This window comes from Diabrotica virgifera, chromosome 7 (assembly GCF_917563875.1).
Source record: "Diabrotica virgifera virgifera chromosome 7, PGI_DIABVI_V3a".
In the NCBI taxonomy this organism is placed as follows: Eukaryota; Metazoa; Arthropoda; class Insecta; order Coleoptera; family Chrysomelidae; genus Diabrotica; species Diabrotica virgifera.
In genome coordinates this window covers 207,545,625-208,122,340 of record NC_065449.1, presented here as the reverse complement: position 1 = coordinate 208,122,340, position 576,716 = coordinate 207,545,625, and the positions used below count along the sequence as shown (strand labels likewise).

The following is a 576,716-nucleotide window of genomic DNA, read 5'->3' as shown; positions in this document are numbered from 1 at the left end:
CGTGCGCTTTCTATTGTTCTACGGCACGCATCGTGCACGCCCCGACCTAACATAAATCAGCCTTTATTGAATATTACAACTATACTCCGTTTGAAAATTATTGATAGCACAGTTTTTACCACGAAAGTCATTTGTATTGTATGTTGCATTGTATTCGAAGTTTATGGCACTTAAAGAAGAAGACTCTTCTAGTATATTTTAGTCCTATCTCACAATGTCCTTTAGAACAATATTTAATTAAATTCTCGACATAATTACTTATTTACTATCTTCTCAATAATGTTTAAAACACATTCCTGTAACTGGTGATTCTGTAACGACAGTTCTGTCAAGTCTGCTTGCTGACAACCATTGAATATTTTTTATTCTCACCAAGAATGTTAATGGATGCTTCTAATCACATGTATTAGCTTTTCAATGATGTAAATCGTTGGCGGAATGTGATTTTACCATTTCTCAGTAACAAACTTCGTTTTACGGTCAATGTCTAACTGATCATTGTTTATTGTGAATTGAAGGTACAATATATGTACAAAAACTCACCGGTTCTTTTCATATTTAGTGTAAAACCGTGTAAAACCATGAGAACCGAATGCGTTAAGCTTTTTATTTTATATCGTTTCCTTATACAGGGTAGCGAAAAAGTATGGAAACACGGTAATTTCTCGGAAACTGCTAAAACGATTTTTATGGATTTTGGTGGGTAAGGGTCTTTTAATGCGGTCGATATTATAGTGGCAATTACATTGTTGTCAAATCTTCCGTTTTTCTGGAAATCTAATGAACTTTCTTATTTTAAATGGAACACTGTATATTTTTTACGTTTTGAAGTCCTTAAGAAATACTGACCATTTTTTATGTTATATTCCCTATACCTTAATGCCGTAATTTCAGAGTTATTGCTACATTTATTAAAAAAAAAAAGTTTTGAACAAATTATAAAAATAAATTTTTTTGGCCCGGGTAGACATTATTTTAAATTCTTTGGATCGTTGGAGGTCTTTTGTAATTTTCTTGAAAAGTCAGTTGTTTCCGAGTTATAAACAATTTAAAACTGAAAAAACTCGAAAAAATTACGATTTTCAAGGTTCAAAAACACAAGAAAACAAATAATTTTTAAAAATACGAAGTACCTAAATTAAAGTTCAATCTTTCTTCTATCATCTTCATATAAGAATTTTTGGCATGTTTTATTCTAAAACATTGTTTTTTTAATTGTTAATGAAGCGCATATGAGAGGACGGGCGATCGGGCGCATTAACAACTAAAAAACAATGTTTTAAAATGAAATAAGACCAAATCACTTATCGGTATCTGATACAATAAGGTTTGTATGTACTTGAATTTAGGCACTTCGTAGTTTCAAAAATAATATTTTTTAGTCAGTGCCGATTTATCCAATGGGCGCATGGGGCGGGCGCCCATGGGCCCGGGCCCCGGAGGGGCCCAAAAGGGCCCGTTCCTTTTAATTATAAAAAATAAAGTCGCTAAATAATCTACATATTTTCCGAAAATAATCTCATTCGCAGATACGTCAATACACTGCAAAAGCCTACGTGCTATTGTTACATCTCTTTACCCCTATACACAGTGGCGTAGCCTAGCCCCACAGGGGCCCCGTGTCAATGTTTGTGGCTCGGCCCTTTTCCAAAAACTACAGAAAGTTGTCAGAAAGATGTCTCGAATCGTAGTGAATTTGAATGTGAATCCAGCTTGGAAGCAACTAGTTATTTCAGAACTGCTCAAAGTAACGTCTTTTTCGGCTTCTCCTCAAAGGTGGAATTTACTGAAAGAAAACGACAAATGTTGTGTAAAAAGATTAATTGAAACTAGATGGCCCACCCGAGTTGAAGCGCTGTAAATGCATTATTTAGAAACTACGGATCCATCAAACATATTTTTTCAAGTTAAGCAGTTAGAGATGAAAAATCAGCAGATAGAAGTGAAACTAAGGCACTGTACAATACAATGGATACCTTTGAGATAGCTCTATTGACACTGATTTGGGCAAGAATTTTGGAACGAGTGAATGGAACAAGCAAAACGTTAGAAACTGCGGACTTAAACGTAGAACGTGTCAATTGGGGTAGAATTAATGGCATCTCTTTTGAGCTTTTTTGGAGACGTAAGAAATAAGTTTAGCACATTGAACAAGAAGCGAAAACTTTCTTTTGGGAAGGCGAGGATATCTCAAACAAGCAGGTGAAAGTCAAAATCATTTTAAAGGGGCAAGAGATATTCAGAATTGAAGTATTTAATGTTATAAGATGAGACAATATTACTCAAGATCTTTTAAAAAGTAAATTGAATGCTACAAGGATGTAACATCATCTTTTAGATTTTCTTTTACGCTAGATAAAGAAGAAGTCAAGACGTCAATTAATACTTTATGCGAGAAATATAAAAAAGATGTTGATGAAACCAAAGAGAACTTGCATAATGAAATTACCCATTTTGTAACGTTATGCCAAAATTTAAATAAACGTATCGCTATTATATATAAAGAATGACGAACTGGAGTAACTGAATTGTGATAATATTATATGGCAGTTTGCGAATGCCAAGTCAAGAAAAAAAGTGATCTAATTTTTGTATTTATGTATCTTTTAGAATATGTTTTTTGTTTGTCATGTGTTGTTTTGTGAACCTTTCTGTTTTAATTTATGTTTCTAAATGTATTTTTTGGATTATTTCTCCCGTTTTACACCGCTGACGCGGCTTTGGGATTATAGCAGGATAGTCTGCTATATCTAGGGCCTACGGTACACAAGAAGGGTAACAGGGCCAGTGCTACGCTTCAACCGCCTATTGTTACCCCTGGTTTTACCCAAGGTACTCATTTTATTTAAGGCTGAGTCGACCTGGGGCCTATAGACATTTTAAAAATGTCTAGTTGTTCTAGCTGACGCTGGGATTTGAACCCCGACGTACCAGCACGCGAGTCAAGCATACTACCGCCTGAGCTACGCCGACCCGGGATTATTTTTTACGTTTGCTATTCTTCCTGCTTGTTTAAAAAATTATTTTATGGGTTTTACAATAAACCTTTATAGTTAATACATATGTTTTCTTGTTAAAAAACTGACAACGAATATCAATGAATGGGGCCCCTAAACCTCAGCGCCCAGGGCCCGAAGTTAGGTTAAACCGGCACTGTTTTTAGTTGTGTTTTTGAACCTAGAAAATCGTCATTTTTCGATTTTTTTTTTCAGTTTTAAATTGTTTATAACTTGGAAACGATTAACTTTACAAGAAAATTGCGAAATACCTTTTTTGTTCCCAATGATCCAAAGAACCTAAAATAATGTCTACTCGGGCCGAAACAATTAATTTTTGTAATTTGTTTAAATTTGTTTTTCTTAATAAATGTAGCAATAACTCCGAAACTACGGCATTTAGGTATAGGGAATATAACATAAAAAATAATCAATATTTCTTAAGGACTTCAAAACGTAAAAATATACAGGGTGTTCTATTTAAAATAAGAAAGTTCATTAGATTTCCAGAAAAACGGAAGATTTGACAACAATGTAATTACCACTATAATATCGGCCGCATTGAAAGACCCTTACCCACCAAAATCCATAAAAATCGTTGTAGCAGTTTCCGAGAAATTACCGTGTTTCCATACTTTCTCGCTACCCTGTATTGTTCTTTGTTAGTCTGGGCTGATTATCGGAGAATAGGCCATTTTTGGGAAAAGTTATTTACCAGCAATTTTATTGCTGGAATCGAAGCTTATGATTATATATATATTAATAATATAGGTATGCAAAGTCCGCAGATAGTGTGCTACTTTTTTTATTAACAAAATGGCGCCCCCAAATCGTGTTTTTTTCAATTTTTGCTCCATAACTCCGAACATTTTAACTCTACACCAAAAACACCCTAATAAAAATTCACCGAAATTAAATTCTGCATATAGACATGTTTTTCCCGATCTACTCCGACGAAAATTTTCCTCAGAAAATGCGGGTTTTCCCAACAAAATCTTTAAATTTCAAATAAAGTTTTAGATAAGAAATTATCTACCAATAGTTAAATAACTCGGTGACATAAAAGTTTTCTTGCTTTAGATTATAGTTTCAGAAACCGGTGAAAATTAAATGAATATTTTAGCAACAATTCAATTGTTAATTAATAATTTACGGTCGCAATAATAACCAAAATAACTATGATATACTGATCAAACTTTGAAATCTTATAAATATAAGATGCCTATTTAATATTTTGTCAACAAAATATAAATTTTTAATTTTTTTGAATAATCTTTAAATGTTTAAAAAAAATAGTTATAAACAAATTAACGTTTCTCAGAAAGTTTTTATTATATTCTAATTTTAAAAAATAGGTAAAACGCGTATTTTAAGGATCTTGAAAATGAATGATTTAATACTTTTTTGCAACCATTTTCAAAAAAGTTATGAAATAGCAAAGTAAACATACGATTACTATGTTGTTTATAATTTTTTTTTAATTCTTTCAAAGCGTAAAAGTTAGTTTAAAACACAAGCTAATTACTTACAAAAAATATCGATTATTAGTTTAATGGTTACATTTTAATTAAAGATTATAAATATTGTAGCAAAACAATGAGTCACCAGCCGCAAGGCGTAAGCCGAGAAAAGTCTAGATCGAAGCACGCTATACGTGGAACCGATGCGCGGTTGTTGGAAGGTCACACGATAGTCGGAGAGCTGGCTTAGCCCGGAATGATCGAGAATAACGACTAGGATATATAAGGCATAATTTTTGTGAATAGAGTTTAGTCTTAAGCTAAAGTTTGTAAAGTAAACTTGTATAAATAAATAATAAAGTCGTATATAAATACACGAACCGCTAGTTTTATTGTAATTATAAGTAATTACAATAGTCTCGTTACAGTTGGTGTCGGTGTTCGGTTAACTTAGTGCGATATAAATAAGTGAATTACAGAGAGACTTTAAAAGACTTTTGAACTTTATTCGTCGGGAATAACCGGAGTGCGTTAATTGTTCGGTATTCGGAAAGACTTTAAAATACTTTTGGACTTTATTCGTCGGGAATAGTTAAAGTGCGTTGATTGTTCGGTATTCGGAAAGACTGTTAAAAGACATTTTGGAAAGTACGTGTGTGCCGACCAAAGATGTTGCTACAAGAACTTACAGTAAAACAGCTCCGTGAACAGCTAGAGGAACGGGATCTGGACAGCAGTGGGCTCAAGATAGTCCTACAAGCACGACTCGAGGATGTCCTCACGAAGAACGGAGAAGACCCAAAGACGTTCCACTTCCAGTCAGCAGAACAAGCAATCTTATCGAAATTAAAAACTGTTTCTGAAACGATCGATGAAACTTCTAGAAAGAACAACGAAAAACTTGAAGAACTTAGTAGACAGAACAACGAGAAACTTGAGGAAGTTAGTAGACAGAACAACGAGAAACTTGAGGAAGTTAGTAGACAGAACAACGAGAAATTTGAAAGTGTTTCTCAAAAGATCGATGAAACTTCTAGAAAAAGCGACGAGAAATTTGAAAGTGTTTCTCAAGTAATTAAAGACGTTTGTAGACAGAATGACGAGAAATTTGAAGAAGTTTCTAGAACATTCGATAAGATGCAGAAAAGTGTAGAGACCGTAGAAGAAAAGATCAAACAACTAGAGAGCATGATAACCGATACAAAAGTACAACCATCAGTTAATGCAGCAGCGTTAGATCCTGTAGTGAAAGATGAACTACCGAGAGACGAAACGTCGCATAATATGAGATTCAAATTACCACCATTCGATGGAAAGTCCTCTTGGTCCATATATCTTAGACAATTTGAAGCTATTGCGACCGCCAATCATTGGACCGAACAGGAAAAGGCTGTTTCCTTGACTGCTGCTTTGCGAGGTGATGCTGCAGATATATTAAGATCAATTCCTAAGGGTCAAGAAAATTGTTACCAGACCTTGTTCACTCGTCTAGAAAAACGCTATGGAGATGCCCATCTACAACAAGTATACAAAGCACAACTGCGAAGTAGAAGTCAACGAGCAAGTGAGAATCTGCAAGAATTTGAAGCAGATGTGGCTCGTGTGGTGCGGTTGGCTTATCCAGAGGTGCCAGACAGCGTTTTAGAAGAAATTGCAGTAGATACCTTCGTCAATGGGCTGAAAGATAATGAACTACAGAAAGCTTTACGACTAGCAAGGCCGAAAGTTTTAGATGAAGCACTTGCTATTGCATTGGAACATGAAACGGCTAGTCAAACTTCACGAGGCCATAGAGTAAGAACCATTGAAGAAAGTGACGAACACAACGATGAACGTCTGGAGGAAATGATACGGAGAGTATTAAGTAATCAGATGCCAAAGAGACGCGAGCCTAGATGTTGGAATTGTGGAGACGTAGGCCACATTCGTCGTAATTGTAAGAAGATCGTACAGCCGTCGGAAAACTAGAGCGGGTCGACACCAAGGGGCAACTGCCGACCTCGAGAACTAGAGCCCCCATAGTAACTGTCAACCTCACGTCCTCCGGTGGAATCCACAACTTATACATCGAAGGTCGTATCAGTAATAGATGTAGATCATTTTTGGTGGATACAGGTGCAACGAGAACTATCGCACGTCCAGATGTAGTACGAGACCATAATAAATTATCACCTGCAACAGTAAAGCTTAGAACAGCGACTGGTGAGCTAATTAATACATATGGCGAGGCTAATATGTCAGTATCCATTGGCCAGACCACAGTTGAACATCAAGTATTAATTGCCGAGATCTCCGACGAATTCATATTGGGGATGGACGTACTAAGGAAAGTGGGGGCAATATTGGATGTTCAAAATGGAGTTCTCAAGATCAATGGTGAAGAGTTGCCCTTTCACGACGACAAAGAAGATGTCATCCGCTTACTTACTACATGCGACGTAACCATACCCGGTAATAGTGAGAAAATTCTGATGACCATGCTTGATGGACACTGCCGAGAGGGAAGTTTAAGGATGGTCGAAGATGTGGATAATGTCGAGTTCCTAACGGCGAAAACTTTGGTAAAAGTTCGAGATGTGATCCCTGTAAGAGTTATGAATTTAAGGGAAACTGCTATCAAGTTAAGTAGAGGAGCTTTGATCGGGCAGTGTGTTCCCGTGGCTTCAATTTGCTCTGTGAATACCAATGAGAAATCATCGAAGGCGAAGTATCCAAAGGAGCTTGTTGAGATGATCATTGAAAGATGCCAAGATCTTGATCATGAACGAACGGAAAAAGTGACGTCTATGCTGATAGAGTATCAAGATGTTTTTGCTATTGACACGAAGGATAAGGGAAAAACAAGCATAGTGACGCATAAAATAAATACCGGAGACGCTCAGCCAATCAGACAACGGCCTAGACGACTTCCATTTGCGAAAAGAGATGAAGCCGAAGAGATTATCAAGGATATGGACAAACAAGGGGTAATTGAACCATCGAACAGTCCATGGACATCACCAGTAGTTCTGGTAAAGAAGAAAGATGGTTCAACGCGTTTTTGTATCGACTACCGCCAGCTCAATGCGGTAACAAAAAAAGATAGTTATCCTTTGCCCAGAATAGACGATACACTGGATACTCTCTCCGGTTCTCGTTGGTTTTCCACACTCGATTTAAAAAGTGGATATTGGCAAGTAGACATGGAGCCAGCCGATCGGGAGAAAACCGCATTTTCGATAGGATCAGGGCTTTGGCAGTTTACGGCTATGCCGTTTGGTTTATGTAATGCCCCTGCCACATTTGAAAGATTAATGGAGGCAGTTTTAAGAGGTCTAACATGGAAAACATGCCTGGTTTACTTGGATGATGTAATTGTGGTTGGAAGGTCCTTTGATGAACATGCCAAGAATCTAATAGAAGTCTTTCAACGATTGAGGGCAGCGAACTTGAAGTTAAGTCCGAAGAAATGTCACATGTTTCGACGAGAAGTTAAGTATTTGGGACATATTGTATCGAGTAATGGTGTAACAGCTGATCCTGAAAAGATTGAAGCAATTAAAGAGTGGCCAGTACCAAAAGATAAACATGAAATTAGAAGTTTCCTTGGCCTATGTACATATTACCGACGATTTGTCAAAGGTTTTGCCAATATCTCCAAGCCCCTAACAAAGTTGACGGAGGAGGGCAAAGAATATACATGGAGTGAGGAGTGTCAAAAAGCTTTCGAACAACTACAAAGGGCTCTGATCAGTGCACCGATATTAAGCTACCCGGGACAGGCAGGAAAATTTGTTTTGGATACCGATGCTAGCAACAGTGCCATAGGAGCTGTTCTCTCACAAATCCAGAATGGACAGGAAAAAGTCATCGCTTATTTCAGCAAAGTCCTGTCGAAACCAGAAAGAAACTATTGCGTTACCAGAAGAGAACTGCTGGGTGTAGTGAAGGCTTGCGAACATTTCCATAAATACTTGTACGGCAGAAAGTTCCTTCTTCGAACAGATCACGCTGCTCTAAAATGGCTCATACAATTCCGTAATCCAGAGGGCCAGATGGCAAGATGGTTAGAACGACTGCAAGAATATGATTATGAGATAGAACACAGGGCCGGAAGAGTTCATTCAAATGCTGATGCCATTTCGAGACGACCATGCAGTGCAAATTGTAATCACTGTGCCAAATTAGAGGAACGATTTTGCCCCGTGAGACGAACCACCGTAGTTAATGAGCAATGGCAGCCCCAACAGTTACAAAACGCCCAAGAAGATGATCCATGTATAAAAAGAGTATTGGATTGGATGCGGCAAGGTGAAAGACCTAGTTGGCAGAACATTAGTGCATGTAGTCCAGAAGTCAAGGCCTACTGGAGCCAATGGAATTGCCTGGTACTAAAAGATGATCTTCTGTACAGAACCTTTGAGAACGATGATGGTACAGAATCTAAGCTGCAGTTGATTGTACCTAAAAGTAAAGTGTCAGAAGTATTGCGTCAGTTGCATGACGGTACATCAGGTGGACACTTTGGTATTACGAAGACTCTGCAAAAGGTTCGAGAACGGTTCTATTGGGTGAACTGTAAAGATGATGTAAGAAGATGGTGCCGGAAATGTGAACTGTGTGCATCCGGTAATGGTCCAGTTGGTAAAAAGAGAGCACCCATGAGACAGTACAATGTTGGAAGTCCTATGGAAAGAGTAGCAATCGACATTGCAGGTCCATTTCCAGAAACCGATGCTGGAAATAAATACATTCTGGTAGCCATGGACTATTTTACGAAATGGACCGAGGCCTATGCATTACCGAATCAAGAAGCTGCTACCGTTGCAGAGGTACTTGTTAAAGAATTCTTCAGCCGATTTGGTGTTCCCTTGGAGATCCACTCCGACCAAGGGCGAAACTTTGAGTCAGCTCTTTTCCAAAACGTTTGTAAATTGATTGGTGCCAATAAGACCAGAACAACACCCCTGCATCCTCAATCAGATGGAATGGTCGAGAGGATGAACCGAACGATGGGTAAACACTTGTCCAAAGTTGTATCTGAACATCAGCGAGATTGGGACCAACACATTCATTTATTCCTGATGGCCTACCGCTCGGCCGGGAATGAAACTACAGGTCAAACACCAACCTGCCTGATGTTGGGTCGTGAAAATCGTTTGCCCTGCGACCTAGAGTTTGGCTGCAGACCTTCCGAGGAATATGTTGCAGGCGAAGAATACGTAGACCGCCTGAAGTTACGAATGAACAACATTCATGAACTTGCCCGACAACACATCCAGATAGCCAGTGACAGAATGAAAGATCAATATGATTCTCGCTGTAAGAATGAAAGCTTCGAAGTAGGTGATCTTGTCTGGCTTTATAATCCACAACGTCGTCGAGGCCTGTGTCCTAAACTGCAAAGACAATGGGAAGGTCCGTATGAAGTTAAGAAGAAAATAAATGACGTAATATACAGAATTAAGAAGTTGCCAAACGGTAAACCAAAAGTTATTCACATAAATCGTCTCGCACCATATGCTGGCTCAAATGAAACAGAGGAAGCCCGAGTCCTCCAACAGGAGATGAAAGATGTACCACAGCCAAGTTTTAAGGAATTTATGTCAAATTACGCAGAAAGAAAGAGTGCTAGATTCGGCGTGACCACAGAAGTTCAGCAAGATCTGTTTGGTGTTCCAGAAAACGTCTCTCTAGCCCACTGTGTTGCCCAAGACCTCGAGATGACTAAAGGAATCTCGTCCGTATTCAATAGAAAGTTCGGCCGCCTGGACGAGTTAAGAAATCAGCAGCCTAAAATTGGAAGAGTACTGCGATTGGAAGATGGTCCTCGATCTTTGCTGTATATGGTGACCAGGAAGTCTTATACGGACACGCCAAGCTATGAGAACATATGGCGTGCTCTAAGTAATTTGAAGAAAATCGTGTGTAATTATGACATCAAAGATTTGGCTTTACCAAAAATAGGCCATGCAGTAGAAAATCTGGATTGGAAGATTGTGAGAAGCATGCTTGAAGTGGTCTTCAGAGAAACTGGCGTACGAATTACTGTGTGTTGCATGAACCCGAAGATGTCGGATCCTTCAAAGACAGTAGACTGCTATTTCTTCTTGAAGGGTGTATGCAAAGCTGGAGAGTCGTGTAGATTCCGCCATCCTGGGCCTTCATCTAGAGTTGCTGATCGGGACGCTCAGATCTTAAGAGGGGAGCAATGTAGCAAAACAATGAGTCACCAGCCGCAAGGCGTAAGCCGAGAAAAGTCTAGATCGAAGCACGCTATACGTGGAACCGATGCGCGGTTGTTGGAAGGTCACACGATAGTCGGAGAGCTGGCTTAGCCCGGAATGATCGAGAATAACGACTAGGATATATAAGGCATAATTTTTGTGAATAGAGTTTAGTCTTAAGCTAAAGTTTGTAAAGTAAACTTGTATAAATAAATAATAAAGTCGTATATAAATACACGAACCGCTAGTTTTATTGTAATTATAAGTAATTACAATAGTCTCGTTACAATATTTTTTTTTTGTAATTTACACACGCGAAAGCAGACTAATACAGTACTGTAGCTAATAACATTTTCACTCGAAGCGACAACCGCCCGCGACGTACAGTAGTTAGTTAATAAATAAAATTAAGCTTCGGCTCTGTATCAAGCCTATTTTTGCGCTAAAAATTACAAAAATAAACATTTTTAATCTTTGATTAATATATAACCATTGAACTAATGTTTGATATTTTTTGAGAGTAGTTAGTTTGTACCTTAAACTCATTTTTAAGCTTTGAAACAATTAAAACAAATTATAAAAAACGGAGTAATCGTATGTTTACTTTGCTGTTTCATAACTTTTTTGCAAATGGTTGGAAAAAAATATTAAAGCATTCGTTTTCAAGACCTTTGAAATACGCATTTTAAGCATTTTTTTTAAATTATAATATAATAAACAATTTCTGAGAAATGTTAATTTGTTTATAACTATTTTTGTTAAACATTTAAAGATTATGCAAAAAAATGAAAAATTTATATTTTGTCGACCAAATATTAAATAGGCATCACATATTTATAATCTTTCTAAGTTTAATCAATGTTTCATGATTATTTTAGTTGTTATTGCGACTGTAAATTGTTAATTAACAATTGAATTGTTGCTAACATATTTGTTTAATTTTCACTGGCTTTTGCAGTTATAATCTATACCAAGAAAGCTTTTATTTCACCAAGTTATTTAATTATTGATACATAATTACTTGCCCAAAAAATTTGTTTAAAAATTCGAGATTTTGTTAGGAAACCCCACATTTTCCGAGGAAAATTTTCGTCGGAGCAAATCGGGAAAAACATGCCTCTATGTAGAATTAGATTGGGGTGAATTTTTATTTTAGTGCCTTTGGTGTAAAGTTAAAATCTTCGGAGTTATAGACCAATAATTGAAAACAACACGATTTGGGGGCGCCATTTTGTTAATAAAAAAAGTAGCACACTATCTGCGGACTTTGCATAGCTATATTATTAATATATAGGATCATAATATTCGATTCCAGCAATAAAATTACTGGTAAATAACCTTTCTTTGTACTTTACTAATTAGACCAGCGTATTATAACTATTTTTTTTCAAAATTTAAAGATTATGCAAAAAAACGAAAAATTTATATTTTGTCGATAAAATATTAAATAAGCATCTCATCTTTATAATCTTTATAAGTTTGATCAATGTATCATGATTATTTTGGTTATTATTGCGATCGTAAATTGTTAATTAACAATTGAATTGTTGCTAAAATATTCGTTTAATTTTCACCGGCTTCTGGAATTACAATCTATACCAAGAAAGCTTTGATCTCACTAAGCTATTTAATTATTGATTAATAATTACTTACCTAAAACTTTATTTGAAAATTAGAGATTTTGTTGGGAAAACCCGCATTTTCCGAGGAAAATTTTCTTCGGAGCAAATCGGGAAAAACATATCTCTATGCAGAATTTAATTGCGGTGAATTTTTATTTGAGTGTTTTTGGTGTAAAGTTAAAATCTTTGGAGTTATAGAGCAAAAATTGAAAAAAACACGATTTTCGGGCGCCATTTTGTTTATAAAAAAAGTAGCACACTATCTGCGGACTTTGCATACCTATATTATTAATATATAGGATCTTATAATTCGATTCCAGCAATAAAATTGCTGGTAAATAACTTTTCCATGAATTTTGCTAATTAGCCCAGAGTATGTAGCTTGTTTTCAAGGATTCAAAATGAAAATATTTTTTATTTTTCGTAATTAAAAGTTCTTATTTCTCCTAGTTCTATTCTACATCATGATTTTTAGTTCGAAGTAGCGAACTGATGATATGAAGTTCCTAGGTTAAGAGAGAAAGAAGACAAAAATGTGCACCTACGCATACACTTCAGTTACGGTAAAGTCAACACTTGATAGTGAAAAAAAAAACAAAGAATTTGCAGTTAAAACATGTCAATACAGGTGAGATCATAATAACTGATCCGCATATAACTGATGAACTTTTGTTCTCCATAACCCGAGAGGTGTGGGAAACAAAGGAATGAAAAAGGTAACATTATTAAGCTTCCAAAAAAAGGCAATCTCACACCGTGCAAAAATTGGGGAGAAATATCATTGCTTACTGCCCTAATTAAAATTTTCACGACTATTTTTTTTTTCTTCTTTTATGGCCTTCGGGAACTGTGCCCATTTAGCCAGCAACATTTCTTAAAATCAACGCCTAACTAAACCTACTATACACCACGACTATTACGAATCTAATCGAACAATCGAGGAAAGGGAAGGGAAAAAACTTTCCGTGCCCAGGGGTCGTTCAGGTCACACGATAATCATACTAACAACGGGTCCATGGACCCCCCTATTGTATTTAGTCTATTATAAGTATTTTTTTATTGTTTATTATTTTTTTCTGTTAACTCCAAACTTTAAGCCATTAGTACAACACTAAATTACACGACAACCGCTTCCAAAGAATTGAAAGAAGCCATAAAATCTAATAAAACACCCTTCTCTGAAAAAAAATCTACAGGCGCATTTGTTTGGGTACCGGTGGAACCACAAACAACTGAAATATTTTTCTCCATTCAAATAATAACAAAAATTATATTTTAAAATGCAAATAAATTACACTGGGTATAAACCTTATCTCATGAAAAGTCACGTTTCAAATTTGCGATACAATAAAGATATAAAAATTTGTATTTTACTAGATAATACATACCTACCCATTGATGGTAGAAAGGTTAATATTTACGGTAAAGAACGACCAGTGAGATTAATAGTCGTTAATTGTCTATCAATCCTTTTGATAAGGTAGGTATCTGGGATTATATAGTGTATTTTATCCTTAGAGTAAGTGTGAGTCGTATATGGCTAAATCTGGAAAATATAATATTTGAAGTCTGCCCCCGGCAGGCAGTTGAGGTAAGTCGAAACTTATTAGTCTCTCATCAGGAGGCACATATGCTGCTCTCTCTGATCCAAATCCAACCAAAACAAACACCGGCGTGCAGTCACGGATTGCAACGAACGAAATGGCATAGATGCCCTAGCGGCAACTGCTATCAAAAAACTAAGTTTTCAATCTTATAGCACATAAAACAACATCCAAAAATGTTATTCCACATCCTACCAGACTGAAAACAATGGGAACCTGCTCTGGTAACACCTCCGAGGCTTCTACAATTTGCAAGCCATAACGGATGCTGAGACTAACGAAGATGAGGGAATTTTACAATTTATAATTCACGTCCCATCTGCCCATCTTTCGAAACCGATAGAGGTGCTAGCTGCACTCTCTGATTGAACTGGAATAATGATGCGGCTGTAGTTTTGTGTTGCAACGAAATTGAAAATGGTTATCCATTTTTGATTTACATGTTTACTCTGACTGGAGTACGAAGGGAACCATTCTCGTTGGAACTTTACCGCGCTGAGCAGATGGGACCTGAATTATAAATTGTAAAATTCCCTCATCTTTCTTAGTCTCAGCATCCGTTATGGCTGATTCCATTGTTAGGTTCCCATTGTTTTCATTCTGGTAGGATGTAGAGTAACATTTTTGGATGTTGTTTTATATGCTATTAGATTGAAAACTTAGTTTTTTTATACTAGGTATTTACTATTAACAATATGCAAATTGAAAATATGGAAACTTTTATGTATATTAAAGTGTCATAACAGGAAGCAGAGATACAGACGAAGATAATATTTGTATGAGGATACGAAAGCTCAACATCCGAATATTTCAGTCAAAAAAGAGACAAAAACCCTTACAGACAAACTGCAGGTCTTTGTTAATAAATGTAGAAGATCTGTATGAAGATCTGCTACACTTGATCGAATAAAAGAGGGTAGAAGGTGAAATAAAGTCTAGATAGTGGGGTTGGATCGGTTACATACTACAAAAAAATAGCTCTAGTATTGAAAAGACTGCACTAGAGTGGAGTCCCCAAGGAAAACGAAAAATAGGTCGCCCAGCACAAACTTGGAAAAGATCCATTATGGTCAAGATAAGAGATCAAGGAAAGTCTTAAAATAAGTTGAAGGCCGTCACGCAAAATAGAACTCGATGGCGAGTTTTCACTGAAGCTCTATGCTCCAATTAGGAGTTCAATAACCAAGAATCTTAATGGATCCTTCTAATCACATGAATTAGCTTTTCAATGATGAAAATCGTTGGCGGAATGTGATTTTACCATTTCTCAGTAACAAACTTCGTTTTACGGTCAATGTCTAACTGCTCATTGTTTATTGTGAATTGAAGGTACAATATATTATTATGTAGGTACAAAAACTTACCGGTTCTTTTTATATTTAGCGTAAAACCGTGTAAAACCATGAGAACCGAATGCGTCATAGTTCTTGGGCCCACATATAAAATTATTATTTATGACCACACCGTCGAAACTTTTTGTACTTGTTATTTGGGTGGAGTCGGACAAATTTGGAGCTTGGCGCATTATGGTAGTGGGGCCGATTATAGAATAGAATAGAATAGAAATATGCTTTATTGCCACTGAAATTTTTTACAATTTTATGGACAAAGCTTACATACGACATACAGTCAAAAGAAAAACATAATATAAATAACAAATAGCAACTACAATTTACTAAAATTAGATAAATCGTCAATAATGTACAGTATAAAATATAAAAGCCAAGACAAAAACAATTTATTGCAAAATTTATATAAATTGCAAATTTAACATACAACAAATAAAATAAAATAGGTACAACATAAGGAACTGACAAATTTATGCTACTGCGTATGAAACCCAATTTTCTTAGTTATTCATTGAGAAATTCTTCTATTGAATAATATGGTCTTTTGGATAAATAGGCTTTTGTCATTTTACGGAACTTAGGGAAAGATGTTGCAGATTTAAGTTGTAACGGAAGATGATTGATTGTACAGTTTCTTTGCGGAATATAATATAGATTTCTTTACTAACTCAGTGGATGGAATCGGTAAATAAATATCAAAGATTGAATTTCTGGTGGAGTAAAGATGATTGGGCCTTGATGGAAAGACATGAAGGTGTTTACGAATTAAACAAACCGTTTCTAGAATATATAAAGATGGAAGTGTTAAAATTTCGTGATCTCCGAAGTAACTTCTGCAATGTGTAGATCTTCTGAGGCCAAAGAGATATCTTATTGCCCTTTTTTGCAATCTAAAAATGACATCAAATTGAGCAGCTGTACTAGAACCCCAAAAAGGAAGACCATATCGAAGATGAGACTCGAACAACGAAAAATATGTTATTTTAGAAGATGCTAAATTGAGTTCCCTTGAGACAGATCTTATTGCATAGCAAGCTGAGGCGAGTTTCTTACTTAACGAATCGATATGAAGGGACCATTTGAGGTTGCTGTCTAAAAAAATACCAAGAAATTTTACAGAATCAACGGTACTGATCTGGCTGTTATTAAGAGGCAAAGGTTGAAGAGCTCCTTTATAGGATAATGCTACTGTTTTATTTACGATTGTCTTTCAAACTGTCACGAAGTTGTCAATTGGTCATTTTATTTCAATCAATGGTTTTTATCATATAAACAGCGAAAACAATTTTGTCGGACAAAAATATTGGGCCATATGGCGCGTCGGACACGCTAAGTATGTAAAATTTATGAAAATAATATATTTATTACCACATGGCTAATTTTAACAGAATCTACCACAAAACCTTTTTACAATAATGTGGTAACCTTGTCGGACAATTTTCACGGGGCATATGCGCAGTCGGATGCGCCGAGGATGTCAATTTCCTTGATTTTTTTATTTACTACCACAGATGTCATTTTTATTTTGTACTGTTTTTTTACATGTGTAATGCATATTGGATCACCTGTCGGACAAAAATAATGGGTCGAAAATTTTCAAACAAATTTTTAAATTGCGCATTGCGCACCATTAGCCGGCAAGGTATATAAAGGCATTTTTGACGTTTTGTGACTGCGTCATAAAACGTAAACAAGCGTTAAACAACCGTCAAAGTAGAGAAAGGGGCAAAGAGAAAACCACGAAATTGAAAAAGGTACAAAAAGGAAAAATTTTTAACACAACAGCTCCGAAGTTATTTCAGAAAGTGAACTGTGCCATGATGATGAGTTGGACGATCTCATGTCAGATCAAAATGACTTCTGTGTATTGTGGTGATGGTAGCAAAACAGACGAGGTATGGTGCAAGTGTTCGATATATTATCAATGGTCTCACGCCATGTGTATACGACAGGATAGTCCAGAAGGATATATTTGTGACTTTTGCAATACTTAGATTTTTTTAAAAATATCTGTAACTTGGTTTCTTATCTTTTTCCGTATATTTGTTTGTTCATTTTTAAGTTCTATTATTGCGCACAGTTGTCCGACATATGCGCACCATTAGTCGAATAGGTCGGGCAATTGTGCGCATTACACTAATTGGAAATTTCGCCTCTCACTCTTCTACTGTTCAACCATTTATAAAATGCGGTCCCTACCAATATACCTATTCCTTTGAAATATATCTTCAAAAAATTTGGAAACTGAAATGTTTCAAGTTTGTGAAATATCCTGAATTTGCCTTAGGTGCGCACCAAAAGCCGACTCTCCCCTACGTAAGGGCGTTTATGGCGCTCTGAAAGAACTGAAATATAAGACGTCTCTTAAGGTCGTTTAACAGCGAATTAATTTCTATAATTATTGTTATCCTTGTTTCAAATGTTTCACACAAGTCAACATTGAGTTTTATAATACTATTTATCCAAGTAGTAAAGAAATAGCTAATTAAGTCATCCTCTTCAAAAAGCATGTTCAGACATGCCATAAAATAGTGAACTCAACTCATAGCTTAATGGCGGCCATACACGATGCAATTAGTTGTAAAAGTGTTTAAGGTAAAAGACATACAACGTATTTACGACTTGTTGCATAGTCAGGTTTTACAGCGGTAGTAGGAAGATATTACCTGAACGGTGAACTGCAAAATTGTGCATCATTAAACAATAGTTATTTTCCTAACAAGTGCGGAAAGTCATACTTTTCCGCACGCGATTGCAGTTTGCCGAACGACGTGAAGCGGAGTTCGGCAAGCAGTCAAGTGCGGAAAAGAGACTTTCAGCAATAGTTAGGAACAATATTTTTTCTAAGAGCGTTTAAAAAATGACCAAATCTTAATCCATTAATTGAATTAATATGAAAATACATACACAAATTAATTCTTTGACAAGGTTGTCAAAACCATACTTTCAATATAATTGGTTAGCATGACGACGATCTTGGTTTCCATGACGACGATTCAAAACAACTGTTTAGTGTCTACTGATTTGACTTTCGAATATATGTATGTCAAAATAATTTTATTTCATCGAATTGTCGCGTTAATTTCATTAAAACATGAACACAATAAGATACATTTGAAATAAATTAGTAAATAATATCTAAATATTAGTTTATTGCATGTATTATAATTATTTTAAGGCATATTAAAATATCTAAATTCAGTGCGGAAAAGTAATGAGGAAAAGTAAAACATTCCAAACTAAAACACGTGCGGAAAAGTAACCTTTTTAGTACGCTCGTAGAAAAACAATGTTATGCCAATTTTTGTATGTAAATGGCTACATGTTATTCTTCCGGTCAACTATATTACATTACCAATACAAAAAGGGCAACAGGTCCTTATCAGGTACCAGTAGGGATAATTAAATTAATTGATAATACACAATACAATGTACAGTGCATAAGTTATTCGCTGAACACGAATATTGCATCGAAGATGCTGTGCGAGGTACTTGGTGCCCGGTACCTACGTCATCTGCTGGAGTTTTTTGAAAATGCATTATGAAAATCGTTGAAATCTTTTATTCCGAGGGTTTTGAGGTCGCTGAAAACGAATACTGCTTTGATGATGTTCTGCGAAGTAACTGGTAAGTGGTAATTTTCAAAAAAATCCAGTAAATGACGTAGATACCGAGCACCAAGTACCTCGCACAGCTTCTTCGATACAATACTCGAGTTCAACAACCTCAAAAGCCCCCATATAATAAAGGTAAACTATTGTCATAACTAGTAGAAATATAAGATAATAAAAGGTACAAATAAAAGTAAACTATTTTTATTTTAACCGAACCGTATTATTACAATAATATACAAACAAAGACATTAAGATGTTTCCTTTACAAAATATTCTAACAGACTGAAAATTAAACACATAACTAAAATACAGTTCTCGCATTCACATGCCTTGTAACATGATACTTTTATGCAATCTTAAGTAAGAGGGTATCGGCCTAATGGTTCTAAGAAGTGGCCCTTCCATGAAGAAAGACTCCACGTGTTTATTCTAACACTTGACAAAAATAATATATAGTTGAGTAATAAGTAAATTCCAACATCCCCTCGCAACTAAAATTATTTTAGAATTAGTCAAACAGACCCACTTTACTACTTAAGTACTCTAACTTAACCCTATTCAGCGGCTTAGGCAACATATCAGCTATCATATCTTCGGTGGGACAATACTTAAAATTAACAACGCCTTTTTCATGCATTTCCTTTACGAAATGGTACTTTGTATCGATATGTTTTGTCCGATTACTGAATTTGTGATTTGCTAAAAGTTTTAGACAACTTTGATTGTCTTCGTATATAACTAATTCCGGCTCTAAACCCACAAATTCCTTTATAACCTGTTTTAACCAAATTGTATCCTGACATCCTTCAGCCAATGCTATGTACTCTGCTTCAGTTGATGATAGAGACACGCAATTCTGTTTTCTACATCCCCAATTTATAGGCGAACCCCGTAATAAAAATATATACCCGCTATTTGATTTTCTGTTCCCCTTGTCTTCTACCCAGTCAGCGTCTGCATAGCCGTATAATGCACTATCTGTTCCTTGTTGTCCTAAAATAAGCTTTTTATATTTAGTTTTCTTTAAATATATTAACACTCCCTTTGCTTCGTTCCAATCTACTTCTTTTGGATTTTTATTCTGTTGACTTAGTATGGCGACGCTTGCCAAAATATCCGGTCTAGTATTTACCGCAGTATATAATAAACCACCAATCAGTTGTTGATATATTTCACTGTTTTTCATCGGCTTTCTCTGCTAAGCTTATAGTATCCAACATCCAGCGGTATAATGTACCTACTCTTTTGCATCTTTAATCATAAACTTGTTCAGCAATTTGTCAATACACTTGGCTTGATTTAAACTATATATCCCTTGATCGCACCTTTCAATCTTCATACCTAGATAATTTTGTAATAATCCCAAATTCGTTATTTCAAAATTACATTTTAGATTCTCTTCAAATGTATCAATTACCTGTGTATCCTTTGCTGCTATTAAAATGTCTTCCACGTATATAAGTACGTAAACCCTTTCATTATTTATTACCTTGATATATTATGTATCAATATTGTTTTACAAAAAATTTTCCTTAATGACGTGATTTCCTCTTCCATAGCTTGCTTCCGTTTTTCACTATCACTTCTTTTAAGCGCTTCTTTAAAGTTTATTGGTTCTACTTCTTGGAGTTCTGTCAATTTTGCTATGTAGCGCTCAGGTGGAACACCTTTATTTACTCTGCTAGATCTACGATCACCTGAATTCTCTATATCGAGGTCTGTATCTAATTGATAGTTAGAATCACCGGCATCGTCATGGGATTGTTTCCAACTTAAGCTCTCATACGTGCTAGGTGTGTCCGTAGAATTTTCTATTTCCTCCGTGTTTTCAAAATTTGCAACCTTCTACTTCGTTTGACCCTATTTTCTCCTGTTCCATCATGGACCCAATAGATATTTCCTCACTTTTTGCCTTCTTTTTCTCGACGCATATATTTCTCTTGGAAAACACCACACTACGGCTAATTGTAATACGTCCTGTATCTACATTTAACAATTTATATGCTTTCGATTTATCAGAATAACCTAAAAGTACCAGTGACTCACCTTTTGGATCGAATTTATCCTTCATTTTTTCTTTGGGAATGTGACTATAAACCTTAGACCCAAATATTTGCAAATTCGACACATTCGGTGTTACTTTATGCCACAATACATAGGGCGTTTTTTCTTTCGACTTAAGGTAATCGATTTTGCAAATCGTTGGCTGTCACTATTGCTTCCCCCTAAAATTTCTTTGCTAAACCCGCATCGATTAGCATGCACCTAGCCATTTCAACTAGAGACCTATTTTTCCTCTCTGCAACCCCGTTTGTCCTGGAGAGTACCCTGCTGTATATTGAATTTTTATACCTTTACCCTTTAAAAATTCCCTTAAATTATTATTTACGTACTCGCCACCCCAATCTGACCTAATTACTTTTGGAACCCTACCTAACTGATTACTCATAAATTCTATAACTCTCTTATAAATTTTACCGTTTCATTTTTATGATTTAATAAATATATAGTTGTATATCTAGAAAAATCATCAAAAAACTCTTACGTGAAATTTCACCTTTCATACAGCATTCACAAGCTTCCCTAATCCTACAGTCAGATCCAGATTGCCATTAATTTTATTTTCCATTAAGTGTTTGACTGCATCCATGTCCCTGTATCCAAACCGTCTATGCCATGTATGTTGACAGTTGCTGGAGTGCTCCAAAACACTCAGTCCATGGTCCACAGTTGAAAGCTTGTATAAGTCGGGTGAAGGCACCGCACTCGCGACCACTTTTCCGCGTAAAACGATTTTACACTCGTTTTTATCGAAATGTACATTATGTCCCGCACTTGTTAGCTTTTTCACCGAAAGCAGATTTGAGTCTAATCCCGGCACATACAACACATTGTCGATTTTTAAATTTTCCACTCCCGATCCAGTCACACACTCAATAAGTCCAGTCACTATACCCTGAACCTCGGAGTATTGTCTTTTCTCCTCCAAACTTATAACACCATTTCTGCTACCGTCAAATTGGGTATAGAATCCTTTGTAATTAACCATATGGCTAGAAGCTCCTGAGTCCACATACCACGAAGCAGAATCCCCTTTTTCCGCCTCTTGAGCTATAATTGACCATAAAACATGCATCATCAGTACCTTCAGTGACTTTATTGGCCTTTTCCTTTTTAAACGCTTTGTACTTAAAGCAATCTCGTTTAAAATGGCCCTTCCGGTTACAAAAATAACACTGCTTTGCTTTTACGCTTGCAGTACCATTATTTTTGTTGCCCTTGTATACTGATGTCATCACCGACTCCTCCTGATTTCTTCCCAAAGCTCCCTGACGTCTCCCGTACTCATCGATTAATTTACTCGTGACAAATTTTAGAGTAAATTCACTCGATGGCCTACTTTCCAGCGCTGTAATCAAAAATCTGAACGAGTCTGGAAGACTTCCCAGCAAAATTCCTGCTGCGAATCTGTCCTTAAGAGCAAACAGTAGCGATCAACAGGTAGCAACAAGCGCGCTACAAGATTGCGGCTCGAATTTTGAATATTTTGTCGAGATATTTGGCACACATATTCGTAATATAATAAAGAATGGCGGTACAGAGCCCAATTTCAGAAATATGTGAGTATGTGGAAATTACTCTATAACTAAATAAAATATTGAAAAAAGGAGCCTGTACCGCCATTAAGAAAGACAAAAAAATACACTTTCTTCAAATAAACTTTTTTATCCCGTGCCTAGATTTTGTATCACATTGGAACTACTAAAAATCGATTTTTTTATAACAAGACATCGAACGTCACTGACTTGGCAACATTTCGCGCCTATATGTATAAAAATTATTGTTTTGATAGTATAAACATCACTGTCAGTGTCGAATTACCGACGTACTGTTGCCTCACTTCTGAAAGTTCGCAGAACTTTCGCAATTTTGGACCGCGTTTGTTGCTACCTGTTGATCGCTACTGTGTGCTCTTAATTTCCTCCCCTATGGCGGCCAATTTATTCAACGATTCTAAGAATAAACTAATGTGTGCTTCCATATCACCATTCTCCTCTAGCGATAGCCTACAGATTTTCTTTAACAAAAACACCATACTAGACAAACTTGATTTCTGATGATACTCCTTTCAACTTTTCGACGTTATATTTCGCACTTTCCGCCATTATTTCGGTTAACACGAACACTTCGCGACTGTACACTTTTAATTATTATCTTAATACAGGTGAGCTAATACGTGATTGGGCCCGTAACCTATTAGAAATATAAGATAATAAAAGGTACAAATAAAAGTAAACTATTTTTATTTTAACCGAACCGTATTATTAGAATAATATACAAACAAAGAAATTAAGATGTCTCCTTTACAAAATATTCTAACAGACTGAAAATTAAACACAGAACTAAAATACAGTTCTCGCATTCACATGCCTTGTAACATGATACTTTTATGCAATCTTACTTAAGAGGATATCGGCATAATGGTTCTAAGAAGTGGCCCTCCCATGAAGAAAGACTCCACGTGTTTATTCTAACACTTGACAAAAATAACATATAGTTGAGTATTAAGTAAATTCCAACAATAACGAATTTTCAAAAAACTCCAGCAGATGACGTAGATATCGGTCACCAGGTACCCCGTACAGCATCTTCGTTGCAATATTCGTGTCCAGCGAGATAATAAATTTCATCTATATTCGTAATGAATTTTTATAAAACTGATCGCAGATCTGATATTCGTGTTCAGCGGTCTCAAAAACCCCTTGAGTATAAAAATTGAACTCATTTTCATGATTAGATTCCAAGTTGTGAATTTTTATTTTTTGAACACGCTTTGAGATGCACTTTGGAAAATGTGTATTCCGCCTACAACAATGCAATTTTCATTTGTCCCTCATGCCAATAGGTCAACTTTTTTCCTGAAGCTCTCCCGAATCGAATGCAAAAGGTTTCATAACGATCCGTCTTACGTTAAAAAAGTTAGAGGTTTAGGCGATTTTAGTGCTTTATATCCTCGCCTATAAATGGGCGTACTTATCTACTTTATGTACTTATTACAGCTCCGGGAGCTGTAAGTCAATGAATAGCCTCAATTAAGCGAAAAATAATTTTCTTATTTAAAATAAATAAAAAACCATAAGGGTATGTTTTTAATAAAATGTTAATACAAATGTCATATTAATTGATATGGGAAATTATAACAGCACGTGGATTACGATTTGTTTATTACGGTAATCTTCATAAATTGCAAATTCCAGTGGTGGGCCAACTGATATAGGAAGGGGCTCTTACACCTAGTCCTTGTAATATATAGTCATTGCAATCAATGTACCGGGTGTCCCAATAAGAATGGCTCTCGGCCATATCTCAGGAACCGTTTGTAGTACAGCTTTGAGAAAAAAATATTTATTACAAAAGTTGCCTCGCGAAATGCCTGGAAATTATTTTCATAATTGTAGGTCCACCGCTAGAGGGCTTAATTGAATATCAAAAATTAAAAAATCAGAATTTTACAAAATTTAACTAATGAAAGGGAACTAGAAATCCAATCATCGTATTCTTCATAAAATTCTGCACATATTTGATTTTACAAGTTTAAGTCTAGCTTTGCAAATAAGAGGTGGGGGTGAGTGGGAACTTTTTTATGAAAAAATTGCTGTAAGTCCGGTTCTGCTAAATCGAATTTTGCATACTTGGTCTTGTTGAAAACAGTTCTTTTTCATCAATGTAAGTGTCTTAATTTCGAAATAGAATAGTAAGTAATATGCAAGCTAGGAGGCGTTATTTAATTATTTTCATAAATCTGGTTTTCTTTGGAAAATATTAAATACAAGTATGGATTTTTCATCCTCTATTACAAAATTAGACCAAATTAGCAACATAATACCGAAAATGGCATGTCGATACCTTTTTTCTATCTCGAGATATCTTAAGAAATGTGTAAATTTTAAACATAACCGTCACTGTCACCGGTAAACGAGGTTAAGGAAAAGTAGTGTGCTATGGAAAAAACAAATAAACATTTTCCAGATGTAAACTTATATAATTAATTAAAACAACAATAAGATAAACAACACTATAAAATATAACAAAAAAATAAAAGCAACTACTTACTTAGTCTTAGTGACTGCCTAAATGTTCAAATTGTTGCCCATCATTTTTGATACAAGCATTTACTCTTTCAAGAGTAGATTGAATAGCAACAGATTTAACTGTTTTAGACTTTTATTTATGAGGACGGATTAAAGACCTTGTTTTTGCCGCTAGGCCCACTACTCGAGAAAACATGATCTAGACTCTAGAGAATACGAAACGCCATTCAAAACATTGCGAAAGCAGAAGTTGAGACTGCTGTTCAATCTACTCTTGAAAGAGTAAAAGTTTGCATCGAAAATGATGGGCAACAATTTGAACATTTAGATTGTCACTAAGTAAGTAGTTGCTTTTATTTCTTTGTTATATTTTATAGTGTTGTTTGTCTTATTGTTGTTTTAATTAATTATATACGTTTACATCTGGAAAATGTGTCTTTGTTTTCTTCATAGCACACTACTTTTCCTTAACTTCGTTTACCGGTGACATTAACAGTTGTTTAAAATTTACACGTTTTTAAGATATCTCGAGATAAAAAAAAGAATGTGTGTGTACTTTGTACGCACGTAAGAAGTTATACTTCTACTACATACCTATGTGATTTTTAAGACTATACCAAAAATTTAAAAAAATAAAAGAATAAAACGCACACAAACACATTGAAAAATGCCACAAAGAAAAAATGATTTCTGGACGATAATAATTGTTGGCAAAAATTTTAAATACGCATTTGCTGAAAAAAAAAATTATATAACAAATATACTTACAATCATAATATGCATAAAAAAATAAAAAAAATAAAACTTGCATCGGGAATTGAACCCTTGAATTTCGTGCCGCTTTGACTCGTAATCGAAGCGTAGACTCACTCGTCCAATCGCACATTATTTATCATGTGGAAAAATACGGTAACTGAACGTTTTACTGTTTGACACTTGTTTTGAAAATTATGTAGTTTAAATTTTGTGGAAGAAAATATAAAAATATAACAAAACAGTAAGAAAACAATATATTAGATGAAGATTGGTAGAACTTTTGTTGGTAATCAAATTAAGTATGTAAATCAAAGCATTACATACCTACTAGATAAATAAATCTACGCCAAAAAATCATAATTTAAAAATAAAAATCGAACCTAATTTGGGATTTCTCTCTAAAATCCGCATTCTTGAGAAAATAAATGTATGTATTTCAACCTAATCCAAATGTATAATTACAATATGATTATAATAAAAACTAGGTACTTACAGTGGCGGCTCGTACCACTTTAAGAAGGTAGTGCCACAACTCTGGCAGCCGCCAAAATTTTTAGTGACGGATTCACGATATTGTCAAAAAAAGGTATACTGACAACAAAAACTAAAACAAAATATGCGCGGATACTTTTATCTTATGTACATATCTTAAGTTTATTGATCTGAGGTACCAAGCAATTGTCCAACATTGATCAATACAGTTCCGTAAATTAATTAATAATAAAAACCTCTTAACCTACCACCAGTATTTACTGCTGATAGTGTTTGAAAATTGTTATTAAGTACGATTTAGTCTCTATTTACCAATTTATAAAAATTATACTATTTCATTATTCACACACATGCACAAATTTTTGTAATGTCACTTTTAAAGTTTACGATATATGAAGTTCATTCTTCTATTTTTTGGTTGCAAAGTTTTCAATGACTTTATAATTAAAATTATCAATTCAATTTACAAAATGCTTTTCTGCAGATAGCATACCTAAAGCGCTAGGTTTCGATGTAAACATCGAAAAACAGCTTTCTGCTTCAGATGTTGATATAGGAATGGTAACTAAAATACTTAAAAGTTTAATAGTTTCTTCAAATGTGCTTTTTAAACCTTCCCTCTACAATAAAACCGATAGCGAAACAGCCCCAGAGGTAGTACTTAATTCATCTCGCTAATACAGTACCTACTTCTAATTCAGTTTTAAACCGAGTTTTGCTTAAAAATTAAAATTGTCTCCATGTTTCATTAAGAAATGATTCGGAGAACTGATGCGTATAAGCAGAAATCTTCTCCGACATAAATAAATTAGAAGCTACTAAATGTCCGGAGAAGGTAGGCCATTGAAAGATCTGGTACTTTGAATAATATGAACCTTTAAGTCGTTGTCTAATTCGGCGCTAAAATTGACCAGGTCCTTAAATATGCCTCTATTTTCTGAATTTTCTTTTTCGTCGTGACCTCTTAAAGCTAACTCGAAAGCTCCACAACACCTTATAACATTTGTAGTTCTTTTTCTAGCGAAAAACCACCAAAAAATTTTTAAAATACTAATCTTTATTGTCAATTAATAAATTAAACTTAAGAAATAATCAAAATATTATCAAAATACCCACGATCATGATGCACTAAAAGTTTAATTATAAATACAAAAACTTTTTAACGGAAAATATACATAATAAAAGCGACAAACCAGCACGTAAAGTAACTCAAAATAAATAGACCTGGCTTCATACCGTCGTGCCTGGCACAGAGATTCTAATGTTAAGGTATACTAATAGTCCAATATAGCTCTTTCTCTGTCACTTACATAGAATGCTCGTAAAATCTTTCTCTCTTTAGTCGTGCCAGTACTGACTTCGGCGCGAAGGAGATTCTCCTGTCGAATACTCTCCGCTGTCGGCAGGGATTGTATTGCGCCCATAGTTGCCATATTTTATATAATTTATGAAGATCAAAAGAAATACACACAAAAAAATTAACAGGAATTAAAAAGTTTTGAAGATAAAAAATATGTTTATGGATAGTTAGCAAGGTAGTGCCATGGCTCTATGGCACTACCTCACGGGCCGCCACTGGGTACTTACCAAATTAGAATGAGTTTTCCTTGTCCAAAATAGTCCAAAAGTCCAAAAATATAGGTATATGAAAACTATTTAAAAAAGCAGTATAACTATTAACTAACTTTTGTTTGTTGTTTCTTTTCACACAAATTTTAAAACGCAACAACCATAAATAATCTAACTACAGCTGTGCCACAGCCACCATATTGAATAATTTTTGACATGTCATTTGAACATCCAATCAGAACAAAGTTATAATGCGCATGCGCCCGGTCGCTAGGTCTTCCCATATAAAAATTTACCCTCTATCGCCGGTAAAGAAGTATAACTTCAAAAAGGTATCGGCATGCGGTTTTCGGTATTATGTTGCTAATTTGGTCTAATTTGGTAGTACATGATTAAAAATGCATACTTGTATTTAATATTCTCCAAAGAATACTAGGTTTCCAAAAATAATTAAATAACGCCTACTAGCTGGCATATTACTTATTAGGCTATTTCTAAAATATTACTCTAATTGATGAAAAAGAGCTGTTTTCAACAAGACCAAGTATGCAAAATTCGATTTAGCAGAACCGGACTTACAGCCATTTTTTCATAAGAAGGTTCCCACTCACCCCCACCTCTTATTTGCAAAGGTAGACTTAAACTTGTGAAATCAAATATGCGCAGAATTTTATGAAGATTACGATGATTGGATTTCCAGTGCCCTTTTATTAGGTAATTTTTGTAAAATTTTGATTTTTTAATTTTTGATATTCAATTACGCCCTCTAGCGGTGGACCTACAATTATGAAAATAATTTCCAGGCTTTTCCAGAGGCAACTTTTGTTATAAATATTTTTTTCTCAAAGCTGTACTATAAACGGTTCCTGAGATATGGCCGAGAGCCATTCTTATTGGGACACCCGGTACATTAATTTATTTAAAAATTATACAAAGTATTAGACCTGGATCCCGCATACCAAAAAAAAGTTGATTAATAGCAAGTTGAAAATTTGTTAATAGCTTTACGGTGTCTAGTCGGACAAACTTTGATGCATGGGAACACCGGAACAGGGAAGTTTTAATTGTGGAACACGTTAAAAATTTGGAACGTGAGACTCGAGAACGAAAACGTTCCATGTATTTTGTCGGACAGAACTTTCAATTGAATTGTTACCATTTTATTAAACTCTCATGCAAAAATCAGACTGGTGTTTATCGCCAACTGGGCATTTTAATGAGTGGAACACGAAGAACATGTCAAATGACAGGAATCATGTTGGTTAGTAATAATAGCAGTCTGATTTTTGCATGAGAGTTTAATGAAAGGGTAACAAATCAATTGGATGTTCTGTCGGACAAAATACATGGGACGTTCTCGTAATCTGACGTTCCAAATTTTTAAACTGTTCCACAATTAAAACTTCCCCTGTTCCAGTGTTCCAGTACGTCAAAGTTTGTCCGACTAGACACCGTTAAGCTATTAACAAATTTTCAGCTTGCTATTAATCAACTTTTTTTGGTACGCGGGATCCAGGCCTATATAATTCATAATTCATAAACTCATAAACTCTTAATAAATTTTCCTCAGTCCCGGCCGTTCAAGAGAATTAAATATCAGTTGTAAATATTTTGCACATTGTAAATATTTCAATAGAGAATATATAATCCAGTATTCATGGAACCTCTGTTACCTTACTATGTCCTTTCATTGTAATGTACATTCATTCCTTTTTTGTTTGAATAAACGTAACACTGCAGGTGCACTACGAAGGTAATACAGAGGTTTCTCGGAGGTAATATATTCTGTAGAACAATGGTATGTTTCTTTGAAAGTATTAGTAGTAGCCGAACAGTTGACAAATTTTAGCACAAAATGAAATGTAGAAGGATATAATGCGGATTTTAAAAGATTAATATTATTATTGAAATCCTTTTAGCAGGAAGAAATTAAGAAATGCCCAAGTGAGACCACAATTTTTTAAATTTTTGCGTGTAATTTTCAAGCTCTTATAAGAAGAGTTATTTTTATTATAAATAATATTTGTTGAATATAATAATGAAATCACGGGGTAGCTAGGTGAAGGGTTTTGGAGGTTTAAAACTCCCGAAATGTTAAAATAATAACATTCATAAAATTAAAATAAGGACAGGTTCCTTATAAAGGCCCAAAAAAATACAAAATACTCTCACCCCCAGAATTAAATATGTTCTGTTCTCTACGGTAGATGTGATTAAAAATAAGATTCAGCGCAATATTAGCAAGCCAACTCCCCCACCCACAAATAATTCAACAAAAACATCACTTTTCTCACCAATTTCTTCCAGTAACTTTTTTTCTGTAAATATTTTTTACATCTTTAATATTTTTCTTATGAATATAAGGGTCATTTTATGTACATTTACTCGTTTTATTTATTTAAACTAGCCGCCACCAGGATACTAAAACCTGCCTAATAGGTCTGGATCCCGCGTATGAAAAAAAAGTTGATTAATAGCAAGCTGAAAATTTGTTAATAGCTTAAGGGTGTCTAGTCAGACAAACTTTGATATATGGGAACACTGGAACAGGGGCAGTTTTAATTGTGGAACAGGTTAAAAATTTGGAACGGTCAGACCACGAAAACGGCACATTTATTTTGTCCGACAGAACAGACTTAAACTCACCGAACAGAGATTAAACTCTCATGCAAAAATCAGACTGCTATTTATCACCTGTCATAATTCCTGTCATTTGACATATTCTACATGTTCCACTCATTAAAACGCCCATTTGGTGGTAAATAGCAGTCTGATTTTTGCATGTGAGTTTAATCTCTGTTCGGAGAGTTCAAGTCTGTTCTGTCGGACAAAATAAATGTGCCGTTTTCGGGGTCTTCTTCTTCTTCTTGACTGGCTTTACAACTCGGGGTGAGTCTTCGCCGCATCCACTATGGCCCTCCATCGTCTGCGATCTTGCGCTTCGATTTGCCATTGTTGTACCCCAATCCTAGATAGATCGGTTTCAACATCATCCTTCCATCTTTTTCTGGGACGGCCCACTGATCTTCTACCGTCTGGTCTCTCGAAGAACACTGTCTTTAGCACTCTGTCTTCCTCTGATCTTACTACATGACCTGCCCATCTTATCCGATTAGCTTTTATATGTCTGACGATGTTTTCAGTACCATATAGTCACCAATTCAGCATTGCGGCGCCTTCTCCACTCTCCTGTCAATTCATCTCTTTGAGGACCAAATATCATTCTGAGGACTTTCCTTTCAAATATCAGCAATTTATTTATTTCTCGCTGATGTAGAGTCCATGTTTCACTCCCATATGTAACAACTGGGCGAATAATTGATATGTACAGTCTTAATTTAGATTGTCTTTTCAGCAGCTTAGATCTTAATAATGATGATAGGGAGTATAATGCTCTATTTCCCGCAGCTATTCTTGCTGAGACCTCTTTTTCTATGTGATTGTCCTCTGTGATTACTGCTCCCAGATATTTAAACTCTTTTACTACTTCAAAGTTGTGGTCATTAATAGTTACGTTCTGCCTAACTCTTGGTCTTGGATTTTTGGTCACCAGCATATATTTCGTCTTCTCTTCATTTATTCGAAGGCCCAGGTTACCTGTTTCCTCCTCGAGCTGTGAAAACACCTCCCTTACGTCTCTTGTAGAATGTGCGACTGCATCTAGATCATCGGCAAAGGCCAACAATAGTTTTGATCCTCGATTTGCGAATCCCCCTGTTAGTTCAGACGATATTTTACTTATTGCGTATTCTAAAGCCAAATTGAATAGCAATGGTGATAAAGGGTCTCCTTGTCTAAGCCCTGATGTTATACTAAATGGCATCGATGTTCTGTTTCCTATCTTTACCTGTGCATATGAGTCTGCCACGCACATTTGAGTGAGCTGCACTAATTTTCTTGGTATTCCCATTTCTAGCATTGCTAGTCATAGTCTGCTTCTTTTTATCGAGTCATATGCTTGCTGGAAATCTACGAAGATTTGGTGTACATCTCGGTTGAATTCCCAGTTTTTTTCTAATATTTGTCGGATGGTAAATATTTGATCTATTCTTGACCTTCCACTTCGAAAGCCGCATTGGTAGTCGCCTAGAATATCTTCCGAATACGGAGTGAGTCTCTTTAGTAAGATAATTGATAGAATCTTATACGCTGTACTAATAAGCGATATGCCTCTGTAGTTTCGGAATTGCTCTTTATTTCCCTTCTTATGTATGGGTATTATAACGCTTCCATTCCATTCTCTAGGCATTTTCTGCTGTTGCCATACTCTGAGAATAATGTCATACAATTTTTGATGTAAAACGTTTCCTCCTTTTTTTATCAATTCTCCATTTATACCATCATTTCCTGGTGCTTTGTGACCTTTAAGAGATGCTATTGCATTCTTTACTTCTTGGAGTGTTGGTGATGGTATTTCCACATCTGCAGAATGAAATGTAGTCTCTGATTCCTCCATCTCACTTTCAATATTTAGTAAATTCCGAAAGTATTCCTTCCATCGCTCTACGATTTCTGTTTCCATCATTATCAGTTCACCTGCTTCATTTCTCATAGCTTGTGTTACTCCAACATTTCCACCTTGTCTGACTGTCTTCACTTCCCTAAAGAATTTTCTTATTTGATTCCTCTCGCCACTTATTTCCATTACTCGTATTTGCTGTTCTATGTAGCTTCTCTTTTTAGTTCTGAGTAGTTGCCTTGTCTGTGCCCTCGTTCTGTGAAAATCTGCTTTGTTCTCATCTGTAGGGTTTTGTAGCATTTTCATTCTTTTGTGAGTTTTTGTTTCCAGCATTTCTTCGCATTGTTTGTCAAACCATTTCTGTTTTGGGCGAGTCCTCTTTTTCCCAATGGTTTCTTTCGCTGCTTGTTCTATCACTGATGCCATTCGCTGCCATGCATCTCCTAGGTCTACATTTTGGTCTTCCTCTCCCAGCAATTGAAATCTGTTGCTTATGGCTACTTGGTACTCCAGTTCTTTATTTGGTGTTTGAAGAGCTTCTATGTCCCATCTTTCTCTTTGTTCTTGTTGCTCCATCTTCTGTACTGATATTCGTGTTCTCAACTTTGATTTTACAAGAAAATGATCACTATCACTGTCAGCTCCTCTCATACTTCGTGTATTAATAATGCTACTAGAGTGTCTTGCATCAATGAGGACATGATCTATTTGGTTACGTGTTCTTTCATCATTTGACACCCATGTGACCTTGTAAATGTCCTTTCTTTCAAATTGGGTGGATTTAATAATCATGTTATTAGATATTGCGAATTGTGTTAGCCGGTGTCCATTATCATTTGTTGTATCGTGTAGGCTATATTTACCAATTACTTCTCTTAAATAGTCTTCCTTACCTAGTTTAGCATTACAGTCCCCCATTACTATTTTGATGTCATGTTTTGGCGCTGCTTTATACTGTTGGTCTAGTAATTCGTAAAATTCGTCCTTCCTATCTTCTTCGGCATCTTCTGTTGGGGCATAAATTGAGAATATAGTGAGATTGAACCACTTACCTTTGAGTCTAATATAGCAGATACGTTCGTTTATTGGCTTGAAATCTATCACTGCCGTTTTTAATCTTTTTGCAATTACGAATCCACATCCGTATTCATGTCTGTTCTCACTACCCGACCAAAAGACTATAACATCTTCCATTTCTAAATTTCCCGTTGCTGTCCATCTTATTTCCTGTATTGCTGTTATATCCATGTTATATTCTTGCAGTTGTCTAATGGCTCTTGTCGCTATTCCAGGTCTGTACCAACTTAACACATTCCACGTACCTATGCAAATATCCTTATTCCGTTGCGTGTGTCGTTTATATCGAGTATCCGTCTTGTTCCGAGGCAATAGTTTCTGTTTCGTGGCTTCAAAATTTTCATATGTACGGGACGCCGGCCCATAGTACAACCCCCTTTTCGGAGGACCATTTCACCCGCTCTCGTCCGTTCCCGACCCCACTTTCCACCCGGGTTTGATACCGGATCTCCGGCGGGGTTGCTCGGTTTAACAGGAGGTACCAGCGTGAAGGTGAGAGTCGGATTTGAGTAGAAGAGGCTAAGTGGAGTAAACTGGAATCAACTCCATATATTCGCATTCTACCCCTTTACCCCCCGTTTTCGGGGTCTGTCCGTTCCAAATTTTTAACCTGTTCCACAATTAAAACTGCCCCTGTTCCAGTGTTCCCATATATCAAAGTTTGTCTGACTAGACACCCTTAAGCTATTAACAAATTTTCAGCTTGCTATTAATCAACTTTTTTTATACGCGGGATCCAGACCTATAAGCCCGTAAATAAGATGCATCTGCTATTCCAATAAAATATATAAAAGATAATGTAAAAAAGACAATTAGTAAAAAAATCCAGGAAGCTGGAAATGTAGGTAATAAACAACGAGAAACTGAAAGGCTCATAGTTAAGAAACCTAGTGAAAAGACTAAGGTAAACTGCCCAAATACCGTCCCCCTAAGCAAAATCTTAAATTCTGAAATTTGATTTAGAGTAAAAATAATGGAAATAACTTACTTAAGCAACTCAACTCTGTACCTAAGAGTTTTGCTCGTAGGATTTGAATAAATAAATTTTCTCTAACCAAAAATAAATAAATAATCAAAATAAGGCAAATTTAGATTATTTAAAAATGGTATCCCAATTCCGTCCCTCACCCATTCCCAGATAACATATAATATGATTTGTTTTCGTAAAACATGATTTAAACAGTATTAATACTTATTTTATTAAATTTATTGAGATATGAACATGTTTATACATTTTATACATAATCATAATCATTTAAACATAAACTATATCTATTTACACATCCAGACATAAATCATAATCAAAATTTTTGACTATGGTTGAAGAAGAACCCATCTCAGTACACCACGAACACCTGATCCATTTTTCTCTCCACTTTTCTTGTCAAAAACGTTTTCCACAGCACATGCTGCATCTTCAACACTAGAACTATCCTCATTATCGGTTGACACCAGTGGATGTTAAAGGGGAGGAATTTAGGAATTTCGTAATATAAAACATGGCTGCTGCTCGTGACGAAACGAGTAGAACTACATGGCTGTAACAACACAAATATAATATTCAAAGAGCATTCTACTATTATCAATCGCTAAATAAGTCCAAACTTACCTTGCAGAGTCAATATACGTATTTAAAATTTAGTACACACTGTAGCAAGCTACTACAAAAACTATTTCTGAAAAATTAAAGAGTAAATGAACAGAACAAAGAATCTACGCCAGTGTCACTAGTAAACTGAATCGTTTTGAAGAGTTTCCTTACTCTCTCGCAAGGTTGCAGTACTGTCAGTAAAAGTTACAGTTGGGGACGAATTTAGGACAGCGGACGGATTTTGGGCACTTTACCTTAAGCTTTCGATCTAATAGCACATAAAATAATACCAAAGATATATATTACTCTACATCCCACCAGATCGAAAACAATGGGAACCTTCTCTGGTTACACCTCCGAGGCTTCTACAATTTGTAAGCCATAACGGATGCGGGTTTGTCCTGGTTGGGTCAGAGAGAGCAGCATATGTGCCTACTGATGAGAGACTAATAAGTTTCGAAACCGGTAGAGGTGCTTGCTGCACTCTCTGATTGAACTAGAATATAATGCGGCTGTAGTTTCGTGTTGCAACGAAATTGAAAATTGTTATTCATTTTTGAACCTAGTGAAGTTAAAGTATTAGGACATTTTGGATAACAAATTCCATTCATTATAATGCGTGAATTTATAGTGAGGATAATAATTATGACCAACGTTTACGCGAGCAGTGACCGATCCACAATTTTGCTTGAATATTTATTTATCCAATCAATGCACTTTTTTCATAAATGAAACTGTAAGTTGCTGTTATTGGTATGAATAAAACCCAAGGATCTTCCACGAGGTACATACACAGCAACCAGCAAGTAAATGTATGGGCTGGTATTCTAGGATTCTAGGTGATCGACTGGTGGGATCACTTCTTTTTTCCTGGCAATTTGACTGGCGAAATGTATTTGCAATTACTGGAAGACGTGATGCCTTGACTGATATTGAAAATGATCAACAATATGAAGATCATTTGACTTGTCAACAGGACGGTGCTCCTCTACAATATGCTTTACTTGTTCGTCAATATTTAGCCCATAATTTTTCGCGGGATTGAATTGGGAGAAGAGGCAGCAGCATCGAATGGCCTCCTTAGTTACCGGATTTGTCTCCCACGGATTTTTGAAAGAAGTGAGAAATCAAGTACAAAAAGCAAATAGATTGGCAGGATGCCTTAATAACACTATATGGCGAAACCGACATATTAACACTGAGATGAAGTCAAGAATTTATAAAGCCAGTGTAAGACCAATAATGACATATGCATCAGAAACAAGACCCGATACAGCCACAACACAAAGACTACTGGAAACGGCAGAGATGAGAGTACTGAGAAGAATTACAGGAAATACACTGAGAGATCGAAAGAGGAACGAAGATATTAGAAGACAATGTAACGTACAGTGTATAAACGAATGGACACTAAATAGAAAAAAAGAATGGAACAACCATATAACCAGAATGGGGGAGACACGTGTGGTCAAAATAGCACGAGATAAATCACCAATCGGCAGAAGAAGTATCGGCCGACCGCGCAAAAGATGGAGCGACAACCTTCCATAGAGGTATCAATCCGCCAATGAACAAGCAGAATTGCTTATAAAGAGGAAGAAGAAGAAGAAGAAGAAGGATTTTTGTAAGGACACCTAAAAGGTAAAATTTATGGAATACCACCCGTATCTTTAGAAGATCAAAGTCAACGAATTGCCAATGAATGCCTACGAATCACTCCTTAAATGCTGAGGAATGTGGAAGAACGTTTCGGGGACCATTTATCATTGTATGGACGCCAATTTCATCACTTTCGCCATTTGGTGATCTAAAAAAGAAGTAACCAGCTAAAAGTATTGATTTTAAAATGGATTGGTTTTTTTTTTAATAAATCAAATAAGTATTGGACCGAATTTAAAAATTCGGTCTAATACTTTTCCAATTGCTTTTAAAAAGTGTTGGGATGATTATTACCCAGAATTGTGAAAGTAAAATAGTCGAAAATACCGGAAAATGTCCTCCTTTCTTAAAAAATGGACCTGTCACTGGGATTTTCAAAAATGTTGTAGTAGTTCCTGATAATGTTTGTGTTTCGTTTTTGTCCGTCCATCCTGTATATAACAGAAAGTTATTTTTTTATATAGCCTATACTGCCCCACTGCTCGAAAAAAAAATAACTCCCCCCAATTCCTTCCAGCAGCATTTCTTGTATCTATTTGTAATATCTTTAATATTTTTCTTATGAATATGAGGATTATTTTATGTACATTTAGCCCTTTTATTTTCTTAAACCCCCCTCCGATACTATACATATATATATATATTCGTATGAACTTTACACATTGCAGTTTTTACATAAAAAAAATAATGACAATAACAATAATAAATAAATAAAAACACACAAACATAGAACATATAAAATTAAAATTATTAAATTAAAATCGAATCCTCGAAGCCAATCTCTTGCCTTGGGAGTGAGTTGGTGGATTTCTTGAAGACTGCGAAAGAACTTGGTGGCTGGACACTCGAAGACGATGTGGTCAGTAGCAGTTCTATTGGGTGGATATCTGGATTTCAGTCTTAACTGTCTTTGGTGTAGTTCAGCGATGTCTGTATTTATCGGTACTTCTGGGTTTTGTTGGCATTTTTGAACTAGGGTGTTGAGTGCGGCTAGTCGTCTTGTTGCTGGTGGAGCGATGTTGCTTAAAACTGGAAGCCATTGGGTTGGTGTGGGCTTTATAGTTCCCGTTATGTGCCTCATTGTTTGGTTTAACTGGGTATCTATTATCTATGACTTTTGTGTGATGACTGTTTAGCCAGACAGGAGCGCCATATTCTGCAGTAGGATATACTAAGGACATCGCGCTCGTTCTGATTAACTCTGCACTAGACCCCCATGATGTATTTGCTAACTTATGGATAATGTTATTGGGGGTCTTAATTTTTGCTGAAGTGTTTTCCAAATGCTGTTTGAATGTTAGGGTACGATCTAGAGTTGCACCGAGGTATTTTGGGTTAGAACTGTGCTTTAGAATGGTTCCATCGCATTCTATATTTAGTCTGTAATTTGCCTTGTGGTTGTTAAGATGGAAGGCTGTTACTTCAGTCTTCGATGGGTTTGGTTGTAGGCTCCATTTCTTAAAGTGTCTGTTAACAGTGTTTAGATCTGCTTCTATGGTGGTTTCTGCGATTGTTATGTCTTCTTCTTGGGCACCCAGAGCCATGTCATCGGCATAAATAAATTTGCGCGAGGTGGCAGTTGGTACATCTGACGTATAAATATTAAAAAGAAGAGGAGACATAACTGGCCCTTGTGGTAAGCCATTTTGCAGGTTTCTGAAATTACTATTTTTCCCATTTAGGTGTACTTGGAAAAGTCTGTCACTTATCATTTGGTTTATCAACCTGTTGAACGAACAGCACGGTACCATCTGGTATATTTTAAATAAAAGACCCTCCTTCCACATTGTGTCGTAGGCGCAGGTCAAGTCTATGAAAGCTGCTACTGTTTTAAGTTTCTTTTGGAATCCGTTCTCAATAAATGTTGTTAAGGAGAGGACTTGGTCGTCACAGCTTCTTCCCGGCATGAATCCAGCTTGTACTCGAGGAATATTTGACTTTGGAAAGTAAAATAGTCTCGTTTGGATTATCCGATCGAATAAACCTCCGATACTAAAACCAGGCTACGCCAAGAATTTTGTACATTAGCACAGTAAATGAACGGGAAATTTGGCGATACCGTGTAATTTTCAGGGGTAACTCCGAATTGCATGAAAATTTGGATTTAGGTTCTACTTACCCTCCACTTCAAAGGTGAAATTGTGCCGTTGGTTGCATTTACTTGGGGGGACAGTCACCCCTTCTCGGGGGTGAAAAAACATACGTTCAAGATAAGACCGGAAATGGATAAATTGACTGATTTTAAAAAACTTTTGTTCTATAGAGTTTTTTACTTACGTCAATACTTTTCGAGTTATTTGCTATTGAAAATGTTGATTTTTCGACAAAAAAACTACGTTTTCAGAAGGTTTTTCGCAAATACATAACTCAAAAAGTAAATATTTTATCGAAAAAAATATCCTTATCAAAAGTGTAGCTTATAAAAAATCCAAAAAATGGTGTATCAGTAAAGTCTATCAATCAAATAAAAACAAAGTTGTAGCTCATGAAAAATACGTTCTTATTCGTCTAATTCCAAATCAAATATTTCAAGGCGAAATCACCAAAAAATTAAGCACTTTTCGGGAAAAACCCATTTAAACTTTTTTAGAGTGTTTATAAAAAGCTTTGTCTTAATTGTTAACAAAAGTTTTAGCATTAAAAATAAGCAAGTTACGCTCAAAATAAAGTTGGCCCTCTTTTTTTTTATAAAAAATCATGAAAATCTCGCCGTTTTTAGCTCCCCAAATTAAATTAATCGCTACAGCTTTATGGTAGGGGAGCCCAAGCGGGGATTTTTGCAGTTACTCGAGCGCGTCAGATTAGCATATGGGAGAGACCTGGTACCCTGCAGATGTACCTTTACCATATATTGGCTCTTAACACAGGGGAGTTCGTTAAGGGTGCCCCGAAAAAAAAATCTATCCTTAAAAAAACTCGAAATTGTCAAATTAAGATAAGGTAAGTTAAGTACATGCGAAAGAGTGTATATTTCAAAAATCTGACGATTTGAGCCACGCGTAAGGAAATGGGTGAGTCCCAAAGTTTCACAAGAAAAAAGCGAATATTTTGCGAAATGAATGACAGATCGAAAAACTAAAAAATATATGCTCAATATTTTTTAAAAATCTATCGAATGATACCAAACACGACTTCCCACGGAGAGAGGTGGGGGTAAATTTAATATTTTAAATACGAATTCCGCAATATTTCGTTAAATGAACATCAGATCAAAAACTGTAAAATACACTTATTCAATATTTTTGAAAAATCTATAGAATGGCACCAAGCACGACCCCCCACGGAGGTGGGGTGAGGGTTACTCTAAAATCTTAAATAGGAGCCCCATTTTGTATTATAGATTTGGATTCCTTACGTAAAAATAAGTAACTTTTATTCGAAACATTTTTTCGAATTATGGATAGATGGCGTTATAATCGGAAAAAACGATTGTTGGAAATGGAAAATTGATTTAAAAAATGGCAACCCACTAAAATGGAAAACTTTACTTAACTTTTTTTGGTTTTAGAACCTACTCTTCACAACTCAATAGGTCTCCCTAACGCTCGAGTGACTGCACATTTAGCATACTTTGCCCCCCTACTATTACAAAGAATTGACTTACCTATCTATTTTTTATATGATCTGTCAGTCTCACCGGTTTAAAGTGTTTATTTTTGAAAGCGTTATAATTGAGAAAGCTTGAATGGGTCACTAATCACGCGTGTATGCAAATTTTGAACAGCCATATCTTAACCAATTTTTGTCTTACGGAGAGACAAAATGAAACTATCATATTTATAATAGCAAAACCTACATTTTTTTACTCTAAGATTTTTCTTATCACTAATACTTTTTAAGTTATTTTGACAAAATGAAATTTTTCAAAAATTTTTAGAAAATTTTTTTTTTACTTTAAACCAAATGATTTTAAAAATAAGCACTTCAAGCCAATCAAACTTACAGATCATATAAACAATACACATACAGTTAAAATAGACGATAAAGCCAAACGATTAATTTCATTTAGGGTGCTAAATAGAGGGAGGTTTTCACGATTTTTTTTTTTACCAAAAAAAGGGGACAACTTTTTTTTCAGTGTAACTCGTTTATTTTTGATGCTGTAAACTTTTGTAAAAAACAAATAATAAGCTTTTTTTCGATAATTTAAAAATTTTCCCGAAAAACGCTTCTTTCTTTGGTGATTTCGCGTTGAATTATTCGATTTGGAATTAGACGAATAAGAACGTATTTTTCATGAGCTACAACTTTGCTTCTACTCAATTTGTAGACTTTACTGGTACACCATTTTTTCGTTTTTTATAGGCTACATCTTTTGCTAAAAATATTTTTTCCATAAAATATTTACTTTTTTATTTATTTGGGAAAAACGGTCTGAAAACGTAGTTTTTTTGTCGAAAAATCAACATATTAAATCGCGAATAACTCGAAAAGTATTGACTTACGTAAAAAACTTTATAGAACGAAAGGTGATTAAAATAAGTAATTTTATCCATTTCCGGCCTTATTTTAAACACGCCTTTTTCACCCCCCGAGAAGGGGTAAATGTCACCCCCCAAGTAAAAGCAACCAACGGCACAAATTCAACTTTGAAGTGGTGGGTAAGTAGAACCTAAATCCAAATTTTCATGCAATTCGGAGTTGCCCCTGGAAATTACACTCCCAAACGGTCATTTATTGGGCTACATGTCCTTTCAATAAAATATAAGTAAAATGTAAACTAAAACAATATTCCTAGTGTTTTATAAGAAACATTTTCATTTTACTCCTTAAACATACTATAATTATATCATTATACTAGAAAACTTTTCACCCTTTACCTTGAACATAGCCGTTTACCTAAACGACCAAAAATAGAATTTCGTATAATTCGAATTAACTTAGATTGATTCTGGGAATCACCACTCCTTCTCAGAACAAACTAATCGACTAAAAGGTTTCGAGTCATGTCATATCCCAGAAATCAAAAATTATTTATGGCTTCAAATCGTGTGTATAAAATGTTATGACGCAAATACTTTCAATTTAATATGCAGGGAGAGCATTTCAAGAGTAAATACAAAATGAAATTATTTCATTTTGAAGAATTATTCTTCCTGAAACTGTTTTTTAAATAGACAAACAAATCCATATTTTTTAATCATTCAACATCATTCGGGAAATCGGATTAACGTTTTTCCGGATTATATATTAACACAAAAAACATTTGTAAAGAGTAATACACACAGGAACGTTCCGACCCGGGGGCAAGAGGTGCTGTGCTCCTGGATGGCAAATCAAGGGGGCGGAGCGAGCCACCCTAAAAATAATAAAATCCCTAAGAATACGGAAAAATGATTTTAATTTAAAAACATTTTAATATTGAACATGCTGTCATGTATAATTACTGCAATCATAGCAAACTTGGAAAAATTATGTTACATACATTTTGATTTGTGGTTAGAGAGACAGAAGAAATTAGAGCATAAGTATATAGTTTCATTCTACTTTGCTTTTGATCGATAAAATAAAATTATATAATTTTTTCTTACTTTCTACAATGTGGTGGCTAATTCTTAATTTAGATAATAATAATAGTAATAATAGAACATCTGTGACCTTTTTAAAGCATCATATAATGGCGGAGTGGAAGACAAAAATTCACCTTCAAATACCTGGTGAAAACAATATCGAAACTGAAGATATCCCAATTAACCGGGGCAGTCCCGGATTAAGAATCTCGTGGCCCCTAGGTAACCCAAACTAGGAGGCCGCCCCTTAACAAACTTTTGTCTTTTCTAAATTTTTGTTTAATTTTGTAAAACGTGTTGCTTGAAGAAATAAAACAAAGAAATAGTCAAGAAACTGTTTATTGATATCATTTTGCTTAAATTAAAACAAAAATTATTCCCAGATATTTTAAATTTTAAAGCATTAATAAATTATTTTAGTTCTTTTTGTGATTCATATATCAGATTCGTTCAAATATTATAATAATTATTGTGAATTTAATGGTAGAATCATATAATTTGGGCCACATATACTACACATAGCAAAGTTCAAATTTAGATATAAGGCCATCTCAGATTTTACCTTTTACAAAAATGGCGGGCATTCAAAATGGCGACTATACATATGTGACTAATAGCACGATAACTTTTGAACGAAAAGTGTAATTTCAACCAAATTTGGTATATAGGTTCTTCTTTTGATGTGTAATACCAAGGTCTTGAACAGAAAGAATTGATTGACCAGAAGTTGTGTTTTTCCTAATTTTTATGTAAAAACATGTTGTTTTTTTACTGATTCTTTCACCCTGTATATATTAATTTTTCAAAAAGATAATACCGGCGTTGAGAAGGGCGTAAAAATATTTTTTAGCAAATATTTTGAACTCTTTAGTTATGTTAATTACCAATTAATAAATGCATAACGTATCTTCACATGTACCTATGAACATATGTGCGGCAGATTCGTGCGAATAATATAATGCTAAAAGCATATAATTTGGACCACATACACTACACATACAGAGATTCAAATTTAGATATGAGGCCATCTCAGATTTTTTTTTACAAAAATGGCGGGCATTCGAAATGAATATGCCGCACATAGATAGCTACATGTGAAGATACGTTATGCATTTATTAAAAGGTAATTAACATAACTAAAAAGTTCAAAATATTTCCTAAAAAATATTTTTACACTCTTTTCAATGGCGGTATTACCTTAACAACATACTTTTACATAAAAAACAGTAAAAACACAACTTCTGGTAAACCGATTCTTCCGGTTCAAAACCTAGATCTTACTCATCAAAAAAAGAACCTTGGTGCCTTGGCTGAAATCGGACTTTTCGTTCAAAAGTTATCGTGCTATTAGTCACATATCTACAGCCGCCATTTTGAATGTTCGCCATTTTTGTAAAAGGCAAAATCTGAGATGGCCTCATATCTAAATTTAAACTTTTGTATGTGTAGTATATGTGGTCCAAATTATATGCTTCTACCATTAAATTCACAATAATTCTTATAATATTTGCACGAATTTACCACACATAGGTACATGTGAAGATACGTTATGTTTTTATTAAATGGTAATTAACATAACTAAAAAGTTCAAAATATTTCCTAAAACATATTCTTACTCTCTTTTCAATGGTGGTATTACCATTGTGAAAAATTAATATATACACGGTGAAAAAATTGAAAATAAATTATTTACATAATATAAAATAGTTTTACATAAGAAACAAGATAAAACATAACTTCTGGTAAACCGATTCTTCCAGTTCACGATATCGATCTTGTAAGTCACAAATCACAAAAGGAACCTATGTAGCAAATTTGGTTGAGATCGGACTTTTCATTCAAAAGATATCGTGCTATTAGTCACATATGTATAGTCGCCCATTTTGAACTACCGCCATTTTTGTAAAATGCAAAATCTGAGATGGCCTCATATCTAAATTTGTACATTTATATGTGCAGTATATGTGGACCAAATTATATACTTGCATCATTAAATGTGCAATTCTTATAATATTTGCACGAATCTGCCGCACTATAATAGATATATCTGGTAATCGATTAGCTATAGTCTTTTTTATTGACACCATTTTGAAAAGTTCTAAGTAGATATATTTTTTTGTTAAATATATTTCCAAATCCCAATAGGTATATTTCGACGTGTATTCCTAGTATATTGGCTTTTCTGCGTATACATTCCTTTATATCTTCATAATGTTCATTATTAAAATCTCAATTTATAACCCAAATTCGATTTGCATAATATAATTATCAGCGGGTCTTCGAGCAAAAAATCTGGACTGTCTAAATGTCCGAAACGTCAATTTTATGTACCAACCGACCCTCCTTTTTCTAATAAATCGTCTGGAGCTGTTGATACCCTCAAATTAATCCAACACAAATCAACGGAACTGTAAGAGGAGATATATAATTACCGTTTAATAAAAATATGCAGGTATTTCGTCTCCAATCTGGTAACTTGAAAGAGTCAGTGGCTTAATACCTGAACCTTGATCTTATTACATCGATTGAAATTATTCGACTGAAATATTTCTATCTTTAAAACTTAGGTCTAACTAACACAAATAAATAAAGACTTTGTAATAATTTGATGAATTCGACCGTTCCTTGATGGAAATTCAGTTTATCTTAAAATAAAACACTGAAAAACTTTTGCTTTCCATACTTCCACAAAATTTATATAAGATAATGTCACTACAGCTACAGCTGTTTCGGCTGAGTGCCTTTCTCAAGTGATGAATTTTACTATGTGTCTGCACTTTAAAGTTTCTAAGTTGATAGGTTGAGGAGTGGGCAGTGCCGGATTTAGGGTACTTGCGGCCCTAGGCCAAATTACCCCGAGCGGCCCCCGATAACTTCACGATTATGTAATTAAAGCACAAAGACTTAATAATAATAGTAATAATTGTCCTTCACATTACATTTCGAACATTTGTACTAATGGTAGTGGCATTTTCTGACCGCTGATCACAGTTTAAAGAAGAAGAATAAGAAAAAAGAAGATATTAGGCTTCTTGACACGTGACGTGCGCACATCACTGTTTTTTTCTGTGCGCGGCTGATCACACGTGTGTTCGAAATAATTATATAAAAATTGTTAAAAAGCATTTAAAATGCCAAAAAGGTCATCAAAGAGTGATTGTTTATCCCGAAAGCGGCGGAAATATGAAGAGTTGCAACAGAAATTGGTAAAGTTGAGAGAGGAAATGGATGAAAAAGACTCAGGTATTTATATGATATTTTTTTGATTTTCTTATGGTAGTTAAATTAAATTTAGCGTGAATAAATAGAGCTATATTTATTAGTTATTTACAAAGTGACAATTTTAATCAAATTCAAATATGGAGTCTTTTATTTTGTTGTTATCAATATATTTTTCTGTTGCCATAGTACCTGTTTTTTCGCCATCTTCCTGTTCGAATATAAAACAGGCACTATGTTGCCGGACTGCACTGGTTTTCCTATTAATGTTTATTTCGTAGAAAATGGGTTAACATAAATGACATGCAAAAACGTCAAATTTTTCAAAGAAAAATTATATTATTTGTCTCAGTAAGGATGCCTTAAGGTAGCCCAAAGTAATACAGACTAAATAATTAAGGATATAACAATAAATCAGAGGGTACTTTTAAGTTGTTCAGAAAATCTTTATGATTATTTGACCTGCTTCTATTTCTCAGAGGCATTTTATAGTAGCCCAGAAGTATAGAATGGAATATATTTTTATTTAACTAATTTTACACATTTTACTTCGAATTTACATCACAAGTATAGCAAGTTACTTACACAAAATTTGTGTTTGGCTTGTCTTCAAACAATAATACTAAGGGAGCGGGTATTTTTAATAGCCCAGAAAATCTTTATGATTTATTTAAGATGCTCGTATTTCTCAGAGGTATTTTATAGTAGCCCAGAAATTTAAAATAGAATACATAATATTTATTTAAATATTTTTTTGTACATTTTACCTTGATTTCACTTTTCAAGCGTAGCAAGATTACTTACACTAAATTTTTGTTTGGTTTTGTCAAAATATTAAAAATAATATTACAGAAACCATTGTGGAGGTGCATAGCCCGTCAGTTTCACTAAATAATACAGAAAATGAGATCCAGTGCAATTTGAGCATAATTGAAGGTTTTGGGGCAAGTGAAGATCTACAACCAGCAGTACTTATTGAGGAGTCGTAACAACAGACAGAAGATTTTTTCATTGGAGAGGTACCTACACAAAAAGAATCTATTTCTCTAAATATGATTAACTTAATTGGGGAAGACCCATTAAAAACTAACCTTAATGCTTCTGAAATATTGCCAGATGTAGCAAAAAGGCTAAACTATTCTCTTTCCAAAGGCTTAGACAAAAGTATTGTGGCTAAACTTACAGAAAAATTCTTACCTGCTACAAACTGCGAAAGACTTTGCCCACTTCAGCTGAATTCCGAGATTTTATCTGCCATAAAAGATAAAAATAAAATTAGGAAAGATAAATACTTGCAAACAATTGCCAATTCCATAAACTTCAATATAGAAGTGTTTTATAAGATGTCCTTGCACAGAAGATTTTTGCTCAGTTCTTCATTAAATTTAAAATTTAAAAAATTATTAGACGAGCAACCTATAGATAAATATTTATTTGGGGAGAATTTGATTGAAATGTTGAAAGAAAGCAAAGATAAAAGATCAACAGCTTTTCAAGTCAGCTCTATAATGAAGCCACAAAAAGCCACTTTTTATCCGAAGACCGCGCCACAACGCCAAGCTGTTTTTTCCACTCAGCATCCAACAAGAGTTCTTCCAGAATCTAACAACTTCAATCAGCAGAGTTTAAACTTCAATCCAGCCTCGAACAGACCAAAATTTCGACAAAGCCAGTACCCAAATCATCCTCAACCAACATCGAGATACAAACAGTCGAGCAGACAACAGCACCAAAACCCAACCAGAACAACTAGGAGGTCATACTAAAGGTAAATAAAAAATCACCAGGAAATGTGGCTTATTATTTTAAAAACCGGAAAAAGATTACTTCAGACAACAAAGTTTTAAGTAGGGTCCAAGGTTTTAATATTTTATTTAAAACAACACCGTCTCAAGAGAGAGCACCAAAAGTTTTTCATAGACCCAAATGAGTCATATGATTTAGCTATAAAGCAATTACTTGATAAGGGAGCTATTTCTCCTTCTTCACATACAAGAGAGCAATTCCTTTCTTCATATTTTCTAGTGCCCAAAAAGAAAGGAAGTCATAGATTTGTTTTAAATTTAAAACAGTTAAATTGCTTTATAGAAGCCACACATTTTGAGTTGGAAGACTATAGGTCAGTCCTCAAGCTCATTTTCAAGGGTTGTTTTATGGCAAAAGTAGATTTACAAGATGCCTATTTTGCTATTCCTCCATGAAAATTAAAAAAAATATATATTTAAAATTTGAGTACAAAAATATTCTATATATCATTTCAACTGCTTACCATTTGGTTTGAATATCTCGCCTTTTATATTTACGAAAATCTTAAAACCAGCCTTAAACAATCTAAGAACAAGAGGCTTTACTTCTGTCATTTTTTTAAATGACACTTTACTGATTTTAAAATCATATTTAGAATTTAAAGAAAATATTGTTGAAACTTGTTCTATGTTTTCCCGCTTGGGATTTACTATAAATAAAGAAAAAAGTATACTTTCACCCACACAAATTATAACTTTTCTTGGTTTTACGTTTGATTCTAATACAATGGTATATATTGTGCACTTGCTGACAAAAAAGAAAAAATAATTAATAGTATTCAGACCATCAAAAATAAAAGTACATGTATGATAATATCATTTGCAGCTTTAATCGGTCAGTTGGTAGCAGTTTGTCCTTCAGTTAAATATGGAAAATTATACTTAAAAAATTTAGAAAAATAAAAGTGGCTTGCTCTTTCTAAAACTAATAGTTTTAACACAAAAATGACCATACCTAAATACTTGTAAAACGGTTTCAATTGGTGGTTACATAACATACCAATTAGTGAACAAAATATAGAAGAATCTAATTATGTACTTGAAATATTTTGTGATGCATCTCTCTTAGCATGGGGAGCATGCTGTAATGATAATACAACTCATGGCTTTTGGAGTTATGAACAGCGAGAACTACATATAAATATACTTGAGTTATTGGCAGCATATAATGACTTGAAATCCTTTTCCAAGGAATATAGGAATTGTAATATTTTGCTAAGAATAGATAACACAACAGCTGTATCTTGTATTAACCAGATGGGGAGTGTGCAATACTCTAATCTTAACAACATTTGCAGAGAAATTTGGTAATACTGTGAAAATAGAAATTTAAAAATAATTGCATCTTATATCAGTACAAAAGAAAATATTATTGCTGATTCAGAGTCAAGATCTTTGAAAATAGGAACAGAATATTCTTTAAGTGATAATTGTGTTAATATAATTTTTAAGCAGCTTCATATTCCAGAAATCGATTTGTTTGCCACATATCTTAACAAAAAATGTGCAAGGTATGTATCTTGGAAACCTGACCCCGAATCGGAGAAAGTTGATGCCTTCACTCTAAATTGGCATGGATTAAAATTTTATGCTTTTCCACTCCACCTTTTGCTATTATTCCAAAGTTTTAGAAAAAATTATATGTGACAAAGCAGTAGGAATTGTGGTAGTAGCAGAATGGCCAAATCAGCCTTGGTAACCAACCTTTAATAAACTGATATCAGGCAAAAAGATAATTTTAGGACCTGAAAAAATTTAATTTTGAACCCTTTTAGGCTTCCATATCCGGGACACCAAGATCTTACCCTGACTATCGCATGTTTTTCAGGCAAGCTTTTTTAAGAAAAGGTATTCCTGAGCATTCCATCGCAATTATGATTGCATCTATTACAACAAAAACACTAAATTTATATGATACAGTTTTCAAGATATGGTGGAGGTATAGTTTAGAAAAAATATGGACCCTTTTGCTTATGAATTATCAAATATTATTAATTTTATTAAATATATCGTAGATCAGGATTATACATATAGCTCTATAAACATTCATAGAGCTGCATTGGCATTGATAATAGATATACCAGAAAATCATAAAAACATGCTTAAAAAATTTTACAAAGGTATATATAATCTCAAACCTTCATTGCCCAAATATCAATTTACTTGGGACCCTCAACCAGTATTATTCTATTTAGAAACATTATTTCCTCTCACAGGTCTTTCCTTGAAAGAACTTACTTACAAACTTGTAATGTTGATTGCTTTGACTACAGCTCACAGGTTGCAAACCCTATCCATAATAAAAATTCAAAATATTTTTATGGATCAAGATAAAATTGCGATTTTAAAGGGTATAGTGTTAGACAAGCATCTACGTCAGCAAGAGCTAGGGCTGGATTAAATATAGAAACTATTAGAGAGACGGCGGGATGGACAGAAAATTCTCAAGTATTTAATATTTTTTATAATAAACCTCTAGCAAAAGATTACGGACTCTTTGCAAAAACTATATTGTCTGTTTAGTCCATGAATGCTTCTGCGTTTGTTTATTGTTTGTTATACGTTTGTAATTATATGTTTATGTTATTATTATTACATAAGAATATTAATTTTCTTATTATTTACAAACATTACTCTTAATTGTTCTAATATATTCTCTCTTTTTTTGTAAAGTTCCTAATAAAAAAAAATGTAAAGTATCGATTTTTGGATTGCAATGTAGTTTTGTTTAATTATCGCACAATATTGCTTAATCTTTCAACAGCCTACCATTAGTACAAATGTTCGAAATGTAATGTGAAGGACAATTAATTGATTGGTTGACTTACCTGTTAAGGAAGGACAATCATAATTGTCCTATCTTACATTTCGAACATTTGTACGCTCCCTCCCTTTGATTCTTTGGAACCCACCCGTTTTTGTGCAATCAGAATAAAAAAAAAACAGTGATGTGCGCACGTCACGTGTCAAAAAGCCTAATATCTTCTTTTTTCTTATTCTTCTTCTTTAAACTGTGATCAGCGGCCAGAAAATGCCACTACCATTAGTACAAATGTTCGAAATGTAAGATGGGACAATTATGATTGTCCTTCCTTAACAGGTAAGTCAACCAATCAATTAATTAAATCTTTTATTTTAATTTTACTTTTTAAATTTCGTAATACAAAGTATAACATAAATGAATAGAAACGCCTCTAATGTTCTATTTGAATACGGACATAAATAGGTTGAAATGTATTCACTAATTAAATAATCTTGGTTTGCAAATTTGGCTAAAACCCCAAAACAGCTCTAACAACAATTTCTATATTTATAGAAATTTCGAAAAAGAAAATTTATAGAAAGAATTCTATATTTATAGAAGCCTTTGAGATGTTGGTTTTTCGAAGGATGCTGAAGATCTCTTGGACAGATCACGTGACCAACAACGAGGTGCTGAGAAGAATGGAGACTGAGAGAGCTCCTAAATATTGTAAAAAACCGAAAAACGAGTTAGGGTCGATTCTCACTATACCTCCCATTTACTTTTCATACCCATGGCATTCCGTTTCCATAACATATTATTAAATCATATAGTATATGCTCACTTTCCGTTACGTTTACCTACCATTCCCGAAGCTTTGCGTTCAATATCGGCCACGTATTTTTCAGCGACATCTCGGATACCCTATGGATAATGTGAATATTGCTATTACCTCGCGGTTCAGTCACGTATTTTTTTCTACGACAAGGTGTGACTTGTCGGGTAGAGTATGGATTGGGGGAATACATAGCGGTTATGGATAGGAGGAATACATGTTGAGAAAAATTTGGACAATAAAAAATTTATAGAACTTGTCTGACATGACTTTTTAATTTTGAAAATAAAAAATACAGTGATAATACATTTAAAGACGGCAATATTTTGGCCGGCTGTTGCCAAGGAATTAAAATATTTTCTTCATCCAATATCTTCTTATTCCTCTTTATAAGCAATTCCGCTGGTTCATCGGCGGATTGATAATTTCTACGGAATATTGTCACTCCATCTTTTGCTTGATCGGCCGATACTTCTATCGATTGGTGATTTATTTCTTGCTATTTTGACCACACGTGTCTCTCTATTCTGCTATGTGGTTGTTCCATTCTTTTTTCTTCTATTTAGTGTCCATTCGTTTACACATCCTGGGATATATAGTCCTGAACATTTCAAGGACTACCTTCTTCGCTTTCCGGTGACACAATTATAATAGGCCTGCTTCTTCCAACTGCGTCGCTTCACTAGAAACAAAGTTACAGAACTATAGGTTCTTCCAAGTTGTGCGTTACCTTTTTCGCTTTCTGGTGACACAATAATTATAATATATCTGCTTGTTCCAACTCCATTGCTTCACCAGAAACGAAGTTAGAAAACTATAGGTTCTTCTAAGTTCTGCGTTACCTTTTTTGCTTCCCGGTGACACAATTATAATACATCTGCTTGTTCCAACTCCGTTGCTTCACCAGAAGTGAAGTTAGAAAACTATAGGCTCTTCCAAGTTGTGCGTTACCTTTTTTGCTTTCCAGTGACACAATTACAATATATCTGCTTGTTTAAACTGCGTTTTCACCAGAAACGAAGTTAGAAAACTATAACTTTTTCCAAGTTGTGCGTTACCTTTTTCGCTTCCCGGTGACCTAATTATAATATATTTGCTTGTTCCAACTCCGTTGTTTCACCACAAGTGAAGTTAGAAAACTATAGACTCTTCCAAGTTGTGCGTTACCTTTTTCTGTTTCCGGTGACACAATTATAATATATCTGCTTGTTCAAACTCCGTTGCTTCACCACAAGCGAAGTTAGAAAACTATAGGCTCTTCCAAGTTGTGCGTTACCTTTTTCTCTTTCCGGTGACACAATTATAATATATCTGCTTGTTCAAACTCCGTTGCTTCACCAGAAGTGAAGTTAGAAAACTATAGGCTCCTCCAAGTTGTGCGTTACCTGTTTCGCTTTCTGGTGACCCAATTATAATATATCTGCTTGTTCAAACTCCGTTGCTTCACCACAAGCGAAGTTAGAAAACTATAGGCTCTTCCAAGTTGTGCGTTACCTTTTTCTCTTTCCGGTGACACAATTATAATATATCTGCTTGTTCAAACTCCGTTGCTTCACCACAAGCGAAGTTAAAAACTATAGGCTCTTCCAAGTTGTGCGTTACCTTTTTCTCTTTCCGGTGACACAATTATAATATATCTGCTTGTTCAAACTCCGTTGCTTCACCACAAGCGAAGTTAGAAAACTATAGGCTCCTCGAAGTTGTGCGTTACAGTGGCGGCTCATCAGAGGAGGCAAGGGAGGCTCAGCCTCCCCATAAATTTTTTACACACTATATTGTTTTGTTTATCATGAATCGCGAAAACAACAATTACTCTCACTATTATACAACGTGTAAATTCCATATTATCACTAATTATCCATACGTACGGAGCATTAGCATTAGAACGCATGATCGCGTCTCAGTTTTATTACATATTATTGTAGGCAGGACCCTGGGTTATCCCGAGATGCACGAACGGAGCCGAGAAGCCCAGCATTCTCCGTTGCTAATGCTCCGTGCAGCGCAGCAGGCGTTTAAGGAGACCCGGTCTCCTAACAGTGGCATCTACGGCGCCATCACACGCTGCCCGGAGATATACCAAGGGAGGCAGTGTAGCTTCTCAGCTCCGTTGGGTGGTTGGGTGCGTCTCGGGACAACGAATTTTAGGGTCCTGACTAAAAATAATGAAAAATCTAAAAGTGCGAATTTTGTTATGAAATTTGGTATGTGGGGTTATAATAATATTTGGAATAACTTGCTCAAATAACTTTTTCCGATATCTCTAACTCAAAGCAAAATATCGGTAATTTATCGTGTTTTTGAATTCGCAGTAGGCCGCGTTTAGAATTAAAAAAATTCAGTTGAGTATCTTAAAAAATTTGAAGCTTCATTATGTATGGACTGCAAAACTTCAAATCTGTATTTATTTTGATATGCATAGGTATCTATTTACAAATAGATGGAATTGTTAACAAATAAACGACACAAACTTTGGTATTAAACTTTTACTATTAGATAACTACATATTTTTAAAATGATGATATCATGAAATTATGAATTGGGATGATATTATGAAAAGATGGGGCCTTAAATTACATTTTTTGGCGCATTTTTTTGCTAGTGCAAATTTGTCTAGATATTTTACAGTTAGGTATAGCCTCCCCTATTGTAAAAATCACGAGCCGCCACTGGTGCGTTACCTTTTTCGCTTTCTGGTGACCCAATTATAATATATCTATCTGCTTGTTCCAACTCCGTTGCGTCACCACAAGCGAAGTTAGAAAACTATGGGCTCCTCCAAGTTGTGCGTTACTGTTTTCGCTTTCTGGTGACCCAATTATAATATATCTGCTTGTTACAACTGCGTTGCTTCACCAGAAACGAAGGTAGAAATCTTTAGGTTCTTCCAAGTGGTGCGTTATCTTTTTCGCTTTCCGGTGACACAATTATAATATATTATCTGCTTGCTACAACTGCGTTGCTTCACCAGAAACAAAGTTAAATTTTTAATTTATGAATGTTTTTCATATTGATAACGATTTCCGAAGTGAAAGTCAAAACGTCAAGTAAACTTGATTTCAAACTCGAATTGTGGCTTATGCCCAAATAGAATAGTAAATCTTATTTTGTATTTCTCACGCCGCGGCGCGCCGGTAAGAACACAAATGTGAAATAACCTTTTTTTACATTGGTCCGCATGTATTTTTGACATTTCTATTATTTTTTCTTCAGACCACATTTCATCAAGCCGGAAAAAACACGTGTATTAGAGTCAAAAATTTAGGGTAAAATGTTACCAAACCGGTACAAAATTTGTGGAATATTAAATGGGGAAAGTAAACGCGACGTCTAGTGAGAATGGTGGTTAAATTAATGGGAGGTGTATGGAACGGGTATGGGAAGTAAACGGAACGTATAGTGAGAATATAATTTTAATGGAAGATGTATGGAATGGTTATGGAAAGTAAACGGGAGGTATAGTGAGAATCGACCCTTATCTAGACATAATTCACAGAGGAGAAAGATACAACTTTTTACGACTCATAATGGAAGGGATCGTGGAAGGAAGAAGAGGTTCAGGAAGAAGAAAATGCTCCTGGCTGAATGACACACATTCCATACTAAGAACCTTTCAAGATAGAGAGCAATTATTTGCTGTAGTTATAGCCAACCTTCAGTAATGGAGAAGGCACCTTAAGAAGAAGATATAAAATATATAATTCAAAATGTTAGCAAACAACAGTTATTTGTAAAATTGTTAATATTGCTAAAATTATTATACTATTAATTAGTATTGTAGTTAGTTGTTAATATTAAATACCATTTATTTCATTCCGAGGGAAAAGTACAGATGACAACAAAAGACTAAAAAAGCCGAGTTGAAAAGACATTATACATAAAATAACAAGCAAAATAATATGAACTGTACTAGTAATGTTACGGTACTGAAAAATAAAAATATTAATGCCTGGTTGCACCAACAAATTTTAAGATCCAGCTTAACCCAGCTCAGCTTATAGATAGGGCCGATTTTAAGTGTCACATACGTTGCACCATAATTTTGAATTCTTATCAATGCAATCCACATGACAATCCATTGTAGCAAGCTGAAAATTGATCTATAGTATTTTTACTACAAAAACGTTATTACGTAGGTCAAAATTTTTGACGTAAGAGAACTGTCAAAACATTAGAATGTGACTTTTCATTATTGCTATGTTTATTATAAACACGACAATAATGAAAAGTCACATTCTAATGTTTTGACAGTTCTCTTATGTCAAAAATTTTGACCTACGTAATAACGTTTTTGTAGTAAAAATACTATAAAGTTGGATTTATAGTTTGACGTAGCGTAGACGTAGACGTAAGAAACGGACTGGAGACGGAAGAAAATATTATGTCAATTTATAGATCGACGTAGCGGAATTTTTGCGCATGAGTAGAAAGAGTAAACAATGACTTAATTCTAATTCAGCAACATAGCCTATAAATTATACGAACAGTAAACAAACTTTGTGTTTATTTATTTATACTTATACTATTATTTATTATAATATTTATCTGTTTTGTGTGTTACATGGATTAGGAAATAAACGAAAGTATGCTCTTTGGTGCCGCATGCCGTGGGATTTCCAACTATTTTGTTTCATTTCCTGGTCTTTAAATGTTTATTGGATTTACCTATCGTATAATATGTGTGGATAACCACGAATTAGGCTAATAAACAACTAATATTTATCTGAAATATTGAAATGACTATGATATATTTTTATTAAATTAATAACTTAACATCCATTGTATTAACAAATAATTAACAAAATTCGAATATGTTGACAATCAACTTTTTACACAACACAAGGAATGAGGGGGCGGGGCGGGTCCACTTTGAGTGACAGAACAAAATTCTGCCTTATGATTGGCCAGACGGAAGAAACGCACTGTAAAAGATGAAAGTTGGTCATCTCTTATGTTACGTTACGTTTCTCTTACGTTCCGTCAGGCGCTTGCGTTCATCTATAAACACGAGTACACAAAATTCGGTGTTGATCTTTTCCAGTGCGTCTCCGTTGCGTCTACGTCTACGCTACGTCAAACTATAAATCCAACTTAAGACTCAATGGTGCAACGCATATGTTTCTTTAATGTACGCCTTAAGCTTAAGATCTGTTGGTGCAACCAGGCATAAGAATACAACAAATAAACCTCTATATCGTTCAATTCATTATTATTCATTATTCTCTTATACTAAAAACGTCAATGTCACGTTCTTAAATTCTTAATTTGTATAAAGTTGGATTAGTGATTAACATTGACACTCACTCCACTCCATACTCATAATAAATACCTATCATATCTAAACTCTAAATACTCACTTTTCTAGCTTTTTTTGGCTGCAAAATCTTTGACCGAATTTTGAAAGTCTAAGGCTTGAAAAAACTCAGCATTTGAAACAAAACTAACCTGACTAGACAGTCTAGAATCTTCGTCAGAAGTCGAGTTCCTCAAGTAGTTTTTGATTCTTTTCAACACGCTGAATGATCTTTCTCCAGATGCATTAGATGTCATCACGCATAGTAGAATGCGCAAAGCCGTGTCCATATTCGGAAATAATGTTGTTAACTGTTTTTCATGAATGAGTTTCAGATACTTCAAAAGTGTAGGTATTCCTCGGAGGCTTGGTAATCTTTTCGTCATGAGGTTCTCTTTCTTCATCAAATATACTATCAACAAAGCCTTTGAACTGTACCGGGTGTCCCAATAAGAAGGGCTCTCGGCCATATCTCAGGAACGGTTTATAGTAAAGCTTTGAAATAAAACATTTTATAACAAAAGTTGCCTCAGGAAAAGCCTGGAAATTATTTTCATAATTGTGGGTCCACCGCTAGAGGGCGTAATTGAATATCAAAAATAAAAAAATCTAAATTTTACAAAATTTTCCTAATGAAGGGGCACTGGCAATCCGATTATTGTATTCTTCATCAAATTCTGCGCATATTTGATTTAACAAGTTTAATCTACCTTTGCAAATAAGAGGTGGGGGTGAGTGGGAACCTTGTTATGAAAAAATGGCTGTAAGTCCGGTTCTGATACATCAAATTTTGAAAACTGGATCTTGTTGAAGACAGATCTTTTTCTTCAATGTAAACGTGATAATTTTGAACCATCCTAATAAGTAATAAGCCAGCTGGGAGGCGTTATTTAATTTTTTTCAGAAATCTAGTTTTCTTTGGAAAATATTAAATACAAGTATGCATTTTTAATCATACTTTATAAAATTAGATTAAATTAGCAATAGAATAGCGAAAACCGCATGTCGATACCTTTTGTCTATCTCAAGATATCTCGAGAAACGTGTAAATTTTATACATAACTGTTACTATCACCGGTAAACTAAGTTAATGAAAAGTAGTGTGCTGTGGAAAAAAAACAAAATAACATTTTCCAGATGTCAACGTATAAAAACATAATTAATTAAAACAACAATATAAAGAGAAACAATACTATTAAAATTAAATATAACACAGAACAAAAAGAACTACTTAGTGACGACCTAAATATTCAAATTGTTGCCCATTATACGCTACTCTAGAATACATTATCCAGAGAATACTAAACGCCATTCAAAGCATATCGAGAGCAGAAATTGAGACTGCTGTTCAATCTACTCTTGAAAGAGTAAATGTTTGCAACGAAAATGATGGGCAAAAACTTGAACGTTTATGTCATCACTAAATAGTTGTTTTTATTTCTTTGTAATAGGGCTTTTCAACGCTTCTCATTTGTTTCGAGCCTCTGTCATATGCCGTATAATCCGTGTATAATATTAATATACGAGATATGAACGAGGCTCGAAACAAATGAGAAGAGTTGAAAAGACCTAATATACGTTGACAGCTGGAAAATGTTTCTTTGTTGTTTCCATAGCACACTACTTTTAATGAATTATTTCGTTTACCGGTGACAGTAACAGTTATGTTTTTAAATTTACACGTTTTGTAAGATATCTCGAGATAGAAAAAAGGTATTAACATGTGGTTTTCGCTATTCTGTTGCTAATTTTGTCTAATTTTGTAATATGGTATTAAAAATGCATGTTTGTATTTAATATTTTCCAAGGAACATTAGATTTCTGAAAAAATTAAATAACGCCTCCTAGCTGGCATCTTACTCAGTAAGTTGGTTCGAAATTATAACTTTTACATTGACGAAAAAGATCTGTCATCAACAAGACCAAGTTTGCAAAATTTGATTAAGCAGAACCGGACTCACAGCCAGTTTTTCATAACAAGGTTCCCACTCACCCCCACCTCTTATTTCCAAAGGTAGACCTAAACTTGTCAAATCAAATATGCGTAGAATTTTATGAAGAATACGACGATCGGATTTCCAGTGCCCCTTCATTAGGAAAATTTTGTAAAATTTAGATTTTTTAATTTTTTATATTCAATTACGCCCTCTAGCGGTGGTCCCACAATTATGAAAATAATTTCCAGGCTTTTCCTGAGGCAACTTTTGTTATAAAATTTTTTATTTCAAAGCTCTACTATAAACGGTTCCTGAGATATGGCCGAGAGCCATTCTTATTGGGACACCCGGTACACACTCTTCTCCAAAGTCACCATCTATGTATGTCGATTCGATACTTTGTAGTCAAAATAGAAACTTTTACCCTAATTTCTTCATTGGAAATTGACGATAAGTTGTTTAAAAATCCAAATTTTTCATTAAGACTGAACTAAACTTCGGACCTTTCATTCAATTCTGAATAAAGCGTGTCAATTACAACATTGAATGTATTAATCTTTAAGTCTTCTTTGCCATTAAAGTGGGGTTCAGTGGATTCATCTTCTTTGTCTTAGCCAAGGAGACCTTTTCTTTTCGGGCGTCTTTTTATTTCAAGAATATAGGTTTCATTTTTAGACAACTCTTTTCCTCTTTTTCATAGGAATCAAAGTTGTCTCTCAGACTCAATGCGTACTCCTTTAGAGATTTGTATGTTGCAAGTCACATTCAAATCTCTAGCAGTTTTTGCAATGTTTTGCTACTCTTGTCAAAACATTGTAAAATATCGTACCACGTCTTTAGTAGAATAGCCATTCTCTTATTTGAAAAGTTGTTTACTAATTTCAATTCAATTAGTAAAAATTTGTTTACCAAAAAGTTTTCTTTACAAAACGCTGCGGCCCCCTTTTGCTTGCGGCCCTAGGCCGCGGCCTAGTCGGCCTAGTGGTAAATCCGGCACTGGAAGTGGGGAGTTGTTTGTCTCAAGTTGTACATTCAGAATTATATCTGAATTTTTTAATTTATTAATTTCCATAAATTCTAATAAAGATAGCTTAAGACTTACGACCTTTATTTTGAATATGAAGAATTTGAAACTGTTTATTAATAACTGTTCATTAAAAGAATGATTATGATCCAGAAGGTAAAGTGATTACGTAGAATCTGTTTCTCTATTGTTGAAAGCCCTTTTGTGCCATTCTATACGTTTATCAAAAGTTCTGCCAGTTTAACCGATGTAAGTTTTTGAACAGTCACCATGAATGAAAACTGCAGAAAATATGAAAACTAACTTGAGAAAACAATTGATTTTAAAATAATATCGTTCCACAAGCTATGCGCAAAATCGCTTACCTTAAAATTGGTGTTCTTTAGGATTTGGTAAACTTGCAGACCCAAGGGTGACTACTTAATTCATCACCGGTCCTTTTTAATGGACTCCTTCCATGGAATTCACGATGCACGTGGGACGGTACCGTCAAAAATCACGAAAGGTTCGGAATTCGGAGTTGTTTCACAGTTGAAGCCCGGAAGCGAAGTCGTAGAGTCGTATCTTCTGTCCTAAAGATACTCAACGGAGCATGTCCATTTGTATATATGCGCAAAGCGAATTTTGTGCTTGTGGATGAGTAAAAATTGATATTGAGCATTTATGTAAATTAGAAGACACACAAGGTTATTCTGCATCATTTTTAAAGAGGGCAGAGAACAGCCACTAAATATAATTATTAAATTATCTAAAACTTATTCTACCCGAAATAAATAAATATTAGAATGGTAGTCAATATAAAATAAAGAAATAAGGATTCCCGAACACACCATATGTTAACGAAGTACAAAAACTCAAAGAAGTACCACAAAATGTATATATTAAAAGGTCATACAAGGACGCGCTTCGGCTCTTCACGAGCCATCATCAGCTTAAAAAAATATAGGAACAAAGACAAAGGACTGACCTACAACGAAATATAAGAATTATAAGCATATGGTGACACGCCCACCTCAGTTAAGGAACTTACCAGACCAGGAAGTAGAAAGAATCCACTAGTTTACATTATCTATGGTTCTATAGACTTCATTATTATATCTTTTATAAGTTATATTGACAATATTTGTAATTTGAATATAAAAATTTTAAGAAATTCTTGTAAGACTTTCACGTTGGGAGGAACCATCTTGCGAACAGATCAGGTGTAAGGAACTTTCCGGTGAAATGTCAAGTTACTGTCAGTGATGACCGATGACATGTAGTACTCTAGGATAAATTTGTCATTAAGGTGGTAAACTTTGTAACTAGAAGACCACACAGACTAGGAAAAAGAAAAAAGAAGAAGATTAAACGTCAAATTAAATTTGTAAGATGATTGAACTGAGAAAAGATAAATATGAGACTAATAAAGTGCGAAGGGGATTAAAATGACGAGGAAATGTCTAAAGGTGGGCGTGTCACCATATGCTTATAATTCTCATATTTCGTTGTAGGTCAGTCCTTTGTCTTTGTTCCTGTATTTTTTTAAGCTGATGATGGCTAGTGAAGTGAAGAGCCGAAACGCTTCCTTGTATGACCTTTTAATATATACATTTTGTGGTACTTCTTTGAGTTTTCGTACTTCGTTTCCTCGAGACCACATTTGAGAATGGATACTTCTCTTCATGTTTTTTACACCATATGTTAGTTTTTATACACCCCTCTGTAATTGCTTTTTATTTTGGCTTTAATTGTTCTTCATGTATTTTTTTAAGTTGTTGTTTGCAGCAAATCCATTGTTGATCCCATTAGAATAATTGTAAAAGATTACTTATGTTGGTTTGTTTTTTAAACTTGATTGGTGGTATTTCAATATAAATGTAGACAGTAGTTGTAAAAATTAAAAAACATCCAGGACAGCACAAGGGACTTTCATAAAGACACGTTAAAATTATTTTGATCATGGTAAGGCTGGAAAACCTACCATCTGAACCGGCAAAATGAAGGCAGAATGAAGAATGAACTGATGCCGACTGAAACAGGATATTTTTGCTCTCTTAAATGCTTCTTCTTTTGCACAATAAGCGATAGTTGACATGTGTCATATACAGGAAATTATTCTTCTTCTTCAGCCTTAAGTAATCCAACTTTAAACTTAGGCCTCCTTCAATTCAATCCAGTGTTTTCTACTTTGCGCCACTTGTTTCCAGTTGTAGGTATCTTCCAATCTTCTTAATGTGATCAGCCCATCTCATTTGTTGCCTTACTCTGCTTCTCTTTCCTAACCACGGTTTCCATTGTTGTATTTCGTGATTATATTTTTTATCCTTCAGTCGGTCATTTTAATTAGAATTAAAATACAAGAAATTAAAATATTTAAATGGTCAACATTTGATAAAAATTGAAATTCAAAAATAAGAAAATTATCGAAGACTGTATGAAACTTTTGTACATTTTCCATCAAGTAATATGTAGGTATAAATTTAATCCGCTTAACTAACAATATGATAACTTTACCATCCAGTCTTCTTGTCTTGTCCTTTACAATGGACAGCCTAAATCTGACGTCACAAATGTCACAAAATTGGGAGGAGCTTATATTGACTCCAAACAATTTTGTTTGTAACGTTAAATGGTCATAAAGAATTTTTCGTTTATGTGCTTTGTGTGGCAAAATAAGACTTCATTTAGGTATTTCGTTAAAGAAACGTGTTAATTAAGAGATTTTTATTCGTTTTTGCTCAGGTGGTTTTTATTCCTTAGTGGTTGAAAATAAACATAACCTCAAAACTGTTTACCTTCTAATCATTGCATTAAATTAACTCACCTGGGCAAAAACGAATAAAAATCTCTTAATTGACACGTTTCTTTAACTAAATACCTAAATGAAGAGTCTTATTTTGTCACACAAACCACGTAAACAATAAATTAAAAATTCCTTATGAGTGTTTAACATTATAAACAAAATTGTTTGGAGTCAAATATAAGCTCCTCCCAATTTTGTGACGTCAAGACTTAGGTTGTCCATTAAAAAGAATCGGATTTTGTTTTTGGGGGTAACTTGTCAATTGAATTATTGTGGACCTTCAGTAACTTTTCATCATGTATTTAATTTTTTAATTTTTAAAAAACAAGATTTATGTAACTTAATTGCGATAGTCTTCGACAATTTTCTTATGTTTGAATTTCAATATTTTAATTTCCTGTAGGTATATGACATATGCCAACTGTCACTTATTCTGAAAAAAAAAGAAGCATTTAAGAGAGCACATATCCTGGGCCCTGGACATACCCTGGTTTCAGTCGGCAATCAGTTCATTCTTCATTGTGCCGGTTCAGAGTAGATCTTTCAACCTTACCATGATCAAAATCATTTTAACGTGTTTTGTGAAAGTCCTTTGTGCTGTCCTAAATGTCCATAATTTTTAAAGTATTATAAATAATTTAGCAGATGGTAATAATAGTGACTGACCTCACACATTAATATTTTTGTATAGTTGTATTATAATTTTGTAAATAAATATTTAATAAATATTTTTTATGCTTTATTTATTCAATTTAGTATGTTCATGAGCCTAACTTTTTTTTATGAAAATTGGTAATGATTTTATAACTCTAATTTTCTATGTGAATCGGAATATCTCATATAAAATTCGTACGTTCGTTTACCACTTATACCACAATTATGCATAAGTCTAGGAACTTTAATTGTGAACCTGATATACATATTATGCCAATTCACAAAATGATAAACATACGACACATCGAAATCTAGTTATCATATTTTTTATGTTTTTGGATCTTAATTTCGTTTTTATTATATAATTGCATAATTCTTATCTATAATTAATTGATTAAAATTTTCACAACAAATATTAACATATCAGTATTATTGGTTATTTAGTAAAAATATTACTTTTATTTTTATAAAATTATCGACTGACTGGCCTAGACTTTGTGATCTCTTTTACGAATTTGTTAGTTAGTTAGTTTAATTTCTCAATAGACCGGGCAGTATCGTCGCCCCCGCTAGCGAAATTATTCCGATTCGATTTTTTTGCACAAACTTACTCAAAAAGAGGTCCTTATAACATATCCACAGGGTGCCGGGCGGTGACGTGGTCGAAAAATTGTTTAAACAATTTTTTTTAAACAAATTCACAAAAACAATTTTTTTATTTCGAACAACTTTTTTTTTAGATAATTTTGGTCATTATGAGCAAAATAGGTCTCTTGTCATTTTTCTCTAAAATTGACTGTTGTCGAGTTATATGCGATTAAGAATTTGAAAAATGCGAAAATGGCTATTTTCAAGGCTTAATAACTCGATTAAAAATTATTATTATGAAATTCAAAAAGTGGCAAAATCAATTTTCAAACCCCTTCTTCAAAGTCCGGAAGAGATTTTTGTCATTATTTTATTACAAAGCTGTTATTTTTAATTATTAACAATTAGCGCTATAGTCCAGGATGTATCGTCGCCCCCGTTAGTGAAATTATTCCGATTCGTTTTTTTTGCACAAACTTACTCAAAAAGAGGTACTTATAACATATCCACAGGGTGCCGTGGTCGAAAAATTGTTTAAACAATTTTTTTTAAACAAAGTCATAAAAATAATTTGTTCACTTCGAGAAATTTTTTTTAGATAGTTTGGGACATTCTGAGCAAAAAAGATATCTTGTGATATTTCTCTAAAATTGATTGTTGTCGAGTTATACGCGATTTAAAATTTAAAAAATGCGAAAATGGCCATATAACTCGACAACAATCAATTTTAGAGAAAAATCACAAGAGGCCTTTTTTGCTCAGAATAACCCAAATTATCTAAAAAAAATCGTTCGCAATGAAAAAATTATTTTTGTGAATTTGTTTAAAAAAAAATTGTTAAAACAATTTTTGGACCACGGCACCGCCCGGCACCCTGTGGATGTGTTATAAGGACCTCTTTTTGAGTAAGTTTGTGCAAAAAAATCTAATCGAAATAGTTTCGCTAACTGGGGCTACGATACAGTTGGACTATAGCGCTATTTGTTAATAATTAAAAATAGCAGTTTTGTAATAAAATAATGACAAAAATCTCTTCAGGACCTTGAAGAAGGGGTTTGAGACTTGATTTGGTCACATTTTGAATTTCAAAATAATAATTTTTAATCTAGTTATAAAACCTTTAAAATAGCCATTTTCGCATTTTTCAAATTTTTAATCGCATATAACTCGACAACAATCAATTTTAGAGAAAAATGACAGGAGACCTTTTTTGCTCAGAATGACCCAAATTATTTAAAAAAAATTGTTCGAAATAAAAAAATTATTTTTGTGAATTTGGTTAAAAAAAATGGTTCAAACAACTTTTCGACCACGGCACCGCCCGGCACCCTGTGGATATGTTATAAGGACCTCTTTTTGAGTAAGTTTGTGCAAAAAAATCGAATCGGAATAATTTCGCTAGCGCAGCGGGGACGACGATACTGTCCGGGCTACAATGTTTACAGGTGATTACTGTGTTATACACAAAACAAACTGTAGTAGACCGGTCTAGTTAGACTCAAAAATGGGAGTGAGGCTACAATAATTACCAGCAAGCTGAAAATTGGCAGGATTGTTCAAAATACCATCGTAAATGAAATCTAAAAAGTCCTCATAAATCCGACCCCTGCTAAAAAATTCACGCGGGGTCAAAGGTCACCAAATACGGTTTTTAGCGATTTTCAGCGAAACGGTAAATTTTATCATAAAATTAGTTCTAACAAAAAATGTAGATTAGATAATTATCTATAAAAAATATCTTAATAGCTTTTTTCCTCAGAGGCACTGTTTTTGAGATACAACGATTCAAAGAGTTGAAAGACTTCTAATCGTCATAATATATGTATTAGTACACCAGGTATATACATCACTGAAGCTGTAATACAAGTAAAGACATAATATTCTACGGTCAACTTAACTTATATTACACACAATAATATAAGATTATAAATATGATAATGTTTCTATTATACAGCTTGCGGTCTACCGAGGGATGCAATCCATAAGCTGGATTATATTACGGTGCCAACAAAAAAATCTTTACAAAGTGAATGTAATGCGAAAATAATAAGAATTATTTGAATTTTACGGCTTAATCCCAACAAAAATACACAACAAAATACAACAAATGACAAAGTATTAACTTATAATAATTCTTTTTATTTATGCGCCTTAGTTCAATTTGCAAAGATAGGTTTTGTCGGAATAAACACGTTCGTCAGCTAATCTAATCACCCTACCTATTCTCTTCTCAGAAGGGTTTGAACATAATAATGAAAGACAACTTTCTAGGCAAAATGTTTATTGCTAAGTATTAATAAATACTTATGCAAATTACACCGTAATTTGCCTGGGTGGCGAAATCCTTCAGGTAGATGACACCCTCGAGGTATTAATTAGTCTTGATTACTACTCCGGAGTGAAAATACGTGTTAAACCTATATTTTTTTATCGTGTATTTCGTGTTATTTTCATTGTTATAACAAAAATGTCAGAATATTGTTTTATTTGCGCTAAAATTTTAACTGAAGGTGAAATTGTTACCGTTGAACGTGGTATAAAAACATTAATCAATGCAAGTACTGAAAGAGCTGAAGTATTTTTAGAATTTCTTAAACAGCAGAAATCTGTGACCATACATGTGGAGTGTCGTAAAAGTTATACTCGAAAGTGTTCTATTGCTGCAGCTATTAAAAGACAATATGAAAAACAAGAAGCCAGTACATCGACCAAAAGTCCTTCTCTTACTAGAGCACGTGTAAGTGAACCAGCTTTTTATTTTAAAAAACAATGCTTATTTTGCGGCCAGGAATGTAATGAAGAGCGTGAAAAAAAATGGCCATCTCTTCTCTCTCTATGTATGCAGCGCCTAAGAAAACTACGTGATTAGATAAGTTTCGATATGCATGTTTTTTTAAAAGTACTCGAAACAAAAAACAAGAGCAGTTATCTTGTCTTCCTCCAACCACAGCGGCTGCTTATCAACATCTTTTTCGGGTATATTACCAAGTTCAAGTGTGGCTTGGTTATCAGCTAGATCCAAAAGACTGGGGATCGAAATTAGTCGACAGTTCATTAGAACCAATTCAAACTTTACTCCCCCCTGCGCCGGAAAAACTCCTGAACACAATTTTTTGCAACTGTAAAAAGGGATGTAGCGCTAAATGTGGTTGCAAAAAAGTTGGACTGTTTTGTTCGGTAGCATGCACTAATTGTCAAAACCGGTCGTGATCCAATGTTGAATCACCAACAATTGAGGATTCATTTGATTCTATCGAGGAGCCATGCGATGTGTCATTATTGGGACAATTCACTTGCACCCAGGATGAACAACAAGAAGAAGAAGAAGAACAAGAAGAAGAAGAAGAACTAGCAGATGAAGAAGAGGAAGAAGAACAATGAGAAGAACAACAAGGGAAGCAGAAGTATTAGAAAATTATGAACCAGTTTGATAAATTTCCCTTTTTTTTTAATTTATACCGCTTTATATAAAGTTTAATCATTTTTAACCCTTGCCAGTATCAATTATTAAATAGCTTTAAATTAAACAGAATCATAACAGTTCCGTAGAATAGGCCTACTGGGGAAACCACGTTAAAAAAACGCGCCAAGTACACTACCTCAAAGGTGGTGTGGAAACGTGTGCGCATATTATGACGATTACCACTTTTTGAATCATTATATTTTAAAAACGGTGGCTCCCAGGAAAAAAGGTAATAAGGCATGTTTTATAGATAATTATCTAATCTACCTTTTTTGTTAGTACTAATTTTACCATAAAACTTACCGTTTCGCTGAAAATCGCTAAAAACCATATTTGGTGACCTTTGACCCCGCGTAAAATTTTTAGCAGGGGTCGGATTTATGAGGACTTTTTAGATTTCATTTATGATGGTATTTTTAACAATCCTGCCAATTTTCAGCTTGATGGTAATTTTTGTAGCCTCGGATGCGTAAGTTGACCGGAGTAGTAGGTACATATTACCTTTTATTTTTCGTATTGTACTTTCTTGGCCATGTTTTCGGATGTCTCGATGTAAGTTCACAGAGTCACACAGCCATTTGCCGATTATTTCTCAACTTTTTTGTGATTCTGGCGGCGGGCAAACCAGCCATTCTCGATCGATCCTTGTGTTTTGTTTTTCGTTTGTTTCGTTTTCAACGTACGGTACGTGATACCTTTTTGGTAGTACCAGTACCAATAATACTTTTAGTACGTACTCACCACACACGAATTAGTTTTTTCCCAGAGAAGAGTGCGTTCAGATATGCGATTATGGCCGTCTACAAGAACTCTGTTACCTCGAGAACAATTAAAGATATTTTCTAATTAAGTACATAAAAGCTGAAAGGTAAAGTTGTGAACTAATACGACGTCACGTTTCTATCGGTAATTATATGCTTATTGAATAATGCGTTAAAAAACAATTCGAGTAAGTAGACTTTTTTAAACACCTTGTGTTCATCGGTTCCAAAAACGACAAGGTTCAGCGTTAATTATGAAGATAATTGATTATACTCGTGTATGATAGAAACGAGGAGAAACCTATAATTACTTTTTTTAAAGACAAAAAGCTTTTAATGATTGTATGATTAGTTACATCAAACAGTATGGCTCGAAAAAGCAGTACATAACTAAAAACTCTTTAGTAGACCAACCATAGTTTTTCAAATATACAAAAACATAAACTTATCTTTTTTAAATGAACACTCTATATCTATTCACATTTTTGGACTCCTTTTAAGGTTATCATTTCTGTAATATAAGGTTTTGCAATGGTATACAAGGTAGTTTAAAAGATAATTACGTTTTTGAAGTTATACTTCTTTAGGCGCGATTGAGAGAGAGTTTTTATTATTCTGGGCGCATGCGCACATAGGCAGTATGCAGTTCGTTGCAAATCTTTCAAGTTATGTATGTATCAGCGCAAATAAGGTATGAAAAGAATATATTAGTGTTTTAGTAAATATATTATAATTTTTGTGTCTTTGGATTTGTAAAAACAAAACCCTGATGGGTTATTGGTAGAGCATTCGACTACATAACGCGAATGTCCCTGGTTCAAATCCTGACACGGACGATTGTTATCCTCTTTTTTTATTTTTGGTGTTGCTTTAATAAAAAAATTTTGAAAGTGGTAATATCAAAAGTAGTTTATTAATTAAATAAAATACAAATAAACTTTTAAGTATATTTATTTCGTTGAAATCATATAATAGAAGTATAACTTCTTACGTGCGTACAAAGTACACACACTTTCTTTTTTTATTAATATCGTAGAGACATTGTACAATGATTAAGCATTTGATAGTGTGCAACACTGGCCAGTAAAGAATTCCCTACAAAACAGCAGAATAAACTACAGATATACTAACTTTATTACAAATATATATAATAAGGCAACAACAACTATTAAGCTACTGAAACAAACGGAGCCTATTAAAATAAATCGAGGAGTAACACAAGGAGCACCATCTCGCCCAAGCTATTCAACCAAGCGCTAGAAGATGTGTTAAAACAACTACACTGGGATGGCTTGGGTATAAACATAAACGGGCAATATCTGAATCACTTACGATATGCTGATAATATTGTATTAATAACAGAAAGAAGTGAAGAATTACAAAGAATGATGGAAGAACTAGATAGAGAATCGACAAAGATAGGACTGAAGATGATTTACAGTAAAACAAGAACCATGCATTCTCAGAAGAAATATTCAAAAATGCATTAGAAGATGAAGTAGCAGGCATAAAAATAAATGGCCTACCCATATGTGAAATTAGATACGCCGATGACACAATACTAATAGCAGAAACTATTACAGATCTACAAAGAATTTTAAATAAGGTTGTAGCAACAAGTGAAGAATTTGGTCTGTCACTAAACATAAAGAAAACGAAATTCATGGTTATATCAAAGAAAAAACGTAAATAATAAGATGATAGAACGAGTTCAGAATTATAACTATTTAGGGACGAACATTAGTGAAACAAACGATTATACCAAAGAAATCCGAATTAGAATAGAAAAGGCTAGAAGTGCATTCACTAATATGAAACAAATATTGTGTAGTAGAGACCTCAGCCTAAATCTTAGGAAGCGAGTACTAAAATGTTATGTATTTTCTGTTTTTTGTATGGTGTGGAGACATGGACTCTCAATAAACAATGCCTCAATTGATTGGAAGCATTTGAGATGTGGACGTATCGAAGAATGCTGAGAATCTCCTGGACAGACAGAATAACCAATGAGGAAGTACTAAGGAGAATACAGAACAGCAGGGAGATACTGGATTCCATCAAAATAAGAAAACTTCAATACTTGGGTCATATAATACGTGGTGACAGATATGAACTCCTAAAATTAATTATGCAGGGAAAGATTCAAGGAAGGCGCAGCATCGGTAAGAGAAAAATGTCCTGGCTGAGGAATCTCAGAGAAGGGTTTGGATGCAGCTCAACTGAACTCTTTCAGGCTGTAGTGTTGAAAGTGAGAATAGCAATGATGATTCCCAACCTTCGTCGCGGGACATGGCACGTAAAGAAGAAGAAAAACCATGACCAATCAACAAGAAGAACTAATAATTACAGTGGCACAAACAAACATAGAACAAGTAAAAGAGTATATATATCTAGGACAAATCACTAGGATAAAGAAAATCAGACCGAAGATATAAAGAGAAGAATAAGACTGGCCTGGGCATGATTCGAAAAACTGTCTTATATTCTAAAGAACAGAAAATACACGCAATACCTAAAACAAGACCTCAGACATGGACGTTTACAAAAGAAAATATGGAAAAAATAGCAAAGACAGGAAGATCCATGGAAAGACAAATGCTGAACATTAAACTATCAGACAGGAAAAGAAACGAATGGGTCCGTAACAAAACAAAAGTGAAAGATGTCTCAACCCAAGTAGCAAAGCTCAAATGGAAGTTCGCCGGACACACACTGCGGCAGAAGTGTGGAACCACAAACGAGAAAGGGGAAGGCCACAGATGCGATGGTCAGATGACCTGAAGAAACACACTGGGTCAAAATGGATGCAAATTGTCCAAGATAGAGAGGCATGGAAGAAGGAAGAGGAGTCCTATATCCAAGGATAGATGTTTAGGGCTGATTAGATAGATAGATAGACAATGATTAAGACATTGTCACAAAACAATTGTGACCAATTGGATAGCAAAGGCGCAGAACAGAAGAAGATGGAAATATCTGAAAGAGGCCTACGTTCAACAATGGACAAATCAGGGCTGATTAATGAATGATGATGATGAAGACATTGTAGAATCGTAGAAATATGACATTAAGCAAATCATTGACAGAGGAAGAGCAACACAAGGCTAATTCAGCAATTTTGTTGGTTAATTTTTATCTGAACTGCGTAACCTAGATGCCTGTACTTCAATTGTTTGGTTCTCTTTATTAGCTTTGATTATTTGACCCAGGTATATATATTCGTCAACAACCTCAATATTGACATTATTTAAATTTTTATTTATATTTAGGGCCGGTTGTTCGAACGCTAATCAACAATGATCACTATCAAATAGTTAATTACTGTCACAACTGTCAATGTCAACTTTGATTGGGTTGCTGAAAACATAATTATTGATTACAATTTATGATATTAGTTAATCAATTATGTTAATAATTGATATGTTAATTGATTAACTAATCTCATAATTATAATCAATTATGTTTTCAGCAACCCAACCAAAGTTGACCTTGCAGTTGTGACAGTAATTAAATATTTGATAGTGATCAGTGTTGATTAGCGTTCGAACAACCGGCCCTTATTCTGTCATTTGTATTTGTCACAGTGTTGCCAACCGCATTTCTCTAGATTATCCGATGATCGCTCTAAAAAGATCCGATTTGTCACGAAAAGATACGCTCATAGGCGTAACCAGGGGGGAGGGTTGGGAAGTTTTTTTTGCCTATTCTCAAACTAATGTTAGTAATATCTATAAGTTTAAAGAAAAAAACCATATATTTTTAATTAACACAAACAAATTTTTATAATGTAATTTGGAAAAAACTGAATAACTAAATATAACAGAAATTGTCTCTTCTTATAAAATATATAAAAATATATTTATATTATATAAAAAATGTATACCTGATATCGTGAAAATAAATACATCTACAATAACATCTCCATAAATACATCTCTCTGGGATTAATTATCACCACCCATACAAAAAACAAATGGTTGAATGGCATTTTTCTTTGTTTTCAAAAATCTAATATGATCTTCGACTTCTTGCTGGGTCTTCCCGATGTAAGAATAATTACTGGAAATCTCTGATGGTATATTTTATTAGTTCGTATAAAATTACGATGTAGAACCCAAAGAATAACTGCATGTTAGCCATCTACAATTTATATTAATAATTATTATAAAAAAAATAAATCTAAATAGTGAACATAGTTGTATTTTTGGGTATCACTTTTTTTATATAAAATATTTACAAATGTTTTAATTTATCCTGAAAAAAATTGCTAGATGTTGAGATGTTTATTTTTACTTTGATAGATACTACCGACTGCAAGGGTTAATAATATTTTTCAATTATTTACGGTTTAATCACCTAAAGATTTAATTTACTAATCTTTAATAAGATTATACCATTTAGAAATATTTTCAAATGGTTCATATTTTCTTTTACCTATGTGTCGAATTAGCTTTTGAAAAAATTTACAGAGAACAAAAATTAATTAATACTAAATATGCCGGATTGAATAATGAAATAGGTACTTACATTCCGTAATGTCTTCATGGGTATCTTTTAGTATCTTTGAGTATCTTTTCAAATAAAAATTTATTTGTTTTATTCTTGATATGACTTTCACACCGAAGAAAGGAGATAATTCTTTCGAAATTATTGCTGTCCCATCCATCAATAAGTCCATTTCCATTTCCAAATGCCACTCTAAAGTCCATATCAATCTGCAAAAGTGGAAATAGAAGTACAACTTATTTTTGTAGAAATCCAACAAAATAATTTATAAATATGTAGTTAAAAATATATGTAAATACACACCTTAGAAAAATCAACCAAATCACTAGTGCCAAACACCGCTCCTCGAGTCTGCAGGGTGACTGTCTGAGTGTCTGCTAGGAGGTTGCAACTGTTGTCACGTGATTTTTTTACACCAATAAAAACACTTATAGAGTTTTAAGAAATATATCGGTTTATGTACAAAATCATTGCTACAATGAATTGATTATTGATTCATGTATATTACATTAATACAATGATTGCGTTACATCAAAACAATGTATCAAGTTATTAATCAAAGTCGAAAACATTGATTTGATGTTACGAAAACATTGATTCAATAAGCGAGTTCGTAATTTAAAGAACACTGTACATTAGTGCAACGTTTTATATTCATTAATTTAACCGCATAATCCTGATGTATAATTTCATATATACAATGAACAAATTATTAGTATTATGAAAAAAGTCATTGGATAGATAAAAAGATTCATTGGAATAATGATTCTATTCATTATTTTTTAATGAATAGAATTACATTGTAATAATGAATGTGGTCGTTACTTAATGACTACATATTTATAGTATTAACGAAATTTTCATTGAATCAATGTAAAAAAAGTCAATGATTGGCGTTCATTGGTACTATGTACAATATTTTTTTCAGTGTAGGAAAACATTCCACTTTGCGGTTCAGAGAACCCGTATGAAACGAGTCTGTGTACTCTATACAGAGTATGGCATTAGTAAAATAAGAAAATCTACGGTTTCGTTTTGATTAAAATCTGTCTTCCTTCATACCCCGATATTACTATTTCTAGGTCTACCTGTTGTCAAGGAGGCTCTGATGAAGACAGATTTTTACCATCACGACCGTAGATTCTCGATATAAATTAAAACAATTTATATAGCAGTATGGTTACAACGCCCTCTTACGGCGAATAAGCGAAATCAATTTCTTCTCGATTCAAGTTCATGGTTATACCTGCGTAAACAGAGAACTTGAATCGAGTCGAAATTCATTTCGCTTATTCCCCGTTAGAGGACGTTCTAACCATACTGCTATATAAATTGTTTTAATTTATATCGAGAATCTACGGTCGTGATGGTAAAAATCTGTCTTCCTCAGAGCCTTCTTGACAACAGGTAGACCTAGAAATAGTACTATCGGGGATGGAGGAAGACAGATTTTAATCAAAACGAAACCGTAGATTTTCTTATTTTGAATATATTTTAGCTTCATTTTTCAATGTTACCATTTATCCATTATAAAAAAGTATTTCACAAACCAAAAATTATTTCAGCAGACGTTTACTTCATAAAATAAAATAAAACTAAATCGTGCAGTACCAAAAAGGGCCGCTTAACAAGACCATCCGACCAAATCCGCCAGCCTGACTGTCAATTACTCATTTTTGTCGTGTGACAAGCCTCATCATGTTCCAAGTTAAACAGTCAGACTCAACGTTGTCATGTCAGCCCCAAGTGTCAGGTGGTTTTGTCAGGGCATGTGTAGACGTTATTAGTGATATTTTTTATCAGTAGTATCAATATCTGTCTCTTTCATGTTTCTGCTTTCGGTAATTACTTTTTACAAAACTATCTGTAATAAATATTTTCAAAACGAATCATGTCTTAATGATAAATACGGTTGGATAACTCTACATTGTATATTACAAAATATAGTTGTTGTCTCGTTGTGTTGTATACAGTACATAATAGGTAATATGCTTTAAAATTAATTTAAAATTGGTTATAAATTCCTTATAATCTTATCAGTAGATGTAAAATTAATAACAATCCCATACAAAAGGCGCCACCATTATTTGTTCCCACAAAGATAAAGGACGGATACTAACGATCGGAAACATCAAGAACCCGACCAGCCAACCGGTCGCTTATCAATTACCTTCCCAAATGTTTTCTACATGTGTCACGAACACCATTAGATTATTATCCGAATGTAAGTTGGTCGCAGGACCACGCGGTTTTTTAATGGACCGCCTTCGACAGACCAACGCAACGTCATCTGCCGATAACATCCATGTCTACACGAGTTCTTTGGTTTGCGCGGCACGTTGGCCACCCAAAGAAACATAAAAAACAGTTCTTGTCGTGTCTTCGAATGACTACATTCTCATTCACATTATTTTAAGGAGCCCAAGGGTATAAAATTTGAGAAAATGATAGGATCATTATGTAATTGTATCATTAGGATTTTATTATTAGAAAAGGGTGAAAATTGGGATCAAGGAATAGTTACAATAATCGTACGGTATTTAAATTATAATACAACTTCTTCCCATGTAGATCAACTAAACACGATATAGTAACGTGGAACAAAGTATAGAAACTAATAATATAGTTTAAAGGCAACAAAAAAAAATTCAAAAAAAAACACTTATTAAAATAATCATTATAGAAGTTCTCAAGGACTTCAGACCCTGGAAAATAGGTACTGTAATATTTTATTCTATGAATTTACAATTGGAAGGAGCGCTGTAAGGACCGGAAAGAATGGAGGAAAATTGTAGACAGGGCCAAGTCACACACGCTGCTATAATAATAAAAGACAACAGCGGATTGATTCTCCGCAATAAATGAATCAAAAAGCCCAAAAGGGCGGCAAACACTCCGCCAGGAGTGAATAAGCCATGATGATGATGATGAATATTTTATTCTGCGTTTAAATTTTTCAAAAATATTAATTAGTTTTCTCATGATTCGAAAAAAATAATACGATAATAGACACACGAAAACACGAAAACTTCCTTCCAGTAGGGACTACACTTGGAAACGAAATGAAATTATTCGGAACTTCGGCAGAGGTAACAGCATTGTTTAACAAAGAACGATAAGGAAAAGCCGTTACATTTCAAATGGTCAAGTAAAACATTTATTGTTTCAACAACTTCGTTTATTGTTACCATGAACACATTGATTGTGGTTATTAAACGCAGTAGTAAATTGATTAATGCATTCGTTGTCACAACAATCAGTTTACATCTATGGAATAATCAAATATTACTCTATATTAACAACATTTGTACATTGTTTTAATGAAATCTGTAAGGTCTCATGATAAACCAAGGTAATTGCTTATCATCTACGAAATCAAGAAAGTGCTTTGCTGCCAGGATTACCATTATTTATTAAATATACGAAACTAACTTATTGGCTGAATAAATTGAGTGTTATTGATTAATGTATTCTAGTTATTTTCACAATTATTATTCAATCATTGTGACAATAACCAAATACATTGATCAATGTCTAAAAGTTCGTTGAAACAAAAAATTAAATTGTTGTTACAACGAAATACTATTCAATAATCACTGTTAATCAATATTACGAACTAAATTTTTTTGAGTGTAGCTGAAATAAATTGATATTCAAGTCCAAATGCTTACTGCTGGTAAGCATATACTTGACATTGTTTTAAGTTTCATATAAAGTATACCAACGGTGTATATCCACAAAACACAAATAATTACCATTACCGACCATGAAAGATGAAACCCAACAGATCAGTCAATGGGCCGTGATAGTCGTGACGTCAAATCAATGTTGGCTATTCTGGAATGGTTTCCAAACAAAACAAAAATCTGTCAAAAATTCACACGTGGTGTTTATTTTCGTTTTTATAATTGGAATATATTGCTTGTGGATGTTTAATTTTTACAAAATGGTAATGTGCTGGGTACCTGCGATTGTAATCAATGCTCATAGCATATTTCCTACCATATTTCCAAATAGGACAAGTTAAGAACCTAAAGAAACGCAGTAAGTGCTATGTAGTGTGTAAATCCTTGATTTTGCGTAGGGACATTTATAAAATTAAAAGCAATATGATTGATATGACTAACAAGGATTGTGTCTTAAGAAAAAACGTGCAGATGATTGTTAAAACAAAATAAAATTAAAAATGATTACACAAATCACTTGTATAATCAATTGACAGACGTCAAAAGTTGCTTTGCTTGGAAACTTTTTTGACATTTTGACGTCACACTGTCATGGTCCATTGTTAACTTGAAAGGATAAATGAACCCAACACGGACAAAGAGTGAATTTAGGTGGTAATGAGCTGGTCGTAACATGAGAACAATACCAAGACCAAGACCTTGTTATTCATTCTAGGGAGATTCATTGGGGTGGACACGAATATGAATTACTGAAAGATAAAGGTTGAGCGCTAATAAATCTTAACCACAAATTATCTCGCTCAAATCGTCAGATTCTTGAAATATACAGTGTTTTTCAAGTACTTAACTTACCTTATCTTAATCTGAGGCTCGAATTTTTCTAAGGATATATTTTTTGTACGGATTGCCCCCAACGCACGCCCCTGTATTAATAGTCCACATATGGTAGGGGCGTAAGGGTACATTTACAGGGTACAAGGTTTCACCATTAAGTGTTTTTGAAAAAGTAGTTAGTATTTTTGTAAAATTCAAACGCAGATTAAAAGATTACATTATTACCGAGGGTCGAAAGTCCCTGAAAACCTCTATAATGTTTATTTTAATAGTTATAAAACTGAAAAAAGACAAAATTGGGTGTGTTTTTTAATTTCAAATATCTCATTTAAAAGAACCTTTTTGTTTATTCTAAGGGACTTTGGACCCTCGGTAACAATGTAATAGTAGGGGAGGAAAGTATGCTAAATTTAGTCGATCTAAGTTGTCTTACTGTCTTACTGTACTCACTGTACTTGTCCTAAAACCAAAAAAGAACTTAAGTAAAGATTTCCATTTAAGTGGGGACTTTTTTTTTTTAATTGAATTTTCCATTTCCAACAATCGTTTTTTTCGATTATAGCACCATCTATCCATAATTCAAAAAACTAGCTCGAATAAAAGTTGCTTATTTTGATGCAAGGAATCCAAATCTGCAATAAAAAATGGTGGCTCCTATTTAAGATTTTAAAGTAACCCCCCACCCCAACACCAGAACTCCGTGGGGCATCATGTATAGTGTTATTCGATAGATTTTTCAAAAATATAGAATGCGTGTATTTTGCAGTTTTTCGATCTGATGTTTATTTCGCGAAATATCGAGGGATTTCTATTTAAATTTTTAAATTTATCCCCCACCCCTCTCCGTGGGGGGGCGTGTTTGGTATCTTTCGATAGATTTTTAAAAAATGTTGAACACATATTTTTTAGTTTTTCGATCTGACGTTTATTTCTTGAAATATTCGCTTTTTTCTTGTGAAATTTTGTAACTCGCCCATTTTCTTACGCCCCTCTCAAACCGTCAGATTTTTATAATGTACACTGCTTTGACGATTTCGAGTTATTCTAAGGATAGATTTTTTTCGCAGCCCCCTTAACGAACTCCCCTGTATTAAGATCAAATATATGGCAAGGGTACATTTACAGGGTACAAGGTTTCTCCCCATATGATAATCTGACGCGCTCGAGTAACTGCAAAAATCTCCGATTGGGCTCCTCTGCCATAATCTTTCATGCATTTAAATTATTCAAAAATATTTATTAGATAGTTTTTTCAGGATTCGAAAAAATGAATGCTTTTAGTGTGAATGCTTACAAAGCATTGGCCCTAAATTTTACGCCTACGCTCTTTACACAAACACACTCTTTGAAATTAAAATCAGTACTAAATCATGTCAAACTGACAGTAGATCCTTTTTTTTAATAATTATTAGAGCAATTTACTTTCGTACTTTTTTTTGTTGCACAGTAAAATATTCATTATCGCGTTATCGTCTAAGAGCTGGGAGCGGATTTTGTGCGTGATAAGTAATATGGAAAACTATATGGGATGTGTTGAATTAGTTGTGTACATCACTTTCCCCAACGGCCGGAGACCAGAGTGGGGGACGAGGGTAGTTATAGGGGGTCAAAGTCGCGGTTTTTATTATTTTTTTTTTGTGACACTCATGATCGAGATAGTGCACCAAAATTTGGGAATAAGTAGATCATGACATTACTAAGTAAAATCTCCAGGGGCGGAATGCAGCGTTGGGGACAAATGTTGTGCTGCGTCATAAAAAAAAAATAATACAAACTGCGACTTTGACCCCTTAAAACTACCCTCATCCCCAACTCTGGTTTCTGCCCCTGGAGGTTTTGCGTAGTTACTTCATGATCTACTTACTCCCAAATTTTGGTTCCCTATCTCGATCACGAACGTCACAAAAAATTCCTTATAAATTTTATATTCACCCCTGCCCCCACCCCTTTGTCGGCCGGGCAGCCTTCCGCCTCTGGAGATTTAACTTAGTTACGTCATGACCTACGTATTCCCAAATTTTGGTGCACCATCTCCATCTCGATAATGAGCGTCACAAAAAAAATAATAAAAGCCGTTACTTTGACCCCTTATAACTACCCTCGTCCCCCACTCTGGTATCCGCCTCTGGGTATTTTACTTAGTTATGTCATGGTCTACTTATTCCCAAATTTTGGTGCACTATCTCAAACACGAACGTCGCAAAAAACCCCTTATATTTTTTATATTCACCCTGCCCCACCCCTTTGTCGGCCACGCAGCGTTCCACCCTTGGAGATTTTACTTAGTTACGTCATGACCTACTTATTCCCAAATTTTGGTGCACTATCTCAATCACGAACGTCGCAAATGACGCCTTATATTTTTAATTTTCACTCCTACCCCCACCCCTTTGTCGGCCACGCAGCGTTCCGCCCCTAGAGATTTTACTTAGTTAGGTCATGATAACCTACTTATTCCCAAATTTTGGTGCACTATCTCGATCATGAGCGTCACAAAAAAAAATAATAAAAACCGCGACTTTGACCCCTTATAACTACCCTCGTCCTTCACTCTGGTTTCCGGCCGTTGGAGAAAGTCATGGTTGGGGTACACAACTAATTCAACCTATCCCCGTATAGTTTTTCCATATTACTTATCACGCACAAAATCCGCTTCTATCTCTCCGAGTATTAATCCAAATGTAATAAACTGTACAACATTTTTATTTGGCTTGTGTAGACATCTGAAATACTAAAATTATTTTGCTTTTTGATAAAACTTGATGAAACTTGTTTGCATCACAATGCACATTTTGAATATAAATCAGTTGTAGAAAGATTGATCATTAAGTACTATAACCAGCAAAGCAGCGTTGTTTTTGTTTATTTCGGCGAATACTGAACATTTGAATAATTAATATTTAGATAATGCAAAACAATCAAAAAACACTCCTAATTTTGGATTTGTGTAGGAATCTATGTGTTGCGTAACATTATCGCTATTTTATATCGTTATAAATATCAAATTTACAATGCAATTCAGTGGAACCCCGATAAGTCTGCCCCGATAACCCGGAAGTTCGGCTAACCCGGACTGATTTTCATAAGACAAAACAAACATTTTTTCAGTTTGACTGAGTTTTTTACCAAGAACTGAACAATACTGTATACAACTGTACCTAATTTAGATGTATTGTGCATAATATGTATTTCATGTTTTTGGAATTTTAGAGTTTATCTGTAAGTACACCGTATTTTATTAATTTGTACCATATTCTCCGAGTAACCCGGATTTTCGATAGCCCGGATCGGCCGCGGTCCCGATTAATCCGACCTATCGAGGTTACACTGTAATATTATGTCGTATTAAAAATAAAATCACAGATCCTTACTGTGCCAATGTTTCATTTGATGTTCATGTCTATTTTGTTATAGTTTTTATTGAGGTTCTTCTTCTTCTTTCCCTTTATAAGCAATTCTACTTGTTCATTGGCGGATTGATGCCTCTATGGAAGGTTGTCACTCCATCTTTTGCGCGGTCGGCCGATAATGCTTTTACCGATTGGTGATTTATCTCTTGCTATTTTGACCACACGTGTCTCCCCCATTTTGCTTATGTGGTTATTCCATTCGTTTTTTCTGTTCAGTGTACATTCGTGTATACAGTGTACGTCTTCTAATGTCTTTACTCCTCTTTCGATCTCTCAGCGTATTTCCTGTAATTCTTCTCAGTACTCTCATCTCTTCCGTTTCCAGTAGTCTTTGTATTGTAGCTGTATCTAGCTTTATAAATGCTTGACTTCATCTAAGTGTTAATATGTCGGTTTCGCCATCATCATCATTCTCTTTGCCTTATCCCTATGCGGGGTCGGCTTCCCTAATTGCATTTCTCCACACAATTCTATCTTGGGTCATATCAATGTTAATCCCCTTTACCAACATGTCCTGCCTTATCGTGTCCCCCCAGGTCTTCTTTGGTCTTCCTCTCCTGCTCCTTCCAGGACTCTGCACATCAGCTATTCTTCTTATTGGGTGATTAACGTCTCGACGTTGAACATGACCAAATCATCTTAACCTATACTCTCTCATTTTGGCATCAATTGGTGCCACACCTAGACTTCCCCTAATATACTCATTTCTAATTTTATCCTTCTTTGTCACTCCACTCATCCATCTAAGCATTCTCATTTCTGCCACATGTATTCTTTGTTCCTCTTTCTTTTTCACTGCCCAACATTCAGTTCCGTACATCATAGCCGGTCTTATGGCTGTTTTATAGAATTTTCCCTTCAGCTTCATTGGAATTTTTCTGTCACACAACACACCACTCGCTTCTTTCCATTTCATCCATCCAGCCCTAATTCTACTGCATGCATCTCCATCTATTTCTCCATTACTCTGTAATACCGATCCTAGGTACTTAAAACTATTGCTTTTCACAATCATTTCACTATCCAAAGATACCATTTTATTTGTAGTGACTCCATCTTTAAATGAACATTCCAAATACTCTGCTTTTGTTCTACTAAGTTTTAAACTTTTTTCCTCCAGAGCTTGTCTCCACTGTTCCAGTTTTTGTTCTAAGTCTCTTTCACTATTTTCTATTAACACTACATCATCAGCATACATTAGGCACCATGGAATGCGACCCTGTAGTTTCGCTGTTATCTGGTCCAAAACTAATGAGAATAAATAAGGACTAAGCACCGAGCCTTGGTGCAATCCTTTTTTCTCCTGAAATTTATCAGTCTCTGCCACACCTGTCCTAACGCTAGTCGTTACTCCCTCATACATATCTCTCACAACCTTTACATATTCGCCAGGGACTCATTTCTTATTGAGTGCCCACCACAGAATCTCTCGAGGAACTCTATCATATGCTTTCTCAAGATCAATGAATACCATATGAGCGTTGGTCTCTTTATTCCTGTATTTTTTTATTAGTTTCCTTACAATGAAAATTGCATCTGTTGTTGATCTGCCCTGCATAAAGCCAAATTGATTATCGGATATTTCGGTTTCTTCACGTATCCGTCTATCAATTACTCTCTCCCAATATTTTCATGGTGTGGCTAAGTAGTTTTATAGCCCTGCAGTTTGTAAATTGTTGTATGTCTCCCTTGTTTTTGTAGTCAGGTACTAATATACTGCTTCTAAATTAGTCTGGCATTTGTCCAACTTCCATAATTCTATTAAATAGACCTACTAGCCAACTTATTCCTGTCTCTCCCAATGCTCTCCATATTGTCTCGGTTTCGCCATATTGTATTAAATTAAGACATCCTGCCAGTCTATTTGCTTTTTGTACTTGATTTCTCACTTATTTGTCCAGGTCTCCGTAACTTGACAATGTAATTCCAAGATATTTTACTTCCATTACTTGTTCAATACTGATCAAGTATTGAATACCATCAATTTCTATTTTAAATCTAATTGGTTCTTTACTGATTACAATTTTTTAGTTTTCTTGGATGAATTATTGATGATTATTAGGGTTCGTATAATTAATTATGCTTTTCCATTCTTGCATATGCATTTGCATATTTGCACAACTTTCATGGATAGTGGACAATAATCTACTTCAAGTTTATAGATCACTTCTGGAGTTATATTATGAATTTCCAATATTATATTTTTTAAGTTTTGAAAATTTTGGTCGATTGATGTAAACTTTTGATTTTCAGTAACTCGATACGAAAAAATCAATTGGTGTAAGATCTGGAGATCTTGGGTACGGGAGTATCCAATATGTACAATTTTGCTGATTTACTGTTCCGTGTAAACAGAAATTTGCTTTATCAGAAAAAAAATTTGGAGAGTGAAGTGTGGATTTTGATTACATAAAATTTGTATTATTTCGCAAAACATTCGGCCATCTGGATCATCCTCATTGATGATCTGGATGTTATAAATTTTATATGAACGATATTCCTTTTATTTAATACACGTAAATCAGCCCTTTTGTAAATGTTTTTATCAGCTGCAACTTGTCTTAAATTAATTTTCGGATTTTCTGACACACTTAGGTAATATACATTTACCATTTATTGGTACATGACCTGTATTTGCAAACATGTTTCACATGTCCAGTTTGTCAAGGATTATATTACCATTTATTGGTGCACTACCAGTATTTGCAACATGTTTCACGTATCAAGCTTGTCTAAATAATTTCTTCTCAATTTTACCAATAAATGGCTGCGCGATAGACGTATTAGGATATTTTTTATTAAATAATTGCAGAGTGCAAATGCAGAGTGGCTGAGGCACTCTGCATCTGAAAATACTTGAATAAGGGATAGCTTTAATATAATAAAAGCGTTTTGGTAAAATTGTGGGTTGTGGATTTAGGCCACTTTTGCTCTGAGCGCCTCAATTATGTACTCCGTGTTGTGTTTTGGATTTGTCGTCATCATATCCACATACCGCCATATTATACTATAATTTAATGCTTCGATACTTTGTGTTTTCGTTAATGGGGCCATTATTTATTTATTTCATGCAATAAACTAGTCTTTGTTTAAAAATTTGTTTGTCTTTGTTTAATATTAAAAAATGCAAAGAAGTGATTTAAATCTGATCCAAGCCAACTAGATTTTTAAAAACTACACTGGGGTGCAAAATTAACCGGACACCTTAAAAATGGGTCATTTTTGATGTCCCGAACTTCCTAAACCTGTTGTCCGATTTAAGTGATTTTTTAATATATTACTTATAGCCTTATTCTTTAACAATATCGCTGTAATAGTATTTATTGTTATTTACTAAACAGTTAAATTTTTATTGTATACCGGGTGTACCAAACAAACTGTATTTTTTTCTCAAAGTTCCCATCACCCTGTGGAATATTCTAGCCTTTATAAAATACTGAAATTAAAACCCAACTATAGCCTCATGTTTTCTCAACCTTTTGTTTTTTGATTCATTCGCTTACATTAGGCCATAAAAAGGTAGGTACTTTAACAACTAGCCATGTTTTTACGGGTCATATTACCCGTATGTACGCCAATGGTGAATATTAAATTATTCTTACTTTTATGTCAAAAAATGTATAATACATACACCTTAAAACCCTCTAAATTTCATATCCATATCTCAACCGGTTTTAAAGCAATAAATAAATCGTCAGTTTGTAAGAAAAATTTCAACACCCTTTATCTCAGAAACTAAGCATTTGCGTATATAGGTTTATAAAGTCATTATTTTTTTTACTTATTTAAAAAACACCCTGTATTGATGAAAAACGTTTACCTAACTTTTTATGGTCCAACATAAGCGAATGAATCAAAAAGCAGGATGTTGAGAAAATATCAGGCTATAGTTGCGTTTCAATTTGAGTATTTTATAAATCCACAGTGTGATGCGAAGTTTGAGAAAAAACACACTTTCATTGGTACACCCGGTATACAATGAAAATTTACATGTTTAGCAACTATATTATTACAGCGATATTAATAGAGAACAATGCTATAACCTATTAAAAAATCACTTAAATCGGACAACAAGTTTAGGAAATTCTAGACATCAAAAATGACCCATTTTTAAGGTGTCCGGTTAATTTTACATCCCAGTGTATTTTATGAAACTTATGATTAGACTTAGGCACATATGCAAATAAAAAAGTATGAAATATGCGCATAAATATGCAGTATTTTACCCAAAAATATGCATGTTAATATAGAAAATATGCATGTAATTAAGTCAGTACATATTTAAAAAATTTTCTTTATTTACAAAAATGTTTAAAATATCTTCACACGTTTTATTAATTAACATGTACCTATATATTTTACAAACCAAGCTTACGTAATTAAATAATATTAAAGTAATATTTAACTATTTTAACAAATAAATGATATAAACTCGGTTCGCTAAACTCAGACACAACTGGCTAGTGATTTTAGTAAGTAATTTTGCCAATTTGGTAAAATTGGTAAAAAATAATTACTAAATAGTTAATAATTTTGCCAATTTTGGCAAAATTGGCAAAAACAAAAGTTACCTACTAAAATCACTAGCCAGTTGTGTGTGAGTTTAGCGAACCGATTTCGAATTGTGGTAACAATAAATTATCAAAAGCTGTTCAAAACTTTCAATTTTTTTTTTCAAAATTACAATAAAAGATGGTTGTAAATTAAGTGGTTCGGAAAATGTCCTAGCTAGTACTTGAACCTTTTCAGAAAAAACCTGGTAACCACTGTTTATTTCCATGGTTCCTTTAAATTTTTGGAAAATTTCCTTCCCAATATGTATTACTTTAATGTTTTGAAACAATGATTCAAATTCTTTTATTAAAAATGTACTGTTTAACAATGATAATTTGGAAGATTCTAACTGGGTAATAGTTTTCTGAACAAAACTATAGTTTGATTTTATGAATTACACTGAACTGCATATTTTCGGCATTTTCAAAGTACAATAATTATTTACAATTACAAAGACACTGCATATTTTACAACAAAAGTGAAATGGACCGTCAAAATACAAATTTTTACCTAGAGATATAAACTGGCAGATTTTGGAACCCTTGTATCAAGAAAAAAACGTAATAAAATGTATAAGCCGGTATCTTTTATTAGTTGGTACATTGCAATACCAAAAATTTGAATCCCTAGATATTATAAAACAAAATAAAATATTGAGATTTCCAAGCTATTTGTTACCTGAATATAAAGAGATATGTGTAGTTACAATTAAAATTTCAAATTATATGCATTTTATGCACACTTATAAAAAAATATGCAAAATTGTAAATTTTTGCATGTTTTATGCATAATATGCAAAATAAGCAAGTTGCATATTTGCCTAAGTATACTTATGATTCTTTAATAATTTATGTGCGTAACATCAGAATTTATTTTTGTTTTTCATACTACTCATTATTTTCATTACTTTCATTACCTACTAAACATTTATTAATAAACTTCTTTAAGTGTTTTAATAATAGAATAAATTAGGAACTAATTGACTTCCCACTTATTTTAATACATTTTAAGAAATCTATGAGGATGACCTAAACCGCCGATAGACCACAAAATTTACAAAAATAGAATTACACTGTAAATTCGTAATAGTACTCCAGAAATTATCCACTATTCAAGAAGATTGTTGTCATCGTCTCCATTACTGCAAAGAGGCAGGTGGGTGGGAGTCTAAACAAGAGAAAAGTAATGTTTACTTGTCAAATTATATTTTCAATTAAATAAGTTACATACATACTTCTTGTAGTATAGTATAGTGTCACATATTTTCTTTTGCCACCGTCTATAATAATTATTATTACATTATTACATAATTATTACTTAACATTATTATAATAATTATGTTAAGGCCGTTCCTCGCGATTCTGGGCATAGGTAAATTTCAATGTTAAAGTTTAAATAAAATAACGCAAAAACTATGTAGTGGAGTCACTGAAGGTGGATATGAGCTATTACCTCCGATTTCGTTGAACCTCCATCGATTTGCATGAAAATTGGTGAGTGGTTAGAGGATACCTCAAAGAACAAAGGTGACATGGTGCCAACTTGCGCTTTTACCCTGGGGGTGGATGCCACCGCTTCTCGGGGGTGATAATTATTTTATTAAAAATAACCCCATAATTCAATAGAGGGACAAATTTCAAGCCAAATTTCAAGCAAGATTATTAAAATAAATCAAAACTTTTTGACTTATTAAAGATCAAAGATTTTAATTTTTCTTGAGAAAAATGCATGTTTTTAACCAATTGTTCATCAATAACTCAAAAAGTGTAAGTTTTTGCAAAAAACTTATAAGTAACAAAATTGAAGCTAATAAAAAATGAAATAAACTCCTTACTAGAAAAACCTTTTAATGTACTAAAAGTGAGTTCTAGCTAATTGAATGTACATTTTTTTCGGCGAGTAAAAAACTCGAAGAATTCAAGATGAAATAACGGGAAATTGATGCATTTTATAACATAAACTTATTTAAAATTTGTCAAAGTACTTAAAAATATCTATTAAATAAGCCCCCGAACATGTTGATAGCGTTAAAATTTATGCTCCAATTTTTTTTCAAAATTTATCTTTTGAAAATTTTTTCAAAAAATGTTATTGTTTTTTTTTAATAACTCCGTTCGTGTTTACGATATCAGGTTCATCTAAAAACTGTTTCAAAGTTAATTCCAAGTACTATTTAAGCACGTTGACCGTAATATTTTAGACCCCTTACTTTTTTAAAAATAAAAGGTTAAATGACCCCAGTTGCATTGTTCCCACAGCAAAATTTAAGATTTAAACGTTTCTATCTCGGCTATTTTTTACCCTATAGAAACAGTAAAACAGACAAAATATTTGGCAAAGAAAAAACTAAAATTTTGTAATATATAATTTTTTACGCATATTAAGTAGTTTTCGAGTTATTATTAAAAGAATATGAGAATTACAATAATTTTAAAATTTATGATTTTTTAAATTTTATCTTTTTTTCAAAAATATGCATTCTAAACCGGTCAAAATTATCGAAAACATTACTTATGCTAATATAAAGAAGTTCTTGTAAGGACTAATATAAATTTTAATTTTTGTGGAAATGGCGTATGTTTTATTTTTCATTTTTTCCTAAAAAATTCGAAACGGTTCTTTTATTTTCATTATAACTTGCTTAATTTTGACGCTATTACCTTGTTCTGAAGCTCATTGGATAGGTATTCCGAAGTACTTTGACAAATGTTTAGCAGTAATATTTTATACATTGCATCGTTTTCCCGTTATTTAAGCTTGAATACTTAGATTTGAGTACTCGTCGAAAAAAATACACATTCAATTGCCAATAACTCACTTTGAACTAATTAGTTTAGTTCTTTATGTAAGAAATGTATTCAATTTTTTATTACCTTCAGTAATAATAACTTTTTTGTAAAAGCTTATAGTTTTTGATTTATACGGAAAAAACCGATTTAAATCATGCATTTTTTTACGAAAAAATAAAATCTTTGGTCTTTAATAACTCAAAAAGTGTTGATTTATTTTAATAACTTTATATAACAAATTTTGCTTATAATTTGTCCCTCTATCGACTTATTGTATTATTCTTAATAAAATAATTTTCACCCCCGAGAAGGGGTGGCCTCCACCCCCAAGGGTAAAAGCGCAGGTTGACATCATGTCACCTTTGTTCCTTGAGGTATCCTCTAATTACTCACCAATTTTCATGAAAATCGATGAAGGTTCAACGAAATCAGAGGTGAAAACCTTCAGTGACTGCACTAATGGCATATATTGAGATATTTTTTTATATTAAAGGAATTTAAAATTATAAATTAAAAATTATTAAATTGTTTAAACAAATAAATTTTTTTGTGCTCTTTCCGGGCTCCATTAAAATGCGAGCCCGACGCACGGGCCTAGTGGTAACATAGGCCCTGCACATTCTTCATTACAAATAAGCGATAGAATATACCGACCTAAAATAAATTAATGTCTTATAGTTGATTGATAAATAGGTATACCTCTGTATATTTATCAATCAACGGTCTTATTAAGATTAATAACAACAAACACTGACCTCATTTTAAGGTATGTGTATGAATTATGATTTGCCTTCAGTATGCGAAAGCTTCAGTGACTGAACTATAATGAAAATACTTTTACTCTCTTACTCATAGTCGTTTCATTCAAAATACCACAAATGATGATATCAGCAATGAAACTGTTTTAACTGGAATTTAGAAAGTGTTGCGGTACAGTTATAACAGTTATTTAATAAGTGAATATATTATTTCAAATTAAAGCTCGTTCTCAGAATATCAGAAAAAAGGTTTAAGAGTAAAATATCAACAGAAGATATCAGTCAAAACTAAGGGTACGGCCAGGCTTGCGAGCGATTTTTCTTGAGAGATAAATCGTGAACGACTGAACTACAAAAAAATATTTCAAACCCAATTAATATTATTACAGTGACCATACCTAAAAAATCGCTTAGCGAAATATCGCTCAGCGGCTAAGCGTGTCGCTCTGTTTCCAATTTGGTTTGATTTCTAAGCGACTTTGACTTTAGTTACATTTTGTCTTCAAAATAAACAACACGATGTCTTGTTCCAAAGAAATTTTAATTTCCGAAGTGCAAAGTAGTCCCATTTTATGGCAGGATGCACACAAACATTTCAAAAACAAAATTGTGATAGACAAATAATTATGGACAGAAATCTCTGTGAGTATTTTCGTAACTGTATAAGTGATGAAATTCCCCGTATGCTTTCCTAATCTATTAATGGGATGTACACCATACTTCCTTTTGCATTTTAACAAACACTCTATGAATGGATCATCTTCTAAAAGAAGGGCAATTCGACGCCTTCGTGTGAGACGCATGACGAAAACTGATAGAGTCGAACCCGCTTAATAAAATACCTATTATAGGAATATCCCGCTGTAAAGAATAGAAATTCGAGGTCCCGAAACGTTTCTACTAGCCACCAATGATCGGTTATTAGAATATCCCGGTTATAAGAATACTTTTGCTTGGCACGAAGGCTATTTCAATAAGCGGGTTCTACTGAATTTGAATCGCTTTTCGGTGGACAGCTTCTCGCTTGTCGCCTGCTACATTGTCGTGAACGATTTATCTCGCACGATAAGTCGCTCGCAAGCCTGGCCGAACCCTTAGACTTATGTACCTAGTTTAAAAGGGGCAATAAATTTAATTTTTTAAAATAAAGACAAAAATAATTTTATTCCACAAGTGGTTTCCACCTTGTACTTATAATTATCCCAGAGAACGGCAGTTCTCGCCAGTGGCGCACAACCCCCGTACAAGCGACACTGTATATACACGAAATTTTCGATTATTTTAGTTCTGACTGAATTAAAAATTGGGCCAAATTCTATCTTAAAGTATAGGAAAAGACTCGCACATCCATATAGCAACCATCCATTTTGGTCGAAGGGTGTGGATTTTACGGCCCTTTCCATTTAGGGTTTGTTTTTCGTTCTCGTTCCCAAAACTCCCAAAAATTTCGAAAATTTAAGTCCGACCTTTGCGGCCTCTGATAGTACTGATCATTACCTTTCCAACGCATGTTTAATTTTAAAAATCGGTTATACCACTCACAAGTTACCGAGCTCAGAAATTATATTCAATTTCTATTTAAAAAGGGGAATGTTTGTATGTATGTATGTATGTGTGTATGTTGTAGAAATGTTAAACCGACCTGAATTTTTTTCTGTGTTTCAAGAGGGGGTCAGGGCCGATTCCGAACCGGTGTAGTTTGTGAGTTTCGACCACCCATATGCCAGCTATAGGATCGGCTAGGTACAAAACGGCATATTTTTGAGGGGTATATATCTTAGGTTCAAGGAGAAACAGGAAAACCGCAAATACACCAAATTATTAGAGTTCAGTTAAACTTTCAAATGGTGCCTAAGTGGTTAGGATCAGACATACACACGGCTAAGTATAGCCAAACTGAAAAACTAAACTTTGAAAATTTTGGTTTTTTGACAATTACTCAAAATTTCAGCCTAGGAATTGAGCCAATAACTGAGCGTTTGTAGGAGGACTCTAGACCGTCTAGACGCGTTTAACGGTGTATACCTTATATCTGTGAAAATTCGAATTTTTAAGTTATAGGCTTCATAACTGTGCTAAAATCCATTTCCTATGGGAAAAACGGGTTTTCAAGCTCAATGATTCCTGTAATCCATCCAGTTATCATACTTGACCTTGGATTCATCAGATACTACTTTTCGAGACGTTACAAACTCATGTTTATTGATTAAAATCGGTTAAGCCGTTTCGAAATTATCAAGCTCCAAAATGTAATCCATTTGACCATTATCGCCTAAATGGTTTATGTAGTTGTACTGATTACGACGCTAAATATGATCTGGCAACGGGCAATCCGAGTTTATTTACGGGCCATCCCAATATTTTTTTTCAATATATTTCGTATAGAAAAAAATCTGTATACATTCGATAGACACTAGATCATTTGAGAGATTATGCTAGAAATGCGACCATTTATAACGCTTAACGTGGAATGGAGAAACATTACATTCAACTTCATACATTTAATTTATTTGAAAAACTCCTGATACAAGAATAAAAAACCGCTAAACGCCGTAAAAATGAGTGGCGCATACAATATTCCAGCTACAAAAGAGCTGATATGATTATTACGTGGCGCGAAAATGTATTTTCATTTTGATGGAAAATAAAATTCTAGTTTTATTTTAAAAGATGTTTCCATAATATTTGCTAAATTTGAAGTAACACGCTCCACAAAAGAGCTTCAAAATATAAACTCTATTAAAGTTACTCTTTTGTGGCGCGTTTTACTTAAAATTTAGCAAATATTATGGTAACATGTTTTAAAATAAAACTTTTCCCATCAAAATGAAAATCCATTTTCGCGCCACGTAATATTCATATCAGCCCTTTTGTAGCTTTTTTTTGGGGGGGGGGGTGAGAATCTTCAAATGACCGTCTGGGAAGGTGTCCCAGGTGTGTCGGATTCAGTCCGGCACGCTTCACCACGCGCCGAGGCCGCCTACCGACTAAACTCACCCCCTCTTTCTCCAGCCGACGAGTCTGGAACCGCACTTAGCGTGCATGTCTGACCCGCCGACCTTACTCTTAACTCCCCTCCGGCACTCTCCGCGTGCCACGGGTTGGGCGGCCATCCAGCCGTCCCCACCCGCACGAGCATTTCACCAGACCGGTCGGTGAAGCGACCGTCCGGCGCAACCCATGCGCGGGTGAGACGACCGGGGTGCCCCCCCCCCCCCACGATGGAACTAGCAAAACAGAACCAGTTGGTAATTACGAGTAACGCCAATCATTTCTACTCTCATCAATTCATACACACTCTCGTATCCACTTAGTTTTAGTTAAGAAAAAGAAAAGAAAGAAAAAAAAGGAAAAAAGGGGCAGTTAGCAAGATTGGATGTAAAAAGTCCTCCCCCGCCAACTACACCAAGACGTAGCGAACAAAGTATTTACAAAAGAAACACGAATATAACATAACGGAGACAATACACAAAGCACATGGTCTCCTACTGATTATGTCCTAAGAGTGCACCACATTTAATACATAAAATTTGTGTAAAAAAACGATAGACTTGGAAAATAAAATTAAATAAATTATAATAATAATTAATTAAATTAATTAATTAATTAAATAATTAATAAGTACGCGATAAATTATAAAAATAAATAAAAATAATTTAAATTAAAATAAAATAAAAAATAAAATAAAATAAAAATAAAAAGGCAGTCAGCGTGGTTTGGGTGTAAAAGGTCCTCCCCTCGCTGACTGCCTACCACAGCCGAAACATAAATAAATAAAATAAATAAATAAATCAGAGACGGTCATCCCGCTTGCAGCCGCCTCTCCTTTTCCTCCTTATGCTTTATTGTTTTGGTGACAAAAGCAATGATCAGATCGAAGTCTCGCTTGCTGTCGATAGCTCTGTCGATTAGCTCGCGAGGTTCGCCCAGAGGAGCTCCCAGACCCAGCTGCAGCTCGGTACGCCCCGCGTGGTATGCGGGGCATACGAACACGACATGCCGCGCGTCATCCACAACCCCACACTCGGGACATAGATCGTCCTCGGATTTACCAATACGGTGAGTATATTTCCTGAACGATCCATGCTCCGTCAAGAACTGTGTGAAATAGTAATTGACGCGCCAATGCCGACACCCGTACCACCTCACTACATCCGGAATCAGGGATCTCGTCCAGGCCGCCTTTCCGACTTCGGCTGCCCATTCCCTCTGCCACATCTCTAGACTTCTGACTCTTTCCTGTGGTCCTGAACCTATTGCTCCGTTGCCCCTATTTTACATCCGGACCCTTTCCCCGGCCAGGATGTGCACCGGTACAGAACCAGCCACCACCTGTAAGGCAATGGTAGATACAGTTCTGTAGGCACTGCACACCCTGATCAGGGGTTTTCTTTGAGCCCTAAGAAGCATGTCCTTATACTTCTTCATCCGGAGGACCTCATACCACACTGGGGCCCCGTATAATAGAATGGATATTATAGATTGTAGCATAACTGCCCTCTTTTGCGATCCGGGCCCCCCGATATTTGGCATCAGCTTATTTAGTGTTGAGGTCCTCCCCTCCGCCTTCCGACATGCTTCTTGTATGTGTTGCCCGAAGCTAAGTCTATTGTCAAAGGTAATTCCTAGGTACCTGACTGTCCTTTGGGGTCTTATTTCGGAGCCTTGATATTCGAATACTATGTCTTCTCTTTTTCTTGGTCCCCTCAAGATAATTATTTCTGTCTTCTCTACTGCTAATTTTAAATCATTTTTCTCAATCCACGCCGCGGTCGTCCTGATTGCTCTATTTACTCTATCTTTTATACCCCAGTTCATATCATCTTCGACCAGTAAGGCTAGATCGTCCGCGTATGTAATCGCTCTCACTCCTCTGTTCTTGTGAATTTCTAGTACCCCGTTGTATAATATATTCCAAAGTAAGGGTCCCAGGACTGACCCTTGAGGTACTCCCGCGGTCATTTCTTTCTTTTTCTTCTTCGATATGCATACGGATCTTTCGGATAAGTAGTCCTTTATTATGTTGGACATGTATTCTGGAGCCCCAAATTCGACGATTCGGTCTATTATGAGGCCCCAATTTGCTGAGTTGAAAGCATTTTTATGTCCAACAAAACAAGGACCACCCATCTTTTCTTACTTGCCTTAGCCGCGTCCCTTATCCAGGTTGCGGCATCGACAGTCGATCTACCTTTTCTAAACCCGTATTGTTGATTTGACAGAACTGTCTCATCTTCCAAAATGCCTTCCAGTCTCCTCTTGATAAGTCTCTCATAAAACTTACCAAGGCAGTCCAGGAGGCATATTGGCCGATAAGAAGTTGGGGAATCTGGGGGTTTCCCAGGCTTTAGGAGTAGAACCAAGTTCGCTTCCTTTAAGTCCCTGGGAAACTCTTGCCTGTGCAGTAGATCATTACATATTCTTCTGATCAAACCTGGTTTCTCTGTCGCTATAATCTTTATCGCCTCTGGTGGCAGCCCGTCAGGGCCGGGAGCTTTCCCTGTCTTCATTTCCTGACCAGCGGTTTTTATTTCTTCTTCTGTGAACTCCTCGACCATCGTTGGAAATATCTTGGTGAAATTTTGCATTTCCTTGGTGGGGGGGGGGGGGATTAGGAGTTCAGCTGATTTCATCCGCTGGTCTTCATCCAGTCTATATGGGGCGAGTATCTTCAACGCCTTCATTGTGATCTTATACGCATCGCCCCATATATCTTCATCTAGTGCTTTTATATATAAGGGTCTGCCACTTTTCTTTTTTCTCTTGTTTTATTTTCTTATTCAGTGTTCTCTTCAAACCTTTGTATATTTCTTTGAGCTCGAGGTTGCCCTGGCTTCTGGTGTAATTCCTTCGAGCTCTGAGGCATCTCTCCTGGAGACCTTCTATCTCATCCGTCCACCAGTAGGGGGATTTTTTATTATTTTTCTTCTATTCTTCTGATTTGTTTCCTAAAAAAATATATATTTCGAGAATAGTCTAAGAGCTGGGAGCGGATTTTGTGCGTGATAAGTAATATGGAAAAACTATACGGGGATATGTTGAATTAGTTGTGTACATGACTTTCCCCAACGGCCGGAAACCATAGTGGGGAACGAAGGTAGTTCCTCAATAAAAACAGCGATTTTGACCCCTTATAACTACCCTCAGCTCCCACTCTGGTTTCCGGCTCTGGGGATTTTACTTAGTTATGTCATGGTCTACTTATTCCCAAATTTTGGTGGACTATCTCAATCACGAACGTCGCAAAAAACCCCTTATATTTTTTATATTCACCACTGCCCCACCCCTTTGTCGGCCACGCAGCGTGCCACCCCTGGAGCTTTTACTTAGTTACGTTATGACCTACTTATTCCCAAATTTTGGTGCACTATCTCGATCATGAGCGTCACAACAAAAATAATCAATACCGTGAATTTTACCCCTTATAACTACCCTCGTCCCCCACTCTGGTTTCCGGCTCTAGGGATTTTACTTAGTTATGTAATGGTCTACTTATTCCCAAATTTTGGTGCACTATCTCAATCACGAACGTCGCAAAAAATCCTTTACATTTTTTATATTCACCCCTACCCCCACCCCCTTGCCGACTACGCAGTGTTCCGCCCCTAGAGATTTTACTTAGTTACGTCATGACCTACTTATTCCCAAATTTTGGTGCACTATCTCGATCATGAGCGTCACAAAAAAAAATAATAAAAACCGCGACTTTGACCCCTTATAACTACCCTCGTCCCCCACTCTGGTTTCCGGCCGTTGGGGAAAGTCATGTACACAACTAATTCAACATACCCCCGTATAGTTTTTCCATATTACTTATCACGCACAAAATCCGCTTCTATCTCTCCGACTAGAACTATAATTTCTCGAAATTTTTCCGATCTGACTTTTTACTTTTATAATACGATAATTTTTATAAAATGATCTCTTATTCCGACACTGATATTATGGTCCGAGAGCTGTTAGAGATTTTTGAGTAGATATTTTAGGCAATCTGAAAAACTTTCAGGTAACTCGTCCATGATAGCCTAATACAAAGATTCCGGCCTGGCTGGAGAGTAGCGGTTATTTTCCCCAAAAATCCCCCCAAAGTCAAAAAAAGGGAAAAAAATTTTATTACAAAAAATATCTTTGAGGTGACTTTCAAGTAAATTTAAATCTTCAAATATAAAGAAAATGCCAGGTGATTTGAGAGGGATTTTAACTCTGCAAGATGGTTGCATGGGCACCCCAGGATTATTTTCAGGGGGTGCATCTGAACTTCAGGAGCTTGCATCTGAATCTATACATACTATTAACCAGTATAAAATATACAACTGTGTATACATGTATAGCTATATACATACTTTCTTTCTGGTCAGGGGGGTGCAATTGCTATTTTCACAGGGTATTTTTTAATATTAAAAATAAATATTCTAAAAAAGACAGGTTTTTTTGGTGACATTTTTTAAGGTTCAGTGTGAAAAAGAGCGTATTGTAGATAGCTCTTTGCGTCCTCGTTCGCAGCGATTCCATTCGCTCAAGCAGAATCACGTGACCTGACGATATCCATGTTGTTGTGCCTCAAAATGTTACCTAGGGGTACCTATTTATTATGCATTTTAGATTTCTCAGATATCTTTTTAATAATTAAAAGAAGATAACAAATACTATAAAATAAATTTTGCAAATATGATAAAAAAAGATAAATTTATTATTATAAATACCTATATATAGTCTGTTCGCTAAACTGAGACGCAACTCTCTAGATATTTTAGTCGGTAATTTTGCCAATTTTAGTAAAATTGGCAAAAAATAATTACTAAATAGTTAATAATCACTAAATAGTTAGTAATTTTGCCAATTTTTGCAAAACTGGCAAAAAACAAAAAAATTATCGACTTAAATATCTAGCCAGTTGCGTCTCAGTTTAGCGAACCGACTATACCTAAGTAAAAAAGTATAAAAATATAAATTAAATTAATTCTGTGTCCGAATATTGTAGTTCTTTAAACTCTTTATCCTAGCTAAAATTTTCATTTTCTTCTTCTTCTTCATCGGACTCCCTCGAGACGCCCGAATAGACAACAGAGGAAAACTTTTTAATAAATCATCCCAAATTTTGGAATATGAAGATGACGTGAACCTAGATAGTTCTTTTATAGTTGCCCGCGCAACACGCAAGCTAGAAGAAATGTATACCACCTTCTCAAATTCCTCAAAAAATATGGGCCTGTAAGTAAACGATGAGAAAACTAATATTATGACATCAACACCCAACAATAGAGCCAGAAACATCGGTCACCAATTATTCACGGTTGATAACTATACCTTTGAAGTGGTGGACAAATTCACATACTTAAGCTCCCTGATCACCAAGGAAAACGTCATGGCGGAAGAAATCAAGCGAAGGATAATCCTAGCAAACAAATGCTATTTTGGGCTGAGTAGACGTATTAGAAGCAGAAACTTAAGCCAAAAAAATAGAATGTGTGTACTTTGTACGCACGTAAGAAGTTATACTTCTATTATATGATTTCAACGAAATCAATATACTTTAAACAGTTTCTCTACTACTTTCCAAAAATTTTTATTAAAACAATACCAAAAATTAAAAAAATAAAAGAATAAAACACACACAAACACATTGAAAAATGCCACAAATGATTTCTGAACAATAATTGTTGCCAAAAATTTTAATTAAATACGTATTTTCTGAAAAAAATTATATAATAATATACTTACAATCATAAAATCTATAAAAAAATAAAAAAAATGATATAACTTGCATTGGGCTTGATCCTACTTCCCGTGTATCCCGCCGTACGAGAGTCGAAGCGATTTCCAACTACACCACCTTCGCGTATACGTCATGTGGGAATATACACAAACTGAACAACTTTTTGACATTTTGTTTATATGAATTTTTATTAAAATATTGAGTGGGTTGCATATGTGAGTCCATATTAAATATAGTAATGAAACACAGACATACTCACAATCATTTAATTATACTTTGACGACCGGTTTCGATCTCTACAATATACAGATCATCTTCAGGTCGGCGTTACAAGTAGTTAAATGCTACAATAAGAGAAAACCTGTGTTAGAACAGTGTCTGATTGAAGAGATGTTAATAGAAAGCCAAATTTAAAAAAATTTTAAAAAATTTTATAAAAATTTTTTTAGAAATAAAGGTTTGCAACTGTTGACATTTCAGAATATTGTTATATACAAAGGCACACCTATGAGTAAAAATGCTTGGTATGTACAAATGGGTGCATACAGTTTGTGAATTTGTTGAGATTAAAATTTTTTAACCATTAAAAAACAAAATAAACATAAGCTGACTTAAATATGCTTCCAAATTCAAAGTAGTAATAATAAAAGAGATAGTAATATTGTTCTAATCTACTTACATGCCGTTACAAGGATTGCGTTGCAACTTAGTTGTTGTCATATTAGTACGTCCAAATTATGCTAATTGGTTTGTTAGGATAGTGATAGGGTAAACAGACATGTTACGTAGGTTAAAACACAGTAAGATTTCGAATTTGGAATGGATCCTGAAGGAAGATGCGTATGTGAAACGGGTGATGTTTTGTTCGAATGGAGAAAGACAATGCTCCAGGGGTTGCGTATTAATTGTAGCAAAGTATGAAATGTTATTCTAGACTCTTGTACAAATGTGATGGTCTTAGCTCGTAGATGTTATACGATGCGGGCAGAGGTCAAAGCATAGGACATGACACATAGGAAATTGTTGAAATAAATTAATCTAATTTAAGATGTGTTGTTCTCAGTAACTTAACTGAGGGATGTCATAAGTATAATAATAACATTATAATATTATGAAGTAGTAAGTGCCATACACTGTGAAACACTGTATTTTTCACAGTGTATGGCACTTACTACTTCATAATATTATAATGTTATTATTATACTTATGACATCCCTCAGTTAAGTTACTGAGAACAACACATCTTAAATTAGATTAATTTATTTCAACAATTTCCTATGTGTCATCTCCTATGCTTTGACCTCTGCCCGCATCGTATAACATCTACGAGCTAAGACCATCACATTTGTACAAGAGTCTAGAATAACATTTCATACTTTGCTACAATTAATACGCAACCCCTGGAGCATTGTCTTTCTCCATTCGAACAAAACATCACCCGTTTCACATACGCATCTTCCTTCAGGATCCATTCCAAATTCGAAATCTTACTGTGTTTTAACCTACGTAACATGTCTGTTTACCCTATCACTATCCTAACAAACCAATTAGCATAATTTGGACGTACTAATATGACAACAACTAAGTTGCAACGCAATCCTTGTAACGGCATGTAAGTAGATTAGAACAATATTACTATCTCTTTTATTATTACTACTTTGAATTTGGAAGCATATTTAAGTCAGCTTATGTTTATTTTGTTTTTTAATGGTTAAAAAATTTTAATCTCAACAAATTCACAAACTGTATGCACCCATTTGTACATACCAAGCATTTTTACTCATAGGTGTGCCTTTGTATATAACAATATTCTGAAATGTCAACAGTTGCAAACCTTTATTTCTAAAAAAATTTTTATAAAATTTTTTAAAATTTTTTTAAATTTGGCTTTCTATTAACATCTCTTCAATCAGACACTGTTCTAACACAGGTTTTCTCTTATTGTAGCATTTAACTACTTGTAACGCCGACCTGAAGATGATCTGTATATTGTAGAGATCGAAACCGGTCGTCAAAGTATAATTAAATGATTGTGAGTATGTCTGTGTTTCATTACTATATTTGAATTTTTATTAGTTTGATTTTTGTCGAATTAAAATACAACAATATATAGAGTAAGAAAACGATACATTAGATGAAAATTTGTAGAAAGTTTGTTCGTAATCAGATTATGTAAATTAAAGCATTGCCTACTAGGGGTATAGAATAGCAAGTACTAGGTAAGTACATTATTTTTTTTACATTTTCCAAATAAGTATGAAGATAATTTTTTATTGGAATATAACTGAAACATTTAGAATTACGTAACTGTGGCTTTTCAAAACTATTTAAAAAGTCACTATAACTATAAATTTGATTTTATTTCTGTCCTCACAACAATAAAGACTAATATATTATACAATATTTTTGTTTACCGATAACCTCCATATTGAACAATTATTGACAGATCATTTCAACACCCAATCAGAGCCCATATAAAGACTAATACCAAACTGTCGGTGTGCGCATGCGCGCAGATCAATATAAATTCACCCTCAATCTCAATCGCGCCTAAAGAAGTATAACTTCAAAAACAAAAATAACCATACGCCAGACCGTTATATGGTGCTTCTCAGAGGCTTTTTTCAGTGCGACACAAGTGATAGAAAAAAAGATACGTCCGTGATACATACACATTTATAACATTTATTCCGGTTGTTGATAGATGGCGCTATAATCGGAAAAATATTTAGGTATTTACCCATTATTTACCTATTACATATCTATACGACTATAATTTAAAGTTCTCAGTCTTTCAGTGCTTTATTAATGACGTAATATATGATTTTGAGAATCTAGAGAATCATAGCATGACATTGTAGTTAAATCTGACAGTTGTCAGAATCGTAATCGCAATTTGGTATAAAAACAAATCAATTGTGTTTATTTCACTTATAAAAAGGTATGTTCTTTGATTTTTATAGTCTTATAAATTATACAGATTATAGTCGTATAGATAATAGGATAAATCATTTTTTGTTCGATTATAGCGCCATTTATCAACAACTTGAATAAATGTTATAAATGACTTTAATCGCGGGCTTACCTTTTTTTGTCACTTCCAACATAATGCGTTAGAAAGAAATCGAAAAACTGTGACGCACTGAAAGATGCCTCTGAGAAGGAGTATACAAACAGTGTTGACATATGGATCGGAGACATGGACCATCTCCAAGGCAGATGAAAACCTTCTGCTTATATTTGAACGAAGGGTCTTGAGAGAAATATTGGGTGGCATCTGTGAAAATGGTGTTTGGAAGGGGAGGTACAACTACGAGGTATACCACAGATATAAACATATATTTGGTGGTAAAGACGTAGTATCTCTTATAAGAATAGGACGACTAAGATGGGCAGGACATCTAGCACGATCACAGCAGAACAACCCCCCTAGAAGAATCCTTATGTCACAACCTGTGGGAAGTAGAAATAGGAGTAGGCCAAAACTCCGATGAAAGGATGGTGTAGATGAGGATAGGAGAAAAATAGGCGCAGCAAACTGGCAACGGTTGGTAATTGATAGGACTGTCTGGCGTAATAGACTTGGGAAGGTCGAGGCTCTTTCATAGGGCTGTAGCACCATTGATGATGATGATAAATCGCCTGGCTTGTTTATTTTCGTCGTATTTGAATATTTTAATTTATTTTAAAGTCACCTCAAAGATATTTTTTGTAATAACAATTTATACCTTCTTTTTTATTTGGAGGGATTTTTGGGAGAAATGACAGCTACCCTCCAGCGAAACCGGCTGGATGGAAGAGTATTACGCTAGGATGGAAGAGTTACCTGAAAATTTTTCAAATTGTCTAAAATACCTACTCAAAAATGTCTAACAGCTCTCGTGCTATTAGTATCGATGTCACTGCGCTCTGTCCCCACCCCCCAATTAGAGATCCGCATTAAAAGCGGCATGAAACAATACAAATTCATTTAAGTTCCGAGAATTCAGAGGAAATTGATAATTACATTGTTGTTTGGTTTAATTCCAACTAAGTGTATATCGTATATTTCTGGGAAATACCTTAATAATTAATTCAGTGTCAAGGTTGAGCAAGTATTGGGCTTTTAATAGATTGTACTTTTTATTTTGCTACCGATAATTTGATAATGATGTAAGACTGCCGATTTATACATAAATTTTTGATTATTTTCTAATTTGTGGGGTTTTCTAGAACGTATAATCATTTTTATTTGTACGTTATTTATTGATAATACCCAAAATATTATTCTGTTTGGGATTTTTGCGTAAATATCTCTGCAAATTTAAAACAAAAATTAAAGAGCGGAAAGAAATTACACGTAATTATCTGCCTAATATACAACTTTTACAAAAATCGTACTTTTTATTTTCTTATTATTATTAGCTTAAGAGTTTTTAATTTCTTGGGGTCAAAAGTATATGTATTATAACTAAACAAATTAATGCATAACTCATAAAAAAAACTTTATTGGTTTCAACAATTAGGTCTGGATCCCGCGTATGAAAAAAAAGTTGATTAATAGCAAGCTGAAAATTTGTTAATAGCTTAAGGGTGTCTAGTCGAATAAATTTTGATATATGGGAACACTGGAACAGGGGCAGTTTTAATTGTGGAACAGGTTAAAAATTTGGAATGGTCAGACCACGAAAACGGCACATTTATTTTGTCCGACAGAACAGACTTAAACTCTCCGTACAGAGATTAACCTCTCATGCAAAAATCAGACTGCTATTTTTTATCACCTGTCATAATTCCTGTCATTTGACATATTCTACATGTTCCACTCATTAAAACGCCCATTTGGTGATAAATAGCAGTCTGATTTTTGCATGAGAGTTTAAGCTCTGTTAAATACATGTGCCGTTTTCGTGGTCTGACCGTTCCAAATGTTTAACCTGTTCCACAATTAAAACTTCCCCTGTTCCAGTGTTCCCATATATCAAAGTATGTCCGACTAGACACCCTTAAGCTATTAACAAATTTTCAGCTTGCTATTAATCCACTTTTTTTCATACGCGGGATCCAGACCTAAATTACATACATTCGTACGAAAATGGTTTATGACCTTGACGATAACTTTTTAATAATCGACCTCTCGATATACTGAATACCTGGCAAATGTATACAACAATTTTGTTCAATGGCCACAGAACTCAAAAGCCACCATTATAGGGCTTTTCATTCACAGTCATTTGTTTCGAGCTTCTGTCATGTGTCACATAATATTAATATATCTACGACATACGTTATTGGTATATACAATAATACAAACCAAAGACGTATGACATAGATATATTAATATTATGTGACACATGACAGAAGCTCGAAACAAATGACAATCGATGAAAAGCCCTATTGGAAGATTATTTAGTTGGTCAAGTATTTTGAAAGTTGAGATTGTATTATACAAGCTATCAAACTATTAAAAAGGAATAAAGCCTCAGGACCAGATGATATGTATGCAGAAACAATCAAGTTACTTAATTAAGGAAACGTAGACATCATTGTGAACCTCTCCAACGATATCTATGATACGGGAAAAATTACAAAAGATTGGTCTCGCCAATCTAGGACAAGTAACACTACGATTAAAGAAGAAGACTTAAAGTAGATGAGAAAAGTTTCACAACTGAACAGACCACATCTAATACCATTTCTCAGAGATGTCAGATAGCAATAATCACACAGATATTCAACAACATATACAACTCTGGAGAAATACCAACAGAATGGCGAATGGCTGAAGTTTGACTTTATTGCACTTCCAAAAAAGACAGGAGCCCAAAAATGCGAAGAATACCGTACGATAAGCCTGATGAGTCATATCCTAAAATTGTTCCTAAAGGTAATCCATACGAGAATTTACAAGCTATGTGAAAGTCAAATTTCGCCCAACCAGTTCGGGTTTATAAATGCTGTTGGTACGAGACAGGCTTTGTTTTCAATACAAGTCTTATTCCAGAGATGCAGAGACGTCAATTGCGACGTATACGCATGTCTGGTTGATTACGAGAAAGCGTTTGATAGAGAACAACACGCCAAGATGATGCAAATACTAAAAGAAGCAGGAATTAACAATCAACATCTGAAAATAATTAGAAACCTTTACTGGAATCAGACTGCAAACCTTAGAGTTGACGGTGAACACACCGAATATGTGAAAATCATGCGTGGAGTGAGGCAAGGCTGCATTTTGTCCCCCCTAATTTTCAATCTTTACTCTGAAAGAATATTTATCGAAGCTTTGCACGAAACTGAAAAAGGTTTTCTACTAAACGGGTACCGGCTAAATAACATCAGGTATGCAGATGACACCATAGTATTTGCGGACAACCTTGAAGACATTCAAGTCCTCATGAACAAAATCACGTATTACAGTCAACAATATGGACTCAATATAAACGTAAAGGAGACAAAGCTCATGATCGTGAGCAAGAAAAAGATAACAGAAGATCAACTCTACATCAACTAAACCCCTGTAGAAAGAGTGAGGCACTACAACTCCCTCGGCACCATAATAAATGAAGAATGGACCAACAACCAAGAGATAAGAGCGCGCATCGGAAAAGCTAGGTCAACCTTCAACCGTATGGGGGCCTTTTGAGAACCACAACCTTTCTCTTGGTATAAAAGTAAAAATGCTGAGATGCTACGTCTTCTCTGTCCGTTTTTATGGTGTTGAATCATGGACCTTGAACGAAGATCTGTGCCGAAAATTGGAAGCCTTTGAGATGTGGCTATATCGGAGAATTCTTAAAATCCCATGGACTGATCGGGTCACAAATGAGGAGGTTCTTAGAAGAATGGGGAAGAACCGAGAAGTACTAACCACGATCAAATCTCGAAAGTTGGAATACCTTGGACACATTATGCGAAATGAATCCAGATATGCCCTATTATGTATAGCCATCCTGCAAGGAAAAATATTTGGAAAGCGAGGTCCAGGAAGAAGAAGGAAGAAGAAGAAAATCCTGGTTAAAGAACCTCAGAACCTGGTTCAACACAACGTCTGTGCAGTTTTTCCACGCTGCTGCAGATAAAGTGAAAATTGCCAACATTCGTCACCGATAGGCAGATCAAGAAGAAGAAGAGATATCAGAACTGAAATGATTATCATTTGGGTCGGGTTAATTATTCTATAATCTGACATACGATTAAAATACGTTCCAAATTGGTGATGCATTTTGAGTAAAGTTTCTCTTTAGAGAAGAAATGCTCGGCCATACGCAGAATGTTGTGTAACGGACTTTTTAATAAGCTGGAATTCCAACCATTAATTGGCCATCACTTTCCCAGAACTTGAAACCGATTCAACATCTTGGAACGTGCTAGAGAGATGACTAAAATTAAAATTTATAACTGTAAAAATACAAAGAAGTTGCAATACTGTGTCTATTAGTATTATTCAGGAAGTAGTCAACATACCTGCGGGCGTCAAAGCTACTCTGGATGAATGGATGCTATATTCCGGCGTAATGAAATTCGTCAGGTTCATTTTATGACACCATGAAATTGGTCCGGATTTATTTTAGCTCTCAAAAGTAACCATGAAACTCGTCCAAATCCACCATGAAATTCGTCCGATTTTGATTTTGTTCATTTTAACCAAATATCTATTATCGGTATTTATAATATAATGCAGAGTGGGCTAAAGAAAAGAGTCCACCTCGATTTATTAGATTTTAAGAAAATAAAAAAACAGGTCAATTTTTATCTAAGGGGGACACATTTTTACGGTAGAAACATCTGTCATTTGTCAACTCCATCCCTTCCACTTCCCCCATCCCTTATTTTTAAATAGGAAATAAGGGTCGGGTGATAGCTCATTTGAAAGGTTATTCAATTCTCTATTCAGTACTATCAAGATAGCAACTTATACAGGGTGTCCAAGAAAAATTATTTTGAATTCAATTAATTGACACAAAAAGAAGAATGTATGTAATTTGTTTAATTCAAAATACGTTCTACTGCTGTCACAAAACAGAAAAAAGTTTTTTGATAAATAGGCACTGCTTTTCGCTTAATTTCAATATTCAAGCTTCCACCCATCTGCCTCTTGGTAGGTTGAGTATTGAATTTAAGCAACAAACAATGTTAATTTATCAAATAAACATTTTTTATGTTCTTTGTCAGCAGTAGAATGTATTTTGAGTTGAATAAATTATATACATTCTTCTTTTTGTGTCAATTAATTTTAATCAAAATAATTTTTCTTGGACACCCTGTGTAAGTGTTTATGTCAATGTTGATATTACTGAATAGAGAATTGAATAACCTTTCAAATGAGCTATCACATGACCCCTACTCCCTATTTAAAAATAAGGGGGGAGTGGAAGGTAGGGAGTTGACAAATGATAGATGTATGTACCGTAAAAATGTGTCCCCCTTAGATCAAACATTGACCTGTTTTTTTATTTTCTTAAAATCTAAAAAATACTGCCAAATATCGAGGTGGACCCTTTTGTTTGGCCCACTCTGTATACCATCATGTCATAGAAATGAATGCATTAAAAAATCAGTAGAAAACCCGAGGTTTTGTTTAAATTTTATTGTTTACTTTGGCCAGGTAAAATTAATCTTCATTGTTCTTTGTATGTAATCTTCATTGTTAATATGCATGGCGCTAGTTGTCGCAAATTACTTTTAAGTATTAATTTTGTTGTTTTGAACTATTCTTGTTTTGATGGGGGTCAGGGCCGCCGCTACCATGTGTGCAATGTGTGCATCGCACACGGGTGGACGATTATAGGGGCGGCCAAAAGCAGGCCACTCTGATGATAATACTTTTTTAAAACGAAAATAAATTCAATAAATTAAATAGTAATGATTCAGATATTTCTATAAACTCTAATATTCCAAACAATCTAAACACAAATGCCAGAAAATGTTATTTATTATATAAACTGCCCTTTTGCAGCTGTAGTCATAAATTAGTTACGGGAATGCTTTTGAATTCAAAGTGGCTGGCGGCTTTCGGACTAAGATATTTTTATCTACTTGGTCCATATGCGATTTTTTCAAATTCTGAAAATTTTATGATTTGTTAAGGGAGTAGGATACGACAATATGATACTTTACGAGAATTTAGATAACTGCTTGTTAAGTTGCTCTCATTAAGTAATAAAAAAGTCTTTTTTATTACTCGGTGGTTTAAAAAAATCTTTTTTATTACTCGAGTTTGTTCCTTTATGCTTATGTATGGTTATATAGTTCAGTATAGTTGAGAATTATTTGATGATTTTAGATACGCTTTTGATAGACGATTTTGTTTGTAATTAGTAGTGTGACCATTTCTTTTTCACACTATGTACTGTATTTCAAATAGGCGTGGATCCCGCGTACCAAAAAAGTTGATAAATAGCAAGCTGAAAATTTGTTAATAGCTTAACGATGTCTAGTCGGGCAAACTTTGATATACGCGAACACTGAAACAGGGGAAGTTTTAATTGTGGAACAGTTTAAAAATTTTGAACGTCAGATTACGAAAACGTCCCATGTATTTTGTCGGACAGAACATCCAATTGATTTGTTACCCTTTCATTAAACTCTCATGCAAAAAACAGACTGCTATTACTAAGCAAGATGATTCCTGTCATTTAACATGTTCTTCGTGTTCCACTCATTAAAATGCTCAGTTGGTGATAAACACCAGTCTGATTTTTGGATGAGAGTTAATGAAATGGTAAAAAATCATTGGAAGTTATATCCGACAAAATACATGAAACGTTTTCGTACTCTGATGTTCCAAATTTTTAACCTGTTCCAGAATTAAAACTTCCCCTGTTTCAGTGTTCCCATACATCAAAGTTTGTCCGACTAACCGTTGTGCTATTAACAAATTTTCAGCTTGCTATTAATCAACTTTTTTTTGGCACGCGGGATCCAGGCCTATATATTTAAATATATTAGTAAACAATTAAGCAAGCCAAATGTTGTAAGTACCTAGTCTTGTAAACAAAACTTACACATGTAGTTAATTAGTTCAAGATTGCATTGCTATATATTATTATTGACATAATAATAACTTTTTTTAGGAAAGCAGGATCCAGGTAAAAAAGTTACGTCAAAATCAGAGCAATTATTATTAATCATATACGCGTTACGGTCTCCTGTACATTTGTTTAATTACTAGTACTTATGTTGAAACGACTAAAGTATTGGAAGGGGGCGGCAAATATTAAGTTGCACACGGGCGGCCAACATTTTAGCGGCGGCCCTGATGGGGGTAGTAAACAGGTAATAAATTGAAGTGAATAAAATGCCGAATTTTCCTAAGAGAAATGCCTAATATTTCTATGTTTATAACATATTATGTGTGTTCAATAAAATGTTCATATTTTTTATAATGTGTGTACTACTTATTCCATGAAATTTGTCCTAATTTATACTATTTTATATTAAAAAAAAAAACAAAGTTTTCAATTTAATAGCACATAAAACAACATCCAAAAATGTTATTCCACATCCTACCAGACTGAAAACAATGGGAACCTTATCTGGTAACACCTCCGAGGCTTCTACAATTTTCAAGCCATAACGGATGCTGAGACTAAGGAAGATGAGGGAATTTTACAATTTATAATTCACGCCCCATCTGCTCAGCGCGGTAAAGTTCCAACGAGAATGGTTCCCTTCGTACTCCAATCAGAGTAAACATGTAAATCAAAAATAAATAACCATTTTCAATTTCGTTGCAACACGAAACTACAGCCACATCATCATTCCAGTTCAAACAGAGAGTGCAGCAAGTACCTCTACCGGTTTCGAAACTTATTAGTCTCTCATCAGGAGGCACATATGCTGCGGGGTTTGTCCTAGTTGGGTCAGAGAGAGCAGCATATGTGCCTCCTAATGAAAGACTAATAAGTTTCAAAACCGGTAGAGGTGCTTGCTGCACTCTCTGATTGAACTGGAACTCTGATGATGTGGCTGTAGTTTCGTGTTGCAACGAAATTGAAAATGGTTATTCATTTTTGATTTACATGTTTACTCTGATTGGAGTACGAAGGGAACCATTATCGTTGGAACTTTACCGCGCTGAGCAGATGCGACATGAATTGTAAAATTCCGTCATCTTCCTTAGTCTCAGCATCCATTATAGCTTGCAAATTGTAGAAGCCTCGGAGGTGTTACCAGAGAAGGTTCCCGTTGTTTTCAGTCTGGTAGGATGTGGAATAACATTTTTGGATGTTGTTTTATGTGCTATTAGATTGAAAACTTAGTTTTTTGCTAGCAGTTGCAGCTAGGGCATCCCTGCCATTTCGTTCGTTGCAATCCGTGACTGCACGCCGGGGTTTGTCCTAGTTGGATCAGAGAGAGCAGCATATGTGCCTCCTGATGAGAAACTAATAAGTTGAATGATGATGTGGCTGAAGTATTCATTTTTGATTTACATGTTTACTCTGATTGGAGTACTAAGGGAACCATTCTCGTTGGATCTTTAACGCGCTGAGCAGATGGGACGTGAATTATAAATTGTAAAATTCCCTAATCTTCCTTAGTCTCAGCATCCGTTATGGCTTGCAAATTGTAGAAGCTTCGGAGGTGTTACCAGGGAAGGTTCCCATTGTTTTTAGTCTGGTAGGATGTGGAATAACATTTTTGGATATTGTTTTATGTGCTATTAGATTGAAAACTTAGTTTTTTGCTAGCAGTTGCCGCTAGGGCATCTCTGCCATTGTATTCGTTGCAATCCGTGACTGCATACCGGGGTTTGTCCTAGTTGGGTCAGAGAGAGCAGCATATGTGCCTCCTGATGAGAGACTAATAAGTTTCGAAACCGGTAGAGGCGCTTGCTGCACTCTCTGATTGAACTGGAATGATGATGTGGCTGTAGTTTCGTGTTGCAACGAAATTGAAAATGGTTATTCATTTTTTATTTTATATTATTTCGGACGAATTTTATTACAACGTGTTAACAATAGGCGGACGAGTTTCATGGTCATCAAATGAAGAATTATTTACCTGACCCGAAGGTTTAACTCAGCCGGACGAATTTCATTGCAACCGGACCAATTTCATTGCGCCCCTATATTATTCTACTAACTACGCTGATTTCAGCATAAACTGTTGTATAAAAAAAAACAAAAAAAAAAGGTAAAATGAAAGTAATGAATGGGAACTGTCTTTTTAATTATAAGAAAATTTGTCTGGTTAAGTCTGATTGAGATTTTTTACAAAAATCTATTCCTTTTGTCACAACTTCAAAATAATCTAAAGCACGAGTTCTAAATCTGTGGTACATATCATTATTTAGAGTGGTAGGTACATATCATTATTTGGGGTAGTACACAAAACACAAAAACACAACAGAAGTCAAAATCCAGCACATTTGTAGTTGGCTGGATTACCTAGCCCAATAGGTATTTCAATTAGGTGGTACAAACCCAAGAATAATTTCAAAAGAATTTTGTGGTACGTGACTCAAAATCATTGAAAACCACTGAACTAAAGTTTTCTTCCTGTTTTTACTGCACTCAATTTTGTTTCTTGAACGGTATCTTGGTATCTAATACTTATATCTTTCTTTCTTGGTCAGTTTTGCTCAGTAATTTCCTCTTTGCTTTATGTCAACTTTATTTTTGGTTCTAGGGCGCTGATTAGTTCTTGTTTTACGGTTAGTCCAGGCTGAATGTTCGCCCCCGTTAGGTAAATTATTCTGGTTCGTTTTTTTTTTTTTGCACAAACTTACTCAAAAAGAAGTTCTTATAACAAATCCACAGGGTTCCAGGAGGTACCGCTATCGGAAAATTGTTTGAACAATTTTTTAAATCAAATTCAAAAAATCAATTTTTTCACTTCAGACAATTTTTTTTAGGTCCCTTGGGTCATTCTGAGCAAAAAAGTTCTCTTGTGATTTGTCTTTAAAATTGATTGTTGTCGAGTTATATGCGATTTAAAATTTGAAAATCGCGAAAATGGCCATTTTCAAGCTTAAAAACTCGGTTAAAAGTTATTATTATGAAAGTCAGAAAGTGACCAAATCAAAGTCAGTCTACAATATCCTGAAGAAATTTTTGTCAGTATTTTATTACTGTATATATAAGCTGTTATTTTTAATTAATAACAATGAGCGCTAAGAGCGTATTGAGGCGGCCATCAATGTGAGTGCGAGTGAGATTCACCATTGGACGGCCGGAATGGTGCAACTCTTCCGCACTCACCATTGACGGCCGCCTAATACGCGCTTAGCGCTCATTTTTAATAGCTAAAAACAACAGCTTAGTAATAAAATAATGACAAAAATTTCTTTGGGATCTTGTAGGGAGTGGCTTTAAACTTTTGATATAGGAGGTAGTCATAATTAGTAACAATTTGATAAGAATTTGATAACGTCCAACAGATTAATGTTAACTGGGTAGCGACAAATAATAATAATTAATAACAATAATATTTCCAATAGCCTGTGGGGCGTCATCTGTCCATCATCTGCCCATCGATGGAAAGACGATGTTAAAAGGGTCGCGGGAATTGGCTGCAAGAAGACCGACAGAATTGGAAGAAATTAGGAGACAGGAGACGCCTTTATTCAATTTTGGATACAGAAGGCTGGATTATGATGATGATGAACTTGTGGAAGTTTCTATCTGTTCCTTTACCACTGCGAACGAGAAACCCTTTCTGGGTATTCCTAGCACCGATACCCCGAGAATAGCATGGAACAAAAACTGATGCCTAGCAGTAGGTATAAAATGGTTCACGCGCATGAAAATGGTGAATAATAATTTATGATTACTATGATTAGGGTCGCTGCCTGGGAATCGCCAGGGTACGTCTAGAATCTAGAATATATGAGGCCATGAGAGCCAGAGTGGCCTAACTGGAAAGAACATTACTTTACATAATCAAAGAAAATGGTCAGTAGCTGCCAATGGATAATTGTTTTAGTAATTGTATGTTGACCATTAATGATTATTGGTCAACAATAAAAAAAGAATGTGTGTACTTTGTACACACGTAAGAAGTTATACTTCTATTATATGATTTCAACGAAATCAATATACTTTAAACAGTTTCTCTACTACTTTCCAAAAATTTTTATTAAAACAATACCAAAAATTAAAAAAATAAAAGAATAAAACACACACAAACACATTGAAAAATGCCACAAATCATTTCTGAACAATAATTGTTGCCAAAAATTTTAATTAAATACGTATTTTCTGAAAAAATTATATAATAATATACTAACAATCATAAAATTTATAAAAAAAAAATAAAACAATGATATAACTTGCATTGGGCTTGAACCTACTTCCCGTGTATCCCGCCGTACGAGAGTCGAAGCGATTTCAAACTGCACCACCTTCGCGTATACGTCATGTGGGAATATACACAAATGAACAACTTTTTGACATTTTGTTTATATGAATTTATATTAGTTTGATTTTTGTCGAATTAAAATACAACAATATATAGACTAAGAAAACGATACATTAGATGAAAATTTGTAGAAAGTTTGTTCGTAATCAGATTATGTAAATTAAAGCATTGCCTACTAGGGGTATAGCATAGCAAGTACTAGGTAAGTACATTATTTTGTTACATTTTCCAAATAGGTAGGAAGATAATTTTTTATTGGAATACAACTGAAACATTTAGAATTACGTACATGTGGCTTTTCAAAACTATTTAAAAAGTCACTATAATTATAAATTTGATTTTATTTCTGTCCTCACAACAATAAAAACTAATATATTATACATTTTTGTTTACCGATAACCTCCATATTGAACAATTATTGACAGATCATTTCAACACCCAATCAGAGCCCGTATAAAGACTAATACCAAACTGTCGGTGTGCGCATGCGCGCAGATCAATATAAATTCACCCTCAATCTCAATCGCGCCTAAAGAAGTATAACTTCAATAATTAAAACAATCGGGCATTGTTAGCTTCTGATCATTTTTTTCTTTGATTATGTAAAGTTCTTCTCAGTTAGGCCACTCTGGCTGCCATGGCCTCATATGTTCCTTGACATGGGCAATTGGGCAGTATTTGTGAGATTAGAAACAGTATTTACATCAAAATTACTCTTTATCCATCTGTTTGTGGACTATGTTGTTGTTAAAAGCTCATCTTTCAGTTTCATATGTCGGAACCGCCAATTAGTCCAGAGCGCATCTGTTTTGAGATGGACGTTGAGAGGTGACTCAAATTTTTTTGCAGAAATTGCTTGAAAATAACTCAAATAATAATATTTGAGTTATCCTCTCACTCAAAATGGTCCGGAACATTGTTTAAATAATCAAAATATCAAAATATGAAGGAAAAATTCAATTTTTTTATTGGTTTTTTGATTAAAACTTTAAAACTATTCATTTCTGATAAAAGTTGTACTGACATAAAAGTTGCGTAATTAAATTACCTACAATGCAGAATTGGTTAAAAATTTAAAAAATAGTCACCTTTGTTACAAAATAGCAATAATTTCGAAAAAAAAACATACAAAAACAAGTATTCGCATTTTACGTTTTTCATCCATTTACGCTACACTTAGGACCTTCATATTTTACCCAGAAAAACTTTATGATATAGTAAAACCATACTGTAAATTTCATTAAGATCGGTTTAATAGATTTTGCAAAATAAATTTTGCAATCCAGCTTTCGCAAAAAAAATCATTTTTTTTAATGTTGCAGGACTGAAAATAAAGCAGATAGCAAATTGAATTTTTTTTTGCTTATATAAGTGTACTGTACCTTTCATTTGCAATTTGAAAAATTAAAATCGATTAATTACCACGGCGTCAGGAAATTTTTTAAATAAACATTAATTTTTGGTGCTACGCGCAGGACAGCGGTGTTCGATTCACACAAATTGATTTCCACCAAAATTTCTTCCTATCTTTATCTAATATATTATTTTCTTAATCTATATTTTGTTGTATTTTAATATTTTAATTCCACAAAAATTAAACTAATTTTATTATTGTTTGGGAAATATTGTTTAAACAATGGCATATGTTTAAAAATTATAAACTTTTATTCTCTAAGTTAAAATATATAAACAAAGAAAGTTTTTGCTAAAAAAAGTGTTATTTCAAAAGATATAGTATGTGCTTTTATTTTGAAATAAACAAATTTATTTATTTATATCGAAATGTAATAAAAACTAAAATGTATCAATCATTATCAAAGATCATTGGAATGCCCAATCAGAGCAAACTATCCGCTGTCCTGCGCATAGCACCAATAATTCATGTTTATTTAAAAAAAATCCTGACGCCGTGGTAGTTAATCGATTTTAATTTTGCAAATGGCAAATGAAAGGTACAGTACACTTCTATACGTAAAAAAAAATCAACTTGCTATTTGCTTTATTTTCAGTTCTGTAACATTTTGAAAAAATGAATTTTTTTTGCGAAAGCTGGATTGCAAAATTTATTCTGCAAACTCTATTGAACCGATTTTAATGAAATTTACAGTACTATTTTACTGTATCATAAAGTTTTTTTGAGTGAAATATGAAGGTCTTAAGTTTAGCATAAATGGTTAAAAAACGTAAAATGCGAATACTTGTTTTTGTATGGTTTTGTCGCAATTATTGCAATTTTGCAACAAGGTTGACTATTTTTTAAATTTTTAGCCAATTCTATACTGTAGGAAATTTAATTACGCAACTTTTATGTCACTACAACTTTTCTCGTAAATGAATATTTTTAAAGTTATAATCAAAAAACGAAGAAAAAAAATCGAATTTTTCCTTCATTTTTTGACATTTTGATTATTTAAACAATGTTCCGAACTTTTTTGAGAGGGAGGATAACTCAAATATTATTATTTGAGCTATTTTCAAACAATTTCTGCAAAAAAATTTGAGTCACCTCTCAACGTCCAAATGTACTAATATTTTTACAGATGCGCCCTGGTCTAAATACGTAGATACTAATAATTGTTTTTGCCGTTAAGTACCGGGTGTCCCAATAAGAATGGCTCTCGGTCATATCTCAAGAACCGTTTATAGTACAGCTTTGAGAAAAAAATATTTATGACAAAAGTTGCCTCGGGAAAAGCCTGGAAATTATTTTCATAATTGTAGGTCCACCGCTAGAAGGCGTAATTGAATATCAAAAATGAAAAAACAAAATTTTACAAAATTTACCTAATGAAAGGGCACTGGAAATCCAATCATCGTATTCTTCATAAAGTTATGCGCATATTGATTTCACAAGTTTAAGTCTACCTTTGCAAATAACCTGTTGAGCCTTTGCAAATAACCAATAACCTGATGAGTGGGAACCTTCTTATGAAAAAATGGCTGTAAGTCCGGTTCTGCTAAATCGAATTTTGCATACTTAGTCTTGTTGAAAACAGCTCTTTTTCGTCAATGTAAGTGTCTTATTTTTGAAATAGACTAATAAGTAATATGCAAGCTAGGAGGCGTTATTTAATTATTTTCAGAAATCTAGTTTTCTTTGGAAAATATTAAATACAAGTATGCATTTTTAATCCTGTATTACAAAATTAGACCAAATTAGCAATATAATACCGAAAACCGCATGTCGATACCTTTTTCTATCTCGAGATAGAAAATTCTATCTCGAGAATAGAATTTTCTATCTTCAACTACTTAGTCTTAGTGACTGCCTAAATGTTCAAATTGTTGCCCATCATTTTCGATGCAAGCATTTACTGTTTCAAGAGTAGATTGAATAGCAACAGATTTAACTGTTTTAGACTTTTATTTATGGGGACACATTAAATACTTTGTTTTTGCCGCTAGTCCCACTACTCGAGAAAACATGATCTAGAATCTAGAGAATACGAAACGCCTTTCAAAGCATTGCGAAAGCAGAAATTGAGACTGCTGTTCAATCTACTCTTGAAAGTGTAAATGCTTGCATTAAAGATGATGGGCAACAATTTGAATATTTAGGCAGTCACTAAGACCCTAAGACTAAGTAAGTAGTTGCTTTTATTTCTTTGTTATATTTTATAGTGTTGTTTGTCTTATTGTTGTTTTAATTAATTATATAGGTTTACATCTGGAAAATGTTTCTTTGTTTTTTCCATAGCACACCACTTTTCCTTAACCTCGTTCACCGCTGACAGTAACAGTTATGTTTAAAATTTACACATTTCTTAAGATATCTCGAGATAAAAAAAAAGGTATCGACATGCGGTTTTCGGTAGTATATTGCTAATTTTGTAATACAGGATTAAAAATGCATACTTGTATTTAATATTTTCCAAAGAAAACTAGATTTTTGAAAATAATGAAATAACGCCTCCTAGCTTGCATATTACTTATTAGGCTATTTCGAAAATAAGACTCTTACATTGACGAAAAAGAGCTGTTTTCAACAAGACCAAGTATGCAAAATTCGATATAGCAGAACCGGACTTACAGCCATTTTTTCATAAGAAGGTTCCCACTCACCCCCACCTCTTATTTGCAAAGGTAGACTTAAACTTGTGAAATCAAATATGCGCAAAATTTTATGACGAATACTATTATTGGATTTCCAGTGTCCTTTCATTAGGTAAATTTTGTAAAATTTTGATTTCTTAATTTTTGATATTCAATTACGCCCTCTAGCGGTGGACCTACAATTATGAAAATAATTTTCAGGCTTTTCCCGAGGCAACTTTTGTTATACAGTAGAACCCCGCAAATCCGAACTAATTGGGGGGACACCCTGTTCGGATTCCGAAAAGTTCGGATTATCCGAAAGTTAGCCTAACCAAGCATAACTAGTAATAAATAATAAATTCAAAGCTTTCGTTGTCGTTGATTTTTAGTCGCAAAACGATCTCGCAATAGCGTGAATAATATTTTTGGACTTAAGTTGACTGCAAGGGAACCGAAGTAAGTTTATAATATTTAACCTTTATAAGTACTACGTATAAAGTACATATTCGTTTTGAAGAAATTTTAAATGTCAAAGTCCTATTAATCCTACATTGTTCAATTTTCTGGTTTTACTCTGTATGATAAACATGTTTTCAAGTTTTTGTCGTGAATTTTTCAATTTTTTTCTCTTTCTGTTGGTTCGGATTTGCCGAACGTTCGGATTAGCGGGGTTCGGATTTGCGGGGTTCTACTGTAAATATTTTTTTCTCAAAGTTGTACTATAAACGGTTCTTGAGATATGACCGAGAGCCATTCTTATTGGGACACCCGGTACTTAAAGGCAAAAACAATTATTAGTATCTACGTATTGGCAGTTCCGACATATGAAACTGAAAGATGAGCTTTTAACAACAACATAGTCCACAAACAGATGGACAAAGAAGATTTTAGAGTGGCGGCCAAGGGCAGACAAGCGAAGTCGTGGAAGACCACCTACCAGATGGACCGATGATATTAAGAAAATAACGACAAACTGGATTGCAGCTGCCCAGGACAGAGCAGTGTGGAGACATCTTGAGGATGCCTATGTCCGACAGTGGACAAATTTGGCTGTGTGATGATGATGATAATGATGATGGTGATAGTCTATAAACTTCAAGTGACTCAAAGAGTTATGGAACGGAGAATGCTCAACCGTAATTTCAGTGATCGCAAATTCAATAAAGAATTAAGGAGATCAAAAGTAACAGATGTAATCCAAAAATTGTCATGTAAAAATGAAACTCGGCAGGACACATAGGAAGAATGCAAGGTAAACGTTGGACGTAGCGAATTGTTCATTGGCCACCAAAAGAAAATAAGATAAGTAGAGGCAGGCCTCAAATCAGATGAACTGATGACATCAAGCGGATAGCTGGTCACGATTGGATGCAAAAAAACAACAGAAAAGAATAGGGGCACCTAAGAGAGGCTTACATCTGACGATGGATGGAATAGCTCTTGAAGATGATGAGTCCATATTTGCACCTTCTATACTTTGACTTTTGTTACTTTAATTTTGCTTCTTCTTAACGTGCCCTATCAAGTCCTCTTGACGTTGGCGATTAAGATGGCGAAACTGTCTCTGTCTCGAGCTATTCTAAATAGGTGTTCTGCTTTCTTTATTCCTGTCCACTCCCGGATATTCTTCAACCAAGAGGCCTGCTTTCTACCAATTCCTCTGCGTTCTTCGATTTTACCCATCATAATAAGTTGAAGAATATTATACCGGTCTCCCCTTACTACGTGTCCAAAATAGCAAAATTAATTTTGCTACTAAATACAAAATACATAATTTGCTACAAAAAAACGCCCTATTTAAATAAGATAACAAATAACAAACACATCAAATTGAGTAGATATTAGGGACACGCATATTACCTGTATGGTAAAAACATTCGACGCGATACTGCATACATATCACAAAAAGTTATCGGAAGTTAGATAATGTAGTTCGCTTTGTGGAAAAAATTCATTAAATTTGTTCCGAGAACTTTCGTATTATCGCCTGTCGTGACCAACAACTCCAGGAAACCGCATAAAGTTTTTTAATAGAGTTCCAGGGAATTTAATAATATCGTCGTGTTGTCCTTGTGGAGAATAAGACGTTTGAATACATTACGGCGAAACCGCTAGCGCTAGAGGCATTCCGGAAATTGCACGAAAGTCTTTCCTATCTAGTTTAATTTTAAAATTTGAGGACTATTTACTCTCTTTTAAAAAGATTATTAAAGATAATAATATGCCCACAAAAGATTTACTATCATCTCTTGTCGGGATAATACAATATACACGGTAAAAAGTTTTTTTAGAAAACTACCAAAATAATTTATATTACAGAATCGTTATATCGCGATGGTGCACTTTTAGAACAATAGTATATTGTGCAACAAGTGCAGAAAGACACTAATTTCTCACGAGTTTGAAAAGTTGCGGTACGAGCGCAAGCGAGTGCCGCAATTCAAACGAGTGAGAAATTATCTTTCTGCACGTGTTTCGCACTATACTTTTTCTACAAGCACAGTTTTTCCTAAAAATAAAAATCACAATTTCCAAACGACGATTAATTATAATAGGTACCTATGTGATAAATTTTAAACTGTATTTAATTAATACCTACTAATCAATTTAAATTCCTTATACCTAAATAAATTACACAGAAATCAGTTAAAAAATTAATGCACTGCCTTAATTTGTTTAAATTTAAACAATTATTACACATTATTGACATTATATTTATGCAGTCACGGATTTACACAAAACCTACTTCATTCGACGTCTCTTGCACAGGTTGCTAAATCCTTATTGGTTATTTGATAATTATAAAATGTTTAATAAGAATAAAATTGTAAAATAAAACAGTTGTAACATCCATAATTTAGTTTCTATGCTATAGTTAAATATAATAATTGTCTTATAGGTTATATATTTGTCTAAAGTTTAACCACGGATGTAAACAGAATATAACGTTACTCAGAATGGGGCAGTCCACGGATGTAAACAGAATATAACGTTACTCAGAATGAGGTAGTCAACTGTGCAGAAAAGAACTTTGCGGCACAGAAACGTCACTTTGCGGCACAGAAACGTCACTTTTCTGCACACTAATGTCAAATATCTTATACTGTGAGAAAATATCAAGTTTGCTAACATAAAACCGTGCAGAAAAGTGCACTTTGAATAGTGGTTGTAGAAAAAAATTTATTTTACACATTATATTAATACACTAAACCAGTGTTTCCCAACGTGGGGCCCACGCCCCACACGGCGGCAATTTGATTGTTAAGGGGGGCAATTCGAAAATGGACTCGACACGAGTTTAACCCTTTCGCTACTGGTCATTTAAATTCAATGCTAGGTTTCGGCACCAAATTTAATGAAAAAAACAAATTCTTAAATAATTGCGGTAAATAATTGTTAGGTATTTCGCTAGACCAAAATATCAACCGGATGTTTTTGGCGTCAAGTCAAACTTAAAATTTTGAAAAGAGATCAACATTCTTACTGCTCTTACTTCAACTAATAATCGTGTTCTTGAGGCTAATTATTAAATTTCTTTATTACTCGCTTAAACAGGACAAAATCGTACTATAGGGGAGAATTTAATAACATCATGAATTCAGCTTATCAACGGTTCTTGAAAAATATGACAAATATGTAAAAGCTTTGCAATTCAGTAACAATACTGTTAGCAGAAGAATAGACAAAATGAATGAAGATACTGAAAAACAACTTTTTGAAAAGCTGAAAATAAGAAATTTATCAGTGAAAATGTATGAATCAACTTTGAGAGACAGTATTGATACTTTGCGGTAAGCTAAAGTGTAGTTTGTTGAAAAATTGTTGTTCTGTAAATGACTAGAAAGCACCACTACCTAATGATATACCAATAAAAAATATAAAATCTTGTGATGCAGGTGGTGCTCACAATATGATGAGCAATAAAAATGACTGTTTAATTAAGAGGAAAAGAACATTTTGACGCCTGTCAAAATTTTCAATGTAGTTTAAATGTAATCATTTTTTTTCGAATCCTGAGAAAATTAATAAGTATTTTTGAAAAATTTAAACGCAGAATGAAAGATTACTTTATTACCGAGGGCCGAAAGTCCCTTACAATGAATAAAAAGTTTCTTTTGAATGAGATATTTGAAATTAAAAATCACACTACATTTTCTCTTAGTTTTTCACCCCTGTAATTTATTAAAATAAACATTATAGAAGTTTTAAGGAACTTTTGACCCTCAATAAGAACGTAATCATTCATTCTGCGTTTAAATTTTTCAAAAATACCTATTAGTTTTCTCAGGATTCGAAAAAAATGAATCCCCATTTGAATAGCATTGCAGCCGAAAATACGTACCCATCCCCTTAAAGAAATGATTATTGTGCATTGTGTTATCCATAGGGAAAACTTGGTAGCTAAAAACATCTTGTCTGTTTTAAATGAAGTACTGCATTCAGTAATAAAATGTGGTAATGCTACTAAAACTAATAATACCAAATGTGAGCGTCTCTTCAAGCTATTTTGTGAAGAACAAAATAAGACCCCATGAGACTTTTACTTCATACTTCATACTGAAGTAAGGTGGCTACCTAAGATGCTTGAAAAGATTTATGGAGTTGTTTGATACCCTTTGAAAAAGTTTGAACAGTTTCATTGACTCCAAAAATGTGAAGTAACTGATACCGCTTTACTAAAAGAAAGATTTTCTGATTTAAAACAAATTCATTTTGAACATGGATGGTGCAGCCAATGTTAGAGGATTTGTCTGATATATCAAATGTGCAGTATCAAGAACTCGCAGAATTACAAAATAATGAGTCAGGTAAAAATTGATTTAATAAAAAAGGAACGATGGCACGGCTTTGCGAGGAAACAGAACTCAAATGACCGAATCCAACCAAATGTGCAAGAAAACTTCATATTTCCATCTTCATATTTAGCTGAATGTGAATTCAGTGCTGTAAATGATTTTCTGGTAAATAAAAGAAAAGAGCTGGATATAACACAACGTAAAGACTTGAGACTGAAGCTAACCAAATTTGAACCTAATATAAAATATCTCTGCACAAAGCATCAAGTATGTACAAGAATCTCACCAAAGTAAAATAATAAATTAATGAAGAAAAATATTTGAACAATACAATTTTTAAACGCTTTTCTTTACTTCAATAGTTTGTGCATCAAATCTTTAGACGTTAATTTGACTGACTTTTTTCAATGCAAATGAATGAAAATTTGCAGACATATGCATTCGCGGGAACAATACACGAATAGTCGATAAAAAGTTTTTTTATGTTTATTAATTGTTTCAATAAAAAAACCATTTTAATGGAAAATGCTTAAATTCTCTTGTTTTTTACAATGTAGAAACTTGAAACTTTTACAGATTGTAGCTAATGATATGAACTATACATAATTTCACTTCTTACGTTAATTGTTTAAGTTATGCTTCATAATTAACAATAAAGTTTCAAATTTTGAACGCTCATATATTTGTTTATATATAAATCGGCGTTTATTCGTGTCAAATTTCAATAGGATACGAAACAAAACTTCAACCAAAACTCGAATTAAAAAAATTCGTGTTTTTATCGTAGTCTTAGAAAAACCACCGGTAGAGACGTTTTGTGCTCCAATTAACACTAGAATTCGTTTTGTCGTATTAATTAATTATTAAACGCTTTTCTTTAGTTCAATCGTTTGGGTCAAATCTTTGGACGTTAATTTGACTGCCTTTTCTTCAATGCAAATGACTAAAAATTTGCAGACATATGCATTTGCGGGAACAATACACGAATAGTCAATAAAAATTTTTTTTGTTTATTAACTGTTTAAATAAAAAACGATTTTAACGGAAAATGCTTAAGGTCTCTTGTTTTTACAACGAAGAAACTTGAAACTTTCAGAGATTGTAGCTAATTATATGAACTATACAACATAATTTCATTTTTTACGTTAATTGCTTACGCTATGCTTCATAAATAAACAATAAAGTTTCCAATTTTTTGCCGATTCCGACTACTTTTCATGCTTGTACATTATATGATTTATACATATTTTAATAAACCTGACGATATATTTTAATGTTTGAAAAGTGTAAGACTAAAAAGTAAAAAATAAAAAAATATGAAAAAAATATTTATAAGAAACGCTTTTCTTTCACGCTGGAAAGCCTGGAAAGTCCTGGAACTGGTCTTTTTGTGTATCCTCCACTTTCTCTATACCTTCTTAAAGCTCTTGAAATGCTGAATTGGTGGATTCCCATAACTTCAGGAAGATATTGCTGCGATCGGTTATCTCCAATTAAACCTACAATTTGGGCTGCTTGTTTTGACGTTCTATTACTCATTTTTTGTAAGAACTCACCTCTTCATTGAAAACTCAAGCAGACAGAGTGCACAGATCAAATTCTCGAACACCAATGTCCAACATAAATATTCTGCTTTAACAACGTTTTGTTTCTTGTCTCTTTTTCGGAAAAAACGCGCTTCAACTTAAAATGTTATGGGTTTGTAGCCACCGAAATAAAACCCACGCAGCTCAAACATTTGCCCTTCCAAACCCTGAAAATTTAAACGAATACTTCATTAACGTGAGTAAAAATATAACATCAACTATTCAGTCTCAACAAGATCCCATTTCCTATCTCCCCAATTCAGAAATTGTCTCGAATTCATTCTTTATAAGACCAATCTATAAATCTGAATTGATCCAAACGATCACTAGTATCAAAAGCAAATCATCTTGTAGTACTGATGGACTATCCATAAAAATCTTCTCAAATCTCACAGATAATGTGTTAGAACTCCTCGTGTCACTAATTAATGATTCCTTTGAAAATGGTAAATTTCCAGAGTGCCTAAAGACAGCCATTATTATTCCTCTTCATAAAGGTGCCGAAAAATCTAATGCCTGCAACTATAGACCTATTGCCCTACTACCGGTACTCTCCAAAATTATTGAGAGGCTCATAAAAACCCGACTTATGTCCTTTCTCTTTGATAACAATATTTTATCACAAAATCAGTTCGCCTTCTTAACTAATAAATGTACAACTGATGCCAGGTTTTCTGTACTTCACGAGGTTTACCAAGCACTAAACAATAATCTTTATACTGCCACTGTTTTCTGTGACTATACGCTCTGAGCTTCGCTGGTGTCGCTCCTAGCGGTTACTAATTCAACTTTTACCGGTAATTTTTAAATTTATTATTTAATTGTTATCGCTTAATATTTACAACGCAAAAAATTAATTAAATTGTAATCGATTTTTTTAAGATTTTGCTAATCATTTTGACGTTCTATTGATAAAATATGAATTTCTTACTTTGGAAACTTTCACAATTATCGTGTAGATGGCGTTAAGATTGATTGATTAATTTATAATTACATATTAAGGAACATTAAAAAACTTAAATTCAGTATTTAAAACGTAAGTATATTTAAGTTAAAAATATATACCACAGCTTTGACCAACCAATATTTTTTATAATTAATCTTTTTAATTTTAATTTTAAATTAATCACTTTGACATTTATGTCAAATTTCCGGTAAAGGTTTACAGACTTGTCACTACTGGCGCTCGCGAATTTGTAAATATCCCCTCTAGGTACGAGCTCACAGCGTATAGGCTCTGAGCTTCGCTGGTGTCGCTCCTAGCGGTTACTAATTCAACTTTTACTGGTAATTTTTAAATTTATTATTTAATTGTTATCGCTTACTATTAACAACGCTAAAAAGTAATTAAATTGTAATAGATTTTTTTAAGATTTTGCTAATCATTTTGACGTTCTATTGATGAAATATTAATTTCTTACTTCGGATACTTTCACAATTATCATGTAGATGGCGCCAAGATTAATTTATAATTACATATTACAGAACATTCAAAAACGCAAATTCAGTATTTAAAACGTAAGTATATTTAAGGTAAAAATATAAACCACAGCTTTGATCAACAAATATTTTTTATAATTAATGTTTTTAATTTTAATTTAAAATTAATCACTTTGACATTTATGTCAAATTTCCGGTAAACGTTTACAGACTTGTCACTACTGGCGCTCACGAATTTATAAATATCCCCTCTACGTACGAGCTCACAGCTTTTGATTGTGTAAATCACGACATTTTGATTAAAAAACTAAATTTCTATGGAATTCGAGGTATTTCTTTGAATTGGTTCAAATCTTACTTAGATAATAGGAAACAACTGGTCAGAGCAAATGATACTGACTCTAGTCTCAAAAACATTGTATGTGGAGTACCACAAGGTTCAGCATTGGGTCCTCTACTTTTTCTTATCTTTATAAATGACATCACTAATTTAAAAATCGATGGAAAAATTTATCTTTTTGCTAATGATACCAGTATCACTTGGAGCAACTCAACTATTGCAACTCTTCATGCAACTATAACTTCTGATCTTCTTACGATAAAAACCTGGTCTGACTCTAATTTACTCTCTAACGTGGATAAAACGATAGCATTATCAATAAAGGTGCTCTTCAACCCCTGCTTGTGAATAGCAGCCAGATCTCTACCGTTGATTCTGTAAAATTTCTTGGTATTCTTTTAGACAGCAACCTTAAATGGTCCCTTGATCGATTTGTTAAGTAAGAAACTCGCCTCAGCCTGCTATGCCATAAGATCTGTTTCGAAGGAACTCAATTTAGCATCTTTTAAAATAACATATTTTTCTTTGTTCGAGTCTCATCTTCGATATGGTCTTCCTTTTTGGGGGTCTAGTACAGCTGCCCAATTTGATGTTATTTTCAAATTACAATAAAAAAATATAAAAAAAAATTTTTAGGAAACGCTTTTCTTTAGTTACGAGTGACTAAAATTAAAAATATAAAAAAATCAACTAAAAAGCAAAAAATAAAAAAAATTCAAACACATTCGTTAAAGAAAAGCGTGGGGCGCATAGAAAAGCGTTTCCTAAAATTTTTTTTTATATTTTTTTATTTTTTACTTTTTAGTCTTACAGTTTTCAAACATTAAAATATATCATCATGTTTATTAAAATATATGTATAAAACATAACATGATTAACAAACATGAAAATTAGTCGGAATCGGCAAAAAAATTTAATCTGTATTGTTTATTTATGAAGCATAATGTAAACAATTAACGTAAAAAGGGAAACTATGTATAGTTCATATAACTAGCTACAATCTCTAAAACTTTCAAGTTTCTTCATTGTAAAAAATAAGGGAATTTAAGCATTATTCATTAAAATCGTGTTGTTTTATTTAAACAATTAATAAACATAAAAAAAATTTTATTGGCTATTCGTGTATTGTTCCTGCGAATGCATATGTCTGCAAATTTTCATTCATTTTCATTGAAGAAAAGGCAGTCAAATTAACGTCTAAATATTTGACACAAACGATTGAACCAAAGAAAAGTGTTTAATAATAAATTACATACATTCTTCTTTTTTGTCAAATAATTTAATAAAAAAATTATTTCTGGACACCCTGTACAAATAATTATATAAATTTTTATATTACTGAATAAAGAATTGAATGACCTTTCAAATGAGCTATCGCGTGTCCCCTATTCTCATTTAAAAAAATCATCGATTACGTCATCGCACCCAGATGGATGACGTCACTAGTATGACATAGATGTCAAAATATCGTAATCTAAAAATAAAATTTCGACCTCTTTCGGAATTTTTCCTTAAAGTCGCCTTTTTACGAAATAACGAATTTATTCCTTTCATTTGCATCATACTGTATAAACAAACAAGAATAAAAAACCGCTAAACGCCGTAAAAATGAGTGGCGCATAAAATATTCCAGCTACAAAAGATCTGATATGAATGTTACGTGGCGCGAAAATGGATTTTCATTTGATGCAAAACAAAATTCTAGTTTTATTTTAAAAGATTTTTCCATAATATTTGCTAAATTTGAAGTAAACGCGCCACAAAAGAGTAACTTTGATACAGTTTGAATTTTGAAACTCTTTTGTGGCGAGTTTTCTTCAAATTTAGCAAATATTATGGAAAAATCTTTTAAAATAAAACTAGAATTTTGTTTTGCATCAAATGAAAATCCATTTTCGCGCCACGTAACATTCATATCAGATCTTTTGTAGCTGGAATATTTTATGCGCCACTCATTTTTACGGCGTTTAGCGGTTTTTTATTCTTGTATCAGGAGTTTTTCAAAGTTATTTATAAATTAAATGTATGAAGTTGAATGCAATGTTCCTCTATTACACGTCAAGCTTTATAAATGGTCACCTTTGTTGCATTATCTCCCAAATCATCTAGTGTCCATCGAATGTACACTAGATTTTTTACTATTCGAAATAGATTGAAAAAAAAATATATTGAGATGGCCGGTAAATGAAGTCGGATTGCCCGTTGCCAGATCAAATTTAGCGTCGTAACCACTACAACTCATAAACCATTTGGGGAATAATCGTTAATTGGATTATACTTTTGTATCTTAATAATTTCTCTAAACGGCTTTACCGATTTTGATCAGTAAACATGAGTTTGAAACGTATTGACCAGTAGTATCTGATGGATCTAAGGTCAAGTATGATAACTGAAGCTATTAGGTACAGGAATTATTTAGCTTTCGAAACCGTTTTCCCCACAGAAAATAGATTTTATCATATTTATGAAGCCTATAACCTAAAAATTTGAATTTTCCCGGATATGAGGTATACATCGTTAGATTCGTCTTGAGTCCTTATACAAACGCTAAGTTATTGGCACAATTCGTACGTTGAAATGTTGAGTAATTGTCGAAAAACCAAAATTTTCAAAGTTTAGTTTTTCAGTTTTTCGGCTATACTGAGCCGTGTGTATGTCTGATCCTGACGGCTTAGACACCATTTGAAAGCTTAAGTCAACACTATTGATTTGATATATTTGCGTTTCTCATGCCTCTTCTTGATCCGAATATATATACCCCCAAAAAATATGCCGTTTTGTACCTACAAAGTCCTATAGCTGGCTTATGGGTGGTCAAAAGTCACAAACTACACCGGTTCTAAATCGGGCCTGACCCCCTCTTTAAATACAGAGAAAAAATATCAAATCGGTTTAACTTTCAAACACACATACATACATATCCACAAACATTTTCCCTTTTTTAAATAAAAATTGAGTCACATTTCTAAGCTCTATAACTTTTGAATGGTATAACCGATTTTCAAAATTAGACATGCGTTGGAAAGGTAATGATCAGTTCTATTAGAAACCGCAAAGGTTGGACTTAAATTTTCGAAGTTTTTGGGAATTTTGGGGACCAGAACGAAAAACAGACCCTAAATAGGAAGGGCCGTAAAATCGACACCCTTGGACCAAAATGGATGGTTGACATATGAATGGGTGAGTCTTTTTCTGAACTTGAAGATGGGAGTTGGCACAATTTTCAATTCAGTCAGATTTAGAAAATTGAAAATTTCGTGTATATAATAGTGTCGCGTGTAGGGGGTGTATTTCTGCGCCACTGGCGAGAACTGCCGTTATCTGGTAATCTTTCCGATATAAAACTAACAGCTTCGATAACTAATAAATCGAAAACTATTAATTTTATCAAAAAAATGTATAATGAACATTTTTTGTTTATAAATAATATTTTTACCAGCATTTGCGGTCAAAATATAAAAAAAAAATTCCACCCTCGAGATAAGGTGGCAACTACCCCCTTGGTAAAAGCGTCTTTCGGCATCATATAGATTTTGATCCTTGGACTATCCACTACTTATTGTCAAATTTTTAAACAAATCTATCCATTCTGTAAAAATTGCGAAGTGAAAAATTTCAGTTCCTGGACTAATTATACCTTTGGAGCTCTATAATTTCTGAACGGCTTACCTGATGTTGATCACTAAACATGAATTTGAAACGTATTGACAAGTAGTATCTGATGCATCCAAGATCAAGTATGATAACTGAACGTATTACAGGAATTATTGAGCTTGAAAAACCGTTTTTCCCATAAGAAATAGATTTGATCATATTTATGAACCCTATAACTTAAAAATTCGAATTTTTCCAGATATAAGGTATACACCGTTAGACGCGTCCTGAGTCCTTCTACAAACGCTCAGTTATTGGCGCAATTCGTAGGTTGAAATTTTGAGTAATTGTCGAAAAACCAAAATTTTCAAAGTTTAATTTTTCAGTTTTTTGGCTATGGTGAGCAGTGCGTATATCTCAGCTTGATCGCTTAAGGGCCATTTGAAAGCTTAACTCAACCCTATTAATTTGGTGTATTTGCGGTTTTCCTGTCTTTTCTTGAACCTAAGATATATACGCCCAAAAATATGCTACTTTGTATCCACTTAGTCCTCTAGCTAACTTACGGGTAGTCAGAAGTCAAAAATTAGACCGGTTCTGAATCGGCCCTCACACCCTCTTGAAACACAGAAAAAGAAATTCAGATCGGTTTAACTTTTCCACATACATACATACAAACATACATATCCACATTTTCCATTTTTTAAATAAAAATTGAGTCATATTTCTGAGCTCGATAACTTTTGGATGGTACAACCGATTTTCAAAATTAAACATTCGTTGGAAAGGTAATGATCTATGCTATCAGAAGCCGCAAAGGTCGGGCTTAAATTTTTGAAATTTTTGGGAGTTTTGGGGACGAGAACGAAAAACAGGCTTTAAATGGGAAGGGCCATAAATTCCACACCCTTGGACCAAAATGGAGAAGTAACATATGGATGGACGAGTCTTTTCGTAAACTTTAAGATGGGATGTGACCCAATTTTCCATTCAGTCAGGTTTAAAAAATCGAAAATTTCGTGTATATATAGTGTCGCTTGTAGGGGTGTTGTGCGCCACTGGTGAGAACTGCCGTTCTCTGTTCTCTGTGGATATATGAGTGTTCAAAATTTAAAACTTTATTGTTTATTTATGACGCATAACGTAAACAATTAACGTAATCAATTAAAGTGAAATTATGTATAGGTTATATCATTAGCTACAATCCGTAAAAGTTTCAAGTTTCTACATTGTAAAAAACAAGTGAATTTAGGCCTTTTTCCATTAAAATCGTTTTTTTTTTTATTTAAACAATTAATAAACATAAACAAACATTTTTTGTTGTCTATTCGTGTATTGTCACCTCGAATGCATATGTCTGCAAATTTTCATTCATTTGCATGGAAGAAAAGGTAGTCAAATTAAGATCCAAAGATTTGACGCAATCTATTGAACTAAATAAAAGCGTTTAAAAAAGAGCAATAAGATATCTGTTTGGCCTTAGAAAAACAACCCATTGCAGAAGTTGCTTTAAAGATTACGAAATTTTAACCCTTCCATCTTTGTATATTTTAGAAACTGTTTGCTTAATTCGTAAACACATGCATGTCTTTCCAGCAAGGCCTCATCATGACTACTCCACCAGAAATTCAACTTTTGATGTCTATTTACCGATCCCGTCTTCTGAGTTAGTAAAGAAATCTATACTATATTCCGCAAGAAAACTATACAACCATCTCCCTTTACAACTTAAATCTGCAACATCCTTTTTCAAGTTCCGTAAAATGACAAAAGCTCATTTATCTAAAAGACCGTATTATTCAGTAGAAGAGTTTCTGAATGACTAACTAAGAAATCACAGTAATGTACAAGTAACTAAAGTGTATTTATCTATATTTGGGTGTCACATACAGCAGCTTAAACTTATTAGTTCCTTTGTTTGTGTTTTATTATATGTTGTATGTTCAATTTTGCAATTTATAGTAATTTTGCAATATATTGGTTTTGTTTTTTACTTCACTTTTTTAACTTGTTTATATTTTTTTATTGACAGTTTATCTAATTTCATAAAATTGAAAATTTTCAGTGACAATAAAGTATATTTCTATTCTATTCTATTCTATTCTATAAAGAAGACGATAGACGGGTATTATAACATTCTGCCAAAAATTAAAAATAATTTTTAAACTTTTTTTCGTTATCAAAAATTATGCGAAACTTTTTGCATTCAGTGTTGTAGGGGAGGGAAGTATGCTAAATTTGCAGTTCCTCGAGCATTATGGGGACATATTGAGTTGTGAAGAGTAGGTCTTAAAACCAAAAAAAATTAACTTAAGTTTTCCACAAAGTGGGGGACTTTCCATTTTTTACTTTAATTTTCCATTTCCAACAATCTTTTTTTACGATTATGTCGCCATCTATACATAATCCGAAAAAATGTCTGGTATAAGTTGCTTATTTTTACGTAAAGAATCCAAATCTCCAATAAAAATTGGGGACTCCTATTTAATATTTTAAAGCAACCCCCACCCACCTTTGTGGAGAGTCGTGTTTGGTGCCATTCGATCGGTTTTTCAAAAATATTGAATTCCTCGCTGCTCTCACTGGAAACGTAGTGTTCTATGTCTGAGTGCCTACTAAAATTATGTCTCATTGTACCCCAATGTATCTGTCTCATTGTGGCTCAATGTATAGTGTTTTACTCTTTTTTTATTATAACCGATTTAAACATAGAAACTCAAAATGTAAATATCATGAAATTCAACTATATAAACATGTGTTATATGATATGTTAGTCATAAAAAGTAACAGAATATCTGCTTAACTGGGTAATATTTTGCGATGAAATAGAGTGATGAAAAAACTTCTGTGAAAAAGTACGAAAGTCAAACAATCTGTAATAGAGTGATAGCAGCCATTGGTAATGTAGGTTATGGGTAAAGCGGAAATTCATAAAACTGCTCATATAGTGCAGCACCTGTCAAGCCCGGCTACATTTAAATACTTTAATTGTCTCATTGTGGCCCACTCTGCCCTACGTGTATTTTGCAGTTTTTCGATCTGATGTTCATTTCGCGAAATATTCGCTTTTTTGTGAAACTTTGTGACTCACTCATTTATTCAGATTTTTTTAATCTCTATAGATTTTTTTTCAGGCCCCCCTTAACGAACTCCCCTGTGTTTAGAGCCAATATATGGTCGAGGTACATCTACAGGGTATCAGGTTTCTCCCCATATGCTAATCTGATGCGCTCGAGTAACTGCAAAAATCCCCGCTTGGGCTACCCTACCATATTAGTCGAGGCGGCACCTGTCGAAAGCAGACCATAATGGACATTTTCCATAGGGGGCTACTTTTTGCTGGAATCACCTTAGGATATATCTCGTATCAATAATCACGATATGTGCCAGTCGCAAACCTTGCTCTTAATTTATTATGTAACAAAATCTGAAAAGAATCAAAACTTTTTGCGCCCATATTTTCCTTAAATATGTTTCACAACGATCTAGGATGTAAGCCGTAAGCAGTTCAAGCAAGGCCTCAGGGTAGCATTTTATCACCGATACTATAATATTTTTGTTTCAGATCTTCCCATAGATATTAGAACAAACGCAGCCCTATATGCAAACAATGGGCAGCCCTATATGCAAACAATACACCAAGCAAGCGAGCAATTTGATTCAACCCGACCCGTGAGACTTGTTCACCCCTAAGGAAGTACGTTCGGGTGTAACAATTCATTGGAGCGAGGTGTATTAACCCGAGTCTAAGACAGGAGTCACTCCACCGCGCTCCAATGCTCCACACCATCTCTTTCCCCCTTATAGCACGCTGATGCGCGATAGGGGCACAACTATCAGCCAAATGCTCTTCACGTGGGAATCCTGGGTAGTATAATTCCAACGTGGTGCCCTAATCGATTTGCAAATCAGGCCAGCGTGAAGCGCTATATGCCTGTTATCTTCTTCTGACTTGTCCGCGGTACTAAAATTGCTTGCTTGGGCCCCAGGCCTCTGAACCGAGTTAAGCTCGGTTCAGAGACCTGGTGCTCAAGGGTTGGGCCCTATTTGCCCGGGTTTCTGTGTTTTTGTTTTGTTAGAAAAAAATTTTTTTGTTGGCTTGCGACGGTATTAGTAATTTTTTTGACGGTGCCGATTATTTTGGGTTTTTTATATATTTTTTTGTAGGATGTCCTGAAAATATAATCTTAATTAGTAAAAATTAGCGAGTATGCACACTAATTGCCTTTGTGGAGGCAATTATTGTCGTTGTTGATGGAGCCACGTATGGTCCACTTTTATTTTATTTCTTATTTTATATCTTATTTACTGTCATTTTATTTATTTTTTTTATCTCTGATGTTTATTTTCTTTAATCCACTATTTGTTGTTTTGGACGTTTGTGCTTCCATCGGTGAAAGGCGTCGTATCGCATTATCTCTCGCAGTATGGGACTCGGATGATTTTCCAGTTCTGGGAATTTTGTCCTGGCTCTTTCCGTCATTATGTCGGTCACTCTGATTTGTTGGAGCTCTCTGAATAGGTGTCTTTCCGCCACGTATCTTGGGACGTTCGCTGCTTCCCTTAGGCTGCTGTTGTGTACCGCTTGGACCTTCTTTTTTGTTGTTTTGCATACGTGTCCCCACGCCCACGCGAGAGATGTATATGTCCAAATTGGTATTATTATGCTATTTATTAATCTTATCTTCGTTTTAGTTCTAAATTTACTTTTTCTACCTGCGAGTCCTCTTAGTGATGCTTTGGCCATATTGGCTTTTCTATGTGTGGCTTCTACGTGTTTTTGAAATGTTAAGCCTTTGTCCATTATTTATAGGTCCACTAGGTATTTCGCGTCATCTTTCCACTCGATGGGGTTGTTTTGCACCGTCAGTTGTTCTTCTGGGCTTTGTCTTCTCTTTTTGAATAGCACCGCTTGTGTTTTTTCTAAGTGTATGGCTATTTTCCATTTAATACACCATTCTTCAATGTCGCCTAGCGCTGTTTGTAGGTTGTTCACTGCTACATCTATGTCTCGGTGTTTGGCCGCCATCGCTGTGTCATCGGCATAAAGGCTTAATAGTGTTCCGGGTGTTCCTGGAACGTCGGCGGTGTATATTGAGTACAGTAGTGGCGACAGGACCGCTCCCTGTGGTACTCTAGCTTCCGGAGTCCCGAGCCCGGACAGGACTTGTCCTATGCGAACTTTAAAACTCCGGCCCCTTAAGTACGAAGAGATTAGTCTTGTCATTGCCACTCTGTATCCATAGCCTCTCATTTTGTATATTAGTCCTTTATGCCAGACTCTGTCGAAGGCTTTGTTCACATCCAGAAAGGCTGCGCCGGTATATTGTTTGTCATTAAATCCTACTGCCACGTATTATGTTAGTCTGAGTACTTGTAGCTCACTGGATTGTTCTGCTCTAAAATCAAACTGGGCTTCGGGGATTATTTCTAGTCTGTCTCAGCTTGTAGTCGGCTTAGAATGACTCTTTCTGCTATTTTGCTTATTGCTGGAAGTAAGCTTATTGGCCTGTAATTTTGCGGAAAAATCCTATTTTGGCCGGGTTTTGGTATCATAACGACATGGGCCTCTTTCCATCGATTCGGGAGTTTTCTGTATCTTAGTATTCCATTTATTAGGTTGGTTAGGAATACTATGGCTCTTGCCGGTAGGAATTTTAGGGCTCTGTTTGTTATCTGGTCTGGCCCTGGGGCTTTTTTGGGTGAGCTATTTTTAATAAGTTCGTTGGTCACCTATGGTGATGTTGGGGGGATGTTCTCATCTGGGTTTTCAGGCCTTTCTCTTTGTTCTTCGACTTCTTCTATGAAGTCTATGTCTTCGTCCGGATGATAGTTTAGTAAACTCTCTCTCTCTCTAGTGTGGACATCATCACTTCTGCCTTTTCCTCAACTGTGTGGACTATGCCGTTCTCTCCGTGTAGAAGTGGGATGGGTTTTCTGTCGCTTCTGAGTATCCTTTGTAGCTTCCAGATGTTCTGCATATTTGGACCTTGTTCTTCCATGTCTTGGACATAGCCGTTCCAGCTTTCACTACGGTGTTGTTGTAGTGCTGCTTTGACTTCTCTATGTAGTCGATTTGTCCTGTTTTTGTCGGCCTGATTTCTTGTTCTTCTGGCTATCTGTTTTGCTCTGTTCTTTTCCCGAATCATGTCTTTTATCTCTTGTGTAATGTTTCTAAACCTACCCTTGTTTATTTCTACTTTCTCTTCTGTAGTGCTATTCCTGAGTGCTTCTTGCATAATGTTTTCTAACTCTAGGACTCTAACTACTATTTCTTGTGCGTTGTTTATCACTGGGACGTTGTTTATCCCTTGACTTACTAATCTCTTAAAGTTGGAATATTTCGTCTTCTTCTTAGTCTGTTTTGTGGCGATTTCTTCTTCCCATGTTCCTAGTTCCAGTAGTATTAGATTGTGGTCCGTGGTTCCTTCGTTCAAGGTTTTTAATTCGGTTTGGAGTCCTAAGTTTTTAGCAACTACGATGTCTCTGTGGGTTGGAAGTCCGATACTTTGATAATGGGTTGATTCTTCTGTGCCCATTGCCACTGTGTCTTCGTTGTTTTCTAAGTAGTGGTTAAGTAATCTTCCATTTCTATTCGTGGCTCTATCGTTCCAGTTGGGGCATCTTGCATTTAGGTCTCCTATGATGGTTGATGGTTCGATTATGTTTAGGAACGCGTTCAGATCGCCTTCTATTAGTGGACCCTGTGGCCTTACATAAGCGGAGGTGATTCTGAATTCTCCTTGCCTCATTTGAATTCTCACTGTTGTGGCTTCCATGTTGTTTAGTTGTGGTGTTGTTATTCGGACGTGTCTGATGCCTTTTTTATTAGGATTGCTGTGCCTCCTGAGCTTGCTGTTTTGTCGTTCCTATAGGTATGTATCGTAGCCGGCAATCTACACCGTAAGATAATAGGATTATCTTTGAGACTAAAAGGAGATAGTTTAAAAAAACTAAAAGGAATTCACCTCAATAGAAGATTGACACAAAACACATCCGGGAAGTCAAGAAAAAGGCATTAGTGGCAAAGAGAGTGAAATGCATAAAACTTAGTACCTGCCCATTCTACAAGTATGTACTATATTTTTGAAGATTTTACTACACTTACACAGCATTACTACGCTTACAAATGCTTTGTAAAGTGTTTTACTACACTTTTTTACTACACATTTAATGCTTTTTAAGTGTAGTTTTACTACACTTATAAAGCATTTAATGCTTTTTAAGTGTAGTAGAATCTTCAAAAATGTAGTACATACTTGAAGCATTAGCAGGTACTACGTTTTATGCATTCCACCCAATGAATGAACTCTACATATAACCGGACCAGTCCTCTATTGTAGACCAAGAAGATTCAGTTATAGCTGCAACAAACATAAGTTTGGGAGTGTGACGTATTGTTCCGCGCAGACAGACGGGTTGTTTCTACCAGTAGCGGAAGGAAATTTAAAATAATTTTTAATACATATATTCAATTAGTGAATAATTACCAAACGGACAGTTTCCATGGTAACACTAGTAAACAGGAACCAATGCCCATCGTCGAGTTATGAACCATTTTCCCAAACTTAAGTTTGTTGCAGCTACCAGGTCTACGTTAGATCGGTAATGTGATCTGCAATTCCAGTATGGATTTCAATAGCGGAGACCAACTAGAAGAAACTTGTAAGAACAGAAACGGTATACTACAGGTTAATAGATGGATCGTCGTGGCAAGACAGAGTTTTCTCTGCAGATGACTCGAAAGACGTCGTTTACTTGAGGCTGATGATATACTAAAATAAAATGTTTGGATATATTATACTTAATGGAACTGCTTCAGGTGCCGAGACCGCTTGTCGATCGTTGGCTCTCATGTTGCCCAGCATATTAACAATCATTGTTTCATTTACAGCCGCACGAAATAGTTCAGTGCTAGTTTTTCCAAACCATTGGAGTAGGTTTTTAAGCCAAGAAGTTGTACGGCAGCCCACACTTCTCTTTCCCATTATTTTACCTTGCATGTCAAGGTGAAGTATGTCATATTTTTCTGGGTGACGCATTATATGACCAAAGTATTCCAAAAATGAATAACCATTTTCAATTTCGTTGCAACACGAAACTACAGCCGCATCACTACTCCAGTTCAATCAAAGAGTGCAGCAAGCACCTCTACTGGATTCGAAACTTATTAGTCTCTCATCAGGAGGCACATATGCTGCTCTCTCTGATCCAACTAGGACAAACCCCGGCGTGCAGTCACGGATTGCAACGAACGAAATGGCAGGGATGCCCTAGCGGCAACTGCTAGCATAAAAACTAAGTTTTCAATCTAATAACATATAAAACAACATCCAAAAATGTTTTTCTACATCCAAACAATGGGAACCTTCTCTGGTGACACCTCTGAGGCTTCTACAATTTGCAAGCCATAACGGATGCTGAGACTAAGGAAGATGAGGGAATTTCACAATTTATAATTCACGTCCCATCTGCTCAGCGCGGTAAAGTTCCAACGAGAATGGTTCCCTTCGTACTCCAATCAGAGTAAACATATAAATCAAAAATGAATAACCATTTTCAATTTCGTTGCAACACGAAACTACAGCCGCATCACTATTCCAGTTCAATCAGAGAGTTCAGCGAGCACCTCTACCGGTTTCGAAACTTATTGGAGGCACAATGCATATTGGAGCATACTTATCAGGAGGCACATATGCTGCTCTCTCTGACCCAACTGGGACAAACCCCGGCTTTTTTTCAATGTATTTGAATTTACGCCTTTTAACCTTGTACACTATTTCACAACTTTTATTCAAACGCTGCAAAATCCGCTTTCGTTTGTGACTCTTTCTACCCAACTGATCTTCAGAATACGGCGGTAGACCCACATCTCAAATGATTCTAGGTTTTTTAAAAGATATTCTGTCAGGGTCCATGCTTCAACCCTGTAAAGTAGTACTGGAAATATATAACATCGAACCATTCTTATGCGAAGTTCCAAATTGAGGTCATGACTGCACAGGATTTTCTTAATTTCATAAAACTTGTTCTTGTTCAGGGAAGTGAAAAACGGTACCAAAAAATACCTACAGAAACAGACGTTCAAATGCTTAACAAAATAGGCAATCAGGTACCAGAAGAAAGTCACAAAGTAGATACTTCCACCTCCACAGATAAGTTTTCTTCTTTGAAATACTTGTAAAGGCACGTGTATGTGCACGTTTTACAATCAGTAACAATCTTGCCGTGTTATCTATTATTTTCAATAATCAATTATGAATATTGGTTTAATAAAACTACCAGATTTTAAACGAATTTTCAATTACTTGTTATAATATCAAACGTTATCAATTAACTTCAATAAATAAATAGACCAATATTTTTAAAAAATAACTTTTGCTTAAATAAGGTCACAGAAGGCTTATTTGTGTACAGTAGATTTAACGATATCCTACTTTTTTATCTCGGAATTTTCATTTTAATTTTTTGATAATTAATTATGTAAGAATAATTTAGATATAATTAATTTATATAGAATAGTTTAGATACCATTGGATTTTAAATTATACATTTAATGTTATTACTTTAGATATTTTTGTAATTATTTTATTTGGTTTAATACACAGTGAGTACGTAAAGGTTGGAATAAATTCATTTTTTCGGGAATGGGCAATTTTGGAAATAAATCCCGGAATAGGTAGATTTTTATTTCTATATTATGATTTTTTGGCATATATATTATACTAGTGACGTCATCCATCTGTGCGTGATGGCGTTATCGATGATTTTATTTTACTAAAATGAGAATAGAGGTCGTCTGATAGCTCATTTGAAAGCTTATTAAATTGTCTATTTAGTAATATAAACATTAATATAAATATTTATACACTGTGTCCAAAATTTTTTTTTAATTTAATATTAATTGATATAATAAGAGGAATGTATGTAATTTATTTAAGTCCGAATACATTTTACTGCTGTCAATAAACGGGAAAAATGTTCAATTGACAAATAAATACTGTTCTACTCTTAAATTCAGTGTTAAGCTGCCACCCACCTGCCTCTTGGCAGATTGAACATTTAATCGACACAATCGAAACATTTTAAGCGAAAAGCAATGTTTATTATTCAAATAATCATTTTTTCCTGTTTTCTGACAGCAGTAAAATGGTATTTTGAATAAAATAAATTACATACATTCTTCTTTTTCTCAATTAATATTTAATTCAATTTTTTTAACACCCTATATAAATGTTATGTTAATGTTTATATTACTGAATAGAGAATTGAATAACCTTTCAAATGAGCTATCACACGACCCCTATTATCATTTAAAAAAATCATCGATTACGTCATCACGTCCAGATGGTTGACCTCACTAGTATGATATAAATATATGCCAATAAATCGTAACTTAAAAATAAAAATCGACTCGTTTCCGGATTTATTTACAAAATCCCCCATTAATAAAAAAATTAATTTATTCCAACCTTTACGTGCACACTCCACACCTCCTTTTACCACATCATTAACAGATCGATAGAAAAATGTAAATATGACTTCTCTCCTTGTTTTAATATTGAAGAAAAACGAAATGGCAATAGTGACCTCCTGGGAAATTTAGTGAAATGAATAATACTTACGCGTAAACGATATAAAAAGCAAATCCACCTAGGTAGTCCTGTCGCCAGGGGGGGGGGTACAACGGCCTCCTTAATTCAGATGGACTTACCCAAGTTTTTTTTATATATTTTGACCCGCAGAATACGAATTTTTTGGGTAACAGTTGATCCGGATGTCGATAAGATTGTTATAGACAAAGAACTTGAGGAATTACATAACAGCGATTTCTCGCAAAACAAAACATCTTTTTGTATTTTTTGGGTCATTTCAAGCAAAAAATATGCCTACAAGTTTTTTCGTAGAATGCATAGTTTTCGAGATAACCGCGGTTGAAATTTCAAAAAATCGAAAAATTGTAATTTTTGAACCAGAATAACTTTTGATTAAAAAATAAAGTAGCACTTCTGCTTACCGCATTTGAAAGTTTAAGTCAAATTTTATCGGTTTTGATTATTTGTATTGCTAAAAATTTATTATTTTATTGTTAAACAAAGCTATAAACACCTAGTATGTGAGTGATGTTTTCAATGATTTCTCATGTCAAATCGAACGAGTAGGTAGAGTAGCTACAAGTGCAAGCGAGGCAATTTCTACGTAGCATGCGTTAAAACGGATGTATTAGGCACGGGAAACACTATGTGTTTATAGATTAGTTTAACAATAAAAAAATTAATTTTTAGCATTGCAAATAATCAAAACCGGTATAATTTGACTTAAACTTTCAAATGCGGTAAGCAGGCCTACTTTATTACCCGTGTTGAGCTGGCCCCCCCCACTTGCAAAAATTAAAAAACAAATAGCCCTGATTTATGAGCTATTTATGAGCTCTCATATTCCGCAAACTAAAAATTTTGAGCTCGTTCCACTGAGCAGGAATTTAATACCCTAGTGGGGGGGGGCTGAGTCAGCCCCCCCCACTACTTAAAAATAGGAATATTGAATCGGTTTTTGCGGCAGAATTACGAGCTATTTATGAGCTCTTGAAATTATATAGTTACGATTTTTGAGCTCATCCCCTTCACCCCCAAACAACCCTTTAATTGATTTAACTTAAGAGAAAGATGCTGAGAAAACTTAAAATATATCGTATTGCGGATATAATTCATATAGCTTATATACTCTAAGAATAAACTATTAAATCAAGAGCATTTCGATTATTGAGCTACAACCCCTTCGCAAGAAAACCACCCTATCTTCCCGGCTTAAGAGAAAGTTGTACTTAAAATGCATTAAACTAATTATTTGGCGACTACATATCATTTAATAATTTATAAGCTTCCAAATTACGCGCATTTAGATCAGTAGATTGCAATTTATTTTGTATAGTGCAGTCACTGAAGGTAAAAATCAACGATTACCTTCAATTTCGGTGAACCTTCATCGATTTTCACGAAAATTGGTCAGTAGTTAGAGGATACGTCAAGAAACAAAGGTGACATGGTACCACCTTGCGCCTTTACCCTGAGGGTGGATACCGCCCCTTCACGGTGGTGAAAATTATTTTATAAAAAATAAATGCACAAATCAATAAAAGAACAAATTAAAAGCAAAATTTATTATATAAAGTTAATAAAATAAGTCAATACTTTTTAAGTTATTAAAGATCAAAGATTTTAATTATTTGTGAAAAAAATGCATGTTTTGAAAAGGTTTTTTGTAAATCACTGAAAAACTTTAAGTTTTTACAAAAAAGTTAATAGTAGTTTAATTCGTATAGCTTATATTCTAAGAATAAACTCTTAAATCACGCGTCTTTCGATTATAGAGCTACAACCCCTTCGCAAGAAAACGACCCCATATTCCCGGCTTAAGAGAGAGTTGTTCTTAAAATAATTTAAATTAATTATTTGGCGACTACATATCGTTTAATAATTTATGAGCTTGCAAAATATACGCATCTCAATTATTGAATTGCCATTTTCTTTCTATAGTGCAGTCACTGAAGGTAAAAATCAACTAGTACCTTCGATTTCGGTAAATCTCCATTCATTTTCACGAAAATTGGTGAGCGGATTTTGATACTATCAACTTTTTCTGCATCTTATTTTTCATAGGTATTTCTAAGTACTTTGACAAGTATTTAGTACCTAAGTGTTATAAAATGCATCTATTTCCCGTTATTTAAGCTTGAACCCTTAGATTTTAACAGTCGCGGAAAAAATATACATTTAATTACCAATAACTTACTTTAAATTAACATTAAAGGGTTTTTCAAGTAAGCAATTTATTATATTTTTTATTAGCTTCAATTTTAGTGATGAAAACTTTTTTGTAAAAACTTACAGTTTTTGAGTCATTTATGAAAAATCGCTCTAAAGCATGCATTTTCTTTCCAAAAATTAAAATATTTGATCTTTAATAACTCAAAAAGTATTGATTTATTTTAATCACATTATATAACAAATTTTGCTTACACTTTGTCCCTCTCTCGATTTGTGGGGTTATTTTTAATAAAGTAATTTTCACTCCCGAGAAGGGGTGACATATACCCCAGGCTAAAACCTCAAGTTGTTATTGTCAATTCGTGAAAATAAATGGAGATTTACCGAAATCGAAGGTACTAGTTGATTTTTACCTTCAGTGACTGCACTATAGAAAGAAAATGGCAATTCAATAATTGAGATGCGTATATTTTGCAAGCTCATAAATTATTACACGATATGTAGTCGCCAAATAATTAATTTAAATTATTTTAAGAACAACTCTCTCTTAAGCCGGGAATATGGGGTCGTTTTCTTGCGAAGGGGTTGTAGCTCTATAATCGAAAGACGCGTGATTTAAGAGTTTATTCTTAGAATATAAGCTATACGAATTAAACTACTATTACCTTTTTTGTAAAAACTTAAAGTTTTTCAGTGATTTACAAAAAACCTTTTCAAAACATGCATTTTTTTCACAAATAATTAAAATCTTTGATCTTTAATAACTTAAAAAGTATTGACTTATTTTATTAACTTTATATAATAAATTTTGCTTTTAATTTGTTCTTTTATTGATTTGTGCATTTATTTTTTATAAAATAATTTTCACCCCCGTGAAGGGGCGGTATCCACCCTCAGGGTAAAGGCGCAAGGTGGTACCATGTCACCTTTGTTTCTTGACGTATCCTCTAACTACTGACCAATTTTCGTGAAAATCGATGAAGGTTCACCGAAATTGAAGGTAATCGTTGATTTTTACCTTCAGTGACTGCACTATACAAAATAAATTGCAATCTACTGATCTAAATGCGCGTAATTTGGAAGCTTATAAATTATTAAATGATATGTAGTCGCCAAATAATTAGTTTAATGCATTTTAAGTACAACTTTCTCTTAAGCCGGGAAGATAGGGTGGTTTTCTTGCGAAGGGGTTGTAGCTCAATAATCGAAATGCTCTTGATTTAATAGTTTATTCTTAGAGTATATAAGCTATATGAATTATATCCGCAATACGATATATTTTAAGTTTTCTCAGCATCTTTCTCTTAAGTTAAATCAATTAAAGGGTTGTTTGGGGGTGAAGGGGATGAGCTCAAAAATCGTAACTATATAATTTCAAGAGCTCATAAATAGCTCGTAATTCTGCCGCAAAAACCGATTCAATATTCCTATTTTTAAGTAGTGGGGGGGGCTGACTCAGCCCCCCCCACTAGGGTATTAAATTCCTGCTCAGTGGAACGAGCTCAAAATTTTTAGTTTGCGGAATATGAGAGCTCATAAATAGCTCATAAATCAGGGCTATTTGTTTTTTAATTTTTGCAAGTGGGGGGGGCCAGCTCAACACGGGTTACTTTATTTTTTAATCAAACGTAATTCAGGTTCAAAAATTGCAATTTTTCGATTTTTTGAAAGTTCAACCGCGGTTATCTCGAAAACTATGCATTCTACGAAAAAACTTGTAGGAATATTTTTTGCTTAAAATGACCCAAAAAATACAAAAAGATGTTTTGTTTTGCGAGAAATCGCTGTTATGTAATTCCTCAAGTTCTTTGTCTATAACAATCTTATCGACATCCGGATCAACTGTTATCCAAAAAATTCGTATTCTACGGGTCAAAATATATAAAAAAAACTTGGGTAAGTCCATCTGAATTAAGGAGGCCGTTGTACCCCCCCTGGCGACAGGACTAAGGAATTCGTTCTGTTAACTGGGAAAAGCATAACCATATGTAAAAAATGCTCTTGTACGGTGTGTCTAGAAATTACGGGGCATCTTATATCCGTGATTGTATCCCGTTAAAATGTACCTCTTTATAGGTGAGGAAACGAAGCATTAAACCTAGAAATTTTGTGCAGTAAGATGCATCGTCATGCAACGTTTTGCATTCGATTCGAGAGAGTGTCAGACAATTTTGTGAAATAAATTAATCTCCGGCAAAAATTTTTGAGCATGAGAAAATGCATTTTCAAAGTGCATCTCGAAAAGATGGAAAATAAAAAATTTAGAAATCAGGAAATATTGACGGAAATGAGTTCAATTTTTATACGTGGGGGTTTTGGAGGTCACTGAACACTGAACACGAATTTGTTTTTCGTTTGCCACTCCTACCGTAAAGTGACCAAAATCCCCCATAAGAATCGTAAAAATGTCAAAAGTCGCGCAATTTTAATTTATTTCACAGAAATATACTTAATTTCCGACAAAATGCAAAAATTGGATACGAAAGCTGCCCTTTTATCCTTTAAAATGCATTTTGATTTTTGTCGCTAGGATACTCTAATCAAAAGATATTGAATTTTACCGTCGAGTTGGTACATATTTTACTGACAAAAATTATTTCAAGAGCGTAAATGACGTTCAAAATCGCCAGACGCTTCCGGCGTTGTTTCAGTTGATATCTTTTGAATAGAGTATCCTATCGAGAAAAATCAAAATGTGTTTTAAAGGTTAAAAGGACAACAACTGAAACAACGCCGGAAGCGTCTGGCGATTTGGAACGCCATTTGCGCACTCGAAATCGTTTTTATATTAAAATATGTATCAACTCGACGGTAAAAATTCGATATCTTTTTATTAGAGTATCCTAGCGACAAAAATCAAAATGCATTTTAAAGGTGAAAAGGCAGCTTTCGTATCCAATTTTTGCATTTTGTCGCAAAGGAAATCAATTTCTATACAGCTGTGAAATAAATAAAAATTGCGCGATTTTTGACATTTTTACGATTCTTATAGGGGATTTTTGGAGGAAGCACGGGGGTTGGGGTGGCCAAGTTCTTGAAACTTTCAAGATCTTGTCTTGATCTTCTCTTGATTTCAAGACAAGAAGTAATGTTAGATTTCAAGGCAAGACAAGAAATTGTATGTCAATACCAAGATTTCTTGTCAAGAAAACAAGAAATCTTGAAACATCTTGACTAATAAATGAAAATTCTAAAACGTATTTATTTGTGAAAAAAATAACATATGTATTTTAATTGATTGAACACTTTTTTGCTAAATCGATATACGAAAATATACAAAAATGTAAATTAAAAATAATAAATGATACTTATCTAATCATGTTGAAAATAAAATTGCAAACTAGATTTAATTTTATTTCAATAACAAATTTAACACATTTTTAAATCGGAATTGATACGACATGAATTAAGGCAGATAACACTTCTCATGGAGTCAATGTCTAGCTGATTTCTTGGCTTTGTTACTAAATAGTTTGTTAGTACATATTGTTAAAGCTGCTCTTGAAAATAGCCTTTCCGCAGGTACAGTTGTTGCTGGCGTTCCGAAGAAATCCTTGGCCATTTTCGATAGTGACGGGTAGACATTTTCGTGTCTTCTCCACCAATTAATTATATTCTCTGAATCTTCTGACCTAGGCTCAATTATGTATTTTTCAATTGCATACCTCCAATATTGTAAGTTGTCATTATCAGCTTTGCTAAATAGGTAAAAAATATCTAAATTCATTATCTTCTTTTTTGGGACTAAGTGCTGGCTTTGGTATTAGATTCTGTAGATTATTTTGGGATTTATTAAAGTAGTTAGTTTTAAATATTTCTTCAAATCTTTGTACTGCCGCTGATTGTAGAAGCTTTCCCCAAGATGAAGAGAAAAATGCCTCTACTTTATGCCGAGAATCCAAAATTAAAACTAAACAGTATATCCAATTAGTTTTGTTACAGTGTTTCAGTATTTTATCTCTCGCAGCTTAAATGCAGTAAATTAATTGCTCATCGGTAGCGTCTCTATCAATTTAATTATCAAGTTCATGAGCCCATCTTTCCAGTTTGACTAAAAGTAAGTTTAATCCAATTGCCACCAGTGGGAGTGTGCAATATTTTTCCCTTTCGAGTATTGAAGAAAGTGTTTTAAAGCTTCTCAGATAATGACAAAATTTACTGCTCAGAACCCACTCTTTATCTAATATCTTGCAATTATTTTTTAGATTTTCGATGTTATCGCAAAATATAGATAAAGCATTTTTTACACTTAAACCTCATGTTCTTCTCGAAAGTTGAATGCCATCTTGTAGGCACATCTAATTTTGGCATAGTCATCTTACAATTTATTGTCTCGCAAGCAATGTTAAGTTTAAGTTGCATTTGCTCTGAGTTTTGATTTTTTTACAATGTATTTAAATAATTTTTACTTACAGGAGAGTTGAAATCTAAAGCAGTATCATTTATATCATTTTGTATTTCGATTTCATCCTCCAGATAATCAAAATCTTTTTAATGCCTAAACTGCTTCGATTTGGTTCATCAACTTTTGTGAAATCCTGGACAGCTAAGTTTAGAATATATGCGAAACATAGAAAATGCTTATTTTTGTAATCAAAACCGGAAACTAAAGTTTCCAGAGAACGTATCATTCTAAAGTTAACAGCCGCATTATCCGGCGGGTGTAATTTCCTCACCAAAATAATCTTATACCTGAGTTTGGAAGGGTATGTCATAATCCGACAGGTATTTTCCTCACCAAAACTGAAATGGAATTTTATACAGAGAGGGGCAAAATTATGGAATATATTCATTTTCTCTAAAATGGACGATTTTGGACAAAAAACCCCGAACCACGTCGATTCTTATTTTTAAATCACAATTGTTTGGCATATCTATATTTCATATTAGTGACGTCATCAATCAATCAATTAATCAATCAATCAATAGTTACATTAATGTTTATATTACTGAATAGAGAATATAACACCCTTTCAAATAAGTTACCACACGACCCCTATTCCCATTTAAAAAATCATTGATTACGTGATCACGCACAGTTAGATGACGTTACTACTATAAAAATATAGGCCAAAAAATTGTAATTTAAAAATAAAAATCGACCTGTTTCGGGGTTTTTCTCCAAAATCGTCCGTTTTAGAGAAAATTAATTTATTCCATAATTTTGCCCCTCTCGTATATTATATGTATGGCACAATTACCGTACCACATATTATTTGCAATTATTCACTATTCATGGGCCAATTAATGGGCATTATATTTCTTTATTATACTGTTTACTGTCAAACAAAAAAAAACAGAAACTTAAAACAATCTTTTCTATTTGTTAAAATGAGAAATTTTTAAAGCTCTCGAAATTGAGTTTAATCCTAATAGTAAAGTTTTTGTGGATTTTGAAAAGGCTATATTTATACATAATGCAATCATTCAAATGTGTCCAAACACTGAAATACATGATTGAAGATTTCACCTAAGTACACCAAACTTGGTATAGAAAATTCAGTTTCTTGATTTAACATCAGAATATACAAATGATTCTGAAGTAGGCTCAAACATACTTTTGGCCTTACATTATATAAAACCGGAAGACGTATCAGATTGTTTTGTGTTTGATTTAATGTCATGCAAACTATAAAATGAATTTTTCTTTATTACTGCAGTCTGCAAGTAAGCTGAGGAAAATGTAGAAAATTTACGTACGACTGGTCTATTATTTGACAAATAATGACATTATTTCGAAGTCTATTAAATACGATATAACGCCCAAGGGGGTGTTATAGAAAAATAACGCCCTATCGCCTATTAAATTTAAATAACGAGTTAAAGTTAAATACTGTCAAGTTGACAAATAAAACTCTAAGTAAAACTATGGTTACCACAATTACGTTACGACTATTTCTGGTAAATGTAATTATTCGAAAACTAATTAATTCAAAATTTATTCAAATTTTTTGCATATAAAGAATAATTTAGTCGGACATTAAACGTTGAAGGCATCACGGGTATTATAATAATAACGCTTTCGGTCAACGTATATACCTCGGGCCGAAGGCCCTCGGTCTATACACTATTGACCTCAAGCGTTATTATCCTTATATACCCTTTGTACCTTAATAACTATAATAAGTTATCAGTCTAATCAAATGACTATAATGGATTTTGTAAAGTGTATTTCTTATTATAGTAAATAATAAATACTTAATAAGTTATACGTTTTGTACATTATCTATATTATAAACTATTATTACAACGTAAGGAAATGAATGTCTTTTATTCGGATTTCGGATGCTTTCATAATAATCATTCTTAAATTACATCTATATTTTTTATTTTATTACCTGAGTGAGTTGGTGAGGAAAATACCTACCGGATTAATACGAACCCTTAAACTTGGTGAGGAAATTACCTGTCGGATTATATGGTTCTACTGGTTGGTGAGGAATTTACCTCCGCCCGCATTATCAGTTGTCAGACCTTGAATGAAGTCCAGCACATCATAAGATTTTAGCATCTCAAAGAGAAATATGTATGGCTTCCCTTAGCAATGACAAAGTCTAAAAAAATTGACTGAATTTAATAAAAAGGAGCGGGGGAATCACCGGACCGGGTAATCAAGAAATTTCAAGATCTTGAAATTTCTTGAGTCAAGACAAGATATAGGATGTCAAGAAAACGTCAAGAAAAGATTTTTAAAATTTTTTGATTTTTTCTCAAGACAAGACAAGAAGTTGTTATCAAGACAAGAATTCTTGTCTTGTCGTCCCCTACCGGGGGTAGGAGTGGCAAACTATTTTTCATCTTTTGTGCGGTTCCGAAATTGATATTCTCAGCAAAATTCAGCTTGTTATTATGATTTTTAGGGGTGAAATCTCTCACGATTGGACTAATAATACTCTGGCAAATGCATTATATTTTTGCAAAATTTAGGAATGTGTTTAATTCGTAGAACAAATCTAACATTTGTTTTTAATAGAGATTTCAGTTCTTTACAAATAGTTTTTCATGACTTTTGACGTAAAATAATTAGGGAAGCAGAAATTCAACAATTTAGAATTTCCCCTTGAGTTTCCTATGGCCCGTTTGACGATTCACCACCCGGTATATAAACCGGGAGATATTAACAGAAGTTCAACCACGATTTTCTAAGTCCTGCCATTTGCAATACTGGAAGGTTAGAGAAGGTACCTACAATTTGTGAAAAAATCCACGGGTTTCCTGTGACATATTTCTGTGAAAATTAGATTTTCCATAAATAAAAAAATTGGGAGTTGCGATGAATTTTTAAGTCCTGCCATATCCATAGAATAACAGGATACTATCTATTTTATGAAGAAAATTTTTTGGGCAGGACGGTCGCAAAAGGACTAAGGGAGTATACATATATACAAACATGTAATGAAAATAATGAAATTTTCATGATTTTCTAAGTCCTGCCAACTTAATAAATTAATTATATTTATTTCAAAATGACCAAAAAAAATATTGACATGACGTCACCTAATGTTTAACTGCACTTGTTTCTTGGAAAATTTTGTATAAAATTTTCACTCTGGTTCCGTGATTTTCTAAGTCATAAAATAAATTTTGTTACAAAATAAATAATTTCAGTATACATTATGCAAAATGGCAGGATGTTTAGTTACACCTTTTTTACTATATATAGTTAAAAAATTTGTAAGAAAATTCGTGGAAAATTACACGATTTTCTAAGTCATGCCATTTCGCACATATCTCAAGGAGGTTAATATAAATCTATTTTCAAAGAGGCAGGATGGTTGTATAGTTATTTTGTATAAAAAAAATTAAATTATCTGTCTGTAAAATTATTTCAGGCTGTTATACAAACATATTCATATCACCACATTTTTTCTTGAGTCATACCATGTCGATTATGCTTAAAAAACACTAATCTAAAACCGTTTACAACTTTACAAATGTCATCAGACCATCTGGTTGGCGGACGACCTCTACTTCGATATGCTTCGTCTAGAAGAAGCATATCGAAGTCTTGTAATTAGTTTCTTTAAAATAGCTGCAGAACGCTTTTATTTGGAAAAACGAAAACTGGTACACTTATTTATCTTCCAGAGGTCAATTGTCAAATGTCAATTATCAATTGTCAATTTTTAGTACCGGTCATAGGGGTCCGTTTGGGTACGGAAACGGATATATTATCGAATAACTTTTCTGTCTAACTTTTAAGCATCTCTGACACTGGATTATTGAATTCTGGGATAGTTTTATACTAAAAGGTACTTTTCCTTTAACTCAGAAGAATACGCAGTGTTCTAGAAAAATCGATGTGAAAAATTTTTCGTTTTTTGGTTTTTTGAGTTTAAAAGAATTTAGAAAAATTCTATTTAGAAAAACGAAAACTGCTACGTTTATTTCTCTTCCAGAGATGAATCGATTTTATCAATTGTGAATTTCTAGTACTGGTCAGTGGTCATAGGCCTCCGTCTATTTAAAAGTACGCCCACCAATGAAACGAGTGTGATTCATGTGCCTGAAACTTTTTTATCTTGGAGAGGCCCCACACCAAAGAAACATGAAACGTAAAACATGAAACGTAAAACACGTTTCATGAAAATAAAACACAGCTAAACAAATAGAAGTCCGCACACACAAGAAGCGAGTGTGATTCATGCACATAAAACATTTTTATCTTGGTGAAATCTGTTTCAGGAAAGAGATCGTGTTGTATTTTTCGGTTTCATTTTCATTGTTTTGGACAGTTAATTACGTGCATAATATGAATTCCGACCAAGAATTTAATATTGCATTGGTTTCTGCTGTAAAGTAGAACGAAGAGTTGTACAATTATAACCTGGAGAGGTACTCGAATAGGTAATGATAAGAAAATATCAGTTTTCTTTACACCAGGACCCACAATAAAACAATGTAGATGTTTGAATACTCAGTCTATAAAATAATTTAAATTTGGGAAGATGATTACTTAGTTCGTTTGCAACCAAATACGTACTATGGTTATGGTGTTGGGCAGTAATAAAAAGTTGCCACAAGAGTAACAACCTCGTCATCATTACTTTCCATTGTTGGCTATACAAATTTTCATTTTGTTTCTTTGATTAGTATATAATATGAAACGGTTTCGTCCTTCACAATTCATTTTGTTTCATGTTTTACGTTTTATGTTTTTATTTCACGTTTCTTTGATCTGCGGCCTATACAAATTTTATTTTTGTTTCTTCGATTAGTATATTACATGAAATCAAATGTTTTTTCACAATTCATTTGTTTCTTATTTCAAGTTTCATGTTTCACGTCTCATGTTTCACGTTTTATGTTATTTTAATCTGCCTTAGGAAGCATTTTCAGATTAGGTGAATTGTGTTAAATTGCCTTAAAATTATCTGAGGAATCTCCGGTCGTTATTTGTTAGAGTTTCTGGACACCCTGTATGTTGTTAGTGGTAGATATTATCCTGATATTGTAGATATTATCCTGATATTGTTTCCTATATTTGATAGCAAAATGTACTAACACTAACAACACCAGAATAAATCGATTTTTAAATACAGCATCTATCTACTTGCAACTTTTTGCATTGTGTTCAGGATAACATCAGGAAAAGGAGTATAATATAAAAATGGGTGGAAATTGCATTTTAGTGCATAACATGCATCCAAAAGTGCATAAACCTGTCAAAATCAGTGTATGAAGGGCAAAATTTTGTTATTTGGGAGGTTTATGGAGTTACGAATACGCAAGCAGAACCGACCTCAGAATCATCTAGTGCCCAGAGTTGCTGCTAAGGCACGTCATCTGAAGTTTCGTGGGATATCGGCAATAAATTTAAAAAAACAGAATATTCGATGGTTTTTGGGATGGCCGAACACGAATATGACATTACAATCTACCTGGGCACCGACCTGGTGCCCAGGGTGACTGATCTCGAATTTAAGAGAGTTTTTCGGGGTCGATTCTGATGGCGTATTCAGTTCATCAACCACAAAACTCTTCGAGTAATCTACTTGCATCACTTTAGTGTCTGAAAGCCTCGAAATTTAAGAATACGGCGTGTATATCAGTCACCTCGAGCACTAGGTAAAGATCTGTTTTAATGTGACATTCTTGTTCAGAAACCCCAAAAACCACCTGAATAATCTGTCTGTATCAGTTTACTGCCGAAATTAATATATAAATATGGTATAGAAAATACTTAGCAAATAAAAAGGTACCATAAAATATCATTTTATTATAATACTAAAATACAGGGTGTCCCATTTAAGAAAACTCAGAAAATAGGCATTCCGAGTTTCAAGTTTCAACCAACCCCGTATACTAAAATTAAACATTTTGGTATACTATTCTTAACTGACAATAGTAGACTATATTAAAAATCGTTTAAACATAAATTAATAGAAGTTTGGATATCAAATCACTAACAATATGTATAGGGTGTGAATGTTCCTACAAAATTAAAAAAAAAACGTAATTATATTTTAAACTACCTCGTATAATATTTCGAAACACTATATTTTATTAAAGAGAACATCGAGTAGAATCCAAAAATGTAAAAATATACAGGGTATTCCATTTAAGAAAACAAAAATTTTTGTCACCCTTTGAAAACGGGTAGCCCTGTATATTAGAAAATACTGTTAAATTATAGTCCTATCTGTGGCACATGTTTTACCTAAATAACTTTTTTCGTATATCTTACGACAAACGAGTAATTGGACTAGCCCACACTAATGCCCCACCCTGTATACAAAATAACCATAAAACCATCCTGCCTCTTTGTATATAGACTTATATTAAGATTCTTGAAACATGTGCAAAATGGCATGACTTAGAAAATCGTTGACTTTTTCACGAATTTTCTTACAAATCTAGGACTCCTGCCGTCTTACAAGAACCGTTTAACCTTCCTGCCGAGTACCGAAAAGGTATTGATTGTATTTGAGTATTATAACTTTTTAAAGGCAGGACTTAGAAAATCACGGAATCAGGGTGAAAATTTTCCGCAGAATTTTCCAAGGGACAAGTATACTTAAACATTAGGAGACGTCATGCCAATATTTTTTTTGGTCATTTTGAAATAAATATGTTTAGTTTATTAAGTTGGCAGGACTTAGAAAATCATGAAAATTTCATTATTTTCCTTACATGTTTGTATACATATATACTCCGTTACCCCGTTTGCAACCCTCCTGCCCAAAAAATTTTCTTCATAAAATTGATAGTATCCTGTCTATCTACGGATATGGCAGGACTTAGAAATTCATCGCAAAACCCTATTTTTATTTTTTGGGAAAATCTAATTTTTACAGGAAAATGTCACAGGAAATTTGTGGATGTTTCCACAGATTGTAACTACATCGTCTACCCTTCCAGTATTGCAAAAGGCAGGACTTAGAAAATCGTGGCTGAACTTCTGTATAATATCTCCCAGTCTAATAGTACTCGAACACCTTGACTAATTCATTGTTGACAACATAAAGCATAATGACATAAAAATAATCCTGCCTTCCTGCACGTAAAACTGTCTGTTATTTTAATCACTACAATTAAAATTAAATAAAAAAAGGGTCTCCCGTGATCTGATACAAAAATATAATGATTTCTCGGAATTTCCCGATATTGAACATAATGGTTTAAAAATAGCGTTTGTGTTAAAAACGAAATAGTCCAGGATATATGCTCGCTACCGTTATGCAAACTATTCCGATTCCCATTCCTTTTTTGCACAAACTTACTCAAAAAGAGGTCCTTATAACAAAGCCACAGGGTGCCAGGAGGTACCGCAGTCGAAAATTGTTTTAAACAATTTTTTTAAACAAATTCAAAAAATCCATTTTTTACTTACGACAAATTTTTGAGATTCTTTGAGTCATTATCAGCAAAAAAGGTCTCTTATGATTTTTCTCTAAAATTGATTGTTGTTGAGTTAGGCAAGATTTAAAATTTTAAAAACGCGAAAATGGCCATTTTCAAGGCTTAATAACTCGGTTAAAAATTATTATTATGAAAGTCAGAAAGAGACCCAACCATAGTTAACCCCTTAGCGCCGGACCGTCATACATCGAGTTGCACCTATATACGGATACAACTAATTAAAGGTGGGTTTCCCCACCTCTAGATTTTAATATGAACATTCGGAAATACCTTAAATATGATGCAGACGTCTGCATTGCCGTATGTGGCAAACTCAAAAACATGATGCACCTGTGTGCATGTCATAGTGTGACAGTCAAGCATGATGCACACGGGTGCATTACCATATGGAAGGGGTTAAAAGTGCCCCTACAAGATCCTGAAGAAATTTTTGTCATTATTTTATTACCAAGCTGTTATTTTTAATTATTATTAACAATGAGCGCTGAGAGCGTATTAGGCGCCCGTCAAGGTGAGTGCGAAAGAGATGCACCATTCCTGCCGTCCAATGGTGCATCTCACTCGCAGTCACATTGACGGCCGCCTCAGTACGCGCTTAGCACTCGTTGTTAATAATTAAAAATAACAGCTTAGTGATAAAATACGCTGTGTCTAGATACACGCTAGCCAAAGTCATCAAGCCAGTGGCGTTATTATTTAGCGTGCGCTGTGACTGTATTTTTGGTACACGCTAACGTGTTCCGCGTGTATGCTGTGCTAAGTGCAATAATGAGTATCAGAACTAACGAAGGGGAATTAGTTTCAGTTATAAAAAGGAACGAAAACACTAAAGAGGAAATTTTTCCAGAAAATTCGCAAGACATCGAAAGTGAGCGTGGAGAATCAGTTTTAACTATGGAAAGCAACAAAAAAATCAATGTAAAATTTTCATAGATACGTTTTGTTTGTAATCGCTATAAATGAATATATATTTTTTTTATGAAAAAAAAAACAATGTGTGTGTACTTTGTACGCACGTAAGAAGTTATACTTCTATTATTATGATTTCAACGAAATTAATATACTTAACAGGTTATTTATATTCTATTTAAATATTAAACTAACTTTCTTTATCCACCACTTTAAATTTTTTTATTAAAACGATTCCAAAAATATAAAAAAAAGAATATCAATCGTCCGGGATTTGAACTTGGGACCTCTTGATCTCCGGTCACACGCTCTACCAATGAGCTATATCCCTTTTGCTTTAACAGGTTACAAGATTTCTCATACATACTGACAAATTTAATAGACCAAGTGAATATACAAAAATACTTTAAATATATTTACTATTATTATAAAATATCTTATTCCCGAGGAAGACAAATCCAAAGACACAAAAATTATAATAAATAATACATTTACTAAGAACACTAATATATCCTTTTATATGATATAACATGACTTATTTGCGCTGACAGCGCTGATACATACATATTTATCTTGAAAGATTAGCAACGAAATACATACTGTCTGTGTGCGGCATTATAAAATTTAACTCTCGATCGTAAAGAAGTATAACTTCAAAAATAATTTTCTCAGCTTTGACAATAATAATTATCTTACGTATAAAAATTATTTTAACAGTATTTTGTATTTTTATGTACACATTGATTAATTACAATTAAGTTTGACGCATGTCATTAGTTCTACTTCCCTTTCCTTAATCACAAATATTTGTCTATCAAACAAACACTAAACATACTCAACAATCGGAAAATTAGCGTGTACCAAAAATACAGTCACAGTGCATGTTGAATAATGACTTCACTGGCTTGATGACGTTTCTTTCGCCTGCAACTAACTTTTTGATTTGCGTACAAGTTAGCGTCTACCTAGACACAGCGAATAAAATACCGACAAAAATTTCTTCAGGATCTTATAGTAGGGGAGTGCAATTAGAACGAAAACATGCATTGTTTCGGAAAAATTCAAACAAGCTTATATTTTTCTAAAACTTTTTTTGTTAGTTTATATACATGTTAAAGTAAAAAGTTCTACTCGCAAACTTGAGTAATACCGTCTTAAATTGGTGGTAATTCTATAAAACTTAGAGCTTCACGATACGATACAATATCAATACTTTTTAAGTATTGAGTATTGTATTGGTTATGCCAATGAAGTATCGTATCGAGTATCAATATCGGCAATACTTTCTTATAAAAATATCGTATTGATATTGATTTCGATACGAGATCGATACAATACTCGATAAAATATCGACATAAAAAGAATAATTATACATCTGAGCTGGGTAGGCTCTTTATGCACACTTTTGCATGCTTGCCAAATGGGCATAATTCTAAAAATATTACAAATATTTCTTATAACTTATAGATTCTTATAAAAATTAAATATGGATGAATGCTTCTTTGAAACGACTAATACTTACTAATTCTGTATCTATTGTTTAAAAACTACTTTTGAAAAGAAAGGGAAATCCCGGAGATTCGGAATAAATCGCAATTCATTATTTTTGTTGAAAATTTTTTTTTGCGTCATCATCATTTACTTCCATAATATTGCCACAAATGCCACATGATATAAACAGCGTAATCATACTACAGTCATTTAGTCACTCTCAAGAGCTTCAATTTCAAGCACTCAAGTGTAAAATATTATAACAGCTGATGCTTGGGTTGCAGATCACTTATCTAAATGCCTATTCCACGAAATATAATTAAACAACTGTGGCGTTTTATTTTTTTTTTCTCGATATCGATATTTTCAATAATATCGAGGCAAGCGTATCGACAATACAAGAGTATTGTATTGATTTCAGGTAATGAGTATCGTATCGACATTAATATTTCTAAGGTGTGTATTGTAACGGTAGCGTATTGATTTTCGATACGATATCAATACAATATCGATATTTTTATCGAATATCGTGAAACTCTAATAAAACTACGAAGATTTCAAAAATACATTTTTTAAGACGTCATATCATTTGAATTAAATTTTTGAGATGTTTTTTAAATGAAACATCATTTAATACGATGCTTGAAAGGCAAGTTGTGCAAAATTGAGGGTTTTATAAGAAAAATTGTATTAGTTACACATTTTTAAACAAAATTCATGTAAGGCTCACTTTCCGCCCCCGCCGTACTTATGCCCATATATTTTATTTCTTTTTATTATAACTATAAGATAGCTTAATTATTCTTCTTTTAGGTTCAATTTGTAAAATTTCATTTGATCCATTATTGAAAGAATTACATTAAAATAACTCAACCGTGCACTTCGCCGTACGCTAGTTTACAGTGCGCCAATGTTTGTGAGAAGGGTGACTTTAGCGTTATAAATAAAAAATTATAGAAGATACAGATTTAATTTTCGAAAATTCTTTATATAAAGTGTTTTTTGTAAAATTTTCTGAATTTTTCAATGGTCAAGTCAGTTTTGTTCTAAAATTTATATTTTCGGAGTTATTTAAAAAAACATCAAACTTCGTAGTTCACTTGTTTCATAAAAAATGAAGCACCCACTTCTCGAGTAGCACTTTTTGATATGTTGTTTAATAAACATTTCTTAATGAAATTACAAAAAGTTCTATCTTGTTTGATTTTTTCCGAAGTAAAAATCTATATGCACTCCCCTATAGTGGGTCTTTAAACTTCGCGTTTTTTTATTGCTCATAATAACCCAAAGAGTCTAAAAAAATGCCAGAAGTAAAAAAATTGATTTTTTGAATTTGTTTAAAAAAATTGTTTTAACAAATTTCTGACCGCGGTACCTCCCGGCACCCTGTGGATTTGTTATAAGGACCTTTTTTGAGTAAGTTTGAGAAAAAACGAATTGGAATAATTTACCTGACGGGGGCGAGCATACAGCCTGGACTAAAAAGGAAAAGCATAATTATTTTGACTACATTAGGTTTATTTGTTTTAATATTTTCGCATCGATGCAAAATTCTGGAAACTAATTATGTTTTATACATATTTCGATGAAAAAGTGGCATATGTTTAATTTTTGCATAAAATATATTGATGGTTATTTAATTGGAGTTATCTAATCAATAAAAAGGATATATATTGATATGTTTTTAAACATGTCATTATTACCGTCATTATTAACATTGTTATGGAGTAGGATTAGTTCTTTTTTCATTTTTGGTAAAAGTTTATTTTACTTATTCAATGATTATGGATTCACCCGCAAACGGTCCCCGCTTTAAAAAAAATCCAATAATTAGAAATTTATCACAGAATTTTCCAGACTTTGATGGTTCTAGAAGTGTCTTCCATCCACCTTTAGCCCAAATTATGAGGCAGGTGGGGCCTCTTGAAGTTCCAAATTCGGAATAATATTTCGTATTATGCTAATACTCGTCTGACACATGAATAAGTACGTTAGTACTTTTATGTAACGTGTCAAAATGACAGTTGTTATATTCACGAGTTCCTAATCCATTAGTACTTACTGTAATACGCGTAATAAACCTTTTTCTGCAGCCGTCCCGAAAATAAAACTTTCGATATGATTTATTTAATGGAAAGTACCATTTTACATAACTCGTACCGAAAGTAGCTACTTTCGGGACTAATTTTTTCACTTTCGGGATGCTCTTTTTACTTTCGGGACGATTTTGGGTAGCTAAGTAAAGGCTTTGACAATAAGATCTGTTGGAAAAAGTAGTTATTATTAATATGTAAACTGTAAGTTTAAGCATAGTGTTAAGTTTATGTACACTGTGTGTCTGACAGTTGTTAGTTAATTATATATTTTAATTTGTCATGTAGAAGTTTTTCATTAAAACTTAAAAAGCACCATGTATGACTTTATTCTATTAAAATAAAATCCTAATAGGTTATGGGACCAATTTGCGCTACATATATTTCCACTGTGCTACAAAAGTGAAGAAAACAAAAATTGTTGAAAACTCTTCACGTGGTGCGTATATTTTGTGGTGTCTAAGATAGATGTGTTTGCTACTCTTCTATTGAATTATTTTACTCGACGAAATGTCTGAAGAAAAAGTTGAAATGAGAACCAATGTTTTTGTTAGCCCTGGTGCCCCAAATATCGAAAAATTAGATGGAAGACGAAACTATGAAATCTGGCAGTTTCAAATGAAAATGTTTTTGATAGATTATGGTCTATGGAATTGTGTTACTGGAAATGATAAAGATCCAGACAAAGACCAAAGAGCGTTAGCCAAACTATGTTTATCAGTGAAACTAAATTGCTCAGCTCATCTAAGAAAAGCAACTACCTCGAAAGAAGGTTGGGATAACTTAAAAAAAGGCGTATCAAAGTGCCGGTTTAACTAGGCAAATGTTTCTAAAAAGAAAGTTATATCGTGCAAAGTTAGAAGATTTTTCTTGGATTACTGATTATATATCTGGAATACTTGATATTGTTCAGGAACTTGCAGAATTAAATATAGTGATTGATGATAGTGAAGTTGGGACATTGATGTTATGTGGACTTCCTGACACTGAAGAACAGGTTGTTAATGGATACTGTGCAACACATTCAGTTATTAAAAGAGAATAAGTAATTTCCTTGTTAAATGGTATTACTGATCGTGAGAAGTTGAGAGACAATGGTGAGGATACAGCTTTGTTTACAAAAAATAATTTTATCAAGAAGAAGCCTTTTCTTCAATCCACTACCGAATTCATCCCCACTTGTCACGGCTGCGGAGTCAAAGGCCATATCCGACCTAAATGTCCCAAGAGGAATTCCAAAAATTGGAAACCTAATTCCAAACCACCAACTGGTAAGGACCAATCCAAGGAGACTGTTGTTCATTAGAGACTAAAGAATTTTTTTTGTAGTCATATTTTTTATATATTGGATATTATGTATTTTTTGGAAAAAGTAGTTATTATTAATATTATGTAAGCTGTAAGTTTAAGCCTAGTTTTAAGTTTATGTACACTGTGTGTCTGACAGTTGTCAGTTAATTATATATTTTAATTTGTCATGTAAAAGTTTTTCATTAAAACTTAAAAAGCATCATTTATGATTTTATTCTAAATATTAAAATAAAATCCTAATAACATCAACTTTTTATTTTATTGACAACGCTTGTCATTTAAGATTCGTGTGTGTTTTCGCTCAGTTTTTCGTTTTTCAATTCAAACAAATGGATATCAGCAGTGAACGTGAAGCCGAAATAATTCCAGATGAGATCAGGGAAACTACATATCAATGTAAATAATTGTTATAATTGTGTTATTAATATTCATAAGTAGATTTTTCTAATGTTGAATTCACGAGAATAACTTTAAAGTGTTTAATAAAAGTTCATAAGTAAAGTTTATACATATATTCTTTTTAACATACAAAACGGCTGCAGAAAAAATATTGTACGTAACACGATCCAAAAGTGATTTTACAAGACTCGCAGGATTCCTACTCATCTCGTAAAATATCACTTTCGGAACTTGTTACGTAAATTACTATGTATTGTATTAAATCTACCGCTTGGGTACTGTCATATAATTCACCATTAGAACTACCAACTCCGCTGTTTTGACTAATAGTCCTGTCGCCAGGGGGGGTACAACGGCCTCCTTAATTCAGATGGACTTACTCATGTTTTTTTTATATATTTTGACCCGCAGAATACGAATTTTTTGGGTAACAGTTGATCCGGATGTCGATAAGATTGTTATAGACAAAGAACTTGAGGAATTACATAACAGCGATTTCTCGCAAAACAAAACATCTTTTTGTATTTTTTGGGTCATTTTAAGCAAAAAATATTCCTACAAGCTTTTTCGTAGAATGCATAGTTCTCGAGATAACCGCGGTTGAACTTTCAAAAAATCGAAAAATTGTAAATTTTAAACCCGAATAACTTTTGATTAAAAAATAAAGTAGCAATTCTGCTTACCGCATTTGAAAGTTTAAGTCAAATTATATCGGTTTTGATTATTTGCATTGCTAAAAATTTATTATTTTATTGTTAAACAAAGCTGTAAACTGTAGTAAACACCTAGTATGTGAGTGATGTTTTCTATGATTTCTCATTTAAAATCGAACGAGTAGGTAGAGTAGCTACAAGTGCAAGCGAGGCAATTTCTACGTAGCATGCGTTAAAACGCATGTATTAGGCACGGGAAACCTATGTGTTTATAGATTAGTTTAACAATAAAAAAATTAATTTTTAGCAATGCAAATAATCAAAACCGATATAATTTGACTTAAACTTTCAAATGCGGTAAGCAGAATTGCTACTTTATTTTTTAATCAAAAGTTATTCGGGTTCAAAAATTGCAATTTTTCGATTTTTTGAAAGTTCAACCGCGGTTATCTCGAAAACTATGCATTCTACGAAAAAACTTGTAGGAATATGTTTTGCTTAAAATGACCCAAAAAATACAAAAATATGTTTTGTTTTGCGAGAAATCACTGTTATGTAATTCCTCAAGTTCTTTGTCTATAACAATCTTATCGACATCCGGATCAACTGTTACCCAAAAAATTCGTATTCTACGGGTCAAAATATATAAAAAAAACTTGGGTAAGTCCATCTGAATTAAGGAGGCCGTTGTACCCCCCCTGGCGACAGGACTATAAAGTTGTCGGTGGTTTTTTGTTTACAAATATGTATAGTAAATAATCCCTCAAAGCAAGTGCCGAAAATATGATAGTTAGGTAAATTTCGGTTACGTAACATTTGTGCCAACACCTCTGTTAATTAAATTACCCAATCTTAATTTGGTAGGTGGAATGCATTTATTTCTTAATGTGTTAATACAATATACAAAACAGGGCATATTAGGCTATTGATTATGTTCAAAATAAGAGAGCTAAAAGGAACTACAACGTTAACGGGATTTTATTATCTCATATGGTCAATGGACCTCTAAATTTGAAAAAACCGTGGAGTGCTGCCATTTAGATGGGTGCGTTTTTGAGAAAGGGGTGAATTAGTCCCTAGGCACAGGGTGAAATAGGGTGAGTTCTATGCACTTTTGGTACAAAAAAGTCTACAGCAAAATAGTTCCAGGTTATATTTACTAACAAAATATCACATTTTAAAATCAAAAATATTTTTTTTTACAAAAATATACTCAAAAGAAAAGCAAGAAAAAAACACGAAAGAAAGCAATTTTGTTTTTTGCCCCATAACTTTTTTCCACAGGGATATAGGTATAGGCATTGCTTCAGCGAAAAATAACATTTATCCTTTCTCTTTAAAATTGCTTTTAGTAAAAGTCTCTAAAGTTTGCAGTTTCTGAAATATGATTTTTCAAAGTTCGCCGCTCACAACATTTTTGGGCCATTTTCCGCATTATTTCGCAAACATTGTTCCGTAACTTTTTTCTACGGATTTATAGGTATATATAATGATACATTTAGTAGAAAGAGAAGTCAATTGCCTTTAAAATGGTCTATTATATAAGGTTGTACGACTATTTTTAAGCAAGTTATGATTTTTCAAGGTTTTAAACTTTTAATGATTTTTGATATTGTTTATGATTTTTTTTTAAATTTTTCATTCTGACTTTTTTTCTTGTACATTTAGTATACACATTGTGAATCAAAAAAAGCATATTTTCTTTACTTTAAAATGGTGTATTGCAAAAAAATTTAAGGACTTTTTTGAGACAATATATCCGTAGAATATCCAAGAGTATCCGTAATTTGAGAAAAATTTTAAAATTTTTATTTTTTCAATTAGAAAAATATGATTGCATATTGTAACATAATTTTTAATTCCAAATAACTTTCCTTAATAACACTTTTCGATATTGTGAAATATAAAGGTACTTTACTCTTGAGCGAATTTCATATTTTTTAACATACCTCGTACACTATTGATAAAATTTTATACCTGATGATTGAATCTTAGGTATTAGACTATGCAGAGCATTTTATAAAAAATAACTTTTTTTCATAAAGTTGATAATAAAGAAGTTTTCCATATGGTTCCAACGTAGTGCGACCTATTGCATGTGTATATGTCACATTTTGAAAAAGCATATCTCGTTTAAAAATTATACTAGAATTTTTTACGATACACCATTTTAAAATAAATAAAATGAGATTTCTTTTGTATTTAGCAATGTATGTATCTAAACATACAATAAAAAAGTTATAATGAGAATTTTAAAAATAATCGTAAAATATATCAAAAATCAATAAAAGTATAAAACTTTGAAAAACCATATCTCGCTTAAAAATAGCAATATCGCCTTCTACAATAGACCATTTTAAGGGTAATTGACTTTTCTTCCTATTAAATGTAACATTGCATATACCTAAAGCTACGTAGAAAAAAGTTACAGAACAATTTTTGCGAAGTAACAAGAAAAATGTCCCAAAATCGCTGTGAGTGGCAAACTTTGAAAAATGATATTTTGTAAACTCTAAATCATAGGTACTTCTACAAAACGTCATTTTAAATAGGAAGGATGGAACTTTTTTTTCTGTAAAGCAATGCCTATAGCTATATACCCGTGGAAAAAAGTTATGGGTCAAAAAACAAAATTGCTATCTTTCGTGTTTATTTCTTGCTTTTCTTTTGAATATATATTTGTAAAAAAAATTATTTTTGACTTTTAAATGTGATATTTCGATAGTAAATTTAACCTGAAATAGTTTCTCTGTAGACATGTTTGCACCAAAAGTGCATAGAACTCACCTTAATTCGCCCTGTGCCTAGGTACTAATTCACCCCTTTCTCAAAAACGCACCCCTTTAAATGGTAGCACTCCGCGGTTTTTTCATATTTAGAGGTCCATTTACTATATGAAACAATAAAACCCCGTTAACGTTGTAGTTCCTATCTAAAATACATAATCAATAGCCTATATATCTAAACAATGATTACTCTACACCTTTTATAGTTCAAGTCTGGGAGCGGATTTTGCTCGTGATAAGTAATATGGACAAACTATACGGGGATATGTTGAATTAGTTGTGTACATGACCTTGCCCTACGGGCGGAAACCAGAGTAGGGGACGAGGGTAGTTATAAGGGGTCAAAGTCGCGGTTTTTATAATTTTTTTGTGACGATAATGATCGAGATAGTGCACCAAAATTTGGGAATAAGTAGATCATGACGTAACTAAACAAAATCTCCAGGGGCGGAAAGCTGCGTGGGGGACAAAGGGGTGGCGGACAGTGGAGAATATAAAAATTATAATGGGTTTTTTGTGACGCTCATGATCGAGATTTTGTGAAGAAGGAGAGTGTCTTGGTTGAAAAATTTAAGAAACTGGTTTTAAATGCAGTACAATCAGTCCCGGATTAAGAATCTTGGGGCCCCTAAGCAACCAATACTAGGAGGCCCCTTAAGAAACTTTTGTCTTTTCCCTCCAAAACCTCAGATAACCCCTCTATCTCCGAGCAGCATTCCTTTGATATATTAGTGGACATTTTGTAGACTTAAACTTAAATTTTTGTTTCATTTTGTAAAACGTGTTGCTTAAAGAAATAAAACAAAGAAATAGTCAAGAAACTGTTTATTAATATGTATAATTTTGATTAAATCAAAACAAAAATTATTATAAAAGATATTTTAAATTTTAAAGCAATAAATCATTATTTTAGTTTTTTTTTTTTTTGTTATAATTATCAATAAACGAACGATTCATTTTAAAGTAGAATAATTTTTCTACTAATGAAAAAAAAAGGTCGTAGAAAAGTATAGTTTTCTACTCACATGTAATGGCTATTACTCACTCTGATGAATAACGACACTCGTCTTCGGCTCGTGTCGGAGACTTCATCATCGTGAGTAGTATCCATTATTACATGGTCGTTTAATAATATATTATTACTTATCACGAAATTATGTAGTAATAAATAATTATTATATGTATTAAATTTAGTTTGAGTTTTCAAAGCCTTATATTAATTATAAAGCAACTTTTCTGAGTTTCATAGAAACAAACCTACTTAAAATATCTTCAAATTTTCGAGCACATCCTTCTCAATAGCCATAATTAAGGGAAATGCTTAGTCTGTTTTGTGCCATTGTTGAACGGCGACAGCTTTTAATAATTTCCTGCACAACTTTCGAAACTTCGATTCGAATCTGTTCTCATAAATAACCCAAAAAGACTATGCAACAGGAATAAATTTATTGTGTTCGCTACAAGTCCTGAAAATGGACTATAAAATATTTGAACTGCATTAGTTCATCTTAAATTTCAGGTTCAATATCGTCAGTATAATTTTCATGTAGTTTTGAAGCACACTCCTTTATTCAAGTATCACACAGTTTTTGGAAAAACACACAAAACACCAAATACTGGTTTTAGTTTAATAATTAGCTTATCCAAAATTGGTAGATTCGTTTCAACCTTTAACTTTTCTCCACCCTGTAGAAAAATATCATCAAAATTTAGTTTTCTTGCTCACGTTTGCTTACTCTCGTCGAAATATTCAGAGTATTGTAGATCGCAGGCCTTCTGCTCGTAGTAAGCAAAATTATCTCTTTGGGATTTTAAGAATTCGAAAAGTGAATTTAGAAGCTGAACTGCAGTATCAAGTTCAATCTGTTCTCTTTGTAATGATTAACTGACAGCGTTGATGACTTCTAAAATTGTTGCCCAAAACTCATTCATTATGAATGTTTCTGTTTTGGCATTTCTTTCAACAAACACTTAGTTAGCCTCATGACCCTTCTGTGACTGAATATATCACGAAGTACAGGACAACATATCTAAATCTTGTCAAAGCAGCTAAAAAAGCCTATTATCAAAATCGTCTGGTAAGCTCTAAAAGTTTTGCAAAAGAAACCTGGTCTATAATAAACGATCTTCGAAATAAAACTCACACAGCTCAATCATTTTCCCTTCCAAATCCTGAAAGTCTAAACGATTAAAAATTCACAAGGAAAAAGTTTTCCTGTGGTTGGCTGTATACCATGTAATACAAAAAAAAAACAGTAAAATCATGTATAAAAGGTATATTTAAAAACCCTCAAAAGGGCCACATCAAAATCGCAGCGTAACTAGTTTTCGACTGGTTTACCAGTCATTGTCAGTGCTTGCGTGCAATGTACATGCTAACCACCAAGATAGTATTTAACAAAAATATGGGGGTCAAAGCCCAGTAAAAGAAGTCCGTCAAGGAAACATTGGTTTAAAAAGCTACATTAAATATGGATGTTTAAAATATTTAGCTAATCTGCTCTAGGTAACATCTGAGCTATGGATTTGACTTGTTTACATGTTGAAAGTCTGACGGCAAGTTACGTAATTAAATTTCCTACAATATAAGATTGGTTAAAAATTTTTAAAATTGTTACCATTGTGGCAAAATAGCAATAATTGCGAAAAAAACAAGTATTTGCATTTTACGTTTTTCAACCATTTGTGCTACACTTAGGACGTTCATGTTTCACCCAGAAAAACTTTATGATATGATAAAACAACACTATAAATTTAGTTAAGATCGGTTCAATAGATTTTGCAAAATAAATTTTGCAATCCAGGTCTCGCAAAAAAATTCAATTTTTCAAAATGTTGCAGGACTAAAAATAAAGCAGATAGTAAGTTAAAAATTTTTTACAAATAGAAGAATACTGTACCTTTCATTTGCAATTTGCAAAATTAAAATCGATTAGCTACCACAGCGTCAGGAATTTTTTTAAATAAACATTAATTTTTGGTGCTACGCGCAGGACAGCGGTGTTCGATTCACACAAGTTGATTTCCACCAAAATTTCTTCCAATCTTTATCTAATATATTATTTTCTTACTCTATATTTTGTGGTATGTTCATATTTTAATTTCACAAAAATTAAACTAATTTGATTATTGTTTGTGAAAAATTGTTTAAACAATTCCATATGTTTAAAAATAATACAATTTTATTTTCTAAGTTGAAATATATGAACAAAGAAAGTTTTTGCTAAAAAAAGTGTTATTTCAAAGACAGAGTATGTGTTTTTATTTTGCAATAAACAAATTAATTTTTTTATTTCGAAGTTTACTAAAAATTATAATTTATCAATCATTATCAAAGGTCATTGGAATGCCCAATCAGAGCGAACGTATCCGCTGTCCTGCGCGTAGCGCCAAAAATTAATGTTTATTAAAAAAAATTCCTGACGCTGTGGTAGTTAACCGATTTTACAGTACCGAAATGTACAGTATTCTTTTATATGTAAAAAAAATTCAACTTGCTGTCTGCTTTATTTTCAACGCTGCAACATTTTAAAAAAATGAATTTTTTTGCGAACGCTGGATTGCAAAATCTATTAAACCGATCTTAATGAAATTTATAGTATTGTTTTATCATATCATAAAGTTTTTCTGGGTGAAATATGAACATCCTAAGTGTAGCATAAATGGTTGAAAAACGTAAAATGAATACTTGTTTTTTTATGGTTTTTTTCAAAATTATTGCAATTTTGCAATACGGGTGACAATTTCTAAAATTTTCAGTTAATCCTATATTGTAGAAAATTTAATTACGCAACTTTTATGGCGGTACAACTTTTCTCGAAATTGAATACTTTTAAAGTTATAATCAAAAAACCAAGAAAAAAATCGAATTTTTCCTTCATTTTTTGACATTTTGATTATTTAAACAATGCTCCGGACCTTTTTGAGTAGGAAGATAACTCAAGTATTATTATATGAGTTATTTTCAAGCAATTTCTGCAAAAAAAATATGAGCCACCTCTCAACATCCATATGTACTAATATTTTTACAGATGCGCCCTGGTCTAAAATGGCTACTGGACAATGCTATATTATTTTCTTCCTCTCTTAATACCACATAAAATTTAATCTTTATACACAAACAAAATATCACAACGGAATATAAATATGTCACCAGTTTGACGAAAACTACTTGTCTTCATTTTAGTAAGTTATTAAAATCGATTTCGATTAAAATTTTATCTTGGTTCTGAAATTTCAATACGATATACCCCCAACAAAACCCGAACTGTTATTACTTTGTATCAAAATTTTAATATAGGGTTATTAGGTTCGCAGAAACATTGTTTCGCTTCTTTGTTTTGTGTGTGAATAATTTCAAAATCCTGCACATTGCACAATGTACAGGTAATATGTAATTTCATTTCGTTTGCCTTATAATTTAGGAAATTGTCTTGATTTCAGATATCAGTGCTTCAATTCGTGTTACGCGCTGAAACATTTCGTCTTCTTTTCGTGGAATAAAATAATACAACATGCAGATGTCTTAAAGAATTTTAGGCCAATCTTTGAATAAATCAATTTGCTTTTTGATTAATTTAAAAGTAGGTAATAACAAAAATGGTTTGTATTTACAGTAACATAGACAATAAGTTGATATAATCAAAATTCTAGATAATAGAAAGTTGATACGAAGTTTTAATAGTTTTGATAATACGACCTACGACAAAACAAAAAACAATTTGGTCCTGTGTCAGCAGGTTAAAACAGGTTATAAGAAGAGAAGAAGAGTATGAATCGTATGAATATGAAATAGAACAACAAGCAGAATTCCGACCTGGAAAATCAGATTTCGATAATATTATTTACTTTTTACTATAACTCAACTGACTTAAAAAAGTATCAATTGTCATTAAAAAACTTAACAAAATCTGGACAATTCGCCAATAATTAATACGATTATTGCAGCAGTAAAGCAATTGTACAAACAAGCCACATCAAAAATTAAAATAAGTAGGAAATACCCTACCAGAAGTATGCCGTGTAACTAAAGGAATGCGACAGGGATATTGTCTTTCGGCAGTTCTCGGTTCCGCTTAAAATATAGGTATCTAAACAAACCCCTGAGAAGGTAGAGAACATTATGTTCTGGAATGGTCGTACGGTCGTACATTTGAATGAGGACAATACTTTGTCCCCTTTAATTTTGCTGATGATCAAGTAGTTATAGCCCAGGATATAGCAAAGATGACCCAGAATTTATGGCTTAAAAATTGTTTAAAGCAGGGCGTAAGAAAATGGGTGAGTCCCAAAGTTTCACAAGAAAAAGAGAATATTTCGCGAAATGAATGACAGATCGAAAAACTAAAAAATACGTACTCAATATTTTTTAAAAATCTATCGAATGATACTAAACACTACTTCCCATGGAAAGGGGTGGGGGTAAATTTAATATTTTAAATACGAATCTCGCGATATTCCGCGAAATGAACATCAGATCGAAAAACTGAAAAATACACTTATTCAATATTTTTTAAAAAATCTATCGAATGGCACTAAACACAAATCCCCCCGAAGGTGGGGTGGGGGGTTACTTTGAAATCTTAAATGGGAGCCCCCATTTTTATTGCAGATTTAAATTCCTTACTTAAGAATAAGTAACTTTTATTCGAGACATTTTTTCGAATTATGGATAGATGGCGCCATAGTCTAAAAAAACGATTGTTGGAACTGGAAAATTAAATTAAAAATGGAAAAGTCCCCACTAAAATGGAAAACTTTACTTAAGTTTTTTTAGTTTTAGGACCTACTCTTCACAACCCAATAGGTCCCCAAAACGCTTGAGTGACTGCACATTTAGCATACTTTGCTCCCCTACCATTAAGTACCTATGTTTGTATATCGAGGAATATTAAAAATAAGTTGTGTTGACTCAGTCACAAAAATAAGGAAGTATTACGGCGAATGTACATAAGATCTAAAGTAATACTTACCATAAAAAAGAGACAATTTGAATACTGACTTGTGCTAAATATGAAGATGTTCCTACAAAATATAATGCAGAGAATGGAAAAAGGACGAAGGAATCCGCTAGCAGTTGAATGTCCTGAAAGAGAATGCACCAAATATAAGTTTAGTTGCACCCAGTGCCGGATTAACCAATAGGCAGAGTAGGCAGTTGCCTAGGGGCCTCGTCCCCAAAGGGGGTCTCGCAGGGCTCAAAATGAAAAAATAATGAAATATTCAAATATTGCGCAATACCATAAAAGTGATTGTGGACGTATTCAACTACATTGAAATGGATACTTTTTTTCACATAGAAAGCCTATGTTGTGAGAATAAGTCGCTAATGAATGCCGTTTGGTAGAAGGAACAGTAGGTACTGCCTGTAAGTCTGCACGGTTTCTTAAAAAAGTAGTAAGAGTAAGAGCAACAAATGAGTCAGCGCCCCCTCGCTACCCTCTCCTTCATTATTAATGCCTTTCGCTACATGTCAGGCAAATACAATGGTCTCCAGGCTCATTTATCTCTAAGATTAGCAAACTTGCGATTTACATTTTTTATGCCGCACACTCGCTTAGTTGAAGTAATAAGTGCTACTAAAAGTTGCGATGGATCCGTTGGAGCAATATCGTATGTTGGATTTGTTCAGTCCGTGTACAACGTTTTTCAGCCTCTACCCACCGTTGGGAAGCTACGATCAAATGTTTAAATGAGACTCAACTAAGCGATCCCATTCGCCACGACCTAAACCAGTGGCGGCTCGTGACATCTGCTATAGGGTGTGCTGCATGAACCACGGCCAATATAAAATAATAGAAATAGAATAACATACGAAAACAAAAACAATAAAATTAGCTTTAATACTAATTAATAGTAACTAATAACGACATGCTATAAAAATCTGATTAACTTACATTTATTGCATTTTTCTAAATTGGAAATTAATACGCCGGTCCTTTTTTGTCGCAAACTTTTCGATTACTTTATCGTTAAAGTTCGGTATTGAAGCGATGAACTTTTTTTCTATCGAGAGTGTGGAAAGGGCTGTTAATCTGTCTTCGCGCATTGAATTTCTTAAAAATGTTTTGATCCGTTTTAAAGTTGAAAAACTACGTTCAGCTTCTGCTGTGGTCATTGGCGTAGTCACCAGAATTTGTATCAACTTTTTGGTTTCTGTTAATGTGTCCTCTAAATTATTAGAAATTATAAATTTTAGTAAAGGCACTGCACCTTTTAATGTTCTACACTCGATATTGGAATACAAAACTGACAGTTCTGTTCGCAAACGGTTTTTATCAAAGAAGTTATAAGCTGTACAAGTTAAATCCAATTCATTTTCAGGAAACTTATTATTATATTTTTCGAAATGTTCTGAAGATAAAAGTGTTGCGGCAACTAGATGATTTGTATATGCAAACCGTTCTTTTGCATTGTTTATAATAACATCACAAACTTCTAGACAGGCAATACGGTGATCCTGTTGGCTGTTATTTGGGCGTTTCCTTTTTTGGACACTAGGCGCCGCATTTAAATTTGAAGCTTGATGTATGATAGGGTCTATTTTATTTCGGACATTGTTAATACTTTGCTCAAAAACATGTATAGCTTTCTGTGCTTCGGTTGGGTCCATGTTCTTTTTTTGAAGATTATTGTACAAAACGTCAACATGTGGCATAATATAATGAAAAACAGTCAGCCAGAAAGTAAAATTTTGATCTTCCAGAATACGTCTAAGTCCTCTTGCTTCCTTGGAAGTAATAGCATTTGACTCTTCTTCTAGTTGCTCCATACACTCAATAATAAAGTCTCTTTATTCGTAAACGACATTTACTGTACGAATATTGAAATTCCAGCGTGTAGGGATTGAACGAGGAATATTTTTTTCAACTATTTGATTTAAGACAGCTATTCTTTGAGGTGAATGACTAAAAAATCCAGGTATATCATGTAAATCTCCAAAAAATACGCGTACTTGGGAATTAATAGAACATGCTCTTGACATTATTAGATTCAATTGATGGGCGTAACAGTGCACAAAATGAGCAGTTTCATATTTTCTCTTAATTATTGTTTGCACTCCGCCATGTATCCCACTCATAACAGCTGCTCCGTCATAACTTTGTGCAATGAGCTTATTTTTGTTATTCTTTAATATTGGGTCTAAAACATTCAAAATTGTGTTAGCTAAGGTTTCAGCATCATGTTTTTCTGGAAGCAAAAAAGTCCAAAACCTTTCAACTGGAGCACCGTTTTTTACATAACGAAAAACAATGACCATTTGAAATTTCATAGAAACATCCGTTGTCTCATCAGCTATCACTGCTAAAAATGGGGCTTCATTGATTTCGTTTAAAATCTCCTCAGCGTATACTTCTAGCATGCAATCCAAAATATCATTTTGTATTGTTTTTGAGGTACCTTTGAAAATTGTCGCATTTGTAAGGTGTTCACTAAGTGTTTTATCAAGTTCAGCAGAAAAATTCACTAAACCACGAAAAATTCCAGGGTTATCTGATGTTTCAGATTCATCGTGTCCTCGTAAGGCGAGCTCAAAAGCCCCACAGAATTTTATACAGTCAATTATTTTTGACAAAACATACCTGTTTTTCGTCACCTCTTCATTGTGTTTTTGTATATTTATCCAATAAGCAGAGTCAAGTTGGGCCTGTATATTAAGTTTCCCAAATAATGCAAATCGCATTTCATTGTTCATATGAGTTTGCGTGTTTTCATGCTTCTTTATTTTTTCACTTAAATGCACTAGATCCCGCACTCCTGTCTCGCGCCACAATTTTTCCTCTTTATCTGCGCCGAATAATGCACACGGAAAACAGAAAAAAGCATTTTTTTCGGAACATCCACAAATCCACTGATTTCGTAGATACATGTCTTTATTAAATTTACGCGTATATGTTTTTCCACGGCTTTTACCGGACACTTCAATATTAAGATCAGGCATAGGACGGCCACGTTCTTTTATAATCAACTGTTGTTGATAGTGAAGTTTTTGAAATTTATTTACACCTAATTTAAATTGAAACTCCATTGTTTTAAACACGCTCGAACAAAACAAATTAAACAAAATTGTAACCTAAGAATTTCTAAACACGGCACAGATGCAACGGTCACGAATAACTGTCGTGAATTGCAGCTCGCAAACACATTTCCGAGGCCGTTAATCAGCCGATTGCCGAAGCACATCGGCTAAGATCGCCGTTTGCCTAATAAATGCATTTTACCGCTGCCAGTGTTTCGGTTGTTATCGACGCGGCTTCACTGGAGCAGCAAATACGTAAAAAGATTGCTTCACTGGAGCACCAAATACGTAAAAAAATTATACGGTTTCACTAGAGGAGTAAATACGTAAAAAAATAATATTAATCATCGTTGTTGGTGAATTATTATTAACAGTTGATGTTTAATATGATAATATGGCAGATTTGAAATAAAACTATATTAATTATTCTTTAATAATTAAGATTTGCTATGGTTGTTTGGTAGTTCTGCAGCTCAGCAGCACATAAAGAAAAGCCGCCACTGACCTAAACCTTGTCCTTAAAAAACAAGCAGCACTATATGGACTGCAAGGGCTGATGAAAAAAGAGCTTTGTCTAAAGGTTACAACGCCTTCAAATCTGCTCTTCATACTCTTGCTGAAGACACTAATAAGAAAGCTGAAACAATTCATGGGGCTAAGTGTTTGTTGAAAAAAATGTCAAAACAGAAACATTCATAATGAATTAGTTCTGGACAACAATTTTAGAACTCATCAATGCTGTCAGTAAATCAATTTATAATTCATACTCAAAGAGGTACTTTAAAAGTTATTAAAAAACCGAAGAGAATAAACAAATGCATAGGCTGCATTCTCTGAAGAGCCTCTAACAATAGGTGAAATCGTCGAAAGAGTGCTGGCCGCGCTCTCTAACCTAAGTAAAAATTAAGACAGTTTTGGTTTCGCATTGCAACTGAATAAAAATGGTATACATCTTTATTTTATATTAGTATTACTCCTATAGAGTAACTAGGTCCATTTTCCGTTGGAACTTTACCAAGCTGAAGACGGGGATTGTGAATTGCATAGTGTAGAATTCCTTCCCTTTTGTCTTCACTGCAGCATCCATTTGGCTTGCATATTGTAGAAGCCATTTATTATAATTTTACTCATTTTGCACCCCTTAAAAATTTTATGGGGGTTTTGTTCCCTTAGACCCCCCAAACTTTTGTGTTCGCTCCAATTAAATTATTATTCTGGTAGCATTAGTTAAACACTGTTTTTAAAACTTTTTGCCTCTTAGTACTTTTTCGAAAAGCCAGGTTTTATCGAGATATTTTGAATATTTGTCAAATCCACCACATATTTGTATATGTAGGAATTTTAGAGACCTGGTAATATATGAAAATTTACATTTTTAGGTATTATATTTACTTTGAACCATATTAAAAAAGAAGCCACATCTCGATAAAATGTTCCTTATCGAAAAAATGCTAACAGGCAAAAAAGTTTTAAAAACACTGTGTTTAACTAATGGTACTCCAATAATAGTTTAATTGGAACGTACACAAACATTGGGGGGTTTAAAGGAACAAAACCCCCATAAATTTTTTATGTAAATATATTAAAAAAGAAGCTGCATCTCGCTGAAAACTGGCTTATCGAAAAAATAATAAGATGCAAAAAAGTTTTAAAAATATTGTGTTCAACTAATGGTTCCACCATAATAATTTAATTGGAACGTACACAAAAGTTTGGGGGGTTTAAGGGAACAAAACCCCATAAAATTTTTATTGGGTGTACAAATTTCACTGTTATTTTTTTTTAAGATGTTCCTGCCATAAGAATGCCACATGTTCATTTTGAATAAAAAATTTCTAAGAGTTTTCGATATATGGGAAAAAATCGATTTTCATTTTGTAACTTTAAAGGGCTGTAACTTTTTTTATGTGCAGATTTGTACTAAGGTAAGTTAGGTTCAGTCGATCTATTTTTAGTCCCAGAATATGTGATTTAATTTATGACCTGCAGTTTTGTTACACCCTGTATAATTATCCACGAGTTATCTTGTATTATGTACTGTGAAGGCTGAAGTCGAAGTATATATATAAAGGGAATAAACAATTTCGCGGAATCTATGAAACCATATAATTTTCGGAACTCGTTATTTATTATGTATCAACGTTATCAACTCGTTATTTATGTTTCGCGGAAATGGTTGTTTTATAAAAACTGAATATAATTGAGCTAGTGTTCTAATAAAAGTTTTATCCTAATATTTTATAATATTGGATAAAATATATCAAAAATCATCATGTTGCTACAATATGTAGCAGGTTAACAGGGTCACGCAATAAACACTACCAGGGGAATCCTTAGATTTTACCAGTGACAACCCAATAAAGGCTATCAAAAGAAAAGAATAGCCAGAGAAGATTTTTTAGAATAGCCGGTTTTTGTAAGAATTTAAGTATTAAGGTCGCGTCATATTATAATGCACGTCGCGTTTTCGGCACGTAGCGTTTGCAGACCGGCAATCGGACTGCCCATTCACAATAGAGAGATATTGCAAATTTAATACAGCCTACGTTGTGCTATTTACACCGCGCTATTTTGACAGAATTTCCATTTCTCAGACGTGTCATAAATACAGATATTGCTCAACATTTTGGTGGCGGTATTTTTACGGCTCGATTAAGATTAGTTGTTTGTCTAATTTGTATGCAATTTTGGATCAAGATTTAGTTAGAAGTTCTCATTTTGGCCAATGCTAACGATAAGAACATCTAGTTTATCATCTTGCACATAACATTCTGGAAGATGAACAAACACCTATTACATGCTAAAAATAAAGAATTTGATTTAAATGGAAGGAAGGTTTGAATTCTCTTCCAAATATCGAGCATGAGAAAAAATGATCCTTGAGTGTTCTTAAAATAAAAAAAATTCCTGTTGTACACTTCATATTTTCCTGAACTAACGTCCAATTTTCTGAATAAGTCAATTGATTTTGACTTACAACTTATTTTAATAAACACAAATCGTCATCAGATGTAAATCTGATTCGTTTGCTACTGTCTGAGGTACTCATTTTAGAAAATCATTACAAATAAACTTGGTTTAAATGAAAGAAAAACAACAAACATAACCTGAAAAGAAAATAGCGCAACGAATACCGCACAGCGTAACGGCTCCCCTAATAGCGGCAGGCACTATTTTCAATAACGCAGCGTAAGCCAAATATCACATCTGCGCATGCTCTACTGTCAAAATAACGCGTGCTGTAATACAGCAAGTGCAAAAGTGACTATGCAATATCTCTCTATTATCATACATAGAACGTTTACGTTCGTTTCAGTTTGGTGCGGTGCAGATGTGTTTATTGTCACAACACATGTTTACATGACAAATTGCCTCGAAAACTACTTTTTAAATTAGACCGGGCAGTATCGTCGCCCCGGCTAGCGAAATTATTCCGATTCGATATTTTTAAACAAACTTACTCAAAAAGAAGTCCTTCACAATATTAAAAAAACGAGCCTGTACCCCCATTAAGAAAAACAAAAAAATACACTTCCTTCAAATAAAATTTTTTATCCGATGACTAGATTTTGTGTCATTTTGGAACTACTAAAATTTTTTATTTCATTAGTAGTTCCAAAATGACACAAAATCTAGGCATCAGATAAAAAAGTTTATTTGAAGAAAGTGTACTTTTTTGTTCTTCTTAATGGCGGTACAGGCTCGTTTTTTTAATATTGTATTTAATTACAGAGTAATTTCCACATATTAATATATTTTTCAAATTGGGCTCTGTACCGCCATTCTTTATTATATTACGAATACGTGTGCCAAATATCTTGAAAAAATATTCAAAATTACAGCCGCAATCTTGGAACGCGTTTTGGCTACCTGTTGATCGCTACTGTATCACCTTAAACATTTTTTTTTAAACAAATTCACAAAAATATTTTTTTCATTTCGAGCATTATTTTTTTAGATAAACTGGGTCATTCTGGGCAAAAAAGGTCTCTTGTCATTTTTCTCTAAAATTGATTGTTGTCGAGTTACATGCGATTAAAAATTTGAAAAATGCGAAAAGGCCATTTTCAAGGCTTAATAACACGATTAAAAGTATTATTATGAATTTCAATAAGTGACCAAATCAAGTTTCAAACCCCTTCTTCAAGGTCCCAAAGAGATTTTTGTCATTATTTTACTACAAAGCTGTTATTTTTAGTTATTAACAATTAGCGCTATAGTCCAACTGTATCGTCGCCCCCGTTAGCGAAACTATTTCGATTAGATTTTTTTGCACAAACTTACTCAAAAAGAGTCCTTATAACAAACACATCCGCAGGGTGCCGGGCGGTGCCCTTGTCAAAAAATTGTTTTAACAATTCTTATTAAACAAATTCACAAAAATAATTTTTTCATTACGAACGATTTTTTTTTTAGATAATTTGGGTTATTCTTAGCAAAAAACGTATCTTGAAAAAATGCGGAAATGGCCATATAACTCGACAACAATCAATTTTAGAGAAAAATCACAAGAGACCTTTTTTGCCCAGAATAACTCAAATTATTATTAATTTGGGTTTAATTAAATTATTAATAAAAAATTATTTTTGTGAATTTGTTTAACAAAAATTGTTTAAACAATTTTTAGACCACGGCACCGCCCGGAACCCTGTTGATGTGGTATAAGGACCTCTTTTTGAGTAAGTTTGTGCAAAAAAATCTAATTTCGCTAACGAGGGCGACGATACAGTTGGACTATAGCGGTAATTGTTAATAGTTAAAAATAACAGCTTTGTAATAAAATAATGACAAAAATCTCTTCAGGACCTTGAAGAAGTTGTTTGAAACTTGATTTGGTCACTTTGAAATTCATAATAATAATTTTTAATCGAGTTATTAAACCTTGAAAATAGTCATTTTCGCAATTTTAGAGAAAAATGACAAGAAACCTTTTTTGCTCAGAATTACCCAAATTATCTAAAAAAAAATATTGCTCGAATGAAAAAATATTTTTGTGAATTTGTTTAAAAAAGATTGTTTAACAATTTTTCGACCACGGCACCGTCTGGCACCCTGTGGATATGTTATAAGAACCTCTCTTTGAGTAAATTTGTGCAAAAAATCGAATAGGAATAATTTCGCTAACGAGGGCGACGATACTGACCGGTCTAAATACTCTGTATCAAATTCAAAGAAATACCTAAATAAACAACGAGGGGAAAACGACCCGTAGCTGTCAACATCCGAAAAATATTGTTTTCGAATGAACCGAACGCAGACGTAACGTGTCTTATACGCTACGTTACGTGTCTTATACGCACAATATGAATGGTTCAATTTAAAAACCGTTAAATTATATTTTTCGCAAACGAAACGCTACGTGCCGAAAACGCGACGTGCATTATAATATGAGGCGACCTTTACGGTATCGAATACAGTCTTCTAGAACAGGTGTCACCAATTAGCGGACCGCGGTCCGCATCCGGACCGTGAACTACTTTTGTGCGGACCGTCATTAAATTCAGAATATAGCGTTTGGCACTTTTGAAAATGTTTGGCCATGAAATTGTATACAGTTGGAAAAATGAAAGAATACCCATGAACGAACATATAAAACACGCTGTATTTTCCTGTCACTGTATCACAAAGAAAATTCCCCAGCTCAAGTACATGTAATAATAATTATTACATGTACTTGCGCTGGCCAATTTTTTGTATGACACGGTGACAGGAAAATACAGCGTGTTTTATATGTTCGTTCATGAGTATTCTTTCATTTTTCCTACGGTATTATGTTTGACTCAACTTATTAAAATTTTATAATTTATTATTAACATATTTTTTTCTTAATGATTTATTTATTTATTTAATTAATTATTGCCAATGTGCTAATTAAATACGCCAATAAAAACAAACGGTCGAAATTGAAATAAACCCCGACAACTCATCAGAATCTTGAAATTGAATGTTTAAACTTCAATTTAGTCACTTGACAACCGCAAAAATAATAATGTATACATGAATTTTCAAGCTTCGAAAATGCTTATTTTTTATATCTATCAAGTATCATATTAAAATCTATCGAGTTTTAAGAAAAATGACAGAAAATCTTTTTTGTTTAAGATGACCCAAAAATGCTAAAAACATATTTTCGGGAGCAAAAAAGGTGATGTTTTGGATTTATTAAAAAACTGTTATAAACAATTTCTGCCTAAAAATTTCGCACTACACCTTTCTGATTTGTTTACCGAACTGTAACAACCAGACAGGTAGTGTTAACTCCGGACCCCGGAAGTGTCATAGGTTTTCGAAACGGACCCTCAGGAAATTTAATTGGTGACCCCTGTTCTAGAATGTCCCAAAACGACCTTTCTTTGCTTTCTCCGCACTTCTTCCTATGAGGTCAAATAAGTCGCATAACAAATAACATATAAGTAGCGAAGTGTGGTGCCGACATAAACGAAGTGTGGTGCCGAAGTGTGGTGCACATATGGTGAGCAATTAATCCGCAATAAGTAAAAAACCTTTTCTTCTTCTTCTTCTTCTACTTCTTCTTCTTCTTATTCTTCTTCTTCTTTCTTTTTCTTTTTCTTTTTCTTCTTCTTCTTCTTCTTTTTCTTTTTCTTTTTCTTCTTCTTCTTCTTCGTCTTCTTTTTCTTCTTCTTCTTCTTCTTCTTCTTCTTCTTCTTATTCTTCTTCTTCTTATTCTTCTTCTTCTTATTCTTCTTCTTCTTCTTCTTCTTCTTCTTCTTCTTCTTCTTCTTCTTCTTCTTCTTCTTCTTCTTCTTCTTCTTCTTCTTCTTCTTCTTCTGGTAACACTACAACCCGGAGTGGGTCTTATTGGTTGACTGCACAACTCGCTTCCATCTCGAACGGTCGTCCATGATAGTTGGGTCAGTTGGTAGCCCCATTGTTCTTAGATCTGACCATATATTGTCTCTCCATCGCATTCGTGGGCGTCCTAAGATGATTCTTCCTGTGGGGGCTTCCTCCAAGATCAGTTTGTTAAGGCGGTTATTAGGGAGTCTATGGACATAGCCAGCTCATCTTAAACGCTGAGATTTAATTTCTTGGACTATGTCACTCGCCCTATACATCTGCTTGACCTCGTCATTTGTTCTCATTCGGTATTGGTTGCTATTAGGGTCGTGATAAGGTCCAAAGATTCTTCTGAGGATTTTTCTCTCAAAACATCTAAGGTTTCTTTCAATTGCTTCGGTCAGAGTCCACGTCTCACACCCATACATGAGCACCGATCTGATCACTGTTTTATATATTCTGGTTTTTGATGCTCGTGTTAGGCTCTTAGATTTAATAGTATTGTGGAGGCCATACATACATCTGTTTGCTGCCTGAATTCCCCCTTTAATCTCTTCCGTGATATCGTAATCTGCAGTGATTGTAGCTCCGAGCTATTTAAAACTCTCCACTCTTTCAAATTTCAAAGTTATATGAGTCTTCATAACATTTTGCTCTGTTCTATCTCGTCCCTTTTGTCTGTTGATGTACATGTATTTGGTTTTCTCTTCATTTAACCTTAAACCAGTCTTCTTTGCCTCTACCTCCAATTGATTGAAAGTTTCCTTCACATTGGTGACTGTGTTTCCCACAATGCCAATGTCATCCGCGTATGCTAGTAGTACGTATTGCCCAAAATAAACAGTACTGAAACTGAAACACAGATGTCTCTTTGTGCGCGCTGTCATATTCAAATTAACTAGTGTAGACCTGTCAAGAAATCCTTAAACAATTAATTATTAAGGCCTAATTGTTTAAAATGGTGTAAACATTCAACAACCTTCAAAATTACAGCATTACTTGGAGAACGTTTATTAAACCGTTGTGTGAATTGATCACACACGTATTGCAGACTTGCACTATTATGTCGGCCGATTCCGTATGAGCGAAAATAATGCTCCATAAGAAACACTTTCTCCTCTGTACTTAACACCATTTTTAACAATTATGCCTTAATAATTAATTGTTTAAGGATTTCTTGACAGGTCTATACTAGTTAATTTGAATATGACAGCGCGCACAAAGAGACATCTGTGTTTCAGTTTCAGTACTGTTTATTTTGGGCAATACTGTAATTTTGGTCCATTTACTGTCAGTAATTATGTTCTAATTTGTGCTGTTCTTACTACTTTCTCCAGGATTATATTAAAAAGGAGAGGTGACAGCTCATCTCCTTGTTTCAGGCCACTGCTTATTTCGAATGATTGTGAGAGTTTGTTACGTATACGTACTCTGGATTTACAGCCGTTTACGCATATCTTAACAAGCTGGATAAGTTGTTTTGGAACTGAAAGTTCTGCCATTGCATTCCACATCTGATCTCTTTTAATGCTATCGTACGCTTGTCGGAAATCTATGAAGAGATTATGGATAGTTCTATTGAATTCCCATCCTTTTTCAAGCAGCTGTCTTAGAGTAAAAATCTGGTCTATGGTCGATCTATTTTTTCTGAAGCCGGCTTGGTATTCCCCTATGAAATCTTCTACAAACGGTGTTAGCCTAATAGGATGTTCAATAAGTAAAAACCCTAGGCTAGAACTTCTCATAAACTGATCTCTTAAACTTTACACTAGACAATTTTCTAGCATTGTAGGAGAAACGGTTATATTGTATGTGATTAAATAAGGAATTGAACGTCTAGAAAATGTATTATATTATTATGTTTAGGTAAATTGAAGTTAGTTTTATGTCATAAGATTCAGATGATGAACATTAGTCCTGCGATACGTTTATTCGATTATATAGTTATGGTGGAACTCCCTCCAGAATGATTTTAAGGTAAAAACATAAAGCATACAGTTGTCGACGTTTTTTTTATATTTATCCACTTGACTACGATAAAGATATGATATATCCTTTGAAATTTCCTGATGGCAAAAATTAAATGCAATCTATAATTTTTCAATTTCTGTATTCCCTTGAATCCAATTCAGTCAAGACATGCAATATGAAGCACATCAGAGTACCTACTAATTATGATAAAACTAGGGCGGCCTTACATAAAAATGACTTAATGGCTCTATTATATAATACTTTCAATACCGTGTGCGTTCTTTGTAAACACACACTCATTTGATATGAAAACCTTAAGTCTTCGTCCAACCAAACACCTAGGATTTAATCTTTTTGCAAAAAATTAAATTATGATTTCCTAAACATTGTATGAACGGAACAAACGGTGAATACAGAGCGTTATCGAGAGAAATCAGAAAACAGTGCCGCAAAGATAAAGCTGATTACATCTCTCAAATATGCAGAGAGATAGAGGAACATGGCTGTCGAAATAAACCGAGGGACTTATTCCAGAAGATCAAACTCCTTACCAGAGAATTTAAACCTCAAACGTGGTCTGTAATAGATAAGGAAGGTAATTTAAAGACCGATATTGATGGAATATTGGAAACATGGCGAAACTACTGTGGCGAGCTATATAAAAATCAGGAGGTATCAGCAGAAAATCAGTGGCATTCTGACTACACTAGAGAACCTACTGTCTTACTCGCTGAAGTCAAAGATGCAATTAAATCACTAAAGAGAAATAAATCCCCAGGCATTGATTCAATACCATGTGAAATACTACAGTTACTAGGTGACAAAGGATTACATATCATCCATTATTTCTGTGTCGCTGTTTAGAATTCAGGAAAATGGCCATCTGATTGGTGTACCTCAATTTATATCCCACTACACAAAAAAGGAACTACTACCAGATGTGAAAACTACCGCACACTGTCACTAATAACACATGCTAGTAAAATCTTGTTGCATATCATCAAAAACAAATTAAAAACCTATCTACATTACCAAATACCTCAGGAACAAGCGGGGTTTGTAAAGGGTAAAGGTACAAGGGAACAAATCCTGAACCTGAGACAACTCATTAAAAAGTCTAGAGAATTTCAAGTACCTATGATTATATGCTTCGTTGACTACCCAAAGGCATTTGATTGTGTAAGCTGGATAAATCTGTGGTCAATTTTAATAGAAATGGGCGCACCAATGCACCTGGTGACACTTATTAAAAATCTGTACCAGTCTAATATAGCGACAGTACGACTAGATCAAAAGTTCTCCAACCAATTCAAGACCGAGAAAGGTGTTAGACAAGGATGCGTGTTGTCACCTGACTTATTTAACATTTATGGTGAACATGTCATGAGGATGGTTTTAGAAGGATGGGCCGGTGGAGTAACAGTAGCTGGTAGAAAAATCTCCAATTTAAGATTTGCTGATGACACTACACTTATAGCAGCAAATGAGCAAGAAATGTTTGATCTTCTGCGAAGAGTTGAGTACGAAAGCAATAAAGTTGGTCTGAAAATCAATAAAGCTAAGACAAAAATAATGGTGGTCGATAGATTTGACACTATTCAACTGACTAACATATTACAGGAATAATAATAATAATAATAATAATAATAATAATAATAATAAAGGCCTTTATTCATTCTATAATATTATTCACATAATGAATATTAGTTTAAAAAAAAGCTCCAGGCGAGTTTCAGTTCAGGAGATGTATAATGCGGGGCAGAATACATGTCCTGTCTGTTCAGCTAACCTGGGCAAAACAAATAATAAAAAAATATATCTAGGATTATGTATAATAGGTTACCTACTAACATTTAAATACCAGATAGTAAACACCTTTGTCTATCTCGGGTCTAGTAATGTATAACTAACGATGGTAACTGTGAAGCAGAAGTTCGGAGACGTATTGGTATGGCAAAAAATGCGATGAGTCGCCTAACTAAAGTTTGGAAAGACAGATCTCTCTCTCAAAATATCAAGATGAGACTGGTGAATGCCCTTGTATTCTCAATATTTCTATACGGAGCAGAGACTTGGACTCTTCGCGCATGCGAGCGCCAAAAAATGTCTTTGAGATGTGGTGCTGGAGAAGAATGCTGCGCATACCTTGGACAGCTCATAGGACAAACGTTTCCATTCTAAACCAACTCAATATTAAAAAAAGGCTGTCCACAATATGTCTGCAACGAATTCTGCAATTCTTTGGTCACGTGGTTCGCAGAGGTGACGACAGTTTCGAGAGATTAATTGTTTCTGGAAACGTTTCGGGGAGAAGATCAAGAGGACGATCACCAACTAGATGGTCTGACCAAATAAAGCATTCAGCTGGAAACTCATTCTGCGAAGCTCTTGGAGCAGCTGAAGATAGAGACCAATGGAGAAACATTGTTAGGAATATTGGAAGAAATCACGATCCTCAGTAATGAAGAAACGACAGGAGAGAGAGAGAGAAACATTGTATACTGGACATCTTCTTCTTCTTCCTCTTTATAAGCAATGTTGCTTATTCATTGTTGGATTCATGCCTCTATGGAAGGTTGTGGCTCCATCTTTTGCGCGGTCGGCCGATACTTCTTTTACCGATTGATGATTTATCTCTTGCTATTTTGACAACATTTGTCTTTCCCGTTCTGCTTATATGGTTATTCAATTCTTTTTTTCTATTTAGTGTCCATTAGTTTATACCCTGTACGTTACATTATTTTCTAATGTTCTAATTGAAATGTTCTCTTAGTTATATGTATATGTATCGCATATCTTATATTATAAAAATCAATTGCTGTTCGTGTGTCTCGCTAAAACTCGAGAATGGCTGGACCGATTTGGCTAATTTTGATGTTTAATTATTTGTAGAAGTTCAGGGAAGGTTTATACGGTTTTATATAGTCATTTTAGTAGCCACCAAAATTTTTACATCTATATGTATAAAATGCTCTATTCAGTGTTTGTTGCCATACTCCTCTGAAACAGTTTGACCGATTTTTATGAAATTTTACACATGTATTCGGCAAGTCTAAGAATAGGTTGTTATCTGTTTTTCATACCCGTACGTTACAAGGGGTGTTGCTGATGACGCCATAACTCTCATAATAATGACGTGAAAAATACGAAATTAAGTAGGTAGACTCCTTGCTGAATGCCGAGCAGAACCGTACTAAAATTTTTTCTTTAACGCAATCGGTGTCCAAAATACAATATCTCAAGCCGTAGAAATATTCTGAGGACAGAAGAAGAACGAGCGACAAATTTCATAGAAGACAAGTGAAACAGTTTAACTTTAGGACTCAAATTGGGCAAAATATGAATTTTTTAATTTTGCGAAGTTTTGAAAAAATATTTTTAAACGGAACTTTTCTGACGAACCGTAAGCAGGAGAAAAATTCTGAGCACACGAAAAGAACAAGCAGCAAATTATAAAATTTTATTTAATTTTAATTAATTTTGTTTAATTTTATTGAATGTAAGTATTTTATTTATTTTCGTTTATTTTATTTTTTAATTCCATTTATTTTTTATTTTATTTCATTTTGTTAAATTGTATTTATTTTTATTAGATTCTATTTACTTTTATTTAATTTTATTATTTTTGTTTAACTAATTTATTATTTTTATTTAATTTATTTTAGATTTATGTAATTGTTTTTAAATTAATATGATTTTATTTATTTTTATCTAATTTCATTAATTTTATTTCATTTTATTTAATGTTATTTAATTTTAATTTAATTAATTTTAATGAATCAACACCTATAGGGGTTGGAACCACCCCGAATCCAATCATAAATACAAGGTTGTTTTGAATGTAGATAAAATAAAGCTGTTATATTCATTATAAGATAAACAAAAAGATTGTAACTGTTGCACTACAAACTTTATTTTGTTACTTCTAACTAAACTTGATTACTTCAAACTTCATATGTGTAATTAATTAAAAATAATAATAAAACCTCATTCACATCGATCATTTTTTGTTTATTAATTACGAATTCCTTTTGGTTTATTTTAAGTTGATTGTATACAAAAGTTTGTTTTTATCTATTGAGGCAGTACGAAGTCTGCCGGGTCAGCTAGTATTAAATAAATATTGAGGCAACCTCGCTCTGCCCATCATGTAGATAAGGGCTTTCTTTCAGACCATATTGTACACTTTTTTATTTCGAAGATAGCCATTCCTGTTTTTTAAATTTCCGTTGAATCGAATTTTCGTCTCACTGACCACTCTTGCTAATTTAAGTTTCTTTCTCTTCTGAAGCCAAATTAGTCTTCTTGTATTCTTCTTGTTGTTTTTGCGTGTTTCATTAGCCTTTTTTGGATGATTTTTTTCAATGTTTTCCTAAGAATTCCAGTAAGGATATTGGCCTGTAGTTTTCTGGCCTTTTGTCAGATTTTTTCAAAATGTGAAGATTTAGTATAGTCAGGCCCGGCCCTAGGCTATAATTTTTAAATAGAAGGCAACTTTATATCGTGTCTCTGGATCTAGGTCCATACTTTCATCTTCAGCCTCGTGGCCAAATTGTCTTCTCACTTTCCTCTTTCTGGCTATTACTGTGTCTCCTTTTCGGGTTCTCAATTTCTAACTTTGATGAGCCCTTTTGCGTCTGTAAAATAGCCCTGGAATTTTAAACCACTTCCGAGAGACTTAAAAGGGATTTCCGATTTTTCTAATAAACTGATAGCTTGATACGCTCCCATATCAATACTCTGCATACGCGACTACGTTGATATGAAGTAAAATGTCATGCCATATTATCACAGAGCAAAGAAAAGTAAAATCACGGATTTCATTTGCCAAACAGCTTGCTTCATGAGCAACCATTTTATCGTTGTTTTTATTCACAGTGATTTCTACAAGAGTATCTTACCTACATTTCTTCGATTTGGTATCTAATGGGAGTAATTGCATCAATTATTCCACTTTCTCATCTATTTTCGGACAAATTTTAAGCTAGAAATATTATTTTTCAGCATACTCCAACGATGAATAGATGCTGAGAAAAAGTTGTAAATTTTTGTCACTAAGGAAAAGAAAGAAACTGCAAACTGTGAGGCTTTAGCAGCATCGTGCTATTAAATCACTAAGTTAAGTGAATAGCTAGAACATGGGGCAAAAAATGCTTCATTTTCAAAATAAATTCTGTTTTGAACTCCCAAGTTCGTCTCTTCCATGCTTATCCCATTATCATACCCTTGTCCTCTCATATCTTCCAAAGGTATTCCCAGTTCATTCTGGGACTCTGTAACTCCCAAGCCAGTGGTTTCCACTACAGGCATAAATCCAAGAAAATGTTCTTCAATTTTAACACTTTGTGAACAAGAACCTAAATCGACAAAATGTACAACAATAGTCATCTGATCCACGCCAGCAATATCAGATATACAATCTAAAATTATGCTATAATACTTTGCTGATTTCAAAAATTTTATTTTTGATTTGGTCATGGAGGAGCTGAATAATTTCGTTTTGAATACTTTTCCCAAGTAGTGATGCTGTTTGTTACTTCCATTAGTTATTCTCCTAATGTGTTCTTGTAAAAAAGCTTAAAAAAATTACCATTGTTATTTATGAAAATGTTTATCAGAATCGCCCCTCATTGAAGAAGACACTGATGTCTAAGAACTGTATTATTAATATGTCGTTGTACTTATTACATTTTTCCAATGACCAGTTTCTGAATTTAGAACTTTTTATGTTTCTTCATCTATGATTTTGCCCGATTCTAGTCTAATTGCTAGTTCTATCCACTGTCGCTACTGTCTACTGACTGTATATGAGCTGGAGACTTTGCGTGGCTGGACAAAGCTTCAGCCATATGTTTCTAATTATTATATTCATTTTCAGTAAAGTTAATTTTAAGTGAATTTAGTTTAGTTCTGATCCTACTATTCTTATGCGATGAAGAAGAAGGCGGTGTTGTCGATTTTCCGACGATTGAACCTTGCAATTGTTATTGTTTCACTTATTTAATTCTCGTTTCTACAGTTGCATTTTTGCCGCTCTTGTTCATAATATTGATTTTTTATAATATTAAAAACATATGTTATTAGTTCTTCCATTTCAAAAATTGGCTGTCCTCTAAAATTTGCCCCCCCCCCTGAATTATCCAGTTCACCCACCCCTGTGACCGGCCTGAGTATAGTTGCACCATTATTTTCTTCGGGAGTTCCTTAAGTGCAATATTGTGGTTATCTCTCATTCCTGGGGCTCTGCTTCCTTTTAATTTTCTTAAAATTTTACCAACTTTGGGTAGTCTCCTTCCTCTCGTATTCGTTGTTAACGATTTCTACGGTTTGTTAATCCGAAATGTTTTGATTTTGCTTATATGTGTTTCTGCGATTTTTTTTTGCGATTGCATCCACTTTTTCTTGTTTGTAAGCTACTCGTTAATTTATTCTTCCTTAAATCTAGCTATTCTGCCAAAAATGATTTCTTTTTCGCAATCGAAGTGAATCAATAACGTCTAGTTCACTATTGAAAATGTAATATTTATTTTTCCTTTTTTACTAATTTACGGAAGAAGACGAATTTCATGTCTGAATAACCTGAGAGAATGGTTTGGATGTAGCTCAAAACAATTATTTAGAGCTACTGCCTCAAAAATTAAAATAGCTATGGTGATTGCCAGCCTCCGTAGCGGAGATGGCACTTGAAGAAGAAGAAGACGGATTTACGGAATCCCCTGTAAAACATGCAGCCGTTTTCTATATGCATTAGTTTTCTTATTGTACTTCAACTTAATAATTATGTGTAGGCGTTTTTCATTACTTATACTTCTTGTCCTTAATAACCTAATGGGCAGTGCTCTTGTCAATATTTGTTGTTCAGTGCCTGTGCTATTTTAATGATGATATAGACAACGTCTTATTAACTTTCCCATCACAAAATGTGCATGGGTCATGATATATTCTTAAGGAAATTCGAAGAAATGTTTGTTGTGAATTAACACTCGTCTGCAGATGTTTGTATACATGCAAAAAATAAAAACTTAATGCTTTAAAATTAAATATTTCTCCAGATAAGTTTTATTTAATACAACATTGATATTAATGTTTAGGTATCCTGCTTCCCTTATTTCTCAACATGATCTTCCTCTCTTTTTGTGATTTCAAGATCATCAGTGTGTAGTGTGTCATTACCTTGTTTGACACCTTCTCGGGGGTGAAAAAACATACGTTCAAGATCAGTCCAGAATTGAATAAGCTGACTAATTCTAAGCAATTTTAGTTTAATAGTGTTTTTGAAGTTATACTTTAGGCACGAGGGTAAATTTTTACATTCCCTGGCGCATGCGCAGACCGACAGTATATTAGTCAATTATCGTTATAGGTATATGACAGTATATTTAGTCGCTCAAACGTTATACGGGATCGTATTTGGTGTTAAAATCATCTGTCAATAATTGTTGGAGATTATGGATCAACAAATGTTGTATATATTAGTTTTATTGTTGTGAGGGCAGAGAAAAAAGCAAGTTTATAATTGTAGTGACTTTTTAAATAGTTTTTAAAAGCGACAGGTACGTAATAATTGTAAATGTTTCAGTATCCTAATAAAAATTACATAGGTACCTACCTATTTGGAAAATTTAAAATGAACCTATCCAAATAGCATTAATGCTTTGATTTACATAATTTGATTACCATCAAAATTTCTCTCAATATTCACCTAATATATTGTTTTCTTACTCTATGTTTTGTTGTATTTTAATATTTCAATATTTCAAGATTCTACAAAAATCAAAATGATTTGGTTAAATTCAGAACTGTCAAAAGTTTAAACCGTTTAATTCGTCGATCTTCCCACATGATGCAGGTGTCTCCGTGGGTAGAAGTGTAAGATGAATGAATTCCATTACTAACTGCGCAAACATAAGCGGGTTCGAACCCCAATAGAAACTTTTATTTTTTTGTTATTTTTTTATTCATTTTATGATTGTAAGTATATTTATTATATAATTTTTTTTCAGAAAATACGTATTTAGTTAAAAAAAATTCCGTCAATTAATGTTCAGAAATCATTTGTGGCATTTTTCAATGTGTTTGTGTGGGTTTTATTCTTTAATTTTTTTAATTTTTGGTGCGGTTTTAATAAAAAAATTTGAAAAGTATTAAGTATTAAAATTAGTTTAATATTTAAATAAAATATAAATAAACTGTTTAAAGTATATTAATTTCGTTGAAATCATATAATAGAAGTATAACTTCTTACGTGCGTACAAAGCACACACACATTCTCTTTTTTACTAAGTCAATACTTTTCGAGTTATTTGCGAGTGAATATGTTTATTTTTCAACAAAAAGAAACACGTTTTTAGACTGTTTTTCTCAAATAATTCAAAAGTAAGTATTTTATCGAAAAAAAATTTCTTATTAGAAATATAGCTTATAAAAAACGGAAAAAATGGTGTATATACGAAGTCTGCAGACCCAGTAGGAGCAGAGTTGTACCTCGGTAATAAAAAGTATGTTCTTATTCGTCAAATTTCAAATCGCATATTTCAACTTGAAATAACCAAAAAATGAAGCACTTTTAGGGAAAAACTCATCGCAACTTTTTTAAAGTGTTTTAAAGTGTAAAAAAGCTTTATTTTAGTTTTTTTTTTTTTAGTTTCTAGCATCAAAATGAGGTATGTAACGCTCAAAATAAAGTTGGCCCCTTTTAAGTTATTGATAATATGGTGATACCAAAAATCTCAAGTAGTAAAAAATATAGGTTCTGCTTTTGTGCGCATTTTGGACTTTTTGACGTATTTTCTGAAAACAAAAATTGGTTATGATATGGCTGTTCAAAATTTGCATACACTCGTAATTAGTGACTCGTTTAAGCCCATTTAACTATAGCCTTTTCAAAAATAAGCACTTTGAATCATTGAATCTTACAGATCTTATAAACAGTAAATAAGTAAAGTAATTTGTGAAGCGGTAACGATTAATTTCATTTCGGATGCTAATAGGGTGATTTTCAAGATTTTGTTTACTAACAAAAAAATGGATTAACATTCTTTTGATCGTAACTTACCTACTAAACCTGGATCCCGCATACCAAAAAAGTTGACTAATAGCAAGCTGAAAATGTGTTAATAGAGTATCGGTGTCTAGTCGGACAAACTTTGATGTATGGGAACACTGGAACAGGGAAGTTTTAATTGTGAAGAAACTTTTTTAAAAAACAAAAATAAAGCTTTTTTTAAATACTATAAAAAATGGAATTTTCCCCGAAAAGTGCTTGATTTTTTGGTTATTTCACGTTGAAATATTCGATTTGGAATTTGACTATTAAGAACCCACTTTTCATTAGCTACAACTCTGCTTCTACTGGGTCTACAGACTTTATACATACACCATTTTTTCACTTTGTTATAAGCTATATTTTTGCTAATATTTTTTATTTTTTGATAAAATACTTACTGTCTGAGTTACTTTATTTGCGAAAAACCGCTAGCAACGTGTTTTTTTTTGTTGACTCGCTGTTTGTGGTTTTCACTCGCAAATAACTAGTATTGACTTATAGGCCTGGATCCCGCGTACCAAAAAAGTTGATTAATAGCAAGCTGAAAATTTGTTCATAGATTAACGGTGTCTAGTCGGACAAACTTTGATGTACGGGAACACTGGAACAGGGAAAGTTTTAATTGTGGAACAGTTTAAAAATCTGGAACGTCAGATTACGAAAACGCCCCATGTATTTTGTCGGACAGAACTGCCAACTGGTTTGTTACTGTTTCATTAAACTTTCATGCAAACATCAGACTGCTATTTATCACCAATATAATTCCTGTCATTTGATATGTTCTTCGTGTTCCACTCATTAAAATGCCCAGTTTTTGATAGACACCAGTCTGATTTTTGCATGAGAGTTTAATGAAATGTGGTAACAAATGTCCGACAAAGTGCTGTCCGACAAAATACATGGATGGTTTGATAGTCTGACGTTCCAAATTTTTAACCTGTGCCACAATTAAATCTTCCCCTGTTCCAGTGTTCCCGTACATCAAAGTTTGTCCGACTAGACACCGTTAAGTTATTAACAAATATTCAGCTTGTTATTAATCAACTTTTTTTGGTACGCGGGATCCAGGTCTATTAGTAAAAAACGGTATAGAAAAAAAGTTGTTTAGAATTCATCCTATTCTGGAATTATTCAGTTCCCTGTGTTTCTTAATAAATTTTGTTTTTAAATGTTTTGATGAATAGGTATTCTTCGTTTTTATTTGTAAAAACCTAAGTAGGTACACAAAAATTAAAATTTATGAAGCAGTTACATTTCCTAGTGTGTACTTGTGTAGTTCAAAATATCCCCATCAAATTAGAAACAAAAGAAGCAAAAATAGCGTTAGAGCGGGCCCCTACGGGGCCCGGGCCCTGGTTCCACGAACCCCGCGAAACCATGCTCAGTACTCTACTGTGTGTCTGTATCGTAGACTGACCAAGACACAAATGAGGATGTCCTCGAAAGAATTACGAAGGATAGAGCGGTACTGACCACCACCAAATCTCTAAAGATTAAAGCTACAGTACATCGGACCCCTTGTGTGAAATAAATCCAGATACATCCTCTAACAAGAATATTTGGTAATGGTCGTATTTTCGAATTCAATCGAATATTTTCGCTTACGAGTTAACTCAAATGAAAAATTTCGTATACCATCGTGAATGTGTATTTTTGAACGTCCTTCGAAATGTTATACGTATACGAGAAGAATTTGCACCGGCAACACTGCAAATTCGAATAACATTGAACTCATTTGTCATCTGAAGATTTGTCACATGTTGTCATACTTTTTTTGTCAATGTCTTGTATAATTTCAATCAATGGTATAATCGCAGTATTAAAAACATTGTTATATATACTGGGGCACGTACTGGGGTATAATGTACAAGAATAAGATTAAATAAGAACGTTTAATATATATAAAGATAACGACTTATAGTCTGAACAAAGTATAAAAAAGGCCATTTTTGTGAAAAGTTATTTAGCAGTTATTTTAAGTGTACCTAATCGAATCTTAAGATTGAATACAGTCGGAAAAATGAAAGAATACCCATGAACGATCCATCAATCACTTATTTTGTATTTGCTGTCTTTTTCTATAAATAACAAACGTTTGTTATAGAAAAAGACAGCAAATACAAAATAAGTGATTGATGTGATTGTTCATGGGTATAGGGCTTTTCATTCACAGTCATTGTCGAGCTTCTGTCACATGTCGTATAATCCGTATATATTAATATTATACACAGATTATACAACATATGACAGAAGCTCGAAACAAATGACAATCGATGAAAAGCCCTATTCTTTCATTTTTCCGACTGTAGGTATATTAGTAATATCGATTTGCAAAGTCGGCAGAAAGTGTGCTATTTTGTTTAATATTATTTTTGTATCCAGTATTTACACTGATCTATTTACTTTTCAAAACTTTACTTCAAAGCGATTTTTTAAATGCACCTTTATGTAATGTGATAGTATGAAAAAATTGAGGATATGGCAACAGTACAAGAGCGGATCCAGGGAGGGGGCCATGGGGGCCATGGCCCCCTCCGAGAATTTAAAAAAATATAAATTTAACTATTTGCAGTTCAAATGTTTTTAATTTCAAACACATATATATGTACAAAACAGGGGATTAATATGTTTTCTGGACAACAAAAAGGAAATAACGGAAGCCTGCCGGAAGAATGACTTTTCAAGCTTAAAGAAGCTTTTATGAATGGTTTTTTATAAATTAAAATGTTGATAATTTTACAAAGTGCCAATTGTTAGAACAACCTTGACAGCCATCAAAATCGTATAAATTTCCATATTCTATACACACAAAGAATAAGAAAGAAATGAAGCGTTACTTGGGTCACTAGCACTTAGAACAAAGGAGTTGGTTGGTATTTTCTCACAGTCAAAAGGAATTGTTTTACAAGTATTGCGTTTTATTTTTCTAATGAAAAATATGGCCACAATAACTGGATGACAGCTCAAAGCCTTGTCACGAAACCTTTAACATCTTTCGCCAAACTCATGAGCAAAGACGGAGCCATATAAACCCATGAAAAAACATCATACCACAAGGAGTGCGTTCAGGTTGAGCTGGATTTTCTACAAAGTTATAGCGACCTTCAAAAGTCAGTCATTAACCAGATAGACTCGCAGAGGTCTAAACAGATACAAAAAAATAAAGAAAGACTACGACCAATAGTAGGGTCTATAGTGTTCTTAGTTCGACAAAATATTCCTCTAAGAGACCATCGTGACGATGGCCTTCTGCTTCTGGACGAAGATGCTGGACCTAGCAATGAGGGGAATTGTTAAGGTTTAAAATTGCATCAGGAGATAAGACTCTTAAATCACACCTATCGACAGTCTTCCTGAGCAACATACATTAGTAGCAGCAGTCAAAATCAATTAATAACATGTTGCGGTGAAGAAATAATTGAACAAATAATATTTGACGACCGACGTATCCCATGTGGAACAGCTTTATCTAAATTTGAGATACATACACAATAATAACATTCGTGAAGACATTGTCAAATTCATTGACGCTCATGAGAACCTAAAAATAATTAGTGAAAATCAAGAAAGAGAGAAAGAACAAGTCCTGACAGGAGAAGCATTGGGAAAAATAGTATTAAACGTGTTGAAAGAACTGCACTTGGATCCGAAGAAATGTGTAGGAATCGGTACAACGGCAGGAATGGTGAGTTTTATGGCACTTCTCACACACGGTAAAAGTGTGTGAAAAGTGGCTTAAAACTCACCATTGTAACCCTAATTTTTAAAAATTATCCCCCGTACCTCCGGTACTCCTCCCCAAAAATATTTTGTGGTCCCTCCCGAAAATCGTTCCTGGATCCGCCCTTGCAACAGTGTCATATGTCAAGTTTGGAGCTTAGATCCAATGCTAAAATGCATACATAAAGTTAGGTTAGGTTATATTTTCAAGACATAATCGTACAATACAACATGTTTTTTCTTTCTACTAAAGAATTATTTAAACCAGCCATTGAAAATAAATTTCAATGTAAAAATATTGTATACAACAACACTATTATCGGCTAAAACTATTATGACAACTGAAATGATCTTGAAATGACAACAATAATTCGTATACGAGCATCACGATTCGAATGGTTCATACCCATTCGAGTCGTCGTATACGAAAAAATTCGTACACGAAGTACACAACATCTGTGCATCCTGGCTCAACACAACATCTGTGCTGTGCAGCTTTTCCGCGCTGCTGCAGACAAGATAATGATTTTCATGACGATCGCCAACATTCGTTACGGGTGTCTACTACATACTATTTTTTTTTTCATCTTTTAACATCACATCATCTACTTACCTTTTTGTGATTGTCTCAGATATTTTATGTTTGGACCAGAGCAGATTCTATTAAATCTCAATGATTAAAACCACAGGAGAAAAAAAAACGAATAAAAATGGTAACACAGTTCGTTCGTGATCATTGAATCGACCGGTCGATTTATCGAGTGCGAAGTAATTAATACCAGTGTCCAATTTCGAATAATTTTGTTAAAATTTCGAGTGTAGTAGATTTTATAAAAAACTTAATTAACAGTGAGTGTATAATATGAGTGCCACCGAGGGGGGTGGTGAAGCCCCCCAAATTGGAACTCATTCTCCAAGCAGTGGTGACATGGATGTCCCGAATAATTGGGATATGGACGTCGAATCACAACGTAATGTATTAGACAAAAAAACAATAGAAAATATCAACATTCCAAATGTAAGTACAAATAATATTTCTAACGTAAAACATACGGAGACAACAACAGATATACAACAGAAACCAGTACGTATTGCAACTTTTTATAATAATGTCGATATCGCACCTTACTACGTGTATATTGAAAATAGTCTAGACAAATTCGATGGTAAATTAAACGCTATTAGAATAGGAGATATTTTGTTCAAAGAACATCCAGAGTTGGATTCCAAAATTAATTGCATAGATTCTATAGGGCGTAATAGGTTGAGAATTAAATTAAAAGACTATAAATCGGCAAATAATTTATTAAAATCGGTTAATTTAAAAAAATATAATTTGTTGGCATATATCCCTAAATTCATTACACATAAATTTGGTATAATAAGAAATATAGACTATGAGTTTGGTGAAGAGTATGTTAGAGGGAAAATAAATCCGTTTGATATGCATTGTAAATTTAGTGTGGAGGCGGTTAAACGAATGAATCGAAAAGTAGTTAAACAGGACGGTACTAAAGAATACGTGCCTACAAAAACCTTTTTTGTTACTTTTAAAGCATCTAGGTTACCACAATATATATGCATTAATCATGTAAGAATTCCGGTAGAACCCTACGAGCAAAAGGTCCTTTTATGCTTCAATTGTTATAGGTACGGACATTTAATTAAGCAGTGTAAAAGTAACGTTCGCTGTTTAAAGTGTAAAGATGGACACGAGACAAAAGACTGCAAAAAAAATTTAGTAGAAAAAACATGTTTCTATTGCAGTGGAAAACATTATACAAATCAAATAAAAGAGTGTCCAGAATTCGATAGACAAAAATCAATTAAAAAATTAATGACTGAGCAAAATTTATCTTATGCAGAAGCAAACACAAAAACCCCTAAAGTTACTTATGCACAAGTGGTCGTTAAAAATCCGGGACCGACCGAAATTTTAAACAATAAATATATAGCCGACAGTAATCATAATTTAAACAATAATTCTCATGACCTTCAGTTACAATCTAATATATTTCCCTCTTCCCAAATGCAGTCAAGCGGGCAAAAGTCGAGTTCGGTGCACTTCCAGCATTCTGCGGTTTCTCACAAAAGACCTAGGTTGGGGAGGTCTCAAGAACAGGATAATACACTGAATTTACATAAAAAAATTATATCACCAATTCATTTACCGAGTTCATCGACAGCCGTTTTCGAAAATCAAAATTACAAATCAAACTTAACATTGAATCAGTCTCATCAAGAGACTTGTGTCACTGTTACGGAGAATGCTTTAGTAGGTTTAATTTTATCCATTATAGGAATCTTAAAACAACAAAATAAATTTGAAATTCAAGAATCAACTTTACTTAGTATTATTCAAGATAAATTTAATGCAATATCTGATGATGAGTTGTTTTAAGATCTGCCAGTGGAATTGTAGATCAGCTATATCTAATAAAGAAAACCTTCAAAATATGTTAATAAATGAAGATATAGATATTGCTATGCTTTCAGAGACGTGGTTTAAACCATCAAAATATGTAAATTTTGCAGGTTATAACGTTATTAGGGAAGACCGCCCTGACGGGTACGGCGGGGTGGCTTTTCTGGTAAAGTTAAATTTAAAATATAATGAGATTATTGTAAGACACTCCAATAAATTGCAAGCAAACTGTATCCAACTACTATCAACCAACAAAATCAGTATATTTTTTGTAAACATTTATGTTACTCCAAGAAGTTCCATAGGGACGGATGAGTGGGGCGAGTTTTTTGAATCTCTCCCGAAGCCATGTGTAATCGGGGGCGATTTCAATGCTCATCACACCGCTTGGGGATGTTTAACAACCAATTCTCAGGGCAACAGGTTACAAGATGCCATAGACAATACGGATTTGGTATTATTAAACGATGGCAGTCATACATTAGTGCCCACATTAAACAGTAACTCCTCAGCGATAGACTTAACACTCTGTTCATCAGGTATAGCACATCTTTTTGAGTGGCAAATTATGGACGATCCACATGGTTCTAACCACATTCCGATTTTAATTAAATTTAATTGTGAAATGAGCAGTAATGAAATGATGGTGTATAGTAGATGGATAACAAAAAAAGCCAATTGGAATAAATTTCAAAGCGAAATGGACGAACATTTTATAAATAATGATAATAATTATAATTACAGCCAATTTATTAATGCAATTAATAATGCAGCTGTAAAAGCAATACCACAGAGATATAAATATAAGCAAAATAAAAAAAATAAACACTGGTGGAATGATGAATGTCAGGCAAAAGTTAATAACAGAAAACAATTATTTATAATATACAAAACCAATCCAAACCTGCAAAATTTAATAAATTATAAAAGAGCTGATGCAATAGCAAAAAGAACGATAAAAATAACTAAAAAAGAATCATGGAAAATATATTGTCAGTCCTTAAATAAAACCACGCCTATGAAACAAGTTTGGCAAAAAGTAAATAGTTATAAAAATAGAAAACAAAACAATACACATTACATAGAATCAAGTGCTAAATGGATAGAGGATTTTCAAAATAAATTATGTCCAAAAGTTTGCATTTCTAAACCATTGCAACCTTGTTTATATGATTCCTCTGGAAATTCAGATAATTATTTAACAACGCCTTTCAGCATGCATGAATTGAATAGAGCTATGAAAAAAAAATTGTAATACATCCCCTGGAAAGGATCAAATTCAGTATAACATGATATTTAATCTATCTTATTCCGGCAGAAATGCGTTGTTGGATATATATAATAATATATGGTTTAATAAAATACCAATTCCCAATGATTGGCTTGATTATATTATAGTCCCTTTATTAAAGCCTGGGAAAAAATCTAATAATTCAGATTCTTATCGACCTATAGCTATGGCATCTTGTTTATTAAAAACTTTTGAACGAATGATTAAAAACAGACTTGAACATTTTTTAGAATTCAACAAATTATTACCCGAAAACCAATTCGGATTTAGAAAAAATCGTTCAACGTTAGATAATGTGACTACTCTAGTTACTGACATACAAAGTGGATTCTCACACAATTTTTCAACAACCTGTTTATTCATAGATATAAAAGGAGCGTACGATAATATTCAATTAGACATTTTAATGGACAAGATGAAAAAGCTAAAACTACCGGAACTACTTATTTTTAATATTTATAAATTGTACAACGAGAGAAATATTTATATTCGTACAGTAGACAAGTTAATAGGTCCTCAAAAAGCCGCTGTAGGCCTTCCTCAGGGCAGCATATTAAGTCCTATTTTGTACATTATATACGCATTTGACTTCGATACTATATTCCATAGGAATATAAAAACATTACAATATGCCGATGATATATGTATATATACGGCGGAACAAAATATAGAAAAATGTCATCAAAACTTAGAGGTAGCTTCAGATTCATTAGAAAAGTGGATAAAGAATAACGGACTTTCCATTTCAGAAAATAAGTCAGCAGCTGTTACATTTACTAGGAAGAGGTTTCATCATCCGTCTTCCATAACACTAAAAAATTACACAGTCCCGTACCTAGCTTCAATTAAGTATCTAGGTATTACTCTAGATACGAAACTTAACTGGAAATCTCATATTCATTATATAACATCTAAGATTGAAAATGCTATAAACATCATAAAAGTTTTCAGCCATAGTAAGTGGGGGGCAGATCCGAATATTTGTCTTCTATTTTATAAATCTTTTATCCAGTCAATAATCGATTATGGGTGCGTATTATATGGATCGGCCTCTGAATGTCATCTTAAAAAGATTGATCAAATCCAAAATAAATGTCTACGAATCTGTAATGGGTATCTGAAATCTACACCCATAGTTGTTATGGAGGCGGAAAGTTGCATACCTCCACTTCTGTTAAGGAGACAATTCCTAAGTAATAAAAACTTATTTAAGATATACGCAAAAAATGACAATCTTACACACACAATTCATCAGTTAACTATCGAGGTTTTAACAAATCGTTATTGGAAATATAAAAAAACTCCTCTATTGATCGAAAGTTATTATAACTACCCAGAAATTAAGGACAATATATTGACTATTAACAACTTCACATCATTTAAACACTACGATAATCGCCCTGTATTCCATTTAATCGATGACTACCCTAGACTCCCGGAAAAATTACTAAATAAATATTTTCTTAATAAAATTCATCATCAATGGGAAAATCATGATTACATATTTACTGATGGTTCTGTAATTAACGGAAATACCGGTTTGGCTCTTTATCACGTTAATAAAAAGATAAAGCGACTGTATAAACTGCCTAAGGGATCGTCAATATTCACTGCAGAAATAGTCGGAATTAAATATGCACTAATCTATGCTCAATCCCTATCCGGCACTAATATAGTAATATTCTCTGACTGCAGAAGTGCATTAGAAAAGATAAAAAATATTAACATAACTGACCAGTATGACGATTTAATGAAAGATGTATATGAAGTACTTACAAAATTGAATAAAAATGGAAAGATAATTACATTATCATGGGTGAAAAGTCATTGTGGGATAGAATATAATGAGATAGCAGATATATTAGCAAAAAGAGCTACTACAGAAGGGGAGATGATTAACATGAAGCTACCTTTTAACGATCACGTAAGCCAAATGAAAATAACTATGAAAACTAAATGGCAGGAAAAATACGAAAAAGCCAACTCTGGGAAAAAGTTTAAATTGTTGCTTCCAAAAATAAAAACAAAACCATGGTTTTTTAATGTACATAATAGAAATTTTATAAAAACAATTTCACGAATCAGAAGTAACCATGCAATGTGTCCGGAATATAAACACCGTTTAGGTATCCAAAACGAAGATTACTGCGAATGCGGAAAACATGGTAGTTTAGAACATATTATATTAGAATGCCCGTCTATTCAACAAGAGATCTCTACACTACTTAATAATCTATATAAATTAAAAGTAGACACACCTTTTAACTTGTCGAGCTTACTAGCAACTGAGGATATACGAGTATATGAGGTTATTTATGAACATACGGTTAAATGTAAATTTAAATTATAAGCACACTAACATAAATCCTACTCTTTTGTATCCATTCCAGGGGTCCCCTCCCCCGTGTTACAATACCCCGCCGAGATGACCCTTCGGCAAATTAGCACTCCTTCTAAATCTCCTTTGTGATAACTAACAAATTTATATGAATGGTAAAAAAAAAATAATTAAAAAGTAACCAATATAGTTAAAAAAATAATAAATTAATTAAAAAAAAAATGATAAAAAACAAAATAAAAAAAAAATTAAAAAAAAATAATAAAAAAAAAAAAATATTAAAAAAAAATAATAAATAAATACTAAAAAAAAAATAAAAAAAAAATAAAAAAAAAAAATAAAAAAAAAATATACGTACCTATATTAAAAAAAAATAATTTTAAAAAAGATACAATTAGGTACATTATAAGGATAACCATTAATATAATATTGAGTATTATGTACAATAATATGTGTTGTTCATTAAATATAAGATAATATAAGATACACATTATGTGAAAATTAATACTTACCTGAAGCATTTTCCTTATAACTTTTACACACTTGTTCTGGCTAATTGGCTTAGTTCCAGTGCCATAAAACAAAACACACACACACAAAAATGGTAACACTAGATAACAGGTATATTTTTATAGTCGGAGAGATAGAAGCGGATTTTGTGCGTGATAAGTAATATGGAAAAATTATGCGGGGATATGTTGAATTAGTTGTGTACACGACTTTCCCCAACGGCCGGAAACCAGAGTGGGGGACGAGGGTAGTTATAAGGGGTCAAAGTCGCGATTTTTATTATTTTTTTTGTGACGCTTATGATCGAGATAGTGCACAAAAATTTGGGAATAAGTAGGTCATGACGTAACTATGTAAAATCTCTAGGGGCGGAATGATGCGTAGCCGACAAAGGGGTGGGGGTAGGGGTGAATATAAAAAATATAAAGGGTTTTTTGCGACGTTCGTGATTGAGTGTGCACTAAAATTTGGGAATAAGTAGGTCATGACGTAACTAAGTAAAATGTCCAGGAGTGGCACGCTACGTGGCCGACAAAGGGGTGGGGCAGGGGTGAATATAAAAAATATAAGGGGTTTTTTGCGACGTTCGTGATTGAGATAGTGCACCAAAATTTGGGAATAAGTAGACCATGACATAACTAAGTAAAATCTCCAGAGCCGGAAACCAGAGAAGGGGACGAGGGTAGTTATAAGGGGTCAAAGTCGCGGTTTTTATTTTTTTTGTGACGCTCATGATCTAGATAGTGCACCAAAATTTGGTAATAAGTAGGTCGTGACGTACATAAGTAAAATCTCCACGGTCGGAACGCTGCGTGGCCGACAAAGGGGTAGGGCCGGGGTGAATATAAAAATTATAAGGGATTTTTGAAGTTATACTTCTTTAGGCGCGATTGGGAGTGAATTTTTATTTTTCTGGACGCATGCACACACCGACAGTATGGTATTAGTCGTTATAAGGGCTCTGATTGGGTGTTGAAATGATCTGTCAATAATTGTTCAATATGGAGGTTATCGGTAAACAAAAATGTTGTATATATTAGTTTTTATTGTTGTGAGGACAGAAATAAAATCAAATTTATAATTGTAGTGACTTTTTAAATAGTTTTGAAAAGCCACAGGTACGTAATTCTAAATGTTTCAGTTGTATTCCAATAAAAAATTATCTTCATACCTATTTGGAAAATGTAAAAAAAATAATGTACTTACCTATTAGTAGGCAATGCTTTAATTTACATAATCTGATTACGAACAAACTTTCTGCAAAACTTCATCTAATAATTCGTTTTCTTACTCTATATTTTGTTGTATTTTAATTCGACAAAAATCAAACTAATAATTTGATTAAATTCATATAAATAAACAAAATGTCAAAAAGTTTATGGTGTAAACGTTCAGTTTGTGTATATTCCCACATGACGTATACGCGAAGATGGCGCAGTGGGAAATCCAATCGAGTTTCGTACGGCGGGATAGACGGGAAGTGGGTTCAAGCCCCAATGCAAGTTATTATTTTTTATTTTTTTATAGATTTTATGATTGTAAGTATATTATTATATAATTTTTTTCCGAAAATACGTATTTAATTAAAATTTTTGGCACAATTATTGCTCAGAAATCATTTGTGGCATTTTTCAATGTGTTTGTGTGTGTTTTATTCTTTTATTTTTTTAATTTTTGGTATTGTTTTAATAAAAAAATTTTAAAGTAGTAGAGAAACTGTTTAAAGTATATTGATTTCGTTGAAATCAAATAATAGAAGTATAACTTCTTACGTGCGTACAAAGTACACACATTCTTTTTTTTGTGACGTTCGTGATCGAGATGGTGAACCAAAATTTAGGAGTACGTAGATCATGACGTTACTAAGCAAAATCTTCAGAGGCGGAAACCAGAGTTGGGGATGATTTATGCGTTTGTCCCCCACGCAGCGTTCCGCCCCTGGCGATTGATTTTACTTAGTAATGTCATGATCTACCTATTCCCAAATTTTGGTGCACTATCTCCATCATGAGCGTCACAAAAAAATAATAAAAACCGCGACGTTTACCCCTTATAACAACCCTCGTCCCCCACTCTGCGTTCCGCCTCTGGGGATTTTACTTATACCCTATTCCACGAACATACGCCTGTTTTGGATTACTTCGACAACGAATATTTTACTGTGCAAAATAAGAAGAACAAAAGTAAATTGCAAATTACATTGTTGTTTATTGGAATAATTATTAGCGCCATTTACTTTCGTACTTCTTATGTTGCACAGTAAAATATTCGTTGTCGAAGTAATCCAAAACAGGCGTATGTTCGTGGAATGGCCTATAGTTATGTCATGGTCTACTTATTCCCAAATTTTGGTGCACTATCTCAATAACGAACGTCGAAAAAACCCCTTATATTTTTTATATTCATCCCTGTCCCACGCTTTGTCTGCCACGCAGCGTACCACCCCTGGAGATTTTGATGACCTACTTACTCCAAAATTTTGGTGCACTATATCCATCATGATCGTCACAAAAAAAATAATAAAAACCTACCTTGACTTTTACCCCCTATAACAACCCTCGTCCCCCACTCTTGTTTCCGCCTCTAGGGATATTACTTAGTTATGTCATGGTCTACTTATTCCCAAATTTTGGTGCACTATCTCAATCACGAACGTCGCAAAAAACCCCTTACATTTTTTATATTCATCCCTGCCCCATCCCTTTGTCGGCCACGCAGCGTTCCACTCCTGGAGATTTTACTTAGTTACGTCATGACCTACTTATTCCCAAATTTTGGTGCACTATCTCGATCATGAAAGTCACAAAAAAAGATAAAAACCGCGACGTTTACCCCTTATAACTACCCTTGTCCCCCACTCTGGTTTCCGGCTTTGGGGATTTTACTTCTGTCATGGTCTACTTATTACCAAAATTTATTACGAACGTCGGAAAAAACCCCTTATACTTTTTATATTCACCCCTACCCCCACCCCTTTGTTGGCTACGCAGCGTTCCGCCTCAAGAGATTTTACTTAGTTCCGCCATGAACTACTTATTCCCAAATTTTTATTCACTATCTCGATCATAAGCGTCACAAAAAAAATAATAAAAACCGCGACTTTGACCCCTTATAACTACCCTCGTCCCTCACTCTGGTTTTCGGCCGTTAGGGAAAGTCATGTACACAACTAATTCAACATATCCCCGTATAGTTTTTCCATATTACTTATCACGCACAAAATCCGCTCCCAGCTCTTAGACTAAGTATAATGGAATTATAAACAATAAAAAGCTATTAAACAAAAGTTAATGACATGATAAATGTAATAATTTTTATGAAATGCTTGTATAATATAAACATATTATTAAAGTAGTTTCCATTCATTCATAAAGAAAGTGGGATTTTCAGAATGGTAGTAATATCCTTGATCTTTGAAATGATATGTAAATATAACATAATTGGGACTGGTTTATAACGTCATTAATGTATTCAATAATGTCTTCCATTTCACTTGTTTCCATACGCTCACGCTCATGCAAAACTGTTCTATTTATTCTATTAGTATAGTGCTTTTCATCGATTGTCATTTGTTTTGAGCTTCTGTCATATGTTGTATAATCGTGTATAATATTATTATACACGGATTATACGACATATGACAGACGCTCGAAACAAATGACTGTGAATGAAAAGCCCTATTGACTAGTTTATTACAGTCGGAAAAATGAAAGATTACCCATGAACGATCGCATACAATCACTTATTTTGTATTTGCTGTCTTTTTCTATAACAAACGTTTGTTATAGAAAAAGACAGCAAATACAAAATAAGTGATTGATCTGATCGTTCGTGGGTAATCTTTCATTTTTCAGACTGTATAAATATAAGTTTGGAATATAAAATATAAAAGTTAAATCACTCGGAAATTAAATCAAAAACAATAATTTATTTCCTGTTTGGTAGATATGTTGAAGTATTGGCAATGACCTGTAAAAATGATACTATACAGGGTGCGCCTAACCATCGGTTTTCTTTGATTACGGCTAAATTATGGGATATACAAAAAATATTTTTAACAAAATTAATGTTTGTCTAAGCCGTCTATAATTTAAAATTATTTTCGATTATACAGGGTGAGTCAGAACGACGGTACGAACCAAAGTTGTGTTTTTTTTAATGGAACACCCTATATATTAAATCATTTTTGAATATATTTTTTAAAAATATTAAGAATTTATATAAGGTGTTATAGGCCTAAAGTTCACAAGTTTCGAAATATTTACACTTTTATTGAGAAAAATGGTAATATTCAATGGGGTGTGAATTAGACTTTCAAGGTAATAAAAATTTAAATGACATCTCAAAGTTTTTTTAGTATACTGTTATTTTTAAATAAATTAACATATTTGACATATAGCCTATATATAGCCAATATACAGTGTGATCACTATTTGCAAATACAAAATTTTCTTATTTTTTTAAAATGGGACACCCTGTCTATTAGTATTGCCTTTTGTAGTAAATATTACAACCTTTATTTTGGTATAAGGTTGTATGTACCTAGCATGTTTTGTTTTGTAGATATTTAAAAAAAAACTATAGATTTTACGTTTTTTGCGGATTTTTTATTAAAAAATGTTTGCAAAAAAAATCTGGTTTTAGAAACATACATCAAAATATCAAATATGAAAATAAAACGTAATTAAAGATTAAAATAAATCGTATACTAGTACAATTCAATTGAATTTAATAACTTAAAATTATTTTACAAAAAATATTTTACCATACTAATGAATACATAAATTAGTTACTAAATTAAATAAACAACCAAATTTGATATCTACCCTGGTAATTTTTCTACCACAGCAACTTTCCTGTACCAAATTAATTGTTAGTTACATTGTATTTACGAGTAAGATCAGTTAAACTTTTAATTTAGCTTTTAAATTTACTTACATCTTGAGAACATAATTATTAAGTATGCTTTGAAACATATGAATGTTAAATGTATTAGCCAAATTATTTATTAATATAAATAGTATTAACTGGTGTCACAAAAGCTGGTAATACTTTTGTAGTTGAAATTTTTGCAACAATTTTTTATATTTTAAATTTTAATTTTTCAACCGAACAATTGGTGGATATGACATTTGTTTTGGGCGAAACCATTAGAAATTATTACCAGCTTTTGTGACACGACTACATATAACTATTTACTTCATAATATTAGACTTCTGTAACGTTCATTTAAGATGTAGGTAAATTAAAAAGTTATTAACTGATCTTACTCGTAAATACAGTTTAACTATCAAAATTGGATACAATAAGGTTACTAGGGTAGAAAAATTTCTAGGATAGATTTTAAAATTGGTTGTTTAATTTAATCATTAATTTATCCATATTAATTACTTATTAGTATGGTAAAATGGAGCAATGGAGAAAAAACTTGAAGCCTTCGAGACGTGGCTATACAGGCGAATCTTAAGGATATCATGGACGGACAAGATAACCAACGATACCGTATTACGAAGAGTGGGCAAAGAAAGAGAGGTGATGTATAGTATACTATTAAAAGGAGAAAGTTAGAATATCTGAGACACATAATGAGAAACGGCACTAAATACAGATTACTGAAGGTAATCCTTCAAGGTAAAGAATTCGGAAAGCGAGGAATTGGGAGAATAAGAATATCATGGTTAAAGAACCTGAGGAAATGGTTCTCCACAACAACTAATCTATTTAAAGCATCAGTTAATAAAATAATTATAGCCAGAATGATCGGCAATATTCGAAACGAATAGGCACTAAAAGAAGAAGAATAAGTATGGTAAAATATTGTTTTGTAACATAATTTTAAAGTTATTAAATTCAATTAAGTTGCACTGGCATACGTTTTCTTTTAACCTTTAATTACGTTTTTATTTTCATCTTTGATATTTTAGTGTATGTTTCTAAAATCAGATTATAATTTTTTTTGCAAAAAAATTTAATCAAAATTATCGCGGATATAAAATATCCGCGAAACGTAAAATCTATAGTTTATTTTTTAAATATTTACAAAACCAAACATACTATGTACATATTATAACCTTATACCAAAAGATAGGTTGTAATATTTACTACAAAATGCAATACTAATATACAGGGTGTTCTATTTAAAAAAAAATGAGAAAATGTTGTATTTGCAAATAGTGATCACACTGTATATTTTATGGGTATAAGTAAAATATATTAAATTATTTAAAACTGACACTATATTATAAAAACTTTGACCTACCACTTAAATTTTTATTACGTTTTAAACATAATCCACTGCCCTACAAATATTACCATTTTTCTCAATAAAGATGTAAATATTTCGAAAATTATTAACTTTAGGCCTATAAGACCTTATACAATTTTTTTATATTTTTCAAAAATATATTCAAAAATTATTTAATATATAGGGTGTTCCATTTAAAAAAAATACAACTTTGGTTCATACCGTCGTTCTGACTCACTATGTATAATCAAAAATAATTTTAAATTATAGACGGTTTTGATATACATTAGTTTTGTTAAAAACATTTTTTTGTATATCCGATAGTTTAACCGTAATCAAAGAAAACCAGAGGTTTGGCACATCCTATATAGGTAAATATTGTAAGAGAATTATAAGAAGCTTATAGATTTTATGTGAAAGTATTAATTAGTTCATGGCTAATAATATAAATTAATGTTTTCATTAGTGAGAATCAACTACTAACAGAGGAGTTGCAGTTGAGTTGTTGATTTGTTGTTGTAATTATGATTATAATGGTTTTGTATTCTCGAAACTGACTAATAATAGTAAACGGAAATAAAAGGAATATCGGAGCAGTGAAAACACAAAATAAAATCAATAGATACATACAATACATATTATGAATGCTAGACTTGACAGAGCATTCCCTACCACCAAAAATTCGAAATGCTATCCATCCTCCTTGTTTTTTATGAACAATCAGAGTATGATGATGGTCTATGATGCCAGTTTATCCACGTTATGCGACACCCAGAGAGATTTAATATTTAACACTCCATTTAATATTTCAAGGCATAGACGGAAGAAGTGGGCCAGGTCGAAGAAGAACGTCATGGCTTAAAAACCTGAGAGAATGGTTTAAGGTTAACAGATGCTCTGCATATCTTTTCCGAGCTGTCGTCAAAAAAATTACTTCCTGTCAATTTGATAGCAAACGCTCGATAATCGAGCACGGCACATGAAGAAAAAGCCAGTTTATCAGGCAATGTAAGAGATCGGTATATTAAATTAAAGATGAAGAATATTGGGGTATAAAGTTAGTTCGCGTTCGTAGTAAAATGCTACACGTGCACACTGGATAATCTAAAAGATCTAGCACAAGAGAAGCCGGTCAATCTTTCAAAAGAATCTCCTGCAAGAAGAACTCACAGGTTTCAAAGGTAATAGAGATGATACTGTCAACAAATAAACCTTCTAAGGTCTAAGGACTAAGGACCAATTGATCAAGAACTCGGGCCTAGTATACGAGTTTGTCAACTTAATATAGAAGGCATAGGCAGAGTCAAATGCCAAATTCTGCACAAATGTTTAAAAGAAAACAATATTGACCAGGTCACAATACAAGAAACACATGCAGAAAATGAAGTCTAGTTGAGCTCAAGAGGAAAAACTACAAGCTATGATCTACTAGGTATTACTTACGATAGAGCCTACGCTGTAGCAACATATTATGTCCGTTCAACGAAAGTAAAGAAAGTAAAGAAAGCGCAACATAGAAAGTGAAGAAGAAGAAGAAGTGTATCTGTTACCTGTATTCACTTAGGCTCATTTTGCACCAAGCGAGTCCACTCCTGTCGAGTCAAGTCCAGTCAAATCGAGTCAGTCATTAACTTTCACACTGAATGACTCTTGTGGAGTCATCAATGTAGAGACACATGTGCTTAAAATTAGATGTAGTTGTTCAAACAGTAATATTACGTCGCCTTCGAAGAAGGAAATTGAGGCAACGAGGAAAACTATTTTTGGTTTATCCCATAAATACTAGAAGATATGTTTTTGGTTCATTCAGTCATATGTTTCCAGATTTACTAGATGATCCTAAACAGTTTTACAACTACATATTTTCGAATGAGCATAGATTTATTTTTTCATTTAAAAAATGCTATGTATTTTGATGTTTTGGGTTTTTGGAATTATAAATTTCATCATTCTCTCAAACTAATAATATCAGTTTTTCAATACCCACTTTTAAATGTGAACACCGTGCAGTGACTCAACAAGACTTATGTAAAAATTCGACCTGTCGAATCATGAAGAGTCTTGGCTCGACGCGACTCGATTGGACCGGATGTAATTGGGTTCTTCTTCTTCTACGGCACTACAGCCCAAATTGAGCCTTGACCTTCTTTATTTTTTGTCTCCACCCTTTCTTGTCTGTGGCTGTTCTTCTCCATACACGCACTTCTAAAAGGGCTTGTGCGTCGCTGTTTACTGTGTCTTCCCAGCGCTTTCTTGGCTTTCCAACCGGTCTCTTTCCCTGCATTCAGTGCTCTTTTTGGTAGCCTATCCTCTCCCATTCTTATCACATGTCCGGCCCATTGGAATCTGTGATTGGGTTAGTGTGAAACCAAACAGACGCATTTGCTTTATTTTCTTATTAACACAGCTGGACGAATCTTGGAACTTGGAACGTCTGACTGGATTGGACGTGTTTGGACTGGACTCGCTTGGTGCGAAATGAGCCTTATGGAGCGGAAACATTAACACGAACAGAAAACGTAGTAAACAAAATTCACGTGACTCGGAGGGCTATGCAAGGGCAAATATTGAGTATCTCTCTGAACAACCAAATCCCAAATGAAGAAATACATCGCAGAATAAAAACAACAGACGCTATCGAACACACCACATCGCTAAAATAGAATTGGGCAAGATACGATACCAGATTATCAGACAATCGATGGGCAAAATGTATTGTCGAGTGATGCCAGATGCCACCAACCGGATGCACTGATAGCGTGTTAGCAGTAACTGGATGCAAGCTGAACAAGACAGAGAGGAAATATCTACCTGTTTTATGAAATGATCCCTTGTTTATGTAATTTCACACATCCAACAATAGCTCCACGCTGAGCTGAATATTAATGAGCCTCTTAGATACTTGATACGGGTATACCAAGTGTTTTACATACGTTACCTTTTTCCGAGATAATTCTCAGGATATGAATTAGTTGTTAGGCACGGAAATCAGATTTTTTCAGTAAGATCTGCTGAGATTTTTTTGGTATTTTCATTATCAATCCCTCGTTCAGCTTTTGATAATTTTTCGTCAATCAATATGTTATCCATATGATATTCATCTGTTTATTCACTTTATTCAAAGAGAAGAATAAGATTTACCTGGGCATCATTCGGAAAACTGTCTCATAATCTAAAGAACAGAAGATACCCACAATCCCTAAAAACAAGAGTCTTCAATCAATGTATACTCCCTGTCTTCACATATGGCTCTCAGACATGGACGTTTACAAAGGAAAATATGGAAAAGTAGCAAAGACAGAAAGATTCCTGGAAAGAGAAATACTGAATATTAAACTATCATACAGAAAAAGAAACGAATGGATCCGTAACAAAACAAAAGTGAAAGATGTCTCAACCCAAGTAGCAAAGCTTAAATGGAAATTCGCCGGACACATCCTACGGCAGAAGGAGAAAGATGAACGAAAACGATTATACATTATAGACCGTGGAACAAACGAAAAACGCTGGACGGAAGGGCCGTCCGAGAACTTTATCGTACCGATCTATTATCGTTATCGTACTAGATACTGGTATTCTATGAAAATAACAAAGTTACTCGTTATTTTGATATTTTAGAGACACCTTGTATACTTGAAAATATTTTATGGTTCTACGCATCATTAATTCCTGCATTTGAGAAAATGTTCGATGCCAAATTTCGGGGACTTACTATAGATTATTGCATAAATCAATAGAATATTAGTCATACTTTCATTTCAAATTAGTTCATTTTTCAGAGAAATTAATAGTTTATAATATTTGCATTTTCATTCTATTTCTATTACGCCAGTCAATGCGCGAGGGTAAGAACAAGATATTACCTCCGAATTCTATCCTACTGCACCGATTTTAATGAAATTTTGGGAGTAGCCCAATCTCCTAATTCAAAGTCTATCCTATATACATACATACTATGGCGCTTTTATCATGGTGGCGGTTCCCACCCCTTCTCGGGAGTGGAACATTTTATTTTCGAATTACATGAGAAAAAAGAAGATTTTTAAGAAAATTTAAAAATGCGCTCTATAATTTGATCTTATTTTTTTTTTAAATCTTTCATTTTAAACCCGTCCAACTTTTTGAAAATAGAAACAACACTATATTAAAAGGTATTGCGGAAGAAAAACGATGCATTTAAATTCTGGTGGATGAGGGGTTAAATATGTGTACTTATTATGTATGTACGTATTTTTCCTTAAAGTACATTACTCATATATTTTTTTGTACCATATCTCGCTTAGTTTGAATGTAACCGACATTTAACGGTGCTCGTTTTAAAGGCCTTTTCAAACACTACAAAAGGCGTTGGTAGCATTATACACCTAAAACCTACCGTTCCTGTGTTATTTCAAGTTGAATACACCAATTTGAGCATGCACCAGAAAACAAACTCTTTTCACCTACAATATCTCTTTTTGTATTATAAATAGAAGATATACGAAGGAACGAATCTCTTTGTTATTTATAATCTAAAATATGTTTTATAAAGTATTTTTAGTTCGATGCATAGTTTTTAAGATACGCATAACTCAAAAAGTATTGAGTTCTCAAAAAAAACTATAGAACAGTTTTTGCTTAGAAATAGGTTCTTTAGCCATTTCCGTGGTTATTTTGACCAACAAATTTTCCACCCCCTTGAAGGGGTGGGAACCGCCCCAAGATAAAAAGCGCCATAGTATATAGGGTAGATTTTGTTTCTTGAGCTATTCCCTACTTACTGTGAAAATATCAAGTAAATCGATGTAGTATAGTCCGTTCGCTAAACTCAGACACAACTGGCTAGTTATTTTAGTAAGTAATTTTGCCAATTTGCTAAAATTGACAAAAAAATAATTACAAAATAGTTAATAATTACTAAATAGTTAGTAATTTTGACAATTTTTCCAAAATTGACAAAAAACAAAAAAAATACCTACTAAAATAACTAGCCATTTGTGTTTGAGTTTAGCGAACCGACTATAGGATGGAATTCGGAGCCAAATACCCTCACTGACTGCCCCATAATAATTAATAATGCTCTGCTATGATCGCGTGAGAGAGGACACATAGAAGATTATAGCAAAATTTCTATTTACTGTAACTTTTCGAGTTTTTAAGCTACAGCAACGAGTTTTATGTCATTGGAAAGGTAATTTTGCATTCTTTCAAAATGTGTAAAAATATACAGGGCGGATCTAAAAAATTACGATTTTTTTTCATTTCCAGTTCAACCGGAAGCCATATTTTGGGTAAAATTTATTGTAATAATAGATAATAAAGTACCATATATGTCTGGTAAATTGTAAAATTTTAGTTTCTATTACAGAGGAAGTTACGGGCACTCGAATATTTTTTTATAAAAATTCATAACCCCCTCCTATGAGGATTTAAAAAATCTAACTAATGTCATTCAATTTACCGATAGGATATCAAAAATATATCAAAAAATAAACAAATTCCTTGGAGCCATTTTTGAGAAAATCTATTTTAAAGTTATGTCAAATTTTCACCCCTTAAATATAGGCAACCCATAACTTTTTATGAAAAACGATAATATTTTTTTTATAGCCCCATCTTTAGGCTATATAACGACTTTTTCAAATTAAACTTATCTTAAACAAGTTTTTAGATAGGTAAGGAAATGTATCGGGTGGGCGGTTGGCGATGTTGGCCGCCATTTTGAATTTGCCAATGTCAACTTCCGAGATTTCTATTTAACTATCGATGAGCTAACTTTGAGTTAAATTTCATTCGTTTCGGTCAAAATTTGCAAAAATGGGTCCCAAATACCCCCCTATTTCGGTCCCCCTTTGAGAGGTTTTTTTTAAAGCTTAGTTTCTTGACAAAATTCTCTTAAAGTTACTCATATCGAATTTCATCGAAATCGGTCCAGTAGTTTTTGCTGGGCGGTGGCGACATACGTACGTACATACTTCCGACATGTTTTTTGTATTTGCTTTTTAGACTCAGGGGGACTCAAAACGTCGAAAAAAAGTGAAATCTGAAAAAAAAATTTTTGCACGATCCTATAACTTTATCTATTATACTACGTATGTAGTACGATAAAATAAAAGGGGAAGGCGACAGATGCGATGATCAGATGACCTGAAGAACCACAATATGGGTCAAAATGGATGCAAATTGCCCAAGATAGAGAGGCATGGAAGAAGGAAGAGGACGCCTACTCGTATATCCAAGGATGGATGTTTATGTTTACGGCTGATAAGATAGATATATAGATGATATTCATATATTATTTTCTTTTTTTAAATTTTCTTTTTCTTTTTATCAGCTATCACTTATCTTACCACGAAACACCTTCCTCGCTCTGCAGATAAATTACCATAAGATTTTAATTAATATTAATCGTGTAGGATGTTTATTGTTTAATTAATATTCACGGTATCACTTTCACTTTATATAGCTGATAAATTATTCAGTTTTGGCTAGGTGAAAAACCTGTCACCTATTGTTCTTCCTTCGCTTTGCTGAATTGCCATTTTTCACAGAATTCGCACTGTGAAAGCAAAATCGAATATTTAAATATTCATATCACGACAAAAATGCAAAGACGCCAATACGCCAATACCAGGTAGTGAGGATATGTAATTGAAACTACCAGTACTTCTCTCCGAGACAGGGCCCCCGTAACCGGGCGTGCAACGCTTGCGACGCACGCGGGCGCAGCCCCAAAAGGGCGCCAAACCGAAGGTTTGGCAAATAAGAAATATTTATTTTAACGAGATATTCATTTTTTATACAACTTTAATTTTACATTTTTAACGAACATCTGGAGAAATTTCAAAAATAAAAAAAATATTGTGTTGTTAGTAAAAAAATAATTAAAATCTTATTTTATATTAATTTGGTGTTATAATTTACTATTTTTTAAAACGGTATAATATAGGAATACCTATTTTGCAGTACTTATTCGTAAATAGTAAAAATTTGTTTACAGGTCAAACCTTGTCGGGTTGTAATATTCTGTCCAGATTTGAAACTTGGAAACTTTGGATTTTTGAAATTAACATTAATTCATAAAAATTTGGCATTGAGGTTTTTTGAGACGAGGAATTCAAATTTTGAAAAATTAATTTTGACGGTGGATAGGTTGGATTTTGGGTTAAACAGATTTTTTAATAATTTAATAGAAACACCCAATTTGATAAATGCATGTTATAAAAAGGCAAAGATTGTAATATAAAAATAATATGTACCTTTATATTTATTTCTAAACTACCGTTTTGAAGTACTTATGTATTTTGTATAACACCAGCAGCAAAAGGCTCATTTTGGCGCCCACCAAATAGGGGCGTCCGCCTGCAGTGCATCACTTGCAGGCCCGTTATCGCCGGCCCTGTGTGGCTCAATGGTAAGAGAGCCGACCTTTGGATCCAAGGGTTCTGAGTTGTGAATCCCAGCTGAGTATAAAATGTTTCTTTATTAAAAATCAGGTAATAGAAATAATTTTTATCCTTGTGGGATAGGTGAAGGGAGTGCAGATGTTCGGATCCAATTAGCGTCTCTTTGTAAAGACAATGAAGTCGACTTTACTCAAGTGACAAGACATTTACTTAACACACACACTACACATTACACTATAATCTGAATGTGAAATCAACTGTACCATGCCAATGGCCAAAAAAATTACGGAGATGAAAATGTTGTTGAAGGAATAATTGCCCAAGCGGGAAAACTGGCAGCTGATGAACAAGGTTTTCCTTCGTTAAATATCGTGAGACGAAAATATGAACCAAAATTTTTCGATTATGAACATAGAAAAGAGACATTTCATGATCCAAAAACCGCGTTTAAAATATTATTTTTTTTTTAGAATAATTGGTCAAATTCATTAAGTAGTAGATTTGATACAATGTCTTATTATGATAATGTTTTTGGTTTTTTCAGTGATATTTTTACATTAAGTAACCATGATATTTTAAAACATTGTTTGCTCTTCAACAAAAGATTGATCAAGTAAAGATTGATGCAACTGATTTATTTAGCGAGATAAAAGCTTTATAATTAGGTTCTTTAATTGCCTAACTCATCAGATCCACTTGATATTCTTCAATATATATTTGAAAATAATCTAACTTCATCTTTACCAAATATCACTGTTTCATGAAGAACCGTCCTCACTTTACCGGTGTCTGTTGCTTCTGGTGAGAGATCATTTTCAAAATTAAAGTTAATTAAAAATTGTTTGAGCTGTACTATGGTACAGGAAAGATTATCTGGTTTGGTAATATTAACAGTCGAGCAAGAGCTCGTCAATAAAATTTACTTTAAAATGCCGTCAAATTTAGAAAAACACTCATTTAATTCAATTTAGATTTAAGGGCGTTGGCGCAAAATTTCGCTCCAATGTGTTTTAATAAATGCATTAATTTTTTTCGAATCCTGAAAAAACTAATATGTAAGAAATTTTTGAAAAATCTAAACGCAGAATGAAAGAGGGCCGAAAGTCCTTGAAAACTTCTATATAGTTTATTTTAATAAATTACAGGAGTGAAAAAAAAAAGAGAAAACCTAGTGTAATTTTTAATTTCAAATATCTCATTCAAAAGTACTTTTTGGTCAATCTAAGGTAATAATGCAATTTTTCATACTGCGTTTAAATTTTTCAAAAATACTTAGTAAATAATTAGTTTTTTTAGGATTCGAAAAAAATTAATGCATTTAAAACACATTGGCCCTAAATTTTACGCATACGTCCTTCTCTAATATACATATTAACGTTTTATTTGTTTTTTACCATTATCAGTAAATTAGTTACAAGAAAAATAAAATTTGAGTTCTTGCAATTTTCGTTGTTTTATTACGAGTAAAAAATAAAAAATTATAGATTTATTTCATAATTGGATATAGGTAGATTTAAAGGGCGCCAAAATATATCCAGCACGCCGGCGCCGCTCAACCTTGCGGGGGCCCTGCTCCGAGAATCAATAAATTGTATAAATCACATAACAGAAATTGGCGCTGCGATGTGAGGGATTGCATTAAGCCAAAGCGTTGATCCGCTTATCCTAAATCCTAAGAAGCAAAAACATCGACAGTCACGACGTTAACATCATATATGTCATATTCAGGTTCTACTGGGGCAAACAGCAAAAATCAAGGTTGATAATGAGTTAACCGAAGAAATTGAGATTAGTCGAGGTGTGTGTCAGGGTTGTGTGCTTTCTCCACTACTATTTAATATATAGGGTGTCCCAAAAGTAGCCTAACGGTCGAATATTTCGCGAAATGAACATCGGATTGAAAAACTGAAAAATATCTGAAAGTCAAAGTTTTCAACCTAATAGAAATATTAAAAATATTGCAAAATATTAAAAATATTCCTAAAAGATATTTAATTGAAAACTCATTGGACCATTTTCCTGGTAACACCTCCATGGTTTCTAAAAATTGCAAGCCAGATGGATGCTGAAGCGAAGAAGACAAGAGGGAATTTAAGAACTTACAATTCACGACCCCGTCTGTTCAGCTGGTAAATTCCAACGGAAAATGGACCTAGTTACGCAAAGGAGTAAAACTAATATAAAATAAAATAAAAATGTACAATTTTTATTCAGTTGCAATGCGAAGGCAAAACTGTCTTATTTTTCACTTAGAACAGAGAGTGCTGGTTTGTCTCCCCATGTTGTGCCGCACAGCTTCTGGATGATGTTGTTTCTAGATTTTAGTTTTTCCGCTGTTTTTGTCAGATGTTCCTTGAAGGATAGGGTTCTGTCAAGAGTCACCCCAAGGTACTTTGGTGTTTTATTATAGGCGAGTGTGGTGTTTTAGAATTGGATGCTGAGTATTCTTCCTGCAAGCTTGTTATTTAGGTGGAAACTGGAAACCTCTGTTTTCGACGCGTTTGGTTGGAGCCTCCATTTACGGAAATACTTTACTTACGGAAATATGGAGGATTTCTTCTGTTTCTTCAAATGACTTACACCTTGTTGCAAGGACCCAGTCATCGGCGTAGCCAAACTCCTTCGATCTGGTTTCTGGTATATCAGCGATGTACAGGCTGAAGAGAAGAGGGGGTAGGACAGATCCCTGAAGCAGTCCCTTATTCAGTTTTCTTGGAGTGCTGATTACAAATAATTACCTTTACTGGAATCAAAGAACACAAATTGTAATAGATAACAGACCCAGTCCAGAAATTGAAATCAGGAGAGGAATTAGGCAGGGATGTATTATGTTTCCATTACTATACAATGTATATCGTGAATCAATTTTTGAAGAAGCATTACTATCTGAAAGTAACGGAATAATAATTAATGGAAGAACTATGCCCAATAAATGACCGTTTTGGAGTGTAAACGCTTGTTTAAAATAAGCCCGGAAATGGATAAATTGACAGATTATAAGCAACTTTCGTTCTATTATGTTTTTTACGAAAGTCAATACTTTTCGAGTAATTCGCGATTGAAAATGTTGATTTTTCGACAAAAAACTACGTTTTCAGACTGTTTTTCGCAAATAACTCAAAAAGTAAATATTTTATCGAAAAAAATATTCCCAGCAAAAGTGTAGCTTATAAAAAATAAAAAAAAATGGTGTATCAGTAAAGTCTGTACATTGAGTAAAAGCATAGTTGTAGCTCATGAAAAATTCGTTCTTATTCGTCTAATTCCAAATCGAATAATTCAACGCGAAATCATCGAAAAATCAAGCACTTTTCGGGAAAAGCTTACTAACATTTTTAAAGTATCTAAAAAAAGCTTTATATTTGTTTTTTACAAAAGTTTCTAGCATCCAAAATAAACGGGTTACACTGAAAAAAAAAGTTGGCCCATTTTTTTGGTAAAAAAAATCGTGAAAACCTGCCTCTATTTAGCACCCTAAATAAAATTCTGTAAGTTTGTAAATCTGTAAGTTTTATTGGTTTGAAGTGCTTATTTTTGAAAAAATTTGGTATTATAGTAAAAAAAATTCTAAAAATTTTTGAAAAATTTCCTTTTTTCAAAATAACTTAAAAAGCATTAGTGATAGGAAAAATCTTAACGAGTAAAAAAATGTAGGTTTTGCTATTATAAATATGCTTGTTCCATTTTGTTTTTCCGTAAGACAAAAATTGGTTAAGATATGGCTGTTCAGAATTTGCATGCACTCGTGATTAGTGACCCATTCAAGCTTTTTCAACTATAACCCTTTTAAAAATAAGCACCTTAAACCGGTGAGACCGACAGATCATATAAAAAATAGATAAGTAAGTAAATTGTTTGTAAAGCGGTAGCGATTAATTTCTTTTGGGGAGCTAAACACGGGGAGATTTTCATAATTTTTTCACAAAAAAAGAGGGTCAACTTTATTTTGAGCGTAACTCGCTTATTTTTAATGCTAGAGACTTGTATAAACAATTAAAATAAAGGTATTTATATACACTTTAAAAAGTTTGAATGGATTTTTCCCGAAAATTGCTTAATTTTTCGGTGATTTCACCTTGAAATATTCGATTTGAAATTAGACAAATAAGAACGTGTTTTCCATGAGCTACAACTTTGTTTTTACTCGATTGATAGACTTTACTGATATACCATTTGTTTCAGTGTATTATAAGCTACATTTTTGGTAGGAATATTTTTTTCGATCAAATATTTACTTTTTGAGTTATTTGCGAAAAACCGTCTGAAAACGTAATTTTTTTGTCGAAAAATATAAACATTTTCAATCGCAAATACATAACTCGAAAATTATTGACTTACATAAAAAATTCTATGGATTAAAAGTTGCTTAAAATCAGCAAATTTATCCATTTCCGGTCTTATCTAGAACCTATGTTTTTTCACCCCCAAAAAGGGATGACTCTCACCCCCCAAGTAAAAGCAACCAACGGCACAATTTTAACTTTGAAGTGGAGGGTAAGTAGAACCTAAATCCAAATTTTCATGCAATTCGAAGTTGCCCCTGAAAATTACACGGTATCGCCGTATTTCCCGTTTATTTACTGGGCTATAACAACATAAGATATGCGCATGACACTGTGATTAAGGCAAGTTCTACTAAACAACTGCAATTACTACTAAACAAAACAAACATTTTATGTGAAAAATATGAACTAAAAATGAATATAAAAAACTAAATACATGATAATAAGAAAGAAAACAAATATACAAAGAAACCTACATTTTGGAAAATGTACCGATAGATAGGGTTGATAAATAATACAAATACATAGGAACCTAGATTTTAGACAATAAAGATCAAACAACCAGGATATAAAGCCAGAAGAGAAATATGTAGTAAGAAATGCGTTTGTGAAAATGAAAACAATTCTTTGTTTCAAAGACCTTAGATTATAACTCACAGTAAGAGCTCTGAGATGCTACGTGTTTTTGATACTACAATTTTGTAGGTAGTTATAAACATTTAAGAAACTGGCAGAACCTTTGACAAACGGATAGCAGAACACAAAAGGGCTTTCAACAATAGAAAAACAGACACTTCTACATACGCACTTCACCTTCTAGATTATAATCATTCTTTGAATGAAGAGTTTCAAATTCTGCATATTCAAAATAAAGGCCTTAAGCTATCTTTATTACAATCTATGGAAATGAATAAATTGAAAAAGACAGATATAATTCTGAATGACCAACTCTAGACAAACATCTCCCCACTCCTCAACCTGTTCAGATAAAGATTTTAAAAAGGCAAACGCATAGTAAACTAAATCACTTGAGAAAGGCACTCTGCCGAAACAGCTATAGTCACATAGTTATAATAAATTTTGTGGAAGTATAGAAAACAAAAGTTTTCAGTGTTTTATTGTTAGATTTAGAATGTAAGTAAGCAAGAACATGTAAGTAAGCTACAGTTATTTGAAATCTTGTGTTACAGGAGGAAGCTTAGAATAGCATGGACATATGTAGAAGAAAACGAACACTGAAGTATTGCGAAAAATGAACAAATAATAAGAAATAATAAACTAATAAAATAAAAATAAGAAAGTTACAATATCTGGGACACACGTAATAAGGGGACAGCGATATGAAATGCTAAGCCTGATAATACAGGGAGAGATAAGAGGAGGAAGAAGTATAGGAAGAAAGAGAGTGTCATGGTGGAAGAATTTAAGCGACTGGTGTAAATGCCGTTCTATCGAACTCTTCAGAGCAGCGGTAGATAGAGTAAAGAGAGTGATGATAATATCCAACCTCCGATTTTAAGACGGCACTTAAAGAAAAAGATCGGCAACTTATTTAAAATAAACCATAAAATTGTTAAACCATATTCGAAACTTACTACTTATACTCCGCTCCCCGTATAAAACTACACATTGGAGGATAACCAATTCAGAGGAAATGCAAAGAAAAACACGAGATACATTTTTAATGAAGAATGTAATTATATTATGAACTATCTATATCGACAGAAAATAATCTCAGACACGCCAGAAACACTTGAGGAGACAAATACAGAGACAATAGGAATTGTTGAACGTGTAAATGAAATGCGCAGTGAATTTTTAATAAATGCATTTGAATCAACCAGAATTCCTCCATAATTAAAATGTAAAAATTGCAAACGATAGCGTAAGTTACAAAGAATTTGTTTCAGTAAGAATTGTAACAATGCAACTTTCAAACAGTTATGAGGCATGTGTCCAAATTATCACCACTATGAAATCACACGAGCGTAAATTCAAAAGACTAATTTTTCTCTAGAGCGTTCCAAAGTGTTTACATTCAATTTTTTATCGCTTACTACCGTTTATTTTGCACTAAAGCAAAATTTGCATGTATAAAATTATGAAAAGTCTTACTTATTGAAGTATTCGTAACAAATAAAATCATAGGCACTACAAGAAGAAGAAGATTGACTAAATCCAAGGAATATACAGATGTGCCACTCAGGGCCGGATTTAAGGCAGTGGGGGCCCCTGGGCAGAATTGGTGTGGGGGCCCTACCTCCTACCATTAAAAAAATGTTGATCTACTTTTATAAATATAATTTGAAATCATAAAAAGTACACGAGCTGTAACTTGTTACAGTAATATATTCAAAATAATAGTAAGATGTATGGTTAAAGTCCGGGAACTTTTCGAGATATTTTAATTGAAAATTTCTTGATTATGTGGGACATATCTAGTTGCATTAAGACATCGTGACCAATACTCATTGTAGAGAGACGATTCAGACACTCTTGGCGCATCATAGACCGAAGTCGATTTTAAATTAACTTAATGATCTCTAACCACTGCAGTTAGTTCGCATCAGAACTAAACATAAACAAAGTATCACCTCAAAATTTGGAAAAGCATCATTCATATTCTTTTCTTTTAACAATTGGTGCATTTGAAGTTCTTGGCTTATATTTCATTTAATACGTTTTGATCCATCGGATGTACAATTTCCTCACATATACAGTGGCGGCTGGTCCTATGAGGCAGGTGAGGCAGTGCCTCACCAGTATACCAATCGACTATTTACGTTATTTCGTTATTTCATCATCAATTCTTTAAATACAATTTAACTGTTTGAAATTTACTAAATAATTTAATTTTTATTATAAAACTTTTTTTATTAACTTTATTTTTATGATAAAAAAAAATGAGTACGGCCCTGACCCGTTCTTCATAACACACCGATATACCTCTAATCTACAAGGTACCATTAGAGGCACTGCCTCTGATGGTACCTCGTCTAGTTACGAAGCCGACGGAGATTGGCCGGCAGCATGACTGAGAATAATTTTTGGAAGCGGGATTAAGTATCCTTTCAAAGGCAGGCAAAAATATGCCTCTAGCGTGGTTTTGCAGTTTTAGGTAGTTTGTTAGAGCAGTTTGTTCTAGTTACGTGTACTTACTATTAGTATAAGAGATACAATAGATGTTTAGAATATGTTATTATGCTCTGACTGGCTGAAAGTCATTTGCCAATGTCAATTAAATAAATAAATTAATAAAAAAATTAGAAATTATGATTTCCTTCATAATAATTCATTTACTTTTAAGTACGCTGTTTATAAAATAAATAAAAAACCAAAAAAATAAAATTTAACCCTTAGTTTATTTAACATAAAAAACCAATCTTATAATATAACCGTAATTTGCTTACTTGCTTGTTTCTATTTGCATATATGCAATACATTTACAATATAATAAAATTGGTTCTAAAATGAAATTATCACGTGTTTGCAGGTATATTGTTTGCGTACCATAATTTCATTTTGGCAAGTGATTAATAATAACAGAATCAGTCAACGGCCAAACCAGAATGATCCTAAGGGGGGCTACAACTAGTGGGTCTCTGGGGGTATGGATTTAAGGCTTTAAGGATTTAAGGCATTTAAGGCTTATAGCCCCCAACCCCCCCAGTTACGCCACTGGAATCAGTTGTCCGCTGTTTTCATGTAGTATATAATGTAAATTTTGCTTAATATGGCTGTTCAAGTGTTCAACGCTGATGAGCCAACGACGAAACATCTGATTCATGCTGTTTTGATATGTGGTATCATATTAATTATTATTTTTAGCTAAAAAAACAGCTACTATGAGTATGAACCTGTTAGAGACTTAGAACTTGCGTAGCTATTCTTTTGCGAATAAAATTGTTATTTAATATCGTTTGCAAGCCTTAAAATAAATGCGGTACCGTTCTGTGACGTTATGACGTCACAAAATCGACCTTCCGGCTATTAAAGAAAATCTAACCATAATAATAATAATCCTCAAGTGTAGTGTGCCTCACCATCTTGTACTATCACGAGCCGCCCCTGCACATATGGTTGATGAAAGATAGTTGACATGCCCGCTTCCAGGATTTGAATATTTTTTCAAAATATGGTGCTTCAAAAATTGATCATATTCAGCTAATAACTGGAGTATTCCCAATTAATTTTCATTTTGTGATGAACTCGACAACTCATTTTCGCTGCGAAATGCCAAATTTCGTTCACAAATAAACTTTATAACACTAAAATTAGTCTTTGAGTTATCATTTTCCAATAATTCTTTATTTCTTCGGCCTGTTTTGCTATTTCAGTATCAATACGCCCAATTCTTTCGTGTGCTTTAGACATTTCGTGATCCATAAGCTTACTCTCTGCATGTTTCCATTCACAAAATCCTCTGTGACTAAAATGTGTACGAACACTAGATAAGAATTTACAAACGAAGCAATACACTCACCCGGTGGAAGGTGAAAAACATAACCATGAACAATTATTATATTATCACTCCTACGCTCCTTCATTTTATACTTGTCATACATTGTCGAGTTCCTCTATCTCCTGTCAATATCTATTTAAATGAACCTCTTATGTTTGGGGTTTTGTGGGGGCCCCGGGCAGCTGCCCAGCCTGCCCCCCTTAAATCCGGCCCTGGTGCCACTATGACTAAAATGTGGAAAAATTATAGAGAATTGTAATTAGGAAAGGCGACCCCGCATAGGGATTAAGGTAAAAAGAATGATGATGATGTGATGGGTCAGCATGAAGTGTTTATCAGGTTTTTACATAGCCTAATGGTGATATTCAAGTTATGATACAGCGAGAATAACTAATAATATTTTGACTGACTACGCAAAATTAAATGAATCGTGAGGAAACCTCGTTAATGTCATGCGCCACGTCGATGTTTGCCGTAAATAATATGTACATGATCTGGTCAAGATTTTTGGTGTTTCCTATCAAGAATTCAATCATACGTCCAATTAAGATTGGATTTTGACCAATAGGTACCGACAATTTTGCCCATTCACGATAACATTTATATAAAAATTTGTTTTATTGGAAAATAATATATTAAATTTTAGGGAATGGAGGAGACACGTGTTGTCAAAATAGCAAGAGATAAATCACCAACCGGTAGAAGAAGTATCGGCCAACCGCGCAAGAGATGGAGTGACAACCTCTCATAGAGGTATTAATTCGCCAATGAACAAGCAGAATTGCTTATAAAGAGGAAGAAGAAGAAAGTTTAGTGAAATAAAAGGCAAATATGAAGCACTGTAATTTAATAAATCTTGCCCAACTATATTTTCGCTCTCAGAGCATCATCAGGAGCATCTGAAATAAGTAAAAAAAAATACCATTGTAAAGAGAAAAAAGTTCGACAAAAACTCGAAGCTGATCTATAACAAAAAATACAATAACCTTGTAGACATTACTTCATCTCTTCGTCATATGGGCAGATATCCTGAAATGTCGTAGACATTTGTTTAAATTAATGGTAAAAAATAACATACAACATATTATAACACACACTGGACAAAAAACAAACAGATTCAAATTAAATGTTGCATTGCTACATTGCTACATTATTCGAAGATGGAGGTACAATGAATATTCCTTATTAGAAGGAAATGTTCAGGTTATATCTGGCAAATGAAATCTTATATGACTTGGACTAAAATTACGCACAGTCACTACAAAGTAGTAATTAATTAATGTCAATAATTGTTGGTAGTTAGAATGTGTAATCTAGTCCACACACTCAATATCTCTATCTATCTAATTAGCCTTCTTCGGTCCATCTTTGGACATAGGCCTTCCCAATCCTTTTGCATTCTTCTCTGTCTGTCGCTACAGTTACTGCAACTTCTTGCCTAACAGCCCTAACCTTGGTTTTCTGTCTTATCCACTCGTTTCTCTTTTTATCCATTAATCTTTTGTTCAACATTTGCCTTTCCATTGCTCCTTGCGTTTTTATGATCTTGTCCATGTTTGCTTTTGTAAACGTCCACGTTTGAGAACCGTAAGTGAGAACAGGGAGTACGCATTGATTGTATACCTTGGTCTTAAGATGTTGTAGATATCTTTTGTTTTTAAGGCTACAGCTTAGTTTGCCAAATGCCGCCCATGCCAGTCTAACTCGTCTTTTGATCTCTGCTGTTTGGTTTTCCTTGTTAAATTTTATAATTTGACCCAGATATATACAGGGTGTTTCATTGGGAAACGGAAATACTTTAATGGTGAATAGAGGCCACCGAGGCCGTTCTAGGTATACTAATTTTTTTGCCCTACCGACTTTTATATCCGAGTTACAGGGTGTTTTATCGATTTTGCTCATTTCTTTCCTAAGCGATAACTTTAGAACCACCCTGTATATTTTTTTAATATTTGGTACACATATGTCTCATTCAAAACCCAAACGACCGACATACTAATCACAAGAAAAATCCAGGTCAGGATTAACAAAAAATTATAAAGTAATTGTGGCCTTAAAACAACACCCTGTATATTGAAATTTTGAACATCTGTTTGCATATTTGAAAAGAGCACAAAAAACTAAGTCTAATGGTGTGCTTCGATTTTTCGGCCAGACAATTTTTTGACTTTAATTTTGAAGTTATATTGAATTTTTTAAGAACTCAACATTAAAAAGGAGGTATTATTAACTTTTAATTATAAATTATTAAAGTTATTGAATAAATACTCATTTTAAAATGAATCAAAACTTATTTACCACATTGGAAAGACCCAATTATTAATCACAAGGAAAATCCAGGTCCGGATTAACAAAAAAACATAGAGTAATCGTGACCTTGAGACAACACCCTGTATATTGACATTTTTAAAATTTGTTTGCACATTTGAAAAGACCACAAAAATCCGAATTTATCGGTTCACTTTGATTTTTGTGCAAAAATTTAATAACTTTAATTTTGTAATTAAATATATTAAAATTTTTAAGAACCCTGAAATTAATAAGCAGGTTTTTAAAGCACTTTTAATAATAAATCATTCAAGTTAATAAATAAATATAATTTTAAAAATAATCAGTTATTATTTACTGCGTTAGAAGGACTCCCTTACTAATCACAGGAAAATTCAGGTCCGTATTAACAACAAAATACAAAATATTTGTGACCTTGAAAAAACACCCTGTATATTGAAATTTTTAAAATACGTTTGCACACCTGAATAGAGCACGAAAAATTAAGTTTAATGTCCTGCTTTAATTTTTTGTGCAGACAATTTAATGACATTACCTTTGAAATTATATCGAAATTTTTATTATGAGTTCCCAGAGTTCTTAAAAATTTCGACATAATTTCAAAATTAAATTCATTAAAGTATCTGGCCAAAAAATTTAAGCAAACGATTAAACTTAGTTTTTTGTGTTCTTTTCATACATATGTGCCAACGGATTTTGAAAATTTCAATATACAGGGTGTTGTTTTAAGGTTACAATTACCTGATATTGTTTTGTTAATCCGGACCTGAATTTTTGTTGTGATTTGTAAGTGGGTCGTTCGAATGTCGTAAATAAGTATTGATTATTTTTAAAATGGGTATTTATTTAATAACTTTAATAATTTATTGTTAAAAGTGCTTTAACAATCTGCTTTTTAATTTCAGCGTTCTTAAAAGTATCAATATATTTAATTTCAAAATTAAAGTAATTAAATTTCCTCCACAAAAAATTTAAGCAAACCGATAAACTCAGATTTTTGTGGTGTTTTCAAATGTGCAAACAAATTTTAAAAATGTCAATATACAGGGTGTTCTTTCAAGGTTACAATTTCTTTATGTTTTTTTGTTAATCCGGACCTGGATTTTTCTTGTGATTTATAATTGGGTCGTTCCAATGTGGTCAATAAGTATTGATTAATTTTAAAATGAGTATTTATTCAATAGCTTTAATAATTTATAATTAAAAGTTAATAATACCTGCTTTTTAATGTCGGAGTTCTTAAAAAATTCAATATAATTTCAAAATTAAAGTCATAACATTGTCTGGCCGAAAAATTGAAGCAAACGGTTAGACTTAGTTTTTTGTGCTCTTTTCAAATATGCAAACAGATTTTCAGAATTTTAATATACAGGGTGTTGTTTTAAGGTCACAATTACTTTATAATTTTTTGTTAATCCGGACCTGGATTTTTCTTGTGATTAGTATGTCGGTCGTTTGGGTTTTGGATGAGACATATGTGTACCAAATATCAAAAAATATGCAGGGTGGTTCTAAAGTTATGGCTTAGGAAAGAAATTGGCAAAATCGATAAAACGGTTATAAAACCGGTAAGTCGGTTATAAAAGTCGGTAGGGCAAAAAATTTAGTATACCTAGAACCGCCTCGGTGACCTATATTCACAATTAAAGTATTTCCGTTTCCCAATGAAACACCCTGTATAATCGTTCTATTTCATCTTGTCCGATCCTCAATGTGATATCCTCATCTGTATTTGTTATGATTTTGGTCTTGCTGTAATTCATCAAGGCCTATCTTTCCGGCTTCTATGTCCAGTTCTTTCATCATTTCAAACAATTCTTCTTGTTTATCGGTTATCAATACGATATCATCAGCGTACCTTAGGTGGTTCAAGCGTTGTCTCCGCAAATTTGTATACCTTTTTCTTCCCATTCTAATCTTTTAAAAATATCTTCCAGAGCCTGATTGAAAAGTTTCGGTGATATTGTGTCACCCTGTCTTACGCCTCTATTTATTTGAATTGACTGTGTTCCTTCGTATACTTTAATTGTTGTTGTCGCTTCTTTATATATATATATTGGCTATTATGTCTGCATATCTGTGGTCAATTCTGCTGTTAATCAAAGAACTTTTCACTGCCCAGTGTTCGACACTGTCAAAAGCCTTTTCGAAATCTGTGAACGCTATATTCGCTGTGAACGCTGTATTCATTTGCTCGTTCTATAAGGATTTTCATACTCATAAATGGTCACGTGTAACCCCACGGAACTCAATATATTAAATTCAAATTCATTACCTGGAGTATACAATTCTTAAACATCCTCATCCTCATAGCGAAGTTGCACCACACTTCGCTATGTGCTATTTGTTAAACGGCTACGCTGTATACGCCTAAATATTTGTCCTTTGAAGTGTGTAAAAAAACCGACAACTACACGGATAGACGTATTTGCTAGCAAAGTGTGGTGCCGCCATCGCAAAACGTATCGCCAAGTATTTGGCGAACACAAAAGCACGATGTAGCTTTATGATAGGTGTTAAACACGATGTAATTTGGTATTTTTCAGAATTTATGAATAGCACCGTGACAGATTTCATTACCAGATAAAATGGTAATGGGGATTTTCTGAAATATCGACAATATGGAGTAATAAATTCAACTCAGTGTCATCGGCCGTGTCACTTTTAGGGTTATCCGTATTATTGTTAATTTCAGTAAATGTATGCGGCATTTCTGTATAATATTGTTCATAAAATATTTCCACCATAACTCTTTTACGATCTCCATAAACTAAAATCATCTAATTTACCATATTTGATGTTTTTCTGACAGCACAGTGTTTCCAATGGTAGGGGAGCAAAGTATGCTAAATGTGCAGTCACTCTAGCGTTATGGGGACCTATTGGGTTGTAAGGAGTAGGTCCTAAAACCAAAAAAAGTTAAGTAAAGTTTTCCATTTTAGTGGGGACTTTCCAATTTTTAATTTAATTTTCCATTTCCAACAGTGGTTTTTTTAGATTATAGCGCCATCTATCCATAATTCGAAAAAATATCTCGAATAAAAGTTACTTATTTTTACGTAAGGAATCCAAATCTGCAATAAAAAATGGGGCTCCCATTTAAGATTTTAAAGTAACCCCCGACCCCACCTCGGTGGAGGGTCGTGTTTAGTGTCATTCGATAGATTTTTTAAAAATATTGAATAAGTGTATTTTCCAGTTTTTCGATCTGATGTTTATTTCGCGATATATCGCGGGATTCGTATTTAAAATTTTAAATTTACCCCCCACCCCTCTCCGTGGGAAGTCGTGTTTGGTATCATTCGATAGATTTTTGAAAAATATTGAAAACGTATTTTTTAGTTTTTAGAGCTGTCATTCATTTCGCGAAATATTCGCTTTTTTCTTGTGCAACTTTGGGACTCACCCATTTCCTTACGCCCTCCTCAAATCGTCAGATTTTTTAAATATACACTGTTTTGCATGTACTTAACTTACCTTATCTTAATCTGACGATTTTAAGTTTTTCTAAGGAAAGATTTTTTTTCGGCCCACCCCTTAACGAACTCCCCTGCATTAAGAGCCAATATATGGTAGAGGTACATTTTCAGGGTACAAGGTTTCTCACCATGTAATAATCTGACGAGTAACTGCAAAAATCCCCGCTTGGGCTCCCCTACTTATGAGTGGGATTATTGTGTATAGGAGCGGTAAAATTATATAGATTTGAAAAAATTATAATAGACGAAAATAAAAAAAAATCATCAAAATCAATGTTATCGCGTTAAATAGTGGTTATCTATCATATCTACGGGGGTCCTACAGCCTCTGCCGCATCTTGCATTTAGATCTCCACCTTTTTTGGGCGGTCCATTCCTCCTCATTTATGGCTGTATCTCTCTTTATTCCTCTGATCTTTCTCTCCATTCTAATGATGGGGTTCGGTCTTCCTTTCCTTCTTCTATTCCATGGAACATGGAACATAGTTTAAGGCCTGTTTTGGCCATCGTTCATCATGCATTCGCATTACATGCCCGTACCATAAAAGCTGTTTAGATTCTATTGTATCTACGGTATTGTAAATCCTTCCTGTCCCCTGTCCCCCTTCTGATTTCGTCATTTGGGATGTATTAAGTCTAGATATCCGAAACGATCTTCTTATATAGTTAATTTTTACCACTTCCAATTTTTTCTTCTCTTTCATCGTCATTTGCCCACATTTAGATCCGTACGTCAAAAATGGTTCTACAACCGACTTGTAGATTGTCATTTTTGATTATAAACTAATTGTAGGACACCAAAGTAATGAGTTTAGTGTTTGTACCACATTTCGGCTGTGTTGTATTTTCTGCTGGATGTTCCGTTTCGATGTTCCTTTCTTTGATATCCCTGTCACTAGGTATTTAAATTCTTCGATTTTTTTATATCTGCAATCTCGAGAGTTTTGGGTCTCTTTCTTCGCTCTTTATAAGATAACCTGTTTTGTTTGTATTGATTGTGAGTCGCCAATCCTCGTATTCTTCGGGTAATAACTTTCTAATCATATTATCCATGTCTTCCTCATCGTTTGCGATAATCATTTGGTAAAAGGGGGAGAAGTGTACTTTTGAAGTGTGTAAAATTAATAATTCTTAGCTGAGCGCTTTCGGCTTATAAAGCCATCTTCGGAGCTATGGTCAAAAAGGTCAAAATACCACTATGAAGAGAGATGGGTTCCATTTATGATATGAAATACTTCTGTTTCTTATGTAGTTTTTTATTGGTTGGAAAAAAACCTTGTCTGTCTGTTTAAAAAATTGTTCAATTTTCCGCTGGTTGTTTTTGTATCCAGAAAAGTTAAACATCAAGAACGAGCACAAAGGACTTTCACACGAAAATTACATTATATATAAAACGAATATTTGATCATGGTAAGGTCAAAAAAGACCTTACCATTTGAATACTGCGGTGTCCTGGTGATTCTGCTATCTGACACCGCAGTATTCAAATGGTAAGGTCTTTTTTGACCTTACCATGATCAAATATTCGTTTTATATATAATGTAATTTTCGTGTGAAAGTCCTTTGTGCTCGTTCTTGATGTTTAACTTTTCTGGATACAAAAACAACCAGCGGAAAATTGAACAATTTTTTAAACAGACAGACAAGGTTTTTTTCCAACCAATAAAAAACTACATAAGAAACAGAAGTATTTCATATCATAAATGGAACCCATCTCTCTTCATAGTGGTATTTTGACCTTTTTGACCATAGCTCCGAAGATGGCTTTATAAGCCGAAAGCGCTCAGCTAAGAATTATTAATTTTACACACTTCAAAAGTACACTTCTCCCCCTTTTACCTGTTGTCATAAGTGTGTACAAAACTTTTTCAGTCTTTACATTTGATAATCATTTGATCGTCTGCGATGAAAAGATTTGTTACCTATGTGTACTTGTTTCCAAGTTCTATTCCCATTCCTGTGCATTTTCTCCTCAAGTTGTTTAATGCTTCCTGGATATGGATTTTGAATAGAGTTGGGAACAAAGAACATCCTTGTCGTAATCCTTTTGTGACAGGAAATGCGTCTGAAATTTTATTTTCCATTTTAACGGCGCTTTTGGTATTTATGTACATTGCATTTATGTTTTGCATTTATGTACATGTTCGCTATGGTTATAGCGTTGATGTGTGCATTACTTAGGCCTGCCTTCGTCAATATTTCAAACAATCTTTTTAAGGGTACTGTATCATAAGCCTAATCGACGAACACTAAATGAGTCGGTAAAATTCTGGGTGTTCTTTTCTCTATAATTTTTTGCACAACGCCTACAAGATCTGCCAGCACGGAATTCCCTCTGATCTTCTACTTACTCATATTGGTGTTCGATTTGTTAAGAATAATAATTAATGGTTAATGGTTATTAATTGTTTTTACCTTATGATTACTGACTCACGATTGGTGTAGATAAAGGCACGTGTAAAATTAATACAAGAATAAAAAACCGCTAAACGCCGTAAAAATGAGTGGCGCTTACAATATTCCAGCTACAAAAGATCTGATATGAATATTACGTGGCGCGAAAATGTATTTTCATTTTGATGCAAAATAAAATTTTAATTTTATTTTAAACGATTTTTCCATAATATTTGTTAAATTTGAAGTAAAACGCGCCACAAAAGAGTAACTTTGATACAGTTTGAATTTTGAAACCCTTTTGTGGCGCGTTTACTTCAAATTTAGCAAATATTATGGAAAAATCGTTTAAAATAAAACTAAAATTTTATTTTGCATCAAAATGAAAATACATTTTCGCGCCACGTAATATTCATATCAGATCTTTTGTAGCTGGAATATTGTATGCACCACTCATTTTTACGGCATTTAACGGTTTTTTATTCTTGTATCAGAAGTTTTTTATAAATTAAATGTATGAAGTTGAATGCAATTTTTCACTCAATCTAGTGTCCATCGAATGTACACTAGATTTTTTTTCTATTCGAAATAGATTGAAAAAAAATATTGAGATGGCCGGTTAATGAACTCGGATTGCCCGTGGCCAGATCAAATTTAGCGTCATAACCACCACAACTACATAAACCATTTCGGGAATAATCGTTAATTTTATTATATTTTTGTAGCTTAATAACTTCTAAACGGCTTAACCGATTTTGATCACTAACCATGAGTTTAACACGTATTAACATGTAGTATCTGATGCATCTATAGTCAAGTATGATAACTGAAGCTATTACAGGAATTATTGAGCTTGAAAAACCGTTTTTCCCATAGGAAATAGATTTGATCATACTTATGAAGCCTATAACTTAATAATTCGAATTTTCCCGGATATGAGGTATACACCGTCAGATTCGTCTAGAATCCTTCTACAAATGCTTTAGGCTATTGATTATATTCAAAATAAGATAGCTAAAAGGAACTACAACGTTAACGGGGTTTTATTATTTCATATGGTCATTGGACATCTATATATGAAAAAACCGCGGAGTGCTACCATTTAAAGGGGTGCGTTTTTGAGAAATGGGTGAATTAGTCCCTGGGCACAAGTTACATTCGGGTGAGTTCTATGCACTTTTGGTACAAACATATCTACATAAAAATTGTTCCTGGTTAAATTTTCTATCTAAATATTACTTTTTAAAGTCAATGATACTTTTTTGTACAAAAATATATTCAAAAGAAAAAGCACAAAGAAACCCAGAAGAAAGAAATTTTGTTTTTTGTCCCATAACTTTTGTCCACGAGGATATAGGTATAGACATTGCTTTACAGAAAAAGACCTACATATTTCTTCTTTAAAATTTTGTTTAGTAGAGGTAATTAGGATTTATAGTTTTCGAAATATGATTTTTCAAATTTCGCCACTCACAGCAATTTTGGGCAATTTTCCTTGTTATTTCGCAAATATTGTTCTGTAACTTTTTTCTACGTAACTTTAGGTTATGCAATGGCACACGTAATACGAATAGAAATCAATTACCTTTAAAATGGTGTACTGTATAACGTTGTACGACTTTTTTTTAAAGAGATCATGGTTTTTCAATTTTTTTTTTAATTTAAACGATTTTTTATAATATAATATAGAAATAAAATAATATTATTATATAAAATATTATATATTATATAGTATTATATTATATATAGTATAAATAATATAATATTATATTATATATTATATAATACCTAATATAAAAAAGTTATTTTTTACATTTTTTACGATTATTTTTGAAATTTCTCATTATAACTTCTTCTTTCTTGTACATGAATATACTATATATTGCTCAATAAAGAGGGCTTACTTTCTGTTCTTTAAAATAGTGTATCATCTATACTTAAATATGTAATGGAAACCGAGTGATTCTTTGATATTTTTTTACCTGTATTATTTAAAATTATTCCTTTTACAAAAATTACATAAACATTAGTCTTAGAAAACATCACTTTAGTTAAAATTATTTAAACGTTGACATTTAAAAAATTTTCAAAATCAAAGTCCATCTTTTTGTTAGCAAATTTTCAATATTTTCCTCTGACATCTCAGTTATCTTAGAGTTCCCACAATTAGTACCCATGGCCATGCACCCTTTGCAGAATATTGAACAATGAATTCCTATCTTCCTACAACCGCATTTTTTTGTACATCCTTTGGTACATTTACATGCTATTTTTTCAAGCAAAGCTTGTGGTGCAGGAGCTTTGACAGTAAATATTGGAATTAATCCATATTTTGAAGTTTGCCCGGCCGAGTCAAGTGGATCCAAAGTATTACCTACAAAAAATAAGATTCAATCATAACACACAATCATATAAAAAAGTTATAATGAGGAATTTAAAAAATAATCCTAAAATCAAAAATCGTTGCAAGTACTTATTACATTTCGAAAAAGCATATCTTATTCAAAAATAATCCTAGAATTTTTTATAATACACCATTTTAAAGTAAACAGAATAAGTTTTCTTTTTTATTGCATAATATATACCTAAATGTAGAAAAAAAAGGTATAATGGGAAATTTAAAAAATAATCGTAAAAAATATAAAAACTCGTTAAAAGTATAAAGTCTTGAAAAAGATAACCTCTTTAAAAGAAGTCGTACAACATTATACAGTAGAACATTTTAAAGTAATTGATTTCTATTCCTCTTACATTGTATATGCCTAAAGTTACGTAGAAAAAAGTTACAGAACAATATTTGCGAAATAACAAGGAAAATTGCCAAAAATTGCTGTAAGTGGCGAACTTTGAAAAATCATATTTCGAAAACTGTAAATCCTAATGACCTCTACCAAACACCATTTTAAAGACAAAATATGTAAGTTTTTTTTCTGTGAAGAAATGTCTATACCTATATCCCCGTGGACAAAAGTTATGGGACAAAAAAAAAATGTCTTTCTTTTGGGTTTCTTTGTGCTTTTTCTTTTGAATATATTTTTGTAAAAAATAGTATCTTTGACTTTAAAAAGTCATATTTAGATAGGAAATTTAGCCAGGAACAATTTTTATGTAGACGTGTTTGTACCAAAAGTGCATATAACTCACCCTAATGTAACCTGTGCCCAGGGACTAATTCACCCATTTCTCAAAAACGCACCCCTTTAAATGGTAGCACTCCGCGGTTTTTTTATATATAGAGATTCATTGACCATATGAAATAATAAAACCCCGTTAACGTTGTAGTTCCTTTCTATAGTACATAATCAATAGTCTACTTAGTTATTGGCGCAATTCGTAGGTTGAAATTTTGAGTAATTGTCGAAAAACCAAAATTTTCAAAGTTTAGTTTTTCAGTTTTTCGGCGATACTGAGCCGTGTGTATGTCTGATCCTGACGGCTTAAACACCATTTGAAAGCATAACTCAACACTATTGATTTGGTGTATTTGCTGTTCTCCTGTCTCTTCTTGAACCGAAGATATATACCCCAAAAAATATGCAGTTTTGTAGCTACCAAGTCCTATAACTGGCTTATTGGTGGTCAAAAGTCACAAACTACACCGTGTTGACTTCTGAATCGGCCATGACCCCCTCTTCAAACACAGAAAAAAATTCAGATCGGCTTAACTTTTCCAGCCATATACATACATACATATCCACAAACATTTTCCCTTTTTTAAATAGAAATTGAGTCATATTTCTGAGTTCGGTAACTTTTGAATGGTATAACCGATTTTCAAAATTAGACATGCGTTGAAAAGGTAAAAATCAGTACTATTAGAAGCCGCAAAGTTGGGACTTAAATTTTCGAAGCTTTTGGGAGTTTTGGGGACGAGAACGAAAAACAGGCCCTAAATAGGAAGAGCCGTAAAATCCACACCCTTGGACCAAAATGGATGGTTGACATATGAATGGGTTAATCTTTTCCTGAACTTTAAGTTGGAAGTTGGCACAATTTTCAATTCCGTCAGATTTAGAAAATCGAAAATTTCGTGTATATAGTGTCGCGTGTAGGGGGGTGTGTGTGTGCGCCACTGGCGAGAACTGCCGTTCTCTGGTAATTTCAAGTGTCTCTAGAATAAAAACTTGGGAGTGTAGGAGTATTAAAGTTTATGCCTATGTTTTTTTAATTAAACTTTATTATCACAGATATAGCAGTACCAGTTGTCTAAGACAGCGGTTCTCAATCTGTGGTATATATTATTATTTACGGTGATACGCAAAACTTAAAAACACAGCCAAAATCAGCACCACTATTATAGTTAATAAAATTACCTAGCTAGATAGGTATTTCAGTTAGGTTGTACCAAAAGTTTTTTGTGGTACCTACATGACTCAAAAAGGTTAAGAACCACTGGTCTAAGAGATTCATTAACATTCAGCTCAGCAGGGTTCTATTTTTCGAGGTGTGAAATTACATAAACAAGGGATTATTTCATGAAACCCCTTGTTTATTGAATTCCACTCCACAGCCCGAACAATAAATAGTACACCTAGTCCAGAGAAATAAGGTTTTTGTAGGGACACTTGAGCAGCCAGGTTGCAAATGGATTTTTTGGGTACTATCTACCTAATACATTATAAATACAAAAATGCCCGTCACAGTTCGGACGAGAAACTTAGTTATTAACAAATAAGGGTCAAAATGGCAGTTTTTCGTTTAAATCGCTACAGGTAAATATAGGGTACTTAAATATCTTATTTATAATATTCTTCTTTTTGTAGATGAGCCAAGGTTTAAAATGGAACTTTTTGAATTTTGGTCCGATCCTTTTTTGTTTCGGAAAGTGCAAAATAAGACTAAAATTTCAAAAATAAAAAATGTGCTATAACTTTTGCGAAAACGGCCTTAAGACCTTCATATTGCACGAAAAGTTGAATCAAATATTCCATATAATGTACAAAGAATTTTAAGACGATTCGTCAATTACTTTAAACTTTATTCAATTTGTTTATTGCAAATAGCTTTTTTTCGCAATGTTATTGTTCAGAAAATAATAACGACATAGCAATTCTGTGGAAACCACATGCAAGAATGATAGTCATATTTTTAAAATATTGAAAAAAATCATTAAAAAGTCGTTTCTATCACTCCGAAAAAAGTTTAGTAAAATAGAGTCATTTTTGGCTTCTAAACAATTTGAATAACTTTGTTATTATTTTTATTTTTATAAAATTTTACACGTTTATCCTGTAGGACGTTGAAGAGGTTTTAATTTATTTTTTATACCCATAAGTTATAAGGAGGGTTGCCCCCCTTACATTTTTTTTTATTTTTTTGGACAAAATTATCTACCTTAATTTTATATAATGTAGAATTAAAAAATACATACAACCCTTAATTTTAACTCTTCTATCAACAACCCCTATTTGTTAATAGCCATCTATATATTTACATCTAAAAAATTCTCCTGTCACAGTTTTAGTTTCCATACTCCTCCGAGACCGCTTGACCGATTTTTATGAAATTATACATATATGTATATTCGGTAGGTCTTAGAATCGGTCGTAATCTATTTTTCATATCCCTGAGTGATAAGGTTAGTTCCTCCTAACATTTTGTAATGTTAGGTGGGGTTGTGTGTACATAACGTACTCTATAAGACTACTATGGTTGGTTTTTTAACCAAGAGGAGTGATTCAAATTTACCGCGCTGTATTGCTTGTTTGTAATTGGTCCAACCGCAGTCAAGTTTACTTCACTGTTATAAAATTTTGGCACTAATGACATTTATCAAATTTTAACACTAGTGACATTTCATAGGTTAATTAGTTATATCGGGATTTTTGTGTTTTCTGTGTTATTCCTTTAATTTTTAGATTGTTAGTCTGCTTTTATATAAAAAGCAATTGTTTTTGGAACTCTTTAGTAACGTATTAATTTAATATAATATTTATGGATTACCGTTGAGCGCCCACTAGATCAGCCAAAAAAGAAGATGTATTTGGTTATTATTCTAGTGACTTTCTTGGGTGTGAATCTGTCTTTTTAGTTTACTCCTCCTGGTTAAAAAATAGACCATAGTACATACAAATTAAAAAAATTATGATCAAAATCCATCAACAAGTTCCAGCGATATTAATCGCAGCATATGTTTGCAGAATCAGTTTCATTTTTTGAGTGCACGTATTTTAGTAATTCCCCTCCACCGACCACGAATTAATTCCGTTCGGACGCCATTTTTAAAGCTTTATTAACCACTCTGTTGGGGTTCAAAGTTTACTCAAACTTTTACACATATATCTTCAACTTCAAATTGGCTCTAGTTAGGTTGCATAATTGTTATAAACAAAGTAGCCCTCAATTAAATAAAAAAAGTGGCTAACTTTGACCGTAATTAACCTAGGCAAAAAGTTTTTCTTTGAAAATTCGTATAAAAATACCAGTTTTTAAAATTCCGTTGTAGTTTTAGCCTACAGTCAATATTAACAAAGTTATTCAAATTGTTTACAAGCCAAAAATGACTCTATTTTAGTAAAATGTTTTCTGAGTGATAAATAGACTTTTTAATAATTTTTTTAAATGCGTTGAAAATATGACTATTCCTCTTTCATGTTGTTTTCACAGAATTGCTGTATCATTATTATTTTCTGAACAATAACATTGCGAAAAAAAGCTCTTTGGGATAAACAAATTGAATAAAATTTAAACTAATTGACGCATCCTCCTAAAATTTTTTGTGCATTGTATAGACTGTTTGACTCAACTTTTCATGAAATATGAAAGTCCTAAATTCATTTTCGCAAAAGTTATAGCAAATTTTTTATATTTTCGAAATTTTAGTTTTATTTTGCAATATCCGAAGCAACAAATAATCGGACCAAAATTCAAAAAACGCTATTTTAAACCTTGGCTCATCTACTAAAAGAAATATATTATAAATAAGACATTTAATTACCCTATTTTTACCTGTAGCGATTTAAACGAAAAAACTCTCATTTCTGACCCTTATTTGTTAATAACTAAATTTCTCGTCCAAACTGTGATGGGCATTTTTGTATTTATAATGTATTATTATATAGTACCCAAAAAACCCATTTGCAACCTGGCTGCTCAAGTGTCCCGAACATGGTATATTTTTGCCTTATTTCCCTGGTGTAACCGCTAAACTGAACATTAATGAGTCTCTTAGATATCTGGTACAACTATTCATACATTTATTGTCAGTTTCAAACTCAAAAATTCATTGATTTGTCTAGAAAACATTGAACCCGTATCAATTCTTAAATCAAATAAAATCATTTTTATCGTCTATTATTGTCAGTTAAGCATTTAGCAAGAAACATTAAAACATTTTCTTTCTAGTATAATAAGCAATTAATATTGTTAACGGAATAATTTTTTCGCTATTATAGACATATGTTTATAAATACGGTTTATTGATGACATAAAAAATAAACAAAGTTATAGGTTATCATTTAAAATAATTACAATTAGAAAAATATTTTTCGTACTTCCGGGCCTAAAGTGACAACTTCACTCCCTTGTGACAGGTACTAAAGTGTCACATTTAATCCCTCCGGGATTAAATATTGACGAAACTCCCGGAACGATTAAATCACAAACAAACGAATTTAAGGGATATTTTATTGAAAAATATAATTAATTAGAATGGTAATTAACGTTAATATTCAAATTAATATTGTGACAGTAATTTACTTATATCAATATCTTCTCTAATGTTAATAACCGATTTCAGCATTGAGTAATGTGCCCAGAGAGTTGAGGCACAAACCGCTTTTGATTTATCATCGAAGTAGACTAACAGCGCATTTTCAGTAGGTTGTCTCACATTTTTTAAGCGGCACCACTTTTTAAAAGCATCGTACTGCTGCTCGTATAGTTTTCTAGATTTCGGTGGTAACAATTCTTCACCTACTTCGGCTGCTCTTTTATCAATATCAGATACACCTTCTTCACTCATGATACCAATAATTATCAATAACAATGTTTCTTTACAATGACACTAGTAATGACAATGTTTCTAAATTATAACTGTCACAACGCAATGTTACTATGGTAACTTATTTTAAAGACAGTTTATTAAATGAGTTGAAGAGAGAAAAAACTGATTGAAATTATTGAAATAATTAATAAAATCATACCGGTAGTACCAAAAGTACGAAAAGTATCGTATATACCTTGCGACTGAAGTACATTTAATCCTTCAGGTAAATTATGGCCCTCCCTGCGGTCGGGCCATAAACTTTACCTTCAGGATTAAATGTACTACTTCAGTCCCGCGGTATATAATGTACTATAATTTACTGTTCCAAGAAATTTGAAAGTTTTGTAAATAAAAGAAAAATGCGCACTGTGCATACTTTTATCCTATTATTATACAAAGTGGCCCATGGAAATCTTACCTTAAGGCATTATTATCAGAGAAAGATTGATAATAAAACATAGTTTTTTTTGAGGAGGAAAATCTTTTAGGTAATCTTCTAAACGGGAAATACATAGTAAGAACTCCTTGAAAATAGGTGTAATCTCCTAAATATTGTTGTTTTTTTTTAATAAACTCTAGTGTCCTTTCTAGTGGTTGGCAGCATAATACCTTCACTATACAGGGTGAGTCATAAGAAAGTGTACATAATCCTACCTCGTGTGGAGGCCGCTATGGGGAATAACGAATGACCACAGAACAGCATCTGCTCCCATTGTTTAATAATATACAGGGTGAGCTGTAAATTTTGACTAAAATTTCTATTGGTCATAAGTTTTGTAAGCTCGATATGTTTCATATTTTGGCCAATCGTTACACTACTATCACCTAATCAACTGATTTATTCAAACTGAAAAAAAAATTAAAGTAGGTACGGTTTTAATAAATTAGTTCGTTTTGTCCATAGAAAAAATTTAACCCCGTATACGGTTTTTGAAAACTCTAATAGGAATTTTATTAATTATTAGACAAAAAGGTGATTAAAATATCACATTTATTTTTCCCCATACGCTTACTTAATTGTCAATTAAAAAAATGAAATCACTTCTATACAACGTCTTTGTCAGACCATAAAATGAATATCGAATTGACTTCATGAGAGTTAAAAGATCATTTCTAATAATTCGAATTTTGTCAATTAGTTCTTGCCGTGTATTTATATTTTTTCGATAAATCTTTTTTTTTTCTCAATCAATCCTATATGGAAGTCAACAAGGTTAAAATCGGCTGATCTAAGCCATGCATGATTCTTCCCGCGTATTATCCAACTATTCCCGTGAGATGCATAAAGTACATACGGTTATACGAGTATTGGATAGTAGATTAGACCAAATATTTTTTGTAACAAATCTATGTACACAGTACACAGAATCTGCCAACGGTGTATTAGAAATGGAAGCCTATTAGTTGTCTGTCTAACTTCTATCCAAACATTCACTGAAAATCTATGTTGGGATTATCGTCTTCCCAAATTCTCCAGCATGTTTATCTGCCAGTTTATTTCCAGCGATTCCAATATGAGATGGAACTCACAGAAAAGCAATGTTTTTGTGATTTAGGTTGTGTAACTCTTGTCTAATGAGCTTGGCCACAGGATGGGGAGAATAGATTTTAGAGACGGTTTCTAAAGAATTTAAAGAGTCCGTAATTATGAGAAAGTTAATTTGAGACCTTTTTCTAACATGGCTTAGGGCTTTATATTTCGCAAAGAGTTCTCCTGTTAAAATAGTATTAGTCCCCGCTAGTTTATATTTCTTTATTTCATTCTTTGTTACAAAGGCAGGTGCTACACAATTTTTAGTGTTTGATCTATCAGTGAATAACTGTTCGAATTAGGAAAATTGAGAAATTAAGGTTTGATATTTAGAAATAATTATATGACGATTGGTTTCTTTCTTATTTTCTGATACTAGATCCATTATTATATAAGGAGAAGATATTAGCCAAGGAGAGGCAGTTGATATTTTGCTAGGATAGATTTCGGGAACTTTAAGGTGAAGTTCATTTATGATTCGTCTGCATTTTTCTTGAAAGGGAATGTGAGTTTTTGTATGCTGGCTACTTGATGAGCAAATAATTTAGAGCGTTGTTTTAACGGTATCTAAAACTTTTAGAGTACATAGTTTTTGAAGCAGATGAGTAAGCTTGGCATCCATAATCAACCTTGGAACGGATCAGATTTTTATATAATGTGAGTAGAGTTCTACCCTCCGCTCCCCAGTTCGTGCCAGAAAGACATTTCAAGTGGTTTAGTCTTTTTTGACATGCTGCTGAAATATATTTAATACGTTCTTTCCAGGTTAGAGCTTGATCAAATATTAAACCTAGATATTTAATTGTTTTTACATATTCAAGCCTCTGACCTCCAAATTTTAAAGAAGGTATCTCCTTTATCTGCTTTGGTCTCTTTGAAAATATGATACAGCAAGTAATAGATGAAGCAAATTGAAAACCAACCTTTTAGACCAAGATATAAATTTATCGAGTTGATATTGTAGCAATTTGGCCATCCTCCGTATATTGTTTCCCTTTAAGAATATTATGAGATCATCCGCATATAGTCTGGCTTGAATGGGTTTATTCATTGATTTGATTATATCATTAATAGCTATAAGAAAAAGCGTTGGACTGATCACCGAGCCTTGAGGTGTGCCATTTTCTTAATATTTCACATTAGATAGAAGGCCGTTTACTTTTAGCTTCAAATTTATGTTTAGGAGAAAATTTTTAATCAAAGCGACTATCTTAATAACCCCATGATTGGCCATGTTTCCAGTGTTGATATTATTTTGTGATTCCAAGCCATATTAAAATGCTTTATGCAAATCAAAATAAATTGCAATACATTTCTGGTTGTTGCAGAAGACGTTAGTAATATGTGTTTCTATTTCCCGATTTCATGGGACGAAATCCAGATTGTTCATTAATAAGTTGGTTATTTTCTTCCCGACACCACAATAAACGTTTATTTATAATTTATAATTTTTTCTAAAACCATACTCATGACACAAGTTAGAGAGACAGGACGATAAGAATCTGCTTTGTTTGGTGGTTTATTAGATTACAAGATGGGAATAGTTATAGCAGATCTCCATAATTTGGGAAAGTCATGTTTAGTCCATATACGATTGTATAATTTCAATAAAATTTCTACAGCTTCTAGCTGTAGCTAGAGCTACAGCTTCAGGTAGGTGTTTCAGAAAAGAAGCTGGAATGTCATCGAGGCCTGAAGATGTGTCCTTTAAAGAAGCTACCATTCCTCTTAGTTCTATGATTGTGATAAGTGCATTTATAAATTCATTATTGTTTACTGTGTGGATAGGAATCCTTTCTTTTTGTTCTTTATATGTTAAGAAAATCTGTATCATAGTTAGAATTTGAGGATGTTAACTGTAATGTTTCCACTATTTTTTATTTTTTAAAATAAAGTTTTAAATTGAATAACGATTTATTCATTCTATTTGAATTTATTTGTATTAGATGCCATCTATTTTATAAAAAATATATTCTATCTTGAATAATATCATTCTTCCGCTTCTGCAAATAATGTATGTTGGCAATAAAAAACGATTTAAATAAAAGTGTATTCACAAGGAAAACATTTCAGTCACCATTTGTGGGTCGTGAGAAAGCAACTAAAAAGATACAAATATTCGTTTTACAACATGATATTGGCGTAATTGAAGACGTTGAGCTTTTAAGAACAATGTCGATTTGATTTCCAGGTATCGGTGGTCGTTAATGTTGCGTTTGATGGTAATTATCGTTGAATACGGTATTTAATCACTCTTGCCTCATTTTGTCATATTGCTTAAATAGTTTTAAATGGAATGACTCAAGGTAAATATCCATATTTGTCTTAACACCTGCTACTGTGGACACCTACATATTCACATTATAGAAAAAGGCTTGTACGACGTCTTAAAGTAGAGCAGTCTTCGGTATTTTCTTTCAAAATATAATATACTATATAAATTATATACATAATATGAAAAATATACAAAGAAAACGATACGCTATTTTGTATTACTGTTTGAAATCTGTATTCTGAAAAGTTTCAGTGAACATGTATATTTTGTTTACTATAATAGTTCATGGTTTTTGTTATTTGTAAATCGTGATCTGGAATTATGTCTTTCTGACATTTTGTCTGCAATTGCTGCAAATATTATCAAAGGCAATATAACATTTTTCCCAAAGGTTTGTCAGGCACTTTCTGTTTTTAAAAATTTGAGTGTTTAATTGGTTTATTATAATGTCTTGTATAATTACGAATTATAAATCTGATTCCTAGCAGACAGCTGATTATACGTGAACAAGAAGTAGAACTAGTGGAAAAGTAAATTTACTTAGGTCATGAAATCAGATTTGGCAGAGATAACCAAACGTGCGAAATAAAAAGAAGATTAACTCTTGCTTGGGCAGCCTACGGACCGCTAAGAGACATATTTAGTAGCAGTATCAGAGGCGTGCGGTCCATGGAAGCGGGGGAAGCACCGCTTCCCTATACTTCGATATAAGAAAATATATTATTAATTAATATTTAATTATCAACAAATTTTCCCTAATCTAAGTAATCTATTATGTAGGCAATAGGATCGAAAATATTAAAAATGTATCGCATAAACGAACTCAAATAATAATATACACACAATTTAACGCATCCTATACCAAGGGTCCGTGCCTGTACGGAAGCTCTTTTCAAAATCAGCGCAGTTGATCCATCCAAGTGTTGGCCAGGGGTAGTCAGGGTTTAATGACCTCACCCACAAAGTCATCTTGAGTTCGCGCGAATTTTCTTACCCTGGAAGCGATTCTCTGGTCGCCTTACGGCCAGCATTTACTTAAGTCAGTCGAAATCCGTAGGGTTACGAGGCGACGTTTTTTTAAATTGTAAATTTTGTGCTGTCGTTTATCTTTTTCGGCAATGGAAGGAGCGAGTGGACCGTCCTGTGGATTTATGAACAATATAGAAAACTGTGTTTGTATTTATATTGTGGGTAGTTTATTAAAAAAAAGGATTTTCAAGTCGAAGTTATCAAGAGAAAGTGGACATTATTAAGTCTGGTAGGTCAAAGGAGCCCATTAATTTGGAGACAAAAGTGGAAAAATCGGCAAAGAAATTTACCAGACATTTCCATGTGGGTTTTTATGAAAAATATGAATGGTTAACAAGCTGCAAAATTGTATCAAAATTATTTTGTTGGCCCTCTATTATTTTTAATACAAGCGAAAAAACACATTGGAACTCGGTCGGCATTACAGATTTAAATAATTTTCACAAAAGTGTAAAGCGACATGTAAATAGTAAGTGCCATTTAAGTGCTACAATTAAAGAAAAAACTTCACAATGAAAGCGTTAAGAAAAATAGGGAGCGGTTAACGCTGTGTCTAGGTACACGCTAACGTGTACGCAAATAAAAAAGTTAGGTACACGCGAAACGTCATTAAGTCAGTGACGTCACTATTTAGCGTGCACTGTTACTGGTTTTTTGCATACACCCAACTTGAGCCGCGTGTATGATGTGGTAAGATACCGCGAGTACCAGAGAGTCAGAGTGTTAGAATTTGTTGAATTGTGTTTACACTTTAATATTGATTAGTAAAGAGATTTCTTATTTTTTATTTGTTTAGTGTTTGTTTTTAAATTAATTATGGAGTGTGGACAATTATTTAGATATTTTAATGAGTTTAACAACATTTTAAAACAGTATGAAAAAGATAAGAGACTATAAATTAAATATAGGTATTTTTTTAGTTGTAAGTAAAATAGTAGTACCGTCCAAAATTAAAATAAAAGGAAGACCTAAAACTTTCACATTAATAATTAACTTGTTCTGAAGCTATTTCCTTGTGGCATTTTTGTAATCAACCATTCTAAATGGGAAATAAGCCACAATTTAAATAACAAAATGGTTTTATTAACATTTTGACAGCCAAATCGGATGTCGTTTTCAAAATACAAAACATTAATAAATTAAACAAAAATGTTGTGGCTTAGTATACAATTTCTTCTAATATTTTATTCAATCTGACTAATTTTTTTATTTTGACAACGACATCCGATTTGGACGTCGAAACGTTAATAAAATCATTTTTTTAGTTAAATTGTGGCTTATTTCCCATTTAGAATAGTTGATTATAATAATTAACTTACGTATAAAAATTATATTAACAATATTTTGTACATAATGTGATGTCAACTAAATACATATTTATTTTGCTAACCTGAATATATACTTTTATACAGTCGGAAAAATGAAAGAGTACCCATGAACGAACATATAAAACAGGCTGTATTTTCCTGTCACCGTGTCACAAAGAAAATTGCCCAGCGCAAGTACATGTAATAATAATTATTACATGTACTTGCGCTGGCCAATTTTTTGTATGACACGGTGACAGGAAAATACAGCGTGTTTTATATGTTCGTTCATGGGTATTCTTTCATTTTTCCTACTGTATATACATTGATTTATTACAATTAAGTTTGAAACATCTGAATAGTTCTGCTTCTCTTCACTTAAAACAAATATTTTTCTATCAAACACTACACGTATCAAAATAGCGTGTACCAAAGTATACAGACACTGTGCACGCTAAATAATGACGTTATTGGCTTGATGAAGTTTAATTCGCGTGTACCTAACTTTTTTATTTGCGTACACGTTAGCGTGTACCTAGACACAGCGATGTGTTAAAACGGTTGATTGATGTAACTTGTTTCTTGGGAGAGCATGAATTAATATATAATTAATATATAATAATGTTTGTAATTTTGACTTGCTACAAACAATTTTTTTTTGTAAAGTAGTTAAATAAATCTATCTATCTATCTATCTTCAGAGGTCATAATGAAACAAGTGAATCGGCCAATCGAGGAAATTATATAGACCTTGTAAATTTTTTGGCAAAATATGATGAAATCCTAAAAAATCATTTTATTAATTCCACAGTTTTCCGAGGTACCTCAAACAGAATCCAATACGACTTAATTAAATGTACTGCTGACGTTGTAATAATGGATCATATTAAAAATGAGATAAAAAAAGCTCCATTTGTTTCAATTGCACTTGATGAAACAACATATGTAACCAATTTTTATCAGTTATCCATTGTTGTGCGATATGTGGTTGATGGTATTCCTCAAGAGAGATTTTTAGAATTCGTGAACAGAACTGGCGATCGGACTGCAGAGGCTATGTTTCAAATTGTGTGTGATACTATTTCTAAGCTAGAATGTAATTCCAAGCTTGTCGCTCAGAGCTATGATGGTGCTGCAGTAATGGCTGGTCAGTTAGCAGGTCTTCAAGCTAAAGTAAAGGAACAGTTTAAACATGCAATTTTTGTTCACTGTTTAGCACAAAGACTTAATTTGATTTTATCTCGAGGCATGGATAATATTAAAGGCGTTAAAGTTTTCTTTTCGACGCTAAGTGGCTTGGCATCCTATTTTTCAAAATCATCAAAAAGAACGCATGCTTTGGATATGCACGTTCAGAAAAGATTTCCAAAAGTTGCTCAGACGAGATGGAACTACAATGGACGCTTAGTGCAAACGGTGTTTCAATACCGTGATTCACTGATAGACTTTTTTCAAGACGTTTGCGATAATAAAGAAAAATGGGATGCTGAGACTGTTACTGCTGCTAAGAGGTACTTACATTGGCTTAAAGAAAATTTCGATTTCAATTTTTTTCTAAATGTTTTTGTAGAGATTTTTCCTTTTACTGATATTTTATTTGACATTTTACAGACGAAGTCAAATGACATTGGATTTTGTACAAGACAAATAGATGAGTTTAGAAATACACTAATTAAAAAACGAGAGCAGTTCAAAAATATTTGGGAGAAAACTGTAACTATGGGGTTAGAACCTCAAAGTAAAAAAATAAAGATTTCTGATGTCGGCGATAGAGAGACCTCCTATCGACGATTATACATCGAAATTTTTGCCATATCATACAACAAATGAATTCTCGATTTCAAAATTTGAACGAATTAAAATTTGTAGAATTATGTAATTTTAATATATCCAACTATAACTTATCAAAATTTCCCACAGAGGCATTTAATTCCCTACGATTAAATTATGGAAATTTTTTTGATGTCCCAGCTTTGAACTCTCAGTTAAGTGTCGTTTATGAAACAAGTGACATTAGTGAAAAAGAAATTACCAGGAATTTGTTAAATTTTTTAAACACTACTGGTTTAAATAAGTCCCTGTGTGAAGTGGTCAAATTGTGTGAAATAGTACTAACTATCCCAGCCACAAGTGCATCAGTTGAACGCAGTTTTTCAGTGTTAAAACGCATTAAAAGTTTTACACGAAATTCAACCAGCGAAGACAGACTTTCCAAGTTAGCCCTATTATCTATTGAAAAAGAATGCATTAAACAATTGTCAGAAAATCCAAAATTTTACGACGATGTTATAGACAAATTTGCACAGGTTGATAGGAGAATAGACCTTAAATATAAATAAGTGGTAAAAAGTGCGTGTTGTGGAAATGCCTCGGAATATAATAACAAGTTTAAAGAAACCAAGCCCGGAGTTGAGGTCCGAGCAAGCAATACAGATCGATAAGTCACTAGAAATAGGCATAGAGCGCCTCACGCTGGCCTGCATTGATCGGGGTAGGATTTCGTGTGTGAGTCCTTGTACCCAGGACTCCCACATGATAAGCACTTTGCTGATATAGAGCCCCTATACCGCATCAGAGTGCTATCGGGGGGGGGGGAGTGGATAGTCTGGAGCATTGTGGCGGGGTGGAGTGACGGCCGCTTCTAGGAGTAAATCCTCCTCTCCCCAATGAATTGTATCTCCCGAATGTCTTTCTCAAGGGGCGTGCAAGTGTCTCAGGCTGGGTTAAACACTATTGCTTGCTTGTTTGCTTCGTTTTACAGGTAATTTTTTATAGTTTTTGTTTTTAATCCATATAAGTTAACAAGTAGTATAATATTAGGTATATACCTACTATTTACCTGTTAAGTAGGTACATATTTATCACATAGTATATATTTTGATCTCGACCCCCGTAAGAAAATAATTTTATACTCTTATTGAATCGCTTCCCCTTCCGAAAATGTCACCGCACGCCACTGAGCAGTATATACCGATCAGTTTAAAAAGACAAGTGTTTGATCAATGTGTGCTACCGGTAATGACATATGGAACAGAGACAATGCCTCCAACCAAGGCAACAGCGTCGAAAATGAGGCTTGCTCAAAGGTGTATGGAAAGATCCATGCTGGACGTAACCCTATAGGACAAAATAAGAAATGAAGATCTCAGACAAAGAACCGGTATCACAGATGTTATATAACGTGTCACCAAGCTCAAATGGAACTGGACAGGACACGTCGCCAGGCTGAAGGACTCAAGATGGACACGAAAGCTAATGGAATGGAGACCAAGAGAAGATAAACGCAGTAGAGGAAGGCCGCCTATACGATGGACAGATGATATCTCCCCATCTCATCTGGGGTCGTCCTCTTGCTCTCTTTCCTGTCCATGGTCTCCATTGTTGTATCGTGCTATTCCACCTATTGTCCGTTTGTCTAGCGTTATGACCTGCGAAGCTCCATTTTAGCCTGGCTATGTGTTGTCCTGCGTCCAGGGCCGCGTTTAGGTCAATTGACGCCCTAGGCAATTCTCTAGTAGCCGCCCTTCAAACATGTACCATTTTTGTGAAAAAAAAAATTTTTATATTAACAAGAATACACTAAAAATCGATTTAAACTACAATGGTTATATACCTATAATAGAACAAATTGTCATTCTTCATTGAAAAATATTCTTTTCAAAAAAAGACTTTTCAAAAAAAAATTTTGTTCTTGACAAAATCGACAAATTGTTAACACGTTCTTGCATCATACTTAATGGGAAAATATTTTTAATTATTGACATTTTCGAAAATGACCTTTCAGCGGACACGTTGGCAACTGGGAAGCACAAATGAATGTGCAAAGCAATGTCAAAATTAGGGAACATATCTTTCAATCCACTTAGTGTAGTCACTGAAGGTTTTCACCTCCGATTTCGTTGAACGTCTATCAATTTTCATGAAAATTGGTGAGTAGTGAGAGGATACCTCATGGAACAAAGGTGACATGCTGCCAAAATGCGCTTTTACCGTGGTGGTGAAAACTACCACTTTAAGTGGGGGTGCAAGAAATAATACCATAAATCGATAGAGAGACAAATTCTAAGCCAAATTTGTTATATAAAGTTATTAATATAAATCAATACTTTTTGAGTTATTCAAGATCAAAGATTTTATTTTTCCGTAAAGAATGCATATTTTAAAGCTGTTTTTCACGTATAACTCGAAAACTGTAAGCTTTTACAAAAAAGTTATTATTACCAAAATTGAAGATAATAAAAAGCTGAATACACTCCGTACTTAAAGAGCTAAACTAATGTTAATTCAAAGTGAGTTATGGGTAATTGAATGTATATTTTTTCGACGAGTACTCAAATCTAAGTATTCAAGCCTTAATAACGGGAAAACGATGCATTTTATAAAATATGCCTGCTAAGCACTTGTGAAAATACTTCGGAGTACCTATCAAATGAGCTCCAGTAGAAGTTAATAGCATCACAATTATAGAAGAATTTCTTTATATTAGCATAAGTAATGATTTCAAAAATTTTGACCGATTTATAATGCATATTTTTGAAAAAGAAGATGTAATTTAAAAAAATCAGAATTTTTAAAATTATCGTAATTTTCATTTTCTTTTGATAATACTTAAGTCCAAAAATACTCAATATACGTAAAAAGTGATATATGTATAACCAAATTTTAGTTTTTTCTTAATCAAATATTTTACCTTTTTACTATTTCTGTAGGGTAAAAAATAACCGAGATAGAAACGTTTAAAGCTTAAATTTTGCTACGAGAACCATTTAACTGGGGCCATTTAAGCTTTTATTTTAAAAAAAGTAAGTGGTTTAACAGATTAAATTCAACGTGTTTTAATAGCCATTAAAATTAACTTTTAAATGGTTTTTTAATGTTGTTCTGAAGCTATTTTCTTGTGGCATTTTTATAATAAATTATTTTTAATGGGAAATAAGCCACAATTTTACCAAAAAAATGATTTTGTAGTATTTTGTATTTTGACAACGAAACCTGATTTGGGCTTCGAAACGTTAATAAAATCATTTTTTTGGTAAAATTGTGGCTTATTTTCCATTAAAAATAATTTATTTTAAATGGATTTTAGGCTAACCTGATATCGTAAAAATTAACGGAGTTATTAAAAAAAAACAAAAACTTTTTTGGAAAAAATTTTTAAAAGAAAAATTTAAAAAAATATTTTGTGCATAAATCTTAATGCTATCCACTTGTTCGGGGGCTCATTTGATAGATATTTCTAGTAGGTACTTTGACAAATGGTTAATACGGTTACGTTATAGTCATTTTCCCGTTATTTAAGCTGAATACTTAGATTTGGAAATGATACTCGCCGAAAAAATATACATTCAGTTACCTATAACTCACTTTTAGTTAACGTTAAAAGGTTTTTCCAGTACGGAGTTTATTTCGTTTTCTATTAGCTTTAATTTTGGTAATAATAATTTTTTTGTAAAATCTTATAGTTTTTGAGTTATTTATGAAAAATCGGTAAAAAACATGCATTTTTCTCACGAAAAATTAAAATCTTTGATTTTTAGTGACTCAAAAATATTGATTTATTTTAATAACTTTATGTAACAAATTTTGCTTAGAATTTTCCCTCTATCGAATTTCTAATAAAATTTCTAATTTTCAGGGGATATTTCTAATAAAATAGTTTTCAGTCCCGAGAAGGGGTGGCATTCACCCCCAGGGTAAAAGCGTAAGTTGGCACCATGTCACCTTTGTTCCTTGAGATATCCTCTAACCACTCACCAATTTTCATGCAAATCGATGGAGATTCAACGAAATCGGAGATAATAGTTCATATACACCTTCAGTGACTGCACTAACTCTTCTTTAAATATTAAGATATGTCAATTGGTAATTTTATTGTGGTATCCAAATGACCCTTTAAGTGAATGCATTCATGTATGAATAATGCATCTTGGTCGTCTTTATTTTGTATTAGATTTTCAGCTTCTTTAATAATTTCTTCATTGCTTAATTTTGGCAAATCTCTTAATAACACGGAAACGTTGATAAATAAGTCGATAAGATTCCAGACGTCTATTCAAGTCTCTTATCAGAGTGTCGATTATAACATAGAATGTGTGGATTTTCATCTCATCACTAGCTGAAAAGTTTAGTTCATCATCGGCCCCCTCGTCAAATTGAATTTCTCTTTCTTATTTCTTTATATGTTTTATTTGTGCAAAATTTGTTAGCTTCCTTGCGGTAAAGTAATTTGAAAGAGATACTCTTTAATGACAGAACCTAGATTCATAATTTTTATATACAAATATTTTTTTGTATAGTATTTTTGCCGCCCTCTCATAATGTGCCGCCCTAGGCAACTGCCTATATTGCCTAATGGATAAAGCAGCCCTGCCTGCGTCTTTAACTTTTGTTTTATTTCTTACCCAGTTGTTTTTTGCTCTCTCCATGGTTCTTTGTATCTTCAATATTTTATCCATATTTGCTTTGGGAGCGTTCAAGTATTACGTAACGCAATTTTTGAAAAATTTTGACCCCCCTCCCCCCTCCAATGAAACGCAGCGTAACGTTTTTCTGTACCCCTCCGTACCAAAACGTTACGTAACACCCAAATGACCATTTTAACCTAAATGGAACAATTATGTTGCGAAAAGTACCGGAGAGTCGGTAAAAAATTGATTTAACCGCATTTGTGGTAATAATAAAAACTTAAAATAATAATCTTTTACTACTAATTTTTTGCGTTTTCCCTAGTTGGCCCCATCCTTTATTACATACTTTTTTGGCTACATCCTTTATTGTTTTTCTCATGTATTCTTCTATTTAAACTTTTTTTATATTAATAAAATCTTAAAATAAAATAACATTTGGCAATAAAATTAGAAATGAAAATTTATATATGAGTATAACATCATTTATATGTTCTATAAACTTTTCATTGTTTAGTTTTTCTTTAGACGTTTTCCAAATTTCATTGGTATTTTTTTGGCACACTTGTGCTGACAAGTTAGCATAACAGCTCTTATAGGCCAAGAAGAGCTGTTGATGTAAATCACCCTTTTTTGACGACATTTAATTAATTAAAGTATGAATTAATTCCCTTTAACAACACTGACAAGAGCAATACGTTTTGTCTGTATAAAACACGAATGAATACTGCAGAACACTGAGAAAACTAGACTGCATATGGACTTCAGAAAACGAGTAGACAAACGATTTATGACTCTCTCTTAAAATTTCTTTGGTCTGAATCCCATCTGTAACCTGTATCTTTTCAGCTTTTGTTCTCCAAAAAGGTCCAACTAATTATGGCAAACATGTGTAACTGTTCTTGATTTGGTGACAAATTTGAAGAATTTTCACTTGAATAGATACTATATTATCCTATTGTAGTTTTAGAAGGGCCGGAACATGAGCGGATCATAAGGGACAATATAATACAATCTAGGGGTTCTCCGTAAAATATAAACAAAAGTTGCCAAGTTGTGAGATTTTGATTCCGTACCCTTTTTTATTTACATAAATTAAAAAACAATGTTACGTAACGCGCTGTTCGAACCCCCTGCCCCATGTAACGCACCGTAACGTTTTACAAGACCCCCTCTCCCCATAAGCTGCGTTACGTAATACTTGAACGCTCCCTTTGGTCAAGGTCCATTTTTGGCATGCGTATGTGAAAATTGGGAGTATGCACTGGTCACACTGGCAACAATCAGCACAAAACCGTGAAGTGTGGAAACAATTGGGGAGACCTATGTCCAGCAGTGGACGTAAATTGGTTGGATGATGATGATGATGAAGAATGATAATTACGGCATGACTGAATGTTTCTATAAAATCAATTTAAGTAGAAGTCCCGTCATTAGGGAAGGCACTAATTTGCATATTATTGTACTTGTACAGAGGTCAAAGTCAAAAGTTTCTTCCTAAGCCACGCCTTTGCATTAAATAATTTAATTACTCAACAAGTAATTGGACTTCGTAAGTCCTAGGTTTTCACCCAAAGTAATCGGGTGCGTCGAATAATATATCACTTGTAATATTCCGGTGACTTTAAAACAGTACTTCTGGTTGCTTTTCTCAAACCGGAAGTACTAGGTCAAATTTCTCACCTTTAGTACCAACCTTGGATTATAAGCTTTCATTTGATACCTCATTTCATTTGTCATTCTACCTGGTATATTGACGGAGGAGTTATATTCGCGGTCGAACGGACAGACAGCCTAGGTCAAATTTCTCACCTTTAGTACCATCCTTGGATCATAAGCGTTCATTTGAGACCTCATTTGTCATTCTACCTGGTATAATGACGGAGGAGTTATATTCGCGGTCGGACGGACAGACGCACAGACAGCCTAGGTCAAATTTCTCACCTTTAGTATCATCCTTGGAATATTAGCTTTCCTTTGACACCTCACTTGTCATTCTACCTGATATAATGACGGAGGAGTTGTGTTCACAGACCGGCAGACAAACAGACGGACAGACGGACGTACATAATTCAAAGTTTTCACATTTTTTCAAAATTGGGTGAAAACAATAACAGTTTCAAATGTCAGTAACCAATCACCAACTTTAAAGGCGATTCCTAGACAATTTCTAGTTGCGCCATAATACACAAATTCAAATCCCAGCTCCAAGGGACATGATATTTCCGGAGTAAGGTGCTCTCATGTCCGAAGATCAAAGAGGTCACGCCTCGTGGAGACGGTACCTCCCTCTTCCTGGCCCCCAAGCTACCACCACTCCTACTCAAACGCAGATACAGCGTTTGGAGAGGCTTTAATTGGTTTTGATCTTGAATGTCCTGGGAAATAGGGTATCCGAGAGGACTGTCTTTCAATAAATGTTTCTTTATAAATTGTCTGGCGACGCGGATTACAATCAAAGAAGATTTTAAAAAAGTTTGAAAGGCTCGGCCGCGGTCGGTCTTTCTTAGCAAACGGAGTTAAAGGCAAAAGAAAGGTTTCGGTTTTGTTGAATACGATAACAGAGGAAGTTTACATTATTTTAAGAAATATGTATCGTTCAGACAAACCTAGTCCAAAAATGCTTGAAGATGTGACCTGTCGTTAACCAATCAATTTTAGCCTAAACTGTCATACGAGTCATCCAAAGAGTAGATACCTAAGGTAATATTCAGATGCATAAGGTCATCACTGGAAAATAGGATAATAATATCCACTTTGGGTAAAGCAGACATCAAAGCAAGAACGGGTGGAGACTGTCCACAAGGAGGAGTTCTGTCACCTCTCCTTTGGGGAACTTTGCTAGATGATCTCAAAAATCTCTCTACAAAAGAATTTTAGCTTCTACGATACGCTGGTGATATTGCAATCGCCGTCAAGGGCAAAATTCAGACTGTATCTGGAAGAATGCCAGCAGTAATAAATACAGTTGATCACAAGTAGTAGTGTAAATAAGAGAGACTGATAGTCAATGCTCAAAAAACAAAAATCATCAACTTGACAAAAAAGACAGTATATAACAAGGCCTAAAACGACCACAACAAAATACCTAGGGGGATATTTTGATCATAGGCTTACATGGAATACTCACATACTGAAAACCACACAAAACTGACAAAATGGTACTGTATGCCCTTGGGCAGAGATTCAAGATATCTGCGGTAAGAATTGGGGGCTCAATTCCAAAATGGCCCTATGGTAATACACAAGGGATGCTAGACCAATGATAACCTATGGGTCTCTGACGTGGTGGTCAAAGACGTAGCAAGTGGTAGCAATAAGGCTGCTAAGTAATACTAAGTAATACTAGACCAGCCTACTTTATTGGCGAAACCAGATAGAACTAAATGACGGAGTAGACCAAGGTTGAGATAAACGAATTGTGTAGATAAAGACGCCAGGAAAATTGGTGTAGCAAACTGACACCAAGTAGTTGCAGGGAACAGAATCGAAGGAAAAATAGCTTAGGAAGGTCAAGACTAGGCTCAAATAAGGCCGTAGCACCAATGGGATTCATGTTGATTTTCTGAAGATAATATCTTGATCCATATACCAAATATGTAGTAAAATTCTAAAATTCTAAAAATAATAGTCTTGATCTGTATAATATGTACTAAATTGTAATTACGTTTTAAACGTTAATAAATCAACAACACTTCAAACTATAAGTCAGCAAATTACTTCATAAAAAGTAAAAGTAAGTGAAGACCTCATTTTCTCGGTATTTAATACCATCATAACGATGAACTTTCAAACCGTTAAAATCATTTTTTTTTTTCGAAGCCATTAGCGAAGTTGCGTGTCAGTAATGGATTGTTATAGAGTTCTAGGAATCGGTGAGGAGGCGTTTTGCGTTTATTATATGACAGATAGCGTAAACAAGAGAACGGCGAACATTACTTTTCACGGCCTACTTTTTGTTCATTTCGCGGCAATGTTTACTTTGTTATCTATACAATACAGTGCAATATATCCATGCTCAATTCGCTTGAAAACGAATATGTAAACAATGCTTTTAGGATTTATGCTGAAATGTATGATATGTAAATTTACATCAGATAAAGTAATAATTATTTTCGCTGAAAACCCTGCTGGTATATATACCCTGAGGGTAATTTTTCTAGCCGAATACTGTTGCAATTTCATTTCAAAAGAGAAATGAATGTAAATTACTGCAACTGTATTTTACGTTCTCGTTGACAATAATCATTTTTTACTTTTGGTTTGACTGCATCCTGTTTTGTTTTCATACTAGCTTTTGAGATTATTTTTGAATTAGTATTCTGCCCACTGCCATTTCCAAACCTATTGCATATCACATCGGGTCCCGGTGAATTCGTAACTATTTTAATCCCCCATCCTAATTACAGGTCAACTGGCAACTCTGGCGCGCAAGTAATTTTTCGATAACCCACTAACTACCGGTGAATTTGTAACTTTCATTTTTTAAGTAATGTTGATAATCTAATACCGGTATTCCAGGTATGTACCTGTATAAATTACCCTCTTTGAGGGTGGTGTAAAAGGTATTCATTATTTATGTATTGTCTCTTGGAAGAGTTACTAGAGAAAATCCAAATAAATTTTGTGAAAATGGCTGAAATTCTTGTAACAGATTTCGCAATGAGTGAACGTGGGTGTAAGTTATTGGTGGTAAATAATTTGAAATTTCACTTAAAGAAAGTGCTAAAAAGTGGAAAACATTTATGGTACTGTTCTGCATCTGGTTGCAAGGCAACCTGTTATACCGACGGTAAGTTTTTTTTAGTATTTTCAGTAGTAACAAACACTTATCTTGGTTATCAACAATTTGATGTCAAAAATGCACATTTTTGCTGTTTTTTGTCTATCAGTAAGAAGAAAAGCATTTAAACAAAATTTAAGATAACAGCATTATAGTGCATGTAAAACAATTTAAACAAGGTTTTATAAATCTTGCTATACTTAATTGTTGCTTATAAAACTATAAATTAAGTCAGTTAAACGTTAATCTTCTTCTTCTTCTTCCTACATACAGGCTTTAAAGCCTGTTTCTTCTTCAATATTAGCCTCATAAATTGATTAAGTTTTCAAGCCTCAACAGACTTTTGCCAGATATTCGTCGGAGTATTTTCATCCCTGTTGTTTCTAGTAGTCGTCTCGTTTTAGATGTGTCAGGTCTTGTCTCCGCCGTGTATGTCAATATAGGTCTAATTGCTGCTTTATAGATTTTTGCTTTTGTGTCTTGTCTTATGTGTTTGTTTTTCCAGATTGTGTCATTAAGAGATCCCGCCGCTTTACTTGCTTTTAAGCTTTGTTGTCGTACTTCCTCTTCAACATCTCCGTAACAGGTTATATCTATTCCGAGATATCTAAACCTTGCTCCCTGCTTTATTATTTTCTCATCAATTTCGATTTTACATCGTAGTGGGTATATACAGTGCTAGTCAAAAGTCCGTACCCCCCCTCGTATCTTTTGAACGGTTATACCTATAATAGTGAAATTTGGAGGAAGGAAATAAACGGACTTAAGCTTCTTAACTAGTTATGACAGGTGACGTGATAGTGACAGATGACGTTACAGAGCCACTGTGACTGATAATTTTAAATGGGACCTTATGGCAAGTGATACCTCGTTTGAAAGGTATTTAAAATACCTATTCAGTCATACTAATTTTTTTGGGTTTAAGTTGATTTTGATTTTGGTGAATAAATTAAATAAATATAATATTGTAGTTTCGAATTTAATTAATAAAAATTCAAATGTCCGTCTATGGCTTTTTTGTCAAAAAAGTTGACGTTTTTCAATTCTCTAGTAGTTTTTACGTCAACGTCAACCTGTTTGACAAGTAATCATAGGCGGAATTTTGAATTTTTATTAATTAAATGCGAAACTACAATTTTATATTTATCTCATTTATTCATCAAAATTAGCTTAGGCTCAAACAAAATTAGTATGACTGAATAGGTATTATCAATACCTTTCAAATGAGGTATCACTTGTCATAAGGCCCCATTTAAAATTATCGGTCACAGTGGCTCTGTAACGTCATCTGTCACTATTACGTCACCTGTCATGACTAGTTAAGAAGCTTACGTCCGTTTATTTCCTCCCTCCAAATTTCACTATTATAGGTATAACCGTTCAAAAGATACGAGGGGGGGTACGGACTTTTTACTAGCACTGTAGATGTTGTCATACATTTGGTTTTTTCTGCTGATATTATCATATTTTATTTCTTGGCTGCTGTATTGAAGATGTGTGTTAATCTTTGGAGATCGTCTTCTGTCTCGGCGATTAATGCGGCGTCGTCTGCATAACATATAATATTTGGATTTCTTTGTTCCCCATTCTGTAACCATGACCTTTACGTACTGCTTCTATTATTTCGTCCATTATTATATTAAAGAGCAGTGGGCTTAACGAGTCACCTTGTCTGACTCCGCTGTGTACTGGTATAAACTGCGTTAGTTTTCCATTTATCTTTGTCTGTATTCGATTATGAAAGTAGATGTTTTCGATGGTTTGTATAATATTGATTGGTATTTTTCTTCCATACAGTAAATGTAAGACGTCTTCGACTTGGATGCGATCGAAAGCCTTTGTCAGGTCTATAAAACGTAGATATGCTGGTTTATTGTACCCAATGGCCTTTTCTGTGATTTCTCTCAGTACAAATACGGTGTCTACGCAGGATCTTCCGGATCTGAATCCTTGTTGTTCATCTGATAAAGTTGTTAGTTTATTGATTTTGTTAGTTAGGACTTTTGTGGTTAGCTTAAGTGCGGTGTTTAGTAGATTTATACCTCTATAATTGTTGGGATCTTCTTTGTCTCCTTTCTTGAACATTGGTGTTATTATGCACTGGTATATTGCTTGGTATCATTGGTATATTATAAACGTTAATAACTTATGTAAAAATAAAACTTCTATCTCGATATTAAGGTAAATAGCCCAAAGAAATGAGTACAAATACACGGTTTTTATGACACTCAGTGTAACTACTATATGTAACAATTTTTTTAATTTCTATTTGGATAGAATATCAAAATTTATGTAAATCTGACCAATTTTTGCTCAATCTTTTTATTTATTGACAATTTAAATGAAAAATAGCCGATTTTAATAATTTTCGTCTATAAGGTGCAGCATTTTACCAAAAAACTGAAAAAAGAACCGATTAGTTTATTGAAATAGCTTTAAAATGAGTTGAAATAAAATAGAATGGGAGCTTTGTTTGTCAATAAACATTAATGAAAGGTATACATTTGAGATAGGCCCCGTGTTCGCTTAATCAGTTACTGTTCAAATTTATTTCTTACGTTTTAACCTAACTACCGGAGGTATTAGATTTAATCCATGGTTTCGAATTCACCTGTAAAAGGTTTCGAGTTGGCAGGTTCAGGTAGTAGAAAAGTTACGAATTGGCCGGTGTACATTTTAATTTGAAAATGTTTCTCATTAAAAGTTGCGAGTTGGCGCGTGTCCATCACATCATCTTTTTGTTGTTGTAATAATTCAAAAAAACTTTCGAACATGTTCCGTCGGCTACAATAGGATACTTAGGGGTAGGCTTTTGTAAGGAAGAAGAAGAAGCGTTTGGCATAACTCATTTTGTATATGGGATCACGTCTTTTTGTTTCACTTTAAGTGACTTACGAAGTTTGGCTTTTCATTTAGCTGAACGCAATCGCTTAGTTCATCGATTAAACAAAGACAAAAAAGGCTGGTACATCTTGGTTATATCAAAGAATTAATCTTGATTATATCAAATTTCTATAGAGACATCCAAACGTTAAACTTTGTACCCTAGAGCAACATCGCTTACTAGAGCTATGGACTCTAATAGTATCCCAAACAATTTTTCGTTGCCCTCTGACGAGCTTTAAAAATGTAAAATACCATCTGAAAGGATTTACAACGTTGATGAAACAGGTAAATGGCAGTTTTCCAGAAAAGGCCAAAATGCTTATCGCTGCGTGGGAAAAACAAGCTTGAGCTGCTAGATGAGGCTCTTCCTGGAAGTAAAGGTTTTTACCATTCGCCAGGATAGACGCAAAAGGAGATTTTTTCCAAATAGTTTAATAATTTAATTGAGTTTTCCCATGCCTCTATAGAACATTCTGTCAAATTTAGAGGATATACAGAAAGCTAAAAGTAGCAGTGTTATAATACTATGCTTTCCACCGCATATACACACCGCTTACAACCTCTAGACGTCAGTTTTATGTTGCAATATCCAAGTCGACTAATTACAATATGCCAAATCAGCAAGCTTTTTGGAATTGCATATATGAGAGCAGCTAGCATCCAAACAGCAGTGAATGTTTGAATGAAGACTGGATGTTTGAGCCAGTGGCAACCACAGATATGCCGGTGAACAATCTTGTAGTTGGTGCTCTTCACCACGTAAAACACTACATATATCATCACCAACACCACAAAACCGAGCTGCAGGTGAAAATGAAGCAAGGCACACTCCAGAAGATGTGATTCTCCAAGAACGCCAACCTCCGATTTTTTAACACCACACAAATCGTATTAGCCTTTTGCAGACCAGGAAACTTTGCCTAATACGCCTCCCTCTATTTTCTGTAGTAAATTCTATAAAAATGGGACCCTCTCTTACATTACACGAATTTTGAAGTAAAACCTGAACAAATAGTTCCACTTCTTCATGCAGAAAGGCAATTTATTGCTGAATATAAAAGATGGCCAAAAACGACTGTGCTAACATCAACACCTCACAAAGAAGAACTAGGGGCACTTATAAAGAAGAAGTTTATTAAAAATCCCAAACTAAACTTGGATTTTAAACCAAAAAGTAGGAAATACCAAAGGAAAAAATGAAAATACTAAATTGACCAAAAAAAGAAAAGAAAGAAAGAAAGAAAGAAAGAAAAGAGATAGCAGTTCAGAAGAAGAGGAAGACAGTCACTCAAGTTGCATTTATTCCACAGAGTTCTACTCTAAACTGAAGACAGAAGGCGAAAACGGTTGAGTTATGTACATACCACGATTGTCATCGTTGGACTCATGAATCTTGCGCTGGAGTTGAGAAAGATGCCAAGTCGTACTAATTTTCTCGGTATTAAATGCCATAACGATGAACTTTCAAACTTTTAAAACTTTTTCCAAACCGTTAAAATAATTTTTTTTCGAAGCCATTAGCGAAGTTGTGTCAGTAACAGAGACATGGTAACCGTAGACAAGGCATACTGAGCAAAAAAGCGTAACGCGCGGGAAGGCGATCGGTGGTCTATCTATCTCTTTTTACTAAGCGATACCGCTCATATGACGGACAAAGATGGCTTCTTCTTCTTCTTCACGTGCGATATCAGAATTATCCGACGTTGGCGATCACCATTGACAAAGCTTCTTGATCTTCTGCAATATGGAATAATTTTCCTGCATTTGGCAAAGCAAGCAAGCAAGCAATTTGATTCAACCCGACCTGTGGGAGCTGTCCACCCTATCGAAAAAGTACATTCGGGTGTAACAATTCATTGGGGCGAGGTGTTTTGACCCGAGTACAAACACGGATCACCCCACCTCGCTCCAATGCCCCAGGCTATCCCTTTCCCCCCCCCCATAGCACGTTGATGGGGGCACAACTATCGTAGCCAAATGCTCATCACAATGGAATCCTGGGTAATAAGATTCCATGTGGTACCCTAATGGAATGCAAAAAAACTAGGCCAGCGTGAAGCGCTCTATGCCTTTATCTTCTTAATTACTTATCCGCGGAACTAAAATTGCTTGCTTGGGCCCCAAGTCATTGTACCGAGCCCCATTGAGCTTTGTCCAATGACTTGTTGCTCGAGTTGTTTTGGGTGTTTTTTTGGTTTTTTATATTCTTTTGGGGGCTTACGCCCTTCTGTATTTTTCTATATCTGACTTACCTTAAAGGTGATCGTGGTATTGGACCTACGTGTGTTACGTTTTCTTCGGCACTTGTTTTCGAGCTACGAACCGTTCACTGTTTACACTATTTTATTTATTTATCCCACTTTACAATATGTGTTGCTTTGGACGTTTGTGCTTCCACCGGTGGAGAGCGTCGTACCTTAGCATCTCTCGCAGTATTGGGCTTGGATGATGTTCCAGTTCTGCAAATTTTACCCTGGCCTTGTCTGTCATCATCTCCGTGACTCTTACTTGCTGTAGTTCTCTGAAAAGGAATCGCTCGGCAACGTATTTTGGGACTTTGGCTGCTTTTCCTAGGCTGTTGTTGTGGACCGCCTGTATCTTCTTTTTTGTTGTGTTACACACGTGTCCCTATGCGAGAGATGCGTACGTTAATATCGGAAGTATTATGCTATTTATGAGCCTTATTTTAGTCTTCAATCTTAGTTTACTTCTCTTTCCTGTTAGTCCTCTGAGTGTTGCTCTTGTTATGTTGGTCTTTTGGACTGTGGCTTCTACGTGTTTCTTGAAGGTTAATCCTTTGTCCATGATGACTCCTAGATATTTGGCTTCGTCTTTCCACTCGATGGGGGTGTTCTGCACCGTCAATTGTTCTTCTGGCTGTTGTCTTCCTTTCTTATATAGTACCGCTTGCGTTTTCTCCGAGTTGATGGCTATCTTCCACTTTATGCTCCATTCTTCTATGTCTTCTAACGCTGTTTGCAGGTTGGTCACTGCTATATCTACATTTCTATGTTTGGCCGCTATCGCTGTGTCGTCTGTGTAGATGCTCATAATGGTACCCGGAGTTCTAGGTACGTCTGCGGTATATATTGTGTACAGTAGGGGTGACAGGACTGCTCCCTGCGGTACTCCAGCTTCCGAGCTCGGGGACTTGTCCTACCCTGAAGCTCCGGTCGCCCAAGTACGAAGAGATCAGCCTCGTCATCGCCCCACTGTACCCATAGCCTCGCATTTTATATATGAGTCCCTTATGCCACACTCTGTCGAAAGCCTTGCTTACGTCCGGGAATGCTGCTCCAGTGTACTGCTTATCGTTGAAACCAGCTGCTATGTACTCAGTTAGTCTGAGTACTTGTAGCTCACTGGAGTGCTCTGCTCTGAATCCAAATTGAGCTTCTGGGATTATCTCTAGTCTGTTTGTTTCCGCTTGCAGTCTTCTGAGGATGATTCTTTCCACTATTTTGCTGATCGCTGGGAGTAAGCTGATTGGCCTGTAGTTCTGCGGGAACGTGTGGTTTTTGCCAGGTTTTGGGATCATGATGACATGGGCCTCTTTCCATCTGTTTGGGAATCTTTTGTATCTTATTATCGCATTCACTGTGTTTGTAAAATACACTATGGCTCTTCTGGGAAGGTATTTTAGGGCTCTATTTGATATTTCGTCTAGATCAGGCGCTTTTCTCGGTGAACTGTTTCTTATATGTTCGTTTATTTCTTCCGGTGATGTTGGGGGGATGATGTCTTCTGGATCCTCTGGTCTTTCCTCTTGCTCTTCGACTTCTTGTAAGAAGTCGTCGTCCTCGTCTTCATGGAAGTTTATCCTGCATTCACTTTCGAGTGTGGACCTCATCGCCTCAGCTTTTTCTTCTATGGATTATACCATGCCGTTTGCTCCATGTAATGGGGGGATGGGTTTTCTGTCGCTTCTTAGCATTTTCTGGAGCTTCCAGACGTTTTTCATGTTTGGGTCTGATTCTTCCATCTCTTGTACGAAGTTGTCCCATTTTTCGCTGCGGTGTAGTCGAAGAGCCGTCTTCACCTCTCTGTTTAGTGTATTTGCCCAGGTTTTATCTACTCTTTTTCTCGTTCTTCTGGCTATTTGCTTCGCTCTGTTCTTTTCCCTTATAAGATCTTTTACTTCTTGTGGTATGTCTTTGAACCTTCCCGTGTGGATCTCGACTTCTTCTACCGTTGTGCTGTTTCTAATCGCTTCTTGTATGATGTTTTCTAGCTCTAAGACTTTTTCTTCTATTTGTTCTGGATCGTTTATAGTTGGCACTATGTTTATTCCTTCACTAACTAATCTTTTATAATTTGTCCAATTTATTTTCTTTTTAGTTCTCTTCGGTTGATTTGTTTCTTCCCATGTTCCTAGTTCTAGTAAAATGGGGTTGTGGTCTGTGTTCCCTTCGTCTAGTGTGGTTAGTTCTGCTTGAAGTCCTAGGTTCTTTGCAACAACGATGTCTATATGTGTGGGTAGTCCATTTCCTGGGAAGTGTGTTGGATCTTCTGGGTCCATTGCCATTGTATCTTCGTTATTTTCTATGTAGCTGTTTAATAATCTTCCGTTTCGGTTCGTAGCTCTATCATTCCAGTTGGGGGATCTCGCATTTAGGTCTCCTATTATTTTGGCTCCTATTTGGCAAAGATAGCTAGACCACTCAAAATGAATATTGACCAATGGCGTCCTTGATATCGGCGTTACACCTCGATGCACAGAGCGGGCCATAGCTAGCCTAATCTACAGGTTATTATATCTGTGGTCAGTAATGGATTGTTATAGAGTTCTAGGAATCGGTGAGGATGCGTTTTGCGTTTATTATATGACAGATAGCGTAAACAAGAGAACGGCGAATATTACTTCTCGCGGCCTACTTTTTGTTCATTTGGCAGCAATGTTTACTTTGTTAGCTATACAATACAATGCAATATATCCATGCTCAATTCGCTTGAAAACGAATATGTAAACTTAGGCTATAAGGCCACACGGGCGATAATTTACGGCGCCGTAAGAGCAGTTAACCTGACGAGGCATTGGTTGACTAACAACTCCTATCTACGAGGAGTTAGACAACCAATGGGTTTTGGGTTTACTGCTCTTACGGCGCCGTAAATTATCGCCCGTGTGGCCTTTCGCTTAGCTTAACGTTTCCTAGCGTTCCGTGTTAAGTTACGATTTTGGGCAATAATAGTGTAAAGTGGTGTAACGGGAATAAAACGCAAAATCGAATTATGTATTTATAAAAATAATTTTTTTAAATGTTTACAAACTTGATGATTTTCTTAAAATGTAGTTTATAACTGAGTTTACATTAAATCAAGCGATGTTTATATTAAAACAAATACATAATATCGTTGATTGAAATATATATTCAAGAATGAGAGATATTTCTTATTTTTAACAGGTCAGTTCTTTGTTATATTGTTCCCTGTTTTTGGTTTTTGATGAACGCCGTTGGCATTTGTGTTTCACTCAGTTTTTTAAACGTTTCTGCTTTTAACAAGCATGTAAATTCGAATATTATAGTTGCATTATAGTTGCATAACAAAAATCCCCAAGCAAAAGTTATGTGCACAATAAAAATTTATGGACACATGTGTACATATAGAGCAGTCGTACATTTGCGTGCCACTAATGATTAGGTATGAACTGCCAGTACCAGGAATCTATGATAATTCGTTTGATGTTGATGATAGCACAGAAAAAGCAAACAAGTGAATAAGAAAATTACTGTAACCGACCTACTCCACTCACAAAACAAGCGAATATAGAATTATAGTTTACACCCAGCGAATTATCTTGACCCCACTACATATGCAGAATTTGCAATTATTTTAATGAAAACATCCCACATTATCAACCATATTTATTAAATCCTTACCAAACACACAACCAGTGGCGGCTCGTCAGAGGAGGCAAGGGAGGCTCAGCCTCCCCATAATTTTTTTACACACTCTACACTGTTTTGTTTATCATGAATCGCGAAAATAACAAGCACTCTCACTATTATACAAGGTGTAAATTCCATATTATCACTAATTATCCATACGTATGGAGCATTAGCATTAGAACGCATGATCGCGTCTCAGTTTTATTACATAAATATTATTGTAGGCAGGACCCTGGGTTATCCCGAGATGCATGAACGGAGCACGGAGCCGAGAAGCCCAGCAGTCTCCGTTGCTAATGCTCCGTGCAGCGCAGCAGGCGTTTAAGGAGACCCGGTCTCCTAACAGTGACATCTACGGTGCCATCACACGCTGCCCGGAGATATACCAAGGGAGGCAGAATAGCTTCTCGGCTCCGTTGCGTGGTTGCGTGCGTCTCGGGACAACGAATTTTAGGGTCCTGACTAAAAATAATGAAAAATCTAAAAGTGCGAATTTTGTTATGAAATTTGGTATGTGGGGTTATAAATATTTGGAACAACTTGCTCAAATAACTTTTTCCGATATCTCTAACTCAAAGCAAAATATCGGTAATTTATGGTGTTTTTGAATTCGCAGTAGGCCGCGTTTAGAATTAAAAAATTCAGTTGAGTATCTTAAAAAATTTGAATCTTCATTATGTATGGACTGCAAAACTTCAAATCTGTATTTATTTTGATATGCGAGGTATCTATTTACAAATAGATGGAATTGTTAACAAATAAACGACACAAACTTTGGTATTAAACTTTTACAATTAGACTAACTATTTTTAAAATGATATGATATCATGAAATTATGAATTAGGACGATATTATGAAATTTAAATAAAAAATGGTCAAAAAGTGGGGCCTTAAATTACATTTTTTGGGGCATTTTTTTGCTAGTGCAAATTTGTCTAGATATTTTACAGTTAGGTATAGCCTCCCCTATTGTAAAAATCACGAGCCGCCACTGCACACAACCAAACTTACATGGAATCATCTGGTATTTCTTATTATTTCAAGCGAATTTAAAAAAACCAACGGCTTTAAAACAATATTTGTTTTAACGCAATTTAATCCCCAATACATAAAAATTAAAGCAAACGATAAGTCTGGAAATAAAAAAATGAAACTACTTGTTGTCAACAGCATGAAAAATTTCAATGTAAAACTACTCGTAATAATGTTTAGTCGGGCTTTTATGAGTCTCTCAATAATTTTGGAGAGTACCGGTAGTAATGCAGTAGGTCTATAATTGCAGGCATTAGATTTTTCACCACCCTTATGCAGAGGAATAATGATGGCCGTCTTTAGGCACTCTGGAAATTTACCATTCAATCATTAATTAGAGACATGAGGACTCCCAACACATTGTCTGGGAGATTTGAGAAAATTTTTATGGATAGTCCATCGGTACTACAGGAAGATTTGCTTTTGATACTATTGATTGTTTGGATCAGTTCAGATTTATCAACCGGTCTTATAAAGAATGAATTCGAGACCTTTCCTGAATTAGGGAGATAGGAAATGGGATCTTGTTTTGACACAATAGTTGATGTTATATTTTTACTCACATTAACAGAGTATTTAATTAGATTTTCTGGGTCTGGAAGGGAAAATGTTTGAGCTGTGTGAGTCTTATTTCGAAGATCGTTTATTATGGACCAAGTTTCTTTTGCAACACTTTTAGAGCCTCTGAGACGATTTTGATAGTATAATTATTTGGCTGATTTCATAAGTTTTAAATAGATTGCCCTGTACTTGGTGATATATTCAGTAACATAGACGTTGGTAGTAAATTTCTTGATGTACAGTAGTGAACGCATATCTTTGGCTGATATGCGGACACCTTTGGTAGTCCAGGGTTTGCGATGTTTTGGCTTAATTGTGATTAAAGGAAATGCTTTATTGAAGATAAAGACAAGCTTATTCAAAAAATCACTGAAATTATAATCGACGTCCATAGAAGGAAAGTGTCACTCAGAGGTTAAGCATAAATTTTGGAATTTACGAAAGTTCCGAGCGGAAAAAATCTTGCCTAAACGTCGAGTTTTCGAGGAGGGCTTTCTGAGGATGTTAAACTTCGTATAAACCGCTTCATGATCAGATTGATAGTCTCTTATTAACAGTTGTAGCGCAGACATCACGGAGTGAGAAATCTGAGACAATATAATCAATTATGGTAGATGAAGTTTTTGTAATCCTTGTAGGAGATTCAATGTGCATTGTTAAACCATACGATTCAAATATGTTGACCAGGGATATTTGTGTAGCACAAACAGTAGCAAAATTAATGTTAAAGCCCCCGCATAAAATATTTCTGCTTTTATGGGGTAGGTCATCTAACAAATTAAGCAGGTTCTGAAAAAATAGTTCCACGGAAGAGTCAGGTGATCTCTATATGCAAATAATATAAAGATTAAGGTTTTTACTGTAAACTAAAGAAAACTCAAAGAATGCTTCACTTAATAGAAAGTCATAAAATATTTTGTTACCAGAGAAAAATCATTATTTGTAGAAAGAATTAGGGTGCCTCCATAGGCTGAACTTGGACGATCATACCTTGCAATAGTGAAATATTTTTCTACAAAAAAGGATCGTTGACTTCAAGCCACTGCTCAGTAACCGCAACTATCGGTGGAAACCCTAATTCCTCTAGAAATAGAAATAATTCATCAGTGTTATATCTTACAGAACGAATATTAATCAGAACCATGCTAAAGTTGTTATCACTAAAATAATTTGATGATTCTAGTCCCTCAGAACACGTCGTGATGTTTAAACATTTCGTGTATAATTCTGTGCAGTTTGTCTGTTCTCTGTTCCTGTTCCGTACTTAATTAGTTCATTAACGATTACTCCTGGTCCCCCTGATTTTTTGTTCTTTAAAGTTCTTATGGCATTATTTACTTGGATTAATGTTATCTCAATCTGTTCTTCATTCTGATTTCGTTGTTGTTCATGTTCTGTGTCTGTCTCTATGAAATCTGGTCGGTTTTCTGTGAGTAGTTCTTTAAGTAGTCTTCCATTCAGGTCCCCCGCTATTATTATTTCTTGTGTTGGTCTCTCTTTTCCGATCTCTTCTTGTTAGGTATCCATGAACTGCTCCTTTTCTGCTACCGGACTGTTATCCGTAGGGTCGTATACTCCCAGTATCACGATTTGCCTGCCATAGATTTCCATGATGAGTTTTACTAATCGTTCATTTATAGGTTCCCATAATTTTATTGATTTTACCCATATTCTCTTGACTAGTATTCCCACTTCGGCAGCTGCTCTTTCTTCCTTCTTTTTCCCGCTCCAACAGTGGAAGATGTCGTCTACAAATTGTGTACCATTTCCCTTTTTCTTGGTCTCACTTGTTACCATAATGTCAAGGTTCATCCTCTTAAATTCTTCTATCACCTCTTTGTCTTTATTTCTCCATCCTTGGAGGTTCCAGGTGCTACATTCCGTAGTCGGTCTAATTTAGTGACGCCTTTTATTCTTCTCAACAACTTCATTTCCATGGCTTGGATCTTGCTTTTTTGTCGGTTTGTTAAGACCCAAGATTCGCTGCCGAAGGTTAGTACTGATCTGTAGATTGATTTGAACACTTTTATTTTTGTTTCTCTTGAAATTTCTTTTCTACTGATAATTTTTTTATTCATTGCATGGTACAGCTTTATTGTTTTGTCTATTCTATTGTTTACTTCAGCATCTTGAGTGCCTGCCTGGTTCAAAGTTAGCCACTTTTATTATTTAATTCGCAGTTACTTCTATATACATCAAATTCTCCTGTAACAGTGTTAGTTACCATACTACTCCGAAACGGCTTGGCCTATTTTTATAAAATTTTACACGTTATCCTGTAGGACGTTGAAGAGGTTTTAATCTATTTTTTATACCCGTAAGTTATAAGGGGGGTTGCCCCCCTGACATTTTTTTTATTTTTTTGGACAAAATTATCTACCTTAATTTTATATGATGTAGAATTAAAAAATACATAAAACCCTTAATTTTGACTCTTCTATCACCAACCCCTATTTGTTAATAGCCATCTATATATTTACATCTATAAAATTCTCCTGTCACAGTGTTAGTTTCCATACTCCTCCGAGACCGCTTGACCGATTTTTATGAAATTATATATGTATATTCGGTAGGTCTTAGAATCGGTCGTAATCTATTTTTCATATCCCTGAGTGATAAGGGGAGTTCTCCCTAACATTCTGTAATGTTAGGTGGGGTTGTGTGTACATAACGTACTCTATAAGACTACGAGTACATACAAATTAAAAAAATTATGATCAAAATCCATCAACAAGTTCCAGCGATATTAATCGCAGCATATGTTTGCAGAATCAGTTTCATTTTTTGAGTACACGTATTTTAGTAATTCCCCTCCACCGACCACGAATTAATTCCGTACGGACGCCATTTTTAAAGCTTTATTAACCACTCTGTTGAGGTTCAAAGTTTACTCAAACTTTTACACATAACCTATATATCTTTAACTTCAAAATGGCTCTAGTTAGGTTGCTAAGTTGTTATAAACAAAGTAGCCGTCAATTAAATAAGAAAAGTGGCTATCTTTGACCGTAATTAACCTAGGCGAAAAGTTTTTCTTTAAAAATTCGTATAAAAATACCAGTTTTTCAAATTCCATTGTAGTTTTAGCCTACAGTCAATATTAACAAAGTTATTCAAATTGTTTATAAGCCAAAAATGACTCTATTTTAGTAAAATGTTTTCTGAGTGATAGAAATGACTTTTTAATAATTTTTTTAAATGCGTTGAAAATATGACTATTCTTCTTTCATGTTGTTTTCACAGAATTGATGTATCTTATTATTTTCTGAACAATAGCATTGCAAAAAACAGCTCTTTGGGAAAAACAAATTGAATAAAATTTAAACTAATTGACCCATCGTCTTAAAAATTTTTGTGCATTGTATTTACTATTTGACTCAACTTTTCGTGCAATATGAAAGTCCTAAATTCATTTTCGCAAAAGTTATAGCAAATTTTTTATTTTCGAAATTTTAGTTTTATTTTGCAATATCCAAAGCAACAAATAATCGGACCAAAATTCAAAAAAAGCTATTTTAAACCTTGGCTCATCTACTAAAAGAAAAATATTATAAATAAGACATTTAATTACCCTATTTTTACCTGTAGCGATTTAAACGAAAAACTCTCATTTTTGACCCTTATTAATTTGTTAATAACTAAATTTCTCGTCCAAACTGTGACGGGCATTTTTGTATTTATAATGTATTAGGTATATAGTACCCGAAAAACCCATTTGCAACCTGGCTGCTCAAGTGTCCCGAACATGGTATATTTTTGCCTTATTTCCCTGGTGTACTTGATCTTCTCCCTGGAACGTTTCCAGAAACAATTAATCTCTCTAACTAAATGATTGTCAGCTCTGCGAACCACTTTGACCAAAGAACTGTAGAATTTGCTACAGACATGTTTTGAAGAGTAATTTTTTATGTGAAGTTAGTTAAGAATGGAAACGGTTGTCAGATGAGCTGTCCAAGGTATGCGCAGCATTTTCTCCAACATCTCAAAGGCATAATTTTTTTAGTATTTTTGCGGTCGAAGAGTCCAAGAGTCTGCCCCTTATAGAAATATTGAGAATACAGTTTCAACCGTTTGTAGTTTTTTCTCTGTCTTCCAAATATTTATTGTTTATTGCTTCCATTTTTGAGATGCATTCAACTGCAAAAATTTGGAGCTTTTTACTGCTTCATTGCCTCGCCTAATATTGAAAAATAAAATAATGTTTTCTATGGAAAAACCTTTTTTGTTTTGGCGTCAGACCAATTAATTAGCAAACTACCTCCATAAGTAGGTTCCTAATTATTGTATTATCTGCAACAATCTCAGTAGACTAATTTGAAAAAAAAAACACCCTTTGTTATGAGCGTCGCTTAGACATAATCCTTTTTTTTTTATTATAATAGTCTGAGTAGATTATCGGAAAATGGTCATTTTTGGGAAACGTTATTTACCAGCAATTTTATTGCTGGAATCGAATCTTGTGATTGTATATATCAGGGGTGGCCAAAATGTGGCTCGCGAGCCACATGTGGCTCTTTCAAGGATTATTTGTGGCTCTCAATAAATATCTGAATTACTTTTAATTTTTTTCTTTCAAAATGTCTTAAATGAGTTAAGTCAGTAATTATTACTGACAACAAAAAATATAAAAGACTAAGGCTAAGGCTCCACGGGCGGGAAATTGACGCTAGCAGTAGCAGTAAAATGAACTTAAGGTTCCGCGGAACGGAATAGGGATAGCCGAACTGTACCGACTACAGGACTTGTGCGTAGTCGGTTCAGTTCGGCTATTCCCATTCCGTTCCGCGGAACCTTAAGTTCATTTTACTGCTACTGCTAGCGTCAATTTCCCGCCCGTGGAGCCGTAGCCTAAGTGTAACATCAGGACTTTGACAAGCAGACCTCTTATCACCGTTGTTATTCAATTTGGCCTTAGAATATTTAGGTAATAAGTAAAATATCATCTGAGATGACAGAGGGATTTGCGAATCGATGATCAAAACTATTGTTGGCCTTTGCTGATGATCTAGGTGCAGTTGCTTATTCTACAAAAGACGTGAGAGAGGTGTTTTCACAACTCGAGGAAGAAACAGGTAGTCCGGGCCTTCGAATAAATGAAGAGAAGACGAAATACATGCTAGTAACCAAAAACCAAGACGAAGAGTTAGGCAGAACATTACTATTAATGACTATAACTTCGAAGTAGTAAAAGAGTTTAAATATCTGGGGGCGGTGATCATAACCACATATAAAAAGAGGTCTCGGCAAGGATAGCTGCGGTGAATAGAGTATCTTACTCCCTACCTTCATTGTTAAGATCCAAGTTGCTAAAAAGACATTCTAAATTAATACTGTACATGCCAATTATTCGCCCAATGGTTACATATGGAAGTGAAACATGGACTCTACATCAGCGGAAAATAAATATGCTGCTGGTTTTAAAAGGAAAGTTCTCAGAATGATATTTGGCCCTCAAAGAGATGAATTGACAGGAGAGTGAAGAAGGCGCCTCAAAGCTGAATTGGTGACTGTATGGTACTAAAAACATCGTATAAGACATATTTATCAGACAGTGTTTTTTGAGAGACGTAGACGGTAGAAGATCAGTCGGCCGTCCCAAAAAAAGATATAATATTATGAAACAGTAAAGGCTGCTTGTAGATTTGTGTGTGTGTGTGGTTGAAAAAAATGACTGCGGATTACTGGATCCATTCGCCTAACCGATTTTTATATTTTGAGCTCATGATGCTTGTAGATTTATTACCATATTTGAAACAACGATGTGAACCATTTTATTTCACTTTAAAATTCGTGAAATCCAAACACTGAGAGAAAAATTTTATACCTTTTTTACACTTTCTAAATTTAAATAATTGTTTAATTGCGGCTCGCGAAAAATTTCAAATTTTGAAAAATGGCTCCGATTATCAAGGAGCTTGGCCACCCCTGGTATGGTTTGTTCAACAGTAAATGGTTGAGTTCAATTAGTGCGGTCGTAAATATTATTAAATTTATCTGACCTGGCCCATTGTTAAGACCCACCCGGAGCGATAAGCCACCGAGGTAGACAGAGTTTTTTCTTTTGCAATTAACACTAATTAGACGGTACTCCCATATTAAAGCCTGAAATAAATTTTACCTGAAACCGGGCCTTTTATAATATTATCAGTATTATCGGTTAATCCAGGATGTTTATAGTGGTAACTAATTGAACTCAACCATTTACTGTTAAACATACCATATATATTAATAATATAGGTATTGTCCTTTTCATAAGCATTTTTCAGTGCGTAACAAATGATAGGAAAAAAGGTAAGTCCGTGATAATACACATTTATGACATTTATTCTAACATGACATTTTAGTTAAATCTGACAGTTGTCACATTTTATTTTCAATTTGGAATAAAAACAAATCAAATGTGTTTCTTGCATTTATAAAATGGTATTTTCTTTGATTTGTATAGTCTTATAAATTATACAGATTATATTTTTTGTAATATTATTATCGAATTAAAAAAAATTATTTTTTTATTATGGCGCCATCTATCGACAACTAGAATAACTAGAATAAATGTTATAAATGTCACCGCCAAAATGTAATCACCGACGTGCCTTTTTTTCTGTCACATACAATTTAATGCGTTAGAAAGAAATCGAAAAACTGTGACGCACTGAAAGATGATCATGAGAAAAAGAATATGCTAAGTTAGCAGATAGGGTGCTATCTCCGAAATCGTGTTTTTTCAATTATTTCTCTGTAACTCAGACAATTTTAACTTTACACCAAAAACATCCAAATAAAAATGTACCGTAATTTAATTCTGCACATTTATATTTTCTTTCCGACTTCCTACGACGAAAATTTTCCCCGGAAAATTCCGGGAAAATGTATCGGATTGTATATCAGGAACAACTCATCGCAATTAAACTTTTTTCTTTAAAAGAAGCGTCTTAGTCCTGCCGTGTCCTTTTCAATACCGTTTTCTTAATTTAATTTAATCTCATAATGGCTGAGATATTATATTTGTTTATAAGCCAAAAAATTGTTTATTATTTTAAAATATTCCTGAAGCCGCTCAAATAGTCTGATTTCAATTCTCTTAAGTTAGATAGTTACAGTGGTAGTGTACGTTATAGTTATAATGAAAATCATAGTTACTCTGGTGTATCATAATTATTATGGTTATTATTGCGACCGTAAATTGTTAATTAACAGTAAAAGTTTTAAAGTTTTCAACCTAATAGAAATATTAAAAATATTGAAAAATATTAAAAATATTCCTAAAAGATATTTAATTGAAAACTTATTGGACCATTTTCCTGAAACACCTCCATGGCTTCTAAAAATTGTAAGCCAGATGCATGCTGAAGCAAAGAAGACAAGAGAGAATTCAAAAACTTACAATTCACGGCCCCGTCTGGTCAGCTGGTAAATTCCAACGGAAAATGGACCTAGTTACTCAAAGGAGTAAAACCAATATAAAATGAAATAAAAATGTATACCATTTTTGTTCAGTTGCAATGCGAAGGCAAAACTGTCTTATTTTTCACTTAGAACAGAGAGCGCAAGCCAGCAGTCTAAATCGACGATTTTCGACTCTATTTGGAGTCATCATCAGAGAGGCGTAGATTTGCTGCTCTCTGCCCCAAGTGACGAATCTCCGAGAGCTTATCGCCGCATTGCAACTGACGTTTATGAAGTAGGTGTCTAACGACATCTGGTAACTGAAAGTCAAAGTTTTAAAGTTTTCAACCTAATAGAAATATTAAAAATATTGAAAAATATTAAAAATATTCCTAAAAGATTTTTAATACTTTTTAATATTTCTATTAGGTTGAAAACTTTAAAACTTTGACTTTCAGTTACCAGATGTCGTTAGACACCTACTCCATTAACGTCAGTTGCAATGCGGGGATAAGCTCTCGGAGATTGGTCACTTGGGGCAGAGAGCAGCAGGCCTACACCTCTCTGATGATGACTCCAAATGGAGTCGAAAATCGTCGATTTAAACTGCTGGCTTGCGCTCTCTGTTCTAAGTGAAAAATAAGACAGTTTTGCCTTCCCATTGCAACTGAATAAGAATGGTATACATTTTTGTTTCATGTTAATTAACAATTTAATTGTTGCTAACTATTTGTTCAATTTCCACCGGCTTCTAGAAATATAATCTATATAATATACCAAAAAGCTTTGATGTCAACAAGTTATTTAATTATTGATAAATAAGTAATTACTTACATACAATTTTAGCTGAAAATAAAATATTTTGATGGGAAACCCCGGATTTTCCGAGGAAAATTTTCGTCGAAGCGAATCGGAAAAAAAATCTATGCAGAATTAAATTACGGTGAATTTTTATTTGGGAGTTTTTGTTTTTGGTGTATCTAAGGTTAAAATCTTTTGAGTTACAGAGCAATAATTGAAAAAAAACACGATTTATACATACGATACGATACATACAATCATCATAGATTCGATTCCAGCAATAAAAAAGTTATTTACCAGCAACAAAATTGCTGGAAATAACGTTAATTTGTTTTTTTCCTAATTTTCCCAGAGTATAATGGAACCGTTCATTTTTATAAATATCATATGTCGACAAAACTTGTTAATACTTGTCGGATCAGTTTTGTTAAATACCGACAATGGCCTGATGTCGATATTCTTCTTTATTATTACCTGCAGATGTGACTCATCAGATATTTATCATTCCAAATTAAAAGCGAAGCTTTTTCTGTTTGTTAACATTTTTATAACGGCCGGTCTAGACGAAACCATGCGGCACACTTTGAAAGTGAAAATGACCTTAGATAAATAATGAAGACTTAGTCATATATGGCAGAATCTAATTATAATATTGAATAAATTACGAACCTAGCGTTGAAAAGAGTGTGTGTATTCATTGCATTATCACTATTTTATGTCAGCAAATTGAAAAAGAAACAAAGAACATTAATTTGATATTATAATATAGCGTTTATTACAGCGTTTGAAAAAATGTGTGTATTCATTGCATTATCACTATTTTATGTCAGCAAATTGAAAAAGAAACAAAGAACATTAATTTGATATTCATGAAAGGAAAATGAAAAATATAGAAGAATTTGGTGTTTACCATTGCTCTGTTGATGTGCCTGGAATAATTTTTAGATGTTTCCCAAAATTAATAATTAACTATCTGTGAAACCATAGGCGTAACCAGGGGGGGTTTGGGGGTTATAACCCCCCATTGGGATGTACTTTGAGCTCTATACGCTAACATAGGGTGACCAAATCATAAACTTGAAAAAACGGGACACATCCAAGGAGTAGTGGCTCACCTAGAATTTTTCTGTGGGGGGAGAGGGTTGGTTGGGCGTCGAATTTTTTTTTGTATTGTTTGTGAAAGACATGTTATATTTTCCTACGATTTTTTGTATATTTTTCATATGCCCTGGGAGGGTTTAACCCCAAGGAGGGTTTGGAGCGATACCCAAACAGGTAGGGGAAATTAGTCTTTTAGCTAATTTGGGACCTATAAATCCTTTTCAATTTACTTTTGAACGTGTAATTTACGTACGATCAAGACTGCGAAACAGAAAACTATAAAACTCCGCCAGAATGACATGGATCAACAACCCGTCAGAACAAAACAGGGAAGAATACAAAATATCGAGAAACAAAGCCAACTCAACAAATAAAAAGAAGAGAAAGAAGAAAAATGACTGGTTTCACTTAAGGATATTGAAAAAGACAGAGAAAACTATCAAAAGTCAAAGCAGCAAAACAACGCCCAGCATTAAAACAAGAGGACTAAAAAAGCAAAAAAAGAAAAACCTTGTTTGATGACAGACAGATCGGCAAAACATGGGAAGAATATTACGAAAAAATGGTATTCACTGTGAAGGAAATACACTGCGATGAAGAAGTAAGGCCGTACAAGATAACGACGAATAAAAAATTTTCACAGAAGATGAAATAACTGTGGAATAAAATACGGAGGAAGAGAATTACGTAAAGGAATAAACCAGCTAATACAACAAATATGAACAAAACAGACTACCAGCCGATTTGAACGCAGGTATTATAGTAGGTACCTATATATAAAAAAGGAGATCTAGGGGAGTACGAGAATTACAGAGCAATAACTTTATTAAACAACACATATTATAACATTCTTGAAAATATACGAAACATAAGACTTAAATCATGCACTGAACGAATATTAGGAAAATACCAGAACTGGTTCAGACCGGGGGAGGTCTACGATTAATTCCATACATACAGTGGAGCAAATAATTCAACAATCGAGAGAATACAACATAGAAATGCACCTAATATTCATGGATTTCAAAAGCGCTTTTGATACAACCAATCGGACAAAAATGATGGAGCAGCTAGATAATGTTGGAATCCCAGAAAAATTAAGACATATGCTAACAGTGAGCCTAAAGAACACAAGAGCAAGGATCAGTTTCAACGGAACAACTTCTAAGGAGATTAATGTACGCAAAGGCGTAAAACAAGGTATCTCTCCGACAGTATTTAATCTGATATTGACAATATCAGATATTGACATAATCTGTAATCATGAGGATGACAAACTTCCAAACAAAAACATTATTACAGATCAACTTCAAATACATATGCAGATGATTCAGTCATCACAGCGAAGACGAAGTAAATACTTGCAGTTGGAAAATTACATAAGAAAGCGAAGAGAATAATAGGACTAGAGATAAACCAGCTCACAGCAAAATACATGGCGATAGGGAAAGATGAGCCAACTCAGAAATATCTAATAACAGAACCATAAATTTGAAACTGTATCCACCTTTAGCTACTTAGGAGTAAAAATAGGGAAAACCGGAAAAGAGAGAACAGATGAAAGAATTCTGAAGGACAGAAAAACATCTACACGGTAGAAATCTGCTGAGAAGCAAGACTCTAAGTATAATATGAACCTATATAAGACCTTAATAAGACTTGGTGTTACATATGGGATGGAAACAACGACGATTAACAAGAAAGAGGAAGAGAGCCTTCTGAAATTTGAAAGAAAAATAATGAGAACAATACTGGGCCACAATGTAACAGAAGAGGGAGATAGAAGAATGAAAACAAATGCAGAAATTGAAGAAAAATTAAAGACAGAAAATATAGTCAGATAAAAAAACTCAACCCAACGAAAATACGGGACATTTAGTTTTTATGGGACGTTTGGTCACCCTAGCTTAACACCATACCCGCTAGAGACCTTCCAGTAGTTGTAACCCCCCCCCCCTTAGGGCCTTCTAACCCCTCCCTTAGGGGCATCCTGGTTATGCCGTTGTGTGAAACTAACACATTCATAATAAAATCTGCTATTTACCTTCCACATTAGTATTGAGCTTGATAATGTAGCAGACGGTTGTTACAATTTCCAATAGGGCTTCTCATTCACAGTCATTTGTTTCGAGCTTCTGTCATGTGTCACATAATATTAATGTATCTACGTCGTACGTTATTGGTATTACCGATGATACAAACCGAAGACGTACGACGTTGATATATTAATATTATGTGACACATGACAGAAGCTCGAAACAAATGACAATCGATGAAAAGCCCTATTCTACGACCATTCTTCGTCACTTGATTCGTAAATTTTACGAAAGTCCCGTGTTTATGTCATATAAAAAATCAGCTGGCTATTATTGTTTGTATTTTGATTTTGAGTGTTTTAGTAACAAAAAATTGAGGTAAATTGTTTTTTCATTCTCATTACAAAATATACTATTTAATATTTGAGATTTTCTTATTAGAATGTCAAATACAAAGTTTTTGTCAGCAAAACAACTAGAGGAGGAAGCGGTACGTATTATAAACGGGGAAGAGAGTGATGCAGATCTGTTTGAAGATAGTGATAGTGACTGGGAAGAGGACAATTTAGAAACTGAATCCTATGGCTCCGATAGCAGTCATAGTCATGGCGATAAACAGATACAACCCCGCAAGTTTACGTCAAAATACTCGCCAGGACAAATCCTCAACATAACTAAAGGAGATGATGCGAATATGACCCAGAAAAAGATGAGGATCTACTGTCCAGGCAAAAAAAGGCACAAGACCACCAACTATTGCAAGGAGTGCAAGAAGCCAATTTGCGGAGAACACCGAGGAGATGTTTGTACCCATGTTCCTAATTATGTTTGTTTCATAATTGTATGCTTTTATTTTTATTCTAAGAATCTTAATTGTTTTCTATACACTGAATAAAAAATTCAAAGTAAAAAATATAGGCTTTTTTCTATGGAGTAGTAAAATTTACGATAATCCCGTATTTACGTTTGGCAAAAACGGTCCCGTATTCTAGGGTTAAGCATGATATGACATCACATCGACGCCTGATATGAAAAACATTGTAACTCACTTTTGCTTACTTTGCAGGAGAGCGATTTAAAGAAAGGACTCTGCAGCACTCACGTAGATAAAAATATCTTAAAGTCCGAAAGCTGCCAGCCATTTTGAATTAAAAAGCATTCCCGGAACTATTTTATGACTACAGTTGCAAAAGGGCAGTTCATATAATAAATAACATTTTCTGGCATTTTTGTTTAGATTGTTTGGAATATTAGAGTTTATAGAAATATCTGAATCATTACTATTTAATTTTTTGAATTTATTTTCGTTTTAAAAAAAGTATTATCATCAGTGGCCTGCTTTTGGCCACCCCTATAATCGGCCGCTCGTGTGCGATGCACACTTTGCACACATGGTAGCGGCGGCCCTGACTGGACTGTGGCGGATTTAGGAGGGGTAATAGGGGAAAACGGTCCAGAATTAAAGAAAAAATTGTTAAAACATGATTATTACGTTGAAATACGTTGGCTTACATACAACTTACTACAGACAGACAAATTCAACCCAACTAACTCAACAGTCAGGAAAATTAAGGGAACTATTGCACATGTTATTATCTATGTCTTGTAGTTTGAGTTTATCTATTTCATGTATTTAGGGGTTAGTGTTTTATTGGAAGTCGCTCCCTCTCCCAAGGTAAATGTTCCGCCACTGCTACTGAGGCGCCATCAGAAAATTGAGGAACAACCACAATAAGTGCTGCTAGAGCAGAACAATACACCACCTCACGTTTTCACGCATGCAGAATAGAGTGCCTCTAATGTGAGTTCCAACACTCTCGCCGAAGTCGATCGAGGTTCAACAAGTACGAGAGTGTAGACGGCCACCTTGTGCAACTTTGCCTCGCTTCGTTCTACTTCCGTTCTCTGTTCGGTCTGGCGCGTCCGAGTCAAAGGGATCTTTGTCGGTATTGCATCGCTTGACTTGAATGTGTTCCTCGCCAAGTAGCACGAGTGTGTAGAGAGGTACTTCGGACTTCGGTCAACTTTGGCGAAGTAACTTCGCCGAGAGTGTGGAGCCCGCTTAAAAATCATTAGATATGCCGACGAAGCAGTAGTTTTTGCAAATAGCTTAGCTTAGATGATTTGCAAAGAATTATCTCCAACATATGAGATATGAGTGGAGAAAATGGACTTTATACGGAGTATAAAGACTTTAGTAGGACAAACTTTATAGTTTATACTTGAATCTCAATACGAAAAGAAAAAACAAAGTACATACATGGTAGTAGGTGAACGCGAAATATTAATTAAAATCTTCTATGGAAAAATCGGGTTTATATTTATAAGATTGTGCTGATTTCGGTTAGATGCATCATATGCCGTGTTAAATAACGACCTATCAGGATACTTCAGTAGCAGTGGCGGAACATCTGCCTTGGGGGAGGGGAGCGACTTCCAATAAAACACCAACCCCAAAATATATAAAATAGATAAACCCAAACTACATAAAAGACATAGGTATTAGCATGTGCAATAAGTTCCCTTTATTTTCCTAACTGTCGAGTTATTTTAGGTGAATTTTTCTGTTTGTAGTAAGTTGCATGTAAGCTAACGTATTTCAAGGTGTAATAATCATGCCTCAACAATTTTTTCTTTAATTCTGGTTACGGGAGGAATTCCCTTATTCCCCCTAAATCCGCCACTGTTCAGTAGTTTTCTAAAGATAACGTGCAACTTCAACTATACTGGTATTGGATAAGCATTCATTAAAATATGATAATAATTGTTATGTCACTCTAGTAGCACATTTTCGACCGCACTTCTTCAGTTTTCTGAGGACCTTTCGGAGGTTTTCTGAAGACTAAAATACAATGCATCTACACGAATTCATATGCAACACGCAATTATGCATGAAGAAAATTAATTTGTCGTCTTTCAGTTTCAGTATTAGATATTTTCATTCACTTGACCGGGAATTAGTGCACTTAACGTAAACCGAGTACCTGAATTTAAGAATTTCAGAATGCTGTAGCTCGAGAATAATACTTTTTCCACCTACCTCTACCGAAAGTATACTTTTCCGGACCTGATTGTAGGGAGCAAAGTTGTACTTTTCCTCCCTAGGGAGGAAAATATTTTTCCTCCCTAGGGAGGAAAAGTAAAAGTGACGTCATGGTATTTCATTCATGAAATATAACTTATTGACGCCCTGTACAATATCTATGTTCTATTACGTAATTCTCTATACATTTTAACGTTTATTTAAAAACACTCTATTTTGCAGAATGGTAAAAAACAGTAAATTTTTATTCTGATTTAACAATGTTTACATTAATAATTTGACTTATATTTGACAGTTGACAGTTATATTGTACCTACTTGTTAGTTTTAGTTCCAATAAATTTTGTTGGTTAGTTACATAAATAAATTAAGTAAAAATGAAAAAATGACTTGTTATTTGAGGAAGGTGGAAAAACCATATGTATAACATGGGAGTAAAGTGCCTTTTCCTCCCTTGAATGATTACTGCCCTCCGCTACGCGTCGGGCAGTAAACTTCATTCTCGGGAGGAAAAGTAACACTTTCCTCCCTTGTTATACAAATAGCTATTTCAGACCTAGGTGCCATGGACTTTTTTAATCTACTCACTGATGACTATCATTGACCAAAGTTTCGTTAAATTTGACCGGGACCACTTTTCCATAAGGAGTGTTGCGGAGTCCTTTCCACAACATTTTATTTTTTTACTTAGTCAGCTTTTACATTTTTTGTAATGTTCTTAATCCATATTTTATAACTTTTTCTCAGCTTTTCACATTTAGGTATCACATTGTTGTTAACATTACCGGTTCTGATTTAGGTCGAGTTACAATACCACTTTTTTTCAGAATTTTAGGTGAAGATCATTGTAAGTGGTATACAAGAATAAAAAAAAAACGTTAAACGCCGTAAAAATGAGTGGCGCATAAAACATTCCAGCTACAAAAGATCTGATATGAATATTAAGTGGCGCGAAAATGTATTCTCATTTTGATGCAAAACAAAATGCTAGTTTTATTATAAAAGATTTTTTCATAATATTTGCCCAATTTGAAGTAAAACGCGCCACAAAAGAGTAACTTTGATACAGTTTGAATTTTGAAACCCTTTTGTGGCGCGTTTACTTCAAATTTAGCAAATATTATGAAAACATTTTTGAAAATAAAACTAGAATTTTCGCGCCACGTAATATTCATATCAGATCTTTTGTAGCTGGAATATTGTATATGCGCCACTCATTTTTACGGCGTTTAGCGGTTTTTTATTCTTGTATCAGGAGTTTTTCAAAGTTATTTATAAATTAAATGTATTAAGTTGAATGCAATGTTTCTCGATTACACGTTAAGCTTTATAAATGTTCGCCTTTGTCGCATTATCTCCCAAATGATCTAGTGTCCATCGAATGTACACTAGATTTTTTTCTATTCGAAATAGATTGAACAAAATATTGGGATGGCCGGTAAATGAACTCGGATTGCCCGCTGCCAGATCAAATTACCGTCGTAACCACTACAACTACATAAACCATTTAGGGAATAATCGTTAATTGGATTATACATTTGTAGCTTAATAACTTCTAAACGGCTTAACCGATTTTGTTCACTAAACATGAGTTTGAAACGTATTGACAAGCAGTATCTTAAGCATCTAAGGTCAAGTATGATAACTGAAGCTATTACAGGAATTCTTGAGCTTGAAAAACCGTTTTTCCCATAAGAAATAGATTTGATCATACTTATCAAGCCTATAACTTAAAAATTCGAATTTTCCTGGATATAATAAGGTATACACCGTTAGATTCGTCTAGAGTCCTTCTACAAACGTTCAGTTATTGGCGTAATTCGTAGGTTGAAATTTTGAATAATTGTCGAAAAACCAAAATTTTTAAAGTTTAGTTTTTCAGTTTTTCGGCTATACTGAGCCGTGTATATGTCTGATCCTGACAGCTTAGACACCATTTGAAAGCTTAACTCAACGCTATTAATTTGGTGTATTTACTGTTCTCCTGTCTCTTCTTGAACCGAAGATATATACCGCCAAAAAATATGCCGTTTTGTACCTACCAAGTCCTATAGCTGGCTTATGGGTAGTCAAAACTCACAAACTACACCGGTTCTGAATCAGCCATCACCCCCTCTTCAAACACAGAAAAAAAAATTTAGATCGGTTTAACTTTTCCACACACATACACACATACCTACATATCCACAAAGATTTTCCCTTTTTTAAATAAAATTTGACTCATATTTCTGAGCTCGGTAACTTTTGAATGGTATAACCGATTTTCAAAATTAGACATGCGTTGGAAAGGTAATGATCGCTTCTATTAGAAGCCGCAAAGGTCGGAATTAAATTTTCGAAGTTTTTGGGAGTTTTGGGGACGAGAACGAAAAACAGACCCTAAATAGGAAGGGCCGTAAAATCCACACCCTTGGACCAAAATGGATGGTTGACATATGAATGGGTGAGTCTGTCCCTGAATTTTAAGATGGGAGTTGGCCCAATTTTTAATTCAGTCAGATTTAGAAATTCGAAAATTTCGTGAATATACAGGGTGAGGCAGATAACTGGCCTATTAGAAATATCTCGAGAACTAAAGGCAGCAGAATCATGAAAGTTGGTATAAAGGGGTTTTGAAGGATGATCTATTAAATGAAAATATTTTTATCTCTTTTCAACTTCCGGTTATACCGGAAGTTGCTTATAACTTCGTTTTTTTTAATGGGACACCCTGTATATTTTTACATTTCTGGATTCTCTTCGATGTCTTCTTTCTAAAAATATGAGGTTTTGTAATGTTATACAGGGTATTTTAAAAGATAATTACGTTTTTTTATTAATTTCGTAGCAATATTCATACCCTGTAGAATTGTAGTAGTTTGACATCTAAAACTCTACTTACGTTCAAATGATTTTTAATATAGTCTACTATTGTTAAGAATCATTAGTATAGCCAAATTTTTAATTTTAGTATACAGGGTTGGTCGAAACTCGGAATGAGTATTTTCTGAGTTTTCTTAAATGTAACACCCTCTATTTTAGTATTGTAACGAAATGATATTTTATGGTACTTTTTTATTTCTTAAGCATTCCCTATACCTAACTGCTTTAATTTGTGCTCAATTGTTAATCGCACTAATAATCTTAACTACGTAGGTATTTTGATAGCTAAACCATTATTGGTAATTTTAAGGATCAGTATGGATTAATATGTATTTATTTCTGAAAAATTATTTGTGATTGAATATTTTCACGGCCAACCTAATAAAATTTTACGTATTTTTTGTTGAAATTAATGTTTAGCTTGAATCACCAATAACTCACAAATTAAAGCAGCTAGGTATAGGGAATGCTTAAGAAATAAAAAAGTACTATAAAATATCATTTCACTACAATACAAAAATACAGGGTGTTCTATTTAAGAAAACTCAGAAAATACTCATTCCGAGTTTCGACCAACCCTGTATACTAAAATTTAAAATTTAGCTATACTAATGATTCTTAACAATAGTAGAGTATATTAAAAATCATTTTAACGTAAGTAGAGTTTTAGATGTCAAACTACTACAATTCTACAGGGTGTGAATGTTACTACGAAATTAATAAAAAAAACGTAATTATTTTTTAAAATACCCTGTATAATATTACAAAACCTTATATTTTAAGAAAGAAGACATCGAAGAGAATCCAAAAATGTAAAAATATACAGGGTGTCCCATTTAAAAAAACGAAGTTATAAGCAACTTCCGGTATAACCGGAAGTTGCAAAGAGATGAAAATATTTTCATTTAATAGATCATCCTTCAAAACCCCTTTATTCCAATTTTCATGATTCTGTTGCCTTTAGTTCTCGAGATATTTCTAATAGGCCAGTTATCTGCCTCACCCTATACCGGGTGTCCATTTATATTTTCCCCCATTTTAACTACCTATTACTTCTAAACGGCTCAAGATAGAAACATGCGGATTTCGCTGAAATGTTTTATTTTGCTAAAAGTTTTGTATGAATCGATTGAGTTTTTTGTATCGCTTTCAATTACGAAAATAAAAATGGCGGATTTTTGAAAAAAACTTTGTTGACTTTTTTTTAATGGAACACCCAGTATATTTTTTTGTAAATTGAAAGAACAATCATTCACCTATCCAGCGATATAAAGTTTTTTAAAATCGGTTGTCAAATCACTGAGTAATTACTTTTTAAAATGAGAGGTGCAGCGTGGATATCACATACCTAAATAACATGTAACTAAGCAAAATGATATTATGTTGTGATTTTCACATTGCATCTCTCATTTTAAAAATTAATTTCTCAGTCATTTGAGAACCGATTTTAAAAAAAATTATATCGCTGGATAGGTAAATGACCATTTTTTCAAGTTACAAAAAAATATACTGGGTGTTTTAATAAAAACAGTCAACAACGTTTTTTTTTCAAAAATCCGCCATTTTTTATTTAAAAGCGATATGAAAAATGTCCATTTACCTAAAAAATTGAAAAAACGATCATTTACCTATCTAGCGATATAAAAATTTTCAAAATCGGTTGTCAAATGATTGAGCAATTAATTTTTAAAATGAGAGATGCAATGTGGAAATCACATAAAATAATATCAAGTTGATTAGTTAGAGAGTTGCACCTCTCATTTTAAAAATTAATTACTCAGTCATTTGACAACCGATTTTGAAAAACTTTATATCGCTGGATAGGTGAATGACCTTTCTTTCAATTTACAAAAAAATATACTGGGTATTCCATTAAAAAAAAGTCAACAAAGTTTTTTTCAAAAATCCGCCATTTTTTTTCGTATTTGAAAGCGATATAAAAAATTTAATCCATTCAGACAAAACTTTTACTAAAATTAAACATTTCAGCGAAAACCGCATATTTCTATCTTGAGCCGCTTAGAAGTTATAGGCAGTTAAAATGGGGGAAAATATAAATGGACACCCGGTATAGTGTCGCGTGTAGGGGGTGTAGGTGTGCGCCACTGGCGAGAACTGCCGTTCTCTTGTAATTTATATCTACAATGATATTTCAACAAAGTATGCGCCGTGACCTGGAATTGTCTATGATTTTCTCCCATTTGACATTTGACGCATGTCGAAACTATTTTTTAATTGTGGTCAATCTTGTAGATCGAATTAGACTTAACCAGACACTATTCTCTGAAAATAATCGGCTTTGAAATTACCACTTAAAATTAAAACTCGATAAAAATATGATCATATTATATTTTTTATTATACATACATGGTAAATGCCTGCTTTGTACGCATATGCATAAATGATCTCCATTTCAATTTCTTTTTTGAAATCTTACAAAGCACTAGTCAGTAAGTCAGCTAAATTACCCGCATTCCTGCTTTATAAACGCAATCTAATTGTCCTCATCTTTCGCAGAAATCATTAGGAATAAGAGCAGAAGTAGATTCCTTCACGTGAACGTATACATGAAAGAAATTGTGCAAATCTATATCTACAGGGTGTTTGGTAAGGAATGGGTCATAGCTTAACCTCAGATTCTTGAGCTTAAAATAGGTCGATTTAAGTTAACTTATCTTAGTACGTAATATTAGAGTAGAACGTGAAACAACCGAGGAACTCGAGATCAAAAAAGGCGTAAGGCAGGGATGCATACTTTCACCAACCTTGTTTAACTTATATTCAGAAGATATTATAAACAGAGCCCTTGCTGACCAAGATATAGGAGTTAAAATAAATGGCACTTTAATAAACAATTTGAGATACGCTGATGACACAGTATTAATAGCAGAAACCCCGGAAGATCTCCAAACACTGATAAACAGAATAGTAGAGTGCAGCGAAAAGTTCGGTTTATCACTTAACATCAAGAAAACAAAAATAATGATGGTGTCGAAATCTCCACAAAATTTTTCTGACATAACCGTACATGATCAAAGAATTGAGCGTGTTAGAAAATATAATTACCTGGGAACTGTGATTAATGAAAACAACGACAACTCTGAAGAAATCAAGATCAGAATAGAAAAAGCTAGAGCTACTTTTACCAAAATGAAAACAGTTTTATGCGGAAGAGAGCTAAGTTTAAATCTTAAAATTAGCCTGATGAGATGTTACGTGCTGTCAGTTCTTTTCTATGGAATGGAAGCTTGGACACTGAAAAAGATCGATACAAGGAAAATAGAAGCATTCGAGATGTGGATGTACCGCAGGATACTGAGAATATCGTGGACAGAGAGAGTGACAAACATGGAAGTGTTGCGAAGGATGCAGAAAGAAAAAGAACTTGCGCTTACTATTAAAAAGCGCAAACTGCAATACTTGGGACATATAATGAGGGGACAAAAGTACCAGCTACTACAATTAATTATTCAGGGAAAAATAATAAGTAAAAGATCCATTGGCAGAAGAAAACATTCATGGTTGAAGAATTTAAGAGATTGGTACAAGTGCCAATTATTTAGATCTACGGTATCAAAAATACGCATAGCCTTGATGATAGCCAAACTTCGGAACGAGGACGGCACCTGAAGAAGAAGATCTTAGTACGAAAGTTGATAATAAGCGAAATACAGGGTGTCAAAGTTAAAATTTTATTTTATTTATTCTTGAATATTTCCTGACAGGCATAGGATAACAACACGAAATTTGGTAAGCGGGTTTTTTTGGGACGAGAAATCTAAATTCGCTACAAAAAATGATGTATTAGCCAGAGGGCGCCACTTACGCCTTTCAGTACTCATTTAAGACGTTCATTTTTTTTTATTACCCACTCTAGATACGTTTTGAATGAAAACATTTATTTTCTTAATATTTTTACTTAAAAAAGGTATACTACATTTATCTCGCTAAACGCAACCGTTTTCGAGATAAACCCATTTTAAATCTGCGATGCAACATAATTTTTTGCATAATATCATTGTAGTTACACCCGAAAAACAAACTTAAAACCATAATAATAATCCAGAAAAAGTATCGCAAGTATCATGTTGTTATCCCATACCTGCCAGGAAATATTCAAAAAAAAATAAAAGTTTAACTTTGACACCCTGTATTTCGGTTATTATAAACTTTGTACCAAGGTAAGTTAGCTTATAAATCGACCTATTTTAAGCTCTGGAATCTAAGGTTAAGCTATGGTCCATTCTTTACCAAACACCCTGTATACATCACAGTGAAGAAAAAAATAACGCGTATTTTCAGGCCTACCTGCTGACATTAATTTCTCACGCTATTTCGCAAAAATACTGTAGATATAAAAGCTTCCACCGAAGATTAGGGCCATTTTGGGAACTTTGCATTTTGCTAATTTAATACTAGATCAGACAAACAAAAAACACACGCCACGACCACTTGATGATTATTGCCAGAAACTATCGCTTCAGGTAAAAACAAAGCAGTGTTGCCAAATATTTCATACAAGCAAAAGTTTCAAAATCTTTAATAAATTGACTCACTGACATTTCTTTAGAAAATGGCTTCAATGAATAATGAAAAATGCTTGGACTTTGCTTATTTATCTAGCCTTTTCTATAATCCTAGATTCCTTGAGTACTTTATTGTTCAACCTGATCATGGATGAAATAATAAAAAAAAGTAGGAACTAAAAAATAATACCAAATGGGAGAAAAACAACTTAAAATAATCTGCTATGCGGACGATGCAATACCTACTAATCTCTCAAAGTGAAGATGATTTACAACGTATGCTGCACCAATTTAATAGAACCACCAGAGAATTTTACGTATTAAAAAAAATACAGGATCCTTTGTAAAAGGTATAATTAAAAGACCCTAATAAGGGTTACATCACAAAACAAAACGTTTTTGGTCATTGTCATGTTCATATATTTAATCATTACATACTTTACAATTTTCTACATTTAAATTCGAATAATTCTAAGAACAATATATGGATATTTGATAATGTTTTATTTTTAACATCAATATAAATTTTAAATTCATTGGCTGAAGTAACAAAACAGTTCATAACGTCCTATTGACAATCTGTCTCTGTCATACTTCTGAAGTTCCTTCACCTTTCAGTTCAGTTGACACTCAATTTTCAATATGTGAGGTTCATCCCTCTCATATTATCACATCCACGTGGGTTAGAGTCCTGTGTTGCCCTGGGCACAGAATAACTAACCATACAGAAGCGAAACTGACTGTCGTTTCCATTGATTGTGTGGGAACCGAAATATTTGACCTTGAGCCCTAGTTACAGAATGGAACTTGATGTTCTAAGGAATAGACCAATTCAAATGATGTGATATTTTTGACAAGTAGTTATTAATTAATGTTGAAATATAAAGTTTAACTATAAAATATAAATAAAAGATAAAATAAAACATATATAAATATAAAATTTAACTAAAAACAACTGTCACTGTCAGTCTAAAAGTGAGGTTATACCAGTTACGTTGACACATGAGCATGAAAATTATGTTACCATTTTGGCCCTGAGTTTCGCTTCTGTATGGTTAGTTATTCTGTGCCCTGGGTAATGTCCAGGAATATTTGCAACATCCAACTATTTCAAACATATGTAATATGTAGCATAATATAAAATCCTATAACTTTTAAAGAGTTTTTACCCATAACTTTTTGGTGGCTCACGCATGCATGCTATTGTAAGTATGACCTTAGTCAATTCTTACCTAGTCAACTTTTACAACATTGTCTCTAATTAATTAGGTTATACTTATGATTTTAGGGCTTAACAGCGATGATGGATTACTTGTTAATCCGAAAACGTTTTGTTTTATGATGTAACCCTTATTAGGGTCTTTTAAATATATCTTTTACAAAGGATCCTGTATTTTTTGTGATTTATGGTATACAGCCAGCTACAGGAATTTTATTTTCCTCGTGGATTTTTTAACGTATTAATTTTTCGAAAAAAGACAAAATACATGGTTATACGCTCTGAGCTTCGCTGGTGTCGCTCCTAGCGGACTACTAATTCAACTTCCACCAGTAATTTTTAAATTTACTATTTAATTGTTATCGCTTAATATTTACAACGCAAAAAAGTAATTAAATTGTAATCGATTTTTTTAAGATTTTGCTAATCATTTTGACGTTCTATTGATAAAATATGAATTTCTTACTTCGGATACTTTCACAATTATCGTGTAGATGGCGCTAAGATTAATAGATTAATTTATAATTACATATTACGGAACATTAAAAAAACTTAAATTCAGTATTTAAAACGTAAGTATATTTAAAGTAAAAATATATACCACAGCTTTGACCAACTAATATTTTTTATAATTAATGTTTGTAATTTTAATTTTAAATTAATCACTTTGACATTTATGTCAAATTTCCGGTAAAGGTTTACAGACTTGTCACTACTGGCGCTCGCGAATTTGTAAATATCCCCTCTACGTACGAGCTCACAGCGTATAACGGTAAATCCAATATGGAGCTGGAGGGTCAGATAACAGAACAAGTGATGGAGTTTAAATATCTAGGCATCACACTAGCCTAGCTACGGAAGGCTCGAAACAGAAGTGGAAGATTAAGTGAATAGAGCAAACAGAGCCGTAGGTTGTAGGTTGCCTGAATGATACAATATGGAGAAATAAGAATATCGGAAAAAAATAAAAGACAGAATTTTCAAAATGGTCATCAGACCAATAATGACATATACAGCAGAAACATGACCTGAGACAGAGAGGACAAAAATATTGTTCGAAACAGCGGAGATGAAAACCATTCGAAAAATCGATGGTAAGACACTGTGGGACAGAGCTAGAAGTACAGATATACGATGGAGATACAAGGTGGAGAACATTAACAACTCGGTAAGAAACAGAAGAATAGAATGGAATGACCACATAAGCCGAATGACAACAAATAGAGTAGTAAGTACAGCGAGACTCGCAGGGGCGTAACAGAGGCCACCGCAGTATGAAGCTTGCGGGGGGCCCCAATATGTCAGGGGCCTCATCTTATCGTCTAATAATGTAGTTTTTATCCGTTTTTTAAGCAATGCAGTATTGAAAAGGAAGTTGCCAACAGATAGATACAATGTATCGTATATGTATTTTATGTATTAATAAAGTTGTAGATATACTCGCTGATATTAGTGCACGAAGAAAGTTGTTTATCTCATAGAATAATAGGTACTATGTAATAATGCAGTCATACTAATTTTTTTTTCTATTTTATTCTATACCAATAAAGATGAAAAATTGGTTAAGATATTGCTATTCAAAATTTTCATACACTCGTGATTAGTGACTCATTAGAGCCCTTTCAAATAAAACCCATTCAAAAATAAGGCACTTTGGACCGGTGAAAATTTTTATATGAAGGCCATATAAAAAAAGTAAAGTAATTTGTAAAGCGGTAATGATAAGTTTCATTTGGGGTGCTAAAATGGGGGGGATTTTCACAATTTTTTTTACCAAAAAAGGCTTTAATTGTATTTTGAGCGTAACTCGCTTAGTTTTGATAACAGAAATTTTTATAAAAAGAAAAAATATCCAAAACTTTTTTTAAATACTTTAAAAAAGTTTTAATGAGTTTTCTCCGAAAATTCTTCATTTTTTGATTATTTCACGTTGAAATATTCTTATTGGAATTTGACCGGAATGGGACGTTTCATCGCCGCCGGTTCATAGATGCCTTTTCGATGCCGCCGATTCATCGCCAGTCCATTTCATCGCCGTCCGTTTAGATAGATAGATAGATATTTATTTATTTATCATAATAGTTAATACACAAAGCAAAAACATTGCACTCCACACCTGTACAAATTACATAAGAATTGTCAAAGCAAGGAGCGCTGTATAATTATCATAAAGTATTACAAAAATTAAAAAACATGAGACTAAACAAATAAAGAAATAAGCATTGTCAAATTAAATTAATCAGAAACATTCAATATATAAACAGAAAAAAGAGAAAACAAAATAAAAATAAAAACACTGGAAGTACAACAAACATTGCCAATTGGCTTCTAGGTCTTAGTTTTAATATAATGGATTAATAATCTTGCCAGTTCAATGGACACAGACCAAGGTTGACCATATTGACTAATATGAAGCATCATAAACATCTTTTGGAAGATCCATTGAATTAATTTAGGTATATATTTAGGGATTCATTTTTTATTCTTCTGGTTAAGACTTTTACAGACCATTATAGAAAATAACAACCAAATTAAATTCCCTGATCTCTTTGTTTTTCCATTATCGCTTGTCTTTATTCGAGGTCCTACAGATATTTTAAATATACTTTCTGATTCTCCACCTAATACTTCAAAATTTTCGCGAATCGTCCCAAAAAGTTTGCACCTAAAAAATAAGTACCCACTTCTCATAAATATTGTAAATATGGCAACGCCGAACAGGTAAAACCAATGGAAATCCTGTAAAACTGCAAACGCTCGCACATCGCACAGCTCGCAGAGGATTTGCCGGCGGACACAAATCATTCTCATTCTTGTTTTAGTTGGCGTGGAACATTTGTGACGATAGGTTTAAGTGAGGTTCGGTTTACAAGACGCGACAAGACGATCGTGTTAAAACTTGTGCTAAGTGAAAATTAACATTTGACGTATCTCGAACTCATTAGAAATTAATTCCTTAATTAAAATCGAATATATTCTGACTACAAAAATTACTTTAATGCATTTTAAAAGCAAGTTTTAGTGGCTGATTCACCGGTTTTTTTTTTGCTAAGACCATGGCGATGTTTAGATTGGGTTTTTCAGTGTTGCTTTGTTTAGTTCCTGGAATTTTAGGAATGAACAATTTTTGTAACAGAAACAATTACGAGAATCTTCCTCGGAATAATATGCAGTTTAGTAAAGAGGTCAACTTTAGGGAGTTTGCTGTGGTCGGGAATCTTAAGGCCCTGCATTGCTGTGCCAAAGACTACCACACTATTACATGGTGAGTTTTTATATAGAATCAGCATGATGCTAACCTATTTTGTTAAGCTGTACTGTGTTAAGCAAAATTTAAACATTTTTGATGCCTCGAAGTTCCTAACCTGTTGTCCGATTTGAGTGATTTTTTTAATATTTTATAGCCTTATTCTTTAAGAATATCACTGGAATAATGTTGCTAGACAGGTAATGCTATAATGTCATTGTATATAGTTCTGCAAGCAAACTAAGAGAGTCATTAATATTCAGCTCAGTGGGGTACTATTGATGAAAATGTCTACTTAAATAAACAAGGGATCATTCCATAAAACAAATAGATCCCTCGTTGATAGAATTTCACACCTTGAAGAATAGTATCTACCCCGCTGAGCTGAATAATAATGACTCTTTTAGTTTGCTTGCAGAACTTTACCGGGTGTAACAATAATTATTAAACTGTGTTTTTTTCTCAAAGTTATAAACACGTTGTGGAATATTCTAGCCTTTATAAAATATTGAAATCATATCTCATATTGTGTCCTTAGGGTATTTCTAAACATTTGTTTTTTTTTATTCATTTGTTTATGTTTGATAATAACAGATGTACTTTTATATTAAAAATGGTGTGCTATTTGGCCTTGATTAATATCATACCATATCTCGAGAGCTACTGTTTCTACCCCTTGTGAGGTTCTAGAAGGTGGCAAACGCCGTCATAGTTAACATAAATGTTCAATCTGGTTCAGGATCTGTACTATGCGCTGGCAAATTCAAAATCAGAAGATTTACCTGTTGTAAATATTCGGTTACAGGTTACAGTTCGTAGAACGTGAGGTCTTGCATTATCGTACATGAGCAAAAAGTTGTTACCAACGAAAGGAGCCGATAGCATGGTAGCTACAGGGCCGCGCCGTTCACGTGTGCAATGTGTGCGGCGCACACAAGCGCCAGCAATGAAGGGGCGCCACTAGAGTTGTTACAAAAATTTTACGCAGGTCAAAAAAACACTTACCTATTTAACGACCTTGCATAGCTCAACTTCAAATGTAGGTAAATTACGTATTGATTTATACAATCTGCATAAACAAGGAAAATCCGGTCCAGCAGAATTTATACTTTAAAGCCATTGCACAAAAATTTGATAGAAATGGAAGATGCTTTATGTGATATAACACATTAGGATAAATTTGATCTTAAGAGAAAACCTCGGAGAAAACAGTAGCGATCAACAGGTAGCGAAAACGCGTTCCAAGATTGCGGCTGTAATTTTGAATATTTTTTCGAGATATTTGGCACACGTATTCGTAATATAAAGAATGGCGGTACAGAGCCCAATTTGAAAAATATATTAATATGTGGAAATTACTCTGTAATTAAATACATTATTAAAAAAAGAGCCTGTACCGCCATTAAAAAGAACAAAAAAATACACTATCTTCAAATAAACTTTTTTATCCGATGCCTATATTTTGTGTCATTTTGGAACTACTAAATTTTTTTATTTCATTAGTAGTTCCAAAATGACACAAAATCTAGGCATCGGATAAAAAAGTATATTTGAAGAAAGTGTATTCTTTTGTTCTTCTTAATGGCGGTACAGGCTCGTTTTTTTAATATTGTTTTTCATTACAGAGTAATTTCCACATATTAATATATTTTTCAAATTGGGCTCTGTACCGCCATTCTTTATTATATTACGAATACATGTGCGAAATATCTCGAAAAAATATTCAAAATTACAGCCGCAGTCTTGGAATGCGTTTTGGCTACCTGTTGATCGCTACTGTATCACCTTAATAATATCAAGCTGGATATTTAGGAGATAAAATATCAACATTTACATTCATATGCTCAGTCCACATAATATAGTATGTATGGTATGCAGTTCTGATGAAAGTTAACTTCGTTAGCAAAGTTTTACAATCAAAATCAATGAATATGCAGCCTACCTTAAATGCTTTACAAGAGTTAAGGACGTAGGCTCAAAATTTAGCGCCAATGTGTTTTAAATTGATTCATTTTTTTTATTCTGAGAAAACTAATAGGTGTTTTTGAAAAATTTAAACCTAGAATGAAAGATTGCATTATTACCGAGGGCTGAAAGTCCCTGAAAACTTCTATAATGTTTATTTTATTAGGTTACAGGGTTAAAAAAAATTAGTCTGATTTTTAATTTCAAATATCTCGGTTATTCTAAGGGACTTTCTGCACTCGGTAATAATGTAATCTTCCATTCTGCGTTTAAATTTTTTAAAAATTCTTATTAGTTTTCTCAGAATTTGAAAAAAATGAATTCACTTAAAACACATTGAAGCGAAATTTTGGACCCACGGCCTTAAAACAATTCATTCTAGTTTCGGATAGATAGCAAATTTAATGATGTTATTACTACAGCAAATGAAACTGCAGAGAAACTGGATGTGGAGCCCAGTTTTCAACCAGACACACAGTTCGGCGTCGGAAAAAAAGCAAGCAGTTCGATTACGAACACAAAGACGAACCGATTTTTTATCCTAAAATGTCATAAAAAGTTCATTTCTTTTATTGTTTTCTCAACCAATCATTAATTTCAGTAAATGAAAGATTTTCCATATTGCAAAATCCTGTTGATTCTTTCAAATTTTTATATAGTTTAAAAGACAGTACAGAACACTCACAATTAAAATTTTTGTGTAGAAATTTGTAAAAAAAAATAAGATAATAGAGGAAGACGATTTAATTTAAGAAATTATACAGCTTAACTTCACTTTGTTAAAAGAATTAAATAAATTTTAGAATATATTTTTAAACGAATTTACTGCAGTTTACACAAATTTAGCAATAGCTCTTCGAATTCAGCTCACTCTGCCCATATCTGATGCCACTGCTGAGTGATCTTTTTATAAACTGAAACTTAAAAAATTATTTGAGATCGACCATCAGTCAAGGGCGGTTGACAAAGGGCCTAGCCGGGTAAGATGGTGAAAAGTGCCCCCAACCCAATCTAAATTCCATATAGGCCACTTTTTAGCACATATAGAGGAACTCACTTTCTGAAATTTTTAGCCCCCTAGGTGGTCACGTGACCCCCCTAGAGCCTAATTAGGCTTTTTATGTTTTTATTTTTTATCTCAGCCGCATTAAGAGCTAGCCAAAAACTTTATTTAAAAAAGTTGTAAGTTTTAAAAAGATCTATATGAAAAAATTTTTTTTTATTTTTTTGGCGGGAAATTCGAATTTTTAGAAGAATTTTAAACTTTTAAATAAATCTGAAAAAAAAAACTAAGACACTCGTTTTTACGAAAATTAATTATAATGTGTATTTTTGCACAATCTTTCACCCTGAATTTTTTCAGATTTTTAAAATTGGTGAAACGTACCTTTAAAAATAAAAAACCGCATTTTTTCGGTTTTTTTTTCGTTTTTTTGATACAATTTTATACATATTTTTCAAAAAATTTAACACCGTCACTAGAATAGGTAAAAAACTGAAAAATAATTGGGATTTGCTTCATAAAAATTTTTTGTAACGCCATCCATTTTCAAGATACAGGGCGTTGAAGAAAACAAAATTTTACATATTTTTTACGATTTTGCCGAAACTACTGGCAACATTGTAATAAAACTTGGCGGGTTTTAAGAGGTAGTTATTGTGCATGTTTTGACATACAACTAAGGATTTAATATTCATCATTGGCGCGCATAGGGGTAATGGTCTGAACTTTTCAAAGAAAAAAAGATAGTACGCCACTGACATATTTCAAATTAACAATCATTTTTGAATTCCTCGTTCAATTTGCAATAAAAAATCTATCTTCTCATTTTTTCATACGACGCGCTGTTTTGCTGCAAAAAATAAAATATCTTAACGCTTCCAAAGTATTCGAATTAATTTTGATAATGGATGTATGAGTTTATTATGTATGTAGATTGTAGATGTAGAAACTACTAGAAGTTCGAATACTTTGTAAGGGTTAAGATCTTTTATTTTTTGAATAAAAATGGCGCGTCGTATGAAAAAATAAGAAGATACATTTTTTGTCACAAATTGAACGAGAAATTAAAAAACGATTGTTAATTTGAAATATGTCAGTGGCGTACTATCTTTATTCTTTAAAAAGTTCAGACCATTACCCCTATGCGAGCCAATGATGAATATCAAATCATTAATTGTATGTCAAAATATGCATAATAACCAGCTCTTAAATCCCGCCAAGTTTTATTACAATGTTGCCAGTAGTTTCAGCAAAATCGTAAAAAATGTGTAAAATTTTGTTTTCTTCAACGCCCTGTATTTTGAAAATGGATGGCTTTACAAAAAATTTTTATTAAGCAAACCCCAATTATTTTTCAGTTTTTTACCTATTCTAGTAACAGTGTTACCTTTTTTGAAAAATATGTATAAAATTGTTTCAAAATACGAGAAAAAAACTGAAAAAATGCGGTTTTTTATTTTTAAAGGTACGTTTCACCAATTTTAAAATTCTGAAAAAATTCATGGTGAAAGATTGTGCAAAAATACACATTATAATTAATTTTCGTAAAAACGAGTGTCTTAGTTTTTTTTTAAGAGTCATTTAAAAATTTAAAATTGTTCTAAAAATTCGAATTTCCCGCCAAAAAATTTAAAAAAAATTTTTTCTTATAGATCTTTTTGGAACTTACAACTTTTTTTAATAAAGTTTTTGGCTAGCTCTTGATGCGCCTGAGATAAAAAATAAAAACATAAAAAGCCTAATTAGGCTCTAGGGGGGTCACGTGACCACCTAGGGGGCTAAAAATTTCAGAAAGTGAGTTCCTCTATATGTGCTAAAAATTGGCCTATATGGAATTTAAATCGAGCTGGGGGCACTTTTCACCATCTTACCCGGCTAGGCCCTTTATCTTCCATCTTTATAGAGTCGTCAATATTAAATCCAATAATTGGTATTCACCATATTATAAACAGATTTTTCAAACTGAAGACGCAAAAAGTTAATTTTTTATAAAATAGCTAAGTATTTCATGTTTCCTACCTACCTATATTTTTAGTTTTTTATGCTGTTTCGCCAAAGATATGTTTTTACTTAATTATTTTAACTTATTTTTTTTTTCGTGTTGCATGTGTAAGAATTTTTAGTTATTTTTTTGGTTACAATAAATAATTGTTCATTTTGGGCGCCATTAAATAATGTTTTGCACACAGGCGCTACCACCTGCTGGCGCGGCACTGGGTAGCTAAGTCCTTCGCTATGTAAGATCATTGCTTGAACACACTCATCGCGGGTCAAATTCATTGTAGCGCGTTCCATTTCCCAAAAACAACAAAAAAAATTACGGACTTAATTGAAACTTTAAATAATAAATCTACTAATTTTAACAACAAACCAGACACTTTTTGACTGTTCAAATTTTTTATCAAATTGTTAATCTCTCATAGTCTACTTTAAAGGCTTGTTTATTAAACTAAGCAGAAAATGAGGATATATTTATATTGATGAAAAACAAGGTTAGTTGTTATAAAGAACCTCACTTTTTTTATTATTCAACATAATCGAATGAATCAAAGAACAAAATTTTAAGAAAACCTGAGGCTATAATTATTGTGTTTTAATTTCAGTATTTTATAAATGCTAGCATATTCCACAGGGTGTTGCGAACTTTGAGAGAAAAACACAATTTGATTGGTATAATACACCCTGTATACAATGACAATTTACATATCTAGCAACAATATTATTACAGAGATATTGTTAAAGAATAAGGCTATAAAGAATAAGACATTTTAAAAAAATTACTTAAATCAAACAATTGATTTAGGAAATTCGAGATTCGAGACGTCAAAAATGGCCGATTTTTAAGGTGGTGCGTTAATTTCTTGGAAAAGTGTATATTTATTATATTATCTAAACAAACAAAAAGTATTTTTATTTTCTTATCGCAACAAGATAATACCTAATAAAAATTATAATAACAAAACTCTTTTAAAAGATAATCGCAAATGACAAGGAATTCCCAATAAGTACTTAGTGCTTTTATTATTTATATTTTCTCAAGATTTACTCTTATATTTTTTAATTTATTTATAGAATTTCTGAAATACTCCATTTGGACCAGTAATTGTTTATGGTTGTCTAATTATGTACTTAAATGTTAAAATGTAAGCAAAATTACACTTTACGCGCATTTTAGTTGACAATAACTACATAATGTTATTTAGTTTTTCTTCTTTTAAGCAAAATCTGAATCTTGTATAAATTTTTTTGAACATCTAGTATTTAAACAATAGAATTCATTCTTTCCTTTTTCATTTCTGGTTTGCTTTTTCCTCATGAAATCAAATAAACCTTTGCGTTTATATAATTCTGCCTGTAATACTTACAGCAACTGTTTAGCACAAAAGTCGGCAACCTGCGGGCCGCATGCGGCCCTTTGCAATATTTTGTGCGGCCTTCCAAAGTCCTAATATAATTTTAGGAAGAATCGAAAAATCAACAAATTTATAAAAAATAATAAATTAAAGACAGAAACAGATCATTAAGGAGGGAAGTTGCATGGACCGAAATTCACTAGAATTTAAGGAACTTAATCAAGCGATAAGAAAAAGAATAGGACAAAACATTAAGGGCGACAATAATACTGAACAAATCGAAAATATTATAGAAAATAACAAGAGTATGAAAGTGTTAAAAGCCCTAAATATTAAATAACAAATACGCCAGATAAAAGATAACAATGGAATCAGTATAAACAACAAAAATAAGATAATAAATATTGTTGAAGATTACTATTTATACGTTGTTCTGAAGCTATTTCCTTGTGGCATTTTTATTATTAACCACAACCAGATTATTAACTATGTATATGGGAAATAAGCCACAATTAAATTGAAAAAATAATTTTATTAACGTTTCGACGCCCAAATCGGGTGTCGTTGTCAAAATACAAAATACTACTAAATTAAACAAAAATGTCGTTGCTAAGTAAAAAAATTCTTCTAATATGTAATTTATTTAATTGACTCTTTATATTGACAATTCAGGCGTATATTATACATTTTAAAGTAGAAGACTTTAAAATAATATCGCCAATATTTATGAGTTGCGTTCCTGTTTATACTACAGTTTATACCTACAGAATTATACTCGTGTCGCGCAGCAAGACTAGAAAACCACGGTATGGAATTATTAAATGTAGGATCTGAAATACTACCAAAATTACTAACGAGGAAGTTATAAGCTATAAATGCCTTAAGACAGATGAAAAATAAGAAAAATACAGAAGTCCATCGAATGAGCTATGATAGGAGTATCTCTAAAACAGAGGTTCCCAAACAGGGGGGCGCGCCCCCCTTGGGGGGCGTGAAGTCATATCAGGGGGGGGCGCGAGACAAGTTGAACATTAAATTAAATTTAGTTATTTTTCTAAAACTCAAAATTAACCGGTTGTTAAACTGTGTCTGGTAACGCAGAGTAAGCAAAAGTTATCTCAAATACCTCTTTTTGACAACACTGTGAAACGCCGCATTGATGATAGGACCGAAGACATACAAAACCAGGTAGTTGATGCAGTAAAATAATCGCCATTTTTTGCTATTCAGCTAGACTAGAGTACTGACATAGTACAATGTTATCAGTTAATTGTTTATGTTCGGTATATTCAAAACGAAAGAATGAAAGACGAGCTACTTTTTTCTACAGAGTTGGAGACTGAAGACCACGACAAAAGCTATTAATGTTATGAAAGCAGTGTGAGAGTTTTTTGACAAACATGACACAAACTCTCTTGACAAAAACTGATCAGTTTATGTACAGATGGCGCACCTTCAATGCTTGGTTTTCGCTCAGGCTATTTGCAATTAGTAATAGAGAAAAATGCTGATGTGATTGGGATACATTGTTTATACATCGACAAGCCTTGGCAGCAAAAACCCTTCCAAATGAACTTATGGCTGTCTTAAAGTTGTGTATTAAAGTAGTGAAGTACATAAAAAAACAGAGCTTTGAATACTCGACTGTTTAAAACTCCTTGTGAAGATTTAGAAAGTGATTAGAAAACACTACTACTTCATATAGAAGTACGATGGCTCTCAAAAGGAAATATTTTGGTAAGATTATTTGACCTTTGAGATGAAGTAATCACCTGGGAACATCAAAAGCAAAATGAGCTAAACATGGCCTTGTACCCAAGTAATATTGGCTTATTTGTCAGACATGTTTGACTCGTTGAACAGCCTTAACCTAAAACTGCAGGGTGGAGACTCAAATATAGTAGTTACTCATTGTGGTGGAGGCTTAATTACTCAACTTTGGAGGCGTAAAATATCAGCAAACCCCTGAAATTATTCAAATTTCTCTAAAGTAGAGCCAATCTCAGAAGAAACACGCTTCAAGGATATTTATGAAGGATCAAGTTTGAAAATCGAAATATCAAATCATTTGGAGAGCCTAATTGAAGAGTTCCAGAAATACTTCCCAAACACTTGTGACAATTTTATTTACAGAATGTCAACTGATCCATTCCATGTCAACATAGACTCCCTGCCTGAGTCACTTCAAGAAGACGCTTTGCAAATAAATCCAAATGATTTTTTGCATGATTCTTCTGCCAAATACTTTGTTATAATGGACAAACCTTCATTTTGGTTAAAATGTTTCAAAGTGTATCTTAGTGTATCACGGGAAGCTCTTCATTTATACTTGCCGTTTTCAAGTAACTATTTGTGCGATTTTCAACACTTGTGGCAATTAAAACAAAGTATCGGAATAAACTTGATGTTGCTAGTGACTTGTGTTGTGCACTTACTAAAACTCGGCCACGAATAGGCATACAAGTAAATAAAATGCAAGCACATCCCCTCACTAACCAACCTAATCTATTTTTCTTTTATTAATAATTTTTGGATTTTATGGAAACTGATATTGTTGTATCTCATGGCAGAACAATTAAATGTTTTGTTTTCAAGCTAATTCTTATTTGTTTTTGTTTTGTTCCTATTTAGGAGCATATAATTTATTGTAAAGGTGGGGGGGGGCGCGAGAAACTTTCATTTCAACAAAAGGGGGCGTGGTACAAAAAAGTTTGGGAACCCCTGCTCTAAAAGAACAGATTATGTAATAATAATATAGTATAGCAGCGTTTCCCAAACTTATTTTTCCATGGCCCGGTTATTTTTGAGCTTATCCTTCGTGACCCACTAATTTTTTTGTATACCCTGGTATGTGTGTGCAAGAAAACATTTATTTTAGTTTTATAAAATATACACTCACCGGCACAAAATTCCGCCACCGAAAATTTTTGATTAAGTTTGACAATTTATAACTTTATTATTTGTGCTCCGATTTTTAAGATTCTTGCACCAGTTTGTAGGTAGGTAGGTACATGTATTGATATCGTTTGGTTTTATTCCGTTAAAAACAAAAATTTGCTTGCATGGCATTATACAGGGGTGAATGGAAGCGTTGTATTTTCTCCTTACTTTAAAAAAAGAATGTGTGTGTACTTTGTACGCACGTAAGAAGTTATACTTCTATTATATGATTTAAACGAAATTAATATACTTTTTATTTATGTTTTATTTAAATATTAAACTAATTTATACTTACTACTTCTCAAACATTTTTATTAAAACAGTGCCAAAAATTAAAATAATAAAAGAATAAAACACACACAAACACATTAAAAATGCCACAAATGATTTCTGAACATTAATTGTCGGAAAATGTTTTAACTAAATACGTATTTTCTGAAAATAAAATTATAAAAAATAAAAAAATAAAAGTTTTTATTGGGATTCGAACCAGCTCAGCGCGGTTGGTATATTGGGGTTCATTCGCCTTAAACTCTTCGCCACGGAGGCAATATGTCATTATGTGCGAAGATCGACTAACTAAAAGGATTAAGCTTTTGACATTTGTGAATGAAATTAAATTATTTTGATTTTGAATCGAAATGATTTAGAATTGAAAAAATGCAACAAAACGTAGAGTAAGAAAACAATATATTAGGTGAACATTGATAGAAATTTTGATGGTAATCAAATTATGTAAATAAAAGTATTACATACTATGTATTTTGGTAGGTTCAAATAGGTAGGTACCTATGATACATTTACAATTATTACGTACCTGTTGCTTTTAAAAACTATTTAAATGTCACTACAATTATAAACTTTTTTGTTTCTGTCCTCACAACAATAAAACTAATATATTATCTATACATTTGTTTACCTTCATATTGAACAATTATTTATTATTGACAGATCATTTCAACACCCAATCAGAGCCCGTATAACGACTAATACCATACTGTCGGTGTGCGCATGCGCGTAGATCAATATAAATTCACCCTCAATCTCAATCGCGCCTAAAGAAGTATAACTTCAAAAATTCTTTGGAAAAATGGAAGAGCTGATTTTGTTTCATAGTCCGGTCATATTATCCCGGAGGCATCACTCAAATTTTGTTTTTGAATTATCCGAATATGTATCTCTTTTCTTGTAAGAGCTGTACCAGTTTTTGTAAATAAAAACACTGATTGACTCATAAAATACAAGTTGGATTGATAAGATTAGAATGGCCTGCACGCAGCCCAGATCTCAATCCTGTTAAGCATTTATGGGATGAATTAAAAAAAGGCATTCGCCGTCATCCTAGGCCTCAAGAAAATTTGGTATAGTTATGGCCCTTGTAGAGCAATATCGGGCTATTCCCCAGGCAAGGAAAACACATCTTTATTAGATGCCAAACAGATTGCGAGCAGTCGTTGCTGCAAGAGGTGGACTTACCCACTATTGAATTGTTTTGCTTTGTTGTTAATTTTAGTGCGTTTGATATTTTTAATTAAATAAACCTTCAAAGCAGTGTTTTGATTTACAGCTCTTACAAGAAAAGATATTCGGATAATTCACAAAACAAAACCCTAGTAATACCTCCAGAATAATACGAAAGGAGTATGAAAAAAAATCAGCCCTCCGGTGCCGGTGGGTGTATTTTAATAAAGAATCATTTGCTCAAACAAAAATGTAATAAAACAAAATAAAAATCATATATGTACTTTATTAATGAGAAGTATCCAGTTGTTTCTGGTTAACTAAAAATTTCACGTTTGGAGGAAAAGATGTCAATGTTAATTTTATCCTCAAATACTCCCAAACGGTTTCTATATTTATATTTGGGGGAAACCGGTGTTGAAAACCCCACCTTACACTTATAGGTTGTAAAAAAAGGAATTAGAAACTTTATCGCTTTTTCTGATAGAACTGGGTACTCCAGGTGGCAGGACAACCAAGAATCTATCAGTGGTATTTTATCAAATAGGTATGTCTTTTAATGCCCTATCACACGATTGTTTAATTACTGACTTAATATCTATATAAGGATGTTCTGTGTCGGATTCTACTTTAAATGGATTCCTTATCCATGCTTTATTGCTGTGGATGGGGAGAAAATATTCCTTCAGATTTGCCTCCAGTCCTAGCAGGGGTTCCTTGAAAGCCGCTGAAATCTCATCCGACAATGAATTCACGTTATACTCTTTTTGTTTTGTAGTTGTGTTAGCTTTGTAATTTCCTGCTTCTGCGCGACGTGTCCACAAATTAAGTTTTTTTGTTGCAGCTTTTTCCTTCTCCTGTACAATACAGTTACATTGCTACCTTTTAATGTCATATTTAAATTATTGTTGGAGAAGTCAAAACTATCACAAAGATAGCAGTGGCATTAGTCAGAGCGCGGCCTTAAAAAGCAAGATGTGAAACGGCGAAGCTAGACGACCCGGCATTTTGCTTTCGTGGCCCGGTACCGGGTCGCGACCCACCATTTGGGAAACGCTGTAGTATAGTAATATGCAGTGTGTTTATCTGAACTGGGTAGGACACGTGGCATGACAAAACAAGGAAATATGGGCCAGAAACATTATACCTGTATACATTGGAGACAACGCGAACACAATCGTAGTAGAGGAAGACCACAAAAACGATTGCTAGACGACATCAAAGCAAAAGTGAGGAGAAACTGGCACTAAATAACACAAAACAGAGAGAAGTGGATAACTCATGGGGAGGCCTTTGTCCAGGAGTTGATGCAAACAGACTGAAGAAGAAGACTAGATTTGAATATGTGGCCCGCATAAAAAGTTTTATTTTGAATATGGCCCGCTACCCGAAAAAGTTTGCCGACCCCTGGTTTAGCATATAAATTTTCCAATAGCTTGCAACTTGTAAAAAAATTATCAAAAACAACCAAAGCTTTGTGTGGTAGGTATATCTTGGAGTAATTCAGTTACAACATTGTAACACAACCCATCATTTTCACTGCCTTTAGTTTTTCCAGTGATAAACTGGCTATAGATATAGATTTGAATATGTGGCCCGCATAAAAAGTTTTATTTTGAATATGGCCCGCCACCCGAAAAAGGTTGCCGACCCCTGGTTTAGCATATAAATTTTCCAATAGCTTGCAACTTATAAAAAAATTATCAAAAACAACCAAAGCTTTGTGTGGTAGGTATATCTTGGAGTAATTCAGTTACAACATTGTAACACAACCCATCATTTTCACTGCCTTTAGTTTTTCCAGTGATAAACTGGCTATAGATACCCAGTCATACCATTACTTTGCCCAAATTTTATACCTACTTCTTAATTGAATCGTTTATTTCAGAAAGGGGTCAAGTGACTAATTTTGACAAAATGAGTTTTTGGTGGATTTTTTAAATTTAAACGTAAATACAGCTTTTGTTGCAGAAAGGAATCAATTGCTGCCATAGGTGTTGCCTTGGCAGCGCAGGGGAATTAGCGTTTAGTGCAGAAAGGGGCCATGCAACGCATGACTCCTTGCTTAAAAATTGTGTAACCACCAACTTTGTTTCAGAAAGGGGTCAAGTGCAAAAAATTATTTATTTTTTTCTTAAACAAATTAACAAGATAAATTTTTGAAAAATACAATACTTTTTGACAAACACTACAGGTTATTAGTGAGAATTTTTATTTTATATAAGGGTGATTCGCCAAAATAGACGGCAATTTCGAGGTAGAGAAATTTAATTTAAAACATGGTTTAGAATTAGTTCATTTTTAAATATTTTTTATAAAATGAGCTATTCAACTTAGCCATGATACTAGCAGAGATCATTTTTAAATATTTTCCGAAAAACGGAAATGTTGTGACTTCGGAGTTGACAAGTGTCCACGGTGTTAACGTAATTCTCTGTTAATTGAAATTTATGATCGTAACAATTAAATAAAAACTGGTATGTAATAAAACTATACAAAACACTTCCATTTTGATATAAAGTCATACAGAAAAACATGAAAAATAGGTAAAATATCAATTGCGTCGGAGTTGATTTAGACCGGCCTTCGTGTTGACAAAACTTTCCAATATGTAGCCGTGTCTTTTCCGTTAAACTTCAAAAATCTAATCTGCTTTTGAACACAATCTTGGCATTTCCTTTCTACACATTCTTCTGTCTTTTCTCCATTTTCTCCATGTCAACATAATTATTTGTTATCCGCTTCCACACATGAGCTCCATGTTTTTACATAATGTGCCTACATAGACAGCAGATGTCTCTTTTATCAACATTAGAGAAGACTACCCAAAATGGTATATTCTTACAGAAATAAGCATAGCTGCATAAAAAATTACTTTCTTTCATAAAATCTTTATTTAACGATTTTGGGGGCTTTCGCCTTCATTTTTCCTTCGTACTCCAGTGTATACGAGCCATTTTCTATAAAAAGAAGATAATTACCAAACCGTCCGAAACATCTTGACAGCTTACCCAGTAACCCTTTTCCTATATCAGACTAAATTTAAATTGTATTTTTTTAGTTTAAGAATGACTATTCACATACTTTAAACAACTCCGAGGCACGTTCGTCAACTCCGAGGAACGACTGGGCTTCGGAGTTGATTGCTTCGGTGTTGATGATTTCATACATTTTTAATTCAATTTTCTACAAAATATTAAAAATAATTCTGCTTTACTGCTTTTTAAATTAAGCTTTTACGAAGGCTTCGGTGTTGACTGTATAAAAACATACACGTAGCTTAAGACACCTTGAAAAATTTTCTATCGCTTAACGATATTATGTTCGTCCACTTTCTTCCACAATTTGGGTTAGACTGAAGCGTTCCTCTCCTGTCCAGCTGCCTGCCATACAGTATAGTGCAGTTTGGAAATTTTCATATATTTTCATGAGGCCTCGGTGTTGATGCACAAAGTTGGTTACAGTTTTTAGTAGTAGATTTTTATCGTTTAATTTTAAAAATGAAAATTTGACAGTTTTAAATTACATTGGGTTTTTAATTAATTATTGATAAAATAATCTCCACTTTTGTAACTTTTCAGTGTGTAATACTATAAAACAGATCAAAAACCAAGGTGGGTTACAGCCTCGGAGTTGATATTTTGACATTAAAATTGTATAGAATGCTTGTAAAAACACTTTTTTTTTAATTAATGTTAAGTGGCGTATATTCATCTATTGTATAACTTAACTTTGGCAACACTTTTTGAAACACAGTATTTAAAAGACTTAAGAAAAAAGCGAGTTACACAATATGCCGCTTATTTTGGCGAACCACCCATAAATAAAACTTTTGTTGAATGTAAACACCAATTTTATTTCAGAAAGGGGCCAAGTGCAAAAAATTACTTATTTTTTTCTTAACCAAATTAACAAGATAAATTTTTGAAAAATACATGTTGGATGTTGGCGATCACCATTGCGAAGGCTTCTCAATCTTCTGTAACATGAAATAATATTGTCCTGCTTTTGATATCTGAGTCCATTCACGAATGTTTTTAACCAAGAAATTTGTTGTTTTTTCTTCCTACCCTTTTACGGCCTCCTATTTTGCCTTTAAGGGTCAGTTGTAATAATCTGTATCGATTTATCCTCAATATAACATGTCCCAGATAAGACATTTTCCGGTGTTTAACAGTCTTTAGCAACTCTCTATTTTTGTTGGCAGTCCTTAGCAGGGTTGTTTTGTTTTAAACATTTTATTTTAATCAACTGTTTTAAACGTTTGCTTATGTTTAAAACAGTTTTTGTTTAAAACACTTAAATTAAACAAGTGCTTTTCTTTATTAATATAACATCAAAAAAATTCTCAAATACATTATATAAACTTTTTAACATATACAGGGTGTAACAAAAATACAGGTCATAAATTAAATCACATATTCTGGGACCAAAAATAGTTCGATTGAACCTAACTTACTTTAGTCCAAATGAGCATACAAAAAAAGTTATATCTCTTTGAAGTTACAAGATAAAAATCGATTTTTTCCGATATATCGAAAACTATTAGAGATTTTTTAATGAAAATGGACACGTGGCATTCTTATGGCAGGAACATTTTAAAAATAAATTATAGTTAAATTTGTGCACCCCATTTATAGGGTTTTGTTTCGTTAAACCCCCCCCCCCCCCAAACTTTTTTGTACGTTCCAATTAAATTATTGTTGTGGTAATATTAGTTAAACAGGATGTTTTTAAAACTTTTTTGCCTCTTAGTACTTTTTGGAAAAGCTAGTTTTTATCGAGATATGTTGAATATTTGTCAAATCCACCACATATTTGTATACTGTTACGTACGATTGTAGAGACCTGGTAATAATATGAAATTTTTTTTAAATTACAGTATGAGGTATATTTTGAACCATATTAGAAAAGAAGCCACATCTCGATAAAAGCAGCCTCATCGGAAAAATACTAAGAGGCAAAAAAGTTTTAAAAACATCCTGTTTAACTAATGGTACCCCAATAATAGTTTAATTGGAACGTACACAAACATTTGGGGGGTTTAAAGGCACAGAACCCCCATAAATTTTTTATGTAAACATATTAAAAAAGAAGCCGCATCTCGATTAAAACTGGTTTATCAAAAAAATATTAAGAGGCAAAAAGTTTTAAAAACATTGTGTTTAACTAAGGGTACCACAATAATAATTTAATTGGAACGTACAAAAAAGTTTGGGGGGGTTTAAGGGAACAAAACCCCCATAAAATTTTTATGGGGTGCACAAATTTAACTATAATTTATTTATAAAATGTTTCTGCCATAAGAATGCCACGTGTCCATTTTCATTAAAAAATCTCTAATAGTTCTCGATATATCGGAAAAAATCGATTTTTATCTTGTAACTTCAAAGAGCTATAACTTTTTTTGTATGCTCATTTGGACTAAAGTAAGTTAGGTTCAATCGAACTATTTTTGGTCCAAGAATATGTGATTTAATTTATGACCTGTATTTTTGTTACACCCTGTATTATTTATTTATTAATAATCTGAACACAAAAAAAATTGGAAAACTGAAATTATTTTGCAAAGAAGAGTTAATCAATTTCTCAAAACTGTTTCAGACTCATAGTAATCTTGTAATTTAAATCAGTCACGTCATCACTGATGGAATTAAGCTCTTTAAAAATTGAAACCAACTTAGCAGCTTTGACATTGCCTAGCCGATTACGTAGTTTGGAATGGTAAACCTTATGATGAGAAGAGTCTTTCTATGTTAGCTGACAATGCAACAGCTGTGTGAAGCTGTTGAGCAAGTTTCAATGCTGTAGTATACCTATTTATATTTTTTTAGAACGCCACCATGCCAATGGTTTTGCATTCTCAATATAGGTGTTTAGAAAACATATGGTGTAAAGGGTACACACTTTGCCTGGTAATAATAATAATCTAAAATGCTTCTGGATGATAATTTATAATGGATGGAGGATAAGTTTATTTTCAATAAAGCGATGATCAAGCAAATTTGCCAAAAAATGAGCTGGGGTCACCAAATCATTTGCATGTTTAAAAAAAACACTAAGCACCACCAGAAACAGCACAAAATAACTGACAATAGACGTTATTACAATAGCCAACTTGTAATGCGGATTTATAAATAGTAAATAGTCTGGGGTTCCCCAGGCAATAGCTCCTAATTTTGCAATTGGTTTTCTTATCTATTATTTAGTAGAATAATAATAATAGATCAAACACTTTCAATTAATATTATGTTTAGGAAAATATGATTTAAACAATGTTTTCTTCAAAGTTTTATTTGTTTAAAATATAAAATTTAAAAACAAAAACATTTTTAAAGCAAAAAAAACGTCTAAACCAAAAAAGCATGTGTTTTAAACAAGTTTTATTTGTTTAAAACATACAATTTAAAAACAAAAAAAATACATGTTTAAAACAAAAAAAAACGTATAAAACAAAAAAACGTTTGTTTTGTTTAAAATTAAAAAACATGTTTTTTTGCAACCCTGGTCCTTAGTACTTCCTCATTAGTTTTTCTTGCTAAGGTTATCTTCAGCATGTGTCTATGAACCCACATTTCCAAAGCTTCAATTCTGTTCATGAATACTACTTTTAGTGTCCACACTACTGCACCATACAAAAGTACAGACCAAACATAGCACTTAACAATAATTAATCTTTGTTCCAGTTCTAAAAGATGTGAGAAGTTTATTGCAAATATCTTCATTTTCGTACAAGTAGTTTTAGTTGTTATGTTGCGTTTTTATTTCTGTCTGGATCTAGTTGATCCGTTATCATATAATGAATCAGATGAACTGTAATAAAACTGAACTGTTGAAAACAAATGCCACTGTATAAAAACAAAACAGAACTGTGCTGTTGGAAACCAATGCCACTTTATTATGGTTTTAATTCTAATAATTACATTCCAGAAAGCTGCCATAAAAATCATCTAGTTTTCGTGTATTTAATACTTTAATGGTTTAATGTATGTTTTCCGTTTTCCCTTATTATTCTTCTTCTCGAACCTGCAAAATGTACTGTTGTAAATATGTACTTCTATCAGTATATTATTTCCGGTTAAGTTCATTTAAATATTTATAAATTCATCTAAATTTTATTTTTATTCCTGAGGTATTGTTGATAACATTCATAATTTCCTTAAATTGTTTATTATGTATTTTATTGATGTCTCGATGTTTATTAATGCTTCATTTCATTTATCTTTTTACCAAATCGTTAATTTACGATTATTTTAATTATTGTACTTTGACTGTTTGTACGTTTAACACGTTCAGTGCCCATAACACACGAGTAGCGTCACGAAGGTTTTATTAAACCGGGAGCAGTCGCGCTCAATTCTGTAACGCAAGTAGTCGCGCGTAGAGAAAAAAATCTCTCAATATAGATTTAAATACGAATTTAAATCAAATTTCTATTTTATAATATTTTTATTTACTTGTTATGTCTATGTCTAACAATTTTAAAGCTAATTGGTTTTCACCAAAGCCATAAATTTCACAAAAAAAAAATATAAAAAATTAAAAAAAAAATCTACGCAATACTACGATCTTCCTCGAGGCACTTACGAGTGGAAAGCTTCTTCTTCTTTTTGTATAGACATGACTCTGTCTGTTTTTTCAATGTGCCTCTAGTAAGTTGTCGTTCCATCGTTTTCGTGGTCTTCCCACTGATCGTCTTCCTATTTGGGAACTGTCTCTCGCTGTCCTGACTACCCTATTTGTTGTCATTCGGCTTATGTGGTCGTTCCATTCTATTCTTCTGTTTCTTACCCAGTTGTTAATGTTATCCACCTTGCATCTCCGTCGTATATCTGTACTTCTAGCTCTGTCCCATAGAGTCTTACCATCGATTTTTCGAAGGGTTTTCATATCCGCTGTTTCGAGCAATCTGCGTGTTTCTGCCGCGTATGTCATTATTGGTCTGATGACTGTTTTGTAAATTCTGCCTTTCATTTCTTTTCCGATATTTTTATTTCTCCATATTGTGTCATTCAGGCAACCTGCGGCTCTGTTTGCTCTATTCACTTGATCTTCCACTTCTGTTTCGAGTCTTCCGTAGCTATGTAGATAGTGTGAGGCCTAGGTATTTAAACTCCATCACTTGTTCTATTATCTGACCTTCCAGCTCCAATTTACATCTTATTGGATCTGCTGTTATAACCATGCATTTTGTCTTTTTTGAGGAAATTAACATGTTAAATTTTCTGGCGATTATGTTGAATTGGTGCAGCATACGTTGTAAATCATCTTCACTTTGAGAGATTAGTATATTGCATCGTCCGCATAGCAGATTATTTTAAGTTGTTTTTCTCCCATTTGGTATCCTTTTTTAGTTCTTACTTTTTTTATTATTTCGTCCATGATCAGGTTGAACAATAAAGGACTCAAGGAATCCCCCTGTCTTATCCCATTGCCGGCTTCAATTGGGTCAGTTAGTTCATCTTCCACTTTTACTTGTATTGTGTTGTTCTGGTAGATGTTTTCTATCGTTTTAATTATTCCCAGAGGTACCTCTCTCGAGTATAACAAGTGGATAACGTCCTTTAATGTGACCCTGTCAAATGCTTTCTTAAGGTCCACGAAACATAAATATGCAGGTTTGTTGTATTCCAACGATTTTTCTTGAACTTGCCTCATTATAAATATAGCATCAGTGCATGACCTTCCCGAACTAAAACCTTGTTGTTCTTCTGCTAATGTTATAATTTCATTTAATTTGTTTGTTATCACTTTTGTTGTTAATTTTAATGTTGTGTTTAATAAGTTAATCCCTCTGTAATTATCCGGGTCCGATTTGTCTCCTTTTTTGAAGAGAGGTATTAGGATGCTTGATCTCCATTCTTGTGGTATTCTGTTTTGTTCTATTATTTTTTGTATTAGTTTTAATAGTTGTTTAGTTAGATCTTGTCCTGGAGTGGAAAGCAATGTTGAAAAATGTTTCGTCAAGTTATTACGGAAAGGATAAAATGTGACATTTTTCTCACGGTGCGACTGCTCCCGGGTTAAAGGTACCGATGACGCATAAGTGGCGTCAGAAGAACTGTGTTACTAAATGAGCGATTTAAGTACGTGGTACCAGCCAAGTGGCGCTTGTTCAAGATGGGCACCGAACGTGTTAAATGGCCCAGAACAATATTTCAGAGAGTCACGATGTCGGCCTAATACATTGGATGAAGGAGAAACAAAGGCAAGAGGGAAAATGACAAAATCTAAATCGGCTGACCAAATGAGCATCCATATTCTACACCAATGACTAGGTTCGATTAGTTTCCATCCCGAGGATGGTTCCAAACTAATTTTGCTTCAATTCTATTCGATTTCAGTGCTTTTAATTCCTCCTGGCTATCACGATATGATTTTTATAGATTTGTCCCTGCAGTTCCTCGTGATTAGTTCTCCTACAGACCCATCTCTACAACAGACCAATGACTAATTTGTATTTAGAATATGTAAATCGTGGATAACTCTACTCAGCCTGAATAAAATGAGTACCTTGGGTAAAACCAGGGGTAATAATAATAGGCGGTTGAAGCGTAGCACTGGCCCTGTTACCTTCCTTGTATACCGTAGGCCCTAGATATAGCAGACTACCCAGCTAAAATCCCAAAAGCCGGGAGATTAGTATCATATAAATCGTGGATAACAATTTATATGAAAGAAAGAAATAGATATAACCTCATAAAAAATTAACTTATCCCAAATTAGCGTTATTAGTAACAAGCCGATTTTAAGATTATTTCGCTTTCACATGTGAATTGGATATTATATTGCACTGAAAAATTTATTAGTCACACGCAAGAGAGTAAAGCTGCACCAGTCAGTAGCTATTCTTATCTAACAAACTGACCACAACGAACCAACATATTATATTTTTCTAAACCTTCCCTATTTACGTGTCTTGCAAAATCTCTCAAAGAATAGATGCAGCTTAATAGTCCGAACAATGCACGCAAATTCCGAATCATTTCTATTTTCACACACTGGCACTCGGCGAGAAAGCCCTCTTCATAAAAGAGAATAAATCATTGAGCCTGTCAAAAAACATTAACAGCTACCCTGACATGTCATTGAATTTATCTATATTTGTTTCTTTTATTCTCCACACCCGGCGGCAGGCACCGCCTGCCTTCTGAGAAAAGCATCACACTTTGGCATGTACTGTGAATAGGGAGGGGAAACGGTGATTGGCAGAGAGAGGGATATTTTAGGTATTGAGTGAATCAAATTCGCATATTTTAAGTAATAGACTTTTTGTTTTTATTTTCTTATGGTAGGGGAGCAAAGTACGCTAAATTTGCAGTCACTCGAGCGTTATGGGGACCTATTGGGTTGTGATTATGAGGCCCTAAAACACAAAAAAAGTTAAGTACATTTTTCCATTTTAGTGGGGACTTTCCATTTTTTAATTTAATTTTCCATTTCTAACAATTGTTTTTTCCGATTATAGCGCCACCTATCCATAATTCGAAAAATGTCTAGAATAATAGTTGCTTATTTTTACGTAAAGAATGCAAATCTGCAATAAAAATGTGCGGGTCCCATTTAAGATTTTAACGTAATCCTCCACCCCACCTCCGTGGGGGTCATGTTTAGTACCTTTCGATAGATTTTTGAAAAATATTGAAGACGTATTTTTTAGTTTTTCGATCTGACGTTCATTTCGCGAAATATTCGCTTTTCTTTTGTGAAACTTTTTGACTCACCCATTTCCTTACGCCCCGCTCAAATCGTCAGATTTTTGAAATATACACTCTCTTGCATGTATGTACTTAACTTACCTTATCAATGGGCACCATTGAGTTCACTCCCGTCTTGAGCAGGTAGCTATTTTATTAGTCGAGCTCACTCCCGACACTATTCGAATTCACTCCCGAGCGATTTTACAATTAAGTATGATTTAAAGATTTATTTTTCTGAAATTTAAACATTGTTGCCAAATAGCACTTTTATCGTAAAGCAATTTGAGAAGTTTTTCCAGACACTAAACTTAAGGGATGCCTATTTCAATTGAGTCAAAGTTGGTATAGTTAAATTCAACAGTAGGAACTGTCCCACGAATATCAGTTAAAAAAGGGTGCAGAAACAGATATAACTAAATATATAACTTATATATTTGGTTTACCAATTCTCAAAGCAGAGGACGTTGGGGATTGCTTTGCCATATATCTTGATGCAAATCAACCAGAAGATAAAAGAGTGGTTAAGTTTAGTGACTATTTCGTTGAAACCTATATTGAAGAAACATCAACATTTACTCCTCACATATGGGCTGAAAATTCTTACGTCTTTACAAAGGACAACAAATATGCATGTGAGTCTTTTCACTCTCGCTATAATGCTTCATTATACAACACATCCAAATGTTAACCAGTTTATTTATATGTTCTTCAAGATTTTCAACTAGATACTTATATCAAACTTCAAAGTATAGATACCGTTGTGAAAGTGTACGATAGAAAAGTAATACGTATTGAGAAAAAACTTAAAGATAATAATTTGAAATAACTACAAAATAACGGCCTTACCAATTTTGAATTTATAAAAAATATATCAAATATTTTGTAAAAAAAAAGTAAGCGGGGCAGTTATAGCAATTTAATATTTACTCTAATGTATGTATTCAATGAAACTTAGTGACCAAATATTAAACAAGAATATAACAATGAAACTTTGTTTTCTTGAATTATTACCAAGTTGCATTTTTAAATGATCCCAATTAAATGTAGATGTGCAAGAACGTAATAAGAAATATACCTGTAAACGAATGATTTGTCAACAGTGTCCAGATTTTAAGGTATAATAATTACTTTTATTAATGACGGCTTAAAATCGCCTGGGAGTGAATTCAAATATTACCTTTTACTGAATCAGGTAATATTCATATTTTGGGAGTGAACCCAACTCGTCCCATCTTAATCTGACAATTTCGAGTATTTTTAACCATAGATATTTAAAGCGTCGTTTAAACACAACGATAAGTCACAGCAACTAGTTGTGATGACAAGTTGAAATGCTGTTTAGACGCTGCGATTCAATGGGATACCACCTTCAACCCAACTCCAACTTTGATAAGTTGTGCGATGCACCGTTTACACACAATGATAAGTTGCAACAACTCGATTGACCTTGATAAGTTGTTTGATTTATCGCTGTGTTTAAACGACCCTTAAGAGCCAATATATGGTAGAGGTACATCTGCAGGGTACCAGGTTTCTCCCATATGATAATCTGACGCGCTCGAGTAACTGCAAAAATCCCCACTTGGGCTCCTCTACCATAACATACATATTGTGTGTACAATAAAATGTTCATATTTTTTATAATGTGTGCACTACTTTATATTATTTACTATTTTATTACCTAATTTATACTATTTTATATTATTTCGGACGAATTTCATTACAATGTGTTAAGAATGGGCGGACGAAATTCATGACCATAAAATGAAGAATTATTTTACCCAATCCGAAGGTTTAACTCAACCGGACGAATTTCATTGCGCCCGATGATTACTTCTGCAGTCACTTGCTCCTGCTTGAATTTATTAATAAATTTGCATACTCCTTTAATTAGAAATGTATAGATTTTTCTAGATTCCCATCGAAATCCATGCGAACTGCACTGTTAATTTTGCGCATTACCAAGCGATGAGCAAAAATATTTCATTATGTACCTCGACTACAATACAAACAAGCACTGTTATGTATGTAATACTAGAAATTTCTAACGGCACAGCTTATAAATAATCAAATATGTACCAAAATCTCACCGTAAACTTGAAACTGAGACTTAACTTTCTAAGAAGAAAAAACAAAAGAACAATAACCATAAACTTATCTAAAGTAAGTTATTCTTATTAGGGATAAGATAGTGAGTAATATCTCACAAATATTTGTTTTCTTTTTGCCTACTGCAGGTATGATTCAAGTGAAAGCGAATGATTTATTGTTCAAGTACATTCAAGGATTTTTCTACAATACCTAGCGGTATTCGGTTTGCATTCTAGATAGGGTGTTTGGAGAAGGCAACAACTTGTTGAAGGCTTTTGAATAGCAACAATTAAAATATATTGAAGGGATTAAAGTAATTCTACATTTCTAGGAAACAGTGACTAATGGATACTTACTATTTAATCATTTTATGCATTAATTTTTTAAAATTAAAAGCAATTCATAAGGATTTCGATGTAGCATTTCTTGTCTAAACATGAAAAATTCGTATTATTTTTTAACATTTGCATTTTCCGTACATCTGAGCCTATAGAATCAAAACCTGCTAAATCCTAAATTTCTCGTTCTGCTAATTTCAAATTAAAGTACTTTCTGAAGATGTAAGGGGCATGCAGAAAAATGACTAATTAGTGTTCAATTTAGACATATATTGATGCCCTTTGATTGAGAAATGCCGGATACTTTTTGAAAAATCGACATTTTTAATATTTTTTTAGCTTCCTGACAAAATTCCAAAACATGTATCTAGCAGATTTTGATTCTATAGGCCTCATTTGTTTTAAATTTGTATTCTTGCCGTAGCCACTAGCCCACACTGTTTATCTTAATCTTTTAATATGATTTCCATTGCATCCGATTCCCATCCCCAGGGATGGGGATTATTATTCCCATCTTTTAGATGGGATTATTCCCAGAATTAGATTATTAGATTATTATTCCCATCTTTGTCATTATCTTTTTCATATCTTTCTAATGTCAATAAATCTTCGCTTGTCCACTGCTGGACATAGATTTCCAATTCCTATGACATTTTAGATCATCAGTCCAACGTGTGGTGGAACGACCTCTGCTTCGGTAGCAGCTTTTCATTCTCTTGGTCTCATCCCAAAATCCGTTTTCTCCATGTGTTATCTGTCATTCGAATCTCTTTCTAATATATTCTAATTATTTATTTTTCTTTTCTTTACTACTCTATTTGGTGTCATTTTGCTTATACATTCTGCTCTTCTTTTTCTTACCCAGTCCGTGCTCCATTTTGCATCTCCATTGTATATCTGTAATTCTAGCTCTGTTCGATTGTGTTACCATCGATTTTTCAAAGGGTTTTCATCTCTGTTGTTACTAGCAATATTTTTGTCCTCTCTGTGCCAAGTCCTGTTCTTCTGCGTTCATTATTGGTCTGATGACTGTTTGTAAATTCTGGGTATCTCCTGCGTACAATAAGTGGATAGTGTCCTTTAATTTGACCCTGTCAAATGCCTTCTTCAGGTCCACGAAATTTAAATATGTCGGTTTGTTGTATTCTGGTAATCCATAAGATCCTAGCTAGATTATAGATTTCAAACGTTTCTCCTCATAGTCTATTCCACATGCCAATCTGAAAGATCTTTTTTGTATATGCCCAATCTATGTTGAGCCTGAAGGTTCTATGCTTCTGCATTTTATCAGAATATGCATGTACTCATTGTACTGAGATGATATTTGATTGAGCAGTGTCCAGAGACATAGGTGCTATCATATCAAGCAAAACTTATAATAGGTCATGTCTTTAAACTTTTAGTAATACTTAAAATATTTTGATTATTTATCACGATAATTGTAGACCTAAAAGTCTAATCACTACAAAAACTATCAGAATGGAGAAGAATCCTGGAAAAGGCCAAAACCCAAACGAGAACCCTTTTCTTCATTCGTAATGATTTTATTGATTTATCTTCTTTTAATATGCTAAAATTTTAAGGTATGTAAAGAAAAATAAATAAAAAATTTTGCTTTAGACCATTTCACCATTGTTATAATCGTTTACCTATTCTCCAAATCTATTGTGTATTCAAAATACTTTACTTCCGTTACGCTACTGAATTCTTAGTTTCTAAAAGGTTCTGGTTCTGCGTAGTACCACGATGGTCGTATTCACCTTTATGTGATTTACTGATTTGCCGAAAAAGTGACTGGTCCACAACGCCCTTTATGGATTTATAACAAGGGTTGACTCAAGCGCTGGTACTTGTTGTGACATGCTTTGGAAGTGGTTCAGATAACATGTTTATTTTGTACAGATTATGAGGCTGGAGCGTGTGGTAAAAAAGGAGGCGTAAAAAAATAAACAGTGAATAAAAAAGTAATCCTATTTGTCAGTAGGATTATGTGATGGATGATAGATATATTTACGTACATAAAATATTCAAGGAACTACAACTACTGTTTTTTATGTCTTGAATATTTTTGTTGTGGATTTTACATTTATGGAAATTGAATGACTGGGATATTTTTAGTTATGATGAGTTTATATTTGAATTACGAAAAAATGGGGAAACACTACTGGGATCTTCGAATTTAAAAATTAAATATGCAAAAAGTATTAGGTCTGGATCCCGCGTATGAAAAAAAAGTTTATTAATAGCAAGCTGAAAATTTGTTAATAGCTTAGGGGTGTCTAGTCGGACAAACTTTGATATATGGGAACACTGGAACAGGGGCAGTTTTAATTGTGGAACAGTTTAAAAATTTGGAACGGTCAGACCACGAAAACGGCATAATATGTATTTTGTCCGACAGAACATACTTAAACTCTCCGAACAGAGATTAAACCCTCATGAAAAAATAAGACTGCTAATTATCACCAAATGGGCGTTTTAATGAGTGGAACATGTAGAATATGTCAAATGACAGGAATTATGACAGGTGATAAATAGCAGTCTGATTTTTGTATGAGAGTTTAATCTCTGTTCGGAGAGTTTAAGTCTGTTCTGTCGGACAAAATAAATGTGCCGTTTTCGTGGTCTGACCGTTCCAAATTTTTAACCTGTTCCACAATTAAAACTACCCCTGTTCCAGTGTTCCCATATATCAAAGTTTATCCGACTAGACACCCTTAAGCTATTAACAAATCTTCAGCTTGCTATTAATTAACTTTTTTTTCATACGCCGGATCCAGACCTATATGTGTTTGGGTAATATTGCAGTATCTATTTTCCTGTGCAACAACAACTCACTTAAAATTGGTAATAGAAGCATTAGCATTAAAGAGTAACTAAATACAATATCGAATAGTACGATTTTCTAAATTTTTACAAATTCATTAATAAACTCATGCCAAAAATTAGACAACTCACTCCTGTTTGCCAACTGATATGCTCTTCAATTGCCATCTTCACTGTGAGAGTTAGCTATATTCGTGGCAATTTTAACACTGAAACTACGACTTGTAAAATTTTTTAGTTGGGGGGCGTTCAAGTATTACGTAACGCGATTTTTGAAGATTTTTGACCTCCCCCTCCCCCAACCTGCGTTACGTAATACTTGAACGGCCCCTTGTAAGTTTTAGGGTAGTATTTAACAATTTCATCTCAGAAAACTAAAACAATAGTAATCAATAAAGAACCAATCTGACGTAAAATAGAAATTGATGGCATGAGTATTAAACAAGTAGGGGCCGTTCAGTATTACGTAACGCAGGTTGGGGGAGGGGAGTTCAAAAATCTTCAAAAATTGCGGTAGGTTGCCCTCCCCCCTACGTAACGCACTCTAATGGGCGTTTAACAATTGCGTAACGCAAATTTTTGACCCCCCCTCCCCACCTGCGTTACGTAATACTTGAACGGTCCCCATGTCAAATAATATTAAATATATAAAATATCTTATACAGATACACGCATGTACGAGAAAAGAGGACAAGCATAAGTAAGAAAGAAGAACTGTAAAAGAAGTAGTTTCTGGTTGGATATTGCATGTTTAACGTAAGAACAGAAAAAATGTGTACAAAATCGTGAGTGGTGGGTAATATTGGATTTACTCATAAAAAAAGAGTGAAAATCAGTTCTCTGTTCTCAAAGTATATGTCATCGTCGAGCTTGGGAAAATCAACTCCTAGCGACGAGCCATCGTCCACCAAAACAATCCCATGTTATGTCCAATCCCACAGTAATGATGTTGAAAAAGTAACTATTCGTTACAAAGTACTCGTTACTTGCCAATACCGAAAGTAACGATTACTATACAGAGATGCAAATTGTTACTTTGATTACTCTGATTACTTCGTACCAATCGTATCATAGCGAGTCACGACCATTGTATCTACTTTGATTACTCTGATTACTTCGTACCAATCGTATCAGAGCGAGTAACGACTATTGTATCTACAACCAGCACACTTCATTACTTTCTACCAATCGTATCCCAGCGAGTAACGGACGGGACCGGTATTTTACGAGTGTTATCGATTATCGTTATCTGTATGAAGCGTTGTAAGGGTGTGAGCCTCAGAGCCTCACACTGTGAGGGTGAGGAGAAGATAGAAGATGAAACAGAGGGAGGTATAATGGAGGTAAAATATGTAATGTATGTCATTAACAAAAGATCGAATGCGAGAAACCTATATTTTTATCTATATCTATATCTATACCTATACAAAATACCTACCTACTGAGAAATACGATTCTCGATATGATTACCGGTACTCAAATACAAAAGTAATCATAGTAATCAAATCATTTTTATCCCTTAAAGAGATCGGTGAAGGTCGTGTTGTTATATCGGAATACCTATACAAAATACCTACCTACTGAGAAAGACGATTCTCGATATGATTACCGGTATGCAAATACAAAAGTAATCATAGTAATCAAAGTAACGAATACTGTAAATGATTACTTTATACAAAAGTAACGAATACTCAAATGTAACTATAATCAACATCACTATACTTCATACCAATCATATTAGAGCGAGTAACGCCTATTGTATCTACTTTGATTACTTTGATTATTCTGATTACTTCGTAACAAACGTATCAGAGCGAGTAACGACTATTGTATCTACTTTGATTACTTTGATTTACTCTGATTATACTTCGTACTTCCACTTCGTGAAGGTCGTTGTTATATCGGAATACCTATACAGAATATCTACCTACTGAGAAATACGATTCTCGATATGATTACCGGTACTCAAAAATACAAAAGTAATCGTAGCAATCAAAGTAACGAATACTTACTGTAAATGTTTACTTTATACAAAATACATACGTACCTACTGAGAAATACGATTTTGATATGATTACCGGTACTCAAATACAAAAGTAATCATAGTAATCAAAGTAACGAATACTGTAAATGATTACTTTATACAAAAGTAATAACGATTTCTAACGAATACTCGAAAGTAACTATAATCAACATCACTATCCCACAGCCCTCAAGACAATCGAATTTTTGACCCAACAAAACGTCGAATTGTTTTCCAGTCTGATCTAATTCCAAACTAATTTTTTAATGAAAATGAAAAGCAGCTTATATTTCAATTCGCTTCAGAGATGACCATCATCCTCTTACGTACGTTTCACCATCTTAGGGCCCTTCGGAGAGGCTCTATGGTCTACTTTTTTTACATTAAAAATGCATTTGTGTTATTCCAGCTCCATATACAAAATAAAAAAAAAACAATATTCCGTCGTGGTAATCTTTACACCACTTTTAAATTTCAATATTATTAAACGCCTAAATACTCAATTTGCAGAATCAATTCACCTCATTTAGTTTTTTTCTCCGCGTAGGTATATTGTAATGATTATGTGAATAATCAAAAAAGATCCACCTCCCATGTTTTCGCGGAAGGTACATTTCTAGGAACGCTGCATATAATCCAATTCTTCAGATAAAATAAAAAGTCTGCACTGCAATCTGACTTCCAAGACTCTGGGTGAACCAAATTAGTAACGACCATGGGCGTACCATAAAAATATGACGCAATAATTATGAGATTTAAAATACAGATATCTCTTTTGGGATTATAATATCTAAATAAACCACAACCATATTCTTATAAACGGTCAAACTAATTTAACTTAGGTTTTTTTTTTTAACATTTCAGCAAAATAGTAGCATTGGAAGAAATCAAATTTCACATTCTATCACTAAAACAATAACAATCTATTGATAATAATCGCAAATGCAACGTATGGCTAAGTTTGTAAATACGATACATAATACTGTTCTAAAACTAGATTTTTGAGGACTTTTACTTTATCTTGGGTCATCACTTCATCATGCAACCTCTTCCGTCCACTGCTGGGCATGTCACTCCCATTTTTCTGTGCGTCTTGTTGCCATTTCTTGGACATTCGTTTAATGTCGTTCATCCAACGTGTTGGTGGTCATCCTCTGCTGCGTGTCTTCTTTTGGGCGCCAGTCAATTAGTTTTCTGGTCCAACTTGAGTCTTTTCTTCTCGCTACGTGGCCTGCCGAATTCCATTTCAGCTTAGCTATGCATTCGACGACATACGATACCTGGTCTTTTCCTCGGGTGTTGGTTCCTTATTTTGTCTTTTTTTGTCACAGCTAGAATCGATGTTTCCATGTGCCTTTGTGCCACTCGCATTTTTACTGCTGTTGTCTTTGTGAGCGCGAGAGTTTCTGCTCCGTATGTCATAATAGGAAGAACGGGTTGATCAAATGTCTTCCGTTTCATAGCTATCGGGATGTTGCTCTTAAAGATGTCTCTTAGTGAACCATACGCCATGGGCCATCAATTATAGCTTATGAAATACGTTAACACATAATTTTATCTTTTTTATGGTCGAACCAATTTTTTCGCTTGTCTTTATTACTTTAGCTAGTAAAATCAGGAAGTCACCGATATTTTCAACAGTAAGCGCGGTGTCATCTGTTTATGAAATCTAAAATGTAAATTATGTGACCGTTCATTTTTATTCCAGTTATTTCATTCTCAAGAGTTTTTCTTTTCTTCTGAATAGACACAGAACAATGCTGTCTACATTACATAACCCTGCATCTTTTTATCTTTATATTATCTGATACGATTGTTCCAAGTAAATATGGTTATTCAGATATCATTTGTGTCAATGTTAAATTTTTGAGTAATTGCATCAATGCTTTATTACTGTCCCTCCTTCTCATTAATCAAGCCCTTGTCAGGACGTGGGTCCAACTAGTCAGGACAACTCTAAACTCTGTCAAATGGACTTCTTCATATAGGGATTTTCCCATCAGAGTCTTCATTTGCTCTGCCTATTGTGTTAAACATCTTATTTAGGTATGACCGTTTAATTTTTTTAGCTTGTTTTTTATACTAAGCTCTTTCAGAATTGTCAGGTTCGTTCTGTATTCCCTCAAGAACAGGCGTAGAATTCTTCTGTAGATACACATTCCACATTTCGAAGGCTTCGATTTTATTTCTAATGATTTTTTGGGAGTCCATGTTTATCTGCGTATTGGAAAATAAAGGCATTTCTTGCCTGAATGATTTTTTCTTTTGTAATTAGAAAAAAAATCAGGTTTGGGCTAAACATTGAACAAAATCTTTCGTTTGATTTTGTCTAGCAACGATTTTTCAGTTTTCAGATTGTAGAGACATATTTTTTAAAATAATGAGAAGTCTTACATTCGACAATCTAAAACTTCTTGGTTGTGGACCAAGGATCAGACCAATTTTCACATTATAATGGTTCGAAGTTTTAGATCTGAAGAATTAAAGACTTCTACAGGGATAAACAACCCAAATTCGTACCTTCTAAAATTTTCAAGGCAAACGAACGATGAATAAAGCAGACTAAGGGGAATCTAATATTGCATTCCACGTCCTGTCAATTCATCTAGGTAAAATTTCATTGAATCTTGATTCCTTGTACTCAGGTAGGAGTAAAACTAAAAGAAAATCAAAGACAGTTAATATTTCATTCCGTTTCAGAGAACCACCATCCTCTTACGTTTCACCCAATTGGGATCTTCAAAGAGGTCTCTGGTCTGCTCTGTAGATCCTAAACTTTGTCTGTTGCTTAATGCACATCTCTTGTACACTTTGCATCCAGCGAACGAGACTTCTTACATCGTCATGGAAGTGATATTTGGAAAGAGTAAAGGCTGATTTATGTTGAGATGGGGCGTGCACGATACGTGCCGTGGAACAATAGAAAGCGCACGCCCCCGCTGCCGTGCTTAGCGAAAACGCCGTATCTGCAAAAATCTGAAAAAATTAGATTTATACATTTTTCTAACCCAAATGTGCATATCTATCTTATTTGCTTACTAAAAATGACGTAAGTTAAGCCAAAATACATTAAACACAACGCATTTTATGCCGTATCTGCAAAAATGTTCATGGATACTTAGAATAAATGCGTCGTCTGAAAAATACTTAGAAAAAACGCCGTATTAAAAGTTCACTTGCCGCGTTTATCCTAAGCAGGCACTAGATGCGGCGTTCTGCCTAAGCGTTTGACAGATTTTTACAGCATGTGTAAAATTTTTAATAAGGTTAGTTTGTTGCCATTTTTCAACGAGAACGGTTGTTTGATATAATTTTTTTAAATATGTCAAATGGAAAAAAGTTAATACTGCAGAAGGCCATTTTTTCTTTATCAACAGAAAATCTAAACACATACGTTTGAGTTGTTGGTGATGTGATCAAGAAATAATGTGTGGTTCTAAAAACAATGCGGTACTACTAAGTGAGACAAATACTTTCACTAAATGTGGAGTTTCCTGAGGTATAGCGGACTTTCCTATGTGCATGTATATTGTTGTTGATGCGACATTGTATTATTACGTTACATCAGGCATTTTAAACAGCGCAAATTTTATAAAGTTTGTTCGAAATACGAATTTTGGTACGAAGTAATTTGGTCGCCGTAGGTCGTAGAATTTTCAAATAAAAAATGTGGTATAAAAGTACATACATAGTTAAATCAATGTCTAATAATTAATAATTAAAAATAAACTTGATCGTAAATGTTAATCGTTTCTGGAATGTTCTTAATTTTAAAATGCAAGAAACGCCCCTTAGCGGCAAACTTATTAATTCCAAAATTATATCCAGCACTTTTTTTGTCCATTTTCATGAAACACTTTTATAAAAAATGTTTTTTATTCTCCTTTTTCATCGCTATATTGTATTTATTATACAGTAGACTCCCTCTATAACGAGAACTGAAATGGCAGACTAATTACCTCGTTAAACGCGGATCTCGTTATATCAGACAACAATAATATTGTGCATACATTACATAATATATAGTTGTCTAAAATATTTATTTATTTATTTTATTTATTTATTTATTTACCCACGGGAAAACCCCATTAACTTTCTATAGTGATGCAATTCGGATCAATATAAGATGCTAAATATTGTTTCCTCGACAATAAGGCTTCGCCATCATAAACTATTAATTTTTTTACAATATTCAGTATCGGCCAATAGATAAACAGAACAGGAAGAAGTTTATTATAGGTAGGCGGTGGATTATTAAAGGAGTGGAGGGTATTAAAGCACTACCCTCGATAACCGCACAGATGTTGGGAATTTTATACAGGTACCTTGTTGAGGTAGGTATATAATTTACTGATAGCCATATTTTACGATTTCATTTTTCCTCGTTATATCCAAATATGCCTCGTTATAGAGGTGTTCAGTTCAATAGGAATTTCATGGGACATCTAGTGTACCTCGTTATAAGCGAAACCTCGTAATAACCGTGTTCGTTATAGAGCGAGTCTGCTGTATTATAAAATAAAAAAATGCTCAGCGCAAATGCAGTACTGCATTCTTCCTAAGGAGAAAGAAGTTTATTTATGTAGTATACTTAGAAAGAACGCAGTAACATGAGTTTTTGGAGTAAATAATATATATTTTGCCAATCTTATGTATAAATATGAATTCTATGATATTTATTATGTATATAAAGTAGAAAACAAAAAAAATTCTAAATAGTTTTCAACGGCTAGACATTTAAACAAAAACCGATTTTACTCAAATGTGATCTCTCTGCAGATACGGCGTTTTTCCTAAGGACGGCAGCAGCCCGGCACTCCCCGGTGTCGCCCCGTTCCGTTGAATGATAAACTAGCCAATGCTTTTCATATCAGACGATTTTCAACGTGCCTTATGTCGACAGCCGTGTCGTCCGCGTCCACGTCCTACCATAAATCTGGCAAGGTTTGCTATCTATAAAAATTTCTACAACCCACAACATTTTTGTTGGGAAACAATGGAACATTTCATAGAGCTTTATTACATAATTTACATGTTAAAACCCCTCCTTCCAACCTTTAACTATGGCATGAAACATCAAAGAAATTAAAGAAATTATAAATAATACATAGAAAAGTTTTTAAATACAAAAGTTGAAAATTTCCGCCCCCTGAAAATTTCCTACTTATGTCTATTATGATGTGGTTTTGAATACCCAAATTAGCTATAAATATTAATGTTTATTTCAAGACGGTGAATCCCTTTTTTCACATTTAACTCCGCTCATGACCAAGTGGGCAAAATCTGGGAAAATATAAAATTATATGTCTATTCAAACCGTCAAGACTGATTATATAGGTAGCTGTGATTTTTTAATGACTCACTTGTCAACAATTATCTGCCATAATACGAAAGTCATTTTGGCAAAAAGTTGTTGGATGGGTTCATAAAAGCTAAAGACATAGTTTTTTATATCATATAATATGGTATTCATACCATAAAAGCTTCGCAGTTTTGATTACACGGGTAAATAAGTCCATGGGCATGTTATTATGGTTGTTATAGGTAGGTATAATCACGCCCCAAATTTAAACCGCTGCTAAGAATTCATGAAAATTGATAGTGTTAAATTTTTTTTGTAGGCGTTCGGATATGCAAGAAGATTTAGTCACTGCACAGACAAATGCATTTACATTCGCTAGAAGATTTAGAATCTATATCTACTACTATAGAACTCAAGTTCGAATATAATATGTTTCATTTATATTGAAATAATGCCAGCTCCCATTTTTTTATTTTGCCCGAATCCCGAATTTTATCTTTTATACAATATACGACACTCAAGCTTATAGAGGAAGAAAAGATAAATGTAGAACAAAATGAGTATTATCTGTACTTATTTGAGAAGCAACTACCAAGTGAACATAAAACCAAACACGTATCGATGTTCAAATACTTAAAAGAAATATTGAATAAAAGTACTAAAGAAAGAAAAGCAGTATTGTCGAAGCGAAGATCGGTGGAATATGTGCATTTTATCAATGAAATTCGATATTTTTAAGATATTCCAGAAGCCGCTACAGATAAAATGTTTTAACAATATATTAATCATTCAGAATTACTTGACGTATATTAGTACAGTTAAAATAATTAAGACGATAACCGGACAATAATGAATTAATGAGTGAAATTTAGTTTTTTTACTTTAATGACAACAAAACGCAAGCCCATTAGCAGAACCCAATTAAAAATTATTTTGCACATCATATTTAAAACATTATTTGGTTGAAAAATCTCATTTTTGTTGGCAAAAAAAATATATTAATTTGTTTGGACTAAATTACAGTAGTTGTGCTTATCTTAAAAAGGATATGTTACTATCAACTTTCACACATTGTTGCCAAACTGAATTTTGTTATTTTGGGTGTAAATTTTTTCCACGGATCTCTGAGGGTACAATACCAAGTACCAATCATCATCACGCAGCCTGTAGTGTCTCCTGAACATAACCCTGTCGATTGCTCAGTGGTTTCCAGTGGTGCCATATCAATCCAGTATGTTACGACTCTCTTAATATCATCGCTGGAGGTCTACCTCTACTTGTATTCGACTCAAACCTAAAGTTTAATTCAATAAGTGATGCAGGGCATGTAAACAACAATAAATTTAACAGATAATTGTTAAAGATGTTCCGATAAGTAACAGTATAATTATGACATTTTATTAATTTTTTTCTTTTCTCAACTATTAGTGTTGATTACATAGTAAATAAATTATTGTAACCACTGAATACATAGTAAGTGAAAAAATAATCGGATTTAGAAAATTAATGAATAATGCATGCGTACATGCAAGCAACGGTTCTTCAAGAATACATTTAAAAACTAACCGAAATGTCCATCTTTATTTTGTTACTGCCGACATCGTCGGCAACTCATACAGGTTCGGACAAGATTTAGGTATAATATTTCGGTATTGAAATTATGTAATTTGAATCGATTTGTTAGTAAATATTTAGTCGTCTTTATGGTTAAAAGACAATTATGTTTATGCTGTTAATGTTGAATTAGCAATTATTTGTTGTGCGATTTAAAACTACTTGTACAGTGCGTCGATAAAGTAACGCATAAATTCATTATTTCGTAAACAGGCGACTTTACCGAAAAATCCCGAAACAGGTCGATTTTTATTTATAAATTACGATTTTTTTAAATATATATCATACTAATGACGTCATTCATCTGGGCGTGATGACGTTATCGACGATTTTTTTAAATGAGAATAGGGGTCATGTAATAGCTCATTTGAAAGGGTATTTAATTCTCTATTCAGTAATATCAACATCAACATAATTATTTATAGAGGGTGTATGTAATTTGTTTAATTCTAAATACCTTTAACTGCTGTCAGAAAACATAAAAATGTTTTATTTAAAAAATAAGCATTGATTTTCGCTTAAACCAAATTAATGTTCGTCCTTTGGACATCGCACACATCTTATGGAAAATATAATGTCACTCAAATTCAATAAAATTTATATGAATATATTCGTTTCAATTTAACGATCAATTCTTATCATTGCGCCAACTCTTAATTTTCAATAATAAGAGCAGAAATTGATATAAATCAATCTGAAATCAAATGGGTAGGTACATAAGTTAGATTAGAGCAAAAAAGGAAGAAGATTTTGTCCTACAAATGGCAAAAAAGGACGAAGAGATAGCTCGACAAAGAGAAATGATGGCGAAGATGACTAACCAGATGAATGAACTGATCAACGAGCTGAGAGAAGTTCGGAAAGCCCTGGTAGCAGAGGAACAGAAAAGGCACAGCCAAGAATCCGAAAAAAATCCAACGGCCAAAAAGCCACCTCAGGATAATGAACCAAAGACAAAAAAGAAGAAAGAAGACTTCCCACCACTGGCAACCAACACCAGCCAGCCCAGAGATAGACCAAGAAGCCAGCCCCCCACCCCCCCCCCCCCCCCCCCCCAGAGCAAAACACAGATAGTGAGACGCCTGCCTTGAGGCGATCTGACGATTCAGAGACAGAGGACATGGTAACAAACGAAGAAACCACAGTGTTGCCCGAACAACAGGCAACACCTCACAGAAAGCCGCCTGTAATTAAATTACAGAGCGTGAATGAGACAGGGGCTCCTCACCATAGCCCAAAAAATAAAAGTCTACACGACAAACAAAATCTCCAGGAGCGGTAAAGAAACACTCATCCAGGCGAAAAGCCTGGAAGATTACAAGAAAATGGTGAGGGTAATAGAAGAATACGCAGAGGCACACAAGGACAAAAGGCTACAATGGGTAGCCTTCCCAGTAGAAGAGGATAAAAAACCCAAAGTGGTTGTAAGAGGATTGCCCTCAAATACCACCAAGGAGGAAATCCAAGAAGAGATGGAAGCACGACACCAAATAGTCTGCCAAGCAGCCAAGAATATGACCACAAGAGTCGGCCCCAAAAGGCAACTACCGATGTTCGTACTGACTCTGAATCGTGAGGACGTAGAAAAGGCTAAGCTGATCACCAATCTGTGCCACATGAAGGTAGAGGTAGAAGACCTAAGAAAAGCGACAGAGCCAACGCAGTGCTTCAACTGCCAGGGCTTCCACCATGCACAGAACGCGTGCCACAAACATCCCAAATGTGTGAAATGCGGAGAAGATCACCACACGAAGATGTGTAAAAGACCCAGAGAAACAAAGGCAACCTGCCCTAACTGCAAAGGAAGTCACCCCGCAAGCTACAGAGGATGCCCGAGAAGTCCAACCTGGAACAGACCACCACAACAGAGGCCACAACAACAAACCAACAGACGACAACAGGCAAACGGAGTTTGTCAAACAAAACCTATGCCAGAGCCACACAGGGCAAAAACCAACAAGCCACCACAGCGATCCTCCCAGACGAAGACTACCTGGTCAGACTAGTCACCAACATAGTGACCAAGGTAGTCCAAGAAGTCATCCAAGATACCAGACAGACGATCAGGTAAAACCAACATACAAATAAAAAAATATTAAAAAAGGCGTAAGCCAACAAAAAAAATCACACAAAATAAAAAAATCAACATAAAATTCTAGAGCGCCAAGCCATTGGACGGAGCCCATTGGGGCTCGGTACAATGGCTTGGAGCCCAAGCAAGCAATTTTAGTTCCGCGGTTAAGTAAGTAAGAGGATAAAGGCATAGAGCGCATCACGCTGGGCCTAGTATTTTTTGCATTCGATTAGGGATCGACCACATGGAATCTTATTACCCAGGATTTCATTGTGAAGAGCATTTGGCTTCGATAGTTGTGCCCTCATCGTGCTATGGGGGGGAAAGGGATGGCCTGGGGCATTGGGGCGAGGTGGGGTGATCCCTTTTTTAGCTCGGGTCAAAACACCTCGCCCCAATGAATTGTTACACCCGAATGTACTTTTTCGATAGGGTGGACATCTCCCACAGGTCCGGTTGAATCAAATTGCTTGCTTGCTTGCTTACATAAGTTAGAGAGAGAAAAAATATTTTAAAATACCCAAATTATAGTTAGTTCATAAATCTTCTCGAGCTCTTAAGCATCTTATTATGATAGTTTCACTAATCCGCTTAGGCCCAGCGGGGTTTAAGCTGTTTTGAATAGCACCCAGAGCAATAGTGATTATAACTGACACGTTTATAGACTCCAAAAATGTGATTTCGATAAACTTTTAATTGCAATTTGCGCCGTAATTAATCATAATTAAGAGTTGGCGCAATGATAAGAATTGACAGTTAATTTAAAACGAATCTATTCGTATAAATTTTATTGAATTTGAGTGACATTATATTTTCCATAAGATGTGTGCGATGTCCTTTTCCAAGAAGCAGGTGGGTGACAGCTTTAACATTGAATTTAAGCGAAAAGCAATATTTATTTGTCCAATAAGCACGTTTGCCTATTTTCTGACAATAGTAAGACGTATTTTGAATTAAATAAATTACATACATTCTTCTTTTTGTCTCAATTAATTTAATTAAATATTTTTTTTGAACACCCTGTATAAATAATTATGTTAATGTTTATACTAATAAATAGAGAATTGAATACCCTTTCAAATGAGCTATCACATCTTTCCTATTCTTATTTAAAAAATCACCGATTACGTCATGCCCAGATGGATGACGTCACTAGTATGATATATATGCCAAAAAAATTGTAATTTAAAAATAAAAATCGACCTGTTTCGGAATTTTTCGTTAAAGTCGCCTGTTTACGAAATAATGAATTTATGCGTCACTTTATCGACGCACTGTATACATTTTTATCTGTATAACGACCGTATCTATACGTGATTCTGATTCTGCTGATGAATTGGTTGAAAATACATGGAGTCCTCCTCGAAAACGAAGTATGTAAAAGAAGCCCTCATAGCGTTTACGTTTAAGTCATTTTAATCATAATAAAGAAATCATTTTAAATGTGAAAAACAAGAAAATCCCGGGTTAGTGGTTGAATATATTGTGAAAAAGTGGCCAATAAAGTTGGAGTTTGTGATAGAAGTATGTTTACGGTGACAACAGTAGTACAAACGAAAGTAGTAACAGTAACAGTAGTATATCAAAAATTAAAAATAAAACTTATATTCTTGGTTTTTTCACCCTGAATAAATGGTTCCTATTATCGGATATGAACTAAAACAATCAGGTTCTTTGTCGAGCACTTTTGCAAAATTAAAATATAAATTTCGTATTTTATAAGATAATATCTGACTAAACAAAAAGATAATCCTAAATGCGTCCCTGTTGGAGGCCTAACGTGGTAATGTTTACATCGCCCTGCATCGCTTATTGAATTAGACTTTAGGACCCCCTCCACCATGCGTTTCGTCCATCTAATGTCGTTCATTCTCGTCACGTGTCCAGCCTTAATTTCACTTCATGTATGTTATTCTTTCCACAGCATCTTTGATTCCTGTTCTCGCTCTTATAATTACATTTTGGGCTCCTCTTATCTCCTAGCGTTAACCTTCCCATAGCTCCATGGCGCACTGAGTTGCTCTGGATTTTTTACACAGATTTTTTAGTGTTACAGTTTCTTCCGAACTGTCGGAGACTGAGGGCCTTACTTCTCTGATCTGGACATTTGTGCGGGTAAATTGGCCAATGACCTACCATTCAGTATAGTGTTGGAAAATTCTCGAGAATGAAAAATCGGAGAATATTCTCGATATAGAGAATTTTCTGAGAATGAACCCCATGACGCACTTCAGAATATTGTTGAAGATGAAAAATGGGTTTTAAAAATCATGATCTTATATACAAAATTATGAGACGAAACAACTGTGTTCTTTGCATATAAAAAATACAAAAACAACAGAAAACACAAAATTTCTTTGATAAAAAAATGAAATTTTCTTCTTAACAGCAAATAATCGATGTGGTATGATAAAAGATGAGACCTCAGATTCAGAATCTATTTCTATCATTAGCTCATCCTAGTCATCTACAATCTGCATTTCAATGTACTGATGAGTTGTGGGATTTTGTTTTTCACGAGTGGCCAGCTCAATCATGGATTGGTCTACGTCTAACAATTTTAAATGGTGAGCAATAAAAGTTACCTTACGAGCCCGTTCAGCAGTGAGCCGGTTTCTTTTAGAGGAGTGGATAAAAAAACCATAACTGAAACTTCTTTCAGTCGCTGCACTGGATGAAGGCATGCTTAATATATCAACTACATACTATTTTAGCTAATTTTGTTCCGAAACATGTACCTTTTCACCATATGATTAAGTCTAGTTTTTCAATTGATTTTACAACGTATGGTTTTCCAAAAAATCCCTCCTTAGACCGATAGACTCATCACCATATTTTAAAGTTGCTAAATTATCTACAAACTCAGTTTCCTCAACTTGTTCTTCTCTGCTTAAATGAACACCATTCTAAATATTTGCTCATTCTAAATATTTGCACGTTAATATTGCACCAAAACAATAAATATTGACACTGTAAACACCCTTGCTAGTGGTTCATGGGATTGGCAAAAACAATATACCTACATATTTTTTAAATTAGAATAATTTGACCCGTATCTAGTTTTTATTTTTGTTTCGCTTTTTGAAAATATAGAAAATTTTTGCCGCGAATATTCTCGAAAGAATTTTCTGGCCGAGAATATTCTCGTTCTCGAGAATATTCTCTTGAGAGGAGAAGGAAGGAATTTGAGGTTAATTAAGTTAGGGCGAGGTTTCCTGTTAACAAGTACTGGAGGAAAAACTCAAATCAAATTAAAAAAAAATTTTTGACTGGCTATGGTGGAATTCCAAATACCGTTTCATCTTACTCAACTGACTGAACTTACACTCACAGGAGCAGCTAGAACTGTTAGAATCAAGAACGACCATTCAAGACTCTTCCTTTACAAAAATGGACTAAGACAGGGCGATGGGCTATTGTGTCTTTTATTAACCTTTACTATAGAAATGGTAATTGAGTTCTGATTAGCACAAATAACACCATCTTTAACAAATATGTACAAGTTGTGCGATATGCAGATGCCATAGACATTACAGCTAGATCCACACAGTCTCTCACCGATACATTCCGTTCGTTAAGGGCATCGGCACAGAGAACGGGACAAAATTTATATAAATGCACAAAAGACCAAATATGTATTGCATTAGGTCAAACATCCAGACATCTAGAGTCTAGAGGAATAATAATAATTAACGATTTAGAACTGGAAGGCACCTTCATGTACCTAGGCTCTCTGTTGACTAAATATAACAGCGTCAGCGTAGATATTAACCCTCGTAAGGCGGTGCGGGGTGCAGCTGCACCCCAGACCTAGTTTTTTTTCACCTATCTTTTTTAATAGATTTTTTTGATTTTTGTCAATTTTTTTATTCGCATTAAATTCAATTCTAAACGCATTCCACCCACAGCGTTTAAAACTCTTTGCGTTTACGCGCTTTTTTGGAAAAATGACTGTAGGTTGCAAATAATGAAAATTTCATATCCTGAATTGGACGTTTTTGATGTTCCACCTGGAGCTAACAGAGCTACCGACATGGTTGGTGTTACTTATGTCAGAGAAAAAAAAACGAAAGTCCCGGCATAACTGTATTGTCTGTAAAAACTTTGTGTTGCTCACTCTGAAAACTTTCATGAGTTTGTCTTGCAACGATAATATTGTTTTTTTTTAAGAAGAAATAAGTATGTACTTTGTAAAATTATGTTTCATACTATAATAAACAAGTCATAATTATCTTTCAAATCGATTTCCCCGACGTTCACATATAAAAAAAAATGTATATACAGATGGGGTGCAAATGCATGTTTACGTAAGAATCTAAGCACCGCCTTACGAGGGTTAAAAGAAGAATAGTGCTTGCCAATAAGCATTACTATGGCTTGAAAAGGCAGATGACCTCAAAACTGCCCAGAGAAACTTTTTATATTACGTTTTATCCCATTTGAGTTTGTGATTTGCTTTAATGCAGAATGATTTATTTATTTATATTACATAAATAGGTATAATAATGAGAAGGGCCCAAAATCTTAGATTAAGAGTAGGTATGTACTTACAAATTATCTGAAAATACACACTTGCATACTGAGTATTTTCTTTCGAATCTACGTACACCCTGTACTCGTAATTCAAGTTTTTACATTATAATTTTTTATTGGGGCATTTTTTTATGATCTCTTAAGGCCAACAGCCCTCAGCTAACAATTAAACATTTTCCACACTTAAAAATACATCTTTTCTTTGAACTCTTTAAGTATGTTAATTATAATATTCTCCCTGAATCTACCAGCCTTTGGGTGCTATAAGTTTTTGCCAGCAGAATTGAATGTTTTCTGACATAAATCTCAAAAACATAAATATGATCCTAAACCTATCGATTCATGTTTGGTTGGAATAATGGCTTCTGACAATTAGAATTAGTTTATTTGTATAAATCTTCATAATAGTATTAACATAATTGTAAATTTTTTCACGGTTTTTGCTCTAAATTTTAAAGAACCGCTTGGATTGACTTGAAATTTGGCATACTCATAGCTTACATGTCAAAGAAAAAAGTGATATTGTGCCGGTGTGTGCTTTTGCCCTGAAGGTGACTTTCACCCCCTCTTGGGGGTGAAAAAATATATGTCCAAAATAAGTCCGGAAATGGATAAAGTGACTAATTTTAAGTATTTAACTTTTGTTCTATAGAGCTTTTTCGCCAAGTCAACACTTTTCGAGTTATTTGCGCGTTAATATATGTTCATTTTTCAACAAAATAACTACATTTTTAGACGGTTTTTCGCAAATAACTCAAAAAGTAAGTATTTTGTCGAAAAAAACGCAAAAATATAGCCTCTAAAAAAGCCTCTTGACCTCGTAGAACCAGAGTTATAGCCAATGAAAAATAGATTCATATTCACCAAATTTCAAATAGAATATTTCGAAGTCAAATATCCAAAAAATTAAGCACTTTTTGGGGAAAACTCATTATAACTGTTTTAAAGTGTTTAAAAAAGCTGGATTTCTGTTTTTATAAAAAGTTTCTAGCATTAAATTTAAGCAAGTTACGCTCAAAATAAAGTTGGTCCCTTTTTGTTTTGGCAAAAAAAATCGGGAAGACCACCCCCTAATTAGCAACTTAAATGAAATTAATCGTTACCGCTCCACAAATTATTTTACTTATGTTGTGTTTATATGATCTGTAAGTTTCATCGATTCAAAGTGCTTATTTTTAAAAAAATTTGGTTTTAAAGTAAAATTTAAAAAAAAAATTATTTTGAAAAATATTCTTTTTTTGAAATATGCTATTTTGAAAAACAAGAAAAGTCAGCATTGCTTTTCTGAATATCATGTATTTTTCTGTTTTTCTGTTAGATAAAAATTGATTAAGGTTTGGTGTTTCTAAATTTGCATACATTCAATTTACATGCAAAATAAGGACTTTGAACCGTTGAAACTTACAGATCATATTATAAACAATACATACACGAGTCAAGAAACTTGTGAAGTCGTAACGAAGTGAAGTTCATTTGAGATACTAATTAGGGGGTGATTTTCCCGATTTTTTTACCAAAAAAAGGGACTAACTTTATTTTGAGTGTAACTTGTTTAATTTTGATGCTAGAAATTTTTTTTATTAAACAAAAATAAAGCTTTTTTTAAACACTTTAAATAAGTTTTAATGAGTTTTCCCCGAAATGTGCTTCATTTTTAGTTATTTCACGTTGAAGTATTCCACTTGGAATTTGATGAATATGAACCTATTTTTAATGAGCTATAACTCTGCTTCTACTAGGTATAGAGACGTGATATATACACTATTTTTTTTTTAATTTTTACAGGCTATATTCTTGCTAAGAATGTTTTTTCGACAAAAAATACTTACTATTTGAGTTATTTGCGAAAAACCGTCTAAAAGCGTGGTTATTTTATTGAAAAAATGAACATATTCACTGGCAAATAACTCGAAAAATATTGACTTACTGAAAAAACTCTATAGACCAAAAGTTACTTAAAATTAGTCAGTTTATCCATTTACGGACTTACTTTGTACAAATATGTTTTCACCCCCCAAGAGGGGGTGAAAACCACCCCCGGGGCAAAAGCACATATCGGCACAATATCACTTTTTTTTCTTTGACTTGTTAGCTATGTGTACGCCAAATTTTATGTCAATCCAAGCGGTTCTTTAAATTTTAGAGGTTTTGCAATATTTTACCGTTAAAGAACGTATTATAAAAAGTTCTTTAATACGGTTATATGTACATGTACCTACAAATAAGGTATTTATTTGTCGCTTCTCACGTATACCCTACAAATAATATTGGTCAGGAGTAAGTCAAGGCTGCACCTACATTGGATCCGTATTTCTCCAATCCGATCCGACGTTGGATTTGGATTGAAAACAAACTCATGGTATTAAAGCGTAGTGCCAAGTAGTGCCTACACTAAAGGCATAGAGCGCATCACGCTGAGCCTAAGATTTTTGCATTCGATTAGGGTACCACATGGAATCTTATTACCCAGGATTCCATTGTGAAGAGCATTTGGCTACGATAGTTGTGCCCTCATCGCGCATCAGCGTGCTATGGGGGGAAAGGGATGGCCTGGGGCATTGGAGCGAGGTGGGGTGATCCCTGTTTACACTCGGGTCAAAACACCTCGCCCCAATGAATTGTTACACCCGAATGTACTCTTTCGAGAGGGTGGACATTCCCACAGGTCGGGTTAAATCAAATTGCTTGCTTGCTTTGCCTACACTACACTGCAATGGGAAGCCCGATCCGATATCGGGCGATTGATAGGAGAAGCTACAGCAGAGAAGCAGTTTGACGTCGACCGATATCGGATCGGATCGGATCGGAGAAATACGGATCCAATTTACGTGCAGCCTAAGAGGCTGTTTATATTATGAACTCGTTTGATCCGTTTTTCGTGGGGATCTCCATACCTTTCTATTTTCTATTTTTGTTCTCCAGGTAGTTATCTGTATTCTGTTGATACATTCTCTGTCTATACTTCTCACCTGCACTTTGGTCTCATTGTTTTATATAATTTTTCAAATCTTAATCAAGCAAGTTTATTATAGTCTCCTATCTATTCTTTGGAATGGCATAATTTCGTACTTGCTAATTTAGCTCGTGTGAAATATTCGCCATCCCTTAAAGAGTAGAACTAATAAATTAGCGTTATTCATTACCTTTATTATTATATCATTCAATTATGAAAAACGGGAACACTGTCAACACCAAAACGATTGAACACTGTAAATATTCAGTATCAGTTAAATGAATTTATTCAGTACCTCTTCAAACATTAAATAGCAGACAGCATAGAGTGAAACAAAACAAATCTGCAGCAATAATTGAACGTTGTGTAAAACAAGGTTGTGTACTGATCCCCCATACTTTTTAAGATGTAATGTGAGATAGTGTTCAAAATCGCACTAGAAGACGCAGAAAATAGCATAAAAGTGAATATAATATTGATAAATAAATCATTTAAGGGATGCCGACAATACAGTTATAGTTGCATAGAGTTCGGAGGGGTGGCCGTGTTTAATTAACGAAATAGCTAGAGCTAAGTTTATAAAATTGCTTAGCTTCTTAAACGATAGATTTTGGATTTTGGGAAAACTTTGTAAAGTGAAATGCCATGAGAAAATAGTTTCACCGCAATGTATTTTTTCTTATCGGAAATTTTTGCAAAGTTTTTGAAATATTTGAAATCTTTTTTCACAAAATGAAAAAAATATTTCTTCTTTGTTTATACCTACTTATTAATTAATCCTCAAAAGCTAATTTTTATTTTTCATGATCATCCATAATCTTGTAGACATAAAAACATTTTCAAAATATTATCACGTCAAACCAAATAGTGACTGACCATCCAACATAACACAATCCTAAAAATACCCGACAAAATATTCTCTTCGTCGGCATTTTGTGAATGAAACCCGAAGGTTAAAAGATACGTATCACATTTTTGTTGTTTTTTTAATAGCTTACCCTCAGATTCTCACAAGAATGGGCCAGCCATGGTGGTGGGCCGCGATGAGTCTTGCAGATAACACAAAAGAAATATGGTAGGAGGTCAAAAAAACTTGTAGAAACAAGAGTTGTCATGAAAACTTGATTAATTTGAGTTACCTTTACCGTCTAGATTCTAGATGACTTGTTTAAAGGCTTGTGGCTATTTTTACGACTTCGGGCCTCTACTATTGCTTTGTGTAAAAAATAAAAGGTCCTGGCGAACAAATAAGGGACTGAAGATGAATTTTTTAACAATTATCAGCTTTATATGTACAGGGTGTTAGTAAATAAGTGCCACAATGGGGGTAGTTCAGCATGAAAAAATAATAATGTAACTTTACTATAAGTGTATTTACACAAATGCTTCGTTTCTGAGATACGGGGTGTAGAAATTTTTCTTACAAAGGACTATTTTTATTTTTTGTTCCGAAACTGGTTGAGATATACAAATGAAATTTGGTGGGTTTCAAGAGGTAGATTTTTATACTCATCATTGGTGCGCCTACGGGTAATGGCCTGAATTTAAAAAAAGAAAAGGTACGCCACTGAAATATTTCATATTAAAAATTATTTTTGGATTCCTCGTTTAATTTGTGACAAAAGATGTCTTTTGCCAATTTTTAATAGTTGTCTAGTCTAGTGGACTGCTGTCAACAATTATCAGTTATTTTTTAAGTGCTGTTAAATACAAACGGCAAAAAATGGAAAAACACTTGGCCCAGATGAAGTAAGTGCTGAAATAATAAAATTTTTGGGAAACAATGAAATTACAGCTATGTGTGCCGTGTGGTCTTTTTAGCAGAATTTATAACACTGTCTTAAGTGATAATGATGAAGTGATAATGTATTAAAGAAATGAAAAATACGCGTTAAGATGTTTTTAATGAATAACACGAGCTTTCAGAACAGACAACAGCTTCTTATTCTTCCTCTTTTTGTGTAGACATAACCCTGTCTATTTTTTCAATGTGCCCCCAGTAAGTTACTGTTATGTTTTTTATCCAGTTACATAATGCTCTCCATCTTGCATCTTTGTCGTATATCTGAACTTCTAGCTCCATCTCATAGTATCTTAGGATTGATTTTTCGAAGAGTTTTCATCTCTGCTGTAGTCCAGGGTAATAAGGTTTTTTCCATGACACTCGAGCAGCCAGGGTACTGAAGCGTTTTTTCGACAGGTAATACCTATAAGAGCAAATTGTAACTATTTCCTGCGTATGATCTGGCCATTTTTATTTATAAACAATTAATTCTCAAAAAATGGCATTTTTCTCTTTTTTTTCAAATCAATGGAAAACAGTGAAACTTATGGTTTTTTTAGTACAAATATCTTTGAGATTATGGAAAAAGCTTTAAAATGACGTATTACAAAGTTTGATATACTCATTTATTGTTAATATAATTGCGAAAAAAGGTCGGAATTGCAAAAAAAAATAATTTCGCAATATCTATTGTAAAAATTAGTGTACAGCTTTGAAATTTTTGTCATATAAGGGTTCTTTGGTGCTTAATATGTGATAAAAATTTCAAAGCGATTCATTCAATTGTTTAAATTTTATTCAAATTGTTTATCTCAGAGAGCATTTTTTTTGCAATAACATAAGTCAGAAAAAATGACGTTAGAACCATTCCACAGGTGTCAAATGAAAGAGCATGAGCTATGTTTTCAACTTGGTTTAAAAAATGCATTTATTAGTAATAAATAATTATGCAAAAGTATCGTAAATCTTTCCTTATAAACTTTTTATTTTGTAATATAAGAAATTATATATATTACAATTTTTTATCAATTATGATATAAATAACATTACTTGGTAGTTGTGCACTTAAAACAGGGTAAAAAAGTTAATTTTTTTGGAAAAAGATATTCAAAAAGTTTATAAGGAAAGATTTACGATACTTTCGCATAATTATTTATTATTAATAAATGCATTTTTTATTCGCTTTTTTTAAACCAAGTTGAAAATATAGCTCATGCTCTTCCATTTGACACCTTTGGAATGGTTCTAAGGTCATTTTTTTCTGACTTATGTTATTCCAAAAAAATGCTCTCTGATATAAACAATTCGAAAAAATTTAAACAATTAAATGAATCGCTTTGAAATTTGTATCACATATTAAGCACCAAAGAACCCTCAATTGACAAAAATTTCAAACCTGTACACTAATTTTTACAACAGTTATTGCGAAAATATTTTTTTTTGCAATTCCGACCTTTTTTCGCAATTATATTAACAATAAATGAGTATATCAAACTTTGTAATATGTATATCATTTTAAAGCTTTTTCCATAATCTCAAAGATATTTGTACTAAAAAAATCATAAGTTTCACTGTTTTCCATTGATTTTAAAAAAGGGATAAATGCCATTTTTTGACAGTTAATTGTTTATAAATAAAAATGGCCGCCAGATCCTACGCAGGAAATAGTTACAATTTGTTCTTATAGGTATTACTTGTCGAAAAAACGCTTCAGTACCCTGGCTGCTGAAGTGTCACGAACAGGGTATATTTTTGTCTTATTACCCTGTCCTTACTAGTATTATTTTTGTCCTCTCTGTATCAACAATTTAAACAAATTAATATATCGAGAACAAAAAGAGCCAGAAGATAATAGAAAAACAGATTCTAAATAGTAATAAATTTTGTGAGAGTGTTGAAAACAAAAGTTTTCAGTGGTTTATTGTTAGAATTCCAATTATATTAAAAATATTCAAAGCGGTTGTTCATTTATTTGTCTTTATCATTGAACATGATTCTTATCTTTATTACTTGATAATTATTGATATTACCTACTTAAAATTACATTTTCGGAAATGTGTTAGGAAACATGTATTGACATAGGTTATTTATCACGGACTTAAAGTGAATTTCCTTATCTTTCAATTCGCCTTTACACATTTTATATTTCTGATGGATGCTGACTAAATTGTATTAACAGCTGCCTTTCTAAATTTAAATATTAATCTTAAAAGAAAGACACTTTAGTTTTTTTTCTACTTTTCGCAACTAGCGACTTTTTTGTGGCTAGTTTTCTAGTATCTCTACAACTATACTTTGTTTCACTGTAAGAACAGAACGTTTGACTTATGGAGATTAGTGTTGCCAAACCTCTTGGACAGGGTGGCTAGTCGACTGAAAATAGGTATACGATTTATTCTAATCAGACGGCGTGGCATCAGCGCTCTTCTGTCGTCCATAAGAAATACGACTAAGAGCCGCTATAGTTGAAATTTCTTAATCATTTTAGGCACGATGGGACCCTATAACTTAAATAGTAGAACCTAAAAGAAAACGTTTGAACACTGTGCCGTCACTTTTCAGTGGCACATGCGTCGACAGTGGCGCATCAAACTTTCCACCTATGGTCGGGAAAAATAAATTAAAAGTTACCCTCCCTTACTAACAGAATTAATTTTTTTTTATTTTTTTAAGTTCTATGTGATTAACACATAGGATTCAGCGTAATTTTAACCCACCACCCCCCTTCCCCCTGCCCCCACCATCAAAAACTTCATTTTTCGTTTTTTATTTTTTTTGGTAGGATGCAATCAATTTTAAAACTTCAAAAAATTCACACGCATAGCTGAGGCTTTTATAAAACATGCCTATTTTTTTAGACCCATAGGTAGAGTGTACATAACCTCAAAAAATTAAAAGAAATTTTTTTTTCCAAAAAAGCGTATAACGTTTTATGAGGAATAGCTGCAGGTCTAATTTTTTCTCAATCTTGTGTGTTTTGTCAATCACTATATTTTTAATTTTTTTCAGATTTTTCCATGAGGCTTCCCACCTTCAAAAATCCGAAAAACTGTTTTTTGGGGGGTTTTGGGGATTTTCCCTATTTTATAGACTTCATAATATATCAAATCAATTTTGTTTTTATAGGTTGTATGTAACTTGAAGTAACTGAGTCCTTTAGAATATTTAAAAATCAGAAAAACACGTTCAAACCCCCCAAAACCCCCTTAAAAACAGTTTTTTGGATTTTTGAAGGTGACCAGCGTTACAGAAAAATCTGAAAAAAATTAGAAATATAGTGTTTGATAAAATACACAAGACTAAGAAAAAATTAGATCTGCAGCTATCCCCAAAAAAAAGTTATATACTTTTTTCCAAAAAAAATTTTTTTTAAATTTTTTGAGGTTATGTACACTCAACCTACAGGTCTGTAAAAAATAGACGTGTTTTATAAAAGCCTTAACTATGCGTGTGAATTTTTTGAAATTTTAAAATTGATTGCATCCCACCAAAAAAAAAAAATAAAATCGAAAAATAAAGTTTTTGATGGTGGGGGCAGGGAGAAGGGGGTGGTGGGTTAAAATTACGATGAATCTTATGTCTTAATCACATAAACCTTAAAAAAATGAAAAAAATTAAATTCTTTTAATGAGGGAGGGTATTTTTTAATTTATGTATCCCGTCCATAAGTGGAAAGTTTGATGCGCCACTGTAGACGCATGTGCCACTGAAAAGTGACGGCACAGTGCTCAAACGTTTTCTTTTAGGTTCTACTATTTAAGTTATAGGGTCCCGTCGTGCCTAAAATGATTAAGAAATTTCACCTATAGCGGCTCTTTGTCTAGTAGCCCCAGGCGCGGATCTAGAAATTCATAATAGGGGGGGGGCAGACTTACCTCAAATACAGTGATGCCACAGCTACCGATTTTTCGGTAGTTCTACCGAATACCTGTCAAATCTACATAATTCTCCTTTTTTCTACTGAAAAATCAAAATTCTTAATTTTCAAATTATTCTGCCGATTTTTTTTTTCTACCGAAAAATCAAAATTATTAGAAACTTTTTTTAGCGGATAGATTTGGCAACAGAGTTTAGTCAATTTTCAAGAATTCTTAAATTGCTTTTACTAGCTTGTGACACAATGTGCGAACCAGCAGATACGGATTTAATTATATCAATTTTATGACCAGTCCTTTGTCCTTTTATATTATGATTTTGGGAGTAAAATGTATCTACCTGAATCTGAATAGTGAATACTGAAGGATTGTGGCTTATTTTGATATAGAAGATAATTCCAAACTAAAAATAGTATTTATATTAAAATCTTAAAACAGGAGAAATTTATTTTGCAGTATTTCGACATAACTAAAGAACATTAAAAATTATTCTCGTTCTTAATTGCTTCAATATCCGACATTGTTTTGTTTTTAAACGATTATAAAGTGTAAAAAAATCATGTTTTTGCCTTACATTCCTTGTAGATTTTAGAGAAAATGTTTCAAATATATATTCTACATCTTAAAAAATGAAATCTTCCGAAATTTGACGATTTCTACCGAAAAAATAGGAGCAGTCTCCCGAAATTTTGTCCAATACCTGTGGCAACACTGCTCAAATATTATATTTTCCAGATTTAGCCATACGACTCACACTTACAAGGATAAAATACACTATTATAATCCCAGATACCTACGGTATGAAAAGGATTGATAGACAATTCACGACTATTAATCTCACTGGTCGTTCTTTACCATAACGATTAACCTTTCTACCATCAAATAGTAAAATACAAATTTTTATATCTTTATTATATCGCAAATTTGAAACGTGACTTTTCATGAGATAAGGTTTATACCCAGTGTAATGTATTTGCATTTTAAAACATCATTTTTGTTATTCTTTGAATTGAGAAAAATATTTATGGTTCCACCGGTACCCAAACAAATGCGCCTGCAGATTATTTTTCAGAGAAGGGTGTTTTATTAGATTTTATGGCTTCTTTCAATTCTTTGGAAGCGGTTGTCGTGTAATTTAGTGTTGTACTGATGGCTTAAAGTTTAGAGTTACCAGAAAAAAATAATAAATAATAAAAAAATGCTTATAGACTAAATACAATAGGGGAATCCATGGACCCGTTGACCCCCCCCTGTATCCGCGCCTCCGTAGCCCTATCTCCGCAACGTTCCGTTCTTTACGTGAAATGCTCTACAGTCTACAGCATCCATATAGAATATATTTATAGATGATAGTGATTGTTTTCTATCTACTGGTATCCATTCAGCATGTTTCCTTACTTTCTTAGATTTGGAATCCATCTATTTCCAGTTAAAAGTTCTAGTTAAAATAAAATAAATATAAATTGATAAAGTGTTTTTCAATAAAATAATATTAATTAATAAATCTGAGCCAAAGTCCACAAGATATATATAAAATAGAACCAATATCAGTTCAGAAAAAAATACCCAAAAACGCTCAGTGGTATAAATATTATGAGCTTTTATCAATTTCAGAACAGTAATTTTCATTATATTTCCAGGAAACCTAGGGAAAATGTATATTTCCAACTTTTTTCAGATTCTGCGAACTCCCACGGAAGTGAAGTTCAAAGCAATTAGGGAGGGATGGCGCTTTAATTAAGCTAAAGGTCACTGAAAACACTTTATCGGATATCGCTAAAATACATCAGCCGATTTTCTGCTTGAGTTATTATTACATTACACTGCACCTAGGAATAAATCTGCCGCTGAAACTCACTCATTAGGTAATGAACATAGTCATAACATTCATTAATGAATATAATCCCATCCCATTAATAGACATGATTATATCCGGCGGGCGAATTTTCGACACCAAATTGTGTTTGTACCTGAGGTAATCGAAGGGTCAAATTTTATTTCAGGAAATTTCGACACCGCGCCGTAAAGCAGGTAAGATAAGCAGTTAACGTGTTGCAATGAAAGTTTTGTGTTTTTAAACCATCCTGAATTTAACATAATTGTATTTTCATGTGAAACAAAAAAATATTCATTTGTTGTATAAACTAAAAACTTTGTAAGTATATGGATGGATGGTACATTTTCATACAATACCAAATTTTTTCTCCAATTATTTACTATGCATGGCTTGGAAAATGGTACATTATGTTCCTTTAGCATACTGTTTGTTAAGGGACAAATAATTGTCAATGAGATACAAAGTATAAGATTTTTATAACATTCCAATAATTATTAGAGTCAACTGAAATATTTGTGGACTTTGAAAAAGCAATTCATTGTGTTTTATTGAATATGTGGCCCAATGTAAAAATTAGCGGATGCCGTTTTCAATTACCTACATCAAAACTGGTTTAAAAAAATTAAATCTTTGGATTTGGTACAAGAATACATATACCGATACAAATTCAGAAATTGGAAAATGGGTAAAGGAAACGTTTGGCTTACCTTATGTAAATCCAGTTGAAGTTGAAGAATATTTCCACCACAGATATGGTCTAATCAGAATCCGAATATTGCGAGGAACACGAATGCCTGTGAATCCTTTTATGCAAGGTTTAATTGTTCTGTTTATTCAACGCATCCTTCCATTTTTATTTTTATTGAAAAGTTAAAAGAATTCCAAGTGGACACTTATGTCAAATTAAATAGTTTACAAATATCAGCAAAAATTAAAGCTGCTACCTTTAAGGCTAAATTGGCATTTTTTTGGAAAAATGGTGGATAAACTGCGATCCCAACAAATATAAATATACATAGGTTAGATCAGGGGTTCCCAAACTTTTTTGTACCACGCCCCCTCTGGTTATTTGGAGACCCCCCACGCCCCCCCTACACATATCAATAATAATTGTACGTATGGTGAAAATTTAAACAAGTATTACATGAAAAACGAATATAATAACTGATACAAAATTTAACATTGTAACACAGATACATTTTCAATTTAAGGAAGGTGAAACAATAGGCCTACCTACTTACAAAAACAAAACATAAAATGTAATTTAGTGAGATGGGTGCGCTTGCATGTTCTGGATAAGCTGACAGATCCTGGGTTGAGTTTCAGACAAAGCACAGCGTAGGTCACTTTCGACATCAAGTTTGTTGCGGTGCTTGGTTTTGATCGCCACAAGAGTTGAAAACGCTTTTTCGCACATGTATGTTGTTGAAAAAGGCAAGTACATCCGAACAGCTTTCCCTGAAACACTAGGGTAAACTTTTAAGTACTTTAACCAAAATGAGGGCTTGTCCATTTTGTCAAAATCGTATCTTGCAGCAGAGTCATTTTTTATTTCTATTCCCTCCTCTTGCAACTCTTCTGGCAGCAACTGTATGTCCATGTTGAACGGGTCAGTTAATAGTTTGTACAACTCCTCTGACAAGTTAGGAAAGTACCTGCTGAACTCCTCCTTGAGGTTCTTCAAATGGTCAGTTATCAAGTTTTTCAAAAGCGGTCCTTCAAAAACGTCCTCAAAACATACTTCTTCTGAGACTGACACTACTTTGCTGAAACTTGAATAGTTGCTGGGGTTCATTGACACTTTACGTATCCAAAGTTGTAGTTTCTCAACGTACATCTTGATGGCATCCCGATGTGTTACTATATTTGAGTCTGCACCTTGCAGTCTCAAGTTTAGGTTATTTAACGTGTCAAAAAAGTCTGATAAATAGGCCAAAATCACTTGGTTCCAGGGTTTTTTGAACTCTGCACTAAGCTCGTTTTGTTTCTGCTGTGCCAAAAACGTTATCACTTCATCACGGAGTTCAAATAGTCTTCCCAACATATTGCCTTTTGATAGCCATCGTACTTCTGTATGAAATAGCAGCGTTTTGTGATCACTTCCTAAATCTTCACACAGAATTTTAAACAGCCGAGTATTTAATGCACTGTTCTTAACGTAGTTGACTACTTTAATACAAAGCTTTAAAACAGCATTGAGTTCGTTAGGAAGAGTTTTTGCTGCCAAGGCTTGGCGGTGAATAAAACAATGAATCCCAACCACATCAGCATTCTTCTCTTTGACCAACTGCACAAAGCCTGAACGAGAACCCAGCATTGAAGGAGCACCATCTGTGCATACACCAATAAGTTTTTGCCAAGAAAGTTCGTGTTTCTTAAAAAAGTCTGATACTGCTTCCATCACATCTACAGCTTTAGTAGTGGTCAACAGCTCAGTAGAAAACATCAGTTCATCCTTTCATTTTCAATGTAACGAACATATACAAGCAAATGAGAGCATTGTGCTATGTCTGTACTCTCGTCAAGCTGGATAGCAAAAAACGGTGATTTTTTTATTGCATCAACCACCTGGTTTTTAATGTCCTTGGCCATATCATCAATGCGGCGTTTTACGGTGTTGTCTGAAAGTGGTATTTGTGATAGCTTTTGCCTACTATCAGTTCCAAGGACAACATCGGCTGATTTTAAAATGCACGGTTTAACAAGCGTTTCACCAATAGTGTGACTTTTCTTTTCCTTAGCAATAATAAGAGATAATTCATATGAAGCTTCAAGCACTTTTAGAGATGACTGAACAGCAGATCCAGTGCTATCTAACTTCATGCGCTTTAAATTCTTAGATTTTGCAGCGAAAAACTCTGTAGGTTTGTCCTTTAAAGAGGCATGTTTGGTTGACAAATGTCTCAGAAGACGATTAGGCCTCATCGCGTCATTGCTTAATACCTCATAGCAAATAACGCACTGAGGGTGATCAACATTATTTTTAAGCAAGGAAACAAACCCATATTGAATATAATCGTCAATATACTTGCGTTTCTTTGCCGTGTTCATCTTCTCTGATTCAGCTTTACACAGAACTCACACAACACAAAAACAATTACTCCAATTCAAACGTCGCAGCAATTACAGAACACCCACAATACAGCAAACACGCTGACGATAATTCACGGAAAGCACTGTTGGCACAACGGACTGGCGAACGGACTAGTTACAACGCAAGCACTGAACAAAGAACAAAGTGCAAGGTTATTGACAAATAGTATCGTTCGCGGTACCTGTTCCGTACTTGTCCAGGATTACTTCGCATGCGCACTTTAAAAAAGAGCGTTCTTTTTATTAAAGTGCGCATGCGATTTTTAAAGTGCGCATGCGAAGTAATCCTGGACAAGTACGGAACAGGTACCGCGAACGATACTATATTGGATTGAAGATGCGGTGGTGGTAGTGGTAGGCGGGCGTGGTAGGGGTGGAGGGACGCTCGCACTCACGCCAAGGCCAAATGGTGATAACGGGTGGTGGGGGTCATGGATGGCGGGAGGGGAGTATTATTATGAGGAAATTATTGTTGTAATTTTTTTTATATTTATTTCACTTGGGTGTCACGCCCCCTCTGGACTTTCTCCACGCCCCCCTCCAGGGGGGCGCGACCCCCAGTTTGGGAACCGCTGGGTTAGATTTTATAAAATCTATCGCCGCCGCCTACGAAAAGTATAACTCCGAAAAATGCCGTTAAGAGTAGAACTTTCAATGAACGCCGCGAAAAATATTATTTTCGATTATATGATTGTGAAAATTATAATCCCTAATAAAGTGTTAGCGAAAAAATTTATTTTTTGAGGAGTATCGGCCAAAAACATCATTTCTGTTTGTGGGTCCACGAAAATTATAATTACTAAAAAGTTCTCATAAATAATTGTTTTCGTCGGCAGAAACAGAAACAGAAAGGGAAATAATTGTTTTCGTCGGCATCTATTATGAACTAAATCTGTTCGTTATAAATATTTTGGCAGTTATAATCTTCGCGGACACGCATATAAAAAAATTGTATCGCCAACACTTATCAAAGAGTTATTATTTTCACTGGAAGTGTATTAGGAATCACATTAATCATAGGTACCAGCGCTATATCGTAGATGTCATTCCTATAATAGCAAAACAAAATTGTATCATGTATATTAACTGGAAAATGTACAAAAATTATTACTTGTATTATAATCATATATTACTGTCGTTCTAAAGAAATAAAATGTATATTATGTTTTAAATAAATTAATATATTAATTATGGTATTTTATTTATGCCGCAGCTATATTTTTTATTTGGTGTCGAATATACTTGTAAGATAAAAACAGGAATTGGGGCTGGTGTCGAAAATTGCCATTAAATTTTAGTCGCTACCTGCTTAGTGCCGAAATTTCCTACGCCCATTATATCCATCCCAATCCATATAGAACGGAAAAATTGGCGCCATCTCTAAATAAAATATTTATCGTATGTAAGTATAGGGGAGTATATTCAAGTTAGCATAATTTTACTGTAAAGTTGTGATAATCCACGGTAGTGCCATTTTAACTCAAAATATGTTGAGTTATACGGTATAAAATGATAAATGATGTTCATTCTTCCCCACCTTCCTCATTGATAGGCAAATTGACAGTTTTATCTGCATACGATATAATTCTTATTAGGTCATTGCTCAATCTCTTTCGGGGAAGGCCTACGCTTTCACGCCTAGTCATCTATCTCAAGCGATTCTCACAACACTTTCTTCTTCTATTTTGTTAATATTTTCTGTCCACTATTCTTTCTTTGTTTTAATAGTTGTTAATAGATTCGACTTAGCATGTACCTATGTTTTATGCTTTGGCCTTATTTTGGAATGTTTTCCAGCTGTTCACGACGTAAGTATATTTCTTTCTGTTGTTTCCAGTAATCTTTTGGTTTTTCACGGTCGTCCAATGTCTAATTTATAGATTCTCTCTTATAGATTCAATTTTTTTGAAAAGCCCTTTACGTATGGTATTGTTGTCGTCTTTGAATCCCCTCTTGTGAGTGTCTCTGAAGTGCTTGCGGTGTTTTGGTTTCTTTTCTTTATTCTTTTGGAGGATAGGAAACAAGTACAACATCACAACAACTTTCAAAACAACACAATACTCCGAGATCCATCCTGTCCAAAACTAAACCCAACAACACACAAGAAAGTTCCAAAAACTGCATGTACAAAATACCCTGTGAATGCAACAGTTTCTACGTGGGAGAAACAGCAAGACCACTAACCATGGAAGAAACATACACGAAAAAGAGAAAAGTCAAAGAAGCAACCCTCATCCTACTCAACGAAGAAAAATGTGTAATAAACCCATCAGCAGAACGTACCAGGCTTTGGTTGCCTGCTACGGGAACAATAACGGACCACAAGAACATACCAACAATAGCGGAATAAGGCAAGTCAAAGAACAAACCATTGAAAATCTCATACACAATACATACGCAACACACAATACAACCATGAACAAAATTAAGAATTTTTTCAACAATCACATCTACAATACAGATTACACAAACAAATTAACGCCAAATGACACACAAAAACAGTCATAATTTGAGACTTTAGGGAAGTAACAATTTTTTTAACCACACATTGCTACGGTTCATAAGATCGATACCTAAAATTTTTCATTGTTTAAAAAGAAATACATAACCTAAAATAGTCAGGTTAAAAAAATTTTCCCAGATTTTTTCAGAATAATTTCGAAATCGAAAAGTCAAACATTGGTTAATTAAAAACGTAATTACCAGAGAACGGCAGTTTCGATTTTTCGAAAGTTAAACCGATCTGAATTTTTTTTTCTGTGTTTGAAGAGGGGTCAGGGCCGATTCAGAACCGGCTTAGTTTGTGACTTTTGACCACCCATAATCCAACTATAGGACTTGGTAGGTACACAACGGCATATTTTTGGGGCTATAATATATCTTCGGTTCAAGAAGAGACAGGAGAACCGCAGATACGCCAAATCAATAGTGTTGAGTTAAGCTTCCAAATGGTGTGTAAGCCGTCAGGATCAGACATACACACGGCTCAGTATAGCCAAAAAACTGAAGAAGTAAACTTTGAAAATTTTGGTTTTTCGACAACTACTCAAAATTTCAACCTACGAATTGCGCCAATAACTGAGCGTTTGTAGAAGGACTCTAGACGAATCTAACTGTGTGTACCTCATATCCGGGAAAATTCGAATTTTTAAGTTATAGGCTTCATAAGTATGATCAAATCTATTATCTACGGGAAAAAACGGTTTTCAAGCTCAATAATTCCTGTAATAGCTTCAGTTATCATACTTGACCTTAGATGCATCAGATACTACTTGTCAATACGTTTCAAACTCATGTTTAGTGATCAAAATGGGTTAAGCCGTTTAGAAGTTATTAAGCTACAAAAGTATAATCCAATTAACGATTATTCCCGAAATGGTTTATGTAGTTGTAGTGATTACGACGCTAAATTTGATCTGGCAACGGGCAATCCGAGTTTATTTACCGGCCATCCCGAATGAATATCCCATATTTCGAATAGAAAAAAAATTTAGTGTACATTCGATGGACATTAGATCATTTGGGAGGTAATGCGACAAAGGCGACCATTTATAGAGCTTAATGTGTAATCGAGAAACATTGCATTCAACTTCATACATTTAATTTATAAATAACTTTGAAAAACTCCTGATACAAAAATAAAAAACCGCTAAACGCCGTAAAAATGAGTGGCACATACAATATTCCAGCTACATAAGATCTGATATGAATATTACTTGGCGCGAAAATGTATTTTCATTTTGATGCAAAACAAAATTCTAGTTTTATTTTAAAAGATTTGTCCATAATATTTGCTAAATTTGAAGTAAACGCGCCACAAAAGAGTTTCAAAATTCAAACTGTATCAACGTTACTCTTTTGTGACGCGTTTTACTTCAAATTGAGCAAATATTATGGAAAAATCTTTTAAAATAAAACTATAATTTTGTTTTGTGTCAAAATGAAAATACATTTTCGCGCCACGTAATATTCCTATCAGATTTTTGTAGCTGGAATATTGTATGCGCCACTAATTTTTACGGCGTTTAGCGGTTTCTTATTCTTGTTTTTATTACACCAAAATTGTAACTCAATCCCATATAAACATAATACTTATGCATATTAGACATGAAACAATGAAACAGTTTCAGAACCACTTGTTAAAAATATTAGTGTTTCACAGTAAAGATATTATGTACAGTGATTCACTGATGATTCTAGTTCTCAAAAATGTAATCGCATACAATAAATTAAAGTACTACTTAGTATATCTGCTTACCACCCTGTATATTACGTTGTCTACGTACTAGGCATCAAATAAAACTGCGTCAATGAACTAGTTCATTGTTGGTTTCTGCAGCGATGGTTGCGCTGCTTGCAAAAAATCTACGTCGGTAACTAACTAATGCACCTAATGCAACAGAAAAAGAACGAGATAAACATGTGAATCGTCTCTCGAAAAGTGGAGAGACAACTTTTTCCGTAACACCAACCGTTACCGACTGACAACTTACATGGATATGATATTACATAATTATTTCGCAGAACATGAAACAGAACGGCGCGCGAGTTAGTTCTTTATCAAAGGTCTTCACACTTTTAAATGAAAATGAAAATTCGTGTTTTGTTGTCATAATAGTTTTACTATATAATATTCAGATACGTCAAAGGTCTGTGTTTTTGTGTCGTTATTCAACATGCTTGAATGTTAAGCATACCGTTCATGCATTTTAAAGCAAGCCGCACCCCCAAAGAAACATGAAACGAAAAACATGAAACATGTTTCATGAAAATAAAACACTGCTAAACAAATCTCAAAGTCCGCCTACCAATGAAACGAGTGTGATTCATGCTCATGACACATTTTTATTTTCGGATAGTTTCATAAATGGCCGGACGTATATTTGTTTAGCAGTGTTTTATTTCCATGAAACGTAATTTACGTTTCATGTTTCTTTGATGTGCGGCCTACCTTATGATACACAGTGATAAAATTTTATTTTCAACACAAACTTAAAACCAAACGAGCGTAATAAAAATATTTTTTATTCATAATTTAATCCTCTTAAAAATAGGTCGTGATAGCACAGTTTTTATAGCATAATATTTAAAGAATTTATTCACCACCGTTGCAGTCTTCGAATACATTACAACATAAAATGCAAATCGGCAAGTCTTAAGGCTTAAAGTCAGAATTGCACGCCTCAGGAGCTGAGAAGTTAGACCAGAGCTTCCCAAACTTATTTGTACTGTAACGCCGTTGGGATTTTGTAATTTCTTTAGACGCCCCTCAAACCCAGCAGCCAAAAATACTTACCAATTTTAGTAATATCCTACCAACAGAACATCAGTACTAGTGTTGCCCAAATGCAAGACCAAGACGAGACAGTATTGGTCTTGCTAGTCTCGCAAGAGACTAGGGCCTATTAGCCTATTGCATATCTTTGAACAACGTAACAGAGAGGTACATTTTAAGCTGGAATATCATAGCCATAGTAAAGACCAGCCAAATTAATAAATATCTACACCAGCGGTTCTTAATCTGTGGTGCATGTACCACTGGTGGTACATATCATTATTTGCGGTGGTACACAAAACGCAAAAACAGCCAAAATCAGCCACAGTTATTATAGTTAATTTGATTACCTAGCTATTTCAGTTAGGTGGTAACAAAAATAATAAAAAGTATTTTGTGGTACATGACTCAAAAAGATTGAGAATTACTTATCTAGACCAGCGGTTCTCAATCTCTGGTACATGTACCACTGGTGGTACATTTGATTATTTGAGGTGGCACACAAAACGCAAAACAGCCATAATCAGATCATTCAGCTAGATAGATATTTCAGTGGTGGTACCAAAAATAATAAAAAGTATTTGTTGGTACATAACTCAAAAAGATTGAGGACGGCTGATCTAGACAATTGACACCGGGTGGGGTTTGAACCCACGATCTAAATGTTCCGTGTCTATGTTCTAACTAATTAAAGTTTATTAGAAACTTATGTATTTTATTATCCAATATAAGCGAATGAATCAAAAAACATAATGTTAAGAAAATATGAGGCAATCGTTTTAATTTCAGTATTTTACAAATGCTAGAATATTCCACATAGTGATCATGTTGTTTTGAGTATTCCTCTGAGAAAAAAACACAGTTTGATTGGTACCTACACTCGGTGTACAATGACAATAATTGATTTGTCTAGGTAAATTTTTTGGAGAAGTGTATATCGTTATTAAATAATATTTCGGTATTTTGTTAGGGTATCCGGCATTATAATATTTTCTTTTGTTTCGGTATCATACTTTAAATATTGTACGCGCTGTTTCGGCAAATTTTGTTTAACCGAGTGACCTCATAGCACATTCAGCAAAAACAATACATAATAGTCTTAAAAATACTATTCTATATACCGATAAGATTTGTGTGTTTAAATTCCTAGAAAACTAACAATGAAAAAAATTAATTACTTATTAGGTATATTTTTTATCAGCTAATTTTAAAAAGTTTGGATACTATATGTATTCGATGTTACTATCGGCGTCGCAAAGCAAGAATGTTATGTTATGATTAGAAGGCGACTATTCTCATAACCCGGATAATTAATTTCAGAGAAGTCGTCTGATGGGAAGGAATGTACAAAATATTTTATTTTTACATTGTAATAATGACCTCTGATTACGTGTCAAATAATGTGTGAAGTATTCTTTAAATGGATATTTTGATTCGCTATATATGTTTATGGTATTGTTCGTAATGCGCATAAGTCCAATTTTCAAAATTTTTGTTACAAATTTTTTTGTTTCTCATAGAGTATCTAAGAATATAGTCGAACTAATATAATACTCCCTAAAACGCCCCCTCAGTTCTAACTGCAAGACGCAAGAGTCTCGCAGGCTTAGTCTTGTTCTTGCTCAAGTCTTGCACGGTAAGTCTTGGTCTTGATCTTGCTAAAATTAGCCGTTCGTTATCTTGGTCTTGCGAAAACGCAAGAACAAGACCAAGACCGATTTTGGGCAACACTAACAGTACCAACTTAACCTAACCTTCTTCTTCTTGATGTACCTATCCGTGACGAATGTTGGCGATCATCATGGCAATCTTCACTTTATCTGCAGCAACGCAGAAAAGCTGCACAGATGTTGTGTTGAACCAGGTTCTGAGGTTCTTTAACCAGGATGTTCTTCTTTCTGGACCTCGCTTTCCAAATATTTTTCCTTGCAGGATGGCTTGTAGGAGGGCATATCTGGATTCATTTCGCATAATGTGTCCAAAGTATTCCAACTTTCGAGATTTGATGGTGGTTAGTACCTCTCGGTTCTTCCCCATTCTTCTAAGGACCTCCTCATTTGTGACCCGATCTGTATTAACTGCGAACCTAACCTAACGTATTATTATCCTATTAAAAAATAAGAACAAAGTATCGATAATTTCTACGATTTTTCTTGTAAATACCTTGTAAAACAGGGAAATATTTACTCTGTGTTTTTGTCTATTATATAAAAATGTCACAGGGCGTGAGAATGTTTTGGCGAAGACTCATAAATTTAATACACAGGGGGTTATCGAATTAAAAGATACCAAAAAAGCATACATAGTATAGTTAAAAATATTATGGACTAGGGCAGTGAGACCTGAGACTTACGAAGGAAATCAGAGTGATATCTGGAAGAGAAAGACCGGCCGAATGTATGAGAGAAAATGGGAAACAATCACAGAACAAAAAGAAACAGCTGGCTCTTATGGTATGGACAAAATAAAATCATGAGCAGAAGTAGAATTTCAAAATAAATACATACTCATAAATAAATACTCCGTCCCTGCCTGAAAACCAGGAGGAAAAAAGAAAGTCGAGAAATACCAGCCAGTGTTAAAGGAAAGGAATTGATACAGGGGTGAGAGAAAAAACTTATGAATAACCTTTTGAGGTGGAGATTATCAAACGGAAGATGTCGAAGAACATGGTAAACCGATATCTAATATAAGATCGATCGTGATATTCATTTACATAAAGATAACAAGTATGGAATAAACATAGCCACTGCCATAACTACTAACAGAATTAACCAATATAAATTTAACCAATATAAATTCCTCTGATAAATTTTGTAGTTGACATTTATTTCTTAGAAAACATTGTTATTGTTTACTGTTTCCTATCTCGGTATTTTGAAGTTTATACTTTATTTGTCAACAAAATATTCACAATACAAATGTACCTGCACGTACTAAAGAAACCTTTAAACCATAATGGCATTGAATCGCTATTTTATCGCTGTATACTAATTGCCTAGAATGCATTGTGCCTTGATAACTATATCTTTTTCGAATTTTAGACGATATTTTTTTCTAAACACAATAAACTTTTGTTGAATAATGAAATTTTAGATTTATAATTCACAATAATTTGTTATCAGTAGTAATAACCCAAGGACATTGATAATTGTTCGAAAAAATTTTATAACAGATTTCGAAAGCTTGTTGCTTGGAAACAGACCGACGCCGTAGGCGGAGGTCTGTTGCCTGTAAGCAACAAGCTTGAGAAAGTTGTTAAAAAATTTTTGAGCATTTATCAATGTTCGAGGGTTATTCGGATAGAAAATTTTTTGCTGATATAAAATTAATAATAATTTCATTAATATTCTCATCAGTATTACAACCAAATCGTGACATTTTGAAATATTGAATATTTGAAATGTCAAAATCGAAATGAAACGAAATGTAGGTATCCATAGCTACATGATTGAGTGAAAACAGCCCATGGGATCTGTTTTCAGTATAATGTTGGTTTTATTGGTTGTATTCAATCAGATGACCACAAATTAATTGATTTCATTGGATTTCTAATTGAGCAAAAAATTTTCATTATAATTTGTATATAAAATATTTTTATTTCCAATATTTTAATAGCTTATCCATCAGTTCATTTACAAATCAATAAAGTCCTAATGTCTAAATCTCCATATATTTTTATTTGATGAGCCAGCAAGGCATAGAAAGAGAGTAGACACCAATAATGGGGAAACATGTCGCCTTCGAGTGACGATATAATATTACGAGTACATATTGTTATTTTCCAGGAAATCCCTTGCACTTCATCTATTAATTGAATCTTCAATTTAATGTAGCCCTATTCACAATGTGTTGCCGTATTATCGGAGAAGAATAGAATATAGGGAATTATGGTAGAATGAAAATTCAAAGTTACTAATAACACAGTTCTGAAACTATTTTTTTGTACTTGGTTACCTCGAGACCACATTTGAGAAATATGGATACTTCTCTTCATGTATTTTTTTGGTTTGTTTTTCACTGAATATTATACTAGAGTTGATATTTAAACGCTATAATTTAATTTTAGTAAATAAATGTGTAGGTACTAACCATAGTCTCTAAAATGTTGTTATTAACGGTAGTGGAACAAGGTAAATAGACTTTTCAGCATCCGACAACCTACTTAATAAAATCAACAATGTTCGAACACAAGAAAACACACAAAGAAACGTGGGTCTCCAACTACGGCTTCACAAGAAATCAGATCGATCATGTTCTGGTAGATGCCAGGATGGGTGGTAGTAACTGTTTAGACGTAAGAAGCCTAGAGGGGCGGAAACACGGATCATTTTCTGGTAAAAACGAAGGTAAGAACAAAAATAACATCACATAAAATCCACAATAATGCGCCAACAACATTATTGAAGACCGAAATTCTACGGAATAATGAGAAAGAGAAAGAAACAAAAAGATATAGGTCCACTACACTAGCGCTAATAGACTAAGAGCCGCATAGGAAAAATTGGACGGGGTCGAGTTCGCTCCCAATGGTAAGTAAGAATTTTACCTGAACTAAAAAAGGTAGAGTCCGAATTGGCTCCCATAGACAAAATTTATTTTACCTAAACATGTCGAAAATATCACCCAGCGTTGTCACTTCTTTCAAATTTTCTCTTTTTGTTAGAAACAGGTACCTTCCTAGAAATATCTATGGGAAAGGAGGAAGACCTAACCCTTCGGTCCTAACTTAACTTTCGGGTATTAGAGTGTAGAGCGCAAACCGGCCGATTTCAGGTAAGAGCGCAAAACGGTCGAGCGCATACCGGCCGACACCGATAATTTGTGTTAAAATTGCCACATATGCCAATGTTGAACTAAAACAAACTCTAAAAGTATTTGTCTAAAAGTATAATTTTCCTATAAAAAGTCTATATCACTATGTAAATTTCCTAAGCAGTATAAATATTACACGATTTGGCAACAATGTCTAATGTTTCCGCGATTATATGAGAGCCTACCCGCATTCATGCGGGAGCCAATTCGTACCCTTCTAAAATATACCTGAACGAAGCGGAGCGAACTCGACTTCACCCGAAAAATTTGCTAATCATTTTAGGCACCATAAGAGTCTATAAATGAAATAGTAGAACCTAAAAGAAAACGTTTGAGCGCTATGCCGTCACTTTTCAGTGGCACATGTGTTGACAGTGGCGCATTCCACTTTTAGACCAGGTAAATAAATTATTTTTAAATTGACGGCATTAAGGCATAAGGAAGATATTACAAAAATAAGACATTAAAAATATATACCGTACAAAAATAATGGTTCTGCAGCCTAAAAAAAATTTTCATTTTCTACGTATTTTCACTGACGAAAAAATTATAGAAAACTGTACGTCATGTATAATTTTAACTAAATATATCTATTTCAAAGTTCTATGAACTTTGAATGCCATACGAATGCATGTTTAACTATGCCGTACGAATGCACTGGCTCAAACGGTTTCAACCCTTTTGTAAATATTCTCATTTCAACCCCTATTGCAAAAAATTATTTAGAAAAGTACGGCACCAATTTCAGGGTATTACTTATACTGTACTGTAAAAGTATGAAATACATATAATAAGTGCCGTACAAATTATTTGGCGAAAAAAATTATTATTTCATAATTTTAAGTGTTCTATATTAAACGCCATTTTTTGTGGTGAAAAATTATTACCTCCTGAACGGCATAAATTTATTCCAAAAGTTGATAATAACCGAAATACAGGGTGTCAAACTTTTATTTTATTTATTTTTGAATATTTCCTGGCAGGCATGGGACAACAACACGAAATTTGGTAAGTGGTGCTGGTATTGTACAATCTACTAAATTATGTTAAACAAACGTTTCTGGCTACTACCAGAGGCGTACGACGGGGGAACGTGAATGATTGACCCTTCCCAAATTCTACGCCACTGGCGGAATTGCTATTTTAGTGCAATTTTTTGATACTCTTCATTCGTAACGATAAAGCCATTAGTTTTCGAGATATTTGGAGCTAAAAACGAAGGAGCATAATACCTACAGTAGGAAAAATGAAAGAATACCCATGAACAAACATATAAAACACGCTGTATTTTTCTGTCACCGTGTCACACAAAAAATTGGCCAGCGCGAGTACATGTAATAATTATTATTACATGTACTTGCGCTGGGCAATCTCTTTCTGACACGGTGACAGGAAAATACAGCGCGTTTTATATGTTTGTTCATGGGTATTCTTTCATTTTTCCGACTGTACATTAATCAAAATAAATGTGCCTTTTCATTTTTAACGTCAAATATCTCAAAAACTAATGACTTTATCGTTACGAATGAAGAGTATATTATTTGCATAGAAAGTTTTGGAGAATCTAAAAATTCTGCTAAAATAGAAGTTTCATCAGTGGCGTAGAATTTGGGAAGGGTCAACCATTCACTTTCCCTGTCGTACGCCTCTGGTAGTAGCCAGAAACGATTATTTAACATAATTTAGTAGGGTGTACAGTACCTACACTTTATGTTAAATAATCGTTTGTGGTTAATGCCAGAGGCGTACGACAGGGGAAAGTGAATGATTGATCCTTCCCAAATTCTACGCCACTGATGAAACTGCTATTTTAGCATAATTTTTAGATTCTCCAATATTTTCTATGCAAATAATATACTCTTCATTCGTAACGATAAAGTCATTAGTTTTTGAGATATTTGAAGTTAAAAATGAAAAGGCACACTTATTTTGATTAATGTATGTATTATGCTTCTTCGTTTTTAGCTTCAAATATCTCGAAAACTAATGGCTTTATCGTCACGAATAAAGAGTATGTTTTTTACATAGAAAGTATTGGAGAATAAAAAAATTACACTAAAATAGCAATTCCGCCAGTGGCGTAGAATTTGGGAAGGGTCAACCATTCACGTTCCCCCGTCGTACGCCTCTGGTAGTAGCCAGAAACGTTTATTTAACATAATTTAGTAGACTGTACAATACCAGCACCACATACCAAATTTCGTGTTGTTGTCCCATGCCTGTCAGGAAATATTAAAAAATAAATAAAATAAAAGTTTTTTGACACCCTGTATTTAGGTTATTATCAACTTTTGTACTAAGGTAAGTTAGCTTAAATCGACCTATTTTAACCTCAGGAATCTAAGGTTAAGCTATGGCCCATTCTTTACCAAACACCCTGTATATGTAGTACTTATATATTTATAAAGCAGTATCGGCAAGCTCCCATTTCTTCTCATACTTTCCATATTATTAATTGTCTTAGTGTGAAACGTGATCCAAATTCGGGTTATAAGGTGATTAAATAAACAGACTCCCACGACATAAATGGTTTTTACTTTCGCTCAAAGAGTCGATGTTTCGTTACCTTGATACCTCCGGCTTAATACATACCTTGTTAATATAGTCCAGGGCGCATCTGTTTTGAGACGGACGTTGAGAGGTGACTCAAATTTTTTTTGCAGAAATTGCTTGAAACTAAATCAAATAATAATATTTGAGTTATCCTCCCTCTCAAAAAGGTCCGGAACATTGTTTAAATAATCAAAATGTCAAAAATTGAAGGAAAAATTCGATTTTTTTCTTCGTTTTTTGATTATAACTCTAAAAGTATTCATTTCCGAGAAAAGTTGTACCGACGTAAAAGTTGCGTAATTAAATTTCCTATAATATAGAATTGGTTAGAAATTTAAAAAATAGTCACCCTAGTTGCAAAATAGCAACAATTGCGAAAAAAACATACAAAAACAAGTATTCGCATTTTACGTTTTTCAACCATTTATGCTACACTTAGGACCTTCATATTTCACCCAGAAAAACTTTATGATACAGTAAAATAATATTGTAAATTTCATTAAGATCGGTTTAATCGATTTTGCAAAATAAATTTTGAAATCCAGCCTTCGCAAAAAAAATTCATTTTTTCAAAATGTTACAGGACTAAAAATAAAGCAGATAGCAAGTTGAATTTTTTTTTGCTTATAGAAGTGTACTGTACCTTTCATTTTCAATTTTCAAAATTAAAATCGATTAATTACCACGGCGTCAGAAAATTTTTGAAATAAACAATAATTTTTGGTGCTACGCGCAGGACAGCGGTGTTCGATTCACACTAGTTGATTCCCACCAAAATTTCTTCCAATCTTTATCTAATATATTATGTTCTTACTCTATATTTTGTTGTATTTTAATATTTTAATTCCACAAAAATCAAACTAATTTTATTATTGTTTGTGAAATATTTTTTAAAAAATGGCATATGTTTAAAAATAATAAACTTTTATTATTTAAGTTAAAATATATTAACAAAGAAAGTTTTTGCTAATAAAAGTGTTATTTCAAAGGATAGAGTATGTGTTTTTATTTTGCAATAAACAATTTATTTATTTATATCGAAATGTAATAAAAATTAAAATGTATCAATCATTATCAAAGGTCATTGGAATGCCCAATCAAAACAAACTATCCGCGGTCCTGCGCGTAGCACCAATAATTAATGTTTATGTTGAAAAAATTCCTGACGCCGTGGTGTTAATCGATTTTGATTTTGCAAAATTGCAAATGAAAGGTACAGTACACTTCTATGCGCAAAAAAAATTTCAACTTGCTATCTGCTTTATTTTCAGTCCTGTAACATTTTGAAAAAATGATTTTTTTTTACGAAAGCTGCATTGCAAAATTTATTTTGCAAAATCTATTGAACCGATCTTAATAAAATATACAGTACTGTTTTACTGTATCATATAGTTTTTTAAGGGTGAAATATGAAGGTCCTAATTGTAGTATAAATGGTTGAAAAACTTATAATGCGAATACTTGTTTTTGTATGTTTTTTTCACAATTATTGTTATTTTGCAACAAGGGTGACTATTTTTTAAATTTTTAACCAATTCTATATTGTAGCAAATTTAATTACGCAACTTTTATGTCAGTACAACTTTTCTCGAAAATGAATACTTTTAAAGTTATAATCAAAAATCCAAGAAGAAAATCGAATTTTTCCTTAATTTTTTGACATTTTGATTATTTAAACAATGTTCCGGACCTTTTTGAGAGGGAGGATAACTCAAATATTATTATTTGATTTATTTTCAAGCAATTTTTGCAAAAAAATTTGAGTCACCTCTCAACGTCCAAATGTACTAATATTTTTACAGATGCGCCCTGGTCTAATAGTAATGTTTGTTTTAATAGTGTTTCATATTTGCTTGTATGTCAATTAATTATTTATGTTACCGATATCAAGTTTCTATGAAATTTATATAAGTGTACAAAGGTCAACCTACTAAATTTCATTGAACTCATTACTCTGGCACAATTTTAAACCATTTTTCGTAGAAAAGATTGTATGGAGATATAACTTCGTAATCTATAGTATACTCGTAGAGCTTATTAAATTAATAATTAGATTTGAAAAAAGTTCACGGAATTTATCGATTTTACAATGATTGTCATGCAGGTCAAGAACAATTTGAAAATCAATATTGGTATTGTACCTATAGAGATGTGATGTGATGTTATGATAATGAAAGAAACAGTGAACATCAAACGAAATTAACATAGCATAAACTATGTTTACCTGTATGACAAATGACTGTATCTTGAAGTAAGCTGCATAAAAAAGTTTATTTATAGAGTGCACATAGTTCGTAACTGTTGTGAAACTTTTGTTTAAACGAATAAAACTTTATTTTTTGCCGATAAAATTCAATTATTAGAATGCAGGTACTTATGTCGTTCCATTAGAAAAAAATTTGTGTTGTTAATTTAAGTTTTTAAATGAACTTAATTTTGAATATTTGAATCAAAGTGACTTTTTGAGATGGTGCACTACTTAGATATGGAAGGCGCATATAAATCTTGTCCCGTTCAGCAAATTGTATACAGAATCTCTTTCATGATCCTTACTTTCTCACGCTTCTATATGAATTCACTGCATTGACGATTACCAATTCTGTTATTTATGCTACAATATTGTATATTTACCATTTCTTTTTATTGCGATTGTTCTGTGTTCGAACGTATTAATTTTCGAAAAAGCTTAGTGACACTATGCACAGTAAAGGGTAAGAACCGGAGTCAAGGATTATATAATTTTAATACCACATTGGTTAACAAAATTAGATTTGGAAGACAGTTCAAACGAAAACAATGAAAAAAAAAGAAACATATTGTTTATCTAATTACCTAACCCCATTCGTTGATTGGATAATCCTCCAGTTTTTGAACGCATTCTACTACACCTTTCTTCCATATATGTTTCATTACCTAGTTTATGAATAAACAGTGTGTGGGTTGCACTCTCACTTTTTTTATCAATTTATTTGTTGTAATAGTTGGAAGTCATGTTCCATTTTTACTGTCAATGATATTAAAACTGAATTCACCAACACCTCTATATTCGTAATAAAATTTAAATTATGAATTTTTTTATAATAAAATCTTATACCAATATTTGAACTGTTTGTTATTTTACTATCGGGTTTTTCTATTATAGTCCTGTCGCCAGGGGGGGTACAACGGCCTCCTTAATTCAGATGAACTTACCCAAATTTTTTTTATATATTTTGACCCGTAGAATACGAATTTTTTGGGTAACAGTTGATCCGGATGTCGATAAGATTGTTATAGACAAAGAACTTGAGGAATTACATAACAGCGATTTCTCGCAAAACAAAACATCTTTTTGTATTTTTTGGGTCATTTTAAGCAAAAAATATTCCTACAAGTTTTTTCGTAGAATGCATAGTTTTCGAGATAACCGCGGTTGAACTTTCAAAAAATCGAAAAATTGCAATTTTTGAACCCGAATAACTTTTGATTAAAAAATAAAGTAGCAATTCTGCTTACCGCATTTGAAAGTTTAAGTCAAATTATATCGGTTTTGATTATTTGCATTGCTAAAAATTAATTTTTTTATTGTTAAACAAATCTATAAACACATAGTGTTTCCCGTGCCTAATACATGCGTTTTAACGCATGCTACGTAGAAATTGCCTCGCTTGCACTTGTAGCTATTCTACCTACTCGTTCGATTTTAAATGAGAAATCATTGAAAACATCACTCACGTACTAGGTGTTTATAGCTTTGTTTAACAATAAAATAATAAATTTTTAGCAATGCAAATAATCAAAACCGATATAATTTGACTTAAACTTTCAAATGCGGTAAGCAGAATTGCTACTTTATTTTTTAATCAAAAGTTATTCGGGTTCAAGAATTGCAATTTTTCGATTTTTTGAAAGTTCAACCGCGGTTATCTCGAAAACTATGCATTCTACGAAAAAACTTGTAGGAATATTTTTTGCTTAAAATGACCCAAAAAATACCAAAAGATGTTTTGTTTTGCGAGAAATCGCTGTTATGTAATTCCTCAAGTTCTTTGTCTATAACAATCTTATCGACATCCGGATCAACTGTTACCCAAAAAATTCGTATTCTACGGGTCAAAATATATAAAAAAAATTTGGGTAAGTTCATCTGAATTAAGGAGGCCGTTGTACCCCCCCTGGCGACAGGACTATTAAGCCGATTATTTACTCAACGAAATTTGGGTCAAAGTAAATAGGCCAGTAATAGGTCTGGATCCCGCGTACCAAAAAAACGTTGATTAATAGGCAACTGAAAATTTGTTAATAGCTTAACGGTGTCTAGTCGGACAAACTTTGATGTATGGGAACACTGGAACAGGATAAGTTTTAATTGTGGAACGTGTCATCCTGACAAGTTTATGATTGTGAAAACTAGCAGGTTGTTTTTAAGTTTATTCAGTGGCAAACTTTATATAATATATGAAAAAATGTTTGTCTGACAAATATGTTGAGCATTTTAATAAGTCCAACACGTAGAACATGCCAAATGACAGGAATTATATTGGTGATAAATAGCAGTCTGATTTTTGCATGAGAGTTTAATGAAAGTGTAACAAATCAATTTCTGTCATAACGTTTTCGTTTTCTGACATGGGACGTTTTCGTAGTCTGATATTCAAAACCTGTAATCTGTTCCACAATTAAAACTTCCACTGTTCCAATGTTAACGTACATTAAAGGGGTCCCGGTGAATTCGTAACTATTTTAATCCCCCATCCTAATTACAGGCCAACTGGTAACTCTGGCCCTCAAGTAATTTTTCGGTAACCAATCAACTACCGGTGAATTCGTAACTAAGTAAAGGTATAATCTTTTAGACTTGAAATAAACATATGGAAAATCTCTTTGCTTTTAGATTTATCAGATGGATTTAAATAATTTATCATTGCTAAACATCTAAATATTGAATTTACAATTACTTGATAAAAACCAACCTCGTGTAGAGCTATACTTGATGGAAATAATATTTATAACACGTGTTAATGAAACACTATAATATTGTTTCAGGATAAAAAAGATCAAGGCAGGTTTTGTTTATATTTGATTCAGAGTTGGACCACCATCTCCATATAGCTATTTCAGCATCCTTATGCCTCATCGGTGAAGCTCAGAAGTCTCAACTCTGAAGGAAATACAAACAATTCTGCCAATTTAATATTGTTTCAATTATTTTATTAAGATATTTCAATTTTTGCTATTTTTTATAGGTGTACATAATATAATACAAATTTAATGTTTTTAAGCAAACCAAGAGACATTCGGTTTAGATTTAAGGTATTAGCGTGTATGAGGGTATTAGATTTAATAAATGGTTTCGAATTCACCTGAAGAAACTTTTGAGTTGGCAGGTCAGGTAATAAAAAAGTTACGAATTGGCCGGTGTACATTTTGATTTGAAAATTTTTGTCATTAAAAGTTACGAGTTGGCGCGTGTCCCATTAAAGTTGCTTTGACTGCATCAGGGTTGCTTTTACTTGTTCTTTGCACCTTTTGTTCTTCAGAGTTTTTTACTAAGGTAATATTTTTCGAATCATTTGCAAATTAAAATCTTAAACAAAAAAAAACACGTTTTTAGACGGTTGCTTAGAATTATTCAGTGTATCCATTTCCGGACTTATTTTGAACGTACGTTTTGAACTCACAAAGGTTGGCAGACGTATGTACACCATAGTGGTTGTTTGATTTTGTTCGAGTAAGGATTCTTTATGTTTGAAGAACCTGTTTGGTTCTGGGTCTCATCCTCGGTAAACTCAAATATAAGAGTTTACCGAGGATGAACTGACAGGTCCGGAAACGCTTTGAACATTTCAACTTTTTGTAATCATTTGGATTTTTAAGATTTTAATTTGTAATTAAAACTATACCTATTACTGAGGAGTTTTTACTAACTACGTGGTATACAGCCAACTAACGGGAGCTATCCCGTTTTAATTTGTATACAGGGTGTTTCATTAACAATTGTCCATATAGTAACTGAAGAAACCTTAGCACAAAATACGAAGATTTAACCTAAAACACTTAAATAAAATGTGGTTCCTTACTGAGTTACAGGGTGTTTTATCTAAAAATTTAAAAACTATTTTTGCTCGGCATTTCGAAACTATTTTCGACGTATTCTTTTCATGCTTGGCAGAAAGTGCGACTACTAAACACCCTACTAAATTATGATAAACAAACGTTTCTAGCTACTACCAGAGGCGTACGACAGGGGATGGTGAATAGTTGACCCTTCTCAAATTCTACGCCACTGGTGGAATTACTATTTTACTGCCATTTTTAGATTCTCCAGTACTTTCTACGTAAATAATATACTCCTCATTGGTAACGATAAAGTCATTAGTTTTCGAGATATTTTAAGTTAAATATGAAACGGCACCGTTATTTTGATTAATTTATGATGATTCATATTATTAAAATTTAAAAATTATTTGTACCCAGTACTTTAAAACTATTTGGCGTATCCTTATCATACTTGGCAGAAAGTTTAGGTACTGTACACCCTACTAAATTAAGATAAATAAACGTTTCTAGCTACTACCAGAGGCGTACGACAGGGGATAGTGGCTGGTTGACCCTTCCCAAATTCTACGCCACTGGCGAAATTGCTATTTTAGTGTATTTTTTTGATTTTTCAATACTTTTTATGTAAATAATATACTCTTCATTCGTAACGATAAAATTATTAGTTTTCGAGATATTTGAAATTAAAAATGAAGCGACACAATACATTAATCAAAATAACCCTGTCGTTTCATTTTTAACTTCACAGATCTCGAAAACTAATGACTTTATCGTTACGAATGAAGAATATATTATTTTCATAGAAAGTATTGGAGAATCCAAAAATTGAACTAAAATAGCAATTATGCCAGTGGCGTAGAATTTGGAAGGGGTCAACCATTCACTTCCCATCGTCGTACGCCTCTGGTAATAGACAGAAACGTTTGTTGAACATAATTTAGTAGTTTGTACAGTACCTATACTTTCTGCCAAGTATGAAAAGGATACGTCGAATAGTTTAAAAATGCTGAGCAAAAATAGTTTTTAAATTTTTAGATAAAACACCCTGTAACTCAGTACGGTACCACATTTTATTTAAGTGTTTTGGGTTAAATCTTCGTATTTTGTGCTAAGGTTTCTCCAGTTACTATATGGACAATTATTAATGAAACACCCTGTATAACAGTGTTATACAAGTAAACGTACATGATGTACAGGGTGTAACGAAAATACAGGTCATAAATTAAATCACATATTCTGAGACCAAAAATAGTTCGAATGAACCTAACTTACCTTAGTACAAATATGCACATAAAAAAAGTTACAGCCCTTTGAAATTACAAAATAAAAATCGATTTTTTCAAATATATCGAAAACTATTAGAGATTTTTTATTTAAAATTGACATGTGGCATTCTTATGGCAGGAAAATCTTAAAAAAGAATTATAGTTAAATTGGTGCACCCCATAAAAATTTTATGGAGGTTTTGTTCCCTTAAACCCCCCCAAACTTTTGTGTACGTTCCAATTTAATTATTATTGTGGTACCATTAGTTAAACTCAATATTTCTAAAACTTTTTTGCCTCTTAGTATTTTTTCGATAAGGCAGATTTTATCGAGTTGCGGCTTCTATTTTAATTTGTTTACATACAAATGTTGTGGGGGTTTTGTTCCTTTAGACCCCCCAAATGTTTGTGTATGTTCCAATTAGACTATTACTGCGGTACCATTAGGTAAACACAGTGTTTTTAAAACTTTTTTGCCTCTTTGTATTTTTTGGATAAGGCGCCTTTTATCGAGATGTGGTTTCTTTTTTAATATGGTTCAAAATATACCTAAAAATGTAAATCATAAATAAATTTTATTATTATTACAAAGTCTCCATAATCGTACTTAGCCATATACAAATATGTGGTGGATTTGAAAAATATTGAAAATATCTCGAAAAAAACTGAATTTTCGAAAAAGTACTAGGAGGCAAAAAAATTTTTAAAATATTGTGTTTAACTGATGGTACTACAATAATAATTAAATTGGAACGTACACAAAAGTTTGGGGGGGTTTAAAGGAACAAAACCCCCATACAATTTTTATGGGGTGTTCAAATTTCACTATAAATTTTTCTTAAGATACTACTACCATAAGAATGCCACATGTCTATTTTCAATAAAAGTTCTCTAATAGTTTTCGATATATTGGAAAAAATCGATTTTCATTTTGTAACTTCAAAGGGCTATAACTTTTTTTGTGTGCATATTTGTACTAAGGTAAGTTAGGTTCAATCGAACTATTTTTGGTCCTAGAATATGTGATTAAATTTATGACCTGTATTTTTGTTACACCCTGTATAATGTCAACAATATACTCAATTTTCAACGAATAATGTGTTTAAATCAAATCTTGACCCCCACGTGGGATGTCGGATGAGAATAGCAGCTGCTACCGCGTAACGAAAACACGACTGACTTCTTCGGTAAACCAGGAAAAAGTGTGAATTGAGACTAATAACGTCCCTTGGAAGTGTTACTTTCCGGAAATATATCGGGGCGAATATCAGCGCTAAAGTTGCATAATTCTTAAACAATGGGTTGGTGGGTTTTTCTAATTTAATTCGTACTTCTGGCGTTTACTCGGCGCTAGATGTGGTGGCAAGAATGATGTGGAAACAATTTCTATTTAAAAAATTAATATTTATATAAAGTTGCGAAAGTGCATAGCAGGTAGTAAACATAAACTAATCCTAACCAATATACGAATGAAAATAGTACCAAAACATGATCTATAGTCCTGTCGCCAGGGGGGGTACAACCGCCTCCTTAATTCAGATGGACTTACCCAAGTTTTTTTTATGTATTTTGACCCGTAGAACACGAATTTTTTTGGTAACAGTCGATCCGGATGTCGATAAGGTTGTTATAAACAAAGAACTTGAGGAATTACATAGCAGCGATTTTTCGCAAAATAAAACATTTTTTTTGTATTGCTTGGGTGATTCTCAGCAAAAATTGTTCTTACAAGTTTTTTCGTAGTACGCATAGTTTTCGAGATAAACGCGGTTGAAATTTAAAAAAATAGAAAAAGTGCAATTTTTGAACCGGAATAACTTTTGATTAAAAAATAAAATAGCAATTCTGCTTACTGCATTTGAAAGTTCAAGTCAAATTCTATCGGTTTTGAGTATTTGCATTGCTAAAAATTAAGTTTTTATTTGTTGAACAAAGCTATAAACACATAGTTTTTCCCGGGCCCAATGCATGCGTTTTAATGGACGTAATATACGTAGAAATTCTGTATGCGCGCCTACTCGTTCGATTTCAAATTAGAAATGCATTGAAAACATCATTAAATCACTATGTGTTTATAGCTTTTTTTAACGATAAAAAAATTAATTTTTAGCAATGCGAATAATCAAAACCGATAGAATTTTACTTGAACTTTCAAATGCGGTAAACAGAATTGCTATTTTATTTTTCAATCAAGAGTTATTCGGGTTCAAAAATTGCAATTTTTCGATTTTTTGAAAGTTTAACCGCGTTTATGTCGAAAACTGTGCATCCTACGAAAAAACTTGTAAAATATTTTTTTACTTAGAATGATCCAAATAATACAAAAACATGTTTTGTTTTGCGAAAAATCGCTGTTATGTGATTCCTCAAGTTCTTTGTTTATAACAATCTTACCGACATCCGGATCGACTGTTACCCAAAAAATTCGTGTTCTACGGGTCAAAATACATAAAGAAAACTTGGGTAAGTCTATCTGAATTAAGGAGGCCGTTATACCCCTACTGGCGACAGGACTACTATGTAAAAAAATGAGTAAAAATTAAATGTGGAATCGCTATATTATGGTAGGGGAGTCCAATCGGGGATTTTTGCAGTTGTTGAGTTTTTGAGCTTTGAGTTCGTTAAGAGGGGGTCTAAAAAAAATCTATCCTTAGAAAAACTCGAAATCGTCAGATTAAGATAGGGTAAGTTAAGTACATTCAAATGCAAAACTGTATATTTCAAAAATCTGACGATTTGAGTGGGTCGTAATGAAATGGGTGAGTCTCAAAAGTTTCACAAGAAAAAAGCGAATATTTCGCGAAATGAATGACAGATCAAAAAACTAAAAATACGTGCTAAATATTTTTTAAAAATCTATCGAATGATACCAAACACGACTTCCCACGGAGGGGGGGGGGGTAAATTTAATATTTTAAATACGAATACCGCGATATTTCGTGAAATGAACCTCAGATCGAAAAAATGAAAAATACACTTATTCAATATTTTTGAAAAATCTATCGAATGGCACCAACACGACCCCCCCCCCCCACGGAGGTGGGGTGGGGGTTACTTTAAAATCTTAAATGGGAGCCCCCATTTTTTTATTGCAGTTTTGGATTCCTTGCGTAAAAATAAGTAACTTATATTCGAAACATTTTTTCGAATTATGGATAGATGGCGCTATAATCTAAAAAAAAACAATTGTTGGAAATGGAAAATTAAATTAAAAATGGAAAGTACCCACTAAAATGGAAAACTTTACTTAACTTTTTTTGGTTTTAGGACCTACTCTTCACAACCCAATAGGTCTCCATGACGCTTGGGTGACTGCAAATTTAGCATACTTTGCTCTCCTACCATTATGTAGAATGACTGCCAGATAAATGTACCAAAGGGAGACTTTAATTCATGTTATTTATACACGAAAATCAGCCATTCATCTTATTCTAAAAATTACCTATAAACTCGATAAATTGTTTTTGGTTTGTGTGGAATAAAATTTTTAATTTAAACCTTAGTAAATTGTTAAGTTAAAATATCGTTCGGAAACTGTATTCTCATCATTACCAATCATATAATTGCGAACTAATTACTTTGAATTACAAAACTCAGTTTTTTCGGCATACCACTCAAACCATATTCCAGGAAACTCTCGGCAGAAGAAGTGGTCAATATTTCATTCCGTTTAGCTGTCTGTTCTCTTCTCACAGTTCTGCACGTAATTATCTAAAGAGTGCGATATGTGAGTAATGCAAACATAAAATATCGTGGAGAGCTATCAATTCTTCAAGCGGTCAGTCTGGTATTCCATCGCTGTGAGCCGACGAAGAGTATAAAGAAGTTTTATGGGCAGAAAATGATGCTGTTAATAGTTTAGCGAAAGGTTTTTAACTTGGATCTAGATATACAACGCGTAACAAAAATATGTATAAAAAATTTGAATTTTTGTTAAAGTTGGACTGCAAAAATTGGTTCAAAACATACCTATGCAAAAGTGCCATTTGCGCGGGGAGAATTTTGGGAAACAGTACATCTGTTTTTGATGATAAATATAATGTTTTTATTAAAATTAAATAAGTATTAACTAATCCAACTGCATGTTTTCTCGGCTACTATTTTTAGAAGAATACAAGAATTATCCAAATATCAGAGAAACATTTTAAAATATGAAATGGAACAGTACATTTTTTTATTAAAAGTATCTTACAGGGGCCCCGCTACCATATGTGCAAAGTGTGCAATGCACACGGGCGCCATCCTTTAGGGGCGCCAAAATCCAGGGTCAAAAATTGAAAAATAATTTGCAAAAAAAATAAAAATTAATTTTAAAACAAAAGTTGAGAAATTAAATAGGATTAGGTATAAATACACACGAAACATATTTAAATTAAGTGACAGCGATCTTTTAAAACGTTGTTTTGTTCTTGAAGAATGACCGACAGAGCAGGATAATGAGGATAGGTATAGACTCCAATGATTTGAAAACAATTTAATCTTCAACCTTCCAAACGTAAGCATTTCACTAAGAATTCTTTTGACATTACCTGTATATTTAGCTGCTGACGAGAGATATTTTTCAAGTTAAAAATCATTTAGACGATGCTTCAAGAACGATTGCCTGGGCTAGCAACATTGGCAATTGAACAAGAAATTTTTGATGGTATAAATGTTAAGAGATGTAATTGATAAATTTGCAACAGCAATGTCTCAGAAAATATCGCTACTACAATAGCTTTTTTTATTTTTCTATTGTACCTATAGCTCAGTTAATGGACGTGAAATACGGCGATACCGTGTAATTTTCAGGGTGACCAACAAATTGCACGAAAATTTGGATGTAGGTTCTCCCCTTATCCTCCACTTCAAAGTTGGACTTTGTCGTTGGTTGCTTTTGCTTGGGAGGTGAATAAAACCCCTTCTCGGTGCACTCGGTGGCGAAAAAATATTGGTTTAAAAGTTATTTGGTGAGTTATTTGCGAGTAAAAATGTTTATTTCTTAACAAAAAAAAATGTTTTTAGACGGTTTTTTGTAAATAACTCAAAAATTAAGTATTTTATCGAAAAATATTGTTATCAAAAATGTAGCTTATAAAAAAAACGAAAAAATGGTGTATTCATGAAGTCTACAGACCTAGTGAAAGCAAAATTGGAGCTGATGAGAAAAACGTTCTTATTCGTCAAATTCCAAATCGAATATTTCAACGTGAAATAACCAAAAAAATGAAGCTCTTTCGGGGAAAACTCTATTATGACTTCTAAACTTCAGTTTTTTGCTTTATTTCAAGCACCTATCGACCTACCTTCTAAAAAATAAATAAATAAACATGAACTAAAATGTCATAAGGGGCGCCAAAATCCTTTTTCGCACACATGCGCCAGCAACCCTTACGGGGGCCCTGGTATCTTATATACTATACTATATACTATACTTACGAATTTTATTTCCGGACTGATCTACCGCTTATTTCATTTTTGACATGGCAACACTGGACGAACAACTTATATGTATACCGTTGTTTAATGTTTAATCTTTCTCAATGAAATTCTTTCGTGGCTACATAATCACTTCTAATTAGATATTAGTGGAATTCTTAAATATGTCGCACGCATAACGTGAGGGAAATGATAACAGGTAGATACTGTTATAAATTAAGATTTGATCAATAAAAAACTATTTGATGCCATCTGTAAAAATGGCATCTGAAGGACAAGCTGCAGTGAAAAATAATAACAAATAATATCTGTTGGAATTCCCAGAAATTAATTTTATTGTGTAAAATAGTTCGAAAAGCATATCGTTTATTTGGAAGAAGAGGGTTACATCTCAAAATGTTTTTGTTTTATTGCATCAATAGTAATCAATACCTTCCAAATAATGACTTCTATTATGGAAAAATACTTACATGTGTAAGTACACTAGTCTCCGAGAGATGGCAGATGTAACTCTTTGGTTATCTCCCAACTTTCTCTACAAAACGTTATTCGCTTTAGAGAATACAGTTATATCTTGGAATATAATAGACAAAAATAAGTTAATTTAATTAAAAGGGTGATATATTTTTGGGATATAGAGTTATAAGTAAAGATATAACAATTTTTCTTAAAAGTTATAACACTAAAAGTGAACAGTAGGTTCTGATTAGCGTTACCAGGTGTCCCGATTTGCGCGGGACGTCCCGATTTTCAAGGGTCTGGGGACGCGTACCGATTTGTGCCTGATCGGGACACTAAATGTCCCGATAAATTTCACCAACGAAAACCAATTTCAGCATGAAAAAACAAGGCACTCCAAAAAGGCAAAATCGAATGAAAAATATAATTTTAATAAAAAATAAATAATTTACTTAATCTACGATTTTGTTTTGTAATTTCGACTGATTATTATGATTATGTAGGATTAAATACAAACTATAGAAACACCATGTAGTTCAGTAAATGAACGCGAAATACGGCGATACCGTATAATTTTCAGGATCAACTCCAAATTGCATGAAAATTTGGATTTAGGTTCTACTTACCCTCCACTTCAAAGTTAAACTTGTGCCGTTGCGTCGGTTGCTTTTAATCGGGGCGTGACAGTCATCCCTAGTCGGGGGTGAAAAACCGCGCGTTTAAAATAAGTCCGGAAATGGATAAATTCTAAGCAACTACTGTAGTTCTATAAAATGTTTTAACTTAGTTAATACTTTTTGACTTATTTGCAATTGAAAATGTTTATTTTTCGACAAAAAATCACGTTTTCAGGCGGTTTTTCAGAAACAACTCAAAAAGATCGAAAAAAATATTCTTAGCAAAAATGTAGCATATAAAAAAAGAAAAAAATGATGAATTCGTAAAGTCTATAGACCCAGCAAAAGCAAAGTTGTAGCTCATGAAAAATACGTTCTTATTCGTCAAAATCCAAAACAAATATTTCAATGTGAAATAACCAAAACATGAAGTAGTTTTCGGGAAAAACCTATGAAAACTTTTTTTAAGGTGTTTAATAAAGCTTTATTTTTATGTTTTCAAAAAGTTTCTAGCATCAAAACTAAGCGAGTTATAGTCAAAATCAAGTTGACCACTTTTTTTTGGTAAAAAAATCGTAAAGATCTCCCAGTATTTAGCACCTCAAATGAAATTAATCGTTACCGCTTTACAAACAATTTAGTTTAATTATGTATTTTTTATGTGATCTGTAAGTTTCACCGGTTTGAAGGACTTATTTTTGAAATAGTCATAGTTGAAAGGGCCTGAACGAGTCACTAATCACGAGTGTATGCAAAATATGAACATCCATATCATATTCAATTGTGTCTTACAGAAAAACAAATTGAAACTATCATATTTATAAAAGCAAAACCTACATTTTTTACTCGAGATTTTTCGTATTACTAATACTTTTTTAGTTATTTTGAAAAAAGGGCATTTTTCCATTATTTTAGATCATATTTTTACTATAAAACCATTTTTTTCAAAAATAAGCACTTCCAACCGGTAAACCTTACAGATCGTATAATATAACCAATACACATATAAAGTATATGGTAAAGCGATAACGATTAATTTTATGTAGTTGCTAAATAGAAGATTTTCACGATTTTTTTTTACCGAAAAAAGGGGCCAACTTTCTTTTGAGCGTAACTAGCTTAGTTTTAATGCTAAGACTTATATAAAACAAAACTAAAGATTTTTTAAACAATTTAAACACTTCACTTTGTGATTATTTCATGTTGAAATATTCGATTTTGAATTTGGCGAATAAGAACGTATTTTTGATCAGCTACAACTTTGCTTTTACTGGTTTTATAGACTTTGTGAACACACATTTTTTTGTTTTTTTTTTTATAAGCTACATTTCTGCTAAAAATATTTTTTTCGATAAAATACTTCTTGAGTTATTTGCGAAAAGCCGCCTGAATAAGTGTTTTTTTTTATCGAAAAATAAACATTTTCAATCGCAAATTACTCGAAAAGCGTTGACTTAGTTAAAAAATTCTATAGATCAAAAATTGTTTTGAATTAGTCAATTTATCCATTTTGGGACTTATTTTAAACGCGCGTTTTTTCACCCCCGAGAAGGGGTAACTGTCACCTCCAAGTAAAAGCAACCAATGGTACAAGTTCAACTTTGAAGTAAACGGTAAGTAGAACCTAAAACCAAATTTTCATTCAATTCGGAGTTGACCCTGAAAATTACACTCCAATACGGTCATTTGCTGGGCTATTGTTGTTTATTTGTCCCGATCTACATCCCTAAATCCCGATTTGTTTTACCTTATGTACCGATTTAAAACACATCGGACCTGGCAACACTAGTTCTGATAGAAGGATACTTTCTTAGTTGTAACTTTTTTTTGGATCATAAAAAATAAGCAATATAATGTGCGTAAAAAGTAGTTTTGTGAAATGTAACCTTATTCTTCAAAGTTATTTTGTTATAGGTATGTGAATTATCTTTTTTTGCATTGGGTAACTTATTATAAATTAAACTGTACCTAGTATTATTTATTAAGGATTAATTTAATTTAACAACAAATGCTTGTTGTGTTTAATAGAGAAAACGCAATGTGTTTCTGAATACTATTTAAGTTTTCACAAAAATTTGTAAAGAAAAATAATTATTACTATTATTGCTTTGTTTTATTTTGTGTTGTATAAGGGATATAAACTATTTAATTAGTTTTTTTTAATGTTTTATTAAATCATAATTGTTATAATGGCATTTTTTATAATACTTTATTAATAAAATTCTTGAAATGTAACTTTATGAGCAAACATAATGTATTAAAAATATAATATTTCTTTATTCAAGAAGGTTATATCATAAGTTTTTTTTCTAAACCTGATATCTTAAAAAAGAAAATTCTTGTCAGAGCGATAAATCTAACATACTCAATAATTAAATCCTATAATATCAATAAACACTGCACAAAATAAATGAAATGAACTATGTAATATGAATCTTAAAACCTTTCTACTGAAAAAGTGAAAATTCTTAGTTATAACCCTCTTCTTCCAAATGAACGATATATCCCTTTTCCACCACCATGTGTTCTTCTGATCGATATCGCGGTTGAGGAATGCGAGATCGATCGAGCGGGTACCACTTGAACCCGGGATTCTTCCTTCTTCCCCCATGACATAAGGAAGACAGACGCATTCAGACTTCGAGTGTGTACACACGCGTATGCTTCTTTTCATGAGCATTTTTCAGTGCGTCACAAATGATAGAAAAAAAGGTAAGTCCGTGATAATACACATTTATGACATTTATTCTAACATGACATTTTAGTTAAATCTGACAGTTGTCACATTTTATTTGCAATTTGGCATAAAAACAAATCAATTGTGTTTATTGCATTTATAAAATGGTATTTTCTTTGATTTGTATAGTCTTATAAATTGTACAGATTATATTCGTAGATATATTATATAATTAGTAAATAATTTTTTTCGATTATAGCGCCATCTATTGTCAACTAGAATAAATGTTATAAATGTCACCGACGAAATGTAATCACCGACGTGCGTTTTTTTTCTGTCACATACAATTTAATGCGTTAGAAAGAAATCTAAAAACTGTGACGCACTGAAAGATCCTCATGAGAAAAAGCATATTAGTGTTGGTTTCGCCGTAGATATTTGATTGTAAGTTTTTACCTAAATTTAATTACCTTTTATGTATTATTATCCCTTTATTGTTTTTTTGAATTGTTGAGCAACCAATTTAAATTTGTGTATATTATATTGCGCTTGTGGAGAACTACCATTTTCTCTCAACAATAGGCTGTCGAAGGTATAGTTGATTAGTAGGTATTGTAATTAGTGTTTGTTGGTTTTTTTGATTTTATTAATTATCTCGTTCAATACCTGCTATTAGTAAACGCACAATATCACATATCAGTGCTAAAAACATATCGGTGCTTTTATAAAAATAGGAAGACAGATGAGCTCGATATTGTATGAATTGGGATGCTATGACAATTGATGCGACAAACTGGCAATGTTTGGCTTGGCAATGGATAATGACGTCAAAGAGGTAAAATCGAGGTTTTACTTTAGGGCTGTCATACCAATGATGATGACCGTTATGAATCATCCGTATTTAAAAATTCAATACATGCTAATTGGCAACTCAAATGGTCATTAGTGTTCATGAATAGATTAATCAGTTTCATTTTTCATCTGTACTTTAGTTTCTGACGACTTTTATTTTTATTTCATTTCGTGTTATAAAAACATGTTATATTCATATTTTTTTTTGTTTCAGGTAAGATGTGCATACTGTACTGCAGTGTCGGTAAGAACAAGTTAATGCAATATGTACTACAAACTCCTAATGTTTATTTCCATTTGCGTTTCCTCTCGTGGGCTAATATCCACTTGGAAAAATATTTTATACCTAAATCATATCCATTAGGTATCCATTTTTTTTCCTTCCTGGAAGCCTCCCAATCGCATGCACCCCAGTCGCACTGCAGCTTTTCAGCTTATTGTGCTTTCTTCCATTTGTTCTCATGACACCCAATCCAATATAGTAGTGCCCTTCACTAGCCTGTAAAGGTCCATTGGGTTAGTGCCATATACTGTCGGACTTGCTCTGCAGTCTCCATATATTGCTTGTCTCTTGCAGTCCAAAGCCTCACAATGGCACAATAAGTGTCTGACTGTCTCGGTCTCTCTATTATATAGTCTGCAACTGAGATCTCCGTTATATAGTCCTATCGTGTGTAGGTGTCCTTTTACTGAAAAGTGTCCAGTTAAGAAACCTGTAGTGATTTTGAGCTGATTCCTGTTCATTTTGAACAGTTCTTCAGCTCTTTTTGCGCATGTCTGATTTATAAATCTCTTCGCATGCCTTTGCGTGGGAATTTCTTCCCAGTATTCTTTGTGATGTCTTCGTATCCAGCCTCTTAATCGGTCTCTGATTGTGCTTTTGGGCCGGTTCTGGACCGAAGTATCTTGTTGCTGATACTCGTCTAGCAAGTTCATCAACTTTCTCATTACCACCGATCCCTTGATGTCCAAGCACCCAAATGAGTTTTACCTCATTATGTTCCGCCAGGGTGACAAGTTCTTCGCGACATTCCCATACAAGCTTTGAGGTTATCCTTGGGTTCTTTAAAGCCCTCAAGGCCGCTTGGCTGTCTGAACAGATATTGATTTTCTTATTAGTATTATAAGTCCTCAATCTGTTGATACGTGCACAGTGCAGGATTGCATATACCTCTGCCTGAAATACAGAGGTATATTCTCCTAATGGGATGGAACCGTTATAGTTTCTATGCTCACTATATACTCCTGATCTCGAACCATCTTCTTTCTTGGACCCATGTGTATACCAGGTGTGGCCCTCATACTTCAGGAGTCTGAAAGGATCTTTCCATACCTCTCTGGAGTGTATTTCCACCTGGAAAGGTATTTCCATTTTATATTTGAGGATAGAATGATCTGTTATCATCTCCCATATCGGATCCCCGCATATATGTTTGATGCTGCAGTGTCCTTTGCCCAGTGCAATTTTGCTTTGATTTCCCTGCAGTTTATGTAACCCCATCCTTGCCTCGCCCTTCACTATGTGATGTGTAAGGGAGGAAGGTCTAGTAAGGCTTCCATTGCTGCAGTTGGTGTTCCTCTCATTGCACCTGTTATGCTGAGACAGACAAGCCTTTGTATCTTGCCTAACTTCTCTACAGCATTTCTCTGCTGCATCTTTGGCCACCAGACCAATGCTGCATACGTTATTGTGGGCTTTACCATCATGTTGTATATCCAATACATCATGTCCGGTTTAAGTCCCCATGTTCTGCCATGGGTGCGTCTGGTTACCATTAAAGTGACCATCGCTCTTTTGGTTATTCGTTCTAGGTGTTGATTCCAGGTAAGCCTTGAGTCTATTATGACTCCGAGATATTTTACCTCCCTCTCCATCTTTAGGGAAATCCCCATGAGATTCACAGGTCCTACACCCTTTAACTTTCTTCTTCTGGTGAAGGCTACTATTTTGGATTTGTGAGGGCTTACGGACAATCCTACCTCACTTGTCCATTTTGATACTACGTTCAGGGCATGTTGCATATTATCCCTGACCGTTGTATTGAACTTGCCCTGTGCCAGAATGACAAAATCATCTGCATAGCCCAGGACATTATATTTTTTCCTGTTGAGTGTTCCAATCAGTCCGTTCATAACCAGATTCCACACTAACGGAGATAATACACCTCGTGCCGTGGTAATACAACCCGTGCTAACATGGTTTCGCCCATCAGTATTGAATATAACACGCGGCTTTTAAGCATGCATTCTATCCACCTGCAGCTTATTTCATCCATTCCTTTCAGACGGATGGCCTTTATGATAGCATCGAATGAGGTGTTGTTGAAGGCTCCCTCTATGTCGAGAAAGGCTCCCAACTTCACCTCTTTGTTTTCCAGAGCATACTCCACCCTCGTTACTAGATGGTGCAGTGCTGTTTCTGTTGATACACCTGGCCTATATGCATATTGGTCTTGTTCTATTGGTCTTTCAACCAATATTCCATCCCTAATAGGTCTATCTACCAGTTTTTCCAATGTGTTTAGTACAAAGGATATCAGACTTATTGGTCTAAGGGACTTTGCAGTCATACGTCCACCCTTACCAGTCTTTGGTATGAATTCTACCCTTGTCGACCTCCAAGCAACTGGTACATACCACAGCGCAATACTTGCATGAAGCAGTGGCGGCCCGTGAGGTAGTGCCATAGAGCCATGGCACTACCTTGCTAACTATCCATAAACATATTTTTTATCTTCAAAACTTTTTAATTCCTATTAATTTTTTTGTGTGTATTTCTTTTGATCTTCATAAATTATATAAAATATGGCAACTATGGGCGCAATACAATCCCTGCCGACAGCGGAGAGTATTCGACAGGAGAATCTCCTTCGCGCCGAAGTCAGTACTGGCACGAGTAAAGAGAGAAAGATTTTACGAGCATTATATGTAAGTGACAGAGAAAGAGCTATATTGGACTATTAGTATACCTTAACATTAGAATCTCTGTGCCAGGCACGAGGGTATGAAGCCAGGTCTATTTATTTTGAGTTTCTTTACGTGCTGGTTTGTCGCTTTTATTATGTATATTTTCTGTTAAAAAGTTTTTGTATTTATAATTAAACTTTTGGTGCATCATGATCGTGGGTATTTTGATAATATTTTGATTATTTCTTAAGTTTAATTTATTAATTGACAATAAAGATTAGTATTTTAAAAATTTTTTTGGTGGTTTTTCGCTAGAAAAAAAAACTACAAATGTTATAAGGTGTTGTGGAGCTTTCGAGTTAGCTTTAAGAGGTCACGACGAAAAAGTTCATATTATTCAAAGGTCAACGACTTAAAGGTTCATATTATTCAAAGTACCAGATCTTTCAAAGGTCTACCTTCTCCGGACATTTAGTTGCTTCTAATTTATTTATGTCGGAGAAGATTTCTGCTTATAAGCATCAGTTCTCCGAATCATTTCTTAATGAACCATGGAGACAATTTTAATTTTTAAGCAAAACTCGGTTTAAAACTGAATTAGAAGTAGGTACTGTATTAGCGAGACGAATTAAGTACTACCTCTGGGGCTGTTTCGCTATCGGTTTTATTGTAGAGGGAAGGTTCAAAAAGCACATTTGAAGAAACTATTAAACTTTTAAGTATTTTAGTTACCATTCCTATATCAACATCTGAAGCAGAACGCTGTTTTTCGATGTTTACATCGAAACCTAGTGCTTTAGGTATGCTATCTGCAGAAAAGCATTTTGTAAATTGTATTGATAATTTTAATTATAAAGTCATTGAAAACTTTGCAACCAAAAAATAGAAGAATGAACTTCATATATCGTAAACTTTAAAAGTGACATTACAAAAATTTGTGCATGTGTGAATAATGAAATAGTATTATTTTTATAAATTGGTAAATAGAGACTAAATCGTAATAACAATTTTCAAGCACTATCAGCAGTAAATGCTGGTGGTAGGTTAAGAGGTTTTTATTATTAATTAATTTACGGAACTGTTTTGATCAATGTTGGACAATTGCTTGGCACCTCAGATCAATAAACTTAAGATATGTACATAAGATAAAAGTATCCGCGCATATTTTTTTTAGTTTTTGTTGTCAGTATACCTTTTTTTGACAATATCGTGAATCCGTCACTAAAAATTTTGGCGGCTGCCCGAGTTGTGGCACTACCTTCTTAAAGTGGTACGAGCCGCCACTGGCATGAAGTATTCGGTATCCATAATTTCATTTGTGATATTACTATGTCCTGATCTAACCGGTATTTTACTTAGGTTTTCTCGCAGTCTATAATATCCCATTCTCGCCTCGCATCTTTAAATTATTGTAAGTATATGTATATAGGAGAGAGATCCACTAGGCACTAGGGTATTCCTAGGTGCCGTTGGTGTGATATAACCTTAGTAATTCCATGGTAAGCAAGTATATGCTTGCTTACTTAATACGCTGGTTTATCTAATATTTATTTTTTATTTAATTATTTGGTTCTCACGTCAATTAAAAATTGCACTACTTACAATATTTATAAATTGATCTATTCCTGTAGCACTAATAATTCACTGAAAATGGCTATTTTAGTACGTGTTTGAATTTCCAATTAGCTTAATTTTATGAACTAAATGAACGAGGCGATAAATCAATTTGGACTAAATTAAAATACATTCAAAATATACAAATTGTTGGAGCGATTCTGGGAAATGTGCCTCGGTTGTTAATGACGAACATAAATTACTACCATTTGAATAATTCATAAGTAAAACTGCATGTATAGTTATATTTCTGCGTGTATACGTACGTCAAATGTATGAGTTTCAGGTTTTTGCGAAGATTTTCATTGGGTTATAGTTTTATGCAAACCTTTCCATCTAATGTGTTACTCTGTATATTTGAAAGATTAGTAGTCAATTTATTTTAATATGAACCTGCGTGGATTTCCATACTCTAATTGTTGCTTTTCTTCTACTTGAAACTGAAACTATCATCTACCTCTTTCTCAGCTTTCCCTTTTCAGGGGTCACAGGTCCTTATTCTCTCTTCTTCCCCACTTACTCCTATCCATCGTGTTTTCTGTAACCTTTCATAGATATATCAAGCACCCACGGCCCAGTAAAGGACCTGAGGAGTCAGGTCAACAAAGCATCTGCATTGTTAGGATGCCTGCGGAAGATAGTCTGGTCAAATCCGTATATGCGCACAGATAGTAAAATTAGAATCTACAAGACTTGCATACGACTGATCTATAGAAGTGCGCGAAGACACCAACAAAACGAAACAGATGCTAAGAGTTGCCGAAATGAAAAAAATCCTAAGAACAATCGTGGGGAAAACAAGAAGAGATAGAGTGAGAAATACAGACATTAGAGAGCAATGCAAAATTCAAGATATTGTAAGATGGGGAAGGCAACGCAAGAGGATGTGGTACAACCATGTAAGACGACTCCCAAAAATTGCCCTAGAAAACAACCCGCCCGGTTCAAGACACCCCGGAAGACCACCTAAAAGATGGAGGGATAGTTGGCAATCTACCTCCCAGGAAATTATCCAGAGGCAGCTTCAGAATTAAACAGATCGAAAGATCTCCAAGAAGTAAAAGAAGAAGAAGAAACCTTTTTCTTAAGTAAGTCAAGTCCTCTGCCACACAGTCCTTCTATCTTTTTCTCAGGTTTCCTCTACCTCCCTATCCCCCAATTGCTAACATCTCTATCCTTCGTTTCACATAGTTCTCATTTCTGCATCTGACATGACTAAACCATTGCAGTCTTGTTCTTGACCCTTTGAGACTGTAGTCACTCTGGCTCTTTCCCTAATCAGATCGTTCCTGATCTTGTCCTTTCTAGTCATACCCAACATCCACTTTAACATTTTCTTTTCAGTTACCTCCATCTTCTTTTCCTGAACTATCTTTATAGGCCACACTTCACCGTATACAAACTCGGACCTCACCACACTCTTGTATATCTTTCCTTTTCCTTTCAACCTTTCACCGATTTTTCCATGGCAGAGTATTCCGCTCATTCCAGTTAAACGAACCCTGTATCCTGTGGGCAATTTCTCGATCCAGTGTCCCATTTTTCGTATGTAGGAGCCAATAATTTCTCCTACTCGTCCTAGATTTCCCCCAAGAAAATCGATGCCCTCAACCATTACTGTTTCTTCCAACCACATATACTCTATTTACGACCTGCCAACCTTAAGTCCTTGCTCTGCAACAGCCCTTCTGCAATCCTCCAACTTCTCCTTTATTATTTCTTTGCTCCCTTCCGCGCCCTATTATCAAGGTATTAAAATTAGTGTTGCCCAAAATCGGTCTTGGTCTTGTTCTTGCGTTTTCGCAAGACCAGGAGCAAGACCAAGACCGCCTAATTTTAGCAAGTCCAAGACCAATACTTACCGTGCAAAACTTGAGCAAGAACAAGACTAAGCCTGCGAGACTCTTGCGTCTTGCAGTTAGAACTGAGGGTCGTTTTAGGGAGTATATAAGTTCGGCTATATTCTTAGATACTCAATGAGAAACAAAAAAAATTGGTAACAAAAATTTTGAAAATTGGACTTATGCGCATTACGAACCATACCATAAACATAACAAAAGAACACTCGACACATTTGACATGTACTCGAGAGGTCATTATTATAATATAATAATAAAATTTTTTAGTACATTCTTTCTCAGCAGCCGACTTCTTTGCTCTGAAATGAATTGTCCTGGTTTTGAGAATAGTCAGTCGTCTTCTAATCATATTCATATAACACAACATTCCTGCGTTGCGACGCCTACAGTAATATCGAATATCGTATCCAAACTTTTTAAAAATATGTCACCTTAGTACTTATATAAATTTACATAAATAATTTTTTTCATTATTAGTTTTCTAGGAATCTAAACACCAGAAATCATATCAGTATACATTATTATAGTAAGACTATTATGTATTGTTTCTGCTGACTGTGTCCTGTGTTATGAGGTCACTCGGCTAAACAAAATTTGCTGAAACAGCGCGGCTATTATTTATAAGTATCATAACCAGACAAAAGTATAGAGATAATGCCGGATATCGTGTAAACATAATACCGAAATATTATTTTAATGATATATATTTCTCCAAGAAATTAACGCACCACCTTAAAAACGGGTCATTGTTAATGTCTCAAATTTCCTAAACCTGTTGTCCAATTTAAGTGATTTTTTTAAATATTTTGTCTTATTCTTTAAAAATATCGCAGTAATAATAGATGTTGTTGCTAGACAGGTCAATTATTGCCAGTGTATACCGGGTGTACCAATCAAACTGTGTTTTTTCTCACTCTGTGGAATATTCTAGTATTATGTTAACTTATTATTCTAGCATGCAATAGCATACTGAAATTAAAGCCCAACTATATATAGCCTCATATTTTCTTTATGTTTTTTTATTCATTCACTTATATTGGATAATAAAAAAGTTAGGTACTTTTTTAACTAGTCATGTTTTTCATCAATACAGAATGTTTTTAAATCATTATGTTTAGTTAGAACAATTTTAGTTAGTTAGAACATAGGCAGGGACGCAGGGATCACTTAGATCGTGGGTTCAAACCCCACCCGGTGTCAGTTGTTTAGATGTTTATTAATTTGGCTAGTCTTTACTATGGCTATGATATTCAAGCTTAAAATGTACCTCTCTGTTACGTTGTTCTAAGATATGCAATAGGCTAATGGGCAACTGCGCGACTTGCAAGGCTCTTGCTGCAAGACCAAGACCAAGACCGGAAGCGCAATACCAAGACCGAGACCAAGACCAGGTGTACTGGCGCAAGACCACGACTGTCTAAGTCTCGTCTTGCTCTTGCATTTGGGCAACACTAATTAAAATAGCAGGTAATTTCAACGCTCATGGCGCACAAGAAAATAACAATGTTGTAGGAAAATACGGTGAAGAAATAATCAACGGCTTTGGCGTGCAGTGTAACAAGAAAGTATCAAAAGTTATACCTCAAGATTGTAGGGTAAAACGGCTAATTGTAGATCTGATCACTACGTAGTTGAATCCAAACTACCCATTTCAGAGTATCTCCACAAAACTGAAGAACAGAACAATGCTTCTGTAGATATTGGAAAAAGTATAAGATATAAACTATTTCTTCTAAAACAAGATAGCATTAACAATCATCCAAAGAAGAGTATAATTCGAATTAAAAAAACAACTCACAGAAATAACAGGAGGAGAACACCATAATCTAAAAAGAATGGTAAATACGATTGTATACAGGAAGTACTAAGAACAGAAAGTGAAAAAAAAATAAGAATGTCCTTGGCTGGCTGGCAAGATAAAGGAATTCATGCAAGGAAAAACCACTTTTACTACAAGAGGTGACTGACAACTATTAAGCTAGCCTAACATAGAGAAGAATACCGAGCAAAAAAAGAACTACGGAAATCAATAAAAGATAGAACAAGCTGCCAACAAAAAGAAAAAAAGAAAAAAACAGAAAGAATATACTAACATGACAATTATGCAAATTGTGGAAAGAACCAAACAAAAAGTACATGGTAAATTTAATATGAAAATAGAAAAAGAATAAAAAATTCGGCTCTTGTTTGTTTTTACATTCTTATACATACTTTTTGAATAAAAAATCTCACCAGAAAATACAAAAATGTACATGAATTCATTGAAAGATTAGTCAAGTTCCTTGAAGACTTTATTACTTCTATATTCTGTTCTTTCTACACCTACAAAATTGAATTTTTACCGACAAACTACCATATTCTCCGTACTGGTAAATTATCTATTGACCGCATAGCCAAGAACCATAAACCCAGTTTTGAAATCACTGCTACCATCATAAAAGTGTGTTGTAAAACTTTAGGTTGGCCGTTAAATATGATTTCACAGCTGCCATTATAGTTATAGTCCATGTTCTGAGGCGGCTCCCGTATGAAACAGTTTCTGATTCGGTTTCTTTGCGGATTTCTGTTCAAAAACGCCCCCTATAAACAAATCGGAAGGGTGCCGGGCGGAATTCATTGAAATTGTTTAAACATTTTTTTAAACAAATACAAAAGGTCACCTTTTTGGCCCTGAAAAATATTTTTTAGGGGTTTTTAGGTGCGTCATTTTAAACAAAAAGGCGTCTTTTCATTTTTCTCAAAAGTTGTTACTTTTCGAGTTATAAGCGATTTAAAATCTGAAAAATGAGAAAATACGCATTTTCGAGGTTTGAAATCTTATAAGTAAATTATTTTTGAGGTTGCCAGGTGTCTAAATTGAAGTTTAAACATTCAGTGTCCAGATTTTGATGAGTAATCAAGGCTTATTTCAATATAGACTATTGTTTTTAATTATTAGACGCCCATTTGCCCATCCACTCAACTTTTAAGTCGCCGCGCCACCACGCCTCTCACTATATGGTGCGTCTGTGTTGCACTATATGATTGGATGAATAAATAAATATATTATTAAAAAAATTATGTTAATAATAAATTATAAAATTTTAATTAATGTCAAGTATTTTTTGGGAATTTTTCGTGTAAGTAGGTAGGTACATATAATATGTATAAGTACGACAAAGACGCTAGTATAGCAAAGTATAGTGCGCGCTAAGCGGTGCGGCATCTTAAAGCCGAGTGGACGCACATAGTTAACAATTAAAAAACAACGGTCTATATTAAAATAAGCTCAGATTACTCATCAAAATCTTAAAACTGAATGTTTAAACTTCAATTCAAGCACTTAGCAACCTCAAGAATAATAATTTACATATGAGTTCATAACCAGAAAACTATCAACTTTTTAGAAAAATTATAAGACAACTTTTTTGTTTACCCAAAAACCCAAAAATATATTTTCCGGAGCAAAAATTTGATATTTTGAATGTTAAAAAATTGTTTATACAATTTCTGCCTGTTCGAAAAATCCTGAAAATTATAGAGGCATTCGTCTGATGAACACCACATTAAAATTGTTGACGGCAGTCATAAAAGATAAAATCGAGGAAAAATCGAACATGGCAGATGAACAATAAGGCTTTCGGAAGAACCGCAGCACAATAGATGCAATATTTATTATCAGGCAAATAGTAGAAAAGTCTATTGAATATGGAAAACCAGCATACATGTGCTTTGTAGATTTAAAAAGTGCTTTTGACAGGGTGAGGCGAAATGATATCTTAAATTTATTACAAGCTGAACAAATAGACCACCACATGGGAGCGCATAAAATCACGATACTATGCTATGCCGATGATGCAGTACTAATTGTTGATAACGAGGATGACCTACAAAGGCAGCTCCACACTTTCAATGTCACAGCAAATAAACTTAATATGAGAATATCAGTAGAAAAAACTAATTGTAGAAGTAAAGAGCCGCGTAGATCAAGTTAGAAATAGATGGCAAAATTGTAGAGCAAGTAATGAAATTCAATTACCTAGGAGTAGAGATCACTAGTGACAGGAATATAAGAACAGAGACCACAACACAAGCAACAAAAGCGGCAAGAGTAAGTGGTTGCCTCCGAAAAACCATATCGATGGCTTAGTGTGAAAACCTCAACAACAAAAGGTAGTCCGGCATATAGAAACATTTTACAAACCTTAAATCAAAAGATTTGTACTGTATCAACCTAGTATTTGGAGGTGTGCAATAAGCTATGAAAAATGAAAACCTCGTAAATAATCATAAACACAACCTCATTTTCGATGAAAAACACGTATATCAAGATATACGAGGTTATCATAGTTACTTGGGCAAAGGCTCTATATACTGCAAGGATATTTACGTGTTTTTCATAGTTAATATTTGTATTTTCAATTTAATAGCAACATTTAATACTTTCAGCTCTGGGCCAAGATCAGATATTTGTCTCAATGTGCTCAAATTAAAATACGTAACAGTAGTTTTTGTTTTTAGATTATATTATGCAGAAAATCAGTTTTTTGCCTCTCCTGTAAAATTGTAATTTAATGAGATACGAGGTTTTCACACTAAGCCATCGATATGGAGAAACAAATATCTGACCACGGAAAGCAAAATAAAAGTATACAAGACAACAGTAAGACATATCCTAACATATGCAGCGGAGACAAGGACCGATACAAGAAAGACGAAACAACAAATCTACAATATCGAAATGAAAGTATTAAGATCAATAGCGGGCATATCATTAAGAGACAGACAAAGCAACAGAAGTATACGAGAACGATGCAAAATTCAAAATATTAACAGGTGGATAAAAACAAGAAAAACTGGAACGAACATGTAAACCGAATGGAACCAGATAGATTAGCGAAAATCTGTAAAAACAACAAGCCGTATAGCAGAAGACCCGTTGGAAGGCCGCCGAAAAGGTGGAAAGACAATGTACAGTCAACAACAACTGAAACAGAATAAGAGGCAGACAAACAGGAGTGATCCTAGTCGCGCGAAGAAGAAGAAAAAGAATTTCTGCCTAAAAATTTCGCCCGAAACCCTTCTGATTTGTTTAAAGGAGACCTTTTTGGACAGGAATCCGCAAAGAAACCGAATCAGAAAATTTTTCATACGTGAGTTGCCTCACAACATGGACTATTAAAAGAGCAACGCACTCATAATAGAGAAACAGTATTTAAGAGGACATTCAAATGTAACAATAGAAAAATCTTTTACCTGGAGGAGTATTTTGAAAAACTGAAATTGAATGAGGTGGTTCAGGTAAATTATGGCCTAAGTCCAGTGGTGGTTCAACTTTTTTAATGTCATTATTGAAGAGTTTTAACACTTTAGATAGAATAATTTGCTTCTCGTTTTATGCATTTTGAAGATATCCTAAAGTGGAACCGACATCAACTTGGAAAAATCTGAATTTATTAACTAATAAAATATGACAAACATTTTTTGGTCCAGAAACTCTAACCGACAAACGAAGATAGGAGATTCCTCAGATAATTTTAAGACAATTTACCTAGTTAACAAATTCACCTAGTCCGAAAATGCTTTCTAAGGGAGCTATACTGCGTTCCACGGTCACCTTTCAGTACAGACTCTTATGAAGGACAGTGTTGCCAAGAGATATTAATATTTATATTAAATAAATTTTAAAGTATTTTTATACCTCACTTGGTCTATTAAATTTGTCAGTATGCATGAGAAATCTTGTAAGCTGTCAAAGTAAAGGGAGTTTAGCTCGGTGGTAGCGCGTTCGACCGGAGATCGAGGGGGTCGCCGGTTCGAATCCGTGTGTTATCTAACTTTTTTTTAATTTTTAGTATTGTTTTAATAAAAATTTTTGGAAAGTAGTAACTAAAAATTAGTTTAATCTTTAAATACAAATAACCTGTTGAAAGTATATTTATTTCGTTGAAATCATATAATAGAAGTATAACTTCTTACGTGCGTACAAAGTACACGTGTTAAAAATTACATTTTTAAGGCACTCATGTGAACTTTCACATGCGTGCCTTAAAATAGCACTTTTAACACTTGTCTCATAAATAACTATTAAATATAATATTAATCACAGGCTAATTATAATTAATATTCAAATGATATATCTTTAATATCGTATAAATATCTTTCATAGTACCTATCTATGAATTATTTAAAAATAATAAAACCCACAGATTTTCAAATCAAGATGTTTTGGACTTCTGGAATATTCTATTTAGACGGACTTTAAGTTCGTCTGCTTAAAACCGGCAACACTGAGCTGCAAGGTTCCATAAGTTTTATATTGGGATATGCTGCCCACACTGCAAAGTGACTGCGGAACGCAGAATAGAGCTCTTTGAAGATGGCGTCTTGTAATTAGTTTTTCTTAAATACCTCCAGAACGCTTCTAGTTAGAAAAACGAAAATTGGTACACATATTTATCTTCCAGAGATAAATCGATTCCATCCATTTTGAATTTCTATTACCAGTCATAGGCGTCCGTTTTGGGTGGGGTAACGGGTATTTTATCGCATAACTTTTTTGTCTTTAACTTTTAAGCATTTTTGATACTGGATTATTAAACTGTGAGGTATTCTAGTACTAAAAGGTACACTTGATTTAAGTCTGTAGGACACACCGTTTTCTAGAAAAAACGATTTGAAAATTTTTCGTTTCCTGAATTTGAAAAAAAATTTTTTTCAAAAAAACGGTGTATTTTACCGACTTACAGCAACAGTAACTGTATTTAAATTATAATATATTAATGAATATAATATAATACTCACAATTATTGAAATCGATTCATCTCTGGAATATAAATAAACGTACCTGTTTTCATTTTTCTAAATAGTTTTTTTTTTATTTTTTTTATATTCAAAAAACGAAAAATTTTCAAATCGATTTTTCTAGAAAACGGTGTATCCTATCGACTTAAAGTAAGAGTACCTTTTACTACTATAATACATTACGTTTTAATAATCTCAACTCAAAAATGCTTAAAAGTTAAAAACAAAAAGTTATGCGATAATGTAACTGTTGCCCTATCAAAAACGGACGCTTATGACCGGTACTAGAAATTTGCAATGGATGGAATCGATTTATCTCTAGAAGATAAATATGTGTACCAATTTTCGTTTTTCTAAATAGAAGCGTTCTGGAGATATTTACGAAAAACTAATTATCAGACGTCATCTTCAAATAGCTCTAGCTCCTTTAGGACTTAGGAAGCATTTTCGGACTAGATGAATTGGGTTAAATTGTCTTAAAATTATCTGAGGAATCGCCTGTCTTCGTTGTCGGTAGAGTTTCTGGACACCCTGTAGAAAAGGTGTTCCACAATTCACGAAAGATTTGAATATTCCTCAATGTCTGCAGTAAAATGTTAACAACAACAAAATAAAAACACTAACAAGAAGTAAAACCACTTCTATGTAAATTGGTATATTTATTAAAACTTAAAAATCCCAATGGATTGAATAAAATATGTCCAATTCAGAACGTTTTCAGACCTATCGGTCCATCATCAGTGAATGTGCATACTCGCTAAATAGCCACAGAACCAAACAATGGTTGAATTTAAAATTCAATTTACATTATTTAAAAATAATATTAAACAGGCTAAACGCCGATGTTAAAGGATATAGCCTATGGGAACATGGTGAAACCCTACCAAAACTTCAATCAACCATCTTAGGCCAACTTTGACTGTATATAGGCTATATCCTTTAACATCGGCGTTTAGCCTGTTTAATATTATTTTTAAATAATGTAAATTGAATTTTAAATTCAACCATTGTTTGGTTCTGGGGCTATTTAGCAAGTATGCACATTCACTGATGATGGACCGATAGGTCTGAAAACGTTCTGAATTGGACATATTTTATTCAATCCATTGGGATTTTTTAAGTTTTAATAAATATACCAATTTACATAGAAGTGGTTTTACTTCTTGTTAGAGTTTTTTAACTATATGGTATACAGCCAACCTAGGGAACTTCCCTTTTAGAAAATAAAAACAGTTTAACCCCTGACCGTTTAGGGTTAGTAAAATTGGAGCGTTATACGAGAGAACACAATAAAGTTGATCAAAATGCATTGAATTTGTTAGAAAACAAAAGGGATTATTAAAAAAATTTGAATTTATTTCCTTAATATTTATAACTAATTTTGTGTGATAAAATTATCGTATGATGTAGATTATAGTATTACGGAGTATTTTATATTGATAAAAATGATAACACAGAAATATGTCGCCAATTTAACAACCTTTGTTTATGAATCTTTTCGATATTTTCATTCCCCAAATTATTAATAAAGATGTAATAATAAAATAACACAAATGAAAGCGACTATTATTATAAATAGGAGTCCCATTTAAATAGTTTACTTGGATAGTTTCATAAGAATCACAAACCACTGGCCATATTCTTTCCTGCTCTTGTAAAAGACGAAATAATGAATTGGTTTCAGATTACATACAGAAAGTTTTTATTTAAACATTGTTATAAATAAATTGTTCCTGTGATACATTTTTTGTAATCTTTATACTGTAATATGGTAGCATCGTATTCTTTCGATTAAAACAAGATTCAACATGTGAGTAAGAAATAATTGATGTGTTTGAAACATTAAAGTTCAGCCGTTTGTGAAGCCTATATATCCCGAAATTCAACGGTATAGCAATTTGTTTATGGATTTTTTAAACTGACTTATAAAATCGCATAAAATCAAAATAGAATTTCACATTTTGAAACTACTTGACTTAAGCTTTCATCTTATATTTTTTGTAAGCATTTTACGATTTTCGTGTGAAAAAAGCAATTTTTTATAATCCGTTTAAAAATTGTGTGTATAAAATCTATAATTTGTCGAAAAAAGCCTCCTGCCGGTCAGCGTCGTTTTAGGCCGATGCCACATTATGCGTTTTGACCGGATGCGGTGAAAACGCATCCGTTTCCAACGCAACCGGACCGACCTGTCACACTATGCGTTTAGTCTGGTGCAGTTTGTAAGCGCGTACCGATGACTCAAAACGCATCCGGACCGATCTGTCATACTATGCGTTTTCACCGGATGCGGCGGAAACGCATCCGGTCAAAACGCATAATGTGGCATCGGCCTTAGTACATTCTTTGACGGTTTTTGCGGTAAATTTTAAAGAACCGCTTGAATTGACTTGAAATTTGGCATACATAGGTATACATAATATGTCAAAGAAAAAAAGTGATATTGTGCCGATGTGTGCTTTTGCTCTGGGGGTGGGTACCACCCCTTCTCGGGTGTGGAAATATTTAACCTCAAAATAACCTCGGAAATTAATAGATATTTCAATTCTGAATAAAAAATCTTATATACGACTTTTTCGGTAAATTGATATTTCGCAAGTTATTCACGATCGAAATTGATGATTTCCTACATGAAAAATTCATGTTTTTGAGTGGATTTTCAAAAATATCTCTAAAATTATGCATTTTTACGAAAAAGTCATTATTATCAAAAAGAAACCTTTTAAATTAGTGAATGGAGTGATGTTCTTTAAATTATTATAGCAATAACACAGCCTAAGTTACAGCCCACTTAAAATCGGGGTTTTTTGAATTAACCTTGAATCAAACATTTTATCATGAAATAACGCAAGAAATCGAGATTTTTATAAAGAAATTATGGAGACTTCTTTTAAATATTTTACTGATACGTTTAAAAGGTGCTACGATAAAAGTGATTTGAATAAAAAATGGCCGAGTTATTACAAAAACAAAACGATAATGTCGTTGAAAAATCAAAAGAATAATTACTTAAATTGGTGAATTTTCCACAAAAATAAAAATTAACATTATTCCATACACAATTAGGTTTATTTATAGCCTGACTACGCGTTCTGAGATTTTAACTAGTTTAAATTGCTTAGGTTTGAAAAAAATTTCAATTTAGTATTAAATTATTTTTTGATATTTTATAAATGTTTTCCATTTTTCCAAAATTACTTGAAAACTAAAAGAAATCTGAAAAATATATATCAATACTAAAATGTAGTACTCGGTGCTAAAAACTGAGTGAGATATTTATATTTTAAGTTTGCACGTAGGTGTGAGAAGCAGTTTTCTAAGCCCTTTGCTTTAAAAATCAAAGACCTCCAGAAAGTCCAACTTTTGAAAACTTTTAGCACTTACAATTAACCACAAAATAAGCTTTGGAAGAATGAAATATCTTGAAAATTACAGAAGTTATCGTTAAAAAACCATATTGAAACTTATGTCGAATACTTTTTAAGCATTGATATAAGTATTTTATTTTTTTTTCATGAAAAATGCGCATCGTATGAAAAAAAGGGAAGATATATTTTTTCTCATAAATTAAATAAGTAACTCAAAAATGCTTTTTAATTTGAAACACCTCAGTGGCGTACTATTTTTTTTTTATTCAGACTAGTACCCGTATGCGCGCCAATGGTGAATATAAAATTCTTAATACCAAATCTGTCAACAAATGCGTAATAACTACCTCTTAAAACCCATCAAATTTCATTTGCATATCTCAACTGGTTTTAGAGCAATCAATAAATCTTCACTTTGTAAGAGAAATCTCAACACCCCGTATCTTGGAACTTGATTAGCTACGACTCTGGTTCTACTAGGTCTCCAAACTTTATACATACACAGATTTTTATTCAGTTTTTTAGTTACTTTTTGAGTTATTTGCGAAAAACCGTCTCAACGTGGTTCTTTTGTTGAAAAATAAACATATTATTCACTCGCAAATAACTCAAAAAGTATTGACTTAGTGAAAAAACTTTATAGAACAAAAGTTGCTTAGAATTAGTCAGTTTATCCATTTCCGGACTTATTTTGGACCTATATTTTTTCGGGTCTCGGTGAATTCGTAACTATTTTAATCCCCCATCCTAATTACAGGCCAACTCGTAACTCTGGCGCGCAGGTAATTCTTCGATAACCCACTAACTACCGGGGAATTAGTAACTTTCATTTTTAAGTAATGTTGATAATTTAATACCGGTATTCCAGGTATGTACTTGTAAAAATTACTCTCTTTGAAGGTGGTGTAAAAGGTATTCATCATTTATGTATTGTCTCTTGGAAGAGTTACTAGAGAAAATCCAAATAAATTTTGTGAAAATTACTGAAATTCTTGTAACAGATAACAGATTTCGTAATGAGTGCACGTGGATGTAAGTTATTGGTGGTAAATAATTTTAAATTTCAATTAAAGAAAGTGCTAAAAAGTGGAAAACATTTATGGTACTGTTCTGCATCTGGTTGCAAGGCAACCTGTTATAACGACGGAATCATACGGCCTGCTATCATACGGCCCCTATTCTCATTTAAAAAAATCATCGATTGCGTCATCACGCCCAGATGGATGACGTCACTAGTATGATATGTATACCAAAAAATTAGAATTTAAAAATAAAAATCGACCTATTTCGGGATTTATCTCCAGAGACGCCCATTCTCGAGAAAATGAATTTATTCCAACTCAAACGTCCTCATTGTATTTGTTACTTTCGCGCACGCATTTTAGTTTAGAAAGTTTCACTTTTCCGCACGCGTGTTACTTTTCCGCACGCGGTTTTTACTTTTACGCACGCGTGTTAATTTAGATATCTTAATATGGCCTTAAAGTAATTATAATACATGCCATAAACTAATATTTAGATATTATTTACTAATTTATTTCAAATATATTTTATTGTGTTCCTGTTTTAAGAGGAAACAGTAGCGATCAACAGGTAGCGAAAACGCGTTCCAAGATTGCGGCTGTAATTTTGAATATTTTTTCGAGATATTTGGCACACGCATTCGTAATATAATAAAGAATGGCGGTACAGAACAAAAATATATTAATGTGTGGGAATTACTCTTTAATTAAATACAATATTAAAAAAACGAGCCTGTACCGCCATTAAGAAGAACAAAAAAATACACTTTCTTCAAATAAACTTTTTTATCCGATGCCTAGATTTTGTGTCATTTTGGAACTACTAAAATTTTTTATTTCATTAGTAGTTCTAAAATGACACAAAATCTAGGCATCGGATAAAAAAGTTTATTTGATGAAAGTGTATTTTTTTGTTCTTCTTAATGGCGGTACAAGCTCGTTTTTTTAATATTATATTAAATTACAAAGTAATTTCCACATATTAATACATTTTTCAAATTGGGCTCTGTACCGCCATTCTTTATTATATTACGAATACGTGTGCCAAATATCTCGAAAAAATATTCAAAATTACAGCCACAATCTTGGAACGCGTTTTGGCTACCTGTTGATCGCTACTGTATCACCGCGACAATTCGATGAAATAAAATTATTTTGATATAATATTCGAAAGTCAAATCGGTAGACAATAACAGTCACAATAAGAGTTTTGAATCATCGTCATGGAAACCACGATCGTCGTCATGCTAACTAATTATATTGAAAGTTTGGTTTTGACAACCTTGTCAAAGAATTAATTTGTGTATGTATTTTCATATTAAATAAATTAATTAATTAAGATTTGGTAATTTTTTAAAGACTCTTAGAAAAAATATTGTTCCTAACTCTTGCAGAAAGTCTCTTTTCCGCAACTCGACTGCTTGCCGAACTACCGCTTCGCGTCGTTCGGCAAACTGCAGTCGCGTGCGGAAAAGAATGACTTTCTGCACTTGTTAGGAAAATAACTATTATAACTTTAAAAACAGCGCTGAGGCCGCTTAGATAGTCCGATTTTAATTCTGTAAAGTGTATTAGATCGGTAGGGAGCCTCTTTATATGTCAAAAAATTAGCAAACTTCTAAATGGTCTACTTTCTGTTCAGAAAGTTTTTAAAAAATTTGAACTTTTTTAAAAAAATTTAGATTGCAAAATTATTATGCAAAATCTATCAGGTCGATCTTAATGAAATTTACCCGTGTTGAGCTGGCCCCCCCCACTTGCAAAAATTAAAAAACAAATAGCCTTGATTTATGAGCTATTTATGAGCTCTCATATTCCGCAAACTAAAAATTTTGAGCTCGTTCCACTGAGCAGGAATTTAATACCCTAGTGGGGGGGGCTGAGTCACTACTTAAAAATAGGAATATTGAATCGGTTTTTGCGGCAGAATTACGAGCTATTTATGAGCTCTTGAAATTATATAGTTTCGATTTTTGAGCTCATCCCCTTCATCCCCAAACAACCCTTTAATTGATTTAACTTAAGAGAAAGACGCTGAGAAAACTTAAAATATATCGTATTGCGGATATAATTCCTATAGCTTATATACTCTAAGAATAAACTATTAAATCAAGGGCATTTCGATTATTGAGCTGCAACCCCTTCGCAAGAAAACCACCCTATCTTCCCGGCTTAAGAGAAAGTTGTATTTAAAATGCGTTAAACTAATTATTTGGCGACTACCTATCATTTAATAATTTATAAGCTTCCAAATTACGCGCATTTAGATAAGTAAATTGCAATTTATTTTGTATAGTGCAGTCACTGAAGGTAAAAATCAACGATTACCTTCAAGTTCGGTGAACCTTCATCGATTTTCACGAAAATTGGTCAGTGGTTAGACGATACGTCAAGAAACAAAGGTGACATGGTACCACCTTGCGCCTTTACCCTGAGGGTGGATACCGCCCCTTCTCGGGGGTGAAAATTATTTTATAAAAAATAACTGCACAAATCAATAAATGAACAAATTAAAAGCAAAATTCATTATATAAAGTTAATAAAATAAGTCAATACTTTTTAAGTTATTAAAGATCAAAGATTTTAATTATTTGTGAAAAAAATGCATGTTTTGAAGAGGTTTTTTGTAAATCACTGAAAAACTGTAAGTTTTTACAAAAAAGTTAATAGTAGTTTAATTCGCATAGCTTATATTATAAGAATAAACTCTTAAATCACGCACCTTACGATTACATAGCTACAACCCCTTCGCAAGAAAACGACCCCATTTTCCCGGCTTAAGAGAGAGTTGTTCTTAAAATAATTTAAATTGATTATTTGGCGGCTACATATCGTTTAATAATTTATGAGATTGCAAAATATACGCATCTCAATTACTGAATTGCCATTTTCTTTCTATAGTGCAGTCACTGAAGGTAAAAATCAACTATTACCTTCGATTTCGGTAAATCTCCATTTATTTTCACGAATTGACAATAACAACTTGGGGTTTTAGCCTGGGGTATATGTCACCCCTTCTCGGGAGTGAAAATTACTTTATTAAAAATAACCCCACAAATCGAGAGAGGGACAAATTGTAAGCAAAATTTGTTATATAATGTGATTAAAATAAATCAATACTTTTTGAGTTATTAAAGATCAAATATTTTAATTTTTGGAAAGAAAATGCATGCTTTAGAGCGATTTTTCATAAATGACTCAAAAACTGTAAGTTTTTACAAAAAAGTTTTCATGACTAAAATTGAAGCTAATAAAAAATATAATAAATTGCTTACTTGAAAAACCTTTAATGTTAATTTAAAGTAAGTTATTGGTAATTAAATGTATATTTTTTTCCGCGACTGTTCAAATCTAAGGGTTCAAGCTTAAATAACGGGAAAAAGATGCATTTTATAACACTTAGGTACTAAATACTTGTCAAAGTACTTAGAAATACCCATCAAAAATAAGATCCAGAAAAAGTTGATAGTATCAAAATCCGCTCACCAATTTTCGTGAAAATGAATGGAGATTTACCGAAATCGAAGGTCATAGTTGATTTTTACCTTCAGTGACTGCACTATAGAAAGAAAATGGCAATTCAATAATTGAGATGCGTATATTTTGCGAGCTCATAAATTATTAAACAATATATAGTCGACAAATAATTAATTTAAATTATTTTAAGTAAAACCCCCTCTTAAGCCGGGAATAAGGGATGGTTTTCTTGCGAAGGGGTTGTAGTTCAATAATCGAAAGGCGCGTGATTTTAGAGTTTATTCTTAGAATATAAGCTATACGAATTAAACTACTATTAACTTTTTTGTAAAAACTTACAGTTTTTCAGTGATTTACAAAAAAACCTCTTCAAAACATGCATTTTTTTCACAAATAATTAAAATCTTTGATCTTTAATAACTTAAAAAGTATTGACTTATTTTATTAACTTTATATAATAAATGTTGCTTTTAATTTGTTCATTTATTGATTTGTGCAGTTATTTTTTATAAAATAATTTTTACCCCCGAGAAGGGGCGGTATCCACCCTCAGGGTAAAGGCGCAAGGTGGTACCATGTCACCTTTGTTTCTTGACGTATCCTCTAACCACTGACCAATTTTCGTGAAAATCGATGAAGGTTCACCGAACTTGAAGGTAATCGTTGATTTTTACCTTCAGTGACTGCACTATACAAAATAAATTGCAATTTACTTATCTAAATGCGCGTAATTTGGAAGCTTATAAATTATTAAATGATATGTAGTCGCCAAATAATTAGTTTAACGCATTTTAAATACAACTTTCTCTTAAGCCGGGAAGATAGGGTGGTTTTCTTGCGAAGGGGTTGCAGCTCAATAATCGAAATGCCCTTGATTTAATAGTTTATTCTTAGAGTATATAAGCTATAGGAATTATATCCGCAATACGATATATTTTAAGTTTTCTCAGCATCTTTCTCTTAAGTTAAATCAATTAAAGGGTTGTTTGGGGGTGAAGGGGATGAGCTCAAAAATCGAAACTATATAATTTCAAGAGCTCATAAATAGCTCGTAATTCTGCCGCAAAAACCGATTCAATATTCCTATTTATAAGTAGTGGGGGGGGCTGACTCAGCCCCCCCCACTATGGTATTAAATTCCTGCTCAGTGGAACGAGCTCAAAATTTTTAGTTTGCGGAATATGAGAGCTCATAAATAGCTCATAAATCAGGGCTATTTGTTTTTTAATTTTTGCAAGTGGGGGGGGCCAGCTCAACACGGGTATGAAATTTGGTGTAAGATTTAAGTATGTTATAAGGATTTTCCATGCGAATTACGAAGGTTCTAAGTGCATTCAAAGTTGTTGAAAAACACTGAATAAAAAGAGGCTTATTTTGCCCCCTTATTTTGTATTTATTGGTATTTTGCAGAAAGGGTAATAATTTAAGACATTTTTAACTAGTCGTATATCATAAAAAATTCAATTATCATTATTTTAATTCCTTACGACCTTGCTCCAAAATGAATCGTTTTAAAGTTATAAGCAAAGAATGTAGAAAAAAATTAATGTTTTTCGAAATTTTTAAATATTTTAATTTTTTTATTAATGTTCCGGGCATATTTGAGAAGGAGCATAAGTTAATTATTATTATTGAAGTTGTCACCTAACTTTATCTGCAAAAATCCGAATGCCACCTCGCACATCCACAAATAGACGTTTTATACAGATCCGCCCTGGTCTATACATATAATATTGTTTCAATCAAAAGAGATTTCAATTTTTGTTATATCAATGTTGTTTTTATAAGTACATATAATACACAACATGTTTTTAAGCAAACCAAGAACCATTCGCTTACATAATAATATGCTATATGCCCCGTGTTGGCTTAATCCGTTACTGTTCAAATTTATTTCTTACCTTTTAACCTAACAACTACGTGGGGTATTAGAATTAAACAATGGTTTCGAATTCACCTGTATAAAGTTGTGAGTTGTTCAGGTAGTAGAAAAGTTACGAATTGGCCAGTATACATTTTGATTTAAAAAAGTTTGTCATTAAGAGTTACGAGTTGGCGCGTGTCCATTTTTTCACCCCCGAGAAGGGGTGAAACTCACCCCCAGGGCAAAAGTACATATCGGCACTATATCACTTTTTTTCCTTCACTTATTAGCTATGTGAATGCCAAATTTCATGTCAACCCAAGCGGTTGTTTAAAATTCACAGGTTTTGCAATATTTTACCGTGAGTGAATGATCTAATAAATCTATTTGTAGGGGTAGTTTATAAGGGTTGAAAATATCAGATACTTAATAAACTAAATTGCAAACATAAAATAAAGTTTAGATCACTACAGAATACATCATTACCTAATTTAAAGTTACAAAGTATTTTTATACAAATTCTTATTTAGAGGGTAGTTTTTAAGGGTTTAAAAATAGTTATAAACTATAAAATACATTTCAATATGAGAAACAATCAAATTCCTATATTTAACATACTATTTAACGTACGTACACATAATTTAGATTTAAATAACGCTTATATCGGCTGTTTTTAATTTTTGGTAAAAATGGTAGTTTTCCCCCTTAAAAATAAAAAGCACACATTGTAGTCATATCACTTTTAAAGAGGAGGATAAGATGAGCTTATTTGCAAAATTTCTTCTAAATCTTTAGAATTTAGAGGTTTTGCAATATTTTACCGTTAACGAAAGTACTATTTTCGAAATTTGAAAAATTAAATCCATACTTTTTTAGTTAGAACTTCAACTGAATAATCAATTTTTCACGAGAAACGTATTTTGAAAAAGTGTTATGCCTCCTCTACACATCGGCAGACGCGTCTGCGGATGCATCTGCCGATGTATCATCACGCGCTGACCACACATCTGTAAATCGTTAAGTCTGTGTTAATTCTCAGGTAACGCAATATCTACTTTTAATTCACTGCGAAAACTAATGCGTCGTAGAGGTCCGAGGTAAACAACAGACGATCAAATTACCCCATCTACACATCTGCGGATGCATACGCAGATGCCGTCCGCGGACACGTCTTCCGATGTGTAGAGGAGGCATGATGGGCGCTAAGAACTCTATCCTGACTTGTCAACAAGGAAGTTGCATTGTTATGGGGCGTATGCTGTGACTGATGTAAAAATAGATGATCGAATGTATCGCATGTAAAATGAAATTGGCATCGTAAATTTTACGATTGTTTGGTATTCTAGGAATCTAGCCAACATTTATTGCATATGTATAACGATTATTCTAAATAAATAAAATACGAATTAAACTTGTGTCAGACAGCGACCTTATTTCAGATGTCTCTTCCTAGAAAGCTCAAAAATACGGTAAATAAAATACGGTAAAAAGATTTTGAAACGCCTTTCTTGTAGCATGTCTATATTATATTTATATACAGTATGTCTCTGTAAGTTGGAACCATATGGAAAACTTTTCAACGAAAACATTTCGTTTATAAATTCGCAAAAGTGTGTGTGTTATTGTGTTGCCGCTCCTGCAATACTCAGATCAGATTTATCGATACATTCTTATGTAGTTTTTTCTTCTGAATCCAAATCTGAAAACGGCATTTCGATATTTCTAACCGTCTTCGAGATAATCGACCTCAAAATCTAAAATGTGACGTCACAATCGTTTTATTTTCTTCCGACACACTACACGTACAGCTGAAATCGTTGCTATTAAGTAGGCTAGTTTTCAACAAAAACTTTTCGTTTATAAATTCGCAAAAGTGTGTGTGTTATTGCGTTGCCTCTCCTGCAATACTCAGATCAGATTTATCGATGTATTCTTATGTAGTTTTTTCTTCTGAATGTAAATCTGAAAACTGCATTTCGATATATCTAACCGTCTTCGAGATAATCGACCTCAAACTCTAAAATGTGACTTCACAATCCATTTATCTTCTACCGACACACTACACCTCAGACCTCAGCTGAAATCGTTGCTATTAAGTAGGCTAGTTTTTTAATCTCGATTTGTTAAGTAAAGCATAGGTTATTTACATTATTTGAGTTTGACACTTCGTGAATGTCAAACTAAATTTTAAATTAAGTATTAATAAAATATCAATGACATTTGATAGCGAAATTAATTAGGTATTGTATAAAATAAATAAGATGTACAAAAATACAGTTTGAGTATATTTTAAAAGCAATAATTTATTAACCGCTTTAAAAAAGTTTATACGAGTATACGCCCTCCCCTTTAATGACAAATGGACTGTTCCATTCGTTATGAAATGAAAATTGTTATTATAGTCAGTTCGCTAAACTCGACACAACTGGCTAGTGATTTTAGTAGGTAATTTTTTTGTTTTTTGCGAATTGTGCCAAGATTACTAATTATTTAGTACTTATTAGCTATTTAGTAATTATTTTTTTGCCAAATTGGCTAAATTATTGACTAAAATCACTAGCCAGTTGTGTCTGAGATTATCGAACAGACTACATGAAATAATATTGTTTGGAATAAAAAAATATGGTCTGATATGTGCACTTACATCCTTCTAATGGAAAAAAATATTTGAAGATTTTTCTCAAATTATGGATACCAACAGCATTTTCATTTATATCTCTTTTATTTTTTATTTTGACGAAGAAAAGTTATTCTTTATAAAAAGCTCTTCATGGTCTATGATTTATGATGCAACCATCATATATAAAATTTTATTAATTTTATACGAGGTATATAAAAAATATGAATTTCGATCAAGCGTAAAGTGCCTTTATAGTTCATAACATTTAAATTAGAACGATATAATTGCACATTAAAACATAATTATTAATTCTAAACAAGTTTTCAGAATAGCAATTTTCCATATTAGGAATTAAAATACGTAAATAAATAAATAAAGTTTTCGTTATGATAATGCTCGCATTTTCAGCTTGTCTAATCTCGATTTGTTAAGCAAAGCATAGGTTATTTACATTTGAGTTTGACACTTCGTGAATGTCACTTGTCGTGAATTTTAAAATTAAATATTACTAAAACATCAATGACATTTGATAGTGAATTTAATTATTATATAAAATAAATAAGATGTTCAAAAATACAATTTGAGTATATTTCAAAAGCAATAATTTATTAACAGCTTTAATAAGGCTTATACGAGTATTCGGCCTCCCCTTTATGATAAATGGACTGTTCCATTTGCTATGAAATTAAAATATAGTCGGTTCGCTAAACTCGTCACAACTGGCTAGTGATTTTAGTAGGTATTTTTTTTGTTTTTGCGAATTTTGTCAAAACTTACAAAATTACTAATTATTTAGTAATTATTAACTTATTAACTAATTAGTAATTATTTTTTTTGCCAAATTGGCAAAATTATTGACTAAAATCACTAACCAGTTGTGTCTGAGTTTAGCGAACCGGCAGTATATGAAATACATAATATTGTTTGATATAAAAAATTATGGTCTGATATGTGCAATTACATCCTTGTGATAGAAAAAAATATTTGAAGATTTTTCTCAAATTATGGATACCAACAACATTTTCATTTATAACTCTTTTATTTTTAATTTGACGAAGAAAAGTTATTCATAAAAAGCTCTTCATGTTCTAAGATTTATGATGCAACCATCCTGTAAAATTTTATTAATTTTATACGAGGTATATAAAAAATATGACTTTCGATCAAGAGTAAACTACCTTTATAGTTCATAGCATTTAAATTAGAATGATATAATTGCACATTAAAACATAAATATTAATTCTAAACTACTTTTCATAATAGCAATTTTCCATATTATGAATTAAAATACGTAAATAAACAAAGTTCTGATAATGCTCGCAATTTCAGCTTGTTTATTATTAATTTTACGAAAAAAAGTTATTCTTAATATAACTTATTAATTATAATTTATTAATTACTTGTTAATTATATTACAATATTTAACTAATCCGGTCATTTAAGCAAAGCTAGTTATATGTTAATAAACATGTATTTGGGTTAAATAGTTTTGGCATTATTGTATTTACATTCTCACGATTAATTTATATAAATGACTAAATTTAGTAAACTTCACAGAAACAATTGCCGGATGATAGAACCGATCACCCAGTCGGATAAGTTATTCAACGAAATTCGTTATCTGAAAACGATTACAGTTTATGATTCCACGTATTTACCTACCTGATGATATTGTATGTAAACCGAGCCATTCAAGGAAATGCTGATAAATCAATGACTTAATCCGTTTTGAGTGGTTCCCTTGAAATATAGAAAGAAATTAAAATTAAGGGCTTGTTTATATGCAGGCGGTTTGCCAACGTCGACGTCGCGGTTTACCTGTTTTCCCCCTGTTTTACTTGGTATTAGGGTGAAACTTCAAAGGCGGCATTAGGGTGAGATCAAGTAAAACAGGTAAACCGCGCAGTCGACGGTGGCAAACCGCCTGCATGTAAACAAGCCCTAAGTTTTAGTACAGCTACAGATTCCTTATTTTTATGCAATTTTTCAAGCAATACCTACTGTTTCGGTTTTTTAGTAATTGCTAAAAAAACCTAGAGAGCTTCCATTGCCTACGAGATTTGTCAATGCCAGTGCATCATATTAAAAAAAATACACACAACTATGTTTTTTCAATGACACTACAGTCTAAATTGGACATCGGTCTCATGCAATTTGCTTCTCCATGTCCTTTATGACTTCCCCTTTTGTTCTTCTGCCCTGCGTTTTACTGTCTAGCCTCTTCAGCCCCAAGAAAAAAGTTTTTATTATTTTAACAATATTTTCTATTTTCTCTCCTCATTTGTGAAAACAATCAATGAAAATCTATAAAAACTATAATACAATTATTTGACAAACATAATATGACATGTTCAGCATAATGGACATCAGGACTTAGCTTTCATATAATTTAAGCATGAAACTGAAAAAACATTCTGGTTCAGGAGAAATACACATATACATTTTGCATTCTGTACCAAAAAATCTCGTCTTATTAGGCAACATATTGGCAAATGGTCATGCCATCTATAGGCGGTAACTGGAAAACTGTAGATCTTGTTACAATAATTATGGGCACCTCATCTTCAGATGTCTCCGGTTTTCTTGAAATAGACGCACTAGCAAGTCTCCCACTTGCAGGCTTATCACCTAGAGCTAGTGATCTTCCAACATACAGCTTAAATTCCTGAAAATCCATTTCCTTTGATCATTATCGCTATCTTCACTGACGGAAAAATCGTTATCTGTCAAAATAGTCTCCAATGAACTTTCCATCAATATCCTTTTACTATCTGTAAATAAACTTAAAAAATGTGAGTATGGTAACATATTTGGCTAACTAAGTCCCAATGTCCAAAATGCTGGACAAAAAGTTTAGAGGACCGCTAACGTGTCCAGTTGTAATTATTTTCAATATATTATATTTACCACAAATACGTCCAATCATCAAGTAACATACAGTGAAAACAATCAATACTTTAAAGTACAGAAAAACACTACAACTTACTGTATTTTTGTCGAGCCGCCATCATAACTTAAAAAGTTTCACCACATACATGTAAGGAGATCTACCGAGGACCTACCGAGGTAGGCGCTGTTGTCGAATTTTTCAAATGAGTAAATTTGACTGATAAATAGGAAGTCCAATATGCTGCAATATTGGACGCAGCGATGCCCAACCCGAATAGTAACCGTGTAATAAATTAGTAAACATTGTTCAGCCGGCTGAACCTATGGACTGAGGAGGCTAGAGTCTAGACTCTAGCTAGAGCATGGGTGCTCAGACTTGTAGTGTCTGAGACGTACCACAAAATATTTAGAAGACAAGTGATCAACTACCGACTACTACAACTATGCTCGAGCCTAGATACTAAAATACGTAGAAAATGCTTTTCTATTTTCATTTCTGAAAATACTGACTCCCACAAGTATGCTGATCTGAATGTTCCTGTTAAATAAAGAGCTATTTGTTTTAAAATTGATATTTTTTGTCTTTCAATATAAACGAGGAATATGTGTTATCAGATGTTCTGGCTTTCTCCGTGAGTTTCTTTGAGAGGTAGCACTGTTAATAATTTTTCTTTAACCGACATAAGTATGAAGAAATACTATCCGAACATAATACATAACTGAACAGTAGCAGTCATATCGATGAATTTATCAAACTGCAAAGAAAAGTATTTTATAATATTCCATAATACATATCACTTCAGTTGGGATTCCAAATCTTTGCTTATGATCTCGATTCGTCTTGTATCACTTGGACGGGATAACTAACTGGATCTCTTTGATAGCAGGTATAATGTGGGTTTTATTTTATTTTTGAAGTCATAAAATAATACATTAGCCGCTTCAATAAATGCTTATTTCACTTCGGTTTCGTCTTTGAAAGGTTTTGTTGTGTTATGCCATCATGTAGGAAATTTTAAAAGACGTGGTTGTTGCCGCTACTAATTGTTTGGGTACTCTAGAGAAAATTGATTGTCCTCCCTTCAAACTACTTTTCAAATCTTGCAATTTTCGCCTTCTTGACTCTCTCCCTTTGGCAGAACATAGTTTTCATACATTCTATATAGTCCTTTATAATGCCTTTCAAGTTCCTACATTTTTGGGCCGTTCCACTGAAGATCGACAAATCACGCAAGGGCAGTGTATGTGTGTGTTCACAAAGAGGGGATGGCATTAGATAAACTTTTTGCCACAGATATTTGAAAGTTGAAGATTGAAGATGTCATATTAAATTTTTATTTTAGAATCTTTAAGAAATTGTATGATAATATCATTAATAGTTTTGGTATTGAAGCTTAGTAGATGTGAAATATTCAGCGGTAAACTTACATTCCGCTCCTGAAGTCTAGCAATTAGTGCTTTCGTATGGTTTTTATTAAGTTCACAATTAAAGATTATATGATTTAAATCTGCAGTAGAGTAGTTATCACATGAACAGAGAGATTTGATACGCATTCCTATTTTAGCTAAATGTGCAGGAAAATTGCCATGGTTTAATCTTAAAGGGTCGTTTAAACACAGCGATAAATCAAACAACTTATCAAGGTCAATCGAGTTGTTGCAACTTATCACTGTGTGTAAACGGTGCATCGCACAACTTATCAAAGTTGGAGTTGGGTTGAAGGTGGTATCGCATTGAATCGCAGCGTCTAAACAGCGTTTCAACTTGTCATCACAACTAGTTGCTGTGACTTATCGTTGTGTTTAAACGACGCTTTAGCGACTTAGGGATGTGGAATAAAATCGAGTAACGTGATAATCAAATATATGTGGGATATTTTGCGGAAGTTGTGGGTGTATGTAAGTGTATGGATTCCTCGAAGTTTGTACAAACTTAAGCCAAATAGTTTTCCATTTCTTTCTTAATTTTTTATGCAATTGTGGAATGTAATCGCTGGAGATTGTTAAATCTACTATTTGATTTAAAGTTGCTGAATTCTTTGCCATTTCATCCACTATCTCATTTTCTTTGATTCCGGCATGTCCTTTTACCCAGATAAAGACCAACTCACTGCTATTATTTTTAAATCGAGCGATTGTCTTTCTAATATGGCATAACAACTCATTGTTGTATTTTTTGACTATTGGTTGTGATATTGCCTCAAGAGCAGATAAAGAATCTGATAGTATAACCGTGTCTCCAAAGTTCTGTTCAACCGCGTAAGTTAGGGCTCTTTCAATAGCATAAAGTTCGGCAGTGAAGATAGATGTACATTTAGGTAGTCTAAAAGAATTACCACTTTTTATATTAGAAACATAATAAGCGCTACCTACACTACTACATGTTTTTGAACCATCTGTATAGATGTATTTATAATTAGAAAATTCAGATAAGATTAATTTTATTTTGGCATGGTAAGTTTCTGTATGTAGGTTTTATGATCTTTGGAAAGATTGCGATTTCCTCAATAGAAAGGTTATATATGGGTAATATTTGTTTAGTGTTAATGTTAAACTTGTTAGTTTCTAGATAAGCATCTGTAAGAGGGGGAGAAGTTTTAATTCTCCAATAAGAATTTGTTAAGTTATATTCAGTGAGACTGTTAATTTTACTTAATAATTTATGTGAGTCTAAAGCCCTGGTCTTTAATAGAAACGTATTACACAAGAATTCTCTTCTAATGCAAGGGCAGTAGTTATTCATGAATATAATAAACAAAATTCTTCCTCCCACCCAATCACTATTAAAATTGTGTCTACGTTTTATTTTTTTCGCCGCACTGATTTTGCGTTTTAAATGTCACTTTTTACATACAACGTCTACTTACAATAATTTAATAAATGCTATAATGCTCCGTCGTCGTAGCTTATTACATAGTGAGGGGTAAAATTCTGGAATAAATTCATTTCTTTAAGAATTGGCGAGTTTGGAAATAAATCCCGAAACAGATCGATTTTTATTTTTAAATCATAATTTTTTTGCATTATTTGTCATACTAGTGACATCACCCATCTGGGCGTGTTGACGTAATCAAAGATTTTTTTAAATACAAATAGGGGTCTGGTTCTAGCTCATTTAAAAGGTTATCATAGTATGACATATAATGCAAAAAAATTATGATTTAAAAATAAAAATAGACCTGTTTTGAGATTTATTTTTTAAAATCACCCATTCACAAAAAATGAATTTATTCCATCAGTTTGCCCCTCTCTGTATGTAAATGAAACAGACATTCCGCATTTGGACACGGCTGATTAGAACAATGGGTCTTTATCTTCACTACATTACCAGTCCATCTAATTATCAATATTCTAAAAGATATTATTTAAAACCTATAGATTGCTACCGAATAAATTCAGTCACTTGATACCAGTACAGGTTTGCAAAAAGCCTTTTATAGTACCTACGCTCGTAAATCGACTAGAAAATTTAAACCGAATATAACAAAATTCAGTTTTACAACATTGTGTGAATAGTGAATACCAAGGCTTCTAGATTCTAGGGTATCAACGGAACCGTAATTTAGTCTAGACAAGTTAATATTTTTACCAACAAAAATGAGATGGTTTAACCAAATAATGTATCAAATATGATGTGCAAAATAATTTTGAATTCAGTTTCGCTAATGAACTCGCTTTTTTGCCCCGAAAAGTAGACAAAACCTTTAATTTCTCTTGCGTAATATTTATCGTCTATTTATTTTACCTGTACTAATATATAAGAGCTTATGTCGGATTTATACTCAGCCATTGCCACTGCTGCTGCCGCTGCGGGAAATATTGCCCGAAATACGATATCGACGCGAGTGAGGTGTTCACATCAGTTCATCGCCAATGTCCTCACAACTCATTTACCGAACGACTCTCAAGAATGGAATGTGACGACAGCATCGTCTTGCTCCCTTACTCACTTGCCGCTTTGCCGGCGGCAAGTGAGAGAGAGAATAGTTGAATGTGAACACTTACTCGCGCTCGCGCTGCCAGTCCTTTGACTTCCATCTCGAAAACCGATTTTTGAGGGAGCGCCGTGCAATGGCAATAGCATGAGCAGTAGCACCGCGAGTGAGCTATTTACACATTCACGCTGCCCACTTCCCTGCCCAATTCCCTGTCCAACAGGACTGAGTGTAAATGCGGTATTACTGTACATTCTAAAATGACTAATTTACAATGATTAATTTGATGTTAAAATATCTTATCTCTAAGCGGCCTTTCGAATTTCTTAAACATTTATACTAAACATTGATACCGCCACTTCTTTGTTGCCCGTTCTGAATCTTGGACATCTTCACTCAAGTGTGTGATAGGTCCTAGATATGTGTTACTTTAGGCCCAAGACTCCTCTCGCGATTTATGTTATGACAAGTATACAATCCTAAACCCGCCATGTGTGCATTATTTTACTTAGATGTAGCCATATATTACACACAGACGTTGATTAACATTATCCTTTTGCGTTGCTCTGTAATTATTTTAATTGCATAAAAATGTTATGTAATTGTTAATGCTCATCTTTGTTATTAAATTAATTTTCCACTCCTCTTCTTTATCTGATTAAAATATAATCCAAAAATATCTATGACTAAACGATGTTTGTACAATGATGCTCTTTTAAAAGAATTCCAGGTAATTTTATAATGTGCATAATTATACTGTTTATTTATATAAAATCAACAATCTACAGATATATAAATTATGCGTTATTATCTTAATAATGTACATTGCGAAATGCGGAGATTATCCATATTCATTTTTGTTTTATTTAACTGTTAGGTCTGGATCCCCCGTATGAAAAAAAAGTTGATTAATAGCAAGCTGAAAATTTGTTAATAGCTTAAGGGTGTCTAGTCGGACAAACTTTGATATATGGGAACACTGGAACAGGGGCAGTTTTAATTGTGGAACAGGTTAAAAATTTGGAACAGTCAGACCACGAAAACGGCACATGTATTTTGTCCGACAGAACAGACTTAAACTCTCCGAACAGAGATTAAACTCTCGTGCAAAAATCAGACTGCTATCTATCACCAAATGGGCGTTTTAATGAGTGGAACATGTAGAATATGTCAAATGACAAGAATTATGACAGGTGATAAATAGCAGTCTGATTTTTGCATGAGAGTTTAATCTCTGTTCGGAAAGTTTAAGTCTATTCTGTCGGACAAAATAAATGTACCGTTTTCGTGGTCTGACCGTTCCAAATTTTTAACCTGTTCCACAATTAAAACTTCCCCTGTTCCAGTGTTCCCATATATCAAAGTTTATCCGACTAGACACCCTTAAGCTATTAACAAATTTTCAGCTTGCTATTAATCAACTTTTTTTTCATACGCGGGATCCAGACCTATATATTTTTGTAAGTTTAGTAGGTAGATAATCTGGTGGACTTGTTTGAATACTTTCGTCCAATCATATTTTTTAATTGAATGGGGCTATATGAGGGACTACGTACCAGAGAAAATCCTTGTTTTTTACCTTGGTCAACATTTAACATTTTAACTTCAACTTGTGTCTTCACTAATACGGTTATACTTATTTTAGTAACATTGATGATACTCTTTTTAGAGAGCGAAAACGTTTTGTGATATGTGTGGCCCTTTTAAGGGTTTTTAAATAAATACCTATACCTTTTACTAAGAAAATTTTTTTCATTAAATTTACTTGTAATTACAGTGGAACCTCGATTATCCGTCAGGGCACCGAACCAAGGGTCCAACGAATAATCGAAAAGACGGTTAACAGAACATTAGAAAAAAAAAAATGAAAAATTCATAGTACAACTCTCAAATTTTATTTGTATGTCGGTCCGCTAAACTGACACAACTGGCTAGTGATTTTAGTAGGTAATTTTTTGTTTTTGGCCAATTTGGTCAAAATTGGCAAAATTACTAATTATTTAGTAATTATTAACTATTTAGTAATTATTTTTTTGCCAATTTTACTAAATTGGCAAAATTACTTACTAAAATCACTAGCCAGTTGTGTCTGAGTTTAGCGAACCGCCATATGTTTTGTTTAAAAATATAAGAGGTATGTATTTGTGTTTGTACAGTCAAATCAATTTGGATAAAATCCAATGGAAATCTTTGTTTGTTTTACTGTTGCTTCACATTTTGCAACGGTTGAATTTCTTAATGGGCGTAAGATCAAGATCATACAATCTACTTTATTGGCTTCTTCATCTCGAGTACTGACTCGAGAATACCACTCGATGAATTGTTGCATTTGTGATGCAGCTTTTCTAGTTCCTTTACGTAAATTACAAGTCTGTGTCAGCTTCTCAATCTGTTTCATCCGCCTCCGTTGCCATTTCATCGATCATCTGTCAGCAATCGATAGCCGTTTGCCTCCTTATCACAAATTAACGATTCGTTTGACTTATCGCAATGCTCAAACAAAATGAATTGATGACTCAATTTTTGCTTATGTAGGCAATACAACTTATGTACGGACCCTGACGGTTAACAGAGGTTACGGTTGATGGAGAGACGGATAATCGAGGTTCTACTGTAATAGTATACAGCCAGCTACAGCAAATTCTTCCTTGTGGACATTCAACAATACTTTTATAAACGAGGCCTGTTGTCATGTCCCGATAATTGTCATATGTATATACATTGTCTTGGGAAACGATGTGAACAATACGATTTCCCCTTCAGTATCTCTACCAGCAATCAATCATCATGTTCACATTACGCAATTTATTATCACCGTATGTCATCAAACTAAAAAACAATTATTACTATGAGTGTCACGGAGTTTTAATTACGGACCCACCGGAGTAGAGACACCCGTGCGGAAATGCTGAGGTACCATTTATGTTCAATTTCCGGTCTTCGGAAGCAACTCTCGAATTATTTATTGCATTTCTCACTAAGAGCCAATATACGTACATGTCATCGGGAGGGTCTCTGAACTTGCTTAATCGTAAAAATATCTTAGTTTCGCATTAGCATTCAACGTGAAATGAATTAAATTTGTCCGAACACTGCAGGTGTTATACGGATGCCAGTACTTATTTAAGCAGCTTAGAATTAAAAAAAAATAATCTCAAAGGAAGTATGTAATAGTCCAAGAGCTAGTGAACCCTTCGAGTAAACGGTCTTCCTGTAAGGCTAGAAATTTGTATAGTGATAAGTCATAGCACACCAAGGCTAAAAACCATGACCTGGCAGACATCAACCCTGCACGTGTATCTACCAGGTGAATCGAAAGGTGCATAGTTTAGAGGGTACAATAAACTTTCTCCTGTAAAGTTTAAATTTAAGTATGTGTTTGAGTAAGTCCTTTAGAAGAAATGTGTACAATGACATGCGGTTCTGAGCAGCATAAGACCTTGACAGGCGAGGGGAAAGATTCGTGTTTTTTTGTTTTTTTTCCTAAAATTATTTTTTTCCATCGAATACAGTTTTTTTGTTTTTTGAATCATTCCTAACAGAAAAGGTCTTTAGTGAATTTTCTCTCAGGTTAATAGTTTTTGACATATAAGCGATTAAAAATTTAAAAACTGCGAAATCGGCCATTTTTAACCCTGAATCGGACATTTAACTGAAAATTTGGGGTATTCCCATCTCGGCTCACTATAATCCTTTGGTTCTTTATGATACCCCAGGTACGTTTTAAAAACCCCCAGGTCGGCTCAAAGATTAACAGGTACGTATTAGTACACCATTAGTAGGTATAATAATAATTTTATCTTGGAATTATAGATTAGGGAAAATTTCTGATTAACGTAAAAAAACATCCTACCCTCAATACCCCTGCCTTCAATATTGTACAGAAATTTTGGGTTCTTTGCGAATTTAAGAAACAGTTTCTCTTGGTTGGAAATGTTGACCGTGGAATCGATTTCGCTACTGATACATAGGATAAAGCTTGGTTCGATATTTGAGACATATTCTGCCCTGTGATGTATCAAACACGATATAAATAACATGCACGTTATCCTGCATTTACGTTAAATTCTACAAATTGATGTGATGTATGACAGATAACGTTTCTCAAAAGCGTTATCTCTTAACGTGTAGCCGTTATCTGGTAACATAACATAACAGGTTCAACTTAACGCCACCTATTTAACCTCGTGGTATAAAATAACGTGTAGTATAAAGAATAAATAAATATAAAAAATGGACAATTTAGTCCAGAATTTTGTCAGATTGTAAACGTAGGGTTATTAAAATAATTAGATGATGCTATTAGAAGGTCTGTAAAGTTATTTTTTAGAAATAGTGTATTATTTTTGAGGTTATGTTATTTGTAAACAAAAACATTTTATTCATATAAATGAAGAAAACATACAGACTATAAGAGACCAGTTTGGCCAGATTCGGTAAATCCATTTGAATGTTCGTTTTGTTGTTTATTTCAATCCTTGAAACAACACGACAAACAAAAATTAAATAAACTGCACAATGCACAATAGAAAAAACACCTCACGGGTCGAGGGCTGGGAATTTCAAATAACATCTTGGGATGAACTGATGAACAAGATGCGTACTTCGCCGCACGCTGCATGTTTATGTCTGTCTTCCTCTAACGTATTCAATTTCTGTATACTGTTATTCTTGTCGCGCAAGACGATACTTTAACGTTTTGAAAATAACATGCTGGATAACGTGCACGTTAAAAACATGATACATCACATCTAATTTTTGGCAACACGTTATACAGGCTGTTATAATCAAACGTTATGTTAACATAACGTGTACACTGTACACGTTATGTATAACGGGTTTGTTACATCACAGGGCTGATTAACTGTTTGGGTATCTGTTACTCCACTGCTTATGTAGTCAAAAACATATGGATCGTACATTTTCGTACTGTACAAAGTTTCTTAAACAAATATTTACAGTTCACGGCTATTTTAATGGTCATTATATTCAGAAGTTCCATTGAGATGTAAAATTATTTGGTAGTAACAATTAACATTGCATGAGCCGAGCTGGTATATTTTATATTGGGCAGTTTTAATCTTTGCGCCGACTTGGGACATTTTTAAAAGACCTACCTGTTTCTTGGGCCGAGATAGGCATTGCCCGAAAATTTAAATGTAGCCAAGGTAGGTAGATATTCTTTAAACATCGATTGATGAAATCCCGAAGAGTTTTTTGCAATACATTATCGAAAACTCCTTTGTCTGTTAGTTGCTAATCAAGCGGGCGCGACAATGTAGTACTGTAATATGCGTAAATGTGCGGAAAAATATTCTGATTCAATTTTTTGCCATAAGAATGCCACATGTTCATTTTCAATAAAAAATCTCTAAGAGATTTCGATACATTGAAAAAAATCGATTTTCATTTTGTACCTTCAAAGGGCTGTAACTTTTTTTTATGTGCACATTTGTACTAAGGTAAGTTAGGTTTTAATCGATCTATTTTTTCCTAGAATATGTAATTTAATTTATGACCTGCATTTTTGTTACACCCTGTATATGCGGAGAATTTTCAAGTTAAAAAAAGTTGTTTAAAAATTTTTTGACCCTGTTTGACCCGCGCCCGCTTGATTAGCTATTAAAAGACAAAGGGATTTTCGATATTGTATTGCAAAAACTCTTCGGGACTTTCATCAATCGATGTTTAAAGAATATCTACCTTCCTTGGCAACATTAAAATTTTCAGTTTTTCATATAGTTTTTGAGCGTTAAAAATGGCCGATTTCGCAATTTTTAAATTTTTAATCGCTTATATATGTCAAAAACTATTAACCTAAGAGAAAAGTCACTGAAGAACTTTTCTGTTTGGAATAATTCAAAAACTAAAAAAAACTTTGTTCGATGCAAAGAAATAATTTTAGGAAAAAAACAAGAAAACCCTAATCTTTCCCCTCGCCTGTCAAGGTCTTGTGCTGTTCAGGACCACCTGTCATTGTACACATTTCTTATAAATGACATAAAATGACTTAAACACATACTTAAATTTAAACTTTACAGGAGAAAGTTTATTTTACCCCTTGAACTATGCACCTTTCGATTCACCTGGTAGATACCCGTGCAGGGCTGATGCATGCCAGGTTATGGTTTTTAGCCTTGATGTGCTATGACTTATCGCTATACAAAGTAGCCTTACAGGAAGACCGTTACTCGGAGGATTCACTAGCTCTCCTACTATAACAAGTTTTAGGATTAACACATATCGTTCAGAATTTACATTATTTTTTTTTTATAATCCCGGTTTTTTTAGAGCGGTCCGCCTTCCGGTTCCTAGTTTCCAGCTTCGTCGGTAGTTCCATTGGTAAGGGTGAAGGTTCCTTTCCGGCATAGCCTTCTGAATGCCGCCTAGCCATGATTCATAGCATAGCCAATTTTCAACCACGAATAACTCAAAAAGTATTGATTCTTCAAAAAAAATATAGAACAGTTTTTGATTGGAATTAGGTTCTCTAGCCACTTCCGTGGTTATTTTGACGAAACAATTTTCCACCCCAAGAAGCGGTGGAAACCGCGGTGGAAGATAAAAAGCGCCATAGTACATAGGGTCGACTTTGTTTCTTGTGCTATTGCCTACTTACTGTAAAAATATCAAGTAAATCGATGTAGTAGAATGGAATTCGGAACCAAAACCCTCATAAACTGCCCTATCTGGTGTTATTCTTGATTTAAAAATTACCAGCTCATGTCCCATCAATACGTTAGGATGGAAAAGCCCAATGGGGTAGTTCAGCTATGAGAATAAGATTAAATTGCTCACAGGTAATAGAATATACTGTGAAAAGCCCTCAATAAAATACATTTACCTCAAAATAATCTATTATAATCTTAACTTAATAAATCAGCTTTATGTAGTAATACTACATAAGCATAATAACATTTTTAATAAATTTATTATTCTGAAACTTTTTCTTTTCTTGTTTGTTCTCCTTGTTCATTTTTGAATTGGGACGATAGTCCCGACGTTATGTCACCTGTTGATTGAGGTCAATATTGTGCGCTATTATTGAATATGTACTAATTTTTCATACCACAAAGACAGCGCAAGATGTTGCACTAACTTTTTAAACACCAAACCATTTGCAATGAAATGGTCATAGCCCTTTCAGGAACAGATAACAATGCGGAAAAAAGGCGTCTTTAATCATTGTCCTTCTATTCGGGTGACAAATTTGCACTGTACAGTGTTTTTGACCTGTTAATTTTTTCCTCATAATAAGTCATGTTTATATACATACAGTGAGGGGCTAAATTATGGAATAAATTCATTTTTTCTAAAATGGACGACTTTGGATAAAATCCCGAAACAGGTCGATTTTTATTTTTAAATTACAATGTTTTGGCATATATTTCATACTAGTGACGTGATCCATCTGAGCGTGATGACGTATGATATGATTTTTTTAAATGGGAATAGTGGTCGTGTGGCACCTCATTTGAAAGGGTGTTCAATTCTCTATTCAGTAATATAAACAATAATATCATTATACAGCCTGACCAAAAAAATATTTATTGAACTAAATTAATTGACGCAAAAAGAAGAATTTATGTAATTTATTTAACTCAAAATACATGGTACTGCTGTCAGTAAATAAAAATAATGTTTATTTCACAAATAAACATGAAATTCACGTTTCTATTTTCATTTAAATTAAATCACAAACAGCCTCCCACCTACCTTTTGGCAGTTTGAACATTTAATTTAAGCTAAAAGCAATGTTTATTTGGCAAATAAACATTTTTTTCTATTTTCTGACAGCAATAGAAAGTATTTTGAGTTAAATAAATTGCATACATTCTTCTTTTTCGAGCAATTAATTTAATTAAAAAATTATTTTGTTAGCCACTCTGTATAAATAATGATATTAATGTTTATATTACTGAATAGAGCATTGACCACCCTTTCAAATGGGGTGCCACAAGACCCCTCTTCTTCTTCTTAACTCAGGCGAGACTCGTTAGTCTCTGGCACTTGGTCATAAGACCTTTGTACCAAACCCTGTTCTTCTCCTTAAACTTTAATAAGTCCTGTGGCCTCAACGAAGGCCAACAGTTTTCTTATTGGTAGTTTTAAGATCTCTTCTGGTTCAAACCTCATTTGACCAGTGAAATTCTGCCTTACATCACCTAGCACACTGCAATAGCATAGTATATTTCTTCTATTTTCACAGTTTCTTCTTCTATTTCGCACTTTCTGCACCATGGTTCATTCACCTTACCTAGTTTGTATAGGTGATTTCTTAAACGACAATGTCCAGTCACCATTTCAGTGACCGTTTTGATCTCTCGTTTATTGAGGTTCATCAAACTGTTCGAGAGTTTTTTATCAATATTCTTGATTATTTTTTTAGTCTGGATTTGCCCTTGAGTGGTTCTCCATTTATTTTGATGATTCTTTATCAGCCATTTCTGAACCTCGTTTTTCATAGCATCTTTAGTGATGCCACAGAAAGGTTCTGGGCCTTCAAAAGTTTTTCTCGAGCCTTGTTTCGCTAACATATCTGCTCGTTCGTTCCCATGCACCCCTTCATGACCCGACACCCATATTAAAGACACTTTGTTGTCTTTTGCCAGGTTATTGAGGAGATCCTTGCAGTTTCTCACCAGTTTTGATTTGGTGAGAGGGTTCTTTACAGCCAGAATAGCCGATTGGCTATCTGTGTAAATGTTGATTCTCTTAGCTTTAGGGTCCTCATCAATTATTTCATCAATGCAGGCCACTAAAGCAAAAACTTCAGCCTGGAACACCGTTGTATGTTGACCTAGGCTGTAAGATTTATTATAGTTACATGTTTGCCCAAAGACTCCTGATCCAGTACCATGGGCAGTTTTAGATCCATCAGTGAACCATATTAAGTCTCCATTAATGTTTGGGACTTTTTGTTCTCTAGATGGTATAATTGTGTTAATCTTCTCAGTGAAGATTAGTTCTGGTGTCATCATATCTAAGTTCATCATTCACAAGACCCCTATTCACATTTAAAAAAATCATGGATTACGTCATCACGCCCAGATGGATGACGTCACTAGTATGAAATGTATGCCAAAAAAATTGTAATTTAAAAATAAAAATCGACCTGTTTTGGGATTTTTCTCCTAAGTCGTCTATTTTAAATAAAATGAATTTATTCCATAATTTAGCCCCTCTCTGTATATATTTTAAACATTCAGTTATTTTTTACAAATTCAGTATATTTTCCCACAGTTATGCCTGTTTAAGATAACTTAGAATGTCTTTATTTTCCAAAGATTATCAAATCTGTTGTCAGTTTTATTGCTGTAATAACAGACAAGCAAACAATGGAAATAATTTACAAACTATGCGAACATAACATTGCAAGTTAACTCCTCATCCGTACGTACATACAAACACCACTCAGTTCCTGGTATTACAAACCGCTAATTGCTCACTAGTTTCAGAGTAAAGATCAATAAATGACGATGAGTTTTAATGAAATCCAATTGTACAGTTTCTTATGATGTTTGCAAATGAATCGGTCATTTCAAAAACAACACGAGTCACATTTTCCTAATTTTACAGAGAGCAAAAAACTAAATAGTTGAAAAATTGGTGAAACGGATGACCTAAAAATCCCAAATAATATTGTAATTTAGTTCCTAATCATATTGATCTATAAATCGTCTCGGAAAAAATAAAGGTTTTTTGAAAAATGACTTTTGAAATATTGGACTAATGCTGTTTTTGCATAAAACAAAAAAAAACAGAAATACAACCACTTATATATTTATTTCGAAAGTACAGTAACTAAAAAAACTGGTAATTATTAAAATATAACCTTATGCAACAAATCTTCTTGATGTTTTTCGGATTAATGGCTACAGCATTATTTGGATAAGCTAATAATGTTGGTAGCAACACGGGACTTTTGGGTTTGAAAAGATGAAACGTATGACTTGTGAAAACTGTCAATAAAATCGTGAGTCACAACTGTACTTTTTCCATGCTTATCGTATTCAAAAGACATCAACGATGATGGAGAAAAGGTTCTTTTTTGTTGCTTTGGTACATTTCAACCTAGGCTTTCATTGGAGAGGCAGTTTCGCTTGTAATATGTTGGTCACCAATTACGATAATCCAATATTTGACGTGTCTCATCTCAAAAACGGAACAATGTGTCCCAGCTCCAGCCATAAGCGAATAATATTGTTCTGGCACATAAATTCTGTCCTGCTTCTTAATTTTTGATTTCAGCATCGCAACGGGACTATCATTGGGCACAAAAATTATGTTTATAAATTCACATCAAATACTGCATACGTCCTGGACTCGTGTTGTTCTTGCATAGACTTTTAATTTTGCTTGTAGAGTATTTCGACATATTCTGTACAGACTGGTGTCGTTTTTTCACACAACGTGTATTTATCTTGGAGGAATCGATTCCGCTCAAAAAGTGAGTGTCTGAAAATTGTGGACTTATGCATTTTTTGAAATGATCGATTCAAATATTCTAAAATATACGATTATTGCAGTTGTAGAATGGCAATGTTGGTCAATAAAGCGGCGTCCTCATTGAGTCGACGTTGCCGATCGACTGTGTTTATCGACACTCTCGACTGAGTGTGTACGCGGCAATCGACTTTGTCGATCGACAAAAGATGTCGATCGACGTGTCGACTGGTTTTCCATGCTCTGTCGGTAAAATCAAAGGGTAGTCGAGTCAAATCCGAAGTGTGGACGTGCATTCGACCTTCGACATTTAAAAATACAGTTAAAAGTAATTCAGCGTGCGGCGTAGTCTGCCTCATTTAAAGTCTCGTGTTTTGTACTTGTCGGCAAAATGGAATGGGAAAAAGAAAAAGTGGCATTTATTGAAACTTACAAATTAAAAACAAATCTATGGAACACTAGAAGCAAATATTATAAAGACCGAAACATGAGACACGATGATTTTATGGAAATTGCCAGTGAATTTAATATAGAAAAGCAGGTGGTAGAACAAAAAATAAAAAATCTTTAAAGCCAGTTAGCAAGAGAAATAAAAAAAACAAACGATGGCAGTAAATCTGGCAGTGGCACGAAGGATGTGTACAAAAGTAAATGGTTTGCTTATGAAAGTTTAAGATTTTTACGTGACAAAAATAAGACCAGGTCTACAATTATTGGTGTCTTGCTTACAAATTTTTGGCCCGATTTTTTGCAACAAATATTCAAATTCACTTTCCGACATTCGAAAAAAATTTCTGAAACCTTCGTTACTTCTGTATCAAGGTTCAATATATCGATATCATCCTTTTCAAATCTTCCATTAGATTACAACCGCTATACCGATTTCTACTTTAAAGACTTGGTCGAACCCAAAATCTTCTTTTACGCGATGATTTACGTTTTTTAGTTGTGATAATAACAAATGCGGCACAAACAATAATGGCGTCATCTTCGTCACACATTTTCGTTTCGACTGTCGACAATTATTCTGCCTACCTGGTGTGGACATCGAAGCTTTTTCGATTTGTCGGTCGATAGACAGAGTCGATCGACAATGTCAACTCAATGAGGACGCCGCTTAAGACGTACCTTTGAATATACACATAGTTTCAAAAGTTATGCATCACCTAAAATTATGCCCATTTTCATAGTTGACTTTTTTGTGATGAGATTAACGGATTCCGCTATTTTTTTTATTATTTTAATTTTTTTTTTTGGTATTTACACAGTCGGGCAAAGGTTTAGTGAAACTTCTTTTTTGTACTCATTTTTTGGACACGTCCGAGTGGAAATCGAAACATCAAATCTTTTGAGATAAAAATGTAATTTTCGTTACAATCAACTGTGGCTAATTCCATATAAATATTTAATACATTTTTTTAAGGTGATACAGTAGCGATCAACAGGTAGCCAAAACGCGTTCCAAGATTGCGGCTGTAATTTTGAATATTTTTTGGAGATATTTGGCACACGTATTCGTAATATAATAAAGAATGGCGGTACAGAGCCCAATTTGAAAAATATATTAATATGTGGAAATTACTCTGTAATTAAATACAATATTAAAAAAACGAGCCTGTACCGCCATTAAGAAAAACAAAAAAATACACTTTCTTCAAATAAACTTTTTTATCCGATGTCTAGATTTTGCGTCATTTTGGAACTACTAATGAAATAAAAAATTTTAGTAGTTCCAAAATGACACAAAATCTAGGCATCGGATAAAAAAGAATGTGTGTGTGTACTTTGTACGCACGTAAGAAGTTATACCTCGTCCAATTTACTTACCGTTGTACGTCATCCGCCCCATAGCCTGTGACACGATACCAACACGAAATATCTAGGCGGTAGGTGTGTTCCCCTTTAGAATCATTTTGATTCTAAAAAATAACACACCCACCGCCTAATATTTCGTGTTGGTATCGTGTCACAGGCTATGGCGCGGATGACGTGCAACGGTAAGTAAATTGGACGAGGTATATACTTCTATTATATGATTTCTTAAAAATAAATATACTTTAAAGAGTTTGTTTTAATTTTTTTTAAACACCAAACTAATTTTGTGCTTACCACTTCCAAAAAAATAAAAAAAAAAGTATAGGATTGCACTGGATTCGAACTCAAGACCTTTCGATCTCTGGCCGAATGCTATACCAAATACTCTACGAGGACTGTGTCTGTATCGGTTCGGAAGTACCTAATGACAATTCACGGTAACAAACAGACAAGGTGATATTATACTTAGTATAATAAATATACAATAAAATGTTTTAATAATACTCATCTTACTCCTGAGGAGAAGACAAACCCAAAGACACAACAATTATAATAAATATATTTACTAAAAATACTAATATATTCCTTTCACACCTTTTCTTGCATTGATATATTTATACATATCTAGAAAGATTTACCAACTAAACGCCACACTGTCTGTGTGCGCATGCGCGCAGTATTATGAAATTTTACTCTCAATCGCGCCTAAAGAAGTATAACTTCAAAAAGTTTATTTGAAGAATAAATTGTATTTAATACAATATTATTGTATTTAATTACAGAGTAATTTGCACATATTAATATATTTTTCAAATTGGGCTCTGTACCGCCATTCTTTATTATATTACGAATACGTGTGCCAAATATGTCGAAAAAATATTCAAAATTACAGCCGCAATCTTGGAACGCGTTTTCGCTACCTGTTGATCGCTACTGTTTCCTCTTAAAGGGCTGGATTTACATATGGGCTGAATGGGCTATAGCCCAATGCGGCAGAATTCAGGGTGCGGCAAATTTTGGTAAAAAAATAAAAAAATGGCGGGGAGGGGAGAAAATTGTGGATAGCCTAGGGGCGGCAAGTTTTCAAATCTGCCTCTGAGGACAATGACCTAAAGTGATTGTTTAAAAACAAAACAAAATAAAAGGTAATTCAATGTATTTTCAGCAAGGTACATCAATAGAAAATGTCGCAAAAACAGTCTTTTGATGTTTTGAAATAAAAATAGTATTCATTACTCTATCCTTATAGATATCCTTATTTGGAGTAAAAGATATTTGACTTAGACATACCAACTTCTCTAAATCAGTGATTAGTTTTTATTATACGCATTTAAGGGTTTTGAATGACACAAAGACAAAAGCCATCTACTGAAAACCGATTCACGTATCGCGGACACTATTAACGACAACTCTGTTGATTATAATAGATCGTCTTCCCAGTTGCCCTGCATGGTAAAACCGCTGCTGTACTTCTTTCTTTTTTGCTAGAAGCGCATTTTTTCTCGTCGCCACAGTTTGTATTACAACTGTACAAACGGCGTGTTAAACCGCAGGTGTCTTGTTTTACAGCACTTCACAACTAACAAAGAAGAGTTCAGTGATTTCTTCTTGTTCTTTATTTTATTGGGCGGTAATTTCGTTGGCTCATTTCCATTCATAAGGGGATTCAACAATGCGCATAACAAATTTTCCATTCTATCAACAGTTTATTTATTTCATGTGCTGAAATGATTTATTTGACGTTTCATTTATTAGATAAATCAATCCTTTTACAGCATGCATTTATAATTAATTACATATATCAAAAAGCAGTGGTTAACTTTTAAATTGAACGGGAAATGTTCCTCTTTCATCTATACGCCCCATTGCTCATGTTTTTTTATGAAATATGGACATGGATATGGATTTTTCTTCTTGTAGGACATCATCCTGGCTATTCTATCATCCCAACTCTTGTGATGTTGATGTTCAGCTCATCGGGGGTCTCCTAGTGGTCTTTTTGTATTAAGTTTATGCGTCTCCATTCTGTCAACATGATCTCTCTATTCCATATTTCATTTTTATTCTTGTTTTATTACGACTGTTAAGTTCCCTGATTGTTGCTGTGTTTTTTATTGGCGTTTTTCTGCTTCATTATGAAACGGTGTCAAAGACACGACAATTCCACCTCATCAAGAAACCAATAATTTTTATTTTCAGGTAAAACACTGTCGTCCCACCCTGTATGCATAAGTCGATTGCTTCCAACCGTGCCATCAAAAGGTGGTTTGATAGATGGCTTAATTTCATCGCGAGAAAAATTATATGCGCATGTACTCAAAAGAGATTTTGAGTATTTTAGTGAACGGTTATCACTGTAATGTTTATATTAGAGTTAAAGTTGTTTATGTTATGATTCAGAAGTGTCCATAGTTTGCATTTAAAAATTACACGTGCAAAATAGTCAAGTCATCATTTTTCGTGTGAAACTTGTTGGTATCTGAGAACGTACGATTTCTTTTTATTGGTTAATGATAACGTAATGGTAGAAATATTTGATTACAACTGTTGGTCAAAGGATGATGCTATGGAAGATTGTGGTAGGGATAATCGACCGAAAGGTAGAGGAGTTGAGTTCAAAAGTTCAGTTTGAGTCTCAGTTTAGTCTTGGTTCGAGTTCAAGTACCTGGTTGAATCTCAAAAGTCCGCTTCGGCGGCACCGGAGAAGTTGAGTCTAGTAGAGATTCAAACAACATGGTAGTAGTGAAGTAGAGATTCAAACAACATGTAGTGTTGGAAGTTGTTCGTCTTAGTGGCTTGCTCGGCAAATGCAGCTACCGAAGTCAAGGTCCTAGCGCTACCGCTTTCAGGCAAAACGCCGGTTAATTATTATGTGTAATGCACTATCTAAGCTCTTCCTGCTACTAAGGTAATAGGAAAATGTAACGAACCGCCCCATAAAGAAATGTCCCACAAAGAACCACCCTACATCTCCACCGATTTTGAGCAACGGAACCTTTGTTTATTCCATATGTACCCCAAATATTCATCCCTTTCTGACATATTAACATCTTCTGTCAATTCTGGTTTCGTTATCCAACTGGATGAAATTTGACGTGTTACAATTATTTAGGATTACGTCTTTGAGTCTAACTCTGCCAAACGCTGTTATGAGATCTACAAAGCATAGGAAAAGGGATTTGTAAAACTCAATGAACTTCTATACTAGTTTCTGTATAACATTAAGATCGCGTCGATTGTAGATCTATTGGTCCTGAATCCTTGTTCTTCTGATATACCTATGGTGTTAATTAACTTCTGTGACAAGAGTTTTGTTAACAGTTTTTATCTATAAATATTGGAGCAGCGTTGTTCATCTGTAATTATGTGGGTCGGTTTTAATCTTTTTTGTATATTGGTATTGTTATGCTTGTTCTTCTTTCCTCTGGTATGGTACCATTTGTTATTATGCTTTGAAATATCTTTGTCAATTCTCTCACGATTTCTGCGCTACCGTACTTCATGAACTCGTTATTGAGACCATCAGTCCTTGCCATTTTCTGTTTTTCATTTGCTTAATTGCTATTTCTACCTCTTCGCGACTTATATCTTCGTTATTGTCAATATCTACGTTACGTTGGTCTTGTAGCTCGTCAAAGAATCATTCTTATTCTCTTTCTTCTGTTTCTTCATAGATCTGTAGATAGATTTTCTAAATATCTTCTTCTTTCCTTTCCTCTTCATTTATATCTATGGTCCCTCCAATCTTTGGAACATGCTTTCCTGTGATATTGATTTGCCAAATACCTTTTTTACTTTTGGGAGCTCTTCCTTTGCGTCTACAGCTAATGGGTCAAATACTTCTGGTATCAATATATTTCTACCAATACTTTTTATATGCTTTTACCATAAAATCATCAACAAAAATCGAAACCAACGTATGTTACTTTGTGAATGTCTATCTCAGAAAATAGTCCCTTGGATATTGTGACTCCTTTTACTCAGTCATATCATTTATGCAACTACCAAATAGCACAAAATACAAAGAAATAAAATACTATCTTCTATGCTATGACAAAATAGGATATGTCATTATATTTTTTGGAAAATTGTTTTTAGATTGTGATGCCACGTACTATATAGTTGCTTACTAAAGGCTAGCCCTACTTTCACAAACCAAACAAAAAGCATGGGCACGTCTTGTTTTAAGACCAAATAAAGCAGTGCCCGGTTGTCATGAGAATGACAAGTTCATTAACTCGTTTATTGACTCAAAAATAACGAGACTTTATTTACCATGTTCAACTCTCGTTAACCTGAACTATTATTTGTAGTTGGTACTTTAGAAGACGAGGTCTTTTGTCTTGTCCATCCAATGCCGACGGATTTCTTTGCTTTACGATGTGCTAACTATAAACAATTTAAAGATAATAAGCGGATGGCGATGAAAGCTTTACGTTTAACCTTTTCCGAGTATTTGTGGATCATTTTTCTCATATTAGTTGCATACTTATTGAGGCATAAATGCATACTTATTAATGCAAATTAGTGACGATGGTTAAAGAAAAATCTTTTGTTTGTGTTTTTATTTTTACAGTCTACAGGGTGACCGGACAAAAACTCGGCGGGTGTAATTTCCTCACCAAAATAATCTTTTACCTGCGTTTAGAAGGGTATGTCATAATGCGACAGGTATTTTCCTCACCAAGACCGAAATGGTTATTTCAGTTATTTCAGGTAGATTTTACTAAAAGGCATTCAATTGAATTATTTATCTACTATTAAATTACAGTAGGTAGTAATACCTATAACAATTAATTAATTATATTATATTATTTTTAGTCACAATTGGAATTTTGACAAAAATGGCATGTTTAATAGAAAGTGATTGCGGTAAACCTTACGCGGTATTGGTATTTGAAAATTTTATTTTCTATAAAGTGAAAGTTTTAAAAAGTGCAGAAGTGTTCTGGAGGATAAAACAACTTGTAGTGCGAAATTTTTTACTGTTGTTCTGAAGCTATTTCCTTGTGGCATTTTTATAAGTAAGTATTTTCGATGGGAAATAAGCCACAATTCTACCAAAAAATAAATTTATTAACGTTTCGACGCCCAAGTCGGGTGTCGTTGTCAAAATACAAAATAATACTAAATAAACAAAAATGTTTATTTAGTAATAAATAAATGGGCTTTTATTTATTACTTGGGCGTCGAAACGTTAATAAATTTATTTTTTTGGTAAAATTGTGGCTTATTTCCCATCGAAAATACTTAAATTTTTTACTATTGGTGCAACTTATACAATATCTAGAAGTAGCCTACAACATAATCATGAACCAGATTGCCAGAAGTTAGATCGAAAAATTATTTCTAACTATTGTAAACGTAAAGCCAAAGAGAATATTATTGAAAAACCGGCAAAAATTATACGCCAAGCGCTTGCAGCTAATTTGTCTGAAACAATTACTACGATTGTTGTCAGTTACATAAAAAAAATATATAATTATCGACGAAAAATGATGCCTGATCGACTTACTTCCAATATTGATGAGGTTCAAGAATTTGTGAAGAGGTGTGCTCAAAAAATAACCAAGACCAAGAGGGAAAATTTTCTCTTTATAAATTGTGTCAAAAGTAGGATAATTGTATTTAGTTGTGAAACAAATATAAGACTTTTAGCCACATTGAATTTTATTATATGGATGGCACATTTTCTTACTGTACCACATATTATTTGCAATTATTTACTATTCATGGGCTAATTAATGGGCATTATATTTCTTTATTATACTGTTTACTGCCAAACAAAAAAAAAACAGAAATTTACAATATTTTTTATTTGTTAAAATCAGAAATTTTTAAAGCTCTCAAAATTGAGTTTAATGCTAGTAAAATTTTTGAAGATTTTGAAAAGGCTATACATAATGCAATCATTGAAATGTGTCCGAACACTGAAATACATGGTTGTAAATTTCACCTACACCAAGCTTGGTACAGAAATGTTTTGGTCTCCTGAATCAGAATATAAAAATTATTCTGTAGGAGGCAAGTGGCTCAAACATACTTTTGGCCTTACATATAAAACCAGAAGACGCATCAGCTTGTTTTGTGTTTGATTTAATGTCATGCAAACCAGAAAATGAAATTTAAGATAGATATGTTGATTACTTAGTTGAAACTTATATGGACGAAACTGCCATATTCTCCCCATATATGTGGAAAGATACAAATTCTTGTGTTATTCGTATTACGAATGCTTGCGAATCTTTTCATTCGCATTTTAATTTATCGTTTTGTAATACGCATCCATCCATATATTATATTTTCTTTGAAAAAATTAAAGAATTTCAGGTAGATGTATCTTAAAATTTAAAGTTTGCATATTGCAAAACATATCAAAGATAAACAAGCTAAACTGAAATTGAAAAATGTAGAAAATTCATTAATAAGATATCAGTCTAATCAAATGACTAGAATGGATTTTTTAAATTGTCTGTCTTATTATAGTAAATATTAAATATTAATTTATACGTATTGCATAATATTATCTATATCAGGGGTTCTCAATCTGTGGTACATGTACCACTGGTGGTACATTTCATTAGGTGCGGTGGTACACAAAACGCGAAACCACAGCCAAAATCCAGCATATTTGTAGTTAATTAAATTACCTACCTCCATAGATACTTCATTTAGGTGGTACCAAAAATAATTCTAAGCATTTTTTTGGTACATGGTTCAAAAACATTGAAAACCACTGATCTATATTATAAATTATTATTATAATGTAAGGAAATTAATGTCTTGTATTCGGATTTCGGATCCTTTCATAATATACATTCCTAAATTAAATCTATATTTTTATTTTATTACCTGAGTGAGTTGGTGAGGAAAATACCTACCGGATTAATAGGAACCCTTAAATTTGGTGAGGAAAATACCTGTCGGATTATATGTTTTTACTGGTTGGTGAGGAATTTACCTACGCCCCAAAAACTAAACTGAGCTATCAGGAACTGCAACCTTTCTTGTAAATCCCAGCGACAGGTCAATTTTCGATTAAAGGGGGACACGTTTTTCCGGTATTATGTTACTATTACCCCTAAGGCATCGTAAGAATCACCTCAACATTTTTTAATGGCAATGGCGAACAAATAAGATTGTTTGAAACTTGAAAGCCTTTGCAATTCCCTATACATTAGTCTTTAAATTTTTAAATTCGGTTCAGTACTTTATTTGATTTACTTATTAAAAAAATATACCAAATGTGATGAACCAAATGAAGTTGACCAAATGGTGGAAACAATGACCTTCGGCATCCACACATTGATAAATATTTGTTCGAAGCGTTCTTCCACGTTCCGAAGCATTTGTGGACAAAATCCGGGGAAGACAAGTCTGGTGACTGAGGAGGCCATTCGATGGTGCTTTTACTCCCAAGTGTATTTTATATGGATGAAATTTGTTCTTCTTTAAAATGACTTGGACAAGGTCTTTAAAATTACTCCAAGTTTTGGAGCAATTGGAGTAATTTTGACTTAATCGAATCTCTAATGATAATATATGGTACCAAACCAACCAAGAAAATGTCATAAAGCAAATAAGGCGAAGAAAATGGAGCTGACTGGTCCACACACTCCGTAGGTTCCCAGATGACATTGCCAGAACAGCGCTGGATTGGCATCCTCAAGGCCGACGGAAAATAGGCAGACCTAAAAAATGGAAAACGACTCTACTGGACGAAAGGAAAGAAATTGGAAAATCCTGTCGTGAAATCAAAGCAATAGCCAGAACAGTTCGCTGGAGATAATTATCCATGTCTGTCTGTCCGTCTGTCTGTCTCTCAATGACTCAAAATTTATCATCAATCGTATATCAATCGACGCAAAGTTACACGAAGAGTTCAAATATCGACTTCCGGTCACGTTGGGCGAAAACCTAGGACTTACGAAGTCCAATAATTGGACAGTAAAATCTACGTTTTCCTAGAATATATTTGAAAAACTTAATTGTCACAGACATAGTTTGTGAAAATTATTAAATTAAAGCTAAACAGAAAGGAGAAAGTTAGCTAATTGTGCATATTATTGTTCATCTGCACAATAACAAGTTTGACATTACACTCGACATTTGCATATTCGAAAACTCAAACGAAGTTAGTAACAGTCATTAAAATTAATGAGGGTTAGTTTTATAGAGACAATTGAGTTGGAGTTGAATGTGTATGCACAGCTGAGTTTAGAGAGCACCGAATTATTGAAATTATGCTTTAAATTAACTTTTAATTATTGGAAAACGGGATTTCGAATTCTAACTAAATATAATCATAAACGATTGTTAATACAAAACGAAATTTCCTGTTGGTGCTTTCATTTATTATATTGATCAATCCAATACAAAAGAAGTAAGAATAAGTGATAGTGGTCCTAACTCTATGTTCAGTAGATTTTGGTTCTTAAGTAATTTTTTGTTGTTGGTAAATTTGTTATTTCTATTTTCAACGAAAACTTTGAATAATTGGACCCTGCTAAAATTGGAGCTGATCTACCATACATGTAGTTTTGTCTCCTGTCGCCCGGTTGGTCGGGGGCGCCCCTATCGGTTGATTAAGAAGACGTAAGGGCAGATCTATAATTTGGATCTCACTACTCGTCTATCCAAGGTGCCAAAATTCCAACCAAAACATGGTCTCGATACTCAGATTGAAGTAAAATTAATACAAAAGAAAACAAGAGGCGTATTATATTGCAGTTTGTTCAGAGAGCGCCATAGTTATAAACAATCTTACCACTCTTACTATAATCATTCTCATTAGAAATCATCAGAGATTGTATATATGGATATCTCTGATGAAATCCATGCAATCTCTGATGATTCCTAATGAGAATGTTTATAGTAAGATTGTTTATGGCGCTCTCTGAACAAACTGCAACATAAAACTCCTCTTGATTTCGTTTCATTCAAATTCTTTCAAATCTACACATATCTACAAACATTGTGTGTGTAGAACACATATCTACACATATAAAATGTATAATACCAAAACTCATTAAAACCAAACCCTATAAAATCCAAGTATGTGCATTCCATCTCAACAACCATCTGGCGCATGTAAAACTGAACGTTTCTTGGTAGGGACAACGCTTGGGATATACTACTGATATGCCCAAATATCTTGGAGTGATATACTAGACCGGTCACTAACGTATAAGATATATCACTATCACGAGATAGGATTCTACGAGAAACAACCTTCTCCGGAAACTTGTAGGGGGCAAGTGGGTGCAAACCTCCAGGTCTTAAAGTCAACAGCTGAGGTCTTATGTTTCTCAACAGGGGTATATGCTTGTCCCGTCTGGGGTAGATCTAGACACGCCTAACAAGTCACCACGGCGTTAAATGAAATATGTAGACTAATTACCGGTTGTATCAAGCCTACCCCTCTACCCCTACTGTACCGGGCAGCTGGATTCGCATCACCAGACGACCGGAGATGCGCCTCACAATATGTGGAGAAGTTCAGGCAAACTTTCGATGAAAGGCACCAATTATACGGGTTTAACAAACCATCAGGAACCAGCCGACTTAAATCCAGGAAAAGGTTTATGAGAAATGTCAGCGTCGAACCACCCGAATTGTTCCCCCTACATCCAGAACGACCTAATGGAATGAACCTGGACTGGAGAACCAGGCGGACACTCGAACCACATACGCACAGGTGTTGCCCCCTGTAAAACAGAACCTCATTAAATGGGGCATCAAGACAGATAACGACGCACTTTGTGAATGTGGGGAAATACAGAACGTGGAGCACCTGAGGGTATGTAGATGTAGACTTTGCCCATCACAGTGCAACCTCGATGATTTATAGCTCGCAAATACAAAGAGTGTAGACGTATCCCTATACTGGACGGAAAGACTGTAGTCGGATCCAGACATGAAAAAGTAAGAAGTCTTTCAAATCCCAATATTTTAGAATCGTAACAATTAAAGTCCGTCTGCACAGTTTTATTACCAATAAAACAATGCACTTGCTTCAACATTATGTTATAATATTGCGAAGTATTAAAAAATATTTCTATTGTGAAAAGCATAATAAATAGTCAGCTAAAACCGCGAACCGCTTTATTTAACTTTATTTCCTATTTGTGCTGAAAACCGAGGTAAATAAAAGTGTTTTCGGCGAAATTATCATGTTTATTTTTGCACCGCATTGAACTTGATCTATTTTAGAGATTCGCGGAAACCACGGTGCGCTATTTCACTTGACATACTCGCGATAAACATTATCAAACATAAGGTAACTTATTGCCGCCTTTGCATGCATAATACACCTTGTTCTAACTTAAATATAACAGGTAGCAAAGTTATGTAGATTGTAATTCAATTTTAATATACTCGCAACTTTCAGGTTCTAATTAAATAGTAGTTATATAAAGAGTATGTAGTAATAATTCTATTTAGGCGTGAGTTTCCGGGCTCTAATTAAATACTAATTATATTCTAGACGTGAGTCTGCCTAATAGTTTAAACAGTGTTTAACATTTGACATTAAAAGAGTATGAAGTGTGGTTTCATCTTTTACTATATGTACCTACTACCTGAGTTTTGTAGTTGCGTTGTTCATTTCTTCCTCTCCATATACCAAGTAGTTTCAGAACCTTTGTTTACCATCATAGCTGTCTTACTTTTATTCATTGCCACTCTAAATAGTATGCTTATATCAATACCATACCAATCTCGCAGGTGCTTCAACCAAGAAATCCTTCTTCGCCCTGGACTGCGTTTTCCTGCTATTTTCCCTTGCATAATATTTTGTAGCAACCTATATTTGGGACCACTCATTCTTGTTCAGGTGCCATCTCCGCTACGGAGGTTGGCAATCATAGCTATTTTAATTTTTGAGGCAGTAGCTCTAAATAGTTGTTTTGAGCTGCATCCAAACCATTCTTTTAGGTTCTTCAGCCATGAAATTCGTCTTCTTCCGATGCTTCTTCTGCCATCTATATTTCCTTGAATTATGAGTCGCAGGATGCCATACTTCTCGCCCCGCATCACATGTCCGAGATACTGTAGTTTTCTTTCTGTAATTGTAAGTTCAACTTCCTTCTCTTTACCTATTCTTCTCAGTACTTCGTTGTTCGTAACTCTATCTACCCAGGAAACCCTCATAATTCTTCTATAGGTCCACATTTCAAAGGCGTTAAGTCGTCTCATTGTCTCTTCATTTAAAGTCCATGATTCCACTCCAGTATTCCATAGTACACTGTATACGTAACATTTTGTTAGGCGTACTTTAAGAGCTAATGTTAAATCTTTGCTACATAGGACCTTTTTCATTTTCAAAAAATTAGAACGAGATTTTTCGATTCTGACTTTGATTTCTGCAGTGTAGTCATTACTTTCTGTTATAAGTGTTCCTAGGTAAGTGTACGTTTTTACTCTTTCGATCTGCTGGCCCTCTACTATCAAGATTTCGTTATTATTATGGTTGTTTTTACTAATTTTCATAAACTTCGTCTTTTTGATATTGAGAGACCCGTACTCCCTACTACACCTTACTATTTTACTCATGAGAATAATAGAGATGTGTTATTAGTCTTAAATCTCTTTCATCTATGCTTTTAATTTTTAGAATTTCCATGAGTCGATTTTATTCATTGCCACTCTAAATAGTATGCTTATATCAATACCATACCAATCTCGCAGGTGCTTCAACCAAGAAATCCTTCGCCCTGGATTGCGTTTGCCTGCAATATCAAACGCTTTATTGTAGTCTATAAAACAGACGTAAAGAGGACGGTTAACATCCAAACATCTCTGTGTCAGCACGTTGAAGGAGAATAATGCCTCTCTGGTATCCATACCATTGCGGAACCCATATTGAGTGTCACTAATATCCAGCTCCAGTTTAGAGTGTATTCTGGCGTGGATAATTTTCAGCAGAATTTTCAAGGTATGTATGTGACATTAAGCTTATGGTTCAGTAGTCACTGCATTCTTTGGCATTCACTTTCTTTGGCAAACACACAAATGCTGATGTCAACATTTCTCTAGGGATGATTCCCGTAGTATAGATAGCGTTGAACAGTTCTACTATTGTGTCCAGGTTTTCCTCGTTGACCACTCATTACATGTCTGAAATACTCCAGTTTTCACATGTTGATGCTTCTTAAAATCTCAATAGTCTTGCTGAGACATTTTAGTATTATGAAGTTTCGAATCTTCTCCACCCAAGAAACTTTTAAAATTATTCCATAGCACCACATTTCGAAAGCCTCAAGCGGAATTAAAGATCACTTGTCTTCATAGTCCACGACTCGACACCATAAAGTACGAGTAAGACCGAGATCACGTAGCAGCGAAGTATCCGCAATGCAAATTGTAACTCTGTGAGTTACAATTTAACTGATCATCAAGGTACACAATTTGATCAACTTGTTTAAGTTTGGTATACTACATATTTACATATATATCTAGACGGTTTTATATTCTGTTGTTTACTTATTAGAGTATTCTGGTTTTCCGCATGTTCAGATCCACACCTGCTTCCTTACATCTCTTAATGACACTGCCAAGTAATGTTTGGAGATCTTCTTGAGCAATTATTCCTTCTGGTTTTTCAGAAAGCGCATTTCTGAAAATTCTTTCGAAGTAAACTTTGAAACGCAGTGGCGACAAGACGCGTTCCTGCCGTACGCATCTTTTAATATTAAAAACCTGTGCTTCCAAACCATCTACTAAAACTGGTTCCAATACCAATTTGCAGTTGTGCGAATGTTTCTGCCAACCAAGCTCCTCTTTCTAAGTCTGATTGACACCAAGACTTTGAAAGTCAATAAAACAACAGTACATGTTTACATACGGTGGCGCCCAAAATCCCGACAGCCAAAATCCCGACGGCCAAAATCCCGACGGCCAAAATCTCGACGGCCAAAACACCGACAGACCAAAATACCGACATGCAACAATCCTCGCACAAGCAAAAATCCCGACCACTACATTTTGAATATTTATTGTTTCCTTTTCAAATGCAATACCAAATCATATTATACAGTTGCAGTATTGAAATTGAAAAATTAATTACTTACTAATAAGTATGGGTACTAATTATTATGTATTTAAAAAAAAATCATTAAACACTTCATTTTATAATATAAAAGCTATACTTATTGAAATGGAAGGTTGTAAGTGACAGGATAATAAACTATTATGAAAGTAAACTTGAATTCAGGATTTGATATTACATATTATATTGTATTATATCAAATAATATTATTATTGGACTATATATTGGCAAAAAAAAATAATTTAATTAATATACCCATGTTAGAAATTTTATTTAGAACATTAGTTCATCTTAAATGGTAAATACTTTTGTTTAGTAACAAAAAATAAAAAACAGATGGCCACAAACAAAAAACCAGAAATGTCGGGATTCTGGCGTGACGGTATTTTGGCCGTCGGGATTTTGGATGTCGAGATTTTGGCTGTCGGGATTTTGGGGTAGACCCGTTTACATAATATATATCACAGCACGACATCTTTAAACAAGTACATTCATCCAAAACAAACTCATCTTCACTTAGGTATTCCTCGCATTTATTATAGATACGCCCGTATATTACCTTTAGAAAATTTTTCAATAAATGGCTTAACACGTAATGATGCTTATATAATCAGCACAAATTTTTTCTATTGTCTTTTTAGGTAGAAATGAATTGTACAATGAATTGGACCACATTATTAGGTAGGTGTCCGATGGCTGTTCATCTATCTTGCATAAATTTCCACTCCTATTTTCATGGTGTTTCTTTGTGTCCATTTCATCGTCTAGATTTTCATATGGTTCTATTTTAGCTTTTGCTACAGCTAATGATGCTGTTAATATCTATTTTTCATGCCAGTTTCTTAACAGTTTTTTCTTGTATTTTTTCTTGATCACCGTTTTACAACAGAATGTCTTTTTAATCTGAAATTTTTTCTGGATTTGTTGACAAATGTTTTTCCAATTTTGAGAACATAACCAGCTAACAACTCTGTTATTTATACAGTTTAGCAGAATTTTTTAAGGTAATCTTTTTTTAAACGATTTCCGTATAGGAAATGGAAACGACAAACTTAGTTAAAAATGTAAATTGTCTTCACAATCAATTGTGTCAATCCCATATAAACATAATATTATTTTACTTGGTATAGAGAAATTTTGGAATGAGAGGAGAACGGACTGTGATATAATTATTATCAGATATAATTATATACGCTTTCAAATGTAATGTTGTACCACTAATTATCCAATCCAACACCTTGCGCATAGCTACCAATTCAGCTGTGAATATTGAGCTATCTGGGTTTAATTTATGCTGAAAGTAGTCCTGGAGTCCTGGATATTCTGTATCTAAATGGCATAGCCAACACCGACAGATAATTCCGAGCCATCAGCATAAATTTTAGGAAAATGGATTAAGCTTTTGAGTTTATTCTGCACTACTAATTGTGCGTGAAAAATTGAATTAAATGAAGCAATTTCTATGGTTCTTTATATGCATTATACAATTTAAAATTGTATCGTTTTCGCCATCCGTTGTATTGTCGCACTCATTTGTATTTTCCTGATAAAAAAAACTTCTTTATGTGCCGTCTCCTGTTCGAAAGTTGGCAATCGTCAGAGCGATTTTTACTTTTGAGATCGCGGTTCTAAATAATTCGTTGTTCTAAATAAACCATTCCCTAAGGTTCTTCAGACATGACTGACGTCTCCTTCCTATAGATATTTTTCCGTAGATTTTTCTTTGCATAATGACCTGGAGTATTAGATATTTATCTCCTCTCATCACAAGTACCATATATATCTCAGTTTTCTTCTTAATTGTTGAAGTACTTCTCTTTACAAATGCATTATTATGTCTCGACTCATTACCTCTACGTTGGTTATTCCATTTACCAATGAGATCTTCAGTACTCTTCGGTACATCCACATCTCGTATGACTCCAGTCTCCTCAAGTCAATTTTCTTCAGTGTCAACGCTTTGTCCCGATAGCAGATAAGCCTCTTAATTCTTGTAAATGTGCTTCTGGCTTATTTCGCTTACTTTATTTAGTTACTTATATTACTTTTTTTTTACAGGTATAAAGACAATAAAGTCTATCCATGGCCTCTAGAATTGTCCACCATGCTACTGTTTCCAGCTAGCGTTAATCAGACTATCTACGTCCAGTCTGTGAAACCCACCGATGCAGGAAATTACACTTGTGTACTGAAGAATGATACTGTTTTGCATTCGCATACGATACAATTAAGACTTTTTGGTAAGTTCTAATATGACTTTTTTATTTATAAATTTAATGAAAAATTTTTCTTGGTATATTTATTTAAAACCCTTAAGTGGACCACCTATTCTCGAAGCGGAAGTAGAAGTTGCTATAAACAACATTAAGGAGGGAGAAGCCGGAGGACCAGACGAGTTCTACTCAGAATTTTTGAAAATTATGGATAAAGACGAAGTAAAAAGACTTACCTTGATCTTCAACAATATATACCAAAGTGGAAAAATATCCCAACAGTGGCTAAGATCAACTTTTATAACAATCCCTAAAAAACCCAATGCCAAAAAATGTGAAGATTATGGAATAATAAGCCTTATTTATGAGCCATCTCCTGAAAACTTTTTTAAAAATTATACATAAAAGAATATATATAAAGTGTGAAGAACACATATGACAAACACACAATTCGGCTTCAGGGATGCATTGGGTACTCGAGAGCCACTTTTTGCAATACAAGTTCTCTTTCAAAGATGTAGAGACGTGAATTGTGATATATATGTGTGTTTTGTTGATTACCAGAAAGCGTTCGATAGAATAAAACATGACGAACTGATGAAAATATTAAATTCAATTGGTCTAGACAGCAGAGATCGCCGTATAATAAACAATATCTATTACGAACAAACTGCAGCTGTTAGAGTAGGGGATCAGTTAACAGACGACATAAAGATAAAAAGAGGTGTGCGACAGGGATGTATATTGTCCCCATTATTGTTCAATACATATTTAGAGCACATTATGAACCTAGCGCTAACGGAAATAGACGAGGGAATACTTATAAACGGAGAACGATTGAACAACATAAGATACGCTGATGATACTGTCATTTTTGCAGACAGTCTTGAAGGTTTGCAGACACTTGTCTCCAGGGTGGCAGAAGTAAGTAGCAGGTTTGGGCTTGATTTTAACATAAAAAAAACCAAATACATGGTTATAAGCAAAAATAGGATACCACCTGGTCAATTACTAGTTAACCAACAACCTATAACACAAATCACCAACTTTTGTTATTTGGGTGCAAACTTAAATGAACAGTGGGACCAATCGACGGAAATTAAGATAAGGATCGAGAAGGCAAGATCAGCTTTCGTCAAAATGAAAAAAATCGAACAGCCATGGACCTTAAAAGAAGCATCACTGAAGAGACTCGAAGCATTTGAGATGTGGTGCTATAGACGCATGTTGAGGAATTCCTGGATAGACAGAGTTACCAACGAATAAGTTCTACATAGAATGGGTAAAGAGCGCGAACTAGTCGTAACCATAAAACGTCGCAAACTGGAATACCTGGGCCATATAATGCGCAATGAACAACGATATGACCTACTTCGGACCATACTTCAAGGTAAAGTGCATGGGAAAAGAGGTCCAGGACGAAGAAGAATATCCTGGCTGCATAACCTGCGAAAATGGTTTAACTTAACCACTACCGGACTTTTCAGGGCAGCAGTCAACAAAGTCAGAATAGCCATGTTAGTGTCCAACATCCGTAACGGATAGGCACCATAAGAAGAAGAAGTGGACCATAAATATCACAACCACAACAAAACGTTTTCGCTCTGTAAAAAAAGCATCATCAGTGTTACAAGAACATGCTAAGCCACCAAAAAATACAAAGGTTAAAACCTTTGTAGACTAAATGTCTTACTCGTTGGTCTTACATAAATAGATACATTACGAAATCCAAATGATGGATATAATCTATATTATATATGGATATGGCCTTTGGCAACATATGACTTCCTCACGTACTACGTGGTCACACACACACACACACGTGGTAGTGATGTTGATTATAGTTACTTTCGAGTATTCGTTACAAATCGTTACTTTTGTATAAAGTAATCATTTACAGTATTCGTTACTTTGATTACTATGATTACTTTTGCATTTGAGTACCGGTAATAATATCGAGAATCGTATTTATCAGTAGGTAGGTATTTTGTATAGGTATTCCGATATACCCGTGGCCGGCGTAGCCGAGTGGTAGTGTGCTAGGCTAGCGTGCCGGTGGTCCGGAGTTCAAATCCTACCGCCGGCAAGAACAACTAGACATTTTTAAAATGTTTATAGGCCCCAGGTCGACTCAGCTTGAATAAAATGAGTACCTTGGGTAAAACCAGGGGTAATAATAGGCGGTTGAAGCGTAGCACTGGCCCTGTTACCTTCCTTGTATACCGTAGGCCGCAGACTACCCTGCTATACTCCCAAAGCCACGTGAGCGGTATAAAACGGGAGACTATTATTATTATCCCGATATAACAACGACCTTCACCGATCTGTTTAAGGGATAAAAATGATTTGATTACTATGATTACTTTTGTTACTTTTGTATTTGAGTGCCGGTAATCATATCGAGAATCGTACCTTGGGTAAAACCAGGGGTAATAATAGGCGGTTGAAGCGTAGCACTGGCCCTGTTACCTTCCTTGTATACCGTAGGCCGCAGACTACCCTGGTATACTATACAAAGCCACGTGAGCGGTATAAAACGGGAGACTATTATTATTATTCCGATATAACAACGACCTTCACCGATCTGTTTAAGGGATAAAAATGATTTGATTACTATGATTACCTACTTTTGTTACTTTTGTATTTGAGTGCCGGTAATCATATCGAGAATCGTATTTCTCAGTAGGTAGGTATGTATTTTGTATTCTGTATAGGTATAGATATAGATCTAGATAAAAATATAGGGTTCTCGCATTCGATCTTTGTTAATGACATACATTACATATTTTACCTCCATTATACCTCCCTCTGTTTCATCTTCTATCTTCTCCTCACCCTCACAGTGTGAGGCTCTGAGGCTCACACCCTTAAAAGGCTGTATACAGATAACGATAATCGATAACACTCATAAAATACCGGTCCCGTCCGTTACTCGCTCTGATACGATTGGTACGAAGTAATCAGAATAATCAAAGTAATCAAAATAGATACAATAGTCGTTACTCGCTCTTACACGATTGATACGAAGTAACGAAGTAATCAGAGTAATCAAAGTAACGATTTGCCTCTGTGTATAGTAATCGGTACTTTCGGTATTCGTAAGTAACGAGTACTTTGTAACGAATAGATACTTTTTCAACATCTCTAACGTGGAGAAGGACAAAGACGATTATATATTGGAGACCGTGGAACCACAAACGAAAAAGGGTAAGAGCCCGCGCGCACTGCAGACTTTTTAGTCGGCCGATAGTTTAGTCGGCTTCTTAATCAGTACAGAGAGGTATGCAGATGCGCACATTACACCGATTCACCGATGCATATCTCTCTGTACTGATTAAGAAGCCGACTAAACTATCTGCCGACTAAAAAGTCTGTAGTGTGCGCGGGCTCTAAGGCCACATATGCTATGGTCAGATGACCTGAAGAAACACACTGGGTCAAAATGGATGCAAATTGCCCAAGATAGAGAGGCATGGAAAAGGAAGAGGAGGCCTATATACAAGGATGGATGTTTAGGGCTGACTAGATAGATAGATAGATAGATAGATAGATAGATAGAACGGCCGGATGCCTAAATGACACAATTTGAAAAAACAAACACCTAAGAGTGGAAACAAAGGCCCGGATAAAGTCAGTTATTAGGCCTTAGGCCAGTTATACACGGCCGAAACAAGACCAGACACAAAGACGTCTGGAGACCAACAAAACGAAGACCTTGAGAAGGATTGCTGGAAAAGGACTACAGGATAGGGTAAGAAGTGAGGAAATCAGCCGCATATGTGTGGTAGACAGTATAAATACATGGGTATATCAAGGAATCAAGGATAGTAAGAATAGCCAGGGACAAGTCACCATTAGGCAAAAGAAGTATAGGACGCCCAAGGAAAAGGTGTAAGACAATTTAGGGGCAGAATAAAAGGCACCGTTGAAGAAAAACAGGCAGTACTGCCTATATAAAAGAAAAAGAAGAATTTTTTATGTTCTTAAAATATATAAACATAACCATTAATATTAATATTTTAAAAAACTATTGTTGATTTGCATTCTTTCTCAAAACCTGTGCCTGTGCCATTCATTGTGCAATTATCACGTTATATAGACACATTATTTATTATTCCATTCTCGTTACACTAACAGATGTAAATCCTACCTTACCTACCATAAGATTGAAAAGAACTTTTTTGAATTTATAATACGCTGTTACGCAACGGTCGCCAGTTGTTCGACGCTGTGCAGAAAAAAGCTACACCTTGTTCGATTACAGAAATGGAATTGTCAGCTTTTACCGGAAACTCGTGGGCGCTATAGGGTAGCTCTTGCTAAGAGTAGTACAGTCACAGTTTAATAAGGTTAATAAGGTGTTATTTAGTAAATCGGATGATGTAAATGTTTTATTGTTTTATGAATAAGTTCGTTTTACTATTATAAGACGGTCCGACAAATGCAGAGCAATTGTCTACAAAAGAAAAACGAAAATTTTAGAAAAGTTGCGATTTATTTCTCAACATAGTCTTCTTTTAGTTTGATACACTTGACCGAGCGTTGCTCCAACTTCTTTTAACGCGCCTGAAAAATAAGTTTGTCGTAAATACGAGGTCTGCAAAGGTGCAAAGTAGGCTTATGTGACGGCGATGACCTCATTCGACTTTTCCGCCCAGCGAGTAGTCTCACGGGGCCAAATCTGGTGAATACGTTGGATGGGGCAAGAGTTCGTAGTCCAATTCGACCTACTTGGCCATGGCTACGGCGGAAGTATGAGCCGGTGCCTTGTCATGGTTTCTTCTTCGCCAGATGGGTCGTTTTTTCTGCAATTCGGCGTTGAATCAGCCCAATACTTCGGCATAGTAGAGTCCTGTGACCGTTTTACCCTTCTTCAGGTAGTCGGTGTACATCACACCTTGTGAATCCCAGAAAATGGTGGCCATCACCTTTCGGGAAGATAGGACAGTATTTGTCTTCTTCGGAGGACGTTTGCCGGGTGCCGCCCACTCTTTCTACTGATCCTTGGTCTTGGTCTCTGGTGTGTACCAGATGTTTCGTCGAGGGTTATAAAACGACGTAGAAACTCTTTTGGATCACGCTTCAATAGCGTCAAAAGTATATGTGAAGAGGCAACAGACCTAATCTTAGGCAAAAACAAAAACGACAGAATACGAGAATGAGAAAACTATATAAAACCGACAAGAAGGAAATTATCCCAAGGAAAAAAAGGAGATCTAAATAGATTAAATAATATTTGGTGACATAACAATGTCACAACTAGACAGGGTTCTTCTTCTTTACGTGCCATCTCCGCGACGAAGGTTGGCAATCATCATTGCTATTCTCACTTTTGACACTATAGCCCGAAAGAGTTCAGTTGAGCTGCATCCAAACCAGTCTCGTAAGATTTTTCAGCCTGAACATTTTTCTCCTACCTATGCTGCGCCTCCCTTGAATCTTTCCCCGCATTATTAATTTTAGGAGTTCATATCTGTCACCACGTGTTATATGACCCAAGTATTGAAGTTTTCTTATTTTGATGAAATCCAGTATCTCCCTGCTGTAATGTATTCTCCTTAGTACTTCCTCATTGATTACTCTGTCTGTCCATGAGATTCTCAGCATTCTTCGATACATCCACATCTCAAATGCTTCCAATCTATTGAGGCATTGTTTATTGAGAGTCCATGTCTCCACACCATACAAAAGAACAGAAAATACATAACATTCTAGTACTCGCTTTCTAAGATTTAGGTTGAGGTCTCTACTACATAATATTTGTTTCATATTAGTGAATGCACTTCTAGCCTTTTCTATTCTAATTCGTATTTCTTTGGTATAATCGTTTGTTTCACTAATGTTTGTCCCTACATAATTATATTTCTGAACTCGTTCTATCGTCTTATTATTTACATGTAGATTGATGTTTCTAATATTTTTCTTTGATATAACCATGAATTTTGTTTTTTTATGTTTAGTGACAGACCGAATTCTTCACTCGTTGCAACAACCTTATCTAAAATTCTTTGTAGATCTGTAATAGTTTTTGCTATTAGTATTGTGTCATCGGCGTATCTAATTTCACATATGAGTAGGCAGTTTATTTTTATGCCTGCTACTTCATCTTCTAACGCTTTTTTGAATATTTCTTTTGAGTATGCATTAAACAGTGATGGCGACAAGACACAGTCCTGTCTAATGCCTCTTTTGATTTTTATTTTATTGGTGTTTAAATTATTTATTCTTATGACAGCTTCTTGCTATAATAATAAATATTCTTCTACAGAATATTTATTATTCTAATATCCCGTGTGTCCATGTTCTTTGTTCTTAGTAGTTTTATTAACGGATTATGTTCACCGTATCGAATGCATTGTTATAATCTAGGAAGCAGACATATGTAGATATCCTGGTTTAGACTGATGGTATTACGGTGTTCGCAACATTGTCTGTTGTTTCTCTTTTTCGGTATAGTCACGAATGTTGATAGAAGCCATTCTTTAGGTAAAATACCTGTTGTGTATATGATATTAAATAATTCGACAATTACATGTATATTGCAGTCGGCTATAAGTTGCAATATTTCTGTCGGTATTTCGTCAGGTCCTACAGCTTTCCCAGTACTCATTGCTTTAATGGTGTGTTTTACTTCACTTTGTTATTTCTGGTTCAGTCTCTTCAACGAAATATTCGTTATCTATTGTGTCTCGGTTGTCGTTAAACAGCTGTTCTATATAGTTTGTCCATACCATCAATTTGTTTTCTGTATCCATTACTATGTCTTCCTTTTCATCAACTAGTATATTTTGTTTGTATTCTGGTTTTCTAGTTAATTCATTTATTTTCCTCTGTACATTAAAGCTGTCATTTTTATGTTGTAGCGTTTCTATTTCATCACATTTTTCTTTTAACCAATTTTCTTTTGCTATGCGAATTGTCGCCGTATTTCGTTTTGTGTTTGCTGGTATAACGATTTATTTTTGTCCTTATATTATACTCTTCTTTTGTTCATTAAGTTTAGTATTTCGTCTGTCATCCAATCTTTTGATAGACAGGGTTAGAAACGAACAAATAAAAGAAATCAGTGGGCCCGAAAAAACAATTCTGCTTCGTCTTTATGCCTTTTTCTTTCCTGTTACTTCCTTATTTGCTGTTTCATTTATTTTGTTTTTTAATTGACTAATGCCCCGCCGGGGAATTAAGATAATGCCTATCTTTTCACCTCCGGATAACTAGTTATCGGGAAGTTTATCTGACAGATTTACATGTAATCTGCCAGATAAACTTCCCAACAACTAGTTATTCGAATGTGAAAAGACAGGGCCTTATAAGGTTAGATATATTTTCATTGATCTGTTGTTCCAATCTTTCTATTTCAGTCTCTTCTAATTCTGCTATGATCCATTGATTTTGTTTTAGAGTTTGTGTTAGCTTGATGTCTTTTTTCAATCTGAGTGCCCTCATCTTTGTTACTACCAGAAAGTGGTCCGTGTTCGCGTTTGTCCCTCTATAATAGGGGTCACCAATTATATTTCCTGAGGGTCCGTTTCGAAAACCTATGACACTTCCGGGGTCCGGAGTTAACACTACCTGTCTGGTTGTTCCAATTCAATAAACAAATCAGAAGGGTGCAGTGCGAAATTCTTAGGCAGAAATTGTTTTTAACAGTTTTTTAATAAATCCAAAACATCACCGTTTTTGCTCTCGAAAATATGTTTTTAGCATTTTTGGGTCATCTTAAACAAAAAAGATTTTCTGTCATTTTTCTCAAAACTTGATAGATTTCAAGTTTTAAGCGATTTATAAACTGAAAAATGCGAAAATAAGCATTTTCAAAGCTTGAAAATTCATGTGTACATTATTATTTTTGCGGTTGTCAAGTGCCTAAATTGAAGTTTAAACATTCAATTTCAAGATTCTGATGAGTTATCGGGGTTTATTTCAATTTCGACGGTTTGTTTTTATTGGCGTATTTAATTAGCACATTGGCAATAATTAATTGAATAGATAAATAAATGATTAAGAAAAAAATATGTGAATAATAAATTATAAAATTTTAATAAATGTGAAGTATTTGTTGGGCATTTTTTGCATAAGTACGTATAATATGTGTAATAAGTGCGACAGAGACGAACCATAAATAGGGATGTTCACAAAAAATTAAAAAGTCATTTCAAACATGTAAAACGATTAAGAAACACCCTAGGAATAATTGTCCAAAATTTCAACAAAATTGAAAAAGCCTTTCTATAAAAAATCTTTATTAGAAATCTAGCATTATTTTAAATTTCAAGAACGCTTCTCTATTGGCCTGACGTCACTAGTTGCATACCCCAAGCGCGCGCCATTCTCATAGTGTTACTGTTTACCTGTTTGACGTTTCAGGTCATTTTATTTTGTTCTCTTCTTGTTTTATCAGGGTTAAAGTGGAGTTTTATAGTGAATTTGTTTAGTTTAGTGGATAGACTGTTTGTAAGGACATATTTTGGGTTTTACAAAAATAAACAAATAAAATGGAAGAAGGTTTTCAGAAAGCCGATTCGTATAAACTACCGACTGTAGTGTAGATGTAACAATGGTGTATGATTTATTGGCATCTTGTAAAAAAATAAATCTACCACAGCTTTACTGAGTGTATATTCCATATAATTTTCCATGTCTTCTTTAAGCTAAAAAAATAAATGCTTAATACTCCACAAAAAAAAATAGAGAAAGTTGTATGCATGCATTGTACGCATGCATATTGTATACATACATTGGCTGGTTATTACTTTACCTTGGTTAGGTGTATTAAAAATATTTTTTGCACGATTGATCATTTTTGACTGTTTACCGTGACAGATTTTACGTCAGTAGGTGACATTTACTAGCAACTCGACGGTAAGTAATCCAACTCGACGGTAAGTACTCCAACTCGACGGTAAGTAATTCACTTACCGTCGAGTTAAAAAATCTCTTAATTTTAATTTATTTTTTGAAAGAATAAAGAAAACTAACGAATTATTTATTAATATTGAAACTTATGGTACAATTTGTTAAATTATTTAATGAAATCCCACTTGTTTGGGCTGTGGTTTCACTTCTAACAGAAACTTCAGCAGAATCGCATACATTAGTAGTATTACTAGTATTAGAATAATTGCGGAACACCCTTCTTCCCAAGCCCGTTCAATTTCTTCAAATTCACTTTCGCTCATATTTTAATTTATAATAATCAAAATTGTACTTAAAATTATTGACAACTAAATAAAAACTCAATTCTCCATTGTTGTTATGCACCCTAGTTACTACCTAACAACCAAAGTATCTATCTTGATAAAATGAATGAAACTAGTCAATATGACGAAAATGTTTAATTTTATAATTTATAATGGTAGCAATCGTGCAAAAAACGTTATAAGCATGTCGAACGTTAAGGGTAACTGATCTCAGACAATAATTGGAGTCCGTCGCGCCGCTCCTCCTCCAAACAATTGTCTTCGATCGGTATATAACCCTTACCGTTCTCCATACTTAATATACTATTATTCTTCTTCATGTGCCTTGTCCGTTGTGGACGTTGGCTATCATCATGGCAATTTTAATTTCATTTGAGGCGTTTCTGAATAACTCGATCGATTTTTGTCCAAATCATTGGCGTAAGTTTTTAAGTCATGAGTGTCTTTTCTTCCGGGTCCGCGTTTGCTCTCTATTTTACCTTGCGTTATCAGTTGGAGTATACGATATTTATCATGCCTCATGATATGACCGAAATATTTAAGATTTCGTTTCTTAATTGTAAAAGAAATTTCTTTTTGTTTTCCCATTCGACGCAATACCTGTACGTTGGTGTGGGTCGCCCAGGATATTTTGAGGATACGTGCGTACACCCACATCTCGAATTCCTCTAGCTTTTTCATTAATGTTTCCATTATTGTCCAGGCCTCTGCGCCATATAGCAAGACCGGAAATAATAACATTTTAGCAGCCGCATTTTTAGTGGGAGAGATATTATGTCGCAATGGGTGAAAATATTTCTCATGCATGTTGTTAAATGTTGCTATGTCCTTTTCAACTCTAGATCTTATTTCGGTTGTTTCGTATTTCGAGTTGACAACTGTTCCAAGGTAAAAAATATTTTTGAACTTGGGTATTATACCCAATACCCAATATATTTATACCCAACTTGGGTATAAATATATTTTCATTTCAACCAATCTTTTCACTAAATTATTAATGATTTTAATATAATATAAAGTCATACCTACATCCACATGTAGTTATTTCAAGGTTTACTTTTACTGTATGTATTATTAGAATCCCGTTTTTAGGAATATCCCAGTTTAAGGAATACAAATTTGAGGTCCCGAAACTTTTTCATTTACTCTTTAAGGGGGTAGGTGCAAAATCTTGGTCCAATGCTATTTAAATTCATTCTATTTTTTTCGAATCCTGAGAAAACTAATAAGTATTTTTGAAAAATGTAAATGCAGAAAAAACAAAATTACATTATTACCAAGGGCCGAAAGTCTCTGGAAAACTTCTATAATGTTTATTTTATTAAGTTAGTTCTTTAAGTTAGTTATTTTAAGTTCTAGCTGCAACAAACCATTCCTTTTCTGTTTTAAATTGGCTGGAACGGTAATAAAAATCTTGTCAGAACTGTTTTTTGATGTATTTACACACCCAGGAACAAAACACTACTTATTTGGCTTTATTTTTAATAATTAAATATGTAAAAAACTGCGCACATTCAAATACACTGAGTAAATAAGTATACAAAACTAGTCGTCGATCAAAGACGTTACGACTGCTGACGTCACAGACCGTAGCCTCGCTGCAGGGTACCGTTTTTCTAGCCTCCAAGAAAATCAACATTATGAACTCGTTTATCTTAAAAAATATACATTTTTAAACAGTTTTATGATTGTTACGGTTTTATATACCTTGTAATCTATTGAATTTAACTATATTTAAAAATTAGTGAACATCCCTATTGAGATGTGTGGCGACTTAAAAGTCGAGTGGACTCGCATAATTAACAATTAAAAAACAACGGTCTATATTGAAGTAAGTCTCGATTACTCGTTAGAATCTTGAAATTGAATTTATAAACTTCAATTTAGGCACTTTGCAACCTGAAAACTAATAATTTACATATGGGTTTTCAAACATCGAAAATGCGTAGGTATTTTCACATTTTGCAGATTTTAAATCAAATGAAAAAATTTTATTTATTTTTTAAATCTTGAAAAAAATGACAAGAGATCTTTTTTTAAATACAATTTTCGGGGCTAAAAGGTAATTTTGAATTTGTATAAAAAGATTGTTTTGCCCGGCATCCCGGGCCCCTTCTGATTTGTTTAAGGAGACAGTTTGTAATCAGAAAATTTGTCATTCTTTACAAAATAAAATTATCAGTAAGAAAAATGACATTTTTTATTATGTACTGAAGTACTTATGTCCTTATGTCTGAAGTTTGGAGTGAGTTTGGTGCAACTGATTCTCATTGGGGAGTTGAGATATTAATCTGTTAGCTCAGATCTGTACCGATTTTTAATAAAGTTCATTCTTGATAAAGCGGCTTCGCACACATAAGTTGAGTCAAACATAATATACAATTTCATGGCCAAACATTTTCAAAATTGCCAAACGCTATATTCTGATCTTTAATGACGGTCCGCACAAAAGTAGCTCACGGTCCGGATGCGGACCGCGGTCCGCTAATTGGTGACCCCTGCTCTATAAGATCTCATGTACTGTATTTTTGTATTAACTCTGGTTGCTAGAACAGGGTAGATTTGATTTTCACTGCCAGATGGCTGTCTTCAGGTTGCCTTACGTTTTCTTGGATTTTCAAATTTTGTCGATAGGGAAATCATATTTAGTGTTGCTGCGAGTTGACAGATTATGTGGCCATTGCCATTGTTTTTTCATGTAGAGTTCCTTTTCCGTTTCCGATGAGGTCTTTCAAGTATCCTTTTGTCTCTAGTTGTGCGTTTGCTGTTGGTATTTCGTCGCATGCTTTAGGTTTTTATAGAATTGATATTTTTCGGTTGGATCGGATGTTTCTGTCGGATAAATAATTATATTTATGTCAGCGAATAGGGAATTGAATATCGGGATTTTTCTCTATTCTCGAAAAAATGAATATATTCCATAATTTTGAACCGAACTATTCAACCAAATACATACACAATAAAGGACAATGAAAGAAAAGACAAGTTTAAAACAGACAAAAAATATTGATATTAATGAAATGGTGATAAATTTTTAAAATCATTGATCTATAGTCATCGGTGGGTAAAAGTTTCTGATATAGGTCAAATTGTTGTTCGTTTTTCTTTTTTATGTGCCTCATCCTTTAAGCATATTGGGGATTATACTGGTTACTTTTTTTCAGACAGCTCGGGATATCCCCATGCATCGCTCCCTAAGGAGCACGTCCAGGGCTATTCTGGGTCGGAAGAGGGGGTGGCTTTAGTTGGTAGGCGGCTGGTCATGGGGGCCATGCGGGACGCACGGGCCATATTGTGGTTGGTGCGCCCTAGCGTGTTCTCCTTTCCTGTCCGAGTCCACCAGTACTAGGGACACCTTCCCTAGTCTGCTAAGAGCGTTCCACCTCAGTCCAAAAAAAAGGATCCCTACTGTAAGGACTGCCCTATAAGCCAATGTATTGTTGCCTGTATCCCGCCACTAGGAGGCACGTACTTTATTTAAATTGTTGTTCCATATGTAAATAATAATATTTTTGGTAAAATGGTGGTTACGCATAGTACCAGCACGCCATTGACCAACAATACTTGAATATATGAAATACTTGTTTCAACAATACTTGAATAAAGCGAATGACCACGTGCAAGCAGCAGATATGCAGATACACCGAAATCCCACTCATAACATTTCGTAGTAAATAAATAATGGCCTTAATACACGAGTAGGTTTCAGAATGAATGATTAGCATTTCCGCAGAGATTCATTGTCACTGCATGCCCCAGATTTACCACAGAAATATCTTGCTTCTTTGGAAATGATTTTATGCACATCCGAGTCCGAGAACTATGGTTATAATTAACTTTTTATCATATTCCTTGGCACTGTTTCACGATTTTGGGAAACGGTCGTCTAGAACAGAAACTCTCACTTCGCAGAATTCTAATTTGTTTTAAAACGACAAAGTCTTTGTTTGGATATGAATGTGGCTATAAAAGGAACATTTTGAGACTTATTTCAAGAATGTTGGTATGCAAGGGAAATGAATATAGAAAATATTAGGTCTGGATCCCGCGTATGAAAAAAAAGTTGATTAATAGCAAGCTGAAAATTTGTTAATAGCTTAAGGGTGTCTAGTCGGACAAACTTTAATGTATGGCAATACTGGAACAGGGGAAGTTTTAATTGTGGAACAGGTTAAAAATTTGGAACGTCAGACTACGAGAACGTCCCACGTATTTTGTCGGACAGAACTTTCAATTGATTTCCACAAGGAAAAAGTTTTCCTCCAGTTGGCTGCATACCATGTAATACAAAAACGGCAAATCCTGTATAAAAGGTATATTTAAAGGAAAGTGACAGGCATCACTTGCTGCCTGTCTTCCACCATGTAATCGAGTCACACTACAGCTTAGATGTTACCTGGGGCATTTTGAGAATATTTAAAACATCCATGCTTTATTTGGCATTTTAAACTGATGTTTCCTTAATGGACCATGTTTATAGGGCTCTGACCCTCATATTTTTGTAAAACTATATTTTGGTGGTTAGGATGTATCAACTTTACGTAAGCACTGATGATGACTGGTAAACCAGTCGAAAACTAGTTATGTATTTGTGATGTAGCCCTTTTTAGGGATTTTAAATATACCTTTTATACAGGATTTGCTGTTTTTGTTTTTTTCAATTGATTTGTTACCCTTTCATTAAACTCTCATGCAAAAATCAGACAGCTATTTGTCACCTGTCATAATTCCTGTCATTTGACATGTTCTACTTGTTCCACTCATTAAAATGCCCAGTTGGTGATAAATAGCAGTCTGATTTTTGCAGGACAGTTTAATGAAAGTGTAACGAATTAATTGGAAGTTCTGTCCGACAAAATCTATGGGACGTTTTCGTAATCTGACGTTCCAAATTTTTACCCTGTTCCACCATTTAAACTTCCCTGTTCCAGTGTTTCCATACATCAAAGTTTGTCCGACTAAACACCCTTAAGCTATTAAAAAACTTTCAGCTTGCTATTAATCAACTTTTTTTCATACGCGGGATCCAGACCTAATATTTGTTTTTCCCAAATTTGATATTGACATTATAATAGAAAAATATGAAATGAAAATGAGATACATCTTATATTTCAATTCGTTCAGAGAGGACCATAAACCCTTTACGTACGACCTCATTAGGGATCATCGAAGGCGTATACATGGTTATTACTCCATATGGACACTATAGCGGCATCTACTTAAAATAATTCGAAGATTTATTTCGATGAATGAAAGAAGACCCGGGGAAGTCTCAAATTTGCACTTCAGTATTACCTGTGAATTGCTTCCCATTTATCATTTAAAAATGTCAAGCAATTATTTGTCCCTATACTCAGATGCTTTTACTCAGGAGTAAACTGATATAAAATGAAAATGAGAGACATCTTATTTATCAATTTGTTCTTATATATCAATTCGTTCCTTCAAGAGAGGACCAAAGGACTAATAGAATGTATTAAAAAAGAAGACATTATGAGACACCCTGAAAAATTTGATCTTTTACATCTGATCATTCAGGGAAAGTAGTTCAGAGAAATAAGGAAAAAAATATCCTGTTGGTGACACAACCCCCTCCAGGCCGAAACTAAATTTTTTGAGTAGTATGGACATCTATAATAATAACCTATATGTTTCCTGCAGCCGATTTTGATTATATACATAGATATAAACAAATGAAGATCAAAAACGGTAAATTTTCGCTTTTTTCGTCTATTACCAAAAAGTTAAGAATTTTAAACAAATTTGAGAGATAAATCATAAATTTTGAGTTTTTATAAATATTCATAACTTATGTAAAAATTTACTTAGAACCTTCTTATTACACGGAATGCTGAGACTTCTGGTGCTTAAATCATACCCTAAATGTCAAAGCAATTGATCAAATAGTTTAAAAGTTATTTACTTTGTTTATCCCAAATTAATTTTTTTTGCAACACTATAAGTCAGAAAATGATGAAGTTACAGTAATACTTTGGATAGTTTATGAAAGAAGATTTGCACTATTAATTTAATTAAAAAAAAATGACAAAAAATAATTCTAAATATTGCAAAATTATTTTGCAAGAACATGTGAATTAAAAAACGGGGGGCTAACTTCGTCCCTAATTGTCCTAGGCCAATTGATTTTCTTTCTAAATGTGTATAAAAATTCAGTCTTTCTAAACATGAAAAAATAATTTTTCTACGGGTAACGGTTAAAAAGTTATTCTAATTGTTTATAAGTAAGCAAAAAATCGACATGTTTTTGCAAAATAATTTTACACTGTTTAAAATTACTTTTTGTCGTTTTTTTTTTAAATTAAGTTGATAGTATGAATGTTCTTTCATAAACTGTCCGAAGTATTACTGTAACCTCATAATTTTCTGACTTGTTGCAAAAAAAATGAATTTGGGATAAACAAATTAAATAACTTTTAAACTATTTTACCAATTGCTTTGAAATTTAAAATATAATTTAAGCACTAGAAGTCTCAGCATTCCGTGTAATAAGAAGGTTCTAACTTAATTTTTACATAAGTTATGAACATTTATAAAATCTGAAAATTTATGACTTATTTTGCAATAAGTTTTTTATATGGTTTATGAGTTTCTTACTCTCAAATTTGTTTAAAATGTTTAACTTTTTGGTTATAGACGAAAAAAGCGAAAATTTACCGTTTTTTGATCTTCATTTGTTTATAACTATGTATATCATCAAAATCGGCTGCAGGAAACATATAGGTTATTAATGTAGATGTCCATACTACTCAACAAATTTGGTTTCGGCCTGGAGGGGGATGTGTCACGAGAAAAATGTTATTTCTCTGGACTAAAGATGCAAGGTAAACGTGGTCCCTTAAGCATTCTTATTTTTGTAACACGCATTCTTTGTTTTTCTTTCTTTTTAACTTCTCAACGATCAATCCCACATTATAGTTGGTCTTTTCGGCTCAGTTGCCATCTAGAGTCCAAATAGTGGGGCTTACTCCCAGGGTCAGCAACCCACATTGTGGGACTACGTTGCCGTGATTTATAGTCAAGGAAAAGTTCAAACATCACATAGTGTTTTATACAAAAATGTAACTTTATAATAACTTTACACCATGGGTTTTCACCCAGATCCTTTAAGCAGAACTGATGATGGAATTGTTATTCCCAAAACGTTCTGTGTTGTATATACTTAATTAAATATATTAAATTTTATAAAATTACCTATTCATGAAGATATATAGGGATGGCGGTTGTTGACTGTTGACAAAACACCGGTTTTCTGTTATACCGGTTTTTTTTTTCACCTACGGTTTACCCTGGCGGTTATAACCGGTCAAAAAAACCGGTAATTCCAAAAACCGGTGTTCAGTTTTTTGGTCATAGCCTATACCCAATAGGTCACATTTACATTGCGCTTTAGTTTGCGGTACTCCAGTCAAATCGATACCAGTCCATATCAGTATTAGTCCAGAAAGCCACTGCGCATCCGCTACGAAAAATATTCTGATTCGGATTTTTTGCACAATCTTACTCAAAAAGGACTCCTTTTAACAAATTTGCATGTTGCCAGGACCAAAAGATGGTCAAAAATTTTTTAAACATGTTTTTTTGTTTTTTCCTAAAATTATTTTTTTTGCATGGAAAAAAGTATTTTGGTTCATTCCAAACAGAAAAGGTCTTTAGTGACTTTTCTCTAAAAATAATACACTCACCGGCACAAAATTCCGCCACAAAAAATTTTTGATTAAGTTTGACAATTTATAACTCTATTATTTGTGCTCCGATTTTCAAGATTCTTGCACCAGTTTGTAGGTACATGTATTCATATTGTTTGGTATTATTCCGGTAACAAAAAATTTTGCTTGCATGTCATTGTACAGGGGTGAAAGGAGGCTTTGTATTTTCTCCTAATTTTAAATAATTCTGTGGAAAAATGGAATAACTGATTTTGTTTCATAGTCCTGTCATATTTTCCCGGAGACATCACCAACATTCTCCGAATCTTTTTTCTTGTAAGAGCTGCACCATTTTTTGTAAATAAAAATACTGATTGACTCATACAATTGAGGTTGGATTGATAAGATTAGAATGGCCCGCATGCAGACCAGATCTCAATCATATTGAGCATTTATGGGATGAATAAAAAAGCTATTTGCCGTCATCCTAGACCTCCAGAAAATTTGGTATAATACAGTTATGGCCCTGGTAGAGGAATATCGGGCTATTCCCCAGGCAAGGAAAATATATCTTTATTATATGCTAAACAGATTGCGAGCAGTCGTTGCTGCAAGAGGTGGACATAATAGCTATTGAATTGTTTTGTTTTGTTGTTAAATTTGTTTTGTTAATTTTAGTGCTTTTGATATTTTTAATTAAATAAACCTTCAAAGCAGTGTTTTTAATTACAGCTCTTACAAGAAAAGAGATATTCAGATAATTCAAAAAGCATGACCTTAGTGATACCTCCAGGATAATACAAAAGGAGTATGAAACAAAATCAGCCCTCCAATTTTTCCACAGAATTTTTTAAAGTTATGAGAAAAAACAACGCTTACATTCACCCCCGTATAATGCCATCCAAGCAAAAATTTTTTGTTACCGAAATAATAGCAATTGACATCAATACATGTACCTACAAACTCGTGCAAGAATTTTGAAAATCGAAGTACAAATAATAAAGTTATAGATTGTCAAACTTAATCAAAAATTTTGGGTGGCGGAATTTTGTGCCGGTGAGTGTAGTTTTTGACATATAAGCTATTAAAAAGTGAAAAATTGCTAAATTGGCCATTTTTAACCCTCAAAAACTATGTGAAAAACTGCAAATTTGAATGTTGCCAAGGTAGGTAGATATTCTTTAAACATCAATTGATGAAATCCCGAAGAGTTTTTTGCAATACAATATTCAAAACTCCTTTGTTTTTTAATTGCTAATCAAGCGTGCTCGACACTATTTTCCACCGTTGCATGTGTATACAGTATGGTGCAAATGAAAGGAATAAATTCGTAAACCGGTGACGTTAAGGAAAAATCTCGAAACAGTTCGATTTTTATTTTTAAGTTATATATTGTGGCATATATGGTATACTAGTGACGTCATCCATCTGGACGTGATGACGTAATCGATGATTTTTTTAAATGAGAATAGGGGTCGTGTGCTAGCTCATTTGAAAGGTTCTTCAATTCTCTATTCAGTAATATAAACATTTACATAACTATTTATACAGGGTGTCCAAAAATTTTTTATTAAATTTAATTATTTAACAAAAAAAGAAGAATGTAAGTATGTAATTTGTTTAATTCAAAATACATTTTACTGCTTTCAAAAATCAGAAAACAAAATTAATTTCACAAATAAACATTGCTTTTCGCTTAAATTAAATGTTCAAACTTCCAAGAGGCAGGTGGCTGGCGGGAGCTGGCTTGAACATTGAATTTATTCGAAAAGCAATGTTTATTTGTGAAATAAACATTTTTTAGTTTTCGGGTAACAGTAAAATGTATTTTGAATTAAATAAATTACATACATTCTTCTTTTTTTTTCAAATAATTTAATTAAAAATATTTTTTTGGACACGCTGTATAAATAAGTATGTAAATGTTTATATTACTGAATAGAGAATTGAAGAACCTTTCAAATGAGCTAGCACACGACCCCTATTCTCATTTAAAAAAATCATCGATTACGTCATCACGTCCAGATGGATGACGTCACTAGTATACCATTTATGCCACAATATCATAACTTAAAAATAAAAATCGACCTGTTTCGGGATTTTTCCTTAAAGTCGCCGGTTTACGAAAAAAGGAATTTATTCCTTTCATTTGCACCATACTGTATACACATGCAACGGTGGAAAATAGTGTCGCGCACGCTTGATTATCAATTAAAAAACAAAGGAGTTTTGAATGTTGTATTGCAAAAAACTCTCGGGATTTCATCAATCGATGTTTAAAGAATATCTACCTACCTTGGCAACATTAAAATTTTCAGTTTTTCACATAGTTTTTGAGCGTTAAAAATGGCCAATTTCGCAATTTTTCCTACCTAGAAAAACCTAGAAAAACTTTGATCCATGCAAAAAAAATAATTTTAGGAAAAAAACAAAAAAAAACGTTTAAAAAATTTTTGACCCATTTTTGGTCCTGGCAACATGCAAATTTGTTAAAAGGGGTCCTTTTTGAATAAGATTGTGCAAAAAATCCGAATCAGAATTTTTTTCCTAGCGGATGCGCAGTGGTTTTCTGGACTATATAGAAATCAGACATCAGTGTTGTGAAATCGGTTGCAGTCAGCTTAAAATTTCTGATTTACGAGCGGGGGGCGAAAAAATTTTAAATTTTTTCTCCGAATTCAGTATTTTTCCACTTATCCCGTTTTTCACCGGTTGTTACTTAAAAAAGAGAACTGTATAACAACAAATAAACAACCGGAAAAACTGATTCTTGCAGAGGAAAAAAAACGGTTTCAGATTATAACCGGTAGGTTTTTCCCATCCCTAATGTTAAAACAGGGCATTGCCTATTGTCTAAACTATTATCGATCGTCAATAAATTGTTATCAAAAACTCATTGTATTATTTTGTTACAGATAGAGCACCGGATGATCCACAAATCACATACCTGTCAGAAGATACTGTGTTATCTGTAGGAGATAATCTAAGACTGTTCTGTGAAGCTTTCGTTGGTAAGTTTATTTAACTAATATCAAAATCATACATGGGTTTCCGGGCTTATAGGCATTTGGTCTGTAATTATTTCTTCTTTCCCGTGACAAAACAGCTCAAGAATTGTTAAATATGTACACTAAATTCTGCGCCAACTGAGTTAGATTTACTTTAGAATATGTGTGGAAAGAAATCAAATACATATACAGATAACATATCTGAAAAGGAAGGTTTTTCCTTATGGTTCCAGTATGGTTCCCAATCAAAACATGCAAAAAGTTACTCAGAGTAGCTCAGCACGCCATAGAGCGTTCGCTGTTGGGATTGAAGCTAAGAAATACAGTTTCAAATGTCATTATAAGGGTCAGAACAGAAATTGCAGATGTTGTGGATAGCACATAATATGAAGTGTGTACCGGACATGTCGCCAGAGTGAATGACAATGATAATAGGTGGACTAAACTCATAATGGAATGACATCAGACATAAAGAGGTAGGAGAAGATCTCCAACATGATGGATGAATTAAGGGGATTACAACAAAATGGATTTACATGGAATAAAATCAGAATTGCTATAGGCAGCTGAGTCAGGTCTATGTTTAGCCGAGGACGTGTGATGATGATGAATTTGATGTTCTACTGAGCATCTACATATTATGTTTAATGCAAATAAAATTATGTATCGCTTATGTGATGATTTCGAAATTTCGTAGTGAAAGAGTCGTCCTAATATTGTTTCCTTTTTTTTTAATTCTTTGCTGTGCTGTGGTGAAGACAATTTTCACCATAATTACGTCACTATACGGATGGATAAATAATTTCCTTATAAACTTTTCTAAATAAATAACATGTTAATTAAATTTTTTTCCTTTTTTTGCAGGTCTGGTAGACGTTCCAGACGCACATAGCGAAGTGTATTGGAACAAATTGTACCCAAACAGCACTACATATGATGAGTTGCCATCTCATATTAGACATGCACAAACAGAACAGTAAGTCAAGATGAATATTATATGTTTTCTATATACATTGATGTTAATTAGTGGTTCATCTATATACATAGATGGCAATTAGTTAATTGCTCAAATTACAGAGAAATAACGGTAACTAGTACAATAAGCCGGGTGTACGGGCGCATTCTTAGAAATCTCATTGAGATGGAGTATAGGGAACAAGAAGAAGATCAGGCTGGTTTCCGCGCTGGAAGGACTTGCACAGATAATGTCTTCTGCCTAAAACAATTAATTGAAAAAAATCAGCAACCAATCAACAGACCCATCTCATGTTTGTTGACCTCCGTAAAGCATACGACAGCGTTCCTGTGACTAAATTGTGGAAATCACTATAAGAACCTAACATCAGCTACACTCTAATCAAAGTCTTAAAAAATCTATATGAAAATTCTACATCACAAGTAAAAATTGGCAACACACTATCTAAAAAGTTCATCGTTAACAAGGGTCTGCGCCAGGGCTGCTGTATTTCACCAACTTTGTTCAAGATATATGTTGCAAAAGCACTAAACCAGTGGAAACAAAAATGCCACGGTATGGGTATAGACAAAGTTTTTTTTATATACCTTACAATTTGCTGATGACCAAGTCATCATAGCTAATGATAAAGACGATCTACAGTATATGGCAAGAACACTAAAGGAGGAATATGAACAGTGGGGCTTGAAAATTAATGTGGAAAAAACTAAATACATACCCATAGGAGCTGAGTTATCCAATATCGGACTAGAGGATAATGAAAAAGTCACATCCTGTAGTGAATACACGTACCTGGGAGCAATCTTCGATAGAACGGGAACAGACGATGAGGAAATAAAGAAAAGGGTAACACAAGCTAGAAGAACAATTGGCTACCTAAATGGAGTACTTTGGAGCACCGAAATAGGAATACAGCGAAAATACAATATCTATGAAACACTTATTAAAAGCAGCCTACTTTACGGAGCAGAAACTTGGAGAATAACCGAGAACAACAGGAAAAAATTAGATGCTGTAGGATGTGTTTAGAAGATCGTTAGGTACATCCCGTAGGGATAGAGTTCGAAATGAGGAAGTAAGCCGACGAATTGGAATAGATGGTTACTTAACAACAGACATTGAGAGGAAACAGTTGATTTGGTATGGTCATGTTCAAAGAATGGAAGACACAAGATTGCCCAAAAAGATTATGCAGTGGGTATCACCAAACCGCAAAAAACGAGGAAGACCCAAAAAGACATGGAAAGAAGGGGTAACCAAAGCAATGAGTACAAGGGATCTTAGAGATGGCCAATGGGATGATAGAGGAACGTGGAAGTTAGGCATCGGACAACGTCGGTTCTAAAACCGATACATACATACATAATTAGTGGTAGTCACTCATTCACGTAAACAAAATATATTTTTGAATAAAAAAAACAGTAAAATCCTGTATAAAAGGTGTATTTAAAATCCCTCAAAAGAGCCACATCAAAATCGCATAACTAGTTTTCGACTGGTTTACCAGTCATCATCAGTGCTTACATGCAATGTACATGCTAACCACCAAGATATTGTTTAACAAACATATGTGGGTCAAAGCCCAGTAAAAGTAGTCCGTCAAGGAAACATTGGTTTAAAATGCTACATTAAGCTAGGATGTTTAAAATATTTAGCTAATCTGCCCCAGGTAACATCTGAGCTGTGGATTTGACTTGTTCACATGTTGAAAGTATGACGGCAAGTCATATGACTTGACTTTCAACATGTGAACAAGTCAAATCCACAGCTCAGATATTACCTGGGGCAGATTAGCTAAATATTTTAAACATCCTAGCTTAATGTAGCATTTTAAACCAATGTTTCCTTGACGGACTACTTTTACTGGGTTTTGACCCACATATTTTTGTTAAACAATATCCTGGTGGTTAGCATGTACATTGCATGTAAGCTCTGATGATGACTGGTAAACCAGTCGAAAAGTAGTTATGTGATTTTGATGTGGCCCTTTTGAGCGATTTTAAATATAAATTTTATACAGGATTTTACTGTTTTTTGTATTACATGGTATACAGCGAACTACAGGAAAACTTTTTCCTTGTGGAGTTTTTATATTTTTGAATGTCTAATTGAATTGAAATTTCCCAAATTTAGCTTAATAAGATTAGGTAGTGGTTTATAACATAATGTACATAAACCATTTTCCATCTTTTATTGAATAAAAATACATAAATAGTAACCCAAACTTTCTATTTAAGAGCATAGGCGCAAATATTTTACGGATGTGCCTACTTTTTCTGGTATGGAGATGTAAACGTCAGTTGACAATGACGTTATCAACATTAACTTAGAGATTGCTTTTGAATGTTCTTGGATAACCGTTATTTGTATAATCGATATTAAGTCCGAATAGCTATGCTGATTGCCGACCTCTGTCGCGGAGATGGCACTTAAAAAAGAAGTATAATCGCTTAAATTATTAATTCAGTTAATTAATATGATAATTTTTTTACTCTGTACATATTCAGTGATTACAATAATTTAAAAAACTATACAATAAAAACTAATAATCGAGAAAAGAGAAAAAGTGATAAAGTGATTTTTTTAATAATATATTGTTACTATGGAACGCTTAGATAAATTTTAAACATCTTTAACAAAAAAATACTTGGATTACATAATATATCTTGGTGTATTTTCTGCTTGGATGTTTCATAAATAATAAACAATAAATAACTTTTTATTAATTTCACGACGTAAATCAATTATGTTTCAAATACACTATCAATATTATTTAATAAACAACTCAAAATATTCCTGAAGTCGCAGTCGTGTCAAATATTTAGTAACCTTGTTTGTCACTGTCTTGTCACCACATTCTGTTCGACTGAGTGCGTTGTATAACTAGTCCAGGGTAATAAGGTTTTTTCCATGACACTTGAACAGCCAGGGTACTGAAGCGTTTTTTCGACAGGTGATACCTATAAGAGCAAATTGTAACTATTTCCTGCGTAGGATCTGGCGGCCATTTTTATTTATAAACAATTAAGTGTCAAAAAATGGCACTTTTCACTTTTTTTTTCAAATCAATGGAAAACAGGGAAACTTATGGTTTTTTTAGTACAAATATCTTCAAGATTATGGAAAAAGCTTTAAAATGACGTATTACAAAGTTTGATATGCTCATGTATTGTTAATATAATTGCGAAAAAAGGTCGGAATTGCAAAAAAAATATTTTCGCAATAACTGTTGTAAAAATTAGTGTACAGCTTTGAAATTTTTGTCATATAAGGGTTCTTTGGTGCTTAATATGTGATAAAAGTTTCAAAGCGATGCATTCAATTGTTTAAATTTTATTCAAATTGTTTATCCCAGAGAGCATTTTTTTGCAATAACATAAGTCAGAAGAAAATGTCGTTAGAACCATTCCACAGGTGTCAAATGAAAGAGCAGGAGCTATATTTTCAACTTGGTTTAAAAAAAGCGAATAAAAAATGCACTTATTAGTAATAAATAATTATGCAAAAGTATCATAAATCTTTCCTTATAAACTTTTAATTTTTTTATATAAGAAATTATACATATTACTTACAATTTTTTATCAATAATGATATAGATAACATTACTTGGTAGTTGTGCACTTAAAACAGGGTAAAAAAGTTATTTTTTATTGGAAAAGGTTATTCAAAAAGTTTATAAAGAAAAATTGACGATACATTTGCATAATTATTTACATATTACTAATAAATGCATTTTTTATTCACTTTTTTAAACTATGTTGAAAATGTAGCTCATGCTCTTTCATTTGACACCTGTGGAATGGTTCTAGGTAATTTTTTTCTGACTTATGTTATTGCAAAAAAATGCTCTCTGGGATAAACAATTTGAATAAAATTTAAACAATTGAATGAATCGGTTTGAAATTTTTCTCACATATTAAGCACCAAAGAACCCTCATTTGACAAAATTTCAAATCTGTACACTAATTTTTACAACAGTTATTGAGAAAATATTTTTTTTGCAATTCCGACCTTTTTTCGCAATTATATTAACAATAAATGAGTATGTATATCAAACTTTGTAATACGTCATTTTAAAGCTTTTTCCATAATGGCGAAGATATTTGTACTAAAAAAATCATAAGTTTCACTATTTTCCGTTGATTTGAAAAAAGGGGGAAAGTGCCATTTTTGACAGTTAATTGTTTATAAATAAAAATGGCCGCCAGATCCTACGCAGGAAATAGTTATAATTTGTTCCTATAGGTATTACCTGTCGAAAAAACGCTTCAGTCCCCTGGCTGCTGAAGTGTCACGAACAGGGTATATTTTTGTCTTATTACCCTGGCCTAAACAAAGATAGCGAATGTTCGATTTGGAAAATATCACCACGGACATGCTGTTCATTTTTTTCAAATCCTGATAAAACTAATAAATATAGAAGTTTATCGTCATCTTTCGTTCTTGTTTCAGTTTTAAATTGTTTATAACTCGAAAATGATCAACGAAAATGAGAAACATTACAAAAGACCTTTTTTGTTTAGAATGATCCAAAAAATCTGAAATAATATCTGCCCTAATTTAGGAAAAAAAGTCACTTTTTAATTATTAATTAATTATAGTCAAACCAAAATTAGATCGGACACCCCTTGTTTTTTTTTATATTGTTAACACACTAAATTATACATCCAATAATAATTTTTATCCAATAAACAGCTCGGTGCCGATCAGTCTTATATTGGATCCTCTACTACTACTACTATATAGCATTTTCACAAAATCTAATATTGCAAAATATCAGGATGAGAACTCTCTATTTCCCTGTATACTTACTACAATACTTTATATTTTGCAATAGCAAAAATTACATTAACTTCACTCTAACATTGCTGGCGTGATGCGAATATTGGATATTGGACAAAGACGCTGTTTGATGGATTTCTGGATTTCTATTGTAGAATAGATTTATTTGTTCGGAGAATAGTCCAGGGCCCATCTGTTTTGAGATCGACGTTGAGAGGTGACTCAAATTTTTTTGCAGAAATTGTTTGAAGATAACTCAAATAATAATATTTGAGTCATCCTCCCTCTCAAAAAGGTCCGGAACATTTAGTATGGTATAGTTAGACCCAAACCCAGACATCCAAATTGAAAGTTGTCCTCCAACACCAAATTGTTCTATATGGTCCACATAATGTTCAGAAAAAAGTCACACAATTTGGAGCGTCGGGTTTGGGGGGGGGGGGGGGGGAAATCTGCAAATTCGTAGTTTTTTACGTCTTTCGTCAATATTTCTAAAACTAAGCGGTTTAGCATGAACAACCCTCTACACAAAATTGTTATACATTAAATTTGAAATAAAAAAGGCCCATGCATAACCCTTCTAAAATAAACGGTTTCAAAGTTACGGAGGTTGTATAGTATAATTGGTCCAAAAAAAGGCCTAACCCAGACATCCAAAGTAAAAGTTTTCCTTCAACACCAAATTGTTCTATATGGTCCACATATTGTTCAGTAAAAAGTTACACTATTTTGAGCGTCCGGTTTGGGGGGGAGATGGGGAAGAAGTCGGTAAATTAGTAGTTTTTTTATATTTTTCGTCAATATTTCTAAAACTATGCTTTAACGTAAGGAATGTTCTATAGAAAAATGTTCTACATGAAATTTAAAACAAACAAGGTTCGATACATAATTGTTATAAAATCAACGGTTTCAGAGTTACGGAGGGTGAAAAGTGGAGGTTTTCGATACTTTTTGTATTTATCGATTTCTCCCCCCTCTCCCCCCAAACCCTACGCTCAAAATGGTGTGACTTTTTTCTGAACATTATGTGGACCATATAGAACAATTTGGTGTTGGAGGATAACTTTCACTTTGGATGTCTGGGTTTTTGGTATAGTTATATCATAAATATTGCCCAAAAAATATAAAAAGTATCGAAAACCTCGACTTTTCACCCTTCGTAACTCTGGAACCCTTGATTTTATAACAATTATGTATAGAACATTTTTTGTTTTGAATTTCATGTAGAATATTTTTGTATATAACATTGTTTACGCTAAAGCATAGTTTTAGAAATATTGACGAAAAACGGACAAAAACTACTAATTTACCAGCTTCTCTCCCATCTCCCTCCCAAACCGGACGCTCAAAATGGTGTAACTTTTTACTGAACAATATGTGGACCATATATAACATTTTGGTGTTGGAGGAAAACTTTTACTTTGGATGTTTGGGTTAGGCCTTTTTTTGGACCAGTTATACTATACTACCTCCGTAACTTTGGAACCATTCATTTTAGAAAGAATATGCATAGAGCCTTTTTTATTTCAAATTTAATGTAGAACAATTTTGTATAGAGGGTTGTTCATGATAAACCGCATAGTTTTGGAAACCGACGCTCAAAATGGTGTGACTTTTTTCTGGACATTGTGTGGACCATATAGAACAATTTGGTGTTGAAGGATAACTTTCACTTTGGATGTCTGGGTTATGCCATCTTTTGAATCAACTATACTATACTAATTGTTTAAATAATTAAAATGTCAAAAAATGAAGGAAAAATTCGATTTTTTTCTTCGTTTTTTGATTATAACTTTAAAAGTATTCATTTCCCAGAAAAGATGTACTGACATAAAAGTTGCGTAATTAAATTTTCTACAATATAGAATTAGTTAAAAGTTGAAAAAATAGTCACCCTTGTTGCAAAATAGCAATAATTGCGAAAAAAAACCATACAAAAACAAGTATTTGCCTTTTACGTTTTTCAACCATTTATGCTGCACTCATGACCTTCATATTTCACCCAGAAAAACTTTATGATACAGTAAAACAATACTGTAAGTTTCATTAAGATCGGTTCAACAGATTTTGCAAAATAAATTTTGCAATCCAGCTTTCGCAAAAACAATTCATTTTTTCAAAATGTTACAGGACTGAAAATAAAGCAGATAGCAAGTCGCAATTTTTTTTGCGTATAGAAGTGTACTGTACCTTTCATTTGCAATTTGCAAAATTAAAATCGATTAACTACCACGGCGTCAGGAATTTTTTTAAATAAACATTAATTATTGGTGCTACGCGCAGGACAGCGGTGTTCGATTCACATGGAGTTGATTTCCACCAAAATTTCTTCCAATCTTCATCTAATATATTATTTTCTTACTCTATATTTTGTAGTATTTTAATATTTTAATTCCACAAAAATCAAACTAATTTTATTATTGTTTGTGAAATATTGTTTAAACAATTGTATATGTTTAAAAATAATAAACTTTTATTCTCAAGTTAAAATATATTATGAACAAAGAAAGTTTTTGCTAAAAAAATGTGATTTCAAAGGATAGAGTATGGATTTTTATTTTGCAATAAACAAATTTATTTATTTATATCGAAATGTAATAAAAATTAAAATGTATCAATAATTATCAAAGGTCATTGAAATGCCCAATCAGAGTAAACTATCCGGTGTCCTGCGCGCAACACCAATAATTAATGTTTATTTTAAAAAAATTCCTGACGCCGTGGTGGTTAATCGATTTTAGTTTTGCAAATCGCAAATGAAAGGTACGGTACACTTCTATAAGCAAAAAAAAATTCAACTTGCTATCTGCTTTATTTTCAGTCCTGTAACAATTTGAAAAAATGAATTTTTTTTGCGAAAGCTGGATTGCAAAATTTATTTTGCAAAATCTATTGAACCGATCTTAATGAAATTTACAGTATTGTTTAACTGTATCATATAGTTCTTCTGGGTGAAACTTGAAGGTCCTAAGTTTAGCATAAATGGTTGAAAAACGTAAAATGCGAATACTTGTTTTTGTATAGTTTTTTCCCAATTATTGCTATTTTGCAACAAGGGTGACTATTTTTTAAATTTTCAACCAACTCTATATTGTAGGAAATTTAATTACACAACTTTTATGTCAATACAACTTTTCCCGGAAATGAATACTCTTAAACTTATAATAAAAAAACTAAGAAAAAAATCGAATTTTTCCTTCATTTTTTGAGATTTTGATTATTTAAACAATGTTCCGGACCTTTTTGAGAGGGAGGATAACTCAAATATTATTATTTGAGTTATTTTCAAGCAATTTCTGCAAAAAAATTTGAGTCACCTCTCAACGTCCAAATGTACTAATATTTTTACAGATGCGCCCTGGTCTAGAATTATTTGTGACTATGATAGATAGATTCTGAAATATATTGAACTGAATTGAGTCAGCGTTACATCATTTGTGATTTATTATAGTTATATGTAGTAAATTCATTTGAGGCAGAATAAGAATAATTATTTGTGGAAAAGAACAATAAAAGGTTAAAATGAACTTTCTTTTTAGTAAAAGTCCGCTACTTCAAAACGAGCCTTTATTAAAATTGCTAAATCGAAAAATAAATGTTTCCTCCCAAAGAACAATAATTTACAAAGTAACCTCTTCATAAGCGAGTAAAACCACCTGGTACTTGTTCAGTGTCTGTGTGTGCGTAAGTTCGGACGAAGAAAAACTCCCATAATTACCTGTAATTGGTAAGAATTCCGGTACGAAACGGTTGAAATGACAATCGGCGGTGACAAAAAAACACGATTAAGGAAATAAAACATGGTGTAGACCGGTTGTAAAAGTCAATCGTGAGAACTGCACTCGGGCACACTTACTATTCTATTCAGGGGTGGCGTTCAAGTTCCACATTATGGTGTAGGGGAGCCCAAGCGGGGATTTTTGCAGTTACTCGAGCGCGTCAGATTATCACATGGGGAGAAACCTTGTACCCTGAAAATGTAGCTCTACCATATTATATTGGCTCTTAATACAGGGGAGTTCGTTAAGGGGGTCCGAAAAAAATTACTTTCCTTAGAAAAACTCAAAATCGTCAGATTAAGATAGGGTAAGTTAAGTACATGCAAAACAGTGTCTATTTAAAAAATCTGACGATTTGAGCGGGGCGTAAGAAAATGAACGAGTCACAAAGTTTTCCAAAAAAAGCGAATATTTCGCGAAATGAACGACAGATCGAAAAACTAAAAAATACGTGTTCAATATTTTTCAAAAATCTATCTAATGATACATGATACCAAACACGACCCCCCACTTAGACGGGTGGGGGGTGAATTTAAAATTTTAAATACGAACCCCGCGATATTTCGAACATTCGCTAAACTTAACTTTTTTGGTTTTAGGACCTACTCTTCACAACCCAATAGGTCCCCATAAGTTATGGGCCATAACGCTCGAGTAACTGCAAAAGCATACTTTCCCCCCATACTATTAACCTTATTGATATTTAAAATTATAAACGAACTTTTATTATAAATCACATGGGAAGTCACACCAGAATTGTAAATTTTTAAAAATAATGTCAAGGCATTTAAGTATTATTCAACAAACTTCATCCCTATTGCACTGTTATTTGTTATTTATTAATATTTAGTGTTTTAAAAAATCCACAAGGAAATAATTTTCCTGTAGTTAGCTGTATACTACATATATTAATCATAATAGTTATTTATGAAACAGTTTGTGAAGTATGCTTTTTGCGAACGCACGCGATATTTAGAGCACGAGCGACAGCGGTTCGTGAAGTATGCTTTTTGCGAACTTACGCGATGTATAGCACTCGCTCCGTTGTCGCTCGTGCTCTAAAAATCGCGTGCGTTCGCAAAAAGCATACTTCACGAACTGTTTCATAAATAACTATTATTGAAAATCCTTTATAAATGGTATATAATTTTATTAAAATCCCTTCAAGGGCTACATCAAATCATAGAACGTTTTCGATATAAAAATATCATCATCAGTGCTAGTACAGGTTAATCACATGCTCACCAACCAAAAAAATACTTGGGTATAAACATTTTAAAAGTTATGAAAATGTGTTAAATTTACATTATTAATAATTAAAATTCCAAACGATGGATGAAATTGTTAAAGATCCCTTAGGCATCGTTTGACTCCCCCCATACCACATGGGTTACTGATCGGATGGATGTCCTTACATTAGGGAGGTTTCCAAATCAACTTTTGTTTAGCTAACGAAATTTTAAATCTTTTTGTATAAGTACTTAGAGATTCATCCATAATGTTGTAATACGTAATAAAATTGATTTAAAATAACGATGAGTCAATACCAGATTGACACATGGATGGGGAGAGAAAAAATAGTCAAAATAATAAACAAGAGTCGAAGCAGTGAAGAAAAATAACAAGAATAAAAAAATTGGGCCGAACAAGATCGAGAATATTAAAAACTAGGAGGAATTAAAAAAGGAAATATACTCCGTTTGCCGTTCTGTCACAATATTTGTGCTATCAAGGATTTCCAAATCGAGAATAATATATTTAGGCACCTTAACAGAAAGGTTAAAGAGAGTAACAAAGGGACACCAAAAAAATGAGATGAAGAAAGGAATAAAAATAATAATTGTGTATCCAACACCACTTCGGTTATAAGAAATTTCGAGAAAGAAAAAGGAACAAAACCATTTCTTGTATTTTTTTAAATCTACTTGAAATATTAATAATTTTATATTAGATTTTTCATTCTCTAGAATTTTGCAAAATTCTCACAGAAATTCTGCAAAATTCTCATAGACAAATATGTCAATATGTTTTATCAGAAAATATATCTATCATTTTATTATTTTGTAGTATTCGAATTCAAAGCAATATAATTCCGCGAAAACTCAATAAATATGCTCATATAGAAATCACGTTTCTCTATCATACGTAGCCTGAAGATATTTCCATACCTGCAGTTTCTTATTGGGGAATATTTATTAGGTATTAGAAAAACCACTCTGAAAAAATAGCATGTTTTAGCATATTTTAAAAAATAGTTTTTATATAACCATATCGTCGCTGATTTGCAAAAAGGTGCCAAGTGACATTTTATTCAAATGAGGGGTTATATACAAAAATTACAGGTACGAAGGTTCTAGCTATTCTGTAAAAAGGGGTCAAGTGTATTACTTACAAACATAGGGAATATTTTCGTTTTTAAACGTAAAAATTAGTTTACATATTTATTTTCGATTAATTTACAACTAGAGCAAATGATCTCTAACTTACAGAGCTGTGTTATCTAATTGTTTTATCGGTTTATTTTCAGTAGTAATAACCCAAGGACATTGATAATTGTTCGAAAAAATTTTATAACAGATTTCGAAAGCTTGTTGCTTGGAAACAGACCGACGCCGTAGGCGGAGGTCTGTTGCCTGTAAGCAACAAGCTTGAGAAAGTTGTTAAAAATTTTTTGAGCATTTATCAATGTTCGAGGGTTATTCGGATAGAAAAATTTTTGCTGGTTATGAAAAAAAAAATACAGAGCAGAAACAATTTATTTAAATGTGCAATTAACAAAGGAACAATTAGAAAAATTAAATGAAGATCCAGACATGTTAGTTTCTATAACTGATGAAGATGTATTTTGAAAGACATTTTGAAATATTGAATATTTGAAATGTCAAAATCGAAATGAAACGAAATGTAGGTATCCATAGCTACATGATTGAGTGAAAACAGCCCACGGGATCTGTTTTCAGTATAATGTTGGTTTTATTGGTTGTATTCAATCATATGACCACAAATTAATTGATTTCATTGGATTTCTAATTGAGCAAAAAATTTTCAATAAAAGCCTTTATTCTCGTAACCATAACAAGTTTTTTCAAAATAAATAAATATTGAAAATCCACAAGGAAAAATTTCCTGTATGGGTGATTCGCCAAAATAGACTACAATTTCGAGGTAGAGAAATTTAATTTAAAACATGGTTTAGAATTAGTTCATTTTTGAATATTTTTTATAAAATGAGCTATTCAACTTAGCCATGATACCAGCAGAGATCATTTTTAAATATTTTCCGAAAAACGGAAATGCTGTGACTTCGGAGTTGACAAGTGTCCACGGTATTGACGTAATTCTCTGTTAATTGAAATTTATGATCGTAACAATTAAATAAAATCTGGTATGTAATAAAACTATACAAAACACTTCCATTTTGATATAAATTACTACAGAAAAACATGAAAAATAGGTAAAATATCAATTGCGTCGGAGTTGATTTAGACCGGCCTTCGTGTTGACAAAATTTTCCAATATGTAGCCGTGTCTTTTCCGTTCATCATTCTCTTTGCCTTATCCCTATGCGGGGTCGGCTTCCCTAATTGCATTTCTCCACACAATTCTGTCTTGGGTCATATCAATGTTAATCCCCTTTACCAACATGTCCTGCCTTATCGCCTCCCCCCAGGTCTTCTTTGGTCTTCCTCTCCTACTCCTTCCAGGAATCTGCACTTCAGCTATTCTTCGTATTGGGTGATTAACGTCTCGACGTTGAACATGACCAAACCATCTTAACCTATGCTCTCTCATTTTGGCATCAATTGGTGCCACACCTAGACTTCCCCTAATATACTCATTTCTAATTTTATCCTTCTTTGTCACTCCACTCATCCATCTAAGCATTCTCATTTCCGCCACATGCATTCGTTGTTCCTCTTTCTTTTTCACTGCCCAACATTCAGTTCCGTACATCATAGCCGGTCTTATGGCTGTTTTATAGAATTTTCCCTTCAGCTTCATTGGAATTTTTCTGTCACACAACACACCACTCGCTTCTTTCCACTTCATCCATCCAGCCCTAATTCTACTGCATGCATCTCCATCTATTTCTCCATTACTCTGTAATACCGATCCTAGGTACTTAAAACTATTGCTTTTCACAATCATTTCACCATCCAAAGATACCATTTTATTTGTAGTAGCTCCATCTTTAAATGAACATTCCAAATACTCTGTTTTTGTCCTACTAAGTTTTAAACCTTTTTCCTCCAGAGCTTGTCTCCACTGTTCCAGTTTTTGTTCTAGGTCTCTTTCACTATTTCCTACTAACACGACATCATCAGCATACATTAAGCACCATGGAATGTTACCCTGTAGTTTCGTTGTTATCTGGTCCACAACTAATGAGAATAAATACGGACTAAGCACAGAACCTTGGTGCAATCCTACTTTCACATGAAATTTATCAGTCTCTCCCACACCTGTCCTAACACTAGTCGTTACTCCCTCATACATATCCCTCACAATCTTTACATATTCACCAGGGACTCCTTTCTTATTGAGTGCCCACCACAGAATCTCTCGAGGAACTCTATCATATGCTTTCTCAAGATCAATGAATACCATATGAGCGTTTGTTTCTTTACTCCTGTATTTTTCCATCAATTGCCTTATAATGAAAATTGCATCTGTTGTTGATCTACCCTGCATAAAGCCAAATTGATTCTCGGATATTTCGGTCTCTTCACGTATCCGTCTGTCAATTACTCTTTCCCATATTTTCATGGTGTGGCTAAGCAGTTTTATAGCCCTGTAGTTTGTACATTGTTGTATATCTCCCTTGTTTTTGTAAACAGGTACCAGTATACTGCTTCTCCATTCGTCTGGCATTTGTCCGACTTCCATAATTCTATTAAATAGACCTGCTAGCCACCTTGTTCCTGTCTCTCCCAATGCTCTCCATACTTCCCCAGGAATATCATCTGGTCCTACCGCTTTTCCTTTCTTTATTTTTTGAAGCGCTTGAGCCACTTCCTCGTTGGTTATTTTGGTGACCATTGCTGCTACTGTCTCCGTTGGCTCTACAGGCTGTCTGTCAAATTCTTCATTTAATAAGCTGTCAAAGTACTTTCTCCATCTCTTTTTGACTTCCCTTTCGTGAACTAGTATTTTATTATTTTCATCTCGGATACATCTAATCTGATTAAAATCTTTTGCTTTCTTTGCTCTCTGTTTGGCTATTTTCCGTTTGGAAAAGCCGTGTCTTTTCCGTTAAACTTCAAAAATCTAATCTGCTTTTGAACACAATCTTGGCATTTCCTTTCTACACATTCTTCTGTCTCTTCTCCATTTTCTCCATGTCAACATAATTATTTGTTATCCGCTTCCACACATGAGCTCCATGTTTTCACATAATGTGCCTACATAGACAGCAGATGTCTCTTTTATCAACATTAGAGAAGACTACCCAAAATGGTATATTCTTACAGAAATAAGCATAGCTGGATAAAAAATTACTTTCTTTCATAAAATCTTTATTTAACGATTTTGGGGGCTTTCGCCTTCATTTTTCCGTCGTACTCCAGTGTATACGAGCCATTTTCTACAAAAAGAAGATAATTACCAAACTGACCGAAACATCTTGACAGCTTACCTAGTAACCCTTTTCCTATATCAGACTAAATTTAAATTGTATTTTTTTAGTTTAAGAATGACCATTCACACACTTTAAACAACTTCGAGGCACGTTCGTCAACTCCGAGGAACGACTGGGCTTCGGAGTTGATTGCTTCGGTGTTGATGATTTCATACAGTTTTAATTCTACTTTCTACAAAATATTAAAAATAATTCTGCTTTATTCATCGTGTGTCAAAAAAACTTTATAGCGCATACTTAGAAGAAAAACATATTAAAAAATTAGCAAAATTAAGCTTTTACGAAGGCTTCGGTGTTGACTGTATAAAAACATACGCTTAGCTTAAGACACCTTGAAAAATTTTCTATCGCTTAACGATATTATGTTCGTCCACGTTCTTCCACAATTTGGGTTAGACTGAAGCGTTCCTCTCTTTTCAAGCTGCCTGCCATACAGTATAGTGCAGTTTGGCCTAAATTTTCATATATTTTCATGAGGCCTCGGTGTTGATGCACAAAGTTGGTTACAGTTTTTAGTAGTAGATTTTTATGGTTTAATTTTAAAAATGAAAATTATTAATTTGACAGTCTTAAATTACATTGGGTTTTTAATTAATTATTGATAAAATAATCTGCACTTTTGTAACTTTTCAGTGTGTAATACTATAAAACAGATCAAAAACCAAGGTGGGTTACAGCCTCGGAGTTGATATTTTGACATTAAAATTGCAGAGAATGCTTGTAAAAATACTTTTTTTTAAATTAATGTTAAGTGGCGTACATTCATCTATTGTATAACTTAGCTTTGGCAACACAATTTGAAACACAGTATGTAAAGGATTTAAGAAAAAAGCGGGTTACACAATATGCCGCTTATTTTGGCGAACCACCCGTATACCATTAATTACAAGTAAAATTTAATTAAAAAATTTTTGTCTTGGTAAAAGGTATATTAGTTTAAAAAGCCCCTATAGGGCTACAAACATGGAAACAAAACGTTTTCGCTCTGTAACAAGATCATCAGTGTTACATGGTGAGCCAACCAAAAAATACAAAGGTGGATAAAATTCCTATGGCTACGGCCCTAGGGCAACATATGACTCCCACACGTGGTAAGTGGGTCAATAGGTAACAATTAGGTCATTCTGTTACAAATAAATATTGGTTTGAAATACATGGTGATTCCATATAATAGCTACTTTACACGATGCAACTAATTGCGCAATTAATTGCACAATTTCTTGCAGCAATAGAAATTGCATCGTGTCATACGCGAATTGCACAGAAAAGCTGCAACTTCTTACAGCAATTTCTTGCTGCAAGAAGTTGCAGCTAAATAGAACATGTCCTATTTTTCATGCAATTTTTTCTACAATTTGGTTATATTTTTAGTGACTTTTAAGGCTACACTGTTTGTTTTTACTACATTGACATTCTGTCATCCTAAATTTCAAACTAAACAATTTTTTAACAAAACTAGATCAACTTTTTACCAATTTCACGCTGCACAGATAACATTATTCTGGTGGATAACTTTAATTCTGAACATAGGGATTAAAAAAACTTTTCTATTTGTATTTATTACAACTTGTTTCCTTTTGTAAATGAATAAATAGGTATACTGTATACTTGCATTAGGTATTAAGTGATTTTGTTATAATAGGTACATATTATTATAATTTTCTCAAATTATAATCTAACAATTTTAATCTAACATCTGAACTCTACTCAAAAAATTACATTTAATTTAAAAAACAACATAACCTAAAATTTATGCTATTTTGTCAAAGTTTCTGTCTATTTCATGTCAGTTTATGCAATTGCTTGCACCGTGTAATCACTTTATTGCAGAAAATTAGTTGCAACTTATTGCACAAGTTCTTGCGCAATTAATTGCGCAATTACTTGCATCGTGTAAAGTGGCTATAAGTTTGGTTGTGTGTACATATTGGTAGGGGAGCAAAGTATGCTAAATGTGCAGTCACTCGAGCGCTTTGGGGACCTATTGGGTTGTGAAGAGTAGGTCCTAAAACCAAAAAAAGTTAAGTAAAGTTTTCCATTTTAGTGGGCGCTTGCCATTGGTTAATTTAATTTTTCATTTCCAACAATCGTTTTTTCCGATTTTGACGCCATCTATCCATAATTCGAAAAAATGTTTCTAATAAAAGTTACTTATTTTTACGTAAGGAATCCAAATCTGCAATAAAAACAGGGGCTCCTATTTAAGATTTCAAAGTAACCCCCCACCCCACTCCCGTGGGGGGTTGTGTTTGGTGCCATCCGATAGATTTTTCAAAAATATTGAATAAGTGTATTTTACAGTTTTTCGATCTGATGTTCATTTCGCGAAATATCGCGGGATTCGTATTTAAAATATTAAATTTACCCCCCACCCCTCTCCGTGGGAAGTCGTGTTTGGTATCATTCGATAGATTTTTAAAAAATATTGAGTACATATGTTTTAGTTTTTCGATACGTCATTAATTTCGCGAAATATACGTTTTTTTCTTGTGAAACTTTGGGGCTCACCCATTTCCTTACGCCCGGCTCAAATCGTCAGATTTTTGAAATATACACTCTTTTGCATGTACTTAACTTACCTTATCTTAATCTGACAATTTCGAGTTTTTTTAAGGATAGATTTTTTTTTTTCGGGCCCCTCTTAACGAACTCCCCTGTGTTAAGAGCCAATATATGGTAGAGGTACATCTGCAGTGTGTCAGGTTTCTCCCCATATGATAATCTGACGCGCTCGAGTAACTGCAAAAATCCCCGCTTGGGCTCCCCTACCATATGTATAACTTCAAAAACTTTATGCGCGGATTAAATTTAAAATGTTTATTAAAAGAAGTTAAATATATAGATGGAGGCGTGAATGTTTCAGTCGATTGATATATTGTTACGAAATATTAAATATTCGTATGTTGTAATTCATTCCTGGATTAAAATCCTATAAAGCTTGTTTTTGCCTTAGGTGAAAATTCTTCAAGAGTGCGTTACTGTATTGTTGATCTTCTACTTCTTTTATTGGTGTCGCCGCCGTCTTTGTCTCGTTTTGTAGGTTGGTTTCCTTTGCAACTTTGCACAAACATTTATTTGTTCCTTGGTGGCTCTTTGGATGGTAATTATAATGAGTGCAACTACTTATACACGGTGGGTTAAACAAGGATGTGAAAGTGGATGACCTGCGGCGATATTTTATGTTTATTTTCAGTATTGTTTTAGTACCGAGATGTGCAGTGTTTAACAAGTAAAAGTATAATTTATGTAATTTTAATGTATTCCATTCCAAGAACATTTTAATAAAAATGAATATGAAGGTTGTTACCAATATCTTGAATATCGATCAAATCGATAAAAATACATATTATTTTATTATTTTATGTAGATTTTAGGTCGATTTGGCATGTTGTCCCAGAATATGCAGTTTTCTTTTGTGAAAGGCTGGGTTCTTTTCTAATGCCTCATTACAGTTGCTGAATTGTTGCTGAATGGTTTTCACATATACTAATGTATTTTGATATATGTAATATGTATTTAAGAAAACACATCAGCGCCATCAATATTACTTTGGGAGATAGTATCTATTACACCCTTTTCGAAAGTTCTGCGAAACTTTGGCAACAGTGCGTCGGCGGTATTGGATAATATCTAAGATGGAGGCTCAATATTGTGACAATATACTCATAGGTGTGCTAAATGGAAGTAATAGAAAACAATATTTTTATTAGTAAATAAATATTTATAAAAATAAATCAAAATAAAATAAACGGAGCTCTACTTATAAGTTTTGCTATAAACGTATATCTAACAATAAAACACTGAAAACGTTTGTTTTCTATACTTCCACAAAATTTATTACAACTAAGTGACTACAGCTGTTTCGGCAGAGTGCCTTTCTCAAGTGATATAGTTTACAATGTGTTTGCCTTTTTAAGTCTTTAACTGAAGAGGTTGAGGAGTGGGGAGCTGTTTGTCTCAAGTTGGTTATTCAGAATTATATCTGCATTTTTCCATTTATTAATTTCCATAGATTCTAAAAAAGATAGCTTAAGGCCTTTATTTTGAATATGCAGAATTTGAAACTCTTCATTGAAAGAATGATTATGATCTAGAAGGTGAAGTGCGTATGTAGAAGTGTCTGTTTTTCTATTGTTGAAAGCCCTTTTGTGTTCTGCTATCCGTTTGGCAAAGGTTCTGCCAGTTTGACCGATGTAAGTTTTCAGACAGTCACCACAAGTTAGTTTGTACACACCACTCTGTAGTTGCTTTCTCTTTCGCCTTTTATTGTTCTTAATATATTTGCTTAAGTTGTTATTAGTTCTGAAAGCTGGTGTTATTCCTTTCTTTTTTATGTATCTGGCTCTTTTTGTTGTTATCTTGCCAGTATATGTGAGAGAGCAGAAGGTACTGGGTTCTTTCTGTGGTGGTGGATACACTAATTTCAGGGCTTTCTTATGGAGTTTTTGGTTTAAAATTTTGTTAACTGTTTGTTCGTTATAGCCATTGTTTACTGCTATTTGTTTAATGATGTTTAGTTCTATCTCGAAGTTATTTTTTGTCATGGGAATTTCTGTCAGTCTATGTATCATGCTATGGTAGGCTGCTAATTTGTGTTGTGTAGGATGGGATGATGAATTGTGTATGGTTGTGTCAGTATGGGTAGGTTTATGATATACGGAGAACTCACGTTTGTTGTGTAGTCTGGTAATCGTTACATCTAGAAAGTTTATGGAATTATTCTGTTCTGTTTCTATTGTAAACTCAATATTACTATGAAGTGAATTAATGTATGATAGAAATTGGTCAAGTTGTCTGTTAGTTCCTGTAAAGCATACTAGTATATCATCCATGTATCTCCACCAATATAAGAACTGTTTAAATACGGGATGTTTAGAAATTGTTGTTTCAAGACTACATACATCGGTAATAGATTTTGCAATAATGCTTTTTTCTATGTTCTTGGCAGTTTTGTTTAACGCTACTTCACATTCTACACCTAAATATTCTAAATTTTTTTGATTATTGAAAAATTTTTGATTTATTAGTGAAACTAATAATTCCTGTTACAAAGAAAACCAAATAGCGGTTTCAATTAAAAATAAATCAATAAAACATGACATAATATTTACAAAAGCAGACAAAGGTAACACTACTATTGCTATCGATAAAAGAGGCTATAATAACAAAACAATAGAATTTTTAAATAACCTCAATAGTATAACACTAAACAAAGACCCCACAGAAAAATACCGAAAACAAATTAAACTAGCCATTGAAAATTCAAAATCAATACTAAATCCAACAGAACAGAAATACCTTAATATTATGAACCCACAACCTCCTAAATTATACTCTTTTATTAAACTACACAAACCTGACCACCCAATAAGGCCTGTAGTTTCTTTTTATACAGCTCCGTCATATAAACTTTCAAAAAAACTGACAGATATTATTACAGAATACACTAAATTTCCACCTAAATTCACCGTAAAAAATACACTAGAACTAGTTAATAAAATACAACATTTTCAATTACCCAACAACTCCAGACTAATTTCATTTGACGTAAAAAATCTTTTTCCTAGTGTTCCTCCTACAGACACTTTTGTTTTAGTTAAAAATCTTTTAGACCATAATACATAGTACAAATCCGATCATTACATCTGAAATTTTACACCTCCTTGAAATTTGCATAAATCAAAACTATTTTGAATTCAATAATCAAATATACACAAACAACAGTGCAGGACTTATTATGGGTTATCCTCTAAGCCCATTGCTATCAGATATATTTATGAACCAACTTGAAACAACAATTTCTAAACATCCTGTATTTAAATAGTTCTTATATTGGTGTAGATACGTGGATGATATACTAGTATGCTTTACAGGAACTAACAGACAACTTGACCAATTTCTATCATACATTAATTCACTTCATAGTAATATTGAGTTTACAATAGAAACAGAACAGAATAATTCCATAAACTTTCTAGATGTAACGATTGCAAGACTACACAACAAACATGAGTTCTCCGTATATCATAGACCTTCCCATACTGACACAACTATACACAATTCATCATCCCATCCTAGACAACACAAATTAGCAGCCTACCATAGCATGATACATAGACTGACAGAAATTCCCATGACAAAAAATAACTTCGAGATAGAACTAAACATCATTAAACAAATAGCAGTAAACAATGGCTATAACGAACAAATAGTTAACAAAATTTTAAACCAAAAACTCCATAAGAAAGCCCTGAAATTAGTGTATCCACCACCACAGAAAGAACCCAGTACCTTGTGCTCTCTCACATATACTGGCAAGATAACAACAAAAAGAGCCAGATACATAAAAAAGAAAGGAATAACACCAGCTTTCAGAACTAACAACAACTTAAGCAAATATATTAAGAACAATAAAAGCCGAAAGAGAAAGCAACTACAGAGTGGTGTGTACAAACTAACTTGTGGTGACTGTCCGAAAACTTACATCGGTCAAACTGGCAGAACCTTTGACAAACGGATAGCAGAACACAAAAGGGCTTTCAACAATAGAAAAACAGACACTTCTACATACGCACTTCACCTTCTAGATCATAATCATTATTTCAATGAAGAGTTTCAAATTCTGCATATTCAAAATAAAGGCCTTAAGCTATCTTTTTTAGAATCTATGGAAATTAATAAATGGAAAAATACAGATATAATTCTGAATGACCAACTCGAGACAAACAGCTCCCCACTCCTCAACCTCTTCAGTTAAAGACTTAAAAAGGCAAACACATTGTAAACTATATCACTTGAGAAAGGCACTCTGCCGAAACAGCTGTAGTCACTTAGTTGTAATAAATTTTGTGGAAGTATAGAAAACAAACGTTTTCAGTGTTTTATTGTTAGATAAAATGAACTTCCATCAAGTAACGGTCGAATCCATCAATTATATAAACGTATATGTACATATATCAAATAGTTTAGTCATAAGAAATGAACGACAGATTGAAGCAAGTGCGAAAATATTGTCGCTAATGAATATATACCTACCTGAAAAAATTAGCATTTGTACTGTAGTCAGGATTTCTGTACCAAAATATAGATTTATTACGAATTTCATTTTCATGGGAAACAATTTTTTTAATATATTTTAATTGTTAGTGTGATTTATTACGTTAAATTAATTATTAGAAAGACCAATAATGGCAATACGCGGCAGAAACACGACCTGATACAGAAAGGACAAAAAGATAGCTGGAAACACCAGAGATGAAAACTCACCTTGTGGGTTCTCACTTGTCAGTTTCGCTGAAGCAGTTTAACTGATTCAGTTATACTGAACAAATAATGAACATGAGAACACGTTTTCATTTTAAATGATCAGTACATTCATACTGTTAAGTTAACTGGTTTCAGTACGTAAATACATGAGACGTATTTTCCAAAAAACGTAATCTTGTTTAAAATGTATTATACTAATAAATTATTGAATCTACTTCTACATATTTAAAATATATTTAGCCATTGCTTATATGTGTATAGGTCTGAAATTTTTGGGCTGGGCCTTTTTACATGTTTATATTTCTTTTTGTATAACAATCTGTCAATATTAACGTTACAGTTTTATTACTTTACTGACTATTTTGGTGCAAGAAAAATCAAATATAAATTACTTTTCACAATATGTTCGCAAATCTGTCAAGAGGTACGCATGTGTGGTATGTGGTTTGGAGGTTTCAGATCTATGTTCTTCCGTATTAAATAATCGACAGTTGTATTATAGTATCTGCTCTCAAAAATAACTTATCCTTTTTCCAGCGATAATATGTATAATGGCACTATATTTTCTACTTTAATAACATTGTATTAAAATACTCTTTACAGTATCTGGGCTTACTGCAATAGCTATAAGACATAACAAACAACCTGAATGTTTATTACCAGAATTGTAGGGGTTTGAATACAAAAACACATGATTTTTATAGGGGTTCACAAACCTTGGAATTCGATATTATAATTGCAGTAGAGACATGGATTCAAGATGGGGTTAGAGATGGTGAAATTGTTGATACAAGTATGTATAATTTAATACGGGCAGATAGGGATTTAGAATTCACTGGAAAAACTAGAGGAGGGGGAGTTCTTGTGGCAGTAAAAAAGGAGTATAAAATTGTACAAATTTTCAAACGTTGTACAAAATTTGAGGCAATAGCGATTAATATTAAGTTAGCAGGTAATGAAAAACATACAATTTTTGCTTTATATGTACCCCCAAACAGCTCTGATAATATATATGAACAACTAGTAAATTTCCTTCAAGATAACATTGTTGATATTGAAAAGACGTATATATTTGGTGATTTTAATATACCAGAAATTAAAGGTTGCGTGAGTGAGATCAATGTTTCTAATACTAAATTAAATATTTTGCAATCATTTTTAGATTTTAATTCATTTAAGCTTTTTAATAACATTACAAATTTTCAAGGTAAAACACTTGACTTGATAATATGCTCTGAAAATCATTTATCAAAATATGTAGTAACACAAGACTTAACACCATTTGTAAAGGAAGATCATTATCACCCTACTCTTAATTTTAATATAGTCTACAATAAAAGTAATAAGCAAAAATTTGAAGTAAATTTGTCCAATGAATATAATTATAAAAAAGCAAATTTTGAACTGTTGGTTAATAATGTCCGAAATACAAATTGGGACGCAGTAAAAAATGAAACAAATGTAGCCTTAGCTTTAGAAACTTTTTATGAAATATGGAATAAAATTATACAGAATTGTGTACCAAGATTTAAAACATTTAATAATTCCAAATTATTTCCTAGTTGGTATACAAAAGAAATAAAATATTTAATTAAAAATAAAAACAAATTCAGAAAATTACAGAACATCTCAAATTACTATTTAGAAAAATATAAGGAAAGCAGACGTGCATTAAAATACTTAATAAAAATAGAAGAGAATAAATATTTAAAAGAAGTACAACAAAATGTGGAGGGTAATATAAATTATTTTTGGAACTATATTAAAAACAAAAAATCCAATTGTACTCATACTGGAAATTTTGTTTACTTAGGCCAGAATGTTGATGGTGAAAATACAGCCGAAGTATTTGCTAAGTTTTTTGCATCTACATACACCTCAGATAAAGCGACTTATAATTTAGATTGTGGTAATAGTTCTTACTTGCATAATGATTTTTTCGCAATTGAATCAATAGATTACAATGATTTCAAAGAAGCTGTAAAAAAATGAAAGCCAAAGAAAGCGGCGGGTACTGACGGTATTCCACCTTATATATTAAAAGGTTGTAGTGAGTGGTTGATTGAACCGATGGTACATATTTTTAATAACATAGTTAATTCTAAAGTCTTTCCTACAATTTGGAAAACTGCAGTTACTACACCAATACATAAATCTGGAACATTACAAAACATTGAAAACTACAGATCTATAGCAATAATGTGTGCTTCCGCCAAACTTTTTGACCAGATTATACATAATAAGTTATATTCATATATAATCAACAGCACGGTTTTGTGCTAAACAAGTCAGTAAATACAAATTTATTTATTTTTGCAGACCAGGTTGCTGACACATTAACCCTTAAACGCCCAACCTTTTTTAGGTTCCATGTAAGCCCAAAGGTGGGTAAAAAATGTCCACCTCGAAAGTAGCTAATATATTTATTGAGGGTGGTTAGAAATGGATTAAACTTAAGAATCTTATGCTTATTAAATACAGCATCTTCTAAAATATTAATATAAACAATTTACAAACTTACAACAAAATTACAATGTACATCAAAATCAACATACTAGCAAAAGCCAGTAATTCAGATTTGTCGATTTTCTCCACATTCTTCCTTTCAGCCTCCTCATTGGCGGATAATTATGTTGATTATGTAATTATACGTCGATAATTATACTAATTATGTTCCTACCAACGAGAAATTATATAGAAAACATTAGTAACAAGTTTTACTAAGGGTGTACTTTTTGTGCCCACCCATGTTTAACCCAAGATATTACTTTTATTTTCAAAAATATTGGTAGAACCAAATTAACATTCGATAAAGGGCTGTCTTTTTAACAATAAATAATTTTTGAAAAATTTTTAAACACGTAATAAATATGTTACAATGGAATATGCATTAGGTGGACATTTTTTACCCACCCTTGGGCGTTTAAGGGTTAAGCACTAAATTGCAACTTAATACGGTATATACGGATTTTAGAAAAGCGTTTGACCGCGTTAATCATGATGTGTTACTAAAAAAGTTAAGTACGTATGGCTTGTCTAATAATTTTATTGAACTCATCAAAAGTTATCTGGAAAACAAACGTTTTGCAGTTCGACACAAAGGTAATGTATCAGGAAAGTTTTACGCCAATTCCGGAGTTCCTCAGGGTTCAAATTTAGGACCTCTTCTGTTTATTATATTCATTAACGACCTTCCTTCTATTTGTAAATATACTGAGTGTCTTTTATTTGCAGATGATTTAAAAATGTACAAAATTATTCAGTCAGTACGTGATTGTATTAAGTTACAGAGAGACATTGATAGTATTTACGAATGGAGTATAGTTAATAAGTTAGAGTTTAATATTAATAAATGTAAAGTTATGACGATAACTCGGTTACAGGAACCCAGTTATTTTTGATTATGAGATGGGAGGTGAGAGATTGGCTAGGGTTACTGAAGTAAAAGACTTGGGAGTAACATACAATCAAGTTTTTTCGTTTGGGAAACATATTATACATCAGTCGATCTCAGCGGCAAACAAATTGTTTGGATTTATTAGAAGGCAGACAATGGCATTTACAAACATTAATACAATAAAATTTCTCTATTTTACTTTAGTGCGACCTAAATTGGAATTTGCAAGCGTAATATGGTTTTGTGAGTATATGTCAACACTTAAAGAATTAGAAAAGGTACAAAATAAAGTTCTTCGGTATTTGTATTTTAAAAAACACAAAAATGGCCTGATTATAATTCTGTTAGGTCAGCTCACTTAAGAAACGAGTTTAAAATATTGTCTCTAGGACAAAGAAGGGACTTAATGGTAATTATGTTTATATACAATATAATTAACAATAAGATTAACAGCCCATATTTACTTTCACTCATTCCATTCAATATTGCTCCTCGTCGGACACGATCTTCATTAATGTTCAATATACCTCACAATCTTGTTACAACAAGATCTCCCCTTGCCAATGCACTTAAGTTATTAAACAGTTTAAACAGTTTAATCGATGTAGATTGGTCCTTGTATCGGACAAAGTTTTATAAACTGATACTAAGTCAAATTTTAAACACCTCTGTGTAAAAAAATATTCAAGCCTCTACAATGCTGGAAATGATAATGAGATAATTTGTATAATTTTTATATACAGTAGACTCGCGATTATCCGAGTCTCGGTTATCCGAGCCCCTCGGTTAACCGAGGCAAAAGTCATAACTGGTGAGTTACAACTTTCAACCTTGGTACAACATTGCCGCCTCAAAAAGATGATTGAAGCTTACGCAAAAATCAATCAAAGGACTTTTTTAAACAGTAATATTTATAAGATAAATGTTTTTATCTCTTATAGACAGACCTCTATTAGTTTTGTCATTAAAATATCCACAGCTTATGGTTATTTACGTGTTTTTCTATCAATAAAACCGATTCCGGTGTTAACCGAGTTTTTTGGTATCCGAGGTAGTCACGGTCCCAATTACCTCGGATAATCGCGAGTCTACTGTAACACAGAAAGTCATCTATTTAACAATATAGAATTGTAAATGAATATATATTTTTTTTAGCCATGTAATGAGACATTTAGTCTGTATGGTTAATAAATAAATAAATAAATACTTTAAGTGAAACACAGTTCTACTTTTTATCATTTTGACTGATCATTCTCTCATAATGGTATTGTCTTTTTGGAGTCATTTTTGCAGAATCTCTTGAATTCTTTTATTCTTAAATGGTTTGTATATGAATCACAATCTTCCAAAGCTAATTCTTTCAATATAGTTTCACTGGCACCCCATTTATGTCTGCGCAATATTTACAACCTGACCCACCATCTACGACGTTTTCTTTTCTTTTGATTCACTATAATATTCTGTAACTCATTGCATTATTGTAATTATATTGTAAACATAAATATTTCGCGAACAACTGGGGCCTGTTTCATAAAAGTGACATGTTTACAAGTTACAAGTTTACAAGTGACAAGTGTTGGCTGACAAGAATTTAAAAAATTTGTTTCATAAAATGATTGTTGACACTAGTCAAAAAATATTTTTGACATTTGTTTTCGACAAGTGTAATAATTATTTAACTTCAAACTCACGTCAAAAGTATATCAAAACGTCATGTCTCGCGAATTGAGAAAGGTAGAATTCTTGCATGCGATTAGAGCGAAGAAAGATATTTTATTTGGAAAATTTAGTCCCACTTTAACAAAGACGTTGAAAAGTGAACATTGGGGTGAAGTAATAAAAATAGCACTTGCAATGGGTCTTATCAATGAAACCAAGCAATATACCTATTGCTGTGATGTACTTTGGCAAATTTACGGAAGCGTGCAGTGGAGAAGCTGAACAATGCTAGAAAAACAGGCACAGGAGGAGGCGCGATTGCCAAAAAAACGCAGATAGATCTGTTAGTGTACGAGATTTTGGGAAAATATTCACCGATTTTGAATGGAATTGAAGAAACAGCGGCAGAAATGGAACCAATTCCAAACTTTTTTGATAATGTGTCCACCAATAGCCCGGAGCGAAACGAAAATCTTGTTAATAATGGATCTTCAACCGCCAATAGTCCGACACCAACTTTAATAAATAATGTGGCTTCATCCTCATCCACGGAAATGATGGCCAACAAAGGAAAAAGAAAGCGTTCTAGTAAAGAAAATGACAACAAGAGTACTTTAGAAGATTTAAGGAAAAAAAATTAAAGCTACAAGTAAAAAAATTAAAGGTATTATAAAACATTTTTCTAATTTAAAAAATGATTTGCATGAAATTTTTGCTCTGGAAAAAGAACACGGACTTGAAAAATCCAGCTTTACACAAAAGTTTTATAAAAAAATGTGCCTCTTGTTGTATATTCAAGCGAAGAAGAATTTTAGTTATGTTTTTTATACGTTTGATAGTTTAAATAAAGTTTAGTATTTCTAGTCTTAACTTTTTATTGAAACAATTACTTAGATTAATTTCATAAAATTTCTTTTATCAAAATTTTATCGAAAATTATTTTTAATTTGGATCAATCGTCCTTCATTAAATATTGGTCCATTGTATGGTTGGACAATATGGTTATCATTTCTAACTTCGAAATTTTGGAGCCAGTTTTCATCGTCAAAACTTCTAGAAATATTGCAGAGAGTAACACAGCATTTAATAATTCTTGATGCAAATAATGGGTTTACACGTAAATAATTTAGGCAAGGAAATTTTTCTTTCAGGATTCCGAAGCTTTGTTCAATAAATCGGCGAGTTTGCTTATGTCGTTGAACAAAGACTAAATTTGCCGGATCGGCAGGATTTCTTAAAATTGGAGGAATTAACCAGTCTCTAAGCGGGTAAGCACTATCACCCAAAATGATAGCCCCAGGAATTGGTCTCCATCCTAAAAATAGTTAATGGAAATTTATTTTATATGCAGTTTTTTTTTCGATATTAATAAGTAAGTACCTACCTTGTTCAAATTGTTGAAATATTTGAGAATTTCGAAGAACTCTTGAATCATGGACACTTCCGGGCCAGTTGGAGTTAACATAATAAAACATGTAGTCAGGGCCACAAATTCCCATAACGTTAATGGAGTGATTTCCATTCCTATCAACAAAGGCTTCTTCATGATGTGTGGGTGCATCTATCTTTACTAAGGTTCCATCTACGCAGCCAACAACCATTAGCATTCCGGCAACTTCGTTGAAACGATGAACAATGTTTATAATATTCTGGGGAAAACGTACTACCCTTGGAAATAATATATCATGCTTTATCATGCATTCACTACAGCTTTTACACATCTGCAAACAGTAGCTTTGGATATACCATGCATGTCTCCTATTCCATGGTATTGTCCACCATTTCCAAACCAATGCAGGGCAATTTGTAATTGTTGCGAAGGAGACAAGGCATAATTTCTGTTCGTTGGATGCATTAAGCGGGGACCAATTTCTGTTATTATTTCCTCCATTTTTATAGAATTCATTCGAAATCTTTCGTTGAACTCCATCAATGCATTAAAATTAAAATTTACTCTTTGACGAAATACACGTCTTCGTCGTCGATGCCGTACTAACACGTTGACTTCGTCCTCACTGTCGCTGGACCACATTTTTTATGAGAAAATACGACTGTGATAGGATATTAAGTTCATGTCACTTTACACTAACAAATTCTAGGAAAAAATGACAACTTTTCATTGATTTATTTTTTATGAAACAAAAACCTACCTACAATTGTAAAACAAACTTGTAAAAATAAGACTTATTACTTGTCACTGATAATCTACTCTTGTCATTTTATGAAACACAAACTTGTCAAAAGTCTTGTTCGGCACTTGTCCGACAGGAATTGTCACTTTTATGAAACAGGCTCCAGGTCTCAATTTTTTTTAACCATTTTCATTACCATGATAAAAATTTTTGGACTAACTGCATGCTGAATGTAACAAAACATGAAACGTGTGAATACAAACGTCGCTTTTTATTTTTCATTATCAGTGAATCAGTCAGACTGCGTCAGCGAAACTGACAAGTGAGAACTTGCCTCCAGTTCTACTTTTTATCATTTTGACTGATCATTCTCTTATGCAGAATCTCTGGAAATTTGTCTTCGTTCATTATTAAGTCGTTTATATATAAATCACAATCTTCCATAGCTAATTCTTTCAATATAGTTTCACTGGCACCCCATTTATTTCTGCGCAATATCCAGGACCTGACCCACCATCTACGACGTTTTCTTTTCTTTTGATTCACTAAAATATTCTGTAACTCGTTTACTAATTGTAAACATAAATACTTCGAGAACAACTGGTCTCAATTTTTTTTAACCATTTTCATCACCATGATAAAAAATGTTGGGACTAACTGCATACTGAATGTAGCAAGACATGAAACGTGTGAATACAAACGTCGCTTTTTATTTTTCATTATCAATCAATCAGTCAGGTCAGGCTGCGTCACCGAAACTGAAAAGTGAGAACCCGCCTTAAGACACTATGGGATAGAGCTAGAAGTGTAGATATACGACGGAGATTCAAGGTGAACAACATTAATAACTGGATAAAAAAACAGAAGAGTAGAATGGAACGACCACATAAGCCGAGTGGCACTAATAGGGTAGTAAGGACAACTTGCGTCTAGAGAAAACCAAATACTTTGCTTCGGAGCTTCTAGATAATTGACAGTTCTCTGGATTTGGCGGGCAATTTGAAAAGTATATATATTGTACCTATACTACTTATACATCATATACAACTTATACATCATTGAGTTTAAGACAGTAAATGAAAAACCTCACTTCGCTTGGTAGATTATCTATATAAATGTAAATGAAATTCAAAATATACTTATTAACCTAATTATATAGTACATAATATTAGCAATATTTTAAATAAAAAACTTTGTCATGTAGGTACCTTATAATAATATGTACCTATATGTATAGGATATGTTACTTATAGTTCGGTATCTCTTGGGGACTTAGCAATTTTACCAGTATTTTGAATTTCTCTATAAAATAATTAACCATGTTATAAAAGTTATATTATTACCACATCCAAAACAGTAGGTACCTACTACCAAAGAAAAACATAAATATTTCACATAATAAAAATATTCTTAAACAAAAATGATTGTTTTCAATTAATAAGAAAAAACCTTAAAGGAAAATTTAGGGTTTAAACAAACCATCTATTAGAGAAATTCAAAATACGGGTGTAAAATTTCCAAGTCCCCAATAATTCTAACTGTCAATTGTCTAGAAGCTCCGAAGCCAAAGTATTTGGTTTTCGCTAACCGCAAGTGTAAGGACAGCGAGACACGGTTCCCCACCCCAATAGGAAGACGATCAGTGGGATGACCACGAAAACGATGGAATGACAACCTACTGGAGGGACATTGAAAAACAGACAGTCATGTCTGCACAAAAAGAAGAAGAAGTAGAAGAAGAAATTAATTAGGTATTGCATAAAGTAATTAATATAGAAATATAAGAAGACGATAGGTTTAGAACAATTATTATTATTCCAAATAGTTAAAAAGTTTTGGCGTGTTTTCTCAGTGTAGATGAATAAAAACTGACGGTTCCAATTAATAATGAGTCATCCGGTAAACGAAGAATAACAGCCTTGAAAGTGAAACTTGACATCCACCTGTGACTTGACTTCAGAGACATTTTACTTAAAAATTTATGCGCAGCTGAACACAATCAAGTTGTGGTTTACAGATTCTATCTCATTTTTATAATCCAAGAGATTATAAATAAACGTATTGCTCATATGAATGTCTAATATAAACGTTTAACAAACGTTTAAAATTGTGGCTTATTTCCAAAGAAAATAATAACTTGCATAAGATGCTACAAGAAAATATCTTCTTCTTCTTCTTCAAGTGCCATCTTCGTTCCGAAGGTTGGCGATCATCAGGGCTATACCACAGATTAACCCAACTATACGTATTTTCAAAACTGCTGACCGAAACAATTCGTTGTTGCTACAGCTATACCATTCCCGTAGATTCTTTAGCCAGGAGTTTCGTCTTCTTCCTATGGACCTTTTTCCTGCTATCTTCCCCTGCATAATTATTCGAAGCAGTTCATATCTTTCGCCTCTTGTAGTGTGTCCCAAGTATTGCACAAAATATCTTCAGAACAATAATATTATTTCAATAATTTTGAGTCTTTTTTGTCAAAGTTCCGGTTATAAATTTTTAACTGGAAGTGATATAAAAACCAGAGGTATATAGATATTTGTTCCCGTCTTGCTAAGGCGCGTCGAATAATATATCGCGTGCACTATTTCGGCGACTTTAAAACAGTATTTCCGATTGCAACTTTGGAACTGGAAGTCCGATGTCAAATTTCTCACCTTTGATAGTATTTTTGAATTACAAGCTTTCATTCGACACCTCATTTGTCATTTTATCTGTCCTAATAACGGAGAAATTGTGTTCCCGCACAAACAGACGGACGGACGGACAGACATGGTTAATTCAAGGTTTTTACAAGTTTTTTAATGTTGTAAAATGTATCTATATTGCATCGTAAATCGTAAGTTTTAATCCAGGGCCGGCTGGTTTCTTAAACATAATATGGAATTACGCGAAGCAAGAAATAAATATTTCTTTGGAATTTGAAATTATTAGAACGTACATTTATTGAAGACAAAATTACCTGCATTTAAAAATAACTCAATGTGAGTGAAAATTTCAAAAGTGATTATGTAGGTGATTATAACTATGTATACATAATAAAATAAAATATACTAATTACCTGCATGTTATTGCAATGAACCTATCCGTAAATAAACAGTTCTTCGAAATGATTGTGTTGGTATATTTTTAAATAATAATTCAACTAATTAATATTTATAAATATAGATTAAAAAAATATGAATATTATTTTATTTTTATTTAGTTGATAGAAATTCTAAACATAGAAATAGTATGGTATAACTAGATCCAAACCCAGACATCCAAAGTGAAAGTTATCCTCCAACACCAAATTGTTCTATATGGTCCACATAATGTGCAGAAAAAAGTCACACCATTTTGAGCGTCGGGTTTGGTGGGGGGGGGGGGGAGAGGGGGAGAAATCGGTAAATTCGTAGTTTTTTATTACTGAAACTTCATCATTTTCTGACTTATAGTGTTGCAAAAAAATGAATTTGGGATAAACAAATTAAATAACTTTTAAAATATTTGACCAATTGCTTTAAAATTTAGGGCATGATTTAAGCACCAGAAGTCTCGGCATTCTGTGTAATAAGAAGGTTCTAAGTTAATTTTTACATAAGTTATGAATATTTATAAAAACTCAAAATTTATGATTTATTTTGCAATTTTCTAAGCAACCAATAAGGATAGACATATTCAGCGAACGCCATATTGATGTATTTTATACGATTAATGAGTTTCTTACGCTCAAAGTTGTATAAAATGCTCAACTTTTTGGTAATAGACGAAAAAAGCAAAAATTTACCGTTTTTTTATCTTCATTTGTTTATAACTATGCATATCATCAAAATCGGCTGCAGGAAACATATAGGTTATTATTACAGATGTCCATACTACTCAAAAAATTTGGTTTTGGCCTGGAGGGGGATGTGTCACGAGAAAAATCTTATTTCTCTGGACTAAACCGGTAATCATACATAATCACCCACACATCACATTGAAAGAAAAAGCCTATTATAAAATACAAGAATAAAAAACCGCTAAACGCCGTAGAAATGAGTGGCGCATACAATATTCCAGCTATAAAAGATCTGATATGAATATTACGTGGCGCGAAAATGTATTTTCATTTTGATGCAAAACAAAATTCTAGTTTTATTTTAAAAGATTTTTCCATAATGTTTGCTAAATTTGAAGTAAACGCGCCTCAAAAGAGTTTCAAAATTCAAACTGTATCAAAGTTACTTTTTGTGGCGCGTTTTACTTCAAATTTAGCCAATATATTCAAAAATCTTTTAAAATAAAACTAGAATTTTGTTTTGCATCAAAATGAAAATACATTTTCGCGCCACGTAACATTCATATCAGATCTTTTGTAGCTGGAATATTGTATGCGCCACTCATTTTTACGGCGTTTATCGGTTTTTTATTCTTGTATCAGGAGTTTTTCAAAGTTATTTATAAATTAAATGTATGAAGTTAAATGCAATGTTTCTCGATTACACGCTAAGCTTTATAAATGATCGCCTTTGTCGCATTATCTCCAAAATGATCTAGTGTCCATCGAATGTACACTAGATTTTCTTTCTATTCGAAATAGATTGAAAAAAAATATTGGGATGGCCGGTAAATGAACTTGGATTGATCGTTGCCAGATCAAATTTAGCGTCGTAACCACTACAACTACATAAACTATTTAGGGAATAATCGTTAATTTGATTATACTTTTGTAGCTTAATAACTTCTAAACGGCTTAACCGATTTTGATCACTAAACATGAGTTTGAAACGTATTGACAAATAGTATCTGATGAATCTAAGGTCAAGTATGATAACTGAAACTATTACAGGAATTATTGAGTTTGAAAAACCGTTTTTCCCATAAGAAATAGATTTGATCATACTTAGCCTATAACTTATAAGCCTATAACTTAAAAATTCGAATTTTCCCGGATATGAGGTATACACCGTTAGATTCGCCTAGAGTCCTTCTACAAACGCTCAGTTATTGGCGCAACTCGTAGGTTGAAATTTTGAGTAATTGTCGAAAAACCAAAATTTTCAAAGTTTAGTTTTTCAGTTTTTCGGCTATACTGAGCCGTGTGTATGTCTGATCCTGGCGGCTTAGACGCCATTTGAAAGCTTAACTCAACACTATTGATTTAGTGTATTTGCGGTTCTCCTGTCTCTTCTTGAACCGAAGATATATATACCCCCAAAAAATATGCCGTTTTGTACCTACCCAGTCCTATAGCTGGCTTATGGGTGGTCAAAAGTCACAAACTACACCGGTTCTGAATCGGCCCTGACCCCTCTTCAAACACGGAAAAAAATTCAGATCGGTTTAACTTTTCCACATACATACATAACATACATACATACATATCCACAAACATTTTCCTTTTTTAAATAAAAATTGAGTAATATTTCTGAGCTCGGTAACTTTTGAATGGTATAACCGATTTTCAAAATTAGATATGCGTTAGAAAGGTAATGATCAGTACTATCAGAAGCCGAAAAGGTCGGAGTTAAATTTTCGAAGTTTTTGGGAGTTTTGGGGGCGAGAACGAAAAACGGACCCTAAATAGGATGGGCCGTAAAATCCACGGGTGAAGTCGAGTTCGCTCCGCTTCGTTCAGGTATATTTTAGAAGGGTACGAATTGGCTCCCGCATGAATGCGGGTAGGCTCTCATATAATCGCGGAAACATTAGACATTGTTGCCAAATCGTTTAATATTTATACTGCTTAGGAAATTTACATAGTGATATAGACTTTTTATAGGAAAATTATACTTTTAGACAAATACTTTTAGAGTTTGTTTTAGTTCAACATTGGCATATGTGGCAATTTTAACACAAATTTTTGCGCTCTTACCTGAAATCGGCCGGTTTGCGCTCTACACTCTAATACCCGAAAGTTAAGTTAGGACCGAAGGGTTAGGTCTTCCTCCTTTCCCATAGATATTTCTAGGAAGGTACCTGTTTCTAACAAAAAGAGAAAATTTGAAAGAAGTGAACGCTGGGTGATATTTTCGACATGTTTAGGTAAAATAAATTTTGTCTATGGGAGCCAATTCGGACTCTACCTTTTTTAGTTCAGGTAAAATTCTTACCATTGGGAGCGAACTCGACCCCGTCCAAATCCACACCCGTGGACCAAAGTGGATGGTTGACATATGAATGGGTGGGTCTTTTCCTGAACTTTTTAAGATAAGAGTTAGCCCAATTTTCAATTCAGTCAGATTTAGAAAATCGAAAATTTCGTGTATATATTATAGTGTCGCGTGTAGGGGAGTGTGGATGCGCGTCACTGGCGAGAACTGCCGTTCTCTGGTAACAAGTTCGTTTACTAGAAGTATAAAAATAAATATATCAGAAAAGAAGAATGAAAGAAATAATGACAACGAAATGTGTTCATGGGTTTGCATGTGCGTGCGTCTACACGGCACACACCATTATTTCCGCTCTGTGGCTTTGCACAATTTTTCAACGGCAGCAAATTAAAGACAATGCTACGAGTGGATGTGGTACGTCGTCTAAAGCCGTTTTACTGCATTAAAAAACACTAAAACATGACGAATGCGAGTATAAATTATGGTTTGTGAATGACAATGCTGTTGGTTGGGTGGCAATCCGGTACTTAGTAAGTTTCATGGCTTAAAGATCATTGCGAGGCATGAGTCGTTTTAAAATTGTTGGAAACCTATACTTAGTTGTTTTCAGAAGGGCTGTATTGTTGCATCTGGTTATGGTGGAAGTTAAAAATAGTGTAGTGCTTTAATTACCATTCCTCGTATTTCGTTGAAGAATGACAAAGCAGAGAGACCTCGAATATAATATTATTGCAAGACATTTTAAGCAAATTTAACAAAAAGCGCGAATATTAGAGCAGTAACGTAGAGGTCAATCATTCAGAGATCCTTCGGGGGGTCAGAAATCGATTAAGTACAAAAGAACGACGGATCATCATATAAAGAACAGTAGGAAAATGTAATTTGTCTTTCAGAAACAATACAAAAAAATTTCGGATAATCCCGGACAAAAAATCTCCACAAATTATCCCTGGACAAAAAATCCCCAGACAAAAAATCCCCAGACAAAAAATCCCCGGACAAATAATCCCCGGACAAATAATCCAACAAATTTTTTTGGACAAAATATCCCCACAAAAAAATCCCCAAGAAATATTTGCTGCCGAATAGTTCTCTAAAAATTTTTCGTGAATGCAATTGACTCAAATGTATTTCAGCCTCAGTGCGTGAGAGCTATAGCAATCGCAATGAAACCGCTTTTCGGCACGAAAATAATAATTTTCAATTACTTTGCAATTACTGCATCCAAAAATACTTAATAGTCCAAGTAATGAAGCTTAAAATAGGGCAAAACCTCACAATTTTTACAGAATGGATCGATTTACTTGAAAATTTGAAAATAAGTAGTGGATAGTCCAAGGATCAAAATCTATATCATGCCAAAAGCCGCTTTTACCATGGGGGTGGTTGCCACACTATCTAGGGGGTGGAAATTTTTATTATATTTTGACCACAGGAGTTGGTAAAAACATTCATTATAAGCAAAAAACCTTCTATACATTGTTTTGATAAAATTAATAGTTTTCGATTTATTCGCTATCAAAAGTGTTAGTTTTATATCGAAAAAATTAATGTTTTTAATCAGTTTTCTGCTAATAACTCAAAAAGTTTTCGTTTTATCAAAACAACTTTACTTAACAAAAATGTACCTTTTGAAATAATTAACAAAACCGTTTTTTTTTTATTTTCTTTTAGACCAATAGTAATCGAGCTATACTTTATTATATGTTGGCTCTTCTTCGTCAAATGCTAAATATTGTAGTTTCAAAGTCAAAGGACGGATAAACTTGCATTTTTCGAGGATAACTATTGAAACTAATTTAAAGTATTTAAAAATATGTATCTCCAGAAATAAAAAAATCTCTAGTTAAAAAAATTAAGTGACTTATAATGAAAAGAATGTCAGTCCCTATTTTTTTCAGCAAAAAGTGACCGTAAACAACCCCTAATCACCACCCTAATTAAAATTTGCCATTGACCTGATTTGTTTTTCTTGATTTATCTATTGTTAATAGGTTCTAGTGATCGGCTTAGAATGATTAGTTTTTAAAAAAATGGAGTTAAAAGCGAATAACTAGTTTTTGTAGTTTGGTAAAAATGCCCTTTTTTTCAGAATAGAAAGAGTAGCATCAGAGATACGAAATAGTTATTTTCCTAACAAGTGCAGAAAGTCATTATTTTCCGCACGCGACTGCAGTTTGCCGAACGACGCGAAGCGGGAGTTCGGCAAGCAGTCGAGTGCGGAAAAGAGACTTCCTGCAAGAGTTAGGAACAATATTTTTTCTAAAAGAGTCTTTAAAAAATTACCAAATCTTAATCAATTAATTTAATTAATATGAAAATTCCACACCTGTAATTTTGAACCAATCAAAATACGTTATTTTGACAGATCACCATGGCAACGGAGGTATTTTATCGGAAATTTTTTGCTCGTGGGGTACCCAACAGCGAATTATAGTGGAAATTTTTTGACGTTTACAATAACAGAACATTTTTGACAGACTGGTTTTTATTTGTTTACATAATTTAGTTTTGATTCATTTTCTATCACTTGTAGTTACTCAAAACTTATGTAAAATTGAAGAATATACTATTTTCTATCTTGAAATGGTATTCCCATGCAACTACAATGAGTAGAAATTACGAATTTGAAAGCCTAAATAATTGCTGACAAAGCTATGGCGCGCTATTAATCTGTTCATGCAGCTTTGGATTTTCAAATGCAAATTTGGTGTGGAATTTTCTTACCGAATACCACGCGAAGTCAAATTAATATCCGGAAATTTTTTTTTTGATCATGAATATTTTTAGAAAATTTCCCTCGTCTGCGACTCGGGAAATTTTCAAAATATTCATGATCTCAAAAAAATTTCCGGAAATAATTTGACCTCTAGTGGTATTACTAGTGAAAATACATACACAAATTAATTCTTTGACAAGGTTGTCAAAACCAAACTTTCAATATAATTAGTTAGCATGACGACGATCTTGGTTTCCATGACGATGATTCAAAACTGTTGTTGTCTACCGATTTGACTTTCGAATATTATGTCAAAATAATTTTATTTCGTCGAATTGTCGCGTTAATTTCATTAAAACAGGAACACAATAAGATATATTTGAAATAAATTAGTAAATAATATCTAAATATTAGGTTATTGCATGTATTATAATTACTTTAAGGCCATATTAACATATCTAAATTAACACGCGTGCGGAAAAGTAAAAACCGCGTGCGGAAAAGTGAAACTTTCTAAACTAAAATGCATGCGCGAAAGTAGACATTTTTGCACGTTCGTAGAAAAAAATATTTAAATATTTAAATTGTAGCTTATTTAATTCCCAAGAAATTGGTTTGCAAAAATTTCTTTTATGGCAAAAATTGAGTGACTTATTGACAATTAAAACTTGTAATATCATGCAAAAACCACCTTTACCAACCCTTTCAATGCCACCTCTTTTTGTGACTGAGAATTTTAAAAAGATTTAATATTAATAGCCTTATAGATCTTGTAAAAACTTACAAAATTCTTTTTTAAAGAGCTTTCTAAGATAAAAAATAAAAAAGTTACTGTTAAAAAATCAATATATTTTTTTGAAAAAAAAAGGAGAAATCCAATTGGAAGCATAATAATGTAAGTTAGCGGCATTTTTAGTCATTGGCCTTATTTATTCTTCTTTATTTATGTATTAATATAGGCTTAGAATTATTAGTTTTTAAAAAACTGAAGTTTAAAGCGGTTAACGAATGTTTGCAATTTGGTAAAAAATGCCATTTTCTTCAGAATAGAAAGATTAGCATCAGAGATACGAAAAAATGTTTAAATATGAAATTGTAGGTTATTTTATTTCCCAAGAACTTAGTTTGATTAAATTTGTTCTACGGCAAAAATTGAGTTGAATTGAATCGTAAATGACCATCGAAAAACATTGATTTTTTAGATATAAAACTAACACTTTCAATAGTGAATAAATCAAAAACTATTAATTTTATCAAAAATTGTATAGAACATTTTTTGCTTAGAATGAATGTTTTTATTAACTTTTGCGGTCCAAATATAATAAAAAATTTCCACCACCGAGATGGGGTGGCAACCACCCCTATGGTAAAAGTGCCTGTCGGCATCACATAGATTTTGATCCATGAACTATCCATTACTTATTCTTAGATTTTCAAGCAAATTGATCCATTCTGTAAAAATTGCGAGGTGAAAAGCTTTGCTTCCTGGACTATAAAGGGATAACTTTAATGTAATAAAAGCGTTTTGGTAAAATTGTGGGTTGTGGGTTAGGCCACTTTGCATCTCATAGCGTCTATTATGAAATATATAATATAAACAACATTCATCTCAGTATGTCCGCCTACAGTGTCTTCAATGGGCCTCTCATGTATTTAGGATGGAAGAAAACAGGCTTCGAAAAAAAACTCTTGAATGCAAAAATGCATGGGAGGAGACCTATTAGAAGACCAAGAGAGCCATGGGAGGATGATGTGGATGAAGACGCAAGAAATCTCCTTGGCAGTCGATCGTGGAATAGAATAGCTACAGAACTACAGACTGTAATTAATGGAGAAGTTTGTTGAGGGAGTAGAGGACTCGAATTCGGCTGTAGCGCCATAGGATGGAGGAAAGTTTTGTTTCTATTATCGTGTAATGTCACTAAAGTCTAAAGTAAATTCGAGTGACAAAGGAAATGCTTTGTTAATTGTTGATAACGAAAAACTAGAACTATAATTAATAATGGTCTGGTCCTCTCTGCTTCTCGTCCAACTTTTACATCATTCATTATTCTTCCTGCGTTTATCCCTACCTATGTGGAGTAGGCTTTCCTAATTACTATTTCTTCAAATGTTTCATGGGCCACACGAGACTTACAAACTTTTTTAACCTACTCCCTTCTATCTTCTCTCGTCATTCTATTATTTTGAAATCAAGTTGACATGTTTATTGATAACGACACCCGACTCGGGCGTCGAAACGTTAATAAAATCATTTTTTTGGTAAAATTGTGGCTTATTTCCCATTGAAAACAAGTTGACATATTATCATAGAATATTTCAACTACAATGTACTGTACTCAGGCCCGGTCCTAGGGATTTTGCCGCCCTGGGCAAGATCGGCAACCCCCGGCCCCCTTGGCAGACCCATGAGATGCCATATTATATTACCGAAGAGCAAAGAAAAGTAAAATCACGAATTTGATTTGCCATAGAGCTTGCCTGATGAGCAACCATTTTATCGTTGTTTTTTTGAGAGTGATTTCTACAAGATCATCGTAGATTTCTTTAATTTGGTATCTGATGGGAGTAATTGCATCAATTCTACTTTCCCATTTAGTTTCGTAGTTTGTTTCACCTTTCGTAGTTTGAACCACAAAGGTTTCAATGTTAGGCTAGAAATATGATTTTGCAGTACAGCCCATTGATGAATAGATGCTGCAAGAAGTTGTCGATTTTTGTCATTAAGATGAATAAAGAAACTGCAAACTGTGAGGCTTCAGTGAATGGCTAGAACATGGGATAAAAAATGATCTAAGATTCATTTTCAAAATTCTGTTTTGAACACCTAAGTTATTCCCTTTCATGTTTGCCCCAATATCATACCCTCCCATATCTTCCAGAGGTATTCCCAGTTCATTCAGTTTTTGCAAAATAATTTCTGTAATCCCAAGCCAGTGGTTTCCAGTACAGGCACAAATGCAAGAAAATGTTCTGCAATTTTAACATTTTGTGAACAGAAACCTAAATTGACAAAACGTACAACAATAATAGTCATCTCTTCCACCCCACAAATATCAGGTGTACAATCTAAAATTATGCTATACTACTGTTCTGATTTCAAAAAGTTTAAAATTTTATTTTTGATTTGGTCATGGAGAATAATTTCGTTTTGAATACGTTTTCCCAAGTAGTAATGCTGCTTGTTACTACCATTCGTTGTTCTCCTAATCTGCTCTTGTAAAACAATCAGTTTTTCCAAAGATCTCAAGCTTTAAAAAATTAGCATTGTTGTGATGAAACAGTTTATCACAATCGCCCCTAAATGGAACACATTCTCGTGCTAAGAACGGTATTAATAGTTTAAGTCGTTTTATTACATTTTTCCAATGACGAGTGTCTGAATTTAGAACCTTATGTGTTTCTTCGTCTATGGTTTTGCCCGATTCTAGTCTAATTGTTCGTTCTACCCACTCTAAAATTTGCCGCCCTAAATTTTCCGCCCTGGGCAGCCGCCCAGTTCGCCCACCCCTGGGGCCGGGCCTGACTGTAATGCAATTAGATAAAGAGAGAAAACAATACTTTATTACCTTTTCTAATTATCATTTGTTTTTAACACTATTTATTTTGATTTTCAGAGAAGATGGCCAAACCCTGGGAGCTTATATGATAATAGATTCGATACAATCTGAAGATTTCGGAGAATACGAATGCGTAATCACCAAACCTGGAATCACCATTAAAAAATACATCAAAGTTATTGAACGAGGTAAGTTTTTTAACTAAAATGTAATTTTTTTAGGATGTATTTATAGGAATAGGCTTTCGTGGTTAGTACAATCTAATTGTTAAGATTAAACGTTATTTGAAAAATTAATATTAAACTTAATCAGTTTCTGAGTTGTACCGAGTCGAATTTTGTTATGCCGAGCTTTCGACCTCCTTCAAAGAGTCGAAAGTCTTCGACAGGAACTTCCTTCGAAAGTAAGTTTTCAGCAGAAACCATTCACAATTAAGGAACTCAGTCTCCTGACAGCTCGTAGCCAAAGGAGGGGTCCATGGAGTCCGGACCCCTCCCAAAACTGCCTCGGCTTTGGATTCAAGGAAGCAAGATTATCCTTAAGTTATTATTATTATATTTGAAAAAGTGAATGCAATTATTGTTATTATTTTTTACTAAATAGAATTATTTCTGTTTTTATTCAGTGTACCTACGATCAACTTATATCCAATTTAAAAATTAGATTTACCAAAAAGGAAAGTATTCTATCAGCTCTTGAATTGGTTGCATGTGAGCGTTCATTTTGAATGAAGTAAAAAACAAACGTACTCTCAATCATTTATTGTAACTTCCGACGACCGGTTTCGCTCTGTACAGTATGCAAAGCATCTTCAGGTCAACGGTTACAAGTCACTAAATGATTCCGCTACAAGGGGCTACTCCCTGAATATTCAATAACATGATATCTTGCTCAAATTATGCTAATGGGATATGGTGGAATGGACGAAGACTGTTGTGAAAGTTAACAACTGTATGGAAATTCTTGAGGGTGGTGAGATAAGTGGTGTGAGACGGTTACAATAAATGATTGAAAGTACGTCTGTCTTTTACTTCATATTCTATCAGCATTTCAAATTCTATTACAGTACAACCTGCCATATCCGGACCTCCCCTTATCCGGACGGTTCTGCCGTCCGGATCTACCGAGAACGGCAGTCCTGCTGTTGGACAACGCACCCTCTCATCCCGACCTAAAATAACTAAAAATGATGGCGAAATAATATATTATAGAATCTATAAAACGTGTCTATCGACGAAAGTTATTGACGGCGTTGATTACTGGAATGTATGAAGGAGAAAACGCTTCAGAGACTATAAAAGAAGTGGTCACAGAAGTGGTCTTGATATCCGGATTTTTTCATATCCGGATCGGTCTGTCGCCACATTGATCCGGATATGGCAGGTTTTACTGTATCTGTATTTGCCTCTACAGAAAAAGCAAAATTGCTAGAAAATTTGTCTGCCTATTACTCCCACGACACTTTCCTTACAGCAATAAAAGCTGAATATATGTTATGGTGTAACTGTAATACAATATCATCTTTGTAATAAAGATTATCCCTGTCACAGCGAGCGGCCAGTGTAGAACCTTTCGTTCTTAACAATGAAGCGTGTAAAAACTCTACCCAGAAACAAGACGGGAAACAAAAGATTCAGTTTATTGGCTCTTTGATCCGTTCATTGAAACGTTGAGTTAAAGCCAGATATAATATATCAAATAACCAAAAATTATTGGGTAGACACACGGAGAACCCCTATACCTGACACAGAATCGGGTGTCCTAAAGATCATTAGACATTTTCACTCTACACTCCCAAAAATATAAAATATAATTTGATTTTCACAATGATAAACACAAGACAAACAACGGTCAAATACGCACATACAAACAAAACAATATTTGGTCGTGTCGTGTTCGTAAAAATTTCGTAATAACTACGGCATAAGGATGAACGTCAAAAAAACCAAATATATGACCTTCAGTAAGAATCCAATAAATGACACTAGTATCACAATAAACGGTACCCAACTTGAAAAAGTAAACGAATACAAATACTTGGGAACCCTTATCAATGAAACAGGTGACCAAAATCACGAGATAAAAAGACGTATTGAAATTGCCAGGTCTACTTTTATAAAAATGAAAAAATTATTTTTTAATCGTGATATTAGTATTCATCTACGAACTAGAATGTTAAAATGCTATGTATTCAGTACTTTGCTCTACGGTGTTGAGTCATGGACTCTTAAACAGAGGAATATTAAAAATCTTGAAAGCTTTGAGATGTGGTGCTACCGCCGTATACTAAGAATAAGTTGGGTGGATAAAATTACAAATGAAGAAGTAATACGCAGAATAAATAACGAGCCAGAAGTTCTACTGAATATAAAAAAGAGAAAACTTGAATACTTAGGCCACCTGATGAGGGGACAAAAGTACACATTCCTACAAAATATAATGCAAGGAAAAATCCAAGGACGAAGAAATCCAGGCCGTAGAAGAATGTCCTGGATGAGAAATTTGAGAGAGTGGTTTGGCTGTACCACTAACGAATTGTTCAAAACAGCAGTAAATAAAATTAGAATCGCCCTAATGATATCCAATCTCCGATAGGAGAGGCACTCAAAGAAGAAGAAGACTAGGGTGAAATTGTCGTCATATAGATGTTATATCATAGTAAAGTAGTAAACACTTAGTAAAGTAATTTGAAAAATTTTTAAAATATAAGTTTTACATTTTTGAAATATTTTTATTTTAAAAATATTTTTTAATTAAATAAGAATATAACAAGTTTCAATTTTTAAAATATTAAAAGTTTTTTCAAATGTATCTAAAATTTATTCTGAGCTATTCTAATCTAACAAAAAAAATGAGTTCTGTTTAGACCCCCTCTCAAGCACATTTCCTGGCTACGTGCCTGTCTCCTGAGCCTTCAAATTACTTCATTACTAATCAATGAGCAAAAGATAGTTACAACCTTTGTCACGTCTGTTTAAAGTCTCAGACGAAACACCATAAAAGAACAATTGCAGGTCATGGAATAATATAGCTTGCCTTTAAATAATAAAAAGGGTAATTTCTTTCAATGTAGCCTTTTGCTCATTAAAATTATGTTATCTTTTTTGTTTTTCTTGTATATTATTTAATTGACGTTTTCTTCTTTTCCAGAAATAGAAGTGGAGTATTTAGACCCCAGTCCCCTACCGATTGCAAAATTGGCCATTTTAATGACTGCCATTTTGTGTATTTTCGTAGCTGTGGTGGTATTGTATCTCAAATTTGGTTTGAAGGTTCAAGTACGCCTCAAGGACACCTTGAGTCCTTTGGAGGATTCTGATGGGAAGGAAAAGGATGTATTGGTAGTCTATACGTCAGCGGACTCTGAATTAGCATTGGGGGTTTTGTTACCAACCTTAGAAGAAAAATACAAATACACTTGTGATTCTAAAGAGCTGTGTCCAGAAATTAGTTTGTGTAAGTACACCAAATAATTTATTTAAAGTTAACTGTACCTAATTTGAAATAAATGTTGTTGTGAAGTTATATCTTATGAAAAGATTTATAAGTATGAATAAGATAATACCATTGAAGTAAATTAAAATTATGACTTTTGCAATCGCGAAACATAACCTGCCATAACTAACATAATGGGTCTATTGAATAAAAAGAAGTATTTGCTTTTACTTCCTCGTATTTAAGTATTTACTTAATAGTAATTGAATAAAGCATTAAAGAAATGACTTTATTTAATTAGTATTAGGTAAATACTTAAATACTTGTAAGTAAAAGCAAATACTTCTTTTTATTCAATAGACCCATTTACGTTGTTAAACTAAAGAAACGAGGCTGTAAAGGCTATAGCGGGATAAGATGGTCAAAAATGCCCCCGCACCGATCAGCCCCGCTACTTATGTTTTCGATAAAGGATATAAAATTATGCCCTCATGCAAATTTTTAGCTTCCCAGAGGTCCTAAAACTTTTTAAATCGAAAAAAGAAGAATTTTTAGGTTTTATTTTTTTGTGAGCGCAATTTTACTTTAAAAAATCTGAAAAAATTCAAGAGGTTGTATCTTTTGAATACAAAACAACCTGATTTTTTTCAGATTTTTGTAATGAAAAATGAGCCCAGGAAAATTTTATAAAATTTTCAAAAAATTTTTAGGGTGATAATATGATTTGGCTAACTTTTAAATAGTATTTTTTTGTGTACTTTTTGCCGTTCTTTTGAATGGCAGAGGCAGAATTTTTAATCTCTGAGCGGAAAGAACGAAAAAATCGAAAAAACCGTTTTTGGCTGTCACGAGATGCATCTCGGGACAACCAATTTTAGGATTTAGGATCCTGACTACAACAACTGAAAAAAAACTAAAAGTGTGAATTTTGTCATAAAATTGGGTATGTGGGGTTATAATAATATTTGGAACAACTTTTCCAAATAACTCTTTTCGACATCTCTAACGAGAAGCAAATCGAATCGCATATCGAAAATTCACCCTGTTTGTACTTGTAGTAGGCCGCGTTTAAAATTTAATGTTTAGCTGACTATTTTAAAAATTGTGAACCATCACCGTGTATGACTGCAAAATTTCAAATCTGTATATATTTTGATAGCCGAAACAGACTGTATATATTTTGTCATTTTAAATGCGACACACTGTATCTTATCAATTTGATAATTTATTGCAACTAATATAGTCGTATTTTTTATAGATTAAAAATATAAAATCAAAATACTGACTAATTCACGAATTTTATCATAAAAAGTTCAAATTGATTGCATTGGAGTATTGAACCAATTAATGTGTAATAATATAATATACAGAGTGAGTTTTATGTATGGAGACCCTCAATTATCTCCGAAATGGCTTGCACGATTTTTATAGATTGTGGTGGGTAGGGGTTTTCTAATGTGGCCGATATTATAGTAATACTTACATTGTTGTCAAATCTTCCGTTTTTCTGAATATCTAATTAACTTTCTTATTTCAAAAGAAACACCCTGTATATTTCTTGCGTTTTGAAGTCCTTAAGAAATACTGATTATTTTCCATGTTATATTCCCTATACCTAAAGGTCATAATTTCGGAGTTATTGCTACATTTATTTAAAAAAAAATTTTAAACAAATTATAAAAATCAATTTTTTCGGCCTGGGTAGACATTATTTTAGGTTCTTTGCACCATTGGGAACAAAAAAAGTTCTTTTGTAATTTTTCTCTAAAGTTAATCGTTTTCGAGTTATAAATAATTTAAAACTGAAAAGAAATCTAATAATGACGATTTTCAAGGTTAAAAAACACAAATCAAAAATATTATTTTTGAAACTGCAGAGAACAGAAATTCAAGCTAAAACCTTATTTTATCAGTTAACAATAAGTAATTTGAGCTTGTTTCATTCTAAAATATTGTTTTTTAGTTGTTAATGCAGCCCGATCGCCCGTCCTCTCATATGCGCTTTATTAACATTTATTAAAAAGCAATGTTTTAGAATAAACGTGCCAAAAATTTTTATAGCGAGCTCCTGGAAGAAGGGTTTAGCTTGAATTTGGGTACACCGCAGTTTCAAAAATAATATTTTTTATTTTTGTTTTTGAACCTTGAAAATCGTCATTAATCGATTTTTTTCAGTTTTAGATTGTTTATAACTCGAAAACGATTAACTTTAGAGAATAATTACAAAAGACCTCTTTTGTTCCCAATGATCCAAAGAACGTAAAATAATGCCTACACGGGCCTAAAAAATTGATTATAATTTCTTTAAATTTTTTTTTGTAATAAAACTTCGAAACTATGGCATTTAGGTGTAGGAAATATAACATACAAAATAATCAGTATATCTTAAGGACTTCGAAACGCAAAAAATATACAGGGTGTTCAATTTGAAATAAGCAAGTTCATTAGATATCCAGGAAAACGGAAAATCTGACAACAATGTAATTATCACTGTAATATCGGCTGCATTAAAAAACCCCTACCCACCAAAACCTATAAAAAACGTGCAAGTCGTTTCCGAGATACTTCAGGGTTTAACTTCGAAACTATGGCATTTAGGTGTAGGAAATATAACGTACAAAATAATCCGTATATCTTAAGGACTTCGAAACGCAAAAAATATACAGGGTGTTCCATTTGAAATAAGCAAGTTCATTAGATATCCAGGAAAACGGAAAATCTGACAACAATCTAATTATCACTGTAATATCGGCTGCATTAAAAAACCCCTACCCACCAAAACCTATAAAAAACGTGCAAGTCGTTTCCGAGATACTTCAGGGTTTCTATACATAAAACTCACTCTATTATATTATAATAATTATAATATTATATTAATACGCATTCATTGGTTCAATATTTCAATGCAATCAATTTGAACTTTTTATGATAAAATTAGTGAATTAGTCAGTATTTTCATTGTATATTTTAAATCTGTAAAATATACGACTATATTAGTTGCAATAAATTATCGAATGGATAAGATACAGTGTGTCACATTTAAAATGAAGACACCCCTATGTTTCGGCTATCAAAATATATACAGATTTGAAATTTTGCAGTCATAGTGGTTGATGGTTCACAATTTTTAAAATAGTCAACTGAACTTTAAATTTTAAACGCGGCCAACTGCGAATCCATAAACAGGGTGAATTTTCGATATGCGATTCGATTTGCTTCGCGTTAGAGATATCGAAAAAAGTTATGTGGAAAAGTTGTTCCAAATATTATTATAACCCCACATACCCAATTTTATGACAAAATTCACACTTAGTTTTTTTTCAGTTGTTGTAGTTGTTGTTGATCCTAAAATTGATTGTCCCGAGATGCATCTCGTGACAGCCAAAAACGGTTTTTTCGATTTTTTCGTTCTTTCCGCTCAGATATTAAAAATTCTGCCTCTGCCATTCAAAAGAACGGCAAAAAGTACACAATAAAATACTATTTAAAAGTTGGCCAAATCATATTATCACCCTAAAAATTTTTTGAAAATTTCATAAAATTTTCCTGGGCTCATTTTTCATTACAAAAATCTGAAAAAAATCTTATTGAATCTAACATCTTAAATCTTAAATGAATGTCTTAAATGAAATTATATCCTTTATCGAAAACATAAGTAGCGGGGCTAATCGGTGCGGGGGCATTTTTGACCATCTTATCCCACTATAGCCTTTGGACAAGAAATCGACAGTCTTTTGTAATTAATTATCAGTACTTTCAATTGAAAATTAAGAGTTTTGTAATAACAAAACTGTATCGCGCTAGAGTGACATGAGGACAGGAGGAGTAAACTAAAACGGCAGATTCACACCCAAGAAAGTCACTAGAATAATAACCAAATACATCTTCTTTTTTGGTTGATCTAGTCGACCCTCAACGGTAATCCATAAATATTATAAAATTAATACGTCTCTAAAGAGTTCCAAAAACAACTGCTTTTTATATAAAAGCAGACTATCAATCTAAAAATTAAAGGAATATCACAGAAAACACAAAAATCGCCGATATAACTTAATTAACCTATGAAATGTCACTAGTGTCAAAATTTGATAAATGTCATTAGTGTCAAAATTTTATAACAGTGGAGTAAAGTTGCCTGCGGTTGGACCAATTACAAACAAGCGCGGTAAACTTGAATCACTCCTCTTGGTTAAAAAACAAACAATAGTATTTAAGTATTTTCTGATTTTTTTAAGTAAATTTCGTATTGTATACTTTTAGGGTACAAAGACTTGTCGGAAGGAGAAAAATACAGAAGGGTAATTGTTGTGATATCGCCTGCCATGCTGGAAGGATCTTGGGATCCTAGTAGACTCTTATTAGCACTGAAACAATTAAAAGGTTTTGGACCCAATGTAATTTTCATTTCTTTGAAGGAGCTTCCGAAAACCGAGCCTGAAATTAAGAATGCCGAAGGGGAAACGTTGAGCGCCGTCATAAGGTGAGTGGTAACATACCTACTCCTTAGTTTCTTATTTCTTCTTTTAGTTTTTTAATACAACGGTTTTTTCATATGCAGATATGCGGCTCTTGGTGACAAAAAGTAACAAAAAGGCGTGGCCTCAAGTCCTAAGGAGCGTTACTTGTTTGCTGACATGACACTGACTTGATCCTAACTTTACGCTAAGGTGATGTTGATCAACATTAAGTTAGCGTCAAGTTAACTTCATGTCACAGTCAAATCAACTGCAAGTCAGTAAACAGGGCGAGTTCCCCACTCCTTGAGGTCACGTTTTTTTGTTGCTTTTTAGTCGTTCGGACTCAACATTAAACCATAGGTCCCGTATATATGTATGGGTACACTTGGGTCCAGTTCCCATGGCGCAACGGTTTTAGAACTACGGTCTAAAACCGATTGCGCTCGCAACTATTTTGTAGGCAGTACTGTATCTCGGCAGCGTAAAAGTACCGGTACCGGCTAAACAACATCAGATATGCAGATGACATCATAGTTTTTTCCGACAACTTTAGAAGACCTGCAAGTCGTTATGAACAAAATCACTTACATTACAGTCAACAATATGGACTCAATATAAACATAAAGAAGACAAAGCTTATGATAATTAGCAAGAAATAGGTCAACTCTACGTTAGCCAAACTCCTGCAAAAAGAGTTATACATTCCAACTATCTCGGCACCATAATAAATGAAGAATATACCAACAACCAAGAGAAGAGCACGCATCGAAAAAACTAGATCCACCTTCAACCAGATGGAGGCCTCGTTCAAGAGCCACAACCCCTCTCTTGGTATAAACGTCAGAATGACCTTTTTTACGGTGTTATTTCGCGAATTGAAAGAAGATATGTGCAGAAAAATTGGAAGTAGATGTGGCCATATCAGAGAATACTTAAAATTCCGTGGACTGACAGAGTCATAAATAAGGAGGTCCTCAGAAGAATCTAAAAAAAACAAGAGGTATTAACCACCATCAAATCTCGAAAGTTCGGACACATTAGGCGAAATGAATCCAGATATGCTCTCCTACACAAGCCATCCTGCAAGGAAACATATTTGGAAAGCGAGGTCCAAGATGAAGAACATCTTGGTTGAAGAACCTTAGAATGTGGTTCAACCCAACATCTGTGCAGTTTTTCTACGCTGCTGCAGATAAGATAAAGATTGCCATGATCATCACCAACATTCGCCACGGATAAGCACATCAAGAAGAAATTTTTTAAAATAGTTCTGTCGATGTCGTGAGCGCTGGACCTGAATGATACAATATACAGAGAAGTTTTTTCGATGCGGTCTTAATTTTTCTTCGCATTTTTTAGAATGCTTCTTCTCGTTGTAATATAATAATATTAATAATTTAATTAAAAAAAACGAATATTTTCAAGGGTATTTCCACAACGATTCAATATTTGTTTCTACTGATTTTTCTACAATTATATAAAACTGTAAAAATAATTACTCCTTCTTATAAATAGAAAATATTTTTTGTAATTTCATTGTGGATGTCGTTAACAAATACTAATTCTTGCTAGAAATATTGGGAAAATACCTTATTCTAATTTTGATTTCTAAAAATATATCATTCTTATATGACTCTACACAGTAATTGTTTTTTTTTTATATCATTAATTAATTGTGGCATTTCCTAATTATTGTTCCAGTGTATTGGGAAATAAAACCACATTAAACATCAGAAATAATTTTCATTGTCAATTAGACTGTGTATCTAGGAACTAATTATTTATATAATTGCTGTGAAAGTTCTTTTTTGTTTCTCATAACATAACCACCATTTTTTTAGATTCTGGATTTCCCATAATTTTGTTAAGATACTTCTAAATCTTTGTGTTTGCTTTGTATAATGTGTAAAAAGTATTTCATCTTCTTTTTCTTTCTAGATTGAGAGAATCGTTTACATTTATGTATTGCCTGATCATAATTTCTTTATCGTTGTATTGCTTTCTGGCATCTCTCATGTAACTTATAATTTATATATCTATTAATATTCTTATATCTCAGTGTTCTGCAATTATATGTGTTGATTGTACTATGCATATCATTTTCGTTTTTTTTTATTGTGGAACTTCGATATTCACATGGCCGAGCTTTCGACATCCTCTCTGACGTCATCTTCAGGGCTTCCGGAGTCTCAGTCTCTTGAGTCCCCAGACACTACATTGTTCACTGTAATACTGGTATTCCATACTGGTATGGAAAAATATTGCTGACTATCAATGATCGCGTTCACCCGATGCAAACGTTGGCAATCAGTTTCCGCTTGACAGCAAATGTGTTTGGAAAGCGATCGCCATTTTTGCAAGCATAAAATATTCACGCTGAACTTTGCAAACGTGTTGACTATTGAAAAAATATGGCGGTGATTTAAATTGTATATACATATTATAGAATATATATTTATAATGGTTTTATATATAAAATAACGGCTACTGAAGACATTCAGCTACGTTATTATCTAATTTATCCATTTTCTTATAATAAAAAAACAATTTCAAAAACGTATTTTATTGAGAAAATTTATTTTAGGTTAGGTTCAAACCAAACAAGCAAATCAAATTTTAACCTAAACAACCAACCGTTCAGCTCGCTGTCAACAAGTTTGAGAATTAAAGCGCAAACAGTTGTGAATGTGTTTGGATCTGGTGAACGCAGTCAATAGGACTTTTCAACGATTGTCATTTGTTTCGAGCTTCTGTCATGTTGTATAATCTGTGTATAATATTAATATACACGAATTATACGACACATGACAGAAGCACCGAAACAAATGACTGTGAATGAAAAGCCCTGTTGTTGGTCAAAACAGTACGAAACTATTGTTCCAACATGGAGGCTGCGCAGGCGCTCGTAACATGATAAAAGACATCTTAAAATTATTGTTGATTCGCATTTAAGATAGTAAATACTATTAAAATCCTACAATAGCTACAGAACGATATTATCTCTACGTATTATGAAATTTCAGCATTTGAAGGATTGTATAGTCGATTTTTTAATTTTGTAAGAATTGAATTAGTCTAAAATGAATAACCAGTTGCAACACGAAACTACAGCCGCACTATATTCTAGTTCAATCAGAGAGTGCAGCAAGCACGTCTACCGGTTTCGAAACTTATTAGTCTCTCATCAGGAGGCACATATGCTGCTCTCTCTGACCCAACCAGGACAAACCCCGGCGTACAGTTACAAATTGCAACGAACGAAATGGCAGGGATGCCCTAGCGGTAACTGCTAGCAAAAGTTTTCAATCTTATAGCACATAAAATAACATTAAAAATATTACTCTACATCCCACCAGATTGAAAACAATGGGAACCTTCTCTGGTTACACCTCCGAGGCTTCTAAAATTTGCAAGCCATAGCGGATGCTGACTCTAAAGAAGATGAGGGAATTTTTGGAGTTGGAATTTTACCGCGCTGAGCAGATGGGACGTGAATTATAAATTGTAAAATTCCCTCACCTTCTTTAGTCTCAGCATCCGTTATGGTTTGCAAATTTTAGAAGCCTCGGAGGTGTAACTAGGGAAGGTTCCCATCGTTTTCAGTCTGGTGGGATGTAGAGTAATATTTTTGGTATTATTTCATGTGTTATTAGATTGAAAACTTCGTCTTTTGCTAGCAGTTGCCGCTAGGGCATCCCTGCCTTTTCGTTCGTTGCAATCCGTAACTGCACGCCGGGGTTTATCCTGGTTGGGTCAGAGAGAGCAGCATATCTGCCTCCTGATGAGAGACTAATAAGTTTCGAAACCGGTAGAGGTGCTTGCTGCACTCTCTGATTGAACTAGAATATAATGCGGCTGTAGTTTCGTGTTGCAACGAAATTGAAAATGGTTATTCATTTTTGATTTACATGTTTACTCTGATTGGATTACGAAGGGAACCATTCTCGTTGGAACTTTACCGCGCTGAGCAGATGGGACGTGAATTATAAATTGTAAAATTCCCTCATCTTCTTTAGTCTCAGCATCCGTATGGCTTGCAAATTTTAGAAGCCTCGAAGGTGTAACCAGAGAAGGATCCCATTGTTTTCAGTCTGGTGGGATGTACTTAGATTAATATTTTTAATGTTATTTTATGTGCTGTTAGATTGAATACTTAGCCTTTTGAATTAGTCTAGTTTGAACTTTATATTTAATTTGTTTTCTTTTTGCAGATCATTGGGAGTAATTGTGTGGGACAGGCGCGACGAAGAAAAAGTATGGTACTTACTACGTCTCAAACTCCCTCCCAAAAGAACGGGTTCCGAAAAGAGGACCACAGGACCCGATACAAGACTGCGTAATAATTCTCAAGAATCTATAGGAGAATACGTTGTGTGAACTGGTAGCTTTTATTGTGAAAATATCGATAGGTTGTAGCCAACAGTTTTGTACGTTTTATGAAGTTACCTCAGAGTTTCTGATTTGTTTAAAGTTTAAATAATAAAAAAGATTAGGTACGGTTCTGTTTTTTTTTATAGCTTTAAACCTTACATTTCAACTTTTTACTTTTCTTTGAAAACAACACCACAATTAAAAAGAAATATATCTTTTCTTACGGTTATAAAAAAAGATTTGGTTTTTCTAGCTATGAATTATACACACTTTGCAAGATATGTATGAGACCTGATCTACCTTAGTGGCTATTTGTACACCATAAGAGTAAGGTAATATGGACGCTATAGAGTTTAAAATGAATTATTGTAGTAACAAAGATTACCAAACATCAAAACAGTTTGAAGTGTTACCAGATAAAATGTATTGGACAAATCATAGACTTTTATTATGAAGACATTGCCTGAAATTGAAACTGCAGGATAATAAATCTCAGGACTATCTTTGACTCTTCTTTACCAGCTATATTTCGTTATTTTGAATCGGAAGATTGGGTTTACCTATACTCAAATAATATTATGTATATAATAAAATTTTGTATTTTTTTATATAAATAAATGTAATATAGATAAGGCCAGTATAAAAATCCATAGAAAATATAATATAATCAATATTAGATAACAAGAGAAGAGAATATTAAGATCAAGTTCAGTAACTCGAGTGTAGCGAAGAATATATGAACAATATAGTAAACTATTTTGACTATCTTCTAACTTAAAATTAAAGGTGCTTGAATCCTTACAATAATTTCTATACTATTAACTTGATATTTAAATAAAATCAATCAAGTTACTAATATTTTTAAAGTGTTATATATAATAATTTTGTTATTTATGATGGTAATTATGATGTATATCAACATCAATTGGTCAAAAGATCTTATGAATCGTAAAGATAAGTTTTCTGATAATATCGTACTGAATGCGCCATTTCTTACTGTTTTGATAGGCATAATATACAGGAATGAAATAGCTTTGTAATTAATACTTGTGAATACATTGAATATAGCATTTCTGCCCTAAAGAAGTTATGGAAATAGTAGATGTAATACTTGTAGAGTCTGTTGTAGTTTTCAATATATTTTTTTACTTTATCTTTAGACTGTGTTATAATGTAAATGTTGTATTTGAAAAATTCTTTATCCTATACACAAAAGAATGGAAATTGTTCTAAAGGAACTCAACTTACCATTATCTTGAAGTATAGTTTGTCTAGAAAGACCTCTAACCTTTGGAAAATATAAGACTATTGATATTGGGAAAAAACGTGACAAAACCTATTTTGTAACAATAATGCAGATCTTAGAATTATGAAAACGTACAAAACTGTTCATATGCAAATTAGACAATTAGAATGTGTATCTGTATATATTTATTCCTATTTAATATTTTCTTTTTACCTTATATTTGTTTTATTTAAAGTTATGCTGCTAAGATTACTTATACGGTACGTGTTGAACATATTCATGTTTTTTGAGACATTTAAGAGTTGTGGCGTAAAATTTTCTTGAAAGTATAGATCTTGTCGGTGTACTATAAGATTAGTTAACTAGATAAATGTGTTCAATTCTATAAAATGTGTTGATGTAATAGCAAATTATACAATTACATATTTTAACTGTGCTATTAATAATATTGCAGGTTATATTTATGCATACGAGGTCTGTTCCAAAAATATTTTTGGGGCTTTCAGTGTAATTGACTAAGCATAAAGGTTAATAACAACTATAACAAGGTCTCGAAGGGATCCGAAATATATAGAGAGAAGATAAATTTGTAGTATTCTCTCTATTTATTAAAGGAAAAGAACACAATGCCTATGTACTTCTATACTGCTTCACATTTAGTCATTTCTGCCCATAAACTTTTGTAAAAGTTTACATTGGCGCCTTCTGTTAACCTTAATTTGCTATATGTAGCAAAACAGAATAGAAATGAACATTGTCTTACAAATGTTACATGTTCTATAAGTCTGTTAATATACCAGATGGATTTCCCTCACAAAAACGGATACATAAATATTCAAAAATGTTTTAATTACTTACTTGTATATTTTATGTAAATTGGCAGCAATGTTTATCTATTATGGCAGGCGGGTAATTATTTTACCAGGAAAAGAAACTGGTTTTGACTGCTTCCCGAATATGTCGAAAGTTATTATTTGTATCTCTGTATTTTATCAACACAGCTGGCAATAAAAAACCATATTTTTTTAATTAATACATGGAAAAACAACTTCTTAGAAATATCAGGTATTATATTATAACTGTTCAGAACATCAATATTCGCGACAATTTTTTCTCTTGCGTACTTCGAATTTTTCGCAACAATTACATTGTATCAATAATGAGAATATTTATTTGTATAATAGAGTATTCTCACGGCATTCGATATTTATGTAAACGTGATTTTTGCTAACCTTGTTGTTGCATTATAACAACTTATATAAATAATTTATCGAAAACAGACAATTTACTAATGAGTCATTATTCACTGCTTTGTCACATTGTTTCCAAATGTTAATTATCAGTCCTTTCTAAATTAAAAGCCAGATTATGAAAAATCGAAGACAGTTATGAAAACTCAAAAAATATCCAAAACTGATCACTTTTCTGTTCTTTTATAAATTGTGCTCCTTTTTAGTAAATTAAGTTTTCTGGAATACCGAAGAATGGCTCATACAACGGATCATGAATGCGATACAATATATACAGTGTGTCCCGAAAAGATTGGACATAAATTATACCAGACATTCTGGAGTCAAAAATAGTTCGATTGAACCTAACTTACCTTAGTACAAATGTGCCCATAGTTACAGCCCCAGGTCATAAATTAAAGTACATATTATTTTGAGACCAAGAATAGTTCGAATGAACCTAACTTACCTTAGTACAAATGTGCACATAAAAAAAGTTACAGCCCTTTGAAGTTACAAAATGAAAATCTATTTTTTTCAATATATCGAAAACTATCAGATTTTTTATTGAAAATGGACATGCATCATTCTCATAGGAGGAGCATCGTAAAACAAAATTATAGTGAGATTTGTCCACCCCATAAAAATTTTATGGGGGTTTTGTTCCCTTAAATCCTCCCTAACTTTTGTGTACGTTCCAATTAATTCATTATTGTGGTACAATTAGTTAAACACAACGTTTTTAAAACTTTTTTGCCTCTTAGTATTTTTTCTATAAGCGAGTTTTTATAGAGATACGGGTTCTTTTTTAATATATTTACATATAAATTTTATGGGGCTTTTATTCCTTTAAACAATTAAACTAGTTCCAATTAAATTATTATTGTGGTACCATTAGTTAAACACAGTGTTTTTAAAACTTTCTTGCCTCTTAGTCTTTTTTTGATAAGTCACCTTTTATCGAGATGTGGCTTCTTTTTCAAAATATACCCAAAAATGTACATTATAAATAAATTTTCAGATTATAACAGGTCTCTATAATCGTACTTAACCATATACAAATATGTGTGGATTCGACAAATATTCAAAATATCTCGATAAACACTGGCTTATCGAAAAAGTACTAAGAGGCAAAAAAGTTTTAAAAACACTGTGTTTAACTAATGGTGCCACAATAATAATTTAATTGGAATGTACACAAAAGTGTGGGGGGGGGGGGTTTAACGGAACAAAACCCCCATAAAAGTTTTATGGGGTGCACAAATTTCACTTTAATTTTTTTTAAAGATGTTGCTGCCATAAGAATGCTACATGTGCATTTTCAATAAAAAATCTCACAAGAGTTTTCGATATATGAAAAATCATCGATTTTCATTTTGTAACTTCAAAGGGTTGTAACTTTTTTTGTGTGCACTATTGTATATAGGTAAGTGAGGTTCAATCAACCTATTTTTGACCCCAGAATCTGTGGTATGATTTATGACCAATCTTTTCGGGACACCCTGTATAATTTCTTCGTTCATAATGAAAAATTAAAAAAATTATTGTATTTGATATGTTATTTAATGTTTTTCATTTCTAGTTTGAACTGAGTATTTGATTTTCTTTTTAGTATTATTAGATCAGTAGAAGAAGGAAATAACTTTAAAATGTGCGATGAAGCTTTCCTAGGTGCTTCCCAGGTTGAGATATATCACCCATTTAAATTCTAGCACTTAATACACAAGCGTGTAATTATGCAAGTGTATATTAGTATATTTAAAAACAGTATCAAAATGTGTTCTTTTAAATACCAAATAAGATAAAAATTAGTTAGCATTGCACAATTCTGGATTATTTTGGACGAGCGATATATCTCTTGATTGAACTTTACTATTATACAATAAATTCAAAAAAACTGACTAACACGACCGAGAGACAACTCTATTTTTCCTCTAATATTATTATTGATAACCAAGTTGTATCTGTTTTTGAAAGGCAACAGTCTTCACGTCTTTTGATTTGTTTATGCTCAGTTTATACATATAGTTAAGGCTGATTTATCTTACGACGGGACGTGGACGATACGGCTGCCTTACGAGGCACGTTGAAGAATCGTTTAATATGAAAAGCATTGGCTAGTTTATGTTACAACGGGACGGAGCGACAACAGGGACGTGCGCTGTCTATTGTTCTACGCCCCGTGCCATCCACGTCCCGTTGTAAGATAAATCGGCCTTTATTTACTGTATTTAATGAGAATTGAGCACAATTTGAGTTAAAAATGCGTTTATTTTGACGTTTCGACTTCCACTTCAGAAACTGTTATAAAATTTCCAAAATGAAAATCGAAACGAAGGTAGATCTATTTTCAACTCAAATTATGGGTAATTTCCATGAAAGATAGTAATTATTAACAACAAATGACATAAGAAAATAGCTTCAGAACAACTTTTTAGGTATTGAACCATCTTCAAAATTATTAGAATCTGTACTTGACGTGACTTGAACATATTTAACGAATAGTGTGACTATTATTTAAGTGTGTGACCATGTTTCTATAACAAGAGCAAATTTTGCAAATTCAGTTCTTCTAGCATTGAAAATTTTTTCGCCACAGCTCTTTTTATAATCTACAGTGTGGCACAAAGTTGCGGCATTAATGTATTATGGATGTTTTTGGTGATTAGACAAGTTGCTTGGTTTGATGGTTATAAAAATAAAATATTTTATAATTTTTATAGTACCATTCAGTATAATAAAAAAATCAGTCAAGCGGATTTTACTTGTGCCATGAAAGTAGATCTCATTTTGATATATTATTTCGTGTATCTTCAGAAATATCATGTATGTTTTAAAATATTTATTATTGAATGGTTTTGATATGATCTGTCCACTTCGTAGGGTGTTCCTTTTAAAAATATGTGTTTAGCACCCTATTGCAGAATGATTGCTGTTAACTATGAAGATACATGTCCAAATATCAAAATGATACGGCAACCTCAAAAGCTAGGAAACTTGTGCCACTCTGTATTTATTAAATGTCAAAAGTATTCCGAATTTATTAAAATAAATGTATGTATATTGTTAGTGGTATTTATTATAATTTTGTATTATAACGAAAATTCGTGTCTACTCATTAAGTATTTATGGACTGAGATTTGTATTAATAAAGTCATTATAATATTTTGATAATGCAAATTATTGAACTTATAAAAATCGTTATTATAAGTACTATATTTTTGTAAAATATTTCTTTTAAATGCAGTAAATGTGTCAAAATAATTGAATAAACGTTATTATGAAGGAAGTTAATTGACTATTTATTTCTTTGACCCTATAGTTGAATCATAAAAATTTTTTGCCAGGGGCATAAAAGACGCGAATAAGGAGGAACAGATAGTTTAATAAGTATGGAAATAGTTCAGAAAATTAGTCACTCTATTAATACTGGAGGGATTGAATTAAAAGACTACGCAGAGTACGCAGCGCGTCATCAAGACGTAAAACCCGTTCCAAGATTGCAGCTTTAATTTTGAATATTTTGTCGAGACATTTGGCACACATATTCGTAAATATAGTAAAGAATGGCGCTATAGAGCCCAATTTGAGAAATATGTTAGTATGTGGAAATGGCAGTTAATCTGGAAAGCTCACCGTAGGTGGCGCTTGTATAGTTTGGGGTCACGTCAACTATTCAAATCGATCTATTTCTAAGTAAATATTGCATATTTGTTTCGCTGTGTGAATTTAATTTGAGAAAATAAAATGCCTCAATGTTGTGCTGTGCCTTTGCGTTTATTGAGAACATCAGGATACAGGTTTCCCAAAGATATTCTGATGAAAAAAAGTGGATTGTAGAAATAAGAAGGGATAAATATCTGCCGACAGTAAATGCACGCATCTGCAATAAACATTTCAGATTACGTATTGCCCCTGGATTTGATTTTAAAAAATCGAATAATTCACTATAAAACTCATGTATAGAAACATAAATATTTTTATTTTGGTCTGAGCTATAGAAATAAAATATTAAGACGATGATTAATATAGCTTACCCTTCGATAAGGGCTTCCTTTTTTCCAGTAACTCTCGCATTCCAGCAAAAAGAATATCGATAGAAAATGGAAGAACTGAAACTTATTAACCTTTTCACTGCGGCTGGTTATAAGAGTAGTATGGTCTCTGGTACTTTCATGCCTGTGCAGATCAATCCGGTTGACGCAGCGAGTCGATGTAGTACTATGGCGAATAAATACGGTTCGCGCAGTGTATTCAGGACTGTAATTGCAATTTTGTAGAAGTAACTGTTGTTGTTGTTGTCATTTGTTGTTATTAGATTCTTGAAAATTAATAATTTGCCGACGTAACAGACCTTGTTCAACTGTTTGTAATTTTGTTTTTGAAGATTTTTCCGACTTTTATTAGGAGTGGCAAAACCGGATACATGTTTTGCAATTTTCGGCCCTCATTTGCAATCATTTGGATGCTAAATGCTACCAACACAAATTCTTGAAAATGCCACCCAAAAATCTCAGATTATTTACTATTATTTTTATTAGATTATTTATCAAATTACCGGTCATAACGCTCTTGTACTTTTTTCAAAGTCAATAATCGGGTTATTAGCAGCTGTAATTCACACAACTGAATTCTTAAACTAAAATGAAATAAGCTGATAAACACTATCCTATATAAATACGGCGAAGGGAAATCCTAAGATTTTACAAGTAAATTCTCCAGAGTGCGTGCCGGTATAAAAAGGTGCGGATTTGTACGGCTCCCGCAGTAAAGTATAAAAATTTTAAATGTATTGTAAATTTTGATATATGCCTAACTCTCTTCTATAGGCAACATACAATACGCAAACAATATCTGATTCATACGGTTGCCGCAGCGAATGCCCAAAAAAGGATACGCGTATTTATCCGGTTCCCGTTGTACGGGCACGAAATTATTTTACGTATATGTCCGGTTCCCGCAGTGAAAGAGTTAAAGAAAAGGCGCTTCAAGATATTAATTAATTACGAAATGAATTAAAGATCTCCAACGAAAGGGTACAAAAATTAGAAAGAGAGGGAAGATGGAAAAATATTGTGATTCAAGGACTACAGATTGATACCAATCAACCACTCTTGCTAGGGAATGAGGTAGAAAAATTCACAGAAAAAGTTATGGCGAGTAAAAGTAAACATTAATGAAGCAAGGAAGCCGGGAGACAAAATATATTTGGTAGAGATGGATAGCAAGACAGAAAAGACCAAAGTAATGCAAAATAAGATGAAACTAGAGCAACTGAGCGAAAGAATATACAAAAATGATGATCTGACGAAGGACGGAAAGGGAAATAATGGCCAAAATAAGAAGAATTGCTAAGGAAGAGAAATTCAAAGGAAATAGCACAAAAACAGGATACCAAAGACTGACAATAAACAATGAATTATGGTAATAAAATAAAGAAAAGGAGCAGCTGGAAAGAATAGAGGAAGACATTGCAGAAAACTAGAATTGAATGCAGTATTAGGAGACCCAACAATGATGACCCGGCAAAGAAAACGGAAACAAGAATCGAAAAATAATAAACTAGATAATGGCAATAAAGAACAACTAGTTAAAATAGCGACGTGGAATATAAGAGAATCATTCCAGGAAGAAAACTGAAGCATCTAGTAAACGAAGCCAAAAAATAAAAATTTGATCTTGTGGCAACAAGAGACTAAGAAACTGAGACAGGGCAGTTAGGAAATAGATGGCTATATAAACAGTGGAGGCTGTTAAAGGGCTTCCTTTTTTCCAGTACCTATCTCTCGCATTCTTTCTCCTCAATTCGTTTTTCAACGACGATTCAGTCCAAGATCCGTATTTTTCTGCCATAATTTATTATTTATTAAATCGTAAACAAAAACACCATATACAAACTTCACGAATTGTCAAAACGTTGACCCCCAACTATACTAGCGCCGCCAAGCGGGAGCAACGGCGTACATAGCTGCCATTACTCTATAAAAAAATAAAATATTACAAAAACGAGTCTGTACCGCCATTAAAAAGAACAAAAAAATACACTTTCTTCAAATAAATTTTTTTATCCCATGTCTAGATTTTGTGTCACATTGGAATTACTAAAAATCGATTATCTTATAACAAAAAATTGAACTTGACTGACTTTGCCCTGATGACTTGATTTCGCTTGTTCACGCTTAGGAGGATAGGTATATTAATATGCGGATGATGTAGTGATTATGGTAAGAGGAAAATATGGTAATGTTCTATCCAGCACCATCCAAAGAGCATTAAATATTGTAAGAACTCCCTCTATAACAAGGACTAAAATGGCGGACTAATTACCTCTTTATAAGCTGATCTCGTTATATCAGACAACAATAATATTGAAATTTTTTGATGCCTCTTACGTAGTTTATTAGGTGTCGATGGTCGACCTGAACAATGAAACTTCGTACCATCGTAAATTGTAACTTTCCTACAATATGTATTCAATATTGGTCGATAGATAGACAGAAAGAAGTTTATTTCAGGCGGTGTTTATAACACCACTGGCCTCGATAATAACACAGATGTTGGGAATTTCTATATACAAGCAGTTGGGGTATTTATTTATAGCCATTACTTCGCTAAAAACAGGTAAAAAAACATATTCTTCGATTTCATTTTTCCTCGTTATAACTAATTATGCCTCGTTGTACAGGTGTTATAGTTCAATAGGAATTTCATGGGACATCTAGCGTACCTCGTTAGAAGCGAAACCTCATAATATCCGTGTTCGTTATAGAGAGAGTCCACCGTAGTATATAAATACTAGTAAATCAGTAGTAGTCAGTTCCACCTAGACAGCATAGAAAACCTAGGAATTTCTCCTAGAAACCTAGATAACATCTAGATGCCCTCTCTCTGTATGCAAAAATTGTCAAAAGGGCAAATGAGGTCAAGTATTCTAGATAAGCGCATTGGTGAGAATAGCCAACAAAAATCTTTCCCGTTGGACATGTCGAAAGATATGTGGGAAAACCTGAGGCGAGGTAATAGGCTGACGAAAACGAAATAAAATAAAAATAGACGGTTTCATTTTGACTTAATTCCAGTTAATTCCAGGACTTAAATGGCCTTATAGGACTGGACTTATAGGAGCCGTAGGTTTTGTATATTTGGCATTTTGTTTTCCTTGCGACGTTATCTGATCTTAGTTGCCGAATTAAGCCATAGTAACTTTTATTGGCAATAAATATTCGCCTCTTCACTTCCTCCGCTACGTTATTATCAGACGTGACTAGGGATCCCAAGTATGTAAAGTTTTTTACCCCCTCAATGTTGTATTCTCCTATTGTTATATTTGGTGGCTGCCTTATTTCTGTGTTTTTACTTACCTGCATATATTTTGTTTTGTTCTGGTTGATTTTAAGGCCACTTAAGCTGCACTATTTTGTGCAGCTCGTTCTATTTGATTAAAATCCTCTATCATTTCTCTTCTTGATCTTGCGTTTATGTCAACATTATCTGCAAATGCTAGTATATGCACGCTTTTATTAATGATTGTTCCTCGAGTATTGACTGTTTTGTCTCTCATTATTTTCTCGAGTACGATGTTCAACAAGATGCATGATAGAGCGTCTCTCTGGCTTAGTCCCTTTTTCACATCTATTGTTTCCGTTAGTTCGTTTTGTATCCGGATTTTACTTTCTACTTTTAGAGATTCTTTTATCAGTTCTATTAATTGTGTTGGTATATTAAATTCTTTCATTGCTTTTATTAAGAATTCTCGGTTTACATTGTCATATGCGCTTTCGACGTCTATGAAGAGATGATGTGTGTCGATGTTATGTTCACTTGTTTTTCCGAGGATCTGTCGCAGAACAAATATCTGGTCTATTGTTGACTTCTGTCTACAGAAGCCACTTTGGTATTTGCCAACTATTTTTTCAGCGTGTAGCGTGTGGTCTAGGTCTTTCATAAATGACGTTGGACATTATTTTGTATGCTGCATTCAGCAGCGTGATTCCACGGTAGTTTCCACATTCTAACTGATTTCCTTTTTTATGTAATGGTACAATAATACCACTATTCCACTCCGCTGGTAGCTGTTTATTTGACCATATCTTTGTAATCAATTCATGTATTGTTTTCTGTAGTGCGTCTCCTCCTTCCTTCAGTAATTCCGATGCTACTTGATCCGATCCCGGTGATTGATTGTTCTTTAATTTGTCTACTGCTGTTCAAATCTCGGCTATTTTTGGAGGACTCTTTTCTCTGTTGTCTGCTTGGTCTAATGGTATATCAGGGTTCGTCTCACTCCCATCTCCTTCAAGCTTTTCCGTAGAATGTTCTGTCCATCTTCTTAGTATCTCTTGCTGTTCTCTCAATATATTACCTTCCTTATCTCTACACATCGTTTCTCGGTTTGAAGTCTTTTCTGCTTTTGTTCAGTTTCTGATAAAATTTTCTTGTCTCTGTTGATCTACTTAGTTCTTGCAGTTCTTGAAGTTCTTTGTTCATATATTCTCTCTTTTTTCTTCGGTGATTTTTCTTTTCTTCTTTGCGTAGTTGTTTATATTCTTCCTCTACTTGTCGGGTTCTGTGCCCCTGTTGCGTCAGTAAATATGCTCTGTTTTTTCTGTCTGTTATAATCTGACATTCTTCGTCAAACCAGTCATTCGTTCTTGTTCTTCTTTCTTTACCTTCTATGCCTAATACTTCTTTAGCTGTCTCTTTTATTTTTTCTTTGCACTCTTCCCATCCCTTATTTGGGTTTTCATGTTTTAGTCTGTTTTCTAGTTTAATGCTTATCTTTTCTTTATACTCTTTATTTTTGTTTGTTTCTTTGAGTCCTTCTACCTTGTATCGTTCATGTTTAGAGCCTCTTTCCTTTTTGATGTTTGAAATTCTAGCCCTTACTCTACTTTCGACCAGGTAGTGATCAGAATTCGCATTTGCCCCTCTTCTGGTGCGGACGTTTATTATATTCGATTGGTGTCTCGAGTCTACAATAACATGATCTATCATATTTACTGTCAGTCCATCTGGGGATTTCCGGGTACCTTTGTGTATATCTTTGCGAGCGAAGTATGTGCTAGCAATCACCATGTTAAGTGATCTTGCTAGGTTTATTAACCTATTGCCATAGGTGTGAATATTTCTATTCTCTTCCAACTTTGGTGTTTAGGTCTCCATAGATTATTTTTATATCATTTTTTGGGCATGACTGATATGCGGACTCTAGTTCATCATAAAACTCTTCTTTAATGTCATCTTCTTTTTCTTCTGTCGGAGCATGCGCATGAATTAGACTGTAGTTAAAGAAACGTCCTTTAACTCTTCAAATGCACATTCTGGGACTAATGGCTCTGAAATCTCTTATAGTATGTTTTACTCTCGTGTTTACTATGAATCCAGTGCCCAAGACGTGATCTTTAGGATCGCAGCTGTAGAAAATCGTATGGGTTCTTTTTTCCATTATATTGTTTCCAAACCACCTCATTTCTTGTATGACAGTTATGTCTATTTTGTATCTATTTAGTTCATTTAAGAGATTTTGGAGAGCTCCCAATCTATACAAGGTTCGAATATTCCATGTCGCAACTCTCAAATCGTATTCCTTTTTCTTGCACAGTCGTCGTCGTTTGATCAGTCCGGCTTTTCTTCCTTTCACGTTCATAACTCGTAGTTTTTCTAGGAGGAGGTAGTTAACCCTCAGCCCAACCCCCTATTCATCGGAGGACTAAGACTCCCTTCTTCGTCAGCCCTGACCCCACCTTCCACTGGGGTTGGTTACCCAATCTCCAGTGGGGTTGCTCAGGTTACCGGTGTGTACCAGCTTGGAGGTGAAGATAGGAATTGAGTAGGAGAGGCTAAGTGATGCCAACAGGATACGACATCATGTATTGCGCTTCACTACCCCTTTACACACCACAGAAGACGAATAAGACTCCAGAAAGCAGGACAAAAGGATACCGGGATCAGATATGGAGAGATAATTAAAAATCACCCACAGCTGGAATGGTACCGGATGCGATGCATCTTAATTATAATTTCGAACATCCGTTTGCCATTCTCTTTCCAAGAAGGGACGAATGGTAGTCGAATAAAACGAATCTCATAATCGCAGATCAATGCTGGTATACAGACGGCTCTAAAATCGATGAAGGAGTTGGAGCTGGGGTAAATAAACCAAGGCTAAGCCTTAGTAAAAGCCTAGGTGATCACTACTACCTTCCAAGCGGTAATTTATGCTGTAGAGATGTGCCTACAAGAACTAATAGTGAGAACCTGAAAGGGCAAATCAAGAAAAATCATATCTATTGACCAGGTGGCATTAAAGGCACTGGAATCGAATCCAGTGTTCACTGTTAGTTGTGTTCCACAATGGAAATAAAGGAAATCGCATACAACAATCTCGGAAATGCCAAATATCACTCACACGCAAACAGTGAAAAGATGGGAAGATTTTCCAGGATGTAGACTTGCACTTGCCAAGGTAACACTAAGGAACCTTGGGAAGGCAGCATCAGAAAATTACTTAAGAATTACCGGGAAAAATCTACGCTTGACAGTTGGTTTTTTTGCTGGCCATTGTCAATTAAGCAAACGCCTCCATAAGAGAGATGCCCCCTGATAATTTGTTCACCTTCCTGAAAATGGCAGGTTGACAATGCGCTAAGGATGACAGCTCCCTGTGAGGATGCATAATGGGTAAATTTTAGCCTAAGTGCTTTGGGACTTGACTCGCCCTCGAAAACTCGCTAACAAAAAAGAAATACAGAATTTATTACATCTTATTTAACTTTTAAATTCTAATATCCATTAGGCAAAGATTTCCTGTAGCTGACTGCATACCATTAATTACAAAAATTGAAGAAAAAAATCTTCTGTGTAAAAGGTATATTTATTTGAAAACCCCAATAAAGGGCTACATTAAAAAACGGAACGTTTTCGATCTAAAGAGAGCATCATCAGTGTTCTAAGCCTAAAATAAGTATAACCATAATAATTAGTGAAGACATAAGTAAAAAATTAGGTTATACTCACAAGCTCGACATGCTAAGCCACCAAAAATACGTGACTTAAAATGTCGATTAAGGGTTTTAACCCATGTATTTTTGGTGGCTTAGCATGTCCCACATAACAATTTCATGTTCTTAGTAGATTCATAGAACATACTTTTCAGAAAAAGTATATACTTAGAATATGCGTAATTACCATTGCGAATGTGCAGAGCATATACTGAGTATAATATACTACATTACAGTACTTAAACGTTCTATGTATATACTTAGAATGTACTACCGCACTTCTTTTCAGTATATACCAAGAACATACTTTTTAGAAGATTCTAAGGAGGTGCTATAAACCTTCTATTTATATACTTAGAATGTACTATCGCACATATTTTTACTATATGGGAAGAATATTCCAAGGAAGTGCTATATACCTTATAGTTATATACTTAAAATGTACTATCGCACATATTTTTAGTATATGGGAAGAATATTCCAAGAAAGTGCTATATACCTTCTATGTATATACTTAGAATGTACTATCGCACATATTTTTAGTATATGGGAAGAATATTCCAAGGATGTGCTGTATTTCTCAGAAGTATGTTTTCAACATCACCCAATCTCATCCTAGGTTTTACTAATATTATTTACATATTCTAATTACATATGAGAATGTAGTTATTACATTCTACAATATTACGTAAAAACTATGTATAAAATATATAAACTTTAGTTATGTTATATAGGTACCTATGTATAATAAATATTATATGGGTAAGTAGCCTATATATAAAATATAAGTAATATATTTAGTTATTATGTGCACATCAAAATAAAAATGCTGCTTATATAATTATATAATAGCCAAATACAGAGAGAGTCTGTAAAGTGGAATAAATTCAATATCTCAAATACTAATGGTTTTTTTGGAAAATGCTCAGACCCGTCGATTAGTATTTCAAATTGTCCTTTTTGACATTCAATAATAATGTATACAGGGTGTCCCAATTTAGAGATATGACGTCATCGTCGATTTTCTTAAATGGCAACACTGTCATTTTGATAGCTAATTTGATAGGGTTTGTAAAGTTATACATAACTGCAAAATATCAAATTTTTATTCTCTACCATTTATAAGATAATAGAAAATAACAAAGTTATATCTGTAATTTGGAATATATTCAATAATTAAAATACTAACTGTTTTTTTGAAAAATGCTCAGACCCGTCGATTAGTATATCAAATTGTCCTTTTTGACATATAATAATAATGTATACAGAGTGTCCCAATTTAGAGATATGACGTCATCGTTGATTTTCTTAAATGGCAACACTGTCATTTTGATAGCTATTTTGATAGGGTGTGTAAAGTTATACACAACTGCAAAATTTCAAATTTGTATTCTCTACCATTTAGATGATAATAAAAAATAACAAAGTTATGAAAAAGAAGTAATAAACTAATAATTGAATTTAATTATTTCAATAAATTAAGCAAAAACTCATAATGTTGCCCTCAATTATTGTCAAATTGTCAATGGGCCACGTTATGAGCATTTGCTTAATTGAAATAAATAAATTCAATTATTATTTGATTACTTCTTGTTCTTCATAACTTTGTTATTTTTTATTATCTTGTAAATGGTAGGGAATAAAATGTTGAAATTTTTCAGATGTGTATAACTTTACACACGCTATCAAAATAGCTATCAAAATGATAGTGTTGCCATTTAAGAAAATCAACGATGACGTCATATCTCTAAATTGGGACACCCTGTATACATTATTATTATATGTCAAAAATGACAATTTGATATACTAATCGACGGGTCTGAGCATTTTTCAAAAAAACAGTTAGTATTTTAATTATTGAATATATTCCAAATTACAGATATAACTTTGTTATTTTCTATTATCTTGTAAATGGTAGAGAATAAAAATTTGATATTTTGCAGTTATGTATAACTTTACAAACGCTATCAAATTAGCTATCAAAATGACAGTGTTGCCATTTAAGAAAATCGACGATGACGTCATATCTCTAAATTGGGACACCCTGTATACATTTTTATTGAATGTCAAAAAGGTCAATTTGAAATACTAATCGACGGGTCTGAGCATTTTCCAAAAAAACAATTAGTATTTGAGATATTGAATTTATTCCACTTTACAGACTCTCTCTGTATATATAATATGTATGTAAATTACTAAAATTTATAGGTATCTATATACATTATACATACTTTTACTTACTAGGTATTTAGGAAATATTGAAGTACCAATATGAATTTATTATTTTCAAGCTGCTTTTTATGTTTTTAAAAATATTTTAGTCCTTGTAGCTAGAAATATTTCGTCTTCGCTTCGTCTTAACAGCGTAAACATAAATGCCTAACTGTACTCTGGAAACTATTTTCATATTTTGCCCTTTTGTTACCTACCCCCTTCCCCCTTCCCTTGTGCAGGTATAAAATAATATGCAATGCAAGGGGTCAGAATGACAATAGTATCGTTCGCGGTAACGATTCCGTACTTGTCCAGGACAACTTCGCATGCGCACTTTAAAAATCGCATGCGCACTTTAAAAAAGAGAACGCTCTTTTTTAAAGTGCGCATGCGAAGTTGTCCTGGACAAGTACGGAATCGTTACCGCGAACGATACAATGAATAGCCGTTTCCGGATTCCCGAAAATTATAGGTAAAAATACTTATGGTATAAACTCAAATCAAAATAGTATTATATTCATTTCAATTCAAAAAGGAACGAGAATTTCTCATTTTTGAAGATATTCTTCTTTAGCGGCGAATCAATTGAGGGTAAAATTGTACATGATCCGCGCGCCTGCGTACACTGACAGTATGTAGTTCATTGCTAATCTTTCAAGATAGGTATGTATGTATCTGTAACCGTGCAAATAAGTCATTAAAAGAATATATTAGTGGTTTTAGGAAATGTATTATTTATTATAATTTTTGTGTTTTTGGATTTGTGTTTCCCTGTAGTAAAATAATAAAATATTATGTAAGCATAACATTTTTACACTATATGTCGCCGTGTTGTGTAATTATATCCGAAACTTACATGTCTATTTCTAGGGCATCGCTGGAGTAGTGGGAAATGCGTTAGCACTGAGATTGGAAGGTTGCGGGTTCAATTCCTGGGCGATTCATATTTTTTTTTATTTTTGGTTGTTTTAATAAAAATTTTTTGAAAGTGGTAGATAAGAAAGTTAGTTTGATTTTTAAATAAAATACAAATAACCTTTTAACTATATTTACTTCGTTTAAATTACCTATTATATAATAGAAGAATATCTTCTTACGTGCGTACAAAGTACACACACATTCTTTTCTTCAATAGAATTAAGTTTTAAACTTTTTTACCATACAATTAAAACGGTTTAAAAAAATGAATTAGATAGTTCAGTAGTACCTACCAAAATACCTAAATTTTATTAATTATTCTTAACGCGAAGTTGATAATCTATATAGGCTAACATTATTCTTCTTCCTATAGGTACGTCATACAGTATATTCTTTTTAAGATATTTTAAAAGTATATACAAGTACGTGTTAAGCATATACTTACGCATATACTAAGAATATTCGATTAAGGTATATTCTAAGAATAAACTTTTACGAACATTCCGAGATACTACGTAATACACGAATGTGCTCAGTATATTCGGTGCAAGAATATTCTTCGAAGCACATGCAAAGAACATGAAATTTAGAATGTTTTTTATGGTACATGCTATGCTTGTACTACGCATATACTAAAAAGGATATACTTCGAAGAATGTTGGTAGGATATGCTTAGAACGTGATGCGAACATCATTGTTATGTGGGGTAGAGCTTGTGAATATAACCTAATTTTTTATCTTGGTCAACCTTTATATTTTTTACTTTTGTCTTCACTAATTATGGTTATACTTATTTTAGGATTAGAACACTGATGATGCTCTTTAAAGCGAAGACGTTCTATTTTTTAATGTAGCCCTTTATTGGTGTTTTCAAATAAATATACCTTTTACACAGAAGATTTTTTTCTTCAATTTTTTTAAATTCTGATAAATTTAGAATTATTTTTATACTTGTCCTACATTTATCGAGAAGCCAGAATCAAATATATAACAAGGGCAATTATAGACACTTGATACTTTTTCAGTTGATAGTAAAATGTACCATTAATAATCTTATAAAGAGAATATATGAGGCTTCCCGTAATTCTCCATAATCCAGTTGTGTTCGCGCGTTTACCCAATATGGAGTACAATGAATGTGAAAATGATTATTGCGACGAAAATCATGATTCGAACAAGGTAAATATTATTTATGTCCTAAAATAATAAATCAATTTGTAGTGAACTCATAGTTTTACAAACATGCAGTAAAACCACTTCTATGTAATAGATATAATTTACTAACATCTTAAAAATCCCAATGGATTGAATAAAATATGTTCATTCAGAACGTTTTCGGACCTATCTTTCCATCGTCAGTGAATTCATATATACTGCCCTCCCAAGCAAGCCAAAAGGGCGTATCTCATTTTGCCATATTTTCGTAAAAGGTTTTTTAATAGGGTGTTTATATCAATACGCATCAAATTTACTAAGCAAAACAGACGTATCTCGAATGAAACAGCTTCAACAACGCGAGATACGTCTGTTTCGCTTAGTAAATTTGATGCGTATTGGTATAAACACCATATTAAAAAACCTTTTATGAAAATATGGCAAAATGAGATACACCCTTTTGGCTTAGGAGGGCAGTATACTTCATATAACTAGCCCCAGAACCAAACAATGGTTGTAATTATATTTCAATCTACATTATAATGTTGTATAATTGAAAAGGCTAAACGCCGATGTTAACAGATGACCTCTGGGAACATGGTGAAACTCTAAACGAGAACCTTAACCAACCATCTTGGGCCAACGAAGTCTGGACTTGCGTCCAAACCAACGAAGTCTGGGCCAACGAAGTCTGGACTTGCGTCCAAACCAACGAAGTCTGGACCATGTTTCCAGAGGTTATCTGTTAACATGGGCGTTTAGCCTTTTCAATTATACAATATTAATATGTAGATTGAAATATAATTACAACCATTGTTTGGTTCTGGGACTAGTTAGCAAGTATATATGAATTCACTGATGATGGACTGATAGGTCCGAAAACGTTCTGAATGAACATATTTTATTCAATCCATTGGGATTTTTAAGATTTTAGTAAATTATACCTATTACGTAGAAGTGGTTTTACTTCATGTTAGAGTTTGTTTAACAATATGATATACAGCCTACCCAGGGAACTACCTCTTTTTAGTTCGTAGTTTTACATTTTTTTATTATTTAATCAATTATAAATTTTCATCCGACTCTCGATCTTATTTAACAATCACAAACCATCTCTAGTATTTTAAACCTACATAATTAATTTACAGAAAACTACTTCGGATTCCCTTATTGTATTTTTAATATTCGTTTACTTTTTACCAATGACTTTTCCATTTTCCTGTTGCAGTTTCACCAAATTAGAAGTAATTCAAAATTTAACAAAATATTAGTCTCGTATTCTTTAATTCTGGTTGCTCTTTCCACATTGTCGTTTCTTCTTCAAGGTGCCTATCTTCTGGTGATGTCGATTCCACATCGACCCATCTTATCCTATTCACAACAGCTCAAAATAGATCAGTTGACGTTAGATCAATCAATTTCCTAAGGTTGACCAGCCAGAATATACTTCTAAGTCCAGGGCCTCTTTTGCCTTTTATAATCAATTGTGGAAGTCGGTATTTACTATTACGCATAGTGTAACTGGCATAAGCCAGTTTTCTATTCTTTACGGTGTTAATAATTTATATTTAATTTATATATAATTTCTATTCTTTACGGTGTATGAGACCCTTAACATACGTCGGTAGCACCACATTTCAAATACCTCTAACGTGACCCGTCAAAATAGCCCGGTCAAAACAGTCCCGTCAAAAAAGCCCCGTCAAAATAGCCCGAACACAAAATAGCCTCGACAAAATAGCCCGCAAACAAAATAGCCCCGACAAAATAGATGCCACACAAAATAGCCCCGGTCAAAACAGCCCCGGCTAAAATAGCCCCGGTCAAAACAGCCCCGGCTAAAATAGCCCCGGCTAAAACAGCATCTTATAAACAATTACATAATTATTTATACAAGGTGTCCAAAAACTTTTTTTTAATTTAAATTATTTGACAAAAAAGAAGAATGTATTTAATTTATTTAATTTAAAATGCATTTTACTGTTGCCCGAAAACAGGGAAAAATGTTAATATAAAACTTCCAAACTTCCAAGAGGCAGGGAAGACAGGACTCGAGTTCTCTGAAAAGACCATTTTTATTTAATGTGGTTAAGATAAACATCTGAATAGAGGATAATTACCATTTCCGAAAAAATGTATTTTTAAGGAATTATTTCATAATGAATTCTAAAGGGAGCTTTTTTGTCGGGGCTATTTTGTCGGCGGGCTATTATTCCCCGGCTATTTTGTCGGCAGGCTATTTTGTCGGAGCTATTTTGTGTGCGGGATATTATGTCGGGGCTATTTTGTCAGAACTTTTTTGACGGGGCTATTTTGACGGGGTACCACCTCTAATCGTTTTATGGCATCTTCTGCAAGGCTCCAGCTTTCTATACTCTATAGTAGAGGACGCTACCGACGTAACATCTAGGAATTCTTTATTATTATACGTATATTGATACTTAAATATAAGTTGCAGGAGGATCTTCCTAAAGTCGACTTTACACTACATGATTTATCATGTGATTTGTCATATGATTTGGTCATGGAGTCTAATTTACATGTTTACACTGTGTGATTTGTCATATGATTTTGTCATAAGCAATTATCATGCGGCTTGTCACATCTCATAGCTAGAAATTTACATACTAGACTGCGATTTGCTGAGTTGTCATATGATTTTGTCATAAGTAAATGTCATGCGGCTCGTCATAGCTCTTCACAGGAGAATAGGACGGTACCTTAAGACTGTTAAAAGAAGTTTCGGTCTTTTTCCATTCGAGTTTTTATTTCGTAGCTATGACCCCATGTATCCTTAATATTGCAGCCTAAATAGCATATTTTCTGCACTCTTTCTAACGGTATATCGCTTTTGTAATGTGAACGTTTATGTTACTGTTCTTACTAATGGTCATTATTTTTGTCTTCTTACAATTTAGTTTTAGGCCGTATTTTTTACATGCTTCTACAACATTATCCATCATCTTTTGGAACCCCTGCGCACTCTCTGCTAGCAATACTATATCTTCTGCATATCTAATATTGTGTATAAGTTGGCGATTTACTGCAATATCATCTTCTGATTCGTTCAAAGCTTCTCTAAAGAGGTTTTTAAAGTATATATTAAATCATGCTGGCGACAGTGTACAACCTTGTCAGTCAAAGTGTACAATCTCCTTTTACGATTGTGAAGATCCTTTTACGACTGTGAAGATCTCGTACATTTCATTTTCAAATCTTATTGTTTATTTTTGTTTGAGATATAAGTTTGATAGCAGTTTTAAATCCTTAGTTTAAAATCGATTAGTTTCCCATGTGGTATCTTGTCAAATGTCTCCTCGAAATCAATTAAACATGCATACACATCGCAGTTAACATACCCTGGCTCTCTGTATTAAAACTTGCAAACTGAAAAGTGTTTCTCCCGTTTCCAATTGTGTCTCCCCCATTCTGCTTGTGGTTATTTCATTCTTTGTTCTATTTAGTGCTCATTCGGTTTTAAACTGTACGTTACATTTTCTTCTAATATCTTCTCTCCTCTTTGGATAACTCAGCGTATTTTCTGTAATTCTTAGTCCTCTCATTTCTGCCGTTTCTAGTAGTCTTTGTGTTGTGGCTGTATCTGGTCTTGTTTCTCATGCATAATATGTCAATATTGGTCTTACACTGGCTTTATAAATTCTCGACTTCATCTGTGTTAATATGTCCGTTTCGCAATACAGTGTTATTCAAGTGTTATTAAGGCATCCTGCCAGTCTATTTGCTTTTTGTACTTGATTTCTCACTTCTTTTTTCAGGTCTCCGCAGCTGGACAGTGTAATTCCAAGTGTATTTTATTTCCATTACATAATCAATACTGACGCCATCAATTTCTATTTTACATCTGATTGATTCTTTACTGATTACTGTTTTAGTTTTCTGAGATAAAGTTTTCATGGGTAGGTATTGAATTCTTTTGCTTTTATGGAGCAAAACTGTGGACTAATCTTTGCAGACTACCTTCATCTCGGGCTATCAGTATTGCGTCGTCTGCGTGACAGAGTATTTTTACTTCCTTGTTTCCCTTTCTGTATCCTCTTCCTTTGTTGGCGCTTTTGATGATTTCATCCATGATTAAATTGAAGGGCATATGGTTCAATGAGTTCCTCTGTCTCATTCCGCTGACTATGCCTATAAGTTATGTAAGTTACCCATCTATTCTGACTTCCATTTTGTTATGCTTTTAAATTCATCATTGTAAATAATTATTGTCTTGTTCATAGGATGATGATAACATGGACATGGATGATCTACTGCCTCAAGTGGGGGAGTTCGGAACTTACCAGAAACTCATGTTATGGTTAGTTTGTTTACCAGCTTGTTTTCCTTGTGGTTTTGGAGCATTTAATCAACTGTTTATGGCGGATGTTCCTGACCATTGGTGCAAGGTAATATTGCTATGAACTTACTTAAATGATATCAATGTTTACAGTAACTTATCGAGATCAATTGTAAAAATAAAACTCCAACGAATTTCGAATAAACAATACGTTCTTCAGACACAAAGATCAACAAAAATATATGTACATTCCAAAATACAAGAGGACACAGATCCGTTATTGATTATATATTGACAAACAGAAACATCCACCACTCTCAAGTACTAGACATACGATGTTTAAGTGCAGCTAATATTGGAAGCGATCACAACCTAGTACTTGGAAAAATCAGAATATAGTGTGGCGTAATTGTCTTTTTTACGCGGTTGACTCTACTATTTTATTTATTTATATCTTTAGGCACTAAGTTTAATTTAAATAAAGGAAGACTTACTTATATTATTTTATTTACATCACTTATTTATTTTAATAATTACAAATAACACCAACTAACACATCTAATTTATTTACAACTCAAATTTATGATTTAATTAACTAAACATAATAACTTCGATAACTAATATATACATTTCATTAAATCCGACTCGAATACAATTATATCACGCGTCGCGGCTCGTTCATTGACTGACTGACTGCTGCTTAAAAATCATCCGCTTATATAGATACGGCTCTGCTTCGAGAACATTTGGAAGGCCTGAGGCGGGTCTACGCCTATCATCGGGGAAACTTCTGGATTAGCGGAGACATTACTCGTCGATGACGTGTCGCTGTTGTTTGTTGACTACTAGGGGCAGGGCCGGCCTCAGTTAGAAATTCGTCACATTGCCCCCTCCTTAAAAGATGGTTCCTCCTGGAACCTTGTCAGGACTGGAACTGGATGCTGGTATCGGCAACTGGACCCTCTTTTACAACTCCCAGTTGTATAAAAGTGACAGGAGACGGTCTTCTCTCCGCACCAGTAACTATGCGGATTGCAACAGACTAACACCTGGACCTCGGTGTCTTGGAAAATTTCTTCTACCATATTTCGGATAACTCTCCAGTCTAATTGGCTGCATTCTAACTTTGGTATGGCTAACTTTTGCACGTCGGACTCCAACACGTGCTCTCTCAATTGAATTAATGCATCCCATACATCTTGGTAGGTAGGTTGGTCACGGACAGTGTCTTTTGTTACCAGATAGAATAGGTAACGTGATGCATCTTGGAGTTTCAATGCTTTGCCAGGAGCTGGCAGTTGGCATTGAAGTTCTGCAACTCGACCAAACTTCCTTCGGAAGGCGGATGCCAACCCTCGTGCGTCTTTGATACTGGCCGGGATGGTATGGGCCAGCGAATAGTCATCGGGAAGTGCGAGAAGATCTCGCTTTTCTTCAGTGGTAACACCATGTCTTGCTTTACCGGTACCTCCGTAGGCACCCATGAACTCTTCAAAGGTAAGGTCAGGTATTCCTCGAATTTGGTTGACTTCCACTTCTTCATCTACGTCGTGGTCTCCCTCGTACGGCGCCAACCGGTTATGGTGGACTATCATCGGCTTTCCCCTAGGAATCTTGCTTATTCGGTAGATAACGTCATTGATTTTCTTGACAATGAGGTACGGACCTTCCCAAAATTGCTGCAACTTGGGAGAACAACCTGTTCGCTTCTTTGGATGATAAAGCCAGACTTTGTCGTTCTCCTTGAAACATCCCTTCTCGGCTTGGGTATCGTATCGTTTCTTCATTCGGTCGCTAGCGATCTGAAGATTAGAACGGACCAACTCATGTATATCGTCCATTCTTCTTCGTAATTCATTCACGTAATCCTCACCAGCAACATCTTCTCCAGGTCGACATCCAAACTCTAGATCACAGGGTAGACGCATCTCACGTCCAAATAGGACATTTGCTGGTGTTTGGCCAGTTGATTCGTTAACAGCAGATCTATAGGCCATTGCGAAGAACGGAAGGTACTGGTCCCAGTCTCGTTGATGATTGAACACCATCTTTGTCAAATACTTGCCGACTGTCCTATTCATACGCTCCACCATTCCATCCGATTGCGGGTGATAGGCCGTGGTCCTTGTCTTCTTCATGCCTAGTTTATCACAGATTCCTTGAAATAGATCGCTCTCAAAGTTCCTTCCTTGGTCACTATGGATCTCCAGAGGTACTCCAAATCGGCTGATGCAGTCTTTGATTAACACATCTGCAATAGTGGCGGCCTTCTGGTCTGGAATTGCGTAGATCTCCACCCACTTCGTGAAGTAATCCATAATCACCAACATGTATTTGCATCCATTGTCACTTTCTGGAAATGGCCCGGCAATATCCAAAGCTATCCTTTCAAACGGACTTCCAACATTGTACTGTCTCATAGGAGCCTTTCTTTTCCGGTAGGGCCCGTTACTTGTAGCACAGGTAGTACATTTCTTACACCAGTCCTTCACATCGTCGGAACTATTCATCCAATAAAATCGTTCCCGAATTCTCTGAAGGGTCTTCTTTACACCAAAATGCCCTCCTGATGGACTGTCGTGTAACTGACGAAGTACTTCGGCTACTCTGCTCTTTGGAATCACCAACTGTGTTCTCCTCACCGAACCATCATCATTTTCTATTACTCGTTTAAGCAAGCTGTCTTCCAAGATAAATGAGTCTTACTGGGCCCAATACGTCTTAACTACTGAGCTTAGGCTTGATATTTCTTGCCAAGATGGTCGACGATTTTCTTCTTTCCATTTTCGAATCTTCTGTAAAACTGGATCTTTTTCTTGTTCTTCCTTGATCTTGGTAGGCGTCCACTCGTCGTTGACCACTGTTGTTCTTAGTACTGCTGCTTCCTTCGACTCTGTTTTGTTGCAATGGGAACATTCTGCTCGACACGGTCTTCTAGATAGAGAATCAGCGTTTCTGTGGCTAACTCCGGCCCGATGCTCGATCTTGAAATCATATTCTTGAAGTCGTTCAATCCATCTGGCTATCTGACCCTCTGGATTCTTAAACTGCATTAACCATTTAAGGGCGGCATGGTCGGTTCGGATTAGAAACTTCCTTCCGTAGAGGTATTGATAGAAGTGTTCCACTGATTTTACTACTGCTAGAAGTTCTCTTCTCGTGACGCAATAATTTCGTTCAGGTTTTGAAAGCACTTTACTAAAATATCCAAGGACTCGTTCCTGTCCTCCTTGGATCTGCGACAGCACTCCTCCAATTCCCACATTGCTTGCATCCGTATCTAAGATGAACTCTCCTTCTGGCAGTGGATACCCTAATATTGGCGCTGTAATTAAATGCCTCTTCAAAGTTTCAAAGGCCGTTTGGCAGTCTCCATCCCAGCAATAATCCCTTGCTTCCTCTGTAAGTCGCATTAATGGCTTAGCAATATCTGCAAACTTCTTAATGAATCTCCGGTAGTATGTACATAGTCCCAGAAAACTTCTCACTTGATGTTTATCAGTTGGTTCAGGCCATTCCTTAATGGAATCGATTTTTCCTTTATCCACGGCCACTCCTTCTTTGCTGACTATATGACCTAAATAATTGACTTTACTTTGAAATAGCTAGCATTTCTTGTGATTTAACATTAACTGGGCAGCTTTAAGTCGATTAAAGACGTCTTCTAAATTCTTCAGGTGGTCTTCAAACGTCTCTCCCAAAACGATTATGTCGTCTAAATACACCAGGCACGTTTTCCAAGATAACCCTCTCAACACATTTTCCATAAGCCTCTCAAATGTCGCAGGAGCGTTACAGAGTCCAAACGGCATAACGTTGAATTCCCATAATCCAGATCCTGTCGTAAAGGCCGTCTTCTCTTTGTCCACTGGATCCATTTCTACCTGCCAATATCCAGACTTCAAGTCCAACGTAGAAAACAATTTACTTCCAGCCAAGGTGTCCAACGTGTCGTCGATCCGAGGCAGAGGATAACTATCTTTCTTGGTAACATTGTTCAACAAAAGGTAGTCCACACAGAACCTCGTAGTTCCATCTTTCTTCTTGACCAGGACCACCGGAGAGACCCATGGGCTCGTAGAAGTTTCTATCACCCCGTCTTTCTTCATTTCTTGAACAATCCTTTCAGCTTCCTCTCTCTTCGCCTGTGGTAGTCGTCGAGCTGATTGACGAATTGGCCTAGCGGTACCAGTGTCAATTTTATATTTGACAACTGTCGTTCTTCCTGTCTTTCCTCCTTTCGGTACGAATATGTCACGATATTGCCTAAGAAATTCCCTTAATTTCCTTTTTTCCATTTGATTTAGAGACTGGCCTGCAACTGCAACCATTTGGTCGAACTTGTCGTTGGAATTATCTGATGTTGTCGTCTGACGGTTATGGACGTCACGGGTACACAAGTTCCTACTTTTGTCTCCTTCTTGATGGTCACTGGGTAGTCATTGACATTAATCAATCTCACGGGAATTTCTTTAGCAGAAGTAACCAATTCCTTTCCAATTATGATTCCTCGGCCAACCTCCTCGTCGTGGTTCCATGGCTCCATCATAACAGGCGTTCCTTCTTCTACAGTTCCCTGTAGCCGCGCTACGATGATCGTTTCACTCCTCGCAGGCACAACTGTATCTTCTTTAATGGCTGCTAGCACAGTTCTGTCATCATGTGGATGAAGAAATACCTCCTCGTTGCCAACTTTGATTACCCTATTCTTAAAATCCAATTGAAATCCATGCAAATTCATTACGTCCATTCCTAATATAACATCTTCTTCGATGTCTGCAACTATGACAGTATGGACGAACTTTTCTGCTCCAATCCCTAATTGTATCTGGATTTCTCCATGGGTGTTGGCGTTTTCACCTGTGGCAGTCCGCAGTCGCAACCTCGTTGGTAAGAGTTTCTTACGGCTGTTTAAAACTGACGGTCGTATAATGGTCCTGGTCGCTCCGGTATCCACCAACAATGTATACTTTTTACCATTTATTTCTCCATCCACATATACACTATCATCACGACATTTCAAAGAAGCTATTAGTATGAGAGGGTCTTTGGAAAAGTTGCGGGTCGACGCTGCCCCCCTAAGGCCGACCCGTTCTAGTTTTCCTGCTGGTGGGTCTCTTGATTGTTATTGTACCTAGGGTACTTACATGAACCCCGTACATGTCCCATTTCACCACAGTTCCAGCACCTTATGGTCTTCGTTTTCTTGGATGCAATGTCTTTCATCATATTAACAAGCTGGTCAAGTTTGTCCTCATCCTGTTCCTCTTTCACAGTCCTCACTTTACTGTACCCACCAGAGGCCTGGGTAGCTGATTCGTATTCGAGGGCGGCAGACAAGACATCGACCAGCGTCTTGTGACGAGCTAATCGCAGTGTTCTTTGTATTTCATGATCACGAAGGCCATCAATAAATGTTTGAACAGCCAACTTTTCCATCATGTCTTCGGGAGCTGTTGGATATGCATATCGTACCAACCTGGCAATATCGACCTCGTATTCTTGAAGAGCTTCATCTTTCTTTTGTCTTCGATTTTTAAACTGCGACTGATAGACATGCTCTAAATGTTCGTGCCCGTATCGCATATTCAGTCTCTTCTTCAGCTGCTCGAAGTCATCTGTCTCCTCTACGGCTATGGTCTGGAGGACATCCAAAGCGTCGCCTCGAAGAGCAATAGTGAGGTTTACAGCTTTTTCTTTTTCGGACCATCCGTTCGCTCTGGCCGCAGATTCGAACTGTTTCATGTAGTTGTTCCATGATGACTTTCCGTCGAAATTTGGCACCTTAACACGAGCATGACCTACACTCCCTTCAACTATCGACCGTGGCTCCAATTTGTATTTGGTTTCATCATCTTTAATATCTGTAAAGATGGGTTCCACCACTTTGTCCACTTTTTCAGTTTCCTCCAGTTTCTTTTCTATTTCCTTGATCTTTTCTTCAAAAGTAGATTTTATGGACGATATCTTGTCGTCAAAATCCGAAGTGACCTTAGAGATGTTAGCAGAAATCTCGTTAGTCATTTTGCTTTCAAGGGATGAAATATCACCCGAAACTTTCTTCTCTAACGATGCAATGTCTGTCGAAACTTTCAAAACATCCGAGGAAACTTGGGAGATTTCACTAGAAACTTTGTTCTCTAAAGATGTAATGTCTGTCGATACTTTGTTCTCTAACGATGTAATGTCTGTCGATACTTTGTTCTCTAACGATGTAATGTCTGTTGATACTTGGGAGATTTCACTAGAAACTTTGTTCTCTAACGATGCAATGTCTGTCGAAACCTTCGAAATCGACGAGATCACAGCAGCATGCTTGTCTTCAAACAAATAGGTTTCTGGATCTTGGCCCTCTTCTTGAAGAGCGTTCTTTAGACGTTCGACTAGATCAGCCTTTTTCCCAGTAGTGTCCATGTCTCTCTCCTCTAACTGGTTGCGGAGCTCCTTAACGATCAAATCAGTGATTTTCTTATGTTGTGAAGACATTGTCACACACTTTATTTATTACGATTTATATTTTATTTATTTTTAAAAGTTCCACACTCTATTTAAACCGAAAATTTACGTTGATTTTATTTCAAGTATCCTCACTTCTGATCACCAGTTGTGGCGTAATTGTCTTTTTTACGCGGTTGACTCTACTATTTTATTTATTTATATCTTTAGGCACTAAGTTTTATTTAAATAAAGGAAGACTTACTTATATTATTTTATTTACATCACTTATTTATTTTAATAATTACAAATAACACCAACTAACACATCTAATTTATTTACAACTCAAATTTATGATTTAATTAACTAAACATAATAACTTCGATAACTAATATATACATTTCATTAAATCCGACTCGAATACAATTATATCACGCGTCGCGGCTCGTTCATTGACTGACTGACTGCTGCTTAAAAATCATCCGCTTATATAGATACGGCTCTGCTTCGAGAACATTTGGAAGGCCTGAGGCGGGTCTACGCCTATCATCGGGGAAACTTCTGGATTAGCGGAGACATTACTCGTCGATGACGTGTCGCTGTTGTTTGTTGACTACTAGGGGCAGGGCCGGCCTCAGTTAGAAATTCGTCACAAGAGCTACAAAGAAACAGGAAGGAAGACCGTGTTGAATGTGAGACAAGAATAAAGGTAGAACAGCTACGAGACTTGTCAACACGAGATCTATACCAGAGAAGACTGCAAAACGTACTGAATGAAAACTACATTACACCGGATGAAGACATCGAAGAAAGTTGGAGGAAGATCAGAGATAATATCAAAATGGCAGCAACGGGAGCACTTGGAGAACGTAAGATAAGTAAACATATACGAAAGAAAAGGAGATCTCCATGGTTCTGTGAAGAAATAAAAATAAAATGCCAAGAAAAGAAGAAAATCTACCTAGAATACAAGTCCAAAAGAACGAGACAAACATATGAAGAATATAAAAGAGTACGAAATGAATTAAACTCAATAGTAAGAAGGAAGAAAACAGAACATTGGGAAGCATTTTCAAAAGAGATGGAGCACGACTTTTATGGGATGCAAAAAGAAATGTGGAAAATAATAAGAGGTCAAAGAGCAGAGATGAAGGAATTGATAGAAGTAAAACATATTGATACAAGTACATGGACAACTTACCTAAAAAACCTCTATCAAACAGCTAATCACAGAGAACTGGAAACACCAGGATTAGAATCGGATGAGAAAACAGAAATTAAAGAGGAAGATATAAAGAACGCCTTAAAAAAGATGAAAAATCGAAAAGCTCCTGGGAAAGATGGAATAGCTAATGAACTTTTAAAATACGGAGGAGATAGACTTCACAAAGGACTGAATATCCTTATAAGTAAAATAATAAATACAGGAAGAATTCCAGAAGAATGGAGAACCACTCAAATGATAGCGTTATTTAAGAAAGGTGATAGGGCAGACCCCAGTAACTATAGAGGGATAAATTTACTGAGCACTATACTGAAACTCACAACAAAAATACTTATGGAGAAAATAATGGCGTGCATAAATATATCGGATGAACAACAAGGGTTTAGAAGTGGAAGATCATGCAACGATGCAGTTTTTGTGATAAGGCAAATAGCGGAGAAACCATTAGAATATAACAAACCAGCCTTTTTCTGTTTCATAGACCTAGAGAAAGCGTTTGATAGAATCCAATTAAAAGATGTGATACACCTACTATATGAGAAAAATTTACCACTGGATATCATAAAACTGATAGAAAACATATATGTAAGAAATAAAATAGAAATGAAAGTCAATGGAATAATAACAGAACCCATAGAAACAAACACAGGAATCAGGCAAGGAGATTCACTAAGCCCTCTACTGTTTAACATAATATTGGATGCAATAATAAAACAAGTGAAGAAAAAAAGAGGGTACAAAATGGGCAATAGAGAGATAAAAATACTTTGTTACGCTGATGACACCGTGTTAGTAGCAGAGTGCGAAGACGACCTACAAAGATTATTGCACGAGTTCAGCATTAACGCAAAAGAAATGAATATGAAAATATCAGCCCAAAAAACAAAAAGCTTAGTAATTGCCAAAGAACCAATAAGATGCAAATTGGAGTTAGACAATCAAATTATACAACAAGTAATAACTTTCAAATATCTGGGAATTAATATATCAGCCGACAACAATATCGAAGAAGAGGTAAAAGACCAAATAATCAAAGCCAGTAGAACGGCCGGATGCCTAAACGACACAATTTGGAAAAACAAACACCTAAGATTGGAAACAAAGGCCCGAATATATAAGTCAGTTATTAGGCCAGTTATGACTTACACGGCCGAAACAAGACCAGATACAAGCAAAACACGAAGACATCTGTAGACAATATAAATGCCTGGGTAAAGAACAGAAAAGAAGAATGGAATGAGCACATAAGAAGGATGTCTGAATTAAGGATAGTAAGAATAGCCAGGGACAAGTCACCGTTAGGCAGGAGAAGTATAAGACGCCCAAGGAAAAGATGGAATGACAACTTAGGGGCAGAACGAAAGGCACCGTTGAAGAAAAACAGGCAGTACTGCCTATATAAAAGAAGAAGAAGAAGAAACTCCAACTAACATTAAAGCCAATTATTTCGGCTACGACTAGCTCTAGTCTTCTCAAGTCTAGGTACGTCTTATCTTAATTGAAATAGTGAAAAATGTGTTTTGGAAGGTACAAATAATACATTATATTAATAATAATAATTATCGCGTCGAGTTTAGTAGCCCCATGGCTTGATTGTCCATTCTCTTCCATCCGTTCTTGTCCATTGCTTTCATCCTCCAATTTGTGACGTTGGGGATTTTTAGATCATCTTCTACATATATTTTCCACTTAGTTCTGGGTTGATTTCTTCTCCGACGTCCTCCAATTGTGCTTGCCAATAGCATTTTAGGTAGTCTACCCTCTGTCATTCTCTGTATGTCTCCTAACCATCTTAGCCTTTGCGTTCTTATTGCTACTAATATGCTGGGCTCCCTATAGGTATATCTCTCTCAGATTTTCATTTACCCTTCTGATCCAAATGCCGTTCTTTATTTTTCCTCCAAATATTTTCGTCGGTACTTTTCGTTCCCATATCTGCACCATTTCTTGTTGCTTTTTATTTAATGTCCATGTCTCCGATGCATAAGTTACTATATGCTTAATAACCGTTATGTAGGTATATTCTTAATTTGGCACCTCTCAGTATGTAATTATTTCTTAATAACCTATTTAATGCATAAACACACTTGTTCGCTCTCATCACAACAAATTTCCTTCTTCAGGAGATTTTTCTGTGCTGTGTGCTGTTGTAAAGTACGTGATAATTCTTGTGTGACCGTAAGGATATCTGTCATATCAAACTCGTAAAATATGTAACTTTTCGTGTAACATATAATAAGTAACCAAAGGTTCCAGGTTTACTTGAGTTTACCGAAGAAGAACAAAGAAATATATCTATACCGTTTAATAACAATTCATTTTCAAAATGTGAACGATATGCAGTAAACTGGACCCAGTTATTGGAAGATTCTGGAGACAGTTTAGAAGGAATTTTTGTGAACACATCTTGGCCAGTAGAAAAATGCTTGGATGGTTGGGTTTACGATTTGAGTGAAGTTTCTTCTAGCATCGTAATTGATGTAAGTACCTTGGCTTATTTATCAGTTCAAAAAAGTTACAAGAAAGAACGAAGCAAAAGTATTTTCGCATAGAATCTAAAACAAATGCTTCTTATAAAGCGTAAGAGGCCACATTAGCGCGTCATCAATATTACTTCTGGAGATAGTATCATACCCTTTTCGAAAGTTCTGCGAAACTTTGGCAACGGTGGCAATATTTGACATTATCTAAGATAAAATATTGTGACAATATACTCATAGGCGCGCTAAATGGAAGTAATAGGAAACAATTTTATTATTAGTAAATAAATATTTATAAAAATAAACCAAAATAAAATAAACCGAGCTCTACTTATAAGTTTTACTATAAACGTATTTATCAAATACCTATTTTAGTCATAAGAAATGAACGGCATATTGAAGCAAGTTCGAAAATATTGTCGCCAATGAATATATAACTACCTGAAAAAAGTACCATTTTTGTACTGTAGTCAGGATTTCTGTAGGTACCTAAATATAGATTTATTGCGAATTTCACGGGAAACAAATTTTCACACTTTTTTTATTTATGACAACAGTACATTACTTCTATAGGTACTTACATTATTAAAATTTGTGGTGGCTCTAATTTCGATTTTCGCATAATTTTGACACGGTTCTTAATGGACTTTTTATTTTAAGGTTTCACTTTATTTTTCGTTGGATTCACTTTTCCCATTTTTTTAAACTATTGATAATATTTTTAGAATAAAAAATCCTCCTAAAACTTTATATACTCGCATTAGAATTCGAAATATTTTCACGTAAAATATACTTACCTATAAGTAAATCTCACAATTAATAATCTATTTTTTCAAATAATCCAATAATCCATAACACAAAAATATAATAAATTAATTATAAATAAACGCTACTTCCCTATAGATCAACACTAACAAATTCTTAAAATAATACATTACTGTATTGAACAGATAACAGATAGTGTAGGAAACAAAGGTTGAACCTTGCAAAATGGACACAAGTCCGGTTTTATTTTTTTTCTGGTATATCAAGGGGTGCTTATTATAAGACTAACTTTTTCTGAAAAAATTTCGCCCCGGAACCTCCCTTTTCACCCCTTTACAGGGGGTAATTTAGGGTTTTTGCGGAACGTAGCCCTTCCTGTAACTTTTACAAAAAATTTCTTTTATAGAAATATGAAGAGGACTATATTTTCTACGATTTATTTCCAACACCATCTCTCTATAATCCACCGTTTAGCGGGGGTGGCGCCCTAAAGTTGACAAGTTTTTAAAAAAGATGTTTTTAAAAAAATATATATTTTTCCCTAACTGTAACGGAAATTAAGAAGAAATCCTGCGGAAATTATTCACAAATAATTGACTGATTTTTTGGTATAGGTTTTACTTAAGGGTAATTGCCCTTTTTTTAATTACAGGGTGTTACATTTTAAAAAACCTCTTTTTATACCATCTGAACCGTTTATGCTAGAGTAAAAAGACTTTCAGCGATTACCCATGTACTGGTGCTATTTACAAATTTGTATAATGCACCCCCATTTTTTCCCCCAACCACCCCAAAAAAAAGAAGAATTAATAAATAAATTGATTTTCTTGGAATCCTTCACACACAATGCCCTTTATTAATATACTTCATACATCATTTTGTGGACGTTATTATTACCCATGCATGGACACTAAAAGCAATTTCCTAGTGCAACCCCTGAAGCAAAAAAAAATAAAAAAAATGGGGGATTGAAAATTTTTTTTTGTTTTTTGCTTTTGATCCATATGGGCATATGCTTCATCAATAGTGCTTTTCAAAAATATATATGGTTATTGCAACATCTCTGCGAAAACCACCCCTATCCTTGAAAATATACTGCAGAAACTACCCCTATCCCTTGGCGAGCATGTTTTTACGATTTTCTCATTACCTATGTATGCTTTTTAAACAAAACTTATACAAGGTTAAAGACCACTATTTACTCTAAAAATTATATCCTATTCATTTTTTCGTATAAGCAACCGTTACGGCACAGTGGCGCCGTAAACCTCATATATGCTTTGGCGGGCTGCAGTTTTTGTTTTTTTTTTTCGTCATCTGTTCGTTTTATTGATAAAGTACTTATGCAAAATAAAACAACACAGTGTAACCTACAAATTATGACTTATGCACATTTTACATTCTTTGCTCCCCAAAGCCCCAGTGGTGGCCCAAAATAAATTTTTGCATATTTTCGCCACCTACATGCATTTTATTGCATTAATGCTACCTTAACAGCACAATATTTACCCTTAGGTGGTCGCTACGCAGTGGCGGATCCAGGGAGGGGTGATGGGGTGATCACCTCCCCCCCCCTCTCAAACCAAGTAATATTATATTCAAAGATTATAAAAATATTCATTTATTTTTATAGAAATTTAACCAATTGGCACCCCCCTCTTGACGATGCTGGATCCGCCACTGTCGCTAAAGCATAAAAAGTCATTCTTATAAAAATAATATTAATATAATATAAGTATTTCTATAAAAATAAATGAATATTTTTATAATCTTCAAATATAATATCACTTGGTTTGAGAGGGGTGGGGGTGATCGCTCCCATCACCCCTCCCTGGATCCGCCACTGCTTAGCGACCACTTAGGGGTGAATATTGTGCTATTAAGGTAGCATTAACGCAATAAAATGCGTGTAGGTGGCGAAAATATGAAAAAATTTATTTTGGGCCACCACTGTAGCTTTGGGGAGCAAAGAATGTAAAATGTGCATAGGTCATGATTTGTAGGTTACACTGTGTTGTTTTATTTTATATAAGTACTTTATCAATAAAACAAACAGATGACGAAAAAATAAACAAAAACTGGAGCCCGTCAAAGCATATATGAGGTTTACGGCGCCACTGTGCCGTAACGGTTGCTTAAACGAAAAAAATGAATAGGACCTAATTTTTAGAGTAAATAGTGGTCTTTAACCTTGTATAAGTTTTGTTTAAAAAAATGAATAGGTAATGAGAAAATCGTAAAAACATGCTGGATAAGGTATAGGGGTAGTTTCTGCAGTATATTTTCAAGGATAGGGGTGGTTTGCGCAGGGATGTTGCAATAACCATATATATTTTTGAAAAGCACTATTGATGAAGCATATGCCCATATGGATCAAAAAGCAAAAAACAAAAAAAAAATTTAACCCCCCATTTTATTTATTGTTTTTGGCTACAGGGGTTGCACTAGAAAATCGCTTTTAGTGTCCATGCATGGGCAATAATAACTTGCACAAAATGATATATGAAGCATATTAATGAAGGGCATTGTGTGTGAAGGATTCCAAGAAAATCACTTTATTTATTAATTCTTCTTTTTTTTTTGGGTGGTTCCGGGGAAAAAATGGGGGTGCATTATACAAATTTGTAAATAACACCAGTACATGGGTAATCGCTGAAAGTCTTTTTACTCTAGCATAAACGGTTCAGATGGTATAAAAAGGGGTTTTTTAAAATGTAACACCCTGTAATTAAAAAAAGGGCAATTACCCTTAAGTGAATCCTATACCAAAAAATCAATCATCTATTTGTGAATAATGTCCGCAGCATTTCTTTTTAATTTCCGTTACAGTTAGGGAAAAATATATATTTTTTAAAAACATATTTTTTAAAAACTTGTCAACTTTGGGGCGCCACCCTTGCTAAACGGTGGATGATAGAGAGATGCTGTTGGAAATAAATCGTAGAAAATATAGTCCTCTTCATATTTCTATAAAAGAAATTTTTTGTAAAAGGTACAGGAAGGGTTACGTTCTGCAAAAACCATAAATTACCCCCTTTAAAGGGGTGAAAAGGGGGGTTCCGGGGCGAAATTTTTTCAGAAAAAGTTAGTCTTATAATAAGCACCCCTTGATATGCCAGAAAAAAAATAAAACCGGACTTGTGTCCATTTTGCAAGGTTCAACCTCTGTTTCCTACACTAAGAACATATAAGAGAATCGTGCTATTACCATTACACTTATAAATCTGACGCAGGTTTGTCAAAATGACAGTGACTATTTCTCTATGTTGCCTAATTAGACCGGGCAGTATCGTCGCCCCCGCTAGCGAAATTATTCCGATTCGATTTTTTTTGCACAAACTTACCCATAAAGAGGTCCTTATAACATATCCACAGGGTGCCGGGCGGTGCCGTGGTCGAAAAATTGTTTAAACAATTTTTTAAACAAATTCACGAAAATAATTTTTTTATATCGAACAATTTTTTTTAGATAATTTGGGTAACTCTGAGCAAAAAATGGCTCTTGTCATTTTTCTCTAAAATTGATTGTTGTCGAGTTATATGCGATTAAAAATTTGAAAAATGCGAAAATCGCCATTTTCATGGCTTAATAACTCGATTAAAAATTATTATTATAAAATTCATTAAGTAACCAAATCAAGTTTCAACCCCCTTCTTTAAGGTCTTGAAGATATTTTTGTCATTATTTTATTACAAAGCTGTTATTTTTAATTATTAACAATTAGCGCTATAGTCCAGGTTGTATCGTCGCCCCCGTTGGTAAAATTATTCCGATTCGATTTTTTTGCACAAACTTACTCAAAAAGAGGTTCTTATAACATATCCAAAGGGTGCCGGGCGGTGCCGTGGTCGAAAAATTGTTTTTAAACAAATTCACAAAAATATTTTTTTCATTTCGAACAATTTTTTTTAAGATAATATGGGACATTCTGGGCAAAAAAGGTTTCTTGTGATTTTTCTCTAAAATTGATTGTTATCGAGTTATACGCGATTTAAAATTTTAAAAATGCGAAAATGGCTATATAGCTCGACAACAATCAATTTTAGAGAAAAATCACAAGAGACATTTTTTGCTCAGAATAATCCAGATTATCTAAAAAAATCGTTCGCAATAAAAAAACATTTTTGTGAATTTGTTTAAAAAAATTGTTTAAACAATTTTTCGACCACGACACCGCCGGGACTTTTTGAGTAATTTTGTGCAAAAAAATCTAATCGAAATAGTTTTGCTAACGGGGGCGACGATATAGTTGGACTATAGCGCTAATTGTTAATAATTAAAGATAGCAGCTTTGTAATAAAATAATGACAAAAATCTCTTCAGTACCTTGTAGAAGGGGCTTGAAACTTGATTTGGTCATTTTTGAATTTCATAATAATAATTTTTAATCGAGTTATTAAGACATGAAAATGGCCATTTTCGCTTTTTTCAAATTTTTAATCGCATGTAACTCGACAACAATTAATTTTAGAGAAAAATGACAAGAGAACTTTTTGCTGAGAATGACCCAAGTTATCTGAAAAATATTAATCGAAATGAAAAAATTATTTTTGTGAATTTGTTTAAAAAAATTGTTTAAACAATTTTTCGGCCACGGCACCCTGTGGATATGTTATAAGGACCTCTTTTTGAGTAAGTTTGTGCAAAAAAATCGAATCGGAATAATTTCGCTAGCGGGGGCGACGATACTGTCCGGTCTAAATCAGTTATTAGTTATATTATGTTCGATTTCTTGTTGGAGATAAAAATTTTTAGTAGTTCTAGTGTGACACAAAATCTAGGCATGGGATAAAAAAGCTTATCTGAAGAAAGTGTATTTTTTCTTTCATTTTGTAATGTAAAAGTGTTTTTTTTTAAATATTGTATTTAATTATAGAGTAATTTCCACATACTAATATATTTCTCAAATTGGGCACTGTACCGCCATTCTTTACTATATTACGAATATGTTTATAAATTAAAGCCGCAATCTTGGAACGCGTTTTCCGTTTTGATGACGCGCTACTGTAGCCTCTTACGCCATCGTATATTCATAATCCAATATACTGTGCGCGGCTAAATTATGAAACAAATTAATTATTTTGCAAACGATTTACTTTTTACAAAAAGCCTGAAATTTTTTAAAAACTTTATTTTTAGTTCGATCTGGTTTGCGACAAAGACATTTATCCTACATTGGGGCTGGTTGCCTTAAACATAGGAGGTCCTATTGGTGTGTATACATTTGGATGCCTTAATGATATGATAGGAAGAAAAATAACATTCTTCATGTGCTTAACCACGCTACTTCTGGGAAGCGCCTTGACAATAACAGCTCAAAACTTTTGGTGGTGGGCAGGAAGCAGAATAGTAGTTGGATTGACAATACCAGCTATGTACCAAATACCTTTTATAATATGTAAGTATGCATGTAAATTATTTTTTTTATTATCTTTCGAACACAAGAAAGGACGTAACACAAAACTCTTTGTGTCGATTCATTTACGATTTCACTAATTTGGAGCCATTTCGCCAAACTTCCGGTAATGTAATAACTTTTTAACTGGAAGTGATATTAAAACAGGAAGTATCTATTTGTACTCGTCGTCCTAAGGCGTGTGGAATAATAAATCGCTTGTACTATTTCGGTGACTTTAAAATAGTACTTCCGGTTGCAACTTCCAAACCGAAAGTCTGAGGTCTTTATCATCTTTAGTATTAGATGTCTCTGCGTTATAAGCTCTCATTCGACACCTCATTGGCCATTCTATCATAATATGGCCTCGTCACGGGCATATGGACAAACAGACATACATGGATAATTTAAGGCTTTTACCATTTTTTCTTCTTCTTCGTACTTTATAAATATGCTCAATGACTGTTTTACTTCGGTTTTTAACCTCAATTGACGTCTGACCATCATTTTCTAGGTCGTCCCAATGATCTTCTTCCATTTGGCGATTTGTCTCTTGCTATTCTATTTTCTGTCATTCTTTCTATGTGTTGATTCCATTCTATTTTTCTTCTTTTGGTCCACACGTTTATTTCTTCGATATCTCTCTCGTATTTCCTTCTGTCTTTTAAAGTTTGGTTTGTTATTTTTCGTAAGACTTTCAATTCTGCTGTTTCCAGCAGTCTTTGTGTTTTCGCCGTATTTGCTCTTGTTTCCGCTGTGTACATAATTATCGGTCTTATTTTATTGTTGATGTATATATCCTGGTTTCCGTTTCGGTTGTGAGGTATTTGTTTCTCCAGATTGTGTTGATGAGACATCCTGCTGCTCTGTTCGGCATGTTCACTTGTTTTTGTACTTCTTCTTTCACTTTTCCGTAGCTTGACAGTTTTATTCCTAAATAGGTATTCCGTTTCCATCACTTGTTCTATTACGGTGATGTAATCACCTCCATATTTTAATAGTTCATTTGGTATTTGATCTTGAACTGGTGACTTTCTATTTTTTAATTTGTTTATTCCTTGTTTCACATCTATTTGGGAGATTTCTGTCTTTTCATCAGTTATTATATTTGGCGTTTCTGGTAAAGATTCTTCGTTTTGAAAGATGAAGTAGTTTTCAATCCTAATAGCAAAATTCATAATACTGAAAATATTAAAAATTTTACTAAAAGATTTTTAAATTGAAAACTTATTGGTACATTTCCCTGGTGACACCTCCAAGGCTTCTACAATTTGCAAGCCAAATGAATGCTGCAGTGAAGACAAAGGGAATGAATTCTACACTATGCAATTCACATCCCCCGTCTGCAGCTTGGTAAAGTTCCAACGGAAAATGCACCTGGTTACTCTACGGAGTAATACGACTATAAAATAAAAATATATACCATTTTTAGTCACCTAATACCTTCACTTCGGTTGCAATGGGTGGGAAAAACTCTCGGCGCTGGTCAATTAGGGTATGGAGAACAGTGCCTACGTTCTTTCCGATGAGGCTCCAATAAGAGCCGAAAATCGCGATTCAGAGGACTGGACTGCGCTCCGTATTCTAATTGAAAAGTAAGATTGTTTTGCCTGCGCATTGCAACTGAATAAAAATGGTATGCATTTTTATTTTATAGTCGTATTACTCCGTAGAGTAACCAGGTGCATTTTCCGTTGGAACTTTACCAAGCTGCAGACGGGGGATGTGAATTGCATAGTGTAGAATTCCTTCCCTTTGTCTTCACTGCAGCATCCATTTGGCTTGCAAATTGTAGAAGCCTTGGAGGTGTCACCAGGGAAATGTACCAATAAGTTTTCAATTTAAGAATCTTTTAGTAATATTTTTAATATTTTTAATATTATTAATTTTGCTATTAGGATTGAAAACTACTTCATCTTTCAATTGCCAGAGGACGCTAGTCACTTAATACCTTCACTTCGGTTGCAATGGGTGGGAAAAACTCTCGGCGCTGGTCAATTAGGGTATGGAGAACAGTGCCTACGTTCTTTCCGATGAGGCTCCAATAAGAGCCGAAAATCGCGATTCAGAGGACTGGACTGCGCTCCGTATTCTAATTGAAAAGTAAGATTGTTTTGCCTTCGAATTGCAACTAAATAAAAATGGTATACATTTTTATTTTTATTCTTCGTTTGCTTTTTTAAACATTTCTGTCAGAAAGGCCACCCATGCATCCTCTTTTATGTGTTCTATTTCAACTAGTTCTTTCATTTCGCTTCTTTGTTGTCTTATGAAGCGCCAGACTTGTTTCTGTTGTCTGTAGAAATCCATATCTAGTCGAGTCCTTTTGTGAATATTTCCCAGTAAATCAAATGTTTTTATTTCTCTTACCAATTGACGAGTTTCAGTTCTTACTCTTTTATAGTCTTCATATGATTCATTCGTTTTTTCTGAAAATGTTGTAAAATGGGCGAAGAAAATAGGTTCGTTATTATGAGCAAGTAAGATGGTGCTATTAGAAAAATGAGACAAACACTGCACGCATTTTTTCATAAAATGTACCCACTAAAATTGTATTTTTAGAAGTAAATTTGAACAATGTTATTTCCTGTTAATTTTTAGTCTTTATATTTTGTGAATTTTATATTGTTTTAGCTTTAGAGTTTTTTGTAAATATATTGTTTTAGCTTTGGAACTCGTTGGTCCAAATTACAGATCATTTGTAACGGTTTTGACTTGCATGTTCTACACGGTAGGCCTGATGATGCTGGCTGGTATAACGTATTTGGTCCGCGACTGGGTCCTCTTAGGCCAAGTTACATCAATTCCATTCGTCCTCTACTACTTCTACTGGTTTTTCTTACCGGAAAGTCCAAGATGGTTGCTACTCAAAGGGAGATTCGAAGAAGCTTCGAAGATATTGGAAACTTTAGCAGAAGTTAATAAAAAAGATCTGCCGGCTACGTTTAGACAACAGCTAAAAAGGAGAATTATGCACAAAAGAACTAAAAGTGAAGAGGAAAGACTTAAGAGGAATCCAGGTAACAAAAGAAACTTTGTAATTTAGTATATTATATTTTACAAAAAAATATTTCTTTTTAATATACAGGGTGTCCAGAAACTCTCCTGACAAACGAAGACCGGAGATTCCTCAGATAATTTTAAGACAGTTTAACCCAATTCACCTAGTTCGAAAATGTTTCCTAAGGGAACTAGAGATCTTTAAAGATCTTCTTCTTCAGATGCCATCTCCGCTACGGAGGTTGGGAATCATCATAGCTATTTTAATTTTTGAGGCAGTAGCTCTAAATAGTTGTTTTGAGCTACATCCAAACCATTCTCTCAGGTTCTTCAGCCATTAAATTCGTCTTCTTCCAATGCTTCGTTTGCCATCTATCTTTCCTTGCATTATGAGTCGTAGGATGCCATACTTCTCGCCCCGCATCACATGTCCGAGATACTGTAGCTTTCTTTCTTTAATTGTAACTTCCTTCTCTTTACCTATTCTTCTCAGTATTTTATTGTTCGTAACTCTATCTACCCAGGAAACCCTCATAATTCTTCTATAGGTCCACATTTCAAAGGCGTTAAGTCGTCTCATTGTCTCTACATTTAACGTCCATGATTTCACTCCATAATATAGTACACTGTAGACGTAACATTTTGTTAGGCGTACTTTAAGAGCTAATGTTAAATCTTTGCTACATAGGACCTTTTTCATTTTTATAAAATTAGAACGTGCTTTTTCGATTCTGACTTTTATTTCTGTAGTGTAGTCATTATTTTCTGTTATAAGTGTTCCTATAAGTGTAATTTTTTCACTCTTTCGATCTGCTGGCCCTCTACTATCAAGATTTCGTTAGTATTACGGTTGTTTTTACTAATTTTCATAAACTTCGTCTTTATGATATTGAGAGAGAGTCCGTACTCCCTACTACACCTTACTATTTTACTCATGAGTCTTTGCAGGTCTTGTAAACTATCGGCTATTATTTCTGTATCATCTGCATATCTGATGTTGTTAATTAAGACTCCATTTACTCTTATGCCGACTGTTTCATCTTCCAGAGTTTCTCGCATTACCTCTTCAGAATAAGCGTTAAATAATAGAGGTGATAGTATGCAGCCTTGCCTGACTCCTCTCTTTATTTCCATTTCTTCAGATGTTTCCTTTTCAATTCTTACTATTGCTCGCTGATTGTAATAAAGGTGTGTTATTAGTCTTAAATCTCTTTCATCTAGGTTTTTATTTTTTAGGATTTCCATGAGTCGATCATGTTTTACTTTATCAAACGTTTTATTGTAGTCTATAAAACAGACGTAAAGGGGATGGTTAACATCCAAATATCTCTGTGTCAGCATGTTGAAGGAAAATAATGTCTCTCTGGTACCCATACCATTGCGGAACCCATGTTGAGTGTCACTAATATCCAGCTCCAGTTTAGAGTGTATTCTGGCGTGGATAATTTTCAATAGAATTTTCAAGGTATGTGACATTAAGCTTATGGTTCGGTAGTCAATGCATTCTTTGGCATTCACTTTCTTTGGCAAACACACAAATGCTGATGTCATTTCTCGATGATTCCTGTAGTATATATAGCGTTGAACAGTTCTACTATTATGTCCAGGTTTTTCTCGTTGACCAACTTTATCAGCTCGCTAGGTAATTCATCTGGACCAGCAGATTTATTGGTTTTCATAGAGTTTATTGCCTGACTAACCTCTGATATGGTTATCTTTGGGCCTACATCTCCCGTTTGGCTATCTACGGATGTACTAGCTTCTCTCGGTCATGAAATAGTTCCTCGACGTACTCTTTCCATCGTCGTAGTTTTCGTTCTGTCTCCATTATAATATTTCCATTTTTGTCGAACAATATATTTGAGGTTCTTCGATTTCCTATTCCGGCTAGTTCTTTGACTTTTTGAAGTTATACTTCTTTACCGGCGATAGAGGGTAAATTTTTATATGGAAAAACCTAGCGACCGGGCGCATGCGCATTATAACTTTGTTCTGATTGGATGTTCAAATGACATGTCAAAAATTATTCAATATGGCGGCTGTGGCACAGCTGTAAAAATTTGTGTGAAAAGAAACAACAAACAAAAGTTAGTTAATAGTTATACTGCCTTTTTAAATAGTTTTCATATACCTATATTTTTGGACTTTTGGACTATTTTGGACAAGGAAAACTCATTCTAATTTGGTAAGTAGTTTTTATTATAATCATATTCTAATTATACATTTGGATTAGGTTGAAATACATACATTTATTTTCTCAAGAATGCGGATTTTAGAGAGAAATCCCAAATTAGGTTCGATTTTTATTTTTAAATTATGATTTTTTGGCGTAGATTTATTTATCTAGTAGGTATGTAATGCTTTGATTTACATACTTAATTTGATTACCAACAAAAGTTCTACCAATCTTCATCTAATATATTGTTTTCTTACTGTTTTGTTATATTTTTATATTTTCTTCCACAAAATTTAAACTACATAATTTAATTTTCAAAACAACTGTCAAACAGTAAAACGTTCAGTTACCGTATTTTTCCACATGATAAATAATGTGCGATTGGACGAGTGAGTCTACGCTTCGGTTACGAGTCAAAGCGGCACGAAATTCAAGGGTTCAATTCCCGATGCAAGTTTTATTTTTTTATTTTTTTATGCATGTTATGATTGTAAGTATATTTGTTATATAATTTTTTTTCAGAAAATGCGTATTTAAAATTTTTGCCAACAATTATTATCGTTCAGAAATCATTTTTTCTTTGTGGCATTTTTCAATGTGTTTGTGTGCGTTTTATTCTTTTATTTTTTTAAATTTTTGGTATTGTCTTAAAAATCACATAATATGTAGTAGAAGTATAACTTCTTACGTGCGTACAAAGTACACACACATTCTTTTTATGTAGGTTGAAGTTGTCATATGTGTTTTGCAGTTCTTCTATCTCTTTACATTTTTCAGGGAAGTAGGTTTCTTTAGCCTCCCTAATTTTTCTTCTTATTTGGTTTTGAAGCTGTTTATAGCGGGTCTTATTATTATCTTTAAAGATGGCGTCTTGTAATTACTTTTTTTAAATACCTCCAGAACACTTCTATTCAGAAACACGAAAACGGGTACGCCTATTTATCTACCAGAGCTAAATCAATTCCATCAATTCCGAATTTTTAGTACCGGTCGTAGGTGTCCGTGTTGGGTAGGGCAACGGTTATTTTATCGCATAACTTTTTTGTATTTAACTTTTAAGCATTTTTGACACTGGATTATTGAATTGTGAAGTATTCTAGTTAAAAATGTACTGATGCTTTAAGTAGGTAGAATAGATCGTTTTCTAGAAAAATCAATATAAAAATTTTTCGTCTGTTGAATTTGAAAAAAAATAAAAAAAACTATTTAGAAAAACGAAAACTGATTTCCAGATATGAATCGATTCCATTAATTGCGAATTTCTAGTACCGGTCATATGCGTCCTTTTTGGGTAGGTAAACGATTATTTTATCGCATAGCATTTTTGTCTTTAATTTTTTAGCATTTTTGACACAAGAGTATTAAATGATGAGGTGTTTTATTACTAAAAGTTAATGTTGCTTTAAGTCGGTAAAATACATCATTTTTTTGAAAAATTGTTTTCAAATTCAAAAACGAAAAATTTTCAAATCGATTTTTCTAGAAAACAGTACATCCTACTGACTTAAAGCAAGAGTACCTTTTAATACTACCTCAGTGTACCTCACAGTGTACTGGTGAGTACCTCACAATTTAATAATCTAGTGTCAAAAATAATGCTTAAAAGTTAAAGAAACAAAAATATGAGATAAAATAACCTACCCAAAACGGATGCATATGACAGGTACTAGAAATTCGCAATTGATGGGATCGATTTATGTCTGGAAAATAAAAAATAGAGGTACCAGTTTTCGTTTTTGTAAATAGAAGCGTTCTGGAGATATTAAAAAATCTAATTAGAAGGCGCCATCTTTAAAGGGCTCTAGCTCCCATAGGAAGCATTTTCAGACTAGGTGAATTGGGTTAAATTATCTTAAACTTATCTGAGGAATCTCCAGTCTACGTTTATCAAGAGAGTTTCTCGGCACCCTGTATAACAAACACAATAATGCCTTTTGCTCTAATGCCCAATTAATCTTTGTTATGTATTTTCTTCTACGTATTAGATAATAAACGTATTTTCAACTACAATTATGGTTAGTTGAAGAAAATAGCTTCGGAACAATAAATATTAGTACCTATTATATGTACTAAATTTCAATAAGAGATGCAGTGCATGTAAACAACGATTTTAGTTGTTAAAAATGTTCAAAATTGATCTAGGTACTCATTTCATAGTATTAAAATAACTTTTTCTCTTTTCTAGATTATTAGTTTTTATTGTATAGTATATAAATTATTGTAATCACTGAATACATAGATAGTGGATAGTGAGAAAATAACCCTCGTTAATTAAATTATTGAATAATTTACGCGATTATACAAATAGCTGTTATCCTAAAATATTTAAAAACTGAACTAAACAGCCATCTCTTTCGTTGCTGATGACGACATCGCAGTCAACTAATGTTTACATCTTATGCATAGCTGATGGTAACTTAAACATTTATTTTTAGGATGCTCCGATCTTTGCGGCACACCAAATATGAGACTGAAAACTACTTTGATCACCATTAACTGGTTTGCAAATGAAACAGTTTACGTAGGTCTAAGTTATTATAGTCCTTCGCTGGGAAACAACGAATACTTGAGCTTTTTCTTCGCCGCAGCAGTGGAAATACCGAGCTATCTGGGTTGTTTGTTAATCATGGACAGATGGGGTAGAAGATGGCCTATCTGTATGTGCATGTTGATATGTGGAACTTGCTGCTTAGCAACAGTCACCTTACCGAGCGGTGAGTATTTATTTATTTAAATAATAATGTCTTCTTTCCAATTCACTGTTGATAACTCTACCTTTGAAGTTGTGGACAAATTCACATACTTAGGCTCCCTGATCACCAAGGAGAACGTCATGACGGAAGAAATCAAGCGAAGGATAATCCTAGCGAACAAATGCTATTTTGGACTGAGTAGATATATGAGAAGCAGAAACTTAAGCCAAAAAACAAAAATAACCATATACAAAACCCTTATATAACCAGTGTTGACATATGTATCGGAGACATGGACCATCTCCAAGGCAGATGAAAACCTTCTGCTTATATTTGAACGAAGGATCCTGAGAGGAATATTCGGTGGCATCTGTAAAAATGGTATTTGGAGGAGGAGGTACAACTACGAGGTATACCACAGACCACAGATATAAACATATATTTGGGGGTAAAGACGTAGTATCTCTTATAAGAATAGGAAGACTAAGATTGGCAGGACATCTAGCAAGATCACAGCATAACAACCCTCCTAGAAGAATCCTTATGTCACATCCTGTGGGAAGTAGAAATAGGGGTAGGCCAAAACTTAGATGGAAAGATGGTGTATATGAGGATGGGAGAAAAATAGGCGCAGCAAACTGGCAACGGTTGGCAAGGAATAGGACTGACTGGCGTAATAGACTTGGGAAGGTCGAGGCTCTTTCATAGGGCTGTAGCGCCATTGATGATGATGATGAATAATGTCTTCTTTAGGCCCTTCTCTTCTTAGGAAGATGATAATAATCAAGGCTGTTTTTACTTTTGATACTGTAGCTCTGAATAAGTCTACAGAATTGCATTTATACCACTTCCTCGAATTATTTAACCATAAAATGCGCCATCTTCCAATACTCATCTTTACTCATATTTTACCCTCTATTATCACCTGTAACAACAAATACTAATCTCCTCTCATCACATGATCCACACATTGCAACTTTATTAATTGTAACTTTAAAAAGGGTAAACCCTGTAGTTGGCTGTATACCTTCGATAAAACAACGTGGAATGAAGTAAACACTTCTGGTGTATATAGGTATATGAATTTATTAAAATTCTTAAAATTTATCCACAAGGGAGTGGAAGTACAAAACGTTTTCGGTCAAACTGACCATCATCAGTGTAAACGTCCAGTGTACAAGTAATTGTAACTAGCCACTTCAATAGGTGTAAAAACCTCTAAATTACATTAATTACTCAGTTGGTCGTTAACCTCTCACTAGAACACAAGTACCTTGTGCAATTTTCGAGCAAGGATGAAATACATCCACATGTAAACCTTAAAATCTTAAGACATCGACTTAATGTCGACTATTTTTAATATATAGGTAATTTAAACAATAATGTAATTTAAAGGTTTTTACACCTATTGAAGTGGCTAGTTACAATTACTTGTACACTGGACGTTTACACTGATGATGGTCAGTTTGACCGAAAACGTTTTGTACTTCCACTCCCTTGTGGATAAATTTTAAGAATTTTAATAAATTCATATGTTTACTTCATTCCACGTTGTTTCTTAATTGTATTTATTATTTCCATTCCTTTCTTCATTCTTCTAAGCACCTCAACATTTGTTACTCTGTCCACCTAGCTTATTTTTAACATCCTTCTGTAGAGGAAAGTAACCAAATATGGAATAGTGCCCTAATATGGAATTCCTTGATTTCTCCGAAAATATAAGTTGAAAGCGCCTTACAAGACCATCCTCTATTTCAGTCGCTCTCTTTATTATCGTATTCACACCTCTGTGTCAGATTTGCAAACGATACGTGTCTGACAGGCGCGTTTTGTTTTATCCTCTCGCAGAAAATTTCAAAGATAAATATATTCAACGATGTATTATTGGTTATTATGCATGAATACAGACTTGTTATGCTATTGCGTGTATCAATAGTACCTTTATTTTGATATTTTATGACCTTCTGTAATTAAAACATTACGACTTGAACCAATGTTGATACTAGTTTGAACTAATGTACAAATCCAAATATGGACAGTCGTTGGTGCCTAATTATGAAATAGTGGATTAAGTGCAAGTGGGCTCATTATGATTGTGCTGGTCCAGAGTTTCATATATGGATCTGTGATGTCTGCAAGTGGATTAAGCTACTTTTTTCATTTTTCACAATTTTCTTATTTAAATTTATTTGATCTCAGATGTTTATGTCTAATTTTGTTATTGATATGTTGGTTTATGCCTATATTCCATATATGGGTACCTATTCCATATTTGGTTACTTATTTGGGATTTTGTTTTTTGGTTCGATTTTTTTTTGTTAATTAAGATATTTAATAGAAGGCTTTTAATTACTATATAAAAATGTATGACTGATGTGTCATAACGTTAAATTGTTTTCATTTCTATAAAGGTATTATTTTATATCCCCAAAACAAAATGGTATTCCATAATTGGCGACTTTCCTCTAGCACCACATCGCCAATATGTACTTCTAATCGATCACTAATTTATTTCCTTAAGGTCCAGGCCTATATTCCATAAAGCACCACGGAAAGCACATAGGAGAGTAATATGCTTATTTTCAATTATTGTAAGCTAACGTCACTGCTGCACAGCACTTTTCTCATTGTTTTTTCAAATATTGGTCTTGCTTGTCCAATTATCTTTCTTATTTCTTCTGCATATCATTATCCTCGTTAAAAATCTTACCCAGATATCAAATCTATGTTCGTTAACTTTTTCTACCGTTGTTTCTCTCTCTCCTTATCTTCGTTCTACAGTTCTCTCCCAAATTTTCTTTGTGTGTGAGATTAACTTTATCCCTCTATAGTTCCTGAATGACAACTTTATCTTTATACAGTGATACCATCATGCTCTCCGCTCTCCCTCCATGCATTGGTCATCCTTTTCTATCCGACAAATCATTTGCCACAATACATCAACCCTCTCTTCTCTTAGAGCCTTCAAAACCTCCCCGTATTTAGTTTTTATTTATTTTTCAGATGATGTACAAGCAACATTGATTTTATATTTAATATCCAAATCGGCAATATCTGCATCATTTTTAATTATTTATCCATTCGCTGGAGAACTGTATCCAACCCAATTAAGAGGTTTTGGTATAGGAACATCAGCCTATATTGCTGGACTTGGACTTATTATAATTCCCTTTATAACTTATCTGGTAAGTATTAGGTACTTTATCTCAATTATTTGAGAACGATATTTTCGGTGACTTCCTAAGAGATTAGTTTCTATATTTCCGAACATAACAACACGTGGCAGTACTGAAATTTATCTAACTAACGTCATATTTTTCGGTCGGACCATTTCAAGGGATTATAATTACAGCAAATCAAAATAGATAAGTGGGTGATCTTAACAAAATGATTTCGTGAGAAAATATTTACAGAAATCAAAATTGTGTATAATACTGGCTGATTTCATCAAAGGTAATGAAATAACGAAAATTAGAAAATTGTAAAAATAAACCTAGGTAAGAAATGTGTAATATTGAACTAACGGTAAAATATGTGTTACTACAATGCTTCAAATACCTGAATGAACGGCAAAAACACAATATACCCGACACCCTAAAAAGTGCTTGAGAAGAAAAATATTTATACTGTACCTACCATATATCTTCCTGTTAAAAACCATTAGTGGTAGGCGCGCGTCTTCTTAAAAACAAAAAAAGTTTTCAAACCTCATTCGGTTATTCACATGGTTATTTCCACGTTGTAAATTACTCACTGATGATGGTCTGACAAGAACGAAAATGTTGTGATGTTTCAATACTTTTGGATAAGACAAGATGTAACAAAAAATACATTTTTAGGGCTCAGAAATGCTTATTCTACCACTAATAATCATGGGTATAATATCGATGATTGGTGGTATACTAGGCCTAAGGCTGCCAGAAACATTACATTACAGATTACCACAGACAGTCGAAGAAGGCGAAGAATTTGGAAAAGATTTTGGAATGAAAGATTGTTTGCGATGTATACCAATAAAGTAAGTATAAAGTAAAGTAAGTCAAACTTAAAGTAAGTCGGTTCCATCGATATTTCGTCCGTCGGCAAATTCAAACAGATAATATTTTTGTATGTTATGAAATTCGAGTAACCGATGTCCAGGGTCGTATCGCGATATTTGTTGTTTAACCGACACAAATTTTTTAATACAAGTAATAAATCATAAAATAACAATATGTAATGTGTATATTATAGTCAAAGAGCAGAAAATCTGATTTTGGAAAAACAAACAAAACGTTATATTTCTTTGTTTTTTAAATGGTTAAAAGTGAAATGTAAAAAATATCACTCTACCACCCTGTCGGAAAAAATACTAGGTGCTACAACGGCATCTTCTATAGGGCTTTTCAACGCTTCTTATTTGTTTCAGGCACTTGTTATGTCATACAATTTTAATATATCTACGTCATACGTCTTTGGTATGTATAGTTATAGGTATATACTATATACCAATAACGTATGACGTAAATATATTAAAATTATACGACATATGACAAGTGCCTGAAACATATGAGAAGCGTTGAAAAGCCCTATTAGCGTTTCACAATGACGTACATAGACGAAACTGTGGAAAAGTATTTTACATTTAAGAAAATTTTGTTTTAAACAAAGTTAGCAATTTATAATGAAAAACTGAATTGTTTTAACTGAAATAATCATCATATTAGCGTACCTTGTCTAAAATATTTCTCCTGCAGACGAGCTCTCATCATCGTCACTATCCACCAGATTAATAATAAGTTTTCCACTGTTTGAAAATAATTGTCTTCTGTACTCATCTTCTACTTTCACTACATGGTTTACTGCTTTTTTCCAGTCGGCACTTGTAATCTCTGATAGTTCATGTCGAATTAAATCGACCACTTTCGCGTCAAATTTTGGAAAACTATTTTTTTTCGAATTCGTTTTTTTACTTGTCCCCAAATAAGTTCGATAGGATTGAATATGCAAAAATAAGGTGTTAACCTCAAAACAGTATGGCCATGTTGTATTGTGTCCAGTATATATTGTTTCTTATAAGTTTTAGTACGAAGCACTTCAAGTAACTGTTTCTTATTATTATAGTTGTCTTCAAAATACAAATCATTATCTGAGAGGAAATCTTTTAGTTCCTGTTTTGAAGACGAACTATTAGGAATTTTTTTGAGAAGCCTTGAGTGGTAGCTAGTTGTCCATAACTATCAGACTTCCCGGTGTTATATTGGGAAGTAGTGTATTTTTAAACCACTCTTCGAATATAGTAGAATTCATATTCGGATGATAATCTACACTACATTTTTCTATTTTTTTTTCGCGAAGCATTAACCCATTTGGCACCCAACCATTTGCAGATCCACAGTGCACAATAATCATCCGGAAACCTTTATTCGGAGGTACGCCTTTCAACTGGCACCTAAGTGAACCATCAGTCCAACCCTTGCTAGCGGTATCATGCGTGTCACACCATGTCTCGTCTAAATAATATATAGTCCGCTGTTGGTCTCGATATTCTTGAATTTTTTCTAAATAATCTAAACGCCAGTGTACTATCCTCTTACTTTCCATAATAGCCACCCGTTTATCAACGATTTTGTATTTTTTTTTTTTTTGATTGAATTTGATGGCCTTGGCCGAGCCAATTAGCCAGACATTTTGTTATTTTAAAAACAAACAAATTTGATTTTTCAATCAGAGGAATTTTTTCTGTATTTCTAACTCTAAATACATAACAAACTAACATTATTATCTACAATTATTATCTAAATAATACTCTGTTTTGGTTGTTCATTTTTTTTTGTAAATTTTTTTTTTGTATTTTTTTTTGCATTTTTTTTTATATTGTTAATTTGTTTTTTTTTATTAATTTTTTTATTGTTATTTTTTATAAATTGTTTTTTTTTACTACGCTAAGACGTAAACCCGATTCATCCTCGCGGAGGTTTACATCTTCTTAGTTTTTTTTTTGCATTTTTTATTTTTTTTGTTTTTTTTGCATTTTTTATTTTTTTGTTTTTTTTCTTTTCTTTTTCTCTTTTTTTTTTGTTCTTTTCTTTTTTCAATTATAATATACAATAATTACTTAAATCTACAGGATTTAAAACAAAATAACAACAAAACAAACATGTTTGTTTTGTTTTAACAAACTGCCTGCTTTGTTTTAACAAAATTTCTTAAATACAGGGTAAATTTTATTGCTACAATCTATATTTACAATTTTTGATATGTTCGTAAATTGTTTTTAATATATTAATCTCTTCAGAAAAAATCAAATTGTTCAGGTAGACGGGAAGTGGAATTTTTAATATATTAAGATTATCATAAAATTTGTTTATATTTACTGATTGATGTGAACATTCGAGGAGAATATGTAGTAGATTACCTTCTTTTCCACACTCACAGTTAGGTGACTCTGTGAGACCCAGACTGTACATATGAAGGGGGGTAAGAGCATGATTACATCTCAATCTATTTATAACTCTTATGAAATGGCGATTTGATACAGAATGAAACCATCTTTTAATGGGAATTTCAGGTCGCATTTGTTTGTAATTACTACCAGTTCTCGTGTTTCGATAATACTTTTGCCAATTTTCTTTTTGGTGTCGTCTACTAATAATATCAATATCCGAAATGGGTAGTAAGTTCATGGGAAGTTCTTCGCCTATTTCTAGGGCGGATTTGGCTAGCCTGTCTACTATTTCGTTACCCCTAATGCCTGCGTGTCCCTTTATCCATGATATAATGATGTTTTTTCCTAAATTTGCAATTTTATTATAAAGAGTCATAATTTCCAGTTCTATATGATTGAGTTGTTGGTACTTATGTACGTTAGTTAGTCTATCAACGACACTCTTACTGTCTGTAAATATTATGCAGCTATAGGGTTCGTTACTAAATATGTGTCTTAAAGCAAAAAGTATCGCTATCATTTCAGCGGTGTATATCGATGATTCACAAGGCAATTTGAATAATTTTTTAAATCCACTTTGAATATTGATTATTGCACATCCTACTTTGTTTTGTACTTTGGATCTATCTGTATAGTAAAACTGATAATGTGGCCATTTATGAAGTATAAATGATTGAAAAACGGCTGGATTTAAATTAATATCCATAAAAAAAGTATTAATTTGTTTTGAGAAAATTTCTTCTAATACATGGGAATACATAGGTGAAACTTGATTTTCATAAGTATAGAAAGTACTTCGGTATTGAGATATTTTCAAGTAACTATCTACAAGAAGGGGACATTTTTTCTTTGTCCAATATTTATGAGTTAGATCTAAAATTGATAACTTATGTATATCCTGCAGATAGTTTGTATTTTTTCCTATAGCTCTAGTAATAAATTTATCACTTAAAAACTGTCGTCGAAATTCCAGGGGTGGTTCTACCGCCTCAACTTCCATTATATTAACGGGTGTAGACTTCAAATATTAAAGACAAAGTCGAAGACATTTATTTTTTTGTATTTCTAATTTATTCAAATGTGTGTTTGCAGCAGTTCCATACAGATGACAACTGTAATCGAAAATAGGACGAATCATAGTACGGTAAAATAAAAGTGCTATATTTGGATCGGCACCCCAATTAGTTCTACAAAAGGCTCGTAGAATATTCATTGCATTTTCAGACTTTTTTATGATATGATGCATGTGATCCTTCCATAGAAGTTTTCTATCCAAATAAGTACCGAGATATTTTATACAATTTTTAATAGGATATTGAATTTGACCTACTGCCAAATGACCTTGTGGAATTTGACGATTTCTGGAGAAAATGCAAATTTCTGTTTTAGATTCTGATATTGCTAAACCAATATTTTGATAGTGATTAAGAACAGCCTTAATTGAGACATTAAAATTATTTTTACATAGGGTAAAACGCCAGTTATTGGACACGAGACAGTTATTGGACATTACAGTGTTAACTTACGATTATAAGATTTCTGCAAGTGCTAACAAGAGTATATTTCACTAGGTGGCACTACTCGCTTCTATATTACGTACATTCTTATGTCTATGTTCTGCCTTTAACGGGTTCTGTGATTTTGGCGGTAAATATTTTTAGGTTATGTGAGTGAAGTGACATTTAAGCATTGTGTTAAGCATCTGCTCTGACTTTTTTTTCAAAACTACGTGTTGTTTTTAAGGTAAGATTTTATTTTTATTTAAAAGCGTGTAGTTAAGACACTTATAGTCCCTAAGGTAGATCGCGTACAGTAATAGGGATTTTAATTCGGATTTAATTACGCCTGTCCAATAACTAAACTAGAAAACTTGCTGAATTCTATTATGGGACACCTGTCCAATCACTAGATAACTATACTTACCACATATTTCTACAATTTTCAACGTGTTTACGTATAATTAACTGAATATAGCAGTAAAATTAATTTAATAATCGATTTGACAGTTATTGGACAGCTGTCCAATAACTAAATTTGGCCGTCCAATCACTAAATTGATTTTTTAGGACTGTAGTAAAATGCCTAAACTTAGAAAATACGATAAGAATAAACTTATAGAAGCTGTTAAGGATGTCCAAAATGGCACTGAATCGTATAGAACAGCTGAAAAAAAATATGGAATTCCGAAGTCTACTATAGAATTTAAATTAAAACATCCGGAACATAAAGATACACTTGGACCGTCTCCTATTTTAACTTGCGAGGAGGAGAATACTCTGGTTAGGTACGTTCATTAAATTTATCTTGATCTATAGCATTATTTGATTTTACATTCAATATTCCAGATGGATACAAGAAACCGCTTCAAAAGGTTTCCCCAAAAAGGCTAAAGAATTAAAAAGCAGCGTGCAAAAATTTTTAACCGAAAATCCTCGCCCCAATAACTTTAAAGATAATCGACCTGGAGATGGATGGTTAAAAGTAAGTCGCCAAAAAAATGTATTTTAATCTGTATTTATCGTTTGATTTTTTTAGGGATTTTTGAAGCGACATCCAGAGGTTTCTAAAAGGACCAGTGAAGGTGTAACGGCAGCTAGCGCTTGTGTATCTGAACGAGACATCAAAAACTGGTTTAAAAATATTGAAACCTATGTTAAAGAAAAAAATCTAGAAGACGTTCTAACTGATCCATCAAGAATTTTTAATGGAGATGAGTCAGGATTTCAAATATGTCCATCTACTGGAAAAGTATTTGCTATGAAAGGTTCAAAAAATGTTTATAATGTTGAAAAAAGCTGTTCAAAAGAAAACGTCACTGTAATGTTTACGTTTTCAGCAGACGGTAAAATTTTGCGTGCCTATGGTTATTTATCCTTATCAACGTATTCCAGAAAAAGTTGCTAAAGGCATTAATCCTAAATGGGGTGTGGGCAGAAGCGATAATGGTTAGATGACGGCAGAGACATTCTATCAGTATATTGCGAATGTGTTTTACCCCCACCTAATTGAAAATAATATTAAGCTTCCAGTTATTCTTTTTGTAGATGGGCACAAGAGTCACTTAAGTTACCAATTAAGTCTATTGTGTAATGAACTGCAAATTGAAGTAATTGCACTTTATCCTAACACCACAAGGATTTTACAACCATGTGACGTCTCTATTTTCCGTCCACTAAAAGAAGCTTGGCGGCAGTCAGTAAGAGAATGGGAAGAACAGCATCCAGGAGGGGTAGTCAATAAGGTTGTATTTGCTTCTATATTGGAGCAACCTACAAAAAAAAGTTGTAAAACTGAAACAGTAGTAAATGGTTTCAAGGTTTGCGGATTGTTTCCATTTAAAGCAGATGCTATTGACTACACAAAATGTTTAGGTAAAGAAGTAGTAAGAAATTTAATCATTTCGGATCATCAAAAGAAACCCAAGATGGACTATAATACTTTCGTAAATATCTTAGGTCCTGAAAAAGTTCATAGCTTAGAGAATTTAAAAGAAAATCCAAAGAATAATCTACCTAGCGACGATAATTTGAATTTGTTGTTCAAAATTTGGAATTTTTTTGAACATGATCCACAACATTCTGATAAACAAATGGTTCTAAAAAATAGAGACACAAACATTAATATTATTCAAAATATAGCTATCACATCTCCCGTTAAAAACACTGAAATAAAAACATCAGAACAAAGTGGTATTGAAAATGTAAATATTTCTGAGAGTAGTAGCACCAATGATATCCATTTTCAACAATATAAAATTAATGTTTATGACTTACCCTCTACAAGTAAAATTATTGTTAAACACGAATTTTTAGGCAATTTTTTAACTTCTCCTACTGTACCGGAAAGAAAAAATAAACGTAACACGGAAAGACTTCCTTTTGCTATTACATCTGCACGATATCAAGAAATGTTACGAAAAAAGGAGGTTAAAAGAAGAGCAGGAAAAACAAAAACAAGAAAGGAAACGGAAAAGAGAAGAAAAATTAACCAAAAACCAGTGTAGCAACAAAAAGAATTCAAAAAAAATCAAATGTTCTATTTGTTCAAATGATATTCAATCGAATAAATTAAAATGCGATGACTGTAGTCATTATTATCACGAATGTTGTATTCCTGTTAAGCATAGACAGCATATACCTAACGATGGTGATCTATTTATATGTCACAACTGCTTCAATCTGCAGGATAGTGATTCCGATGCTAATAACAGTAACCAAGACAGTGAGGATGAAGACATTGACGAACTTTTCACTCAATACAAAGAAGCACAGAAGCAATTATAAAATTTAATTGTGTCAACTGTACATAATAGGTACCCCATACCGCACAGAAATCTTTGGTTTTTCTTGTAATTTTCATTTGTTTTTAGTTTTTTATTGTGTTAAAGCAGTTGTCCAATAACTAATTTTGAGTGTCCTGTAACTAAATAAACTGTCCAATAACTATAATTTTTGTAACTATTTTTAATAAATATATATTGACAAAAAAGATTTAACACTTTCTTTAAATCCTTTTAGCCATATTGTAATAAACTGTTTAGACTACGTTTTGTATAAATTTCAATTCAATCTGCAGAGAACAATGTGAATTACGAATTTTTAAAGTTGAAATTTTCTTAAGTGTCCAATAACTGTATGGTTTACCCTATATCCAATGATTTGTGGGATGTGTAAACTACTACATCATCAGCATATTGAATAATCTTTGTTGTGCTATTAATACAATTTTCTAAATCAATATTATATAAAATATATAACATTGGACTAAATATGCTACCCTGTGGTAGTCCTATATTTGTAAGACGTGGAGTGGAGATGGAATTGTTGATTTTTAAAACCGTCCATCTATTAGTGTACAGTGTCCTCAGAAATCTAGCTAAGTTGATGGGAAAACCAATGTCTACTAGTTTTTATACATAATGTCCAAATTAACGGTATCGAATGCAGAAGAGACATCTAGAAAAGCAGCCATAGTATACGCATTATCAGTAAAGTTTATTAGTATAGATGAGACTAAGGAAGTTATCGCATCTTGAGTTGATTTTGATTTTCGAAATCCATATTGAGATTTTGGGAAAATATCTTCTTGCTCTAACCAGTGTTCAATTCTATTTTTTATTAATCTTTCTAACGTCTTTAGGAAGCAAGAAGCTAGGGATATTGGTCTATATGAACTATAAGAATTTTCTGGTTTTCCAGGTTTTTTAATAGGTATTAGAATATATTCCTTCCAACTCTCTGGAATTTGTGACGTGTCATTCCAAATTTCATTAAAAATATGTAATAATGATATTTTATATTGAAGTGGTATATGGTATATCATGGAATATGAAATATTGTCTTTACCTGGAGCACTGCTATTTTGTTGACTAAGTACTCGATCTAACTCCCACAATTTAAATGGTTGTTCTAAGCCAAACTTATCCCTTGAAACTGTTTCGCTGTATTCTGGAAAATATTGGGAAGGTACCCACTGAGGAGATATTTTATTATGAAATTCATCTAGCCAGCTTGAATTTGGATTTATTGGAAACTTGTTGGACTGTTTACGGTTTTTAAAGGCGTTTACTTTCTTCCATACTTCACTGATTTTTGTTTTGGAGTTAAGGCTTTCGCAGTACTCTATCCAATTCTGTTTTTTCTTTTGCTTGAAGAGTTTTTTTGCGACAGCATCAAGTCTCTTAAATTCAAATAAATTATTCCTTGTAGGGTTTTGTTTATATTTTCCGTATGCAATTTTACGGTTATCAGCAGCAGTTTTACAACTTTCGCACCACCATTGGTTTGAGATTTGTCTCTTATGTATGACGTTAGATGAAAACTTCGGTATTGCTAAATTGGCTGCTTTATTGATGTTTGCTATTAACTGTTGATAATTACCGGGAGAATTTTCAGCTTCTAGTACAGAGGTGTATAAGTCCCAATCGGCCTTGTTAAGATTCCAGATCTTATGAAAGTTTTCAGTTGGAGATGAAGTTGTATTATCTGTTTCCATGTTTATGATAATCGGAAGATGATTGGATCCATGAGGATCTTGTAAGACACTCCACGTTAAAAAATTTGAAAGATCTTGAGTACAAAATGTTAAGTCAATAGCAGATGGACTGTTACTAGTTGCTAATGTGGGCGACCCATCATTCAGACATATCAAATTACAATGATCAATACTTTCTAAAAGTTTTTTACCATAATTGTCTTCAATTTCACAGCCCCATGCGATACTGTGGGCATTAAAATCGCCACCAATAATAAAAGGCTTAGGAATATCTGTAAAGAATTCCAACCATTGTCTTTCAGATATCTGGGTTTTTGGTTCAATGTATACTGAGACAATAGTAATAGGATTTTTGTTTCGAAAAATTTGAACTGAAATACATTTATGAGTGAAAGGATGTCTATTTTTAAGATTTATTTCTTCACATCTTATGTTTGATTTTAATAAAATGGCAGTTCCACTATACCCGTCTGCACGATCTGATCTAAAGCAATTATAACCTTTAAAATTATAATAGTATTTTGATTTAAACCAGGTTTCTGAGAGTAATGCTATGGAAATTTGATTTTGATATAGCAGATATTCTAAATTTACTTTATTAGCTACTGCTGAACGACAATTCCATTGCAGCATATTCATATTTGTAATGTCTGCGAATTTGAAGACAAGGGTTGGTTTACATGATTACTAATTAATTGAACTATTTCTGACTCTGATACATTAAAATTGTTTGTTTGTTTTATATTATTTATAATATTGAGAACTACTTCTAAAACTAAACTTATTGTTGAATTTAATTCCTCTGATTGTGATTTTACTCCAACTGAGTTTTTTAAATAATGTTGACTATTAAAAATTCCTCCCGAGACAAAAGATGAGTTTGGTTGAGAAAGAATTTCTTGTCTTGAAATTTCAATGGGATTAGGGCTAATTGGCCTGTGCCTTTTGTTTGGGCTTGAAGATGTAGGAGAAGAAAACATGTAATTAGTAAAATTATTTTTATACGATTTGGGTTGTAAATTCTGGGTCTGCGAGAATTGTGGTTGAGAAGAATGAGACTGTATTATGCTAGATGGGGTAAGTCCAGATTGAATCCGTTGGGGATAATTTGTCGAGGAAATTACACTATTTTCCATGGCAGAGGTATTAAGAGCGACTATGTTGGCGTATGTATTTTTTGGGACCTGTTTATTTGCATCAAAGAAATTAACATTGGAAGAGCTCATGGTTTCCTTCACAATTTTTTGCCTTTTAAATTCTGGACAAGAAGATAAATTAGTTGTAAGGTGATTTCCTTGACAGCTAAAGCAACGTGGTAGGTAGTCAGTACTAGTACAATCTTTTGTGGTGTGGGATTCCTGACATTTACTACATCTCGGTCTACTTCTACACTGACTACCTAGGTGGCCGAAACGGAGGCAGTTATAACATAATAGTACCTTTTGTTTGTAGGGTTCTACTTCCTTAATAACCTTATTAATAGAAATATATTTTGGCAAAATTTGGGATTTAAAAGTAACAATGCAAGACTTAGTAGCAACATATTCTATTGACTTACCTTCATCTGTAATTTTTTCTACTTTACGGTTTATTCTTTTGACGTTAGAAACTTCAAAATTGCAATGTTGATCAAATGGTTTTATTTTACCTTTTATATACTCATCCGAAAAGTCTTATTCAATATCTCTAATGACGCCCTGTCTATGGAGAATAAATTTTGGAATGTACAATACAAAGTTATTTTTAACAAAAATGTTATCGTTTTTATGAGTTATTAGAAAATTCGCTGATTTATAATCTTTTAACTTGATTCTAATCCTATTCCGACCTATAGAATCAATACTAATAATTTTGTTATCTATTTGCGGGAAGTTAGAGAGAATTATATCTCCAATTTTGAGAGCATTTAATTTGCCTTTGAATTCAGCTGTATTATTTTCAACATAAATATGGTATGGCCCTAAATCAGTACTTACATACACAAATTCCTCTCTTTCTTTTGACATAATATTGTCGATTTTATCATTTGTTGACGAATTTTGATTAATTAATAAATTATTATCAGTACTTACCGGATTATTTTCATTACAAATGTTATTTTTATTAAAGGTTGTCACCTGTCCGACTGGATAAATATCCATACTTACATCTTTAATTAAACTTATCTTTTTTTGAGGTATATCTGGGGGTACAGGGTCAGGGGGTTTCCCCCCGACTTGCAGGTCCATTTAATTGGTTTTGAACACTCTATCCAAACTTCCTTATATACCACCAAATTTGAACAACTATTTTAAGACACAATTTTAATCGGATATTGTTTAATTTGGTTTTACTCTTGCCGATAAACACGTCTGAATCGTAGGTGAACTACAGTAGAACTTTAATGAAAAAAAAAACGCTAAAAACTAATATTTTCTTCGGAGAAATTTAAAATATTGGTTTTCACTTTTGACGTTTCTTTGACATTCGATTTTGTATTTGAACCCAAGTTTTTGCAGCCGTCTACGTAAAGTGGTTTTAGGGCAGCTTCTTCCCATCGCAACAAGCTTGGTGTATATAATATCAATTGTTGCTATTACATTTTTTTGTATTCCTTGTAAACCAAATTCCTTAAACATTTAGCAGTCACGATATTAATTTGTTTAGGTTTTCCAGCATCCGATCTTGTTTTTCTCTTTTTAACACCACTTTTTACGACGTCGCGCGTGGTAGAATAAGGAATTCCTGTTAGAAAGGCCGCTTTTCTTATAATACTGCCTTTACAACTATTTTCAGGATCATTTTGAAGATTTTTGTAAACTTTCATACAAATTCTCTTACATTGTTCATTCAAAATAAACCTTCTCTTTGGAAGTCTTAAACACTTTTCTACAGTTACAGTTTCAGTGTCATTGTTTTTGTATCACTTACACTTAAAAGATTGTTGACTAGTACACTTTCTTTACTACTACTTGGGTTCTCTTGTTCCCATGCACGAAAAACTGTAGGTGATTTTTTCCATGGTCTAAACATTTTCTTTATACACAAATAGACAGTTTCAAAACAACAAACAACAAAAACATACTACAATTATTATAACTACTCAACAAAATTTCAACACAACTCAAAATTGAAGAAATGCACATCTATCGATAAACAAGCTCGTTGCAAAGATACAACTAAAAACTAAACAGAAAATTTGCAAGTTCAGTCCCTTAGATAAGGCACATGTCGCTATTTTTACAATCTGGTTACTCATTGTAAATCAATCAGTTTAACACTTGAAAATTGATACTTGGGCATTAGTACAGTTAAAATTGTTAGACGATTATATTTAGATGAAATATTAAGCAATATAATTGTAACTTTTTTCTACTTTTAAGGACAAAAAAGCAAGTTCATTAGCGGAACGTAATTCAAAATTATTCTGCGCATTATATTTGAAGCAATATTTGGTTCAAACATCTAATTTTTGGTGGTAAAAAATATATTAAATATATATATTAATTTGTCTGGACTAAAGGTGGTAAAAGATGGTCTTTAAGTTATATTTTTGTTTGAATATGCCGACGGACGATAGAGAGATGGTGTCAACTTCGTATATTCATAAAGTAGGGATTCAAGTTTATTTGTATTTTCTGGTGCACTTGCTTAGCAGTGTTGTATCAACTATGTTGTTTGGGCTTCCTTTCTTCCTCTTCTTTTTTTAGCCTTCTATCGTCCATTTTTGGACACAGGCCTCTCCTAACTCTTTTCATAGATCTCTATCCTGAGTAACATACTTCCAATTTATTCCGGCTATTTGCTTGATGTCATCTATCCATCTCATCTGTTCTTATTATTGGTGTCTATCTTTAAAAGGTCTACAACTTCAATGCTGTATTCATCATTCTCTTTGCCTTATCCCTATGCGTCCCTTATTGCATTTCTGCACACAATTCTATCTTGGGTCATGTCAATGTTAATCCTCTTTACCAACATGTCCTGCCTTATCGTCTCCCCCAGGTCTTCTTTGGTCTTCCTCTCCTACTCCTTCCAGGAATCTGCACTTCAGCTATTCTTCGTATTGGGTGATTAACGTCTCGACGTTGAACATGACCAAACCATCTTAACCTATGCTCTCTCATTTTGGCATCAATTGGTGCCACACCTAGACTTCCCCTAATATACTCATTTCTAATTTTATCCTTCTTTGTCACTCCACTCATCCATCTAAGCATTCTCATTTCCGCCACATGCATTCGTTGTTCCTCTTTCTTTTTCACTGCCCAACATTCAGTTCCGTACATCATAGCCGGTCTTATGCTGTTTTATAGAATTTTCCCTTCAGCTTCATTGGAATTTTTCTGTCACACAGCACACCACTCGCTTCTTTCCACTTCATCCATCCAGCCCTAATTCTACTGCATGCATCTCCATATATTTCTCCATTACTCTGTAATACCGATCCTAGGTACTTAAAACTATTGCTTTTCACAATCATTTCACCATCCAAAGATACCATTTTATTTGTAGCAACTCCATCTTTAAATGAACATTCCAAATACTCTGTTTTTGTCCTACTAAGTTTTAAACCTTTTTCCTACAGAGCTTGTCTCCACTGTTCCAGTTTTTGTTCTAAATCTCTTTCACTATTTCTTATTAACACTACATCATCAGCATACATTAGGCACCATGGAATGCTACCCTGTAGTTTCGCTGTTATCTGGTCCAAAACTAATGAGAATAAATAAGGACTAAGCACCGAGCCTTGGTGCAATCCTACTTTCACCTGAAATTTATCAGTCTCTCCCACATCTGTCCTAACACTAGTCGTTACTCCCTCATACATATCTCTCACAATCTTTACATATTCGCCAGGGACTCCCTTCTTATTGAGTGCCCACCACAGAATCTCTCGGGGAACTCTATCATATGCTTTCTCAAGATGATCAATGAATACCATATGACCGTTGGTCTCTTTATTCCTGTATTTTTCCATCAGTTGCCTTACAATGAAAATTGCATCTGTTGTTGATCTGCCCTGCTAAAGCCAAATTGATTATCGGATATTTCGGTTTCTTCACGTATCCGTCTATAAATTACTCGCTCCCATATTTTCATGGTGTGGCTAACTAGTTTTATAGTCCTGTAGTTTGTACATTGTTGTATGTCTCCCTTGTTTTTGTAGACAGGTACTAATATACTGCTTCTCCATTCGTCTGGCATTTGTCCAACTTCCATAATTCTATTAAATAGACCTACTAGCCAACTTATTCCTGTCTCTCCCAATGCTCTCCATACTTCCCCAGGAATATCATCTGGTCCGATTGCTTTTCCTTTCTTTATTTTTTGAGGCGCTTGAGCCACATCCTCGTTTGTTATTCTGGTAAACATTGCTGTTACTGTCTCCGTTAACTCCACAGGCTGTCTGTCAAATTCTTCATTTAACAAACTGTCAAAATACTTTCTCCATCTCCTTTTGACATCCTTTTCGTGAATTAGTATTTTATTATTTTCATCTCGGATACATCTAATCTGATTAAAATCTCTTGATTTTTTTGCTCTCTGTTTGGCTATTTTATATATCTTTGCTTCGCCTTCCCTGGTATCAAGTTGATCGTATAGGTTTGAATACGCTTCTGCTTTAGCTTTTGCTACTGCTACTTTCGCTTCCTTTTTGGCGACCATATAGTTTTGAAGAGCTATGTCCGATCTGGTTTCTTGCCACTTTTTATATAATTTTCCCTTATCTTTTATTTTTCCTTTTGCTTCTTTGACCACCACCAAGTCTCTTTATCCTCAAACTTCTTTCCTGACGTTCCCAAGTATTTTAATAGCCGTCTCTCTAAAAATATTGGCCATTTTTCTCCAAATTGTGTTAGGGCTTCCGTTCATGTTCCAACATATTTTTTCTACTATTCTTTCCCTGAATACACCTTCTTTCTCATCTTTTAGCATCCACCACTTGATTTTTTGTGGTCCTCTCCGATATTTTTGTTTAGTTTCGCTTTTTACTTCGATGTCCAGAACAAGCAGCTTATGTTGTTGGCTTACTGTCTCACTAACTATTACCTTGCAGTCCTTGCATTTACGTATGCTTTCTTTCCTTATCATGAAGTAGTCTATGTGGGATTGATGTTGTCCAATTTTGTAGGTAATAAGTTGAGTGTCTCTCTTTGTGACGCTGTATTGTGGCGTTCCAACGTTGGTTCTTTTGTCTACCGGTATGACCTGCGAAGCTCCATTTCTTCTTCTACTTCTTATTTCTAGCATGATCGATCATATTAGTAGGCTACTGACTGTTCATTTCCATCAAGTCTTCCCTGGACGATGAGGTCCATCATTCTCGCCATCGTTTTGGTGGTCTACCCTGTGGTCTTTTACCTACTGGGTTATTCGTTTTTGTGCTTTTAACGAGTCTGCTGTCCTCCATTCTCTTGACTTTTGTTTTTGATCTTACCCAGTCGTTCCTCTTTCTATCTGACAGTCTTATACCTAACATTGTCCTTTCCATTGCTTTTTCGGTTGTCGCTAGTGTGTTCAAATCTTCCTTGGTTAGGATCCAGGTTTAACATCCATGTCATGATAGAAAGTATTCACTGGTTGAACACATTGCTTCTCAAGTGTTGAGGTATTTTGCGGCTTAAGTATCCAACTGATCTTTTTTATTGCTTACGAAGAGAAATGTTCCAAAGGTTTTAGAAATCGCTTTATAAATGTTCCAAAGGTTTCCACTATACTTGTATAAAGACATCCAAATGATCTATCGTTTACTTGTTACTTCTTCGTTACACTTTACGTTTGTTATATTTCATTCACTAACGATATTCTTGATTTTTTAGACCAGTACCTTCGGTTATTAACTCTTATGAAAACTTAGAGCTTGCGCAAGCTCCAACTACCCTAGCCTCTGAGAAAACACCCCTTGAATCAACTCTGCAACCCAGAAGATCTATGAAAAAGCTGTTGCGGCAGCAAAGCGTTATGGATACACAAAAGACAGCAGATGGAACGATGCAGATGACATATTGGTTTTAGTTTATTACATGTATAGTATAAAGTTATGTATGTACCTAGGTATTAGTTATATTTTTGTTAATAAAGAAAAATCGAAAATTTTGATTTTAATTTTGTTTTATATTAACACTCGAGGTCAGGTCTAGCACACGGCGGATAACCGCCGATTAAAAATAATTCGAAGAAACAAAATAGTTCCTCATTTTAATAAGTTTAGTATACTACAAAGTTAGATAGTTAGTATACTACAAAGCTCAGAGCAAGTGTAAGGCAGGAATTGTCACTTTATCTTTACTTTACAACTTTACCTGTTTTTAGATGGTGAAAACGAAACCGTATAGTTAAAGCAAAGTTTCAATCAAATGTCCTTTTCTTCTTATGGTGCCATATGGTGACTATAGTGCGTTGGCGAATTATCTTAAGGTCAGACGTCTCTCTTTTGCAGCATGCAAAAGTTCGCCAGTGTTAGTATTGCCAGTCCAATTCTTTATGCTTTGCAGCCACAACATTTGTTTGCGACCTGCTCCTCTCTTGCCCTCAATCTTTCCTTGGATGATTAGTTGAGGGATTCGTATTTTCCCCCTCTCAGAATAAGGCCCAGGTATCCAGTTTTTGGTGTCTTGATCAAGTTGAGCAATTCTCTCTCAGTATTTGTTCTTTTTAAGACTTGCTCGTTTCTCACCCTACCTGTCTATTGGTACCTATGCGGAACATTCTTCGCAAGGTCCACATTTCGAAGACCTCCAACTTATGGAAGATATTTCCAAGGTCCATGTCTCCAAGCCTTCTGTTAGAAAATTCCCGAGAATGAAAAATTAGAGAATATTCTCGATATGGAGAATTTTCTGAGAATGAACCCTTTGACGCACTTAGGGATATTGTTGAAGATGAAATAGAGTATAAAAATCATAAAAATATATACAAAATTATGAGACTAAATAACTGTGTTCTTTATATATAAACAAAATACAAAAACAACAGAGAACACAAA

The 576,716-nt window shown here is 33.6% G+C and overlaps 2 protein-coding genes and 1 long non-coding RNA gene across 4 annotated transcripts; 2 read left to right on the top strand and 1 right to left on the bottom strand.

The window, feature by feature from the left end:
* Positions 1-71,052: 71,052 nt before the first annotated feature.
* On the bottom strand, positions 71,053-72,059 carry LOC126887931 (uncharacterized). Its single transcript, XR_007699298.1, has 3 exons — positions 71,972-72,059; positions 71,690-71,877; positions 71,053-71,302 (listed from the first exon to the last, which is right to left on the bottom strand). It is a non-coding gene; the product is annotated as an uncharacterized LOC126887931 (long non-coding RNA).
* A 217,841-nt stretch (positions 72,060-289,900) lies between these two features.
* On the top strand, positions 289,901-515,861 carry LOC114326249 (interleukin-1 receptor accessory protein-like 1). Its single transcript, XM_028274560.2, has 8 exons — positions 289,901-290,398; positions 435,820-436,001; positions 455,757-455,852; positions 456,714-456,825; positions 497,892-498,022; positions 500,985-501,290; positions 505,530-505,749; positions 509,938-515,861. Exons 1-8 carry the CDS (start codon positions 290,190-290,192, stop codon positions 510,101-510,103), a joined length of 1,422 nt encoding a protein of 473 aa, XP_028130361.2. The 5' UTR covers positions 289,901-290,189; the 3' UTR covers positions 510,104-515,861.
* An 11,956-nt stretch (positions 515,862-527,817) lies between these two features.
* LOC114326248 (carcinine transporter) lies at positions 527,818-575,830 on the top strand. 2 transcript variants are annotated; one of them, XM_028274558.2, is made up of 9 exons: positions 527,818-527,883; positions 532,101-532,265; positions 542,066-542,296; positions 548,202-548,460; positions 551,124-551,477; positions 556,069-556,347; positions 559,330-559,511; positions 560,166-560,344; positions 575,551-575,830. In XM_028274558.2, exons 1-9 carry the CDS (start codon positions 527,827-527,829, stop codon positions 575,744-575,746), a joined length of 1,902 nt encoding a protein of 633 aa, XP_028130359.2. In that variant the 5' UTR covers positions 527,818-527,826; the 3' UTR covers positions 575,747-575,830. The 2 variants fall into 2 exon arrangements, with proteins under 2 accessions (XP_028130359.2, XP_028130360.2); XM_028274559.2 differs by lacking the exon at positions 542,066-542,296.
* Positions 575,831-576,716: the final 886 nt, after the last annotated feature.

Coding starts and splice junctions, on each gene's coding strand:
- LOC114326249 (XM_028274560.2), top strand. CDS start 290,190: ATGGCGATGTTTAGATTGGGTTTTTCAGTGTTGCTTTGTTTAGTTCCT. Junction 436,002..455,756: donor GATACAATTAAGACTTTTTG/GTAAGTTCTAAT, acceptor ATTTTGTTACAG/ATAGAGCACCGGATGATCCA. Junction 501,291..505,529: donor GTGTCCAGAAATTAGTTTGT/GTAAGTACACCA, acceptor GTATACTTTTAG/GGTACAAAGACTTGTCGGAA.
- LOC114326248 (XM_028274558.2), top strand. CDS start 527,827: ATGGAGTACAATGAATGTGAAAATGATTATTGCGACGAAAATCATGAT. Junction 527,884..532,100: donor AAAATCATGATTCGAACAAG/GTAAATATTATT, acceptor TCTTGTTCATAG/GATGATGATAACATGGACAT. Junction 532,266..542,065: donor TTCCTGACCATTGGTGCAAG/GTAATATTGCTA, acceptor AAGTAACCAAAG/GTTCCAGGTTTACTTGAGTT.